Here is a 576,716-nt window from a genome sequence, read left to right on the forward strand (position 1 = left end):
ATTATGTATTAATCTATTTTATTTATATTTCTTTTTCTATGAACTACTTGTTCATGTTCCTTTGCCAGTGAGTCTCTTCTCACTGATATTTAAGGTCTCTTTGTTTTTTAGTTTAACTTTGATGTCACAGATACTGCATAATTTCCGTTTGTCATTTATCTTTTGACTTGGGTTTAGAGCAGGGAGGGGGGCAGCACTAGTTAGTGGTGGATACTTGTGTTAAATTTATATAATTGAAGGGTTTGTTCATATAGCTTTCCCAAAACCAAGGAATAGTCTGTCCCAAAGGTAAATTCAGGTTCCTGCTTCTTACACAGTTGCTTTAAGATGACAGGGGTTTTTTCTGCTATTTTTTGCACATTAAAAGAAGTGCCTTGAATTGACGGTCAGGATGTCCCCTTTACACTGTCAAATAAGAACAAATGGACAATGATATTCGAATCTCTCTAATCTGAGTAGACCACACAGAAGATAAAGATTAGCAGGGTCTTTCTGTAAGGGGCCACCTCTGAAATATATTTATTATTAACAACAATTTATTTGAATGAAATTAATATAAGGAAGGCTGAGCTCCTCTGATTCAATAGCTTTTTCATCCAACTCTTACTATAGTGTTGAGCTAATTAAAAAACATAGAACATATGAATAAACCTAGTTACTTCCAGCATCCCTCTCTTTTAAAAGGTCAAAGAACAAGTCCTTGTGGTTGTCCAGTGGCCCTCAGGGAAGCCCAAGATAATTTAAAGGTAAAAGACATCATGAAGTTTTTATTTTTCTGAATTTAGGAGTTGATCTTGGGAAGGCAAAATCAAAGTCTATGAGAGGAGACTGGTCACTTGATTAATATAGTCATAGACATCTGAAAATAGTGCATGATTGTAGCTTGACTGTCTATTTAGAGTGACAATACACTATTTAAAAATAAACTGACTGAAGGTGACATAATTAAGCCTTGGCTATTTCAGGAACTTCGGTGTGTTCGTTGTTTATTTATCTGTTTTTAAAAATCAAGGACACAAAATCCACATAAAGCACAGATCATCATTCTGGGTGAGACCAGAATCTGCCACCTGGGCATAGAAGATAAACAGTAACCTTTTATTACCTCTCGTGGAGATAGAGGTGCTCACTCTATTATACCACAGCTGATGGTCATAATGATGACTCAAGAACTGACTAGATGATTTCTGATGTACCAGGGCTTTAGAAGTCAGTAATTTGTATATTTTAGTAAGCTTTCATAAGGAAATGGGCTTGGTGTGATTTCATTCAAAAACGGTTAACATTTAGAGTTCCACAGCCATTGACCATACCCATACATAATGTAGATGAGGAGTTTGGTTTTCAAAAACAACTTTCTAAAATGAAATTAGTGCATGTGTTCATTTAAAATATATATATATATTTGTTCAGACTGCTTAGTGCCACTAGGTCCAAGGATACGGCAATGTTTAGGGCAAAAAGATCTCTCCTTTAAGGAACTTTGTATTCCATTGAAGTGAGGGGACTGATAATATATAATATAAGGAAACAAATAAACAAGATACAATTTTAGATAATAAGTTTTATGTAATAGTGAGTAGCCAGAGGTTATTTTTATAAAATAAAAACAATTTGACCATCCAGGGTATCAGTACTAACATTTAAATATATCTCATTCTAATATGAGTTTGGGAGTATATAACAAATGGGATATTATTCTATAGTTTTGTAAACTACTTTCAATTAACAATATGTATATTACAAGTATTTTTCCATGTCATGAATTCTCCTACAAAGCTGTCTCTGTGGCTACATGGAACACATTGGTTTCTATGACTATGACATGATTTATTTAAATTAATTTGTTCACCTTTAATTATTTAGATTATCCTTCATTTTTTCCTTATTATAATCAATGTTGTAATAAACACCAAGGTTGCTAAATGTACGTGTCTGTGACTTTTTTCTTTAGAGTAAATTTCTTGCACCAAAACTGTTGGCCCAAATGATATTTAATTTCAAATATTTAAGGACTTGGAACTTCCCTGGAGGTCCAGTGGTTAAGACTCTGCACTTCCAGTGCTGGGGGCACGGTTTTGATCCCTGTTGGGGAACTAAGATCCTACATGCCAGGTGGTAGGGTGAAAAAAAAAAAAAAACCTGCTAAGAAAAAAAAATTTAAGGACTTGATGCACACACTTTTAAACTGCCTTTTCAAAATGCTGCAATAATTTATCCTCCATCTGGCAGTTCATGCCCTTGACAACCTGGGGTGATATCATTTCTTTTTTTCTCTCAACTATATAGGAGAAAATTTTCATTTTTATTTCAACATGCATTTCTTTATTTTTTTCTAAGATAATTCACATGCCATAAAATTCACCATTTTTAAGTGTACAATTTACTGGTTTTTTAGTATATTCACAAAGTGGTGCAACCATTACCACTATCTAACTGCAGAGCTTTTTCGTCACTCCAAAAACACCCTACATCCGCTAGCAGTCACTCCCCAGCCCCCTCTTCTCCCAGCCCTTGGCAGCCCCATATCTGCTTTGTATTTCTGTGGATTTTTGTCTATGCTTGACATTTTGTATACATGGAATCATGCTCTTCTTTCTGGCTTTTCTGATCCCACTGTAACAAGGTTCATCTATGTTTTAGCATGTATCAGTATTTCATTGGTTTTTAGAGTCAAATAATCCGTTGTATGGATATACCAAATTTTGTTTATCCATTTGTCAATTGATAGACATTTGGGTAGTTTCCACTTTTTGGCTATTATGAATAATGCTGCTATGAACATTCATTGATGTGTTTTTGTGTGAACATAGTTTTAATTTCATATATATATATGAATGCAATTGCTAGGTCATACGGTGACTCTATGTTTAATTTTTTGAGGAGCTGCCAGATTCTTCTCTATATTTATGTTCCCACCAGCATTGTATGAAGGTTCCAATTATTCCACACCCTTGACAGCCCTTGTTATTTTCTGTTTTTTGTTTGTTTGTTTGTTTTTTATTATAGCTATTTTAGTGGGTGTGAAGTGATAACTCATTGTGGTTTTGATTTACATTTTACTAATGACTATCTTGAACATCTTCTCACATACTTATTGGCTATTTTTGTAGATTCTTTGGGGAAATGTCTATTCAGATACTTTGTCCACTTTTAAATTGGGTTGTCTTTTTACTGTTGAGTTGTAACAGTTCTTTATATATTTTGGAGACTAGACTCTCATCATATATATGATTTGCAAAATTTTCTCCCATTCTCTGGATACCTTTCATTTTCTCTATAGTCTGATTTGATACACAAAACTTTCTAATTTGGATGAAGTACAATTTATCTATTGTTGCTTGTGTCTTTAGTGCCATATCTAAGAAACCATTGCCTAAGCCAAGGTCACAAAGATTTATACCTATGTTTTCATCTAAGAGGGTTCATAGTTTTAGCTTTTACATTTAAGTCTATGATCTATGTTGAGTTAATTTTTTAAAATATAGTGTGAGGCAGGAGTCCAAATTAATTCTTTTCACGTGAATATCTAGTCCCAACACCTTTGTTGGAAAGACTTTTCTTTCCCCATTGAATGGTTTTGGCACCCTTGTTGAAAATCAGTTGATCATAAATGTCAGAGTTCATTTTTTGACTCTCAATTCTATTGCATTGATTTATATGTCTATCCTTAATCCTGTATCACACTGTCCTATACATTGTAGCTTTGTAGAAAGTTTTGAAATCAAGTCTTCCAACTCTGTTCTTCTTGTTCAAGACTGTTTTGGCTATTCTCAGTCCTTCACCTGTCCATATCAGTTTCATAATTGGCTTGTCAATTTCTTCAAAAAAGGAAGTTGGAATTTTGACAGAGAATGCATTGAAGCTGTAGATCAATTTGAGAATTACCATCTTAACAATATTGTCTTTCAATCCGTGAATACAGATGTCTTCCCATTTATTTACATCTTATTTAATTTCTTCCAAATAATGTTTTGTAGTTTTTGGTATACAAGTCTTGAACTTCTTTGGTTAAATTTATTCCTAAATATTTTATTTATTTTGATGCTATTGAAAATGGAATTGTTTCCTTAATTTCATTTTTGGATTGTCCTTTACTAGTGTTAAGAAATACAACTGATTTTAATATACTGATCTTGTATCCTGCAACCTTGCTGAAGTCATTTATTAGCTCAGATAGTTGTGTGTGTGTCTGTGTTTGTGTGTGTGTGTTCTTCAGGGTTATCTATATATAAGATTGTGTCCTCTGCAAATACAGATAGATTTACTTCTTCCTTGGCAAACTGGATCCTTTTATTTCATTTCTTGCCTAATTACTCCACTATAAGAACCCACCCTTATGACTTCATTTAACCTTAATTACCTACTTAAAAGGCCCCATCTCCAAATACAGTCACACTGAAGGTTAGAACTTCAACATAGGAATCTGGGGGAGGTGGGGACACAATTCAGTCCATGACAGTTATCTACAACTTACAAGAGTTGTAAAGTTTCTCAAAGACAAAGGTACAGAGACCCCACAGAATCAGATAACCTAGACAATGCCCAATTTTCCATTGAAGATATTTAGTAATCATTTTTGTCCACTTAAAAGTCTTTCAGATTTTTTCCCTGCAATTAAAAAAAAAGTATTTGCTATTCTTATACGTTTATTTGTCCAAATGAATTTTACAATATTGTTAGATTGTTTTTAAATGGTGCTAAAATTTTTAACTAATATTGTTTAAAAGTTTTAAATATGGTTAGGGGTATTTGACATTGTTATTTTACTGTATGTTTCCATCCAGGAACACTTAAAATTTTTTTAAGTTCTTGTTAAGTCTTTGTACTTTTCATCATTTAGATTCTGAACAATTCTTATTAATTCCAAAGTAATTTACTTTGGTGTTGTAAGGGAAATTCCTCTTTCCTTTATGGTTCCTAAATAGTTAACACTGGAAACTAATGGTTTTTAAAAATAATGAATTTTGTATTCATCATCTTATAGAATTCTCCTATTGGTTCTAGTTATTTTTCAAAATTATCTTTATTTTAATATTCATCCTTATAGTTGGGTAAATTGCGAATGTAAGTTGATTGCTCATGGTTCAGCTGAGAGCAAATTGATTGCATCTAAGAATATTTTGTCTGTCTCTCTGTGTGTGTACAGGTGTTTGTTGAGAAGAGTCTGGGTAGGAACATGAGACAACTTTCTTAATGATGTCTTCTTGGAATTAACACTATTTGTCTTGGAGACCTAGATTCCCAGAGCTGGCTTATCCATTTCATGTGACATCTCCTCCTCTGATTTTGGAAGGAACTAGGAAACAAGCAGTTATTGTACATGGGATGCAGTTCCACAGGACCTGTGGTCTATTAGCATACAGATTACTTAACTGCTTGTAGCTGTTCCCCAAATTTCTGGATGCTACTGTTCAAAAATATTTTGACTTAGCTTTTATCTCTTTGCTCTTGGAATACTCAGGTTTGTGTGACCCGGAGTTCAAGGCTTATTCAAATCTAACTTGATTTCAAAGTTAAGTGGCAACCTGATGCATGCTGCAGTAGCTTTAAGCATTCCCTAGGATACCCACAGAGATCATCTGGAAGGGAGCTGTTTGTCTTAACAGATCTTCAAAGCAGATAAAACCTGTCCATTTTGGAGAGAGATGTCAGAGAACATACATCAGCCCGGAGAAGAGTATTCGTGGTTTTAAAGCTCCGAAGAATCGATTTATACGTCCTAGAAATGCATCTAGAGTTAAACACCTCTTGGAGACTTATGAACGAGTGCACTGATGGATAATCTTTTGAAACCAAATATGTTCTTAAATAGAGGAACTTCTGTATTCTCACATCTTCCAAGAAGCTTTCCCTACCCACTGCCTACCCTGAAGCTGAGTTACCCCTTATCTGAAATCTCACGAAACTTTAATTTTACACTTCTATGGCCTTGACACTTTCTGCTGGTATTTGTGTTGTTCGTGCTCCCCATGTATCAGCCTCACTGTGCCAGAAGATTGGGTATCTCCCACTGCACTTACTGAAATGCTTTGCAAACAGTAGGTGCTCAGTATATGAAGTTCCGTGGATGGACATTTTGATAATCTGTAGTACCTGATATATTCTACTGAAAATTAGCAAAGTGCAATTAACTTCAATTTTGTAGTTTGGGATTTTCAGTAAACTACCCTCCCTCCAAGAAATGCCTAACAGTTTAGCTAGAATAAGACATTAACATACTTCTATTACGACGAGGATTTGAGGCCCAACTTCATCTTTCCACGTTTGTCTAATTCAAGTTAGTTAGGTTAGTAAAAGAAAAGCCTTTTCCTCTTAGCAACCCAACCCGCTCCGCTCCTCTGGCCTCTTTCTTCGCTTATGTTGGTGAACTACTTCAGCCTCTGCCTTCAGGGTTAACAGTTTGTGCTTGTGCGTAACCCTCGTCTTTTGGTGATGAGAGATGTTCGAAACCTATTCTGACACAGAACCCTCCCTCGCTTCCGATTCCTCTGCTTTTTGGGGGTGGAAATAGTTTCTCCGCTTTGAAACGCTGGCAGGGAAAAAGAATGGGGGAGAAAATTGCATCTAAACTTCGAAAAGTCGAATCACGGCTGGTTGCACAGCAAAAGCTCCGCAGTGTGGAGAAAGTCTGAATGTGATTTGGGTTGCGCGGGGTTGGGCTGGGCGCCTTCTGGGGAACCGGCGGGGTCGAGCCCCCGGAGCGGCGGAGGCCCGGGCCGTGCCCTCCCGCTGCATCCCCGCACCTCCCCCGCCCCCCGCCTGCGTTCGGGCTCCCCCCGAGCACGGAGGTCGCGCGCTTGCGTGCTGCGGCCAGAGCGCCCGACCCAGAGACCGGTCCCAGAAAACGCCGAGCGAGTAGGGGGCGGCGCGCAGGAAGGGAGGAGGGCCGGGGGCCTGCGGGGTTGGTGGGCGTTCGCGGGTGGAGACGTAGAAGATGTGACGCCGCGGCCCGGCTGCTGCCAGACCAGCGGACGCTGTGCCCGCGGTTGCAAAAGGAACCCTGGCGCTGCAGCTTCGGGAGGCGGCCCTCCCGAGAGCGGCGGCCGCGGAGACACCCAGCCCTCACCCCCAGCTCCCGGGCCGCTCGGCTCCCCGCGCTCTAGGGCCGGCGGAGAGGGAAGCGGCGAACAGCTTGAGGCTGGGGGCCCGCGGGCGCGGCCGCGTGCCGCGGGGAGGGAGGCTGGGGGGCCGGGGCCGGGGCCGTGGCCGCGCCCCGGAGCGCGTCCGAGGCCGGGGCCGGGGCGCGGCGACTCCCCGCGCGGCTCCAGGGGCTCGGGGACCCCGGCAGGGCGCTGGCGGGGCCATGGCAGCCGGGAGCATCACCACGCTGCCCGCCCTGCCGGAGGACGGCGGCAGCGGCGCCTTCCCGCCCGGCCACTTCAAGGACCCCAAGCGGCTGTACTGCAAAAACGGGGGCTTCTTCCTGCGCATCCACCCCGACGGCCGAGTGGATGGGGTCCGCGAGAAGAGCGACCCTCACAGTGAGTGCTGGCGGGCTCTTCCTCCCCCGCGCCGTCTCCATCCCCTGCCGTTCTCCCCTCCGCCCCTGCCTTCCAGCCTCCGCGCTCCTTCCTTCTCTTCACTCTGACCCCAGTGGGGCTTGTGGTCTCTCCCCGCGCGGCCCTCGGCGGTTTCGGGTTCACCACTCGACCCCTCCTGCCCCGAGCTGCGGTGGCGGGTAGACGCTCGCCCAGGCTTTGGAGTGTGCCGGTTTCCACTGGTAAACCAGTCCCCTGGGCCCGGAGCTGCAGGGCGCCCGGGCCTTGCCGGCGACTCTCTGGGCGCAGACAACCTGTCGCGTCGGGGACGCCCGGCGGCCGAGTAGAGGTGGGTGGCTCACGGAGGTGCCGCCGGCGCCCCCAGCCTGAAGTTCCGACCCCTTGTCTGTGGGATGCGCGCAGTCCCCGGGACAAAGCCAGGAGGGACCGCAGCCGAATTGAACGTTCCTTACTGGAAAGATACCTTTCGAGAGCCGTGCCCTTAAATTCCAGTTCGGCAGGATCCAAGGCAGTTGGTACACTGCTCTCACCCATCCATTTCTATTTTTTTCCCCGAATTTCGGAAAACTGACAGAGCAGAAAGTATGGACTGTATTAATAAAGTGCGATAGACCTTTGTTGCAGTAGTGAAAAGAACTGCAAAAACTTTAATCTTCCACTTGCAGTTATTAGCTATGGGACCTTGAGCGACCCTTATCCCTTGAGCCCGTTTCCTCATCCCGAAAGTGGGGATAATCAACCTTGCATCAGGCTTGAGGATCAAATGAGGATTTATATAAAGTGCACAGAGGACTCAGTTGACTAGTATGCAGTTTTGTTTTCTGTAAAAAATAATAATAATAATAATAAAATCTATCTGTGCTTATAGAAAGAAGATTGGCCTAAGTCATTAGTTCTCAAACTTTAAGGGTGCATTAGAATCACCTGGAAGCTTTGTTATAACACATGGCTGAACCATCTCCCAGAGTTTCAGATTGCTTAGGTCTGATTGCTTAGTGGGGCCTCATTTGCATTTCTAACAAGTTCCCAGGTGATGCTGACCCGGGCACACTTTGAGAACCCACTGGTCTAGAGAAAAGATGGAGAAAAAGGTGTAAAATGGGCTGATAAAAATACTGATGAATTAGAAGTGAGAGAAAGAGATCAGATATATTTTAACTGTCATCCTGTTAAGTGTAGGTAAAACATCTCTTTTGAAAGCTGTTTGTTCTGCCATTCCTTCCTTTATGGGTTTCAGGTGGAAAACCTGATGCTTCTTTTGCCTGAGAAAAGACCCGCAGGAGTCTGTCTTTTCCTTATGATGCTAATGGTGTGTCCTTCACTTTGGAATGCGGGAGTAGGAAGAGGAGAGAGCTCTGCAGCCAAGCCTGCATTGACACATTCGGGAATGGGAAATGTGCTTTCATAAGACTTGAGTCTTTATTGGTTCCAAAATAGCAACAAGCAAAAGATGCAGGTCTGTAATTGTTTTCAGGCCTGCCATAATTATAAACTTTTCTCATGTACTATCCAGTGAATCTGAAAAGATGCCTGTAGTCCAATCTATCGGTAGCGCTCTTTCTCAATTTTGGTAACTTAAATGGATTTCACAAAATTAGCTTTGTGTTTGGAGTTCGTTCTGCAGTTGTCTGCCAGGCTAGCCCAGCTGGTTAGGGCAAGGTGCACATATGTCCCAATTAGTTTTGCTCTTTTCTAGTAGCACAAAAAGGAGCATGTTCTTTGACTAGAAGACAGAAGAACTCTCCCCTAGATTGGGTTCATATTGAGGCTTCCCCTAGTGCTCTCTTTTTTTTTTTTCCAGACATTTTATTAGTTACAGTTTTTTTCTTTGACACTCTCGATACCCTATTTCCTTTAGAGCAAGACTGTATAGGGGCTAGCGAGCGAGGGTAATTCTGAATTGCATACCACATTACCACCCTTGTAAAAACAGCTGTTAACTTTTTATTCCCAATTCTGGGCTGGGCTGTCATTTTTGTAATCTGATTTTAACTCAGTGGTACTCAAATAGGATTGATACTGCCTGCCCCCTTCCACCTCCAGGTAACATCTAGCAATGCCTGGAGACATTTTTGGTGGTCACGCCTGGAAGGGTGCTATTGGCATTTAGTAAGTAGAGGCCAGGGATGAGGCTACAGTGCACAGGATACCGCCCTAATCCCTCAGCAAAGTGTTCTGACCCTAAATGTCAAAAGTGCTAAGGTTGAGAAACCCTACCAACTTGATAACTAGCTAAAGACAAGCTGTTTAAAAGTGAAGAGTGGAATATTCATCCAGATCTGTGGAGAGCACTGATTTCTTAAAATCCCCTTGTACCAGGTGATAGCCTGACAAGAATATAAACCTAAAAATGATACATTTAGGCCACTTTTGTATAGCCCAACCTGGACGTAAGTTTAAGTACAGTGTTTTTTTCTGGCATGTCGAAGGCATACTGATAGTTGACCAAACCAGGAGGAGACTGATGGGAAATATATAAGAAGAAAAATGACATAACAATATCCTCTGAATTACATCCCCTCCATTCCCCTGAACTAGCAAAACTGATCAGGAAACATGGAGAAATCAGTTAACGGTTGCTACAACTTCCCTCCGAATTAAGGCCCAGATATCTAGACCTATTTGAAACGTTGGAAGACCCAAGGCCCCATTCCTCAAACTGCTTTGCCCAATGGACCCTAAAATCTGTCATTGGAGATTTATTCCTTTGGCGTTAACACTTTTTTTCCGGACGTTTCTAAAATGCAAATACAGTCTGCTCCCCGTACCCGAGGGTTCCCCATCTGCGGAGATGAGGGTCAGCAGTGCTACGCCACGTTCCTTGAGGGACTTGAGGCTCCACGGTTGTTGGTACCTGCGTGGGGTCCTGGAACCGGCCCCCCACGGATACCGAGGGAGGAGGGTCCCTCTGGAAGGAAGAGTTCAGCAGCATTCGGATTTTACCGTTTAGCGTGGATTAAATTGCACGTGCAGTTTCTTCCCCAAAACCTGACCAGGAGATCTGGAGCTGGCGGAGCTGGGGGGCGGGGAGCTGTGAAGGCTGTGGCATGAATGTGGGGCGCTGCTTAGGGGTGGGGGCCGTAGCTCAGGTTCTGGAGAGGACACGGGGCGCGGGGCGGACGGCGGCAGAAAGGAAGGGATCAGACGCCTGGACGCCCCGTGTTTCCAACTTCTCAGTGTTGCTGAAGATCACCTGTGCTTCTCACCTGGGTTCTCTCTTGAATTGCTTTCACAAGTTGCCTTTGAAAAGGCAACTTTCCTGCACTTTTCTTATAATCCTGGAATAACCTGTGTTTGACACGAGAGTCTTGCTAAAAAGCAAGATAAAAACAAAGGCGGAGCCTGTGCTTCCCCCCGCGTGCGCGCCGCACCCCCACCACCTTCCCTTCGGCGTCCTGGATGTTTTCACAGGCCCCTTCCAAATGCCCATGGGAATGGGTAACGTTAAGTGTACGCTCTAAAGTAGTGAACCACGTGAAAACATTCAGAAGAGAACATTTTATCCCAAGCAGCACGTACAACATGTGGTGGAGTATAGTAAGGGCAAAGTATGCTGCTTGTGTGCATTTTAGCATCAAATTTATTCCAGATGCTCTTATTTTGGAAAAAATGAAGGTAGTTAGAAGCGCTGGATCAACCCTTGGGCCTCTCCTAGGAGGGCTTCTCCCGGGAGGTGACTGCCTGCTTGCCCCACTTCTCGGCTTCCAGGCTCCGGAGGACACTGAGCCTTGGAGAGACTGAGGGACCCGTCCACCCCCATGCGGAGCAGGGATGGGATTCCAGTCTGTGTGACGCCCGTGCCCTGTGCCGTGGCACATATTCCATGCAACCCCTCATCGTTAAAAACATGAACTTGCGAAATTCAAAGGGAGGCTTCAGACCTTTTATTTCACAGATGTTTAAGATATTCTGGGGTGGGAAGAGTTTTTTGTTGTTGTTGTTTTTGTTTGTTTTTTAAAGGAAGTTTGTATAGTGTAGTAGTGATCTGGCTAGATTCTGTGAGTGGATTATTCTCTGTTCATGATTTACGCACTTTGAGAAAATGCTGGCATCTTAAGGTAGGAACCATGACTTCTCCATATAAATAAACATCATAAAAGGTTTGTACCTTTCACTCTGGGAATTCTCACTAAATGTCAGCTGCTGATGAGAACATTCTGTGTGGACCATCCCGTGGAATAACTCCTCCTGGACCACATGCTGTATAAAGCACGGTCGAAGTTTATAGTTCTCTTGGTGCAGTTAACACATATGTTTAGACACTTGGTCCGTCTTTTAATGAAGATGATTATATGTAACAAAAGTATATTTGGAAAATATTTTGGAATCTTAAAAGCTGGCTATTAGCATTTTTAAGGGTAATCTATAAAAAGATAAATCATTTCTCAGGATAATTAGTTTAAAGCTCTCATTATGAATCCTGTTTTCTTTAAAAAGCACCTAAGATTTTTACCATGTACTGTGTGATATAAAATTCCTCAGGTATGCTGTGCATTGTTTGTTCATTCTTTCTTTTGTGGCCAATACCCTAGAATGCTGTATGCTCTTCTACTTCATCTCCTTTTCTCTTTTTAACTCTGGATTCTGCACCTGGTATTCTACTTAAATCATTCTGGGCCCCAGCAGTCTTCCAGTTCAATCACATGGACTTAGCCAATTTGTCACCCTACTTCTGACACTAGACACCATTGTCTGCCTCTGTCTTCCCGAGAATTCCTTGGCTTCTGTGACACCACATCAACCTGGTTTCCTCTCACCCATCCGACTGTCTTTTCCTCTGGTTTCTCCTTCTTTCGGTCTTTTGCTGTAATATTCCCCAAGGCTCTGTTTTGGCGCTCTACCCGTCTTTCTGTGTACTCATGGTCCTTCAGCAGATCAATTATAGTCTTTGTCTCTGATTTCCCATCTCTGTGTTAGTACCGTGTTTCTCACTGCCCGACGGACAGATGCACTGCCACAGCCTCAACTCAACCCACGTAAAACAGACCATCACACTGTTTTCTCCAACTAGCACCCTTCCTACCAAATTTGTTTGTAGTGAAATTATCCTTCTCGTCTCCAAAGCTAGACGCCTTGGAGTCTTCCCTACCTCAGTGACTTTTCTTTGCCTTGTCTCCGTTCCCCTGTCCTTTATTTACCTACAACCATCGTCTCCCCGACTTTCCCTCTCAAATATGACCCACCTGCTCAGTCTTGTTTCCCACTCTCTGCCATCCACACCCCCCGGCGCTGCCAGTGCCCTGTGCTTTCACTGTAGTCTCTCACCTGACAGACGCATCACTATTACAGTGATGGGCTTTTCCACTTGTGAGCCTTACTTTTGGAAAATCCTTCTTTTTCTTATCAATCCTTCTCTCACGCCCTCCTCCCACTCCCACCTTTCTCTGGGAAGATCTTTTATGAGTCAGCTCAGTGGTCTTCTCCTTTGTGAAACTTTCCCCTGCCTTCGCAGGGAAAATTAATTGTTTCCATCTCTGCATTTCCTGTAGTACTTGGTACGTATTCTCCTGCGGACTTCATGATTTTTGTTGTAGTTGTGGATGTGTTTGTCTGCTGCACTGGGACTGAGCTCTGTCCTCTCTGTGGAGAGTGTGTGTTAAGTTCAACACATACCCAGCAGATGAGCCACGTCTTCTCACTTCCTTTCTGATCGTCTTCTCACATCCTTCTTCTTCGCTTAGCCTTTAATTGGCCGTTAATCCTCTCACCTTACCCCAGTCCTAGGCGTGGGTCAGGCCCCATTTCTTTCCTACCGCCCTGTACCTGTCTTTCCTCTCCTGCATGCTATCTAAAAATTCTCTCTAATAACTTGATATGTTTTAACTTCACGTCCCTCAATTTTACTGGAAATTTCTAGTCGGCAAGGATTTTTAAAAATTCAAATGACATTACCTAGCAGTCCTTTACTCTTTTCTACTCTGAGGTCTGAGACTGCATTTACTCACCCCAGGATCCCCTTGACTCCACTGCTCAGTGAATGACCAGGCTGAGGCCCACTGAAGAAGTTCAATCTGTATTGTTGAGTGAGCTAGAACTTTAAATAAATAAGCATACACACTTCAGCACGAGGCGCGTAAAACGGATAAATTGAATGTAGCATCACTCTAGTTCCTTCTGCAGTGACACCTTTCACATTATTCGAAGGAAGCAATAAAGGCAAAACACAATCATTTGTTAGGATTCATTTTTATTGTGGAAGATTTTCTTTTCAGCTATTGAATAACATAACATTTCTAGCCAATTCCAGAACTAGTTATAACCCGCTAATTAAAAAATACAGGTCTGAGAATTCATACTTGAATCACATACTTTAATCCTTAAATCTCTCTCTCTCAAGTCTAAAACCTGTGAATCATTTTATAAAGTAGGATTAAGAACTGTCTGGTACCATTGTTAGTATCTGCTTTGGCTGTGAGGAAATGACACAAATAGTTTCATCCTAATATTCATTCAGATTTATGAGCCAGTATTCATCACAACAATCATAAAACTCTTAAAAGGATAGAAACTGTGTGACAAAGTGAGTCATAGTCTTTGTGATGTGATGTCTGCAAGGGTGGGTGGGAGAGATTGCTGAATGACCAGTCTCATTCTACTGCTTTCTGAGCTGAATCATTTTATAAAGAGAAAACAATTCATAGGTTTACAGCTGGTCATAACATAAATAGGAAATGGAAGAGTAACAGAGTCAAATAATACCTCCTTTTAAAAAATTACTTTTTGAAATATAACACTTGATGAACAGTGTTTGTTTTGAATTAGAAATGAAATTATTTACTGCCTAATAACATATATATTTTAGTTTAACACCTGCTATATGTCTTCTTTATATATTTTCATTTTTTCTATTAATTATGTTTCTTTTCCCATCTTTTTATTTTTTTAAAATTTTTGTATTCTCTCGTGTCATTTGACCTTTCCCTTCTTAGCTGTTTCTACCTTTGGCTTGTTTGACAAGTGTGTGTGTGTGTTTATGTAGGGGCAGGTGTCATTATTCACTGGTTGGATGACTACTTGAATTGGATGGGGACTCGAGAAGAAGGTCCTTTCATCTTGGAAATTCTGATTCTGGGATGGTATAATCTTGGATTTTGCATGGTTGGTCCTCTTTTGTTACTTTTTATCTTACTAGAATCAGAAATTTGGAGAGCCTCTCTCTGAGTCAAATTTAATCTTTAAATGTAAGATTGATTAATCTTATCTCCTTATCTTCTTTGAGGCAAAGCATTTGTCAAAACAATTATGTGAAAAGAGAAATATTCTATTTTGAGTGTGTTTCTTAGTTTTAGAAGTTCTTCTTACATACTTATATTTATACATTACTCTAAATGCAACAGCTTAGTAATGGGAATGTAGTGCAAGTAAAATTGGGAAGCCAATCTTGCTAACTGGTTTAGTAGAGCACAGTAGTATATGAAGAAGGCATACACAACAAGTGTTAGATTAAAAAATAATGAATTACATCAACACCTTCAGCTGTGACCAGGTGGGGAAAGTGAGACACAGACTGTTTTGGAGGCAGGGTATTAAAGCATGAGGGGTTGATGGGATCTGTCCAGCCTTAGCCAGACACCTAGGGAGATTACCATAATGACTAGGGAAAGTCCCTGTACCTTCGTAGAGGAAGGACCAGTTGTTTGACCTTCACCTCTGTATTCCTTGGATCTTATTATTTACTGAGTGTTTTTTCAATGAATGAATGAAATTCTTGAGAACATGCTCTATGTCAGCTTTATGAACAATATGTTTAATCTTATTACAATCTTCTGAAACAAGTATCATTTTCATTTTACAGATAAGAGTAGGGTTTTTGCTGTTGGCTCTTCAAAACATGATCTCTTTGTTTGTGACAAGAAGTAATTAATTGTGCCTTCCATACTTCTTAGTGTTTAGAATACAGTTCATGGCCAGAATTCCAGATGGATGGTGTAGCAGAAATTTGAACAGAATTAGTGATTTAAAAAAATTATTTAAACTCTTCCCAGAGCCTTTACCCTGTCTAGCGAAGTTAGCCTCTGTCATCTTTTCTCCCACCCCTTGCTTTATTGCATTCTTTTTTGTTTAGAAAGTATTTCTGTCATGATTTATTATGAAACAGCTCTTTAATATTTAGGGGTTGTTTTCCAAAGCACTCAAAGATTTTGAAATGGCATATTTAATTTAAAAAGTAAAATAGAAAGAGTAGGACGTAATTAAGGATAAATACTGTATAAGAATGGAATGAACCTCAAAGATGGGGTCTGGAAGATTAAGATGCAGAATAAGCTAAAGCATGCAGAAAATGCAAAGAGAATAACTAAAAGGATGTTTAAAAGTTACAGTTAGGCCCTTTCAAGGAAATTCAAGATAGGCTCACTCTTTAAGGACATGTGGTGTAAGATTAAAAAAGCAACCAAAAGAAAAAATGCAGATGTACTTGGACCTATTTTATTTTAATCTTCTTCACCAAGTGAGATTTTCAGTCAACCAATAATTGTTTGGATGTCTAGTGTGTGAGGAAATAAAGACCAAGATAAGACAAAAAGATACAAAGAAAGTGCTTAGCCAGACACATCTAGAAATGTGTCTAAAATGAAAAATGAAGCTCCTCTTTCCTTGGAATCACTTGCCTCCCTTTTTTGACTCCCCTGTATTTTAAAATATAAAATATATTTTAAAAAATTTCTTGCCAACCACGCCCATCTCTTGGAGTAAATTTCTACTCTTCATTTTCCTCAATCCTCACATCCCTTTCTCAGGCCCTGTGCATTTCGGTTCTGCAGTGTCTTTAACACTCACGCTGGCCTCTGCATTGTTGCCACAGCTGCTCTAGTTCTGTCCCTGACTGATGCCAATGGCTTCTAGCCTGTCCCATCTGTGTAAGTTTGCTAGGGCTGCCATAACAAAATACCGTGGACTGAGGGGCTCAAACAACAGAAATTAATTTTCCCGTAGTTCTGAAGCCTAGAAGTCCGAGATTAAAGTGTCTGCAGGTTTGGTCTTTCTGAGGCTTCTTGGCTCACAGACAGCTGCCTTCTTGCTGCCCTTTCACGTGGTCATCTCTCTTTGCACACATACAAACCTCCTCTTCTTGGTTCACATTTGGTTAGGGCCCACCCTAATGGCCTCATTTTAATTTAATCACCTCTTCAGAGGCCCTATCTCCAAATAGTCATTTTCTGAGGTACTGGGGCCTAGGGCTTCAACATATGAGTTTGGGGCAGCGGGGAGTGGGAGATAATTCAGCCCATAACACATCTAATCAACTGGATATTGTTCTTCGGCAGAATAATCTTTCCAGAGAGCAGCTCCGATCTTGTTATTCCTCCCCTCAGAAAAACATGGACTCGAAACAGTCCAGTCCCCTGGTACACACATTGCTTACAGATGTGGGCACTGTTAAAAGTCTATGAGAATGATAGAGAATAGGAAAGTTACCAGCAGATGAGTGGTTGTCTTATATATCAAAAAGTGGGATAAAGCTATTTTCCGGAAACTCTATATAGGTAGTAAGCTTGAGGTAGTTCCTTGAAAAAAAAAATTCCAAGAGGCTTGAGAATACTGAGAAAAGAAAATAACACAGAAAGTAGTAAATAGGGTAATATATAATGGGAGAGTAGTAACATACATAGGCTTGATATGTTCATTTCAGTGGAATATCAGACCAAACTTCTCATAATAACCTTCTACAAAAGAAATACATTTTCTTTGGGAGAGAGTCTAGAGTTTTTCATGTTTGGGTTTCTAAGGCCCGGCTAAGGACTGTATCACTTTTAATGAGCTGGAAGTATGCTCTCCCTCTGAAAGGTAAAAAATTAAAGATAAATTGGTGATATGAATTTATTATCATAATCTAAAAGTATTCTTAATAGACAGCTGACTCTGTTTTCTAATTACCACCCAAAAGTGAAGCTTTAGATTCTTATTCTAATTCAAGGTTATAATTTTTGCTGAACCTTCCACCCAACTTTTAACGGCAGTGTAGCTCACATCCCCATACAGCAGAATTCATTTAGTGATTTACACATATGTTTTGCAGCTCAACTAATTTTTCTTGGAAGGCATTGCAGGAAGTTACATTACTCAAAAAGTAGATAGTCTTTGAGTGTTTTAATGAGATTAGGGGGGAGAAAAAAACCGGTTGGGATATCTATTTGGTTATACCTATGTTGAATATTTTCCAGACTTAAATTATTTTTGGCCGTGCTTAATGATGTAGGACTGTGGAGCCTTTGTGTTGTAGAATTCTGGAGACTCTTGGCCTTGCCTGTGGTATCACCTCCAGAGGTGATTGGGTGTTCCTTGTAGGCACCTCTGATTTTCTAGAAGGAGCCTGATGCTCACCATGGCTGACGGTTAAAGCACATGATTCTTTACAATTCAGCCCAGAGAGCAGCACTTTTTTAAGGTCCTGCTGTGGGAAATAATATTTATGGAGGCCTGACTCAAGGATCTATAGTACATCTTTCCTCCGGGTTGTGGATTTTAACATGGGTGGTCCATGGACAAGCTTCAGGTTTCCATAATTTCCTGAAAATAGATGCAACATATTATGTCAGGGTGTTGTTTCTGAGGAGAAGATACATAGCATTTTATCAGGTTCTCAAAAAGTTGTCCATGGTCCAAAATATGTTAAGGATACTACCACTAATAACTAAGGTATATCTTCTAATTAACCTGACCGTCAGCGAGAGAACCAATTTGAATGTGTTGGTGTGAGACTGTAGTTTATGGTAAACGATTTTCAAGAGTCACATCTCTCTGAGACTGGTGTCTGTGTTAATTCTAAGAAATATGTAAAGCTGCTGTTTATCTCATTACATAGTGTCCCCTCTGAGGACTCCTGAGAGAAATTTCTCTGTGGTAACCATGTCAGGACTAGTTATGCTTCTCCTTAGTGGCCAGTTTGTTCTAACCTTATGGACTCTGGGAAACTTGTTATGGCTACTGGCTTCTAGAAAGCCGAATATGTGGTGTGCTTCTAGCAAGTATAGTAATCTCAGTCCTGGCTTCACCAATTTTTAACTTATTTTCTATTTGCCTTATTTAAAAGCCATTTTTAAAGTTTTTGTTTGTTTGGTTTTGGTCTTGGTATATTGTCAATATCTTTGTAACTCATCTTAAATGTTAAGTTGTACCTCAATAAAAATAATATACTTTTTGATTTGCCATTTTAACCACAGAATTTCTACTATATTGTCATATATAGCATTGGGTGCTGGGGATTTAAAGTCAGATAATGTAGGCACCTACCACCTGAAACTAACACAATATTTTAAGTCAATTAAAATTGAATTAAAAATATTTTAATTCAATTAAAAAAATGTAGGCCTCTGCCCCTTAAGGTGTATATTGTCTGGTAGGACAAGAAAGAGATGTTAAGTCAGTAAGGACACTGAAATGTTACGGCTGCTTTGCTTGTGTTGTGTCCTGGGGGAAGAGTGAAGTCATATTAAGGAGGACGGTGATTCTACAGGGAAGTCAGAAAAGGCTTCAAACAGGAGGGACTGCTGGCCTGGGTGTTGGGAGGCAGCTAGATGTTTGCCCGGCAGCTGACTGTTATCTAATTGCTACCAAAAAGTGATGCTTTAGGTCCTTATTCTAAACAGAGTTAACAGTTTTTGCTAGACCCTCTATACCACTTTTAACAGCAGGATGGCTAACATTCCCATACAGCAGCAGAATTCATTTGGTTATTTATATATGTTTTGCAACTCAACTAATTTTTCTTGGAAGGCACATAAGGGCATGAAGGCCAAGGAAGCAACTCCAGGTTTGGTATGCTTTGGGAACTGCAAACATTTTGGCATGACTAGAGTGTAGGGTTATAGTAAGCGGTAAGGCCAGTCACGTAGGAAGGGCCTGGATTCTTTTTTTTTTCTTTTTTAAATTGAAGTATAGTTGAGTTACAAAGTTGTGTTAGCTTCTGGTGTACAGCAAATGATTCAGTTGTACATACACATATAGCTATTTCTTTTTGGATTCTTTTCCCGTACAGGTTATTACAGAACATTGGGTATCATTCCCTGTGCTGTGTATCCTTGCTGTTTATCCACTCTCTACATAAGAGTTTGCATCTGCTAGTCCCAGACTCTCATTCCAACCTCCCCTCGCTCCTCCTCCCCCTTAACAACCACAAGTCTGATCTTTATGTCTGTGAGTCTGTTTCTGTTTCATAGATAAGTTCATTTGTGTCATATTTTAGATTCCACATATGAATGATATCATATGGTATTTGTCTTTCTGACTTTGCTTAGTATGATGATCTCTGGGTCCATTCATGCAGCTGCAAATGGCATTATTTCATTTTTTATGGCTGAGTAGTATTCCATTTTATATGTATACCACATCTTCTTTATCCATTCATCTGTTGATGGACATTTAGGTTGTTTCCATGTCTTGGCTATTGTAAATAGTGCTGCTATGAACACAGGGGTGCATGTATCTTTTCGAATTATAGTTTTGTCCTGATATATGGAAGGGCCTGGATTGTGATGGGCTCTGTAAGCCATGCTAACAATTTGGTCTTTATCCTCAAGGCAGTGGGGAGTCAGTGAAAGAGTTTAATCATAAGAATAAGAATATCAGATTTGGGCTTTTGTAAAATCACTCAGGCAGGTGTGTGGGATGGATCGAAGGGTATAAGGCTGGGAGTAGGGAGGAGAGTTAGGAAATTTATTGTGGTAGTCCAATTGAGAAATGTAGATCTCTTACACCATTGCCGGGCACATCATAAGTGAGGTACATGCATTAGAATAGAAGGGTCTCCATTTTGTTGAGAGAAAAAAGGAAATTATTGGACTTCTGTCCAGGCCAGAACCCAAGATGGCTGTGCTCTTGTTGAGACATATTGGCCGTCATTGCCTCTGTGCCCACCTTGGTCCTCAGCTCTGTATCAGAAATGCTGTTCCTTTGGAAACCACAGCCAAAGAAGAGATGGAGAGGTTCTGGAATAACAACAGTGGTTCAGAGCACCCTTTGTCTCCGTATCGCTATCTGTAGCTGGTCTCTTCCCATGGTGATGTCCATTTGCCACCACGGCACTGGTATTGCCTTGAGTGCAGGGGTTTCTCTTTTTGCTTGTCGGCCCTTTTGATCCCTGGGAGCTTTGAGTCTCATTTGGAACTTGTGAAGTCCCTGTGTTTGGGGCCAGCACTGATCCACACAGCCAAATTTGCACTCATCTTCCTTCTCATGTGTCACACCTGGAATGGGGTCCGACTCCTGATGTGGGATCAAGAAAGGGCCTGACAGTTCCCCAGCTATACCAGTCTGGAGTGCTTGTCTGGGTTCTTGCTGTGTTGTCCTCTGTAGGGCTGGCAGCCCTGTGAAGAGCCGGAGTTCCCAGCAGCATCTTCCTGCAGATTATTACATTGACCTGTCTTCCTGCTTGTCACTCGTATCTTCCGCCAGGGCAAAGTTCTCCTGATTTGTTTAGACCCTTTTGTGCTTGCAGATCCCCTTGGAGCTCAGCAGTAGAGGACCTTATAGAACCATAGTAGTGGAAAAGGGTCCAGTTTTCCCCTTATTTATTTCTAAAGGTGGAATGACTGCAATAACTCCCTTTTCCTGACTGTAGCTTGCAGCCTACTCTGAGCCTGGGAGCGCTCAGTCTTTCTTCATATTAGGCCTTGCTTTGTGCTGAGGGTCAGCTTTTGGCTCCTTCTTCCTGAGACAGTGGAAACAATGCCAGCTCTGTGGCCTCTGCCATGGGGACTGAGAGTGGGGCTTTGGGTCCCACTGCCTGTGGGTTGCTGGCTTAAAGGACAATTCTGTTCATTGGTCAGAGCCCAGGGTCTTTAGCACCAACACAGTGTGACTGAAAGAAGAGAGGGGTGGTGGAGGGGAATTAGCCTGTCCCGGCTAGAGGCAGATAAAGAGAGTGAGTTGGCTCTTGGAGCAGGTGCTTTGGGGAGAAGATATATAGCTTTTGATGCAAGAGGAAGATCCAGAAAATTATCATTGAACCTATTAATGGTTATTTCTTTTTCTTGCATTTACAGAAAAACCAAGCCTCTTATTGTCATGTTTTCTAAACCAAATTCATGTGACAGCTTCTTCTGAAACTGAATTAAAAAGATCATTTTGTCTTTGGAAACAAAAAGGAAATTATTGGAATAACACACAAAAATTACCCCATTTATAAAAATGCACACACACAAAAGAACTATATACTTATGGAGTAAATAGGTAGGCTAAGAGCTGAAAGGATGTATATCAAACTGCTAACTCGTGCTTATAACTTTGGAGAGGGGATTGAGAGAGAAGAAATGAAGGGGAATCTTTACTTCTTTATCTATGTATTTGGAAAATTTTAACAATTACATATCCACATATTATTTATATAAAGACTTCTGAGAAGGATGAATGGGAGTGAGGGAGCGGAGACAGATGGTGGATACTATTCTCTGGGGTGTGTGAATATGAAGGGACAGAGAGAGATGAGATGGTAACCAAGAGGTTTCTGTCTTGGGAGGGTGGAGCTATGGGTGGGGTCTTTGGCCATCCGTCACACGGCTGGATGCAGCACCCTAGTTGACTGATTGTTGGTGAGCAGTGCCCAGGCCTACGCCTGCCCGCTAGAAGGAACCCACTTCTCACTCCTTCATCCATTCTTTGGCTTATTTCCTCTTAAGCCCCACTCAGATGCACGGCCTTGGTCGTTATCAGTAAAACTGCTTTACATTGCTTTGGGAAATGGTGCTTAATTAGTACTAATTATTTCTAATTCACTGTACATTCTAAGTCAAAGCATACCAAAAATCTAAATCTAAACGTATTCTGCACAATATAGTTTACTTTTTTAAGGTGCATCATAACCGTGTTCTTTGGGAAAGTCCTATACTGGTGCAACAGTGGGCTGGAAGAGACATGAAGGGACTGGATCAGATCACAGAGGGATGGAGTAAGTTTAATGGAAGCAAGGAGACTCTGGGAAGGGAGGAGACCAGCACGGGTGCAGCTTGGACTGACCCTGTGGGCGGGGTTTGGCGTCCGAGCAGCAGTGCTCACGGAAGGTCAGCCTGACTTTGGAGTCTCATCACAGAGGCTAGCCCTGCTGCTGAGGATGTTGCCTTGGGCAACAGCTAAACAGCTGCTCATCTCCTGATGACCTAGCAATTCAACTTGTAGGAGGACTGAGTCAGTCAGGGTTCTCCAGAGAAACAGAACCACTAGGAGATACAGATGAGATAGAGAGAGTAGGAGAGGGAGGGGGGAGGGGGAAGGAGGGATTTATTTTAAGAAATTGATGCATGTGATTATGGAAGCTGGAAACCTGTTAGGCTGGAGACGCAGAGGAGAGCCAGTGTTGTGGTTCAAGTTCAGAAGGCAGTCTGCTGGCAGAATTCCTTCTTGCTCAGGGAAGGTCAGTCTTTTGTTCTACTAGGCCTTCAGGTGATTGGATGAGGCCACCCACATTATGGGGGACAGTCCACTTTATTCAAAGTCCACCACTTCAAATATAAACCTCATCCAAAAACACCCCTCACAGAAGCATCCATAATAATGTTTGACCAAATATCTGCGCACCATGGCCCAGCCAAGTTGACACATGACATTAACCATCGCAGGGCCCTTGTTGGCATAAATCCTAGACTGGCCTAAGTGTTCAACCCTGGCTTGGATAGGACCCCTTTATTCACAGTGATATCCCGAGGACGTGGGGCGAAGGGTTCCTGAGAGAGGCACGAGGCTGGCCTCCTATTCATGCTGAGATCATTTCGCTTTGGTCCCCACTGAGACCCCAAGGAGGCTCCACCTTCCATGACTGGTGCTTGCCAGGGAACATGGAGGCTAGCTTCTTTCTCCTCCCCCTCCTCTCCCTCCTCTCCTTCCTCTCCTCCCTTTTCCTCTTCTAAATTGAGATATAATTGACATACAGCATTGTACTAGTTTTAGTTATACAACATAATGATTTGATATATGTATATATTATGAACTGATCACCACAGTAAGTTTAGTTAACATCTATCATCTCACATAGATACAGATTTTTTTTTCTTACGATGAGCACTTTTAAGATCTACCCTTCTAGCAACTTTTAATGATACAGCACAATATTGTTAACTATGGTCACCGTGCTATACATTACATCCCCAGGACTTAATTATCTTATAATTTGAAGTTTGTGCCTTCAGACCTCCTTTACCCATTTTGTCCACCTTCCCAGCCCCCTGCCTCGGCAGTTGATTAATCAATCTGTTCTCTGTATCTAAGAGGTTTTTTTTAAGATTCCACATATAAATGGTATCATACAGCATACATCTTTGTCTGACTTATTTCACTTAGCATAATGCCCTTAAGATCCATCCATGTTGTCACAAATGGCAGAATTTCCTTCTTTTTTATGGCTGAATAATATTCGTGTGTGTGTGTGTGTGTATTTCACGTTTTCTTTATCCATTCATCCATCAATGATGGACACAAGTGGTTTCCATGTCTTGGCTATTGTAAACAATGCTGCAGTGAACATGGGTGCAGATTTTCTTTTTGAGTTAGTGATTTTGTTTTCTTTGTATAAATACCCACAAGTGGAATTGTTGGATCATATGGTAGTTTAATTTTCTGAGGAACCTCTGTACTGTTTTTCATTAGCTTTTGTCTTCTGGTTCTCTTTTCCTTCCCCCAACATATGTGAGTTAGTTTTGCTTCCTTAGGATTTCTGAAAACAAGAATAATGATCCTATTCCAGAAGAAAGGATATTATTAAAATCAACAAACAAAGAAGGATTCCCAGCAAGATCAGAGTAATACTTACACGTGGAGATGTTTGAGGCTGTCGCCTGTGGTCACAGGTAGCATTACTGCTGTCCCTGGTCCCTGTCAGCTGCCATCTGCCCCAAAGGCTCCCCTGCTCGTCCCTCATCACAGAAGTGAACTGGGCCTCAGATGCCTGTTTCTGAGGACCAGACAGCAGAGGGCAGTTGAGGCTGCAGTCTGATTGGGTAGAAGAGGTGTTCGTTTTTTTTTTAAGTCATATTCTAGTCTGTGATTGGAAACGTCTGTTGCTTCTGTCTTACATCATCCTCAAACCAGCATTGATTAGAAGCAGGGGTGTCAGCATAACTAGAGGCACTTCTGTTGTCAGTTGTCTGAGCCTCATGAGAGGTCCAAGATGACATAGAAGTAAGGGAAGGGGGAGATCAGATGTCTTTCTACTTCTCAGACTACATCACTGGCACTACTGGGAGAGAGCAGGGGATGTGAGGGACTTTGATGAGGTGCTGGGCCAAGAGAAGGGGAGTTTTTCCATGTACTGCCGTCTCCCTTACCTGCACCCTGGACTGTTGGGTCTCCTTGACTGGGCCTCTTTGTTTATTTATGTCCTCAGGGGCAAGGTCCCTCCCCACTGTGAAGCTAAAAGGTCATGCCAGACAACACCACCAGATACACAGAGATTTCAGCGTGCCGATTTTGTAGCAAAATGGCACAAAATGACAAACCCTCTTTGGTGGCTTAGTTGCTGTTTAAAAAAAAAAAAAGAGAAAGAAAAGACAAATGTGTTCCACTAAATGATGAGCTTAGCTTGGCCAGCGCAGTGTGAGTGAATATGTTTTAGGTATGGAAACATTGAGGGACCTTAGGTCTGCGATCTTCAGTTTTTCTTTGAAGCAGGAGGCAGTGTTATCTCCAGGAGGGAGGTGTGGCTGTGGGCTGGGCCTGTCGAGCCAGCTCTAAGTCTTATGGCTGGGCTGCCGTAGGGAATGGGAGAGGACGGAGACCGGGATGTGCCTGTGGTCGCTCGCTGATGGCTCCCTTGAGGCTGGAGACCCACATTCATAATAACACCAGTCTGGCTGGTTGTGTCACTTCTGGGGACGTTTCCTCTGTGTAGGTTCAACAGCGCAAGTGCAGGAGTGGAGAAGCCCAGATGGCTATATTGATCCAAAAATTGGAGCTTAGCTTGCAGAAGTGCGAGAAAGAAAAAGCAGGAGAACTGAATTATGCCCCGCAGAGTTCAGAGTGATAAGGAGGGAAGCCCAAGAGGCTACGGACAGGTAGATAACTGAACCAGACTCCACCATTTAAGTCAAAGCGACTGAAGAACCAGCCGAAGGAAATGAGGTTATCCCATGTCAGAGTTTGAGATGAAGCCGCTCTCGAATGATGGCGTGGCCATGAGAGTGGTGAATGCAGGTTGCTAGACTCGATAAGCCAAGGATCTCGGAGGCTCGATTGTTGGTGGGTCTTCTGCATGAACAGTGCCATCTCTCTAGATGATGGCAAGGGATGCGGGGTGCCTAATTCCAAGGTCTTCAGTGAGTGACAGTGACAGTCAGTGGGTAGCACTGACAAGGAGGAAGAGAGGGTATGGACCTTGAAGGATGAAAGACTTTAGTATGGTGGTGGGAAATTTATATTGTAGATGCCGTTGCAGGAAGCCAGAAAACAGCTGCATATGCTAAGAGGGAAGAGGCCTGATTCCAGTGGAAAATGGCTGTTTGGAAGAATTGGCTGGACCCCAGTGTGTTAAGCTCCCAGTGGTGTTGCAATGGCCCGTGATGACCAGCAGCCCTTAGGATTTGAGTGTTGCAAGGGGGAGAGGTCTGGGTGGGGTAAGGAAAACATCTTTTGGTCAAAGCGACTGTTTCCTATTTTTAAAAACATCGGTGTTGGGACAGGTGATCTGCAAAGCACCTTCCTGGTTTAAAAGTTCTTTCCATGAATCTGAAAAAATGCAAATCAGGAGTTTGATCCCTTGTATTGTCCAGCTGGGAGAATATGTCTAGATTCTGAATAATCTTTTCTTCATGTGAAAATCACCGTTCCCATAGAGATAGAAAGTAGAATACTTTAGAAATTCTTGCGGGGTGGGGGAAGATAATTACAGTAAAAGGTATGAGTTGAACAAAGTGAGCTATATTTTGTGTCTGGTCTTGGAACAGTTTACTTGGGAGGGCGACTCCCTTCCATGCCTGAGATAAGAGGTTTCAATTCAGAGCATCTCAAGAAGAATCACTTTCTGTGCCTAAAGCCTTTCCTATTCCTCTAAAAATAATGTTGAGATAATGGTGGATGCCTTTATAGATGTCTGATTTTTTTTTCTCTTCTTAGTAACCGCATATATCTTTTGGAGGAAGCAGAAAGGATAAATTAAATCAGGGAAGCAGACAGGGCAAGGGAGGTAGAAAGTGAAGAGGGAAAGGAAGAAAGAGAAGAAAAACAAACACACACCCAGGAATATGCAAGAGAAGATTTAGGGTGAAACAGACTTTCATATTCAAAACTCCTGAGTAATTAGTTGTGTGGGCTCTTGGCATTCTCTTCAGAGAGGTATTCCAGCTCTGGGAAGGAGAAAGGAGCAAAAGAAAACCAAATGATGACTTTCCATGGCACAGAGAAAGGAAATACATTCAATAATTATGATTTTAGGCTCCTTTTTTGGGATCGAAGTGTGAGTACTAGACCCAGATGCTATTTGCTTTGCTCTTTGTGTACTTTTGTGACTTTTTTTTTTAACTTTATAAACTATAGCAATTAACTCTTTGTCTTTTTATTATGAGGAATAAGAAGACATAGTATAAGAAGATTTTCTTTGGGGAGAAAAATTCCCTTACTTCTTGGTATTTTTCTCCATTCGCCGGTTTTCCCCCTACCCTCTCCATCATCACACAACTCATTGCTTGGAACAAGGCACAATTTCAGCGTTATTTCAACCAGCTATTCCTTGAAGAATGGCAGATGAGAAAACAGTAGAGTGACATGCTTCTCAGGGCAGTTTGGCTCTGCAGCCAGCAGAGAGAGGAGGGTTAGGACCGCTGACTTTTGACCCTGGGTCCTTAGGTGATCTTGGGCAAAGCAATCCACCAACCTGAGACTCTGCTTCCTTATCTTGAACTGAAAAGTCTGCACTAGATGATTTCCAAGGGCCAAGCGCTAAGGATTTTTGACTCAAATTCTGCTGGAGGGTTTTGACAGTCAGTTTTGGTGAAGGGCTGATAATATCATCAGAAATAGGCATGGCCAAAGGAAAAGAGTGTGAGCCCAGAAAAGAGGGCACTTCGTGTCAGGCGTGCCCCTGGAGATGGCCAGTGATGATCTTAAAGCAAAAGACGCATGGGGTCACCCAGTGACTGTACACGTGGCTGTAGGGGACACCTGCTGTTATCAGAGTTAAGTGCAGAGGGAGAACGACAACAGGAGCTGGCTTTCTAAATAGGGGCTAGATTTGATTCACTCCCTAACTAGACTGTGTTGAACAGCTATTCTTGAAATTAGAGAAAAATGCAAAACTGTAATCAAGTCGTTGTTCTTTCTGCCCTGGTCCAACCCCCGGCCCCCTCTCCCCTTTATTTTCACTCCTCTGTTAAGGTCATTCTTGTCTTTCACATTTGTGCAGGCAACAGGTAGACCTGGGTTTAGGTCTCAGCTGTGCCTTTCTAGTTGTGGGATCTTGGGTGAAGTTTCTTCATTTCTTTAAATACCAGTTTCCTCATCTGCCAAGCAGGGATGCTAGCTAATAATAGCTACCGTGTTAATAATGTTGTATTAATATGTCAGATAGTAAGCCCTTAATGAATGTTAGCTGTGACTGCTGTTTACTGTTCCTAAAGCTCCCTTTTATAGACTTATATCTCGTCTGCCCTCCTGTGTTTGAGATATCTATTGCTGTGTAACAAACATCTCAAAATTTAATGGCCTAAAATTACCATTTTATTATTTCTCATGATTCTGTGTATTGACTGTAGTTCAGCTGGATGGTTCTTCTGCTAGCATAGTTTGAGATTTCTCGTGCAGCTGCAGTCAAATGGTGGCTGGAACAGGAATACCTAAAATGGCTTTACTTACATGTCTGGTGCCTTGGCCAGGGTAACTGAAATCCCAGTGATTTGTTCCTTTCTCCACGCGGTCTCTCCATGAGACTAGCTTGGGCTTCTTTACATAGAGGCTGGATCGCAAGACCAGAACTCCAATCTGTAAGCACTGTTCACGTCATGTTTGCTAATGTCCCATTGACTAAATTCAGGCAACATGGCCCGAGACTAGAGTCAATATGGGAGGGGCTACACAAGGTATGACTATCAAGAGGTGTGGTTCATTGGAGCCACCAAAATAAGTCTCTACCACATCCAGTTTCCAAACCCCTACTGTCTGGAAAACAACTTCACTTGGATGTCACTCTGTAAGCTTGAACGTAACTAATTCACTTCCAATCAAATAAGCAATTCATTGTTCTTCTTGATGAGCAGGAAGCTGGTGCTGGATCATAAACTGGATATCCTCATCTTGTCAACTTTCTTCCCAAATTATTCCATCATTTTTCCTTATTTCCAAGTTGAAAACCTAAACATAACTTTTCCCCCCTTCTTGTTTTTGTTTTTTACCAAAATCCAGACTTCATGAAACCCTGGCATTTATTCCTTTGTTCTCTGTCCTCACTGCCACTTTCAAAGGTCTGTATCCTTATTACCTTACACGTGTATGGCTGCCATAACCTTTTAGTTAGGGTTTCTTTAAACACCGCTTTCGGTCTGATGCCTTTCTTTTCAAGAACCTGCAGTATATTTGTTGTTCTTACTGCATTAAATCTAACATGTTGCATTAAACCTGCTTTTTTTCCCAAGGCCCTTATTTATTGGACCCTACTCCATTAATACAACTCTTTTTTCCGCTATTGTATGTCATCTACCCTTCAGAGTCAGTGAGTGAGGAGGGAGGGTACTTCAAGTGGAAGAGTTTCAGTCCATCTACATTATAAATATCTTTGAACACAGAGGGGAATGGAGGAGGTAATGTGGAGGCAGAGCAAAAATCCTGAAGATAAAATGTAACATGGAAGGGAGTTTATCGTTGCTATTTGTGTTTTTGAGAATTAGGTAGGAGGAAAAGGGGGAAATCAGATATTTCAGGGGGTTGGAAATTAGATCCGTTTTAATGGAATTCCTTAAGTTGAAAAAAAATCTTGAACTGTCTCGTTCATTTCACTACTCCTGGCTCAGTTGGGTTTTACATCCACGTAGTCTGGTTTTATTGTTATCAGTGGTGCCGGGTGTTATGTTCTAATGTGCTTGGCGCACACGGAGTGCCTCGTAAATGTTTGTTGGATGGAGAACATAAGCAAAACTTAAAGTTAGACTTTTTATTAACTAAAATGGACAACATCAACAAAGTCTAAAAGGATGTATGTTCTCTTATATTGAATGGAGAGAGATGCAGAAGGCAGTTCCATGAATTATCTTCACCATTAAAAATAGACATTTGTTCAGCACTCAGTACCTGTGCTCTAGACGCTGACCAAGGCGGGGATGAGTGGGGCTTACTTAGCTAGTTACACGGCACAATGAGAGCACCTGTTTCTTCTGTAGATGGAGCGTATAAAACATGTTAGGAACATGGGAAGAGAAACCTATTATATTTTTTATTTTTTAGATCCATAAACCTTTTGGATCAGATAAAAATTTAAAAATTGGACATTGAAAGAATAACTTCCTGTTCATATGAGGGAACAACATTATAAAGTGATAAACATAGAGAGGCATTAACCTGAGGAAGTTGAACAAGCATATTCAGTTAATCCCTGACATTAATTTGATACTGTTCACTTCCATTCCAGAGGCGTCGTATTTTTGTGAAACCAGCGATAGTATTTAACCTCAGTAATCGAGATATCGTGTACGGAAATGGCAAACATACTGGAAGAATCTCTCCCACTCCGCCAACTTTCAGCCACAGTTTCAAATACCCTATTTCAAAGAACTTAACTCCAGAGGAGTCCACTTAATTTTATTAACTTGGACTTCGAGGCAGCTGCATTCTTTGGGGTGGAGCCATGCTCTTCTTTTACTGTGACCCTGTTATTCCTTTAAAGTTATTCCTTTAACTTCTCAGCACAGCCGAAGAAGGGGCCCTGTTTCTTCCTGCAGACTTTCAGGCAGAGGAGCCGTTTCCAGCTTCCTCCCGAGTCCACCCAGCTGTGTGATGCAGGGGAGAGCTTTCCTTGGGAGGGCCTCCTCGGAAGTTTTGGAGATGGGCCTTGAGCTCTTGGCTGCAATCAGGGTTTTCCAAAGTGGAGGCCGCAGTAAAGCTCGTCATGGACTGAGGGATGTGCCGCCCAGGCTATTTTCATGAGGGTCAAATAAAACTCTCTTGTCTTAAGCCTGCTTTGAAAGGTGTTTTCCTAATGATTTTACCAGTCAAACAGAATGACTGTGTGGAGAGTGCAGTTAAATAGCTGGAACGCTCTGGGCAGCTTCCCTTCTCCACCCTGTGGCCCTGCTTGCCTTTCCCCCGAAGCTCCTCCTTTCCCAGGCACACACTTGCTGCTCTGTTTTCTGTTCTGGAGCTGCCTGAATTGTGTGATTTTTGAGGATGAATGTGAACTCCTCAATCCAGAAAGAAGTGCCAGGAACACAAACAGCTAATTGGCATTCACCCCTAGGGCAGGCGCATGACCAGCCAAGCTGGTTGCATTATCTCCATGGGGCACTTAGCTTTGAGAGAGACCTCAGCTCTCTCAAATCATCCAAGAAGCATTTCCAAAAGGTAGAAAGAATCGCCAAGAAAAGGCTGTAATCAGGAGGTGCTCTATCTCTTGGGTATGTTGGATTGGTTGCAGAAATAGTTGCTTGAGGTGGTTTATCTTTTTGCTGTTACTCTCTATCTGAGCTTCTTGTGATTTCAGGGCACTCTGGCTAGGTTAATAGCCTTTGAAACAGGGATTTCAGATTGGTGATCCACAAGCCAAATTCCAGTGACAACTGTGTGTGTGTGTGTGTGTGTGTGTGTGTGTGTGCACATGTACGCACGTGCAAACACCTGGCTGGTACTGAGTAGTGGCTGCCCCATCAGTTGGGAGTGAAATATGTTCTATGGTTTATCATGGTCCCCACTATCCCCTGCTCCTCCTAATCTTACCACCAAGGTGCTTCTCTCTTGTCTGTTACTCACATGGCCCCTGTAGGCCTTTGAGTTTGCTACCCTGCTTTTAGTACAAGTATTTTCAGTGTTCCTTGAATGCTGAAATCTTCACTCTGAGACAAACCAAAGGAGTTAACAAGGACTTTTCAAGAATTGATTTGTGGGCTTCCCTGGTGGCACAATGGTTAAGAATCTGCCTGCCAATGCAGGGGACACGGGTTCGAGCCCTGGTCTGGGAAGATCCCACATGCCGCGGAGCAGCTGGGCCCGTGAGCCACAACTACTGAGCCTGCGTGTCTGGAGCCTGTGCCCCGCAACAACAGAGGCCGTGATAGTGAGAGGCCCGCGCACCGCGATGAAGAGTGGCTCCCGCTCGCCGCAACTAGAGAAAGCCCTTGCACAGAAACGAAGACCCAACAAAGCCATAAATAAATAAATTAAAAAAAAAAAAAAGACTTACTGCCTGTTAAAAAAAATAAAATAAAATAAAAATTGTTAAAAAAAAAAGAATTGATTTGTATTATAGAACTAAAATTTAGAAACATCAACTGTTATTTTTCAGTGAAAATATTTTTCAGCCTATAGCAGGGCTGCCCCTGACTGAAGGTCTGTCTGACTTTGAACAATTTGGTCCATATTAGGCTGTTGACTTCCTCAGGGGCCCGTCTGCCGCTGGTCTCCTCAGACAAGAGAGCAGCAATTCTGAAACCTGGTGCTTCCGCCTCCAGCTTCGGAAGGCCTCTGCTGGAAGACGTCTTCTCATAAGTAGCACAGATGCCGGCCCCAGGAGCCGGTGCACATCCTGTTTGTTCAGTAACATCATAGGAAATATGAAGAAATGCGAAGTGACCACATGTTCTGGGGTCACCAGAGCAGTTCTCAGCGTTCTTTTACTGATTAAAAATGTAAAGCTCTATAACATTCAGCTATCTGAGGCATACAAAATCTTTCTGTCTTGTCTTTATATAACCTTTACATAACCTCCTTCCACCACCTAACTTTTTAATATGGCCACAAACAGGTAGCAAAAGTGGTATTTGAACTTCATCCTTCTTTCCTCTGCCTGCTGTTCCCTCCCGTCTAGTGGGAGTATTCAGAGGCTATGAATAGAGAATGGAAGAAATTGAGAACCCATGGTGGCAGAATAGCCCATAGACCATGTAGTGAGCCTCTGAATAATTGAGAATCTGATAAGTAGAATAAGCCATCAAAAAAAAAAAGAATTTTCAAACAGTGATTCATCTTAGAATCATTTCATATTTTCCCCATGACTATTAGAGTAAAATCATAAAAATGGAGTAACTGAAACTTTGCATCAGATCTTTGTACTGTGCTGTATTGTGTTTTATTCCATGAGCCCAGATAGGACTGCACTCATAGTGAGTGAACAACAAGTTGTAGAATGGAAAAACCTGCATACATCGGAGGCAAATTATTTGGTCTATGGGCTGTTCCACCTGTGGGCTCTCAATTACATCCATTTTTATTCTGCCGTGGAAACGGAACTTGCAGTAAAAATAATATCTAGAGGAGTCTATCTTCTTTACATGGCTTTTTTCTCTCTCAAATAATTCTTTGTATCTTAAAGCATGTATTTCAAATATTGATTATTAAACTAGATGAGATTTTGAACTAGTTGGCTGATATTTTTAAAATTAATTAAAAAAAAAATTTGAGGTAATTTTAGATTCACATACAATTATAAGAAGTAATAGAGATTCGATGTCCGCTTTGCCCAGTTTTCCCCAATTGTAACATCTTGCAGTACCTTTTACAGTATCACACCAGGATATTGACATCGACACAGCCAAGACACAGAACACTTCCATCATCACAAGGACTCCTCAGGTTGCCCTTTTATAGCCACACTCATTCCCCCAATCCCACCTCTGGCAACTGCCAATCTATCCTCCATTTCTGTAATTTTGTGGCCCCCTTATTTTTAGAACCATTTCTCCAACAGTTGGCCTCTGGGAAGAAAATAGCCTTTAACACTTATGTAGGGCTGAGGACTTTCTGTAGGTGGAAGCTGGTACTTGTTTGTACCTGTGTGCCCTCAGGGTTGACTTGGGGTTCTATGCCAGGAGACAGCATCTGGTCCTGAAATCCAGCTCACTAAGATGTCGCTACTGCAGCTATTCTTGCCAGAAAATGCCCCTGCCAAAGGTTGATGGAATTTTCCCTCCTGAATTACACTCCGCTTCAAAGCAGGCCAAGAAATGACCTGGGTGGGAGGCATTTCTGCACTCTCCCTGACACTACAATAGTCAGACATTGTCTGGGGCCCCTGGTAGCTGTGGAAAGGGTGAGGGAAGGTATTTTATTTTCTCCACCTATCAACCTGTTGTGATTGTTTACTGATGGGTGTTGAGACTTTGAACTCTTCCCTTTTCTCTCCATCTTTGAAGTTATCTTTGCTGCTGTGCAGCTCTGCGTTAACCCTGTATTGCACTTTGAGCTTCTGGAATGCCACAAGGTGCCAAATAGTCTTTCCCTCTTTCTTGCTATCAGTATGACTTCATTATTTGATGCCACTTAACAAAGTAAAAGCCATTGCCATTGTGTTATTAGAAGAATCAGGAATCATCTAATGTCTACAGCTGTTTGGGCCTGTGTTACACTTGCTCTTATCTGTAGCTCAGCTACCTCAAACGCTTCCACTTTAGGACATGAAGTATGAGATCCAGTAGAGGAGATATTGGAGAAAATTGATTTCTGTAGGTTTTTATGGATTGGAATTGCTTGTAACAGCCCTGTCTTTGGCATAAATCAGCTGTACATTTAAAAAAAAATTTATTGCAGAAATTAAATGATATGGCTTAGACGTAAATGGCAAGAAATTTGGTATTTCAGACATATGATATTACTTACTTTTAAAAAAATTTTATTTATTTGTCTGCGTTGAGTCTTCGTTGCTGCGCGCAGGCTTTCTCTAGTTGCTGTGAGCTGGGGCTACTCTTCGCTCTTGTTGTGGAGCACGGGCTCTAGGCGCGCGGGCTTCAGTAGTTGTGGCTCGTGGGCTCTAGAGCACAGGCTCCATAGTTGTGGCTTAATTGCTTAGTTGCTCCGTGGCATGTGGGATCTTCCCAGAACAGGGCTCGAGCCCACGTCCCCTGCATTGGCAGGCGGATTCTTAACCACTGCGTCACCAGGGAAGCCCCTATTACACTTACTTTTATTTAAACTGTTTTAAATATTTTGTCACCATTGGTAGTCTTAAGTCCCACGATGAAAACAATTTCTACTTTGTGGATATAAGGCTTGATACAGAGAAAGATTTAATGGACTCATAAAGCTATGTCCTGATTGAGTAGTAATGAAAGAATTCATGGATTTCTAAGGTCCTCCCTTCCTTTCTTCCTTCCTATTTTTCTTTCTTTCATATTATGTCTAACTTTAACCTTCTTTGCAAACCAAGGAGTTGCTAAGAATTTGAAAGAACTGTGTGTGTGTCTAATATTCTTATCTATAAACTTTAACCAGCCAGCTGAGTTGTGAGAAGAATGGAATGTGTGGTTTTTTGTTTCTGGGATGATATGCAAAAGGAAATGATAAAAAAAGAAAGTTTAAGGAGAGAGTCAGTGTGAAGCCCGTTAGTCAAATTAGTCAAACAAAAAAGGAAAGAAGGAATAAATAAATAAATTTAGGTTGCTGATCTTTGTAATCTATCTGATTATTACCTCTGGTATTCCACATATATATGGAGATTTAAAGCTTTTCATTTTTAGCAAATGAGTTTCTTTTGTTACATACACTCCTTTGTCAGTTATCTGCATTAAAAAGTTTTCAGTGCTTGGTCTTCAGCATTAAATTGGATGATTCCTGACAGAAGAAAATAAACCAGTGGGTTATGCCTTGGAATTTAGTTATCAGTTACTCATTAATCTCGGTTCCAAGGAGACTACTAAACCTGACTCAGTTACTTTTTGACTCAAAAACATAATTATATTGGAAAGCTAACACACTGTACCACCAAGTTTTAAATTAATATGTTTGTTTTGAATGAGTAAGTAAGAAATTAAAATGTGTACAGTGTTCTCAGAGGAGAATGTCAGGAATATAAGTGCTTGTCAGCGGTAGACCCATACAGTGAACTTTGTAATATAGTATTAGACAACTGCTTTCCGATTATTTTTGTGTACTAAATTAAGAGTTTCACTTTGCTTAAGCTTAAAATTATTTAAATGAGAAATAACATTAATGCTGGCCCAACTAAAGGAACACCATGCAGTTGCCACCAGAATGTAAGCACCATGAGGGCACAGACTTTGTAGATCTTGGCTACTGTTGTATTTCTAGCTCCTAGACCAGTTCCTGACACATGAGGCAACCGATACCATTTTGCCGAATGAAGGAGTAATAAACACAGGATAATAGATTGAGAAATTGTATAAGGTCTGTGTCTTCTTTGCAGTAAGTACCATTTAGTTTACTTCCCTTGAGAATAGTGAAACTATAAATTTATTTGCCATAGGTGGAGTCAGCCTCAGTATGGTACGACATTATGTACAGCATAAATGACATTATTGAAAGATGCCTCTGCCATTTTGTAGATCATACTTGCCCTTTTCTAGATATCCTCATGTCCTAGATCAAGTATAAGGTTTCCTAACACATCATATAATCCTTGAATCTCAAAACAAAGCAATAGGAAGAAGCAGGTGTAGAGTAGGAAGCCAACATCTATGATGGTTACATAGATGATTACAAGGCTATACTAAAACTTTTACATATGGAGAGAGATCTAATATCTAATTTTCACTATAGCCTTGTGCAATAGCAATTATTTTCCATTGTGCAGGTGAAGAGGTAAGCTCAGCTAGTAAGTGGTGAAGCCTGATGAGTCCAATTCTGTCTGAAATTTGTCCAATTTGTCCAAAATGTGTGCATTTGACACCGTGTTATTTTTTCTGAGTACTACAATTTAATTTCTGTGGTTTATTTCAGTCAGAATTCTTGAAGAAGTTGTTTGCATTAACTGTTCTCAAATTCTTCCTGTGGTTAATCCAGTGACTACTTTTCAGTCCTATATTACCTGACTTCTTTTGTACTAATTGACACTGAAGGTCTTTTTAAAGGTCCCACTTGAGATTCTGTCTTCAGTTGGTTTTTACTCTCCCCTGGTTTTCTACTTCTGACCACTCTTGGGGGGTTCATTAAATGTATAGACTACATGGGGGGAGAAGTGACTCTCTATATTGAGTCTTCCCATTGGTAAGCATACATAGCTCCCCTTTTAAGTCTTTTCAGAATGACTTTCAATAAACTTTTCTAACTTTCTCCGTACAAGTCCTTGGTACCTTTAGTTATTATCTCAAATGGTATCTTTTTTTAAAAAATAATAATTATGTGTTCTAACAGTTTGTTGTGGGTAACAGAAACTCAGCTGATTTTTATATATTCTTGTATCAAGCAACCTTGCTGGAGTATTTTCAGTACTTCATTTGTATTTTATTTCGACTTTCAAAAAACTTTTTATTTAGGGAAAATTATAGAAGATTTATAGAAGAGTTGCAAAGATTTTACAGAGTTCCCCTATACCCTTCACCCCGCTTTCCCTGAGGTTAACTTCTTGCATAACTGTGGCACTTTTGTCAAAAGTAAAAAAAAAATTAAAAAACCAATACTCATACATTACTGTTAACTAAACTACAGACTTTATTTGGATTTCACCACTTTTTCCACTGACATCCTTTTTCTGCTCCAGGATCCAATCCTTGCATTTAGTCTCTTAATTTTAATGCAGAAAATTGTACCACCCACAAAGAATAACAGTTTTGTCCCTTAGTTTCCAAATCTGTGAGTGTGTGTGTGTGGTGTAGGTGTGTGTGTGTGCATGCATGTGTGTGTGGTGTAGGTGTGCGTGTGGTGTAGGTGTGCATGTGTGCGTGCATGTGTGTGTGGTGTAGGTGTGCGTGTGTGCGTGCGTGTGTGTGGTGTAGGTGTGCAACGCCCGTGTGTGGGGTGTAGGTGTGTGTGTGCATGCATGTGTGTGGTGTAGGTGTAGGGGTGTGCGTGTGTGGTGTAGGTGTGCATGTGTACGTGCGTGTGTGTGTGTGGTGTAGGGGTGCGTGCATGTGTGTGTTGGGTGTAGTGTGTGTGCACGTGTGTGTGTGGTGTAGGTGTAGGGGTGTGCGTGTGTGTGGTGTAGGAGTGTGCATGTGTGGTGTAGGTGCGTGCATATGTGGTGTAGGGGTGTGCATGTGTGTGTGTGGTGTAGGGGTGTGAACGTGTGTGTGGTGTAGGTGTGTGTGTGGTGTAGGGGTGTGTGTGCGTGCGTGTGTGGTGTAGGTGTGTGCACACACGCGTGTGGTGTAGGTGTGTGTGTGGTGTAGGTGTGTGTGCGTGTGTGTGGTGTAGGTGTGTGCATGTGTGGGGGGTGTAGGTGCATGCATGTGTGGTGTAGGTGTGTGTGGTGTAGGTGTGTGTGCATGCGTGTGTAGTGTAGGTGTGTGTGTGCGTGCATGTGGTGTAGGGGTGTGTGTGGTGTAGGGGTGTGTGTGCGTGCATGTGTGGTGTAGGGGTGTGCACGTGTATGTGGTGTAGGGGTGTGTGTGGTGTAGGGGTGTGTGTGCGTGCGTGTGTGGTGTAGGGGTGTGCACGTGTGTGTGGTGTAGGTGTGTGTGGTGTAGGTGTGTGCGCACACGCGTGTGGTGTAGGTGTGTGTGTGGTGTAGGTGTGCGTGTGTGTGGTGTAGGTGTGTGCATGTGTGGGGGGGTGTAGGTGCATGCATGTGTGGTGTAGGTGTGTGTGGTGTAGGTGTGTGTGCATGCGTGTGTAGTGTAGGTGTGTGTGTGCGTGCATGTGTAGGTGTGTGCATGTGTGTGCATGTGGGGTGTAGGTGTGTGTGGTGTAGGTGTGTGTGGTGTAGGTGTAGGTGTGTGGGGTGTAGGGGTGTGTGTGTGTGCACGCGTGTGTGGTGTAGGTGCGTGTGGTGTCGGTGCAGGTGTGTGTGGTGTAGGTGTATGTGTGGTGTAGGTGTGTGTGTGTGCATGCCTGTGTGGTGTAGGTGTGTGCATGTGTGTGTGTGCGTGTGTGGTGTAGGTGTGTGTGGTGTAGGTGTAGGTGTGTGTGTGGTGTAGGTGTGTGCATGCGTGTGTGGTGTAGGGGTGTGTGTGGTGTAGGTGTGTGTGGTGTAGGTGTAGGGGTGTGCATGTGTGGTGTAGGTGTGTGTGGTGTAGGTGTAGGGGTGTGCATGTGTGGTGTAGGTGTGTGTGGTGTAGGTGTAGGGGTGTGCATGTGTGGTGTAGGTGTGTGTGGTGTAGGTGCGTATGGTGTTGGTGCAGGTGTGTGTGGTGTAGGTGTGTGTGGTGTTGGTGCAGGTGTGTGTGTGGTGTGCGTGTGTGTGTGAGCGCATGTGGTGTAGGTGCGTGTGGTGTCAGTGCAGGTGTGTGTGGTGTAGGTGTGTGTGTGGTGTAGGTGTGTGTGTGGTGTAGGTGTGTGTGTGCATGCCTGTGTGGTGTAGGTGTGTGTATGTGTGTGTGTGTGCGTGTGTGTGGTGCAGGTGTGTGTGGTGTAGGTGTGTGTGTGGTGTAGGTGTGTGCATAGTGCTTACCCTCGTGAGCTGGCTTGCCTGACCACTCTTTTCCAGGCTCTGCTGGCTCTACACCCTCTACTCCTGTAAATGTTGGTGTGTCCCAGGATTCCGTCCTTTGTCCTTTACTTCATGCCTGTTACACACTGTTCTGGATCTCATTTTATATCTCCCTGTGTGGGTTTGGAGCAGCCTGTGTGTCCAAGGTAGCCACTGTTTGCTATGATTACCAAATCTTTATTTCCAGCATAGATTTCTTTTTTTGAGCTCCAGATTCATATAGCTGACTCTCTTCTGGATATCTCTGTCTGGATTTTCCACAGACTGTCAATATGTCTTAAGGGAAATTACCTGCTTATCTTCTCTTGCCAACTTGTCCCTCTTCCTGTATTTCCCATCTCAACAATCTCCCAAATATCCAAGGCAGAGAAACCCGTGGCTCAGAGAGAAACCATTCTTTCCTTCCTTCTTCCTTCCCTGCCTCCTTCTTACCTCCACTATCTCCCTTCATTAACTTTTAATTCTTTTTCCTTCAATTCTCACATATTTATCAACTTCTCTCCATCCTATTTCATGCAAAGCTCTCATTCTTTCTTCTTTTTTCATACTATCAAACTCCTTAACATAGTCTTCAGAGCCTCTGGCCTCTCCAGCCTCATCCTGTCCCGCGATGCCCTCTCACACAGTACACACCACCCCCTCACGCTGTGCTGGCCACACCCATGTACCTGACATTCCTTGGCTGTGCCATGCTTTCTGTCCCTTTCTCCTTTGCAAGTTATGTCAGGATGCTTTTGTTGTTGTTGTTCCTACTCTCTTTTTTCCTGACTAACTCTGCTAATTCCTATAGTCTCCATTCAGTTGTCACTGCTTCCAGGAAACCTTTCATCTCCCAGGCTGGGTTAGGTGTACCTTCTGAGTGTTCTTGGATAGCTTGTGTGAATTTCTCTCATGGCACTGACATTATGGAGCTCATCTATTTATCTGTGTACCATCCCTCTTCTCCTCGACAGTATTGTATGTTCAAGGTCAAAGACTGATGTTGTATTTTCCTTTATGCTTCCTATTGCTTAGCACGGTACTTGGCACACACCTATTACTAGTAAATGTTCATGAATGAATGAATGAATGTATTCACTGTTCTCGGAAACACTGACTTGTCTATTTCCCAAAACCATATTCTTTCACCAGGGACAAACCTCTCTAAATGTCAGCTTCTTTATTTATAAACAAGGAGGGTGCACTGGATGATCTCTGAAGTCCTTTACTGCTCTAACAAATTAGTATTCATGATTTTAAGATTTATCATCCTTGAGCCTATTCAAAAGAAAATGATACAAATTCTGGAGGAAATTCCAAAAAAGGAGTTGCAAAATGTTTTGAGCAATCGTGGTCACATTGAAGTAATAGTTTGGCTTTTTGGTTATACTCTGTTAACTAAATGTGTCAAGTGCTAATTAATGGTCTGAGCACTTGAACATTTGAGTAGTTTACTGTGATCAGAGTTTCTGTTCCTTTGCTTACATATCTAAATCATTTTAGAGAGACTGTGCAAATTCTCCTCTGCTAAAGATTTTCAAGTAAAAGTTAGACAACTGTTTCTCATGGATATTGTAGATGGGATTTAAGATGTAATTATATAGCGATGGGACCAATTGACCCCTAAGATCTTGCCTAATGATGAGATTCTTCAGTTTTGTGGTTTACAGCTTTTGTTTTTATGCTACAACAGAGAAAAAAAGTTGAATTTTAAACTTGGATAACACACTGTGTATTTTTCCAAGTTCATCTCTTACTGGATTTAATATCAACATTAGAAAGCCACCAGAAGTCTATGTCTATCAAAATCGTTGACTTCTGTGCATCCAAAACCTGAATATAGTGGGTGGTCTCCAGCGTGCTGAAATGACCGGGGCTACATCAGTGTTCAAGGTCCAATTTAGAAAGGTCTTTTATTGTAGACTTCTTTTTTTAATTTTAAAAACTTTCAAAATGTAAAATATAGCATAGATACAGAAAAACACATAAAACAAATTTGTACTTTAATGGGTTATTACTAGGTGAACATTTTTGTAATGGTCCCTCAGGTCAGAAAACAGAACTTTGCCAGTCACCATAGAAGCCCCTCTGTGTGTCCCCTGTCCCACCCACAGTCCCCTGCCTCCCCAATAAACGTGTACAGATCTTTAATTACTTCTTTGCATTTCTTAATAGTTTCATCACACTGATAGGCATCCTTAAATATTCTGCTTTAGTTTACTTTTTAAAGTATGTCAGTTTTAAGCTTTTTTTAGTCTCAGGTCCTCCTTCCATCTTATTTTCTCCCTAGTAATTGATTGTTGAGGAAATTGGATTATTTGACGTGTGGGGTTTCTTTAAAGATTTTTTTTTTTTTTTAACGTGGACCATTTTAAAAGTCTTTATTGAACTTGTTACATTATTGCTTCTGTTTTATGTTTTGGTTTTTTGGCTGCGAGGCATGTGGGATCTTAGCTCCCCAACCAGGGGTCGAACCCACACCCCCTACATTGGAAGGCAAAGTCTTAACCACTGGACCGCCAGGGAAGTCCTCGACCTGCGGGGTTTCTCAGTCTGGATTTTGCCTGTTGCTCTGTCTTGGACTTGGCTGTTTAGGCTGTGTGGCTGTTTCGTGCCTCAGTCCTGAAATGACATTCTACCTGGAATATCATTCTATCTAGTCTCCCTACCCTATACCTTGTTCATGAGGTTATCTCCTACATATCCTTCAAACCTTAGCTCAAACCTCATCTCTCCTAGAAAGATTCTCTGATTTTCCCTCTAATAATAGATATGTCATTTTCCGTAGTCTCATAGCACCTGTATAATGCTCCAGTATGACACCAAGGACATTGCTGCAACAGTTCCTTTACCCGCTTTTTCTCGTGTGAGATGCTTTCAATCCATCAAACATTCACAAGAGACTTCTATGTGTCTGGCATTGTGTTAACTCACAGGATACAGAGATGGATATAGTTCCCTGCCCTCAAGAAGCTCACAATCAAAGAGGGCCAGACAAGTATGGTGCAAAATTGTTCCGAGTAGAGGAAGCAGGATAAAGGAGTATAGAGGAGAGGACTCCTATCCTAAACTGAGGGGAGAAGGGAAAAGGGAATGACCACAGAAGGTTTTCCAGGGTAGATTATAATTCCACAGTCTAGCGCACTGCGTGCAAGAGAATTGGTACTTATTTATACTACAAAAAGGAATGTTCTATTTTATAGTCATTTATTAAGCACTTTTTAGGTGGCAAGTTTCATATTATCAATATTATGGAGAAAAACAATTTTTTGTGTGCTTTTTTGATAGCTATGACAGACACTTTTCAAGTGTATAACTAAACAGCTAGACTGAAGTATTAAAATAGGGTTTAGTTTTACATAAGGTGAAAACCAAGGCTTTAACCTTTATTCTAAATGTAAAAGTATACATTAATATTTTCTATTTCCAGAAACTAGGCTGAGGATAATAGTTTCCCTGGTTAGGCACAGAAGGGAATAGATCATTTTTATGGTTCAGAAGAGTTGATGATAAAGTTATCCAAAGTTATCCTCCATTTTTCAGAACAAATTTTTGCTATTGTCTATTATATTGTTTCATTTCCTGAAAAGTATGGAAAATTTTACATTGTATTCGTTATGTGGAAATTTAATAGAATTCCTTTCATTCCCTATCTTGAAGTGCCTGATATTTAAAACCACTCCTTTAAAGAAGACCCTCTTCCCACTCTTCCTCCAGCAAACAAAACCTGTCTTTGGTTTATGCCTTTTCTATGTCGTAAGATCCAATGGCTTTGCTTATTAAGAGTCTTCTAAATCTCAAGTATGATTATTTTATTGTAGCTTTCCTCCCTATGAAGGCCAGTCCAGTATGAAACAGTGACTGTCCAGTGTCCTTGAGTACTGGCTGAGATTTCACACTGTATAGAATCCAAAAGTATCTCAAGGACTGTCTCTGGAACATTAACACAGTTTTCATACCTGTTACGGACTGAATGTTTGTGCCCCCCCTCCCGCCCCCCAAATTAATGTGTGGAAATCCAAACCCTCGATGGAATGGTATTAGGAGATGTAGGGCCTTTGGGAACTGGTCATGTCATGGGGGTGGAGCCCTCATGAATGGGATCAGTGTCCCTACAAAAGAGACCCCACAGAGCCCCTTCTGCTATGTGAGGACACTGAGAGAAGACAGCTGTTTGTGAACCAGAAAAAGGGCTCTCACCAGACACTGAATCTAACGCCATCTTGATCTTAGATTCCTTAGCCTCCAGAACTGTGAGAAATAAATGTTGCTTAAGTCACCCAGTCTATGGTATTTTTGTTATAGGAACCTGAATGGTCTAAGACAATACCCTTCAATAAATTGGTACCCACATTTAACATTAATTGCCCAATGAACTGCCTTAGTTACTTTTTGTTCTTTTATACCCCCCCCAATTTTTTATTAGAGAAAGTTTCAAATATATACAAAAAATAGAAGAACCAATTTAATGAACCCCATGTACCCATCACCTAGCTTCAGTAGTTACCATCGCAGTCTTGTTTCATCTCTACCTGCCTTAGCTCTTTACCCCCTTCCCTACTACTGGATTGTTTTAACTATATCTGAGACATCATGTCATTTCATCAAAGCATTTGAAAAATGACTACATAAATTATTACATAAGTGATATGTATGTATTAGTGCATATTAGATACATAAATGATTGATATGTATCTCTAAAAGACTGATATGTATCTCTAAAAGATCCTTTAAAAATAATTACAGTTCCATTCTCATGCCTAAAAATTAAAAGAATTCCCTTAGAAGTATAAAATATCCAGTTAGTGTTAAAATTTCTCCTATGGTCTTACAGTAATTTTTATAGTTGGTTTGCTTTCATCAAGGTTTACTCATTGCTTTTTTTAATAAATTTATTTATTTTTTATTTATTTATTTTTGGCTGCTTTGGGTCTTTGTTGCTGTGCGTGGGCTTTCTCTAGTTGCGCCAAGCGGGGGCTACTCTTCGTTGTGGTGCACGGGCTTTTCTTGTGGAGCATGGGCTCTAGGCACGCGGGCTTCAGTAGTTGCAGCACACGGGCTCAGTCATTGTGGCTGATGGGCTGTAGAGCACGGGCTCAGTAGTTGTGGCTCGTGGGCTCTAGAGCGCAGGCTCAGTAGTTGTAGCACACGGGCTTAGTTGCTCCACGGCATGTGGGATCTTCCCACATACCTTTCCTTTAAGCATGTTGAGTTTTTATTATCATACAATTAGAAATATTTTCTAATTTCCCTTGTGATTTCTTTGATATGTGTTTTGCTTGGAAATGTATTGCTTAATCTCCAAATATTTGTGGGATTTTCTAGGTATCTTTTTTTTTTTTTTAATTTTATTTATTTATTTATTTATTTATTTTTGGCTGTGTTGGGTCTTCGTTTTTGTGCGAGGGCTTTCTCTAGTTGCGGCAAGCGGGGGCCGCTCTTCACCGCAGTGCGCGGGCCTCTCACTATCGTGGCCTCTCTTGTTGCGGAGCACAGGCTCCAGACGCGCAGGCTCAGTAGTTGTGGCTCACGGGCATAGTTGCTCCGCGGCATGTGGGATCTTCCCAGACCAGGGCTCGAACCCGTGTCCCCTGCATTGGCAGGCAGATTCTCAACCACTGCGCCACCAGGGAAGCCCTCTAGATATCTTGTTATTAATTTCTCATATTACACTCTGTATGATTTCAGCCCTTTTAAGTATATTGAGACTTGTTTTATGGCCTGCATATAATTTATTCTTGGTAGTATTCCTTGAAAATATGTATATTCTGCAGATTTTGGGTGTAGTGATCTTTAAGTGTCAATTTAGGCACATCCGCATGTAAAACAATGAAGTTGGACCCTCATACAACATACAAAAATTAACTCCAAATGGATCAAAACCTAAATGACAAGGTACAGCTAAAACTCTTACGAGAAAAGCATAGGCGTAAATCTTCATGACCTTGGATTAGGCAGTAGTTTCTCAGATATGACACCAAAAGCACAAGCAATGAAAAAACAAAATCAATAAATTGGATTTCATGAAAATTAAAAATGTTCATGCATCAAAGGGTAATACCAAGAAAGTGAAAAGACAAGCCACAGGATGGGAAAAGATATTTGCAAATCAGATATCTAATTAGGGTTTGTATCTGGAACATATAAAGAACTCTTACAACTCAATGAGGAAAAGACAATCTAAAAAATGGGCCAAGGATCTGAATAGACATTTCTCTAAAGAAGATATACAAATAGCCAATAAACACATGAAAAGATACTCAACATCAGAAAAATGCAAATCAGAACTAAGAGATACCACTTCACACCCAATTAGGATGACTATAATAGAAAAAACAAACAAACAAACAAAAAACACCACCACAGACTATCACAGATGTGGCCTGGATGTGGAGAAATTGGAACCCTTAATTTCTAATGGGAATGTGAAATGGTTGCTTTGGAAAAGTCTGACAATTTCTCAAATGATTAAACATAGAGTTACCATATTGACTTCTTGGTATATACCCAAGAGAAATGAAGACATATGTCTACACAAAATCTCATACATGAATGTTTATAGCAGCATTATTCATAATAGCCAAAAATTGGAAACAAACCAAATGTCTATCACCTGATGGGTGGGTAGATCAAATGGGGTCTCTCTAGTCAACGCAATGTTATTTGGCAATAAAAAGGAATGAAGTACTGAAACATGGCTATAATGTGAATGAACCTTGAAAACAATATGCTAAGTGAAAGAAGCCAGTCACAAAAGACTACATATTGTATGATCCCATTTATATGAAATATCCAGAATAGGCACATCTATAGAGACAGGAAGTGGATTAGTGGTAGTCTAGGGCTGGGGATGGTGGTATTGGGGACATAGGAGGTGAACCATAGGAGGTGTGGGATGATGAAGATGTTCTAAAATTGATGGTGGTGATGGTTGCACAACTCTGTGAATATACTCAAAACCACCGAATTGTATGTACACTTTAAATGAATTGTGTCATACATGAATTATGTCTCAGACTGTTAAAAAACAAAAGTACCAGGGGTACCAACAGTTCAGGACAAGAGCCAGTGATATTACTTAACATCATGGTAACTTTGGAAAAAGAACTTACAAGCTGAAGTTAATTGATATGAAAAATTCAAGTCCACTAGGCAAATAAGTGTAGGATCACTTACCATGCTGGCAGAGTTAATGTTTTCAGCATAGTTTTCAAATGACAGTGATGTTAAGAAGAGACTAAAGTTTCAGGTAAATGAAACCTACCTGATCTCAAAAAAAAAAAAAAAAAAAAAAGTCAGGTCAGGTTGGTTGACAACATTATTCTTATATTCCATATACTTTTATTGATCTATTTCTTCTGTCAATTTTTGCTTCAGGCAATTTATTATTATAGCACATTATCTATTATTATGTGCTACATGTTTAAAATTATTACGTCTTCTTGAGGTATCTGACCCTCTTATCATTATGAAATAACTTTGTTCATCTCTAGTTATACTACTTGCCTTGAAGTCCACATCAGATATTAATATAGCCATACCAGCATTCTTATAATTAGGGTATACATTTTATATTTTTTCCCACATTACTTTCAACTTGCCTGTATCTTTGTATTTAATGTGCTTTCCTTGTAAACAACATAGTTGGGTTTTGCCTTTTAACTTCTTGACAATTTTTCCTTTAAGTAAAGTGTTTAGTTCATTTACATTTAGTTCAATTATTGATGTGTTGGGTTTAATTTGCCATCTTGGAATTTGTTTTCTAATTTCCCCATCTGTTCTTTGTCCTTCTGTTCCTCTTCTTCTGCCTTCTTTTGGGTTGAGTACTTTTTCATATTCCATTTTGTCTAAGACAAAAATAGCCCAGCTATTAACTATTTGGGTAGGTCAGGATTATCCTTGCTCCTGAACTCTACCCTTGTCTTTGAAGATCTCTCTTCATCCTGCTTTTCATTTGGTGAAGGCTCAGTGATTCTCAGAGGGCTGTCTCTCAGCTCTGTTCCACTCCCAGCTGTCAGTGGACTGCTGCTTTGCACTCAGCAAAGCCTTAGGTGCTTCAGAAGGATCTCTTAGCCCTTCTGTTCTGTCCTCTGCCTCTGGTGTGTGACGGTTGTGCACTAGGTGCAAGCTCTGTAGGAGAGAACCGGCAGGTGGGTATGGAATTGCTGTTTGATTAGGGCTCCTTAGAAATCCAGTTCCTCACATCAGCAGCACATAAAAGTTTGTAAAAGTTCAGCTGGTTTCTTTATACTCCCCATTTTGATAGGGTTAGTCTTCTTCCTGTCGAAGATGGAAGCAGGTCATCTTTTCTGGGGGGGAAGGGATCATCTGTATGTGAAATTTAGTTTACTTAGGTCTCTTTGCATCTCAGCTCTGATGGGTTTTTAAAGAAAATCTATGATTTTGCGGATTATCCAGCTTCTTATTGGTTTCAGGCTCTGGTTACTTTTAAAGTTTATATTTTTATAGTTATATGTTAACGGAAACACTTTTCAGGCATCTACAATTAGTGTTTACTTTTTAGTGGCTTATCAAATGACAATATCCTAATGTGGAATCCCAAGAAATCTGTGAAAGGCCAATGAATAAATGAATGATGACATTTACTTTGGGTACTGAGTCGCAGGTACTGACCACACAGTAGTATCCATAATCTGCCTATGACCAGTAATACACATTTACAAGATGGTGGGCTTGAGCTAGGCCACAGTTTATTGATAAAGTGCCGGGAAAAAGTATAGTGATTGACTATGCAGTCTTGCCTCAGGAGCATTTATACAACCATATGAGTTAAAAAGAGATGCAAATGCATTCATAATTAATATGGCTTATCTACATCACTTTAGAGCTATATACAAGGATTTTTATTCATAATCATTAATTTTGCTTATATTTGTTAAAAATAAATCTTATTTTCTACAGTTTCCCATGTTTTGAAAGAGACTTTAGGCCTTTCTCTGTTTAGTTTTCATGTCTCGTTTATATTCCTTTTACTTTGTACTATCTTTTAAGATTCTGTAGAAGAATTTCACCTGGAGTGACTGGTACAGAGGAGAATCAGACATTAAATGTCCAACAAATATCTTTTTTTAAAAAATGTAAATTCTCAAACATTCATAAAGTAATGAGATTAGAATAATGAACTCCCATGCTTCTAATAACTATTGACATAGGTTAATCATCTTGTTTTATTTATCCCACCCATTTTATTAAAAAATTATTGATTGATTGATTCCTGGAATATTTTAAAGCGAACCCCAGATGTTATATCTCATTTTACCCGTATGTTGTTCTGCCTGATAGGAAAAAATTTAAAACATAATTACTATGACATAATTATGTCTAACAAAGTTAATAGTAATTCCAGAATTTTTCAAACATCGCCTTTTTGTGCCATGTTTCCTAGCTGCCTGGAAACACCTGGTAAAATTAAATTTACTTTATGTTTCTAATGTTATCCAAATAATATTATTCTGATTTCTAAAATTTTGGATATTCACTGCTTTTTTCTATTGCTCTCAAGCATGTCCCAGATATGATTATAGGCCACAGAATAGCCTATGAAAAAACTTGTTCTGGGACCCAAGCATATTTTATACACAGTGTACTTGATCCACTTATGGTGATTTATAATGCAGGTTATGAGAGGCAAAGTTCTGAGAAGTTTGACAATAAAGAGTTAACTTGACTTAACCAAGAATTTCCTAAATTTATTTGGCCCCAGAACCTGTTTTTTAAGTAATCTCTGTTGGCCAAAATACATTTTGGGGAATGCTGTTCTAGGCAGGAGAATGCTGCCTCTGATAGCGAAGCAAATTTTAAACTTAATTTTAACTGAATTAATTAGATGATTATTTGTCCCTATGGCATTATCATCATGATCATGTAATATCTATTTTTTTGTTTTCCAACAGTCTGCTTAATATTGATAATGTAGTGTAACACATAGGTCATCCTCTTCAGGATCTTACATTCTGAAAATCTTTCATCACACTATAAGCAAATTAAGCATAAACATTTTGTTTTCCAATAGATATTTGCAAAAAAAAAAAAAATCTATACATCACAATCCCTCCATAAAGAAAGATAAATGCATTTGGTATTGTATTGAAGGGGAAGCTAGAAATAAGAGCAAACCAAAAGATAATAGTGAGCAATTATATTTTATATGTGAAGAATTGGTTAAAATAACTTTTAAAGAGTTTAAAGTTAGGCAGTAGGGTGGAAATTCTCACAAGTAGTTCATATATTTATGTACTCTTAAAATATGTTCATTAAAAAAAAAATCTAAGTAGTTAACAGGGCCAAGTGGAGGCTAATTACACATCAAGGGAAAAAAATTCTCCATCTGTCACTCTTATCCGCTCACTGACACTGGATTGAGAAGGGAGTCAAGAGGCACTCATACTTTAGTGGGTCTGCCTCTCATTCTAACAGAATTTAATTGACATCTGGCCCCTGTCCCCCAACTCCTTGCCACGGTGGGTTAGCTGGTTGCACAAGTGCCTCTTGTCTTTACCCTATATGTTGCATAAATGTGTAGATGCCTCTTTTTTCTATGATGCTACAAAGGTAATTTTTTCTCCATTACTTACAGTCAAACTACAGCTTCAAGCAGAAGAGAGAGGGGTTGTGTCTATCAAAGGAGTGTGTGCGAACCGTTACCTTGCTATGAAGGAAGATGGAAGATTACTGGCTTCTGTAAGTAATGCTTTCTGTTTTTGTACTTTTTTTTTTTTATTTAGCTTTTATTGCTATGAATTTACTAGTATTGGTATTATTAAATCTTTATTAAGGGTTTTACAGGTATATCATTTAATCTTCACATTCATCCTATAAAATAGAGTATTATACTCTATTTCACAGAGGCAAAAACTCAAGTTCTGAGGGAGTAATAAAGTAACCAAGGAAACACAGCTCATATGAGGCAGAGCCGGGACGGCACGTCAGGCAGTCTTGACTCCAGAGCAGGAACTCTGATTCACTGCATTTTACTGCCTTTGCTGCAAAGCTATTAAACTATAGTTTTATTTTTAAATTATTATATTTTTAATAAGTTTATTTACTTTTGGACGCATTGGGTCTTCGCTGCTGCACAGGCTTTCTCTAGTTGCGGCGAGCGGGGGCTACTCTTCATTGCAACACGCAGGCTTCTCATTGCGGTGGCTTCCCTGTTGCGGAGCATGGGCTCTAGGCGCACGGGCTTCAGTAGTTATGGCACACAGGCTCAGCAGTTGTGGCTCTAGAGCGCAGGCTCAGTAGTTGTGGTGCACAGGTTTAGTTGCTCCACGGCATGTGGGATGTTCCTGGACCAGGGCTTGAACCTGTGTCCCCTGCATAGGCAGGCAGATTCTTAACCACTGTGCCACCAGGGAAGTCCCTAAAACTATAGTTTTAAAAAAATCTTTATATTGTGCAGTTGTCTAAAGATCATTGGGATGGACATATAAAATTTTGAGTATGCATTTTTAAGCTTCTTTCAAATATGACATAGAAACACTTGCCATTTAGAATACTATAAAATAGAGACAATAATGATCGTATCTCAGAGTTTTTGTGTGGACTAAATTAAATAATTTATATCAAGTGCCAAAATCAGGGTCTTATACATAATAGGTCCTCAAAATTGTTACTTCCTCCTCATGTTACTTCTCATTTATATATAAGCTCATTAAGGGCAGGGACTTCTCTTTTTTTTTACTTTTTATCACAGCTACTCCAGGGTCCTTGCTGTTGGCTAGTATTCTTTCCATTAATACAGGCTCCCTGTCAACTTCACCATTATTATTACAACCAGGATTGTATGTCTGTTGAGCAGACACTGTGTGGGGAACGATGCAGGGAAGCAGATCAGTATAAAAGACACAGATTGTACTTCTGTCTCATTGGGGGAGTAGATAAGACATGTACCTAAAAGTGTGTGTATATACAAACCACAGCCATAATACCAATACCAGTAGCCAGTTATATAGCACTCTATAACTTTCCCCACAGAATGGATCTAATAGTATTGAGCAGTTGTGGTGTTTTGAGCTTATATAGATAGTTTTTGAAATTTTTTCTGAGTGAAGATCTTTGGATTTTTAAAAAATTTTTTATTAGCGTGTAGTTGATTTACAATGTTGTGCTAGTTTCTGTTGTACAGCAAAGTGAATCAGTTATACATATATCCACTCATTTTTAGATTCTTTTCCCATATAGGTCATTACAGAGTATTGAGTAGAGTTCCCTGTGCTATACAGTAAGCCCTTATTAGTTATCTATTTTATACATAGTAGTGTGTATATGTCAACCCCAATGTCCCAGTTTATCCCTCCCCTTTTCCCCCCGATAACTGTTTTTTACATGTGACTCTATTTCTGTTCTGTAAATAAGTTCATTTGTAGCATTTTTTTAGATTCCACATATAAGTGATATCATATATTTGTCTTTCTCTGTCTTCACTTAGTATATAATTTCTGTGTCCATCCATGTTGTTGCAAATGGCATTATTTCATTCATTTTTATGGCTGAGTAATAGTCCACTGTGTATATATGTACCACATCTTCTTTACCCATTCCTTTGTTGATGGGCATGTAGGTTGCCTCCATGTCATGGCTATTGTAAATAGTGCTGCAATGAACATCGGGGTGCATGTATCTTCTTTTCAAATTACCGTTTTCTCCGGATATATACCCAGGAGTGGGATTCCTGGATCATATGGTAGCTCTATTTTTAGTTGCTTAAGGAACCTCCATACTGTTCTCCATAGTGGCTGTACCAATTTACATTCCCATCAAATGTGGGAGGGTTCCCTTTTCGCCACACCCTCTCCAGCATTTATTGTTTGTAGATTTTTTGATGATGGCCATTCTGACTGGTGTGAGGTGATACCTCATGGTAGTTTTGATTTGCATTTCTCTAATAATTAGTGATGTTGAACATCTTTTCATGTGCCTCTTGGCCATCTGTATGTGATCTTTGGATTTCTGAAGGGACTGAAACAGACTTACAGAGAAAAAGAATATTCAACCATCTGACTGATCGTCTGACAAAGATATATTTAATATATTTATGTGATTTTTGCAGGATAAGTAAGTCTCAGTGTAGCAGTGCTCTTTTTTTTGTAATTGAATAAATTTTAGAATCCTCTTCAATAGCTAGTATTTTTTGAGTGTACAGCATACTAGATACCGTGCTAGGCATTAGGGTTATAAAGTTGAATACAAAATGGCCTGTGCCTTTAATAAGTGACAATCTGGGGAGGCAGAAGTGTAAATAAGTATTAGTAATAATGTGTAAGGGGTGGCTTTGATGTGTTCTTCTATATGTTGCATGCATGCATAGTAATAAAGGAAAGGGAGCAATTAAACTTGTCTAGATTGGGAAAAATGACCTACAAAGAGGATCTGACATAATGTAGAGGAAGGAGTTTATCAGGCAGTTCGGGAGCAGAGGAATGGAGATCAGGGTATAGATAATTCTAGGACATGGCACAGGCATGGATGCAGAAAGCTTACTAGGGGTTTCTCGAGAATTACAATTCACTACTGCTGGAGGCAGTAGAAGGTAGAAGGGAAGAGATGAGGCTGGAGAAGCAGGTAAACTGCCTGCTGAAGTACCTGATAGCACCATGCTGCTCTCAGCAGTGGGAAGCCATAAAGAGTTTTAAGAAGAGACACATGAGATTTGAATTCAAGAAAGAGCTCTCTGGCAGCAGTGCAGAGGACGGATTTGAGGGGGCCAAGGCTGGTGGAGACAGGCCAGTTAGAAGGCCATGGGCATAGTCCAAGCAAGTGATGATCAGAACCTGGCAGTAACAGGATGAAGAGGATGGAGTAAAGCGCTAGCACTGAGGTTGACCACAGTTAGGAGTAGAGTAGAGGAAAAAGTCAAAGATGACATCCAGGTTTCCAGTTTGGATGAGGAGGTAGATGAGAAAGGGGGAAGAGGAAAAGAGCAAGTTCTGGGAAAAGGTAATACAGGTTCAAATTTAGTCTTATCTAGTTTGAGTTGCCTAAGAGAAATTCAGGTGAAGATGTTCACTACATAGTTGGAATTACGGGTCTGGAGTTTAGAGGAGAGGTGTGTGTTGATATATAGATTTGGGTGTCATAAGCATATATGTGGTGGCTAAAGCAGGGGAATGGATGAGGTTTCCTAGGCAAATAAAAATATAGCTATGAAAGGCTGACTACTTGGAACTTTCACTTCTTCCACTGTTATTTTTTTTTTTTCTACCAGCCTGTTGTCAACTCGGGATGATGTAATACTTTGGGAATGTACTGAAGTAGCATTTTAAATATTTCCAGGACAGTGAATCAATGGGTAATTCTGGATGACCTTGACCTTGTAGAGAGAAGAGGGGTTAACTCTACTCTTCTCACCTCAGGATGTAACAAAACAGTGTGAATTACTTTGTCTCCTGCAATAGTGTTGATTTGGCTACTGTCAGACAGTAAAGGTGGTGGAGGAGGAAAGAAAGTAAATACATACAACATTTGCTTCTGTCTCAACTATGGACAACACTAGTCAAATTGACACTAGTCAAAATGGTTTTAAAGCTCTAAACTTTGCTATGTCTGTCTTGTGACTTCAGATTGTTACCCTGTGGTTTTCCACTTATAGAGATTAGAAGATCCAGTAATCTGGTAATCATGGTGGCCCTGTAAGACAGTCATTGGAGGGGTTATTTATCTTGAGAACACAGGTTGGAACACAGGTTCATCTGTAATGATAAAAATAATTGTCAAAAGTGATGAAAACAGAAGCTACTCTACCTTATTAAAATTTTTTTTAAAAAACTGAAGTATAGTTGATTTACTATGTTGTGTTAGTTTCTGGTGTAGAGCAAAGTGATTCAATATATATATATATTTTTCATATTCTTTTCCATTATAGGTTATACAAGATATTGAATATAGTTCCTTGTGATATATACACTAGGACTTTGTTGTTTATCTATTTTATACATAGTAGTTTGTATCTGCTAATCCCAAACTCCTAATTTATCCCTCCCCACTCTTCCCCCTTTGGTAACCATAAGTTTGTTTTCTATGTCTGTGAGTCTGTTTCTGTTTTGTAAATAAATGTCAATGGACATTTAGGTTGAGAAGTTACTCTACAGTGAGTCTTTGAAACTATTGGGGTCTGTAAAAGAGGAGACAGTTTAAGACACCAGACCTAAAACCTGAGCTGTCTTCTCATTCTTAGAGAATTCTCTACAAGTTAGAAGTCAGAGAATTCTGACCTCTTCTCTTGGCACATAGGCATTAAGCTTCCCAAACTGTTGATTCTGTACCATCATCAGAAGCATAAAGTGATCTAAACAGTGTTTTCTAATTTCTTCCTTAGCTAAGCAGGACCTTTCACAAGATTAAGGTCACAGCATTCTATTTAGTCTTAAATATATTTCTGTCCCCTTGGATGTGTGTTAATTCTTCCAGATACAACAGATTTCCTTCAAGCTGGTACAGTAAGAGTTAATTTAGCAATTTATTGACTCAGAAATTTATCACAAACTCTGTAGGGACAAAGCCACAGCTGTTACACATAAATGAAATATTCAGGATTTATCAGTTTTATTTGAGGAAAGGCACCAGCCAAGATCCAGTTGTTCCAGCTCCCGTCACTGGATCTATTCCATGCCAAGGTCATGAGTCAATCTCTAGTCTTACCATTCAATTTGTGTGGCTTGCTGCCTTGTCTCTTCAGCAGCAATCCTCTTTCAGATTAGTCTGGGTGGGCTGTGTCAATTTTCAGATGAAAAAGTAAGTGTCCCTACCCCCAAACAAAGGAGGTGGTGTTGGTGGTGGTTCAGGAAGTGGCATATTTTCCTCTGAGCCAGATCCATAGGCATTGAGCTGTCAACAATAGCAACTTTCAGGCAAGAAATTAAAAGTCTTGACCCTTGGCTATTAATAGCATCTGTTCCACTGTTTAATGGGTTGAGATGAATCACTGATGATGAAAGACACTGTAGCCGGGGATGTCAGCAGGGACCTCACTCAGGTGACAATGGGAAGAGACAACTGGCATGTAAAAAAGAAAAACAAAACAAAACAACTTTGGGATAAGTCCAGTGTTGTGACCAGTAGCCATCATTTGGGGATGCAGATGTTCCTTATTACCTAGAGACACACACTGGGGTTTATGAACTTGCACTTGCCAAAGGCATAATTCTTCCCCTGTTCTTCTACAGGGCCCCATTTCAGACTGCTATGTTATGGCACATCCCTGGGTTCTTCTGCATTTTATCCTGTGTGCGATTCCTACACTGATTTGTAAAACATTGTAGTTTCTTCTCAGAAAGAAGAGCATGCTGGATAATAACACATTTTGGTTTCTAAGAGTCAGGTTAGGTTGATTACTACCAGTTGAGAGTATTAAAAAAGACTAAGTTGTGTACCATTTTTTTTCTCCAACATCTTCACATATTAATGGCATGAATGTATTTAGGCTAAGGATTTCTCACTGTTTGAAACACTTCTTAAGGGTCTTTCCCCTTCTTTGAAGCTAGAAAATATAAATGTTCAAAGAGTAACTATATTTACCTGCCAAAGCCTAAATTTGGAGGCTGAAGTTGAGTAGTTCCTTAATATACAACAGACTACGTATTCCATTCCATAGCAAAATAAATTTTGTTGCTATGAACAACAGAAGCCCAGGACAAATATTAGGATCTATGATTTCTTCTATGTTCAAAAATTGCATATAATGAGGTTAACTGTAGTCTTAAGTTTAAATCACCAAACAACCTCAGTGTTAGCACTGGTATGAAAAAATCTGCCTGGTCTTTAGCTGCTAGAAAGTTGCACATTGTTTTCTATATTATGCGACAGATTGTGATAACCTAAACAAAATAATTCAGTAAGTATTAGAATGTGTGTGATCTGTGTTGATCTGTAAGAGTCAAATATGCAAAAATTACTTATCGTATCTGAGAATATACATTTAATTACTGTAAAAGTAAAATTTTTTTTACTTATCGAGTAACTTTCTTACCTGAGGGGCCTTACAATGAAATGAAACTTAAAGTAGAGAAAAGAGATTTTTGAGGGTTCACTTATACAGAATGGTGATATATACTGATTATATTTGTCAGAAGAATGCAGTAAAGAAGAATGAATATCATTTTTAAGAGATAAAATACTAGATTAAATGCAAAGGTTACTGCTTAATAAGAATTACTGCTTCTTTTAGAATCCAATCTTATAAAATTTTATATAAGCTACATATATATATTACAATATTAAGATTAAATTTACTTTTAACTTTTTACAATTTGTGTCTTTCTTAGTTTGTTTTGAAATAGTCAACACTGATACTTACACATCATGTCTGTTTTTAATTCTCAGAAGCGGTGTAAACAAAAGTATTCTTGGACTCATGTTGAGCAAACTCTCTCATAAGCCAAAACTGCAAAATCAAAGTACTGTAAAAGAACAAACAATCCAAAAAACAGAGCATGGGGGAGTGAGCATAAGGGTCAACCTAACATTTAGCAGTGCACGAGAATTCTGAGGCCAATACATAAGGACAGGGGATGGCGGGGGGCGGCAGGGGGAGAAGAATTTACTCTAGTTCTTATTTTCTTATAGTATGCCAGGGCTTTAAGGTTGTTTTAAAGGCTTAAAAATTGTTAAAGATTGGGAGGGATCTTAAAGATCATCTAATCCAGTCTTATTTTACAGATGAGAAAAGTAAGGTTCAGAGCGGTTAAGTGACTTGCTCAAAGATACAAGATAGTTAGGGATCAAGGCAAGACTGGAATCCCGGTTTCCTGGCTCGTAAAGATCCTCACAGATGTTGTTAGGATGGTCATACTCTTGCAATGGGTCACCTGGCTTAGTTTCCTCAGGGACTAAATTAGTCCATAAAATTAGACTATATTCTATATTTCAGTACTTAGGCTGGATTTTCCTTGGTCTTAGTTCCTTTGTTCTTATTTAGATTTTGCAGTGCCACTGAATGGTATTTTTACTGTAACCTATATAAAAGTTTCATTTATTCATTAATTTAGTAAATATTTATTGATCACTATGTGCCAGGCACTGATATAGCAATAGAATAGAAGAAAAACAACAGAAGAAAATCTCCACCCACCTGGCATTTATAGTATGGTGAAATAAAGTGGATATGTATATATAAATAAATGATCTGTATTTGGATATTGTAGAACACAGAAATGAATGAGATGCTTTTATCCCTCATAGTGTAACTAGAGTTACTAAATTCAGTTACTTGAGATTCTTTTTTTGTGGTCATACTTGTAGCCCTAAGGTCAGGTTTTTAAAAAAATAAATTTTGATTTTAGAATAGTATTAGGTTTACAGAAAAGTTGTGAAGATGCAGTACAGAGAGTTTCTGTATACTCCACACCCAGCTTCTCCTATTAACATGTTACATTAGTATGGTACACCTGTCACGACTAATGAACCAATATTGATACATCATTATTAGCTGAAGTTCACACTTTATTCACATTTCCTTAATTTTTACCTCACGTCCTTTTTCTGTTCCAGGATCCCACTCAGGATACCACATTTAGTCATCATGTTTCTATAGTCTCCCTTAGATCATGACATTTCCTTAGACTTTCCTTTTTTTGATTACTTTGACAGTTTGAGGAGTACTGGTCAAGCATTTGTTAGAAGGTCTTTCAGTTTGAGTTTGCCTGATGTTTTCCTCATGATTAGACACGGGTTATGAGTGTTTGGGAGGTAGATCACAGAGGTAAAGTACTATTTTCATTGTATCGTTTCAGGGAACATGCTTATCACTAATAATATTAACCTTGGTCAGCTGGCTGAGGTAGTGTTTGTCTCCACTGTAAAGTTACTGCTGTTTTCCCCTCTCCATACTGTATTTGGAAGAAAGTCACTATACACAGTCTACATTGAAGAGATGGGAGTCGGGGCGGGGGAGGTTTATGCTCCGTCTCCTGGAGGAGGAAGTATCTGCATAAACTATTTGGAATTCTTTTGTATGAGAAACAACTTCTTTCATTTAGTTAGTCATGTATATCAGTATATATGCATGGATATTTATTTTGTACTTTGGGTTGTAATCCAAAACTGTATTATTTTGTTGTTCAAATTGTTTCAGCTTTGGCTATTGGGAGCTTTTTCATTTGGCTCCTGTATTCTTTGACATACCCCAGTCAATGTGGGGTTTTCTGAGCACTTCCTTATTTTATGTCCTCTAGGAGTGCTCCAGTCTCATCTTGTATATTCCCTACTCCAGCCCAGAATGAGCCATTTCTCTAAGGAGGCTTGGTTCCTTCTACTGGAAAATGGTATCAGAAACCAAGATCTGGGCGTGCTTGTTGCTACCGAGGTGTGTCTGCTTCCAGGCCCTCTTATCTGACCGAGCAAGGAATATAGGCATATACCAATCTGGATATATATATATATATATATATATATATATATATATATACACACATAACTATAAATATTTCTATATTTAACCATCTGTATTCAACTAAAAATGAGTACATACTGATGTTATCCAACCCTAATCCAACAGTATCACATGAACCATTTTAGCCTTCCCTGCTGGCTTGTCTGTAACTACCCACTCCAATAGTGAGAAACCTGGTTCCTATCATTTCCTAGGGTCAGTTTTTCATTATGTGTAAATATCTCACATCAGTTTACTTTCTTTTGAAATTTCAAAGTAAATTAAATATATAGACAAAATACAAATCAAACTATTTAAAATGTTGATTATGCTTTTTCAAACTCTCTTTGATTCTTTCCTATTCAGATGCCCCTACAAGGGGTCAAATTTCCAGCACCATCTTTAAAATCATTAGCATCACTGTTATCAGTATCAACAAATGGTTATTGCGCCCCTTATGTAGGACCATAAGCTAAGCTAGTTCATGTGGATAATGTTCAGGCAAGTCTTGAGGTGTGGCCTACCACTGATGCATGACAGATTTATATTACTCTCATACATATACATCTACATTCATTTTTTAGATTCCATACCTTTTAGAATTGAGAATATGGCTTATTGGAATTATTGTAACTTAAAACACTTCTCAGCATTCCAAATAAATTAGTACTTTTCAAGTTCCAGTTCTGTGGTTATTAGCATTAGTAACAGGGAAAGAAGGTTACGTGATTTGTCTCTTGCAGAGTATGCGCTCAGTAAACACTCTTTATCTCCTTCAGGACATCTAATATTTATCTCAAACTCAACATGTCCAAAACTGAATTCCTAATCTTTCTCTATAAAACCTGTTCCCACTCATAGCTTTCCCCATCTCAGCAAGTCCATCATCTAGAACATAAACTTCAGTGCCACCCTTGATTCCTCTATATCTTACACTGCACATCTGATCTGTCAGGAAACTGTGTTGACTCTACTTTCAGAATACATCCAGAAGCAGATAGCTTCTTACCATCTCTGCTGCTACCACCGTGGTCTGAGTCTCCCTCTCTGTCTAGGTTACTGAGCAAGCCTCTAATGGGTGTATCTGCATCTGCCTTTGGCCCAGAGTAATCTTGACAGCCAGAGTAATCCTGGAAAAATGTCAGATCATGCTCAGAAGTCTACAATGGCTTTTCAATTTCTCAGGATAGAAGCCAAAATACTTACAATAGCCTATAAATCTCCTATCTCATTACCTCTCTGACTTCATTTCCTTTCCCCTTCAAACCCTCTGCTTCATTTACACTGGCCTTCTTGCTGCCCTTCACACACTTTAGGCATGATCCTGTTGTAGGGATTTTACACTGGCTTTTCCCTCTGTCTGCTTGGGATGCTGTTCTCTGGTATCTGGAGGGTTAACTCCAGCTCCTTGAGGTTTTTGCTCAAATATCACTTTCTCAGTAGAGCCTGCTGCGGCCGTGCTAGTTAATACTGCAGCCTCATCTGTACCCACACCACTCCCCATCCCTCTTATCCTCTCAGTTTTACTTTTTCCCATAGGATGTATCGTATTTTAGCGTACAATTTATTCAATTATGCTTACTGCTTATTTTGTGTCTCCCCCAGTGAGAATTTGACCAGCACAAAGGCAGGGATCTTTGTTCAGTTTTGTTCACTGATGTATCCCAGTGCCTAGAAGAAAAAAATTACGTTAAATGAATAAATGCATTATTTGAACTGTGTGCTTTCTGTATCCCAAAATTATTCTTAAATTAAAAAAAAAAAAGGAAAATGTAATTTGATGAAAAGGTGTCAGATGGATACATGGGCAAAGGGTGTCCACAATCTGAAATAAGTTACTAAGAGCCTTGAGGTTTATTTATTCTCCCGATTTTATTTATTTATTATTTTTTTTGGAGTATAGTTGCTTTACAACGTTGTGTTAGTTTTTGCTGTACAGCAAAGTGAATCAGCTATACGTATACATATATCCCCTCTTTTCTGGATTTCCTTCCCATTTAGGTCACCACAGAGCACTGAGTAGAGTTCCCTGTGCTATACAGTCGGTTCTCATTAGTTATCTGTTTTATACACAGTAGTGTATATATGTCAATCCTAGTCTCCTAATCCATGAGCCTTGAGTTTTAGATTCCTCATTTGTTAATGAGTATATATGATACATTATGTCACAGGATTGTTGTGGTATTTAAATAAAATGATATGCATGAGAGCAGTCAATAACCATGAATTAAGGGATTTCCCAGCTCCTGGGCCTATATAAAATAAGGCTTGAAGGCAAGGTACAATTTGTTATAAGCCTTTAGAAGCTACTTACCCACTTCCTCTGTGATGTCATTCCTCTGAAGATCTCCTTTTCTCTTAAGTTTGAAATGGTGAGCAGTTAAACATTGAGTATAGGAAAAAAGCTCTATGAATATGTTTATAAAGGTTAAAGAAATTACACTGCATCAGTTTTTAACAGGATTATTGACATCACAACCAATGAAGATGATTTGTAAACTTAGGATGGAGAGAACTGAAAATTGCTTAAAATGGGATGTTAGATGCATGCTTTTACTGTGACTGAATTTTGGCTCTACTACCCATTAAAAAAAATGCAGTTTGTTTTCAAGTGCACATCAGCTGTTTAGTAAACTTACATGTCTGAATGTTCAGCACAGATGCACAATTTCCTTCTCTCCCCTCTGTGTAAAAAGGTACAAGTAACCTCTGTTTAAAAAAAAAAAAAATTGTGGTTTCCATAATGTATCAATATTATCCACTTAATCCCTGGTACTGTTTCTTTTCTCTAAAATACTAGCAACTGGCTGAGAAGGCAAATATTACTGGCATGGTATGTATCCCAGTTGGCCAAGCATTACAGGGAGTGCTAACTAGCAAGGTGGGGCAGCCTGTAGGCTGACTGAACACCAAAAAATGAGCATATCAACGTCCTAAGGATAACTGACTGATGTGGTTTAGGTCTGTTTCTGGGAAATTAGCCCATGAAGCTCAATGCTGACCTTTCATGCTATCTTTATGATTACATGACTTTTCCTTTCACGCCTTACTTTTCGACTCCTGACCTTAAACCTGGAATAGAGAAAGAGGAAGATTTTTATTGGTGGCACTGAAAAATGACAAGATAAAGTAAAACAAACAGGTTAACTTCAGTTAACAAAGGAAGCACAATAATTTCACCAAAGGTAGCAAGTATTGGCTACAGAGTATCTGTGTTACTCTACTGTTAAGTGTTCCACTGTTATTACATTTGAATCTCTTTGAAAATCATGAGACAGTCCTGGGTATCGTACAGCTGGGTCCTTGTGCAATGTATGCTTCTTTGTAAGGCTACCTGTGATTTATTTGCACTTAAGTTGCTTTCTTAGTAAGTTACAAAAAAAAAAATGAGCAAACTAGGTAAGTTTGCATTTCAATTTTTAAAAGTTCAGTTAACAGTAGTCAAAACATTAAAGCCAAGTAAATATCCAGTAAAATTCTTATCTCTAGAAGCCGACTACAGGAGCTATTAATCACTTTTAGGTCTTTCTTGTTATTGGATGTATGTCTCTTTTGGAGACCACTGAAATCTATGTTCATGGGATGTTTCAAGCCTGAGCCTGTGTGGTTCCTACACCACCTGTGTGCTCTTGCTGCCTAGCACCTGACCTGTCCATTGTGGGGCTGGAGAATGGTCCTTGGACTGCTCCTCCGAAGAAATGTGCTTGAAATTGTCCTGCTGATATGCTGTGTTCCTGTCCTGCGTCTTTCTGCAGACATAGATTGTGTCAGATTTTGGCCTGTTGAGTCTCACTAGTTTGATTGTCCTGCTGAACCCAAAGCACTGTGTACTGTCATTAAATATTTAACATGAAAAGTATGACAACAACTACTAATTTTTCCTTTGTTTTTCAGAAATGTGTTACAGACGAGTGTTTCTTTTTTGAACGATTGGAATCTAATAACTACAATACTTACCGGTCAAGGAAATACTCCAGTTGGTATGTGGCACTGAAACGAACTGGGCAGTATAAACTTGGACCCAAAACAGGACCTGGGCAGAAAGCTATACTTTTTCTTCCAATGTCTGCTAAGAGCTGATCTTAATGGCAGCATCTGATCTCATTTCACATGAAAGAAGAGGTATATTTTAGAAATTTGTTGATGAAAGAAAAAGAAAAATGTATACAGCTATCTGCTCAGTTTAGGTAACTGGTCAGATAACCTTTTATCTAACAGTAAAATATTTAACCATTGCCTTAGTAAAACAACAACAACAACAAAAATTCCTGGAAAATGCATAGACTTCCAGTTTTTATATAGCATTTGCCTTTATCCAGTGAAGCTTACTTAGAGCTACAATCTTTTTCATACATTTGCTTCATCTGAAAAGAGGCTTTTAAAATGTGCATACGTACAAACAAGTTGTCTTCATGGAAATCATAGACATTAGAAAATTTAAGTCAGATATTTAGTTAACCCAAATGTCCACTACTTCTTATAATATGGCACACATTAATCTACAGGTACAATTTACTTAAACATTTTAAAACCATGTAAATATAAATTTAATCCATTCCTGTCATAGTTTTATAACTGTCTGGCAGTTCCTTGTGATAGATTTTATAGAACAAGCCTGTGTAAACTGCTGGAAGTTCTTCCACGGTCAGATCAATCTTGTCAAACCCTTCTCTGTATCCATACAGCAGCAGCCTAGCGACTCTGCTGGTGATCGGAGTTGTATTTTCAGTCTTGACTAGGTCACTGAGATCCATCCACTCACACCTTAAGCATTCACGCTGGCAAAAATTTATGGTGAATGAATATGGCTTTAAGCGGCAGATAATATACATATCTGACTTCCCAAAAGCTCCAGGATGGGTGTGCTGTTGCCGAATACTCAGGAGGGACCTGAATTCTGACTTTATACCAGTCTCTTCAAAAACTTCTCGAACTGCTGTATCTCCTACATAGAAGAAAATGTACAAATCAATAAGGATCACATTTTTAGGAATTTAATCATCAAAGATTTTCAAGAAGCATTTTCTAAACGCTCGAAAGCAAAACTTTACCCTAAGAAAATAAAGTTTTCAATGTAAACTCTTTGCCTTCTGGACATCCTGAAGTACCAAAGTATTTTCTTACCAATGTATATCTAAGAAGCTTTTGAAATTTTGAATATTTCTTTGGCTGCTACTTGCAGGCTTACCCACTTATATAGATATTTTGGGAGTCACATTTTTAAAATTCTTCCTGCTTTATTTCCCCAAAGGTGAAAACATAGGTTGCAAAGCTGCAGTTAATATTCCTATGTATTTTTTCATTATTATCCTGTTCCTGATTACCCATCAAAACTGCCTAAATTTATAAACATCAGAATTGAGAAAAAGTGATCAATTCTTCTTTATACAAGTCTGGAGAGCTACAGAATGTACTGAACTATGAAATGATTCAGCTCTCCCCTGGTGTCTCCTGGGACCGTCAAGCCTCTGAAGTCATAGAGCAGACTCCTTTATAACCATTTTGTTATGCTCTTGTAGTTATCCTGTGAGTGCAATCCCACCATGGTTAATTTTTGGCATTTTCTTTGTTTCTTGCAATTTCAAAGAACTTGGATTCATTCCTCCAACAGCAAAATGCTGCAGTCATTTCATCAGAAGTTTTCAAAAAACTTGCAATTTACAGAATTTTATAATACAACTAGGGTCTTCACATTTTATAAGGTTGATTTTTCAATAATATGCAAATTTCTGGGACAGGATTTTTATTGCCATTAACTTATTTTTGTGGCTGCTTTTTCTAAATATCCAGACGAACCTCCTACATGGGATTTCTCTAATTTTGTGATGCTCTGTCATTGTCTCCCAAAGTGTTTATGAGAAGCCCCTAAAAAAGCTGCCTTCCTTGCCTATTTGCTGGGAAGCTTCACAATTGCCACAGGTACAAATTTTTGTTCAACTACCCTTTAATGCCTCCATTTTCTTGTTTGTCAAATTGTCAATTATATTTGTCTCCTTAGTAGTCCTACTAGTGAGGAATAGGCAAGGAAGAGCAAGTCCTTGAAAGAAAAAAAAATGTCTCAGTGTTTTTTCTGATAAACAGCTCTAGAAATATGCACAGGAAGAGTAAAGTGTTGTTTAATATATAAGACATTTGTCTGCCATATTTGAATTATATGTGGACTTCGCTTATAATTTAGATTTGCCTTAGGTTAAACATGGTTAGAAATTATATTTTTAAACTGAAAACATAAAAGAAGAATTTATATGTTAAGAAAAGGACAACTTGCCTTAATAAGATAGATAATTTTTAGTAGTATACATGTTTGTTATTACATTTGTTAAAGATTGTGGCAGTAGTCTTAAATTTTACACGTCATTTGCTGATCTGACTTAAAAATTGTTTAAATGTTTATTTTTATTCTTTAAACACTTTGAAAAATGACCATGGGGATCTTGTTTAGCTTTTAGCAACGCTAATCAAGAGTTTGGCATTTAGTTCCTGAGTCTGGCCTGCTGGTGTGTTATGGAAGCACAGGACGGGGCTGTGAGCGAAATCTGCCCTGCTCAGCAGTCACCACAGCAGTTGATTCAAAATTGCTGCTGCCTGGGTAGTTTGATCTGTTTAATTTGAATCCATGATATTGACTAGACTAAAAACTGAATGGGCAAAATAAGCGCTTTTGTATCTAGAAGAACCCCTTCCATCTTAAGATTGAAATCTCTTCTCCAAAGATTTTACCATGAATTTAAAGATTTTTTTAATCTAGATAAAGTGCTTTATTCTCGTGTACCTTTATTATTTTAATGTACTGTAAGCTAAATTGAAATAACTGTTTTATAGGTTTGAAGAACATAGGAAAAACCAAGAGGGTTTTTGTTTTTATTTTTGCTGGTTGAAAGATATGTTTAAAAACGTCATAGTGTTTTGTTTAAAGGACAGTAATGAAATGGAATTTATATTTGTTATTTCTATTTTCTAATATTTAATAGGATTAGATTGAAATAAAATAAAAAGAAAAACTGTGTAGAATATGGGTTTTCCTGGTGTTTCCCTCTGACTCTGGTACACTGATGAGCTCTGATCAGACCCCCCCTGCTTTAAAGACCTTTGGCTATGCAGGGATGCTCTTCCTGTCAGTGGTAAATGAGATTTTTTTTCAGGAAGGCAGCTTCTCCATTTTTAACCTTGTACATGTATTGTACTCTTAGGGTATTATATGAAAACCTAAGGATTGCATTCTATTTTGTATAATCCCCCTTAATTTTTTTTTTTTTTTAAGCACTACGGACAATAGTGCTTCATTTACCTAGTAGTATCAAAGAATGAAGGATTCCAAACAAATGTGCTTCTCAGTTAACTACTGTTTACTGCTTAAGAGCCAATATGAATGCTTGCACATTTGTGATGGCAGTATACCTAAAGTATATTACATACTTTCCTAAAAACAGAGCTTAAAGAAAATAATTTAAATAATTCCTGGATGATTTGGCTTCATCATTAAGAATAATCTATTATTGTACTGTTACAAAATAGAAATGCCCTCTATACATAGTCTTCCAGATCTCTACTGTCAGTTATCATTTCTAGCTGCTTTCAGGGTTTTATCAGTTCTGAGGCAAAGCTTCAATTTATACTACTCCTAGATAGTGTGGTGAATGCCAATTGCTGCTTTTTTCTTAATTCCACATGGTGACGTGTATATACGATCTCTGAATAGGTGGGTTGTTGTGACAACCACAAACACACAAAAAAAGTAGTGAATTCCTAATAATATGGATTTGAAGTGTTCTGGAGTACACTCAAACCTACAATTATACACATTTGGCTTGGAAATGTGTTTCTTCATTTACATTTAAATATATCTGAAACTCAGACTATCCATAAAAACTCAAATGAGAAAAGTCAATTCATTTGAGAAGGCAAGACTCAGAAGAGGAAGCTACACAAACCTTCTCCTGTAGATGGCTGTTTGCCCAGTATCGACTGGATAAGGATGTAAAACATAAACTTAACTAGTTCACATGATCTCATATCACATAAGGATACTGTGAGATCATCAGGAGTTCTAGAATAAATGTCCTTCTCTTTCAACACTTGCACCACTACAAAATCCTTTTTATTTCAACAGAAGGCCTAGCGAACTCTAAGCAAAAGGTCAGTAAGTACCTAAAAAACAAAATTTGCTATGGATATATCTGAATGTAGTGAATTTACTTATAGGATATTAGGAGTTGATTCTATACTATGTATAGGGCATTTTTAATTTGTGGAACATTAAAAAAAATCATTTCAAGTATATATATATTTAAAATACTTAAAAATAATTTAGGACATTGCCTTCATATAAATGATGGCTAAAGAGACTAGGGGACATACATATTGAGGGAAAAGTCATAGACAAATAGTACTGATATGAAATGAGTTGATTTATTATGCTAGGGACTGCACTTGACCCAATGGTTTAAGGAATAGGTAGGAAAACTCAGTTTCTATTCTTTCCTTCCTGTAAAATCCTGACATAATGAGCTCAGTAGATTGTTTTAGGAAGTTATCTCTCATTTCAGACTTTCTCATATGAGACATTTTACTATGTTTTGGCTTTCTGACTATCCAAAATAAACAGTAGATAAAATTTTCATAAACAGAAGAATTATGTCACCACTGTTCTATAATTGACTTTATAAATAATTCTTATTTCACAATTCATTTAAAAGTTACTATTCATCCTTGTGTGATAGAATGCTCAAGAATGTTTTATCATAGTTTAATTCCAACAATTTTAGTTATATTCAAAATAACCCTTAATGCTAAACTTGACTGATGTACATCCAAAGCTTCTCATTTTCAAGCAAGTTAATCCAGAAGCAGTCCTAAGCAGAAAAACAGGTGTTATGCTCCTAATGGTATTATTTATAACAATGAAATAAGTTGTAATATTAGAAGTTTTGCTGCTAATTTTATATCATCCCTGAAGTAACTTCACTGAAATTTTCTGACTTAGTCTAAATCAATTAGAAAAGTTAAAATCTTATTCTCAGCTCTAGAGCAAGAAAGTAAACATATGAATTTCCTCAACATTTTCAAGTCAATTAAAGATATGTAAAATACACACCAATATCTTCTCCAGGCTCTGACAGGCCTCCTGGAAACTTCCACATATTTTTCAACTGCAGTATAAAATCAGAAAATAAAGTTAACATACCTTTTATTCACTAACATACACAAACACACAGAGATGCCACAAAATTTACTCATAATTGGTCAAAGTGGTTGAGAATTTATTTTTTGGTAATTACACGCAAATTTTTTTCAGCTTCTTTCCTCACGCCTCCCTTCTTTTTAGGGGAAACTGGTGACTTGTGAAACCTTTTCCCACCTTTTTCTTCAGGAACTAGAAGTGGTTTTGTTTGGTTAATGTGATAAATTCTGTATGAGTGAAACAGTGGGGGGGAAACATCTACTGAATTTGTGTAGTTATAAAAATTTTGCTGCTAGTTTATTAAAAAATAGAGGAATCTTACTGATGCTGCTATAAATAAGTAGAAAATACAGTATAAATTTAATCACTAAAGTATGCTTTTAATTTTCACATTTACTTTCTGTATTGTGTGTCTAATCAGATATGTTAATCTTAAGATTTCCCTTATTCTCTGTGTTAATGATTTTATGTAAAAATGTAACTGCTTTTCATGGGAAGTGTGAATAAAATTGATTAGTTTACGTTTGTGGCTTTTTGTATATCATTTCTTTTTTTGGTGGGGAGGAGCAGGTGGGAAGATCTGATCTAGGAATGGGGATACATAAGGAAAATTGATTTTAAATAATTCTGAAGTGACATGGGACAATATTCTTATGGCTGACACGATTATTTTTTCCTGTTCGGATTCTGTTGTATCAATCCATCACCATGATAAAAGCTGAAGAATGAGAAATTATGACATCCTCATAAAGGGACTGCAGCTTGGAGCCAGTACACCTCATACTCTTCATTCATAAAACAAGTTTATGGACCTTTACTGGTGTGCTTTGTGACCCACTCATTTCCTGCACAAGAGCTTCTTAAAGAATGTGTCATTTCCCAACTATGCTAGGTTGGAGCCCAGTGGCATGGTTCCCAGAGTTTCCACAGACTTGATTTTGTGGGTGCAGAATTGAGGCTTTCCACCCTTCTGTGTCTGGCTCAGACTTGAGATTAATTTATAAAGCATATTATGGTTTACTTTTTTAATGTAGAAATATATCTCTAAGAATATCTCAACATTAATGCATTGTCTTTGGGGTTCCATTTTGAAATTGTTCCAGAAGCTATGTTTCTACAAAAACTATGCGGTCTTTTGTCTGCTAGTATATTAAACTTCACCACCACCAATTGTTTCTAACAAAAGAAATGTTATAATAGGGCAAACAAATAATTCTCCAAAACAAAATCAACTTTTAAAAATCTTTACCTAGACCTGATTATAAATAATTGGAAACTGTTGATTAAATTTGGAGATATGAACTTATTAGCAGGGGAAAATGCTAGCTATAAGGATTGAAAACAGCTCACACACATTTGATTTTGATTATTTCATAAACCTTAGGCACGGAAAGATTATTTTTATGCTGGTGATTAGTCTGCGATATTTTCTGGCATCAATTAGGTTTAAAGAGCTTATTTTAAAACAGCTTCCTTCTCCCCAAAAGCCTGAGCTTACAGTTAGTTCTAAGTGGTAGGTTGAGAGGCCTAAGTTTGAAAAAACTGGTTAATATTGTAGATATGATAGATTAGTGGAGGGACAAGTAGGTCTTCTCACTTTTTTTTTTTACATTAAAAAATACTCTCACTAGCTGGGTTTAGCAATATAATAATAATAAATATTACTAGGTAATGTATATTGAATGTCCACTATGTTCCAGACACTATGCTAAATGCTTTAATAATTATACACATTTAAACTTTATAGTAACCCCACAAGAAACTATTATTGTTCCCATTTTTATTTTTTTCCATTTCTTTTTTTATTGAAGTATAGTTGATTTACGATATTGTGTTACAGCAAAGTGTACAAGTGTACAGCAAAGTGATTCAGTTATACATATATTTTTTTCAGATTATTCTCCATTATAGGTTATTATAAGATATTGAATACAGTTCCCTGTGCTATATAGTGAATCCTTACCACTTATTGTTCCCATTTTAGAAGTGATGAAACTGAGGACAAATAGGTTAAATAACTTACCTGGAGTGACACAGTGTGTAGCAAAACTCACAGTTAAAATCCAGGCGATCTGATTCTAATCATCTTTTAAGAAATTTAAAAAGTTGGTTTGCTATTTTCACACTAATCCTTTACCACCATTCGCTGCTTTTTCATATATCTTTTGATCTTCAGATCTCATTGGAACATTCTATATAAACCCAACCAGAATCTGTATCTTAGTCTTACATTCCTCCAGGGTTTGTGAGTTTGAACTAAAACCTAGTTTGGTATCAAACGTCTTTGTATCTACCTCTTGCCTGTGAGTTCCCTATCAAGAATCGTTTGATTGGCATGAGATTTATTACTCTGCTAGTGATTTACTATTACTCTGCTAGTGATTTACTACTACTCTGCTAGTGATTTACTGTTACTCCACTAGTGATTTACTGTTACTCTGCTAGTGATTTACTATTACTCTAACACTTCCAGTATATTGTTTCATAGGGGAAAAATTACTGAGGAAGGGGTAAGGTTGGGTTTTGAATATGAACAGAAACCCACAGTTTCTGTTTTCATCTTTATTCTCCCTTCCAATAAAAGACAAAACATCTCTATGCTTCAAGTGTAAAATTCCAAGATCCTTTTCTCCCTAATCTTAAAAAAGGAAATTCCCACTCTCTTCTGAAAGAAATATTCTACTCAGACATTCTCGTGCCTCTTTGCTTGTTGGGTCCTACCCAACATTCACATATATGACCCCTCCCTGCTTTGAGTTAGTGAGGTCATCTAGTTTCTGAAGCATATCTGATCTGATTTTTACATACTACAAAGGGCAGTTTTCCTTTTAAGTTATAAAAATGTGTGATTTTAAAGCATATTTAGAGTAATTCCAGCATATTGTAGAATGGTGAATGTGATGATAAATTTTTCCTATACGTTTGCCAATTATAAATATGTGTGTGTGTGTGTGTGCGTGTGTGTGTGTGTTTGTAGGTGTGAGTGTAAAATAGAAGCGAGTGTAAATGATGTACAGTGGTCCCACCAATCACTGGAACCTCTCTCCTTCCTCGGTGTTAGGAACTGCTAGCCCCAATAGTAGGCATTTTGGATATCAACAAAGGGTATTATTTTTTTAATGCATTCTTCATACTAACAGAGTGTAAGATATTTTCTGTTAAGGCAATTTCAGTTTAATACCACTGTTTCTTATAAAACCTATCCTGAAGATATAAACTCAAGTTTATTTTAGCGTTTCTAGAATGGGTAGATAGGAATGACTCATTTTCTGATCCTTTTTCTCACTATTTTTCCAACCCCACAGACATCTTCTGTTTTCCTAAGCAGATGATTAGCTTCAGGATCTTCCCTGGGTGTGGCTGCTGAAATCCTAACTAGGAATTTGTGTAAACAGAACCCCCCAAAGACTATTAATTTCTTTCAAATAGAAACTGTCTAATCTCAAGAACCTAGAACAAGGGTACAGACTTGCTAGCCTCTTCCTTTTGGTTCTTATATTATTTGACTTTATCATTCTTCCCTAACTCAAACTTGGTCAGATGCCTGAGATCTCATTATCTTTTCTTTTCACTGTTCTGGTCTTTAATGCTGCTACTCTCACTCTTCAGAATTCAGAGCCACTGTGTTTAGATAAATCTAATTAACTACAATATTATCACTGTTATGAGACAGATGCTACCACAGAGATGTCTTAATAAGTTTGTTCATTCATTCACTAAAAATTTACTGAGTGCTAGGTTTAGGGCATACAGAAAATTAATGCACAATATAGCAAGGCTAGTCATTCTCTTTCTCCTTATACTACTGTATTTTTCTTAATAACATTCACCATCACTTTATATATTATTTATTCATTCACTTATTATTTGTATCTTACCTATTTGAATATAAGCTCCAAATGTAGAAACTTTGCTTTGTTCACTAATGTTTACTTAGAGCTTAAAACAGAGCCTACAACATAGTTATGTACAGGAACTCAGTAATGTTTGGCAAATGAATGAATAGCTCCCTACCATTAACTCAGCTCTTTAGCACCTGGTTTACAAGGTCAAGCCACTGTTAGGTCTTTTGTTCCTCAAAATCATGGGGCAGGGACAAAGGAAGGGACTGTATGGGTAGGAAAGGAGGAAGGACATGTTTTAAGTATTTCAGCTTTGAGTTTGGGTGTGCATTTGCTCATGCAAAGAAAGGAGAAAAAATGGCTCAGATGTCTGAAAATAATGCTAATTAGTTATTTACAGCTAATAGCTATCATTTATGCTTAAATTCCACTTAACACCAAAATAATTACAGAAATTAAATATGATTTAGTCTCACTTTATACTTTTTATTACAACATTGAGCTATACATTAATACTCAGTTTTTATATTTTATTGCTCTGTTAGATAGATCTCTGTTTATAACTTAAATCAAAACCCTAGGTAAGAGTATCACTTCTATTTAATTCACAAAGAAACCAAAGTCTTATATAATTTGAATTTGTTTCTAACTTCTGCTAATCCCAACTGCCTAGAAGCATGGTGGGTATCATGATTAGATTCTGAGCAGCAGTACTTTCTCATTCTTAAAGAACCAATCACTGGCAAGACTGAAAACCAGCAAATGAAGAATCTGGATGCCCAGGGTTCTAGTTTGGAGGTCCTCAAACTTGACCGTGCACCTAAAACACCTGGAGGGCTTGTTAGCACACAAATTGTTGAGCGGCATCCCCAGAGTTTGATTCATCAGGCCTGGGGGTGGGGCAGGGGTGTGAGAATGTGTGGTTTCTAAGAAGTTGACACTATTATTGTCCCTCAGCTTCCAATTCAGCCTCCGTGCTCTGCCTAGTGATGCTGGAGCTGGGACTCTGCTGAGCAGTTTTGGTCTTGCCAACTGACTCCCTGTTAGGGCTCCACCAACAGGCTGCAAGGCTGGAGGAGGAAGAAGGGAGCAGCTCCTCCTGTCTGCTTCCTCTGGGCTTCCCATGTGCTGTGGTTCCTGTATTGCCTCAGCATGCTGCTTCATTCTGGCAGCAGCAGCTCCTTCCCAAAGCAACAGCCAAATCCACTTTGCAGTTTCCCAGCACTTCCAACATAAGCTTCATTGTGTCCCCTCCCCAGAGACACCAGCCAGCTGATGCTGGGTCCCAGGCCCTCTGAGTTCAGAGACATCAGTAGCTGAACAGCTTTTCTTATTAAACATTGGATTAGCTATGTGTAGTCCCAAATGAAGGGATGCACAACCTACCAGAATGGTATAAAGATTACCTTAAACTGAAGACATTTGAGATACAGCAAGATGCAGAAAAGAAGCCTTTTCTGAGATTCCCTTTATCTGATTAAAGGTAAAGCTTTCTGAGAACAAAGCTGCCATAAATCCTTTCTGGGCAGCTTCCAGCCAGGAAGGAAACTAACGTTCTGCACCTGGTGAGAAACTGCATACACAAACTTTATTGGAAGCTGCCAAAACTTCTAAAATTACTCTTTATATCCTTTACTTAATCATGTCCCTTTTCTCCATAATAATTCTTCTTCACACACTTGTTCTAACCTCTTTTTTTTTTCTTTAGGCCAAATATGTACTGCTTAAGTATCATTGTTGGCAACTGAACTGAATGGAATTGTCAACCTAAGCAATAGACAGTGGCATCTGTACTATGTATTTAAAAAAAGCGAAAAACGACCTCCCTAAAAAACAAAAAGTCTTTTGTACCCTATGCAATGTATGATAGGCATCGCCATAAAACTACTGACTCCCTCAAATCCAAGTTTTAATTCCATTTATGTTTTCATCTGCTTTAGTTTAGTGAAAAGATTCCTCTCTAGACTTAAATTCTGACTCTGCCAATTACCAGTTGTATAATGTTGAAAAAGTTACTGCAACCTCTCTGAAGTTTTTTTGAAAAATGGAGATAATAACGAATACCATTATTAAATGAGAAAATTTTTGCAGAAGTATTTTGTCATCACAATTATCATCATTATTTATCTGATTTTATTTCTATTAAATAGCGAAACGATGGAATTAAAATAATTTTGTTTAGCCTGAAAACCTCATCAATTAGGATCACAAAGGTGTACTATAATAGAAGAACAAATGACTTGGAGAATGGTCGTTAGCAAATGTTTGGTTATGAATTTTTAGTAGGCTGAAAGCCATAGCAGAGCCGGTGCTACACTTTAGTTGGGTTTTTAATCCTCTTCAGATATGGCTGTTGGTTCCAAGAGACATCAAATAAACCATTTAGGAACCTATCTAGGGTTAATTACTCAAAAGTCCCCCCAGCTTAAGGGTATGACCTTCAATTGACCCTAAAGGCAACTGACCTCCAAAGGAAACTTGAGGTGGAGGATGGAAAACTCTCCACTCACATCTTTATAAGCCAATGTTACAGGACGAAGAATGGCTAAAACAATGCCACTGTGGATACGTCTCTTGGAGTTTTTGTTTAGTCATTAAGTCTTGGGTCTCCCTTTGTTTCCTGACTACCCTGGAAAATACTAACAAACATTCCAGAAAACACTAGCAATTATTTCTTTGAAACTAAGATGAGCAAAACTAGAGAGGCACTGAATGCAATCATGATTAACTGAGAATCATAAAAGTTTTTAGTCATTTACAGTGGAGTTTAGGCAAATTTAGTATACATAGTTTTGACTATTGCCCTGTTTTAAAAATAAAGCTCAATTCAATTCTTTCCTTTTCAATTGCTGCAATACAGATTGCTCTGGAAGTCTGATTTCTGCAAACTAAACCTGTTAAATCATTTGTCTTGGAAGGTTTTATAAGGAAAAAAAAAAAAAAACCATCCCGAAAACATCACGCTGTCTAGGTTTGGAGTAAGACAGGTTAGCCGTAACTGCCAGGGAAGCTCCTTCTTTTCTTTTTTTCAGACTGCAAGCCAATTTTTAATATTATTAGTTAGACCTAGGTTTGTTCTCTATGAATTTCCATGTTTTAATAAATGAGTAATTACATAAATAGATTCTTATTTGGTTGATCTACCAGCCCTGAAAAACTGCTCAGAATGGAGCAATCATGTTACTCTGGCTGTCTTTCAGTCTCTGTCAAAGTCCTTAATGAAATTTTATTTGATAAAGTCACTTATGACACAGTGTGCTATTTTAAAATCTTAAAAGTTTACCCTTTTCTTTCCAAAATACCAAAGTGGTTTAAACCAGGTTATATCTGGTATCTTATCTTACATGTGCATAAGTGTATAGGGAGAATTATAGTATTGGGATATTTCATTTGTGATCATCGAATCTAACTCCTTAATTTCATAAATGGGGCAACTTAGGGTCCCAGGGGCTCACAGATTTGCCCAGAGTTGTATAGCTGGCTAATGGCAGGGCCAAATCTTAGAACCCAGGTCTCCTGATCCAGTTTTGTTTGTACAACTTCTTATGTCACCTGAGCATAGAAAAAATTAAATTTTGGTGATACTGCTGCTTCTTTAAATGCAAGGAAAAGACAGTTAAAGGGATACACTTAAAAGATAGTAAAACCTTTTACAATATCTCTTTAGAAGTAACTTTTATATACCAAGGTATAGATTATTTTTCAAACTTAGCAAAAGAAATTAACCAATTTATGTTACTTGTATATACTTGTATACCATATATATGGTATCTGCCAATAATGTTTGGGCATACCATCCCTCTGCCATACTGCAGAGAGTTATAATATCCACTTTCAGTCTAACCCAATTTAATTGAACAAAATCCTAAATAAGTTTTCCCAGACCTTGGGTACTAAATATTAATTATATATTAATACAACCTCCTTTGGCCTAAGGGTAGTTAAGACCTGAATAATAAAATAGTAAAATAATGACTACGGGAACTTTTCTTTTGTAGGTTAGAGTAGGATAAGTTAAGGACCATCTGGTGTCCCTCATAATTTCATGGCGTGTAGGGAAATAGCTGTACATCTTTGAAATCCTTACTTGATGCTTGGAATTGAATGTGGAGAGAATCAGGACTTATCACTCTCACATGAAATGAGTTTATTTAGGTTTTGGCTAATTTTTTTTAAGATTACAGACTCTAAAATTAGATTGGCTAGATTGGTTTTGCTACTACATTATCTGCATAATTTTGGGTAAATAGCCTCTCTGCATGCCTTTCACCCTATCTCCAATTTCTGGATCTAGCAATTTACCCTATGGTAGAAGCGTAAATAACATAGTATAGTGATAAATAAAGAGTATAGTTGTCCATATATCATCTTCATCGCTGTCACCTCAATCAAAATCTTTCAGTAAACAAAATCTGAATTGTTTCCATGTCAAATCTAAACTCCTCTTCCTGGTTCTCAGGCTCCCTCATAACTAGGCCCTATTTTTACCATTCAGTCTTGCTTCCTACTTACTCTCCACTCATTACCATCAAATATACATATATATATGTACTCCAATTCAAATATAAAACTTACTGAAGGCTAGGCACAATACTACTTTAGGTACCTAATAAAAATCTGTTGAAGATAAAGCTTAGTTTGAGTCAGAGATCCTGCCTTAACTAAAACTTTAAAGTTACTTAATACCATGAGAGTGCTTTCATATAGCATTTCTGAGAAATGATTGATACTGCTTTCAGCTATAATTATGCATATTAGTTTAAAATTTAAAAACATATATGAGAAAAAAAAAACATATATGAGGAGAAAAATGTATGACTCTATCCACCAATATTTACTGAAGTCTCAGAAAGTATCAAAGCAATTATTCTCGTCACTTATACTCCTGAGCATGAAAGCATTTGACCTCTAAGCATGGTACTTCTCTTAAAAACGTCTGTTACTTCTAGTTGCCTATAGTTCTTATTTGGGTGTATGAGGCTCTTTAATTCTGTTCCCAATCTAGCTCTCAAACCAAATATTTTACCACTCCCATCTGTAAAGGAGAGACGGTCCATACAGGCAGACGCTTGGCCCGGGGAGCCCCCGTGCCTGCTGGGAAATCTGTGGGGTCAGACAGAGGGGCTGGAAAAGCCTAGGCTCTGCTTGTGAGGGGTGTGTGTGTGCTGGCTTGCTAACAATCAGGGCAAAAAGAGACTGGCGCTGGCTGGTGCCGCCTTGCCACACTTCCCAATCCGAAGGGGTGAACGCCTGGGTCCCGCTTATTCCACACCTCAGCCTGGTGTGAGATAAGGGCAGAGATTCAATCTAGCTGCGCAGAGACAGACTGGGCCGCCTGAGGTGGATCAGGGCCAAACTGCGGAGACCACTATCAGTGCACACATGGGGGTGGTGGATCAAACTGGGCAGACACTGTCAGTGCACGCACCGGGCGGTGCCACAATTACGTGCAGTGGCTAACTGCCACATCTCCAAGTCCCTGGGAGAGGGCTCGATATAGCTGCACAGAGACAACTTGAAGGGTCTGAGGTGTGGTCTGAGGAGAACCTCGGAGCCTATGGTAGGTGTGTGCGTGGCAGGGGCGGGTCTGGCTGCAGCAGACTTTGTCAGCGCATGCATAGGTGGTGCCAGAGAAAAGCAGAGTGGCTGGATGCTGAGTCTTGAGCAGACAGGCCCTGGACAGGAGTACGCAGTGGTACGTTTCCAGTGGGAGCGCTCCGGCTCCACCCACTTCACACTGCAGTGTGGAGCTGGACGTGGGGCCGACAGGTCCTGGTAGAGGTCTACCACAGCGGCTGCCCGGGTCCCAGGTGCAGCACAGCAACCTCAATTCCTGCAGCCTCCAGCCCCAGCCTACTCCACACCACAGCCTAGCACTAGGTCTGGGATGAACACAACAGAGAAAGGGACGAGACCACGGGCTGCTTCTGGGCGAAACCATGGGCAACTACAAGTGCATAGGTTCGCTGTGACTACACAGACCTTATATGCTTCTGCGGTCACCTCCTTTGGGGCAGAGCATGCACTCAAGGGCAACTGAACCTAACTGCACTCAACCATTAGGGCTTCTTCAACAACTGGGGAGCAGACACTGCCCCCAACAGGGTGGTGACAGCCATGGAGCAAAGAGGAGGCCCTGCCCCTCATCTAGCACAGGTTCTGCACACCACAACACCTATTATAACCCCTATCAATGGGATAAGAGCCAGCACACTCTGAAGAAAGAAGTGGCTGATCTATACCAAAACAAGCCCTTGCACCAAAAATAACAGACTCACACGGTCTACACAGGGAAACACCCCTTCAAGACCAAAGTAGATAATGGTTTCTCCTAAATTCATGGAGACAGAGAAAGTTAAAAAACAGAGGAACTACTCCCAATTAGAAGAACAAGAGAAATCTCCTGAAAGAACAAATAATGAAACAGACCTCACCAGTCTATTAGACCCTGAGTCCAAAAATGAGGTAATAAAAATGCTGATTTAAGAAAGATTATTGGGACTTCCCTGGTGGCACAGTGGTTAAGAATCTGCCTGCTAATGCAAGGGAAACGGGTTTGATCCCTGGTCTGGGAAGATCCCACATGCTGTGGAGCAACTAAGCCCATGTGCCACAACTACTGAGCCCGTGTGACACAACTGCTGAAGCCCACGTGCCTAGAGCCCATGCTCTGCAACAAGAGAAGCCACCACAATGAGAAGCCCACACGCTGCAACGAAGAGTAGCCCCCGCTCACCACAAATAGAGAAAGCTCGCACGCAGCAACAAAGACCCAATGCAGCCAAAAACAAATAAAGTTAAAAAAAAGATTATTAATAAAATTCAGATTATTAATAAAATAAAATTTACTAAGATTATTAATAAAATAAAAATAAATAATAAAAATTCATTATTTATTAATAAAATAAAAAAGATTATTAATAAAATTCAGATCACTGTAACAAGGAACTATAAACTATAAAAATGAACCAATCAAACAGACAATTTGATTACTGAGGTAAAAACCAATCTAGAAGCAATGAATAGCACACTAAATGACACAGAAGGAATAAGTGATCTAGAAGACAGAATAATGGCAATCACCCAATCAGAACAGCAGAAAGACAAATGAAAAAAAATGAAAGCAACATACAAGATCTATGGGATATGTAAAGTGTGCCAACCTATGCACAGAAGGAGAGAAGAGAAAAAAGGGTATCAAAAATGTATTTGAAGAAATTATGGCTGAAAACTTTCCAAACCTTAAGAAGGAAACATATATCCAGGTACAGGAAACACAGAGGGTCCTAAACAACATGAACACACACAAAGACATATCATAATTAAAATGGCAAAAGTTAAGGCGAGGATTCTAAAGGCAGCAGGAGAAAAACAAAGAGTCAGTTACAAGGGAACCCCATAAGGCTATCAGCTGATTTCTCTGCAGAAACTCTGCAGGCCAGAAGGGAGTGACATGATATATTCAAAGACCTGAAAGGGAAAAACCTGCAACCTAGGATACTCTACCCAGCAAGATTATCATTTAGGAGAGAAAAAGAATTTCTCAGACAAGCAAAAACTAAAAGAATTCAGCAATACTAAACCTACCCTAAAAGAAATACTGAAAGGTCTTCTCTAAATAGAAAAGAAGCAAGAACCTATAGAAAAAAGAAAAACACAACAGGATAGGCAAATATATGAAAGGATTGAAAATTACTTAAATAAGCAAGCACATAGATTTAAAAAACAATAAAAAAATTGTAAAAGTGATTATAACTACAACAAACAGTAAAAGGGTAAGCATGAAGATGCAAAACAGGATATCAAAATCACAAAAAGTGGAGGAGGGGAGTATAAAAATGTAAATCTTTTAGAATGTGTTTGAACTTGCATGACTATCAATTTAAAGTAGATACAGTTATGGGTCAACATACTTGTAAACCAGGGTAGCCACAAATCAAAAACATACAATAGATTCAAAAAAACTAAAAAGAAAGAAGCTCAAGCAAACTAAAAAAGAAAACCATCAAATCACAAAAGGAAAAACAAAAAGAAAAAATGAGCCAAAAAAGAGCTACAAAAACAACTGGAAAACAAGGTTTTAAATGGCAACAAGTACATACCTATCAATAATTACTTTATGTGTCAATGGACTAAATGCTCTGATCAGAAGACACAGAGTGACAGACTGGATTAAAAAAAAAAAAAGAACCTATAATACGCTGTGGACAAGAGACTCACTTCAGGGTGAAATATGTACACAAATTCAAAGTGAGGGGATGGAAAAAGATATTTCATGCAAATGGAAACCAGAAAGCAGGAGTAGCAATACTCATATTGGACAAAACAGACTTTTTAAAAAAGTCTACAAAGAAAGACAAAGATGGACACTTTATAATGATGAAAGGGATCAATACAAAAAACCTGATATTACACTGTAACATATATGCACCCAATATAAGAGCACTTAAATATATAAAACAAATACGTAACAGACATAAAGGGAGAAACTGACAGAAATACAATAATGGTAGGAGACTTTAACACTCCACTGATATCAACAGACAGATATTACAGACAGAAAATCAATAAAGCAACAGAGGTCCTAAATGACACAATAGACCAGTTGGACTTAATTGATGTTTACAGGAAACTACATCCAAAAAAATAAATAAATAAACATTCTTCTCAAGTGCACATGGAACATTCTCTAGGATAAAACACCTACTAGGACACAAAACAAGCCCCAACAAATTTAAGAAGATAGAATTTACCTCAAGCATCTTTTCTGACTACGTGAAACTAGAAATTAACCACAGAAAGAAAATTGGGAAAAGAATGAACACATGGAGACAAAACAATATGCTACTAAAAAACCAATGGGTCAACAATGAAATCAAAGAGGAAATCAGAAAATACCCTGAGACAGATGAAAATAAAAACACAACCTTACAAAATCTATAGGATGCAGCAAAAGCAGTTCTATGAGGGAAGTTCATAGTGATAGGGGACTTCTTCAAGAAACAAGAAAAATCTCAAATAAACAACCTAACCTACCAACTGAAAGAATTTTAGAAAAAGAAGAATGCACAAAATCCAAAGTCAGCAGAAGGAAAAAATAATAAAGATCAGAGAGGAAACAGAAGAGAGATCCAAAAAAACAAGAGAAAAGATCAATAAAGGCAAGAGCTGCATTTTTGAAAAGATAAACAAAATTGACAAACCTCTAGGCAGGTTCATCAAGAAAAAAAGAGAGGACCCAAATAAACAAATTAAGAAATGAAAGAGAAGAAATAACAACTGATACCACAGAAATAAGAAAAAAAAATCCTAAGAGAATCCTATGAACAGTTATACGCCAACAAATTGAACAACCTAGAAGGGACAAATTTTAGAAACATACGGCGTGCCAAAACTGAGTCAAGAAGAAATAGATAACTTGAACAGACCAACCTCTAGATGTGAAATAGAATCTGTAATTAAAAAAACTGCAAACAATAACCCAGGACTGGACGGCTTTGCTGGGGGATTCTACCAAACATAGAAAGAAGAACTTACACCTATCCTTCTCAAACTATTCCAAAAAACTGAGGAGGAGGGAACACTCTCAAATTCATTCTATGAAGCGACCATCACCGTAATACCAAAACCAGACAAAGACACTACAAAAAAAGAAAATTACAGGCCAACATCTTTGATGAACATAGATGCAAAAATCCTCAACAAAATACTAGAAAACCGAATCCAACGATACATACAAAGATCAAACACCATGATCAAGTTGAATTAATTCCAGGGTTGCAAGAATGGTTCAACATGTGCAAATCAATCAACGTGATACACCACATTAACAAAAGGAAAGACAAAAACCACATGGTCATCTCAACAGATGCAGAAAAAGCATTCGACAACATTCAACATCCATTCATGATAAAAACTCTCAACAAAGTGGGTATAGAGGGAAAATATCTCTGTAATAAAAGCCTCTTAAGACAAACCCACAGCCAACATAATACTCAATGGTGAAAAGCTGAAAGCCATCCCACTAAATTCTGGAACAAGATAAGGATGCCCACTCTCACCATTTCTATTCAACATAGTATTGGCAGTCCTAGCCACAGCAATGAGACAAGAAATAAAAAGTATCCAAACCAGAAGTGAAGAGGCAAAATTGTATTTATACGCAGATGACATGATACTCCATATAGAAAACCCTAAAGACTCTACACAAAACTATTAGAGGTTTACCTCCTCCCACAAATACATCAAAAACACATTGACACGTGGAACAATTCACACAGAACATCTAGTGAATGCTGGCAGAATGGGCAAGAAAACTTCCACATAACCAAGTAAGACAAAAGAATAAAGAAAAAAAAGAGAGAGAAGGGAATCTGATGGGACCTGAGCCCCAGGGAGGGAGCTGTGAAGGAGGAAAGCATCAAATAAAATACAAGGGAATCCCCATAAGGTTAACAGCTGAGTTTTCAGCAGTAACTATTCAGGCAAGAAGGAAGTGGCATGATATATTTAAAGAGATGAAAGGGAAAAACCTAGAACAAAGAATACTGTATCCAGTAAGGCTCTCATTCAGATTCGATGGAGAAATCAAAACCTTTACAGACAAGCAAAAGCTAAGAGAATTCAGCACCACCAAACTAGCTTTACAACAAATGGTAAAGGAACTTCTCTAGGTGGAAAAGAAAAGGTCACAACTAGAAACTAGAAAATTATGAATGAGAAAGCTCACTGGTAAAGGCAAACATACAGTTAAGGTTGGAAATCATCTACACACAAATATGATAGGAAAACCAGAAATTGTGAGCAAAGCAGAGTACAAATGGAGGATATTGGAAATGGTTTGGAAATTAAGAGACCAGCAACTTAAAACAATCTCATATATATATGGCCTGCTATATCAAAACCTCATGGGAACTGCAAACTGAAAATCTGCAATAGATACACACACAAAAAAGAAAAAGCAATCCAAACACAACAGAAAAGATAGTCATCAAATCACAAGAGAACAAAAGAGGAAGGGAAGAAAAAAAAACCTACAAAAACAAACCCAAAACAACTAACAAAATGGCAATAAGAACATACATATCGGTAATTACCTTAAATGTAAATGGATTAAATGGCCCAACCAAAAGATGGAGACTGGTTGAATGGATACAAAAACAAGACCCATATATACGCAGTCTACAAGAGACACATTTCAGATCTAGGGACTCATACAGACTGAAAGTGAGGGGATGGAAAAAGGTATTCCATGCAAATGGAAATCAAAAGAAAGCTAGAGCAACAATACTCAAATCAGACAAAACAGACTTTAAAGACTGTTATAAGAGTCAAAGAAGGATACTACCTAAGGATCAAGGGATCAGTATAAGAAAATATAATAATTGTAAATACATATGCACCCAACAGAGAGGAACTCAATATATGAGGCAAATGTTAACAGCCATAAAAGGAGAAATTGGCAGTAGCACAATAATAGTGGGGGACTTTAACAACCCACTTTCATCAATGGATAGATCATCCAGACAGAAAATCAATACGGAAACACAGACCTTAAATAACACATTGGACCACATAGACTTAATTGATATCTACAGAGCTTTCCATCTGAAAGCAGCAGAATATACGTTCTACTCAAGTGCACATGGAACATTCTCCTGGATAGAGCACATCTTGGGCCACAAATCAAGCCTCGGTAAATTTAAGAAAACTGAAATTATATCAAGCACCTTTTCCAACCACAACGTTTTGAGATTAGAAACCACATACAAGAAAAAAACTGTAAAAAACACAAACATATGGAGACTAAACAATATGTGACTAAACAGCCAATGGACCACTGAAGAATTCTAAGAGGAAATCAAAAAATACCTAGAGACAAATTACAATGAAAACACAATGATCCAAAACCTGTGGGACGCAGCAAAAGCAGTTCTAAGAGGGAAGTTTATAGTGATACAAGCTTATTTCAGGAAACAAGAAAAATCTCAAATATACACCCTAACCTTATACCTAAAACAACTAGAGAAAGACGAGCAAACAAAACCCCAAGTTAGCTGAAGGAAAGAAACCATAAGGATAAGAGCTGAAATAAATGAAACAGAGATGAAGAAAACAACAGCAAAGATCAAAACTAAAAGATGGTTCTGTGAAAAGATAAACAAAACTGATAAATCTTTTGCCAGACTCATCAAGAAAAAAAGGGAGAGAACTCAAATCAATAAAATTAGAAATAAAAAAGGAGAAGTTACAATGGACACCACAGAAATACATGAGATCATATGAGACTACTAAAAGCAACTATATGCCAATAAAATGGACAAATTCTAAGAAAGGTCCAATCTCCCAAGACTGAACCAGGAAGAAATAGAAAATATGAACAGACCAATCACAAATACTGAAATTGAAGCTGTGATTAAAAAACCCCCACCAAACAAACGTCCAGGACCAGGTGGCTTCATAGGCGAATTCTACCAAACATATACAGAAGAGTTAACACCTCTCCTTCTGAAACTCTTCCAAAAAATTGCAGAGGAAGGAACATTCCTAAATTCATTCCATGAGGCCAAAACCAGACAAAGATACCACATGCACACAAAAAAATTTACAGGCCAATATCACTGATGAACATAGACACAAAAATCCTCAATCAAATGCTAGCAAACTGAATCCAACAATACATTAGAAGAATCATACACCATGATCAAGTGGGATTTATTCCAGGGATGCAAGGATTCTTAAATATCTGCAAGTCAATCAGTGTGATAAACAACATTAAGAAACTGAAGAATAGAAATAAAAAAACCCTATGATCATCTCAATAGATGCACAAAAAGCTTTTGACAAAATTGAACACTGATTTATGATAAAAACTATCAAGAAAGTGGGCACAGAGGTAACCTGCCTCAACATAATAAAAGCTACATATGACAAACCTACAGCTAACATCATTCTCAGTGGTGAAAAGCTGAAAGCATTTCCTCTAAGATCAGGAACAAGACAAGGATGTATACTCTCACCATTTTTATTCAACATAATTTTGGAAGTCCTAGTTACAGCAATCAGAGAAGAGAAAGATATAAAAGGGATCCAAATTGGAGAAGTAGGACTACCACTGTTTGCAGATGACATGAGATTATACATAGGAAATCCTAAAGATGCTACCAGAAAACTAATAGAGTTCATCAATGAATTCAGTAAAGTGCAGGATACAAAATTAACACACAGAAATCTCTTGCATTCCTATACACTAACAATGAAAGATCAGAAAGAGAAATTAAACAATCCCATTTACCATCACATCAAAAAGAATAAAATACCTACTAACAAAAACACGACAATCCAAAACCTTTGGGATGCAGCAAAAGCAGTTCTAAGAGGGAAGTTTATACTGATACAAGCTTATTTCAGGGAACAAGAAAAATCTGAGGCAAAAGACCTGTACTCTGAAAACTGTAATATGTTGATGAAAGAAATGGAAGATGACACAAACAGATGGAGAGACATACCATGTTCTTGGATTGGAAGAATCAATATTGTGAAAATGACTATACTACCCAAAGCAATCTACAGATTCAATGCAATCCCTATCAAATTACCAGTGGCATTTTTCACAAAACTAGAATAAAAAATTTTACAATTTGTATGAAACACAAAAGACCCTGAAGAGCCAAAGCAATCTTGAGAAAGAAAAACGGAGCTGAGAGGAATCAGGCTTCCTGACTTCAGACTATACTACAAAGCTACAGTAATCAAGACAATATGGTACTGGCACAAAAAGAGAAATATACATCAATGGAACAGGATAGAAAGCCCAGAGATAAACCCACCCACCTATGGTCACCTAATCTATGACAAAGGAGGCAAGAATATGCAGTGGAGAAAAGACAGTCTCTTCAATAAGTGGTGCTGGGAAAACTGGACAGCTACATGTAAAAGAATGAAATTAGAACACTCCCTAACACCATACACAAAAATAGACTCAAAATGGATTAAAGACCTAAATGCAAGTCTGGACATTATAAAACTCTTAGAGGAAAACATAGGCAGAACACTCTTTGACATAAATCTCAGCAAGATCTTTTCTGACCCACCTCCTAGAGTAATGAAAATAAAAAATAAACAAATGAGACATAATTAAACTTAAAAGCTTTTGCATAGCAAAGGAAACCATAAGCAAGACAAAAAGACAACCCTCAGAATGGGAGAAAATATTTGCAAATGAAGCTACCAACAAGGGATTAACCTCCAAAATATACAAACAGCTCATGCAGCTCAATATCAAAAAAACCACAAACAACCCAATGAAAAAATCGGCAGAAGACCTAAATAGTTCTCCAAAGAAGATAGATGGCCAACAAACACATGAAAAGATGATCAACATCACTAATTTTTAGAGAAATGCAAATCAAAACTACAATGAGGTATCACCTCACACCGGTCAGGATGGCCATCATCAAGAAGTCTACAAACAATAAATGCTGGAGAGGGTGTGGAGAAAAGGGAACCCTCCTACACTGTTGCTGGGAATGTAAGTTGGTACGGTCACTATAGAGAACACTATGGAGGTTCCTTTAAAAACTAAATATAGAATTACCACATGATCCAGCAATCCACTCCTGGGCATATATCCAAAGAAAAGCATGATTCGAAAAGATACATACAACCCAGTGTTCATTGCAACGCTATTTACAATAACCAAGACATGAAAGCAACCTAAATTTCCAGGGACAGATGAACAGATAAAGAAGATGTGGTACATATATACATACAATGACTATTACTCAGCCATAAAAAAAGAATGAAATAATGCCATTTGCAGCAACATGGATGGACCTAGACATTATCATACTAAATGAAGTCTGACAAAGACAATATCATATGATGTCACTTATGTGTGAAATGTTAAAAAAAAAAAAGAGACAAATGAACTTATTTGCAAAACAGAAACAGAATCACAGACTTTGAAAGCAGACTTGTGGTTGCCAGGTGGGGGAAATGTGGTGGGGAGGGATAAATTAGAAGTTTTGGATTAACATATACACACCACTATATATAAAATAATCACCAGGGACCTACTGTATAGCACAGGGAACTCTGCTCAATATTCTTTAATAACTTAAATGGGAAAAGAATTTGAAAAAGGATAGATACATGTATATGTATAACTGAATCACTTGGCTGTACACCTAAAACTAACACAACATTGTTAATCAACTATACTCCAAAATAAAATAAAAATTAGGAAAAAAAAATGTTTTGTTGTTTAAGCTATCCAGTCTATGGTATTTTTGTTATAGCAGCATGAATGGACTAAGACACCATGTCAGCCCCTTTCTGAACTCTGTGCCTTTATATATGCAATTCTAATTTTCTCAGTCTGTTTTTCTACCCCACCTCCCTTCCCCACCCTGGTTTTTGTTTTGTTTTGCTTTGTTTTTGTTTTGCCTCGAATCTCCTACTCATTCTTCAAGACCCAGTTTAAATGTTACTTCCAAGGAGAAGTCTTTAGGGGCTTTTTAAAGGCAAAGTTAATTGTTAACAATCTGTTATATGACTACTGTCCCAAATGGATAGTAAGCTACAGGACATCAGGGATATTGTCTTATTAATCTTCGTATTCTTAGCACCTGGCTCAGAGTAGGAGCTTAATGAATATTGAATGAGTGGAATAATATCTTATTTGTTTGTTAGAAACACAGTTTGTCTTCCTAATTAAGTACAGCCATTTATAATTTTTTTGGAGTCATAAAATAATACTTAGGAATACTGAGGTTACTCTGACATTTTTAAGGCCTGGATAAGTGTTTTTTGGATTAAATAAGTATCCAAATGATCAACAACTCCTTAGAAATGACTTTAAAAATATCTTTCTAAGATATCCCATGTTCTTGGATTGGAAGAATTAATATTGTTAAAATGGCCATACTACCCAAAGCGATCTACAGATTTAATACGATCCATATCAAATTACCCATGACATTTGTCACAGAACCAGAAAAATCCCAAAATTCATATGGAACCATAAAAGACCCAGAACTGCCAATGCAATCCTCAGGAAAAAGAACAAAGCAGGAGGTATAACCCTGCCAGACTTCAGACAATACTACAAAGCTATAGTCATCAAAACAGCATGGTATTGGCACAAAAACAGAAATATGGAACAGAATAGAGAGCCCAGAAATAAACCCACATACCTACGGTCAATTAATCTTTGATAAAGAAGGCAAGAATATACAATGGGAAAAAGACAGTCTCTTCAGCAAATGATGTTGGCAAAGTAGGACAGCCACATGTAAATCAATGAAATTAGAACACTCCCTCATACCATAGCACCACTATTCACAACAGCCAAGACTAGGAAACAACCTAAATGTCCACTGACAGATGAATGGATAAAGAAGATGTGGTACATATATACAACAGAATACTACTCAGCCATAAAAAAGAACAAAATAATGCCATTTGCAGCAACATGGATGCAATTACGGATTATCATACTAAGTAAGTCAGAAAGAGAAAGATAAATACCATATGATATCACTTATATGTGGAATCTAAAATATGACACAAATGAACCTGTCTATGAAACAGAAACAGACTCATGAACATAGAGAACAGACTGGTGGTTGCCAAGGGGGAAAGGGTTGGGGGAGAGATGGAGTGGGAGGTTGGGGTTAACAGATGTAAGTTTTATATGTACAGGGGATAAACAACAAGGTCCTAATGTATAGCATAGCGAACTATACTCAATATCCTATGATAAACCATAATGGAAAACAATATTTAAAAAAAGAATATATATATGACTGAATCACTTTGCTGTACAGCAGAAATGACCACAACATTGTAAATCAAGCATATGTCAATAAAAAAATATTGATCAGAGTAAATTAAAAAAATATCTTTCTATAATTCTTTGAGCATATCAAAATTTCTACACTTTTTCTCTAGATAGAACTAAACATTTAGAAAGCAATTTATAAAGCAGAAACAACTTACTTTACTTCGATCTTGTACAACCAATATTTTTCTAGTATTTTCATCAAATACAGCTCCTGTTGGGGGGGGAAGATAATTGAGAAATATGAATTTCATTCACCTCAGACTACTCCCACACTATTACCTGTGGTCATCAAAATCCTACCCATCCCTGAAGGCCTAGTTCAAATAACCACCTCATTCATGAAGAGTTGTAAATTTCTCCAGCAAGAAATCAGTTGCTCAGTTATCTAGGTTCTTTTAACAACTCAGAGTACCAGTGATGGTTCTAGCATATGCTAACTCGTAGGATAATCATTTGCATCTCCTTCTCTAGATCATCTATTCCTGACGGTATAAATAAATTAATCTGTCCTTTTTTAGCATTTACTTTAGCGTCCAATTTTATTTTTTTAAAATTAAGTTTTATTGTAGTTGCTTTACAATGTTGTGTTAGTTTCTACTGTACAGCAAAATGAATCAACTATATGTATACATATATCCCCTTTTTTTGGATTTCCTTCCCATTTAGGTCACCACAGAGCACTGAGTAGAGTTCCCTGTGTTATACAGTAGGTTCTCACTAGTTATCTATTTTTATGCTAGTATCAATGGTGTATATGTGTCAGTTCCAATCTCCCAATTCATCCCACCCCCCACCACCCGCTTCCTCCTTTCGTGTCTATATGTTTGTTCTCTATGTCTGCGTCTCTATTTCTGTTTTGCAAATGAGATCATCTATTAGTGTCCAATTTTAAATGCCTAAAAAGATTTATTGAATCAATGAATTGACTTTTCCATTCTCATTTTTATTCCTTGAATCACTATGTATAAACATGGGTTGTGCTCCCTGATGATCCAAATCTCAAATATCTCAATATTCAGTTCAAGACCTCCTCCTTAAAGCACTTAAATTTCTTTACCATGTTATGTATACAATGTTATAACTTACCAATATATTGCTTTGGAATATTTATATTTAAGTTCTAGTCCATTGCTTTCATTTATTCATTCATCATATACATTGCCCAGTGTATTAGGCATTTTACTAGATGTTAGGGACTCAAAAATAAGTTTTTTTCTCTCTTTGGGTAATCCTAGGTCAAAAATACAAATGACACTAATGATTTGTATTAGGTTCCTTTAAATGCTATAATTTTAAAATTATTTGTATTTACATAATGTGGGAAGATACAGTTAAAAATATATTTTCCACTTATTCATCCATTCTTTTAATATTAACTGAGCTCCTATATACAATACATATAGGTTCTATGTATAGCATATTAATTGAGATCCTATTATGTGTCAGGTACTTTTCTAGGTGCTAGGGATATAGTGGTGAACAAAACAAAATTCCCCATTGTTATTGGGGTTCGTGTTCTGGTGTGTGTTTGAGGAGGTGACAAATAAATAAAAAATTAATTACATAGAACATGAGAAGGTGATAAGTACTATGTAAAGGTAAAATATAGTAGGGAATAGATACATGCAACACAAGGAAGAACAATGTTCTCTGAAATTAAAACACCACATTTTAGTATTTCAAAGCCAAGAAGGAAAACCACAAAGTGAGATATAATTTAATGTTAGGTTCTATTAGAAAATATAAACTGTAATTTAATTGGACTTTACAAGGGATGGAATGCCAAGAAAACCTATTCTTAAATTTTAATAATTTGTGATTGTTCAAATTGAACTTTTTCCTAATTCACTATCAACATGAGCCAAAATCAGCACTGCTAAACACAATGTGAGCGACCCCTGTTGGTCACAACATAAAAGTTAAATAAACCCAAAGAGATCAGGGATTAAATAGAGGTTATTATTATATTATGATTAGTCAGGTACTGTACTAAGTGCCTTAGGTGCATTATCTCAGCTATTCCTCATAATAATCCTGTGAGTGGTATAATTTTGAGTGCCCAAGTTCACACAGCCCTAAAACTGACGTCCTGTCTGGGTCCCAAGCAGGTATTCTTCTCACTGTGTGACACTGCCCCTTCACCACACTACAACTGCCTTTTCAGAGGGCTGACATTGCCAACTGAAGATCTACCCAACCATTCATTTGAGAAATATTTATTGAGCACCTACTTTATACCAGACACTGTGTTTAGCCTGAGGATAAAATGGTAAACAAGACAGATAAAATACCTGCCTTTGTGGAGTTTATTGTGGGGTCGATTAAGTATATGACACAACTTCAGACTGTGATAAGTACTATAAAGAAAAACAGAGGATAAAGGGACAAAGGATGATGGGACTGGCAGGTGGGAACACTCTAATTTATGCAGTAAGGTCAGGAGCTTTTCTGAGGAGATGTTTCAGCTCTAAAGAGCTCGATAAACAAAGCCCTGGGGAAGAGCACTGCAGGAAGAGGAGCCAGTAGGTTTAAAGGCTCTGAGGCAGATAAAAGCTTGCTGCCTGAAGAACAGAAAGAGAGCCATAGCTCACTCCATTCCAGTGTAGGGGAGGAAAGATTTTTTTCCTCTACCCACTTAGGTTCTGGGTCTGGGACCTGTGAGTTGAACTGACAAAGTACAGATAAATGGATAAGAAGTATATAAATTTTATTTGATGTTAATAATTTTACATGGCTTGAGTAGGGGTGGAGAACTTCATAGAAAGAAGTGAAGATCCCCCCAAAGTGTTAGACCCAGGGGCTTATGTTCCATTTTAAGAAAGAGGGATAAATTGTGCAGAAATGACAAGACAAGAGGAAAAGGGGTGTGGGCTAAGGAAGGTAAACTGTGAAAAAGTGACTAGGAACTATATGGGGAACTAACAGAATATAATGGCTGTTTTCACGAGGTTTGCACAGATTCATCTCTGTGCCAACTCCCCGGCTCTGGTGACAAGAATGTTCTCCTCTTCGTGGTAGAAGAAATTTATACCCTGCTTCAGGCAGAACGGGGCAGGCAGAGAGCCCCTCCTGCTGCTTCTCAATTGTCTTCAGCTCAGAATGCTCAACATGCCAAAGGGGCACTTGGGGTGGCGGGCTGTGACTCCCTTCACCAGCTACGCCTTCTGCAGCTTATAAACAAGTGTCAGCTATCTTCTCTTCACCTAAAAACTCTGTACCTTCCCAGAAGAATTCCTTACACCACCTCCTGATCCCAACAGCCACTTCAAATCCTAGCTGGCCTTCAAGACTCTCATCAAGTTTCCGACCTCTCATTCCCTGAACTCCTGTGGCATATCTTAACTCTAATATACCATACCGTACTTGGTTATAAACAAGTTCTTCATAGGATACTCTTTACGCATATATTACCAATTCTGTAGTACTAACTGGAAACTCTGCTTTGCAAGTCTGTACCAATGAATTGATAATTATCTCTATGTCTTTCCCACGAAGTGTGAGGCTGCCATCAAATTTTCAAGTGGTGTTTTGAAGTAGAGCTGAATGGGAAGTTGCTGAATTGCCTCTACTTGCTAGAGGGGAGTGAGACCGTGGACAGAGAAAACATTAGAAATCCTTGAACAACTCCTTTAAAAGACTTCAAAGATGCAAACTACCTTTAAAAACTCTTGTAAATTATATAAAGGCAAATAATACTATTATTAATAAATTACTAATAATACATATTACTGCTTTAATTCATAGTAAATCATAAGGAGTCTTTCCTATTTTTGTTGTTTTGGAAATCTAGTTTTCTTAACCCTGGTTCTCAAAGGGTAGTCCTAGGACCAGCATCAACACTAGAGCTGTAGCAGCAGAGCACTTATTAGAAAAAGCAATTCTCAGGCCCCACCCAAGACCAACTGAATTAGAAACTCTTGGGGCTGGGGCCCAGCAATCTGTTTTAACAAGCCCTCCCGGTGATTCTGATGCACTCTCTACAACGTGAGAACTCCTGTCTTCACCTAAAGCAAGTCTTCTCTCAAGACTGTCTCTGAAGCTAACCAGTGACTTCAAAATTCTGTATTTAAATTATGCTATTTTAAAACAACTGTTTGGCACAATGACTTAATGTAAATGTCTCTAAGAAGTAATGTTCAAATCACTGAAAAACTGGTTTGCTTTGCCTTAAATTCAACTTAAAAGTTATCTTTTATTTTACTAAATCACATAATTAGTACTAATATGTTTTACCATAATGAAATGAACCTATTCCCTGATCCCAATTCATTGTTACTATTTCAGTAGTGAAGTTCACATATCCCTGTAAAACATGTTCAAACATATCCTTTGGAAAACTCAACTTGCTTGTTCTCTGTGCTGCCCTCTGCTGATTCGTAAGGCAAACTTCATCTATTTAAAGTATCAATACTAGCGGCAGTTCCAAGGAGGACAATCATTTAATCAACTTATTCATTCCACATGAACCAACTACTGGCTCATCTGTAAGAAGAAACTGGGTGAACCTTTAAAAAGTTAATTGTGATTAACATTAGTTTGAAACAGACCTGCAACTCCCACTTGATGTGTAGCATATCCTGGTAATCTGCTGGGCCCCTCTCCCAGCCACAGAGTCAGCGTGGATGAGTCCGATTCTGCGTGGTGAAAGCAGAAGCCCAGGGAAGCGGCAGGGGCAATAAATCGACTTTGGAGGATGGGAATGTGCAGCCATACTGCTACTCTACCTTCTGATCTCCATTTCTGTATTGCAGCTAAAATGCAGAAGATAAACATCTGTAAATATTTAACAGTGAGAGGAGTGGAATAAAGTAAAACTCATTTCTGGGTGTCACCTCCTCCAGGAAGCCAAGTTCAAGCTCCACTTCCCTTACTAGTTAGCTCTCTTTGGGGGCGGGGGGCGGGCGGCACGGGGGAATCGCAAAATGTACTGTTCACATACATCAGCAGCACGTAAACTACCACGTTTTATTATAATTATATATGATTTTTCCACCAGACTGAATTCCTTGAAAATAAAGTCAATATAGTGATGATCTTTATATATCACCTGACACAGTACCTGGCACATAATTGGTGCTCAATAATTGTATTACAATGAACATATAAACTGATTTAAATAAAACACCGTTTCATTGTTGTTCCTTTTAACAATCTTGGTTTTCATCTTTATAAATGACTATTATGGGCTTTTATTTACTCTTCCTTTAAAAGTCCTCTCATATATACATGTGTGTGTGTGTGTATATATATACATACACACATATATATATTTTTGGTTTATACATTTCAAGGTGAAAAATGTAACTTTGTTGTTAAGTAATGTATGGTAGTTCTAGAAAATTTTCAAAATAAAGTACAATGAAGAAATCAAAACTTCACATTAGCACACAGATAAATTTAAAATCGACATTTTTTGCATGAATATAATTTTGGAATTGACATACCATATATAATTTACAACTTTTTTTTACTACATATTATAAACGTTTTGCTATGCCATTAAAATTCTTTAATGAACACACATTTTTAATGACTGTGTAATTTTCCTCATATAGGTATACCATAAACTACTTAACTGACCTACTACTTTTGGACATTTAGATTGTTTCTAACTTTCCTTTATTACAAATTATACCATGACAAACATTAAAATAGATTTTCGGTCTTTGACTTTAAATTCTCTTACTTTATTACCTGAGATTGAGCCAGGGGAAAAAAGATGCTATCATTTACATGGCCCTTACTAAATTCCAGACATTTCAGATACACTGTTTAAGTTCTCACAACATGAAAGACAGGTATCATCACCCCTAATTTATAGGTGAAGAAATGAATACTTCCACAGTTTTAGAAAAACTTTTCAGATCACTTTCTCCATCCACCATCGCGATCTTTACAATAATCCTGTAAAGTGTGTGTGGAGAGAGGGGGAAAGACTTGATTATTTATTTAATGGTTAGATTCCTTTCCCTCCTCTTCTATGGCCTCCGCAGTAAGCATCTCCTGGTTAAGGACCATCTTTCTCTACCTTTTTGAAGTCAGTGTGCCGAACACAGTGACAGACAATGTGGGAGCCTTAATTTAACGGACGTTTTGATTTGGGGCTGTGGCGCCCCTTCAGATCCTTCTCACATCAATCCTTCTCTGATTAAATCTTTTTAAAAACTGACATAGAATTACATAAAGGGAAATGCACAAACCTTAAGTGAACATTTGATGAGTTTTGACCTATGCATACATCTGTGCCACCCACACTCAAGATTATAGAACATTTCTATCACCCCAGAAAGTTCCCGTGTCCTCCTTCCCAATCATTCCAATCAAACGAAAAAGCTGAAGTTCTACAAGGAGAGTCACTTGTTTCCTATTTTTTATCTTTACACTCTGGCTTGGAGAATCTGTCCACTGCTACTGCTTCAGCTAACAACTGTACAAGGGCGGCTGCCTAGTCCTGACCTCACTGAACACTGAACTTTTCTGCTCATTAGCTGCTCGCATCTTCTGAAGGCTGCCGCCTCAAACTTCACACCTATATTCAAAACTGATTCCTACACCAGCCACCTTAGTTTCGCTTACAGGCATTTTTCTGGCTCCAATGCTCAAAGCCTAAGAATCCTTTTTAAAATGTTTTCTTTTTTCTCTTTCTCACTAATAACCTTTAATGCTTTTTCCTCATCTTTCCCTCATCCCTCAGCTCAGATCCATCCCTCAAAGTGAGCTCACATACCACCACTTTGACAATTAGCTTTCCTCACGTGATTTCCAAATGTGAACCTAAGGACTACTTTCTAGTAGATTTACTAGAACTTATTACACATTGCCCGATGACATCTGTTGCTGTCTGTTTTTCTAATCCTAATTAATATTTTGTGCATTTGCACTCCTCCAGGTTAACATGAGATTATGCACTGGGGCTCAATTCCTATTAAATGACTGGCTTGTCTAAAGTCACACAGCTAGTGAGTGGCATAGCAAGAACCAGAACCAGTGTTACTTCCCCACTCATGCAGAAATATGTGAAGCTTAGCAACATATTACCTCTTCATCCATCTAACTTTAGTTATCAATAACGGGAACAGTTAAAGAATAGACTTCACGTGTAAAGGTGCAAAACAACTATTGCTAATACATTATAGGCAATCAGTTCTATTTACTTGAAAAAAAAGAATACATTTAGACTTCCTACCAGGCTTTCTTCTCAGATTATTTTAAGATTCTTTTTATAGGCAATACCATTCACTTTTGTTCGACTCAATAACAAAAAACCCAGCAATAGCTCTTATAGTGCAGCCAAGAACAAATTCTAGAGACAGGGGAAGTTAATCTGTCTCTTAGTACCAACATCTTTGAAATGGGGATAATAATAGTACCTACCTCACAGGTTATGAGGATTAAATGAATCAATACTTTTGAAGTTCTTAAAACAGTGTCTAGCACTTAGTAAGTACAAAAGAATTTATTAAAAAGATATAAAAGTATATGGTACTTCAGAGTTTATAAATTAGTTTCATGTAATTTATCTTTGATTACCACATCTATCCAGTAAAGTAGTTAGAGTGGGCATTATTCATGTGATCAACCTAAGAGGCAAATATTTTCAGTGGTGATTTTCCTAATGCCTGGTTAAGCACGTGGCAGAACCTGGGACTTGAAACCTGAATGTGTGACTCCAAATCCAACCCACTTTCTGCTTTGCCCTCCTGACTGAGGTACTGCTTTAATCACTGACAAGTAACAAGTGTGTACAATAAATACCTGTGTCCACCCACACATACGTGCACATATTAGAGGATGAACATCTGATTCTACTGTTAACACTGTTGTAGTTAGCAGCTGTTCCCAAGGAGAGAAAACAAGGTGAAGAGGTAAACAGTTGAGAACTGAGGATGGTTGAAGATGAAAACGACTAGCTCAGTTATATTTCCATAGATGCTCACTTGCCATATTGCTCCATAGGACAAAGATTACTTTCAGTTTCCTCTTAGCGTGAGAGGTTGAGTTTCCATGCTATAATCAAGTTGATTATAAGGACCCTCAGGGGCAGTGTGAAAAACAGGCTGCTCCGCCAAATCACGGGCTCTCAAAGTGAAGGTTCCTCCATCCAAGCTATCTTTCTTATCACTGGACTCAAGGTTCAAAGAGAGTGGCGAGTTTTCCCACTGGAGACTGAAACCACTCACCAATCTCCCCGGTGAATCACAAAAGGCTTGTTACTAACGAAAAGCAAACTCTAGTTCTCGGCGCCACAGCTCCTGACCGAACTTGTGCACAAATACGACCACTCAGAACCTCTCTGGCCCACTCACTGTCCACCACGTGTACTAGAAAGTGCTCTGGTTCTGCCCTGGGCAAAGTGTCCGGCGAAACGAAGGGTCGGTAAGTGATAGTAAACGATAGCCTAATAGTATCAACATTTACCGAGCGTTAAATACGTGGCAGATACCGTGCGAGGCACTTCGTATGCATTATGCAATTTATCTCTCAGCCATTCCATGAGCTCCTATTACCTGGTTTTACGGGTGAGAAAACGGTGGTTTACAGAACTTGCCCAAGGTCACACACTAGAAAGAGGACCAAGAACAAGGGCTGCCGATCCCAAAGTCTGAGCTCGTCACCATTTCACCCAACCGCCTCAGAGACCTCCCAGCCAAGGGCACAAGAACGAAAGGCAGAAAACGGCTGCGGGTCACGCACGCCCTCTCTCCTTCCCTCAGGCGCGACTCCGGGGTGGGGGCCGCGGTTACTTCCTTAGAAAGGCAAGGGAGCCTCTGACCAGGCGCACTTGCCCTGCAAGGCCCTCTGGAAGGCGACCGGGTCCAGGCGGTGCACTGCGTCCAGCCGCGCCAGGCGCACGGAGACGCCCCCGAATCTATCAAGCTCGCCCCGCAGCTCGCCGGCTCCGGAAGGGGCGTCCCGAGTGCAACCCGGGCCGCCCGAAGCCCCGCGGGGCCCTGCAAAGAGCACTGCGCTGCGGGCCCGCGCTATCACCGCACGCCAGCAGCCCCCTCTCGGCAGCTGCGGCATCTCCGCGCCGTCACTCGTGGCCCACGCGGACGCTCCCAAGTCACGCCGCCAGTGAGTGACGGCGCTACCGTAAGTTTTAGAAGAGTGCCACCCACCCATTCTCAGAGTTGAACAGGGGTCTGCAGCGCTAGGTAGAGGAGACGGCGAAGTCCGGTCGACCGGCTCCTCTCAAGAATATGCCCGGCTCAAGGAACGCGACAGAAACTTTCCCACCACTCCCCCTCCCTCCCCTGTTCCCCCCACCCCCACCTCAGTTCAATTCAACAGACATTTTGTTCAGGTATAGGGAAGGAGGCGGAGATACGAAAAAGTTCTGTTTTTCAGGAATTTACAATCTAAATGAGGGTTCTGTCCACCTAATCCGTCTTCTTTGGCGAAAGTCAGAACGTCTTCCACCTCTTCAACGACAGCGGATTCTGAAAACGCTGTGTTCTCCCGCTCTTGCTGCGCTCCACTCAGGGGATTACGGCGCGGGACGGAGCCTCGCTGGTTTCTGCCCCGGAAGTTTTTCTCTCAGCGAAGCGCGCACGTTGAGCCGGCTTTGCCGCTGCTTCTCTCGGGCTGCCTTTCGATCATGTCGTCCAAGAAGAACAGAAAACGGCTGAACCAAAGCGCCGGGAATGGGTCGCCCTCGGCCTCCGCTGCTTCCTTTTCTGCGGAGGCCACAGCTTCTGCCGTGGCGGCCGGGACTCTGGTGGTGATCAACTTCTTAGAAAAGGGTAAAGAGTTTTGAGAGGGAGACCCGAGGCCGAGGGGGCGCCGCCTGAGAGGACGAAAACCTAGCGATTATGCCTTGAGGTGTAAAGGTTTTTAAAAAGTTGGGTGAGGCAGAGGTGTGCGAGAGGCACAGAAGTATGTAAGACACTCGAAGCCGCGCCTGCACTAGAGAAGTTGGGCAGAAATGACTTAGTGGCTAAGTCAAGCTCTTTTGTAATTTGCTTTGAATTTCTAAGTTGAGCTTGAAACGGCTTTGCCTTATTTAAGATTAACGGCGTATTTAACTGCGAAGTCGCTCGTCTCTAGCGAGAATAGTATACCTATACTAAAAAACTTAAAGCCCAGTTCAGTACCGCTGTCGGTACGTCCTTCCTAAGAGACGTTAATGCGCCTTTAAAACTGAAAGGTGGCTTTTTTCCTACTACGCGGGTTGTGGTATTTAATTAAACAGCTGTAAAGTGCGCACGGGTGCTAGCAGGAGCTTGGGTATTTTACGTATGTATCTCATTTATTCTGCGCAGAGCTTTGGGAGATGGGTACTGTATTATTATGTTCATTTTACAGAGAAAGAAAAGTTAACGCGATTCCACCCCCTCCTTCCCCCCAGGTTACACAGGTCCTAACTAAATGGCAGAGGCTTTTTTTGAGTCCAGATGTATTTGACCCTAAAGCCATGGACCTAGATCACAGCAACCTTGACTTGGGAGAACGGATTTAAGTGAAAAGCATTGGGTTGGTAAAGCTTTTAGCAGGCGTGATGTTTTGTAGCTTTGAAAAAGGGATCGGATTAACCTAGTGGCAAGACTTTTATTTATGTCTAGTGCAGACCCTAAAGACAATCTTCCAGTTTAACACAGTATTTTCAGGCTTTTTTGGGGATCGGAGGACAACTTGTTCTGTTGTGCATATTCAGTCTCTTTCGACTGGATCCTTCCCATTGACATTTAAACCTACTGCTTTCTCTTTCATCTTTAAACAAAAGCTCCACACTTATCACCACCCTCCACTGCAAGACTTCTTAAAAGGAGGGGTCCCTGCCTCCTCATCTCTCACTTACTCCCTAGCCTATTCCTATTTGACATCCACCTCATTATTCCATGGAAACTGCCTGTGTCCTGGTCACTGATGATCTCCACGTTGGTAAATCCAATGGATGGTTTTTCATTACTTACTTTACTTGACCCCCTCAGCAGCTTTTGGTATTGTCAGCCATTTCCATCTTCTTGAAACACTTTATTTCTTGACTTATGTGTCATCAAAATCTCCTAGTTTTTCTCCCTCCTTTGGTTGGTACTTCATCAGTTCCCTCTGCAGGCTTGCCCTCTTCCACCTAACCATCAAATGTAGAAGTTCCTTAATTCTTAGTCCTAAACCCTCTCTTTCTCTCTATAAATCTTCTTTCTTTGGCAAGTTCATCCAATGCCCAGCGTTTCCTTCACGTTTACCCTTATTATTTTCAGATTTGTATTTGTAATTTAGATTGTTCTGAGTCTTGATTTAATTGTCTTCTAGATCAATGCTTCTCAAACTCCATAGGGAAGGTTTAAAAATTTACAACACGTCACAGATCAGCACTGTTGTAAAATATGATAAAAGTAAATTATTGGAAAAATAAGTTAAAAAAGAGAAATTTTTATTAGATTCAACAGATGCAAAATTACTCTGTCAAATTGCAATAAAAGCTTCTAAATGCATATTCTCATTTTTTGTACTTACCTCATCATGAACAGTATCAGATAGTTTGTGGACCACACTTTTTTTTTTTTTTTAATTGAAATATAGTTGACGAACAGTATTAGTTTCAGGTGTAAGTCATAGTGATTCACTTTTAAATACATTAGGAAATGATCACCTTGATAAAGTCTAGTAACCAACCGTCTGTCACCATCCAAAGTTATTTCAGTATTGACTATATTCCTTATGCTGTACATTACTTCTCTGTGACTTATTTACTTTATAACTGGAAGTTTGTACCTCTTAATCACCTTCCCCTCTTTGCCCAGCCCCCCCACCCTCCTCCCATCTAGCAAATATCCCTTTGTTCTTTGTATCTGTGTATCTATGAGTGTTTCTGTTTGTTTTGTTTCCACACATAAGTGAAATCATCTGATATTGATCTTTCTCTGACTTATTTCACTTGGCATAATACCCTCTAGATCCATCCATGTGGTTGCAAATGGGAAGATTTCATTCTTTTTTATGGCTGAGTAATATTTCATTGTAATATATATGTGTAAAAGTTATTTATGTGTTTTGGATATTAACCCCTTATTGGATATATCATTTGCAGATATCTTCTTTCATTCAGTAGGCTGTCTTTTTGTTTCGTTGATGGTTTCCTTCATTGTGCAAAAGCTTTTTAGTTTCATGTAGTCTCATTTATTTATTTTTGCTTTTGTTGCCCTTGCCTCAGAAGACAGATCCAAAAAATACTGCTAAGACCAACTTCAAAGAGTTTTCTGTATATATTTTCTTCTAGGAGTTTTATGGTTTCAGGTCTTATATTTAAAATCTTTAATCCATTTTGAGTTTATTTTGTACATGGTGTAAGAAAGTAATCCAGTTTGATTCTTTTGCATGTAACTGTCCAGTTTTCCCAACACCATTTATTGAAGAGGCTCTCTTTTGCCCATTATATATTCTTGCCTCTTTTGTCGTCGATTAATTTCCCCTATAGGTGTGGTTCATTTCTGAGCTCTCTATTCTGTTCCATTGATCTATGTGTCTGTTTTTGTGCCAGTACCATACTTTTTTGATTACTATAACTTTGCAGTATAGTTTGAAATCAGGGCGCATGCTACCTTCAGCTTTGTTCTTTCTCAAGATTGCTGTGGCTATTCCAGTTCCATACGGATTTTAGGATCATTAGTTCTAGTTCTGTGGAAAATGCCATTAGTATTTTGATAGGGATTGCATTGAATCTGTAGATTGCTTTAGGTAGTAGTATAGACATTTGAACAATATTGATTCTTTCAATCTGTGAGTACAGTATATCTTTTCATTTATTTGTGTCTTCAGTTTCTTTCATCAGAGTCTTATAGTTTTCCACGTACAAGTCTTTCACCCCCTTGGTTAAATTTATTCGATGCAGTTGTAAATGGGATTGTTTTCTTAATTTGTGGTCCATACTTTGAATATAGCACTGTGCTTTACCTCTTCTTTTGGACTTTTCAAAGATACTTCAGGACTGACTTCCTGAAGTCATATCTCCTCCTACAAAACAAATGAGCTCTGTTCAGTCTTTCTCATTGTAAAATTCAGAAATCTAAGATTCCTTCATGACACTGCTCTCTTACATCTCACATTATCCAGTCCACCACCAAGTCCTGTTTACTAAGTATTTCCCACGTTCCACTTCTGCGCTCCCTTCCCACTGCTTCAACCTTAATCTCAGACACCATCCTCTCTCACCTGGACTACTACACTAGCTGCTCCCCTCCAATTCCTTTTCCACTCTGCAGACAGAATGATCTTTTAAAATAAAAATCCTGTCACGACCCTGCTTTTCACCACTAACTGGCCTCCAATTACTGTCAGATTAAAGACCAGGAGCTTGATAAAGCCCACTGCCCTGGGTGGTCTTGACTTTCCTTATGTGGCTCCTTGTTTCCCACCACTTTGCCTGTACTTTTCCCCTCAGATGCACAATGCTGTCTTTTGTCAAGGATCTCTGTACAAGCTCTTCTTTTTGCTGAGAATTGTCTTTTCCCCCCCACTCTTCATTTAGTTAATTTTACTCTTCCTTCAGACCTGAATTTAAATATTCTTGGAGAAGCATTCTCTGATTCTTCCAAATTAGATCTGATCCTGCATTATAGTCTCTCTTAGCACTCTTAGTTTTTCTTTCATTGCATTAATCTTAGTTTAGAATTGTACAGTTATTTAGTGATTGTTTAATAACTCTTTCTATTAAGTTATAAACTCCATGAGGCCAAGGACTGTGTCTGCTTTTGTTCACCTTATTTCCCCAGTGCCTAGTGTAGTATCCTGCCATATAGTGGGCACATGGTAAATATTTGCTGAATGAACAAATGAAGGGTGGGTGGTTGTTTGAAATTACCTTTACTATCTCATTAGTTAATCTGGCACATAAGGTGCTCAGTAAGTGTGAAGTTAATTAATAGGAAGTAGATGTAGAGATATATTTTTAAAGTATTGAAGGAATGAGGACTGGTGAAGGGAATTGTGTGGGGGATAGCTTACGTAGATTTGGATGCTGTAAGCAGAGAATACAATGGAAATGTATTAGGAATAAAGCCAATGGATAGGAATTTGAACATGATCTCCATTGCTGATAGGGAGGAAATGGAGGTATTTAGAGAAGAGTGTGATGTTTCAAATCTTGGTGCAGGATAGGATGGAGGGAAGAGAGGAAGAAAACTTAGAATCTTGTCAGGGACTGAGTACCCCCCTCAACGTAATTATCAAGAGGGAAGGGTAATTCATTGAGGTTTCCTTTATTAGGAAGAAAGAAGTGGCAGAAACTGCACATTATGAGGTTATCAAACAGGACGCTTTGCTCTTATTGATGGGTAAACTGTGTAAGAGACCTGGTGCTCATAGGAAAGTTGAATTTCTTTTCAGCCTGTCATGTTTTAAAAAATGCTTATTTTATGCTCAGTCCTGTTAATCTTAGCCCTGGGAGATGCTTTGTTTTTCTAGATTTGTTCATCTGATGACAGAGGGAAAATAAATGTGTTGGGAAGTTACTTCGCAGTGGCAGAGAATGATGTAAATCAGACATACCTCATGGTTTTCCTTTTGTTGACTTAGTTCCTTTTTAATTACAAAAGATCTGTTTTTCTGATTATGAAAGAACACTAATAGTAGTCAGAGCTCTGTGATTATGATATATGTGACTATAAGTTTTATAATAAAGTTTATGTGACAGGCATCATAAGTGTTACATGGATTTTGTGCTGAAAAGAAAAATATTGTATACTCATCTACATTCATTCATTTCATGCATATTTGTTATGCATCTGCTATATTTGATGCACTCCTAGGCGTTGGAGTTAAAAAGATGAATATGACCCATTTCCTGTTACAAAGCAGTATATTGTTAAAGGAAAGTCAGACTGTAAAATAAATGAATATTGTGATGAGTGCTAGTATCTGGCAACATAGGGTGCTGGGAGCATCAGAGGAGGGACAGCTAACCAAATGTGGAGCTTGAGGCAGTGTGTGGGCAGGGGTGGAGATGTTCGCACATCGTTTTCAGAGGTTTTGAAACTGGACTGAATTCTGGGCCCCTTCTTTGGCCAAAAGTTGAAAGCTCTAATGGTCATTTGAGTCGGTGTGTGTTCGCCTCAGGAATAAGACCTGTGTTATTGTGATCCATGTGTTCCTGGGAATAGAAAGGAAAAATGTCTGGTTGCTATCCTGTGGGTGAGAAGTGGAAACATAACTTAATCCTCTAGAGCCAGATGATGTGTCATTTCCCCAGTTCAAGCCTTTGAGTACTAGTAACCAGCTCAACTTAGAATCTGTAATATGAAAGGTTCAGAATGCAAGTATGAAAAGCCCTACTGCAAGTATGTTCAGTCAGTGATGAAATTAGAGATTTTTTTTTTTAAATAATGAAAACCAATACCTACCCCATAAAACATCCTTTTTTAGTTAGCAGTCATATTGTCAGTGGACCCTTACAAAGGTTTGGTTTTAAGTCTGATTGCTAAAATAAGGAGGGTTGGGACAGCAGTTTCTCCAGGGTTTGGTAAGTGCATTCATATGGTCATGTGGATAAAGGATTTCTATTTACTCCAAAAGAAAGCATGCTTTAACTTCAGTTACAAATAGTGCAAAAATAATTTTCTTTTCCTTCTTGGTAGACAACAGAGTTCCTAAAGCATTCCAGAATTCCCTTGTTCAACTTGGACTCAACACCATGAAGTCTGCAAACATATGTATTGGTCGACCAGTGTTGCTTACCAGTTTGGATGGAAAGCAAGAGGTGAGAGTCCTTTTCATTTCCTTACTTCAGAAATATTTCAGATGTTTTTGATTTTAATTTTCAACACAAGCAGTAATAATTGAAAAGCTATATCTTACAAGACCCTCACATCTATATAAACTTTTCCTTCCTTTTATACCCTGGGAGTTGTAGGCCCTAAGTGTCATGATGTAGAAAGAAGCCTTTCCTCCAGAGGTAGTGACACACTACCAGCCCTATTTCTCCCAGTCTGTTAGTTATATTTCTTCACAGAAATGTTATTTTGGGTCATCTGTTTTGTACGTAAATATTTGATTACCCTCCGTTTGTCCTGGCTGCCATTCATCATACCTGAGACCCTAAGTCCAGAACCTTTCCTGGGTCATTTTTGGCAGCTTAGGTTTCTTCCTCTGACTCTGCCATGTCTTCTGCTGCTGCTTCATCAGTCAATGTTCTCTCGTCCAGTGGGGTCCTCTGGAAGTGTTTTGCAGTCTTATATCTGCTGATGGCTTGCCTCCCATTCCTTTCATTGTTCTGGGCTTATACTGTAAAAAATCCTTTACTGTGTTTTGTGGAAGAGAAGACTATAAATGTGTGAGCTCAGCCTATTATCTGGAGCTAGAAATCTTTGAGTTTCTCCCTTACCATTTAAGTCTGTTGAGAACCAGGTTCCCATGGAGCTCTTGTACTGGGTCACTCACTGTTTGCTGCATGTAGTTTATGTTCCAGACTGAACTACCTTACACTTAGCTTGTCTTCAGTATTTTTTCTCGTTTTTCTCTTATCACCTGTTAATGTCTTTGTCTCTTGTCTTAAATCCACCTTTCAGCTCTTCCACCATTTTCACTGTGGGATTATTCCTAATCTTCACAAAAGAGATGTAGTATTTATAAAAAAATAGTTTTTTTGTAACTGATGTCACATCATAACTCCTTTGGGGTAAGGACTGTGTTTTGCAGATCCATGTACTTGACTGTGCTTAGTTTTCTTCCTTATAAATGAGTGATATTCTACAAATATTTATTTTCTTATATTTTTGTTTCCTATGTTCTGGGCAGGTCTCTACAGCCTGGCCTGTGGCAGGATTTCCTGGAGGCAAGGTTGGCCTGAGTGAAATGGCACAGAAGAATGTGGGTGTGAGGGTTGGTGATGCCATCCACGTCCAGCCTGTTTTGGGTGCTGTGCTGCAGGCTGAGGAAATGGACGTGGCACTCAGGTTTGGCTCTTTTCTTTGGTGACTGTCTGGATCCGTGCTGCCCAAATGAGTCACAAATGTGAACCACACATGTAATTTTGCATTTTCTAGTAGCCACATTTAAAAAGTGAAGAGAAAGAGAAAGTAATTGTAATGGTATGTTTTATTTAACCAGTATATGTAAAGTCTTATTTGAATTTATAATAACTACAAAAAACTATTAACAAGATTTTTCATTCTGTTTTTCAAACTGAATCTTCAAAATCCAGTGTGTTATATTACACTTGTAGCATATCTCAGTTTGGGCTAGCCACATTTTTAACACTTGATAGCCACATGTGGTGAGTGGCTAGAGGCCTACTGTGTCAGACAGCACAAGCTAGATGGGTGCTATGTGATTTATGGACTATGGACTCTCTAATGTCCCGTGATTAGAATATGCCCTGACATTTTAGGTGAGAGGAATTGTTGTTGATGGATATTTAACAGTGTTCTTTTTTGTCTTGGTTTGCAGGGTAATCAGGGCTTCTTGTCTTTTTTACTAGTCGTAAAGACAGGAATAGATTACTGTGATTTGGCAAGAAACAGTTTTAATTAAGACTGCTCAGGCGAAGTGTACCTGATTGTGTATTTTAACTCATTGATTATTCAGTCAAATAAAACAATTATATCTATCCAATTTTTAAATAGTCCCCCACCAAAGATGACAAATATGGTTAAAGTATATCACCCATCCTCTTGGATGTTCTGTATCTAATAGGATTTTTACTCAGTTTGCATATCCAAGTCTTATCAAAATTTGTTTTTTAAAAAAACCCTTTAATACTTTAATATCATGTTTATAAAAACTTGGGGAATTTTATATTATATGCTGGAATCACAAAACATTTTTCAATCATTAGCTTGATTTTGAAAAGTTTTCTCCACTTTGGCTACTTTTGTAGATTCCAAGCTTAAGCTTTAGTGTATTTTTTCTTTTAAAAACAGGAAAATGTCTTCAGTGCATTGAATAACAGTTTAACAAGCAACAAAATAAAAAGCCAGAAAGGAAAAGAGAACACAACATATGTTGAGCGCCAGCTGTGTACTAGCACCCACACGCACACTTTCCCCTTTTTCTTCTCTCATTTAGTCCTCTAAACATCCAGCAAGGTATCCATATTTATCCCTCTTTTTACAGGTGAGGAAACGGGCTCAGTGAGGAGAAGTAACTTGCCCATTATTTTATGGTAATTTTTTAGTTAACTCAGGTTCAACAGAATTAATCTTCAGACTGTTTTAAAACAGTGCTTTAGGTAGCAGTAATCAGTTGACTGGATTTTTGATGATTACTAACAAGTGTGACCTCTTGAGGGCGCAGCAGTCTTAGGTGATAATGATTACCTACTATAGGGGGACTGTGTATGTTTTAAATGGAAACTTGGTTTTTTATTTTAAAGAACTTTATGTTTTAAATGTGGCAGCAGAACTTAGACAAGAAACTTAATTTCCAATAAGAGGAATCAGTTATTTTAGTCTGCTGTTTAAATCTTTCAGTTGTATCTGAAAAAATTTATTATCAATACTAATGTTAGAGCTCCTTCTAGTGGAAATGATTTTATCTGTGCTTTTTTTAAAAGCAAAACTGATTGTTTTACATATTTTACATATTTGTACATATTTGCAAATATTTTCTCTTCAAAGTTTAATAAATAAAAGCCATTTAAGTAGTTTCAGGGTTCTTTAAACAGGTAAATTTAAGTATTTAAGGAAATAAGTACAATCTTCTCTTTAGTTTATACACGCATTTGATTCACGAAATTTTCTCCTTGTTTTTCTCTCTTTTATATGAATACACAGTTGGTTGTCATTATTGGTGGTAGTTGTGTTCCATGACGGTGCCACAAATACTGAATTAGCAAATACTGAACCGTTGCTCCTAGGGAGGGTGTGTGTGTTTGTGTGTGTGTGTGTCTATATGTATGTGTATTTATTTAATACATATAAATATATGAAAATATATATTTTATGTAGATTATAATCTTAAGTCCTTGAAACAACTCATTCTGGTAGATTCTATTTTCTTTATTTTTCAAAAGAGGAGAAGTGGCTCAGAAATATTAAGTGACTTGCCTGAGGCCACCCCATTAACAGATGCCAGAGTTAGGATTCAAACCCCCTCTGTCTGGTGCCAGAGCTGGAACTTTTCACGCGATACTGCACTGCTCCCAACCCTCCCCAGCTTCCATCCTCTGGTCACCTCTGAATGAGAGTTGAAACAATAGGCCTTTTTCAGCCTCAGCTGGGAAAGTATTGGGTTACAGTTTTTGCCTGCTCTATGCTCATCCACAAATGACCGGCAAAGCTCTGCTAGTATTGATTTTGGGGTTATAAACACATTTTAGCAAGTAGGTGAATTTGCGTACGGAATTTTAAAGAATGTAGTTTGGCTGTATTGATTTTGTTACTGATAAAGTGGTTGGGAGCAAGGCTTAGATTTGGACCAGATGCGCCTGCTAATACACCTTTTCCTGAGCTAAACCATTCTCCCTCTGTGATCTCTGGCAGAGCTCGCAACTGTAGGCTTCCTCTGCTGATACGGGCTGCTTACACAAGGAGGAGGAGGGAAAATGCACATATTCTGAGAACTCTCCAAGAACGTGTTTCTTTACAAGTGTAATGGTTTTTAGGCATGTTTCCTGTACTCAAACAGGCAATCTTCCTGGAAGACACAGTTTTTGGTCAGAAGAAGGCTTTTCCATTTTTTCTTAGGCATACCCTTTCTCTAGAATAAACTTGCACTGTACCATTACTTTGCTTTTTTTCTACCTTTTCAGATAACGTAGTCTATAGGATTTAAATTTCCTTAAAGATAATTTATAAATTATACAAAGAGAATAAAGTAAGCTATTAATAAAAGCCTTTCTCCAAGCTGGGCAAGTTCAGAAAGGAAATGATTAATTGAGGCCAGTGTTGTTCCAATGTTTCTGACTATAACACACAATAAAAAACACATACTTTTCATTGTGATTTATTGCTTCTATACATCCACAGATGTAGTACATAAATGTACACACGTGTATACATGTATATACCCGAGTATATAGGGGTGTGTGTGCGTGGTGTGTAAGATAGGAAAGAAAACTGATTTAGGCCACTAGGACACCAAATTGCAAATGGTGTTTTCATGGCTATAAGAAGTATCTAAAAAGTGTAAATAATTCCAAAATTGTATAAATCATTTCCTGGTTGTAAACTAACGATTCTTTTGATTAGGTCTACATCACAACTGTGTACATGTCATTTTATATTACATTTTAGTTTCTGGTGTACTTAATGCTGATTTTTATTTCTCCCACCCTTCACAGTGACAAAAATGCAGATATTAATGAAGAACAACTGACTACTTGTCTTCTGAGAAAACTAGGTGAGATGTATCTTTCATACGTTTTCTAAATTTTAAAAAGCAAGGCAGCAGCAAATAAACTGATGTGTCTTTGAGGTCTTGTGTACATAATGCTGTTCTTTAAAATAGTGTAGAGAATATTCTTCTCAACGAATGAACGTCCTTTTAAGATAGGGATGTAGTATCTGCCCCCGGCCCCCACCCCCAACTGCCAAGTAATTGATTGGCAGTTGAGCAGTGGAGAGAATTTTTGACTTAACTGTGAGCAAAGTCAGTGGTAGAACTAAGACTTTTAACCCTTGAACTCTGTTCTTTCCAGTCAGGTATGTTATCTTGGAGTGTTGGTGTAGGTGTGCCATTTTAGCTTGGTTCGTTACTGAACATGGAATGCCTGGCTCTACGGGGTTATAGCTGATAGAATCCTAAATGTACTGAGTGTAGAGAATTTCAGAGAATTAGCTTGACCTTCTGTCTCCAGATAGTGCCGTATCATAGGGGAATATTAGGACCTCTATTTTTCATAACAGTTGTTTTATTAATACTTCCATCTTTGATTTAGTCTTTTCAGTCAGATAGTTTTGTTAATAGATGAAATCAATTGCTATTTAAACTTTAAATGGGTGAAAAATTGTGCTAACGTATATATTTAATAAATTGTTTTCCAGATGGCAAGATTGTTTTACCAGGCAACTTTCTGTATTGTACATTCTATGGACGACCATGCAAGTTGCAAGTGTTGCGAGTGAAAGGAGCAGATGGTGCGATGTTGAGAAGGGCTCAGAGTGACTCTGACACTGTTGCCCGGGGAGTGGCCTCCAAGCCATCCAGCATGGAAGCTAGTACCCTGGATATATCCTTACAGCTGAGCCAGTTAAGTCTGGAAGTGCCCCCAAACCCAGCATCAAGCAGTACTCCTTACAAACCAGGAGATGGCAGAATGATAAATAAAGCTGGTGGCGTTTCGTCAGGTGTTACACAGAGTCCTGGGAATGGCAGTGGACTTGGACTAGAGGCAGTCACAGGTCTTGAACATCGTTCTCAGTCGGCCAGAGAAGGAAATGAGCAGCCCGTCAATGAAGAGAGATTGCTAAAGTCACCCAGCGTGGGAGCACAGTGCAACACCGATAACTTTTACTTTATTTCTTCCACAACAAGAGTCAATTTTACAAAGATTCGTACAAATTCAAAAGATCAAGGCAACCAATTAAAAGTAACTTATGACATGATAGGTGGCTTAAATAGTCAGCTGAAAGGAATTAGAGAAATAATTGAATTACCTCTCAAACAGCCTGAGCTTTTCAAGAGTTATGGTATGATTTCTTCAGTGTATTACACCCAGAAATGTTAAATTCAAACTAAAAAGCAGTTGGCTTATTTCACTTATCTAATAATTGTTCACCCTCTTTTCCTGTTTTTCTTTCCTGAGTGGGAGGTATGGTAGGAGATGCCAGTTAAGTCGGCCTTTTTCTATGCTTGGTCTCTTCAGGTTGTAATGTGAGTTAGTTGTTATATATATATATATATATATATATATATATATATATATATATATATAATGAATACTTGGATTCACATATAAAATGAACCCTGGTAAGGCTTATATTCTCTGAGATGGCTAGTTGGATAAAAATTGGGGTTGGTGGCTTATTTTGGATGCCCTTCTTGTTGTTCGGGCTTTGTTTTTTGATCATTGAACTGTGCTGTGTGGGATGGGGCATGTCAATAGTGTGGGTGTTAAACCAGTTTTTTACTAACCAGCCTGGCCTGGTTGGGTCTACAGAGAGAGAAAAAGTCATTGCTTGAGATCAGCGTTTGGGCTAGTTAGTACATTTTTCTATGGGGAAAGGGAAGTTCTGACTCTTACTTTAGTTTTTGTGCAAGGTAAATTTATTTTATAACTCGTGTTTGAAGTCATATGACAACACTTACAAGCAACCTAGTAATGCTGCATCCAGTGTTCTCTGCTTTTTCTTCTAGGAATTCCTCCCCCTAGAGGAGTGTTGCTCTATGGCCCTCCAGGTACTGGAAAGACAATGATTGCCAGGGCTGTTGCTAATGAAGTTGGTGCCTATGTTTCTGTAATTAATGGCCCTGAAATCATTAGCAAGTAAGTGCATAATTTAATAGACTAAACAATATTATTAGATATACTTCTTAAATGTGGTTTTTAAAAAATGGCTCAATAGTATTCTGTCTATTTCACACCTTGAAATATTTTAAATTTGCTTTTTTTAATGTGTATAAACATTAAGTTTGGAAAATAATTTTTGAAAGTAGTATTAAGTATTGTGGAAATATTTGAAAAGTCAGGTGAGCTTTTATAGATAGAGCTTTAAAAATGATAAGAGTTGGTCCTTAAATATATTTTATTTGTTACAGATTCTATGGGGAGACTGAAGCAAGGTTACGTCAGATATTTGCTGAAGCCACTCTGCGGTATTCTTTATTTTTGGATGTTTGGAATTAGTAGTCAAGGCTGTATTAATGAAAGTAGAGATAGTAGCACTTTATACGAAGCATGAAAGAATAGAACAAAAATAATAGTGATAGGGGCTTCCCTGGTGGCGCAGTGGTTGAGAATATGCCTGCCAATGCAGGGGACACGGGTTCGAGCCCTGGTCTGGGAGGATCCCACACGCCGCAGAGCAGCTGGGCCCATGAGCCACAATTGCCGAGCCTGCGCGTCTGGAGCCTGTGCTCCGCAACAAGAGAGACCACGATAGTGAGAGGCCCGCGCACCGCGATGAAGAGTGGCTCCCGCATGCCACTACTAGAGAAAGCCCTCACAGAGAAACGAAGACCCAACACAGCCATAAATAAAATAAATAAATAAATTAAAAAAAAAAATAGTGATAGCACTGGAAGTAGATTGTAAGTTTAATGAGGTTCTATCTAATCTAGTTCTATCTAATATTGTTTTGGAAATATGATAAATAAGTTATTAAATTACATAATGTAGCAAAAGGTACAAACTTCCAGTTATAAAATAAATAAATCATGGGGATGTTATCTACAGCATGGTGACTGTAGTTAATAGTACTGTATTGCACATTTGAAAGTTGCAAAGAGAGTAGATTTTAACAGTTCTCATTATAAGAAAAAAAATTTTATAACTGTACGGAGACAACGTGAATTAGACTTATTGCGGTAATCATTTCACGATATGTATATACAAATGTTGAATCATTATGTTGTATAACTGAAAGTAATGTTATATGTCAATATCTCAATTTTAAAAATTACATAAGGTAAAAGAATTAAGACAGTGCTGTCCGATAAGTCATGTGAATTTGCTTGAGCATATAAATTTATGATTTTCTTTCTTTTGGGTACATCTAATCTCAGTAGACTATTACAGTTGCCCTTTAGGCTTAAAACTTAGTTTTATTACAGTTTGCTTCAGAGTGACAAATCTTTTGCTTTAAAAATGATTCTTACTAATCATTTCTCAGTTTAGGCTACCGTTGTTACATTGCAAGGAGTATTAAAGAATGGCCTGTAACTTGGTCTAATGTAGCTTTATTCATAATATGGCTATGTCTCTTCCATTGTTTTGGTATGTAACCTACCATAATTACTGCTCTCTTATCAAAACTTCCATTTTTAAAGTTTTTTTTTCCCCCAGTAGATAAAATAAGTAGTCTTTACTCCAAACACTGAAGATTGGAGAACCAGTGGTATACCTTATTTTTTAGTATGTTTTTGTTGTCACTATTAATTTGTTCCTGGAAGTTGAGACTTCCTCTTATGAGAGAATTCACATCTTTTTATGGGAGAATTGGTCATCTTGAAAGTTGTTTTTTTAGTAGATTTTTTAAAAAGAGCATTTCTACTTTCTATCCCTTGGAACTTTAAACCATCTCCAAGGAATAGCATCACTGGCCTCAGCTTCTGAATTGATCCAGGCATAGCAATTTAGTGGGCATTAGTGGGCAAGTTCTGTCTGGGCATAGACTGTCATCTCATGAGCAATACATGTTCTCAGTACTCTGCTTTTTATTGAGGGCAGATCTACTAGAATGTGATATTGGTGAGTTAATAATTTAGGCTAGAATTAATCTAAGATTTTTCAGCTTAACATCCTATTGCTTTTGTCTTTAATATTATTAATTAAATCCTAAATTTGATGCATTGCATTTCAGTCAAAAAATTAAAACAATTTCAATTTTTTAACTGCAGTGCAACAATCATTTAAAAATTTAATGTATATTGGAGAATTCATTTTACTTGTTTATTTTTAGGCACCCATCAATTATTTTTATTGATGAGCTGGATGCACTTTGCCCTAAAAGAGAAGGGGCTCAGAATGAAGTGGAAAAAAGAGTTGTAGCTTCACTCTTAACACTGATGGATGGTATTGGTTCAGTAAGTACAGCACCAGTATTGATTTCTGTGGTAGGGGGTATTTTCTTAATAATATGTATGTAGTGGCAAAAACTGTCAAATATGTCTGAGTTTTTTGGATCCTCTAGGGTAAGGAAGAAATATTAGCTGTAAAAACTAGAGGAAAGACCCATAAAATAATTTTATTCATGATTTCTTTGTAACAGCTAGGACAGTATAACCTGGCATATTTTTCTAGCATATAAAATTATATACAATGATAGATTTATAGTAAGTGGTATTAATCTAAAAACCTGAAGCCCAAGTCAGTAAGGAAAATTTAGCAATTAAATTTAAGGGGAATTTACTAAGAAATTTCATGAGTAAGTCTTATTACTCTTGTAAAAATTGATTCTTTGGGGGCTCTAAGTTGGGCAAGTGAAAGGACAGAAAGTGAGAATAATGGGAAATGTGTTTGTACAGCATTTAAAAAGAATTTACTCATGTTACCAGATTCTTTGATAGTGCATACAGTCTTATATTAATGAAAACTATGTGCTGATTATGAAAGGGAGATCCATAGGACTAATAGGGAAGAGGAATGAAGAAAAATTCTCTCAGACTCCTGTTAGGCATTTATCAGAAGAATACACTTCTTATACAAGATTGTAAATAACTCACATTTTTAGAATCATAATATGTCAGAACCAAAAGAAATTTTAGAAATCATAGAGTCCCCAGTCTTTTGCACATTGAAAAACTGGGAAATTCGAACTTTTTGGTTTTACTGACTATTGGTAGAAACTGAACATGTGAAAATAACGGGAACGTTTGGTATTGTCTCTATTATTTGCTAACCTGTGTTACAATTTTAAGAGTAACATAAGAGAAGGGTTGTAACCTGCGGGAGGCCGGATGACCATCTGGTTCTCAGTCTTAGGGCACTACCTAGGTGTGATCATAATGTCCCAGGTTCGGTCCTGAACTTACATAGCTGGAGGATTCAGTGTTGTTAGTATGTTGGAGATAGTGGAGCTCTGAGGATAGATCCATAATAGCAACACTCACAAGAGACTGATACATAAACTGGGATACCAGTTCGTCCATTTACGATAAGAAGTATAATTATTATCAACTATACTTCAATGAAAAGTTTTTTAAAAAAGAAAAAGAAAAGTATAATAAGCTGACCAAATACTTTGTTTATGAATGGCTCTCTTCATCCTGAAGAAAATATGTGGAGAGCTGTATTACAATTAGAATGGATTTTGGTGAGTAGGAAATCAGATAGGAGGCTCTGTGTTGGAGGATCTTAATTACTATGTCATTGCTACCTCTTTCTCTGCCACTGGGATAGACCTGCTGTGAACTGATGTTCTTGCCTTTGGGCAGGACTGGGAGCATGTGACACTGATGTTTTAGCCTGAAAGTGTTTAAGGGCCTGTATTTTTGTCTTCTAAACTCATAATTCATAGATTCACTGTAATCTGTGCACTTCCTGTTGGCACATCCAGTATAGTTGATTAGGTTTGAGTTTTCTTACTTCAAATCACATTCCAGTTAAGCTTGTCTCTGTGAGATTACACTTGGGTCATCTGAGTAGAATGTTGGATAATTTCTATAGGTGGCTCATTGTGAACATAGTTCTTTATAATTTGTTGTTCCAAATTTTATTCTCAGAGTAAAAATCCGTATGTATTCAAGGGTATCTGATACTTGGGTATTGGTTATATTGTTGTGTGTATTTTCAGGAATTTGAATATTTATCAAAACAAAATAGAAACAGTGCAAATGTGAGGAAGATTTCTTAGACAACTGCGTAATAGAGCCTTGTTCTGTTTGAAACACGTGTAGGTCATAATCTTTGCTTTCAAGTAGGGAAAAGGACAACTTAAAACAGTTAAACAAATTAAAACTATATGGTATAGGGTATATATGTTGTTATTCATGAGAATTGTGTAGTTAAGATGCTAGAAGTGGGAGAGACATCACTTACAGTAGATAGTTAAGTATTGGAAAACTTTCTAGGTAAGGGAGCATTTAGACTGAGCTTTGGGAAATGTGGGATGAATGACAAAATTTGAGAAATAAGGGATAGGACTTAGCAGCCTGGACAGTTAGATCTATCCTTGTCTATATAGCGAGTGCATTTTTTTTATTTTTTTTACTTTTAGAAGAATATGTAATATATTTTAATTTTGTTTTGTTAGGAAGGAAGTGAAGGACAGGTGCTGGTTCTTGGGGCCACAAATCGCCCTCATGCTTTGGATGCTGCACTACGAAGACCTGGACGGTTTGATAAAGAAATTGAGATTGGAGTTCCGAATGCACAAGACCGGCTAGATATCCTCCAGAAACTGCTTCTAAGGGTGCCCCATTTGCTCACTGAAGCTGAACTGCTACAGCTGGCAAATAATGCTCATGGCTACGTTGGAGCAGACTTGAAAGCCTTGTGTAATGAAGCAGGTGAGAGTGATTTGCTGTAGTGAATCTGTACTGATGGATTTAATAACTGGTTTATTTACAAACTGATAATTTATATCTCACTTATTTCCTAATGGAAATAGCTAATTTTTTTTCTAATCATAAAATATATATGTTTTATGAAAAAAATCTGGATAATTCAGAAAACTATAAAAATGAAATGAGTCACTCTTAATCCCTCTTCCTAAAAATAAAAATATACGCATAAAAATACACACATAGAAAAAGGATGTACTTGGCATATACAAGCAGTAAATAAATATTAACTGCTGTTAATATGACTTAATAATTTCAAATTTTCAGGTATTTAGCTGATCTTCTGTTTCCCCTAATCTAGCAATGAATCAGATTTTGAGAAGGTAATTTTTAAAAAGATTAGTCTTTTTTAAAAATTTTATTTATTTATTTATTTATTTATTTATTCACTTATGGCTGTGTTGGGTCTTCGTTTCTGTGCGAGGGCTTTCTCTAGTTGCGGCAAGCGGGGGCCACTCCCCATCGCGGTGCGCGGGCCTCTCACCATCGCGGCCTCTCCTGTTGAGGAGCACAGGCTCCAGACGCGCAGGCTCAGCAATTGTGGCTCACGGGCCCAGTCGCTCCGCGGCATGTGGGATCCTCCCAGACCAGGGCTCGAACTCGCGTCCCCTGCATTAGCAGGCAGGTTCTCAACCACTGCACCACCAGGGAAGCCCCTAAAAAGATTAGTCTTAAAATTAAAGTGTCCAGTAGGGAAAATATGTAGTTTTGTGTATACTGTCTTAAATACTAGTATATGTTGTGTTATGCAGTGGTGTTCTCTAACTTTATATAGCAGAATAAAGTTTAAGAACAGTGTGCTAGAATTTTTGCAAGAGATTTTTCTAAAGAGGCAGGGGTGTATAGTAGAAAATGGATTTTGAGTAGAAAATACCTTTAAAATCAGGCTTGTGGTCTTGGGCAAGTTCTTTGCCTTATCTGAGCCTTAGTTTTTTCCATCTGTAAATTGAGGGGGTTGTGGTAGATGATACCTAAGTGCTTTTGTACATATGACATTCCTTGGGTATAAGGGAGAAGAAGAAAGAAATGGAAAAAAAGAAGGGAAGAAAGGAAGGAAGGGAGGGAAGAAGGATAGGAAGGATAGGATGAACTAGAACAGAACAAGGAAGTACCCGAGTTAGGCGCTAAACCTGGCCTGGCCTCACTAGCTACTTTCATACACCTGGCTTTTTCACTCTTCATTGTCTTCTCTTTGGTGCCTGTTTGTCTGAATGATTTAAACTTAGGTGGTTAGTCAGGGCTTTCTCCCACAGTGTTCTTAGAAATAATGCTACAAAGCAGACTAATGCTGATTGTGAAGTTAACTGCATTTTCTCATTGAAACAGTCTGACTAAGGACTTGATTAACTTATACATTTGGTTAATAGTGTGACTCAGAAGGAAAGATAAAACAACTCAAACTCTATAAGCATTAAAAATAGTAGAATTATGCTCCAAATGCTATAGAATGGGCATATCTCACTTATTGAATATACAAGGGCACCCCTAATGTGTGCATTGAGCATAGGAAGAAAAAACTCAGCTATATAGTAAATTTGAACTACGTATTCTCCTAGTTATAGAGAAAAAGAATTGAACATTTAATGTTGCCTTCTAACTAAGTTCAAATTTAGAGGAGTTATTAGGGGAAAAGTTGAATGGCTCTTAGTCTTTTAAAATGACTGCCTAGGGAAGTTTGAACCGCTGTGCCCCCCCCCCCTTTTTTTTTAACATAGTAAGTGTCCTTGGACAAGTAGAAGCAGTCGCAATTATTACACTGACCTTAGAATTACACACAAAGTTAGAATCATATTTTTTACAAAAAGAGTCATGGTAAAATTTTAATATTTAGAGGCAATATGCTCAGTAAGTATTTGAGAAATGTATGTGAAAACTGGGAGACATAACGAGACGTAATTACCACGCCACTCCTCTTGGTAGAGTAATAAAAATATTTATTAACTTCAGAGTTGAGTTGAGTTTTGTCTTTAAACCCCTGTTGAGCTTCATCTCCTCCTGTCCTTTCTTGCCTTTAGAAATCCCTGCTCTGTGCTAAGGAAACAACTCCGAGTGGTTATTGCTACCTTTATAGGTAGCAATAGACAAGGTAGTGTCCTGTGGTGCCTTAAATAACTGCTGCTATTTTTATGAACATTTCCAGTCAGTTTTTGGCTTCCCACTGACAAGATTTCTCAGCTATGGTTCTGACTGTGGACTTTAAATACATCTTGCTTAAAACCAGTGCTTTTTAGGAGGCATTTTCATTGTTCACCATTTGTGCTGTGTTTAAGTGGACAGCTTGAGAATTCCCACTGGCTTATCTGGGAAGTAAGGCACCTTGACCTCCAAATTTGTGAGGAAAGCGAGAGACTCCAGCTCCAAGAGATGTATTCCTGAGTACACAAGTTAGTTCTGTCTCTTATTTATTCTTTTCTGCAGAATTCAGGTTCATTTCACATGTTCCCAATTCCAGACAGATCACTTGGAGTTGAGGTTCTCAGACTTTATCGTGCATCAGAATCACCTGGAGAACTTAGTAAACTATAGATGGCTGGCTGTGCCCTATTCCCAGAGTTTCTGATTCAGTAGGTCTGGGCTGGTACCTGTGGATTCCTAACATGTTCCCAGCTGCTGCTGCTGCTGCTGCTGCTGGTGTGGGGACCACACTTTGAGAGCCACTGACATAGGTCACTGGTTCTTTTTTTTTTTTTTTAAAGGTAGGAACCCCTGTTTCTGTTTTTTAAATATTTATTTTATTTATTTTTGGCTGTGTTGGGTCTTAGTTGAATCACATGGGATCTTCCTTGCGGCACACGGGCTCCAGAGCACCTGGGCTCTCTAGTTGAGGCACGCGGGCTCAGTAGTTGAGGCACTCGGGCTTAGTTGACCTGCCCATGTGGGGTCTTAGTTCCCCGACCAGGGTTCAAACCTGCGTCCCCTAGCAACAGAAGGCGGATTCTTAACCACTGGACCACCAGGGAATTCCCAGGTCATTGGTTCTTAAAACCTCATTATGCCTCAGGTTCACCTGGGAAGCCATGCACGCTCCCATGCAGGCACACACACACACACACACACACACACACACTCACTTTCCATACTTAATTGAATAAAGAAGGTGGGAAACTGGAATCAGTATTTATAATGTTTTCCAAGTGATTTGAAGTAGCCAGTCTTGTACTTCCCTGTGAACAGGAAATGTATCATTAATTTAGGCCAGTGGTTCTCCTGCGTTAAACCTGTATAAGAATCACTTGTAGAGCTTGTTAAAACACAATTCCGGGCTGCATGCTACTGGTTCAGTAGGTCCAGCTGGGGTACTAGAATTTGCATTTCTATCAAGTTACAGGTGATAATCAGTACTGCTGGTCCAAGGGCTACACTTTGAGAACCACTGATCTAGGCCAACCAGCTCTCCGATTTTTGGAGATTCTCTGTAACTGATTTAAATAACTGCATTAAGTTTAGGTAATGTAATTCTGACTCTCTCACTGATAGTGTTGAGTTTCTTCCTAGAGTTTTTACGTGATAGTAATGTACTATTCTTTTTTTTTTTTTTTTTTGTTATTTCTGAGATATACATTTTAAAGTAATAAATAGGATTATTACTTATAACATTATACCAGAACATATAAGATTTTTAGAAATTTCATGTAATGTCTGAAACATTTATATTAACATATTTCCATACATATTTCCATACAAGTACAAATATAAGATTTTTAGAAATTTCATGTAATGTCTGAAACATTTATATTAACATATTTCCATACATATTTCCATACAAATACAAATATGATTTTTAGAAATTTCATGTAATGTCTGAAACATTTATATTAACATATTTCCATACATATTTCCATACAAATACAAATATAAGATTTTTAGAAATTTCATGTAATGTCTGAAACATTTATATTAACATGTTTCCATACAAATAACCCAATGAAAGTTTAGTATTAGTTGTTTTGTTTGTTTTTTTATACTGCAGGTTCTTATTAGGCATCAGTTTTATACACATCAGTGTATACATGTCAATCCCAATCGCCCAATTCAGCACCCCACCATCCCCACCCCACCGCAGTTTTCCCCCCTTGGTGTCCATATGTCCATTCTCTACATCTGTGTCTCAACTTCTGCCCTGCAAACTGGCTCATCTGTACCATTTTTCTAGGTTCCGCATACATGCATTAATATACGATATTTGTTTTTCTCTTTCTGACTTACTTCACTCTGTATGACAGTCTCTAGATCCATCCACGTCTCAACAAATGACTCAATTTCGTTCCTTTTTATGGCTGAGTAATATTCCATTGTATATATGTACCACATCTTCTTTATCCATTTGTCTGTTGATGGGCATTTAGGTTGCTTCCATGACCTGGCTATTGTAAATAGTGCTGCAATGAACATTCGGGTGCATGTGTCTTTTTGAATTACGGTTTTCTCTGGGTATATGCCCAGTAGTGGGATTGCTGGGTCATATGGTAATTCTATTTTTAGTTTTTTAAGGAACCTCCATATTGTTCTCCATAGTGGCTGTATCAATTTACATTCCCACCAACAGTGCAAGAGGGTTCCCTTTTCACCACACCCTCTCCAGCATTTGTTGTTTGTAGATTTTCTGATGATGCCCATTGTAACAGGAGTGAGGTGATACCTCATTGTAGTTTTGATTTGCATTTCTCTAATAATTAGTGATGTTGAGCATCTTTTCATGTGCTTCGTGGCCGTCTGTATGTCTTCTTTGGAGAAATGTCTATTTAGGTCTTCTGCCCATTTTTGGATTGGGGTGTTTGTTTCTTTGATATTGAGCTGAATGAGCTGTTTATATATTTTGGAGATTAATCCTTTGTCCGTTGATTCATTTGCAAATATTTTCTCCCATTCTGAGGGTTGTCTTTTCGTCTTGTTTATGGTTTCCTTTGCTGTGCAAAAGCTTTGAAGTTTCATTAGGTCCCACTTGTTTATTTTTGTTTTTATTTCCATTACTCTAGGAGGTGGATCAAAAAAGATCTTGCTGTGATTTATGTCAAAGAGTGTTCTTCCTATGTTTTCCTCTAAGAGTTTTATAGTGTCCAGTCTTATATTTAGGTCTCTAATCCATTTTGAGTTTATTTTTGTGTATGGTGTTAGGGAGTATTCTAATTTCATTCTTTTACATGTAGCTGTCCAGTTTTCCCAGCACCACTTATTGAAGAGACTGTCTTTTCTCCATTGTATATCTTTTCCTCCTTTGTCATAGATTAGTTGACCATAGGTGCGTGGGTTAATCTCTGGGCTTTCTATCTTGTTCCATTGATCTATGTTTCTCTTTTTGTGCCAGTACCATATTGTCTTGATTACTGTAGCTTTGTAGTATAGTCTGAAGTCAGGGAGTCTGATTCCTCCAGCTCCATTTTTTTGCCTCAAGACTGCTTTGCCTATTCGGGGTCTTTTGTGTCTCCATACAAATTTTAAGATGATTTGTTCTAGCTCCGTAAAAAATGCCATTGGTAATTTGATAGGGATTGCATTGAATCTGTAGATTGCTTTGGGTAGTATACTCATTTTCACAATGTTGATTCTTCCAATCCAAGAACATGGTATATCTCTCCATCTGTTGGTATCATCTTTAATTTCTTTCATCAGTGTCTTATAGTTTTCTGCACACAGGTCTTTTGTCTCCCTAGGTAGGTTTATTCCTAGGTATTTTATTCTTTTTGTTGCAATGGTAAATGGGAGTGTTTCCATAATTTCTCTTTCAGATTTTTCATCATTAGTGTATAGGAATGCAAGAGATTTCTGTGCATTAATTTTGTATCCTGCAACTTTACCATATTCATTAATTAGCTCTAGCAGTTTTCTGGTGGCAGTTTTAGGATTCTCTATGTATAGTATCATGTCATCCGCAAACAGTGACAGTTTTACTTCTTCTTTTCCAATTTGTATTCCTTTTATTTCTTTTTCTTCTCTGATTGCCGTGGCTAGGACTTCCAAAACTATGTTGAATAATAGTGGTGAGAGTGGACATCCTTGTCTCGTTCCTGATCTTAGAGGAAATGCTTTCAGTTTTTCACCATTGAGAATGATGTTTGCTGTGGGTTTGTCATATATGGCCTTTATTATGTTGAGGTAGGTTCCCTCTATGCCCACTTTCTGGAGAGTTTTTATCAGAAATGGGTGTTGAATTTTGTCAAAAGCTTTTTCTGCATCTATTGAGATGATCACATGGTTTTTATTCTTCAATTTGTTAATATGGTGTATCACATTGATTGATTTGCGTATATTGAAGAATCCTTGCATCCCTGGGATAAATCCCACTTGATCGTGGTGTATGATCCTTTTAATGTGTTGTTGGATTCTGTTTGCTAATATTTTGTTGAGGATTTTTGCATCTATATTCATCAGTGATATTGGTCTGTAATTTTCTTTTTTTGTAGTGTCTTTGTCTGGTTTTGGTATCAGGGTGATGGTGGCCTCATAGAATGAGTTTGGGAGTGTTCCTTCCTCTGCAATTTTTTGGAAGAGTTTGAGAAGGATGGGTGTTAGCTCTTCTCTAAATGTTTGATAGAATTCACCTGTGAAGCCATCTGGTCCTGGACTTTTGTTTGTTGGAAGATTTTTAATCACAGTTTCAATTTCATTACTTGTGATTGGTCTGTTCATATTTTCTATTTCTTCCTGGTTCAGTCTTGGAAGGTTATACCTTTCTAAGAATTTGTCCATTTCTTCCAGGTTGTCCATTTTATTGGCATAAAGTTGCTTGTAGTAGTCTCTTAGGATGCTTTGTATTTCTGCAGTGTCTGTTGTAACTTCTCCTTTTTCATTTCTGATTTTATTGATTTGAGTCCTCTCCCTCTTTTTCTTGATGAGTCTGGCTAATGGTTTATCAATTTTGTTTATCTTCTCAAAGAACCAACTTTTAGTTTTATTGATCTTTGCTATTGTTTTCTTTGTTTCTATTTCATTTATTTCTGCTCTGATCTTTATGATTTCTTTCCTTCTGCTAACTTTGGGTTTTGTTTGTTCTTCTTTCTCTAGTTTCTTTAAGTGTAAGGTTAGATTGTTTACTTGAGCTTTTTCTTGTTTCTTTAGGTAGGCTTGTATAGCTATAAACTTCCCTCTTAGAACTGCTTTTGCTGCATCCCATAGGTTTTGGGTCGTCGTGTTTTCATTGTCATTTGTCTCTAGGTATTTTTTGATTTCCTCTTTGATTTCTTCAGTGATCTCTTGGTTATTTAGTAACGTATTGTTTAGCCTCCATGTGTTTGTCCTTTTTACGTTTTTTTCCCTGTAATTCATTTCTAATCTCATAGCGTTGTGGTCAGAAAAGATGCTTGATATGATTTCAATTTTCTTAAATTTACTGAGGCTTGATTTGTGACCCAAGATGTGATCTATCTTGGAGAATGTTCCGTGCGCACTTGAGAAGAACGTGTAATCTGCTGTTTTTGGATGGAATGTCCGATATATATCAATTAAATCTATCTGGTCTATTGTGTCATTTAAAGCTTCTGTTTCCTTATTTATTTTCATTTTGGATGATCTGTCCATTGGTGTAAGTGAGGTGTTAAAGTCCCCCACTATTATTGTGTTACTGTCGATTTCCTCTTTTATAGCTGTTAGCAGTTGCCTTATGTATTGAGGTGCTCCTATGTTGGGTGCATATATATTTATAATTGTTATATCTTCTTCTTGGATTGATCCCTGGATCATTATGTAGTGTCCTTCCTTGTCTCTTGTAACATTCTTTAATTTAAAGTCTATTTTATCTGATATGAGTATAGCTACTCCAGCTTTCTTTTGATTTCCATTTGCATGGAATATCTTTTTCCATCCCATCACTTTCAGTCTGTATGTGTCCCTAGGTCTAAAGTGGGTCTCTTGTAGACAGCATATATATGGGTCTTGTTTTTGTATCCATTCAGCCAGTCTATGTCTTTTGGTTGGGGCATTTAATCCATTCACGTTTAAGGTAATTATCGATATGTATGTTCCTATGACCATTTTCTTAATTGTTTTGTGTTTGTTTTTGTAGGTCCTTTTCTTCTCTTGTGTTTCCCACTTAGAGAAGTTCCTTTAGCATTTGTTGTAGAGCTGGTTTGGTGGTGCTGAATTCTCTTAGCTTTTGCTTGTCTGTAAAGCTTTTGATTTCTCCATCAAATCTAAATGAGATCCTTGCCGGGTAGAGTAATCTTGGTTGTAGGTTCTTCCCTTTCATCACTTTAAGTATATCATGCCACTCCCTTCTGGCTTGCAGAGTTTCTGCTGAGAAATCAGCTGTTAACCTTATGGGAGTTCCCTTGTATGCTATTTGTCGTTTTTCCCTTGCTGCTTTCAATAATTTTTCTTTGTCTTTAATTTTTGCCACTTTGATTACTATGTGTCTCGGCGTGTTTCTCCTTGGGTTTATCCTGTATGGGACTCTCTGCGCTTCCTGGACTTGGGTGGCTATTTCCTTTCCCATGTTAGGGAAGTTTTCGACTATAATCTCTTCAAATATTTTCTCTGGTCCTTTCTCTCTCTCTTCTCCTTCTGGGACCCCTATAATGCGAATGTTGTTGCGTTTAATGTTATCCCAGAGGTCTCTTAGGCTGTCTTCATTTCTTTTCATTCTTTTTTCTTTAGTCTGTTCCGCAGCAGTGAATTCCATCATTCTGTCTTCCAGGTCACTTATCCGTTCTTCTGCCTCAGTTATTCTGCTATTGATTCCTTCTAGTGTAGTTTTCATTTCAGTTATTGTATTGGTCATCTCTGTTTGTTTGTTCTTTAATTCTTCTAGGTCTTTGTTAATCATTTCTTGCATCTTCTCAATCTTTGCCTCCATTCTTATTCCGAGGTCCTGGATCATCTTCACTATCATTATTCTGAATTCTTTTTCTGGAAGGTTGCCTATCTCCACTTCATTTAGTTGTTTTTCTGGGGTTTTTTCTTGTTCCTTCATCTGGTACATAGCCCTCTGCCTTTTCATCTTCTCTATCTTTCTGTAACTGTCGTAATGTACTATTCTAAACTACTGTATCATTTTAGTCTCTGACTGTAGGAGAAAATGAGTGTCCAAGTTTGTCTTGCAGGTATATATAATGGTTCTGAATAAAACTTTAAAATGAAAAATAATTCTGAAAGATAGAAAGCCACAATTAAGGGAATAGTTAAGGATTAACAATTAAGAATACAAGTAAGAATGTAGACATGTGTTTTTCTTAGAACATTTGCTTGCTTATGATTTGTGGACATGTATGTTCTCTGAGCTTTTTGTGTGTTGGCTGTCTGGTGGTTTTCGTTTTTCCTGGACTGCCTTCTAGTTGGGCAAGCTCTGCCATTTTTTTTTTTTTTTTTTTTTTTTATTTTTGGCTGTGTTGGGTCTTTGTTTCTGTGTGAGGGCTTTCTCTAGTTGCGGCAAGCGGGGGCCACTCTTCATCGCGGTGTGCGGGCCTCTCACTGTTGCGGCCTCTCTTTGTTGTGGAGCACAAGCTCCAGACGCACAGGCTTAGTAGTTGTGGCTCACGGGCCCAGCTGCTCCGCGGCATGTGGGATCTTCCCAGACCAGGGCTCGAACCCGTGTCCCCTGCATTGGCAGGCAGATTCTCAACCACTGCGCCACCAGGGAAGCCCTGCCATTTTTAATAAAAAGTGGTGCACAGGTGTCTAGTAATTACATACATTGAAGTGATTCAGAATTTCATAAAACCTAAGTGAACTATGTTACTGATTGTTTTGTTAATCTTAAGGTTATTGTTTGTGGGTTATTAATACAAAAGATCAAAATCCTTGTAGTATATATGTTTGTGCATGCTTTTGCAGAGGACCGAAGGTTTGCAATCTATTCCAGAGTTTGTAAGGGTGATGCTGTGTCTTTTGCAGTGTGATTACTCTCAACTTTTCTAATCTTTTATTCTAGTGTTACTGAATATTTTCCGTATTTTTAAACTTTGTCTCCATAACAAATAAGAAAGTTGGAAATACTACTGTAGTATTGCTTTCAACAATTGGATCTCTTATTATCTGAGCAGATATAATGTTTAATGTTGAGGGTTGGGTGTGAAACTGATTTTCAAATGCTATGTTTTCTTTATAATTAACTTTTGAGCTAGAGTGTGGTTTGATGAGTCGTGACTTGTCCAAAAGCCTAATGTTTTGTAGCTCACCTTTTTAAGCAAAGAGCAGCTGCATTTTGAAATGTTTTATCTCAAGCAGACAAGCTGTTTATAAGCTCAACTCTGACACATCCTGACATTTAATGTCTATGTTTTTATGCCTCCTGGGATTAGGCTGCCTTTCTAATTAATTAGTTGCATAGCCTTTTATTAATTCCCTCAAAATTTATAATGTTTTAAATTAACAACATAGATAAGCATACCACACTTTTTTAGAAAACATGAAATGTTAATTATGCAGTGGAGACATGAATTATATAAACTCTGCTGAATGTTAGAAGATGCTTAGCAACAATGTTTTCCAAATGCAGGGATTTATTATAAACTTATCCTTCTAAGGCTGCCTGTGCCATTTCAGGAGAGTGAATATAAATAGAGCTTGATTTGTTCAAGAAGTGGACTCGGTCATTTTGTTAACAGTGGAAGGAAGCATTTGCTTCACATCTCTACGAATTTATCTTTAGCATCCTTGTTGATTACACATCATTTCAACATGTTCATACCAAATGCTTGGGCCTTGATAAGATACCATCACAGAACAGGAAGAATTAAAACTCTATTTAAACAATGATTTTGTCATTATTACACTTACGTAGGTCTAGTAAAAATACTGAATCTAATTACTATAACATAACTTCTTGTGAAATGGAAAATTTTATCTGTCTTGTAGCAGGGTTCTGAGATATTTATAGCTGTTAGTCCTCCCTCCCACCCTTCACTAGCTTGTTTGAACAGGAATTTATGGAAGATCTCCTGTGTACAGTCCAGTTCTTAAGAAAGGTTCTTTTTCTAACATTTTCCACCATTTTTGAATTCTGCCAATGTTGTTTTCTAAGTTAGAATTAAAATGTTGATTCTGTAAAAATTCAATATTTTTAAATAAGATCCAGGGAAATAGTGGGGTTTTGTGGAAAGCTTATGGTGAGCTCTAGTTTCAAATGCTAGCACTACCCCTTATCAGCTGAGAGTCACTGGGCAAGCCATTTAACCTCTTGAACTCTTTCCTCACCTGCTAAATAGGGATAACTTTTTTTTTTTTTGGATAACATTTTTAAAAGAGTTCTTATGAGGTTTAGAAGTATAGCCTGACAGCAGTGTTCATGGTTTATACAGGCCCTTGGTAAGTGTCACTTTCTCTCTTTTAAAAATTTTTTTTTTCATATTTTATGTGTATTTATGCACCTCGCTGGTAGATGCCTATTTGAATTTTGACAGTATTCCTGATTTTATGAAGTATTTGGTTACTCTAGTACAAGTGATATCAGGGAAGTCTAGCAGAATCCTTTACCTTGCTAGAGTAGTGACTTTTACTGAACCTGGATGGGTGAAAGTCTTGTCCATCAATAGAAATATGCAGACTAGAGATAGATATGGCTTATTTTGGGGGTGCCTCCCTGACAGATTTTCTTGCTGAACGTGAGAGCTCTCCTGTCATACATAGAGTTACAGTCTCTTCCTTCCCCTACCCACGTCGTCCCACATGTGAGTCCACTGTAGCCCTGCAGTAGAGCAACAAAATTAAGTTGATGTATGTATCACGATTATCACTCTAATTAATGCATTTTATAAGGGATCATATCTTTATTCATTATTGTAAGTGGATAAATAGGCAGTAATTATGCAATATAATATCTCATAAAGCAATGAATTTTCCCGTTTTGTAATTCTGAAATATAGTGATAGTTATATTTGTGATGTTGGGATTTTTCCTACTGCATAAACATTATGGATATTATATGAGAAGTGGCATTTTTTTTGGTCAGTGAATTGGGTATCTTAATATTAGTTGTGCTGTTCATTTGAAATGACTGGAGCTGAATGGTTTGTTTCAGAAAAACAAGTGGTAGTTTTGATTCTGTTTAAGCTCTAAGTGATATATCCTATTTACTTCACTAGTGGAAAATTTTCTGAGTTGCCTTGCCAAGGCTATAAAAGTAGAAAACCTAAGGAAAGGTTTTCTTTCTAATTAAAAAAAAAAAAAAAAAAATCAGTCTTTCTAAAAGAAAGTTACTTCTGAGAGTTATTCTTGATTCCTCTTTTTGTTACTCTTTATCAAATCCTGTCAGCTCTATTTTCAAAATTTATTCAGAGTTTCAGCTTTAAAAAAATTTTTAAACTATTTTTCGTTGCTCTTGTCTGGACTGTTGCGATGTCTTCTTCCTGCCCACTCTGTCCTCCACCTTCTACCCCTCTTTATTGTTTACATTGTCTAAGCTGCAGGACTTTGAATTGCAGGTTTTGGAGATGAGAGTCTTTGTTAAATCTATGTTTTAGTGAGTTGTCACCAGTTAGATTATGACTGAAGCCATTGAAATGAATGAAGTCACTTAGAGAGGATGAACAGAGTTCATTCGTTCGTTCATTTATTGAGCCAGGCACTGCACTTGGTGCTGGGACTACCTCAGTGAATAAGAGAGACTTGGACTTTCTCCTCTTAGAGCTCAAGATGCACAGAGAAGTGCAGCAGTGTAACAGGTAAAATTATAATATGTTGTGTTGTGTTTGTGAAGGATCAGGGAGGTTTTAACCTGCTACTGAGGAAAAAAGGGATCCTGGGGAACACCACCATTCAAAGGTTGAATTGTTAGGAAAAATCTGGTATAGGAGACTGAGGAGTGGCTGGAGAGGTGGGAAGAGAACCCCAAAAAAGTGGTGACTCAAATGAGGGAACATTCAGGGAGGAAGTAATTAGAAATAGTATATTATTAGTTACCACTAATTGAGTACTTACAATGTGTCATCCATTGTTTGAAGTGCCTTCACACGTGTTAATGATTTCTTACAGCATTCCTTATATGGTTATCTTCATTTTATAGGTGAAGAAACTTAGGTCAGAGAGGTTATGGAACTTCACCAAGATCACACAGGAAATAAATAGTGGGGCCAGGATTGACAGTATAGAGACCACAGTGACATCAAGTGCTTAGTACTTGGGTGGTCACGAGGGCCTTGGAAGAGAGTAGTTCTAGTAGATCGCCATAAATTGAGGGGTGATTGAAGGTTGAAGGAACAGAGATAGTGACTGTGAATTATTTTTTCAGTTTTAATGGTGTGTTATTTAGAGTTTTTGTACCTTCCAAAAAAAGGGACAAATATAATTGGCCTGCCGCCCCCCACCCCCATCGCCCCAAGTCAAAATCATGTCAGACTGTATTCCTTCATTATTTTCCTGGTTCCTCTCCTCTTACCTGGACCTTGCTCTAGTCCACCAAGCCATAGATCTTCAACCTCTGTTGGCATAAGAATTGTGCTGTAAGCAAACTATCCTTTTTGTTCCTAACTCTGCATTTTAATAGGGTTGGTAAGCCAGGTAATAAATAATTTGATATTAAAACTTTGAAACTATAAGCTGTATTTTTAGGAAAGTTTGTTAAAACCTGGGACTGGTGAAGTGAATTAATTCTGTCGTTTTAGAACTAGAAGACCCTATCAGAAATCATTTAGTACATTCCCTTATTTCACAGATGAGTACAGACTGTGTGATCCATCCAAGCTCAAGCAGTTAGTGAAGTCTTGGCCCAAGATTCAGGTCTTGAGACCAGGGTGCTTTCCATAGTGCTATTACTTTTAAAAGCAATTTTTAAAAGTGATAGGGGATTTGTAATAGACCTGGCTTCTGCAGTCAGTCTAAGTTATACCAATCATTTGTAATATAAATAACGCAAGAACCACAATACCCTCTTTGAGAGTATTCTGTTTAATTTCTTTTCTATGAATAAGGAGTGAGAAATGGAACTCTCCCAGTGATATATCAAGTGATACTTATCACCTTGTCCATAGTTAATACTGAGTTGAGGGAGAGTAAAGACTCCAGATAGGACATTTCTGGAATTCTGATATTTTGAGGAAAGTATATTTTAAAAAGAGAGACTTAGATTTTTATAGTTGCTTTCAGTCTTCGTTTGCCTGAATATACTATTCAGAAATTTTATGCCTAACGTTTACAATTCAAATCTGAGATCCAGATGCCCATGTTTCATGTTACTTCTTTATATAATTGTCTGTAGGGTAGATAATAATTCTAAAAAACATTATTACTCCTGTGATGAATTTTAGTTTCTAAGGAAGGAACTTAATTGCATGCTCAAAAAATAACATCATTATTTAGCAAGCATTAAGTATAAAATTGTAGGATTCCATATGCATAGAGCAAGATGTTTGTTGATTGAATCTGGAGCAGGTGGTTTTGAAGAGCATGAAGTTAGAGTAATTGCTCTTGTCCGGAAGTGATTATATCTGGATAGTGATGTGGGGCTTGAGGAGAACATGTCATATACTGCAAAGAATGTGTTGGCATTAGGCTTGCCTGGGGCATTTTGCCTTTTGTTCTCTTCCTTGCAACTTGTTTCCCACTTCAAAACTTTTGAGATCATTAGAACATAAAACAATGAAAGCAAAAATGACACATTTAATTAGCTACACCTGTTTTTTTGTTTCAAAGCTGTGTTTCTTAACATAGTTGTATTGCTTCTGTTTTTGTTTACATTTTTAAAATTAAACAGTAATGAAAGGAAATGTTATAGATTGCTTGCCCTAAGCTATATTCCTTGATGATGTACATGTGTCCATTTGCTCCTCTAGTTAATTGTTGACTTCTGGTTTATAAAAATATGTGTATTTTTAAAAATTTAATTTCTTGCCATAGATTCTAGTATGGCCTCCTGAGGAATGGTGATGTCTAATAATTTAAGCTTAGCATCATAGAATTTTCTGCACACGGCTTCATTCCCAATGGGCTGGAAACAACCTGGGGTTGTGTTTTTTTTGGGAGTTGTTTGGCCAGGGCCTTTTGAACAGTAGTGTCCCAATGAAGTACTAGATATTATTTATGTAAGAATGAGCTTTTCTTTTTTTAACAATAATATCCTTTGAGAAATTTCTGACTACTTTGTAACTGCATGACTTAACCTGGTGACAAAAGCAGTTATTAAAAAGACTACCTTTTCCAAAACAATAAAATAAAAAAAAATAAAGCTGATAATAATTTAGGGAAAATATTGATAAATTTTAATCTTTCCATTTAATAAATGACATAACTGATGGCCAGAGGAGCTAAGTTTTATATGTCAAGTGACATCTGAGCTAGTGGCAGATCTAGGACCATGGAGGGTTTGCATTAATATGATAGCTCCAAGGATCTTTAACTTTATAAGCTCTGATATGCGTTTAATTCATATAAATTCTGTTTCAACTTATGTTATTTTCAAGAATAGCATTTGTATAAAATACAGTACCTCTGTACAGCGTCTAGAATCATAGAACCTCATATTGAGAAAGAATCTGAAGGGCTCTGGCAGGAATTTCCAGTATCCTTGTTAATGTTTTTACAGCTTTTGCAAATCTGTAATCTTCCTTATTTTCTTTTTCCCTTTCTGACAATCTGCCATACTTCATCTTCTCACATATCTACAAACAAATGAATAGAGATGGATTTAGGTTTATTTAAAACATGTTCTTTCGTCTTTCTAAGAGTGAACTCTTTAAGGACAGAGATTTTGTCTTCTACTGTTCTTCAGGGATGCATAATCTCTAAAGTGTTAACGCTCATTCTTGTCCCTAGGCCTTTATATATGCTGTTCCCTCTGCCTTGAATACTCCGCTGCCTCTTTGGCCTCAGTTCCCATATTAGCAGTTTAACATCAACTCATTTTTCAGGTCTAACTAATTTAGCTTGTATACATGTTTTAGTCTCTCTTCATTTGTGAAATAAAGGAATATACTAAATGATTTCTGTGAGGGTTATCTAACTCTAAACTGTCACTAATCCTACTAAACTGAGTTAGATGTCCCTGACGTGTTTTTGTGCCACTTTGTTCTTTCCATGTCATAATACTTGGCACAGTATATAATAATAACTTGTTATCATGTCTTCTCTATTAGACTGTTAGCACTATGAGAGGTTTATCTGCCTTCTTGCTCTTTTGTACTCTAGAAAAGAGCTCAGTACATTGTTGAATGAATTAACTATGTCTAGGAGTTTCTAAGTGAATATTTTGAATGAATGAATAGAACTAATATTGAAGAAGAGTACCTGTGAAAGAGTAACTTATAGTCAATGAATATCTCTTCTCAGTGGCTTCATGACATGATATTTTATTTTACTATTTGCTTTGCTTTAATATGAATTGTACTGAATTGGCAAGTAAGTAACACAGGTACAGAATAGTGATTCTCTCATTGAGAACTGTTCTGTAAAAAATACTTGCAGATTCATTAACATAGGGAATGCTCTTGTCTCTCCTCAAGTCCTGTTCTTTTCTCCCTTGTTTATAGTGGCTTTGTTTATAGGTTTTTTTCCCTTTCACTTCATTTTTTATGTATTCTATTTTTTAATAAACTTCTTTCTGAAATATAACATATATAGAAAAGTGTAAAAACTATAAGATCCATGCATTTTCCAAAGTGAATACAGTCATGTGACCACATGAGTGTATTTATATATGTAACCAGATATAAAGCATTATTAGTGCCCTAGAACTTCCATCAGATTCTCTCCCAGCCACTACTCTTCATCTCAACACAAAAGGCAACCACTCTTTCTGGCTTCTAACACCATAGATTAGTTCAGCCTGTTTTGTGCTGTCTTCTTTCTCTCATATTATGGTTTGAGAGCGTCATCATTTTATTCTGCTGTAGCATTAGTTCATTTTTATTGCTATATTTTATTGTATAAATATTGGGAGTAATGATGCCATCAGTATTCTTGCACATATTTTTTTTGGTGCACAGATGTACACATTTCTGTTTGCTTTATATCTAGGGGTGGAATTATCAGGTTATAGAATATGTGTGTGTTGTTGTTAGTAAATACTGCCAAAAGTTTTCTGTGGTGATTGCTTCAATTTCCTCTTCCACTAGTAATGTGTGAAAATACCAGTTTCTTCTCATTCTTGCCAGAATTTTGTGGGTTTTTAACAGTATTTCATTGTGTTTTTATTTCTCTGAAGACTGAGTTGAATACTTTTTTATATATGTATTGCCCATTTAGATATCCTCCTTCGTGACATGCCTATTCAGATATCTGTTCAATTTTTCTATTGTGTTGCTTTTTAAAAAATAATTACTCTTTTTACAGTGTCTTTGAGGAATAGAAGTTTGTAACCATATACATTTATTATAACATAAATATAATGAACCAAGTTATCAACATTTTTCTTTATGGATAGTGATTTTTTTTTATCATGTTTAAGAAATCTATGTAAATTCCACAATTGTGAATATTTTATTTTATATTCTTTCATTTAAAGATGCTTTATTATCTTTCCTTTTACATTACTATCTATAATTATTTCACTTTTTTTCCATGTAGATAATTAGTTGTACCAGCACTAGTTAATGAAATGACCATTCTTCTTGCTCTGCAGTGTTACCTTTGTCATAAATCAAGAGTTTGGGTTTGTTCTGAATTCTCTGTTCTGTTTCATTGATCTCTTTCTCCTTGTGCAAAATACTGAAATATCTTTAATCACTTAAGCCTTCTGAAAAGACTTAATTTCTGGAGGGTAAGTGCACCTTTTTTCTTCTTCCTCGAGATTGTCTTGACTATTCTTGGGCCTTTGCATTTGCCTAGAACTTTAAACATCAGCTTGCTAGACTCCCTCCCTTCCAAGACAAAACAAAATTGGATTTCGATTGGAATTATTAAATCTCTTGATCAATTTAGGGAGAATTAGAAAGTTAATATCTACAAGTTATCTACCATGTGGTAGATCCCTTCGTTTATTTTAGATCTTTAATTTCTCTCACAGTTTTATAGTTTTAAGTGAAGAAGTGTTGCATAATGTTCATTAGGTTTATTCTAAGGTATTTAGGGTTTTTTGAATGCAGTTATAAATGACATCTTGTAAAGTTTCACTTTAATTGTGTTTGTTGGTATCTAGAAAAACTAAACTGTTATGTACTGACTTTGTGTCTACCTACCTTGCTAAATTCACTTATTAACTTTAATAGTGTGTATGGAAATTGGTTGAGTTTTTATGTATGTAGTCATGTTAAAGTTTTTTGTGTATACAGTCTGCAAATAATGACAGTTTTCATTCCTTTTAACCTCTACACTTCTTTTTCTTGCCTTGTTGTAGTGGTTAGGATCTTTAACATGGTGTTTAATAGAAGTGATAACAGTACTTATCCTTATCTCATTCTTGATCCTAGGGAGAAAATTTTTAACCTTTTACTATTAAGAATTATATTTGCTCTTTGTTGTTTGTAGCTAATATGATAGAGTAACAAAATTTCCATCTGTTCCTAGTTTTTATAATTAATGATATTGATTTTTATGACGTTCCTTTTCTGGGTCTATTGAGATAATCATATTCTCTTCTTTATTCTATTAACATGGAACATGATGTTGATTGATTTTCAAATGCTAAGCTAACTTTACATTCTTGGAATATAGCCATCTTGTCATGATGTATAATCCTTTATTTACATATTGATATTTTTGCTGATGTTTTGTTTAGGATATTTGCACCTATGTTCAGGAGAGATATCAGTCTGCAGTTTTCTTGTAATGTCCTTTTAAGATTTGAGGAACAGGGTTATGCTGGCCTCATGAATCAAGTTGGGAATTATCCTGACCTCTTTTTTTCTCTGCAAGAGTTTTTGTAAGCTTAGTGTTATATTCATACTTAACTACTTTGTAACATTAACCAGTGAAGCCATTCTATGTTTAGAATTTTCTTTGTGGGAAAGGTTTTAATTACATAATGAATTTAATAGCTATTGGAATATTCAATTATGTACTTTGTGTATTAGTTTTGATAAGGTTTCCCCCCCCCAGAAATTGGTTCATTTCATCTAAATTTTTGAGTTATTTGGTATAAGGTTATTCCTGATATCCTCTTATTATCTTTTCAATGGCCTGTAGGTTCTGTAGTGTAGACCATTCAGTAGTCATTTTTGCTTCCTGATATTGGTAATGTGTGTCTTTTCTCACATTTCCCTGATTCGTCTTGCCAGAGATTTATCTCTATTAGCCTTTTCAGAAAATAAACCTTTGGCTTTATTGATTTGTTTTTTTAATTGCACATTTGTTTTCCATTTCATTAATTTCTGTTCCTATCTTCATTTTTTCCTTCCCACTGTTTTGTTTTGTTTATTTGTTTTTGGTTTATTTTATTCTTTGTTTTATAAGATGAGCACCTCATTGACTTTCACCCTTTATTCTTCCCTAATATGTGCATTATGCCTGTCATTGTCCCTTTAAATACAGCTTTAGTAGCATCCCACAACTTTTCATCTTATATTTTCATTATTATTCAGTTAAAAAAATTAACAATTTTCATTGGATTTTTTTTTTTGACCATGAATTATTTGGAAATGTAATGGCTAATTTCCAAATATTTGTATTTTTGGTATCTTTTTGTTACTGATTTTGCTATTAAGTCTATTGTAATCAGAGAACATAAACTTTATGATTTCAATCCTTGAAATTTATGGAGAGTTGCTTTGTGTCCCACCCTGTGGTCAGTTTTGGTACTCCTTCCAGGTACCCTTGAAAGCATGGATATTTTACTATTTTGGATATTTATTGTTTTGTATATATGCCAATTAAGATAGGTGAGTTAGTTTTGTTTTTATAACTTCTACATATATATTTGTTTGTTTGTTTGTTTTTGTTACCGAGGGAAGTGTGTTAAAATCTGCAAGTAAGGCTGCAGATTTGTCTGTTTCTCCTTTTAGTTCTGCTTAATTTTGCTGTTTATACTTTGAGCCTTTGTTACTAGGCATGTATTAGAATTTTATGTATTCTTGGTGAATGGACCCTTTTATCATCCCGAAATGTCTAGTAATACCTCTTAAAGTCTATTTGATAGTAGATATAGAGGCACTATTTTCCTTTTACATTCATGGTATCCTTTTTCTATTTTACTTTCAACCTTTCTGTATTTTTATATTTCAGAATATGACTCTTGTAAACAGCACAAATTTGGGTTTTATTTTTTTCATCTATCTGGTGCTGTCAATTTTTTAATTCAAGTACATGATACGTTTATATTTAGGGTAATATCTTAAATACTTAGGTTTAATTTACCTTCTATTTGTCCCACTTGTATGTTTTTTTCATCTTTTTTACTGTCTTCTCTTGGAATAGTCAAGTATTTTTGTTACTTCCTCATCTTCTGGTTATCTTTTTAGTTATGTATTTTACTTATCTTTTAGTATTTATCTTACATACTACAATATGTCTCCTTGGCTTACTAGAGACTAGTGCAAGAAAAGTGCAAACAGTTTGGGAACACTTTGATTCTCTTTACTGCAATAACACTATTATTAGTGTTTTATTCAATTATTATTCATTTATATTTGTCTACATATTTGGTGGTCCCTGTAACAAACCACTAAGTTTGATGCCCCACTAGGAGTCGTCACAGGACTCAGCATATAGTTGTATTAATAGCCTTGATTTATTTCAATGAAAGGATACCAAGCAGAAGCAGCCCAAGGCACATAGCGCAAAGTGTGGAAAAAAATAGGCACAAGCTTCCAAGAGTCCTCTCCCAGTGGAGTCACACAGGACATTTAAAAAATCCTCCAGCAATGAAGTGTGACAACACGTATGCAATGTTGTCTACCAGAAAAGATCATTAGAGACACAGTGCTAGGGATCTACACAATGAGCCAATTTTCCTATTATTTATTTACCAGCTACTAAATAGCCTGTCCTTTCCTCATTGATTTATGATATATTATTGTAAATTTATCAGATATTAATATTATACATGTATGGATTATCTCTGAACTCTATTCTGTCCCAGTGTGGTCTGTCTAGTCTTATAACTTTTAAACACATTTTTAATACTATTAATTATATCTTAATATCCAGTAAGGTAAATCTTATTTATTTGCATTACTGTTGACTTAGTTATGTATAGACCTTTATTCAACAGTATATTTTTAGAGAAAGTTTATTCTAATTTAGCAAAAATATACAACTGACATTTTGATTGCGGTCACATTTACAATATATAGATTATTTTGAATATAATTGATGTTTTTGTCGTATTGTCATCCCATTCAAGAACATGGGATGTCTCCCTTGTATTCATATTTTCCTCTTTATTAGAATTGTCTCCATAGAGGTGTTATGTTTTTGGTTAGGAAAATTCCTATATACTTTATTATTTTTGTCATTGTTGTGAATGGTATCTTTTTTCTTACTATATTTTAAAATTGCTTTTCTTGGTATAGAAAAAGCTTATATTGATTATTTTTTGCAGGTTGTCTACCTTGCTTATCTCCTATAATTCTAATAGTTTTCTTTTGATTTTTTTTTTTTGGCTTTTCTGGGTAAATGATTGTTATATGCAAATAATGGCAGTTTTATTTCTTTCCATCCTTTTGGCTCTTTCTCAGTCTCATTTTTTCTATTCTTAATTGCCAGGGACTCCACAATTGAATTATCCAGTAGTAGTGATAGTGGTGTCCTTGTCTTGTTGACAGTTTTGAAGACACTGCATGTAAAGTTTTTTCATCAAGTGTAATATTTGCTAAAGATTTCTGGAATGTAATCTTAAATACACTTTGCTAAGAGCATTTTGAATTATCTTTATCATTATAAATGGATGTTGAATCTTATCAAATATTTTTTCTGCATTAGTAAAAATAATTATATAATCTCAGTAATGTGGTGAGTTAGGTTTTTTGATGAACTGGCCTTTCATTTCTGAGATAAACTCTATTTGATTGTGAAATATAATTTTTAATGCACTGTTAGATTTAGTCAGCTAATATTTTATTTAGAACTTTTGTCCCATGTCCGTAAGTGAAAGGCATTTTTTTCTTGTTCATATTTGGTTTTGGAGTCAAGGTTATATTAGCCTCTTAAAATGTTTGGGTAGTTTTGCTCTCACTTATAAAAACCTCAGTCTGGGGGACTTCCCTGGTGGCCCAGTGGTTAAGAATCCTCCTGCCAATGCAATGGACATGGGTTCGATCCCTCGTCCGGGAAGATCCCACATGCTGTGGAGCAGCTGAGCCTGTGTGCTACAACTACTGAGCCTGCGCTCTAGAGCCCGCGAGCCACAGCTACTGAAGCCTGCACACCTAGAGCCTGTGCTCTGCAACAAGAGAAACCACTGCAATGAGAAGGCCGTGCACCGCAACAAAGAGTAGCCCCCGCTCGCCACAACTAGGGAAAGTCCTGCGTGCAGCAATGAAGACCCAATGCAGCCAAAAATATAAATAAATAAATAAATAAATAAATAAATAAATAAAATAAATTTGTTTAAAAAGAAAAAAACCTCAGTCTGCATATAATGGGAAAAAAGGATATTTCTTAAAAATTCCATAGGATTGTTATTTGTGTCATGATCCAGTTAGGAGATAGAACCTCTACCACTCATTTTTGTAGAGAGAATTTACTATAAAGAATTCATAACAAATTATAAAATTACTAACTGAGAAGCTACTATCACCCGTAAGGCTGGGGAAACAAAGGAAAGAGGTTGGGATTTCTAAAATCTAGAACTCAGACCTCTGAAGAACTGCCTGATATTTTGAAGGCTGGCTCAGACCTCTGAGAATGTGGCACTGGTAGGTTGGTGCTGATGTCTCTTAGGGGTTGCTAGAGTGGTGGTCACAGGAATAGCAGACAGACCGGAAGCCCACAGAAGTAAAGAGTTAGTCCCTTCTCTCCCCTTCATCTGCAGTCTCTCTCTAGAGCTTTGCTCTAGCATTGGCAAAGCCTACCATGGAGCCAAAGTGTAGTTTGCAGTCTCAGCCCCAAGTATCACAAAGCCAAGTTTAGAAGTATGGTTTTGGAGCTGAAAGTCAATAATTTAGTAACTGGTACAACTGAAAACTAAGTTACATAATGCTCATATAATCTCTGTGTGAGCTGCAAAAGAAATTATATAAGGAACTAAATGTTAAGAATAGAATGGTAGTAAAAACTGTTGTAGATTTTATCTAAGAGGGAATTATAACAAAAACATTTATCAGGAAACAGGAGGGGTTAAAAATAAATGCATTCAACTCAGATAGCTGGAAAAGAGCAACACAGTAAACCCAAACATGAAAGAAATTTAAAATGTAAGGGTAGAGTCAGTAGACTTGAGAACAAAACAACAAAGTTTAAAATAATCTCATTCTTTGACAAGATTTTTAAGATTATGAAGTCAGACCAAGGTCCATTCAAGAGACAGAATCACACTAGTGGAAGTTTTTGGTGAAAGAGAAAAGTAGATGGAAATAAAATATAGAATGGAGGAAATAATGACATGGTAGAGATCAAAAAAACAATTGTTCATTCTGTATGTTAAAAAACCTTGTTTGCGGAAGAATAATGTGGAGATCTATGTCACTGGCTTACCTATTAATTTCCTTGCAGTCTCATGATTAACTTTACTTTGATTAACTCTACTTAAATATGTATGTTAACATTTCTAGTATAACCATTAAAATAATAGAGTGTATAACTTTAAAACTAAATACAAGGCAAAATGGAATGTGAAAAACACAAAAGATTGAGTCTCAAAGAAAGCAAGAAAAGGAAGTGGTAAGGATTAGAATAATTTTAATGCAAAACTCACTCCTGAAGATAAGGATGACTACTGTATATTGATAAAACATTCAGTTCACTGGGAAGCTATAACTGTTTTAAATCTGATGTACTTGACAGGGTAGCTTTGAAATATATAAAACAAAAATTTTTGTAACTACAAGGAGAAATGAACAGAACCATTTTAGTGAGTTTTAACACATCTCTGTCAGTCGTTGAGGATAGAGAAGGTTTGAAGAACACTATCAACAAACTTGATGTAATGGATGTGTATTTGGAACACTGAACCAACAACATATATACAGATTCAAACAGGTAGAGAATGTTTATGAATTTGCCATTCGAAAAATTAATTTCATACAAACCTTGTTCTCTAAGTTAAATTCAGTCAGTTAAAAAACTTTCACAGTTTGGAAATTAGAATATTTTAAATAAATTATTGGTTGAACTGTAATATGCAAATAAAAAGCTATTTGGAATTGAATGATCAAAATCTGTGGTATGCAGCTAAAGCAATTCTTACAGGGAAATTTACAACCTGAAATTCTTATGTTAGAAATGAAGAAAGGTTGAGAAATAAAAAGCTGTGCATTATTATTAAAAAAATAATAAACCCTAAAAAACAGAAAGATTTAATAAAGATTAGACAGAAATGAATGGAAGAAGAAAAGAATTATGAGAAATAAGTAGAATGATTTTATGTGCTATTCCATACTGATTGCCCTCCCCTCCCTGCTACCTCTGCATGGGTATCATGAGCTCTGGAGTTATCACAGCCTCTGCTCAGCTTCTCTTGTTGATTCCAGTACTTCATTAGAAGCTCTACTTGGGCAGATCTTTTACTTTATTTAAAGAATAGTCCCTGGCTTTATTGGCGAGGGGAGGCAAAACTATTCCTGCAGCTTTTCTCTAGGTCCCAACTATTTAGACCATGGTGATTTCCACTACTCTGTCTTCCAGTTTGCTGATGCATTCTTCTGTATCATGTAATCTACTGTTGATTCCTTCTAGTGTATCTTTTATTTTAGTTATTCTTTTTTTTTGAAGTATAGATGATTTATAATACAGTGTTGTGTTAATTTCAGGTGTATAACATAATGATTCAGTATTTTTGCAGTTTATATTCCATTATAGGTTATTATAAGATAATGGGTGTACTTTCCTGTGCTGTATAGTAAATCATTGTTGCTTATCTATTTTGTATATAGTAGTTTGTATCTGTTAAGCCCATACCCCTAATTTGTCCCACCCCACTTCCCTCTCCACTTTGGTAACCACAGGTTTGTTTTCTGTGTCTAAGTCTCATTCTGTTTTGTTTATACATTCATTTGTATTATTTTTTAGATTCCATATGTAAGTGATGTCATATAGTACTTGTCTCTTTCTGTCTGAGTTGTTTCACTATGCATAATATTCTCTAGGTCCATCCACGTTGATGCAGATGGCAGTATTGCATTCTTTTTTATGGCAGAATCATATTCCTGTGTTTGTGTGTGTATGTGTGTTTGTGTGTGAGTGTGTGTGTGTACATATATATTCTTTGATTTTTATGAGCTGTTTGTATATTTTGGATTTTATCAGTTATTGTATTCTTTTTTTTATAAATTTATTTTATTTATTTATTTTTGGGTGCATTGGGTCTTCGTTGCTGCGCGCAGGCTTTCTCTAGTTGTGGCGAGTGGGTACTACGCTTCATTGTGGTGCACGGGCTTCTTGTTGCGGTGGCTTCTCTTGTTGTGGAGCACGAGCTCTAGACGTGCGGGCTTCAGTAATTGTGGCACACAGGCTCAGTAGTTGTGGCTCGCGGGCTCTAGAGCGCAGGCTCAGTAGTTGTAGCTCACGGGCCTGGTTGCTCTGTGGCATGTGGGATCCTCCCAGACCAGGGATCAAACTTGTGTCCCTGCATTAGCAGGTGGATTCTTAACCACTGCACCACCAGGGAAGTCCCCAGTTATTGTATTCTTTACCTTTGTTTTCTTCATTATATTTTCTCTCTGTTAAAATTTTCACTGTGTTCATCCATTCTGTGTTTGCTGAGCATCTTTACGATTATTACCTTGAACTCTCTACTGAGTAGCTTGCTTATCTTCCCTTTGTTTAGTCCTTTTTCTGAGTCCTTTTTCTGAGTCCTTTGTCTTGTTCCTTTATTTGGAACATATTCCTCTGTCTCCTCATTTTGCAGATTTTGCTGTGGTTTTTTTTTCTGTGTGTTGGGTAGGTCAGTTATGTTGGCTGATTTTGGAGAAGTGGCCTTTTGTAGGTGACGTTCTGTGGGGCCCAGCAGCACACTCCCCTCTGGTCACTAGAACTATATGCTCTAGGGCAGCGGTCCCCAACCTTTTTGGCACCAGGGACTGGTTTTGTGGAAGATAATTTTTTCGCGTGTGGTGGGGGGCATGGGGGGATGGTTCAGGCGGTAACGTGAGCGATGGGAGCGGCAGATGAAGCTTTGCTCGCTCGCCCGGCACTCACCTCCTGCTCTGCAGCCCGGTTCCTAACAGTCCCCAGCCTGGGGGTTGGGGACCCTGGTCACTCTAGGGTGTAAGGTGTGAGCCTTACATGAACTGCATGGGTTCTTCTGTTTTGGTGAGGCTGACTGCTATTGGTGCTTGCAGAAGACACAGTTTTGTTTTTTTTTAATCAAAGTATAGTTGATTTACAGTGTTGTGTTAATTTCTGCTGTACAGCAAAGTGATTCAGTTATACATACATATATATATATATACACTTTTTTTTTTATAAATAAATGGTGTTGTCTGTGGTGTTATCTTTAATTTCTCCTGAATTTTTTGTTTATTTATTACATTTTTATTATTTATGGCTGTGTTGGGTCTTCGTTTCTGTGCGAGGGCTTTCTTTAGTTGCGGCAAGTGGGGGCCACTCTTCATCGTGGTGCGCGGGCCTCTCACTATTGCAGCCTCTCTTGTGGCGGAGCACAGGCTCCAGACGCACAGGCTCAGCAATTGTGGCTCACGGGCCTAGTGCTCCGCGGCATGTGGGATCTTCCCAGACCAGGGCTCGAACCCGTGTCCCCTGCATTAGCAGGCAGATTCTCAACCACTGCACCACCAGGGAAGCTCCCTATACACTTTAAAAAATATTCTTTTCCATTATGATTTATCATAGGATATTGAACATAGTTCTCTGTGCCATACAGTAGGACTTTGCTGCTTATCCGTTCCATATACAGTAAGGCCCCTACATACAAATGAGTACCATTCCAAGAGCCTGTTCGTAAGTCCATTTTTTTTGTAAGTCCAACAAAGTTAATCTAGGTACCCAACTAACACAATCAGCTATAGAGTACTGTACTGTAATAGGTTTATAATACTTTTCACACAAATAATACATAAAAAACAAACGCACACAAAAAATAAAACATTTTTAATCTTACAGTACAGTACCTTGAAAAGTACAGTAGTAGAGTACAACAGCTGGCATACAGGGGCTGGCACTGAGTGAACAGGCAAGAAGAGTTACTGACTGGAGGAGGGAGAGGAGGTGGGAGATGGTAGACCGAAGGATCGTCAGCAATAGGAGACAGAGGGCAAGCTGCAATTTCACTCACGCCTGACGTTGATGGCACAGGTTCTGGTTCCTTGCTGGATTGAATTCTATCTACCCTCTTGAAAAAACGATCCAGTGATGTCCGGGTAGTAGCTCTTTTTTTTCTCGTCATAGATGACATCGTAGCACTGGATTGCATTCTGAATGGCTGCTGCAGCCTTCCTGTACTGTTCTATGTTTGCGTCCTGTGCCTCAAAAACTAACAGTGCCTCCTCAAATAAAGAAAATCCCCTTGCCATTTCTTGCATCGTGAATCTCTTCGGTTCTTCAGTTTCTTATTCTTCCTGTTGTCGCTCCACTCTCTCAATTATTTTCACTTTTGTTTCCATCGTTATTGCTTGGCGTTTCTTAGCAGTACCACCTATATCACCGCTGCTTTTACAGTTGCTTCCCGACATCCTGGGCTTGAGATAAAGATACTGTACTACTGTACTCTATACAGCAGGGGTCCCGGAACTGGGCCGCACAACAGGAGGTGAGCGGCAGGCAAGCAAGCAAATCTTCATCTGCTGCTCCCCATCGCTTGCATTACTGCCTGAACCATATCCCTCCCCCCCGCCCACCACCGGTCTGTGGAAAAATTGTCTTCCACGAAACCAGTCTCTGGTGCCAAAACGTTTGGGGACTGCTGCTATACAGTACTCTACAGTAAAGTACACAAAAGCTCAACCAGTTTTAGAGGATGCATGCATGTGACAATGTATTCCAGACACGTGAACAAACTTACGTGATTAGACATGCAAATGCATGTTTGTATCTTTGAAAGTTCGAAACTTGAAGGTTCGTATGTAGGGGACTTACTGTATAAAAGCCTATATCTGCTAACCCCAGCCTTCCACTCCATCCCTCTCCTAACCTCCTCACCCTTGGCAAGCACCAGTCTGTTCTCTATTTCCATGATTCTGTTTCTGTTTCATAGACAGGTTCATTTGTGTCATATTGTAGATTCCACATGTAAGTGGTATCATATGGTATTTGTCTTTCCCTTTCTGACTGACTTGGAGACAGGGCTGTCCCCAGCTCAGCTGGCTGCCAGTCCCTGCCTTGTGAGTGGCTGCTGCCCTTTCCAAATCCCTTTCTCAAATGAAAATAATTGGTCTCCTTTATTGTCCCACTTTATGCCTTGTGACGTAAATGTGGGAAAATTAGACCACTTCCTTTGTTTCAGTTTCTAGTATATCAGTACTGGTAAGAGTAAGGTATCTGGTCTAAATTAGAAATATTGACAAGTATTGCCAGATAGCCATTTGGGACATGAAGTGTTAGATTCTTTTGGTCTTTTGATCACTTCCATTTTTGTAAGATTTTTTAGAACTGCTTTAATTCTTTCAGGTCACCAAGGTGCTGTTTAATACAACACAGTGCCTTATTACTGAGGATTTATTTATTTAGTTTTTTATGATTGCACCATTTAAAAGGTATGTTGGGCAGTGAAACAGCCTAATTTAAAGTAAACTTTTATTTTCATGTCAAGAACTGTGAAGGGTTTGCGATTTTACCCTACTTGCAAGTTATCAAGTTTCACAAGTGCTTTCTGAAGACACAGTATTCCTGGGTCAGAGTCAAAGGATAGACTACTACTTACAGCAACAGAAGTAGCCAGAGAAGCAGCATTTGCACCAGCTCCTGGAGCCTCACTTTTCACAAAGAGATACAAAAAGGGCTGGGTGACATCTGAGTCCTTATAAGGTGGCATTACAGGAGAACCTTGAGCTTAGGGAACCTTAATCTTTTATAATGGGCAGTAAGCATATCTGCCCTTTGCTTTGGAGGGAGACACTCTGTCTTCCTGTATACAAGCATCCTTGAAAAGATAGTATGTAACAGAGGCAGTTAGTGCTTCTGCTGGAAAGATAAGCAGAAATGTGAGAGATGTGAAGAATTATCTTTCAATATTTTTGGAAGGCAGAAAACCATATAGGTATTTGTAAGATAGACTTAAATAAGTGACATAGATTGCAGATTGCAGAGTATGGCCTAAGAAATTTTCCATAGAAAATAGTGATCTTTTTATATACATCTTCAGTTTCCTCTTTTGTAGCTTTTTTTCTGGTTAGCCTACTGTCTCGGAGACCTCCGTGAATATTAGACTCGCAGTGATAGCTTTCCTTGGGAAAGTTTACTGTGGATCTATTTTCTGAGTGGTGTATTATTCACTCTTTTTCCTTAGTAGTCAAAGATATCCAAACCTCTGTTTGGGAGAGTTTGTGTTTTCCTCCCTTGAACCAATGCTTCTGTTTCAAAGTTCAAATAAATGAAGGCAAGTAAGATGACAATTATGGCATCATTTTAATTTAGTAAAAATTCACTGAGGCATAACATTTTAGACAAAAGACATTAAAAATGATGGAGCTTGTTGTTGTCCCAGGGCAAGTTCAATTATTCAGACTGGATTTCTAAGAGGTCTCTGAGACTAAAATTCTTCAAAGTGGAACTTCATTGTGTACTACAACACAAATATAGCACTTCATCACAAAATACCCTCAGGCAAAGAGCACATAGGGACTTTGCTGCCCTCTAGACTAGAGGTCTTTGTCACAGATCAAGGGGCTCTAAATCTGGCAACTTTGATGGGGGGATGGCTTGCGGCATTCAGTCCTGTCAGTGCTTAAACTCCAAGCGAACAGCAAAAACAAAGAACCTAACATCGGTAATGTTTTAGGTCAGCATGATCTCTTTTAAGTTATTTTGCATCTCTCTAAATTTGACTTGGTTGATCATCTTTTTGGCTTTGTGGTATTTTACTATTCTGATTCTACTTCTCTATCTCTGCCTAAACCATCATTTGTTCCTATACTCCTCAAATGATCGACTTTCCTAAGATTGAGACGTCAGCCCTCATTCTTCCATCCCTGATCCCTCTCTAGCTTCCCTTTTATAGGTCTCTTCTCCTCCTATAATATCAGATCTCGTGTGTATACACATAACTCTGAAGTTTGATTCTGTTTTGAATTCGAAAACCACATTTCTAACTGCCAACTGAACATTTCCTTCAAGATGTTCTGCCAATACCTTACAAAACTTGTAACTCTGGTTTGTGTGTATTAACAAAAAGGGCAGGGCAAAAGGTATGTTACCGTTTTAATATTTTACTCTTTTCAAAGAAATTCTCCAAACAGGTTATTTTGACAAACCTTTATGGTCTTTTTTGTGGAAGTTGTTTTGTAAATTTTATTTCGCATATATAAAATATCTGTCTTTTCATATTTCATAGCAGTTTGTCATATTTTTACCGCCAAAACTAAGCATTTAGATTTTTGCCTTCATCCCCCACATTATCCCTTCTCCCTCCCCACCCTCCCGCCACTGTACACGCACGCACGCACATGCACAAGCACACAAAATTTTAAATATTATAATATGCATGAGCTTTGGGGTTTTTGTTATTATTTTTATTGGTAATGGTTCAGTGTGTATTTATGAGGTGGAAGACAAAGCTTGTGTTACTTTTCTCTTTACAGGTCTTCGTGCCTTGAGGAGAGTCTTGAGGAAACACCCTAACCTCCCTGACAGCAAGATGGCTGGGCTGGTGAAGATTACCCTGCAAGATTTCTTGCAGGGGATGAATGACATCAGGCCCAGTGCCATGAGGGAGGTAGCAGTTGATGTCCCAAATGTAAGTCATTTGTACCCTCATGCTAGCCACACTGTTTGAATTAAACTCTGAAAGAAACTAAGACCCCAGGGAAACTACCTTCCTAAACTAAACTTAAAAAAATATTTTTTTTAATTGAAATTTTTATGGAGATAATTGTAGATTTAGTACAGTTGTAAGAACTACTTTAGGGAGAGCCTATGTATCCTTTACCCAGTCCCCCCCCCCCAATGGTAACATCTTACAAAACTATAATACAATATCACAAGCAGGATATTGTAGAATCATCGATCTTTTGCAGATTTCCCCAATGTTGCCTGTACTCATTTATGTTTTCGTGTGTGTCTGTGTATTTAGTTCTGTGCAGTTTTATTACATGTAAAGTTTTGTGTATCCATCACCAGAATCGAGATACTGAGGATTTCCATCACCACAATGATCCCTTGCTTTGCCCTTTCATAACTACACCCACCTTGTTCCTGCATCCGTTTCCAAAATTCTGTCATTTCAGAAGTGTTATATAAATGGAATTATACATTATGCAATTGTTTGGGATTAGTTTTTTTCGCTTACTGTAATTCCCTGGCGATTCATGCAAGTTGTTATATATCAATAGTTTGTTCCTTTCTTTTGCTGGGTAGTATTCCATGGTATATGTGTACAATAGTTTGTTTAACCATTCACCAGTTGAAGGACATCTGGATTGTTTCCAGTTTGGGGCTATTATGAATAAAGCTTCTATGAACATTTTTCTACAGATATTGTGTGAATATAAGTTTTCATTTCTCTGGAACAAATGCCCAAGTGTAGTACAGTTACTGGGTTGTATACTAATTCCATGTTTAGTTTTACAAGAAAATGTCAACTAGGCTAATTTTAGAACAAAAAAAAAATCTTCTAGTTAATGATACTTTCTACTAATGATGCTTGATGTTTCCTTGGGTCCTTTTACATATACTTCATCATTGACTGTCTCTGCAGAGTTTTCAGTGAGATCACCACAAGGGCAACAGAAGTTACCTTTTATGCATGGACCACCTGTTACGTCACCTGTGATACACATGGGCCTAATATTCGGGGGTGGGGGATGGCCTTATAGTTTTCTTTAAATATATTAATATTTTTAGAAAATGAACATTGAAACAAGCATTGGCAGTGTGTTCTGCATTATATTATATTGTAATATGTCAATATGTATCTTGAAGTGTCAAAAGAGAGCTGTTACTTAAACTTATTTCACCATGGACCACGTGGAGCAGAGACTTGCAGCATTTTGCAGTGTGGTAGATTGCAAAAAATGACCACAGATTCTTCCCATCACTGCGTTTGCCCTTTTGCACTGCAGTCTTGTAGCTCCTACTGTTAACGCTGGGGAGTCAAGTTTTCCATTCTTGAATCTGCACTTGGCCATGTAACTTGCTTTGGCCAGTGGAGTGTTAGCAGCCGTAATGCAAGCAGGCTTGAAAGTGCTTAGGGCTTGCCTTCTCTTGCTGGTCTTTGACATTGCATTAGCTTTGTTAAGAAATCTGTACTAGCTTCCTGGAGGATGAGAGACTGTGTGAACAGAGATGAGCCCTCCTAGTTGAGATCCCCTCATTCTAGTCATCACCAATTGTCAGACATGTGATGCCATGCTAGACTATCCCACTCCGATCAAAGTCTGCCCCAACCAGGAGAAACCAGTTAACCCTCAGAATTGTCAGAAATAATAAAGTTATTTTGAGCCACTAAATTTTATGGTCATTAGCAAAAGCTAAGTGAAGCAGGCACTTGTTTGCTTCTTATAGAACACAGTTGTTTTGTAAGTTTAGGCTGGGAAACGGTACCCTGGAGATAAGAACATTCCCAAGGACTAACTGCTAGTTTAGGCTGCTTAATGTGATTTTGAATTCTTTTTGAAACATTTTCAAATTTACTACTGAAAGCTCAACTTTGGGGTTTTTCAGAAGCTCTGTAGGAGAACATGCTAATTTCGTATGAATAATTTGACAAATGGAATTATAGAATGAAGAATGATTGATGTTGGGTTAGTAGAAACTTCACTTCTTTGGAACTAAAGTTCACTTCTTTGGTCTAAAGTTCGGGGACATTGATTGGTATGAATACCAATATTGGTATGAATATTTGCAGTATTTATCTGTATTTTATTGGGTACCGTAACATAATATAATGAGTCAGGTAGACACCTAATCATCAAATGCCTCATGTGAAAATTTCAGGGGATAAGGTTATAACCAACTGCGCCATCCCAAAACATTTTAGTGATTAAAAAAGTTTAGGAGCTAAAGAAACCTACAGTCGGCTTTTAAACTTAAAGTTATTGCCAATGAAGAATGTGTTTAAACAGTGGCTGTCCGCTCTTAGAACTGCTGAACTGATTTATTCATCACAGGAACTGGTACTAAAACTGCATTTTTAATTGCTCTAATGAAAGAGTTTTTCCTTTATTTTCTTTTGATACAGTATTTACAGTCCATGGACTTGTGCCATTTTCCATTTGGCGTTTTATTATTTGGTCTAAGGCCATGGTGTACTATGATGTTACTCATGAGCTCCAAAGTGATTAGCCTTGGTCAGAGTACTTTCTTACATTGCTTTTCATGCTCACTTCAGATTGTAAAAATTTTCCTGAGAAGTCAACATTTCTATAATTGGATTCCTAAAGTTCACTCTTCTGATTTCTGGCTATTACACCTACAAAAATATCTCCAAATTATTTCTGCAGAAGATTTAATACTTATTTTGCTATAGAAAACCTGTTTCAAGTAGCTAGTTAATTGCAGGCTTTTTTTTAATAGTAAAGTGAGCATTCAGCATCTTTTGAGAAAAGATTTAGTGTGTGAAATTAAACCTTCTAAATCACACTTGCTAAAGTTTGAAAGAAATGTCTTAAGGTTGGAATGTTGCCAATTATAATATAGTGCATTATTAATTTCAGGAGACCACAAGTGTTAGCCACTTACTTAAATGTAATGTTTCCTTTTTTTGGACTTTCTGAATTGGTGATTATACCAATTGGTGCGTTAAAAGTCAAATGTATTTTACAATTAATCAGTGATGAAAGTCAATTATATTTCTTTACTTGAGGAATCCTTAGAATCTTTGAATATGCTAATATACATTGTAAAATTTCAGTTTTTCACCCAGAGATAACTGTTAATATTTTGTCACAGTTCCAATAGATTTTTTAGAATTTTATAGATTTTCTTCTGTGCATATAGGTATCTTAATATAGTTAATCTTAGGATATATATAGTTTTATGTTCTGCTTTTTTCATTTAAAGTTATATGATAAATGTTTTACTCTAAAATTTCTTGGCAAACATCTTTTTATTGACAGCATAATAGACTATTATGTTGATAAACTGTAATTGTTTTATCTTTCTTCCATTCTCAAATATTTAGGGTTTTTTCTATTTTTCTCTCATATAGTTATAAACATATTTGTGTCCAAATCTTTGCATTTTTGATTTTGATGAAGTGGAATTACCAGACTAAAATATGTGATTTTTAAAGTTTGTGACAAATATCATTTTCTTTTTTTTTTCCCCAGAAAGGTTGTTCTAATTTTTAATCATGTGATAAAAATGTACAATTGCAAAGAGCTTAAACAAAATCTCATTTTATTTTCACTTTAGTCCTTTTCTCTTTTTACTTGCCACTAGATTATTTTCTTCACTGAAAAGTTCTTTATTACAAGGAATAATATTGGATAAGTTTTAGATGAAGAGAGATTTAAAAAGAAAATGAAAGGTAGCTATCAGTTATGTCTCTTCTCCTCCCTATAAAAATGTTAAATTTTTAGATCAAGGGTATACCTGGATGGCTTTTAAATGAATTTGAAGTTCCATAAAACCAGAGGTTCTTACTTTTTATTTTTATCCTTAGTACTTAGCATAGGGCTAGCACATAATAGATGTCCAATCAGTATTTGTTGAATAAATGAGCAAATAACTATAATTTTCATGAAAAAACATATTAGATGGTCAATTTCAGATATTTGAAAAATATTTTAAAAAGAGTGTATCATCCTTCTTCTGTACCAAAGTACAATATAGGCCATTATTACCCTCATGAAACATTCTTCAGATTTTTCATATTTTATAAAGCAACTAATTTCTTTAGTGAATTTACTACTGTTAGTGAATTTAACAATTTTCGAATACAGATGCCTATAATAGAGTTAAGCTGTCTAGTCTGGAAGGATATACAGTAATATTTTCTGTAGAAAATTTTATATTTTCTGTAGAACATGTTGCTTTCTTGATCTATTAAAAATTCTCATTTTATTAAGGTAAAAAAAATATAGTGCTTTTAATATTTGTATTTATATATTATTGTTGCAGTAAGTCATTGTGTATACATCACAACAATCATTACTGATAAAAGTCATTCTTAGCCAAATATATACAAATTAATTCCATCAAGTTTATGTAATTCATATATGCATCTTAACAACCCCCTCTTCCTGGCTTTCTCTATTTTATTTTATGTAGTTTTAGGTTATCCCTTATTATTTGGAAGGAATCCATCTGTACACTTTTGATATTACCTTTGGATTGCAGTTTTCAGAATTTGGACCTTTGGTACAGAATAAGCCAAAAGCCAATTAAAAAAATAGGACTCTACTTTCACGTGAACCCACTTTTGTAAAGTGAACTGCAGCCAGAGCCTCAGGACTACCTGTATAGCCCCAAACCCGTTTGCAGTCTTGGATCCAGGTTAAACTTAGAGGGAGTTGGTGGTCAAATTGAGTGTCTACCAAATGTCATTATTTAAATAAACATTCCTCATTTACTCCCATTTTAAAAACTAGCAAACCTCTTAATTATATGAATAATCAAAAGGTTATCTGTTTCACTACGTATTCAAAATTTGCAGCTGTATTTTCATTTGGCGCTTTTTCAGATGAGACTAGAACATCAGAATGTGACAAGTGAGTTGAATTACCTAGGATGAGCTCATTAGCATTACTTTTCTGGTGCAGAGATATGAGTTAAATAGTTTAATTGACCGTAATTACATTTTATTCTTCTTGTACCCTCAGGATAATTAGAAGGAATTTCAGTTTCTGTTTTATAAAAGCAGTATTGTATTCTATATTTTATTTCTTACAGACTGAGAAGATTGAGGGCTTCTATGATGCTTTACTAAATAACAGATTTTTCTTTTTGGAATAGATAGTACAACCTGTAGAAATTCTATTAATTCCATATTGGTCCTTTGCAGAGCTTTTGAATTTGGTTTCTTTTGATTTTGCTTCTTGTTGTCTAGACAGAAGAGTGTCTTCTATCACTTTGAAGATCCCAGTCTTCCCTGCCAACTATTGTGCATTTTTATAGTTTTAAGTAATCACAATTGAACAGGAAAGCACATTTGGAAAAGTAGATTACTTTTTTTTTTAACATCTTTATTAGAGTATAATTGCTTTACAATGGTGTGTCAGTTTCTGCTTTATAACAAAGTGAATCACTTATACATATACATATATCCCCATATCTCTTCCCTCTTGCATCTCCCTCCCCCCCCCCCCCACCCTCCCTATCCCACCCCTCTAGGTGGTCACAAAGCACAGAGCTGATCTCCCTGTGCTATGTGGCTGCTTCCCACTAGCTATCTATTTTACGTTTGGTAGTGTATATATGTCCATGCCACTCTCTCACTTTGTCCCACCTTACCCTTCCCCCTCCCCGTATCCTCAGGTCCCTTCTCTAGTAGGTCTGCATCTTTATTCCCGTCTTGCCCCTAGGTTCTTCTGACCATTTTCTTTTCTTTTTTTTTTTAGATTCCATACATATGTGTTAGCATACGGTATTTGTTTTTCTCTTTCTGCCTTACTTCGCTCTGTATGACAGCCTCTAGGTCCATGCACCTCACTACAAATAACTCAGTTTTGTTCCTTTTTATGGCTGAGTAATATTCCATTGTATATATGTGCCACATCTTCTTTATCCATTCATCTGTTGATGGACGCTTAGGTTGCTTCCATGTCCTGGCTATTGTAAATAGAGCTGCAATGAACATTTTGGTACATGACTCTTTGAATTATGGTTTTCTCAGGGTATATGCCCAGTAGTGGGATTGCTGGGTCATATGGTAGTTCTATTTTTAGTTTTTTAAGGAACCTCCATACTGTTCTCCATAGTGGCTGTATCAATTTACATTCCCACCAACAATGCAAGAGGGTTCCCTTTGTTTCACACCCTCTCCAGCATTTATTGTTTGTAGATTTTTTGATGATGGCCATTCTGACCGGTGTGAGAGGATATCTCATTATAGTTTTGGTTTGCATTTCTCTAATGATTAATGATGTTGAGCATTCTTTCATGTGTTTGTTGGCTATCTGTATATCTTCTTTGGAGAAATGTCTATTTAGTTCTTCTGCCCATTTTTGGATTGGGTTGTTTGTTTTTTTGATATTGAGCTGCATGAGTTGCTTGTATATTTTGGAGATTAATCCTTTGTCAGTTGCTCCGTTTGCAAATATTTTCTCCCATTCTGATGGTTGTCTTTTGGTCTTGTTTATGGTTTCCTTTGCTGTGCAAAAGCTTTTAAGTTTCATTAGGTCCCCTTCATTTATTTTTGTTTTTATTTCCATTTCTCTAGGAGGTGGGTCAAAAAGGATCTTGCTGTGATTTATGTCATAGAGTGTTCTGCCTATGTTTTCCTCTAAGAGTTTGATGGTGTCTGGCCTTACATTTAGGTCTTTATTCCATTTTGAGTTTATTTTTGTGTTTGGTGTTAGGGAGTGTTCTAATTTCATTCTTTTACATGTAGCTGTCCAGTTTTCCCAGCACCAATTATTGAAGTGGCTGTCTTTTCTCCACTGTATATTCCTGCCTCCTTTATCAAAGTAAGGTGACCATATATGCGTGGGTTTATCTCTGGGCTTTCTATCCTGTTCCATTGATCTATATTTCTGTTTTTGTGCCAGTACCGTAGTGTCTTGATTACTGTAGCTTTGTAGTGTAGTCTGAAGTCCGGGAGCCTGATTCCTCCAGCTCCGTTTTTCTTCTCAAGATTGCTTTGGCTATTCGGGGTCTTTTGTGTTTCCATACAAATTGTGAAATTTTTTGTTCTAGTTGTGAAAAATGCCAGTGGTAGTTTGATAGGGATTGCATTGAATCTGTAGATTGCTTTGGGTAGTAGAGTCATTTTCACAGTGTTGATTCTTCCAATCCAAGAACATGGTACATCTCTCCATCTGTTTGTATCATCTTTAATTTCTTTCATCAGTGTCTTATAATTTTCTTCATACAGGTCTTTTGTCTCCTTAGGTAGGTTTATTCCTAGATATTTTATTCTTTTTGTTGCAATGGTAAATGGGAGTGTTTTCTTAATTTCACTTTCAGATTTTTCATCATTAGTGTATAGGAATGCAAGAGGTTTCTGTGCATTAATTTTGCATGCTGCTACTTTACCAAGTTCATTGATTAGTTCTAGTCATTTTCTGGTAGCATCTTTAGGATTCTCTATGTATAGTATCATGTCATCTGCAAACACTGACAGCTTTACTTCTTCTTTTCCAATTTGGATTCCTTTTATTTCTTTTTCTTCTCTGATTGCTGTGGCTAAAACTTCCAAAACTATGTTGAATAATAGTGGTGAGAGTGGGCAACCTTGTCTTGTTCCTGATCTTAGTGGAAATGGTTTCAGTTTTTCACCATTGAGGACGATGTTGGCTGTGAGTTTGTCATATATGGCCTTTATTCTGTTGAGGAAAGTTCCCTCTATGCCTACTTACTGGAGGGTTTTTATCATAAATGGGTGTTGAATTTTGTCGAAAGCTTTCTCTGCACCTATTGAGATGATCATATGGTTTTTCTCCTTCAATTTGTTAATATGATGTACCACATTGATTGATTTGCGTATACTGAAGAATCCTTGCATTCCTGGGATAAACCCCACTTGATCATGGTGTATGATCCTTTTAATGTGCTCTTGGATTCTGTTTGCTAGTATTTTGTAGAGGATTTTTGCATCTATGTTCATCAGTGATATTGGCCTGTAGTTTTCTTTCTTTGTGACATCTTTGTCTGGTTTTGGTATCAGAGTGATGGTGGCCTCGTAGAATGAGTTTGGGAGTGTTCCTCCCTCTGCTATATTTTGGAAGAGTTTGAGAAGGATAGGTGTTAGCTCTTCTCTAAATGTTTGATAGAATTCACCTGTGAAGCCATCTGGTCCTGGGCTTTTGTTTGTTGGAAGATTTTTAATCACAGTTTCAATTTCAGTGCTTGTGATTGGTCTGTTCATATTTTCTATTTCTTCCTGGTTCATTCTCAGCAGGTTGTGCATTTCTTAGAATTTGTCCATTTCTTCCAGGTTGTCCATTTTATTGACATAGAGTTGCTTGTAGTAATCTCTCAGGATCCATTTTAGTTCTGCAGTGTCAGTTGTTACTTCTTTTTCATTTCTAATTCTATTGATTTGAGTCTTCTCCCTTTTTTTCTTGATAAGTCTGGCTAATGGTATATCAATTCTGTTTATCTTCTCAAAGAACCAGCTTTTAGTTTTATTGATCTTTGCTATCATTTCCTTCATTTCTTTTTCATTGATTTCTGACCTGATCTTTATGATTTCTTTCCTTCTGCTAAGTTTGGGGTTTTTTTGTTCTTCCTCTAATTGCTTTATGTGTAAGGTTAGGTTGTTTATTTGAGATATTTCTTGTTTCTTAAGGTAGGCTTGTATAGCTATAAACTTCCCTCTTAGAACTGCTTTTGCTGCATCCCATAGGTTTTGGGTCGTTGTGTTTTCATTGTCATTTGTTTCTAGGTATTTTTTGATTTCCTCTTTGATTTCTTGAGTGATCTCTTGGTTATTAAGTAGTGTGTTGTTTAGCCTCCATGTGTTTGTATTTCTTACAGATTTTTTCCTGTAATTGATATCTAATCTCATAGCGTTGAGGTTGGAAAAGATACTTGATATGATTTCAATTTTCTTAAATTTACCAAGGCTTCATTTGTGACCCAAGATATGATCTATCCTGGAGAATGTTCCATGAGCACTTGAGAAGAATGTGTATTCTGTTGTTTTTGGATGGAATGTCCTATAAATATCAATTAAGTCCATCTTGTTTAATGCATCATTTAAAGCTTGTGTTTCCTTATTTATTTTCATTTTGGATGATCTGTCCATTGGTGAAAGTGGGGTGTTAAAGTCCCCTACTATGATTGTTGTGTTACTGTCGATTTCCCCTTTCATGGCTGTTAGTATTTGCCCTATGTATTGAGGTGCTCCTATGTTGGGTGCATAAATATTTACAATTGTTATATCTTCTTCTTGGATTGATCCCTTGATCATTATGTCGTGTCCTTCTTTGTCTCTTGTAATAGTCTTTGTTTTAAAGTCTATTCTGTCTGATATGAGAATTGGTACTCCAGCTTTGTTTTGATTTCCATTTGCATGGAATATCTTTTTCCATCCCCTCACTTTCAGTCTGTATGTGTCCCTAGGTCTGAAGTGGGTCTCTTGTAGACAGCCTATATACGGGTCTTGCTTTTGTATCCATTCAGCCAGTCTATGTCTTTTGGTTGGAGCATTTAATCCATTTACATTTAAGGTAATTATCAATATGTATTTTTCTATTACCATTTTCTTAAGTGTTTTGGGTTTATTATTGTAGGTCTTTTCCTCCTCTTGTGTTTCCTGCCTAGAGAAGTTCCTTTAGCATTTTTGTGAGGCTGGTTTGGTGGTGCTGAATTCTCTTAGCTTTTGCTTGTCTGTAAAGCTTTTAATTTCTCCATCGAATCTGAATGAGATCCTTGCTTGGTAGAGTAATCTTGGTTGTAGGTTTTTCTCTTTCATCACTTTAAATATGTCCTGCCACTCCCTTCTGGCTTGCAGAGTTTCTGCTGAAAGATCAGCTGTTAACCTTATGGGGATTCCCTTATGTGTTACTTGTTGTTTTTCCCTTGCTGCTCTTAATATTTGTTCTTTGTATTTAATTTTTGATAGTTTGATTAATATGTGTTTTGGTGTGTTTCTCCTTGGATTTATCCTGTATGGGACTCTCTGTGCTTCCTGGACTTGATTAACTATTTCCTTTCCCGTATTAGGGAAGTTTTCAACTATAATCTCTTCACATGTTTTCTCAGTCCCTTTCTTTTTCTCTTCTTCTTCTGGGACCCCTATAATTCTAATGTTGTTGTGTTTAATGTTGTCCCAGAGGTCTCTGAGACTGTCCTCAATTCTTTTCATTCTTTTTTCTTTATTCTGCTCTGCAGCAGTTATTTCCACTATTTTATCTTCCAGGTCACTTATCTGTTCTTCTGCCTCAGTTATTCTGCTATTGATCCCTTCTAGAGAATTCTAAATTTCATTTATTGTGTTGTTCATCTCTGCTTGCTCTTTAGTTTTCTAGGTCCTTGTTAAACATTTCTTGTATTTTCTACATTTTTTCAAGATTTTGGATCATCTGTACTATCATTTTTCTGAATCCTTTTTCAGGTAGACTGCCTATTTCCTCTTCATTTGTTAGGTCTGGTGGGTTTTTGCCTTGCTCCTTTATCTGCTGTGTGTTTCTCTGTCTTCTCATTTTGCTTAACTTACTGTGTTTGGGGTCTCCTTTTCACAGGCTGCAGGTTCGTAGTTTCCGTTGTTTTTGGTGTCTGTCCCCTGTGGCTAAGGTTGGTTCAGTGGGTTGTGTAAGCTTCCTGGTGGAGGGGACTAGTGCCTGTGTTCTGGTGAATGAGGCTGGATCTTGTCTTTCTGGTGGGCAGGTCCACGTCTGGTGGTGTGTTTTGGGTTGTCTGTGACCGTATTATAATTTTATGCAGCCTTTGTGCTAATGGATGGGGTTGTGTTCCTGTCTTGCTAGTTGTTTGGCATAGGGTGTCCTGCACTCTAGGTTGCTGGTTGTTGAGTGGAGCTGGGTCTTGCCGTTGAGATGGAGATGTCTGGTAGATTTTCGCCGTTTGGTATTACGTGGAGCTGGGAGGTCTCTTGTGGACCAGTGTCCTGAAGTTGGCTCTCCCACCTCAGAGGCACAGCCCTGATGCCTGGCTGGAGCACCAAGAGCCTGTCCTCCATGTGGCTAAGAATAAAAGGGAGAAAAGAAAGAAAGAAAGAAAGAAAGAAGAAGATAAAATAAAATAAAAAAGTTAATAAAATAAAAAATAATTATTACAAAAAAAATTTTTAAGTATTAAAAAAAAAAAAGGACAGACAGAACCCTAGGACAAATGGTAAAAGCAAAGCTATACAGACAAAATCACACACAGAAGCATACACATACACACTCACAAAAAGAGAAAAAGGGAAAAATATATATATACTGTTGCTCCCAAAGTCCACCACCTCAGTTTGGGATGATTTGTTGTCCATTCAGGTATTCCACAGATGCAGGGTACATCAAGTTGATTGTGGAGATTTAATCCGCTGCTCCTGAGGCTGCTAGGAGAAATTTCCCTTTCTCTTCTTTGTTCGCACAGCTCCCGGGGTTCAGCTTTGGATTTGGACCCGCCTCTGCGTGTAGGTCGCTGGAGGGCATCTGTTCCCCGCCCAGACCGGATGGGGTTAAAGGAGCAGCTGCTTAGGGGGTTCTGGCTCACTCACGCTGGGGGGAGGGAGGGGTACGGATGCGGGGTGAGCCTGCGGCGGCAGAGGCCGGCGTGATGTTGCACCAGCCTGAGGCGTGCCATGCGTTCTCCCGGGGAAGTTGTCCCTGGATCACGGGACCCTGGCGGTGGCGGGCTACACAGGCTTCTGGGAGGGGAGGTGTGGATAGTTACCTGTGCTTGCACACAGGCTTCTTGATGGCTGTAGCAGCAGCCTTAGCGTCCCATGCCCATCTCTGGGGTCCGCGCTGATAGCCGTGGCTCGCGCCCGTCTCTGGAGCTCCTTTAAGAGGCACTCTTAATCGCCTCTCCTCGCGCACCAGGAAACAAAGAGGCAAGAAAAAGTCTCTTGCCTCTTCGGCAGCTCCAGACCTTTTCCCGGACTCCCTCCCCGGTAGCCTTGGCACACTAGCCCCTTCAGGCTGTGTTCATGCAGCCAACCCCAATCCTCTCCCTGGGATCCGACCTCCGAAGCCCGAGCCTCAGCTCCCAGCCCCGCCCGCCCCGGCGGGTGAGCAGACAAGCCTCTCAGGCTGGTGAGTGCTGGTCGGCACCGATCCTCTGTGCGGGAATCTCTCCGCTTTGCCCTCCGCACCCCTGTGGCTGCGCTCTCCTCCGTGGCTCCGAAGCTTCCCCCTCCGCCACCCGCAGTCTCCGCCCACGAAGGGGCTTCCTAGTGTGTGGAAACCTTTCCTCCTTCACGGCTCCCTCCCACTGGTGCAGGTCCCGTCCCTATTCTTTTGTCTCTGTTATTTCTTTTTTCTTTTGCTCTACGCAGGTACGTGGGGAGTTTCTTGCCTTTTGGGAGGTCTGAGGTCTTGAGGTCTTCTGCCAGCGTTCAGTAGGTGTTCTGTAGGAGTTGTTCCACATGTAGATGTATTTCTGATGTATTTGTGGGGAGGAAGGTGATCTCCGCGTCTTACTCTTCCGCCATCTTGAAGCTCTCAACGTAGATTACTTTTAACCAGGAAATACTCTGTGCCAAAATCAAGATTTTAGTTTTACCATTATTAAATATTGTAGAAGTTTAACTCTTTCATTCCACTTTTCTTTTTATACCTTACTTTTCTCAGGGTTCAATAGGAGGAGAAATGAGTGGAAGGATCACCAATTTCTATTCTCAGCTCTGATCCCAGTTAACATTGATGAAATTGAACACTTTTCCGTTCAGGTTATAAATAGAGAACTCTTAATTTTCAGTTTCTGTTGGGTGTCTCCTTTTGAATTTATAAATAATGTTGAGGTTGTCCTAGAATAATATGCCACACTTGTATGTATAGTTGATCAGTACTCAGTACAAGCACAGCTCATTTTGTTGTGTTTCACTTTATTGTGCTTCACAGATACTGGTGTTTTTGTTGTTGTTTTTTTTTTAACACATTGAAGGTTTGTGGCAACCCAGTGATGAGCAAGTCTATCAGCCAATTTTCTAACAGTATTTTCTCACTTTGTGTCTCTGTATTACATTTTGGTAATTATTGCAATATTTCAGACTTTTTCATTATTATATTTTTATGGTGATCTTTGATTAGTGATCTTTGATGTTACTATTGTAATTGTTTTAGGGTGCCACGAACTGCACCCATATAAGATGGTGAACTTAACCAGTAATTGTTGTGTGTTCTGACTGCTCTACCAACCATCTGTTCCCCTAGCTTGCTCCCTCTCCTTGGGCCTCTCTATTCTCTGAGACACAGAAACATTGAAGTTAGGCCAATTAATAACCCTACAATGATCTCCTGAGTGTTCAAGGGAAAGGAAGAGTCACATCTCTCACTTTCAATCAAAAGCTAGAAATGATTAAGCTTAGTGAAGAAGGCATGTCAAAAGCCAAGATAGGCCTTTAAAAGCTAGGGCTCTTGTGCCAAACAGCCAAGTTGTGAATGCAGAGGAAAAGTTCTTGAAGGGAATTAAGTGCTACTCCAGTGAACACATGAATGATGTGGAGAAAGTTTTAGTGGTCTGGATAGATATCAAACCAGCTACAACATTCCCTTAAGCCAAAGCCTAATCCAGAGCAAGGCCCAAACTCTCTTCAATTCTGTGAAGGGTGGGATAGGTGAGGAAGCTGCAGAAGAAAAGTCTGAAGCGAGCAAATGTCGATTCATGATGTTTAAGGAAAGAAGCCATCTCCATAACATCAAAGTGCAAGGTGAAACAGCAAGTGCTGATGGAGAAGCTGCAGCAGGTTATCCGAAAGATCTAGCTAAGATGGTTTAATGAAGGTGGCTACCCTAGACAGCAGATTTTGATTGCAGATGAGACAGCCTTACATTGGAAGAAGATGCCATCTAGGACTCTAATAGCTAGAGAGGAAAAGTCAGTGCCTGGCTTTAAAGCTTTAAAGGACAGGTTAACTCTTGTTAGGGGCTAGTGCAGCTGGTGACTTTAATTTGAAGCCAGTGCTCATTTACCATTCCAAAAATCCTAGGGTTCTTAACAGTGATGCTAAGTCTACTCTGCCTGTGCTCTCTGTAAATGGAACAGCAAAGCCTGGCTGACAATACATTTGTTTACAACATGGTTTTCTGAATATTTTAAGCCCACTATTGAGACCTAATACTCAGAAAAAAAGATTCCTTTCAAAATATTACTGCTCATTGACAATTCACCTGGTCATCCAAGAAGTCTGACGGAGATGTACAACAAGATTAATATCGTTTTCATGCCTGCTAACACAACATCCATTCTGCAGGCCATGGATCAAGGCATCATTTCGACTTTCAAGTCTTATTATTTAAGAAATACGTTTTGCAAGGATATAGCTACCATAGGTAGTGATTCCTCTGTTGGATCTGGGCAAAGTAAATTGAAAACCTTCTAAAAAGGATTCACCATTCTAGATGCCATTAAGAACATTCATGATTCACAGAAGAGGTCAATACCAACATTCACAGGAGTTTGGAAGAAGTTGATTCTAACCCTTATGGATGACTTTGAGGGATTCAAGACTTCAGTGGCAGAAGTAACTGCAGATGTGGTAGAAATAGCAAGAGAACTGGAATTAGAAGTGGAGCGTGAAGATGTGACTGAATTGCTGCAATATCATGATAACAACTTGAATGGCTGAGGAGTTGCTTCCTATGGATGAGCAAAGAAAGTGGTTTCTAGAGATGGAATTTACTCCTAGTGAAGATGCTGTGAAAACCGTTGACATGACAACAAAGAAGTTAGAATTTTACATAAACTTAGTTAAAGCAATGGCAGGGTTTGAGAAGATTGACTCCAATTTTGAAAGAAATTCTACTGTGGTTAAAATGCTATCAAACATCGCATACTACAGAGAAATTGTTCATGAAAGGAAAAGTTGATTGATGTGGCAGACTTCACAGGTGTCTTATTTTAAGAAACTGCCACAGCCGCCCCAGCCTTCAGCATCCACCCTGGTCAGTCAGCAGCATCAACATCAAGACAAGACTCCACCAGTGAAGGATTGTGACTCAGTGAGGCTCAGATGACGATTAGCATTTTTTAGCAATAAAGTATTTTTTAATTAAGGTATGTACATTATTTTTTAGACATAATGCTACTGCACACTTAATGGACTACACTGTAGTGTAAACATAACTTTCGCACGCACTGGGAAACCAAAATATCTGTGTGATTCACTTTATTGCGATGTTCACCTTGCTGAGAGTGGTCTTGAACCAAACGCACAGTTTCTCTGAAGAATGCCTGTAAATACTTGATGAGTGTTTGCTAAAAACACAGATTTTCATTTACAGTAAAGGAAATCATTGGTAGGGTTAATGTTCTTTTGTAGTACCACCTTTTCACTTCACCTTATACAGATACAGAGTAATTACACACTCATCTGATCTTGTCCCGTAGTCCATCTGTCCCAAACTGTCTTAAATGCCATCAGCATAACTCTCTATTGATAACCTCTAAGATGAAGTCTAAGCTCTTTACTTTGGTGTTCGTAACCTGACTCGTGCCTTCTTCACTTTCATCTTACATTGTTCTGTTAAACCATTTTGTATTTTTGCATGTTGTCCTCCCCTCTGCTTGAAAAATTACTTTCTGACCTCTCAGTTACCAAGGATCTTGTATCTTGTAATATGATTCCTAATACACACACACAAAGCTTACACATATATGCCTTGTGGTTCTTTTGTCTTATTCATCTTTGTATCCCCTCTGTTTGGCAAATAGTACCAACTAAATAAAGGTTTGTCGAATGACTGAATATTTTATGTAGCATTTTGGTTCATAGTGGTCCTCATTTTTCAGAAATGGTTCTTTTACCTTTTCGTATAAAAATATATGTATATATATTTGGTAACAGCTTTATTGAGATATAATTCACCTATCAGTCATTCACTTATTTAAAGGGTACAATTCAGTGGTCTAGTATATGCAAAAAGTTGTACAGCCGTCACTACATTTAATTTTAGAACATTTTCATCATCCCCAAAAGAAACCCTATACACTTTGCCCATCATCTCACAACCTGTGCATTCCCCCATTTTTAATTGTTTTTTATTTATTATTCAGTTGTATATATACTAGATACAAGTCCTTTATTCTTATATTTGATATCAGATATATATGATTTGCAAATATTTTCTCCCATTCAGTGAGCTGCCTCTTTTCATTTTCTTGGTAATGTCCTTTGCAGCATAAAAGTTTTTAATTTCAAGGAAGTCCAGTGTCTCTATTTTTTCTTTACTTGTGTGTAGTTTTGGTGTCACATTTAAGAAAGTATTGCCAAATCCAAGGTCAGGAGGATTTACTGTATATTTTCTTCTAAGAGTTTATAAGAGTTGCTTATAGTTTTAGCACATACATTTAGGTCTTTGGTTAATTTTTTTCCCCCCAGGTAAGGTTAACCCTGCTCCTCTGTGTGTAACCATAGGACTCTAAAACTCCAACTATAGCTTGGAGTCATAAACATATATGGTAAAAGTTTTGTTGTTTTTTTTTGAACTGTGGTAAAATATGCGTAATGTGAAATTTACCATTTTAACCAGTCTTAAGTATATAATTTGGTGGTATTAAGTATATTCCCATTGCTGTGCAACCATCACCACCATCTAGTCCTGTAATTTTAATTATTTGGAAGGCATAAGTTAAATTTAATTTTTTTGTAAATCTAGGACTGTTCAGGTTATCTGTTTTTTTCTTGAGTTTTGGTAGTTTGTATCTTTTTAGGAATTGGTCCATTTTGCCTTAATTGCCTGATTTATGGACATAGTTGTTCATAGTCTTCCTTATTATCTTTTTACTGTCTGTGGGATCAGTAGTGTTTTCTCTTTCATTTCTAATACTGTTAATTTATGTCTTCTCTTTTTTTTCATGATCATTCTGCCTGGAGGTCTAGCAGTTTTATTGATTTTTTTCAAATTATCAGCTTTTTGTTTTATTTTTCTGATTTTGATTTCATTGATTTCTGTGCTAATCTTTGTTATTTCCTTCCTTGTTTGCATTAGGCTTAATCTGGTCTTCTTCCTTTAGTTTAAAGTGAGAGCTGTGGTTAGTGAGTTTAGTTCTGTCTCTTCTAGGTCTGTGTTCAGTGCTATAAATAATCATTAAACATTGTTTTAGCTGCATCCCACATATTTGATATGTTGGATTTTCATTTCCATTTAGTTCAAAATATTTTTTATTTCCTTTGAAACATCTTTAACTTAACATGGTCTACCTTCAAGTGATAACGTATTGCATGTATAGTGTAAGAACCTTAAAACAGTATACTTCTCTTGCTCCCCTCCTGGCCTTTGTGCTGTTGTCATACATTTTACTTTTACATGGTTGTAAATCCCAGAGTACGTTGTCATCATTTTTGCTCTAAATAGTATTTCCTTTTGAAGGGATTTAAATAATAATAAAGAAAAATTTCTATGTTTACACAATGTAATTACCACTTCCAGCTCTCTTTAGTCTTTTGTGTAGATTCAGGTTTCCATCTGGTATCATTTTCCTTCTTCCCGAAGGGCTTATCTTTAACATTTCCTGTAATGCAGGTGTGCTGGTCAAGAATTCTTTCAGTTTTTGCATGTCTCAAAAAAGTCATTATTTTGTTTTTGTTTTAAAATGATACTTTTATTGGGTAAAGAATTTAGATTGACAGTGATACCCCTCCCGTTACCCATGCACCCCTAGTTCTTTAATGATTTGCTCCACTCTCTGCTTTCTTGCATTATTTTTGAAAAGAAATCTGCTGTCTCCGTTTTCATTGTTTTCTGTGTGTAATATATCTTTTTTTTTCCTCAGGTTGCTTTTAAGATTTTCTCTTTAACACTTGTTTTAAGCAATTTGATTATCATGTGCCTTGGTAGTTTTTTTCTTGTTTCTTGTGCTAGTTCATTAGTCCCCTCACTGGGGACTAAAAATACACATGTACATTTGTCTGCTTGAGATTCTCCCAAAGCCCAGTGATGCCATGTTCATTTTTTATATTCCTCTGTTTTCTTTCTCGCTTTGTTTTGTTTCAGAGGGTCTCTATTGCTGTGCCCAGCAGTTCGCTAAACTTTTTTCCCCATTAAAGTGTCTAATCAGCTGTTAGTTCCATCCAGTGCATTTTTAAAATTATGGACACTGTAGTATTTCTTTAGAAATTTGATTTTTGTCTTTTTTATATTTTTTTCTTCTCTACTTAATGTTTTCAATGTTTCCTTCATTTGAGCATATGCAATACATTTGTAATAATAACTGTTATAATGTCCTTGTCTTCTATCTGTGTAATTTCTGAATCAGCTTCAATTTATTGATCTTTTTTCCTTATTATATATTATATTTACCTGCTTCTTTGCATGCATGATACATTTTGATTGGTTTCCAGAAATTCTGATTTTTATTTTGTTGGGAGCTGAATGCTTTTTATATTCATAAAAATATTCTTGAGGTTTATTCTGGGGTGTGGTTAAGTTATTTGGAAAGTTTGATCCTTTTTGGTCTTGCCTTTAAATTTTCTTAGGTGGTACCACGGCAATGTTTTGTCTAGGATTAATTTTTCCCTACTAGTGAGCTAAGATCCTTATCAATATCCTACCTGGTGCTCTATAAATTATGAGGGTCCACTCTGGCTGTTGGGAGCAGGCATGCTTCCTTCTAGTCCTTTTAGGTCTCTGGTTTCGTTTTTTTTTTTTCCTGGCCTCATTTGTTTTTCTCACATGCATGTACTGATAACTGAATATTTGATGGAGACCCTCTACAGATTTCAGGAGTTCTCTCTCTGTCTCTGTACCTCTTTTACCTTTAATACTCTGCCCTGCAATACCTACCTCTTGGACTTTCCCATACTCCTAGCTTCATTTGCTCATCTCAGGGAGACTGTGGGCTCTGCCTAGGTTTCCTCTCCACTGCTGCAACCTGTGACCTTTCTCCAGGCAGTTAGTTGGGCACAGTCATAGGGTTCACCTCATTGTTTCCCTTCTCTCAAGGATCACCCTCCTTCATTGCCCGATGGCCAATGTCTTAAGAGTTTGTCAGCTTTTTAAGTTTTTTTCAGACAGAAAGGTAAATCTTATTTCTTTTCCTCCTTGGCTGGAAGCAAAGGTCCCTATTTGGCAGTTTTCAAAAGTACCATGTTTAATCATTTACATCTAAGCCACAGGGTGGGACATATTCCAATGCCCCATGTTAGAATCACCATGTCAGAATTTCATGTACTCTTCAGAAAAATGCTTTGCAGTTTTTTATATAGGTTTTTTTTTTTACATCTTTACTGGGGTATAATTGCTTTACAACGTTGTGTTAGTTTCTGCTGTACAACAAAGTGAATCAGCTGTATGTACACATATATCCCCATATCCCCTCCCTCTTGAGCCTCCCTCCCACCCTCCCTATCCCACCCCTCTAGGTCGTCGCAAAACATAGCTGATCGTCGCATAGCTGATCTCCCAGTGCTATGCAGCAGCTTCCCATTAGCCATCCATCTACATTTGGTAGTGTATATATGTTAGTGCTACTCTCTCACTTCATCCCAACTTCCCCTTCCCACTGTGTCCTCGAGTCTGTTTTCTACATCTGCTTCTTTATTCCTGCCCTGCCACTAGGTTCATCAGTACCATTTTTTTAGATTCCATATATATGTGTTAGCATACGGTATTTGTTTTTCTCTTTGTGACCTACTTCGCTCTGTATGACAGACTCTAGGTCCATCCACATCATTACAAATAACTCAGTTTCATTCCTTTTTATGGCTGAGTGATATTCCATTGTATATATGTGCCACATCTTCTTTATCCATTTATCTGTCAATAGACATTCAGTATTCTTCCATGTCCTGGCTGCTGTAAATAGTGCTGCAGTGAACACTGTGGTATGTGACTCTTTTTGAATTATGGTTTTCTCAGGGTATATGCCCAGTAGTGGGATTGCTGGGTCATATGGTAGTTCTATTTTTGGTTTTTTAAGGAACCTCCATACTGTTCTCCACAGTGGGTGTATCAATTTACATTCCCACCAACAGTGCAGGAGGGTTCTCTTTTCTCCACACCCTCTCCAGCATTTATTGTTTGTAAATTTTTTGATGATGGCTATTCTGACTGGTGTGAGGTGTTACCTCATTGTGGTTTTGATTTGCATTTCTCTAATGATTAGTGATGTTTAGCATCTTTTCATGTGTTTGTTGGCAATCTGTATATCTTCCTTGGAGAAATGTCTGTTTAGGTGTCTGGCCATTTTTGGATTGGGTGGTTTGATTTTTTTGATATGGAGCTGCACGAGCTGCTTGTGTATTTTGGAGATTAATCCTTTGTCAGTTGCTCCGTTTGCAAATATTTTGTCCCATTCTGAGGGTTGTCTTTTCATCTTGTTTATGGTTTCCTTTGCTGTGCAAAAGCTTTTAAGTTCCATTAGGTCCCATTTGTTTATTTTTATTTCCATTTCTCTAGGAGGTGGGTTGAAAAGGATCTTGCTGTGATTTATGTCATAGAGTGTTCTACCTATGTTTTCCTCTGAGAGTTTGATAGTGTCTGGCCTTACATTTAGGTCTTTAATCCATTTTGAGTTTATTTTTGTGTATGGTGTTAGGGAGTGTTCTAATTTCATTCTTTTACATGTAGCTGTCCAGTTTTCCTAGCACCACTTATTGAAGAGACTGTCTTTTCTCCATTGTATATTCTTGCCTCCTTTGTCAAAGATAAGGTGACCATATGTGCGTGGGTTTATCTCTGGGCTTTCTGTCCTGTTCCATTAACTATATTTGTTTTTGTGCCAGTACCATACTGTTTTGATTACTGTAGCTTTGTAGTATAGTCTGAAGTCAGGGAGCCTGATTCCTCCAGCTCCATTTTTCTTTCTCAAGATTGCTTTGGCTATTTGGGGTCTTTTGTGTTTCCATACAAATTGTAAAATTTCATGTTCTAGTTCTGTGGAAAATGCCATTGGTAGTTTGATAGGGATTGCATTGAATCTGTAGATTGCTTTGGGTAGTAGAGTCATTTTCACAATGTTGATTCTTCCAGTCCAAGAACATGGTATATCTCTCCACCTGTTTGTATCATCTTTGATTTCTTTCGTCAGTGTGTTATAGTTTTCTGCATACAGGTCTTTTGCCTCCTTAGGTAGGTTTATTCCTAGGTATTTTATTATTTTTGTTGCAATGGTAAATGGGAGTTTTTGGGGCATTTTTTTTTTAAAATGTTATATGAGTGAACTTTCTCCTGGTATTGACCCAATAGAAAGACCAAAGCTCTAAGGTGGAATGGGATATGATGCAAAAGTGGGAAAGATGGGATAGATTGAGAAAATGTAATCTGCAAATTAGCAGATGTCTGAGAACTCCACTATAAACATAAGATAAATTTAAAGATGAGTTTAATAGCCTGAGATAAAGTTTCCCTAATGTTCAGGCCTATAGATGGGTAGTGTGGGGTAGGTGGGAATGTGAGTTTTAGGGAATTCTAAGTTGTTTGTAATTTTATCATCTGTCTCTCTGTCTTTGTTGGGGGACCTCAAGATCACCCTCAGACTTGATGATTCACTGGAAGGACTTACTGCACTCAGAAGCTATTACACTCATGGTTATGATTTATTACTGTGAAAGGATACAGATCAAAATACTCAAAAGTGAAAAGTCACATGAGGTGAAGTCCAGGAGAAAACAGGAACAAGCTTCTAGGTGTACTCTCCCAATGGAGTCACTTGGGAGCACACTTAATTCTCCCCTAAACAGTGTGTGACAATATATGTGAACTGTTATTGACCAGGGAGGCTCACCTGAACCTTGGTTTCCAGGGTTTCATTGCAGGTCAGTCAATGTAGGTATATAGCACCGGCATATCTGACTTCAGCTTCTTAGATTCTAGCTCTTCCCAGAGCAAAAACAAATGTTCATAAATCGCATTGTCAGGGTCAACTTATCTGGTCAAACAGGTATAGCATAGCCCAGGGCCTCAGGCATACAAAAACACTCTTAGAGGCACAATATTTAAAAGGCCCAGAGAATATCTCCCAGAAGACTGCTAAGGGCCAGTCCTAAAGACTGGCCTTTCTTTGAAATGGGCAGGGTTTGAATAACGCAGGTTTTCTGATTAAACCTGTCTTGAACACTATTTACTGAACTCCATACTTTAGTTGGATTTCGTTATTTCCTCCTAATGTCCTTTGTCTATTTCAGGATCCCATCTAAGCTATCATATTACATTCAGTGGTCATGTCTTCTTTGGCTTCTCTGGGCCATGACAGTGTTTCTGTTCTTAACAGTTTTGAGGTATACTGCTTAGGTCTTTTGTATAGAATGACCCTCAATTTGAGTTTGGCTGTTGTTTTTATTGCAGTTAGGCTGGGATTATGGGGTTTTGGGAGGAAGACCACCGAAATGAAATGTCATATGTAGTATCCCTAGTAATTTGGTATCCTTATGATTTCTTATCAAAATAAATCTATTTTAAGTATTTGAATTGTTAAGAAGCTGGTGTATGGCCCAGCAGAGAATTGCCAACCCACGTGCTAGTGCCTGGCTTCTTATCCTTATGTTGGGACTTGTTAGTGTGAAAGAACAAAGTAAAAGGCACTCTTTGTTGCCATGTTTTCTATAAAAATAACACTTTCAAAAGAATTTTTGTGCCTGGCAGTGTAAAACTTGGCACCTAGAAAATAAGAGGATCTTGACTCATAGATGTATAAGGACACTGTGAGTCCCTCTAGAGCTACTGAATTCCTCTCTCATGGTAATTCTCCTAGTTCATTCATTTTTATTTTGTCCTCTTGGAACTTGTTCATAGAAGTTTTTTTGTTTTGTTTTGTTTTAACCTAATCATCAGGTCTTTTACTTCTGTGGGTGTGCAGTTTGAATTGAGTTTTTGTATTTTGGGGTTTTTTTTTTTTGGATTTATATATTGTTGGATGCTTGCTCAGAAAGTACTGTGAGATATTTGTGGGGGACATCTCCCTTGGGAAATTTATGTCACTGCGCTGTCTGTGCTTGTTTGACAGCTGTTCCGTCACTTCTAACTTTATTATTAATTCAAAAAGTTATAAAGCCATATGTGAGCAGCTGTTCACTATTTTCATCAGGACAAAAAAGGAAGGAAAGGGCCCGAGAATAATATTATCAGGAGTGATTTAGGTTAGACTGTAGGAATAATTTTCTGGCAGTTACGATATAGTGTAACTTACTTAAGAGAGTTATAGAATTAAAAATAATTTTAAAGAGCATAAAATAGTATTTGTTGAAAGATGAGAGGACTTGAAAGATGAAATACTGACTGAAGGTAGGATAGTGAACCAGCTAGTTTGTGAATTCCTATTCTAGTTCTAGGATTTTATGATTTCATGCTGGTGTTTATTCTTCTCTTACTGACTAATTTTCCCATGACTTTCTGTGCTTTAAGACTCTCCTATGCAATAGTATTTTAAAGCCAATTTATATTTATTTTTAATAGGTATCTTAGCTATACAAAGACCCATCATTTATTTGGCATTCAGGTGCTAAATTAAAATGCAAAACTTGTTTGCCCTTATTTTAAGAAATGTAGTAATCAGACAAAAAGAAAAAGAATAGAAAAGTTATGGTAATTAAATATTGTTCATGAAACTACAAATGTAATGGCTTGATTGTCCTTTATCTTTTGTCACTAGTCCTTTAAGATATGACTGTTCATTGTAATCATCTTTCAGACATTTAAATAAAATAATACCTACCTAGTATTTATTAGTTAACATGTGCCAGGCAAAGTGCAGTTAATGAAATATTTACTATACTGTTTGATTCTCACAATAATCCTGAAAGCTTAGGTTTTATTGTCCCCTATTACAGATGAGAAAGAAGTTTAGAGAGATGAAGCAAATTGCCCAAAGTGATTCAGTAACTAGTAATTTCATACAAAAAAATGTATGAAGTTTTTAAAACGCGAATATAGAATTGTGTATATATTACGATCTCAATGAAAATGCATGCACAGGCATTTGAAAGACTAGAAGGTACTACACCAAAATACTAAAAATGGTTACTTTTAGGTGTTGGGGAAATAGGTAATTCTTATATTGTCCTTTGTAATTTCTTATAGGCTGTACTTATATAATAGCTATCCTTATAAACATATGAGGTGGGAATTGCTATTATAACTTTCATATTCTAACAGCTTGACATAAGTTTTTCATATATGTAACATTTTCCAAATCTCTGTCCTCACTATCTCACATATTTAAGAATATCTTAACCTATTTTATATTTTTTTCAGTAGTTTTTGTATTAATTTGTGTGAAGACAGATATTTTATGTCTTTAGACAAAGACTCTGTTTTTTAGGATACTTTTTTCTTATTCCTCTTTCTAGATTAAAAATATTTGGAGATATTATTTCACTTAACCTTGGTGCACTTATAGTCCCTAAGACAAGTTGAGCACATAGAAGACATTTCCCAAAGTTTATTGAATTTCTTTCCCTTGTAAATTCCAACCACGGTACAGTAATTGGAAACTAATTCCTTAATTTTCAAATATGTATTTTTTTTCTCTTTTAATGTAACTTTCATTTACACAGTTGCCCAAGTCTGAATCCTGACTGTTACCCTTGATTTCATTTTCTTTTTTTACCGTCTCCTCTCCAAATCTAATTAATTATCAAGACTCATTGGTTAGCCTTGTTTAATATAGTTTTTATCCTTTTTTGTTTTCTCCATAGCCCTACTGCTACTACAGTAGTGCAGATTACCACAGTCTCTTATAGGAATTACTGTAGAAGCCTCTCCTCCTCACCCTCCCAATTCTAATTCCCACTCTACTTTATAACCACAGTGGTCTTCCAGCAGTCTGATCATGTCATTTCCCTGATTAAATTGTTCTCCATTGCTCTCAGGATAAAGTCTAAATTTCTTGATGTTTTATGAGTCTTCAAGGTCTGATAGCTCCATATGCTGGCTAACCTCTTTTGTTTCTACTCCTCTTCTGGCTCTCTAAATTCTAGCCATACTGAATTACTTTTATTTAATTCTCCTAATATATAATGCTTTTTTTACCTTTGTCTTCTCCACGGCATTTGCTGTTACTTTCAGCTGGCTAATTTCTGTGTTTATTAGATCCCACCTCATATGTCACTTCTGAAAAGCTTTTCCTGACCGTCCATTTAAACTCTGTGACTACCCTTTTAGCATATACCAGGCTTTATAGTAATTGCATAATTATGAAAGTATGCCTTTTTAAGGAAATATTCCATCAGGTCAAAAACTCAGTATGGACAGGAACTATTTTGTTCCCAGGAACCAGCATAGTATGAAATAGGCATTTAGTCAGTATTTAATAGATTGATTGATGTTTCTGCAGATGACTTTGCCTCATATTTTCCTGAGAGTCTAGAGACCTTCTGACATAATACCCTTAGCTCCCTGCTTTCCTGCCAATCTTAAACTTTTTATCTTTATCTTTTACTCTCCTTTCCTATCACTGCTTGGGGGGATAAATACTTAACTGAAATATAAAGTGGAAAATATAAGTGCAGTAGAAGTAGAGGGGTATTAACTATCTTTCAAGAAGTTTAGTGGTGAGAAAGGAGGAGATATAATATTAGGTAGAAATAATATCAAAGTAAAGTTGTTTTGAAGGATAGGGAGAAACAGGAAATATTTGTAGGCTGAGGAAAAAAATGTAGTGAAGAATATAATTAAAGCAGGAATAGAGAGGGACAGTTGGTGAAGCAAGGGCCCCAAAGGTCAGGAGATAGGAAGGGGATAGGATTGTTTCACTTTTCTGCTGGTTCTTACAGCCTTCAGGGCAATGGACCAACTCCTCAGTATAGACTACTATAGTGTCCACGCAGTGGCATTGGTGTTTTGGCCTGTTCCATGTCCAGTGAACATTCAGTTTTCTGGCAGGAGCATCTTAATTTCTCTTGAGGAACACGCCTTCTTCAGCTCCTGGTCCAGCTGACACTGTTTGCTACTATTCCCTGATCCGTAACTAAAGAGATCACTTTTTATGATATGGACTTCCTTATCTTTTATTTTGGTGATTTCCATGTGTGTTTCATGGAGGTGCTTCAGGGGTTTAATATCTGATATTAGGTTCTTTTAAATGACTCTTTTTAAAGATTTTTTAGAAGACAGATTAAAAACCAAACACACTCAAATGTATTAAATACCAAATTTTATCATAATGAAAATTATCAGTTTGTATTGCCAGGTTTATTTAGTTTCATATATATCTGAGAAAAACATTCTCCTAGCCATTTATAGGCATATCATTGAATTTTGTTTTAAATGCTATTAATTAGGAAGGATATAGTTCTGTACTAATCTTGAAGAAAATTTTATCTGTATGTGTGCTTATTAAATTAGCTTAAGTAAATAATCTGCTGTAGTACTCAAGGTATAACTCAAACATGCTCCAAGTTATGGAATAGCTGTTCCTCATGGAGCATGGTCTCCAACAGAGCATGCTGTTCTCATTGTATAGGTATAATAGTTGCATAGTAACAACTGAATGGATATCATGCAGCATCATAACAATAACATAGTATCATTTTAGTTCTTATAAGTTGCTTCCCTGACTTCTGTATTTATGATAGTTATAAATACAGCTTTTATCCATTATATATAATATATACATACTGTCCCTCTCTGTATGCATGTATGCATGTGTATGCATGTATGTGTGTATTGTATGTATGTATATATGCCACTCTTAAAAGGCATAAAAATAAACTACTGATTGAAATAAACCACTATCCAGTAACCTCATTGCCAAATCTACTGACTATTTTTTTTTAATTCTCTCTACTTTCTGATCTATTAATTTTTAATAGTTGTTGACTACCCTCCTTAAAAATTTCTTCCCAGAATGTTTATTTTCATGAGAGGTATGCTAAAGTATTTAGAAGTGTCATACCTGCAGCCTACTTTAAAAGGTTCAACAGAAAATTTAAAAATTGATAGTGTCTGGCCTTACATTTAGGTCTTTGATCCATTTTGAGTTTATTTTTGTGTATGGTGTTAGGGAGTGTTCTGATTTCATTCTTTTACATGTAGCTGTCCAGTTTTCCCAGCACCACTTATTGAAGAGGCTGTCTTTTCTCCATTGTATATTCTTGCCTCCTTTATCAAAAATAAGGTGACCATATGTGCATGGGTTTATCTCTGGGCTTTCTGTCCTGTTCCATTGATCTATATTTCTGTTTTTGTGCCAGTACCATACTATCTTGATTACTGTAGCTTTGTAGTACAGTCTGAAGTCCGGGAGCCTGATTCCTCCAGCTCCGTTTTTCTTTCTCAAGATTGCTTTGGCTCTTCAGGGTCTTTGTTGTTTCCATACAAATTGTGAAATTTTTTGTTCTAGTTCTGTGAAAAATGCCAGTGGTAGTTTGATAGGGATTGCATTGAATCTGTAGATTGCTTTGGGTAGTATAGTCATTTTCACAATGTTGATTCTTCCAATCTAAGAACATGATATATCTCTCCATCTGTTTGTATTATCTTTAATTTCTTTCATCAGTGCCTGATAGTTTTCTGCATACAGGTCTTTTGTCTCCTTAGGTAGGTTTATTCCTAGGTATCCAAAAATGGGCAGAAGACCTAAATAGACATTTCTCCAAAGAAGATATACAGATTGCCAACAAACACATGAAAGGATGCTCAACATCACTAATCATTAGAGAAATGCAAATCAAAACTACAATGAGATATCACCTCACACCAGTCAGAATGGCCATCATCAAAAAATCTACAAACAATAAATGCTGGAGAGAGTGTGGAGAAAAGGGAACCGTCTTGCACTGTTGGTGGGGATGTAAGTTGATACAGCCACTATGGAGAACAGTATGGAGGCTCCTTAAAAAACTAAAAATAGAACTACCATCCAACCCAGCAATCCCACTACTGGGCATATACCCTGAGAAAACCATAATTCAAAAAGAGTCATGTACCACAATGTTCATTGCAGCTCTATTTACAATAGCCAGGACATGGAAACAACCTAAGTGTCCATTGACAGATGAATGGATAAAGAAGATGGATGTGGCACATATATACAATGGACTATTACTCACCCATAAAAAGAAATGAAATTGAGTTATTTGTAGTGAGGTGGATGGACCTAGAGACTGTCATACAGAGTGAAGTAAGTCAGAAAGAGAAAAACAAATACTGTATGCTAACACATATATATGGAATCTTAAAAAAAAAAAAAATGGTTCTGAAGAACCTAGGGGCAGGACAGGAATAAAGACGCAAACGTAGAGAATGGACTTGAGGACACGGGGAGGGGGAAGGGTAAGCTAGGACGAAGTAAGAGAGTGGCATGGACATATATATACTACCAAATGTAAAATAGATAACTAGTGGGAAGCAGCTGCATAGCACAGCACAGGGAGATCAGCTCAGTGATTTGTGACCACCTAGGGGGGTGGGATAGGAAGGATGGGAGGGAGATGCAAGAGGGAGGAGATATGGGGATGTATGTATATGTATAGCTGATTCACTTTGTTATAAAGCAGGAACTAAAAAACTGTTGTAAAGCAATTATACTCCAATAAAGATGTTAAAAAAAATAAAAATTGATAAAGTATGTGTGTTTTTGTGTGTATTGTGTGTGTGTGTGTGTGTAGAGAGAGAGAGAGAAGGAGAAAGTGAGAGCACGTACTAAAGCAAAAGTGGTAAATATTAAAAATTGGTGAATTTTGGTAGAGTATATATTCACTTATGGTACTGATTTTTCTTCAACTTTTGCATGTTTGAAAAATTTCAAAATTAAGTTAAAAAGTAGAAGAAAAGGATAAAGGAAAGATCAGAAACACCAGAGAGCACAAGCAGGAACTACACCTCAGGGTGTGACAACTCTGCTGCACTTCTGCCTGTATCAGGCCTTGGTTATACGAACACAGTCACCTTCTGCGGTAAACAGTCACTTTGTTCCTGCTGATGATAGCTGGATGTTTTTAGGGCCATAAGATCATGTGTACTAATCTCAAGTTTCATTTTAACTTTATTAATTGGTGAAATCAGAAATCAGTTAGGAAAAAAAAGTCAAAATAAAACCCAAGGCTAATGATGCTGCAAGGAAACATACATGTATCGCTCATGCCATTAAAATAGATGAAGTGGTTGGGATAGCAAACGGGCATCATGTATTACGAGACCTAAAATGTTCATGCCTTTTAATCCAGTAATCTCACTTCTCAAAATAACTCCCAAGAAAGCAATTTAGAAAAAAATAATTAAATCTGAGCTCAGGGTTATGGTTGATAATACAGAATTCTCCTTGTTCTGTGAACAAAAAACAAAAACAATAGAATGCCCCCCAAAACCAATGCAAGTTCATTTGGAAAAAGTAATCTTTTCCTGATAGTAACAAACAAACAAAACCCTTCTCTTTTTTGGGTTTGTAGATTGTTTTCTGACTTTTCTTCCTCTTTCTTTTTTTTCCTCTTCCCTCTTAAATGTAGGTAGCATCCATAGACCTGCCTTTCGTCCACATTTCTCTTCTCATGGTTGACTACTTTAATTGATCTCATGATGTCTATTGTTTGTATGTAGATATCTCTGAAATCTAACATTTCAACCCTATTCTCTTTCCAGAGCTCCATTTGTGATATATGTTCAACTCCATTTGTGATGTATATTCAATTGTGAATGTGTGCAATTCTGTGTATCCAAAAAAACCATCTTATTTATTTTCTCTCCTACTGATCATTTTTTCTGTGGTCTGTATTCTTCTTATCAGTCCATCTTGAAATCTTTAGCTTCAGATTCTCCCTTTCTTCCTCTGCCTTCAAAACCCTCAGCTGTAGACCTGTAGTATTTTTCTGGTGTGTCTTCATCATCTCCATGTGGTTACCCTAGCTCAGTCTTCCTTTTTTTTTTTTTTTTTTTTTTAAAGGATGTTTGTGATAGATCCTTAATTGTTCTCCCTGCACTTTCTCTCCTCTCTAATGAATCTTGTCAGAGAAGTCTTTCTGAAGCACAGATCAGACCATATCACTTTCTAGATTAAAAACCTTCAAAGACTTCTTATGAATAAAGAGGTTCGTGAACTCCATCTAGTCTTCAGGGTCCTCCACTATTTGGCTTGAACTTACTTTTCTATTTTTATTTCCCTCCCTTAAATCCATTTTCCTCTCATCTTCTTCATACTTCCTTCTGAGCTTTTCATAATTTTTTGGCCTCTACCTGACATTGTCCCTATTTTCACATTTCTGGATCTCATCCATGCTTCAAGAGTTGGCTTTCAGATTTGCCTTCCAGCTGGAAATAATCTTTTCTTCCTGGGAAGTCCCAAAGCCTTTTTCTCTTTCTTTGTTATTGTGGTTAGTATGCTTTCCATTGTACTATGGTTATTTATGTGCATGTTACTGATAGTTGTTAAGTTCTTTAAAGTCTGGATTTATGTCTTACCTATTTCCTGTGTACACTATATGGTACGTAGTTCTCAATGAATATTTATTAAGTAAATAATATCTAAAGAGCTATCTTGTTTGGGGGGCCTTCTGGGGGGAACAAAATTTTGAGGATTCTTTATTGATATATCAAAGGCAGAAAAGATTACATGTTCCATAAGGACCTACAGAAGTATATTTAAAAGTAATTTTGCTAAAAAAGAAATATAAGAACTTAGATATATATATGAGACCTTGGATCACTGATTCAAACCATTTTCAAACAGATGAAAGCTAGTTTTTACAGCCATGTAGAATAGAATATAGACTTACCAGAATGTTCAATCATTTAACCAGTTACTTATACAAGTCTTGGCAAACAGAAACATTTTGTTTTTCTTTAGTATTTCTATAATATGCAGCTCACATTTCATAAACTCCTAATTTACTTCTTGATGCTGTTGAAATTATTTTTAGGAAATTATTGATTCTTAAATAGTTCTGTTTCCCTTCTTGCATATATATTTTAAAAAATTTTTATCGTTTGTTTGTTTTGCAGGTATCCTGGTCAGATATAGGAGGACTGGGAAATATCAAACTGAAGCTGAAACAGGCTGTGGAATGGCCCTTGAAACATTCAGAGTCTTTCATCCAAATGGGTATTCAGCCACCTAAAGGAGTTCTTTTGTATGGGCCTCCTGGATGCTCTAAAACAATGATTGCAAAGGCTTTGGCCAATGAGAGTGGACTGAATTTCCTAGCTGTAAAGGTAGGGTGTTAAATTTTTTAACTGCTACTCTGTCTTCTAGGCACCCCTCCCTGTCCAATCCTCTGATTCCTACCCTTAGGAGAGCATAAAAGGCCATCTTAAGGAGTAGTTGATTTTTATTTGAGATTGATGGCAATATAATATAGGGAGATGGGAGATAAATAAATTAGTGCCTATAATCAGCAAATCATGGTTTAGTTTCTTGATTCTCAATATTTCTTACACACATGTGTAATAGAAACCAGTTTTCTTTAGTTTCTTTAGTACATTTTTTTTTTTTTTTTTTTTTTTAAATTCTGAACTCTTTTATTAAATTTTATTTATTTATTTATTTATTTGTTTATGGCTGGGTTGGGTCTTCGTTTGTGTGCCAGGGCTTTCTCTAGTTGTGGCGAGCGGGGGCCACTCTTCATCGCGGTGCGCGGGCCTCTCACCATCGCGGCCTCTCTTGTTGCAGAGCACAGGCTCCAGACGCGCAGGCTCAGTAACCGTGGCTCACGGGCCTAGTTGCTCCGCGGCATGTGGGATCCTCCCAGACCAGGGCTCGAACCCGCATCCCCCGCACTAGCAGGCAGACTCCCAACCACTGCGCCACCAGGGAAGCCCCTTTAGTACATTTTTAAATTGTACTAATCACTCTTGTTTAGCCAAGACTTAATTATAAATTTGATTGAATTTAATAAATTTAATATTTACAAACACAATATTTTAAAAGAAATCAAATACCTTATATGGTACAAATCATTTAAAAAAAAATTCATTATTTATTTGGCTGCGTCGGGGCTCAGTTGCAGCACACGGGCTCTTTGTTGCAGCACGTGGACTTCTCTAGTTGTGGCACATGGGCTCCAGAGCGCATGGGCTCAGTAGTTGTGGCATGCGGGCTCTCTAGTTGCGGCACGTAGGCTGTAGAGAGCACGGGCTTAGTTGCCCTGCGGCATGTGGGATCTTAGTTCCCCAACCAGGGATCAAACCTGTGTCCCCTGCATTGGAAGGTGGATTCTTAACCACTGGACCACCTGGGAAGTCCCCGAAAATAAATTTTTTAAAAACACTTTCCCAGTCAGAAGATATATATACATTATTTATATTCTGAAACACACACATGCATATTTTATTTGTTTACTGCCCTGCCCTATTACTTGGGATAGATTATCTTACCTGATATGTAGTTTTGCATTTACTATAGGACTAGATATTAATTTTGTTATTAACTTCTGTGTAACATGATAATATATCCATTTACTAAATATATATATATATTTTAGTATATATGTACATGTATATATAAAACCTTAAATCCATTTCTGTAGACTTTATCACAAAAATACATATTTAAATATGTTAACTATCAAAGTCATTTCAGAAAAGGTACATGATAATTTATTTTGATGTTGTCAGGGAATATTTTTTGTAATAAAGTATGTTTTTTTAATCTTAAAACATTGAAATCATTGGCAGGTTGAACGTATAAAACTTATTTCAGAGTGTCAGTCTTTTACTTTACTCTTGACCCTTGAACAACGTGAGTTTGAACTGTGTGGTTCCACTTATATGTGGATTTTTTTTCTATAGTAAAACTATAGTATTACATTATCTGAGGTGGGTTGAATCCGTGGATATGGGGAAGCTGTGTAAATGGAGGGCCGACTCTAAGTTATACTAACTATAAGTTATACTAAGTTATACTTAGATTTTTGACTGCATGGAGGGTCAGAGCTCCTCATCCCCGCATTTTTCAAGGATTAGCTATACTTAAATTTTCTGTGGAATGATATTTAGATGTATTTAGGCTATTTGCTTTTTAAGAATCAGTATCTTCACAATCACTAGTGTTTGCCTGTTTTTTATTATCTTGTAGAAGATATTGGATAGGGATTTGGGGAGGGGACCATTTTCACTATGATTAGTTATGCTGAATCATGACCATAGTTTTAAAGGTTGCAGTTTTAAATGTTGGAGTAATGAGTGATTTTGAAATTTCCAGAGACATCTTGATTTCTCTTTGGTCCTTGTCCTCTTATCTTGTGGTAGTGGAAATGGTCATTTTACTGGCATTTCCTACTCTTTTTTTTCTGTCATCTCCATTTTTCTGTGCCTACCTTCTACAGTGTATATTCATAATTGAATTTTTCCTGTCTACTGGAAATCTAAAACTTATTTAATGAGGATTTAGCTCACAGTTATTTACACTTGAATGTCAAGGAAGAAAGAGCACATATATTTCCTTACAAATTAGTATCTCACTCTTTTGTGATCCAAGATAACAGTTCCAGATGCTACCAGGACTGCTTTCTGGCCTATCCTAGGATTACTTAGAAATATATTTATTACTGCATTTGCATATGAAACCTTTCATAAATTTACAGTTTCACCTTTGTCTTTTTTCATGATGAGAAAAGGAGGAAGACTCTTTTTTCATGTAAAATAGCCAACTATGTGTTAACTTATATGCACCTTTCATTAACTATTTAATTCATTTAGGTCACACACAAAACATAAGTGATGTTAAGAAATTTTCTTAATAAATTGAGTTTGTACTTGCTTAGGGATTATTACATATCCTACTTACTAATTTTTATTTAATGTGGACTTTTATTCATTATACAATTTAGTATACTTTGACAGTATTATTCAATTATTGAATCTGGGTGGAGGTTATATTAAGTAAACAATGGGTGTTCATTTACTATTCTTTCAACTTTTCCTATGTGTTTAAAAATTACAAAAGAAAAAGTTGGGAACACACAAAAAAATTTGCTTTTCTATGCATTTTCATTGGTCCTTTCATCTTGGTCTGATTAATGCTTATGAGAAGAGTTAAAATAGCTATATCATACCGTTTATGTATGAGGATATCAAGTCAAAGAAGTTAGGAATTCATATTGTATTCTTTCAAGTTTTATTTTCCGACAAAGAAAAAGTTGTCTTTTGTTTCCAACAAAGATATTTGTTTTCTGTGGGATTTAAGTGTTATAATTAAATTTGAACATTTTGAAATAACAAATCTCACACATTTTGAAAGTGATCAGAAAAAAATAGGTAGACTCTGGTATTGAGAAACACAAGTGTTTTGGATGTATTGAAAGAATAAACTCCCTAACACTTTTTGCAATGGTGATTACCTTTAATTCCGAAGATAAAGAATTTTAAAACTTTAAACATTTCTTTCTCTGAGTTTATGAAAGAACCCTTTATCTTCCCCTGTGCATCTTTTCTAAACAGTGATTACAAGATTTATATTCTACTCAGAGTTAAGACTTCACCTTGGCTTGTGTGGGCTCTTAATATCCTTTGGCATCTGTATGTGTTTTTGTGCAGACTGTAGCACTTGACAAACGCTTAAGTTTAGTTTGTCATCTGGGTCAATTACGTCAAAATATTTTCCAGTTGAAATTTCCTCTCTGCTTCTCGCTTGCTTTTTGTCTGGAGTGCTACAATAGATTAATTACCCTTGAATGGCTGGGCTGCTTTACTTTATGAAGAACTGTTACTGATTCTGGAAGAAGGGTGATTAGGCCTCTGACAGGGATTTTCAGCAAGTCCTTTATTAGCTGTATTGGCGAGTACAAGAATGTAATGAACTTAGTATATCCTTAACTTTTGGGGGAAACGTTTTCTGACACTTGTCTCAGAGAGGAATTGTGCAAAATACATCCCATTTTCAGGAAAAACCTATATTTTATTGAAAGCAGTGCACAATTCAAAATAATTACTATTGTTTGTTTAACCAGATCCCCTACTATTCTGTTACCAAAGGTACAAGATAATTTGAACTTTGTAGGTTCCAAGTTCATCTTTAAACTTTTTTTAAAAAAAATTATGTGGGCTAGTCTATAAATCATAGAGCTTTCATTTTGCAGCTATTGTGTGGAAAACTGCATAGATACCTCTTTTACATACTGAATGCTTTAAGATTAGTTTCTAGGATTCTAAGGATAGTGATGTTTAAGAAGGTGAAGTGACTTTTCCAAGTCAAAGTGGTGGTAATGGAACTGAAATTTGATCTCAGGACTTTCTGACTCCAGAGTCTAAGCACTAAAGCCCACTGTATTATACAGTCTTCCATTTTCCTTTTTTTTTTTTTTTTTTTAAATAAAACTAGTTCCCAGTGCTTTTTTTCATTAATTACACCAAATTACTTGAGAAGGTAGTTCAGGCAGTTTCTATGGGGCAGATTCAGAGATGTGGAAAGATGTTTCTGGGACCTAGTTTAAAACATAATTTTGTTTCTCTCAGACAAAGAAAACTGAGGAAAATAGCATGGCTTTGTAGTGGAAGTTAATTGAGTTAATAAGAAAGGGTAAACACTGCCAAAGAAACAGGAACCTGATGAATTAAATGGAAGTGTAGGGAAAAAGACTAGTGGTTGAATAATGTGAAGTTTGAAATTTACCTATTACTATATAATTTGTGCCCTTGAGATTGAGTGTGTTACAATGAAAAGAGCATTAAGCTAGGATTCAGATAGCTTTGGTTTGATTTCTAACACTAGCACTTTTTAGCTCTGTAACCTTAAATGCGTTCTCTAAGACTTAGTTTTTTCATCTCTATAGGCCTTTTGAGAGGATTATATTTAAAACGTAAGTGAAGAAGTTTTAGAGGGCATGACTACTTAACTCTTAAGTGTGGGCTGCATATAGTTATGACTTCCTTACAAGAGGGTTCCTTATGGAGAGGAGGGAGGGGCAGAGTTACTTGATAGTGGAGAAGCCTACCTCAGCCAGTTTATCATGGTTAGTGCCGATTGGTCATGTTGTTAGTATGTACCCGTGTATGATGCGATGAGAATGGTCCTTTCTTCCCAAGGTCTTCCTCCCAAACACTCCTAATCCATGTCTACCTATGAGAAAAACATCAGGCAAACCCAAATTGAAGGACGTTCTGTAAAATACCTAACCAGTACTCCTGAAACTGTCAAGGTCATCAAAAATAAGGAAAGTCTCAGAAACTGTCACAGCCAAGAGGAGCCCAAGGAGACAGGACAGCTAAATATACTGTTGTGGTTTCCTGGATCAGATCCTAAAAGGACATTAGGTAGAAACTAAGAAAACCTGAATAGACTGTGGACTTCAGTTAATAATAAAGTATCAATATTGGTTCACTGTGACAAATGTATCATACTATATTATATATTAATATATGTTAAGAATAGGGGAAACTGAGTGTGTGTTGGGGTAGGGATGAGTATATGGGAACTCTTGGTACTGTATGCTCAGTTCTTCTGTAAACCTTAAACTTTACCAAAACAAAAAAGTCTGTTAATCAAATAAGAGTTCTAAGGTCAGTATCAAGGCATACATATTATGTCTGGATTCAGTGAATGTAACTGAAGTTGAAAAGGCCAGCTCAGGACGTCCCTGGCAGTCCAGTGCTTAAGACTCCAGCTTCCACTGCAGGGGGCACAGGTTCATCTCTGGTTGGGAAAGGTCTGCATGCCACGCAGTGCGGCCAAAAAAGAAAAAGCCAGCTCAAGGGTTCTGTACTGCGCTGAACACGATGAGTGGAACGCAGGGAGGGAGCGGAATCGCAGGGCGATTGTCGGTTCCTCGGGTGAGGGCTTTGGAGGAGACCTTTCCTATTCATCACTCCTCTGTTCATGTTCCACGAGATAGTGGAAAGCGACTGAGAAGAGCGCTGAGAGGAAGTTGGCTGGAGAAACTGGGTTTGAGGCTACCCTGAGCTTGCCTGTTTTACTGCAGTTCTGAGTTGAAGCCTATAAAGGTGTGTTGGTTCTGGCCCCAGGCCCCAACATTATAAAGAATACTTTCTTTTAGTGTTTTAGTTATTTTTTCTTTCACCTGGGTACAGCTTCTAATTTAGAGTCTCACTAGGAACTATGTCCAGTTTCATGCCTTTTGTGGACCCTAACTCTTTATTCTCCTTCCACAAGTTTATTGCTATTTGGGCTCATCTGGAGTCTGAAACCTTTTGAGTTTCTGTTTAATTTCCGTTAGGGGTTTTTTTTTTTTTTTCAACTTAAAAAAATCTTGATGTCTCCAAATAGTGTTGTCTTATGTGCCCCATACTCTTAAGTTGACAGTTATTAGCATCCGTGTTAAATAAAGACATATAGTTAGTTTTATCAATGTTTGAATGGCTCTTAGGGAATAACTAATAATTATGTATTTTTCTTAGGACAAATAGAATAGTTACTGTGCCATGGTCAGTATCACAAAATTATGTAGAAGTTAGATTGAATTTACTTAAATTTTGTGCACCATATAAGCTGACATGTTAAATTTGAGACATCATATATTAAAACCGTATATGTTAATAAATTTTTTTTTGAGTTGGGCTTGTATCAGATTAATGTCTTGACATGAAAGTATTCTATAACATGTGGCTAAAAGTAAAAAATGACAATATATATAACAAATAATAACAAAACCTTTAGTATTTGGAATCTAAGAAGACCTAGAGAAATTTAGAAGGAAAAGAATGCTTTTACACTTCCAAGAAGTTTACTTAATAATAGAACATTTTGTTGTTGTGTCAGTTTAATTTTTATTTGTGGATTTCAGCTGAGAGAGATTAGTTATTTTTTCCTTCTTTTAAATCTCTTTTGAATGAAATTTAATTGGGGTTGAAATAAATATTACAATTTCATGTCTATAATACTTTAAAAATATTTGTAAATGTTTTACTATTGCAACAATAACTCAAATGTATATTAAGCACCTCTGTATGTCTGGCACTATACATGGTAAACAAAGTGCATTAGATGGTCTCCTTGCTATCTGCCAACTCATGATTTAGTAAGAAAGACATTTGACTAAGCAAGTGATATAATGAAATGGATAGCATTTAGAATCTTGATGATTAATTGTATGTGAGAAATGAGAAAGAAGTCAAAGGTGATTAAAATTTTTACTTTTAATGACTGGCAGATGGAAATATCCCAACTCTAGGAAGAGTTAGCATGTGAGGAGGAAAAGTAGGTTGGAGGTGCGAGAGCAGGTACCAGATTGGGATTTAGATACCTGGAGTTTGAAATGCCTTTAGAACAGTATGGCAGAAATGTCCAAAAGGGTGTTGATTACGAGTTTGTAGCTCAAGAGAAAGGTCATTTCTAGAGATTAAAACATGGAAGTTGAGACCTCGTGTTTAAGATTGTGCACAGTAGTCAGTAAAGGAGATTGAGAGTCATGAGAGTGGTCAGTAATAATATAAGGGACTTTTCTGGTGGGGTGTGCACAAGCAAACTTTATAGCTAGCTTAACTGTAGTCAGCTTGGTGCCCACAGTGTAAGTTCTGAAGAAATGTGTCATTTTCTTTTCTTGAATAAATGAATTGTCGGGAAGGTTTGTATTATACATTTTGAGAAAACAGCTTGAATTCTGTTTCCTTCTCTGCCAGACCCTCTCACTTTTTAGGGGTTTTTACTTGCCCACGGCATTTCTTGCCTAGTACTTAATGCCTGTTTTCAAACTCTTTGAAGTGCTTTCCCAAAATGGCCTTCTCTGTGTGCTGATGCTGTACTTTTCATTAATTTTCAAGATCCTTTACTCACATTGCATATATATAATTCTATCTCATGTGACTTTGGGTTTTTATGAGCTTATTCCATAACATTTAACCATAGTTAACGCTTGGGTTAACTTGCCTTCCCTAGACATTCTGGAACTTATAAAACCTTGATTTGAATTGTAATAGCCAAAAGCAACAGGCAGGTGTCAGACACATTTAAAAAGCCCTTGAGAAGACTGGAAAAAACCCAGTAGTGATTAAAGGGGCAAAATTGCAAGAGCATGAGCTATAAATATTGTACTCGAATTTGTGACTGATACGGTGTAAAATACTGAAACACAGTAAAAGATAAGTCAGGTTTAGTTTTCACTAGATTTCACAGAACAGTTGGACAAATTTTTACATGTTTTTATGTTATTTTTGTTGTCTTATAAACTTGAACACTTGAGATCTTGGTCATGGAAAAATTAAAAATAACACTACCCCAAAACAAGCCAATTTATGGTACTTAACTTACTTTTGGTGGTTTTCTTGGTCACACTTATCAATGAAGCACTTACCTAGGCAGGCGAAATGTGGCAGGACTAACATAACATAGTTATTTTGGTAAGTGAAATTAGAAGAGAAATAACCTTATCAGGTTTCATCAACCTTATCTATTCTAGGGATTCATGTATTATTTTTTAAAAGAGTTAAATAACTTAAGAGCAAATGTGGGATTCATAGACCGTACTATATGTACCTAACCCTTATAATTAGGTATTAATGGTCTCTTGTCTGTAATGGTTATCAATAAAATCCTTATTTTCAAATTAACCCATGCTAGCAGCCATTTATTGAGAGTTAGAATTTGCCCTTGCCACTTGATCTCTTCCCACAATACCTTTGAATTTGAATTGCTGGTACCATGTACAATCTTAAGTGGACATTTCCTTTTTTTTTTTTTTTTTCTAATTTTATTTTTTTTTTAGAACTTGGAAAACAGAGGACATCATAGTTTTTAGAAAAAGTAGTCTGGGAACTCAAATCCTGTATTCTTGTCATCGTTTCTGTCATTTAACTTTTCTCGGACTTCTGGCATTTCACTTAACTTCTTTGGGCTTTGTTTTCCTCAGGTTTTAAGTGAGATAGGTTAGCGTAAATGATTCTCCTAAAACCCTTCCACGAATAACATTCTATGAGTAGCTCACATAACGCTTATATTCTAATCTGTTGCTTATCTTTTTTGCCTGTTGGTGGCTAAACTATTCACCTCAGAGGAGTGTTGTAAGCAGTAAGGAGATAATACATATCAAGTGTTTAGCAAGATTTCATAATATTAGCTGATGCTAGTTGCTGTTTTCCTCTGTTTTTAAGAATTGGATTATATTTGACCTCAAACAGAACAAAAAAGTATGGCAGCACAGCTTATGATCCCTTAAGTTTTCTGTTAGTGTTAGAATAAAATGTAGTATATATCTTTGAAAGTGATTTTAATCTTTTGTAACTTGTACCAGAATACAGTGATTTTTGGCAATTTGAACTTCAAACTCAAAATAACCTTCCTTGGGGATGATATTGCCTAGACTTCATATGGCATTCTGGATTTATGTAACATATCAGTTCAGCTACTGGGGTTGCATTTTAAAGCCAGTCATCCAGGTAGGATTCCTCAGCATGCAGTTCTGTACAAAATCACATGTTCTCTAGAGGCCTTACAGTACTTTTCATTACTGCTATGGCTTGTTAGTAATACTTGACTTGAATTATTCTAACCCAGATTTTCTTCACAGCGCTAACTTCTTAGGTTAGATTTTCAAATCTGTTTGATTTTTTTTTTTCTTTTCTTTTGTTTTTGGAGAAAAAGCACTGTTTTGTTATCCACGGGTTTTTCGATACGTAGCCCACCTCTACGTAGTAGTGGAATGGCCCTTCATTGTTTAAGGCGGTAGGCCACATTTTTCACATTTTCAACACAATATTGTCGGTTTGCCTATACATCAGATTTTTAAAACATGTTAATCTTTCTGTTGTCTTTAGCAGCATATTGTGTTCTTAGATCATGAGATGATGATCATAATCTTGTACTTTCCAACATTGATATTCAAGTCATCTTTTTTAGAGTCAGCTCTATGGAGAACAGTAATCATTTTTCTGGATTCTCTAACCACTTTCCTTCAGTTAAGCCAGATAATTAGAAGGCAGTATATATGTATTAAGTATATTGCCTGCTTAAGGAAATGTCTTCACTGGCTTACTATTTTTATGTTACACCATTGACTTTTATGGAGAGTTGCTAGAAGAACAGTAACAGTAATACAGAGTTTGCATGATAATAAAGTAACAGTGACACCAGCAGTTTCCTTTCTGATTTTTATTAGGTCACACTTGCCTAAGTAGTCACCGTAAACCGAATGAAATTCTGCATAAAATTTTCTTATCCCTTCCTCACCCCCCCCAACCCCTCCCCAACAAAAATCCATTCTCCTGATTATCTAAAGCTTGTTTTATTGAATGGGCCCGAATTGTTTTGTTGTTTACTTTCTTAACTCTTTGTTCATAGTCCCTTTTGGGTAAAAGTATAATTTATGTTATATATTATAAATGGGCAGACCTTGTTTTGCCCTGTAGTACAGGGCTCTAAAAATGGTCATGCAAGATGAAACCATGCAAAATGATCTTAATACCCAATGGGGAAAATTACAACTGTTCCATGACCTTTGAAAATTTGGCAAAACATTAGGAGCTCTCTACTCTTGGTTGTGAGTGTACAAGGCAGTGGATTTTGGCTGTATAATAACTTTCTTGCTGGTCTTCCTGCTGCCAAACTGTCTCTGTAGTCCAGCCCTTCATATTTTATAAGGACCCTACAATTTATTTACCCATTTTTTTTTTTTTTTTTTTTTTTTTTTAGCTTTTTTTTTTTTTTTTTTAATTTATTTATTTATTTATTTTTTCACACACACACACACACACTGTATTTTATTTTTACAAGAGATAAATCGACTGACACCAAGCATTGTACATGGATGACCACAACAAAAGCAACAATGATTGCAATTACCAAACATGAAACACACTCATACTATGTCATAGTATTGACATTCAGTCCAGTAATCCTCCACTGTAACAGCTCCTTTACTTTGCAGTGAAAATTGATTTGTATATTCTTTGCCTCTGAGTCCTTGTGGAATTTTTTTTTTTTTTTTTTTAAATTCAGACAGAAAGTCACAAAAATTATACTCATCCTCATCAGTTCACTCAGTCCCATGTAATTAATTTTTTTTTTCATCTTGATCTTTTGTTAGCCCTTTTATGAGTTCATCAGTTTTTCATTAGAGTTCTGAAAATGCTTATTCATTCAGTTCAGCAGTACAGTCCGTTACCAGAAACCTGTACTTGTCAGAGTCTTTTCCATGTATTTCTTGAAGATGAAACCCTTTTATAGGAACATATTTGCAAAATCATCAGAGTACACCCAGAACTGTCTGTAAATGACAAAAGACTTAAAAATGACCACGGTTAAAGATTTGATGACAGTTCATAATAATGCAGTTGACAAGAAAATTAGTTATTTCTGAGATATACATTTTAAAGTAATAAATAGGATTATTACTTATAACATTATACCAGAACATATAAGATTTTTAGAAATTTCATGTAATGTCTGAAACATTTATATTAACATATTTCCATACATATTTCCATACAAGTACAAATATAAGATTTTTAGAAATTTCATGTAATGTCTGAAACATTTATATTAACATATTTCCATACATATTTCCATACAAATACAAATATGATTTTTAGAAATTTCATGTAATGTCTGAAACATTTATATTAACATATTTCCATACATATTTCCATACAAATACAAATATAAGATTTTTAGAAATTTCATGTAATGTCTGAAACATTTATATTAACATGTTTCCATACAAATAACCCAATGAAAGTTTAGTATTAGTTGTTTTGTTTGTTTTTTTATACTGCAGGTTCTTATTAGGCATCAGTTTTATACACATCAGTGTATACATGTCAATCCCAATCGCCCAATTCAGCACACCACCATCCCCACCCCACCGCAGTTTTCCCCCCTTGGTGTCCATATGTCCATTCTCTACATCTGTGTCTCAACTTCTGCCCTGCAAACTGGCTCATCTGTACCATTTTTCTAGGTTCCGCATACATGCATTAATATACGATATTTGTTTTTCTCTTTCTGACTTACTTCACTCTGTATGACAGTCTCTAGATCCATCCACGTCTCAACAAATGACTCAATTTCGTTCCTTTTTATGGCTGAGTAATATTCCATTGTATATATGTACCACATCTTCTTTATCCATTCGTCTGTTGATGGGCATTTAGGTTGCTTCCATGACCTGGCTATTGTAAATAGTGCTGCAATGAACATTCGGGTGCATGTGTCTTTTTGAATTACGGTTTTCTCTGGGTATATGCCCAGTAGTGGGATTGCTGGGTCATATGGTAATTCTATTTTTAGTTTTTTAAGGAACCTCCATATTGTTCTCCATAGTGGCTGTATCAATTTACATTCCCACCAACAGTGCAAGAGGGTTCCCTTTTCACCACACCCTCTCCAGCATTTGTTGTTTGTAGATTTTCTGATGATGCCCATTCTAACAGGAGTGAGGTGATACCTCATTGTAGTTTTGATTTGCATTTCTCTAATAATTAGTGATGTTGAGCATCTTTTCATGTGCTTCGTGGCCATCTGTATGTCTTCTTTGGAGAAATGTCTATTTAGGTCTTCTGCCCATTTTTGGATTGGGGTGTTTGTTTCTTTGATATTGAGCTGAATGAGCTGTTTATATATTTTGGAGATTAATCCTTTGTCCGTTGATTCATTTGCAAATATTTTCTCCCATTCTGAGGGTTGTCTTTTCGTCTTGTTTATGGTTTCCTTTGCTGTGCAAAAGCTTTGAAGTTTCATTAGGTCCCATTTGTTTATTTTTGTTTTTATTTCCATTACTCTAGGAGGTGGATCAAAAAAGATCTTGCTGTGATTTATGTCAAAGAGTGTTCTTCCTATGTTTTCCTCTAAGAGTTTTATAGTGTCCACTCTTATATTTAGGTCTCTAATCCATTTTGAGTTTATTTTTGTGTATGGTGTTAGGGAGTATTCTAATTTCATTCTTTTACATGTAGCTGTCCAGTTTTCCCAGCACCACTTATTGAAGAGACTGTCTTTTCTCCATTGTATATCTTTGCCTCCTTTGTCATAGATTAGTTGACCATAGGTGCGTGGGTTAATCTCTGGGCTTTCTATCTTGTTCCATTGATCTATGTTTCTGTTTTTGTGCCAGTACCATATTGTCTTGATTACTGTAGCTTTGTAGTATAGTCTGAAGTCAGGGAGTCTGATTCCTCCAGCTCCATTTTTTTGCCTCAAGACTGCTTTGCCTATTCGGGGTCTTTTGTGTCTCCATACAAATTTTAAGATGATTTGTTCTAGCTCCGTAAAAAATGCCATTGGTAATTTGATAGGGATTGCATTGAATCTGTAGATTGCTTTGGGTAGTATACTCATTTTCACAATGTTGATTCTTCCAATCCAAGAACATGGTATATCTCTCCATCTGTTGGTATCATCTTTAATTTCTTTCATCAGTGTCTTATAGTTTTCTGCATACAGGTCTTTTGTCTCCCTAGGTAGGTTTATTCCTAGGTATTTTATTCTTTTTGTTGCAATGGTAAATGGGAGTGTTTCCATAATTTCTCTTTCAGATTTTTCATCATTAGTGTATAGGAATGCAAGAGATTTCTGTGCATTAATTTTGTATCCTGCAACTTTACCATATTCATTAATTAGCTCTAGCAGTTTTCTGGTGGCAGTTTTAGGATTCTCTATGTATAGTATCATGTCATCCGCAAACAGTGACAGTTTTACTTCTTCTTTTCCAATTTGTATTCCTTTTATTTCTTTTTCTTCTCTGATTGCCGTGGCTAGGACTTCCAAAACTATGTTGAATAATAGTGGTGAGAGTGGACATCCTTGTCTCGTTCCTGATCTTAGAGGAAATGCTTTCAGTTTTTCACCATTGAGAATGATGTTTGCTGTGGGTTTGTCATATATGGCCTTTATTATGTTGAGGTAGGTTCCCTCTATGCCCACTTTCTGGAGAGTTTTTATCAGAAATGGGTGTTGAATTTTGTCAAAAGCTTTTTCTGCATCTATTGAGATGATCATATGGTTTTTATTCTTCAATTTGTTAATATGGTGTATCACATTGATTGATTTGCGTATATTGAAGAATCCTTGCATCCCTGGGATAAATCCCACTTGATCGTGGTGTATGATCCTTTTAATGTGTTGTTGGATTCTGTTTGCTAGTATTTTGTTGAGGATTTTTGCATCTATATTCATCAGTGATATTGGTCTGTAATTTTCTTTTTTTGTAGTGTCTTTGTCTGGTTTTGGTATCAGGGTGATGGTGGCCTCATAGAATGAGTTTGGGAGTGTTCCTTCCTCTGCAATTTTTTGGAAGAGTTTGAGAAGGATGGGTGTTAGCTCTTCTCTAAATGTTTGATAGAATTCACCTGTGAAGCCATCTGGTCCTGGACTTTTGTTTGTTGGAAGATTTTTAATCACAGTTTCAATTTCATTACTTGTGATTGGTCTGTTCATATTTTCTATTTCTTCCTGGTTCAGTCTTGGAAGGTTATACCTTTCTAAGAATTTGTCCATTTCTTCCAGGTTGTCCATTTTATTGGCATAAAGTTGCTTGTAGTAGTCTCTTAGGATGCTTTGTATTTCTGCAGTGTCTGTTGTAACTTCTCCTTTTTCATTTCTGATTTTATTGATTTGAGTCCTCTCCCTCTTTTTCTTGATGAGTCTGGCTAATGGTTTATCAATTTTGTTTATCTTCTCAAAGAACCAACTTTTAGTTTTATTGATCTTTGCTATTGTTTTCTTTGTTTCTATTTCATTTATTTCTGCTCTGATCTTTATGATTTCTTTCCTTCTGCTAACTTTGGGTTTTGTTTGTTCTTCTTTCTCTAGTTTCTTTAAGTGTAAGGTTAGATTGTTTACTTGAGCTTTTTCTTGTTTCTTTAGGTAGGCTTGTATAGCTATAAACTTCCCTCTTAGAACTGCTTTTGCTGCATCCCATAAGTTTTGGGTCGTCGTGTTTTCATTGTCATTTGTCTCTAGGTATTTTTTGATTTCCTCTTTGATTTCTTCAGTGATCTCTTGGTTATTTAGTAACGTATTGTTTAGCCTCCATGTGTTTGTCCTTTTTACGTTTTTTTCCCTGTAATTCATTTCTAATCTCATAGCGTTGTGGTCAGAAAAGATGCTTGATATGATTTCAATTTTCTTAAATTTACTGAGGCTTGATTTGTGACCCAAGATGTGATCTATCTTGGAGAATGTTCCGTGCGCACTTGAGAAGAACGTGTAATCTGCTGTTTTTGGATGGAATGTCCGATATATATCAATTAAATCTATCTGGTCTATTGTGTCATTTAAAGCTTCTGTTTCCTTATTTATTTTCATTTTGGATGATCTGTCCATTGGTGTAAGTGAGGTGTTAAAGTCCCCCACTATTATTGTGTTACTGTCGATTTCCTCTTTTATAGCTGTTAGCAGTTGCCTTATGTATTGAGGTGCTCCTATGTTGGGTGCATATATATTTATAATTGTTATATCTTCTTCTTGGATTGATCCCTGGATCATTATGTAGTGTCCTTCCTTGTCTCTTGTAACATTCTTTAATTTAAAGTCTATTTTATCTGATATGAGTATAGCTACTCCAGCTTTCTTTTGATTTCCATTTGCATGGAATATCTTTTTCCATCCCCTCACTTTCAGTCTGTATGTGTCCCTAGGTCTAAAGTGGGTCTCTTGTAGACAGCATATATATGGGTCTTGTTTTTGTATCCATTCAGCCAGTCTATGTCTTTTGGTTGGGGCATTTAATCCATTCACGTTTAAGGTAATTATCGATATGTATGTTCCTATGACCATTTTCTTAATTGTTTTGTGTTTGTTTTTGTAGGTCCTTTTCTTCTCTTGTGTTTCCCACTTAGAGAAGTTCCTTTAGCATTTGTTGTAGAGCTGGTTTGGTGGTGCTGAATTCTCTTAGCTTTTGCTTGTCTGTAAAGCTTTTGATTTCTCCATCAAATCTAAATGAGATCCTTGCCGGGTAGAGTAATCTTGGTTGTAGGTTCTTCCCTTTCATCACTTTAAGTATATCATGCCACTCCCTTCTGGCTTGCAGAGTTTCTGCTGAGAAATCAGCTGTTAACCTTATGGGAGTTCCCTTGTATGTTATTTGTCGTTTTTCCCTTGCTGCTTTCAATAACTTTTCTTTGTCTTTAATTTTTGCCACTTTGATTACTATGTGTCTCGGCGTGTTTCTCCTTGGGTTTATCCTGTATGGGACTCTCTGCGCTTCCTGGACTTGGGTGGCTATTTCCTTTCCCATGTTAGGGAAGTTTTCGACTATAATCTCTTCAAATATTTTCTCTGGTCCTTTCTCTCTCTCTTCTCCTTCTGGGACCCCTATAATGCGAATGTTGTTGCGTTTAATGTTATCCCAGAGGTCTCTTAGGCTGTCTTCATTTCTTTTCATTCTTTTTTCTTTAGTCTGTTCCGCAGCAGTGAATTCCATCATTCTGTCTTCCAGGTCACTTATCCGTTCTTCTGCCTCAGTTATTCTGCTATTGATTCCTTCTAGTGTAGTTTTCATTTCAGTTATTGTATTGGTCATCTCTGTTTGTTTGTTCTTTAATTCTTCTAGGTCTTTGTTAATCATTTCTTGCATCTTCTCAATCTTTGCCTCCATTCTTATTCCGAGGTCCTGGATCATCTTCACTATCATTATTCTGAATTCTTTTTCTGGAAGGTTGCCTATCTCCACTTCATTTAGTTGTTTTTCTGGGGATTTTTCTTGTTCCTTCATCTGGTACATAGCCCTCTGCCTTTTCATCTTCTCTATCTTTCTGTAACTGTGGTTTTTGGTCCACAGGCTGCAGGATTATAGTTTTTCTTGCTTCTGTTGTCTGCCCTCTGGTGGTTGAGGCTATCTAAGAGGCTTGATGGGAGGCTCTGGTGGTGGGTAGAGCTGACTGTTGCTGTGGCGGTCAGAGCTCAGTAAAACCTTAATCCACTTGACTGTTGATGGGTGGGGCTGGGTTCCCTCCCTGTTGCTGTGGCGGTCAGAGCTCAGTAAAACCTTAATCCACTTGACTGTTGATGGGTGGGGCTGGGTTCCCTCCCTGTTGGCTGTTTTGCCTGAGGCAACCCAACACTGGAGCCTACCCGTGCTCTTTGGTGGGGTTAATGGCAGACTCTGGGAGGGCTCACGCCAAGGAGAACTTCCCAGAACCTCTGCTGCCAGTGTCCTTATCCCCACGGTGAAACAGAGCCACCACTCGCCTCTGCAGGAGACCCCCCAACACCAGCAGGTAGGTCTGGTTCAGTCTCCCCCAGGCTCACTGCTCCTTCCCCTGGGTCCTGATGCACACATTACTTTGTGTGTGCCCTCCAAGAGTGGGATCTCTGTTTCCCCCAGTCCCGTCAAAGTCCTGCAATCCAATTCCCACTAGGCTTCAAAGTCTGATTCTCTAGGAATTCCTCCTCCCGTTGCCTGACCCCCAGGTTGGGAAGCCTGACGTGGGGCTCAGAACCTTTACTCCAGTGGGTGGACTTCTGTGGTATAAGTGTTCGCCAGTCTGTGAGTCACCCACCCAGCAGTTACGGGGTTTGATTTTACTCTGCTTGCGCCCCTCCTACCGTCTCACTGTGGCTTCTCCTCTGTCCTTGGACGTGGGGTATCCTCCTTGGTGAAGTCCAGGGTCTTCCTGTCAATGATGGTCCAGCAGTCAGTTGTGATTCTGGTGCTCTCGCAAGAGGGAGTGACAGCACGTCCTTCTACTCCGCCATCTTGGTTAATCTCTCGGTAATTAGCCTATTTACCCATTTTTATGTTAATGAATTTTTAGATTTAATTAATGTTTAGATTCTAGGTTTAATTTTTTTGTTGCTGTAAAGAATGCTTCAGTAATATTCTTGTACATATCTTCTTGTGTGTATGTACAAGAGTTTCTCTAGGGTATACATACCTAGAAATAGAAGTTTGTCATTGGGCATGAACAACGTAAACATTACTAGCTATTTTTAAATTGCTTTTTTTTTTAATGGTCATTGATTTTTTTCATTAATATTTTGATCAATTCTCTCAATGTTTTGAAGTCCAGGTTTTTCACTCAGCAATTGTGTCATTGATATTTTTGGTGACTTTTGATCTCATTGGCAGAAATGAACTATTTCAAATTGTATGAGATTAGATCAGGGGTCAGCAAACTGCAGTTTTGGGGCCAAATCCAACTTACAGTTTATTTTAATTTAGCCCTCTGGTTAAGAATGAACTTTACATTTCCAATGGGATGTTTAAAAGAAGAAGAATATGTGACACAGGCTGTATGAGTCCCAGAGTGCCTGAAATATTTACTCTCTGGCCCTTTACATTTTATCTTCCTCAATCCCACAACACTTGGGAAAATGCCTCCAGGTTTATTTATCTTACTGATAGTTGTGAGTATAAATTTTGTGTTTCTGTTGTATAGTCTAACCTGTGTCTAAAAACAAGCTTGTAAAATTGGTTTGGTATTAAGCTGTTGCTATTTCTTTATCCTTTAAAAAGTGAGAATGTTGTGCCTCGGCATTACTAATATTTCATTGTTTGTCTTCAAGTTAAAGCTATTTGGGATTGTATTATTTAAGAAATTAAGATAATTAAATCATTGGTGATGAGGTCTCTCTGTAGTTATCTTTGGGGAATTAGCTTCAAAACAATTCTGTTGTGTAAATATGATTGCTTGGAGACAGTTTAAGTATCGATGTACAAACAGTTGACATACTAATTGTAAATAATATTTAGTCATCAAAAACACTGTCCAAGGCAAGTTTTCTTAATAACTTTGTTTGCTTACAGATAATTTATGCATTCCTTTGTTGTTGGTAAATTTCAGTCAGATGTAGGAGTACCTTTAAATGTTAGTTATGCTGCTTTTCATGCGTCTGCCCCCTAATTAGCCTCAAATGTTAATTTTTTTACAGTATGTATAATTTATTACTCTGAAATAATTTTGAAAAGATTATTTTTAAAGAGAAGAGGAAAACACACATAAGAAATAGATGAGAGTTTTCTTTTGGGGGGAGAAGGGAACATTATAATTAACCTTGTTAATGTTATGTAAAATTTACTAATGCATCAACTTAGATTACTCAAAGAATCAGGCAGAAAGATAAAATTGCGCCTCTCATTACTTGAGGATTTCTGTATTGACGCTATCAGATAACTCAGCTGAACATGACGAATGGCAGTATCTTTGGAGCAGCTGGATTTTGTCAGCCTGAACTCTGAGTTATTCTTCCTATCCTTTTCTTACTCTTATCCTTGACTGTTCTACCCTGATTCCCATATGTTCTAATCTATTTAATTGTTACCATATTATCAAATTTCAATATCTTTGAAACACCATTGTAGAGGTAGTATAAAAAATATTAAAAGATTATCTTCCTTTCCTCAGGCGTGTTTGTAATTTGAAAGACTTTTTTATGCCCGTAATTTTTGTTCATTTGTCCCATCTATTCTTTTTTTCCCCCCTTTTCCTGCCTTCTTTTGGATTAGTCGAGTATATTTTGGTATTCTAGTTTATCTCCCCTATTTTCTTGATAGCTAAACCTCTTGGTTTTTCTTTTTAAAAAAACACTTGCTCTAGGATTTATAGTATACACACTTGATTTACAATTTACCTTCAAATAATACTATACCACTTTATGTATGATATAAGATTCTTAAAGCAATTTACATACCTTTGGATGGAGAATTTAGAAACTAAGTTCTGAGTGTTACCTCATCGTGAGCCCCCCTCTGTGGGGAAGGTCTCCTTACCCCTCTTGATCTCTGACATCTCATGCTAGGTGGCTGCCACCACAAACCCCGGTACTGATGTCCCCTCGTCCTTCTGTGCTGTCCCCATCTCTACCACCCCATGGCTCCCAAGCTCTACACTGCCTTTTCTCTGTCCCTTGTGGTGTTGCGCTTCTCACCCTACACCTAGTTATTCCCAGCATGTTGCCCTGAAACCTTTTTTTGTCCATGGGCTTCCAGAAATTCTCTTTCCATGTTCTGTTATATCTGACCGTTTCCTTTATGTTAGCTTCTAGTTTTCTATCCTAGTTTATTAACTCCCTCCTTCCATTCTAAATGACCTGACATAGTTGTGATCTCATTGCTGTTCAGGATTATTCCTTGATTCCTTTACCTGGAAGGAATCTTGGTTTTATTTTTGCTTCTCTTCGTGGCATTCTCTATATAGCTGTGATATTTTTTTCTCACTGTATTTTTATTTTTTAAGAATATAATTATTGTTATATTTTAAGAATAAGATTATTTTAGTAATCTCTTAAACCATAAACTCATTATAGACACTTAATAAATATTCCTTGAATGAATAAATGAATGATTCAGTGCCTCTATATGTCAGCAAAGAAATTAAGGTGCTAGATATTTGTTTCTGATCTTCCCTGCCTTTGATTTTGTGTGGATCTTTAATTTACTCACAGATGGAAAGTCATCATAGTAGCTCTGCATCTCTTTGTCATTTTACATAACTGAATTAATACATATATAAATTGCTTAGAACAGTTCATGGCACATAGGAAATATTCAATAAATGTTAGCACTTATGTTTATGAGTACAAAATATTTAATTTTAATCATCTTGGATGAAATATTTTTAATGAGATACATATTTCTGAGAGTTGCTACACTGAATATATTGAGCATCCTTTTTTCCTTCATGAATTAAGTCATTGTGAACATCAGAAATAGTATAAGTCAAATTTGAATTAGTATTCCTTACCTCTTTTTTTTTTTTTTTAATTTATTTATTTATTTATTTTTGGCTGTGTTGGGTCTTCGTTTCTGTGAGGGCTTTCTCTAGTTGCAGCAAGCGGGGGCCACTCTTCATCGCGGTGCGCGGGCCTCTCACTGTCGCGGCCTCTCTTGTTGCGGAGCACAGGCTTCCAGATGCGCAGGCTCAGTAGTTGTGGCTCACGGGCCTAGTTGCTCCGTGGCATGTGGGATCTTCCCAGACCAGGGCTCGAACCCGTGTCCCCTGCATTAGCAGGCAGATTCTCAACCACTGCGCCACCAGGGAAGCCCCAGTATTCCTTACCTCTTATTATCTCTTTCACATGTTGCTACTCACAACAAATTAAGTTGATTTTATCTTTTTAAATAGTTAATGTGGCTCTCTTCTCATTTCCATTCCATTGTTTTACCTTAAGCCTGTGCCTCATCTTTTCTCACCTATGCTGTTGTAAGAATTTCATAACTGCCATTCTGGTCTCATATGTTCCTCCAAACCATCCTTTATATTGTGTCTAGAATCATCTTTCCCTTATACACCTGTTATCAGTTAACTCCCCTAAGACTCTTCCCATTGCTTACAGGATAAAGTTTAAACTTGTTTTTGACATGCTCCTGCCTCCCACTTTAAGTAGCCTTACTGTCGCTGCATTCTCTCTGCCCCCTAAGCTCCACCTGTTATAAATTCTTAGATCAGTTCAAACTCAAGTTTGTTAGTCTTGTATATAACTGAAAAAGTCAATGAACTCTAAGTTAAAATCTTAAGAGCTCTTCTACCATTAAAGTGCATATCAACACCTGTTTTAGCTCATCAGAGACCTTTTTGATTTATTTCTGGGTCTTGATGTATTTCATATTTTTGAGGGTGGTAAATCAACTGCACACTCACCTGAAGTGTTACTTTCTCTAGGAACATCCTTGACTCTAAGCAGTTGCTTTTCTATGTTTCAGTGCCACCTAAGCATCCCTCTATCCTAGTACTTGCCATGCTATATAGTATAACAATTATCTTTGTAATAAGGTGTCTTATCTGAAGCTAACTGTTGCCTGTACCAATTTGTAGCATTAGTTGACATTCTGCTAGGGTTTGCCTGTGTGCTTCAATCAGTCCGATTTTTATTTAATTGGTGTATTTTGTTTCGGAAATACTCAAGCTAGTGTCTAGTTATATCCCGTAAATTGTTGGGACCCATAATTTGCCTGGGATAGAACATGAATCTTGTTCAAAATAATGTGTGTGTGTGTGTGTACGTGTGTGTGCGTACACGCATGCGTGTGCAGAGAGAGAAGCACACACATACATGTCTAATGGGTTTGGAATTGTGTGGGGAAGGGTGTCAGTAGAAGCCAGATGCGGGGAAGAACAATGAGTGAAAGCCCATAGCCGAGAAAGACAACTGGCATTTTGTACAATAAACTTTATACCAGTATCTGAAGGGAAGAGTTGTGGTTCTCAGGACAGCATTATTATTATTATTATTATTATTATTTTATTTATTTATTTTTTAATCCCATGACTTCTTGTGATGTGATAACTAGCATGAGAAAGTAGATAGGTGTGTGGTAAGAATGAAAGCCTACCATTTCATACTATGCATAATATTTGAGGTACTTAAGAAAGAAAAATCTTACTATTCAGAAATGTTGAATGTCCAAAAAGAAGTGTATCTTTGAATCAGTGATAAGCGCTTTATTGCTGGGAGTCCAGCCACTTTTATGAGGATTCTTCTGTTGATGGCCAGTTAGTAAAAACTGGTAGATTTTATTACTAGAAGTCCACACCTTTCATTCTTGGTACCCCTTCTAAAATAGCTGGACACAGAAGAGAAAAGAGATTTCCCATCAACTGGATGAAGTGCTGAGTGGCAGATATCTGAAGGGAGATTCAGACAGAGGCTGAGTGAATAGACACTACAGAGGGTAACAAGGGTCATTGTCATTGTCACAATGTGATACACTGACTGAGGGTTAGCTTTGTTGGTGGTCCTAAGATGTTTGTCTGCAGGAGTTATCTCCTTTGGCTGGGATAGTGGCTGAGAAGAGCTCGTTTGGCCCTGCAGATCCATAAAGTCAGCATCTACATGGCCAAGTCACATGAGAGGAGGGAGCTGGAGAGGAGCATTTATTTTGGAAATACTCAGGGACTGTAAGATAATGTCATTGATTACATGATTCCCATTCCGTATTCAGGGATTATCATGGAGTCGTAAAAAGAATTAGCCCTGAGGTCTTGCTTCTTGTCAGAGAGGGCTGTTGATCTAGTATTAGACTGTTCTATCTTCAATGCCTAGCACCATTCCTGATATATAGTAAAAATATGGATGGATGGGTAGACAGATGATGAATGAGATGTTAAACTATCATGTTTAGTCGCAGTCACTGTGTTGATGTGTAGTTTTTGGAATACAGAATGGCTTTAATTTTTGAGGCATAAATAACACCCAATAAAAATAAGCATGCTAGAGGAACTATTTTAATTAAAAGCTGATTTTTGTCTATTTTTTTCCTCTTTTCCTTTTATGTGTGTATCTTCTCTTTTATTGAAAGACATACATGTGTTTGGATTTATAAAGACACTGAACAGTTGTTTTCTTTTCATTCAGGGGCCTGAATTAATGAACAAATATGTTGGTGAATCTGAAAGAGCAGTTAGAGAGGTAAGAAGATTATGTCTTAAAGTGGAACTCTGCATAGGAGAACCAGGCTTCTGTCCTGTACGGTTTCCGTTTTGTTTGGGGTTATAGATTTTGAAGTTTCCAAATCTAAATTCTAGTGGTATATTTTTTCTTCAGGCAAATATTATTTTTAAATGCAATTTTGGTCATCTACAATTCTTTGTTTTTGTTTTTAAACATCATAATATTTCCAGCCTTTAGTTTTACCAGATATTTTTTAATGAATGTCAGCGTTTCATTAAAAAAATAAGGATACGTTTAAACTTAACAAAGAATGCATGATGTCAGAATGAGATTTAAATCCTTTAAACCAGGTAGCCCTTTAAATCAAATAAGCTTATTAGTATATGAAAATGTCACTGTACTCTTCTTATTTTATTTGCTTTACCTTTGACTGGTGATTTAGAAAGTGCATCCCCCTCCTCTCTCTTAAATTTTAAAGCCAGTGCCTGACTGGCCTACTGGCTACTCCATATTGCTGAAGCTACATAACTGGGAAGTTCATGCAAAATCAAGGCACTGAAGTGGGGGTAATTATAGCAGTTTGACCGCAAGTCTCGGCTTTCCCAAGCAAAGATTGGCCTGCCTCACACAGGCACCCTGTATCCTCACAGAAGCTAAGCAAGGACAAGAACACATAAATAGCAGTGGAACGGATGGTCTCCACTTATGACATATGTGGATATCAACCAAGAATCTTAGAGATTTGAATACTTTGTTTTGCATCTGAGAAAAAAATTTGTTACTTTTTGTTTCTTTTTTTTTTCTTGAAATGTAGATGATGGTTATCATATAAAACATTAACTGATAATGATAGCACCATCATTGATTAAAATATGAAAAAGGTGGTGTTTATTAATATTAAGGTTTTGGTGACTGTTGTGTATTTTTATGGTCATCATACTTGTGGCAAGAAAATGGGGGCCTAGGTTACAGGTTACACACATTTGGATTTCTTTCTGCTTATGCTGAAGAAGCTTATGCTTATGCTGTTTTCTAGCCCATTTCCACATGTTTTCCCTGTGGCTGTCTGGCCAGTCTTTGATGTTGATAGTCTGATTGACTTCAGGTCTAACCTATCTATGCTTTTCCAAGTTTTAGCTGTTTTTCCATACAGTCTTCAGAGAAATGAGCAAGGTGTGTGACTTTTAGGTTTATGGGTATTTTATATGCTAAACTTTGGCTGATTTTATACATTTATGATTTTTCTTTTAAATACGTGTTTATTTAGATAAATGTTCCAGGCATTATACTAAGTGCTTTGTATTCTTTTTTAATTCATTTCTTAAACTTCAGAGGCGGGCATTTATCATAATCTCCATTTTAGAGATGTGGAAATCGTAGTTTAGAAAAGTAAAGTTACCCACTGAAGGTCACACAGCTACCAAGTGGTGAAGGTGGGATTTTAACTGAGATGGTTTGATTACTTAACCAAATTGTCTCCTACACACCTCTAAGAATATGTGTTGGTGTCTTGTCTCTGTTTGCAAGTAAGCACCATGGAAGAGGATACTTTTACATCCATTATGAAGTGCGTATACATCTGTTACAGGTTGTATACAAAGTGATTGGGCTGGTTGACTGGTACATAATAGATTTGGTTCTAAATATAATTTTCAAACTAAAACTAGCTATGGAGTTTTCTGGAATTTGCTGATCTTTAGCTAATGTAGCACTCTTTCCACCAGATCTTCCGAAAAGCGAGAGCAGTGGCTCCTTCCATCATTTTCTTTGATGAACTTGATGCCTTAGCAGTTGAAAGGGGCAGGTAAGAAATATTTAATAGGACTGCTATTAAATATTAGCAATTATAGTGTAGAGGAATTAAATTATTTCATGTCATCACTTTATAGTACTTTCATGTATAATTTTTCTTTTTAAGACTGATATGCATTTGGGGCATTTGAGCTAATTTTTATAGTTTACTATATAAAGAGAGCCCCCTGCACTGCCTATCAAAATTTGGATTTTTATTAACATGTGATTAAAACTGTAAATAAAGTTCAATTAAGCATAATTACGTGATAGAGTAGAACCCAATTATAATAAAAGTTGTTATTATACAGATTTTAGTATTATCTGGATTAAGTCATGTTTCCTAAAATATAGTTACAATAGGATAAAAATTAGTATTAATAGTTTTGTTTCTGAATGTCAGACAATAAAGAGGATTATTTGTAATATATCAAACATAGATATGTGTGTGTGTGTGTGTGTGTGTATATATATATATATTAAACTGTTTTCAAGTATGATTTTGTTTTCTCTACAAAGATTTACAGGTCTTTTAAGGAATACATGCTACAAGTACTTCACGTTGGAGAGTGTTAATTTGCGTGTTTTCTTCATAGCCCTCTGATTATACATTGACTATAAAAGTTTTGCTGATGATAATTATAGTGATGGCAGAAGGCACCTTCTAAGTCTCAGTGTTAAATTTGATAAGAGGCATACTGCTCTCTTCTTTACTGGGTAGAGCTGCCTAATCAGATGAGAGTATGAACTGTCACTAGGAAACATTAGAAGGGAGCCTGCCCTGCTCTCTACCTCACCCATTTGATATTCTGTAAATACCTACCAGTCTTGTTATTTTATGAGTTGGAGTTCATGAGTCCTTTTATTACTTCTGAAGTGAGATGGAGCAAAAGGTTACAAATAGCTCAAGTTCACCTTGACTGCAAGAGAAGAAAAAGAAGCCAGAGAAGTTTACTGACGTAGGGTGATCTGCCACATTTATGTGCCATCAGAGACTTCTGTTTTTGGAGCCTAGAAAGGGACAGGGTGGGAAACATCGTTAAACATGAACCAAATGGTAGGTGGAATATGTAGCAGAGTTCTCATAAAATGCCTTTGAAAGGTAATGGTGTGAGAAGCCAGACAAGGCACTTGGTAGAAATAACCTGTTTTTGTAGGTAGTTTGGCTCAGTAGGAATTTGCAAATGTATTAAGAGATGCTAATAATTTGCAGCCTCTAGATATCATCTCCTCTAGTAGTCTTCATCATATTGTGAGCCCTTCCTCAGTGGCTCGTTCAAATAAAGTACAGGTAAATTCTGTGTAGTTTCCTTTGCATAGAGAAATTTCGGTCAAGTTAGTTGACATTTCAGAAAACAAAGATAAGGCTGAACTACCAAATGTAATGTTAATAGTCCAAAGTAGAGAGTTTTAGTTGTACTTAAGCTGCACTAAGTCTTATATAGTTTGGTTTTTATAACCATAAGAATCTCATAGAATGATATTTTGGTTGTTTTTTCCCCATAATTGTGTGATGGGCCAACATTACCTAGAAAGTTATTGTTTTATCTAGTTAGAGTGCTGTAACCTGAAAACGAAAACAAACAAAAGCTTCACACATATATTTTTGTTCTTCAGCTATTTGAATTGGACACCGTTTCTAGAAACTGAAAGCACAGCTGTTGATAGATAGCAAAAGTATGAAATTCCGAAAATACTAAACCAACTTTATACATTGTTAAAGAAATAGAAAACATAGAAAAATTAAAAATTCCATAAGCTAGAAATTTTCTATTTAATTTTGGGCCGTAGAATATTCATTGCTTTCATTTCTTCTGTTTTTCTATGATAACATTCAGATCCAACTCATATGACTAGTCCAAAAATGTGACAGTGCCTAAGACGACTGTTTCTTCTTATCAAGATTTGGATTTCCACACTTAAGATGTTTAACAAATTGAGCCATGAATTATGATATATACTAGTCTGTACTATCCTGTGCATGTTATGTCAATTATTTTGACTACTTGAAGTTACTCAAATTAGCCATGAAACTGAGGATTGCAACCTGCACATTAAATAGAGTATAGATGTACTATTTGCTTAGCTTTAGAAATATTTGTGCTTTCAGAAAGAGAGATTTTTCATGCTTATAAAAGTGTCTACTTACAACCACTATTTTCTCCTCTTCCCTGCCCCATTTAAGTTCTTTGGGACTTGAAAAATAAGTAAGCCTGATATTTACTTCTCTTTTTCTGTATGCCCATTTAAATTATGGGTGTTCTGAATAAGACTTTTTGTCTTACTTCATATTGTGAGTTGGACGAAATGTTTTAAGATTCCCTTTGCAAAGTGCTTTAATGATCTGTAAATATTTGGGAAAATTGAAAATGCTATTAAAGTAACATAGCTCTTTGGAAAATGGATACTATGGTAGGGAGTAAGGCACTGATGTAGGGAAGAGATTTGAATTATACTGAGCTAATAATAATATTGGGTAACATTTATTTAGTGCTTATTGTATTCTAGAAACTGTTTTAAGTTCTTTACAGCTGAAGAAAAAAATTCATAAAAAGGCCCCTGCATTAATGCAAAGTAGGATATTACACAATTGGTTCTAGTATTCTGCCCTGCCTCCCAGCTAGCTTAAATTTTTACCTTTTTCAGGGTTATAGTGGGGAGGGGAGAGCACGCTGGGCAGTACCTCATCAGTCACTCTTGTCTTAGGCAACACTTCTGTCCCCAGAAGTAAAGAAGGATAGGGTGATTCCCCATATACTGTATTCTCTTGGCCCGGTCTCCTCTGACTGAGGAAATGGCCACTAGACTAATCTAGAGATTCCTAGAACAACTTCCTCTGTCTAGGACGTTCCAGCTAGTCAGTGGATCTTGGAATCATCCTCACCAGCTGACATTAATGACTTTCCTTAGAGAGATGGCCTGATGCAGCATTTTACTAGGAATTGGGAGTTGTTTTTTGTTGTTATAGGACACATAGGTCATTTGTAGCTATCTTTTAAAATGAAAATTTGCTTGCATTTTGCATGCACCAAGAAAATTATCATTAAGTAGTGCTTGTGTTCAGAGTGTTGATAGTATATGTTTGGCTAGTCTTCTTTAGGTCTCTTTCAAGCCTGAATATTGACACTGGGGGTGTGGGGGGTAGATTTTAAGAAACAAATTCAGATGCCTGCCATTTGGGATTCTTTATGACATTTAAAAATTATACTAGAAAAACATTTTAAAATTTGAATTGGATATGAGTTGTTGGCCTATAATTTAGAAATCATATGAAGAGATGATAGGGGATTTTATTTTATTGCAGGAGCTGAAAGGAAATAAATATCATTTTTGTGAAATTTTTGCTGTTGAAAAATAAAATCAATGTAATAATTGCCATCATGGTGGTGAGATCTCCTTAAGATAGGGGTTAGCATTCCTTTTCTGAAACAGTCCAGTTAGTAAATATTTTTTGCTTTTTGGGCCATACAGTTTCTACTGCAGCTATTCATCTCTGTTGCTACAGTGCGAAAGTAGCCATAGACAACATGTAATCAAATGAGAAACAGTTGGCTGGCCAGATTTAGACTGGCTATAGGTTCCTGACCTGTTTTAAGATATCATAAAGTCCCTTCAGTCCATGGCACTCTGACTTTTGAACAGGGATAATTTGGAAAAGGGGCTTGACTTCCGAAGGGAAAAGAAAATTAATCTTTTGGAAAAGTCTAACTTCAGTACTTTCTATAGCTGAACATTTTTTCCATTGTTGTGTTGCCTATCTCTAGCAGATAATAAAGTTTTATAAAATCATTTCATTATGTTAGTGATTATACATTTGTTCTTAAACTTGGAGTTGGTTTTGATTTCCTAGGATGTCAGTTTTATGGATTTTGTTTCCTACTGCGGCTTTGAAAGTCAGCCAAGAATATTTCTCAATCCATAAAACAGTTTCACTATGCTACTCCAGCTAGCTATCAGTGATCTGTGGAAATAAAGGGCAAAGGCAACATGAGTAATGGGTATCCAAAGAATTCCCTTCACCTAATCTTCAACATTAATTATAGCCACCAGTTTCTCTACAACAAGTAGCAAATTAGACCAGTATGAGTTTCACCTCTTTCTGTTTAACGGCACTTGACTAGATCAATACATTTCTGAATACAAGGAAAGGATATATGTATACAAATAGCTGATTCACTTCATTGTTCAGCAAAAACTAACACAACACTGTAAAGCAATTATACTCCAATTAAAAAAAAATAATGAATTAAATAACTTATGTGCTCCGTATTACCAACACAGAATTTTTAAACTAGAAAGACCTATATATATGTCTTATCTAATTTAACTCCCTCATTCATACATGCCAGTAATTATGAAATCCTCAAGGGAACGGTATCATCTTCATCCTCGTACCTCAGATGTCTAGCACAGCGCCTAGCAGAGAAGGCACTCTCTGCTAAAACCCGGACATTTAGTTTTTGAATAAGGGAATGAAGCCTCAGAGAAACTAGAGATTAGGTTCACTCAGCTGGTTGTTAGCAGAGTATGATTTCACCATGTTTTAGTGTCATTTGTGAACGAATTTTATTTTAAAATTAAACACTGAGACTGTCTTTTGGAATTTTGTCACCTGCATTACGTTCATAGAAGCATCAACATCTTCATTATAAAGAATCATTTGTAAGCTTTGGAATACATTGACCTGTCAAAGAGCTCCAAAAAGAATTAAGGAAGTGCTAAGTGATGCGTTTTTCAAAAAAATTCAGTAGTTTTTGTACACACTAACTTTAAAAGTGAGTCTAGACTCACAAAACTTTGTCAGTTGTGCTAAGGGTACGGAAATGACCAACGTTCTTTTTAATGTAGCTGATAACAACAGTATTCAAAGGATAATAGAGGATAGCAACAGTAATGAAGATCATGCTTATTAGATCAGTGACAAAACATTTTGAAAGACTATGTACGTCCTTCGTATACTAATTAATTTTGTAGAAAGATCACCATGTTACCCTCTGCCAGAAGGCCATTCAGTCACACTTATTTTACTGTAGGGGGATCAAATTGAGTCTTTTCTCAAGTAAGCAAGCATGCAAATCACTGGGTTCCAAATCCTATGTGTTTGTAGTCACACAGCATTATAAATCAAGAGCCTGAGTCAGTATCCACCTATCCCCCACTTCCCCCCCACTTCCCCCCCGCGCCCCCCCCGCGCCCCCCCCAAAAAAAGGTTCATTTAGAATATACAAAAAGAGGATAGAAAAAACAGATGAAGAGAACTTCTTTCGGTATAGATCTAAGAAACCAGGGAAGTGGAGATTTTCTTCTCACTCTATTTCATTTCTGCATCTGAGCACACAGTCTTACAGTATATTCTGTTTTTTCTGTTTTAGAAGGTTTGCCGTTTTTTAAAAGGTCGTTTTTCAAGTATAAAAATATCTGAGAAAGTATAAAGGTCTCCTTATCTGGAAATTTTTGCTGTTCAAAATAATTTGTTCCTTGAGGACCCTGAGGAGCCAAATTATCACTACATTTGAACAGCTAATGAAAATGAAAAGAATTCTCATTACCAGTGTATAGCAGTCTCCTGCTAATACATCTTGTATAAACAAAGTGTCTTTTAGTAGTTTATTTATCAGGCTCACTGTTTTGGGCATAGTTATGAAGGGCTTAAGAGGAGTAGTTTTTATCTTAGAATTATGTTGGTGGCTTTCATAGAAGAATTTAAGGAAGTTTGATACTTTCTACCATGTTTTAAGTAAAGCTAAGTAGAGAACTGGCAATGTGAATCTGCATATATCTACTGACCTGTGCTATCCTGGCTTCTGAAAATCTTCAATCATATATCACGTTCATGCTTTATTTCAGTAACGTTTATGTGCCAGACACTCCATTTTCAGTTTAATTTGTTAGGGTAACTTGTAAAAGGTTATAGAGATCTCTTCATTAAGCCAGGTATACTGGTGATAATTATAATGATAATGCTTATAACTGTTATCTATTGACATTTCCTTTGTGCTAAGTATCAGGCTAGATCCTTTATACATTTTATTTAATTTTGAGGGTGGTATGAGTATTTCCATGTTTGACTGAGAAAACTGAGTCTCAGAGAGGTTCAGTAACTCTTCCACAAGATTACACACAAAAAAAATGGTAAGGCTTACTAATTGAACCCAAGCTTACTGATTATCAAAGCTCTTTCCTAAATTCAAAGCAAGCTTCCCGATGAGTACTAATCAATGAAGATTTTACTGGAATGATTTTAAAACCTTTATGTTGTATAATCATATATTATAATTACTATAGAACTTTAGTTTTCATTGTCACCATTTCTAGATCTATGGTACTTAAGAAAATGACGCATGTTTAGAAGCATTTTCTCTGCTTTAATTTTTAGCTTGAATAAGTTTGAACTTGCATGAATTAATTTTCCTTATTTTTCTTTTGTTGGATTATGTTTATAACAATAACCTGGGGACATCCAGGATTGTGAAAAAAATCCCTTCAAAAAATTGCTTTTGGCAGAGGGTAAATTGAACTGTGAGTTTAAGAATCACTTGTTTCTCTAATACTGTGTTTGAGTCAAAACTATACAAATGTAGTGAGTGTTGCCTATGTTAGCTTGGAATTTTTACTGGGAAATCATGGCATGATGGAAAAATACATACTTTTATGTCATTTTCTGTGTTAACACTTTATACAAAGCTTCAGTTATTCAGAGCACATGCAGCTTACACAGCTCTAGGACAGCATGTGAAGGTAACTCATTATATATGTCTGCTTTTATAGGGTATGTTGTTAATCTAAAATAATTTATTTACTATTAGGTTCAAGCTGAATGTAGATCATAATCTGACAGCATAGTTTATCGTGAAGTGGTCAGCTAGAATATTCAAGGCATTATTGATTCTTGACATGCATCAAATGATTTTTGCTTTCACTTTCTGAGTTTCTTGGCATATATTTCTGAATATTACTAAGCCATAAAAAAGAATGGAATAATGCCATTTGCAGCAACATGGATGGACCTAGAGATTTATCATACTAAGGGAAGTAAGTCAGAGAAAGACAAATATCATATGATATTGCTTATATGTGGAATCTAAAAAAGAAAAAAAGATACAAATGAACTTATATACAAAACAGAAATAGACCCACAGACATAGAAAATGAACTTATGGTTACCAAAGGGGAAAGGGAGGGGAGGGAGTTTGGGATTAACATATACACACTACTATATATGGAATAGGTAACCAACAAGGACCTACTGTATAACACAGAGAACTATACTCAATATTTTTGTAATAACCTATAAAGGAAAAGAATCTGAAAAAGAATGTTACACATATAAATAATAAATAATACAAAATATATAAGTATATATATAAAACTGAATCACTTTGGTGTATACCTGAAACTAACACAACATTGTAAATCAGTTATACATGAATTAAAAATTTTAAAAAACCCAAAAATACCCCAGAACTAGTCTTCCATGTGATTTTATTTTTCATGGATTATAACTTGCTTAAGTATTTGTTCTCTTGCTGGACTTTTTAAATATATAAAAATTGTCTCTCCTTTAAATTTTTTTTTTTATTTTAAAGAAGTGTCTATCAAGGAGCCAGAACTGTAATTATTGTGTTATCATCTTCAAGGTATTTGATCAGAATATAATTCATATTCTTCCTGAACTTTAGAAAAACAGGGAAAATAAAAAATAAATATTGTATCTGTTTCCTCCTGCCCCAAACTCATTTTCCTTTAGGTGGTTATACTCACTGCTTCAAGGAAAACCAGCTCCTTCACAAGTATGTAGGTTTCCTAATCATGGCAATTCATTTTAAAAGAAATTCACATTGGGCTTGTCAGGATCACGTAAAGAAAGAAAAAGCAAAGTAGGACCTGGAACACTTGTATGTATTCTTAACATTTTCAGTGAGTGAACAGTATCTATGCAAACAGATGGCCTCATAAAATCTACAGTTTCTCTCATTAGGGAAGTTGATACTTAGGACTCAGAAGTATCATGTTTGTAACTCTTTTAATTTTAACCACTGTACAGAAATCATTTTGCAAAGAAAACTTTTTTGCTGATCACTTTAAATGTTGATCACAGACTTTTTATCTTTAGTTAGTAATAATTTTATTGGCTTTAGATTTGAGAATCCCGAGTCCATTCTTGATGCCTTCGATTACTTTTGATGATTTTGGGAAATTCTCAGGTTGTGTTTCCTGAGATATGGCTTCTATTTGAGTCTCTCACTTCTCTCCTTATGAGACTGCAGTTACACATTTCTTAGGCTTTCCACTGGGTTCTATATGTATTTTTACTATTTTCATTCTTTTTTTCTCTTTGTGCATCAGTTTGGATATTTTCTACTGACGTGCCTTCCAGTTCAAGGATCCTGTGTTCTGTTGTGTTTAATCTACTATTACATTCATCTTTTTAATTCTTAATTTTAGTTATTATAATTTTTAGGTTTAGAATTTTTCTTATGGATCCCAGATCACTGCAGAAATTCATCATTTTTCTATTTCTGTGTTTTTGTTTTGTTTTTTTACTACAATTCAGGTGAATTTTTGTTTTTATCATCTCAGTCCCATCCCTGTCCAGATTACAAGCTAATTTAACATTGTTTCAGATTCTAATTCCCTAGCATCCTTCCTCTTCTTAAGAGGAAACTAAAAGGAAGAATGGATAAAGACTAAATGATAGTCTAGAAAAATCTTTTCCTATTTATCTTTTTATTTGTAGGATATAGGGTTTTGAGGAATGGGTGAATTAGGGATGTATATATTCAATATTATGCTTTTGTTGATAACATTGTATCTTGGGCTTAATTGTTCCATTTCTTTTGTGGACTCCATATCTAATGCTTGTTGTTGGGTTCAGTGTCTAAAGCGATTATGGTAATGGTTATTTTTCTATTCGTGAAATGTTTTACCCATTCTTAACTTTAGATTAGTTTATGTCAATAGAATGTGGTGGTGTGTCAGTGTGCTTTCAGCATCTAAAAATGGCATTTAAAAAGCCCCTTAATTTTTTTTTTCTTACCTATGACTTAAATTCAAAATGAAAGACAGTTGTATAGTTTTTGTTTTTGTTTCCCCTGATAAGCTCTCATGTAAAAAATGCTTGTAATGAAGCTTAAATGTGACATCCTTTCATCTTTAAATCTGTTATTTTCTACAGTGATTTATGTTCAAAACATTAATCCAAGTTTATAAGATACTGAAATACTGTTCGAATTACATGATGAAAATTTTTGTAAATTTGGAATGCCTTTAAATGTATTCAAATTTTTTGTTTTATAAAGTTTGAAGAGTTAAAACCAATATGTGTATTTTAATAATAATAAACCTGTGTTATTTGTTAAACTTACTCATTTTTTAGCCTCTTAACATCATTGTTCAATTTTTCTTTCAAATGTTACCACGTAGGAAAGTTTGTATTGAATGGTGCTCAGATTCAGTACTAGCCCTGGCTAAACCTAACTTTGATAACTATAAGATTGCTCTCCTTTCTATAAAAGATTCTAAATGTTCTATATAGTATGATCATTCATGGTTATAAGTTAGAGCCACTTCTTCATTACTGATGGGGTACATCAGTTATCTTAATCTAGTTCTATTTAGTTACGTTTATTCTGTCCAAGTTCTTGATTTAAACTGAAAGCAAATGTTATCCAGAGTTCTTGAATCAGTCTTTCAGGAACTATTCTGTTACTTATTTTGGAAAAGCAAATGAATGTGGAGTTTTCTTTCTCCCTGCTAGACTCTAAGGTCCTTGAGGAAGTAGGGACTGCCATCTTAATGTTTTCATTCCCATTTCCTAAAGCCGTGTCTGGCCTGCTAGGCAGTGAATGTTTATTGAATAAATGAGTTGAATTGAATTGAATGAATTGTTGCACTTTGTAATAAAATTACCCCCCTCATTTTTCCTCTCATTCTTCTCTCACCTTACCACAATGATGTTTGCCTAATCTGAAACAAAACCTAGTAGCTATTTTTTTTACTTCTCAGCAAGTTCAGCTAATACATTCATACTTCCCAGTAAGACATCTAGCAGTCTTACTAATTCACTGGAGGAAGAAGGGAGAGTGTACATAACATAGCTAAGGATGGGTTCTGACATTATTTGAATATAGTTCCTATTAGGAGAAGGCAAAGCAAGCACTAGCACACATAAGATTTAGATGTGGCATGGACCCAGGATTTTTTCTTTTGATGGAAGTATGCCATTCACTTGAAGCTATTTAGTTATGTTACACAAATTCCTTTAGGTAGGTTACAAAAATTAGAACTTTATCATTATCTAGTAACGCTGTTAGGGTAATATTTTTTTTTGGTGTATGTGTAACTCTCTCCAGGGCTAGGTAGTATAACATTCCTATGGGGATTCACTCTACTCTCCTTGCTGGCATATTTTCTGAGGAGTCATTCGATGTAATTCTTATCTTTGTGCCTCTGTAGTGAAGTGTTTTTGTCCTCTAGCTACTTTCAAGATTTTTTCTTTATCGTTGATTTTCTATTGTTTGAATATGATATGCCTAAGTGTAGCTTTTTGGCATTTTTCCTACTTGATGTTCTCTGGGCTTCTTGGATCTTGGTGTCAGACATTAATTTGGGGAAATTCTCAGTCATTATGGCTTCAGATAGTTTTTCTATTCTACCTGTCTTCTCCTTTTGGTGTTTCAAGTACACATATATTACATATTTTGTTGTTGTCCACAGTTCTTGGATTTTCTTTTCTGTTTCTTTTTTCTTTTTGTTTTTCTTTTTTACTGTTTTCTTCAGTCTTTTTTTCTCTTTCCTTTTCCGTTTTGGATGTTTCTATTGACTCATACTTAAGCAGAGAGATTCTTTCCTCAGCCATGTCTAATCTGCTAATGAGCCCAATAAAGGCATTCTTTATTTCTGTTATAGTGTTATAACAACCTTAGAATTCTTTTTGAGACTTAGAATTTCCATTTCTCTGCTTATGTTGCCCCTTTCTTGTGTGTTGTCTACTTTGTCCACTTAGAGCCCTTAGCATATTAGTCATAGTTTTAAAAAATTACTGGTGTGATAATTCCAGCATTCCTGCTGGTTCTCTGGTCCTCATGCTTGCTCACTTTCTTCCAACTGTGTCTGTTTGCCTTTTAGTATGCCTTATAGTTTTTTCTTGATAGACATGGTTTACTGGGTAAAAGGAACTGTGGCAAATAGGCCTTTAGAAATATAGTGGTAAGTGAGGACACAGTGAGGAGGTGTCGGTTACCAGCCAGGGGAAAGGAGTCCTCACCTGACCATGCCGGCCTCTTGATCTTACCAGCCTCCAGACTGTGAGAAATGAACTTGTGTTGTTTATAAATCACCTAGTCTGTGGTATTTTGTTATAGCAGCCTGAACGGATTAAGGTACCTGTGATCTCACATTTCTGAGGGATCTAAAAAGAATTGTTAATTTTTCAGTTTATAGAGCTTTTTACTTGTTATTAGGAGGAAGTAGAGCCTTCTAAGATTCTTATATACTGGACTGGAAAACATACCAAAACTGCCCTTTTGTGATCTGTTTTCTATATTATAGCTGCTGTAGTCCTCAAAAACATAAATCTGATCTTGTCATGTCTCTACTTGAAACTTCCCATCAACTTTAGGACAAAATCCAAACTTAGTAATTTGGTAATTTGGATAGTAAAGCCTTTGTCATCCAGCCTTGGTTTATCTTGCTCTGCTAAGAGTTTACATTTTTACATTACTGCTATGCTGTGCTACTCTGAACTGTTTTCCATTTTCAGTGTTCTGTGTTCTCTCTCTTCCCTATCTTTTTCTTTGCTGGTCTGGCCCCCACTCATTTTTCAGGTCATAGGTTAGAAGCCATCACCTCTGGACAGCCCACCGTGACTCTCCCAAGACCTGTTCGTGTGACCTTCCTTTGCCCCTTGTAGTGTAGGATCACAACTAATTAGCAAAGTAGATACAATTAAAGGCCTTGGATGTAATCTGTTGGCATCCTTAAATACTTACCTGCTTGTAGTCATCATGAAGGAGCCCATAGAGCTTTCGCTAGCAATGTTCCTATCTAACATTTGGAAAAGTTATATTTTGAAGTGTTTTTGGAAAGATATATAATCTATTTATTCAAAATGTTCAATCTTAAGTAGACTCAGATCAGCAAATCCATGCACCAGCCAATTGGTTACTTGCAGGAATTAATGTTAACCAAGACAAATCTCAGTGGCTTCCCAGATGCTCCTTGCTTGGTCCCAAACTTTTTGACATTGGGAAGGACCATTTAATAAATTGACAGTGTAATTTATATAACAACCTGGAAGGACCAACCATTTAATTTAATTGACAGTATGATTTGTGTAACAACATCATGTATGTCTGATTAGTGTGAGTTCGAGGCTACTCTCCTTTGTTTCAAGTTTTTGAACTTGTAATGCACACTGAGATCTAAATTCTTTTATTTAGAAATCCTGATTACCTTATTATTAAATATGTGATGATTATACTAAGGTGTACTTGCTGTCATGGGTGCTAAGACAAAGGTATGAGGTGTGTCTCTTCTATCCTCTTTCCCTCTTCTCCCCCCCTCCCACTCTCAACTGCATCTGATTGAATTTATATGTTTAATATACTTACAATGCTGTTTCACTCTGTAATTGTCCACCTAGATGTTTATTATATATTTCCCAATTCTGAACAGAGCTTAGTAAATCCCAGCTAGTGCTAATGAGAACTATTATTGTGGGGCCTTGATTGTGTAATATCAGGGTTTTGTTCACTATTAAGACCTGTTGAGTTTACTTCTTAAAAATCAATATTCAGTAATTTTTTGTGATCAAGGAAATGAGATTAAATTAAGGTGTAGTTTGTTCAGGAGTAGCTTTGTAATTGACCTGGTGCGTGAACAAAAGGAACAAAATAAAATGGTTTTTTTTTTTCCCCTGTTTCTCCAGATATGGGTATTGTGATGACCCCCTACTTGCTGATGTGTTTCTAAGATATTCTTAATATTTTAAAATATCAAGATAGGTCAGAAATATCCCGTTTGCTATAGGTTTGTAAAGAGTTTTCTGTCTTGCATAGGCTTTAAGGTTCATGTGAAAATGAGTCTGTACCTTATTCATTTTTTTATTCCCAATTCCTGTCAGTTTATTTGCCATATAAAATGTAAATATCGATTAAGTTAAATAATTACGTATTTGATGAACTTTAAAAAATAACCTTATATCTTACTTCCCAGATCTTTTATATTTGACACTCTTAGCATTTCATTATTGGAGAGAAAATAATCATGGTTGTTGATGGAGGAAAAGAAATGATTTAATATAGTTAGTTCTTGGATCTAATTCAACAAGTAATGAATTCTGAAGCATGCATTTTATGTTTTGAAAAAGACAATGTTTCTTGTTATAGAATATATGATCTTTTAAAAATAGTAGAGTATTTGGGGATAGATAAACAGATTTTTAAAACTTTTTTAAAAAAAATCAGTTCATCAGGTGCTGGGAATGTAGCCGATCGTGTTTTGGCTCAGCTCTTGACAGAAATGGATGGCATCGAACAGTTAAAGGATGTGACAATCCTGGCAGCTACTAACCGTCCAGATAGGATAGACAAGGTAAGAAAGAAGGCAGTCTGGGCATTTTAAAATCAAGAACTGGATCGTTTGATTATGTTGGGGATTTTTGGTTTTTGGTTTTTTTTTCTGTCAAATTACTTTCTAATCAGTTTGTCATTTAGAGGATGCTGAAAGATTAAACTAAAGGAAATGAAGATAACTGAGAGAAGATTTTGTTTATGTTTTTATTACTTATGTTTGGTATTAATGAAACTATTTTGTAACCCCTTGAGTTTTCCCTCCCCCATTGTTGCATTAAATTCTTAGTATATTTCCCTAGAGTATTTAAGTTCTGGAATTCTTTTTGTGTTTCATCTGATTTATTTTGAGAAGTTTTTAACATTTTCATTCATATTAAGGTAAGCTTCCGGCCGTTTACTACTAGTTAGACTCGAGTTATTTTCAACAACTTTCTAGAAGTCGTGGCCTATCAGTTGCTTTCAGAGTATTTAGAATAAAAATGACAATAGATTTTATTTCTCTTAAGAAGTTACTTAGGCTTAAATTAAGCTACATAGGTGCAAAATTAACACTTTCAAGCTATTGCTACCACTACTTTTCCCCAAGTCATATTTTAATAAATGAGTTTACTTAACTTTTAAGTGCCTAATTTATACTTAATGATCTAAACTGAGAGTAAAAATTTACTCCCAGGGCGTGAACCAGTTTCTCTTTTTTTTGTTGCTGTTATTGTCTCATGTCCATGACCTTATGAGCTCCTCCCTCCCTGTGCACATATATACAGACTTTCAGTTTTAACAGTGGGATTTTGAAAGAAATCATCTTTTTGAAGATATGAAAGGAGGTTTTATGTGGGAAGGTATTTTGCTGTGGGATAAAGTCCCTTGGTCAAATGCAAGTAAGAAAGCTTTGAACCTTAATAAGTTAAATTGTGCCCTTTCTGCTGCAGTGTTTTACAAGAAGCTAGGTAAGTTGTGAGCATTTGTAGGATCTGGGTGGGTGCCCAGACATCTCTGATGTCTATAAAAAAGATAGAATTGTGTGTGTCTTAACAAGAATTATAGAAAATGCTGAAAGAGACCTTAAAGATTACCTAATCCCACCTTTTGGTTTCAATGAATCCAAGAATCATCTTTATTCAGGTAAATATACATTGTATTTTTATGACATTTGTCTCCTGGTTACCCCATGGCTAATGAGCTCTAAAATTTCTTAGGTTTTTTTCTCTACAATGTCTAATCTAATAGTGACCTTCTTTGGTTTCTTAATGTTGTATGTCTTTGATGTTAGACACATTTCTTGAAGAAGGACTTTGGGCTCATAGTAAACTTCTTGGGTTCTTCTAAATCAAGCTGTATGATTTAGCTTGTTTAGTGCTTGTATTAATTTTGTCTTGCTGTGTAACAGATTACCTCGAATTTAACAGCTTCACACAATACTAATTTATTAGTGTTTCTGTACGTAGGTCAAAATCTGGGTGTGGCATGATGGAGTTGTCTGCTCAGGGACTCAACAAGGTGTTGGCCGACCGTTCTCATCAGGAACTGATATTCCTCTTCTAAGCTCACGTGATTGTGGCAGAATTCACTTATTGTGACTGTAGACCTAAGGACTAAATTTCCTTACTAGATGTCAGCTGGGGGCCACTCTCAGGTCCTAGAGACCCACATACATGGTCCCTTCCATCTTCAAAGACAGCAATGGAGAATCTCCATCATATTTTATCCATCTTACGCTTTAAATTACTATTGCTAGAAAAAGCCTAGTCTCTTTTGAAGTCTCACCTGATCAAGTTAGGCCCACCAAGGAAAATCTCTCTACTTTCAAGTCAGCTGGTTCAGGATCTTCATTACATTTGCAAAAGCCCTTCCCAATAGCATCTAGTCCAACATTTGATGGAATAACTGGGAGAAGGTGTGTGTCTAGCAGAGGACCAGAATCTTGCGGCTGAGCAGAATTCTTTCTACTGCAGTGCTCTTCAGCTTCTTCCCCAACCCCTATGTGAGTTCTCTTCTGGGCACTAAGAACAACTTCCAACTTTCAGAGAGACCAACTTATCTTTGCCAGTCATTTGATTGGCTACAAACCTGCTCCTTTGAAATGTCCTTTTCTGTGGATTCTATCTTTTCTCAGATGGAGCATTTCTCTGCCTTGCCTTGTCCAGATATATCTTTCTTCAAGTTATACATATAATCTCTCTTAAAATAGAAAAGGATAAATGAATTTAAACTCCTTTATTTAAAGGATACATTTTTCATGTTCTTTATATGTATAACACGTAGTAAGCCTATTATTTAATACAGTAGAATTGTTGACTTACCTCTTTTGCTTACTTTTCCCTCTGTAAGATATAGATTGAACCCCAACTGTTGTATTTTGCAGTAAGGTGAAATTTATCCTAGGTTTTACCTGTACCTGATACAAAAGACCCCAAGAAATTTTTAATATAAACCTAGAGATAATAAGTTATCTTGGGCCACTCTAAGGTTTTGGACCTTTTTTCAGCCTCATCTTAGAATACGTCAAAACCCCAAAGATAATGGTAGATGACTTCCATTCTTTTTGGGATACTTTAGTCTGTGGATATCTTGGCTCTCTTGGAGAAAATGATTAACTGGATTTTGGGCAGAACTTGTCTCCGAAGGTGGGAGATTGAAGGGATGGAAGTGGTTCTTTTTTACATTTCTTTTTGCATTGTTTTTAATATGTTTCTTGCTTGCTAATAATACTTGCCTTAGAAGGCAGATGCTGTGTTTTATTATATCAACTCATAAGTGACAGTCTCCAATATCACAGTTTGAGAAATTAAAGTTTGGAAAATATCTTGCCAAAATTCTAGTCATATTTTTGATCTTTTATAAAATGTTACCTTTAATACCTTGGTTCTCAAACCGCCTAATTGTCCAAAATAAGTGTTTTAAGTACCAATATTATTACACACTGGTAACATCTTTTGACTGATTAACTTTTGCTTCAGGAGGCTTCAGAGAGAAGTGCAAACATATACAAACACACACATATATATATGTGTATTTATATGTATGCTTGTATGTTTGTGTATATGCATGCATCATATATATATATACACATGTACATACATTGATTAGTTTTTAAAATTAGGAATCCACCAGCTAATCTTGGATGAGCACATTTAAATTAAGATATTGAAAGTGTTTGTAATTAGATACAAAGACTTAATTTTCTAGGTCAGGGGATCTAAAGGCCGTTTTAATTTACTATTCAAATTTTTCAAAATTTATAATGTTTAATTTGTAATAGATGAAATAATATAATTATGACTGGCAGTGAAACATAAAATTGGTAAATGGAAAAAGTATTTTTAAGTGGTAAAACAGTGCCTTCAGGGTCATCAAATGATATGCTATGCTTTCAAGTACAACTTTGAATTTAGTACATTGAACCGTGGTCTAAATTCTGCATATGTTCTGTCATTGTACAAAAAACACTGCTTTAAATAATCAGTGATTTTTGTAAAAATATTTTAATCATTTTCTATTTCAGGTAGAGTTCCATATTCATGTGTAGTGTGGATTTTTTGTTAACTGTACTTCTGTTATTACTCAGATGGTATAAACTATATCAGAAGTATATTTTCTGGATTTTTTTCTCTGAACTATTATACAGCATTATTTGTGTATTGTTTAATAGCACTATAAAAAAAGTTTCAGCACATGTGTGACTAGAACATGGTGTCCAAACTGTGCCCTGAATGTGCCGTTAGAAACAAAGCAGTCTTAAGAGATGATTTTTTTTAAAAAAACAACTTCCTGTTATGAAATGAATAGACATAGTTTTCACCACCTGTCTTGTCTGGAGGAAACGGTAGTAGGAAGAGAATAGGCAACAAGAGAATTAAAGTAAATTTCCTGTGCTGATACTGAAAGGTGGAGATTTTGTTTTTGGCTTAAAACTGGAAAGAAAAAGGACTGTTCTAGTGTGAAAGAAATAATGCATTTAGTCTAACTTTGGCTACATTTAATTCAGGTGTTTGGCCTTGTAAATTAGCTAGCTTACTTTACAGTCCTTTTGCCTGTTAACCCACAACCTCTATGTCATGATGACCTTAAGTTAGTATATTGGAACGGAGAGAATTCTTGGACTGTCAGAGGAGTGAAATTGATATCATTATGTGACCCATATGTTGTACATTTTTAGTGTCTGTTTTGGAAAATATTTCAGTTTCATATAGTCTGGGGAAACTAAAGCTGGAGTTTCCGGGGACTTCAGCAAGGGAAGTGAGACACATAGCTCAAGAATCACATTATCCTACTTCCTGCTATGTCATATTTACATGTCAAACACAATAGCTGTAATGTAGCACACTAGGCTGAGTAAAGTGATTGCTTGGGGTCTCCAGTGGTATCCTGAAGTCTCCATAGACCTTTTACCCCCCTACCCTCCTCCTTCAGCTTATAGATAAGTGAAGAGAAGTTGCATCCTTAAGAGTCCATTTTGCATAAGAATGACAGGATATGAAGGACAGATGAAGATTAATGAGATTGTGATGTCAGGTAGTTACATTGTCTTTAGGTTGATGATGGCCTGGATTTCCACAGCATCAGGAGACTTTAGAGCAGCAAACAACTAAATTATTTTTGATGCCCAAGTAATAGTTAAAAGCCTGGACTCTAGGAGTTTATATTATTCTTTGTTAGGCTATTGCTTACATGGCCCCTTTTAGGAGAGTATAGTGTTCAATCCATGGTATTTCATGCATTTGTGTTGACTATTAAGGAAGAAATGATCATGTCTTCTTATCCTAGTGTTAAACAAGCTTCAAAATTGTTTAATTTTATGAATATTTTAAAATGTAGTCCCTTTGGTTACTTTTAGTACTGATGCTTGGTATATAATAGGCTCTCAATAATGATTACTATTGTAATTATTATCTCTAGCCTGAAACCTGGTTTTCTTATAATAGTAAATTTGTAGAATTTTTAAAATTCTGCTCTAAGCCATCCATGGAATAGATTGCTCGATTTTTGGTAGGTTTTGTAGAGGTCTTGAGTAATTCAGTGTTCAGAATTATTTTCTAACTTAGTATGTTTAACTCATGGAAGTTATAAACTGGCATTATTTTCCTTCCAGTTTTTCTGGAAGATGGATTGATGGGTTAAACATGACAATATTTTTATTTCTTAAATACTATAAAAGTTGATTTTATTGATTGCTTTGTAACATGGAAAAAATTAGCATGTTTAGAAATGTCAGCAAATGAGAAGCTAAATATATGTAGCTTCCAATTTTAAATGAATTGTGTTCCAAAAATACCTTCAGACAGGTTAAAAATATGTTTGTGAATGGTTTTCCTCCCCACCCTTCCTAGTTATAAATTAAAGGTCCCATTCATCTATTATTGCTGTTCTCAGCTAAGTCAGTACTAAAAAACAAGCTGCTTGATCTAAGAAACATTAAAAGTTTAAATGAATCATAATTCTTTACTTTCCTGTGAGTATTTAAGGAAAGGATGCTTATTGATCTTTTATATTTATCAAAATGATGTGGAGAGTCTTAGGGTGTTAGAAGGTGAGCCACAGTGTGGTCAGACTTGGGCTACTGCTTCCAAGGTCATCTTCCAATTTCAGCTTTACCATCATTTTACAGGACTGTTAGAAGTAGTTTTATTATTGTTGCTGAGTGTTTGTTTCTTTTTTGTTTTTTAAAATGCCAAGTGTTTTCACTATATCTATTATGGTAGCAGCTGTAAGGGTTTCAGCTTCGGGAAAGGGGTGTTGGAATTTGGTCAGAGGTTGTATGCATATGTGGGTCATATTTCATTTAGAAGTTAAGATAAAGACTGTCTGTCCCAGGGGTCAGCAAACTATGGCCTGTGAGCCAAATCTGACCCATCAACTGTTTTTCTACATCCCATGAGCTAAGAATGGTTTTTACATACTTAAATGGTTGGGAAAAAAAGATGATTTAGTGACATGTGAAAATGATGTGAAATTCAAATTTTGGGCCTCATAAATAAAGCTTTATTGGTATATAGTTACACTGATTTTTGATGTATTGTCTGTGACTGCATTTGTACTACTGTAGTAGAGTAGTTACAATAGAGACCTATGGCCTGTAAAGCCTAAATTATTTACCATTTGGACCTTTGCAGAAAAAGTTTACTGACCATTGATCTATCCTTGTAAGCTTTTAGCAGTTTCCTAAAGTCTCTAATGTCTGCTGTTCACACATGAGCCACAAAATTTTTCTAAAGATTGTTTAAATATATTTACTGCATAAATTTTCTGAAGATAAATTATATATAAGTCAATAATATCATGCTGAGCTTAAAATAAACCAATAGTAGTAGGAAGGCTGTATTAACTTCTTGTTCTTTAAAATACCTTCAATCTCTTCTTGAACATTTTTTAATACTTAATCTTTTAAAATACATTTTCTTGGACTAAATAATTATTTTTCCAACTGAATGACTTACCAAAATTCATAAATACAGAAATGAAGTTTTTTATTATATGAAAAAATAGCATATATTTATTCATGACACCTCAGTCTTATAGTTGCATTGGTTTTTTTGCTTTTTATAATTGTGAGTTGAATGCTCTTTGTAGTGTTTTTCATCATTGAGATTTTCAGGCTAGATATTTAAATTTTGAGGAGTTAAGAGCCTATGTTTATATATTTGATAGTAAATAATATTTGGTTATGTCACCATGCAAATAAGAGTATGTTTAATCTTCTTTTAGAGAAAGAGTAATAACATAATAAAATACATATTGTCCTTGATACACAAATTCTAAAAGAAATTAATTTTTTCAAGATGGGGATGCTTCTACACAAGGTGATACCTTCAAGACCAGGAGAGGTAGCTATTTCACCTAATTCATAGAAACAAACAGAAAGTCAAAGCAAAATGAGGAGACAGGAATATATTCTAAAAGAAAGAAAATGATACAACCCCGGGCAGGGTTGGGGAGGGGGGCTAATGAAAGAGAGATAAGTCATTTACCTGATAAAGAGTTAAAAGTAATGGTCATAAAGATGCTCACTAACTTGGGACAGGAATGGAGGAACACAGTGAAAACTTCAACAAAGAGTTAGAAAATATAAGAAAGAACCAACCAGAGCTGAAGAATACACTAATTGAAGTGAAAAATACACTAGAGGGAATCAACAACAGATTAGATAATACAGAAGAACAGATCAGTTATCTGAAATACAGAATAGTGGAAATCACCCAATCAGAACAGCAAAAAGGAAAAAGAATTTTTAAAAATGAGGATACTTTGAGAGACCTCTGGAACAACATCAAGCATACTAACATTTGCATTATAGGGTAAGAAGACATGATCATTTCTTCCTTAATAGTCAACACAAATGCATGAAATACCATGAATTGAACAGTGTACTCTTCTAAACAGGGCCATGTAAGCAATAGCCTAACAAAGAATAATATAAACTCCTAGAGTTCGGGCTTTTAACTGTTATTTGGGCATCAAAAATAATTTAGTTGTTTGCTGCACTAAAGTCTCCTGATGCTGTGGAAATCCAGGCCATCATCCATCTAAAGATGAACAGTTTCCTAACCTGGGAAAGGAAACAGATGTTCAGGTCCAGGAAGCACAGAGTCCCAAACAAGATGAATCCAAAGTGATCTATACCAAGATACATTGTAACTAAAATGGCAAAAGTTAATGATAATGAACATTTTAAAGGCAGCAAGAGAAAAACAACTACAGTTGACCTTTGAACAATGCAGGTTTGAACTGCAAGGGTCCACTTACATGCAGATATTTTCTAATAGTAAATACAACAGAATTATATGGTCTGTCCTTGGTCGAATCCATGGATGTGGAGGAACCATGCATACTGAGGGCTGAGTATAAGTTATACACAAATTAACCCCCATGATGTTCAAGAGTCAACATATAGTCATAAGACCATCAGCTGATTTTTCAGCAGGCACTTTGCAGGCCAGAAAGGAGTGGTGTGATATATTAAATGTGCTGAGAGGAAAAAACTTAGAACCCAAGAATACTGTACCCAGCAAAGTTACCATTTACAAGTGAAGGAGAAATAAAGAGCTCTGAAGACAAGCAGAAACTCAAGGAGTTAATCACCACTAAAATGGCCTTACAAGAAATGCTAAAGGGTCTTCTTTAAGCAGAAAACAAAAGGTCATAACTAGAAATAAGAAAATATATGAAAGAAAAAAATCTCACTGGTAAAGGCAAGTATATGTCAAATGCAGTGTGTCCGCCACTTAAAAAGATAGTATGAAGGTTAAAAGAAAAAAGTAGTAAATTCAACTATAACTATAGTGAGTAGTTATCAGATACACAAAATTAAAAGCTGCAAATATGACATCAGAAACATAAAACATGGTGGGGGGAGTTAAAATGTAGTGCTTCTAGAATGAATTTGACTTACGTGACTATCAGCTTCAAACAAATAGCTATATAAATAGGCTGTTATAAATGAACCTCATGGTAACCACAAATCAGAACCCTACAGTAGATACATAAAAAATGAAGAGAAAGGAAATCAAACATTATCACACCACAAGGCAAGAGACCACGAGAAGACAGATACAGAGAAGAACTACAAAAACAACTAGAAAACAATTAAAATGTCAGTAAGTACATACACTCACTTTAAATGTAGATGGGCTAAACGCTCCAATCAAAACACATATGGTGGCTGAATTAAAAAAAAATGATGCACCCCTATGCTGCCTACAGGAGACTCACTTCAGATCTAAAGACACACACAGACTGAAATTACAAGGATAGAAGAAGGTATTCCATGCAAATGGAAACAGAGAGAAAGCTGGGGTAGCAATAGATGTATCGGACAAAATAGACTTTAAAACAAAGATCCTAACAAAGGACAAAGACGGGCATTACAAAGTGAAAAAAGGGTCAATTTAAGAAGAAGATACATTTGTAAATATTTATGTACCCACCATAGGAGCATCTAAATATGTAAAGGAAATATTACTAGACATAAAAGGAGAAATTGATGGTAATACAATAATAGTAGGGGTCTTTAATACCCCACTTACATCAACAGATAGATCATACAGACAGAAAAATCAATAAGGAAAACAGTTGCCTTAAATGGCACATTAAATCATATTAAATTAATTGACAGATACACAACATTCCATCAAAAACATCAGAATACACATTCAAGTGTGCATGGAACATTCTCCAGAATAGATTACATGTTAGACCACGAAACAAGTCTTAATAAATTTAAGGAAGGTGACCTTCAAGATGGCGGAGGAGTAAGACGTGGAGATCACCTTCGTCCCCACAAATACATCAAAAATACATCTACATGTGGAACAATTCCTACTGAACACCTACTGAATGCTGGCAGAAGACCTCAGACTTCCCAAAAGGCAAGAAAATCCCCACGTACCTGGGTAGGGCAAAAGAAAAAAAAACAGAGACAAAAGAATAGGGATGGGACCTGCACCTCTGGGAGGGAGCTATGAAGGAGGAAAAGTTTCCACACACTAGGAAACCCTTTCACTGGCAGAGATGGGGGGTGGGTGGGAGGAAGTTTTGGAGCCGCGGAGGAGAGCACAGCAACAGGGGTGCAGAAGGCAAAGCAGAAAGATTCCATCGCAGAGGATCGGTGCTGACCAGCACTCACCAGCCTGAGAGGCTTGTCTGCTCGCCCGCCGGGGCAGGTGTGGGCTGAGAGCTGAGGCTTGGGCTTTGGAGGTCAGACCCCAGGGAGAGGACTGGGGTTGGCTGCATGAAGACAGCCTGAAGGGGGCTAGCACCACAGCTAGCCGGGAGGGAGTCCGGGAAAAAGTCTGGACCTGCCAAAGAGGCAAGAGACCATTGTTTCGGGGTGTGGGAGGAGACGAGATTCCTTCCCCATGTGCCCACAGAAGGCAGAGCACCACCTAAGCAAGCTCCACAGACGGGCACGAACTGCGGCTATCAGCTCAGACCTCCAGAGACGGGCATGGAGCGCTAAAGGCTGCTACTACCAAGTATCCTGTGTGCAAGCACAGGTCACTACCCACACGCCCCCGCCCCCCACCCCCACCCCCAGGAGCCTGTGCAGCACGCCACCGCCAGGGTCCCGAGATCCAGGGACAGCTTCCCTGGGAGAGTACATGGCACACCTCAGGCTGTTGCAGTGTGATGCCAGCCTCTGCCACTGCAGGCTCACCCCACATCCCAATTATGATTACCGTACCCCTCCTTCTCCCCAGCCTGAGAGAGCAAGAGAGCCCTAATCAGCCGCTGCTTTAACCCCTTCCTGTCTGGGTGGGACCACATGCCTGTGGGCGACCTACACGCAGAGGCAGGGCCATATCCAAAGCTGAACCCCAGGAGCTGTGCAAACAAAGAAGTGAAAGGGAAATTTTTCTGTGCTGCCTCAGGAGCAGCAGATTAAATCCCCACAGTCAACTTGATAAACCCTGCATCTGTGGATACTTGAATAGACAACCAATGTTCCCAAAATGGAGGCAGTGGACTTTGGGAACAACTGTAGACTTGGGGTTTGCTATCTGTGACTGATTTGTTTCTGATTTGTATGTTTATCTCAGTTTAGTTTTTAGTGCTTGATACCATTGGTGGATATGTTTATTGGTTTGGTTGTTCTCTTCCTTCCTTCCTTCCTTCCTTCCTTCTTTCTTTTTTAAATTTTATTAATTTTATTTTATTTATTTATTTATTTATTTTAACTTAAAAAAATTTTTTTTCTTCCTTTTTGTTCTTCCTTTTCTTCTGATCTGTGTGGCTGACAGGGTCCTGGTGCTCCGTCCAGGTGTCAGACCTGAGCCTCCCAGCTGGGAGAGCCGAGTCCAGGACACTGGACCACCAAAGACCTCCCAGCCCCATCCATGTAATGTAAATCGGCAAGAGCTATCCCAGAGATCTCCATCTCAACACTAAGACCCAGCTCCACCCAATGTCCAGCAAGCTCCAGTGCTGGATGCGCCATGCCAAACAAATAGCAAGACAGGAACACAACCCCACCTATTAGCAGAGAGGTTGCCTGAAATCATACTAAGTTCACAGACACCCCAAACTCAACACTGGACATGGCCCTGCCCACCAGAAAGACAAGATCCGGCCCCACCCACCAGAACACATGCACGAGTCCCCTCCACCAGGAAGCCTACACCTTGAGCCTACAGCCTGAACCAACCTCACCCCCTGACACCAAAAACAGATGGGAACTACGAACCTGTGGCCTGCAAAAAGGAGACCCCAAACACAGTAAGTTAAACAAAATGAGAAGACAGAGAAATACGCAGCAGATGAAGGAGCAAGGTAAAAACCCATCAGACCAAACAAATGAAGAGGAAATAGGCAGTCTACCTGAAAAAGAATTCAGAGTAATGATAGTAAATATGATCCAAAATCTTGGAAATAGAATGGAGAAAATACAAGAAACGTTTAACAAGGACCTAGAAGAACTAAAGAGCAAACAAACAATGCTGAACGACACAATAAATGAAATTAAAAATTCTCTAGAAGGGATCAATAGCAGAATAACTGAGGCAGAAGAACGGATAACTGACCTGGAAGATAAAATAGTGGAAATAACTGCCACAGAGCAGAATAAAGAAAAAAGAATGGAAAGAATTGAGGACAGTCTCAGAGACCTCTGGGACAACATTAAACACACCAACATTTGAATAGTAGGGGTCCCAGAAGAAGAAGAGAAAAAGAAAGGGTCTGAGAAAATATTTGAAGAGATTATACTTGAAAAATTCCCTAACATGGGAAAGGGAATACTCAATCAAGTCTAGGAAGCACAGAGAATCCCATACAGGATAAATCCAAGGAGAAACACGCCAAGACACATATTAATCAAACTACCAAAAATTAAATACAAAGAAAAAATATTAAAAGCAGCAAGGGAAAAGCAACAAATAACATACAAGGCAATCCCCATAAGGTTAACAGCTGGTCTTTCAGCAGAAACTCTCTGCAAGCCAGAAGAGAGTGGTAGGACATATTTAAAGTGATGAAAGGGAATAATGTCCAACCAAGATTACTGTACCCAGCAAGGATCTCATTCAGATTTGACAGAGAAATTAAAATCTTTACAGACAAGCAAAAGTTAAGAGAATTCAGCACCGCCAAACCAGCTTTACAACAAATGCTAAAAGACCTTTTCTAGCTAGGAAACACAAGAGAAGGAAAAGACCTACAAAGACAAACCCAAAAAGATTAAGAAAATGGTAATAGGAACATACATATTGATAACTGCCTTAAATGTAAATGGATTAAATGCTCCAACCAAAAGACATAGACTGGCTGAACGGATACTAAAACAAGACCCTTATATATGCTGTCTACAAGAGACCCACTTCAGACCTAGGGACATGTACAGACTGAAAGTGAGGGGATGGAAAAAGATATTCCATGCAAACGGAAATCAAAAGAAAGCTGGAGTACCAATTCTCATATCAGACAAAATAGGCTTTAAAATAAAGGCTATTAAAAGAGACAAAGAGGGACACGACATAATGATCAAGGGATCAATCCAAGAAGAAGATATAACACTTGTAAATATTTATGCACCCAACATAGGAGCACCTCAATACATAAGGCAAATGCTAACAGCTGGACTTAATTGACATTTTTAGAACATTCCATCCAAAAACAACAGAATACACTTTCTTCTCAAGTGCTCATGGAACATTCTCCAGGATAGATCATATCTTGGGTCACAAATCAAGCCTTGGTAAATTTAAGAAAATTGAATTCGTATCAAGTATCTTTTAGACCACAGTGCTATGAGACTAGATATCAATTACAGGAAAAAAACTGTAAGAAATACAAACACATGGAGGCTAAACAATACACTACTAAATAACCAAGACATCACTGAAGATATCAAAGAGGGATTAAAAAAATACCAAGAAACAAATGACAATGAAAACATGATGACCCAAAACCTATGGGATGCAGCAAAAACAATTCTAAGAAGGAAGTTTATAGCAATACAATCCTACCTCAGGAAACAAGAAATATCTCAAATAAACAATCTAACCTTACACCCAAAGCAGTTAGAGAAAGAAGAATAAAAAGAACCCAAAGTTAGCAGAAGGAAAGAAATCATAAAGATCAGATCAGAAATAAATGAAAAAGAAATGAAGAAAACAGTAGCAGAGATCAATAAAACTAAAAGCTTGTTCTTTGAGAAGATAAACAAAATTGATAAACCATTAGTCAGACTAATCAAGAAAAAACGGGAGAAGACTCAAATCAATAGAATTAGAAACGAAAAAGGAGAAGTGACAGCTGTCACTGCAGAAATACAAAGGATCATGAGAGATTACTACTAGCAACTCTATGCCAATAAAATGGACAACCTGGAAGAAATGGACAAATTCTTAGAAAAGCACGACCTTCTGAGACTGAACCAGGAAGAAATAGAAAATATAAACAGACCAGTCACAAGCACTGAAATTGAGACTGTGATTTAAAATCTTCCAACAAACAAAAGCCCAGGACCAGATGGCTTCACAGGCGAATTCTATCAAACATTTAGAGAAGAGCTAACACCTATCCTTCTCAAACTCTTCCAAAATATCGCAGAGGGAGGAACACTCCCAAACTCATTCTACGAGGCCACCATTACTCTGATACCAAAACCAGACAAAGATGTCACAAAGAAAGAAAACTACAGGCCAGTATCACTGATGAACATAGATGCAAAAATCCTCAACAAAATACTAGCAAACAGATCCACATTAAAAGAATCATACACCATGATCAAGTGGGGCTTATCCCAGGAATGCAAGGATTCTTCAATATACGCAACTCAATCAATGTGATACACCATATTAACAAATTGAAGGTAAAAACCATCTGATCATCTCAGTAGATGCAGAAAAAGTTTCCAACAAAATTCAACACCCATTTGTGATAAAAAAACTCTCCAGAAAGTAGGCATAGAGGGAACTTACCTCACATAATAAAGGCCATATATGACAAACCCACAGCCAACATCATTCTCAATGGTGTAAAACTGAAACCATTTTCTCTAAGATCAGGAGCAAGACAAGGTTGCCCACTCTTACCACTATTATTCAACATAGTTTTGGAAGTTTGGGCCATGACAATCAGAGAAGTATAAGAAAAATAAAAGGAATCCAAATCGGAAAAGAAGAAGTAAAACTGTCACTGTTTGCAGATGACATGATACTATACATAGAGAATCCTAAAGATGCTACTGGAAAATAAATTTGGTAAAGTAGTAGCATACAAAATTAGTGCACAGAAATCTCTTGCATTCCTATACACTAACAACGAAAAATCTGAAAGAGAAATTAAGGAAACACTCCCATTTACCACTGCAACAAAAATAATAAAATACCTAGGAAAAAACCTACTGAAGGAGACAGAATACCTGTATGCAGAAAACTATAAGACACTGATGAACGAAGTCAAAGACGATACAGACAGATGGAGTGATATACCATGTTCTTGGATTGGAAGAATCAACATTGTGAAAATCACTATACTACCCAAAGCAATCTACAGATTCAGTGCAATCCCTATCAAACTACCAATGGCATTTTTCACAGAACTAGAACAAAAATTTTCACAATTTGTATGGAAATACAAAAGACCCCGAATAGCCAGAGCAATCTTGAGAAAGAAAAATGGAGCTAGAGGAATCAGGCTCCCTGACTTCAGACTATACTACAAAGGTACAGTATTCAAGACAGTGTGGTACTGGCACAAAAACAGAAATATAGATCGATGGAACGGGATAGAAAGCCCAGAGATAAAGCCACACAGATATGGTCACCGTATCTTTGACAAAGGAGGCAAGAATATACAATGGAGAAAAGACAGCCTCTTCAATAAGTGGTGCTGGGAAAACTGGACAGCTACATGTAGAAGAATGAAATTAGAACACTCCCTAACACCATACACAAAAATAAACTCAAAATGGATTAAAGACCTAAATGTAAGGCCAGACACTATAAAACTCTTAGAGGAAAACATAGGCAGAACACTCTATGACATAAATCACAGCAAGATCCTTTTTGACCCACCTCCTGGAGAAATGGAAATAAAAACAAAAATAAACAAAGGGCACCTAATGAAACTTAAAAGCTTTTGCACAGCAAAGGAAAGCATAAACAAGATGAAAAGACAACCCTCAAAATGGGAGAAAATATTTGCAAATGAAGCAACGAAAAAAGGATTAATCTCCAAAATATACAAGCAGCTGATGCAGCTCAATATCAGAAAAGCAAATAACCCAATCCAAAAATGGGCAAAAGACCTACATAGACATTTCTCCAAAGCAGATACACAGATTGCCAACAAACACATGAACGGATGCTCAACATCACTAATCATTAGAGAAATGCAAACCAAAACCACAATGAGGTATCACCTCACATCAGTTAGAATGGCCATCATCAGAAAATGTACATAGAATAAATGCTGGAGAGGGTGTGGAGAAAAGGGAACCCTCTTGCAGTGTTGGTGGGAATATAAATTGATAGAGCCACCATGGAGAAGAGTATGGAGGTTCCTTAAAAAACTAAAAACAGAACTACCATATAACCCAGCAATCCCACTATTGGGCATATGCCCGAGAATCCATAATTCCAAAAGATGCATGCACCCTAGTGTTCACTGCAGCACTATTTACAATAGCCAGGACATGGATGCAACCTATGTGTCCACTGACAGATGAATGGATAAAGATGATGTGGCACATATATACAATGGAATATTACTCAGCCATAAAAAGAACCGAAATTGAGTTATTTGTAGTGAGGTGGATGGACCTAGAGTCTGTCATACAGAGTGAAGTAAGTCAGAAAGAGAAAACCAAATACCGTATGGTGACACATATATATGGAATGTAAAAAAAAATGGTTCTGATGAACCTAGGGGCAGGACAGGAATAAAGATGCAGACGTAGAGAATGGATTTGAGGACACAGGAAGGGGGAAGGGTAAGCTAGGATGAAGTGAGAGCGTGGCATTGACGTATATACACTGCCAAATGTAAAATAGATAGCTAGTGGGCCGCAGCTTCATAGCACAGGGAGATCAGCTTGGTGCTTTGTGACCACCTAGAGGGGTGGAATAGGGAGGGTGGGAAGCAGGCTCAAGAGGGAGGGGATCTTTGTGTACATATAGCTGATTCACTTTGTTATATAGCAGAAACTAACAACATTTTATAGCAGTTATACTCCAATAAAGATGTTAACAAATTAAAAAATGAATAAATTTAAGAAGACTAAAATCATATCAAGCATCTTTTCCGAGCACAACAGTATGAAAACAGAAATGAATTACAGGAAAACTGGAGAAAATAGACACATGGAGACTGAACAACATGCTGCTAAGCAACAAATGGGTCAATGAAGAAATCAAGGAGGAAATGAAAAAATAACCTTGAGACAAATGAAAATAGAAACACAACTTTCGAAAATCTGTTGGACTCAGCAAATGAAGTCTAAGATGCAAGTCTATAGCAATACAAGCCTACCTCAAGAAACACGAAAAATCTCAAACAATCTTCACACCCAAAGGAACGAGAAAAAGACAAAGTGCACAGTCAGTAGAAGGAAGGAAGTAGTAAAGGTCAGAGCAGAAATAAATGAAATAGAGACTTAAAAAACAATAGAAGAGATCAATGAAACCAAGAGCTATTTCTTTGAAAAAATAAAATTCCCAAACTTTTAGCTAGAATCATTATGAAAGAAAGAGGGCCCAAATAAATAAAACTAGATATGAAAAAGAGAACTTACAGCTAGTACCATGGAAATACAAAAAGTCATAAAAAATTGCTACAATTACACTACAACAAATTGGACACCCCACAGGAAATGGACAAATTCATAGAAACATGCAATCTTCAAAGGCTTAGATGGCAAGAATTAAAAAATTTGAATGGACTGATTAGTAGTAAAGAACTTGAATCATTAATTGAAAAAGTCCCAACAAACAAAAGTGTAGGATCAGATGGCTTCACAGGTGAATTCTATCAAACATTTAAAGGAGAGGTAATACGTATCCTCAGAGTATTCCAGAATAATTGAAGAGGAAGGAATGCTCTTAAACTCATTCCACAAGGTCAGCATTAATTACCCTGATACCAAAACCAAAGACACAACAAAAAAAGAACATTACAGATCAACATCCATGGTGAACATAAATGCAAAAATTCTGAATAAAATATTGGCAAACCAAATTCAGCAACACATTAAAAGGAACGTACACATTGATCAAGTGGGATGCATTCCAGGGATGCAAAGATGGTTCAGTATCTGCAAGTCAGTCAAAATGAATTTAGTAAATTTGTAGGATGCAAAATTAATGTACCAATACCTGTTACATTTCTATACACTAACAAAAAGCTATCAGAAAGAGAAATTAAGAAAACAATTCCATTTACAATTGCATCAAAAATAAAATACCTACAAATTAATTTAACCATGGAGTGAAGACGTGTACTCTAAAAGTTATAAGACATTAATGAAGGAAATTAAATATGACTCAAATAAATGGAAAGATATACTGTGCTTATGGATTGGAAGAATCAATATTGTTAAAATGTCTGTACTACCCAAAGCAATCTACAGAGTCAATGCAATCCCTATCAGAGTTCCAGTGGCATTTTTCATAGAGCTTGAACAAATAATCCTCAAAAGTTGTATGGAACCACAAAGGATAGCCAAAGCAGTCTTGAGAGAAAAACAAAGTAGGAGGCATCATGCTTTTTGATTTCTAACTGTACTACAGAAATATAGTAATCAAAACAGTATGGTACTGGCACAGAAAGAGACATACAGATCAATGGAACAAAATAGAGAACGCAGAAATAAATCCGTGCTTATATAGGCAATTAATCTATGTCAGTGGAGTCAAGAATGTACAATGGGGAAAAAACAGTCTCTTTCAGTAAATGGTGTTGGGAATACTGGACAGCTGCATGTGAAAGATTCAAAGTGGATTACTTTCTTATACCATATGCAGATAAACTCAAAAGAGATTAAAGAATTAAACATAAGACCTAAAACCATAAAACTCCTAGAAGAAAACATAGAAGCTCTTTGACATTGGTCTTAGCAATATTTTTTTGGATCTGTCTCCTGAGGCAAGGGCAGCAAAAGCAAAAATAAATAAATAGGACTACATCAAAATAAAAAGCTTTTGCACAGTGAAAGAAACTACCAATAAAATGAAAAGGCCACCATCTACTGAATGGGAGAAGATATTTACAAATAATATATCCAAGAAAGGGTTAATATCTAAAATGTACAAAGAACTCACACAACTCAACATCAGTAAACAACTCAATTTAAAAATGGGCAGAGAATACACATGTTTCCAAAGAGGACACACAGATGGCCAACAGACACATGAAATGATGCTCAACATCATAATTATCAGGGAAACGCAAATCAAAACCACAATGATATATTACCTTACACCTGTCAGAGCTGTTTTCAAGAAGACAAAAATTAAAAAGTATTAGCGAGGATTAAGTAGAACTACCATATTACCCAGAAATTCCACTTCTGGAGATTTATCCAAGAAACAAAAACACTAATACAAGAAGATACATGCACCCCAGTGCTTATTGCAGCATTATTTACAATAACGAAGATAAGGAAGCAGTCTAAGTGCCCAATGATAAATGAGTGGATAAAGATGTGATACACACACACACACACACACACACAAAATGGAGTATTACTCAGCCATAAAAAAAAATTGTAATCTTGCCGTTTGGAACAACATGGGTGGACCTAGAGGGTATTATGGTAAATGAAATAAGTCAGAGAAACATAAATACTATGTTATTTCATCTACATGTGGAATCTAAAAAGCATAACAAATGAACAAACCTAACAAAACAGACTCATAGATACAGAGAATAAACTAGTGGTTGCCAGAGTGGAAAGGAGTGAGGGGATGGGCAAAATAGGTAAAGGGGATTAAGGGGTATAAACTTCCAGGTATAAAATAAATATGTCACGGGGATGTAATGTACAGCATAGGGAATATAGTCAATAAACATTGTTATAACAGTGTGTGGTGACTGATGGTAGGTAGACTTACTGTGATAATCATTTCATAATGTGTAAAAATATCAAGTCACTGTTTTGTACACCTGAAACTAATATAATATTGGAAGTCAGTTGTACTTCAATAAAAAATGGAATGAGTAACTGATACACACAATAACATGGGTGAAATTCAGGGACGTTTCTCTAAGTAAAAGAAAATATAAAAGATTACATATTATATCATTCCATTTGTATGAAATTTCTAGAAAAGTCAAACCTATAGAGATAGAAAGCAGATTATTGATTGAGCATGGGAGTGAAGATTGACTACAAATGTGCATGAGGGAAATTTTCCAGATGTTGAAAATACTATAAAACTAGACTGTTGATGGTTGTACTACAGACGTTGAAGTGTACACTTTAGATGGGTATATTTTATGGTATGTAAATTATATCTCAATAAAATAAAATGGAGTGAACCTATTTGGAAAAAAAGAAAAAGAAATGAGAGACACAGATGAAGGGATCTTGGTTTCTAACTCTAGCTCTGTTGCTATCAAACTGTGTATTCTTTGAAATTATTTAGCCTCTCTGGGCCTCTGTTTCTGTACCTGTCAAAGATGTACTAGACAATCTCTGATATATCAGTAATGTTCTACAATTCTCTTACTTTGTGAAACAGAGATAGATAGTAATAGAGATTACAAATGCTACATAAAAGGTTGATATTTACCAAACAGATGTCTGAGGTTTCTCTTTTGGTTTTTGGGGTTTTATTTGTCTTTTTTAAAAAAGTTTTTTCAGGTATCACCTTTTCAAACTTTCTTGTTATTGAAAAGTTCCTTTCTTCATACAGGTTATAAAGTAAGCAAATATCATCCAGGTACAAAAGTGACTTTTCTTTTTAACCACTTGATTGTCAGAAAAGGGGGGGGGGAAGCCATAAATCAGCCTTAAAGGTGCTGTTGTGTAATAGGGAACTTAGTTGACAGTTGAAGAACACTTTAACTTCTTCCCTGAAAATTTATTATTCTTTCAAAAAGGAAAACTTGTTGAGCTCCATATTTTCTCTTTTCACCATTGTCTGTTCAGCCTGTAATATTTTGGTATATTTTGTATGCTCTTTTTAAAAGCTTCTATTAATGTATATATAATTTTTACTTAAAACAGAAATGTCTATATGATTACTTAAAATTGAGTTACTTTGAAAGTTGAAAAATCTTCTTCACTTGGATTATTAATGCTTATAGAATCTCATATTAGGGAACTAATGTTAAGTGTAGCCAAGAACTAAATCTGAAGCCATTTATTGAATATTTTAAAATCATTAATAGAAGAGCTAATTTGGTGATTACTTTTAAAGTGCATAGAGAGTATTAACAGTAATATTCCATTTTTTTGTCTGGCATTATATTCAGCTTGTGTGTTTCTGTGTTTGGAAGGGGTGTGCAAAAGTATCAGACAGGGGCATATAATATAAGAAAACTCAGTTCTTTTCCTAAGATATAGGCCATCTAATTTGAAATACAGGTAAATTTTGAAATACTATAATCATCAAACATGAACAATGTAGACTTTGTATGCCATGATGTATTGGCGTATACATCAGAGTAAATTTGGAAAAATGGATTTTAGATCTCATACTCGCTGGTCTCTGTCATCATCTGTGTTCTCTATTTGACAATAAATTTGGTATTGCAATTACTCTTTTTGGACACAAGATGGTGATGCTCACCTGAAATGTTTCCTGTGTGTAGGATCTACTGCTTCTATTTTAATTTTTTTAGTCATCCATTACATTTTTATGTATTCATTTATTTTACCTATTGATTGATTGATTGATTGAAGTATAGTTGATTTACAATATTATATTAGTTTCAGGTGTACAGTATAGTGATTCAGTATTTTTACAGTTTATCCTTTATTAAAAGTTATTACAATATAATGGTTATAATCCCCTGTGTTATACAATATATTTTTGTTGCTTATCTATTTTATACATAGTAGTTTGTATCTCTTAATCCCATACTAACATGCCCCTCCCCTCTTTTCTCTCCCCACTGGTAACCACTAGTTTGTTTTCTATATCTGTTTTCTGTTTCTGCTTTGCTGTATATATCCATTTGTATCATTTTTTAGATTGCATATGTAAGTGATATCATACAGTATTTGTCTCTCACTTATTTCAATATATATAAATATCTTATACAACTCAATATCAAAAAAAAGAAACAGCCCAAATAAAAAATGGGCAGAAGACCTGAATAGACATTTTTCCAAAGAAGACATACAGGTGGCTAACAGGCACATGAAAAGATGCTCAGCATCACTAATTATTAGAGAAATGCAAATCAGAACCACCATGAGATATCACTTCACACTTCTCAGAATGGCTATTGTCAAAAAGCCTGTAAACAACAAATGTTGGAGAGGATGTGGAGAGAAGGGAACCCTGTACACAGATGGTGGGAATGTAAATTGGTGGAGCCACTGTGGAAAACAGTATGGAGGTTCCTCAAAAGACTAAAAATAGAGTTACCATATGATCCAGCAGTCCCACTCCTGAGTATATATCCAGAAAAAACAAAAACTCAATTTCAAAAAAGATACATGCACCCCAGCGTTCATAGCAGCACTATTTACAATAGCCAAGACATGGAAGCAACCCAAGTGTCCATCAACAGACGGATGGATAAAGAAGATGTGGTATATATGTATACACACAGAATGTTACTCAGGATCTGCTGCTTTTAGAGGCTTCCCCTCCTGCAACTGAAGAATGAACAGCTTAAGGGAATGAGTGGAATTGGCTTTGCTTTTAAAAATAGTAGTTGAAATTTTTGTGTTTTTGTTCTACTGTATAACTTATTTAAGAAATAATGATTTAAGTGTAAGTTTATGTAAGTTTGGGTTTGGGGGAGTTGGGAACATTAAGAAAAGGGAAATTTGAACATTGGAGAGAGAACCAGCAGTCATTAGGTTTATACTATGCACCAGGCCTGCTCTGGGTGATTTACATGTTACCTTAATGATTCTAGTCAAATATAAGCACTCTATTTTACACAATACCAATGTATTCCTTAGCTCCATAAATTGTGCAGGATTAGTAGTGTTTTCTCTCATAAAAACTATGGTATACCATCAGTTTAGTATCTTTCTTCACAGTTTAAGTGAAGTTATCAATTGTTTTAAGTAAAAGTTTCTTATATAGTTCAATACGTGCTTATCATACTGTATAGCAATCCTACTCCTAGGTATTGTCCAAGAGAAATTAAAACATTTGTCCACACAAAGACCTATAAGTAAATGTTTAAGGCAGCTTTGTTCATAATCATGTAAACAGCCCCAAATGTCTATCAACTGATGAATGGATAAAGAAATTGTGATATGTTCCTACAGTGATGTACTATTCAGCTGTAGAAAGGAATAAACTACTGATACATGCAACAAGATGAATGAAATCTTAAAAGTGTAATGCTGGATGAAAGAAGCCAGATACAAAAGGCTACAGAATATAATGACTGATTCCATTTGTGGGACAGTCTGGAAAAGGTAGGATGATAGGGACAGATATCAGATTTGAGAATTGAGGGAAAGGCCCTGGACCACAGAGTGCCATGAGGAAACTTTCTGGGATGATGGAAATACTCTATATTTTGGCTGTAGTGGTGATTATCGGACTGTATGTGTTTGTCAAACCATTACTATCTGTAACACTAAAAATAGAGAATTTGTAGTACTTAAAGTGTATCTCAATAAACCTGACCATTAAACACACTTGAAAAAAACTTTTTAATTGTAAATGCAAAGGAAAATGTCAGCTTTATTTCAGCAGCAGTTTGTCCTCAATAGTACCTTCTTGGAGGTAAAGCCTCCTGCATCTTGGCTGTTTCCCCAGCCTTGATTATCTTCTGATAACCCATTTACACAGACCTCCCTTTGTCACTGCCTCAGTAATCTCAGAACTGCTTCAGCAGATTTTGCTTTCAAATATTGCCACCCAGCTTTTAGGGCAGAACAGATAGAATTTTGGTGCTGGGAAGATTCTTAGAGAATTTGGTTTCTTAGTAAAAATTTGGCAAACTACAGATTTTACAAATAAATCTTTTAGTAAGGTTATTAAGTAACAAAAGTCAGTTAATTTGTTATGCATGTATTATGGACAGTTTTAAATCTGTTTTTTATTGTAATAAAGTATAACTAAAATTATGAAAATATAGTTTTCCTTTATTTTTTTTTTTAATGCTAGATTATACTCTTGTCTCCTGGAAGGAACAGTGCAGGTAAACCAGACCAGGGCTTTGGATACATCATTATATTGCATATCAAGTAATAGTGTTTACCTTCCCAGTAGCTTTTTAATCTCTTATGCCAGTAAAATTTATGGCCCAAAGGTTACATATTTGATGACATTTGATGGCAGACCTATTCAGAGTTATACTTTCTTACGGAAAAAACAAGTATAAGCCAATCATCATACTCATACCTTTTGGAAATCTTGATTCTCAAACTTCTTTTTGGTATTAAAGTATAAAAAAGAATATTTAATGTAATAACATAAAAACAAGAGGTAGTATATTTTATGTAAGTAGAAAGGTGAAGAAAATTAAATGTTAATGTGTGGGGAGGGTGAGCAAAATTGTAGTTTTAAGCACATGTAGCATACTTTTGGAGATTTAAGAGTTCTCCTCCATTAATCCCTTATTTTCAGGCTTAATGATGTACTCATTTCCTCTTCTGGATAAAATGAAGGTGTGCTTTTTCAAACGCCAGTAGAAGGCTGATATTTTATTGAGTGCAGTGACTTTATTAGGTAGGCGCTATTATTGTCCCTAGTTTATAGCTGAGGAGACTATTACTTTAAAAGAGTAAGTAAATTGCCTAATTCACTGGGGATGGCAGTTTAACAGATTCAGGCAATTTCAGAACTCACACTCTGAACCACTAACTAAATTAATTCTTAAATTCTGTGTCAGATTTAATGTCTTTGAATTGTTTGCTTGTTTAATACTTTGACCATCTTCTGCTTTTGCATTTATAAACCTGAATTCAGTCTCTGACATTTGCATTGTATTACCAGTTGACTGGTGCTGCATGTCTGTATGTTCTCCCTCATAAAAACTATGGGCTAACATCAGCTAGTGTAGTAGCTTTTGTCACAGTTTGAGTGAGTTAACCAATCTTCACTTAAGAAAGAGAAAGGGAAAGGAAAGGAGAAAAGGAGACAGAAGAAAAGAGAGGAGGGAGAACTGGAGTTTGCATGTATTGTTATTGTTGTAATTATGTTTTGTTTATTTGAGTTAGTTGATTAGAATTAAAAATGTAAGCATTTGCAAGTAGATGATAAATTTACCTTTATACTCCCAGGAAATGTTAACTGAAGAGTTAAGCCAATTAGGTATAGAATAAAGTAAGCTGAGATTGGAAAACTCCTGTGCTTGCTGCCTGTTTTTATAAATAAAGTTTTATTGGAACAGCCACACCCATTGCTTGTTTAGCTGACAATATGAAAGTATTTACTGTCTGACCCTTTAAGAAAACCCCTGAACAAATTTTGGGACCAAAACTGTTCAGATAAACTGTTTATTGGCTTGGATTGAGTCATTCAGTAAATATTTATTGAACATCTGTTATGTGCCAGGCTGTGTGCTAGGTGATGGAGATGCAAAATCAAACATGTCCTACAAAAATGTTTGACTCTCTTTTTTATTACTAATTATAACACCAGTTGTAGAAAGCTAATAGGAGTTATAAGAGCTAGGAAATACTAATAAGACAGATCTCATTTGTTTGAAGCAGTAATAATACTGCATCTCTTAGGCAGTGACCTTATCAGTTATCTGACACCATAGATACTCCAACTCCTTTTCTCTGGTTTTCCTGATTCCCTTCTATGCTACTCAATTATTTTTTCTATAGTATTTATTACCATATAGTTTACTTACAATGTTTATTATTTTTTATCTCCCCTTGTCCCAGTGTAAACTCCATAAGGGCAAGGATTTTTGTTCTGTTTACTAATGTATCCAAGTACCTGGAACACATGGTAAGCAGTTAGCATGAAGGAGACCTGCCTTACATACTCTTCTTAGTAGCTATATTAATATATTTGGAAAGCATCAGTGTTTTCATGTCAGCTATAATTTTGTTGATTCAAAATGAAAATAATTTGCTGAGCTAAATTGTGTATCTTTTTGTTTTATATGTTCTTCATTGAGAAAACTAGTATTTCCTATATTCTTAACCTCCTCACTTTGTCACTAGTTGTATATCATTCATGTAGTTTTTCTTGGATGTAATAGATAAATGTTTAGTAAAAATCGTTTTGCGTAGTTGAGTAATATATTTATTGAAAAGAAAAGTGCACACTAAGATTAGAGCTTATATCAATTTTTCTGATGACCTTGAGGAAGTAATGTGCTTGCACATTTAATTGCTATTAAAATAATAAGAATAATTTCTCATAAAACTTCTTTTTCTTTTAGTTACATTCGTGAGTATGTTTTGGTGATAGTTGATTACCCTGCCTACATAGTTTGCAAAATTAGTAAGGAGAACAATATTCTGAAGCCAAGTTTCCATGAGTCGATATTTCACATTCATGTTTGTGACCTGAACCTGTATTCCTTCAGACAGTGAGAAAAGCCAAATGTTCTCATAAGCAGTGAGGATTTTCTTCATGGAAAACAAAGAAGTAAAAGTGTATTCCAAATAAAAGTATAATGTGTATATTGAATATTATAGGTAAATCTACCTATATAAATATGAATAAATGCTTTTATGCATTTCATTGTAGGATTTTTTTCTTGGTATTATTTTTAAAGTAAAAATTGAAGGGAAGGTACATGAAGGGAATCAGAAAAATCAAGAAATATTACCATTTTTAATTGATCAGGCAACATCATCTGTAATTCTAATGACCCTGCAAAGTAATATTTCTGTTTACATTTTGGAGATGAGAAGATTGATGTTCAGTGAGATTAATAGCTTGTCATGGTTCAAGAACTAATAAGTAATAAAGGCAGTATTGTACGGCAGGGCTTTCTGTCTCTGAATACCTTATTCTTTATCCTACAGCATGTCAATCTCTCATATATTGTCATGGTGTGCTCCCAAATAACTATACTCTATATTGACACTTCATTTTAAAAATTCACATTTTGTAACATTTACACTGTATACTTTTAAAATTTAAATTTTGTAATGTAGTATGCTTCTAAATAACCTGGAAAGAGTGTTCTACGAAAGGAAATGGTTTCCTAATTCCAGGGAGTGGTGCATGGAGGGAATAAATGCCTCCTTGTCTGTCATTTTCAAATTAAAGCCATTGCTTTCCAATTTTAAGCTGACATATGTTCTTCCATTTTACCTCTCTCATCTTGTTAACATTTATTAGTCATTATATAGCCATATATATGCATGCACATAATCACAATATGATTTTCACAGTTTGTTTTTATTTAAAATATTTAATATTGCAAAAGTTTTTAATTGAAAGTGTTGTGTATAAAGGCATTACCCAAAGACATCTTTATTATATAAATGGACTGCTGAAGAAACTGGGATGTTATATGTTACTTTTTATGACTATAGTTTATTTTGTTCATATCATTAACTGGGATTACCATGCCATATTAACCAAGAAATTGAGATAATGTCATTCTGTAGCCCTTCACATAAGATTCACTTCTAGTTTTTCTAAATTCAGATGTTTAGTTTTCTAAGAATGAATACTTTGCCTCATTTAATGAGTTTTCATTTTTTAAAGCATTAAGAAATAATGTATTGTTTTTACTGTGATTTGAGGATATATGACATATGAACCCTTATAGTCTGGTTTAATATAGAATTTGATGTTATCTTGTTAGATAAACATCTAAATTTTGAGATAGCCCTCAGATTTTACATTTAATAAGACAATGAAAAGGGCTCATTAAACTTCGTTTGATGAAAGACTGAGAAACCATAGGGCAGTGAAGGAATTAGCATTTGTGATAAAAAGTTATATGTTTAAGTCTTGTGGTGGCATATGAAAAAGAACACTAGTCTTGAAAAATCAGGAAATTTAGATTTTAATATTATATTTAATTCTGTAACTTTCCAGGTCTCCCTACAGCTGCCTCCCATTTCTACCTCTTATTCATCATGAATTTAACTTTTCCCCTTGCATTATTAGATCATAAAACCAAGAAAGAGTGAAAGGTTAATTATAATAATGTTATGAAGTTGTTTTGTATGTACTTAAACATTATATAAATGTTAATTCTTATTATAATAATGATGATTATTATAATAATTGAGGAACTATGGATACTGTTTATTAATATCAACGATGAACTTGAATTAGTATCTGTTGAATGAGTATATCACTGAATGACTGAATGAATTCAGAGCTCTGGGCTCCAAAATTATTTAGAGCCTCCCTTTGGATGGAAGGTCCTTCTCCTTGGTTTTGGAAATATTATTTTAAAAGACAACTTAATATTGTTATTTAGTTATTTTCTATAAATGCCAAAGAGAAACTATAGAGTCCTCCTAAAGACAAGTAAGGAGGTAAGGAAAAACCAAAAAAATTGATGAACTAAATTGTTAATTTTTATTTGTTTTATATGTTCCTCAGGTATTGAGGTTAAAATTCAGGTGTAGATGCAGTCCTCTTTTGAGATTTTTGTTAGAGTCTTGTCATGTTCACTCCCTCCATATCAGACAATAATACTGCCCAAGATGGTTCTTGATTTAAGGATGGATTTTTTTTTTTGTAGTTCATATTTGTTTATCATTTGTCTTATGAAACTTAGTTTCTTCCATCATTCAGATTTCAGTTTCTCTTCCATCAGAGAAATAGTGATATGGAATCATTTTGTCTAAATAGTTGGTTAAAAGTACAAAATGCAGAAGATAGAAACTTAAATACAGAATAGTAAATTTGTTTCTATTCTTCTTTATCTGATTCTCAAGCATTAACACTTTTTCTTCTGGTACTGGTGTTTTTAAGATTCTTCCAAAAGTGTCCCCGGGGCACAGAAATTCTGTTTAGATTTTTCCTCTGTGCTTTATTTTCTTGATATTTTCATTTTACAGAATGAATTTGCCATTTACTTTTGATGAAGTTAATATCTGTATAGTAAGTATCTTTAGATTCTTATTTCCTTGATTTAGAGGATAATTTGAACGTTAGATTTTTTTAAAAGGCGTGTACACAGATGGCCATTGGTAGTCAAATCTAGTTTGTAACTAATCTACTGTTAAGTTAGTTATCAGGGGCTAGTGAGGAGTCAATCACATATTTATATTTCCTGTTTCATGTATTTACAAATATTTGATGATCGTCATTGGCTTTTTTTCTCTAATGTGTTTTAAACTTCAAGGAATGAAGGCTCTGTATACTTATCTCTCTGCGTGTGCATTTTCTTGTGTTTATTTTCACTGGTTTTAAGTAACCTACTATACATATAAATGTACATTTAAAAAGATGGTCCTTCCAAAAGCTTTGCTTGGGGTCTTTGCTAGGAGGATGATTTAGAGGGATGGAGAGGGTCGCTTGCTTTACTATTTATCATTTTCCCAGACAAATCCATGGAGACAGGCTGCTGATAGGACAGGAGAAAAACAACAAAAACAAATACAGTGCTTTGGCTTGGAACTGAATTGTATTATCTGTGCTGTCAGCTAGAGTCTTTGCTCACTTACCCAGACAATCTCTACAGGGATTAAAACATCCCCCTGCATTAGTAATAGCCTTTAGTATGCTGCAGCCTCATATCCAGTTTAAAAAAAAAAAATCTGGCTATAAACAGTTTTTAATAGCTTGCAAAATCCTCACCAGTTCAACCTTTGGGGAGAGTGATTATGCTGATGAATCAAACAGGAGTGTCAGTAATTAAATTGCTAATTACCTGTATTTCATTTTTAGTTTCTATATATAGCTCCTCACAACCCCCAACTTTGAGCCTGATTTGGAAGGTTTATATTTTGTCGTCTTTGTCAAAGTTAAGAAGAAAAACATGAGCATATATAGTAATGGGTACACTGGCAATACAAGAGTTATTTTGAGGACATTTCTCTTATTTTTTAAAGTTATAAGAATTTTGACTCTGCATGAAAGTTTAGAGGGAGAGATTTATAGAAACAAACAACAGCAAGAAGAAAAACGTCAAAAGTTGCTGTAAACCAAACAAAAACTATTAGAACTAGCTTTTATATCAATGTCTGAGCTATCCAGGAAGCTGATTATCTATTCTTTTCTTTAAAATTTTTAATAATGGCGATTTTACAATCTTCTATAGCAGTGATTCTCAACTGGTGGTCCCCAACCATCCCACACCCCTCGGACATTTGGCAGGGTCTGGAGACATTTTTGGTTGTCGCAAGTAGAGTGATGATATTGGCATCCAGTAGGTAGAGACCAGGGATGCTGCTGAACATCCTATAATGTACAAAAGAGCTCACACAACAAAGTATTATCTAGCCCAAAAGTCAGTTTTGTTGAGGTTGAGAAACCTTGCTCTCAAGCATGGATTTTTATCTTGATGGGAGTTTTTAAAAATGAATAGCTACACTGATGTTTACAGTGTTTTATAGAGAGATTTTATTTTATTTGTTTGAATTACTAAGAGAGAAAAGAGACTTTAGATGTTGATTTGGGTTTATGGACATGGAAAATACAAACATTCTTTGAAAAATGTTCATGGAGACAATATGGTGATCTCATGATACAGAGAAATGAAAATCTTATTTTATCATAGATGGACATGAGAAATTTTGTGTTATTTTTTTTACCTTCACAAATATGAAAGGAAACTTCTACTTTGTAGGAGATGGGGTTATAAAGAATTATTTCTATATTGATGAATTAAATAGTTTAATAAAAAAGAATAATCACAGTATGTAAAGTTAATTATCTTAGCAGAATATTCAGCAGCCTGAAGCTCTGAATTTACTTCTTAGTTGTGACGGTGGTTAATTTATTTAATGTCTAAGCCTCAGTTAACACATCTGGAAAGTCATGTGGTTATTTTAAACTTGTCAAATGGGTGTTTGCTAATTTGTATTGACACTTAACTTTTCTCAGATGAATTAAAAGAATTGTCCAACCTTTAAGTAATTGATTGCTGCACCTCAGTGTAAGAAGTAGGCATTCCCTTGTTCATTCCACAAATGGAGCTATTGTACCTCCATTCATTTTCATCATTACCTACTAAATCACAGTAATTTGCAGTAGAAGGATGTATAGGTAACCACACATGTATAAACACAAACACACCTAGTAACTTAGTGGTAGGGAAGTTAGAAACTGGCAAAAAGTACTTACATTGCCTTCCAGAGCTCTAGGCTTTTGGAACCTGGCCTGGGATCCAGAGCATAGCTATTACAACCATTGAGGTTTATGGAAGTAGTACATGGGGAAGAGCATATAGCCTCCAAAGAGATTTAATAATTTTTCATCCATTGTGCTAAACAAGCCAAAAAAATACATTGGGGACTAAATGTAAGTCGTCTTCTTAACTCCACAAACATTTAAAAAATTGCAGTTGACCTTATTTTTTAGTTATGTTGTCTGCCTTACTTCCCACACCCCAATAACTGGATGCATTCTATGAAATAGTCATGTTTTCTGTAAAGTAGAAGGTGAAAAAAAAATGCAGCTTGAAGTCACAAATCATAGCAAGTCACTTTACCTTTGTTTACATGTTTAAGAAGTTGTCTCTTTCATGAAGACACACAGGAGATCTGCATTCTATCACCACCAGAAGTCTTCTTAGGGTTTTCATTTTGTTGTGTTTTCTTAAATTAAGGGACCAGCCAGAGCCGTGAAATTAGTACAGAGAAAAAAAATGGATCTCAGCTAGAGGTAAAAAACGCAGTTTGACGATCTCTTCGAGATTGTAATGTGTAAAATAAATTGTTTCACTCATAACCAAAAGCAAAGTAATAAATTTCATGTTATCCTGTATTTTGTATATTCTTTTAGTTATTTTTTCATTTTAAAGAATTTTTTTAGATGTTGAACAGGCAGTATAGATCTAAAAAATCTAAAGTGTACAGAAAGAACTACATGGTGATACCTTGCTTCTACCTCTGCATCCCAGTCTTGTCTCCCTCACCTCATTTTTATTAGTCTCTTTCTTCTTCCAATGCTGTTTTTAATACAGGCAATATGTATATTTATTGTTTCTAAACCCATGTCCCCCATAGATATACAAAATGTAGGAAACTGTGCGTACTGCTCAGTGCTTTGCTTTTTCCCTTTAGCCTTGTATCTTGGAGATCTTTCCTTCTCAGTATATGGGTATTTTCTTCATCCTTTTGTAGCCTACATAGACACAGAACTACATACAAATAGTCCTCTATTGATGGACACTGAAGCTGTTGCCAGTCTTTTGCCATAACTAACAGTACATCAATGAATAACCTTGTCCAAGTGTTATTTTGTACTTGTACAAGTTTGTTGCAAAGTGGAATTGCTGAATTAAAGGATAAATCCTTTGTAATTTTGGTAGATATTGGCTTATTTCCTTGTATGCTAGTTCTACCATTTTGCCCTTTCATCAGTAATTTTGAATGTGTCAGGATTTCCAGGTTGGTACCAGCAATTAGTAGTTAATTGAAAAAGTCAGTAAAGAATACTTAAAATATTTTATATGAGGTTTAATGATTTTACTTTAACAAAACATTTAGATACTCATTAATTTCCTGTTCACTTTTTTTTAAGGGAAAATGCTTTTCTTTGAGAATAGTCCACTGATTTGGAGTTCCATGATATCTTTTATCTAAACTTCATTTATTGATTTCAGTGTTTGGCTTTTATAGAGTGAAAACTTAGGACACTCTGAGTGTCCCTATTCTTTTACAGATGTTCTGTTTACACCAAATTAACCGTTACTTTAGTTACTCACCTTTATTGAATTTTCCTGAAGCATTTACCTTGGTTTTCCCGGAAATAGTAATGTTCTTTTAACAGTCATATTTTATTGGTTTATGTAATATTTATTTACATAATGTTACTTTAATATTAAATAATTGTTAAGCTAGAATTTTTGATTCAGGATTTTAAAACTGTGTTTTATTCACTGATGTTTCACTCTTTAGGTATGTCTGGACAAATTAAGTGCTCGGTTAATATATATTGAATAGAAGATAGAAAGGAAAAGAGATAGTATGGGAATAGACCCAACTGACTGTTGGTATGCACCCAGAACAAGAGAGCAAAAGTTAGGCAAGGAAGGGTAAGTGAGGCATAGCAGAGGGTAATTTACCAGCCAGGGATGTCTAGCCCGTCATCACAGGCACTGTTGTGTATTGGAAAATTAAGACTTTTTATGATATTCCTCTGTGATGAAATTGAAAGAGAAGTGACCTAAAGGAAGCCTGAACTCTTAAGTTCTAACTCACTTACTTAGCATGAGTGCCAGACTGGGCTAGACATCTGTATTATGCTCTTGCCCAGCCAGCAGCCTACTCTCTTTTTGAAAAAAGATACTGAGACTAGTTGAGTATTTTCTAAATTTTGTATTCCCCCATGCATCACCATGAATTTGCCATATTCGCCTTACTGCAGCACCTTACTGCTATTTGCTTTATATTTTTCTTCAGTTGACATTTTAAACACTTAAGGACAATTTACGTCTCCCTAAAAGGAGCACTTACTATAAATAAAAACAACAGTAAAAAATAAATACAATGAAAATAAAGCAGTGCTATGAAGCAAAAGTTAAATATGATCTTTGCAGAGGGCTCTGAGCAAAACAAGATTTACAGTTGTTTAGAGAGATGTGAAAAGCATACCAGTAAATGGAAGCTTTCTTATTTGGTGAAGGACCATGATGTATGCAGCCTATTCTCAGATGGTTCAAAAAAACAAAAGCAAACAACAACTACAAAAACCCACAGCACACTAGAACAAGAGAACAGAGATAAGGCAGAAGGGTAAAATGTTAATAATAGATGAATTTGAGTAAAGGTTACATGGGAGTTCTTTGTACTGTTCTTATTCTTGCAACTTTAATGTGAATTTGAAGTTATCTCTAAAGAAGTTTAAAAATTAAACGTCTGTGAAAATTGGAAAATTGAAAGGGAATAAATTTTTGATGTTATTTATTTAGTATAGTATCCATGTATTATCTAAAAGCATCTCAGGTTGTTTTAGGCACTCTATTCTTCCAGAAATAGCGTACTAGATGATCTCTAAGGTCCTTTATAGTTCCACTGTTCAATGGCAGTGTGCATTGCATTAAGGCAGCATAGTTAAAGCTACCTGTGCTCCCAACTCAGTATTTCAATGAATAACATTATGGTTGCTCAGTCTGAGGAAAGGCTGTATATTTAGATAAGGTAACCTGAATGGGTTGAAGAGTAGAAGTAGCTTAGGAAGAATAGCCTGGTCTGTTTCAATTGTGAGGAATAGAAATATTAGGTAAGAAAGTTTTTGAGAGGATTCAGAGAGGCTTCTGCCTAACACACAAAATTATTAAGGTTTTTATTTGTTATGTTAATAATACTGATCCTGCTATAATATTTTATTTCTGATAATAAGAGATTTTAAGAAGTTTGGGTATGGATATATTTCTGAAAAACACTACCACTACCATTAATACTACACCATTAATTGAAGATTTTTTATGTGCTGATGCTGTTCTAAATTCTTTGTATAAATTAGCCCACTCACTTAGTCCTTATAGCAGTCATATGAGGTACTCTTAATCCTATTTTACAGATAAAGAAAGTGAGGCATAGAGGTTAAATAATTCGATCAAGGTTATATGAAAAGTAAGTGATGGAACCAGATTGTCTGACTTGAAAGTCCATCGCCTTAGCCTTTCTTCTCTACCATATATATTTTTACAGTTTGTTAAAAAATATATAACTAGGGACTTCTACCTTTTAGTTTTCATTTGCCACTGTATCTTATTTATCCATTATTATGCTTTTAGTTCCATTTTATTTCTTTAAGCGTATTAAATGTAGTCATTTTGGATTCAGTTTCCAAAAATTTCCAATATATTCAGTCTTTGTAGATCTGATTCTGTGTTTTATAATAACTGGTTCTTTGGTGGTGTATTTCCTCTATTTTGTATGTGTGTGTCAATTTTTATTGTTAGCTTATGTTTCTTGAAAGTTTATTTTTTGAGATCTGAACTTAACATTTTTTTTTTTTTTACTACCCAGAGAGTTTGTTTTTATTCTGCAAGGGACCTAGAGACACTATCAACTGAACAAAAAACTTAAAAAAAAAAACTTTTTTATTTATGACATTACTTCAGACTTACAGAACAGTTATAGTAATTTTACAACAAATTCCCTTATATCTTTAACCCAGGCTTCCCAATTGTTAACATTTTCCACATTTAATTTGTCCATTTTCTGTCTACCCGTATTTTTGTATTTCTTCTGAACCATTTGAAAGAATGTTACAGGTGCAATGCCTTTTAACCATAAATACTTATATGTGTGCTCCCTCAAAAACCAAGGCTATTCTCATACAAAATCACAATTCATGGATAAAAATCAGGAAACTGATGCTGACACAATAATGTTATCTAATGTATAGATCCTCACATTTTGTTAATTATCCTAATAATATCCTCTGTAGAAAAGAAAATGCAGTATCATGTACAGCATTGAGTTGTTATATCTCTTTATTCTCATTTAATCTGAAATAGTTCCTCTGTCTTTATCCTTCATGATTTTGACAGTTTTCACAAGTATGAGACAATTATTTTATAGAATGTTCCTCCATTTAGATTTTTCTACTGTTTCTTCATGAGTAGATTCAGGTTATGCATTTTGACAGGAATATCACAGGTATGTTCTTCTTATATCAGGAGGCACATGACTTTGATTTGTATAATGTCATTACTAGTGATGTTATCATTGATCACTTGGTTAAGGTGGTGTCTTCCAGGTTTCTTTACTGTAAAGTTACTGTTTTTCCATTATAGTTTATAAGTATCTTGTTGAGGTATATTGTAAGATTGTATAAATACTCTAGTACAACTCAGACTTTGACCACTAATTTTAGAATCCATTGATGCTTCTTGCCTGAACCAGTTATTATTACAATGGTTGCCAAATGGTGGTTTTTCTCATTACATCATTTTTCTGTCTGTTGATTGGCTTTCTACTATGTGGAAGAATGTTCCCTTTTTCCTTGTTTTTATCACTATGGACTTATGAATTCTTACTTTATTCAGTGAGTTTTAATCCTTTACTATCATTATTTGTCTTGATGTTCACATTGTCCCAATTTAGACCACTTGGAGCAACTTCTAGCTGCCATACCCTTTTGCTATATCTCCTTCATTCTTTTATACGTTCTTTCTGGCACGATGTGTCCTGGACTAATAATATACTTTCCCTGCTCCAGTCCTGAAATCAGCCACTTCTCAAGGGGCCCTGATTCGTTTTGATGAAGAATGGTATTTAGAAGCCAGGTTCTGCACACTAAGTGTGCTTATAGCTACTGGGGTGTCCAGGATCAATTTAAACTAAATTTTTAGTTTGAGGTTTTGGGGGCTATGTGTGTAGTCTTAAGACTCATGATTATCAATTCTATAGGGAGTCTTTTTTTTCTTTACTTCTCTTTTACCAAGAGATAAGACTATGATGCCATATTCTGTAGGCTGGGTTAGGCAGTGTTGACCTATTTAAGATGTCCCATTTGGGAGTCAGTTCTCTATGTGCTCCCTCTGATTCAACCATCCACCAAGGCCAGGCCCTTGTTGTTTTTTTTTAACTTTCACAGATGTATGGGATTCATTAATTTCTGGACCACAAGGAATCCTCAGGTATACTCAAGGCAAATGCCTGCTCTAGAGTTAGCTATTTTTCATTAGCTTGCCTCTGTAAATTTGTATTTTCTTTTTGTTTCTTGAGAATTCTCTTATATTGCCTTCACCTTTAAAAAAGACAGTTTTTCAATTTTGTGTTTGATATTTTTAGATGCTGATAACCTAGGTTTTCTCTTTGTTGGGAAAAATACATCTCTATAATTTTAAAATTAGAAATATTTGAGGCTTTCTTCAACAATATGGGATTTTGCTTAAAGAAATTATTTATAAAAATATTAAAGCAAAAATCAAGACAGGGTGTCTTAGAAAGAAGGAAATATTTATGAAGAGTTACAATTGACTAATTTAGTGCTGAAAGTGAAAAGGTAATTCTGAGTGTGGGCAAGTTTCTTGTATCGTTTAGACAGTTTATTTGTTCTACCATTTCAATCCATCTCCTTTTGTCTCTTGTTCTTGTCTTTGAGGAGCCTGAGGATCATAACCTTGGCTTTCAGAGAGAGATGAGATAAGCAATAAGTATCCTTGATCTTTTCTGAAGAGTCTAGGAAATTATGTACTTTGCTTTCCACTTTCCACACTTTCTCTTCTTAGTCATAAAAAATTAAGATGCAATAGAGTAGTATGCAGGGTGGATCTGTCTTCACTCCCCATTTGGCTTTCATTTGCAACTTGTTTATTCTTGAAAATCATAACATTTCCTGTAGAATTGATGAGCTAGATGTGCTAGGGCTTAGAGAGCTTTAGACCAGATTACAAAGATAAAGGTTCAGTTTAGATAGTATTGTGTTAATGAGGCCGTAATTATGGGATATTTCCTTGTAGTGATCAGTGATTTTCATCTCTTCCAAACTCACAGAATTTATCATCAACCCTGACCAGCCATTTCAGTTTTGTCTTAATTGTTGCAAATACTGGTCAAGGGACTGTGGATGGATCCCTGCAAATTAATCACTCCTGTTGAGGAAACAATTCATTGCATTTGAATTTGTACAGTGAGTCATTAACATAATGCCCATATTTAAAGTTCTGCCTATATCTTTTCTGACATTTTCTATCTTACCTTTATCCACATAACTTCTAGAGAAACCCTTAAAAAAAAAAAGACTATAATAATTAAGTGTTAATAATGAATAAAGGACTTTGGTGTGATGATGATATCATTTTATTCATTACTATTTACCAATAAAACTGATAATTAGAATTAACCATCCTTTCAATTTATATATACATAAATTATTTTTCTTATTATGTGTGCTGTCATCATATACAGGACCTAAACATGTCCCTCAGGCAAGACTAAATAAGTCTTGGTGAGTGAGGATTATTACTGCTGTCAAATTCAAGTTACTTTGTTCTGTAACCTTGTCTAAATAGACTATTTTAATTGAGTCAAATTCCACAGGCTTTTTTGTATCCCCTTGGAGCATAATAAACTTTTTCCTTCTAAGTTCTTAAAAGATGAGTATATTCAAGGCTGACTGTTTACAAAACTTTTTAGGGGGAAAATTTAACTTTTTATTTTAAACTGGCTTTGTCACTCTCAGGGATACCATCACCCCGTATTTTTCATTTCTGACCCAGGGGCCAATGTACTCTTTCAATTTCCTACTTGTTTTTTGTTGTTTTGTTGCCTCACTCATGTCCTCACAGCACCCTCTTTCTCCAGTCTGTGTATTCAAAACTTATTTGTTTTAGTGTCTGGGGTAATATTTAGATAATCAGGTAAATATTTCCTCAGGATATGCTGATAGGAAAGAGGTAGATTTGCTCTGGGATACATATATTTGATTTAACTATCCTCCTCTTAACATAATACTGCTACTTTTGATGTTTAATGCAATAATAACTAATGAAGAAAAATACCAGAAAGAAAGATTTTTGATATTGTATTGGTAAACTGTTCTTTCTGTACATAGGACTATCTCCTTGTATTTATATTCATCTACTTTAATGAATATAGTATAAAGCTATTATTTTGGCCATGTTATCTTTTTTCAATTACACACTTGTTAGACAACATATTCATTGTGGATAGTGTTTTGAAATACACCTCTGCTCTTCACCCAGATGTGTCCTACATGCAGTGTCGAAATCTGCTTTGCATGCCTCAGATTTAAAATTGTCATTCCTATTGTTTTATCATATATATTTTACTTTCTGAAAATTGACCTCTTTATTTTTTTATTTTATTTTTTTGCAGTTAAGTCTTTTGTCAGAGGAACTTTTAGTTCTTTTTCAGGAGGCAATTGCCTTGGAAAAATCCCTTTACTTGAGTTTGAAAATGGAAAACTGACATTTTTAATTGCAAAAGTTGTTTGAAATATCTAAAATAACTATTGCTATAAAATGTGTTCATGTATATAAAGACTAGAGGATAATATTCAAAGAAGAAAAAATGGTTAATTCTTTTTTCTTTTTCTAAAATTTTATTTAATAACTTATGTAATCTTTTTCAATTTAAAAGGAAAAAGGTATTATCAGATCTCTGCCTATTTAACTTTAGAGAGAACTTACTTTGGTCTATTATACAGACACGTAATCAGTGTAGCACTTATATTCATTGTACAAATACTTAGGAGTTCTTGCTGATTTTTAATCTTTTCTAGGAAGTATCAATAAGTGTTAACATCTCATATCAATTTTATTGTAATATTCAGAATATTTAGTCATGAAGAATAAGGCCTTGCCTCAAAACAATTGGTGACCTCTTCAATAAAATAATATGTTATTGGACCTCTGCATATCCTGAGGTTTAGTGCATAATTTTTTGAGTTTTAAGAGGAAACTTTATCATTACAATGTTCATTTTTTACAAGTGACATTACAATGACACAAGGTAGTGAACTTGGGTCAGAAACATTACACATAATTTGCTCTGTAAGCAAATTAATTAACTGAAATCTAACTTTGGTATTATACTTCTTTTAAGAGAAATTTCTTTAGAAAGAAAATGTAACATAAAATTCAGAAATTATGATTTCCCATGTTTGTTTTGGTGATTCTAAAAACTACACTTTTATCTTAGAAGACACATTATTTTTCCATAACGTCTTACCATTACCACTTTTACCTGTAGCATGTGAATAAAGTCTATTATTGAGTTGCATGCTCGATTCCAGATGTCTTCACGTAAACCATGTTTGGAAAAACTGTATTTGTATGTGTCGGAAGCAGTGTCATCAGTGGGTCAGCTTTGAACTTTTTTACAAAATAGCACACAGATTTTTCTAGACAGGTATAGAAAAATGAGAAGTCTTGGCTAGATGAAGCCATCCCCTGGGACTGGATATCTCCAGTAGAAACTGGACTCTGATGTAGAAAAGTGTTATCAAATATTTTCCAAGTTTTGTTCTGAATATTTATCATTCTTTTTTTGAGAAATGAACTTGGAAACTGATTTATAGAGATAATTGAGACCATTTGCCATGAAATTCCTCACGCATCCCATCTTTAACTATAAACGTAGCTCTGCCCTGTTATTTACGTGTTCCTCCTCTCCTCTACGCTAAGATGGATGTGTTTTCCCTAAAGTGAATTCCTCTACTTAGTTTCTGAATCTCATCTCAATTTTAAAAATTTTAAGCTCTCTAGTTCCTCCTGACTGTACAACTTTATTAAAAGTGAGTATGTGAGGGTCACCACTGGCTGCCAAACAAAATGTAATGGCTTCTTAAGGGTTCTTATTTGTTTTGAATTCCACAAATTTGATCCCGCTGACTACTCACATCTTCTTGAAACTCTGTATCCCATTAACTCCAGTGGCACTACAGTTTTCCCTTCTGTTAACTCTTTGTCCACTACTCCTCTTTTATTTCAGTTGAATTGAACAATCACTTAATATGGCATAAGAATTAGACAAAAATCTAAATCCACTCAGGCACCCAGTTTTGTTTTTAACTCAAAATATATCTCAATTCCATTTTTCTTTTCCATTCCCATTGCTTCTGTTCTGGTTGACTTCTTTCCTTGGCTTACTATAGTTGTCTCTTCACCAGTTTCTCTGCCCTCAGGCTCTTCTTCCTCCGTTTCCTCTTTGTTCTATTTCACAGTACTCTTCCTAAAGGATTGTCTTTAACCAGGTTATTATGCTGCTTTACCCATTTATTATACTGCTTTACCAGGTTATCATACAGCTGAGGAACCTTCAGTGGCTCCTTGTTGTTTGCCTCAAGTCCAACTCTTTATTCTGGCTTTTTTAGTTTCAAAAGTTGGGCCCCAACCTCTCACTATTTTCTATTCTCACGAAACATTTGTCCATGTATTCTGGAAATTAAATCTCCTGGTGTCCTGTGTTCTGTGCACTCTATGTTCATTATTTCCTCCAGGCTTTTTCTTATTTTGTCTCTTTTATATGTCCTCTTACTTTTTCTCAGCTGTCTCAGTCTTAACTTTTTCATTAAGTTTTTAAAACTAATTTGGCCCTACCAATCTCTCTTTCTCTAGCTTACTTTTCTTCAGTATCACTTAGTTTAGTTCTTGATTTTCTCTAATAGTTTATTGTTTTCCAGATTTTTCCTATCCCTCTAATAACTTGTAAGTATTTTGGGGTCAGAGAGATGAAATCATATTTTTGATAAGTGTCAGGTCATAGATATTCCACAAATATTTGCCCATTGAGTGAAAATAACACACAGAGGTTATTTAAATATTTAAATCTCCTTAGTTTTCAATAAGAAATTGAAACCAATTTCTGGGTAAAAACAGTTTAAAAAATTAAAATTTTATCAAATCAACTTTTGTAGTTCTGAAAATTTCACATCAGCAGGGGGCAGTCAAACCAAAGTTCATTTTGCTATCATACGGAAAATTAAAATTTATCTCTGTGAGACTTATTCTATTATTACTTGGGATACCAGCTGCACTTTATAATCTATTTGTAAATAAAGTTTAAAACTCTTCAGTAGTAGGTTTGTAGAATTAATTTCTTTTTTACTTATGGAAGGTAAATACTTTTTTGTTCTTTTGGGTTTTTTTAGTGAAAAAAATGGAAAAATATTTTTTAGAATGTGAAATGGTTTATTTGGTGTTTTTGATGGGTGGCCCCTTTACATAGAAATTTGTCTTTTCTGCCTCCAAATCAGTATTTCAATTAAATTAACTTATTATTAGGTTGTTTTTCATTCAATAAAATATTAACTTTTATAGAATACTTTTATTTTCCCCTGTGAACTTGGGAAAAATGAGTTTTTATTAGAGACTGTAGCGTAACGCTTACTAAAACACAGTGTGGCAAATTCTTAGTTTAATTGAGTTTTTTTTCCTGAACCTTTGCTCTGGCCGACTGCAAACAACTAGTGGTTTGTGTTTATAGATGTGCTCATTTTCATCTCCTTCTCTTGGAGGTTAACCTAGTACTTATTAAGGGACAAACACTGTTTATACTAAATCGTGTTTAACATATACCAATGGTATTACTGTATTTCCTGTTTTGTGTTCACAATAAGAAGATTCTGAAAAACTGCCTTTGTATAAATACTTCACTGACATTCCAGACAAGTATAATCTTGTCTGATGGTAGGCAGGAAAGAGTGATGTCCTGGAATGCTGTTAGAGAAGGAAATCTCTTTGTGTTCCACAAATGATACCCCTAAACCTTTTAAGAATATAATTTAGAAATGACAACACTGTATTTGTTTTTCCTTCCGTTTATTAACTTTGTATGCTTTTAGTTCAGAAATGCATTTAGTCGGGAAAAAAAATCCATTGTGTCTAAGAAACAAGCATCTTCCTGGTAGTTTGCTGGAAATTGTTGGTAGAAGCATCAGAGGGTAAACATAAAAAAAAGCTTTAGTAAATAATTATTACTTTTTTTTCCTCTTAGCTTCAAACATTTCTTTGATACTTGAATCAGGCTTTTGATAATTCTCTGCAGGCATAAAAGATGCAGGGTTTCCTACTCCTTTCCAAATTTCCAGTAGGGAAATAATTTGGACATTGTTTTTAAAATACAGATTATATTTTTTTAAAGTTAGATTTGGAGTTTTTATGTTATTCTATTATTTAATGTGAGTCATTAAGATACATAGAAATCAGTTGTATACCTTTAGTCTTGAATAATCTAATGAATGTATTTTCTTATACGTAATTGTGATAGCTAAGAATTCAATTAAAATTGTACTGAAGTTTCTTTTCCGTGACTGAAAAAAAATACTCATGGTTAAAGCTTTAAATAATAGCAAAAACAAACAGCACAGACTAAATCTATGCCTAATTTCTAGATCAGTAGTTCTTTTTCTTCTTTCTCATTATTCCCATTATTAACATGGGAAGTAACCTAATTAGTTACATTGATTCTCTACTTCAGCCCCTCACTCCCTCTAAAAGCCAACAAAACGAAGAATCATTTGTGAGAATTTCCAAATATATGCAAAGTTTAAAACGCTTATCAGTCAGTTTCAAACTGTAGAAAAGTATCATGTGCTTTTTATGATCAGATAATTCTTATATCATTAATGTATATGTCATATGTTGTGCCTTTTGTTTAAGTATTTGCTTTAAAATATGTTGACATCATTCTTTGTATATGTCCCTTCTCATAAATCTGCTGTGATGAATTCTGAAATACCGAGGCTACTGCACCTTCGGTTAAGAGTCTTTTAAAGGGAGTAATTTAACACAATGGAGCCACTAACTGATATGTTGGTCCATGGTGTCAGAAACTCAGGTTCCTTCTGTCTTGCTGCTGTACCATCCCTTAGGCCACATGGTAAGAAACATCACTCGTGTCACTTGGGTTCTCATTCAGGTGAGCAAGAATGAGGAGGTGAATACGACCCAGCAATCCCACTACTGGGAATATACCCTGAGAAAACCATAATTCAAAAAGAGTCATGTACCACAATGTTCATTGCAGCTCTGTTTACAATAGCCAGGACATGGAAGCAACCTAAGTGTCCATCGACAGATGAATGGATAAAGAAGATGTGGCACATATATACAATGGAATATTACTCAGCCATAAAAAGAAACGAAATTGAGTTATTTGTAGTGAGGTGGATGGACCTAGAGACTGTCATACAGAGTAAAGTAAGTCAGAAAGAGAAAAACAAATACCATATGCTAACACATATATATGGAATCTAAAAAAAAAAAAAAAATGGTTCTGAAGAACCTAGGGGCAGGACAGGAATAAAGACGCAGATATAGAGAATGGACTTGAGGACACGGGGAGAGGAAAGGGTAAGCTGGGACGAAGTAAGAGAGTAGCATGGACATATATACACTACCAAATGTAAAATAGATAGCTAGTGGGAAGCAGCCGCATAGCACAGGGAGATCAGCTCGGTGCTTTGTGACCACCTAGAGGGGTGGGATAGGGAGGGTGGGAGGGAGATGCAAGAGGGAGGAGCTATGGGGATATATGTATATGTATAGCTGATTCACTTTGTTATAAAGCAGAAACTAACACACCATTGTAAAGCAGTTATACTCCAATAAAGATGTTAAAAAAAAAAAAAAAAGAATGAGGAGGTGAGGTAATAGAGAGCTCAGTCCCTCACTTTAAGGACATAACCTGTAAATTGCATGTATCATTTACATCCCATTGGCTAATCTTAGCTACATGACCATGTTCAGCTACAAGAGAGGCTGCAAAATAAATACATTCTGTATTTTGAGTAGCTGGGTGCACAGCTTGAATTGAGGGGTTTTGTTACTAAACGAAAAAGAGAAAATCTAAAAGTCTCAGTCATCATCTGTTAGCTTTATTCACTGTCTTTGTCCACTCCTTCCTCTTGAAACATTCTCTTACTTTGTTTTATATGACGCAATAATCTCCTGGTTTTATGTCTATTTCTGTCCCCTCTTGAGTCCTTTGCATATTTATTCTCCTTTGTCTAGCCATAAAATGTTGCAGTTCATGAAGACTGGGTGCTAGGACCCCTCTTCTTCTGTGTCTGTGGGCACTCTCATCCACACCCACGGCTTCAGGAATCAACATCATTGTCCCTGATTCAGCTCAGAGATTTCCTCTGACCTCTTCAGTGAATTGCCTACTTAGATATCTCAAAGGTATTTCAAATTCAACATATCCTGAATCTAAGTTTTGCTCTAAGTATTTTAATCATTAAATCTTCTTAACTTTATGAGGTCAATACGATTACCATACCCGATGCTATAGGTGAGAAACTGAGATACAGACAGGTTAAGAAACTTGACCAAGGTTACAGAGCTAGTAACTTGTGTAGAGTTCTGTGAGTTTTGACAAATGTGCAAAATTGTATAGCTACTACTACAATCACAATACAAAACAATTATTCACTCCAAAAAATTTCTTCAGGCTGTACCTTTGTATTCAAACCCTCTTTCCACCACTAACCCCTGGCAACTACTGCTCTGTCCCTACAGTTGCCATTTTTCATATGTCATATAAATGGAATTATATAGTATGTAACCTTTTAAACATGGCTTTTCCTTAAGTTTTTGAAATTTATCTGTGTTGTATATATCAATAGTTTGTTCCTTTTGCTGGGTAGTATTCCACTGTATAGAAGCACTTCAGTTTGTTTACCCATACACTTGTTGAAGGACATTGTAGATTGTTTTCAATTTTTGCTATGAATAATGCTACTGTAAACATGGGTGGACAGATTTTTGTGTGAATGTAAGCTTTCATATCTCTAGGATAATTACTAGGGTGGGACTACTGAGTCATAGGGTAACTAACTCTATGCTTAACTTCCTGAGAAACTGCCATATTCATCTTCAGATTGGTGGAACTTTGTTGCATCCCTGCCAGCATTGCTAGCACTTGGTATTGTCAATTTAAAAAAAAATTTTAACCATTCTAATAGATATGTAGTGTTAACTTATTGTGGTTTTAATTTGCGTTTCTCTAATGACAAATGATATTGAGCATCTTTTTTTGCTCTCATTTGTCATTAGAATATTTTCTTTGGGGAAGTGTTTTAAATTCTTTTGACCTATTTATACTTTTTAAATTGGGTGGTTTTCTTACTTTCATTCTTTATATTCTGATTAAAAATCCTTTGTTAGGTATATTGCAAATATCTTCTAGTCTGTGGGTTATCTTTTCTTTCTCTTAACAGTGTATTTCACAGAGCAAAAGTTTTTAATCTTGAAGAAGTTCAATGTCCTTATTTTCTTTTTCAGGGTTTTTTTGATCAGCTCTTTGCTTAACCCAGGGTCATAAATAATTTAAAAAAATTTTTTTTGTGGTAAAAAAAACATACAACATAAAATTTACTGTCTTAGCCATTTCTGAGTATACAATTCGGTAGTGTTATGTATATTTATTGTTGTGCAACCAACGTCCAGAACTTTTTCATCTTGCAAAAGTGAAACTCTATCCCGTAAAACAGCTCTCCATCACATCCTCCACCCAGCCCTGGCAACCACCATTCTACTTTCTTTTTCTATGAATTTGACTACTCTACATACTTCAGACAAGTTGAACTATGTGTCTTTTTGTGACTGGCTTATTTCATTTAACATACAATCTTCAAGGTTCATCCATGTTGTAGCATGTATTAGAATTTCTTTCCTTTTTAAAAGGCTAATATTCTATTAGCCTTTTATATAGGCTATATTCTGTAGCCTGTACATATATATATACACACACATACATACATACATACATACACACACTACATTTTGCTTATCTATTTATCCATTTGTGGCTGCATGGGTTTCCACCTCTTGGTTATTGTGAATAATGGTGCTTTGAACATGAATATACAGATATTTCTTTGAGATCATGCATTCAGTTATTTTGGATATATATCCAGAAGTAGAATTGCTGGATCATATGGTAATTCTATTTTTAATTTTTTGAGGAACTCCCACACTTTGTCAGCAGTGTACAAGGGTTCCAATTTCTCCACATCCTTGCTAACACTTGTTATTTCCAGGTTTTATTTTGTTGTTGTTGTTGTTTTTTAATAGTAGGTGTGAGGTGATACATCTTTGTGGTTTTGATCTTCATTTTCCTAATGATTAGTGATGTTGAGCATCTTTTCATATGCTTCTTGGTCTTTTGTATGGCATCTCTGGAGAAATATCTAAGTCCTTTACCCATTTTTTTAATTTGATTTTTTTGTTGTTGAGTTGTAGGATTTCTTTACATATTCTGGATATTTTCCCCTTATCAGATATATTATTTGCAAATATTTTCTGCCTTTCTGTAGGTTGCCTTTTTACTCTGTTGATTTTGTCCTTTGAGTCGCAGAAACTTTTAATTTTGATGTAATCCAATTTGTCTATTTTTACTTTGTTGCCTGTGTTTTTGGTGTCATTCCAGGAAATCCAATGTCCTGAAACTTTTCGCTTTTGGTTTCTTCTAAGAGTTTTATAGTTTTGGCCTGCGTTTAGGTGTTTGATCCATTTTGAGTTAATTTTTATACATGATATAAGGTAAGGCTTCATTCTTTTGCATGTGCTATCTAGTTTTCCCGACATGATTTGTTGAAGAGACTCTGCTTTTATGAAAGTTTTACATTTCACAGTTAGATTCTTAATCCATTTTTGACGTTTCGTATCTAGTGAGAGTTATATGTAGAGGTCCATTTTTACATGTGCACGCAAAATTGTTCTAGCACCATTTGTCAAAAAAGACTACCCTTTCTCCATTGGATCGCCTGTACACCTTTTTCAGAAATCAGTTGACCATATTTGTGTGGGTCATTTCTGTCTATCCTTTCCGTAAACCACACAGTCTTGATGATCACAGCTTTATAGTAGGATCTAAAATCAGTGTGTCTAACTTTGTTCTTCATTTTCAAAAGCTGTTTTAGCTATTCTGCTTCCTTGGCCTGTCCATATAAAGTATTATCTCAGGTTGTCATTATCTTTGAAAAATCCTTTTGGAGTTCTGTTTGGGATCATTTAAAATCTATAGAATAATTTGGGGAGAATTTATAACTTAACAACATTGAATCTCCAGATTGAATCTCCATCCAATCTCCATTGTCTATCCATTTATTTAGATGTTCTTTTATTTCAGTGTGTTGTAGTTTGCAGCACAGAGAACTTGCACATATTTTGTTAAGTTTATACTTAAGTAATTCTTTTTCTTTGAGGTGTATTATATGTGGTATTGTTTAATTTTGGTTTCTAGTTGTTTATTGTTAGTATCTAGAAATATGGTTGATTTTTGTATGTTGCCACCTTTGCTATACTCACTATTGGTTCTTTGTACCTCTTGGTACTTTGTAGATTTCTTGGGATGTATGTACTTAATCATGTTGTCTGTGAATGAAGATAGTTTTACTTCTTCCTTTCCAACCTGTATGCTTGTTTTTCTGACTTCCTACAAGGATTTCCAGTACCATGTTGAATAGAAGTGGTGACAGTGGACATCCATGTTTTGTTCCTTATCTTAATGAGAAAGTGTTTATTGTTTTACCATTAAGTATGATGGTAGCTTAGATATTTTTGTAGATGCCTTTTAACAAGTTGAGAAAGTTCCTTTCTATTCCTAGTTTCATCAGAGTTTTTAATCATAAATGGATTTTGAACTTTGTCAAATACTTTTCCTACATCTATCAATATGATCATGGGATTTTTCTTTTTTAGACTGTTAAAACCTTGGATTACATTGACTTTGAAATGTTAAACCAGTCTTGCATTCCCAGAATAAACCCAGTAAGTCATGTTGTATTACTCTTTTTATATATTACGGCATTCAGTATGCTAATATTTTGTTAAGGATTTTTCTATCAGTGCTCATGATGGATATTTGTGTATAATTGTTTTACATTTTCTTTGGTTTAGTATCAGAATAATACTCTCTTAATAAAATGAGATGGGAAGTATTTTCTTTCTTCTAGTTACTGGAAGAGATTGTTTAGAATCAATATTTCTTCCTTACATATTTGGTAGAATTCTCCACTAATACCGTCTGAGTCTGGAGTTTTCTTTGTTGCAGTTTGTTTTTGTTTTACTAGGAATTCAGTACCTTTAATAGATAACAGACAATTTTGGTTATCTATCTTCCTGGAAAAGTTTTGTAATTTGTGTCTTTCAAGGAATTTTGCTCATTTCATCTAGGTTGTCAAATTTATACCCTTAGAGTTCACTGTTTTTTCTTATCCTTTAGTGTCTGTAAGGCTCTGAGTAAAATTTCCTCTTTCCTTTCTGATGTTGGCAATTTGTGTCTTCTTTCTCTTTTCACTCTTCCATTTTAGTAGCAGTTTATCAATTTTGTTGATCTTTTCAAAGACCCAGGTTGTGGTTTCATTGATTTTTCTCTATTGCTTTTTGGTTTTCAATTTAACAGATCTCTGTTCTTGTCCTCCCTCCATTCCTCCCTCCCTCCCTTCCTTCCTTCCTCTTTCTGTCCTTCTTCCTTTGGATATTTTTTGCTCTTCTTATTTTCGTTTCATATGGTGGAAACTTAGGTTATTGATTTAAAACCTTTCTTCAGATACTATAGATTCCCTTCAAAGCACTGCTTTAGCTGCATTTCACAATTTTTTTGATATGTTTTATTTTTATTTTCATTCAGCTCAAAATTTTATAATTTCTCCCCTAAGACTTCCTATTTTATTATAGATTATTTAGAAGTATGTTGCTTAATTTCCAAATATTTGGGAATTTTACAGATATCTTATTGTTTTTAACTACTAGTTAATTGTTATGGTCAGAGACATGCTTTATATGATTTCAGTTCTTTTAAATTTGATAGATTTGTTTCATGATCCAGGATGCCATCCTATCTTATTGAATGCTCCATGTGATTTTTAAAGGAATGTAGTTTGCTGTTGTTGGGACATCTTTTTCCATTCTTTTACTTTTAACATATCTGTTTTTTAATTTCATTTCAGTTTCATATAGATAGCATTTAGTTAGGTCTCAGGTTTTTTAATTGGTGTGTTTATACCATTTACATTTAGTATAATTGTCAGTATGTTTGCATTTAGTTCTGTGATTTAATTGCTTTTCTGGTTTTTATTTTTTCATTCCTCTATTTTCTTCCTTCTGCCTCCTTTTGAATTATTGGAATATTTTTCAGTACTCCATTTTACTTCATATTTTGCCTTTATTATTGTATTTCTTTGTATACTTTTTAAAATTAGTTGTCCTAGTGATTGCAATATTCACACTTCACTTTTCAGACTGTACTTAGAGTTAATGTATTATAAGTTAAAGTGAAGTGTAGAAACCTTACAACCATCTAGGTCAAGAAAATACAATGGGTATTCAGTGACAGCTAGGTGTGTGCCTCAGAAGGCATCCTTAACTTAGTTGCTCTTTAGCCTCTTCTTCACTTAATCTTTTCTGTACTACCTTTAATCATTTGTTTTGTTCTGTACTACTTTCAACCTTGTAGTGTTACGTATGTGGAAAATAACTTTATTCATGCCTCTTTTCTTGGAATTATTTTTTTAATTCAATATGGGATTATCGATATAGATGAGAAAACTGAGATGCAAAGAGATTTAATTGCCTAAGGTCACACAGCTAATAAGTGGCAGAGCTGTGATTTTTACTCTGGCACACTTGCTTCAGGGTAGTCACATTTGACTGTAATGCTACTGACTGTATTTTACTTCAGACAATAGTAGTGCTTATGACAAATCTCTTACTCTTTTAAGCATGTGGTTTTTAAGTCTACTTATTATCATATCTTTGGGGGTTCTAATTTAGTTTTTAGTAAATTTATTTATTTTATTTACTTTATTTTGGCTGTGTTGGGTCTTCATTGCTGCATGTGGGTTTTCTGTAGTTGCGACGAGCGGGGGCTACTCTTCATTGTGGTGCGCGGGCTTCTCGTTGCGGTGGCTTCTCTTGTTGCGGAGCACAGGCTCCAGGCGCGCGGGCTTCAGTAGTTGTGGCACCCAGGCTCAGTACTTGTGGCACCCAGGCTCAGTACTTGTGGCACACGGGCTTAATTGCTGCACGGCATGTGGGATCTTCCTGGACCAGGGCTCGAACCCATGTCGCCTACATTGGCAGGTGGATTCTTAACCACTGAGCCACCAGGGAAGCCCCTAATTTAGTTTTTAAAATGTAACTTTTTTTCCATCTTCTTAAGTACTTCTTAAAATAGCTCGTTAAAAATTTATTCCAGCAATCTTTAACTTTTTTGAGTAATGGAACTAGTTTTTGGCATCAGAACATTTTGTGGATTCCCACATAAATGCAGTTAAATTTTCTCAATGTAATTGAAAAAGTATTTTCTGGAAAAAAATATTACTGAGAACTGTGTAACACTTTTAAATGATTTTCTGTTTTTGTAATAACAACACAATATACATATATTTGAAAAAACAATAGCATATATATGTGCATGTCATATTATTTATTCATGTTTTAGATAATGCTTGGTATTAATGTAGGGCCTTCAAGCACAGAAGTCTGCAACCCACAGACTGAGAACCATACTTTAGACTATTAATGAATAATAATAACAAAAATAAAATTTACATTTTTTTCTAGGATGCTAGAGTTGAATAGAATCAAATTCAGGGGGAAAATATTTACATATATAGATCAAAGAAGTCTAATTTTTATCAAACTCAAACCTTACCATTAAAATGGAAGTACTCTTCATATTTTCCACCTAAAAGGTTCCTATTACCTGTGAGGTATTAACAGGTATAATTATGGAATTTTTAATAGCTATCGTTTTCATCTTTGATTATAGTATAGTCTTCTCAAAATGGAAAAAGAAACAGATTTTTCAAATATTAAGACAACCAAAAACATGATGTCTGTGAAGCACAGATTATTTCCAGGAAAATAGAGCTGAAAGATCAAAAAATGCTTTGAGTTTGGCTGCTTTCTTTTTCTTTCTTCTTTAGTAATCAGTGTCTTGTTCCTAAAGAATTAGTACTCAGAGTCATTCAAAAAGATTCATTAAAACCAGCAATGAAATTGTTCTGAACAGACTTCTTTTGAGCAGCCTCTATTTTGTTTTTTGTTTTTTGGCCTTGGACACAATAGTCTTTTTTCATTCTTCTGAAATCAGATGAGTTTTATAGATTTGAGAAAATGAACTCTGGTATTTGAAGGTTAAAATCTGATCCATTCAACAGAATTTTGATTCAGAAAAGCTAGAAGTAAAAGTATAAACTCTAGTTTTACAGATATAGTAATAAAGAATATACTTTAGTGGTAACTTAATCTCCATATTAGAGCATTAAGATACTCAATGAATTTCAAACTATCAGATTGATAAAGTAACACCTGGATTAATGTACTTTATTTAAAACCGTTATGAAGGAATGACTAGTCATGTGAAGTGAACTTTTATCTTTCATTTCAGTAAAAATGTATGTTGTATTTTATGTTCTGTATAAGTTGACACATTATTACACTACTTGTAGAGCATAAATAGCAACTTGGGAACAACTTACTTTGTGAATGGTTACTAGTTTTCTAAATCATTTAGTGTATACATTCTATTAAATTTTTAAGCTTATTATCAATATTTAGTATGAAATTTTTCCCATTTTCAAATTGAGATCCATTGCTTTTCAGCCATAGCAGAGAAATAGGTTTCCAGAATAAAACAAACAGTTTAAATTACCATGCCCACAAAGAGATAAATAGATGCCCCATAGGGATAGGGCTAAAGTTGGAGAACTCACATTCTCCCTTCTTTTCAAGACACACAAAGCATAAAACAAGATAATTTGTCCTGTTCATTGCCATCAAGATTTGCATGTCAAAATAATAGCCCCATTCTGTCAGCTCTGTGTTGAGTACTCTCCAGAATACTCTGGTAAATCACAGGTGGATTGTTCAGGTGTTCACAGAGCCCTCAGGAATGGGCAAATAATCAACTGACAGGTCATTGCTGAATCAAGGAATTTACCCTTTTCTTTGGCATATCATAGCTCCTGAAGGCTAACATTTTGGTAACTGTTTCAGGAAAAGAAATACTGTACTATATTTCCTTTCTTCCTTTCAGTCGCTGTGATACAAAGCAAACAAACTTGTTTACAGAACATCCAGCATTTGATTGAGTAAGTGACAGGTAGGAAATTAAGCTGTTAATACAGGAGGATGATTAAGTGAGGAAATCCGTCTTTTGTCAACCAGTCTTATATTTTTATTAGTTTTAAAATAGAATCTGCCTTCAGTTTCAGTGGGAGTGTTAGATGTACATGGTTTAATGGATTTTGTACTTGAAATTCTGGCTTTCCTCTTTTACTTACAGTCTAACATCACAATAGAAAATAATTGAAATAGTCTTGTAAATGATTGATATAGGATGATGGTTTAGGCTTATTTATTGAGTCAGAGCTCCACACCTGTTCTGTGTCATAACAACTTCCTCAGAGGATGAGTTTTGTTTTGTTTTGTTTTGTTTTTTTTAAACCATCCTTTCTTGTGATGCCAGAGACATTATAAATCTCTAAATTGAAAAATGCTGAATTAAATTTGGTTCTTATTTAAATCTATTTAAAATTAACCCTTTGGATACTTTCTGATTTTTAAAGTGGATTGCTGATTATCACATTACTCTATGTATTTTTTTAAATAAATCTTGATAAGGTATTAATCTTGATGTTTATCATAATATGAAGAATAATCCTAACATTACATACAACATTCTTCCCCTAAATGAAGTTTACTGAAAACAACTGTAAATTTTTACATTTAAGATCATCAAAGTAGACACATATAGGATGACCAAGATTTTATTTGTTTGGTGGTAAATGGAAATTTGAGCTCACATGTAATATGAGTCAGCATTGTCATAAACCTACTAAAAAATGCTCATGTCATTTTAGGCTTCATTAATTATAGTACCCAGATCACATAAACTAATACTTTTGTGGCACTCTGTCCTGGTCAGATCACATCTAGAATATAATACACAGTTTTGGGATCTCATGGTTTGTGAATAATTTTAGACATAACAGGTATGGATCAGAACATGATTTTACCTTGGAAAATAGAAAAATACAAGGCAGTTATTGCCTTCAGATATTTAAAAGTTTATCCTATAGAAAAGACAGAATTAAAAGGTTCTGGCAGAACAAATAGAACAATTTCCCAATGAACTAGAATTGTTCACTTATTATTATCATCCTGTTACTGCAGGTGTTTTAAAAAGGGGTTGATTATGCTAAATGTCTGCTCTGTTGATTGGAAGTTGGAAAAGATCATTTTTGATCTCTTTTCAGTTTTGATTGAAGTTGATTAGGAAGTTGGAAAAGATAATTTCTGATCTCCAATTTTGAATTGAATTGGCAAGTATAAAACGATTTTATTATTCAATCACTTAGCATATATGTGAATATTTACAAATTTGGGATTTGAATTTTGAGACTAATCATTGAAAATTACCTTTGGCCCTATGAACGTTCCATGTATTTTTGCCTTCTATATTTTTTCTTCTTTTTAAAGATGATTCCAAATGTGTATCAAAAAGAAAAAGAAAGCAAACATCAACATTTGGCCCAGGTCATATAAATCCAGTCTGAAGCTAGAGTTAGGGATAAGAATGAACAATACAGGTCCTGTGTTTAACATGTGAATCCCACTTTTCCCATCATATGTGAAAGTTGAACATTAGGAACTTAATAGCACAGTCTAATAACTTGCTACTTTCTTTGAAGCAAACATGGTCCCTCCTCAAAAGGGGGGAAATGTACTTGAAGATCATTCCTTGGCAGTATTGCCCTTCAAACTCTAGGTTGACTAGTTGAATAGATAGGCTTTCTGGCTCATCTCATCATCCAAAACTTCTTGACATTCTTCTCCTTTCTTTAATGTTGTAAATATTTGGGAGAGTGGATAGTGAATGCAGGTTGTATGTTTGTGCAGAATTCAGCAAGAGAGGTTGGGTATTTTGCATTAAGTATCTATATTACTATAAAGTTTAATTGCTTTTAGATACTAGTTAGCACTGAGTAGTACACAGAAAGTACCTGTTACATACAGTTACTCATTTGTGGAATGTAAGAGTGAAAGAATATATGCATGCATCCTTGATAGTTACAAGGGCAGTCATCATGTTTTATCCATGGCCTAGTCTCAGGATGTTTTTTGGCACTCTCAAGTCCTGATTAACATTTGTCATGTAAATAAATATATTCAGTTTAGATAGCAGCAGATAGATGTTAGCATTTAGACAAAGCAGATATATTGTCATTTTTTAAATTATATATGTAGTTTATTTCATCATTAAATTATGAATTTTCTAGGGAATCTATACATATGTTGATTTCATATCAATCTAAAACAATGTGTTGTATAGATATATTAACTTTGGGAGTCTGCCATAAACTTCACTCCATTCTTGTGGCCATTGATATAGGAGAATGGTAGTTCTTTTTTTTTTTTTTTTTTTTTTTTTTTGGCTGCGTTGGGTCTTCATTGCTGCCTGCAGGCTTTCTCTAGTTGCGGTGAGCGAGGGCTACTCTTCGTTTCAGTGCGTGGGCTTCTCATTGTGGTGGCTTCTCTTGTTGAGGAGCACAGGCTCTAGGTACGCAGCCTTCAGTAGTTGTGGCGCGCGGGCTCTAGAGTGCAGCCTCAGTAGTTGTGGTGCACGGGCTTAGTTGTTCCATGGCATGTGGGATCTTCCCAGGCCAAGGATCGAACCCATGTTCCGTGCATTGGCAGGCGGATTCTTAACCACTGCGCCACTAGGGAAGTCCTGGAGAATGGTAGTTCTTGTAGATGCCCTCTCACTATTAATCTCTGAAAAACCAAGAGCAGTTACGAAAAGTACTTCTTACATAATACAGGATAGAATAGCTTCTTTTTCTTTGTTTTCCTCTTAAAATAATCTATAGTGGGCTTCCCTGGTGGGGCAGTGGTTGAGAATCTGCCTGCCAATGCAGGGGACACGGGTTCGAGCCCTGGTCTCGGAAGATCCCACATGCCGCGGAGCAACTGGGCCCGTGAGCCACAACTACTGAGCCTGCGCATCTGGAGCCTGTGCTCCACAACGGGAGAGGCCGCAATAGTGAGAGGCCCGCAAACCGCGATGAAGAGTGGCTCCCACTTGCTGCAACTAGAGAAAGCCCTCGCACAGAAATGAAGACCCAACACAGCCATAAATAAATAAATAAATAAATAAATTTTAAAAATAATAATAATCTATAGTTATAAATGGGTCTTAAATAATTTGAATCTGGATTTGAATTCTATTTTGGCCTTTACTGTGTGATATGAGGCACTGTTTGCTTATCTGTAAAATGGGGATGCTACCTCTTTTTCAGAAATGTTGGTGAATTGTATGGGGTAACTCATACGAACCATTTAGCTTTGAGCCTGTTACAAAGTGAGCCCTTGAGACACAATAGCTATCATTACAATTTCTCCAGGAAAAAAAAAAAAAGATTAAAATGTCATGGATAAATACCTGACTTTAGCACTTAAAATTTTAAGTTGTTACACCTTCAATTGTTTTATTTTTCCTTTTCAATTCTAATGTTGAAATTTTTTCTCCCATTATACAGACTGTATCGGCAATTTGTTGTTGGTCATCACTATAAATGAATTGCTTGTTAACTCTAAGTATTCCTTTGGGAAACCTGGTGATATCTCCTTTTTCTCTCATAGTGTGATGGTTAATGCATGTGATATCTATGCCCCTTCCTCTATATTTTTCTGCACAAAGGTTTCTGAGATCTCAAGGAATCTGGAATGGTAAGGTCCTCATCCATTGTCAGGAATCCAGCTTCTTAGGAGCTTTTCCAGCCTTTTGGCTAATACCTAAATAGAATCTTCTGATTTCCTCAACTTGGTGACTAACCTCTTTGTATTTTTAAACTGGCCTGGGTTGATATGAGTCTATTTGGAGAAGGGTAGTCTGGAAAGTGTTAAGCCAGAAACAGGAAGATTAAAGATTGAATCACCCTGTCATTCATTGTATACATAATACCTTATTTTCTCCAAGGTTCTTGTTTAGCCTATATGATTTGCCTTATATACATGTGCACACACACACTTTTTCCAATATAGTCTATAACATATACTGAATAAACTACACCATCTGTATCTTTCTGTCTATTCTAATCTTGGTCAGCATCTGCATAGCACTTCTAATAGAATTGCATAGAACTTATGAGCTCAAAATAAATACAAATTTAAGCTTTTCATCTTTATTCTAGGAACATTCCCCATTTCCAAAATATTTATATTATCATAATTCTACTATGAAATCATAAAACAAAAATTGTGCCATCCCTTCAAATCAGAACTTTATTCAGTTTATGACTCTGCTTGGAATAAGAACAAAAGTTTAAAGAAGGTATGATTTAAGTATTACTAGGGGAAAGTAAGGAGAAAAGTGTTATGTTAATAAATTTGCATTGTATGCACATTGTCAGCCTCCCAATCTGTAGAAACATGAAGAATAGAATTTATGTTTTGCATTTCTCAGAAAGTGAGAGACAAGTAGGATTTTAACAGTTTCATAAATGGAGCAGAAAAGAAGAAAACTGTTGAACCTAAAGCCTGGCTTCATCCAGAAATAAATATAAATTTTTCTTTTTCTGTCTTTAACCTGAAAGTATGCTCAGAAAGTCAGGCCTCACCAGAAACATTACTGACGCTTTGTAGGGGCAGTATTTTTTTCAGCTTATGTCCTTTAGTTCAGTCTTTCTGTCTAATACTGGGAAATATTCCCACCAATTTTGAATGAATGAATTTATGTGAAAATTTATGCCTGGGGAAGAAAGCAAGCTAGAGGCTTTTGATACCTAGTACTAGGTGGTTTGATATAGTAAATGTTACAGTTCAGAGAACAGAGAGATTACGGAAAGTCAGAATAGTTAGGAAAAGATAAACACACGTTACTTATTTGTAATTAAAAAATTCATTTTCTATGTGGCAGGCTAAGTAGTTTGCATATACTGTCTCATTTCAGTCTGCATAATAATGCAGTTAAGGTAGATATTTTTCATACTGTTCTGTAGGTAAAGAAACAGTCTCACAGAGGTTAAGAAACTTGGTCCGTGATCTAACAGCTAATAAATGACTCTATAATGAATGTTACTTTTGTTCATTTGGATATTCTTCCCAGAAATCAGTGACTTTTCATGGCCTTTAAAGAATCTGAACTAGTTAACAGGGTTGCTACAGACCTTGGGAGTTTCTGGGAATGGATTTAAAGGCACTGAGAAAATCTGATGATGGCTATTGAGTGGGAAGTTAAGTAATCTACCTAATTCTCTGTACTAAAAATAAAATCAGTTGCAATATATTCTTTTATCATTGACCTGAAAAATTTCTGAGTGTGTAATCCTATGGTGAGTGATAATGTGTCATCCAAGTTTGCTTTACTTTTGGCAGGTACCAGTTGAATCTAAGTACCTGCTTCTTGTATACAAGGTTTTAATTTGCATAAGTGACAAAAATATGTATTTGCAACTTGAGGGATCTTTCATGAATGGGGGTGTTCGGTAATACCTCTCTTTCAAGCATGCCATGGTATCTTATTAACAGTGACATTTATGAGTTGAAGTAGAAATCAGAATCATTTCAAAATAGACACTGTTCACTACGACATTATTGTCATCTGTTTTTAGCATACCAATAATTATTATTAGGGAACTCTTTTTTGTATGGCAATTTAACATTTTTTTATTTACTGATTGGTTGTATCTAAGCTGCTATAGCTTGATATGTGATGGTTAAGAACATGGACTCAGGCCATGAGTTTGAATCCCAGTTACATCTCCTACCATATGTATGACCTTTGGCAAATTAGTGAATCTGTGTGACTCTGTTTTTTCACCTGTAAAATGGAAATTACAATAGTACCTATTACAGAGGGTTGTTGTGAGGATTAAATGAATAATAAATTTGAAATAACTTAAAACAATATTTAATAAATATTGTTTGTTAGCCTACTTTTTAAAAGTTTGCCTCAGTTTATACCCATGAAAAATTCTTTATGGATATTTTGTTCATTGTGTATTAAAATACATTATTAAATGTTGATTTATATGTAATAGATCATCTATATATATTCATTATAAGGTATCATTTATATATTAATCTGGTAGGCTAGTACAAATGTATTCTTTTTGAAAATTATTTGTGCTTTTGGAAATCTGAGATCCTTCCCAATATTTATGTATAGTGAATTTCTAAAAAGAAAATGAACATTAGATTTATGAGATACATGGGAAGGTTCTATTCCCAGACAGTTAATAATTACTTTTAAATTCCTAATTATACTTTTCCCAATAATAATAATTATTATTATTAAATTCCAATTATACTTTGCCTTTAATAGTTATTATTAAATTCCTAATTATACTTTGCCTATACTTTTTAATATATTAAAAATATTCCTAAAAATATTTTCAACATTTTGTTTGTTTTCTGGGGGTTTTGTTTGTTTTTTTTACCTACTAAAAATATTTGTTTAGATCCTTAGTGTGTATAATGTTAAGTGCTGGGAATACAAGAATGAATAAATAGATGAAATCTCTTCTCATGAGGCATACAGTTTGGTGGTGGTTACAGACAAGTAAACAGGGAACTACAATAAAGTATGCTAAATTCTGTGATGGCAGAAGTGCAGAGAACTCCAAGGGGAATGGGGTAGGACAAAGAGAACACTAAAACTAGATTTAGGAAAAAAGAAAAGTTTCTTAGAATGAACCTGGTAAGGGGGCTAGAAGTAATGGAGTGGAAGGGATGAGATGTTTCAGGAAGAGCATAACATTATGTGGAAAGGCCTAAAATGGAGAGAAGACATGATACATTTGTAGTTCAGTATGGCTTGGCCATGGAGGGGAAGATGAGAATGGCAGAAGTGATCATGCTGAAGAGATAATTTATGGTTTAACCGTAACAGTCTTTGAATGCCATGGCAAAGAATTTTTCTCTTATCCTGGGAGCAAGGGTAACCATTAAGGCTGTTAAGTAGCAGGTGGCATGATCAGATAGGTGTTTCAGAGTTCTCTGATTATAATAAGAGGATGGACAGTGAGGGTCTGTTGGTATAAGTGACTTCTCAGCAATCTAGGAGGAGAGTCACTGGTCTCAATTAGGGAATTATGAAGATGGGGTGAAAGGAAGTAGTTGGTTTCAAGAGATCCTTAGGAGTGGAATGCACAGGACATCATGGTTGATTAGACGATGGCCTTGATTTTACTTTGACAGGATCAGCGTTATGAGCATTCAGTCTGTACAGTTGAGTGAGGCCCTGTGCCCAGAAGGGACTCACTATTGGTTTAATGCTGTTGTTGCTGTCTTTAAATTCTTAATGGTTTTTGAACAAGGAACCCCAGATTTTCCTTTTAAACTCAGCCTTGTAAATTATATAGCCAGTCCTGGTCTCAAGAACTGGTTGGATGATGGTATGTTTCACAGGGAGAGGGAAAACAGGAATACATTTTGGGGGAAAGATAAAGAGCTCTGTATGGGATATATTGAGTTTAAGGTATTTAAAATATTTAATAGCCTTTGGATCCTTAGTTCATCTGGCCGATGATACAGATTTAAGACTAAGCATTTTAGTGATAATTGAAGCCATTGGAATGGATATCTCCTAGCTTAAGTATATAGTAGCTGAAGGAAAGGTTGAAAGGAAGGAACCCAGGTGCACTCCAATATCCAAGGGTGGGCAGAAGAAAAGGAGTCCATAATGAGTGCAGAAGAAATTATATATACGTAGGAGTTTGAATATTCAGAAGAAAGAATTATGTAAAGTTAGAGTTTGTAAGTTTATTGATGTCAGGAAGTTGAGAGTTCCTATCTAATATATTTTATTTCCTCTGTGACATAGGAGGTTAGGTCAGCTGCTGAGAAAAAAGGAAAGTGGTCAGGTTAGGGATTTGAGGAGAATGGAGGAGCTTGAAATAACTTCTGAGAAAAAGAACTTTATGAGGAAATTGGAATGCCAGGCAAGGTTAAGGATCTATATGAGAATGGAGATAATTTTGTTGAGATTTTTCATTATCAGTGCTTAGCCGTCAGTTGTAGTTGTGTGAAATGGAGATAGTCATATTGATTGGGACTCAGTTTTGCCACATGGAGGAAAGAGTGTTGAATGGATGATTAGGCAGCGATTCTTAAACTTTAATATGCATTCAAGTCACTTGTATGTCTGGGATGGAGTCTGAGATTTAGCAATTCTAATGTTTCTGGAAAAGACTGATGGTCTAAGTATTGTGTATTTTGACAAGATCTCCCAGATAATTCGTATGCACATTAAAGTTTGAGAAGAACCTAGCTGGAGAATGATTGAAGTATATAGTAAAATCTAAAGAAAAGGACTGATAGGGCGAAAATTGAGGGGTTATGCAACTGGTAGTCTCAATGAATGAAGACCATCTTTAATCATTTGGATAGTCTCTGAATTCAATGTAGGTATATTTTTGTCTTTTGTGACTGTTAATATTTCCATTTTACTGGAGGCAAAATATTTTCAATGATTTTTTTGAACAAAGTAACACGTATATAATACATGTCAAGGTCCGCATGCAGAAACCAGACCAATTATAAATTAGTAAGTAGAATCTTGACAGTAGGATGTTATAAAAATCATGACTCCAATTTGTATGGAACTTTTAATAATCATTATCTTATTTAGCCTTTATAATCCTATGAGTTGGTAGAATTAGATAGTTTATGCTAATTCTACATGTAAAGTAGAGCTACCAGATTCATTAAACCCTCCCATGTCATTTTGCAAATACATTTTTCTAGTGATTTAAAAATTGAAGTTATGAATGCCTCTGTGTTTTCACAAATGAATACTTGGGATAACTTAATTTCATTTTAACTTTTATAAAGTGTTGCTTTGCAAATAGACTGCACTTCATATTTGGACGTGCACATAACGCCACATTTCATTCAGAGACATAGATGTTGGTGAATAGACTGGGGAGAATTAGCCCTTCATTTTGCCTAGAAATTTTCAATATAAACTCTTTAAAAACAAAAACAACTGCCGTATATGCATAATTGTGTGTACATATACCTTTGTTTATAGGAAAAAAACCCTGAAAAGATACATATGTTCAAATGTTAAAAGTGGTTATCTATGGAAGTGATGGTATGTATATATTTCCCTCAGTTTTCTAACTTTTCTGCAATGAACATGGATTTCTCTTTAAATTATTTTTAAAAGTATAAATATATATAAACTTTACTGTCATAAAATGTTGATTATGTCTTAAATTAAGTCTCCTGAGCTAAATTCTCTACCATTCCTTAGCACCATAACTAGACATACATACTCGATCTCAGTTCCACAATGAGTCAAGACAAATTCAACAGTCATTAGGTGATGAAGGTCTCATTCAGATGAAGTAAATAATCTTTTCCTTCAATGCCAGTAGATAACTTATTTTATATAGACATGTTATTTTTCAGAGGGTACTTAGCTGGCTGTAGCTTGCTATAATTGCCCACTAATGATTAAAATCTCTGATAATTATTATGGTAAGGCTATAAGGACTTGTATCTCTGCAGTAAAATCTTTTATCAACACAACTTAAAGTGTATGGAAAATTTATTCTGTGGTACTAAATAAACCAAGTATTATGGGTTTTGAGAATTATAATGAATTCTACAATTCTTATATATGTTATATATAAGAATTAGAGCTAGTAAGAGAGTTAAAAATATTAATATAATAGTCATTAAAATTAAATTTTGTGAATATTCAGGTTTTTAGAATGTTTTTTACTCAATCTTCTATTATCTTTTTTGTACCTAAATCAAACCACAAATAGTGGTTACTATTAATTTTAATAATAAATATGTTTAATCAAAGTACTTTGAAAATAAAAACTCTTATTATTCCTTAATGTTACTCTAATCTGTTCAGGTCAATAAAGTACATTTTATAAATATGTATCTTCCCAGGAATTAAACTATGTCCTGTTTGCCCCCCCAGGAAGAGACTAGTTTACTCTTCTCATCAGTAAGGCCAGGCCAGTTGTCTTAATTAATTTGCCAAGACATACTATGAAATTAGTAAGTGCCAATTATCCCCTTTTTATAAAAGACTGAGGGACAGAAAGCATTAGGCTGTTTGCCAGTAGACAAGTAGTAAACTTCATGGAAGAGCTCAAGTAGTCTCTAGGCCTGGGGAATTGACAATTTTTCTAGTTGCTCTAGGAATCATTGGCATCATTTTGTTTTTATTACCCTGTCATATATAGACATGACAGAAATTCTGGAAAGAGTACATCCTCATAACTTTTTTTTTTTTGCTGCATTGGGTCTTCGTTGCTGCACGTGGGCTTTCTCTAGTTGCAGTGAGCGGGGGCTGTGTTGCGGTGTGCGGGCTTCTCATTGTGGTGGCTTCTCTTGTTGCGGAGCATGGGCTCTAGGCACACGGGCTCAGTAGTTGTGGCACACGAGCTCTAGACCGCAGGCTCAGTAGTTGTGGCGCACGGGCTTAGTTGCTCCGCGGCATGTGGGATCTTCCCAGTCCAGGGCTCGAACCCGTGTCCCCTGCACTGGCAGGTGGATTCTTAACCACTGCGCCACCATGAAAGTCCATCCTCATAACTTTTTAGCTCTATATGTCCGTCGGTTTCATTTACTTTTTTTTTTAATAACCAAAATAGTTTATAACTTAAAATTCTTTCACATAAAAAATAACAATCTTTAACTAATGCTTTCTACTCTCCTAGGAAAAGGACATTAAAAATGCTGGACATTAAGACATTAATTGCTTTCCTTATATTTAATTTCTACATTTCACATTTGCTACCTGTAATTTCACCAAGATCTATTTCACCTGGCCTTTATAAAGTATTTCACTTTGAAATGATTATATAATCATTCATTTACTTTTTAATATTCTTTCTAACAGATGTTTTTCTGTCTTACTCAGCAAAGTTCAATTTAAGGATAAACTATATAAATGATCTAATTCAGTTTCAATTTCTTTACATGCTTCAAGAATATAGTCATGCTAATTATGCTTTCCCTTTTGTTCTCTTATCATCTGAAGCCAGATTATAGTTTTATATACTAGGTTCTGCACTGGGTGCCAGATGCAAGGGAAGCCAGTAAATAGCTTAATATCCAGAAAGATCCTAGCTTTGGTTGAAAAAGGAAGATATCTTGTAAGTAGGACTGTTGCAAACTATACAGTAATTGTAAATCTCCATAATTATAAAGGGGCATTTTCTCTTCTTTCTTTAACCTGTCTTAAGTATTAGATATGATTAAAAGAAGAAGTGTTTCTCTCAATAACAAGAAAAAAATTACTTGTTTTTACAGTCAGTTTTGAGACAAAAGGAAAAACTCCACTGGGATAAAAATATGTCCACACAGGGCCTGCTATGTAAAATTTTCCAGACTCATAGGGACTTGAACCCTGTTTTTTAGTTATTTGATGAAATTGCTCATACTAGTTTATGAATAGTTCTGAATGTTCTTGTGTTCTTTTTCATATAAAATATTTTAAAAATCTGTCAGTTTTGGTTTCTCCATTAGTAGATGGACCTGTGGAAAAGTGGGACTTGCTTACAAAATGCATTGAAAGCAAGTACTTTCCCAGCCTTGAATAATTTATTTTCTCCTTCTTCCAGTCTCTTGTGGAACGTATTATCTATTGTGTCCACTGAACATTTAATATACATGGCTTTAAATTGCTCTTTATTGTTTTGTTTATCCCTACATTGCAAGCTCCTGAAAGGCAGAGATTCACTCTCTTGCTTGTGATATTCCCAGTGCCTGTATCTTACATAGAATTAGTTTTTAACAAATTATTCATAAATTATTTATTCTGACAGTTTCTTTTACCTGTTACACAATTGGAGGTATAATTTTATCTAGCTACACTGACAGCTTGTATATATATGCCAGCTCTTTTACTCAGTTGCCTAGTTGTTTAAGTGAAACTGAAGCTGGAGACAAGTCAAGGAAGAGGACCAATGCAGCGAAGACACAGGAGTCTTGAAGGTGGCTGCAATTTCTTCATTAAATCTTGTCAGTGACATAAAGAGTTCTTCAAACAAAACTCATCGATGACAAATTGAGCAGTTGGTGATACTGCACATCTAATAATAGCAAATCATACAATTTCAATTTGTTAACATGCTAAGCACCTTACATTATTTCTTTCTTTTACAAGAGAGAATCTGAAGCTTAGAGAGTTTACAAATTTCCATGGAGTAATATAGTTCGTAGTGGCTGGATTAATATTCTGTTTGAATCCAAAGCCAATGATTTTAACAACTTCCAAACAATTAATAGTAACAACAAAAAATGAGAAACATAATTCACTGTATACCTGAGTTCACTGAGACATACACTATTTATCTCATTGTTAGTCTTCCCAGCAATTCTCTGGCAAATACTTTCTCATTTTATGGATGAGGAAATTGATGCCCAATGAGAGATATCCATTTGGCATGTTGGTTTACATTTGTAGATAGATACAGATATAGATAGATAAAGATATATCTTTCGGAGTGGCATTCTAGTGACTGAGGATTGAACTACTAAATTTTTAAGATTTAATTAGCAATAATTTATTATGCAGATGCATTTTATACAGTATTTCTTAATCCTCGATTTTTTTTTTTTCCTTTTTGGAGGTTGCATATGGATTACTCTTAATGATTTATAGCAGTACTTTAGAGCAGTTTAGAAAGGTCCCAGCCTAGAAATGTCTGAAATATTTGTAAGGAGTAATGCAATTTTATTATCTAGACTCCTGCTAACATATATGATAAATGTTAGTAGAAAAAGATATATTTGCTGTCTTTTAAATTTTCATTTTGTAAAACAAAACATTCCTGTTAAGTTAGAAAATAACCAGGATTTCTGGTTTGGAGAAAACCATGTTTAAGTTAAGTAGCTTTATATGTTTTATATGTTAATTGTTCTAGCAGCATTCAGAAACCCTAGTGTTTATGAGTATGAGCTGCTATTTAGATTCCCATGGCCCTTCACAGCCCCAGGTCCTAGAAACAAACAAACAAGACTTTACATAATAAAAATTGAAATAGAAATTTAAAATATGACCTATAACATGAGGTATGAACTTCCTTAAACTGTGGTTGCTTCCTGCTATGAATTTTCAGAATGCCATTGCTAAATGTGGAAGTATTTCAGAGTCTAGTACGAAATAATTCTGGAGAGAATCAGTGCAGTGTCAAAAAGAAAAATGTAAAAGGAGAAAATTTACTCAATTTTAGAACCAGGAAATGTTAGACCTTAAAGACACTTTAGAGATGATCTTAGCCTACCTCCCAACTAGGGAGGTGGAAACTGGCTTTATTATGAAGGAGAACATCAAGAGCCATACTAGAGGGATCATAAGCTGAGGGAGAGTTTTCAGATTGAGCCCTTTTCTTTCCTTCATAGCGCCCTTATAATCGCTCACTCTGTTTTTAGTATAAGGCAAGAAAGTAGCAGTCTAGTGCCAGCTAGAGACAGGACAGGAGTATCAGGACAGTATGGGAGCCTGGCTTGGGAGATGGTATTGTATTAGCAAGAGAATTAGGTATCTTATCTCTCTCAACTCTCTTCACTCTGTGGACCAGGCAACTGTTAGAGAAGCAGGAAAGCCCCTAATAATAAAGATGCCTAGGATGGAGATCCTAAGAGATTTGCTAGTGAACAGAGACCCTGGAGAGGTGGGATTGGAGAGTAAAAACAGGAAATGATTTCCACTCTCATTTTCTCAGGAGTTGCAGTTTGAAAGGACTTTCAGTTGTGATTTGTTTGTTGTCTTTTCTGATATATAATTCAAATTTCAAAGAACGGGAGATGTTATTATAGCAAAATTTCCTATATTCTCACCTACTTGATTATGTGAACAAAGTCTCTCTGTGCTTTACTCCAGTAAAAGAATTAAAAAAGAATTGAACCCTAGCAATGAGTAATAGTCTCCCATGTTTACAAGAATGCATTGGGGAGGAGGAGACTAATGAGCTAATTCCATCGGTCTCATTAAGAAATGAATTTCCAATAAACTTTAACTTTTTATGCTGAATATTTTGTCTAAATCTGTAATATATATAATGGTACATAAATAATTGCAATGCTTATTCAATCCAGAGGAAATTTAATAGCTAGAACCTTATATTCATGTGAATTTTAAAAAATTTAATGTATGTACATATTTTTATTTGTGAAAGTTATTACAAAATGAGTAATGAAGGAAGGAAACTCTCTTGGGGTAGTGGAATGGAAATACAAATTTAAGGAGAAAAAAAGCAATTTAAAGTTTCTCAGAGCTAGCTTTTATATGGATGATAGTGTTAAATCATTTAAAATCTATTGAATAATTAGAAAAAGTTGAAATAAAAGTCATTTTAAAATATCAGTATTTATGGTATTCTGGAAGTTGCATCTGTTACAACTATTTAAACATGGGTACATGTGAGAAGGCAATAATTTCACCTTTCTTTTTAAAATATATGTATAGTTCCCTTTTAGCACTGCTAAGAGCTACATGTGCACACTGATTAAGAGCAGAACTCTACATTTTTGGAGAACAGGAGGGAGATGAAGATAGAGAAATGCTTTTAAAATTACACAATGAAGCTTTTCCAAGGAGTGATGAAGAGTGCATGCTTATAAAATGATTTTAGAAGCAGATCAGCCAGAAAGGTGAAAGGATCAGAATGCTGATATGGCAAAAGATAATGGAGTTGGTCCCTAGCCAGGCTGTAGCAACTGCCTTGTTATATTTTAATATGTGCCATTAGCTGTATATCTTGATTCCTTCAACTTTCTGCCCAAACGAATGACTCTTCTTTCTACAGTAACTAGAATAGAGTTGGCTGGTCTGCTGATACCACCACAGCCTTTACTAATCCACTGTATATTCGTATAGTGGGATAGGAGGATGGTGGTGTTCCTTTGATTACCAACAAAAAAAAAGGTACCAACCTTGGGAAAATTTGTGACATGTTAGAATTGAAGTCAGAAGAGAACCCACACGTGAGTGCATATGCCTGTAGCACACTGTTCTTCTACACCTTACCCAAGTTGTAACAGAGGTCTTACTTATGCTTAGTAATTAGAGGAGTTTCATGCTTAGAAATGGGGAAATAGAGAATCAAGTGATGAAGGGAGATAGCAATAAAACTATGTAAGATGAATCTTTGCTGCAGATCTTGGCAAAATCTTAGGCTAAAGAATTAGAATCATCTAATTCAGAAAATGTACAAGGAGTCAATGTAGGGAAAAAGGAAAGAAACAAACACAGGAAGGATACCATGAAAGAAATTGCAGAGAAATTGTGCATGGGTGGTGGGGGAAGGTCTGAGGGGAGGGACAGGAAATAAAATAAGTTGTTTGCCTAAATCAGTGATTATCAGTGGGGCTCCAAGGTGTGCCTCTGAAGAGTATGCATGTATTTTCATCAAAGTATACAAATGCTCTCTCTCCTTCACGGGATTCTGATATGACCAAATGATCATAAACAATGCTTCCCCTGCCTACCTCACACATACAAAAATAAAGTAAAATAAATAACTACTTGATTTTGCATGTGGAAATATGCGTCCGTGTCAATGACGTGGAAGTCTAAACAATGTTATTTTCATCATACAGCAAACATGTAAAAATTTTAGATTTCCTAAGCATTATTTTAGGTAAGAAATTGTGGGGTTTTTTAATGCTTTTAAAAAAAAAAGCTTTTAGCTAGAATAATTTTCATACTACTCATTTAACTGAGTTAGAAGTAAAATATTAATGAAGAAATATAGCAGCCATTTAAAATATATAATCCCCAACATTTCTTAATGGGAAGTGGGTTCTGGTAGCTGGAATGCTTTCTACTTTATGCTGTGGTGGGTGTGTATAAGCACGTTTGAAAGAGGAAACTAGGATTGGCCAAACTGCTCACTCCAGCAAGGGGATAGCTGACATCTGATGGATAAAATAATAAATAATGAGGAAACTCAGGTTATTTCTTTGATAGTAGTTATAATCGCTAACATTACTGAATACTTATGGTGTGTTGGACACTATCTTAAAATTTTACACATGTTAAATTATGTAATTGTCATAATAATAACCACATGTGTCTTATAATCACAGAAATGTCCCAAATTTTCCTCTTACTTTCTTTCTTATTTATTTCTTTTATCATTCAGCTGTTGATTAGCTCTCCCCTTGTCTGAGTGGGCAGTTGAGCCCAGTCCTAGCTCCCTCTTATAAGTGGAGGCTTGACTGACCTAGAGCATCCACAGTGGCTCACTCATGTGTCTGGCTCACCTGGGGCATTCTCCTGGAGCACCTTGGAGCTCTTCCACATGGCCTCTCGACAAGCACGGGCTTGTAAAGACATGGCAGCTAAGTTCTAAGATGGAGGTTTCAAGCCCAGAAAAGCAAAAGCCACAGATCTCTGAAAGCCCCTCTCTGAAGTTATACTGTGTCACTTTACCCACTTCTCTTGCCCCACATTTTGGTCAGAGCATCTCACAGATTGAGTGGGTGGAGAATAGACTCAACCTCTTGATGGGAAGAATGGGAAAATATTTGCAGCCATCTTTAATCCACCATAGATAATATGATAGCTTCCTATGTTGTTGTTATTGTTAAATTCTGTTTATGAGAGCTAACCACCTATTTTACTTCCAGTAACATAAACTATTTCAAAAGTGTCTTGCCTATGATAGTTTTCTTAAAGACTGTCTGATAGTTGGATAAGATTTTGGTCCTGGAGGATGGAAAGGAAGGGGACTGAGTGTTCTTGTGCACAGAGTTTCACTTATGCATGACTCTACTCAGTCTCAGCCTTCAGATAAATCACTCTAAGCAGTATGAGGTAGAGAAAATTATCCCAGTACTTCCCAGAGTGCAAAAGTTTATATTTTGTGGGGAGACAGAGATAGGATGGTACTGCTTATAAAATCATTTTATATATGTATATATATCTATATTTTTCATTTATATATCTGTTTCTGTTTAGTTTTATCATGGTAATACCTGCTCATATTTTTAAAAATCAAAAATAACTACAAGGCTAAAAAGAAAACAGAAGTCTCCTGCACTTTCCTCCTCATTCTTAAATTTCTGCTCCCCAAGACCAACTGCTTTCTATGGATTTAGTAACCCTCCCCGTTGCCTTATCAAATGTCATATTTATATTCTTATTTCTTGAAAAAAGAACCAAGTGAAACTTCTAGATCTGAAAAATACAAAATCTGAAATGAAGCTTTCACTGAATGGGATTAACAGCAGATGAGACACTGCAAAGAAAAATCAGTAAACATATCAACTATTGGCAAATGAACCCATTCAAACTGAAGCCCAGAAAGAAAAAGGCAAAAATAAAACAAAATTGCGCACGCGCGCGCGCGCACACACACACACACACACACACACACACAAATACACAAAAGAACAGAGCTTCGGTGACCTGATGGACATTATTAGGTGATCTAACATAGATGAATTCCTGGGGGTGGATTGGGAAGAGAATCAGAGAAAATAGGTTTAAAGAAATAATGGCCAAAATTTGTTCAGATTTGATGAAACTATCAACCCAACAGAAAAAAGTAGCTCCAAGAATAAACAGGATAAGCAGGCACAAAGCAATTCAAGCAAGATAAACACAAGAAGACTTCACTAGGGTATATGATAATGAAGTTGCTGAAAACCAGTGATAAAAAAGGAACTCTTAAAAGCAAACCAAAAAGAGAAAAAAAGAAAAAACATGTTCAATACAGGAACACAGGCAGGAATTGTCAGAAACAGTGCAAGCCGGGCAACAGTGGAATGATATCTTTAAAATGCTGAAAGAAAAAAAAAAAAAACCCGTCAATATTACAAAGAGCAAAACCTGTTCAACTTAAATAATGAAACATGTTCATATTGAAAGAGTCCTTTCCATTTATAGAGTCACAGAAACCGATGCCAGAAAGGACCTTTGAGCTTATTAGTCTATAGTAATGGGAGTAGGTAGGAGTAAGGAGGAGATTAGACTGACTACCCCCGGAAATACACACAGGGCTTTTAGGTTTCTCACATACACCCGGAAGCTTTTTCACAGACACCCTCACCCTCCCCTCTCACTGTAACATTACTAGGGCAGTGAGCCTCTGAGTATAATGAGACTGAATAGGATCATCTCTGGTGTGTTGAGGCAGAAAATAGATTGAAAACCACCGACAGTCCAAATCCTCACTTTATGCATATGATCATTAAAGCTTTGAGAAGATAAAATGACTTTTCCCAAATCATTTTTGACAGAGAAAATAGTAAACCTGAATCGCAGATCAGGTGCTTCTCTATTTCTTTTGGATATTTAAAAAATTGGGGGTCCTCTTGGAATTTGTCTATGACAGTGTATTTGCAATGAGAGGTGAATCTAAGGAATTACAGAGCAAAGGTTGTGTTTATATATGTGTGGAGGGGGAGATACTTAGAGTTTTTATATCAATGCAATTTTATATAAATTCTTAGTATATAAAGACTAGAGTTTACTAAGCTATTAATTTACTGAGGCATAACAATAATAGGGATGAATAAAATATCTTTCCAGTATTTCATCTCTCTCCTTCTTGACAAGTGAAGTTCCAGGTGTGGTAATACCTATTATGTAGTGGCTCCCCAAAGACGTTCAAGTCCAGAAATACAGAGTACATAGGCAGTATATTAATATGCTTATTGTTGCATCATGTCAGTGGAGGAAAATACAGAAGGAACATTTGAGCTCAATAAATCTCTGCTAAAGAGAGCTTTACTTGCTACAACCTGTCTGCAGCAATCAGAGGAAGGAAGTCAGCAAGAAAGGGAAAGAATGCCAAGTTGCAAGTGCCAAATTGTCTCATCACTTGCAACTCAAGAGAAAGAGCAGATTCCTATAACTCAAAACAAGGTTCAAATTCAGCTGCTAAAATTGAAATAGTGTCCTAGATTTTAGAACCCATTTTTCCCTTTTTTCCCCTACCAATAAAGGTGATCTTTATCCACATATCAGTACTGAAAACCACAGAGGATAAGTGTTGAAAGGGTCTTAAATCATGTCAAACCCTCTTATTTTCAGATGACGTAACATGAATCAAAGAACATTATTTGACTCCTGCTCCAGTGTTCTGTCCATTAGACTCTGTTATGAAGATTAATTCTAACCAAATCACTTTCAAATTCCAGGTAAATCATGCCCCACCAAAAGTGTGTGTCTTTGTTATTTGGTTATAGCTATTAAGTCTTCTGAGGAACTAATTCTGAAGGATTTACAGGTATTATTTAGTTTTCTTTTGTAAACATTGTGACAAGTTTTTAATCTGATATTTTGATCCATTTGGGAGCTACCAAATGTTGCTTTTAAAAGTCTCATTTCTCACTCAAAAACAGTTCTGATAAAACAGGCATGATTCTGTGGGGAAGTATTTTGAAAACATAGGAGCCAAGTCAGATGGAAGTCCTACAGGTGTTAAGATGCCATTGATGGTAAGGTATATCATTACTTTATAGATTACTGAGAAAGAAAATGCAGCCAATTAAGTTACGATGTGCATTGATTCCAAGATACACACTCATTTCTGTGATGTTAAAGGATGAAGAAATGTGCTCCTTAGAATCACTGAAATATTGGAGGTAGTTGGTTAGGAAAGGTGAGGACATTTCTGAAGAGGAGGAAGCAGAATGGAGGCAGGAGTGCAGGTAGAGCCTGGGTTACAAAGCAGATGAGCCTAGCTGAAGACTCCTCAGGGAGCGATGGGAGATAACTGCAAGCCAGCAGCACCTGGGGGCCGGGGACGAGGGTGTTGTGAAAAGAGTTGTGAGGCCTTTGGTCCTGAGGTTCTGGTTCTGTTCAGTAGTGAACAGAGGAGTGTATCCGAAATTGAGTCTTAACAATTTAAATGGGAGAACAACTCTCACAATCTATGAGACTCTCCTAAGATTTAGAAGACAGGTTAAAAGATTGAATGCTAACCTAAAGCATTTGAACCTTAGTTTTTAGTCAATAGCGAGCCTCTGAAAAGGAGCGAAATAAAGTTAACCAGTGTTTTAAGAAGATGAATGTAACTAACGAGGGTGTGAATAATTATAATCTGCCAAAAATCTTGTCTTTTTTTTTTTCTCCCTCAGCAAGTACTCTCTCTGGAGAAACAGTAATGTGATGACCAGCTTTTTTTCTTTTTCTTTCTTTCTTTCTTTCTTTCTTTCTGTTTTTTCCAAGTTGTGCTACTTCTTTGAGAAAAATCCAAGTCCTACGCATGATAGTAAAGAAGCTAGAAGTTATTTACATGAGATTTTAACCCATCCTCACCAGTAAACTAAAACACAACATTCAGTTACATCCTTCAAAAAAAAATGATTCACTTTGGGCAGAGTACAGACTTGCCCATAGTCTTTGGTGTTACTGTAGGCAAAATAAAGACACACCTCTTCCTGAAAACATAGACAACACAAGTTACTGTGGCCAGCTTCTCAACTGCTCACCACCTACTACTCCTAATGTAAACACCTGCCCTTTTCAAGCACCAGGCCTCCTGCGGTGTAGTACTCTGGGATAACCTCTCATTCTGCACTGTCTTCTTTGACATTTCTTCTTCCTACACGATTCTCTCATCTCCAACTGTATTTTCTTACCGCCACCATATCACTATGAACAAGAAATTGTCTTCCTATTTGTTTGCTTTGCTAAATTCCTACTTCTTTTAAGAATCAGATCTCCTAGATCACTCCTAGCAGAGATTTGGGGTTCTTCTATGCATAAAGCAGTCTTCCCTCCCTCCCTTCCTTCCTTTCTTTTTAAAAATACTTTAGTTCTTTCATTGTATTGTATACTCCTTGAAAGCACCGACCATATCTCTTCAGATTTATATCCCAAAAGCTTAGCATAGTGTCTCGTACATAATAGATGGTCACTAAATATTTGTTGAATTGATTGATTGGTTAGATCATGGTGATTTATATCATCTGCTAGCTATAAAGTTTGTATTTACCATGCATAGTATTGGCTTAATAATATATATCACTAGCCTCAAAATCAGAATCTAATATGAAACTTAAGAAACACAACTACTGGGGCTTCCCTGGTGGCGCAGTGGTTGAGAATCTGCCTGCCAATGCAGGGGGCACAGGTTCGAGCCTTGGTCTCGGAAGATCCCACATGCCGCGGAGCAACTGGGCCCGTGAGCCACAATTACTGAGCCTGTGCGTCTGGAGCCTGTGCTCCGCAACAAGAGAGGCCGCGATAGTGAGAGGCCCGCACATCGCGATGAAGAGTGGCCCCTGCTTGCCACAACTAGAGAAAGCCCTTGCACAGAAACGAAGACCCAACACAGCCATAAATAAATAAAATTTAAAAAAAAAAGAAAAAGAAAAAGAAACACAACTACTTTGAAGACAAGGAATCCGGAAATAGTGCTCTAGAAAGAGTGTGGAGATCATCTAGGAAGGACAGATTGCTTCCAGCAAAAGTAACTAAGAGATAATAATTATGCTAAGTCTTGGGGGAAAGGATGATATTTCAGGAAGCAGAGGAGAGGAGTAGATAGACATTCCATATAGAACTGACACTATAGGTAAGGGACATAGACATGAAAACAAGGAATGTATTTGGAGAATGATGAATATTCTAATTTGCATGGTTCAGAATTGTAAGTACAAGATCAGTGGCTGATACAGCTATGCAAGTAAGTTGAAATCACATCTAGGGGGAGTTCAGATTTTAGTAGACTGTAGAGAGAGAGAATTTCTGAGTAGAAGAAAGAAACTGTCATGAGATTTTAGGAAGATTAATCCATGCTCAGGCTGGATTTGAAGAAGCAGAAACTACAGACTGGGGTGAAGCGTTTATAGTAATTCTTTAGGACAGGAATTTAAGACAAGAAACTAAACTAATCAAAAGAAGGATATATGTGATTGACATTGTAATGTATAAAGAAAAAAAAGTGTCTCACTCTATTGCATGTTGGTCAGCTTACATTTGGATCACCACGTTTTATGAGAAACCCTGGCAAGCCAAGGTAAATCCAAAGAAGAGTAATCAGGATTTGGATGGGAGGGAGGGACAAGGGTCTGCAAACTGTGAGTTCCTGATTAATCAGGAGGAAAAAAAAGACTCTGAAGGAGAGGCGTGATAGGCAACTTCAGTTAATTCAAAGGACTGTCATCTAGAAGAAACGACGGCATCCTTATTGTGTTACAATATTGTGTTATTGTGTGTGTCCAGGGGGACAAGCAGAAATACTAGACTGTTTCCAGAAGAGTGTGACCGAGATGTAGAAACCATGCCACACAGGAAGAATAACTGAAGTATTCTGAGAGGTTTAATTTATGATAAAGGAGATTTGTAAGGGACTGAGCTCTGTCTTCAAATACATGAAAAGTTGGCCACGTGGAAATGGGATTTGTAAGCAGATTAACTCCATACATCAGAACTATTTGTAAGTTACAGATAAGCAGCTTTCTCTTTAACATAAGAAGCTGACTATCAATTGTAGCAGGCCATCCAGCAGAAATATTATAAAAAGTATGTTAGAATTGGCAAATGGTTTTAAAAGGACAAATTAATAGAGACCATTGGATTTATTTTATCAGTATGTATCTCTGTTATCAGAGAGTAAAGAAAGAAAAATCAACGGGCCCACCATTGTCTTAGAACTTAACATCCATATTATTTACTTATTGTTACTGAATGAGTATTTCAGAATTTATAGCTCTAAGATAAACAGAAAATACAAAGTCATATAAGGTAGTTTAGGTACCCACATATCAATAACAAAATCTCTTTCTTAAACTGCATGCCAAATAAGGAGGTATGGCATAGTATAAAGAGCGTGGGTTGACATCAGGCATACCTGAATTTTAAGCCAACTCTGCCACTTACTAGCTATTTTAACTTTAGCATATTACTTGGTCTCTCTGGGTCATGGTTTAAACAGGGATATAATTACTCTCTTCCAGGGTTATTACACAGATTAATAATAATGTTTATTCAGTACATAGACAAGAACCTAGAACATATTTGATATTAAAAAATAGCAGCAATTGATGTTATTATCTGAAAAAATTTTAAGTAAGCATACTTCATAGACACAAAATGGTAAAAAATGGAAAGAACATGGGCTTTGGAGTCAGACTGACCTCCCTTTGAAGCCTAGCTCAGTCACTTCATTAGCAGTACATCCATAGCAACCTGTTTAACCAGTATGAACTCAGGTTCTTCATCTGTAAAATGAGAACAATACTTATCTACTCTCCAGTTTAGAATATTAAATTAGGTCATGTTCATTATTTCTGTGTTTAGCAGAGTATGGTATATAGTAAAACCTCTGTGTTAATATCATTTCACTTCCTCAAATGTATGAAAAGGCAGTATCCCACTCATGACCTGTTAATAGTATTTTACTCACTTACATGGACGGGAAGTCCTGGCTGGGCTTCATAGTCCCTGAGGGAAGAAAGAGCTGTTCCTGTTTGCCAGTGCCAGCTCCTAGGACTGACTCACCGAATGGCCTGCCCTCTGTTATGCAGCCCTGGAAAGGAAATGTCTAGGTTTTAATAGATGAAGAGAGGACAGAGACTCAAAAACTTACTTTATTTTATACCAAAGTAAAGAGTTTGTTCCTAACATCTGGGCACACTTGTAATTCCTCCTCTCTTAAACCTTATCTAATACTGCTATAGCTTTACCTTTTCCAGAAATGCATAGTGACCAGAGGAGAGATTTGAAGTCACCACTTCACCTGGTTTTTTACCCTCTCATCTTCAACCATATGTCATAGTTAACTTACATTGACTCTTCCTTATTATTGAGCTAATTCACTTTCTTCTTTCTTTCTGCAGATTTCCTGTGGTGTTCTTATTTAGAAAGCCACCCCCTTCGGGCTCTTATATAATTCTGAGCCACACTTGAAGAGTCATCCTAAGTTCTGCCTCTTCTGTGGCCTCTAGTGATCTTCCTAGCCCACAGTATTTTTCCTACCTTGATCTCTCTCAGCCCCAATTTGGACTTCACATTTTGACACTTATTTTCTATTTTGAGTCCTCTAATCATTTCATGTGTGTCATTTATTTTCCCCAATAGAAATTTAAGCCCTTGACGGGTAGAAAACTATATTATTGTATTTCTACTATGTCCCCCGTGGTGCCTAGCAAAAAATGTAGTTATGTATGGTAAATATTTGATTAAGATTTATTGAATTACTTAGTTTTAGATATTTTTTGAGGTCTCTGCCAACACTTAATTACTTTGTTCAGTTAATTTGCCTTTGAAAATTTTCTTAGCATTTCTGATTTATTTTCATAATTGGAAACACTTTGAGGTTTCATGACTAGGAATCACTTAATGTAGAAAACAGACTAAGTGTTCTAATCCCTAGTCCAGTTTTCTTTGTTCTAAATATGATGCTGAAGAAAACAACAAATAGCACTTCTACCTATTTAATGATTCTGCAGTTCTGACTTATGCTTAATGACAATGAGTGTAATGTTTGAAGGTTCTTTCAGTGTCTCTGAACAGTCCTAAAATTTTCGTTTTCATTTTATGGTTATAATCTCTGATAAACATCTGGGATTTTCATTTTCACTTGACTTGAAGGATAGCTTTATTTGGCGAGTCCTGTAGAAAAGTACATTGGGCTTTAGAAAAATTCTTCTTAGTGTAAAAATAACTAATAAGTTATATGATTCCGTTTATATCAAATATCCAGATAAGGCAAATCTATGGAGACAAAAAGTAGAACAGTAGTTGTCTGGGGTTGGGAGTTGCCTGGGGGATTAACTAAAAAAAGGAATAAGGCAACTTTGGGGGGCAATGAAAACTTTCTGAAACTAGATTATGATGAAGGTTGGACAACATGGTACATTTACTAAAAATCATTGAACTGCACACTTAACAATGGTGAATTTTACAGTATGTAAATTAATTCTTCAATAAAGTTGTTAAAAATAACTTATGAGATTACATGGTTAGATTTTATTTTATAATAAATTGTCCAAAGTGATAATATTTCTAGTATGAAAGGCAAATATGTTGATTCAAATTACTCTGTTAGAAAAACAAATTATTGCTACTTTTTAATTGTTGTATTGATATATGTAATATTCATTAAATTCAGATGATTTCTGACTGATATCTGTGATTTTCAACTCTGAAAAATATAATTATTACTTGCCTTTTTTAATCAAGATATACTACCAGAGTTAATCATAGAGTGAATATTTTCAAAGGAAGTCTTAATTTTTCATATATTTCTATCACTAAATTTGAGAGATATTCACATTGGGAAAAAAATCAAATTTGGCAAGCTGTAAACTTTTGACAATGGGAGGTTGAATCTACTGGCTTAAATTTTTGCTAATCTCTGTTTACTATTCCATTCCCAAGAATTTCCCTTATGCCTGATATCGTTTGACTTTATACTTTTAGCTTCTATTTCTACGTTTGTGTTCTTATGTCCAATTGAGCAGTAATGCTGATTTTTTACTTCACAAACATGTGCTATCAGACAGGAAAATTTGAAGGTGCAAGAGACCTTAGAAATCATCCAGGCTGTCTTATTAAATTATGCGGTTATTATGAGATCCTAGGTGGTGAAGGGACTTGTTTGGATGTATAGAGTTAAATAGTTAGCTCTTCATTTTCAAGGAGTATTCACAATAAACCAGCATAATTTCCTCATCTAGTCAAAGAGAAGAGAGTTAGACTGATTTGGTCAGTTCCTTGAACTTCAAAATTCCATAAACTCCCTGGATTTGAATCTAGCTCTGCCAGATATTTACTCTGTGACCTTGGACAAGTTATTCTCCCCCTCAGTATGGTGAGAATAAAATTCTTCATGAACTTGTGAGGATTAAATGAGTTAATATATGGGAAGTGCTTAGAATAGTACATTGAATATAGTATAATAGGAACTCACTATTAACATAATGTGAATAATATGCTGAACAATTAATATAAGTTGAACAAATTGGTTGGAATGGGTAAAGAGACAGATATTATTAGTAGCTTTTTTACTCTCTTTCTTAGCCTTTTTCTCTTCATAGGTTTAATTACTTACTCTTAAACTTAAGTAATACATGGACACATTTTAAAGAAAAGAATTCCATCAGGCTTTTAAGAATATACCTCCAAATTCCAGCCAAGGAACGTGCATTATTTAAATGCTGTCATTTCCATGATAGCTTGGTACCAACACAATCAGAAATACAAATGCAGATTTTTTTTTTAACATCTTTATTGGAGTAAAATTGCTTTACAATGGTGTGTTAGTTTCTGCTTTATAACAAAGTGAATCAGTTATACACATACATATGTTCCCATATCTCTTCCCTCTTGCGTCTCCCTCCCTCCCACCCTCCCTATCCCACCCCTCTAGGTGGTCACAGAGCACCAAGCTGATCTCCCTGTGCTATGCGGCTGCTTCCCACTAGCTAGCTATTTTATGTTTGGTAGTGTATATATGTCCATGACACTCTCTCACTTTGTCACAGCTTACCCTTGCCCCTCCCCATATCCTCAGGTCCATTCTCTAGTAGGTCTGTGTCTTTATTCCCGTCTTGCCCGTAGGTTCTTCATGACCATTTTTTTTTTCTTAGATTCCATATATATGTGTTAGCATATGGTATTTGTTTTTCTCTTTCTGACTTACTTCACTCTGTATGACAGACTCTAGGTCCATCCACCTCACTACAAATAACTCAATTTCGTTTCTTTTTATGACTGAGTAATATTCCATTGTATATATGTGCCACATCTTCTTTATCCATTCATCTCTTGATGGACACTTAGGTTGCTTCCATGTGCTGGCTATTGTAAATAGAGCTGCAGTGAACATTTTGGTACATGGCTCTTTTTGAATTATGGTTTTCTCAGGGTATATGCCCAGTAGTGGGATTGCTGGGTCGTATGGTAGTCCTATTTGTAGTTTTTTAAGGAACCTCCATACTGTTCTCCATAGTGGCTGTATCAATTTACATTCCCACCAATAGTGCAAGAGGGTTCCCTTTTCTCCACACCCTCTCCGGCATTTATTGTTTGTAGATTTTTTGATGATGGCCATTCTGACTGGTGTGAGATGATATCTCATTGTAGTTTTGATTTGCATTTCTCTAATGATTAATGATGTTGAGCAACAAATGCAGATTTATATGCTGAAATCAGGTTAGCGGTAGCCTGTTGTAAGGTGTTCATTCAGTTGATCTCGTTTTTTTTTTTTTTGAGGTTATCATCAAAATGAAAACACAAATTTAAACATTTAAAATTTCTTGACAATATTTCAACATACCTTAGTATGAGTATTTTTGCATCAGAGGCAAAAATAACCCACCTTATGTATAATGAATCTCGTTTTATATGTACCTAAGGCTCTATTATTCCTGTTTGTTTTGATCAGTTGAAATTACTGCAGGGTACTACCAAGTCTGGCTGCCAGTGGTGGTAGCAGCTGAAGCTGACTTTGGTCAGATCACCAAAGAGCAAGAACCATTCCAGTGCTGGGACCATCCCTAGGTATAATGGTAAAATTGGTTGTAGCCTCTTTGTCTTCCTTCTATCATCCCACTAAGTCCTCCTGTCCTTCCTCCCATCTGTGACCCTACTCTTACCCCAAGTATATGTTCCATACTAAACTGAGATTGATAAGTGCTTATTAGTGTGTTACTTTTCCCAGAAGATTTACTTTTTAATTAAACAGTTCTAAGGCCCTGAAAGACCTTAAGATTTATTAGAATCTCTTAAAGTGGAATTTCCAACACTACGACAGTTTCAATAAGAAGAAATATAGGGATATATACCTTTATGTAATTTTTTTATGTTTGTAAAACAAGAACATGCTCTCTGTAGTAAATTTTGAAAATGCAGTGAAATAAAACAAAGAAAAAAAACATGAATTCTGAGCTTATGAAGATAACCAATGATAATATTTTTGATATTTTTCTTGACAGATATCTGGCATTTAAAAAAAATTATTAAGCTGGGACAGAGTGAGATAGAGGCATGGACATATATACACTACCAAACGTAAAATAGATAGCTAGTGGGAAGCAGCTGCATAGCACAGGGAGATCAGCTCCGTGCTTTGTGACCACCTAGAGGGGTGGGATATGGAGGGTGAGAGGGAGGGAAACGCAAGAGGGAGGGGATATGTGGATATATGTATACATATAGCTGATTCACTTTGTTATACAGCAGAAACTAACACACCATTGTAAAGCACTTATACTCCAATAAAGATGTTGAAAAAAAAAAAACTGACCATTTTATAGTTTGTCTTTTTCACTAAACATAAACATATAAATTTTTCATGTTTTTATAAACTATTCTAAACATTATCTTTAGTGATTGCATACTGTGGATTTACTAGGTTATGAGTATTTATAATGTTCTTTTTACATATTGCTAGTAACTTTTCAGAAATTTTGTACTGTATTACATTTCAGCCAGCAGTATATGAGTCACTTTATTGCCATATTTTAATGAATTGGTGAAAATGGTATCATTAAAAATATCTTTTCTAATTTTCATATTTTTATTAATCATTTGATTTTCTCTTGTGTAAAATTGGTCTATATGTCCTTGCTCATTTAGCTATTGAAATCATAATACCTTTCTTAGTAATATGTTTACATTCTTTATATAATTAGATTATTAATCTTTTCTTAGAGATATTTTCCCAGGTGGCTGTTTACTTTGTAATTTCATTTGTAATGTTCCCTAACACACATAAATCATCTCTACAAATTCTTCTTTGCTTTTAAACTTGGAAAATCTTGAAGGGAAGATATTCAGAGATAAGGTGGAACTTCTATTGCATTTCAAACTGTTAAGCTTTATATTTTTAAAAATCTAAACTTGTGTTCATTTCTAAGCAGGTTTATTAATGAAGAAACAAAGAATGTCAGAGGTTTGTGTAGAGTCTTAATTGTGATAACAGATGAAGTGAAAATGAGAAAGCAAATCTCAACTAATTATTTACATTTTTATTTTTATTTCAGATGATACAGTAAATGATGTAATATCCAACTGCTTTTAAAAATATGTACAAGACAGGATTGCTAGTTTTTAAAATAATTTGTCCAACTAGGTAATAACAGGTTAATATTCAAAACCTAAGGTGCTTTTGCAAAATAAAGTTAAATTTTAGAACCGGGCACATTAACGAATACCAAAGTTACTAATTCTACTAGGAGGAAGGGCAGAGTAGTCTCCGTTTTCCCTTAAGTAAAGCTTGCTTATAAAAAGGTAATGATCATAAGGAATTAATTGAATACTACTTCAAATGGGGGATAATTATACCCGGAATATTTTGGATATATATTAAGGTAGAAGTCATTTAAAGTATAAAAGCATTATATCACTTTGTAAGTCTCTTTAATTTTGGGAAGAAAAAAGCCAGAGATTCCTTTTGTATGTACTAAAAGCTATAAATATTATTAATTTGTGTCTGATAGCTCCCTGTAGAAAAGGAAAAATTGATATTACCATAAATATACTTTATTCTTCGACTGAGTAGTTGAAGCTAATTGTAGGTGATTGGGATTTCATTTTGTTTCTGGTTATCATGTTTAGAATCTTATCTTATGACATGATTTGTTTTAGAGTACTTAATGCCTGCTTGCAGTTAAGTGCATCCATTAGCTGTAAGCCTGGTTAAATAGTACCTGTCCTCAGTTGGTAAATGTCTACTTGTATGATGATAATGCAGTAACAATCTGGATATAACAACTACAGTATTAAATCCGTGATGATGAGATGGAAACTGTCTTGTTAGTTTAAAATATTATTAGAAGGTTGCACGTTTAGTGGGGGTGGGGAGAAGACAAAGTAATAGCTTCTTCTTGCTAGAAGTCAAGTGAAGGCTTATATGAAGATTTCTTACATTCCTTGAATGATCCCTTAAAAGGTGACATTTTTTCCATCTTTGCTTTCAGTTCTTGCTTATATAGTGAAAATAAAGTGAGGAACCTAGAAATAAGAGCTAAGTAAATTCTCATTTTTGTATTCACATGCTATAAGATTTCAATCAGCAAGTGCCAAATGGGGGAGAGCATTTATATTTGCTACCAATCTATGGTGTTCCCAAATTTTAAATTATCAGTCCTCAGAATAACCCCATAAATCCAGGGAGGATTAGTGACTTGTCCAAGGTCATTCAGTCCCAAATAGGTGGCGTCTGCCCTGGAGCCATGTTCTATCTGACTGTAAAATCTTACTCATTCCCTCTTAAACAAGCAGATATGTATGATATATGAAGCATAATATAAAATAGTTACAGAAAAGGTAACTGCCAATATAGTGTAGTTTCTGGTTAGTGCTGAATGAGTGGAAGAAAGAAAGGAGAGATTGCTCCAGAGTGGAATAATCACGAAAAGCTATATGAGGTTACAACTTGGAATTGGACTCTGAACTCTGGGTGGATGGATTATCACTAGATAGAGATATTGGCCTTAGGTGGAGTGAAGACTTTTGGAAGATAATTGTTAGTATGTGTTGGAAGACAAAAGGGAAGATGGTCTCTGGGTTACTTAAGGGCGCAGTCTCCGTTATTGGTGTCTCAGTACTTAGCACAGTACCTGACACCCAACTAGATGCTTAACAATATTTAAATGGTGCATCTGTTGAATTGAAAACATTCTGGGAGATGAGAAGCATAATTGAGCGTGTGTTGCATTGTTGGAGGTAGCAGAATTAAGAGCGCTTTCCCCCAAGTTGTTAGCCTTGTGTGGGGGCAGGAATGGGGAAAGGAAGAAAGAAAGTGAGCGCAAGTCAGCTCTTCCTCCGATTTAGATTAATGGGTCTAAAAAAGGAGGACTTTGAGGTCATGAGCAAGGTTGTTGAAAGAGTTAACACCTGATGCCCTTAGCCAACTTTGAAAGACAGTAGACTTCCTTGAAGCTTTGTGGGGAGTAGAAAGGATTTGGATTAGCCATGGAGGCAAGGGCAGATGGGTTAATAAAATGAATAGCCATAGAGCAAGCAGTAAGGACCAAGTTGAAATTTGAGAACTACATTTGAATTATGTTTTTTTTTACAAGGTTTTTCTGTTTTCTTCTCAGAAATCTGAGGTAGTGCAGAGCAAATAGTTCTAAATTTACCGTTCCAAATCTAACATACGCAGTCATATCAGGTTCCATACTTTTTTCAGGTCATGGGATCTAACTGCAAATATATCCCTAGATCTTTATGCAGGGTTGGAACAGTGTGTAGACACAAATTAAAAATATTCTCCTAAACAATTTCTTTCAAGAACGCTTAAAAAACCTTTGGGTCACACAGCTCAAGTAGCAGAGCTGGAAAAAACGATGTGGTGGGGATAACTAATGGGTTTATTTTTGCAATTCTAATGATTGTAGTATTTTTAGTAGTTAGGATGTAGAGCTCTGTCCTTCCCATCATCTAATTATAATGTGCAAGGGCTGATTGCATGTGCTCTTTGACTACCCTCCTGGCACTAAGAACCATAAACAAAGCTGCAGGCACTAATTACCTCCTTTTCCTAATCTGAATTTTGATGTGCTTTTGAACTAGTAAGTCTTCTAGCATTCTAAGAGGTCCTGCCCCACTATAGAAGGAGTTTTACTTCCCCTGGATTCCGGTAACAAGATTTTGAATTAAAGTTTTTTGGAGAAGTTTTTGATGCATATCGTTTTATAGCAGCACAAATAAATCAGTATGTCTTTGTTTTATATATCCAAACCAGCACTGCCTGCATATGAGGAGATAATTAATTATAAAAGTTTAAGATACGAGATGTTGTGTACTTTTTCATAGAAAACATAGAGACAGAGAGGGTTCATTTTGTCTCCTGATTGTCAGATTCTATCTATAACTAATCAATAATGTGATCCTGTATCCCTTTTTGATGTGCTATTACCTGAATTTCTTGTGCTAATAGTAAGAAAGTAGAAAGAATAAAAATTAACTTTGGGTTTATGTCAGCTTAAAGGAAGGTAATTCACTGATTGCTGAACAGATTTGAAAAATGACAAAGCAGAGTCTATTTATTCCTTCTTGGTTAAAGAACCAGGAGACACTTTTGGCTAATGGCATTGCAATGAGTCAGATTTATTAGCTTGAAGCACAGAACTGTTGTTTTTCTCCAAAATCTTGACCAAGAGAATATGGTCTCGTATAAAAATAAAGATAATTTAGTTTATGATTTTTTCTTCTTTTTTTAAAAATTCATTTAAATTTTTCTTACTCCTATTATTATTTTTATTAGTTATGTCACTTGGGCAACTCACTCTGCTTCAATTTCCTTATCCTTAGAATAGGGTTATTAACCTACCTATTTAACAGAGTCATTGTGAGGATTAAATAAGATCATGTCTGTGTAATGATTAGAATGACTAGAACAGTACCTGATAATTACTCAGTTGTTTTCAGTTAAACCGGTATGGCTTCAACCACACTGGCAGGGATAATACTTAAGTTCTGCCCTTTACTAGGTATGTGACCTTAGGAAAGTTACTTAACCTCTTTGTACCTTATTTTCCATATCTGTAACATGGATGCCTACCTTATAGATTTTTTTGTGAAAAGTAAATGAGTTAATGCATGTTGAAGTGCTTAGAACAACCTGGCATGTAATAAACTTATTACTGTAATTATTTTCAACATTATCACTGTTTTTGTTAGGACAGATTTTATAAAAATGCCAAAAAAAAAGTGCTATAAATGTACCTAGTTCTACATCATGGCCAAGTAGGGGAATAAAAATAGATAAGGTAAAATGACAAGACATGAGGGAAGAAAAAGAATGCAAATTGATAGGATTAGGCATGAGAGTAAGTACTATAGAAGTAGACAGTGTAAAACATGTACACACAGGGAGAGAGAACACATAACATAGGAAAGTTCCTGAAAGTTCTTCCTACTTCTAAAATTCATTTACTTGTTTTTACACACACACACACACACACACACACAAAATAAAACCCTAGCCACTTGCTCTCTGTGCTGCTATCTCCCATCACTTCATAGCATTTATTACACTGTATTCCGTTTGCTTGATTAATTGTCCATCTTCCCTTCAGACTGCAGGCTCTTTGAAGGCAAGAAACATGTATGTCTTATTCATTGTAGCACTCAATAAATATTTAAATTTCAAAAATAGGACTTTGCAATACTAACTTGGATTTTTCCATCATTTTTTCCCTAATATTTCCCATAAATATGCCTTGAATATGAAATATATGTGTGTATTTTATGCTTATATAAAATCACTTGACTGTGTGTAACCTATTTGCCTTTACTACATGTAACATTTTTGTTTCTAAATTTTTGTTTTAACTTGGAAGTCTCAATAATTACTAAATACCTATGCTATTTAACATAATAATGCTTACCACATCTTTAGGAAAATGCAGTTGTCTTATTCACATTTATGTCACGTTAATTTTTCTATTATTTCTTTTCTTTCAGAGCCTATTGTTCTTTTTGTTTGTAAAGCAGCATACTTGATACTGCAACCAGTGGCTTTTTGCCATGCATTCTTAGTACTTCTTGGAACATTTGGTTTAGGAAGTAGGGTAATTAGTATATAAACATTGTGTAGCAGAACTATTCTAATTAGTGCCTTTTGGCCAGGGTCCAGTGATAAACAAAGTAAGATGCACGTCAGTATTTGTCCTAACAGTTTATAAAAATCCTGTTATGGCCCTATGGAAGAGCATACACAAGATATATTAAATAATGTGGTTGTTGAGATCATGAGAAAGGGTACCATCATGTCAATTTAATAGTCTTCACATAATAAATTAGCTGTCTAACTTTGAAGGTTTTCATTTGTCTTAATTATTCAGAAATCCTAAACTTAGCCATCCAAGTGTATCCCTAATAACTTTTCACATCTTTAGTGAAACGTTGCCCCTTTAATCTATACCTAAACCAATTTCTCTATGTTCCTACAATCTGCTACAGGAGAAGAGCATTGATTTAGACCATCAAAATGAAATAGATTTAAAAACCAGGTTCAGCGGCAAAACATTTCTCAGTCACTTTATGGGACCTTCAGCAAATTTTCTTTGGTTCGGTTCACTGTTTCTTAAGTCGCTTACTTCTGAAAAGCACTACTTCCTATTTTTGAAGTATACATGCTCAGAAGACTTTTCCTATTAAGATGTCGTCCTGTCAGTCCACATTACTCAAGCTGCTATCCACATAGGGAAAGATAATTTTTTCTAGAGACTAAGAACAGAACTTTTTGCTAGCCAGCTTATTTTTTAGAGATACTCTGAGTTTAGAATTGGGGACAGAGTATGAGGTCTCAGTGCTGGTTCTTTTGAATCTCATTTGTGCTCAGAATGTTGGCTGTCAAAAACCTTGTGATTAATTTCCTTGTATGAAACCACTGAAAACAGAAAGTAAATATGTATAAAAGTGGAAAACTTAATAGTCAAATATTTGTCAAAGAAATGGAAATGATAATCAAAGCCCTCCCTAAATTCTACACACAAACACCTGAATAAACCAACACACCTCCCCCTGTTGAATAAGTTTTACAAGATACTTTTACCAAGCTTTCAGGAGTTATAGCTCCTGTCTCATGCAGATTTTTTTTTTTTTTTTTTAAGGGGACAGGGGTTGGGAGAATGCTGCCTGGCTAATTTTGTAAGACTTGTACAACCTTAATTCCAGAAGAATAGTAAAGAAAAGAAAATTATATAGGTCCATCTCACAATGACAAGTGTGGGAATTCTAAATGAAATATTTGCTGTCTAAATCCCAACAGCAGATTTTTTTAATACAGTTTTTCTCTCTGGAGGGTGAGGATGGTTTAATGTCAGAAGTATCAATGAAATCTATTAATAGTGAACATACATAATAGACAAAAAACATCACATAATTATCTCAAAGAATGCTTAAAAAGTATTAATGATTAATTCCGATTTATGACTGAAAGTCTAGAAAACTAGGAAAAGGAAACTTTACAAGCTTGATAAAGGTTATATACTAAAACCTATAGCTATACACTAATATGTATAAAATGGATACCTAATAAGAACTTGCTGTATAAAAAAATAAATAAAATAAAATTCAAAAATTCAAAAGAAAAAAAGAATGGATATATGTATATGTACAACTGAGTCACTTTGCTGTACACCTGAAACTAAACATTGTAAATCAACTATACTCCAATATAAAATAAAAATAAAATTTAAAAAAAGAAAAAAAAACCTACAGCAAACATCAAAACTTTAAACAAACTTTAGATAAAGCAAGACAAATATACCTGCTAAGACTGATATTCTTGATATAGATCTGACTAATTCAATAAGAAAAAAAATAAAGTGAAATAAAGATGGACAGAGGGAGAGGAGGAGGGAGGGGGAAAAGAGAAAAATATAACAGACAAAACAGCCCTTATTTAGAGATTATATGATGTCTACATAGGCAAAGTATTAGAACTAGCAAAAGCAAAGTATATACTTTCAAAAATCAATAGTTCCTTCACATTAGCAGTAACTACATTGCAAAATTCACAGTACTTTAAAAAATATTATAATGCATTTAGACATTAACCTAAAAAATGCATAACAACTTTATAAATTTTAAAACTTTATTAAAGGATGTAAATTAAGACTTGAATAAATGAAGAGTTATAACGTAGTCATTAGTGGGGCACATAACAGCATAAGATGTCAATTCTTTTTTTTTTTTTTAATAAATTTATTTATTTATTTATTTTTGGCTGCGTTGGGGTTTCATTGCTGTGCGGGGGCTACTCTTTGTTGTGGCACATGGGCTTCTCATTGTGGTGGCTTCTTTTTGTTGCGGATCACGGGCTCTAGGCACGTGGGCTTCAATAATTGTGGCACGCAGGCTCTAGAGCACAGGCTCTATGTAGCTATGAGCACAGAGCTCAGTAGCTATGGCGCACGGACTTAGTTGCTCTGAGGCATGTGGGATCTTCCTGGACCAGGGCTCGAACCCGTGTCTCCTTCATTGGCAGGTGGATTCTTAACTACTGTGCCATCGGGGAAGTCCAAGATGTCAATTCTTACCAAATGCAATTCCAATTAAAGTTATAGTGGGGTTTTTTTTGAGGACCTCAATAAAATGCCTATGATGAAGAACAAAAATCTCCAAATAGCTGTCTATTTGAAATATATCTAGAAGATTACTTTTTTATTTTTTTAACCAGATTTTAATTCATATTAATAAAAGCAGTTTGAAACTGGCGCAGAAACAGATAATCAAGCTAATGAAACAGAGATGGGTACTCAAAAACAGACCCAAAGTGGGGAAGAGGTTTGTTGCTTAGTAGGTTCTTGGAAAAATGGTTTATTAGATAAAAAAAATAAAGTTGGTCCCCTACTTTATGTCATATACTATATATGAACTGCAGAGAGAACAAAGACCAACCTAAAAGTAATAGGTAAAACTATAGAGTTAATAAAAGAAAATGTTAGAGAATATCTTTGTGACCTTGGTATGTGAGAGAACTTCTTAAACCGTTTCCTAAAAGCACAGGCTATCAAGGATAAATTGGTAGCTTTACAATGTCAAAACTAAGGATTTGTGTTCAGTGAATTATAGGGTAAAACAAAACTAACATTTAAGTGACAGGTTGGAAGAAGATATCCGCAACATCAAAGACTGAAAAGAGATAAATATGTAGAGTACATGAGAAATGCTTGCAAATTCAAGAATAAGAAGAGGAAACATATATTGGGTTGGCTGAAAAGTTTGTTTGGGGTTTTCCGTAACATCGAACTTTTTGGCCAACCCAATATATATATACAAAGGTTATTACTAGGCAATTCATAGAAGGAGGTTCCTGAACAGCTAAGTGTTTGAAGAGGGTTGTTTAACCTTATAAGTAATTAGAGAAATGCTAATTAAAATAACAGTAACATACCACTTCACAGCCATCTGAGTGAGAAGAGATTTTTGAAAAATCAGTAGGTAAATCAAATCAAATCAAAATGTAGGTGAAAATTTGGGGTAGTGGGGACACTTAATAACTAATGGTGGGAATCTAGACTGCTGTAACCAGTCTGAAGAGAAATCTCTTAACAATCCTTAGTAAAAGTATACGTATAATTTTTCACCCAGTAGTCCCTTTTTTTTTTAATATAACATCTTTATTGGAGTATAATTGCTTTACAATGTTGTGTTAGTTTCTGCTGTATAACAAAGTGAATCAGCTATATGTATACGTATATCCCCGTATCTCCTCCCACCCTCCCTATCCCACCCCTCTAGCTGGTCACTAAGCACCGAGCTGAGAGTAGTCCCCTTTTTGTGTACATATTCCAGTACAACACAGCTCAGGTCTGTAATGGGGTATATTGCAGACATTGTTTATCACAGAATTGTTTCTGGTGGTATAGAGTTGAGGACAACGTAAGGGTCTATCACTAGGGGAATGGTTAAGTAAAATATGATGGATGCATCCTATAGAACACTGTAGCAGTCAGAAACAGTAAAATAACTGTACTGGCAATGCCCTCCAGCCCAAGACCCCCAGGAACATACCCCTGTAGTGGAAACAAAATGGATTTATTATTCCTCATAGGGAGTGGGTAACACACTAGAACTGTGAGGCTTCTCAGCAAGAGAATGTTTGGAAGGATTTACAAGATTTGAGCTTGTGTTAGATGATTTGAGAGAGGGTTAAAGTGGGACTTTGCTTTGGCTTGGACACTGTCAGGAAGTAGAAGCAATTCTATGATTGGTTATCTTAATTAAATCTTATCCATAGGAAGGGAAGACTAGAATGAGGCAAAGCTATAATTGACAAGGAAGCTGTGGTCACTCTTACTAGCCAGGATAGGGAATGTGTGGTTGTTTTTGTGGCTTGGACAACGTTCATGTGTCTGTGTTCAAACATGATTATGCAGTTGGTCTTGTGTTTGTCTTGATCCATTATGGTCACAGAGTGGCCTTGTGTGATGTTGATGTTCTGTGAAATTGTTTATGTCCAACGGAATGCAAGTGTTAGGCTCGCAGTAACACGAAGGCCTTGCTGATACCAGACCCTGGTGTGCTTTTCTCTTTCACAGTACTGCAACAACTTGAAGAGAACTTAAAACATGATATAGATTATTAAAAAGGGCTTACAACAAGATCTATAGCATTAAACACATAAGTAAAACAAGAGTATGTATTATTCAAGGATGAAAACACACACACACACACGCACACACACACACACACACACACGGTTCTATACCAAATGCGTAGGTTCTCATCTTTAGTGAGGGTAGAGGGAAGGGGCCAGTAGCCAGTACTGGGGGTGAACTATATTGGGGGTGAAAGGAAATTATTAAATAACAGAGGAGTCTCCTGAGGACCACTGTGATAATATGCTGTGGATTGAGGATTATAATAATTCAGTTCTCAACAGCTGAGATCTAAAGGGCAGTTGTACATCAGCAGAAACATGTTAAGGGAAAGAGTAGGAGCCTGTTGCCCAGCTTCATATTTGCATTTACTGCCCTTGCCTTGTGGGAGGTGAGGGAGGTCTTCTTTAAGCTTTTCCTAAATCTCTTTCATTTCCCCCAGCAGGAATGAGCTATTGTAATGATAGCATGTTGATGCTTGTTGAAATAAAACATGCCCACTAGTGTAAAATGAGAGCATTAATATTTCATTTGAGAACTTGATTTAACTTTAAACATATCCAAAAGCTTTGAAAGTAAAAACAACAACAAAACAAAAACAACGAAACACCCAACTCGTATTAGCTGCAGAGAAAGCTAGTTTATTACGTTGGTAAATAAAAGGTAAAAGAAAGGTAAAGGTAAAAGGTTTAAAAACAATCTTTTACATAGGTAAAAGATTTCTTCGTAAACCTTAAAATTAGTGTCTGTAATCATGTTATTATGTCATAATTTACTTCCTAACTATAGAAAAGAGCTTGTACTTTTAAGAAACAAAGACTTCCTATCCCCACGCCTCGCATCTTATCAGTGATTCTTTAAAAGTAAATGTCCTAGCGTCTCGAGTGAATTGACTTCAATTTCTATAATACATATTTAGAGGCAGTATTAATAGGTATTAAGATAATAGATTCTTTAATTTAGGAAAGAAAAAAAACCTTAATTTTTATTTTGACACTTTTCTGCTCAACTCTTAAGTGAACGTGTAGGTCTCTGTCTCCTGGGGTCCTCATTATGCTTTTCTTTGCCCTTTCCAGCGTTACCATCACATTGGGCCCCCTGGCTTTACAGACGTTAGCAAGATAAGGCTAATGCACCTATGAAGGGCAGTCTGCCTCTCTGTTAATGTCTTACTGTTAGTTCTTATTCTTCATTGACTATGTTCTGGAAAGGATATCTTGGTGTTTTTTGAAACATTCTTTCTCTTTACATCATTTTCTGGACAGGCAGGGGGAAAAGTATCCTGTGATAGTTCTTATGTCATCAAATCTTGTTTTGTCATCTCTATAATTACTTGAACCTTCATTAACATTGTAGGAACAAATATAGAACTTTTCTATAAGCATTCGAAACCCTGAAATTAGTTTTTAAGGATAATTACTCTTTATTACATTACCTCTATAAATCCATGGCAGATCCCTAGGTCTCTTTTATGTCCACTGATAAATATAATGAATTTTGATTTAAGAAGCAAACATACGTACATTCACATTCTTGAACAATACCCCAGTTGGTGAATTACTCTGGAATTTTGCTTATGAAAGTACAATATAAGCTATGAAATCCCTGTATTGTATAAGACCACTGTTTTCTTTTCTTTTTTTTTCTTAAGAATTGGTCTGTAACAAACTAGAATTTTTTTTAATTAATTTATTTATTTATTTTTATTTTGGCTGCGCTGGGTCTTCGTTGCAGCACACGGGCTTCTCTAGTTGCAGTGCGCGGGCTTAGTTGCGGTGTGTGGGATCTTAGTTCCCCGACCAGCAATCGAACCCGGGCCCCCTGATTTGGGAGCACGGAGTCTTAACCACTGGCCCACCAGGGAAGTCCCTAGACCATGTTTTCTGGAGAGAAGTGACATTGTTTCTATAGAACTTATTCAGACTTCTGAGTTTGATCTCTTGAAATGTCTGTGTTTCATCTCTAAAAATATTTAGCAAATTCCACATTTGTTTTGTGCAGATAGGATTATGAAGGAACTGTGTTCTCAAAATTGTGTTGTACATAAATTGTCCAAATTCACATTTTGCTGTAAAACAGTATTAAGAATGATAGCTCACAGTCTCTTTTAAACCCATAATGTGGCCAACATACTATGTTTGCAATAAAGAATACTAGAAAAATAATACTACTGCAAGCATACAGAATAGTCTTTAATTCTACATGCCCTATGCTTCTGTTAGTACCTGCAGATAGGCTTCCCACAGCTGCATGGGTCCATTCCAGATTCTGAAACTCATTTACACTAAAATGAGTGACAAATGCTTGATCTACCTTTGATCTTATGAAATAGAGGGAGCTAATGGACAGTGGTACAATATTATTCCCCTCCTTCCCCCCAACCAGTTTTCCTTCCTAGACATATTTATGTTTTCTATATCCCCTACACCCTTGGGCCCAAGACTGTAAAACATAGTAAGAAGCCGAAAAGAATACCTTTAGAGGAACTGTTTTCAAGTTAGTGTACCTAAGCGGACTAGGACCTTGAGCAGTTTTCCGTACGGATGCTAGCAATCTGGAAGGAGTAAAATGAGAGCAGACAGGTTGCTTCCTCACCTAAAAAACTGAATGTGTTTTTTTGCAAACTCATCAAGTTGTCAATTCACACACACTTTAAGTAAGACTGTACTTAGTATCTCCATATCAGGAATGGAACTTGACACAAGTTTCCATATATGCACCCACACATAACAAATGTCAGCCTCTTGGCAACTGCTATAAGAATTAGTGCTTATAGCATTGGACATTCTGTTAAAATCATTAATTTGAAATAGTGTTCTTTACAGGGGAATTTTATCAGAAAGCATATAAAGTGTTTTAAGCATGTGATTCCAAAGGAAAGGGAAAGCTAATAAAGAACTTAGTAGCATCACGTTGATTTAGCTATTTTACAGGTACAGTTTGGAACTAAAGTGATTTTTAGCCTCTTTAGTGATTTAAGTCTAACCACTGTGGTGGTAGGAGGCAGATTTCATATTTACAGAGGTTCATATGTGGTACATTTGGCTTTAAAAGTAATTGTGGTTGGCACTGTAGTAGGAAGCCATTTAGGGCACTGCTGACATCTAATACACGGTGTTTCTGGTAGGCATGGGCCAGAGTTTGATTTGTTTTTTGAGGAGAGGATTATATATCTATTTAGGCAAGGTCAATTCTTATTTTTGGCATTCATACTAGAATTTTCTCTTCTGGTTCTTATGTTTTTGCACATTATAGACAAGTAGTAAATCCCAAACAGAGAAATTCCTGAGAATACAGGTGTTTAAAACCTGAAATCAGTTTACCTTAAAACATTTCAATGTTTTGAAGGAGAAAAGGATATTGTTTTAATTCCCCCTTTGCAAAGAAGTTTTGACTACCTTTTTGAAATGTGTTTTATTACCTGATAAACCAGGGGTGATGGTTGGTATTCTTTTTGTTCTTAAGTCTCAGTATCTCTGTTTTCCTTTAAAACGAGGGTCAGCAAACTTTTTCTGCAAAGTCCCAGAGAGTAAATATTTTAAGCTATGTAGGCTACATATGGTCTCTGTTGCATCTCCCCCAACTCCACCGTCCTCTTCCCCTTCTCTCTCCTCATCCTCTGTTTTTTACAACCTTCTAAAAATGTAGAAACATTCTAACCTTGAGTAGCCTACAAAAACAGATTTGACCCCCTGGCTGTTTAAGTGAGCCCTTAATTCTAGACTCAGTTCTGCCCCAAACTCACTTGTGCTTATAGGCAGTTGGTATGGTTGGCTTCTCTCACCCGTTTATGAAAATAACTTAATAGTCTCTTCCAGCTTGCAGAATCTATGAAATACCTATACACTTGCTTTTGTTTTGTCATTTTATATATACAGTTTAATTATCGCAGAAAAAGTTTGGTTGTGCTTCAGTTAAATTCCATAATGCCTAGATTAGAATTATCTAGAGCCAAGTCATCTGGCACTGGTGAACTCAGTGTCACTGGTGAACTCAGTGTCAGAAAGTCTGAATTTGAGTCCTTCCCCCCACCCCCCCACCCGCCGCCAATTGTTAGACTCTTATGGTCTCAAGCAAGCCACCAAACCACTCTGACTTTCAATTTCCTCTTCATCAAATTGAGGAAATGACACCAATTCTTCCTACCTCTTAAAATTGCTTAATTTTCTAATTGAAATGTAGATACTGAAAATGCTTTGTAAACTACAAAACATAAAATCATCATTATACATCATTCTTTTAAGCTATGTGCTTTTATAACTGAATTTCCCTTTTTAAATTTTATTATAGGAAAAAAAAAATATATATATATATATACTTTTTTTTTACTTAAAACTACTAGCTTAAATAACATAAGCCAATAGGGGCAATAAATTCTTCTTAGTTTAACATCTGGAGAATAGTAGGTGACCAATGACTAGTTAGTCAAGGCAGCAGTAGCTTTTTCCAACCAGAACTTATACCTAGATTTTGACTACACTGTTTCTTTTCCAGTGGTATCAAGTGCTCTCTACAGTATGGATAACTCAGTTCTTAATATAGTGCCTTGCACATAGTAGCCACTCAAATATTTGCTGACTTTCTCTAGGACCTTAGTCCACAAAGACATCAGATGTTCCTATTTCCCTTTCAGCTGTAAATAATTACATTTTTATACTTAGAATATAAAACTGTTGGCTTTCCTTCTTTCATAGTTGTTGTTAAAGAAATTCTCCACAGATGTTTGCTCCATCCCCTCCATTCCTTTTCTTTTTTTCCTTCTTCCGTGACATGGAGAATGAAAGTCTCCATTCCCTGAGACTGGACAGGTTTTGTCCAATTAAAAGGTAGTTAATTCCCAGTTGACTTTTTTTCTTAACCCCCTCCCATCAATTACATCCATCAAAAGCCTCTTTAAACCAATTTTCATGTAATAAAAGCTATGCCTTGGTTAATGGAAGTTGCTCTGGGTGGGGGCAGGTAGGAAGGAAACTCCCTAGAAATCTGAGATGAATTTCTCAGGTTTATTTGGTTTTGTGTTATATACAACCTAAAGTACTGCACAAAATACCCTAGTGCAGTACTCCCCAAATCTGGCTGTACATCAGAATCACCAGAGGAACTTTGAAAAACCAAGGATTTCCGGGCCCTAATTCACAGACTTACTGAATTAGAGTCTTCGAGAGGGTCATGCCTAGGAATCCATACTTTTAAAAAGATCCAGCCAGGTTTGAAAACCAGTGGAGTAGTTACTGCTGTGGTCTGTAGGGTAAGACAGATGTGAGTTTAAATTCTGGCTATGTGATTTACTTCCTATATGAATTTGAGCAAATCATTTAACCTCTCTCCAAAAAAGTAAACATAATAATAAAATTATATTGCATAGACATTTTCAAGGATTACATGAGATAATTTAGCATTTAAGTGCTTGGCATGGAACACTCAGTAAATCGTTTATCACTGTATATGACTGTATTATTATTTTTCTGACAAATACTGTATTCCTTAGGAAAAAAGTTTAAACCGAATTTAAATTTTGAATATCATCTTATTTAAATAGGATTTGAATTAGAAATTTATTTCATGACAATCCCAAATTAAATCAGTTATGCCACATGTGACTTTTCAGCATCTCATTAATAGAAATATATATTCACTCTGTAGTTTTCTTAGGAGAACTTGGTACTTCTTACAGCAGTAGTATGTACATGTTGCTAATAGGCCAAGGGGACAGTCATGTCTATTTGGTAGAAACTATTTAGAATTAAACTAAATGCAGTAAAAGAAAAATTGAAAAGAAAGGATACAAAATTATTCTGTGTTCACTGCTTGATTTCCATTAGGCCCAACCTGATTTTTTTTTTTTGTAAGACCAAAGCCACAACTGAGTCTGGGGTGCTAGTGCATACAAGAATATGATGTATGCATGGTAATTGTAGCAAATGTTTAGTTTTCTTTAAAAATATGATTTCAAATACTATACCAGAAAGAAAGAAATGATATCAGCCTTTTATATGTGCTAAAATAAGTATCTATATAGGCTGCTATGGTTTTTAACATCCTAAATATTATGAGATCCTTTAAAAATACTTATCCTTCATGTTTGTTTATATGTAAGAAAATAAGTCTTATCATGAAACGTAAGAGTGCTTCATGCTCCGCTCGTCATATCATGCTAAGTATTGTCTTGCTATTTTAAAAAATTATTTGTCCAATAGTTTGGATGTGTTCTATGAAACATTGAACTGCTATCACAGTTATGTATTACTGGAACTATCCCTTTCAGTAAGGTCTAGGGTAGCCAGTTCTAAAGTTAAAATGAGCAGTGAAAAATCATCATTAAAAATAGCCAATTATGTTGGTTCTTTGGTTACAATGAAATTCCCAGGGGTAGCCGTATAAATTATAGCATTGTACTGGTAAGTTGAATTTGGCCAAGTCATAGCTCTAGTTTGTAGCAGAATCAATCTTAAAACTCAGGTCTCCTAACTCCCCTCGGAAGCTAGCCCTTTATTCCGTAGATAAGCCTAGACTAAGCCAATTTGGTCCTCACCCGCTTCCCCAAATCCCCAAGATGGATTGTTAGAGAGTATTTATTGAGACCAAATGTCTGAAGAATTAGAGTAATATTAGGAGTAACAGTTAACCTTTATTCAGGTACTGAATTGGTGCTTTACCTGCTTTCATTTAATTTTTATTCTATCACCCTATGAGATATATATTGTTATTATGTCCATTATAGAGTTTACTATCTACCTAGTATTCATAATTCCATAATATCAAAACCAGCCATAATATTAACTATTATTAGAATAGCTACTGTAGGACCTTATTTCTGACACTGTCCTTTACTTTCTCTTTTCATATTATTTTATATATTTATGAGAGTATGGGTGTGAATATTCACATTTTGAACATGTAGCACCTGACACTAAACACGTTGAAATAACTTACCCAAATTCACACAAACTGAGGTTTGAACTCAGATCTGATTCCAAATTTCATTCTTGTGCCACAACTTTATTTTACTTCTTCAACACTATATTCACAACTCTTATTAAAGTAAGATTGGTTTTATTTGGGAAACAGGGAGGGCATATCAGAGCAAACATCTTTTTTTCTTAAACCAGGGGTTCTTACCATATGAATGCTTTAATTTTCTAAGATAAAAACGTTTTCCTGTTCCACTGTTATCAAACTGCAGAAAATCAGTTTAGTGCCACGATATACAAGGACTTTAAAAGTTACTTAGAGGGTAGAAGTGTTGTGGCCTCTCTGTGAATTGTCAGAGATCTTCTCCAGGTATGTTTCATGGGCACTTTTGTTAGGTGAACTAGGAACATAGATATTTGTGGAAAGTATCATAGTGTCACACGTGTTATTATTTTCTTTTGGAAGCTAGACAAACTTACAAGAGTATATCATTCAAAATGCTAAACTTTGGATCTTCTGTAGCTAATCTGATTAAACATTCAAAGTTACAAATTTGTGATAAGTATAATGCCAAAATTTGCGTAGGTTTTAGTAATTAATAGCACAGTTGTCTAGGAATCCTGGTATAAAGATTATTTTGGAGACAGATCATTCATCCATTTCTGTTTTAGTTTACAGCTGACAGTAGTGTGATTGATACTGGTACTGTATTGATTCATCTTGGTGGATATTGTGACTCCAGAATAATTAACATAAGGGATGATTTTAACATAAGCAATGGAGAAGTTGAATAAAAATTATTAAAAATGGAAGGTTTACTTCTCCAAGATAGTGGCTTTTCATTTTTCCATTATTGTGTTCTGCCTGAAGTAGCTTTTAGAGTTTAGTAAATAGCTATAACCTATTCCAATAGAGTTGGTAGACCTGTCATAACTGGATGCCTTCTTTTTCTTTTTATTGGTGTAGAGTTGCTTTACAATGTTGTGTTAGTTTCTGCTGTACAGTGAAGTGAATCAGCTATATGTATACATATATCCCCTCCTTCTTGGACCTCGCGCCCCCCCATCCCACCCATTTAGGTCATCAAAGGGCACCCTGTGCTCTTTGTGCTGTACATCAGGTTCCCACTAGCTATCTCTTTTACACACGGTAGTGTATTTATGTCAAACCTAATCTCCCAGTTCATCCCACCCTGCCCTTGCCCCTCTGTGTCCAAACATCCATTCTCTATGTCTACGTCTCTATTCTGTCCTGGCAAATAGGTTCATCTGTACCATTTTTCTAGATTCCACATATATGCATTAATATACAATATTTGTTTTTCTCTCTCTGACTTACTTCACTCTGTATGACAGACTCTAGGTCCAACCACATTTCTACAAATGACCGAATTTCATTTCTTTTTGTGACTGAGTAATATTCCATTATATATATGTACCACATATTCTTTATCCATTCATCTGTCGATGGGCATTTAGGTTGCTTCCATGACCTGGCTATTGTAAATAGTGCTTCAGTGAACATTGGGATGCATGTGTCTTTTTGAATTCTGGTTTTCTCTAGGTATATGCCCAGTAGTGGGATTGCTGGATCATGTGGTAGTTCTATGTTTAGTTTTTTGAGGAACCTCCATACTGTTCTCCATAGTGGGTGTTCCAATTTACATTCCCACCAACAGTTTAGGAGGGTTCCCTTTTCTCCGTACCCTCGCCAGCATTTATTGTTTGTAGATTTTTTGACGATGGCCATTCTGAACGGTGTGAGGTGATACCTCACTGTACTTTTGATTTGCATTTCTCTAATGATTAGTGATGTTGAGCATACTTTCCTGTGTTTGTTGGCAATGTGTATATCTTCTTTGGAGAAATGTCTGTGTAGGTCTTCTGCCCATTTTTTGATTGGGTTGTCTGTTTTTTTGATATTGAGCTGCATGAGCTGTTTGTATGTTTTGGAGATTAATCCTCTGTTCGTTGCTTCATTTGCAAATATTTTCTCCCATTCTGTGGGTTGTCTTTTCATCTTGTTCATGGTTTCCTTTGCTGTGCAAAAGCTTTTAAGTTTAATTAGGTCCCATTTGCTTATTTTTGTTTTTATTTTCATTACTCTAAGAGGTAGGTCATAAAAGATCTTGCTGTGTTTTTCCTATGTTTTCCTCTAAGAGTTTTATAGTGTCCGGTCTTACATTTAGGTCTTTAATCCATTTTGAGCTTATTTTTGTGTGTGGTGTTAGGTAGTGTTCTAATTTCATACTTTAACGTGTAGTTGTCCAGTTTTCCCAGCATCACTTATTGAAGAGGCTGTCTGGTCTCCATTATATATTCTTGTCTCCTTTGTCATAGATTAGGTGACCATAGGTGGGTGGGTTTATCTCTGGGCTTTCTATCCTGTTCCATTGATCTATATTTCCGTTTTTGTGCCAGTACCATACTCTCTTGATTACTGTAGCTTTGTAGTATAGTCTGAGGTTGGGGAGCCTGATTCCTCCAGCTCCGTTTTTCTTTCTCAAGATTGCTTTGGCTATTTGGGGTCTTTGGTTTTTCCATAAAAATTGTAAAACTTTTTGTTCTAATTCTTTGAAAAATGCCAGTGGTCATTTGATAGGGATTGCATCGAACCTGTTGATTGCTTTGGGTAGTATTGTCATTTTCACAATATTGATTCTTCTGATCCAGGAGCATAGTATATCTCTCCATCTGTTTGTGTCATCTTTGATTTCTTTCATCAGTGTTTTATAGTTTTTTTTTAAATTAATTAATTAATTTATTTATTTTTGGCAGTGTTGGGTCTTCATTGCTGTGCGCAGGCTTTCTCTAGTGGCAGCAAGCGGGGGGCTACTCTGCATTTAGTGTAGGTGTCTGCTACCTCTTTCCTCAATGTATGCTGGCCATTCTCCCCTTGATAGGAGGTGTGGCTGATGTGGTGACCAGGGCCTGCACTGGCTATTGAGGAGGGCCTCCCCTTTGCTCTGTGGTTGTCACTGCCCTGTCAGAGGTGGGGTCTGCTCTGTAGTTGCTGGAGTTGAGGCTCCCAGATCTGTTTCTTAGCTGTGTTTCTGATCTGTGGTGCAAGGTAGGTGGGATTGGAGCACTCCCACTGGGAGAGAAGCAACTGAGTATTGCTCCTGTGAAGTTGTTGCCCTGTGGGCGTGCTCTGTTGTGTCACCTTTCACCTGTTACGTGAGCTCTCAGATTACACTGTTGTTTGCACTGCTCTCGGCCCCACCCGAACCATGGATATGCCAGTAATTAGCCCTGGTGTCTCTCAGTTGTTTTTGTTTTTGTTATTTATTTATTTATTTATTTTTGGCTGCATTGGGTCTTCATGGCTGCACGTGGGCTTTCTCTAGTTGCGGCAAGTGAGGGCTGCTCTTCATTGTGGTGCGCAGGCTTCTCATTGCAGTGGCTTCTCTTATTGCAGAGCACAGGCTCTAGGTGCGCAGGCCTCAGTAGTTGTGGCTCGTGGGCTTCAGAGCTCAGCCTCAGTAGTTGTGGTACACGGGCTTAGTTGCTCTGCGACATGTGAGATCTTCCCGGACCAGGGCTCAAACCCGTGTCCCCTGCATTGGCAGGCGGATTCTTAACCACTGCGCTACCAGGGAAGCCCCTGTAGTTTTCTGAGTACAGGTCTTTTGCCTCCTTGGGTAGGTTTATTCCTAGGTGTTTTATTCTTTTTGTTGCAATGGTAAATGGGATTGTTTCCTTAATTTCTCTTTCTGATCTTTTGTTGTTAGTGTATAGGAATGCAAGAGATTTCTGTGCATTAATTTTATATCCTGCAACCTTACCAAATTCATTGATTAGTTCTAGTAGTTTTCTGGTGGCATCTTTAGGATTTTCTGTATATAATATCATGTCATCTGCAAACAGTGACGGTTTTACTTCTTCTTTTCCAATTTGTATTCCTTTTATTCTTTTTCTTCTCTGATTGCCAGAGCTAGGACAATACTATGTTGAATAATAGTGGTGAGAGTGGACATCCTTGTCTTGTTCCTGATCTTAGAGGAAATGCTTTCAGTTTTTCACCATTGAGAATGATGTGTCCTGTGGGTTTGTTGTATATGGCCTTTACTCTGTTGAGGCAGGCTCCCTCTGTGCCCACCTTCTGGGGAGTTTTTATCATAAATGGGTGTTGAATTTTGTCAAAAGCTTTTTCTGCGTCATTGAGATGATCATAGATTTTTATTCTTTAATTTGTTAATATGGTGTATCACATTGATTGATTTGCGTATATTGAAGAATCCTTGCATCCCTGGGTTAAATCCCACTTGATCATGGTGTATGATCTTTTTAATGTGTTGTTGGATTCTGTTTGCTAGTATTTTGTTGAGGATTTTTGCATCTATGTTCATTGCTGATATTGGTCTGCAGTTTTCTTTTTTTTGTCATATCTTTGTCTGGTTTTGGTATCAGGGTGACGGTGGCCTTGTAGAACGAGTTTGGGAGTGTTCCTCCCTCTGCAATTTTTTGGAAGAGTTTGAGAAAGATAGGTGTTAGCTCTTCTCTAAATCTTCTATAGAATTTGCCTGTGAAGCCGTCTGGTCCTGGACTTTTTGTTTGTTGAAAGATTTTTAATTACAGTTTCAATTTCATTACTTGTGATTGGTCTGTTTACATTTTCTGATTCTTCCTGGTTCAGTCTTGTAAAGTTGTACCTTTCCAAGAATTTGTCCATTTCTTCCAGGTTGTCCATTGTATTGGCAAATAGTTGCTTGTAGTAATCTCTCATGATCCTTTGTATTTCTGCAATGTCAGTTGTTACTTCTCCTTTTTCATTTCTAATTTTATTGATTTGAGTCCTGTCCCTTCTCTTGATGAGTCTGGCTAAAGGTTTATCAATTGTGTTTATCTTCTCAACCAACTTTTCGTTTTATTGATCTTTGCTATTGTTTTCTTCGTTTCTATTTCATTTATTTCTTCTGTGATCTTTATGATTTCATTCCTTCTACTAATTTTGAGTTTTCTTTGTTCTTCTTTTTCTAGTTGTGTTAGGTGTAAGGTTAGATTGAGTTTTTTCTTGTTTCTTGAGGTGAGATTGAATTGCTGTAAACTTCCCTCTTACAAGGGAAGTTTTTTTGCTGCATCCCATAGGTTTTGAGTCATCGTGTTTTCATTGTCTTTTGTTTCTAGGTATTTTGCTGCATCCCATAGGTTTTGGGTCATCGTGTTTTCATTGTCATTTGTTTCTAGGTATTTATTTCCTCTTTGCTTTCTTCAGTGATCTCTTGGTTATTTAGCAGCACACTGTTTAACCTCCATATGTTTGTGTTTTTTACAGTTTTTTTCCTGTAATTGATTTGTAATCTCATAGCGTTGTGGTCAGAAAAGAGGCTTGATACATCTAGATTTCAATTTTCTTAAATTTTCTGAGCCTTGATTTGTGACCCAAGATGTGATCTATCCTGGAGAATATTCCATGTGCACTGGAGAAGAAAGTGTATTCTTCTGCTTTCGGGTGGAATGTCCTATAAATATCAATTAAATCTGTCTGGTCTATTGTGTCATTGAAAGCTTGTGCTTCCTTATTTATTTTCTGTCTGGATGAGGTTTTCAGCTGATTTTTCAGCAGAAACTCTGCAGGCCAGAAGGGAGTGGCAGGATATATTTAAAGTGATGAAAGGGAAAAACCTACAACCAAGATTACACTACCCAGCAAGGATCTCATTCAGATTTGATGGAGAAATCAAAAGCTTTACAGACAAGCAAAAGCTAAAAGAATTCAGCACCACCAAACCAGCTTTACAACAAATACTAAAGGAACTTCTCTTGGTGAGAAACACAAGAAAAGAAAAAGACACAAATCAGTTAAGGAAATGGTAATAGGAACATACATATCAATAATCACCTTGAATATAGATGGATTAAATGCTCCAACCAAAAGACACAGACTGGCTGAATGGATACAAAAAGAAGACCCCTATATATGTTGTCTGTAAGAGACCTACTTCAGACTAGTGACACATACAGACTGAAAGTGAGGGGATGGAAAAAGATATTCCATGCAAATGGAAATCACAAGAAAGCTGGAGTAGCAATACTCGTATCAGATAAAATAGACTTTAAAATAAAGACTGTTACAAAAGATAAGGAAGGACACTACATAATGATCAAGGGATCAATCCAAGAAGAAAGCATAACAGTTATAAATATTTATGCACCCAGCATAGGAGCACCTCAATACATAAGGCAAATGCTAACAGCCATAAAAGGGGAAATTGACAGTAACACAATAATAGTGGGGGACTTTAACACCCCACTTACACCACTGGATGCCTTCTTTTCTTAAAAAGTAATGTGCTCTTCTGATTTGTAAGCTTCAATTTTCTATAGTCTTATAACCTTGTAAAAGATAGAACATTTTTAGTTTGAACTCTAGTTGAAGTGTCTAATGAATGCTTTCAATCATGGGTTATAGTTTTCCTAAAGGTTTCATTCTTGAAAAGTATTGGCCCAGAGTATCATAAAGGAAAACAATGAAAACTGTATTCATGAACATACATGCTGTTGGGGATGTGAGGTGTAAAGCATGTGGGGAATGTTCCTAAGAAGTTACCTTAATTGTAAGGAGAGCACTGTATGCTGTTCTTCGGCCATTCAGAGAATGAGAGTACAGGTATGGGCGGTGGAGAGGGTGAAATATGTACCTGCAGAGCTCTTATGAATGGAACTGAAAGGCACTTCTGGCATGTGAAAGGAGTGTGGGGCAGACTGAGCTACCTAAAAGACTGTCGTCATTGCAGTGGCTCCTAGACACTGCTTTTTGAGGAAAGAAAGGAAAGAGGAAGTGTGTACATACTAAGGGAAAGACTCAGGAAAAAGAAACATCCTTGATTTTCTAAGTGCCTCTTCTGTTTTCATTGCTTTGTAAATAAGATGGAGGGCAAATACAGTTATTCAAAAATATATATTCAAAATATATATATATTCAAAAATATAAATGACCACAAAAGAGAGAAATTATGGTTCAGTATACTTTGGTTTTTACTGCTGTTTTTTATGGTGTGCATTTGTGTTTACAATGCTCTCTGAAACAAACCTCCCATAGTCACTTGTTTTGTAAGTTCTTTACCACTCATCATCTCACTTTTATGAAGAAAGTTGTTTGCATTAATTTGCTCTGTAGTCATTCCCTAAGTTCATTCTGGAATGGCTGAAACCACTTACAAAGAAGAAAATATTGAGGGTATGTAATGGCCCAGTGTGTTACTTACGATTGCTGAATTTTGCTTTTGACCAGGAATGTTTTTTTGTTTTTGTTTTTTAATATTTATTTATTTATTTGGCTGCATTGGATCTTCGTTGCGGCATGTGGGATCTTTCATTGAGGCGCATGGGATCTTTCGTTGCAGCACACGGGCTTATCTCTAGTTGTGGGGTGGGCTTCTTGCTAGTTGTGGCACGCAGGCTCAGTAGTTGTGGCACGCAGGCTCAGTAGTTGCGGCACACAGGCTCAGTAGTTGTGGCGCATGGGCCGTAGAGCACGTGGACTTAGTTGCTCCACCGCGTGTGGGATCTTAGTTCCCTGACCAGGGATCGAACCTGACACCCCTGCATTGGAAGGCGGATTCTCAACCACTGGACCACCAGGGAGGTCCCCTGACCAGGACTGTATTAACGTTTTTATTAAAAAATACATCATTTAGGGGCTTCCCTGGTGGCGCAGTGGTTGAGAATCTGCCTGCCAATGCAGGGGACACAGGTTCGAGACCTGGTCTGGGAAGATCCCACATGCCACGGAGCAGCTGGGCCTGTGAGCCACAATTACTGAGCCTGCACGTCTGGAGCCTGTGCTCCGCAACAAGAGAGGCCGCGATAGTGAGAGGCCCGTGCACCGTGATGAAGAGTGGCCCCCGCTTGCCACAACTAGAGAAAGCCCTTGCACAGAAACGAAGACCCAACACAGCCATAAAAAAAATTAATTAATTAATTAAAAAAAAACATCATTTTCTCTTTGTAATTAGAATATGTATGGAGACAATAGAGTCTTTATTTATTAAGAATAGTAATAAATATTATTTTGAATATTTCCCTTTGAAGCTTAGAAAATTTTGTCATCAAAGTTATGTTTAGTGCTGATTATACACAATAATTGTATTATTGTTATCAATTGTATCTCAACTAAAGTGGTCCTCTGCAATTCTATGCCTTAGGGAGAAAAAGACTGAACTCTGTTCTTTAAATCTATACTTCTAGATTTTAAGAAAAAAGAAAGGAAATAAAATTACTTTTATTCTTAATCTTTTCATTTCCTATTATTAAATATATAGAGCACAATATTATATAATCCATGTAATAAATTTAATAATCTGTATTTAGTGGGGATTTGTATATTTTAATATCTGTTCCTTAATAGAATAGATACATTCCTAAAAAGTTTGATCTACAACTTTCTGTTTATTATAGTGATTTTTTTCCTCATGATTTCCATAATATTAAAATTGTAAATCATTTTCTAGTTCTGACATCTAACTATCATAAAATCATATTTGTTTTTAAACATCTATATCCTTAAAAGCAATAGTTCTCCCATAAAATATTAACAACCTTGAAATATTAACAACATTTCTGCAACGTACTCAAAATAAGAAACAGAATCTTTGGCAGAAGGATTGTCATTCTCATTTTTCTTCACAAACTGTTTTCCCATCATAAACAATCGCGTGAGCTTTAGTGATTAGGTGATACCGTTTGCTAGTGTGGAACTGCACTACCACTTCAAATGTTATCTCCACATTAACAGTATGTTTTTTCTCTTAGCCTTCTTCCTTCTTTAAAATTTATTATCTTTTCCAAAAGTCTTGATTTAGATCACTTCTATTTTGACATGCTGATCATAAATAATTCTGTTTTAATAGTGTATCTATTGTATATTGAATCATAAAAGCATCATTTTATAGGTAGGCATCCTCATAGTCATAGATGTTGTATTGGGCCCCTGAATTCTGTAATCAGCTAGTTCTTGTTCTGTAATGTTGAGACAATTGACAGACTTCTAAAATTTGCAGGTTTAACAAGTGAATTTATATTCATTGTTCCTAAAGGTATGTCCTTCTTACAGTATTAAGTATATGAGATAATATCTATGAAACACTAAAGAACTAAACATATTTGGTAGTTATGGCTGTCACTACTCTGTGTCAGCCTTCTTCCCTGGGCCACATTTTCCCTTTTCTCCAAGAACTTTTTTGGGTTTTTTTATCTTCAGCTTCAAAAAACATTGTGTTGGTTTAGGTTAACTCAGCAGCCAAGCAGAGGTGGATGGTGAGCGGTTATAGAAAGGTTAAGAAATGATGGGACTATTTTACACTTTTCCAGTCCCTTTTTATGTGAAAAAAATGCCTTGTATTTGTCTTTGTAGTGCTCTCATTGTGACCCATTTAATAATATATGAAAAAGAAGCATCATTTAGATGATAGAAATAAATAAAACATGCAGAGGCAGAGAGTGGAAATTGCTTATCATTCCCCAACTTTTCTTTAAGCACCATCCTGTGTCAAACCAGATTAATGTAAAGTAGCAGAAAAATGATATTAAATATGCATATACCCAGATTTTCCTGGCCAGGCTTATTTGTTGGCTTCTTGATATAATTCCTGAATTTCAGAATCCAGACCTCAGCATGTGCTTTAGATGAATATTTTTTTAAATATAAAATACAGAGAATATTATTAAGTACTTGGTTACTGGATGTTAAAATTCTGAGCTCCCAACTACATCTCTGTATAACAGATTCTCTCCATTTTACCAATTCACCATGTAGGGAGGGGTCTTGAGACCTTCAGGAGAGACTTGATAGCAGTTAAACCTTATACTCCCGATCCTTTGGTTCAGAAAAGAGGTTGCATACATATCTTCATGGCTTTGCCTTTGTACATTTTATTTTCCCTTTATGGAATGTCCTGACCTCTGACAAGCTCTGGTTCATTCTATAAAACATAGTATAGGTGTCCTTATCATCTAAGGCAACTCCCTGACCTTTCTACCCTTCATAGATAAAGTTGGTGGTTGCGTCCTTTGCACTGTCATATCACTTTGTGTACACCTATTGGAGCACTTTTTCTCAGTCAGTAGGATATAAGTTCCTTGAGGGGAGAAACCAAATCTAATTATCTTTGTTTCTATTTAACCTGTATACAATGGTTTATACCTAGTATATGTTCAGTATGTGATTGCTGAATACAAAGATAAATGACCATGTTAAGAATCAGTGACTCAGTGAATCCAGCCATACCCTAGGTTCAGGAACATATGTACCATCTTTACATGTATATTTTAGGTGATTATCAATCTATAAGCATTATTGAGTATACCATATCCACATCTACCCATAGGCTAATAGAGTTGCTGAAAAAAAAAAAGTTGTAGAGAGTCAGGGAACAAAGTTAAGACAAAGCAAGAAGGTGGCCCAGATCCTAGGCTAGACTGAGGTAGGATTTTACAGCATTAAATCATATTAACAAGTGAACTATTTTTATTGAATATTAAATCATATCAACAAATGCAACTATTTCTACTATGAGCAAGGCATTATGCCATAGTTAGTTGTGGGTTCTCTGTTATAAAGAAACTTACAGTCTAATTTAGGTAGCAAGACATAAGCAGACGGAGAGTGGCTCTGCAATTCTCAACATTAGTTCAAAGTATGAGAAGTCATAAGAGATGACAAATGATTTTACAGATCAATTTAAAACCAAAACCAGAACTACTATGTTGATTCCTGGTCATGTAATGGTGTGACTACTAACAAATCACCTTTCTCCATTTTATGCAGCAGATGTGCTACACTGCAGAAGTAACTAAAATTTAATATGGGGAGCACCTGTGAGACTGATTGTTTTCTCAAAAGCAGAAGTTGCCAACCAGGGGTGATTTTGCCCTCCAGGGGACATTTGACAGCATCCAGACACATTTTTGGTTGTGGAGAGCTGGAGAGAGCGTCTACTGCATGGAGGCCAGGGGTGGTGCTAAACATCCTGCCACGCACAGGACAGGCCCCCCAACAAAGAATATTATGAACCAAAACGTCAGCAGTGTAGCTGCAGTTGAGAACCCCTGCTGTATGGTCAGGATTACCACTCTTCTGTATTCTCCTTGCCTTTTACAGGGAATTTGATTCATCTGTGATTTTCTGTTTCTGTTTGCTCATTCTTTATCATCTCCTCAGAGTTGTAAGCTTACCACAAGTGAGACCAGGAGCATACACCCAGGGACCAGACCACACCATAATTCAGTTCTTCGTAAGCTGTTTCCTAGAGGAGCCTCCTTTTCTTTCTGCTAGAACCCTTCAGATGCCTTTTCTTTAGGCTTTTCCGGGCCCATACTAACCCCAGAAATCTCCATTAACCCCCAACTTACACAGATCATACTTAGACCAAGTTTTTAACCGCAAGGTAATAGAAGCTTTCACTGTGCACATGAATATTAAGATGGACTCTCCAGGGTGGCCATACTCTGAACAAGCTTCCGGCCACTGTTTCTTTCTCTCCAATTTTCCGCTCACTTTGACTACCACTTCAGCCTTCATTCCTGATCTCTGCCTTCCCCTTGCCTACACTGACCTGTTGCTTGGATTGCTTCTGTTAGTTTGAACTGTGTTCATTTTAATCTTACTCAATTACTAAGGTCAGTTGAATATTGGAAGTGCCCTCTTCCTAGGTAGTAGTCCCAGGATATTATAACAATACTGTGATTATTCTCTTTTCAAAATGCACATTGGTTTAAATGTTTAAGAGATGGGGAAGAGAAGCTCCTGATGATGTCGTGTGCACCAACGTACCAGTTGAAGTGGTGGCTCTTTATCTCTGCTTCAGTAATAGCACTTTTGGCATTATACCAGCATCCAAATTAATTCCAGAAAAATATGTGTCACATTTTGTTTCATCAATTTTCCATCTCAGCACTAAAGATCGAGGCAAAAAATAAAGCAGTGTGCTTTCTGTATCTAACCTCATCTGATTTCATAGTCATGGCCAGATGTCACAGAGATGAATAGAGGACTTTGAGATATCACTTTTCTTGTTAGATTTCCATCTTTCCTGTGTATGTTTAATAGAGCCAGCAGAATGAGAAAGGGTCTAAAGGGTACCTCTATCTTCTCTTCCTCCTCCAGTGAAAGGACTTCCTCTCACAGATAAGTGGACAGGGGTTAATAATAGCGGTATTCACAGGAATAAAAGAATTGGCTAAGCATGAGGAAATCAGGTGTTACTGTAGGTGTGTTTTCAGATAGAATCATGACTTCTATACTGTGTAGTAGTATTAGGGACATTTTGTTGTTCATATTTTTTTTACAGAATACCCAATTTCATTGTGTGTATTATAAGAATGTTAATATGCCAGTTTATAGGTGAACGCTGCCTCAGATTTCAAGATCTGTGCTTACAGCTAGGCTTCCACCCTTTCACTGTGATGCTACAGAGGGGCTCCATCTATTTGTCACCTGAAAGTTGTCTAAAAGAGTGCAGAGATTTAAAAAACTGCTCCCATGGAAAACTTTGCAGAGATGAGGAAGCACTTTTCATGGACTGCTAACTTCTGGTAGATATCAGTTACGTGCAGTTTGACAAAAAATTTCAGAAAAGTAAAGAAGTAGGGACATTTTATTCATTTAGTCATTTTAAAAGTGAAATTACAATTTGATTCATACAAGTGATAAAAACCCTGTCATTAGATAGTTCTGTCAAGTATTACCAGCTCCACATGTGTCACTTCTATGAGAAGGTCTTAACTGACTAGTTTGGGTAAAGGAACTGAACATGCCGACCTCAACTCATCCTGGGCTCTTTTTGGAACTGCCTGGAGGCAGAGAGGTTCCATGGTGCCTACTCTACCAGGCTATAAGTTGACAGAAAAGGTTTTGCCCCTAACGGGGAGCCTGCAGTTAGCGCACGTGACTAAGTAGGTAGGTGCATCTAATTCAGAGGTGAAGTGTTAAGAAGTTATGTGACTGTGCCATTAAGCTACATTCTCCAGGAAAAAAAAAAAAAAATATATATATATATATATATTTTTTTTTTTTTGGTATGTTGACCTCCATGTCTCTCACTCCTCTGTGTTCTCATTCTCTCACACCTACCTTCCCCACCGTCGTCTTCCACTCCCCTGCTGTATTCAGATAGGGAAAGCAGGATGATTTTGTGACCTCTATCCCCTCACCCTAAAAACTTTAACAAAATCTTTGGCCATTTTGGGGGTCTTTTTCCTATTACTTTCTAGGTCTTCATATCTTCTGATTACTAATCCTTTGTCAGTTATATGTAACTTAAATGTCCTCTCCTAGTCCTATTGCTTGTCTTTACACTTTATGTTTTATGTGGTCTTTTATTGTAGGAGAGTTTTTCACTTTAATGTAACCTAGTTTATCAGTATTTCCCCTTTTGTGTTCTTTACGTCTTCTTAAAGAAATCCTTCTGTACACCCCAAATCATATTTTTTATTAAATTCTCTCAAGTTATACCTTTTATATTTAGGTCCTTAATCAAACTCGAGTTTCTGATGTAATATTCAGTGCTGCAGTGAATATAGTCATGCATCTCCTCATACAGATATACACTGTCCAATACAGAGACTACTATCCACATAACTATTTCAATTTAAATTGATTAAAATTAAAGAAAATTTCGAATTCAGTGCCTCAGTCCCACACTAGCCACATTTCAAGCTCTCAGTAGCCCCTTGTGATTGACGGCCACCCTCCGAGACGGCGCACATACGGAGCGTCACCAGCTCTTCTCTGGGGTCTTTACCAGGACTCTCTTCTTAGTGGGTTTTGATTCCAGTTTCTGGCCTCCTGAACCCATAAGCATGTTGAAAAGGCAGCTAGCTTTTTCTCTCTCCATAACTTCTTCCAAGAGTTAGAGCTGCTCCCAAGTGAAAAGCTGCCCTAAATACAGGACTCATCTCTATAGTCCTCCTCCCAGATCTTGGCCTCACTATTACTTGTTAGTTCTCTGATTCCTTCATTTAGATGTTTTTCTGCACTTTTTCTACCTATTCTGAGCAGGAGGGTTTGTTCAAATTACCTAGACTGTCTTTATTAAGAATGCAGCTACCCAGCATTCAAGCTTGCATTCCTTAACTAAAATATTGTTCATTTATATAAAAGTTTGATTCTTCTACCCTTAATTTTTATTAAATTTACCCTTAATTTTAATTTAAATTAAATATAGCTTATTTTGAAGTCAATATATTTTTCGTCCTAAATCCAAATCTAGTTTTCTATTCTACCTTTGATTAGGCCTGTCAAGTAAATAAACCAGTCTATTTAAAGACATGCCACATTCAGTATTAACTTTAAACATAAGCATAAATTATAATAGAATATTTGCTTAATATTTCTAAGGTACTCATGTGAATAAATAAGAAATAAGTCTAGGCTTTATCTGAAAAAGTACATTGTTCATTTTTTAAAATATGTTTTGTTTGCTCATTGAATATCTGTAATTCTTCTGAGGATACCAGTAAACTCCAAGTAAATACAAGTAGTCTTGGAAACCTGAAGCTTTCTGGTAAAACTTTGCTGAAACACAATTTTGTGGGGAGAATTATAAACTTTGCAGATTAACATAGTGACAACAAACCAACTTTAAGCATTAAAACCAAACTGCCTGATAACCAGTGTCAATAAGGCTATCATTCATGCAGCTACACATTAACATATTTAGTGGCATTAATGCAGTGCTACCAACTGTGAAATAAATACTGCAGGCTTCAGTGCACTCGGAAAGCATCTAGGAAATTGAAAACAGCATTCTTAAGGTTTCTGTTTTTTATACACTTCCTAATGTTACAAGATTTTAATATATTTACCCAGATGAAGTTTTGACCTTCAATACAATACTCAGAGAATATAAGATTGAAGATAACTGTTAATACTGATTATTCCTAATAAACTTTGTTGCTGAATGTTATAATAATAAATAACAAGCGTCACTTTAAAGCACCACAGATAAGAATAAAGGGTAATATTCATTTTACAGCCAATTAATAAATGATTTAACATTTTAAAGCGTTTAATAAGACTGAAACCCACAGCAAAGCTGTTCGCTGGTGTATAATTGCCAGAGAAGTTCACTAGGTCAGAGTAAAAGCAAAGAAGATTGATCTTAACATGTAATATGCAGTGTACCTTTGTTTCTTAATCAAAATGTGGAAAAGGACATAAAATACAGACTTGTATTTTCATCAAAATTTAAACCAGACTTGACATCTTTAAAATATGCCTCAAAAATTAGAAGTATAGAAATGTCATCACTTACACAAGTAAGAAAAAACTAACACATGTGTAGTCCATCTCAATCATTCCTGAAAACAGACCACACAACAAACTTACATTTTTAAGCTAAGATGTAAAGGGAGAAAAAGGAGACTTAATGGCATCAGAACTAATGTCCCCTGGGTATGGAAAGGAAAAGTCTGGTGTAATATGGCAAGTGTTCTTCCATCAGCCTCTCTGTTTATTCTCCACTGTTTTTTAGGGTGAGGAGGTAATTAATTATCTGTACTTTATTGAATCATAAGGCTTTATTAAGCAACAACTTGAAATGACTTATATAAAATATCTTACTATGTGGACTTCTGTCTTTGAGGCACAAACTAATCATCAAATGTCTTTTTATAAGGTAATTTACAAGGCTGTACAGTTTCCATGTTAATATGTAACTCATATGCTGCCTTATTTTATGTTTTACCATGTCTTATAAGTAAGCGGCTCTTAGAAATTTTAAAGCACTTATGTAATTCAGTATTAGTTCTTGGGTGACTCTGAGGAATGGAAGGCAGGATAATACAGTCTGCGGGGAGAAAGCAAGTTCGGACATAAGGGCTAGAGAAAAACTCATTGAAACCTCAATGGCACTTTTTATAGTAATTTTTCTTAGGGCTACGCTAAGACTGAGCCATTTTTTTAAATATATTTCCTCTATAAGAAAAGGCAAATCTGTCTTAATGAGTAATATAAAAGCTAAGAGATTTGAAAATTCAAAAAATTATAAAGAAAATGTTTCAGCATTTTTATTGCATTTCAGTTAACAAGTTCATTTATTTATATTTTTGAATGGTGTTTAAATTTTTTAATTGTTAATTCAAAATCAACGATCAGTGCATGACTTTAAACATGAGATTTCCTAGTTTTGTGGTGACGACAAAATCAAACAGTTCCTAGGCTCGTGAGCAGGACTGGAACTTACTAGCAGTAGGAGAAGTCGTAATAAAAATAATGATCTCTGACAATCAGAATAACACTTCTTACTTGATTACCATCTATCAATTTTCTTTTAAGATGCCCCCATATTATTATTCTTCTTAAATAGCAAATAGGGAAAATAAAGCAAAAACAAGTCAAATAACTTTAAATCTTCATTCTTTCATTCATTCCCTCATTATTCATTCCCCTCCTAGTTTCTAAAAGGATATTAAGCTAATAACAGCTTAATGATAGACATCATATGGTGACTCTTAAACAAGTTGACAAGGTAAAATGAAAGCATGACTACTTTACACACTTCTCTCATCACTAAGGCATTATGCCAGTTAGTTCAATAAAAAATAAAGAGATAAATATGTCAAACCAACTTGTTTTATGTAGAGAAGACATAATCCAAGACATTCCCTTTTCTCACAGTTATTTGCTATCCTGAGAATCCAATCTGAATCTCAGTAGTAGATGTTTGGATGGAAGAATCTCAGTAGTAGATGTTTGAAAATACGGTGCATGTACAGAGAGAGGGCTTATGAGTTTATGTATATGCAGATATACAGTGATGTTTTTAAAATCTAGATTACAAAACTGATATAAAATTCAAGCTAACGACATATCTTATTAAGATAAGAATCTTAATCCTCTATGAAAAGAAAAACAAAACAAAACAAAGCCGGATAACAGGTTTCTTTTGGTGGTGATCTACAAGGTATTAGGGATATGATTTCCCTCTTGTTCTGCTGTCTCCGTGTCCCTCAGTCATCAGAGGCAGCCCATCACTCCAGCTACTCTTCCTGTCAGTTATTGGTGGCGACAGCCAGTCTGACCTGAAAAGAAACCAACACTCCTTCCCAACCTGGAAATGCTGGTGACTTATTTCAGCAGCCCCCATGCCCTGCAGCTGCCGCCGTCACCCTCCCAACAGTGAGCTTTGTTTATTTAAAATACAGCAGGCCGCCTTCACGTGGAAGCTGACTGGATTCTTCAAGTACTAATCAGCTTAACACAGTTTTCCTGAGCATTGCACATAAAAAGAAAAAACCTGTCACTTTTTTCCACATTAGACCATTACTTCTGAACCATCCTACTTCTTTAAAGAATTTCTTAATAGTGGATGTTGTAATAGGAATTGTTTTATTTGCTATTTGTTGGTCAGGTATAAACTAGGTGCAGAGAGTGGATGAGGGAAAGTAAAGAGAAACTACGGGAGCATACTTCTCAGACTCCACAAGTTAGTTACTATTTAATAGTATTAGAAACAAAGTCACTATAATTTCCTTTTCCAGCCCTATGTGTAGTGTTAGTAATATTGTTGTCATGGTGTCTTTACTATTTATGGATTTATAGGAGCCATTTTTCTGGCAATCCAAAACTCTTAAACATAAGACATTGAATGAAATGAGTTGAAAAGATTATTAATACTATTAGACAAAAATGCTGTTCATTAGTTTCAAAGAAGATGATGTCATTAATATTAACAGAGTCACTTGCTTTAAAAGAATAGGTATCCTACTCCTGTTTTTCATTAGAAATACAAGCAAGAATACTAACAAAGTCTTTATTGCAATAATCAATCATTTGAAAGAATTGTCTGAAACTATTAGATTTACACACTTTATATTGGCCATACCTAAGTTTATTATAAGTAGTCAAATACAGCTAAAGTATATATTAAACCCACCAATTCAGTCAGTGCAACAATTTAGGGGGACACTGATTCTCTTATTTTAGATGGTGTTAGCTCAAATAATATGACTAACCATTAGTGTTTGTTATAATATATATTTTTCCCTACTCATCCCTAATTATTCATTTCTGTTACTTCTTAAATCCACCCCTTGGTTAAGAGAACATAGACGTTTGCATGTAGCAGTTAAAGACGAATAAGATAAAAAAGGAAATACATATTAAATTCCCTATTAGGCTCCCTGACCGTGCTCACTAGTTTCATTCTAGGTTTCTTTTTCTATAAGCATATGTACTTTATTTTCATGGATGTGTTCAAGGTATTAACTCTATTAAGAGTTTTTGAATGCTGAATTGCAAATTGTATTTAAATAACATTAACAATAGAAATTCTGGGATTTTGAAGCCCCCAACATAATGGTGCATTAAGAGGATAATAGAAACCAACTTGAAGGTATCTAACTTACAGCTGCCCAAGCCTTCTCTCCCTACATCATGGACCTATTTTGCTTGGTATTATGGTGTGTGTGTATGTGTGTGTGCCTGATCGTGTATCTGTCTGTGTATATATGTGCATACATCTGTCTGACTAGAGTGTTCTTGTCTCCTTTGGGTCTCTGGCTCCCTGGTTGAACTCTGATAAGACCACCATTTGAAGGGATCCTACCAGCCTCTTCCTAGAATTATATCTCTGCTTCTGAATTTGTATCTTCTCAGATAGACATCATTAATTGAAGCTAGGACTTTACACAACACTAAAAATCACAAAGTAGGACCATTCAAAGCCAAAACAGCTTCCTACCCTAGGATTGGGTCCTTTCCCCACCTGAGATTGGTATATGCTAAAGTTGACTTGCATTTTAAAATATGTTTTCTGTTACTTGTTGTAAAACAAAATAAGATTAGGGAACGTGGACATTTGTGGGGGTTAGATCTAGGAGGTGAGGGTGAACTGGAATTCTGGGACGTCTTGTGTTAGTCTGACATAACATAGATGAAGGGCAACATGATATTATTATTGGTAGATTCAAGGCATAAATTGTATTGGTGTCACTGTGAATGGTGGGAGAAGGGACGGTCAGGTGTTTGGGGCTCCCTCTTGAACCTAGTTATGAAGGCTTAATGGTCTAGGAAAGTGGATCTAAACCCCAGTGTGCAGAACTCATACTTAACCTGTCTGGAGGAGGGCAGATGCCTCCATGTCAGGGCTGCTCCTCCTCTTATAGGTCAGGGCTACTCCTTGATACCTGTGGGTTATAGACATTCTGGATCAGTAAATAGATGATCGGTATGGATATAGAGCCTGGTTAGGTGTATGAAAGATACAAATTCTGATCCCTCCAAACATGAAATATAAAACAATCTTAATGTTTACATTATACAAAAGGACTTTTAAACAAACCAAACTTGGAGAATTTAGATGACCCACAGAGACTATGATTTTCAGAATCAGTAATAACATCATTGTTTTGAATTTATGAGAAGACTTGTAGTGGTAATATAAGAGACTAAAATATAGCTCTAAATAGATAATGTCATATTAGCTTTTCCCCATTAAATTTTTAAATTCATCATATTATAAGCACTAGATACAATAAATTATAGAATCTTTTCAATGATATACCCAGATTTCTAATGTTTTGTCTGTGACTTTCCTGCAAGTCTACTTATAGATCCACTAATCCTCATGGCAGAGTGTATAAAACATCTACCTTTATGTGGTCCTTATTTTGTATGGAATATTTACCTAAACCAGGCTTTGGTTTTCTTCTGGACTAAATTTTTTAAAGGTATTTTAACATGTATACATTTAGCATGCTTCTAAAGGAGTGAAAAATATCTTTAGATTCCTTAAAAACTACTTTTGTTAATTCTTTGCCCTTAGATCTCTCTCTGTCTTTTTTTTTAATATTATTGATATGTGGAGCAAGACTTTAATTTTTCTCTTTTCCAAATTTTGAAATGAGAGATGTGTAGCAATTCATGTTATGATTATTTCAGAGATGAACTTAAAGTCACAGGGCTTTAGTACACACCAACCCTGCATAAATGAATAAGTAAAACACTGGCACCAATTCTCCTCCTCCAAAGGAATGTCCACATTCTGTGTGTTAATTTGTTTTCTACCATAACCATTTCATATGGTATTCAGAATTATGAGAGGAATAACATTTATTTTCTCTACTTTTCCTGTACATCATCTTGAAAGCCCAAAGGAATGTCGTGTTCAGAACAGCAATTCGTGCTGTTGTTCAGTGCATATTGAAAACATACTGTTAACAAAGCTGTGGATACCTCGGGGGCTGATGCATATGTAATATTAAAACATTTCTTTGAAGAGAAAACTTGTGTTTGCCCACGGTTGCCCAGTTGGGAGTGCTCCTGTGCACACCATAAGCTTGGCCCTCGGTTTGTCCCTGCTCATGATTTGGAGTGGCTGCTTTCGTTGTTTGAATTTGGTTGCACTGAAAAAGCAAGCCTGTTACTTCATTGTAAAAAGAAAGTGCTTGTCCAAGCACGTTGCATGTTGGCAGTTTAGAGGCTGCTCTTTTTGCTGTCTGGAACTTGGACAACTTTTTAACCTCTCCAAGGCAAGGTAGCTGTGACAAGGTGTCAGTTACTTTAAAAAAGTAAATAAATCACAGGCTTCGAGTTTCGGTGTAATAATAAAGATCCAGTGTCCTCACGTGAGTTTCTCATTCCATGATTTTGAATCATATTTTTTGTAGTGAATGCTCTACCTTCAAAGTAAAACTTTAAAACTAAATAAATAAATTAAAAAAATAAAAGCACAGTTTAGAGAGCCAAGCACCCTGAGAGGAAGATTTTTAAGCATTCACAATGAAGAAACAATGAGTTAACTTTAATAACATGAACTAAAGAACCAAAAAAATTAAAGATATATTTGAAATTTACTCTTTCCTTGCCTATTTTCTTTACCAAATCAGGAAATACCAGGATAGCTGTAGTGTGAACATCTTTGTACTTGAGGGAGTGACTTTAAATGTTTAAAATATTTCATAAGCCAGTTAATCACTTGCTGTAAGTTCACCTAAGACAAATTTCCATGAATAATTCTAAACTTACTCTATAAGACAGTACCTCAAAAATGACAAATCCGGCGATGAATCTTTATGGCTTAACTCTGTTGATTGGCTAATATCAAACAACAGTCTACATTTTCCAGGTTCCCCTCCAAAACCATAAATTTGTACTTTTTTTTGGAAGGGCAATAAAAACACTAGTCATTAATTGAACAAAGAGACTATTTGCTTGATAACAAAATGGTCTGCAAATATATGGAGCTTGAATTTGCTAATCTTTACCAACTAATTTCCAGGGTTCTTCAAGTATGTGTAATAGAGGAAGGATACCTTGCTGAGCAAAAATTGTTTCAGTTTTAGTTTCATTTGTTCTTATAACCTCCAAAACTGTTGGTAGGGTTAATCCTGAGTCACAGATTGTCTAAAAAGAATGAATAAGAATATGTAAATAATAATAACAGTAATAACAGCAATAACATCCATAAATTAGATGAGAGTACAAAGGGTTTTTACAGCTGATTGAAAGTGTGTTAGGATTGCTAAAGTCTTTTCCAGAGAGAAGCGACATAAATGACTAGTTGCCAGAATTGCTCGTGCTTATTCTATTTCTACTTAGCATTTTTTCAAATTTATTTTTTGTATTTCTTACTTTTACTGTTTAATGCTAGGTTAATATTCTGGAGATAATACTGTGTCAGAATATTATATTACATTTTGTTTTTCACTGTTTAAGAAAGATATGCTAATAATACTTCAGAGCATTGGTCTCTAAAAAGTAAACTTTTTTACTTTTTAACATGAACCACTGGTATATGCTTATTTATTTATAAATTATATACAAGTACATTATACAACATATTAAAAAACATATAAACACAGAAATGTAAAAGGATGAGATTTTATGTATTAAATATCTATTCTAATTATCTTAATTTTATACCCAGTGGATCATTTTTCTCTTCCCTCTTATTTTTTAACTTTTTATTTTAACGTAATTATAGACTTACAGAAAGCTGTGATAAATAGTACATAGAATCCCAGGAACCTTTCACCACCTCCCCCCAAATGTGACATTTCATATGACTGTAGAACAATATTAAAACCAGGACATTGTCATGAGTTTAATAGTGTTAATTAGACTACAGACCTGATTTAGTTTTCACCAGTTTTTACATGCATTCATTTGTATTTGTGCATTTGCATGTGTGTTTGTGTGTGTATAGTTCAGCACTGTCTGATCCCATTTATAGATTCATGTAATCACTACTACAATCAAGATACAGCCTTGTATCTTGGATCACCACAAAGAATTCTCTTGTATACTCCTTTATTGTTGAATATTCCCTTCTTCCCTTCATCTCTGTCTCTTGGCAACCACAAGTCTGTGTCCATGTCCACAGTTTTGTCATTTCAAAAATGTCATATAACTACAATCATAGAGCAAATATGTAATCATTCGAGATTGGCTTTTACCAGTAAGCATTATATTCTTGAGATCCATCCAAGTTGTATGTATCAACGGTTGTAACTTTTTTTGTTGCTGAGCAGTATTCCACCATATGGATATCTGAGTTTGTTTAGCCATTCACCTGTCCAAGGACATTTAGGTTATATCCAGATTTGGGCTTTTATGAATAAAGCTGCTATGAACATCCGTATAAAGATTTTTGTGTGAATAGAAGTTTTCATTTCCTTGTGCCCAAGTGTGCCATTGCTGGGTCATGTGGTATGAAGTTTAATATGTATCTCACTGGCTAAAATCAAGCCGATGGCAGGGCTGCATTCCTTTCTGGAGGCTTTAGGGGAGAATCTGTTTCCTTGCCTTTTCTAGTTCCTCCTGATGTCCCTGCCTAGTGGCCTACTTTTTTTTTCATGTGCTTATTTGCCCTTAATATCTCTTCTGTGGTAAAATGTCTGTTCATATCTTTTGCCCATTTTCTAGTTGGATTCTTTGTTATTTGACTGTTGTGTTTTGAGAATTCTTTATGTATTCTAAGTACAAGTTGTTTGTTGGATATGTACCTTACAAATATTTTCTCTCACTCTGTAACTTGTCTTTTTATCCTCTTTAACATGTTCTTTTGCTTATGGGAAACTTTATAAAATCTCATTTCTCGCCTTTGAGTGAGTGACGCCACATGCTACAATCATGAATATTTCATGGGGTTTTAAAGAAATTTACATGAGACAGTAATCATTACTTAAAACTGTATTTCAGGTAATACTTTGTGTTGATTTGGATGCATTTAGAGTTGGACCAAGTGATGTGCTAGAACTGGCACTTACCAGTTTGCAAGAGCTGCTTTAAATTTTTTCATGAATGTTACAAATCAGTTTTAAACAGTCAGTACCCATGGTGGGGTATGTCTACCATGGGAATTGTCAGTCACTACAAACCAGTGTTTAGAGGTGAGATTTGAACCAAGACTATCTGATTGTGAAGTTTATAGTCTAATCCACACCACTAAACTATACTACTTATTGCTGCCTGGTATACTGGAAAATTATAATCCTAAATAAGGCAAAGTTGATGAAACAAAAATAAAATAGCAAAAAAATACAAAGCAAATATTATAATCTGTTGCAGAGAATGCCCTGACTTATTTATTTATGATAGATATCTCAATTGGTATTGATTTACTTTTTAAGAAAAGAAAAAACAAATCTCAATTTATTGATAATTCTTTGCCTAGTTCCACTAGTGGTGTGCTGATAAATATTTAACAGCCCACTCCCCAGAAAGAAACAAACAATTTAGTAACTGTTTGACCCTGGGCAATATCGTCTCATATGTAAAATTGTGATAGTATTAATACATACTTCTAGATTATGATGCTCGTATCAGTATAAGATGATGTTTATAAAGCAGCATTTAACAGATAATGACTCAATAAATGTTAACTGTTACTATAATCATCATCTCTATAATCTCTACAGGGTAAGCTGAACACCTTTTATAGTCACAGCAAATTTTACTACAGGACATTCAATAAATTATGTATATAACAGTACTAAGAACATGGCTACCTCCATATGTTAGTCCATATGTTAGTAGAGTTGAAAAGATAAATCAACAGGCTACACATGGGAAAAATTCATCTTATAGGTATGGCACTGGACACAGAAATATATAACAATACAAATATATGTAATAGAATAGGTTAAATAAAAGTCGTTCCTATTTACTGAGTACCTACTATATGCTGTTGGATACCATTCTTTTCTTTTGAGGGAAAAAGCCCTGGGAAGTATAAATAAAACAAACCCTTTTCTTAGAAAATAAAATTAAAGAGATAAGATGATTTAAAAATTACATGACGCAAGCTTTTTTTGCAGTTAAACCAAAAATGCCTTGTTGATATTAGAATACCTTTTTAGTATTCAGGCATTTCCTACCTAACACTTAACATCCTAGAAAACGAGGTGTCCTACTTGAAAACGCTAACCAGGAGCCCATTTCCCAAAAATCCCCAACCAGTTTCTTAAACCCTGCTAAGTCCATATAATGGAATGTTTTTAAATTAGCAAATTATGATGTTAGGATGTAAAATGCTTAAACTGTGCTTCCTGCTGACCTAACAATCAAATGTAGTTGTTAAGGAAAAGTTGCTTGGTTGACACTCTGAGGGCTTTCATAATGTCTACACATGATCTGCCCTTTCCACCAATTGTATTTGGGCTGTAACATGAGACTTTCGCCTCATACACCTTTTGTTTAAAATGTTATATTACGTTTGAGAAATTTAAGTAGAAAATTTTTCCTGTATAAACATCAGCTGGAAAATGTTGGATTAAGAGACGTATATTCCCTGAGATATGGGTGTTAAAACTAAGAGGCATTCTACTAGGTAAATGTTAGCCATGGAGACTCTCTTCAGTTAGGCCTGTCTTTTGTATTCTGGCTTACTTATTGGGTGAAGTGCAGTATAACGGTAAACCTCTGGTTTAATGCTGCATGCTTTAAATATGTGCACATTTAATTCTCAAACAACCTTCGATGAGAAAATGGGGGTTCAAAGGCCTTAAATTAATTTCACAAAACCATATAGCTCCTCAGTTTCAGAGCTGGGATTCAAATATACTTCTATGGTGATATTCAGGAACAGCTATTAGAAAACTTGCAAAGCAACAAGGAAAACACACTGTAACGTGTCTCAGATGGATCCAGTGTCATGTTGTTTTGGATTAAATGCCCTTTCCATCCCCCCTGCTCCTACAGGAAGTTTTAATCCCTGTTTCCAAATAATCATTATATGAGGCACACTTTTCCATTGTGCTATATATACAATTACCCCGATAGTATTTTTTTACTCATCCTTTAGTAAATATTTCTGAAATCACTATTTGCTGCAAAGAATTAATAAAATGTATTAGGAAGTTTGCTAGCGCTTTTTACTTTGCTTATCTCGTGGAATCAAGCGAAAAATTAGACTTATTGTATTTCATTTACTCAGTAATTCACATGAAAGTCTACTTTAATATGGCAGTTGAACTGAGCATATCCTAACTGCCAGCCTCATGGAATCATTGGGCAATCAGTTTTTAAATTTATGTTAGAGAAGAAGAAATGAATTAATGAGGAAGAAAATCATGAAGGGAAAGTTGAAGCATTATAGAGAATTCTATTGAAAATTAGCTGCTCGACCACTTTTGCATCAAGTGTTCTAGATAAAAGCAGTGTGGTACTTGGTCAAATGTTAAGTCACAGTCTGGCTGTTCTGTTTCCCTGGTAGCACTCAAATTATTTTAGATTGTGTTTCCATATACCAGCAGTGAACAATCAGAAAATGAAATTGAGAGAACAATTTCACTTATAATAACATCCAGAAGAATAAAATACTTAATAGTAAATTTACCCAAGGAAGTGAAAGACTTGTACATTGAAAACTACAAAACATTCATGAGAGAAGTTAAAGAAGACCTAAATAAATGGAAAGATATCCTGTGTTCATGGATTGAAAGACCTAATATTGTTAAGATGTAGGTACCACCCAAAGCACACTACAGGTTAAATGTAATCCCTGTCAAAATTCCATCAATGTTCTTGCAGAAATGAAAAGATTGATCCTCAAATTCACATGGAACACAAGGGGCCCCGAAGAGCCAAGACGATATTGTAAAAGAAGAACCAGGTAGAGGACTTATACTTTGCTGATTTCAAAACCTAGTGCAAAGCAGTAATCAAAACAGTGTGGTACTAGCATAAAGATAGACTGTATGTAGATTAATGGAATAGGATTGAGAGTCTGGGAATAAACCCATGTATATATGGCCAATTGAATTTCAACAGTGGCCAAGACTGTTCATTTGGGAAATAATAAACTCTTCAAACTGGCACAACTGGATATCCACGTGGAAAGAATGAAGTTGGGCCCCTGCCTCACACCATATACAAAAATTAACTTAAAATTGATCAATGATCTAAATATAACAGCTAAAATCATAAAACTCTTAGACAAAAACTTGGGGATAAATCTTAATGACTTTGGATTTGGCAATGGATTCTTAGGTATGAAACCAAAAGCACAAGGGAAGAACAGAATTAAAGGAACAGCTTGGCTTGTAAACAAACCCAGACCACAGTGACAAAACTGTTATAAAAACAAACTAGTTAGATCCATCTAAACAGATTATCTAGCTATCTACTGATTTGGATAAGTAACATGAGACCAATTTTTTTATTTGTTGGCAGTTAACCTACATATAGTAACTAACCTACAGGCTTTCTATCTGTAAGCTTTGTCATACTTTACCAAACTGACCATCAATGGTATTGTGGATAGAATATACCAAAGTCTTTGTGGTAATGTATTTAGATGATGAAGAGGGTTAGGGATATTCTCCAGAAGGATACTAAAGTGATTCTTATCAAACAGTATTAAGAAATAGCCATTGTTCTGATTGTTTTCCTCCCACTCCCCAGCTCTACTCTTGCCTTTATCAGTGTTGCATGTGTATATCTCTACATGAAAGGGAGGGCGAGGTGACCCCTATGGACTGTATAGTCCTGACTTCCATTCCATTGAGTTCAGTGAAAAGCATCAAGAGGAGATTAGATGATGGGAGGAGAAAGAAGTCAGGATATGTCTTTCCTCTCCCATCCTGTGTAGCACTACAGTTCTAGCATTGGCTTTGTCACTTTGTGACTACATTTCCTGTACTTTGAGCAGCCACCCTACCTTCCCAGCAGCTTCAGCTTTATTTAGGTTTTGATAAAACCATCTCCTCCCCCTTACTCCTTCAAGCTCCTAAGCAGTAATAGCTTCCTATAGTTTCTAGATTTTGGGTCCCTCAGCATCCCTGGTGGGTACTCTTAACGTTTCCCACTCTTCTGGAAATGTTTCTTAAACTGAATTATCTTTAAAATCCCTGCAAGAACCCTGGCTAATTTACTGATCTTCCAACACAGTTATTTCAGCAAATATTTACAGAAGCTATGTAGAATAACTTGTATCTGTTTAGTTTTTTTATATAATTTAATACAATATAAATTAATTTACATGTAAATGGTCCTTAAAATAGTTGAAATTATTAATAATCTCACTGTATTTACTCTTAATTGTCCTATCTCATTTTACAAATATATATAAGTACCCTTGGGTATTTTGTTACTAGATCAGTGATTTAAACTGTCAGTACATTTATTATTAATACCCACAAAGGTCACTGGGGTTCAAAACAGCAGTTTAAGCAGTTGAGGAAAAGCATGGGACATTAGTAACACATACTTATTTTAATGTCTTTGCAATTAATGGGAAGTTTAGTAAGCAAAAGAAACAGATTATGACAGAGTTCATAATTATAATATGTTAACAGAGAATTTAGAAGTATGGCATTAACATTGATCTTATTGAAATTATTTGTTTTTTGACTGGATATTAACTGCTTATTTTTTAAGATATATTTTTAAAAACTTAATATTATGTAGATACAAAAATTAGGTCCAACACTGGTTTTACTTTAATTAACCTTTGAAATAAATTAAAATTGAAAAATAATACTCATTTGCCCCTGCTCATTTTAGATATTGAAAATATATGTAATGATTTCATACATTAAACCCAGTCTAGAGCTAAACCAGTTTAGACAAGGTCGACATATCAGATTTGCCCACTTTTCCATGAAATATTTTAATGCTTTAATCAGGCCCTAAAGTTATCTTCTAATGCTAATTGTAATGATGTGGATCATGTGGGTCAATAATTTTATTTTTTAAATGTCTGAAATTATTGGATAAATTGTAGCTGTTTTAATGACTTCTAAAACAGAGTTTATTTGTACAATAAAGTCTGATCAGAATGTTTGAGCTAAAGAATATGTTCCATATAGTGGTCCAGTCCCTGTCCTTTTACAGATGAGAAAGCTGAAGCTCCAGAAATAAAGTGAGAATAACTTCACAGAGGTCACACATAGGATGAGAACAGATGTGCAGATGTGCACTCCAGTCTGTCAATTCCTTTTTTTTTTTTTTTAATTTTTACATCAACTTCATTAGAGAGGTTCTATGATGATGAGCACTATTTTACACATGAGGAAACTAAGGATATGAAAAAATAAGAAAATCATCTTTTCAACTAATTGGAAGTTTTAACTAAGTATAATTATACTTTTAAGCCTCCCCTTTTTTTTTTGTAATGGCTTAAAACAACACAAATTTATTATCTTACAGCTCTGTAGATGAGAAGTCTGACACTGATCTCACTGGGCAAAGATCAAGTGTCAGCAAGGCACATTCTCTTCTGGAGGCTCCAGGGGAGAATCCATTTCCTTACGTTTTCCATCTTTAATGGCTACTTGATTTCCCTGGCTCATCCCCATCTCCCTTTATCTTCAGAGCCACCAATTTCAGGCTGAGTTCCCATGCTGCCATCTCTCAGTTCCCTCTTCTGATACTCTCTTCCACTTTCAGGGACCCTTATGATTACATTGGGCCCACTGGGATAAGCCAGGGAAATCTCCTTATTTTAAAGGCAACTGTTTAGCAAACTTATTTCCATCTGCCACCTTAACTCATCTTTGCCATGTTACCTAACATATATTCATAGGTAATAGGGATTAGGACATACACGTTTTGGGGGACCATTATTCTGCCTGCCACAACTATCTTATCTATCTATCCAATTATGTATACATACAACCTAGGAAATGTCGTGAGTCATTTTAAAAACTGTGTCCGTATCCTACCTCTGCTTTCCCAAACCACAGCCCCCCAAAAAAGAAAGAAAAAACTATCCAAAGACTCAAACCACAGAATGAAGTAGTTCTAGAGTTAAAAAAGTCCAGTTCCTCTTTTGCTATATGGATTTAAGAGGTCAAGATCTCCAAAGTATCACTTGTGTGGGAGTTTTTGTGTGGGAACCTAAATGCTCATAAGTTATTTCCAAGTTCCTCTCACAGAATGAATAGATATGAGCCTGTTATAATCTGCCTACTGTTTGCCTGAAATTGTTTAAGCCCTTTTTTAAATTGAGGTGTAACTGACATATAATGTTTTATTTTAGGGGTACAACATAATGATTTGATACCTGTATATATTGTGAAATGATCACCCAGTCTATTTTGAAAGCCCATGTTTTTCCTACTACATCACGGTGCCTCCCACCTTTTAACTTCCCACCCGTGCTCCTTCCACATTCCAGATATTACAGGTTTTCCTACCTTCCCTCAACACCCACCAAAGAAAAGTTCCTAATCCCCATTCTCTCTCTGCCTCCAGGGATATTTATTGCCTGAATGAATCTCTAAATAGCATGTTCAAATAGTGTAACAAGATGAAACGAGCATTCTGATGTCAGAGGGGCTCTTTGGGGGGCCAACGGGGCTACTAATGCAAAGGCTATTCTGTCTGAATCTGCCCTAGTTCCAGTCTTGCTTCTCATTATCTCTTGTTCTTTAGTTCACTCCTGAACTGCATGTGGTCTCTAAAAACTCTGGGTGTTTTTCCTTTTTTTTTTTTTTTTAAAACCTATATGATCTCCTAGTAAGGGCAAGAATAAAGGAGAAAGGCTTTTCAAGAAAATAGAGATTATTTTTAATTTGGTAATTAAGTGTATAGCAGACATTTAGGATCCTGAATTTCATGTTCCAAGATAGCAAAAAAATATATATAGGGCTTCCCTGGTGGCGCAGTGGTTGGGAGTCTGCCTGCCAATGCGGGGGACACGGGTTCGAGCCCTGGTCTGGGAGGATCCCACATGCCGCGGAGCAACTGGGCCCGTGAGCCACAACTGCTGAGCCTGCGCGTCTGGAGCCTGTGCTCTGCAACAGGAGAGGCCGCGATGGTGAGAGGCCCGCGCACCGCGATGAAGAGTGGCCCCCGCTTGCCGCAACTAGAGAAAACCCTCGCACAGAAACGAAGACCCAACACAGCCAAAGATTTAAAATAATTAATTAATTAATTAATTAATTTTAAAAAAAAAGAGAGAGTCTTACTTTAAAAAAAAAAAAAAAAAAATATATATATATATAGACAGCACAATGGCATGAGATTTGACCTATGACATGTTTTTCTTGGACATTTCTAGAAGGCATTCTACATTTTTTTCAATATCATATATTTCCATATTATACTTTTGAAAATATATGTAGTTAAAAGTGATTGTGGGCATAAATTAGCATAACCTTTCTAGAAGGTAGTTAATATGTAACAAAAAAACTTCAAGTGCTCACCTTGTGTCCCACTAGGAATTTATCCTAGGATATAATAAGCAATCCAAGATGTTAGTTTAAAATGTTTGTTGCAGGATTTTTATAGGTTGAATCTCTAAAATAAGACTAATGGTACCCACCTATCTTAAGGGTTGCTTTGAGGATTAAATATTACATATGTGCTATATGTAACAAAATAATAAGCAACTATTAAAATGGTGATATGTACTATACGTATTAACAGTAAAAGAAATCCATACACTATAATTACTGAGAAATAAAAGTATCAATAGGTTATAAAACAGTCATAAATAGCACAAATTTTATGTAAAACAATGTACAGTGATCTGGAAGATTGTTCCCAAAAATGTTAACAGAGCCATCATTTTGTTAATTTTTACTTTCTAATTAATGTAAATCTGTATTGTGTCAAAATTGTTTACAATACTATGTATCATTTTTATATTCACAGAAAGCAGTCCTTTTTATTTTTAAAATAAGCTGAATGTGCATAGCGTTGCTAGTTACTAACAGTATCACTTTTAATTTGTTCTAAACTTCCTCCTGTGTAAAAGGAGAGTAATAATAAACTTCCAGCATAAATGTCAGTTATAATCCCCATCCCATCTTCCTCCCTGTTTATGAGTCCTGAGCCATTCTTGGCTCCATAATAGCTGAAATTAATGAATGCCTTCTCAAAGGATGTGGGGTCAGATTTCTTATCATCAGCTTCCTTAGCACAAGTAACGCTGTCAGAGAGGTGGAAGGGGGTGGAGGGAAACCAAGATGTTGACAGAACCGAGGAGAGAAGTCAGCCTGATGATTCAAAGGAGTATTGGCAAAGTTGAGAATTGTGTGGCAATTTTAAGACTGTATTTAGTTTTACTCATCATTTAGAACTCAGTCATGTTTTAAACATTATCTTGGTGAATTTCAGGAAGGGGAGACCATCTCTCATTTGGACTCAGCAATTTTATTTTTAGGAATATATAGAGGAGAAATTCTCTTGGTTAAAAAACTTTTTTTTTTTTTTTTTTTTAAGGAAAAACTTTAGACAGCTAGCTGAAGTGAATGGTAAGAGTGTATGTGTAGAGGATGTAGTGAGTGACAGTGTGTCATACCCCTCCCACACACACCAGAACCTTTACCTTGAGACATGAGTGCTTTTGCCTGGCCATTCTTAGAAATAACACAATTTTTTTAAGAGTACTGTATGACCAAATCTGAGGGGTTTAAAAATAGGTGAGACAGGGTATCCTGTAGTGCAGCATATGGATTTACAGTTATTTTTTTTCTTTCTTTCTTTACTTCCCCATTTAGTTAATACTAGGCAGTAAACCCATTTCAGAATTATTCACTGAAAAGGAAATGGCTTAACTACTCACAGCTGTAGCTGCATAGGTCATCAACAGCTCCCTGGGATTTAGGATCAAATCTGAGTTGATATTATCAGACTACTTCTGCCCAAGATAATAAAATTTGAAGTCCTGTGTTTTAGGAGGACTGAAATGTGTGCAAATACCTGAGGAAGTTTATTTAAAGTATTATCTTTTCAAAAAGCAGGAGAAGCAGGAGTGCAAGACCAGGATAGTATACTGGGGGCTTTAGTTTAAGATTCCCTTAAGAGTTTCTTACCCTGAGGAATTTTAGTTCTCTTTAGCAACGTAGCTGTCAAGTTGCTAGTGAATTCACAATAGTGAATCTTACAGAAAATATGAAAATGAAGAAATTCATTTGCTATTTGTACTGGATTGGGTGCAGGTGTAATAAAAGTAGGCATCTGATACAAGAAAAAAGAGAATTCTACTTAATTGAGCTGAAGTGAATCCCATCTCTATATAGTTTGAAGGGTTGTGAGAGGTTTGTGTTATGATTATTTTGTTTAGAAAAGTTATACAGGTTTTGCCTTTAAGAACAAAACTTTCAATTTTTCATCATGATTTGAAACCATTTGTTACCTGTCATCTCCATTCTGTAAGCTTCTTTAAGGTAAGGGTGATATTGCTTATCTTTGATAAATCTAGCACCAGACATAAATATTTATTTGGTTGGCTAATAAATTAATTTTGCTTTTTAATGCAGGTGATTTTGCCTAACAATAGTTTTATACACACACGGGCCTACTTTCTGTTTTCTGCTGCTTCCAACTTCAGGAGTTTGGGAATGGGAATATTTTTGCTACAGCAATTTACAAAGTTTTAGTCTTAAGGGATGAAATTACAATAAATTGAGTGGGAATTGGAAGGAACAGTAATATTGGAAGCTGTTTTTATTTTAATGTTTATTGCTAGAGGATAGAAAATGGTTAGCTGTGGCCTTCACTACATTGAAACATCACAATCTGTGACAAAAATGAATTAACCACCACTCCCCATATTGGCACTTAGTGTGACAAGTGATGCAAAGCATAATTACATAATTACATAATTTCTTTTCATATTTTAATTTCTGTAGATAATATATGTACCCATAATTTACATATATGTAAATATAAATATAGAAAAACAAACCACATAATAGTATCTATTTCAGACAGTTGAAATATAATTTTACTTCTATGTGTGGTGTGTGTGTATTTATTGATACATACATACATACATATATACATAATATTTCTAAAAGTAGTACCTAACAAGAAGACCTTAGCTCTGTTTCTTAAAATGAATATAAAGCTCTAATTAATAGACATTTTCTCATATCTCTGAACTTGAATGAGTTGAAATCTTGAATTTCTACTAAAAGTCTATGACAAGAATTTGGGACCCAGTGTCAGAGAAACAGTACAATTCCATTACATATTTCTCTTAACAAGTAAAATCAAATAGTTTACAGGATTACTTTTCTTTCTAACAATTAGTGCCTTTAGTAGATATCTAAACTAGAGTTAAAGCAGAGTTCAGCATATAACTGAACAACAAATTAAAATTTTACCTGAAATACACCTCTGTTGTCACAGATTCTATTTTATAGTGAGTTTTAGCCGTGATCCTTTTGTTGTTTTTATTAATGAGCTAAACATTTTTCAGCTGATAATGGTTAATTTTTTTTAATGAATTTACACATTTTTTAATTTACTGGTGAAGATAAACAAAAGTCTTTGGAAGAGAAAGATGCTCTCTCATGTGAAGGAAGTTGATGAGACTGGTTAATGCTTTCATAAGGGTAATTAATCCAGTGTCCTAACAATTTAGTTTGTATCTGGGAATAGTTTCTTCAGTGAAGTTCTCCACATACCCTAGAACTGCCTGTCAGTTTGGTAGCCACATGTGGCTGTTGTGGCTTGTCCAAATCAAGATGTGCTTTAAGTATAAAATATACTCCAGATTTCAAAGGCTTTGTATTAAAAAAGAACACTATTTCTTTAATAATTTTTACATTGACATTTAAATCACACTGTGGATGTATTATATTAAATAAAATACACTATTAAAGGTAAGTTTACCTTTTTAAAAAACTTTTAAAGTGTAGCTACTGGAAAATTTTAAATTATATATGTGGCTCACATGATATTTCTATAGGGCAGCTCCAATCTCGAGTTTTACCTTTATCGTTGTCGGAGTTTAAATGGATGACGATCATGATGCTGCAGGTATAATCAGAGTGGAAATCTGGGTCCTGGGTCAGAGGTGGCCTCCAGCTTTTACTTACTTTTTACTGGCCTCAATTGTGGCCTGCTTTTTGTAGGAAATACAATTTTTCCTGAGCTAATAGGATATCAGAATTTTTCTTCGCTTCTTTAGATCTGGTAAAATAAGTTAGAACATTATGACAGGAATGGCTCTTTCTAACACGTAACACTTTCTTGTGTGTCTGTTATTTTAAATTTCAAATTCTCCATTAAAACTCTGGGATGGGTTTAGGACATGTTTCTCCTTGCTCTGAAAGGTGTCATTTTCAGGCAACAGAAGTTCTTAAGCACTAATATTCTCGTGTGAAGTTGCTATGTGTTTTATAATATTACTAGTATAGCAGCCATGCATGGTTTTAATCTTTGAGAGGTTATATCTTTATAGTTTTGTCAACGGACTTTCCTCATAATCACATCTGAATGTTGTTGCAGTGACAAAGGTTAGGGATTCATACTGAGCAAAACAAGCCCCCAAATTTCAGAGATGTTTAAACTACTTCTTACATCCTCCTTACTTATTATGCTTATAGATTATTTAATGTTTTTTGTATGCAGATTGTTGGGGGGAGGATTTATAAGAAAGAATAATTTGCAGTATGTCTTTCCAGTTAATTCTTTTATCACATGGCCTTGGGGTGGGGAGATGGGTGCAGAGAGGGTAAGACCAGATTGGTCCATGAACTGAGGAAATTTGAGCCAAGAGAATACTCTGCTTCAACATAAAGGCCAGGTGGACCACATTTTTGTTACTGTTTTTGTTGTACTTCTCCAAATTATTTCCTTCTAAAGTTCTTGAAATTTCTAGTCAACTTTGAACTAAAGTCCAAACTGATGATGATTTGCTTCCTGGATTTGTGAAAGGAAGACTAGAGGTAATACCCTTTTAGCAAGTTTGATTAGGGGTCAGGGAATCATTAAAGGCCCTGAAGCATTTTTGTGAAACTGGAGTTCTTAGTCTGAGTGTCTGGGCCACATAGTTTCAGTAAACTCAATCTTACCATGAAGAATATAGATAGAAAGGCAACCCCTGTATTCTCTTTGGCTAGATATCTGCAGATATAATGGCAATTCCATTTGTGTACAGTGATCACACTTTCTTCTATTTACTTTTGAGCTCTTTTCAGTTTCTTACTGAAAATTACCTAATTACAGAAATTACTTAAAATAGTCAGATGCTTTATCTGTTATTTCAAAACCTCCTCCTCAAAAAAAATCTAAACATTTCATTGAAACTCCTTGAAGGTATTTAAACTGTGATTTCCACAGATTTTTTTTTCTAATCTCAGTTTCTTCTGGATAACATCATTTCATGTACTCCTCGTCTATTTGTTGTTTCACTCTCTTAGACAACAATCTAATATGTTCTCTCTTCAGACTTTCAGTACCGTCTCCTCTATCCTCAGTCTCACCTGATGTCTTTTTAATAAGAAAACTGAATAATTAGCAGGAAAAGCATTCAATAGAAAATAGACCAAAGCTAATAGGGATGATAAAATTAGCGAACTTTAAAGCAGCTATTATAAATGTATTTAAGAATTTAAAGGAAAACATAATTAAGAGGAGATAAATGGAGGCTATGAAATAAATCAAGTGAAAATTCTAGAGTTGGAATATATAGTATCTAAAGCAGAAATTCACTGGTTGGACTTAACAGATTAGGTGCTACGTAACAATAAAACTATCCAAACTGAAGCATAGAAAGAAAAAAATGTGTGTGTGTGTGTGTGTGTGTGTGTATTGGGAGTGTGGGTCATGGAAAGAATATAGCCTCAGTAACCTGTGGGATGATATCATGTAATCAGAGTACTTAAAAAGAAATCAGAAAGATTGGGGCAGAAAATTATTTGATTAAATAATGGTCACAAAAGTTTCCAAATATGATGAAAAAATATATATCTTAATAAACCCCAAGCAGGCTATACGTAAGGAAAATTACACAAGGCACACCATGATTAACTTGTGAAAAACTAATGATAAAGAGAAAAATCTTAAAAGCTGCTGGAGAAAAAAGTGATATTACATACAGATTAACAAGATAATAATCCTGCTGATTGCTTACAGAAACCATACAAATCAGAACCCAATGGAATGACAAAGTACCGAACAAATAAATGCACAAAGTCAAACGTTTCTTAATAAGGATAGCTTTCATTTATTTAGTACATATTATATACCAGAAATTGTATTAGGTTTAATATACATTATCTCACTTAATCCATAGAACAACTCTGAGAGGTAGTAAAATTACCACATCTTAGAAATGAAGAAAATAAATCTCAGAAAATCCAAATGACTTGGCTAATAAATGTTACACACTTAGCAAATGGAAAATTAAGGATTTGAAACCAGGTGTGATTGACATAAAGCCACTTCTTTCACTATAAACCATACAGAGTAGAACACTTATATAACCTGATTTACTAGGTAAGCCAGTTGGAGGCTATTTGTTGTGGTTTGTGTGTTTGAAAACTACTGTCAGTCAACAAGTATTTATTGAGCACTTAAGATATGCCTGGCTGGGTATTGAATTGGAATAGTAAACGATATAAATATGGTTCCCCGTTCTCATGGAGCTTATAGTCTAGCAAGAAGAGAAATATGGTAAGTCTGACAACCTCTCAAGGTTGTTCTAAGGATTAAATGAAATAATGTATGTTACAGGAATCAGCACAATTTGGGTATATGGCATCTCTATTAAATGTTTCTATTTATTAAATAATTTTAAGTATTTAAGAAAATAGTTATAGGCATTCAGAGTGCTTTGAATAAATACCAAGTGCTATGGAAACATGTAGGAAATGGATTCTGACTTCGTCTGGAAGATTAGAGAGGGCTTCCCTGAGTTGTTGATTTTTTAGCTGAATCTAAAGAATGAATAGGCTGTTAGCCAGAAAAAGAGAGAATGGGGTGCAAAAGATCATTGTATTCAAAGGGCTCAGCATTTGAAAAGACATAGAGGTTGGAGAGAGCATAGTATGTCCTTTATTGGACGTTGAGAAATAATTGATGGTATTACGGATGTGATTAGAGAGTGTCTGACAGTCATCACATTTGCGTTAAAAAATCATTTCATCATTCCAGCACTCTGTATGACCAATCTTTGGGGAATGTGACAAGAATGGATGCAAGGATAGCCATGAGAAACTGGTTCAAACATTGGGAATGGAACAAAGTTAGAATCCACAGAATCTGGCAGTTTTGAAAATGGGAAAGGAGAAAGAAGATACACAGTTCCTAGGTTTCTGGGTTGGTGGAAAGGCTGTTGGCTGAGAATGGGAATCTTGGAAGTATCGCAGGCTTGGAAATGAAAATTATGAGTTATGTTGGGTATGTTTATATGGATATACTTGTGTGACATCCAAGTAGAGATGTCAAATATGAAAGTTTTACACATGAGTCTGGAGCTCAGAGGAGAAATGTAGACCTGATATGTAGATTTGGGGAATCATTTGTCTGTAGATGGTAATTGAAGTCAGAGGAATGGATGGACAAGTGAAGAGAAGGAAGAGAAGAAAGATAAGTGTAAGTGCTGAGGAACTTCAATCTTCAAGTTTAGATAAAGGGAGAATAACCAGCCAGCAAGGGTAGCTGAGTAAGAATATCCAGAGAAATGAGAGGTATAGTGTAGTGTCAGAAACCAAGAGAGAAGTGTTTTAAGAACAAAGGAGTATTTCAGCTTTTTAAATCCTGCTGGAAGCTTAGGCAAGATATGGGCAGAAAAAGTATTTGTTTTTTAATTTAAAAATCTGGAAGTCACTGATGATCTTAACAAGGGTCAATTTGGTGGTGTGATAGGAACAGATTGGATTCAACTGAGAAAGAGTGACAGGTGAGGGCTTCCCTGGTGGCACAGTGGTTGAGAATCCACCTGCCAGTGCAGGGGACACGGGTTTGATCCCTGGTCTGGGAAGATCCCACATGCCCCAGAGCAGCTAAGCCCGTGCACCACAACTACTGAGCCTGCGCTCTAGAGCATGCGAGCGACAACTACTGAAGCCTGCGTGCCACAACTGCTGAAGCCTGCGTGCCCCAACTACTGAAGCCCGCACGCCTAGAGCCCGTGCTCCACAACAAGAGAAGCCACCACAATGAGAAGTCAACGCAACTCAATGAAGAGTAGCCCCCGCTTGGTGCAACTAGAGAAAGCCCGCGCGCAGCAAGGCAGCCAAAAATAAATAAATAAATAAATTTATTTATTTTTAAAAAAAAGAGTGACAGGTGAGTAACTAGAGACAGCTAGAGCTTAACTCTTTAGCTGTGCATCGGGAAGAAAGAGTTTGGGCAGTAGCTAAAACATGATGAGGTGTTCAACAAGCGTTCTTAGTAGGTCAGAGGTATCTGAGTATGTTTAAACCGTGATGGAAAAAAGCAAATAGAGTAGAACTTGAAGTTATCCCAGAGTGGGGATAACTGTAGTGCCATGTGTTGGCAAGAGGAGGTGGGGTTTGGAGGGAGTGCTGCTAGATAAGGAGAATAGTTGATAGAAACTTAGATAAAATAGGTAAAAAAGTCTAAACATCTAGTCTAAATGTCAGTTCTTACCATCACACTGAAATCAGGCAAGGACTTTGCTTGCTATTTCTAAAGGAAATCTTTCTTGTTAGAACAAAAGACAAAACTAACCCAAAAAAAGCAAATGAAGATACTGAACTGACATCAAGGAGCAATATCAAGTAATGAAAAACAAAATTCATTTATTGTTTAAATCATTAAAGCAGAATTGTCTATTTGAGTTCTTTTATATCCACAGTCCTATTAATTTTAATGCCTGAGGCAGTGCTAATCCATGACCTACATGAAAGGTTTATTTTTAATGCTTTGTTAGAGAATGTGGTGGACTTTAGTTGCAACTTTCAAACTCTTTAACAGTTCGTAATATTTGGCTAGAATTCCATTTTTTCTTTTTTTCATACAAAGAAATCACTGCCCTCCCCCACCTTCAGAGTAAGATTTGAGATGATGCAGGCACATCTGTCAGAGCTGTGCTAACCTCTGTTGTCCAGCTGTTCTGGTAATAATATTTTCTTTCTCTTTCCTCTCGTCTCCTATTCTCCCAAATCTTAAAAGGAAAAAAAAAAAAAAAGGTAGAGAGAAAAAACCAATTGTCTCTCTTTCATATTGATACTTAAGATAAAATAAAGGTAGTTATAAAAGCATCTATCAACATAGTACTATCTTGCCAAGCTAAGTATTTGGGTTGGAAATCATTCTTTCCCAACTGCTTAAAAACAGGAAATATCTCTGTTAAATTATAGATAGCTCCCTGATGCCGGAAGGGAAGGTCTCTTTCATTTCTCTCTACATTTTTCAGTAATATAATGAGTTCTGCAGTTTCATACATAAGAGCCAAATTCATACATACATACATACATACACATAATATATACATACATATATGTGTATGTATACACACACACACACACACACACACACATACATATATTGCAAAAATCCATTTGCAGTGTGTGTGCACACATACACATCCGTACAGGCATACCTCATTTTATTGTGCTTTGCTTTTTTTGTGCTTTGCAGACGTTGCAATTTTTACAAATTGAAGGTTTACAACCGTGCAAGTCTATCAGCACCATTTTTCCAACAACATTTGCTCATTTCAGGTCTCTTTGTCACATTTTGGTAATTGTCACAATATTTTAAGCTTTTTCATTATTATTAAACTTGTTATGGTAACCTGTGATCAGTGATCTTTGATGTTACTATTGTAACTGTTTTGGGGCACCACAAACTATACCCATATAAGATGGTGAACTTAATTGATAAATGTTGTGTGTGTTCTGACTGCTCCACCAACCAGCTTTTTCCCTGTCTCTCTCCCTCTCTTTGGGCTTTCCATTCCCTGAGACACAATATTGAAATTTGGGCAAATAGCACCCCTACAGTGTTCCAGTGAAAGAATCAATTGATGTGGCAAACTTCATTGTCTTGTTTTAAGACACTGCCACAGCCGCCCCACCTTCAGCATCCGCCCTGGTCAGTCAGCAGCATCAACATCAAGGTAGGGCCCTCCACCAGCAAAAGATTGTGACTTGCTGAAGGCTCAGATGCTGATTAACCTTCTTTAGCAGTAAAGTATTTTTAAATGAAGGTATATACATTGGTTTTTTAAACATAATGCTATTACAGTTTTAATATGCACTAGGAAACCAAACAATTTGTGTGACTCACTTTATTGCAATATTCACTTTATTGCAGTAGTCTGGAACTGAACCTGCGATATTTCTGAGGTATGCCTGTATATGTAAATATATGTTAAAATACCTTCAAAGGTTTTAAACATAGAATTTCTTTTCATAAGCCAGCCCAGGCACATCTTATCCAACAATTCAGGCAAAGCTTTTGGATCTGTCAGAAACAGCCTATAGGTTTGCACTGGGTGATTAATTGCCAGGAGAATCTGGTTCTATATTTCATTACATATAATTGTTATCTTTTCTAAAGGTGTTCTTTTACTAAGCTCCTACCGTAAACAGGGGAAAATACACATAACTTACATTCCTGATGCTTAGCACTTCTTACAAAAAGAAAGAGGAAAACTTTAGCTTAATCCAGTAACAAAGTCCTGTTCGTCTTGGTTCACAGATGATTTTTTCCCCAAATTTTTACTAGAACTTTAATAATATTTTTAATTGCCTAGAAATTTGTCTTGGGATAGCAGTGTGGAATAATGGAATAATAGTTTAGTTACCATGATCTGAGGGTATGGAATTAAACCTTAGTTCAAATTCCAGCTTTATTACTTAATGTTCCTCTGACCTTTGGCAATTATTTAACCTCTTCAAACCACCATTTTCTGTCTTATAAACTGGGTGTAAGAATATCTCCTTCTGAGTGTTATTGTGAGGATTATACAGATTACCATAGTAAAGGATTTATCACAGTTGTGAATATATAGTAGGAGCTCAATAACGTTATCATGTTAAACATATTTAGAATGCTTCTAAGTCTACCACTTAATCATGTATAACTCTTGACATTAATTTGAACTCTGTGGACCTACATCTTCTCAGCAAATGCAGGAGTTTAGAAATGAAAGAAGTCTTTATGACACTGATACCCTGTGAGTTTCTAATTATCTTAAAGTCAAATTAAGAAAACATATTTTTGCTTTAGATACAAATTATTCTTGCCCTCCCCCATAACTGACGAAGCAAGGAACCTAGCTTCTGTTTACAATGTAATCTTTGCATTACTTTGAACTATGAGTATTCAGTGGGATGTATTTTGGTGTAGTGGTTGAGTGTGGACTCAAGAGTGAGACTACCAATATTACCCCCAGCTCTACTACTTGCTAGCTGTGTGACTTTGGGCAAGTTATTTAACCTCTCCCTACCTCAATTTTGTTATCTGTAAACTGGGGTTAATAATAGTACCTATCTCATAGGGTTGTGAGGATTAAATGAGTTATTTTATGCCAAGGGCTTAAAACTGTCAGGCATACAATGACTTCCATGTACAGGTAGTATTTATTGTTATCATCATCCTCATCCTGGAACAGCCTCTTCATTGTCTTTTAGCCATAGCCTATTATACCTATTATAACAGGTAGATAAGGGTTTGGTTTCTCTGAAATACAGAGATAGAGCTGTAAGCTTTGATATACGCTACCTCTTGTTTGGGACTGAGATCTCTAAAGATGCACATACACACCAATAGGGTGAGAGAAGAAAATATTAGAAACTTATATTCATAATTATTTTATATAGCATTTTTTAAATGTGCATTTGTGTATGTTACATAATATACACAATATGTTAATACAGGGATGCATGTATATACTTTCTGAATAGGAATACTGGGAGAAAGTGTTCAAATTGATTTTAACAATATGAATGAATGATCAAAATAGTTTGAAGACAACAGTCCCAAGAGCCAGTGTCTTCCAAACTGACCTAGCTGTCAGTCTCAATTGTCTACCCTATACTAGTTAAAGATGAACATGTGCTGAAGAAGCAAATCAGACTTCTCTTCATAACTCCAGAGTGCTTGGAAAGACCATAGCCAGTGAGTGGTTCTTTGCCAAAGATAAGGTAAATGCATTGTGGAATCTGGGTTACTCGGGGTGTGTTGACCACTTGATGCGACTGAATAATGAGATGTCTGAAAAATGTCAAAAAAAAAGAAAATCATTTCTTTTCAGTACTCATATTTGGACTTGACCATGTAAGAAATTCTGTTGTTCTCAGTGTCCAGGAATCACAAAGATACACTTTGATAGGATAACCAAATTCCTTTTCTGCTTATATTTAATGGCAATACAACTGGGGCATTTCTGACCCATTTAAAATTTTTGATTATAAATATAGTTACCTCCATAGAAGTGAGGAAACTATTATTAATTTTTTACTTACTCTGTTTAGAAAGCACCAGGAATAAAGGAAAGCCAATAGATTTATTTCTTAAATGGATTCATTTTAAATGAGGGCAGCAGCATTTGGAAATAACTCACAATGGATTTTTTTTCTCTCCATAGCAAGTTTTCATAATGGGTTGTTAAGGCCCATGTCCTAGGACGCAGATACTTAGGGGTAAGTGACTGCCCTAATCTCTTTGGAGAGTGGATTCTTTTGGGAATCTGATGGATATACTCTCCTGGAAAATGTGCATACGAAGTTTTTACATACCAAAGTTGGCCTACAGTTTTAAGAATTTACAGGTACTCCATTCTCTTAAGACTGTCCATGAACCTTTAGGTCATTAAGATCCTCAAGACAGTGAAGGGGATATAGCTACATTTGTACTCCAACCCATGAGCCACTGTGTAATCACTATAGTATTGACCCCTTTCTGTAAACCCTTTATTTTCCAGGTTTGACTGCAGAAAGTCATTGGCACAATTCTTAGTTTTATGTCTTGTTTTTACACTTGAAATTGTGTTGAAATAGTGTATCTGCAGTATCTGCTTGTTATGTGATAATCTGCTTATTATGTGTTGATTATCTAAATTTTTTAGAAGGCCCTGTTGGTTATGATCTGAATCCACCAAAAGACATATCATCTTAGATTTGACCAGAGAATGAGAGTTGACAGAGCACTTCTTACAGCAAACTTATGAGGTAGGCAAGGCAGAAAAAGAAAGAGTTCCATTTTACAGATGAGAAAACGAAGACAAGAGCAATTAGAGTGATTTGATTCATTGCTGGGGTGGGGACAAAGGACCATCCAAGTTTACCTGAGTTTTTTTCAAGCCAACTTCTATAAGCCGTATCTCTCAAATTCTGTTCTATGGACTCCCTGCGTCAGAGACAGCTGGTATACCTATTAAACATGCAGAGTCTAATCTCTCCCCCCCAGACCTAATGTATCAGAATAGAGTATAAATAGGGCACGAACTCTCTTAGATTAACAAATAAGTCAGATGATTCCTCTGCATGCTGAGGTTCGAGAAATGAGAAACCACCTGAGCAGTGGTTTAACTGTGACTGCACATTGGAATTACTTACAGAGCTTTGGAAAAATAATTTGCCCTGACCTGGACTGATAGAGTAAAAATCTCTGGAGGAAGGAGTGCAAGGAAACCTGCTCTTTAAGAAGTTTACCAGGTGATTATAATGCACAACGAGGATTAAGAACCACTTTCTAAAGGATTTGGAAACTTTTTCTGTAAAGGACCAGATAGTAAATATTTTAGGTTTTGCAGACTATATATTATTGGTTGCAGCTACTCAGCTTTGCTGTCCTAGAATGAAAGCAGCCATAGGTAGTACTTAAATGACTGAACATGGCTGTGTTCCAGTGCAACTTTGTTTATAAAAACAGGTGGTGGGACAGATTTGGCACATGTGCTATGATTTGCCAAACTCCACAGAGGTACATGGTTCTTCACCTGCCTCATTGAGCCACTGTTGGACTGTGTTCTCAGGTACTTTGGGTTATTTGACATGAAGGTTGAAACTACTGTATTAAAATTCAGTTAGTAAGTAATAGAGCCAGAATTTTAAACTCTGTGAAGGAAGGAGGGAAGGGAGGGAGGGAGGGAGGAAGGAAGCAAGGAAGGAAGGAAGGAGAGAGAGAGGGAGGGAGGGAGGAGGGAACCTTGTAGAATATATTATCAAAGATAATATCAAAACAAAAAGGCATCAGGTACTAGGAAGAAGAAAGGTACACTGAACAGCCAAAGCAGATAAAGCAGATACAGTACTGACGGTCACAGAGCTCAGAAGTGGGCTAGGATCAACCTGAGAGTTTAAAAAAAAAAAAGGCAAAGAAAAGGATAAAACAGTCCTGCACTCTCAAGTGGTGGGATTGATAAGAAATAGCTTCATAGATGTTTGTATTTTGTACCTTAAAAAATTTGGGTGTTGGCAGGAGTGGAAAAGAGAAACAGTCGTTCTCTTTGGGGTGAGAGGCAGAGTAACATTGCTGTTCAGCTCAGCGACTGTAGAACAATCATGAACCTTGCAAATGCAAGCAGGGAGGCCATGTGTAGAGCTCTGTAGTGCTGCTCTGCAGTACCCATCAATCCTGTGGTGCCCATTCCGGTCACACTGTATAAATCTGTCATGCTGCATCTCTATCCTTGACAGCTACCTTTAGCACAGAACAGTGCATGAGAGGGGGAAAACTTTGAGTCAACAAGAAAAAGTTCATTTACATTTACCATATAATCTGTTGTACATAGTATATATCAGATTTCTATTTTAACTTTTTAAAAAGGTTTATATGTAATGGTTAAATACCCCAGCTATCCAGAAAATTAATATTCTCAGCAATTTGTTTGTACCACCTGATATTTCTTGTATGCATGCTTCTGCATCTGGTAGGTATCTGTAGGTGGATCACCTTACATTTTGACAAACTGATTTTTTTTTAATTTGGAAAAATACATGTCCCTTGAATACCTTCCAGTCCAGTGAGGGCATTAGAACATGTAAACAAATACTGTAGTATAATGTATACAACAGACATGTAAACAATGTTCAGAAGTAATATAGAGAAGAAAATGACTATTCCTTTGTGTATGCAGAACTGATTTGAGGAAAGAACCAGAATTTTCATGGAGTACATGGCATAGAGATGGGTAGGACTTTCAGAAAGATCAGCATGTACAGAGGTGTGAAGGATGTGCTATTTTCAGGGAACTACAAGGAGTTCAGTATTGGTAGAAAACAAAGGGCAGAGAGGGGTCAAATGATGGGAGCTGATTGTGGGAAAATAAGCAGGGGACAGATCATTTCTCCCCTGACCATCACCTCTCACTCTTCTCCCCATTAACAACCTGTGGGTATATTTATATTTAAATATTATAAAAATTGATGTTTACATGTAAGGAAGTTTCCACCCCTTTTCAACCTTATGGAGAACTTTTAAAAGAGTGAATTTTATAGAGATATTGGAAAGATTAATTGCACTATTTTCAGTTTTCCTCTATAGTGTATCAAAAAGCAGATTCACTTTTTACAAGAGGAAGAATTAGGATTAGTTCTACATAAATACTGTTTTAGCTTTGTAAAAGGACTCTTTAATAGAAGTGGGTGAAGAATATATCATTCTAGTAAAAGAACTTAAGTGTGTGTGTGTTTGTGTGTGTGTTGAATTATTTTTGTTCTGTTTTCTTCCCTCTTTTGTGCTCCTCCTCAAGTACTGCCATTTACTATGGTACATTCTTCCTAAACACCTGCTGTCAAATGCATCAAGTCTTTTCTTGCACGGTGCTACGGGTTTCTACAGAACTGAGCAAGCCCAACATTCGACAGATAGCCTACGGACTGATTGATTTATTTGTTTTAATACAAACGCATGCTCAGATGTTGTCATACAGAAATCCTTTTTAGAAGAATTATTTTTCAAAGAACAAAGAACGTTGTAACCCTAGCACCTAACCCTGTGCCTGGCACATAGTAGATACTCACAAATGTTTGTGGAATTGAACTGTTCTGTGAAGTCTCAAACTGAATAGTAAAAACTCCCTCAACTCTACGAATAACTGAATATTTTAAATAGCTACAATATGAATTGAAATGTTTAAAAAGCATTTCCAGCAGTTGAAAAATGAAGTTGTGTCATATTGTAAGATCCAGATTTTAATTTGGCAAGTATTGTTCTCTTTGCAGAATACAAAACAAATCTATATAAAAGAAATCCTGCTTTATCTTTATCTTTCTTTGCAAAATGGGAAGGCATTGTCAAAAGGGGGAAATGTCTAATAATAAGTTGAAAACTTTGGGCAGTTCTACTTCAAAAATATCTCTTAAATTGTGCTTTTCAGGTTCACTGCCTCTGTTATTATTATGTTCTAATTTAAGACCTCAAGATTGTATTCTCTTCCTAACTGGAAGCTGAACTTCATTCCTGTGCTTCCTCCACACTGCAGCCAGAATTATTTATTTCCTTAAACAGAAAATTGAGCCTGTCTTTCTTCACCTGATTACAAACCTTTCACAGTTTCCTATGGACCATGATGAGATAAAGACCAAAGTCCTTGGCATTACCCACCATATGTAATAGTATCATACCTGTAGAGGGTATTTGTTTGCTTGTTTGTTTGTTTGTTTGTTTTACTTCATCTACCTTCATAGTCCCATGTTTCCAAGAAGCCTCCACCAGTGCTTCCCAAACTTTTCCATGATATGTCACACATGGTAATAATAACCAGACAAAATTGCTGTCTGACTGCCTAGGGCCTCTGGCTTCTCTGGGCTCCTGGCCTTCCTGAGAGCTGAAGGAAACAATACCCTTAGCACACCTGTAATCCATTCCTGGTGCAACTATTGGAAAGGTGCAACAGAAAACCTTTTGCCTTCCCAGAAATGGTTTGTACATTGCTGCACCCTTAATTCTTTGGACGTAGTATTTACTCTGCCTTTCTCACCTTCTCAACCTGGTAAATATCCCCTACTTGCCATTTAAGGCCCATCTCATTTAGATCAGGGTAATGTTTCTAGATTTTTTAAGGCAGTTTGAAATTTCTCACTTCCAAAGTCTTATCTCAAATCAATTAATCTTGACTCTTGGAACTTCTCACTTTCCATTATCTGAATCAGTTGTAATAAGTATAACTTCACTAATAATGATTTTATGTTTTAAAAATACAAATAAAATTTTTATTTCCTTGGATTTTTTTGGAACGATTCTTTCCCGCATAGATTATATTCTCCATGGTTTCAAATATACCCATCTCAAAAGGGTTACTTATTTAAAGGATGATGTGTGTAGTACAACTATATATCATTACTACTTAGTTATACTACAAAATTAAAAGATCTCAGATTATTTCTTATGAAAAGGTTTACTAAGCTAAAAGCTATAAGAAAGGAATTATGAAGATTGGTTAGAACCTATTGCTTGTTTTAAGTGTAGTTGATCTCTAACACATTCCTGTCAACTCTTTCTGCCTTTCTAAAATGTTTTGTATATGCATTAGGTAAATATTGCTGGTTTTATCTCATCAAATGAGTGGCTTTTAGTATCACAGCATCCATCAAGTTGCAATTTTATTCTCAACTCATCCTTAAATTATTAAGTTAGCACTTATTAAATATTTTGTCATCTTTTCTACTACTGTCTTAGCCCACTGATTAAGACTTACTGTATTTAATTCTTTGTATGTTGACTTTTCTCCACTTTTAAAGTGTAAGTTCTTAAAGATTAGTTCCGAGTTATATGCTTGTTTGTATTGCTCATAGTTTGTATTGCTCATAGTGCACAAAAAAGTAACTCAAGTTGGTGTTTTAAAGTTACTTTTAAAATATCACATGGGTAGTTAAAATTTTGTTATTCAGATTTTGTAAAATCTGTTTCTCTTTTCTGATTTCTATTCAGCAGGTATTTCCCCCAACTTAAGTACAATTTATATACTTTCTCATTGCCCTAAAAGCTTAATTACCAAATAATATAAGGCAGAGTGTTCCTTGCAGGGGCTTGCATGGTTTTTGATAAATATTGCTTATTTTATTGGTCTCTAAAGCTATTCTTCCTTCAGTCTAATTATACTTTTAAAGATTATTAAATTTCATAGAAGATATTAAGAAATTGTATTCCTGAAACATTAAGAATTTCAAGACTTAAAAAGATAGTAGCTAAAGTGAAATAAGCCAGACAGAGAAAAACAAATACCCTGTGGTATCATTTATATGTGGAATCTTAAAAAGAAAAGCCGATTTCCTAGAAAGAGAATAGAATGGTAGTGGCCAGGGGCAATGGAGGTGGGGGTATGAGGACATGTTGGTCAGAGGGTACAGACTTTCAATTATAAGAAAGTTTTGAGGATTTAATGGACAGCATGGTGACTGTAGTTAATAATATGGTATTATACACTTGAAATTTGCTGAGAGTAGACCTTAACTGTTCTCACCACACACACACACACAAAGAGTTAACTAAATGTGAGGTGATGGATATGAACTTGATAATAATTTCACAATGTAAATGTATATCAAATCATCACATTGTACACTTTAAATATATACAAGTATATTTGTTAATTTTCCTCAGTAAAACTGGAAATAAATAAATTTAAAGATAACAGCAAAATTCAAAGATATAAAACATTTGTGTACCAGCAAATTGGACAACGTAGAAGAAATGGACAAGTTTCTAGAAACATACAGGCTGCCAAAACTGAGTCAAGAAGAAACAGATAATTTGAACAGACCAATCACTAGAAGTGAGATAGAATCTATAATAAAAAAAACAAAACAAGACAAAACAAAACTCCCTGCAAACTAAAGTCAAGGACTGGACAACTTCACTGGGAATTCTACCAAATACCAAACACACGAAGAATTTATACTTATCCTTCTCAAACTATTCCAAAAATTGAAGAGGAGGGAACACTCCCAAATTCATTCTGTGAAGCCACCATCACCCTGATACCAAAACCAGACAAAGACACTAAAAAAAGGAAAATAACAGGCCAGTATCTTTGATGACTATAGATTCAAAAATCCTCAACAAAATATTTGCAAACAGAATCCAACAATACATAAAAAGGATCATACACCATGATCAAGTTGGTTTCAGTCCAGGGTCACAGGGATGATTCAACATACAGAAATCAGTTAATGTGATACACCACATTAACAAAAGGAAAGACAAAAACCACATGACCATCTCAATAGACACAGAAAAAGCATTTAACAAAATTCAACATCCATTCATAATAAAAACTCTTACCAAAGTGGGTATAGAGGGAACATATCTCAACATAATAAAAGCCATTTTTGACAAACCCACAGTCAACATAATACTCAAAGGTGAAGAGCTGAAAGCCTTCCTGCTAAATTCAGGAACTAGACAAGGATGCCCACTCTCCACTTCTATTCAGCATAGTACTGGAAGCCCTAGCCACAGCAGTCTGACAAGAAAGAAGAAATAAAAGGTATCCAAATTGGAAGGGAAGAGGTAACACTCTCACTATTTGCAGATGATGTGATACTCTATGTAAAGAACCCTAAAGTCTCCACACAAAAACTATTAGAACTGATAAACAAATTCAGCAAGGTAGCAGGATACAAGATTAACATACAGAAATCTCTTGCATTTCTTTACACTAACAATGAAATATCAGAAAGAGAAAGTAAAAAAAAAAAAAAAAATCCCATTTAAAATCACGTCAAAAATAAAATAAAATAAAATACTTGGTAATAAACTTAACCAAGGAGGTGAAAGACCTATGTGCTGAAAACTATAAAACATTGATAAAGGGAGTTGAAGATGATTCAGAGAAATGAAAGCTATCCCATGCTCTTGGATTGGAAGGATTAATATTGTTAAAATGGCCATATTACCCAAAGCAATCTACAGATTTAATGTGATCCCTATCAAAATAGGGACATTTTTCACAGAACTGTAACAAATAACCCTAAAATTTACATGGAACCACAAAAGACCCAGAATTAATTGCCAAGGCAATCCTGGGGACATAACCCTTCCAGACTTCAGACTATACTACAAAGCTACAGTAATCAAAACAGCGTGATACTGGCACAAAAGTAGACATATGGATCAATGGAACAGAATAGAGAGCCCAGAAATAAACCCACACACCCACAGTCACTTCATCTATGATAAGGAGGCAAGAATGTACAGTGGAGAAAAGACAGTCTCTTCAATAAGTGGTTCTGGGAAAGCTGGACAGCTACATGTAAATCAATGAAATTTTAACCCTCCCTCACACCATATACAAAATAAACTCAAAATGGTTTAAAGACCTAAATACAAGACATGACATGTAAAATTCCTAGAAAAGAACATAGGCAAAACATTCTCTGAGATAAATCGTAGCAATATTTTCTTAGGTCATTCTCCCAAGGCAAAAGAAATAAAAGCAAAAATAAACAAATGGGACCTAATCAAACTTAAAAACTTTTGCACAGCAAAGGAAACCCTCAACAAAATTGAAAGACAACCTATGAACTGGGAGAAAATATTTTCAAATGATGCGACTGACAGGGGCTTAATATCTAAAATGTAAAAACAGCTTACACAGCTCAATATCAAAAACAACCCAGTCAGAAAATGGGCAGAAGACCTGAATAGACATTTTTCCAAAGAAGACGTACAGATGGCCAACAGGCACATAAAGAGATGCTCAGCATGGCTAATTATTAGAGAAATGCAAATCAGAAAACACAAAAAACATTTCCAGGACTTCCCTGGTGGCGCAGTGGTTAAGAATCCACCTGCCAATGCAGGGGACATGGGTTCGAGCCCTGGTCCGGGAAGATCCCACATGCCGAGGAGCAACTAAGCCCGTGCGCCACAACTACTGAAGCCTGCGCACCTAGAGCCCGTGCTCCGCAACAAGAGAAGCTACTGCAATGAGAAGCCCGCTCACCGTGACTAGAGAAAGCCCGTGTGCTGCAACGAAGACCCAACGCAGCCAAAAATAAACAAATAAAATAAATAAATTTATAAAAAATAAACACACACACACACACACACACACACACACAGAGCTAGGATCCCACATTTAAAAAAACATTTCCAGAAGTCAGCTATGTTCATCTCTAGGCTGAGTAATGTGTATCAGCAACATGAAAAGATTTAATAAATACAGGCATGTTCTAGGGCCTCCTCTCTTAATGATTCCTTTATCAGATTTCTATTGAAGAGAGCAAGCCTACTTCTATAACTTCTCCCTTCTCTATTACGAGAGGGCTATGAATTGAGCATTTCAGAGACTATGATAAGGAGCAGGGAGAGGAAGAGGCAAGTAGAGACTTGTTAAATAGTAATCATGTTTAAACATTGAAATATAAATATAAATATAAATCAAGAATCTGTATTTTAACCTGACTTGTCTACCATTATTCTAACCTTGTGGTTTTAGAACATTTATCCGTTCATTCATTCAAAGAACATTAATGTCTACCATGTGCCAGGTATTAGGATCCAAAGATAACGAGCATTCCCTATATTCAAGGAGCACAGTCAAATACTGGGATAATTATACAGGAACAGTAACAGTGATAATAGCATCTAAATTGAAACATGCATGCCATGTGCCAAGCACTGTGCTGAGCCCTTTATATAGATTATGTCATTTAATTCATAGGGTCATCCTCTGAGTAACTAGTACTGTTAAGGATTTTAAGGTACCAAGAGGTTTAAATTATTTATCTAAACACACAGCTAATACATGATGGAGCTAGAATTTTAACCCAGTTAGGCTGATCCTTTTGCCCTCACTTTTTTTTTTTGGCATTTATAAAATTTATTTTGGTAAAATATTAATAACATAAAATTTACCAATTTAGTCATTTTAAAGCACACAGTTAGGTGGCATAAAATATATTCACATTGCTCTACAACTACTGCCACCATCCATCTGTAGATATTTTTCATCTGCAGATCTTTTTCCATTTCCCCCAAATAAACCTCCATACACATTAAACAATAATTTTCCATTCCCCCACTTGGTTTGCTTCCACCTTTTGTGTATTGTGAATAATGATACTATGAACATGGGTGTACAAATATCTATTAGAGTCCCTGTTTTTAATTATTTTGGGTATATACTCCAAAGTGGAATTGCTGAGTCAAAAGGTAAAAGTCAATTTAAAATTTTTTTCACGACCACCACATTGTTTCCGTAATGGCTGCCCATTTTACAATACATTCCAACCAACAGTGCACAAGGATTTTCTGTATATCCTAACACTTGTGATTTCCTGTGGTTTTGTTTTAATGATAATGGATGTACATGGTATCTCATTGTGGTTCTGATTTGAAACTCCTTAGTGATTAGTAATGTTGAGAATATTTTCGTGCGATTATTAGCCACCTGTATACATCTTTGGAAAATTCATGTCTTTTGCGCATTTAAAAAATCTGATTGTTTCATTGTTGAGATGTAGGAGTCATTTATATATTTGGATATTAACCCCTTATCAGATATATGATTCGATAGTGTCTTTGGTGCACCTTAAAAAAATATTTATGTATTTCAACTTATCTGTTTTTCTTTTGTTGCCTGTACATTTGGTGTCATAACAAATAAATTATTTCTAAATCCAAGGTCATGAAGGCTTTCCTATATTTTTTAACAGTTTAACTGTTTTAGCTCTTATGATTAGGTCTTTGATCCAACTTAATCATTTTTTTAATAAAATGTAAGGTAAGGATCCACCTTCATTATTTTCCATGTGGATATCCAGTTTCCTCAATAAGATTTGTTGAAAAGACAGTCCTTTCTTCAATGACTGGTCTTTGTATCCCTTTCAAAAATCATATGACCACATTAGTGAGGGTTTTATAAGGGGCTCTCCATTCTGTTCCATAGGTTTATGTAACTCTCCTTGGATAAGTAACACAGTGTTTTGATTGATGTAGGTTTTTAGGAAGTTTTGAAATTTGGATGTGTGAGTCCTCCAACTGTGTTCTTCTATAACAAGATTGTTTTGGCCATTCGAGGTCCCTTGAAATTCCTTATGAACTTTAGTCTTCTAACTCTACAAAAAATGCTATTCTCACATTTGAATCTGTGGATTGATTTGTATAGTTTTGACATCTTAACAAAATTAAATCTTCCAATCTTTGAAAATAGATGTCCTTCCATTTGTGTCGTCTTTAAATTTTTCAATTTTGCCCTCACTTTTAACCTGTATGCCAAATTACAAGTTATGTAGTACTCAGAAGAGTCATAGAAGGTTGTATAAAAGAGAAGACTTTTAAGCTGAAACTTGAACAAGAGGCGGAGCTTACCTGGTAGGCTATGAGATAAAAGCATTCAGAGCAGAGAGAGAATTATGTGTGAGAGCAAGGATGCAGAAAGCAGCGTGGAGTTTGGCTAACTGTGAGTGCTTAGAGTTCTTGGAGCCACAGGGTGAAAAACGAAAAGTGCCTGCAGTTAAGTTGGGATAGTTACACCAAAATTATAGAAGCTTGAAATATTATGCTTGAATTTGACTTTTTCCCTTGAGGTGCCCTTAAATGGTTAAAAAATAGGACGTTACAGTATTTGCAGTTACAGTGATCAGTTTAGCAGTGATGTAGATAGAGAGGGAGAAGAAGGAAAGAGTAAGACTGCAGGCAGGAAAAACAACTAGCAAGGTAGTTATGGTATTCTAGACAAGAGATTATGTTAGCATGACTTCATTGAGTAAACATGTATTGAGTGCCTTGAATGTGCCATTGCTGAGTTTACAGTGTTGAATAAAAAAATATGATACCTGCCATTACATACTGCCTGCAATCTATTGGGAAAGACAGACAGGAAACAAACAAATATATAATAAAGAAGATGAAATAGAAGTAACAGTTTCAAGAGAGATTTAAGAGGTAGCATTAACCACACCTATTAATCAGTTGAATTTAGAGTGAGAGAGAGATGCCTAAAGTCCAGGGTTTCTTTGAAATAAATCAGAGCTGTTACCAAGGATCCACCTCTCCCCCTAGTTTCTGGAACTGTTTTCTCCATGAATCATGATATATTGATATGTTTTCATTAGAGTAAAATGTAAAGGCTCAGTGCTGCTTTTCTTTATAAAAGAAAGACATTCCCTACACTCACATACACACCCTTGTTGATCATTTTATTTATTTCTTTTAAAGGGGGTAGGCAAATTATGTTTTTTGAACACCAGCCTGTGCCAGACACAGTGCTAGATGATCTACATACATCATTTCCCGTAATCCTTCTAAAACCCTTGTTGATCATTTTAAATGAATGAGAGCCAACGGAACCTGATTTTTCAAAGTGTCTGTTTTAATGCTTTGGTATGAACAAGTATTTCTCTGCTAATTAGATTAGGACATTGATAGAATATAAAATTACAAGTGTTGAACTTCAGAATTTATAAAAAAAGAAAAGGTACCCCTTTACCTGTGGTATAGGATTGGATCAGTAAGAATACATAACATGAAATATCTGAAATGCTTTTGAGTTCATTTTGTAAAGGTCAGAAGAAGAAAAGGTAGTAGAATTAGTTTAATTAAGTAGTGTAACTACTAAAACTGTAGTAACACATTTTCAGTAAAGATCATATAATGTAATCAGGCATTGCCTTGAGTAAGATAATATATGGAATTGGGTCTAGAAGGCCCATTTAAAAGGTCACCTAATACAGTAATTCTTACTGTGAGGTGCACAAGCAGATTTCACTTGAACTCAATGGAATTATTTGCAGAATTGTGTGGGGATGTTTTCTCATCTTGTATGTTTTGAGGGAAATTCTTGTCAGAAGTATATAGGCCTCTCTGATTAAAGAACCACCATCACTTTCACACATGAGGAAACTGAGGCTGTGAGGGGTATAGAGACTTCCCCACGGTCTTGAATAAGTCCTCTTGAAAAGGCAGTTTGCCCGACAGTTTTTAAAATAGAGTTAATGTAAGGCTGCAGTGTCTGTGACCTTGCAGCCAGAAGCGTTCAGAGTATTAGGAAGCCCGGGCTTGTTTCTTCATTAGAATTGTCATATGGTGATTTTAAAATATCAGAACATGCCATCATTCAGAATACATTCTTTCACCCTAATATTGCAGAACAGTATCTTTAAAGAAATTCTAGGAAGGGTGTTAACTCATTCAGGATTTTACAGGAAGGAAAGCTCTTTCCTACCTTTTTTTAAGCTAACTTTCACTGACAAGATCAAGCCAGAAAAAACCTAGCTGGCTGTTGGCCCAGACAAAGTTATAATCATTGAAGTGTCCTCAACCTGCATTGCCCAGGGACAGCTACAACTTGGGGGGTGGGGGGGGGGGGCACAGATGCATGCTGAGTGTTGTTCCAGTGCCTTAGATGATGCGTGTGCTCTGTATCCTTTGCTGTGTTGTTCTTGCAGCTATTAGAAAGGAAATTTTAAAATAGCCTAGAATGACTAGTTTTCCCAGAAAGGTGAAAAGGATAACCTCAACTTTAAAAAACTAATCAAGCCATTCGCAGCTGTATCCCCAGCAGCTAAAACAGAGCCTGGCACAGAGTAGCTGTGTAATAATTTTTTTGATGAAAGAAATATTTAAATTTATTGTGTTACCTGTGTCATATTTCAGAACAAGAATTTTTTTTTTTCTTTGTCCATTGATACTGAGTATCATATTGTACTGGCAGGATAGTAAAGTAAAAAAGGTATGATTCAATATTCAGAGACCTCCTGATTTCAGTTCAATTTCTGTCATTTATTGCATGATCTTGGGCCTCATTTTCTTTTTCTTAACGGGGGTATAACAATATCTAATTCACAGAATTTAGAGTCATATTAAATGAAATACACTATGTGAAAATTGCTTTATAAATTCTTAAGAGCTATATAAATATTAATGTTATTCATCTTAAATAATATTTTTAATAATTTGAAAAAATATGTTTACTGGTATCATCCTAATTTCCTAAATCCTGTATTTATTTGTTTTAGGTAGGGAAGAAGCGATCCCCATGATTGAAATACAGCTTTTTGTTTTGTTTTGTTTTGTTTTTTTAATTTAATTTATTTATTTATTTAGTTTTGGCTGTGTTGAGTCTTCGTTTCTGTGCAAGGGCTTTCTCTAGCTGCGGCAAGCGGGGGCCACTCTTCATCGCAGTGCGCGGGCCTCGCACTATCGCGGCCTGTCTTGTTGCGGAGCACAGGCTCCAGACGCGCAGGCTCAGCAGTTGTGGCTCACGGGCCTAATTGCTCTGCGGCACGTGGGATCCTCCCAGACCAGGGCTCGAACCCATGTCCCCTGCATTGGCAGGCAGATTCTCAACCACTGCGCCACCAGGGAAGCCCTGAAATACAGTTTTGAATTCTATGATAAAGTACATTTCAAGGAAGATGATCATGCATCATTTCTACCTAATGAACTAATGTTAGGTGTGGGGAATAGTCTGAAAATAATTAAAGCATTCATTTTTAAACAAAGGCACTGTATTTACTATGCATTTGTTAATTGACTTTTTGCTGGCTAATTTGTACATGACTTAAGAATTAATAGATATTTGATAAATGCTCAACATGTTCTAGGTATTGTGATATGTGCAAAAAGTATACAGCAGCGTTTTTCAAAGTGGAAATGTAATATTAGCTTTTGAGATGTTCTGTGATTAGAATTTGGGATAGAATTTCTATCTGCTACTGCAGCTCTCTCTTGGAGATTTTTCATACCCGTTAGTATCGGCTCCAAAAATTCCTGCATATAGAAACCTGTTTAATTTTGTTTCTACCCAGTGTTTCCCTAACTTATTTTAACAAGAAAATCCTTTTTTTCATTATATCTGCTAACATTTACACAAGCATTTTATGAAACACCTGTATAAGATATATGGTATGGACTCCATGAGTTTTAACGTTCTGTTTGGAACTCTAAACATAAATATAAGGTAATTAAAAAAAAAAAAGAAAAGAGGGAGAGAGAGTCCAAGAAAATAATCTTTTCAAAAGAGAAGATCTGAAAACATCTCTAATGCCCTTAAGTTTACTGATGTATAATACTGAGAACCTAACAAATGCAAGTTTAATCAACTTTATTTAGTTATAATTTACATACAATAAACTGCATCAACTTAAAGTGGACAATTCAGCTAATTTACATATATACTATACGTAAACCTGTGAAGCCACCTCTGCAATCCAGATGTAATAGAACATTTCAGTCAACCTAAAAGGTTCCTTTTGCTCCTTGGCAATCCATCTTTCCCTCTACCCCAGGCTCCAAACAACCACTTGTCTGCTTTTTATATAGATTAAATTGAATTTTTAAGTATCTTATGTAAATGGAATTTATAGAATGTATTTTTCAATGTCTGGTTTCTTTAACTTAGCACAATGATTTTGAGACTCGTGCATGTTATTGTGTGTATCAGTAGTTTTTCTTTTTTATTGCCGAGTGGTATTCTATTATATATAAATACATATTTTGTTCATCCATTCATGAATTGGTAGACATTTAGATTATTTACAACTTGGGGCTATTGTGAATAAAGCTGCTATGAACATCTGTGTACAGATCTGCATGGCTATACGTTTTTGTTCCTCTCAGATAAATACCTAGGAGTAGAGTAGCTAGGTTGTTATGGTGGAGAACTTTCTAAGAAACTGCCAGTTTTCCAAAGTAGTTGTACTGTTTTAATGTTCCCATTAAGAGTGTAAAAGTTCTAGTTTCTCCATATCCTTATTCAGTCTTTGGTGTTGTCAGTGTCTTTAGTTTTAGTCATTCTTATGAGAAGGTAATGATATCTCATTGTGGCTTAAATTTGCATTGATCTGATGACCAATGATTCTGAGCAGCTTTTTACTCAACACTTACTTGCCAACCCTATAGCTTCTTGTATCTGAATCTGTTCAGATTTTTTGCCCACTTTCTACTGGGTTATTTATTTTCTTATCACTGAATTTTAAGGGTTCTTTTTATATTTGTATACAAGTTTTTTGTCAGATATAACTATTGTGAATGTTTTATCCCAGTCTGTGGCTTGCCTTTTTATCTTCTTAAAGGTATCTTTAGAAGAGAAGAAGGGTTTATTTTTATAAAGACCAGTTTATCAATTTTTTTCTTTTATACTTCTAGAATTTTGTAGTTTTAGCTCTTACACTGAGATTTATGATCCATCTCAAGTTAATTTTTAATTTTTATTTATTTATTTATTTATTTATTATTTATGGCTGTGTTGGGTCTTCGTTTCTGTGCGAGGGCTTTCTCTAGTTGCGGCAAGCGGGGGCCACTCTTCATCGCGGTGCGCGGACCTCTCATTATCGCGGCCTCCCTTGTTGTGGAGCACAGGCTCCAGACGCGCATGCTCAGCAATTGTGGCTCACGGGCCCAGTCGCTCCGCGGCACGTGGGATCCTCCCAGACCAGGGCTCGAACCCGTGTCCCCTGCACTAGCAGGCAGACTCTCAACCACTGCGCCACCAGGGAAGCCCTCAAGTTAATTTTTGAGTATAGGGTGAGGTAGGGGTCAATGTTCATTTTAAAAATATGAGTATCTAGTTGTTGAGCATCATTTCTTAAAATACTTTCCTTTCCTCATTGAATGCATTAATAATAAAAATCAATATGGATTCTGTTCTATTAATCTTTCTATTCTGTTCCTTATTCTGTTCTATTAATCTTTTATTTCTGTCTTCTAGACCTTATCACACTATCTTGTTTCTCTATTAGCATTGTAAGTTTTGAAGTCAGTTAAGTCCTTCAACTTTGTTCTTTTTTTAGGTTGCTTTCACTATTCTCAGTCATTAGCATTTCCATATAAATTTTATAATCAGTTTGTCACTTTTTAAAAAAGTCTTTGTGTAATTTTGATTGGAATTGCATTGAGTCTATAGATAAATTTGGAAAGAAAGAATATCTTCATAATTCTGAGTCTTCCAATGAACATGGTATATCTCTCTGTTTAAATAGGTCTTGTTTAATTTCTCTCAACAGTGCTCTGTAGTTTTCAATGAAGAATTCTTTTGTTAATTTTATTCCTGTCTTTTATATTTTTTATATATTTCCATGAAGTGGACTTTTTAAACTTCATTTTCTAGTTAGTTTGCTGCTTAATACATTTTTTCTAATATTAAACTTGTATCCTGTAATCTTGCTGTTAGTTGTTTTGTAGATTCCTTAGGAGTTTTATATAAACTCTCATGTTATCTGCAAATGAGGATAGTTTTACTTTTTACTCTTCCAAGTTCTATACTTTCTTCCCCCCATACACTCCCTACTCTGGTTTTACCTTATCGCAAAGGCTAGTATCTCTATTATAATGTTTGGTGAAAGTGGTGAGCTTTTTACCTTGTTCTTGATCTTAGGTAGAAAAAGTTGACTATTTTGACAATTAGGATGTTACCTGTAGGTTTTTTTATTTTATTTTATTTTTATTTTATTTATTTATTTATTTTTGCCTGTATTGGGTCTTCGTTGCTGTGCGCAGGCTTTATCTAGTTGCGGCGAGCAGGGCTACTCTTCATTGCGGTGTGCGGGCTTCTCACTGCGGTGGCTTCTCTTGTTGTGGAGCACAGGCTCTAGGCACACGGACTTCAGTAGTTGCAGCACGCAGGCTCAGTAGTTGTGGCTCACGGGCTTAGTTGTTCTGCGGCATGTGGGATCTTCCCAGACCAGGGATCGAACCCATGTCCCCTGCATTGGCAGGTGGATTCTCAACCACTGTGCCACCAGGGAAGCCCTACCTGTAGGTTTTTGTAATACCATTTATTATATTGAAGAAGTTCCCTTCTATTCCTAGTTTGCTGAGAGTTTTCTTATCATGAGTAGATCTTAAACTTTGTCATTTGTTTTTTCTGCACATATTAAATGATCATATTGTTTTTCTCCTTTATTCTGTTCACTGTGGTGAATTATATTCATTGGATTTTGAGTGTTAAACTAACCTTGCATTCCGGTGATAATTCTTACTTGGTTATGATGATTTATCCATTTTATATATTGTTAGATTCTATTTGCCAATGTTTTTAAAGGATTTTTAGGGCTATATTTATGAAGGTGTCATTAATCTATAATTTTCAATTTTTGTAACATCTTTGTCAGGTTTTGGAGTAAGTATTAATGCTGGCTTTATAAAACAAGTTGGGACGTGTTCCCTTCTCTGTATTCTAAAATGATTGTATAATTTTGATGTTATTTCTTCTTTGGTAGAATTCAGAAGGGAAATCATCTGGGCTTGGATTTTTCTTAACACATTTTTGACCAGAGACATATTAACAGCCACAGGAGTTAGTTTCTGCAAAAATCCCCCGGTCAGTAATGTGTTAGTGGAAAGGTTGGTTACGGTGGATTCAATTTTTTGATGAGTTCAGTTCCATTTTTAAAAATAAATGTAGGGCTATTCTGATTTTCTGTTTCATTTTGTGTCCATTTTGTACCTGAATTTTTCAAGAAATTTGTTTCTTTTTATCATCATAAAGTTGTTTATAATATTTTATTATTATCCATTTACTATCTTTAGGATCTGTAGTGATAACGCTTCTTTCATTTCTGATGTTGATGATTTGTTCTCTCTATCCTTGTTCAGTCTAGCTAGAATTTAATCAATTTTTTAAATCTTTGTAGACAACTACTCTTGCCTTTGATTTTCTCTCTTGTTTGTTTCCCATTTCATTGATTTCTGCTCTCATGTTCATTATTTCCTTCCTGTACTTACTCTTGAAACTTAGGTCATTGCTTTTAGACTTCTCTCCTACTATAAGCATTTAAAGTTATAAAATTGCCTCTAAGCGCTGCTTTAACTGTATTCCACAAATCTTCATATGTTAGATTTTCATTATCATTCAACTTGAAACATTTTCTCATTTCCTTTGTGATATCTTCTTTGACCAATGGTTTATTTAGAAGTATGTTGTTTAATTTCCATTGTGTTTGGGGTTTTCCTCTATGTCCTATTTTTATTCATGTCTAACTTACTCTTCTCATAGTCAGAGTTCTACTCTGTATGATTTCAGTCCTTTTGAATTTGTTGAGTTTTGTGTTATGGCTTATCGTATGGGCTGTTTTGATGAATATACCAAGTGTACTTGAAAGGAATATGTGTTCTGCAGTTGTTGGGCATAGAGGCCTATAAATAAATATCAATTAGGTCAAGATGATTGATGGTCTTGTTAGATCCTCTCTGTCTTACTGATTTGTTTTCTAGTTCTATCAATGCTAAGAGAGGAGTGTTAAAATCTCCTATTATGATTGTGGAATTACATATATTTATCTTTTTAAACCTGTCAATTTTTGCTTTATATATGTTGAGGCTCCATTATTAGGAACAAACGTATTAAGAAATATGAAGGTTCTGAGACTTCACCCTATTTGAAAGCTAACAAGTTAGTCTGCCACAATTTCATAGAATCTGGCAAAAGACTTGAGACTCCTGAGTCAGAGACAGAGGACAGTTTATTACTCACAGAATATCATCATTTTTTGCACCAGTTCCCTAAGAACTAAGTCCCACAGAGCAACCATATGAGGTTTCAATGTTTGTATTTTCTGTAGTGTTTAATGTATGGTCCCAGCTACATTTTCAGGATTTGGGGGTTTGTTGTTGTTGTTGTTGTTTTAGTTTTTATAATTAAAAGAAGTTCATGTCTAAGTTCTTATCTTCCTTACTTTCTGTATTCTATCACACCTTCTTTCTGGATACTTCATATTCATAAGTACACATATAGAAATGTGCTGTTTTTCACTCTTTATAAGTGAGTATCTCCTAAATATTCAAGGATTGCTATTTCTGATTATGCCAGCAAGAAGAGTAATTTTTTTGGAGATGGAAGGAGTCTACATTTTTGGAGTATATCATTTCTAATCCTTTTTATTTCTTCCTGAAGATTCAATTTTCCATCTCATGTCATTTCCCTTCAACCTAAAGAACTTCCTTTAGCGTTTTCTGTAATGCAGATCTACTGGAAACAGATTTCCTTGGTTTTCTTTTATCTAAAAATGACTTTATTTTTCCTTCGTTATTGAAGAGTACTTTCACTGGGAATAGAATTCTGGCATGACATTTTTATTCTTTCAACACGTTAAAGATGTTGTTCTACTGGTTTCTGCCCTCCATTGTTTTAATTGAGAGTCATTGGTGATTCAGTCATTGTTCCCTGTATTCACTCTGGCAGCATTTAAGATTTTATCTTTGGTTTTCAGCAGTTTGACTATAATGTGTTCATGTATGGTTTTCTTTGTATTTATTTTGTTTGAAATTCACTGAGCTTCTTGATTTTGTGAATTTATGGTTGTTTACCAATTTGGGGGAATTTTCAGCTTTTTCTTCAAATATTTTTTTCTACCCCATCTTCTCTTTTCTTTCCTTACTGGACTTTTATTAGACCTTTTTTTGTCCCACAAGAATGATCTTTGCTTGTAAACCTTACCATTTCACCTTCCTACTTAAAACCTTCTAGTGGCTTCTCATTGCAAATAGAATGCAGTCCAGACTCTTCACCATGTTGTTTAAGACCTCATAATCTGCCTGTGACGATCTCTCTAACCTCATTTCCTACATCTTTTCACTTTATTCACTGTTTCTACCACAGTGGGTTTTTTCTGTCTCTGGAACATGCCAGTCATCTGTGCCTTTGTACTTGAGGTTTCTTTTACCTTGAATGCTCTTTCCCAGATCTTTGTATGGTTGTCTCCTTTGGATATCTGCATAAGTTACCTCCTCAAAGAGGCTTTCTCTGACTACCCCAACTAAAAGCTGTCCCATCCCCTCAAAGCACACACACACGCACACTTTTGACCCATATCTCTCTTAATAGCTTTATGGAGATATAATTTACATACCATAAAATTCATCCACTTAAAATATAGAATTCAAAGGTTATTAGTATATTCACAGACGTGTAACTCTCACTATACTCAATTTTACACTTATCTATCTTATTCATGCTGTTTCCTAGTACCAAGAACAAACTCTGGTATATAGTACAGCTCAATAGTTTTTTCTGAATAGATGACTTCATTAGCTCTAAGATAGTTCAGGCATTCGCCTTCAATAAAATATTAGGGAAGTTCATTTGACTGCTGTCAGCTCTAGAAGTATTCTTTGATCTGAGCTATGTTATTTTGTGGGCTCTCTGAAAACAGCTTAACCCATATTTGAAGAGTTATTTCAGGAAGTTACCAAAAAAAGCCTTTTGATATGATGAATGCAAGTCATATACACATTTCCTTAAAAGACAGTAGTCGTCTTTTACTGACCTGACAGTTGCTGAGGAGCAAAAAGCCTTTCAGAAATCCTGCTTTTCTATTTTCAAAAGTACTCTGACATTGTTTATTTGTTTGAATCTTTGAAATAGATTTTAGAATCTCTAGTACTTGTTTTATTTACTAATTATGATAATAGTGAGATATTCATGAGATTCTGGGCATCCTCTTGCCTTGGGTTCCTTCATATGGAATATCAATTCTGAGCTTGGTTAATCTTTGTTGCCCCTTCTTCTTTATAGGCCTTGATGCGGCCTGGAAGAATTGATAGAATCATCTACGTGCCTTTACCAGATGCAGCAACAAGAAGGGAAATATTTAACTTGCGGTTTCAGTCTATGCCAGTCAGTAATGATGTTGATCTGAATGAACTCATCCTCCAAACAGATACATATTCAGGAGCAGAGGTAAGATAGTTCCCCTTAAAATACGTTGGTGGGAAGAAAGCAGTGGCTTGGGGTCATTAGCAAAGAAAAGATTGCTTGATGCCAGCTGTTTTAAATAACTGTGTATTAAGTAATCTTAAAACAGGAAATACACTACATTGACAGGTAGTCACTAAATTAAATTGCATTTTACCTGGCCTCTATTATATTTCAATTGTTTTTACCTAGCTTATCTTATTTCTCAAAATGTAGTCTTCAGAGAAGCAGCATAATATAGTGGAGAGAACACTGGACTAGAAGTAGAAGAGTCTTCTTTTGGGGCTTTTTGTTTTTGTTTTTTGTTTGTTTATTTTAACATCTTTATTGGAATATAATTGCTTTACAATGGTGTGCTAGTTTCTGCTTTATAACAAAGTGAATCAGTTATACATATACATATGTTCCCATATCTCTTCCCTCTTGCATCTCCCTCCCTCCCACCCTCCCTATCCCACCCCTCTAGGTGGTCACAAAGCACCGAGCTGATCTCCCTGTGCTATGCGGCTGCTTCCCACTAGCTATCTATTTTACGTTCGGTAGTGTATATATGTCCATGCCACTCTCTCACTTTGTCCCAGCTTACCCTTCCCCCTCCCCGTATCCTTAAGTCCATTCTCTAGTAGGTCTGCATCTTTATTCCCGTCTTGCCCCTAGGTTCTTCTGACCATTCTTTTTTTCTTTATTTTTTTTTAGATTCCATATACATGTGTTAGCATATGGTATTTGTTTTTCTCTTTCTGACTTACTTCACTCTGTATGACAGTCCATCCACCTCACTACAAATAACTCAGTTTCGTTCCTTTTTATGGCTGAGTAATATTCCATTGTATATATGTGCCACATCTTTATCCATTCATCTGTCGATGGACACTTAGGTTGCTTCCATGTCCTGGCTATTGTAAATAGAGCTGCAGTGAACATTTTGGTACATGACTCTTTTTGAATTATGGTTTTCTCAGGGTATATGCCCAGTAGTGGGATTGCTGGGTCGTGTGGTAGTTCTACTTTTAGTTTTTTAAGGAACCTCCATACTGTTCTCCATAGGGACTGTATCAATTTACATTCGCACCAACAGGGCAAGAGGGTTCCCTTTTCGCCACACCCTCTCCAGCATTTATTGTTTGTAGACTTTTTGATGATGGCCATTCTGACTGGTGTGAGATGATATCTCATTGTAGTTTTGATTTGCATTTCTCTAATGATTAATGATGTTAAGCATTCTTTCATGTGTTTGTTGGCAATCTGTATATCTTCTTTGGAGAAATGTCTATTTAGGTCTTCTGCCCATTTTTGGATTGGGTTGTTTGTTTTTTTGAAATTGAGCTGCGTGAGTTGCTTGTATGTTTTGGAGATTACTCCTTTGTCAGTTGCTTCATTTGCAAATATTCTCTCCCATTCTGAGGGTTGTCTTTTCATCTTGTTTATGGTTTCCTTTGCTGTGCAAAAGCTTTTAAGTTTCATTAGGTCCCATTGGTTTATTTTTGTTCTTATTTCCATTTCTCTAGGAGGTGGGTCCAAAAGGATCTTGCTGTGATTTATGTCACAGAGTGTTCTGCCTATGTTTTCCTCTAAGAGTTTTATAGTGTCTGGCCTTACATGTAGGTCTTTAATCCATTTTGAGTTTATTTTTGTGTATGGTGTTAGGGCGTGTTCTAATTTCATTCTTTTACATGTAGCTGTCCAGTTTTCCCAGCATCACTTATTGAAGAGGCTGTCTTTTCTCCATTGTACACTCTTGCCTCCTTTATCAAAGATAGGGTGACCATATGTGCGTGGGTTTATCTCTGGGCTTTCTATCTTGTTCCATTGATCTATAATTCTTTTTTTTGTGTCAGTACCATACTGTCTTGATTACTGTAGCTTTGTAGTATAGTTTGAAGTCAGGGAGCCTGACTCCTCCAGCTCCGTTTTTCTTTCTCAAGATTGCTTTGGCTATTCGGGGTCTTTTGTGTTTCCATACAAATTGTGAAATTTTTTGTTCTAGTTCTGTGAAAAATGCCAGTGGTAGTTTGATAGGGATTGCATTGAATCTGTAGATTGCTTTGGGTAGTAGAGTCATTTTCACAATGTTGATTCTTCCAATCCAAGAACATGGTACATCTCTCCATCTATCTGTATCATCTTTAATTTCTTTCATCAGTGTCTTATAGTTTTCTGCATACAGGTCTTTTGTCTCCTTAGGTAGGTTTATTCCTAGATATTTTATTCTTTTTGTTGCAATGGTAAATGGGAGTGTTTTCTTAATTTCACTTTCAGATTTTTCATCATTAGTGTATAGGACTGCAGGAGATTTCTTTGCATTAATCGTGTATCCTGCTACTTTACCAAGTTCATTGATTAGCTCTAGTAGTTTTCTGATAGCATCTTTAGGATTCTCTATGTATAGTATAATGTCATCTGCAAACAGTGACAGCTTTACTACTTCTTTTCCAATTTGGATTCCTTTTATTTCTTTTTCTTCTCTGATTGCTGTGGCTAACACTTCCAAAACTATGTTGAATAATAGTGGTGAGAGTGGGCAACCTTGTCTTGTTCCTGATCTTAGTGGAAATGGTTTCTGTTTTTCACCATTGAGGACGATGTTGGCTGTGGGTTTGTCATATATGGCCTTTATTCTGTTGAGGAAAGTTCCCTCTATGCCTACTTTCTGGAGGGTTTTTATCATAAATGGGTGTTGAATTTTGTCGAAAGCTTTCTCTGCATCTATTGAGATGATCATATGGTTTTTCTCCTTCAATTTGTTAATATGGTGTATCACGTTGATTGATTTTTGTATATTGAAGAATCCTTGCATTCCTGGGATAAATCCCATTTGATCATGGTGTATGATCCTTTTAATGTGCTCTTGGATTCTGTTTGCTAGTATTTTGTTGAGGATTTTTGCATCAATGTTCATCAGTGATATTGGCCTGTAGTTTTCTTTCTTTGTGACATCTTTGTCTGGTTTTGGTATCAGCGTGATGGTGGCCTCGTAGAATGAGTTTGGGAGTGTTCCTCCCTCTGCTATATTTTGGAAGAGTTTGAGAAGGATAGGTGTTAGCTCTTCTCTAAATGTTTGATAGAATTCGCCCGTGAAGCCATCTGGTTCTGGGCTTTTGTTTGTTGGAAGATTTTTAATCACAGTTTCAATTTCAGTGCTTGTGATTGGTCTGTTCATATTTTCTATTTCTTCCTGGTTCAGTCTCGGAAGGTTGTGCATTTCTAAGAATTTGTCCATTTCTTCCAGGTTGTCCATTTTATTGGCATAGAGTTGCTTGTAGTAATCTCTCAGGATCCTTTGTATTTCTGCAGTGTCAGTTGTTACTTCTCCTTTTTCATTTCTAATTCTATTGATTTGAGTCTTCTCCCTTTTTTTCTTGATAAGTCTGGCTAATGGTTTATCAATTCTGTTTATCTTCTCAAAGAACCAGCTTTTAGTTTTATTGATCTTTGCTATCATTTCCTTCATTTCTTTTTCATTTATTTCTGATCTGATCTTTATGATTTATTTCCTTCTGCTAACTTTGGGGGTTTTTTTGTTCTTCTTTCTCTAATTGCTTTAGGTGTAAGGCTAGATTGTTTATTTGAGATGTTTCTTGTTTCTTAAGGTAGGACTGTATTGCTATAAACTTCCCTCTTAGAACTGCTTTTGCTGCATCCCATAGGTTTTGGGTCATCGTATCTCCATTGTCATTTGTTTCTAGGTAGTTTTTGATTTCCCCTTTGATTTCTTCAGTGATCACTTCGTTATTAAGTAGTGTATTGTGTAGCCTCCATGTGTTTGTATTTTTTACAGATCTTTTCCTGTAATTGATATCTAGTCTCATAGCGTTGTGGTCGGAAAAGATACTTGATACGATTTCAATTTTCTTAAATTTACCAAGGCTTGATTTGTGACCCAAGATATGATCTATCCTGTAGAATGTTCTATGAGCACTTGAGAAGAATGTATATTCTGTTGTTTTTGGATGGAATGTCCTATAAATATCAATTAAGTCCATCTTGTTTAATGTATCATTTAAAGCTTGTGTTTCCTTATTTATTTTCATTTTGATCTGTCCATTGGTGAAAGTGGGGTGTTAAAGTCCCCTACTATGATTGTGTTACTGTCGATTTCCCCTTTTATGGCTGTTAGTATTTGCCTTATGTATTGAGGTGCTCCTATGTTGGGTGCATAAATATTTACAATTGTTATATCTTCTTCTTGGATTGATCCCTTGATCATTATGTCGTGTCCTTCTTTGTCTCTTATAATGGTCTTTGTTTTAAAGCCTATTTTGTCTAATGTGAGAATTGCTACTCCAGCTTTCTTTTGATTTCCATTTGCATGGATTATCTTTTTCCATCCCCTCACTTTCAGTCTGTATGTGTCCCTAGGTCTGAAGTGGGTCTCTTGTAGACAGCATATATACAGGTCTTGTTTTTGTATCCATTCAGCCAGTCTAGGGGCTTTTTGATACAGCAGCTTCCAACCAGTTATACACATCCCTAAACTTTGATTGCTTTACCCTATCAAATGGAAATGGTGTACAACTTGCCCTACTGTTTTCTCATAGAGATCATAAAAATGAGATTAAGATATCATGTAAGCAAGCACTCTGAAATACAAAAGACTTGGCAGAGAGATTTTATTATTATCTTTTAAGATTTGGGAAAATTATCTCAGTCTACAAAGATTCTCTCATAAAAACCATAAAAGGGACAGCCAGTCTGCCCTTAATAGTAAAAGTATACTCTCAACAAGAATAGCAAGACCTCTGTGAAAATATGAAAATTTTAAGTATGGCAAATAAATATTTTTTCTGTCCTTAGCAACTCCTTACTTAGGCTGTTTTTATTTACAGAATAAAATTGCATTAAACTATTTGTGCAGCTTTTCTACATGTATTTCTTAAGAAAAATTCGGACTATGTATTCCTCAACACAGAAATGTCTTCTGAATACCACTGATATGGGTCTGTACTGGGAAATTAATACTTTCTTAAGTAAGAAGCTGTAGATTCTTTTCATTCTGAATTATCCAGCAGGCCGGGACTCCACATTCTGTTTTGCTTGCTATTATTTTTTATCTGTCTTCTGTAAAAACCAAAGAGATTAACACATAATAGATCATTAGTGGTACTCAGAGAGTCTTGTAGGTAAATTTACATGTGGAATTGGATTTAGTATATCATGTAGTCATAGCTAATAACAACAACCAAAATAAATCTCAAATCTACTCACTGTTTTTTTCAACTAGTAACTATGTCTGTTTGATTTTCCCCCTTTAAATTTTTAAATTCCACTGGGGTGGAAAATCCATGTAGAAAGTAGCTTGAGAAGCAGTTAAAGTGCATTCACCTTTAAAGTCCTGTCTGAAACAATAATCTTTATGAGCATCTCTGTGGCATGACCATCCATTAAGTTAAAATGAACATACAGTTACTGCTAACTGACTGCTCCAGCATTTCTAGAATTTAGTTTTTGATGTGAGACCAAGGGCTGTGTATGATATGTCAGTTTACAGGAAGTAGGCAGGAAAAGAAACCATAAATCTTTCACTTGAGTTGAGTGAAGTGGAAGAGTAGTTAGCAAGGTATAAATATGCCTTTCTCACTTTGAAGTAATTCATGGTAGTAACACAGAAGTGCAAAACAAAAAGCAAAGCCAGTGAGGTCCTGTCTGGCTGAAAGGTAAAAACTCACTTGGTGCCAGGAATTATTGTACCAGCTTACTAGTTCTTATGTAGTACATGCCTAATTCAGTCTGAAATATAGGCAAATTCATTTCTGATTAATTTTTATATCAGATTTTCTAAAAATAGTCACAGAGAAAGTAGCAGAAAATTCTGCCCCTCAGTTTACGTTTTTATGTCCCATATTGCTTGGGTGAGGGAAGGGTATCTTACTGTGGTCCTAGTTATAATCAGTATATTATTACAGCTTCATAGGCATTTATTCCAGAGCCATATCTTAGTAGTTCTAGGGTTTTCAATTTGGACAAGACAGGTTTGTTCCACGTTTTTTGTTATGGGTGGAGGGTTTGGTCTGAATATTTAAGTAATTCACACAGGTGCATTATTGTTTGAGGAAAAATATTATCTTTTTAAAGTCTCAAAATTAATCAATAGGAAATTTAAGATAGATTAAACTTAGCTTCACATAAAATATAAGATCTCTCATCTTTTTTTCTTCTATCAGAATTAAAATGGCACAACAATGTTTGAAAGCCAAAATTAGTTTTGATCTTTTTTTTTTTTTGGCTGCATTGGGTCTTCGTTGCTGCGAGGGCTTTCTCTAGTTGCAGCGAGCGGGGGCTACTCTTCGTTGCGGTGAGTGGGCTTCTCATTGCGGTGGCTTCTCCTGTTGCGGAACATGGGCTCTAGGCGCCTGGGCTTCAGTAGTTGTGGCACACGGGCTTAGTTGCCCCGAGGCATGTGTGATCTTCCCAGACTGGGGCTCGAACCCGTGTCCCCTGCGTTGGCAGGCAGATTCTTAACCACTGCGCCACCGGGGAAGTCCCTGATAGGTGTTCTGTTTTTTGTTTTTTTTTTTTTTTCCTGATAGGTTTTTAAATAGTAAAACAAATTGAAAGCTTGAACCTCAGTCATCTGATACCTACAAGCTCAGTGCTTTACCACTGATGTAACTAATTTATTTCTTCCCCCAGCAAGGCCATATCCTTCAGCACAGAACCTACTACATAGTACACACTTAACAAACACTTAATGAACTGAAAAAAAGTTAGATTTAGGAAAAATAGACTTCCCCTTCTCATTTGTCATAGAGGAACCTTCTCATAACAATGCACCCTGCTATAGGCACAGCCTCTTTTTCAGAGTTGGGGTGTCTCTGTGGGCACTTTTGGTGTAAAAATGAAACTACTGACTCAGTTCATTGTCTCACGGGAGAGTAGTATATTCAGTATTATATAAAATTAATTTTATTTGACTGTACAGTATCAGCTATACGAACAAGAATTTGGCTGGGTGAGCCAGAAATGAGTAAATTGCTGACACTCTGTTTTTTAGAAATATAAAATGTTTATTTTAACTGTAGTGAATATTTTATTTTTAATTAAAAAGTTGTTTAGAATGTTTAGGATGGAGATGATACTGGCACTCATTAAAGGACTGGGATAGGAGGGTTAATTTTTTAAAATATTTTCTTGTCACCTGGTGCTTTTGCCAGGTCAACATTGTTCCGTAAAAGCTTACAGACACCCAAAGTTTGAAGTAGCTCCTTCTACCCTTCTGAGTTACTTCATTTTCCCTCCTTGGAGAGGGTATACAGGGAATTAAAGCATTATTTTAATCCTCAGGAGAGTCCCAAGAGGAAGTTTGTCACCAGCTGAAAAGGGAATGTGGTCCCTAGGGAGCAGCCTCTAAGGAACGGCTGAAGCAGGCAGCATCCTTCAGCCATCTCTGCCGCCTGCAGCTCCCCCGTGGCCAGAACCTCATTGTCTTTGGCTTCTTGGCTGTAGCTCCCAGTTAATGGAAAAACATGTTGCCATTTAAAAGCAGATGGGAATTCACTTCAGGAGGAAATAAAAAGTCATTTTTGGTTATAGCTATTGTTTTCTTTTGCCTTTGATTTTTGTTTTTTAAGTTATTTGTAGCAGATTCCACTTCATGTATTTGTCTTATATCAAATTATCCTAGCTCCTTTAAGAAAACGTTTATCTTACCCACTGACAGGAAATCAGCAGTCACAAATAGATGCATATGAAGCCGTGACGGGGCCCATTACCCATGTGCCATGTGCTTGAGGACAGAGGTGATGAAGAAGATACATAATTTCCTCTCTGTATAGGAATTTGCTGACACAGACTGACAATTAATATCTAAAATTTGGATTGAATGTTTATTTGCATTTGGATGTTACCCTCCTTTTAGTGATTATCTCATTAAAACTGACAAACTCTCTAAGAGCCAGGTATCAGCTGTACATTTTATAAATAATATAGGCAATGATAGCATTTATTTCATATATCAAGATTTGAGAATTCAGCTTTCAAGAGAGGCAATAAAGTAGGGGAAAAAAAAGAATTTTAATGCTGCAGTTGAGTAGACTTTTAATCGAACTGTAGCTCTTTTCTCTTTGGGTGGTTACAGGCAAGTTATTTAACTTCTTTGAACCTCAGTTTCGTCATTTATAAGATATCTATGTGACTGAAATTGTTTTGAGGGTTAAATGAGATAATAAATGTAAAAGCACCAAGAAACAAGGCCTGACACATAAGGAGTGCTTCATAAATGTTATTTCCCTTCATCCTTTCCTCGTTTTATCAGTTCAGTATTTATATTTACCACTACAGTATTGGATGATGCTGCCATAAGGCAGTTTTCATTGTCTCAATAACCAGATAATTTATCTGAAATTATTATTTATAATAATTGAGTTTGCCTCTTAGTCTTTTCTTCAAAACGTAAAAATCTACTTTATATGGTGATTTTTAGGGTCATCTTATGAATCTAGCTCTAGCAATTTGTTAGAGTTAAATAATTTCACATTAATTTTTCATAAAGCTTTAACTTCATGTAAATTTAGTGTACATATCTCTATTTTACTAAAGTGATGTGTCTTGCCCTGAATTCTGTTCTGTAGTCTAGGCCCTCCTGCGTCTCATAATAACTCAAGGTCTTCATGCCAGCTTGACATTAAAAAATCACCTTCCTATGTGCCTCTTTAATTCAAGAAGCGTTCCTTTCACTGTGCTTGAGTTATTATAGCTAATAAAGGGAGAGACTTAAATTACTTTTCTATCTTGCTGATTATTATTCCTTCTGATGGCCTCTCTCTTTTCTCCTACCCAGTGAAAACAGAAGGAGCAATCGTAACCACGTAGGATATCTGTACTCTTCCTACATGAAGCTTCTTGTGACTGTTTTCCCTAATCTAAAAATCAGGATCAATGTACTAGAACCTGGTATAGATTGACTATATGACCAGCCTAACAACACATCTAAGATAGGACTAAAGATCCTAAGGCAGGACAGGACACGTTTTGGCCCGGTCTCAGGCTACCTGGGTAGTGCTAGTAGAGAGCAGCTAGCAGCGGTGTTCCTATCTCAGAGTGAAGCAGGGCACTGCAGGACCTAGCAAGCTCCTGTAGACACACGTGCAATCTGCTTGTCCCGCCTTATCAGAAACTGCCCTATGAAATCATGCTGTTGTTACCAGCTGGTCTGCTGTTCTTATTTGAGATCTTTGTTTTCTCTACTCTTTCTTGTGCATTTACCCTAAAATTCTATATCTATAGCCCAGAATTTCAGAGTACTCTTTGTTTATACAACCTACTGAAATCACTGCTTTGTCATAAAACCATCATGACAACCCCACCCAGAAATGGCTTCTCCTTTTGAACTCCTTTACTCTGATTTCTGTTTCACTTGTTTAGCTCTTAGGATATTTTTGTGGTTATTTTAATATGAGCAGCCGCCTCATGTCCCGTCCCCTTCCCCCTCCCCGCCCACCCCCCACCCCACCCCGTAAACAAACTGTAAGATCCTCTACGGCAGAAACCAGGTTTTCTGCTTCTTGGAGTCCAGCAAAGCAACCACTCTGTCCACTGAATCAGTGGACATTAATGTTGGATGGATGATTTACGTGTTGACTCTTAAGTAATTCTGATGAACAAAAATATCAGTTTTAACGTTCACTAAAGTGACACTTCTGGTTTTAAACTTTTTTTTTTTTTTGATATACGTTATCTGAGTGCCTAACACTGTGAGAACACCGCTGTAGCAAAAGAACTAGAGCCAAGCAAAAACAATTGATACGTCTGAAGTCCCACATCAAATAAGTGACAGACCCAGAACCAGAACCTGGATCTTTCAACTCCTCCTGAAAGACTCTTCCTGCCTCTGAGTCAACAGAAGAATCTTTGAAACTGTTTCTTAGTCCCCCTTAACATCTCTGAATCTTTGATAAAGATTTGCCTGCTCTTGTGGACAGTGGATATGAAACATCTTTACATTTTTTTATATGTACTTTTCTGACAGTTGTTGTCTTTAGCTACCTCGATGTCATCTTCGCAAAAATTGTAAGCTACTTGAAGTTAGGAACTATGTTTTTCTTTATTCACTTACATTATTTCCCAGGTATTGTGAATAAGGTCTTTAGTTTAGAGGGAAAGACATATAAACAACTAAGTTCTGTATAATGTGTTTTATGTGGCATGATGTAATGATGTGCAGAATACTAGGGGAGAAAGAAGAGGATGTAACTTACGCTAACTGGGATTCAAGGTGGGGATAGTTGATCTGAGTCTTAATAGGTGAATAGGAGTTCCCAAAGTAGAGTAGGGCTGGAAAGGGGAGCATGCCTGGCACACAGAAAGGCAGAGATGCATAAAAGAATACAGTGTGTTCTAGATTCAGTTAAAGGTTAAAATATGAGTAGAAAAAGAGTCTGAGAGTGGAAGTAGTAGGTGATAAAGCAGGAAAAGTAGGCCAGACAAATGTGAAGGACCTTGCACATCATCTGGACTTGTTTTTCTCCTTTAAGCAGTGGAGAACCATTGAAGAATTTAATAAGAAATATTGTGGTCAGATTTGTGTTTTTGAAAGATTGGTGGCATTTGTGTCCAAGGCCACCACTAGCTTAGCCTATGGAGCACCTTTACGTGAATTAGAAAAAGATGCTCCTTTACCCCATTTGATGACAGATTCCTGTGAGGGCAAGAGGCTTGTCAAGCAGAACATGAGCTTTCATGAAAGTCCCTATTTCATTAAGTCCTTATTCACCCCCTCAGCTGGGCATCCTTGTATATGCACAACCTTCACATCTATACAGGGTCGTCTCATTTTTTGGCTTATCCACCTTTAAATATCCCTCACAGTGCCTACTCACACAGTACCTCATATAAAGTTTATATGTATTCATCAAATAAATAAATTTAGATTTTAATTACAAGAAGATAAACTACTTTCTGTGACTTTAAGATTTGCCTCATGAGCCCTTGGACAAATATGTTTTGTGAATGGGATAAATGGGAATTTAAAGATGTCTTTTGTACAACATTAGCACGTTAATAAACCTGCCATGAGGTGCAGCACCTGATATGAATGGCCAAAATATTAAAAGTCAGGTGGATTATGTCTTCTGAGCCATATTACCACTTGTAACTTTGAATATAAGCTCCTAGGGCAAGTACCTTATCTCTGCAGCTCTGTTCAATGGCTAAAATGTAGCTACCCTGCTGTAAATGAATCATGATAAAACCTTCCAGAGCAAAAATCAGATACACTAAAAGCTTATATTTAGACTGTAACTTTTAAGCCAGTCCTCCACCCCTCTCCCTTACCATTTGGTAAAGACCAAGACCTAGACTTAAGTCCCATCTTGACCATTTACTGCAGTATTAGTTTGGCCAAATCAGTTACCATCTCTAGAGCTCAGTTCTTGTATTTTAATAAGGGAGTAGAAATAATGGCCTTTATGATCCTTTCTAGTGCTAAAAATGTGTGCCTATATACCTGTCATAGATTAGATTAATTGTATAAGGAATTCTGTAGGGGTTGGACCTCCAGGGACATATAACATGGTTATGTTTTCCTTACAATGCTTGTAGAAACCTGGGGTCTTGGGGTTGTGGTCAGTGTCTCTGAATACTTGCTTCTGTGGCCTAGAGATCCTAATCATGGCACCAGAGGAATGGGAACCTTGAAAGACTCTGACAGTTCATAGAATTTGGATTTTAATAAAATTCTCCTAGGAATTCCTTGGCAGCCTAGTGGTTAGGACTCCATGCTTTCACTGCCGAGGGCCCCGATTTAACCCCTTGTCTGGGAACTAAGATCCCATAAGTTGCATGGCATGGCCCAAAAAAAAAAAAAAAAACTCCTTAGCAAACTTTAACAATTTTCCACTGAATGGAAATGAAAGTTTTAATTGCTCAGAGATTCCCATGCCCAGTGATTTTTTTTTTTTTTTTCCTGATACTTTTGGTATTTCTGCTTTTCAACTTCCTTAAGAACAGCAAGTCAGGTTCAATATCTATGATTCTGGAGACGTTAGGATAAAAAGTCTTATAAAACAGAAATATGCATCAGCCCACTTTTTCCCTAGACTCTTTGTTAGGAAAGTAAGAAAAAGCTACAAAGTTATAATGTTCATTTTAACTTACAGTTTTTAAAACTTACAGCATATGGAAATGTAACATTCTCTATATTTCCAAACATGAACTTCTACTTAAATTGGCAATAAAAAGAACCTTAATTCAGCTTACCTGAGTCTGTTTTAGATAGGATGTTTACACCAAGCAAATCATCCTCCAGAACACCTTGTGCTGCCATACCTGTATTACTGACTCCTTGCCAGGTGTTTAAAACTGCTGTCAGGTTACAAGAAGCATTAGTCAGAAAGGAAATGAATATTGAATGAGAGGCTGGCTGGCAACAAACTTAATACAGCATTTTATTACTGAAAATATAAAGTACTGAAGCCCCTTTATAAAGAGAAGCAGTATATCGAGGCTTCAAGTTCATCAAGACCTACCTGATAATCTAGTCCCCAAGCCTGGTATCCAGGCTAAATAAGTATCTATGAAGAATTACTCAGGCCAATAATAATGGCATTTTAATATTCCACCTTGTTTCTCCTCTTCCAAATCCTCAGTCTCTCTATTGACTCATGCTGGTTCTCCAGAATTTTTGTACAGACATTTAATCTGTGATTCTTCATCTTCAAGTGTGTGATAAATTTGGGGGGGTTCTACCAACTTGAAAGGAACTCATGATTTTAAAAAGATGTGTAGGGACTTCCCTGGCGATCCAGTGGTTAAGACTTTGCCTTCCAATGCAGGGGCTGCGGGTTTGATCCCTGGTCGGGGAGCTAAGATCCCACATGTGCCTCGAGGCCAAAAAACCAAAACATAAAACAGAAGCAATATTGTAACAAATTCAGTAAAGACTTTTAAAAAATGGTCCACATCAAAATTAATTAATTAATTAATTAAAGGATTGTAAAGCATGGTACTAATTCTATAGTATAGATTCTGGTAGGGTTGGATATTTTCGTTTGCTTATTTGAGGTGAAGGTAGGCTAATTTCTAATAATGATCCTAATTGATCTGTATACGAAAAGTATGCCACCAATGTAAGTGAAAACTCTTTCTTCTTTAATGAACAGTTTGTACTATGTGAAACTGCATTACAGTTAAGCAAATGAGTTATGGAATGAGAAATATCTAAATCCAAATGCGCCAGGTCTGACCATTTCCTAGATTGTGACCAGTTTCCTTATTATGTAAATTATGTGAGAGATTGCTCCTTTATAGTTCTGTTGTCCAGAATAGATGAAATGATTCATACAATAAGTAATATGTGTACTTATCCTAGTACATATAGCAAGTGCTCAATAAATCATTTTGGGTTTTTTTTATAAATCAGCAAAATCAATTTAATTGATATCTAATATAAAGAATTTACAATTTGCTTAATTTTTCTATATTTTGTTGCCTTAGATTTTATGAATACTCATGAGTGTTTCACGTGTATGTCATGTTTTTAGTTTTGGTGGTGTGTTCTTTAAATTCAAACTATATTTCATATTTATGTGCAGCATTTATTTCAGCTGGTTTATATTTATAAACATCTGTAATTCCTATTTTTATTTGTTCCTTTTTAAGCATGTATACTATTTTTTTGTTTTCAAGTGTAAAGCTAACGTTTCTTTTCAAACTGTCTACATAATATCCCTATTTTAGTATATCTGTTAAGGTAATTCCTAGTTCCTTGCATACGACTTAAATTTTTTTATATAAATTTATTTATTTTATTTATTTATTTTTGGCTGCGTTGGGTTTTCGTTGCTGCGTGCGAGCTTTCTCTAGTTGCGGTGAGCCGGGGCTACTCTTCTTTGCCGTGTGCGGGCTTCACATTGCGGTGGCTTCTGTTGTTGCAGAGCACGGGCTCTAGGTGCACGGGCTTGAGTAGTTGTGGCTCTCGGGCTCTAGAGCGCAGGCTCAGTAGTTGTGGCACACGGGCTTAGTTGCTCCGCGGCATGTGGGATCTTCCCATTCCAGGGCTCGAACCCGTGTCCCCTGTATTGGCAGGCGGATTCTTAACCACCGTGCCACCAGGGAAGCCCACGACTTAATTTTTTAATGTAAGTTTTATTAATTAAAAAGAAAAAAAAATAGTGAACCTAGCATTTCTCCTAGAACGATGATTTAGGAAATACGCATACCTAATTCCTATGCCCTTTCATTTTAGCTAAGGGTTGAACCCGAGTGCTTAGGTAAGTCTCAGAAATCGAATGCTAAGGACAAAAGTACTGCAGGTATGTCATGTGGTGTTTGACGGTGACATAGGGATGTTCTTATTCTTCATCCTCAAGAGACAGTAACTCTGAGTTCTGAAAGGTATCATTCTATTACAGTGGTACTAAAACTCTGTAAAATGGTTGTTTAGAGTTGCACTGCAGTCATTAAATTGTTCTTAAACATAACCTCTACTGTGTTTTAGGGATTTAAAAACTGAATCTAATCTTGCCTTAGGCTTGAAAGAAAAGTAGAAAGAATTAAGATTTGCATGTCTCTCTTTTGTTTTGTTTTGTCTGTTTTTAACCTCCAACTATTATTTCTGGTGTTCTTTAATAATAGCTAGCTCTCTTTTTGCTTAAAATCTGGAAAATGGGTTTTGCTTTTATATTTGTAGGAAAGTTCCCCTGTCCATTTAGAAGAAAAAAAAGAATTAGGTATAATCCACATGACACTTTTATGATTTTGAATGTTCCAAATCATAAATTAGTCATTTTCTCTTTTTCTTCAGAATTACAAAAAAAAAAAAAAATCACTTAAACTGTTTTTGGCATTTGGACAAGACCTTCTTTCAGTGATAGCAAAAGTAGCCCCTTGGCATATTTTTATTCACTTTAAAAGAATCCTTAAGGAGTGGTTTTATATTTAAAAGCAAGAATTGTATTTAGTTTGCCTAGCATTAACTTCTTGCCAGAATTCTTAAAAATATGAAAGGTCAAACAAACACTCTGAACAATAGTAGTCCCCAGCATTTCTTTTTTCTTTTCTTCCCTGTGTCATAAATCTGGGTCAGAACTGGAGTTTAGGGGGGAGATGAATCAAAAGTTGTCAATTCAAAGTGAACTTTCTTGTTGTACAACTGAATTGGTCATAATGGGCATGAAGTTTGCATGCATGCACACATTTCATTCATGGCTTCTACCATTTCATTCATGGCTTCCTTATAGTTTAATAATAGATGTTTATGCTATAAAATTAATAGTGTGCACCTGCTGTGTACAGCACAACAAAACTTTTTGCCATGTCTAGTTTATTTTTGAACCCTCTAGGGATAGTTTCATGAGCAAATTATACCCTCAGTGCTTTTAAATTACATATTTTAAAGAAATATTTCTTTACAAAATTTTAGAATATTTATTATATAAAGCAAGTTACATTAATATTTTCATTCACTTTGTACTTGTATATAAAACTATAAATCAATAATTGAATTTTAAGAACATAATAAAATAACTCAAGTAAGTATAAGACTTGGTTGATATTATACAACATTCTAAATTATGTAAAAATTGAAACATATCGAAGTCCAACTGGAACATGATCTAGCTTATTATAAAATCTGGTTTAATGTGGGCATGTCTTGGATCCTACCCCAAGTGGTTTATTGCAGTTAGTACCCTAAAACCTCAATATAATAATTTTTTCTATAGTAATATCTTATAGCATGAAGTAATATATAACTATGTTCTGTATTATTTTGAACTTTTATTTTTGCTACTCCTGTAGTGATATATCCTGAGGACCTCCAAGGGGCCTAAATATAACTTTTATAGGTGTTTGAAGAATCAGGTGACTTGCTGGCTGAACCAGCTACATCTGTAAAGCTTTGTTTAAATATAGCTATACATGTAAACTGATCATGCCTTCTAAGCTAACCACCCATGAAGACTGTATGTTTTCTTCTTTGGTAGACAGTACTTTAGATGATCAATATATAATCCACATTTATAGTCATATAATAGGCAAAATGTAGAATAAAGTAGAAGAGAATGTTTCTCTCATTTTATGTGCTTCACAGAGAGACCCACAGGCTGATTGGGAAAAACAAAAACAAAAAGAGAGTGAGAGAGAGAGAGGGAGAAAGAGAGAGGTCTTAGTGCCTAATAAGCTTGAAGTTTTCTTTCCTCTTTTTCCTGATAGTAATTGCTTATAATTTTTTAAAGAGTCACTATGAACTAAATTCTGTCCCTGCAAAATTCACATGTTGAAGCCCTAACCCCCACCGTGGCAGTATTTGGAGATAAAGCATATAAGGAAAGGAAGTAACTAGGATTAAATGAAGTGATAGAGTAGGGTCCTAATAAAGCATCCTGAATGTACAGAGGAAAGGCCATGTGAGGTTACTATGATATTTGCGGCTGTCTGCAAGATAGGAAAAGAGCCCTCACCAGGAACTGACCATGATGGCATGCAGTCTCAGACTTCCAGCCTCCAGGTTGTGAGAAAATAAATTTCTATTGCTTCAGTCACCCAGTCTATGGTATTTTGCTATGGTAGCCCAAGCTGACTAAGAGTCCATTACACCTCGCATCATCATAGCACAGATCATGTTCTATTTTTTACTTCTTTTTTTCTAACTAATAAAGATGATTTCTGTTAATTTATAGTCATTAATTTCATCCTGAATTGTCTTTGAGAATCAGATGAGTATAGGCAGTTCCTAGTTTACAAAAAGTTTACTCTAAGTTGCCTTTTGAGAATTCAAAATAACATTTATTTCAAGCAGTGCTTCCAGAAGCATTGGTGGATAGTTTCCAAGCTAGCCCCCTGACATGTCTTACACCCTAGTATAGGTAACCTAACAGTAGTAGGCATAAGTTTTAGATCCTGGAGGAAGGAGAATGTGCACTATTAGAGCCAACCAAAGGAAAAGGGGAGATTTTTTTTTTTTCTTTTCTAGGCACAGAGCCAGTCCTATGCAAGATTAGGTTAGACAAAGTTTGTCATCGCTTTATCTCTTTGTATAGCTTTTCACCCTTCATCTTCCAAGATCCCCAGCATCCTCTTGACCTACTTTTCTGAGTTCTTTATTTTGACAGTCTCAGTCACTTGTCTGGTTGGAACAGTCTGATTAAATCAATTCACTACATAATGCCAAATAATCAAGAACACTCCCAGAGGTATCTGAATTTTTAAAAAATTTTACTTTCCCAAATGAATCTTTTAACTGGTGGATTTGGGGGTTATATAAAAAAAAGTGAATAGAAAAGAACTCAGAAGTATTCTAGTCTACTTTCTATAGCTTTTCTTGCTCTTTAACCCTTTACCTTTCCTCTTCTGCTGACTTTCAAGGTACTTAAAGGGTTTTACAAGGCTCCTTGTAAAAAGATTTATTCTACACCAAAAATTTTTACACATCCATTGAACATAAACAAATTTATAATTTGCTGAAAGGACTTCCAGTCTTTTCTGTTATATGCAATTACATTTTCACATGGTTATACTAACATTGCATGACACATTTTATTGACTCCATTGTATTAGTCTCCTCTCATCTTAAACACTGCTATTCCATTTTACTGAGGCTTATTAGCATCAGGGACTTTGGAGTGGAAGCTGAAAGGAAGGTAATAGTAATAGAAACTTCTGTAGTAAGTGATTTCGTAATTGGAAAATATTTATATTTTAGAGAACAGTTTAAAGCTGACTCTAAAAGCACCAGGGTTCTTTGAGGTTGTCTCAAGCCCAGGTCATAGGAGCAAACAGGAGGAAGAATCCTAGGGCCCCGCACCTGGACTTCATTGCGGGGAGCAGCTCCACTTAATCTGTAAGATTTTGTTTTATAACAGGGATTTGTCTCTAAAAAATTTTTGGTTTAAGGCCCCAATTTAAGAGGAAATTCATAGTTAAAAATAGAAAAAACTGGGAATTTCCCTTACAAGCACCAAAAAGACAACTGAGTTAAAGAATAAAATTATAGGGAGGGTGGGAGGGAGGGAGACGCAAGAGGGAAGAGATATGGGGACATATGTATATGTATAACTGATTCACTTTGTTATAAAGCAGGAACTAACACACCATTGTAAAGCAATTATACTCCAATAAAGATGTTAAATAAATAAAGAAAGAAAGGAAGAATAAAATTAATAACCAATTCTGCCCCTTGTAAGAAGTTTTTCTTTGTTAGACATTTTTATACAAAATTTTTGGAAATGTATTTGAAGGCATCAATTAAAGAATTTCCAAAGAAAAATATTTATAAATATTAGGTCACCAATTCTTAAACATGACCCCTAAAACTAGGACATACATGCTTAAGATCATATTTTTCTAGTATTTATATACAAAATCTGAAAAGTACCATTTTCTATTAACAAAGGACCAAAATTCTCCCTTTTTTTTTTTAAGTGATGCATTTTTATAACTTGAAAGCTATATATGGGAATCATATCTCCAAACATTTATCTCACTAGAAAAATTAGAACTATTTCTTCTACATTATTAAAAGATATGCTTTTAGTAGCTAGAATTATCTCTTACATAGCATTTTTAATTATATGTATATTTTATTAATAGATTTTATTTTTGAGCAATTTTAGGCTTACAGAAAAATAAGTGGAAAATATAGAGTTCCCATTTACCATCTCACCTCCTCCTAATTTCCCTTATTATCTTTCATTATTGTGATATATTTATTAAAATTGTTGAGCCAGTATTGATAGAGGGTTTTTTTTTTTTAAGATTTATTTATTTATTTATTTATTTATAGGCTGCGTTGGGTGTTCGTTGCTGCACGCGGGCTCTCTCTAGCTGTGGCAAGCGGGGGCTGCTCTTTGTTGCGGTGCGCGGGCTTCTTATTGCAGTGGCTTCTCTTGTTGCGGAGCACAGGCTCTAGGCCCGCGGGCTCAGTAGTTGTGGCGCACAGGCTTAGTTGCTCTGCGAACATGGGATCTTCCCGGATCAGGGATTGAACCCATGTTCCCTGCATTGGCAGACAGATTCTTAACCACTGTGCCACCAGGGAAGTCCCTAGATTATTATTATTAACTAAACTCCATAATTTATGTTAGGGTTCACTCTTGGTGTTGTACTTTCTATGGATTTTGAGAAATATATAATGACATTTGTATCCACCATTACTGTATCATATAAAATAGTTTCATGGCACTAAAAAGCCCATGTGCTCCACTTATTCATCCCTTCCTCCCTGACTCCAAACCCTTGATCTTTTTACTGTCTTCATAGTTTTGCCTTTTCCAGAATGCAATATAGTTGGAATCTTCTTTCACATAGCATTTTGCATTTAAGGTTCCTCCATGTCTTTTTGTAGCTTGATAGCTCATTTCTTTTTATTGTTGAATAATATACCGTTGTCTGCATGTACCACAGTTTATCTGTTCACCTGTTGAAGGACTTACAAGTTTAATGAATGAAGCTTGAATACAGCTGCTATAAACATTTATGTGAAAGTTTTATTTATAGACTTAAGATTTCATCTCTTTGTGGTAAATATTAGGAGTGTGATTGCTTGATCATACGTAAGAATATGTTTAATTATAAGAAACTGACAAACTGTCTTCCAATATGGCTGTGCCATTTTGCATTTCCAACAATGAATGAAAGTTCTTGTTGCTCCATATCCTCATCAGCATTTGATGTTGTCAGTGTCTTAGATTTTAGCCATTTAAATACAGGCATAGTGATATCTCATTGTTAATTTGCAATTCCCTAATGACATATGATGTTTAGCATCTTTTCATTTGCTTATTTGCCATCTATATATCTTCTTTGGTGAGCTGTCAATATTCACATGTTTTGCCCACTTTTAACTGGGTTGTTTTCTTATTTTTGGATTTAAGAGTTCTCTGTACATTTTGGATACCACTCCTTTATCAGATTTGTGTTGTCTAAAGATTTTTTTCTTAGTTCGTGGCTTATCTTTTCACTCTAAACAATGTCTTTCATAGAGCAGAAATTTTTAATTTTAATGAATTATCTATTTTTTCTTTCAAAATACATTTAATAAGGTATTAAATATATTCTTTCTTTAAAAAGTATCTATTTGGAATCAGTTTATGCTTTGTAAATGTTTATAGATAAAAACCACCATATTTGCTCAATAGTTTACTTTTGTCCTCATAATTGTGATGATTTATAACTTTTAATGGCAAGGGAGAATTATTCCCTCAAAGAACTGTTAGCCATGAAGAAAACCATTCTCTCTTGAACATTATGCTACTGTATTTGAATCAGATATTTCTGCCTGTATGAACAGAAAAACATTCTCCTCAGAAACTGGGACTCAGTACTCAACAGGAGCGGTTTTAACTTGGGCACATGCGGTATTTTACATGTAGATCATACACTACACAATGGCAGTACTATATGGCCATGTTTTAAAACACAGGATAACTGTGCTAGGAGATGATAGATGAGGGGAGGGACCTTTTAAATGAAGAAGTACATTATAGAAAGAAGTTTTTACGTTTTTAAAGTTTTGTCTGATTCAGGAACCTTGTCACATCACACACTGGCAGTGAGGTGATGGAGTTTATATATTCAGCAATCTCTTTTTATGGGCACAATTTAAAAAATACCCTAACAAAATACTACAGTAGAGTAATACAGAGCAATCTAGGATAATTTTTCTTTTTACATTGACTTAGCTTTACCTGTATTTTGTGGGTCTTCTGTTGCCACAGTGCACATATATATATGTATGTTCACCTACACATCAAGCTCATACACAGATCGCAGCAATTAGAACTTAGGACTTAGCTGAAACTAAATTATTTTTCATATCAGGCAGTTTCCCACAATTAGCAAAGCTACCTTATAGGAGTCATATAGTAAACTGGAGCCATTTATTACACTATTAAAAATGCCCATAGAATGGGTTGTGCCCTACATGTTACAACAGCTTTAGAGAATGAAAGCTTAGCAACTTTAGAGAATGAAAGAAGAAGCAAATACAGTTATATTTGGGTGGCAATAACAGATAGACTATCGTCTGGAGTCTAGTATAGATAATAAACATTCACCTTTGTTTTTCCTACTCTCCCTCTCCTACTTTCCTCTTTTTCCCCCCCAGCTTTATTGAGATATAATTGACAAATAAAAGTATGATATTTAAAGTGTACAGCATGATGATTTGATATACACTGTGAAAGGATTCCCTCCATCAAGTTAATATCAATACACGTATTTTGTGTGTGTGTGTGAGAGAGAGAAAGAAATTTTAGTTTCTACTCTTGGCAAATTTCAGTTATACAATACAGTATTATCAACTTTAGTCATCATATCATACATAGATTTTCAGACCTTTTATTCATCGTATTACTGAAAGTTTGTACACTTTTACCAACATCTCCCTATTTCCCCGACTCCCTAGCCTCTGGAAACCACTTTTCTATTCTCCGTTTCTATGAGTTTGGCCTACCTTTTTTTTATTTATATATTTTTAGACTCCACATATAAGTGATACCATGAAATATTTGTCTTTCTCTATGTTATTTCACTTGGCATAATACCCTGCCTGCTTATTCGTATCACAAATAGCAGGATTTCCTTCTTTTTAAAGACTGAGTAATATTCCATTTTATGTATATTTATAAATATATAAATATTTTATATAATATATATATATCACATTTTTTATCCATTTATCCAGAGGCAGACACTTAGGTTGGTTCCATACCTTGGCTGTTGTGATTAATGCTCCAATGAACATGGGAGTACAGGTGTCTCTTCAAGATAATGCTTTCATTTTCTTTGGATATGTACCCAGAAGTGGGATTGCTGGATCATATGGTAATTTTATTTTTAAGTTTTTTTGAGGAACCTCTATACTGTTTTCCGTAGTGACTGTATTAGTTTACATTCCCACCAACAATGTGCAAGTGTTCCCTTTTGTCCACATCCTCCATAGTATTTATCATCTCTTCTCTTTTTGATAATAGCCATCCTGACAGGTGTGAAGCAGTAACTAATTATGGTTTTGATTTGTATTTCCCTGATGATTAGTCATGTTGAGCACCTTTTTATGTACCTGTTGGCCATTTGTATGTCTTTGGAAAAAATGTCTATGTAGGTCCTTCACCCGTTTTTAAATTGGGTTCTTTGGTTTTTCGCTGTTGCATTGTATTAATACTTTGTATATTTTAGATATTAACCCCTTTTCAGATGTATGATTTGCAAGTATTTTCTCCCATTTAGTAGGTTGCCTTTTCGTGTGTTGTTGGTTTCCTCGCTATGTAGTAGCTTTTTAGTTTGATGTAGTCCCACTTGTTTATTTTTGCTTTTGTCACCTTTGCTTTTAGTGCCAAATCCAAAACATCATCGCTAAAACCAGTGTCAAGGAGCTTACCCCCTATGTTTTCTTCTAGGAGTTTTACACTTTCAGGTCTTACATTTAATCCATTTCAAGTTGGTTTTTGTGTGTGGTGTAAGATATGAGTCCAGTTTCATTCTTTTGCATGAGAATATCCAATTTTCCCAACACCGTTAATTGAAGAAACTATCATTTCCTCATTTTATATTCTTGGCTGCTTTATGAAAGTTAATTGACCATATATGCATGGATTTATTTCTGGGCTCTCTATTCTGTTCCATTGATCTATATGTCTGTTTTTATGCCAGTACCATACTGTTTTGATTACTTTAGTTTTGTAATATAGTTTGAAATCAGCGAGTATGATGCTCCAGCTTCGTTCATCTTTCTCAAGATTGCTTTGACTCTTCAGAGTCTTTTGTGGTTCCATACAAATATTAGGGTTGTTTGTTCTATTTCTGTGAAAGGTGTCACTGGAATTTTGGTGGGTATTGCACTGAATCTCTAGATCACTTTGGGTAGTATGGACATTTTAACAATACTGATTCTTCCAGTCCATTAACACAGTATATCTTTCTATTTATTTGTGTCTTCTTCAATTTCTTTCATCAGTGCCTTACAGTTTTCAGTGTATAGATCTTTTACCTCCTTGGTTAAATTTATTCCCAAGTACTTCATTCTTTTTCATGCCATTATAATTGGGATTGTTTTCATAGTTTCTCTTGCTGATAGTTCAAAGCTGGAGCACCAGATGTGTGTACAGGATCCTTCCAGGGAGATACTGGCAACTTGGTTTCATTGTTTGAGCTGGCCAAAAAGAGAAGGTGGGAGAAGTGTTTGCAGGCTTCCCCCAGAGATTGCAGCCAACTCCTAAATGTGTGCATAACTACAAGCTGGACCCTTGGGCAGCAGTTTGTAAAGTATGCATTTAGACCCCTTTCAGGGAAGGACTGGGAGAGATAGGTGTTTTTTTATTTCTTCCTCTGTGCTGAGTCCTGGGGGGGATAACTACAGTGATTACATATGTACACATGAAGCACTGCTTCTTTGTTTGCTATAATCTTATAGGTCTTATGCACACAAGCCCTGTTGGCTTCCAGAGCTAGGTATTTGGGAGCCAGGTGGAAGTCTTAAAAGTTGAGGCCTTAAATGTGCAGTCCAAACCATTGCTCCTCAGGGAGAAGCTGAGAGCTGAGAGTTAGTTCTCTTCAGATTGTATGGCTGTGTGCCAGAGTGGGGTTTATGACAAGAGTGCATCTCAGCCTTTCCTACCCATTTCAGTGTGGGTATTTTCTTCTTCATCCTATGTACACTATGTATACAAGTCTCTCAGCTTATTTCTGGATTTCTTTCATAGGTAATTGCTCCATGTGTAGCTGTACAGCGTGTATGTGGGAAGAGGGAAGTTCAGAAATCTCCTGTGTTGCCATCTTGGTCAACTCCCCTCCTGCTTTCCTTTTTATAGTATAAAATCAAAGTTCTTTCAGCGGTATCAAGCAGTGAAAGGGGTGAGCAAAGACCAGACCAGAAATGGATGTGTTTCTTTGCCAGGGTTCTCTTGCCTACGTTAAAAACTAACAGATGCCAAAAAGAAGTTATAATAGAACAGGATGTAACTTATGGTCTAGATTCATCTTTTTGCATTTTTTTTAATGAGTAATTTGGAAGCTTTCTTTGAGGACTGGTGAGTTTAAGCAAAACTCAGAAATAGGGACTTCCCTGGCGGTCCAGCAGTTAAGACTCTGCACTTCCACTGTAGGGGTCACAGGTTCAGTCCCTGGTTGGGAAACTAAGATCCCACATCCCACATGCCGTGTGGTGTGGCAAAACAAAAAACAAAAAAAAAAACCCTCTGAGAAATAATGTTTTTTTTTAATCTGGGAGACTGGCTTGTTTGACTTTGCTTAAGATTGTTCAGTTTCTTATTTCTCTGAAGAGACACATGGACTTCATTTGCTGACCTTATTACAACAGTCTTCATTTATATTAGCATATTAAAGGTTGAAGTTTCACCTGCTATCAGTTTTATTTCCTGTGTAATACCTTGCCTTTAAAGCATTATGTTTTGCTTTTCCTGCTGCCTATCAACTGCAGAACTGCTGTTGTCTCCCTTGTTTTAAAGGCTACATTCTCCCCACCCATCAAATGGGGATAAATTATCTTATTGAACGAGGAGAACAAGGATATTTAAATAAACATTTTGTTATATAGCTGCTGCTTCATGGAACTATTTGTTTGAGTGTTTTGTACCCACTCAGCTTAGAGATAACTTCTTCCAGAAAGCCATTTCTAACCACTTCTAGCCCAGATTAGATACCTTTACTATGTATCCCATAACACTTGCATATTTCCCTTTCTTATCTAGCTTTGGGGTTTTGTTTTGCTTTTTAAGCTTTGTTGAGACAGAATCAGTAAAAGTAGCTGTAGCTGGTGTTGAGAATCTTGACTCATGAGTTAGGATCTATGTAGGCCTGGTAATTTTGGTGACTTTAAGCTAAAAATGGGTTCCTCAACTTAGCACTTGATGAAGATGGGAAAAGTTGTTGAAAATATCTTAACATATGCAGTGTAATAAAGCTCTAGGAGATTTTACTTTCATATCTTTCTTGTAATAGTTTCTGATAGTTTCTTATTCCTCCAGTATGGCTATGGTAAATATTTTGGTTCACTTTGGAAGCTCAACCACATGTCTTGATGCTATTATCTCATACCCTCTGAGTCCACAAGTCCTCTTTTCATTTCAGGGCTGTTACTGCAAAGTCTTGAAATGTGTGCTTCCTTGGCATACCCTTTAAGAACAAAGCCCTTAAAAAGTAACTCCAGAAAGGGCTTTAATTCTCTAACTTGCTCACCAAAATGCTAGTTATGCCTGTGTGGTGCTACAGCTGTCTGTTCTGACTGAAGCTCTATGTCTGTGTCCTCTTTGATGACCACATCCTCCCTTTTGGGCCAGCATTCATCTGGATACTGTGGCAAAAGGAAAGATGTTTACATCCCTTTCAGCAAAGAATTCCTTCCATGGGCTCTAAACTGAAGTCAAATCCCCCTATTTTACAGAAATATGCAAACCATGTAACTTTCAGTGTGATACTATTAAATATGTCCCCATAATCAGTATATCCAGCTATTGTTTAAGAACTTCATGACTTCTGTTAACATGGGCCACAGGAACCTGCTCAACACACTGTATCCTACTCACCTTCAACTGCTGAATTACAAGCTTCCCCAAGGTAGGATCTGTGTCATATCTTTGTATCCCCAGAACTTGAGCACTTAGGAGATGCTTCATAATTTTTTTAATAAAAGAATAAATGGCAGAATGAAAAATGAAGTGCCTCATAGGTCCAGATGCTGTGAACTTCATAACGACTCTTTCTCATCTCACTTTCTTTAGAAAATAGCAATCACACACACACACACACACACTTTTTTTAAGTAAACAAAGCAGCAACTCATTAAATGCTGTCTGGTGATTTTATATACTTTATGATATATTAACATGCTAACCTATCTTAACAGAATAGTAGAAAAAGATTAGTGGGAAAGTATTTCATCATGCAGAAGCATATTGGAAAAACTATTAAGAGCAGCTAAAATATAAGCACTTAGTATCTCTTAGCCACTGTTCTTACTTAAGACTTCATAAGCATTATCTCATTTGTGTCTTTTAGCAACCCTTTGAAATAGATACTACCTTATACCTTTGATTCTAAGATGCCATCAGTTGTTAGAGCCATCATCAAACTAATCGTAGCTTTACAGTGACTCTGTGTGTTGGAGGCATAGAGATTGCCACTTTAACGTTCATGTCTATTTTATGACAGATATTAATTTTAAATGTTGAACATTTAGAAAAGCATGTCTTAGTAAAATCCTTAAGTACTTTAGAAATTGAGGTCCAGGCCTCAAGATACAGCGTGCTGGCCTGGTTCTACATGTAGCTGGCTCTGCATGTTGAGGCTAAGTTCTGAGACATAGATGTGTTGAACCTGTGGGGTGACCTGTGGAAATCGAACATCTTTAAACAAATTTATGAAACTTCTCATTACGCATGGTAACCTATACACACTCATTTACATCTGCTTCCTTCTGAAACTTACTAAAATAGAAGTAAAGAATAAGAATGGCATAAGCCAGTAATGACAAAGAAAATGAGAAAGTTGATAACCAATGAAAAATAGAAATAAAATTTTTGAAGCTGTACAATAAATGTACAGGTTAAGAGAATACTGAAACCTGTAGGCAAGAGAAATGAATAAGAAGCAGCTGATTTCACAGTAGGTCTCAAGACTCAAGAAAGGAATTAGAATATACGGCACCTCTGAAGAAAAAGGGGAAGGGCCAAGACCAGGATTTGTTGCAAGTCTTTACATAGAAGAGGTGGACTCCTAGATTGTTTTCCAGGCTCCTCACAGATGACCCCCAGCAGAAAATTGGAGCTTTGTTTTCAGAAAAGTTGAACTACAGAGGTTCTGAACACGAAGATACCAATTCCATCTGAAGATGAGGGAGGGATGACATGTCAAGCGAAAAACAGGGTATTAAATGAAAATCTGTATACTTCATGCTGAGATTTCCAAGCCCCTTCCCTTGCTGTGCTCCGGTCATGCTGGCAGCCAGGCAGAGTCCTGGAAGCTTGCCGTCTGGAGAAACTGACTGTTAGTCTAAGAGAACAGCTCTACAGATACTTACATTTGGGAAAATTACAGCAGTGAAGATGACCAGCTGACAAGCCTCACCCATGCACACAGAGTTTCCAATTGAAATTTTAGTCCCTCATTCCTAAATATGAATGGAAAACTGGGTAGGGATCACCAATATTTTAAGAAAGCTTCTAATATGAAAGACACTCTAAAACAAACACAGGGAAAATAGAGACAGTGAGGGAGCAGATGAAAAAAACAAATAAGAAAAAGATAGTACAACCAGGGATTTCCCTGGTGGCGCAGTGGTTAAGAATCCGCCTGCCAATGCAGGGCACATGGGTTCGAGCCCTGGTCTGGGAAGATCCCACATGCTGCGGAGCAACTAAGCCCGTGTGCCACAACTACTAAGCCTGCACTCTAGAGCCCACGAGCCACAACTGCTGAGCCTGTGTGCCTCAACTACTGAAGGCCACATGCCTAGAGCCTGTGCTCTGCAACAAGAGAAGCCACTGCAGTGAGAAGCCCACGCACCACAACGAAGCCTGCACGCAACAAGGAAGACTCAACACAGCCAAAAATAAATAAATAAATAAATTTATTTTAAAAAAAAGAAAGAAAGAAAGATAGTACAACCAGGAAACAAGCACCAGAGGTTCTAAAACAGAATATTTAATCATTCCTTAATTGAAATTTTTAAAAGTTCAGGTAGTCACAACATTGTAAATCAACTCTATGTCAATAGAAAAAAAAAATCAAAGAACAATAAATAAATAAATAATTTCTAAAAAAACTTTTAAAAAATGTTCAGATAGAAATTTTTTTTAAAAATGCAATAGAAGCATTGGAGGAAAAAGTTGAGTAAGTCTCCCAGAAAATAAAACAAAAAGACAGGGAGATGAGAAATGGAGACATGTGACTCATAGAGGTTTCAGAAAGAACAAACAAATCAGAGGAAAGAAAACTATCAAAATTTCTTTCCACAAATTGACTAACATAAGTTTCTAGATTGAAATGCTTTACTAAGTGTCCAGTCCCAACCCATCACATACAGAGGACTGAGAATTTGGACTGTCACAAGATAGTCTACAGCAGCAGTAGAAACCATGAGACAGGAGAGCAACTAATGGTTTTAAATTTCTGAGGGGAAATGATTTCCAACCTGGAGTTCTTCATCAAGCCAAACTATACAATCAAATGTGAAGATGAAATAAATACATTTCAGACATGCAAAATCTAAAACAAATTTATCTCCACGCACCTCTTTTTAGGAAGCTACCAGTGGATGTGTTCCACCAAAAACAAGGAAAAGACATGGCATCTAGGAAACAAGCAGTTCAACACAGGAGAGTAGTAAAGGGAATTCCCAGGGTGATGTTGAACAGAAGTTCCAGAGAAAACATTTTTAAGCTTCTCTTTGTAAGCTGACAAGGAAAAGTCATGCTTTTCAGGTTGTCACTATTTGTCTGACTTTGCTTTTCAATTGAGAATAAATAATAAGAAAGACTAGTAGGTGAAGATTACATCAGTTACACTTAGAAATTATAAAAGCAAAATATTGTCTCAAAAAGTTATCATGTTCTTTCCGTCTCCTCGTTCTAATCCAGAGCTATGTTTCTCCGTGAAAGCTTTATTTTAGAATTCAGTGTTAATCTTTTTTTTTTTTTCTTTAATTAATTAATTAATTTATGGCTGTGTTGGGTCTTTGTTTCTGTGCGAGGGCTTTCTCTAGTTGCGGCGAGCGGGGGCCACTCTTCATCGCGGTGCGCAGGCCTCTCCTTATCGCGGCCTCTCTTGTTGCGGAGCACAGGCTCCAGACGCGCAGGCTCAGTAATTGTGGCTCACGGGCTTAGTTGCTCCGCGGCATGTGGGATCTTCCCAGACCAGGGCTCGAACCCGTGTCCCCTGCATTGGCAGGCAGATTCTCAACCACTGCACCACCAGGGAAGCCCCAAGTGTTAATCTTTTCTATCATTTTTGAAACTAAAGAAGAGTAGTTTCTGAAAGATTTTAGTAGCTGAAACTTTTTCCCTCCCTCAAATAAAACCTTATGTAGGAAGACCATTATATAGAAGAGATAAGAATGAATCTGCTTTGGTTGGGGCCTGTCCCACCTACATACCTTTCCCTCCTCCTGCTGTGACCTCTAAGGCACGTGGGAGACTCTGCAGAGCATTTTAAAAACTATTTCGCTAACCAGAAAAGCTACTGAACAACACGTGGCCATTCTTATTTCTCAGAATTACAACCTGAGTACCTTATTATCTTCATGAACTTAAGAAGCAGAACATTGTTGTGAGGTTGTGTACCTGTGTCTGTGTGAAATGCACACTAAAATTCCATCTTGACAAGTTTGCACCTATCTGATTGTAACAGTCTTGTTTTTAATGAAATGTCTTTGCTTGTTTCAAATAAAATTTGGAACTTCAGTTTTTACATTCCTGACATTTTTAAGTTTGAAATTAGTAACTCATATTTCCTTTCTCTTGTAAGCATGAGCTTAGGCAAACATTGAGCAGTAACACTGTGTTTGGGGAGGGGGAGCATGCATTGCAAGTACTCCTTGTACTGCACCCTTTGTCCCTCTTAATGCTGTCCTTTCTTTCTCCCACGTCACCCTATAAAAGAAACCGTTGACAGATTTATAGTTTTCAATAGCTTTCCAGATACAATCTTCTCTGGTAAATAAACTAAAAGATGAGGTTAAAGAATAAAAACAGATAACTTAATGCTATGAGAATTTGAGTTTTTGTGTGTAGCGTGGTCATTATGGGATGTCTTTCACATCGGAATGGAACCTGCCTGCTTACCTTGAAAATGTAAAACATCAAATAGCAGAACCTGGCAGTAACTTTTCAGTTTGAAAAATGATTTATCATTGGGGAGTATTAAAAATGCCAACTTGATTGTCTTTATTGCCTATATACTTTCTAGGGGAAGGGTAGTCCCTAAACAAACTTGTTGTGAACTGGTTAATGTTTAATATTTATTTGTAAAGCTTAGAAATATAATGAAGAAATAGCTATAAATCTTGCATGCTTTGTGCATCAAAGAATTTAGGTTCGTGTTGCTTTCCCATTCACCTATTCTTTTTGGGTTCTTCAACTAAATAATGCAGAAAACATAGCTTATGAAATTAAAAGAGGAAAATAATATTTTTAAAACTCCACCTTTTATATCCCTACCTATAATTTTGAGAATTAAAACCTTGAACAAGAGTGTATCTTGGCAGGCAAATTATTTTAACCTGAAGCTTGATCAGAGTACAATTAGAACAACGCTCTGAATCATAGCTAAAGATATTATCTTCTTATGCTCAACCTAAAAAGCAGATGCACAGATTACCATTTCTACTCAGAGGATGTTTTTATCTTGAAAACTATGAAAAGTAATTTACATGGGAAAATCAATACAACAGTCCATCATTTTTATCCCTCATTCATTCTCCAAAGACAGTTTTTGTGACACCTGTGAAGAAGCAGTACCATGGGGTCATGTCCACATAGGTAATAGGATGTACCCAGGTTCAGCATGATAAATGATATCCTTGTAGTCCACTGCAGCACGATGCTGGAGAGTGACTAGCACTCCAGAAAAGTCCCTCACTTAGGGGCTACTTTCAAGGTCAAAGAATTAATTAAACATACCTTTAAGGAAAATTGTGCCTTCCCAACTTGGCAAGAAAATAATGGTTGGAATAGCTTGAAGATGTTCTTCAGTTCTTTATCATCTTCCAGTTTTCTTCCTGTAGAAAGAGTTAAAAGTATCCATCTGTTATTTTTCTTCATCTTGTTTTAATTTGGTGAGGATATTTTTGTTATCAAGGTTGACAGCACTGGTAAATTCCTTCCAGCAGGAACACAGCAGTGCACAGTTCCAGGGGGATCCATGTGAATATCACCCCTTGACTTAGGCAAGACTCAGTCCCTGTGGCCTTGTTTGGTGTCCTTGCCTGCCAGCCTCATTTTATATTGCTTTTCATGCAAGGTTCATGGCTTGAAGGATGTCCTGATCCCTGTGGGTTAAGCTGTCCTCTTATTCCCCTTTGGTTTATAGCTGGCTTACCCACTACTGAGAACAAAGATCTCTGGGTACTTGACACTCACTGTTCATTTGATGGAACTGTGATGCATGTACAGTTGAATAAATTTAAGCTTTTCATTTGAAATTGTAACTTATACTGAAAAGTCATTCTGGTCCTACAGTTAAAATTCTACCCAGGGCATTCTTAATATTTTGGTGGTTTTTTTCATGCTCCAAGGTGATACTGATAATTTTGGTTTGCTCATTGGAACGTGAATATAATTTACCTATAATAATTTTGGAAAGACTTCATATGCTAAGAATCATGACGTCATCAATAATGCACTGTAGTACACAGTGAAATTGTTTGAGGTGTTGGCAAGAATGATCTTTCCTATCAACTTATAAATGCTTCCACCAGTCAGCAAAGGCAGTGCAAAATTTCATCACTCAGTCTTGATGCTCAGATAATACCGGTAGTCAGGGTGACATTGTTGAGCTTCTGTCTGCTAGTAAATGTTTTGCTTTTTGTTTTCAAAGATGGCTGTTGACAGATAACTCATTCTCTACGTGTATGGATGTAATGAAAATGCCACTGTGGGTTTAGTAGACCCACACAAAGTCCATCTTCAGGATTTGGCTGCATATTTGCAAAGCTTAGTTATGCACAACTGTGTCTCCAACCTGTGAACTTCCGCTCCTCATTCCTTTATGCTGTTGCTGTATAACAATGTATTCCCCCTCAGTCTCCGACATTGGATGCTAAATGGCTATAAAAATTAGTTTGGAGTTGCTTTGCTTATTGTCATCTCACATCAGAACCCTATTTATCAGCTTCGGTTTTTTTCTGGATGTTCCAGAAGAGCTGGAACTTCAGGAATTAGAGGCAAATTACAACCAAAAGGAGAACATATCCACCTGTAGAAACATAAGGACATGTATGACCTCCACTTGAATTAGGTCATTAATAATTTGTATTGGGAAAAAATGGTAGATAAATCCGTAGTCACCAGATTCTCTGTTGGCCTTTATTATACATTTACTAATCAGGTAGTATACTAGTAATATTAGTAATGTTTGCCACAATTTTGTTGAGCATTTACTATGTGCTAGACATAATAATAAGTCTAGCAATATCTAATAAGTCATACAGTATCTAATTTAATACAATAACCCTAACTTAATCTAGTTATGAGATACAAAATTGTCTAATTTAATACAATAACCCTATGAGAAACAAAATTAGTACAGGCATTTTACAGAGGAAGAAACTAGCTTAAAATAATGTTTTCAAGATCTCACAGATAATGTCTGGTAGATCCAAGATTTAAACCCAAGTATGACTCCAAAGCCTATGCCCTTAAATCCTAATTTCCTTGGATAGCCATTGTTCCTTTAGAATGGTTTTGAATGTTTTCAGTAAGAGTGTGTGTGTGTGTGTGTGTGTGTGTGTGTGTGGCAGGGAGTTGGGAGAAGACAAAGGTACTGACATTGGAAAATTTCCTTCAAAATATTGAGGAAAATTTTCTTTAACCTAGCATTATATGCCAAACCAGACTTTAGAATTGTGAGGATTAAATAAAGGCATTTTCTAATATTCTAGAAGGGACTCAGCATGTACTCTTTTTTACAAAGTTACTTAAGATTGTATACCAGCTAAACAAAGAAATAATTCAAGAAATAGGAAGACATGGGAAGAGTAATGATAGAAAGTCTTAGGATGAAATCTGTGCTGCAGGTCTAGAGAGCAGTTCGTCCATATGGAACAGGAAGGTGTAGGGTTTCAGGAGACAGGTGTCAGGGTAAAGAGAGAGTGGGCTCCGTAGACTAGGTATAATGATTGAGATGCCAGAAGAACCCAAATTTTGAAGAAGGAAAAAAATATTAAAAGTGTGTGTTGGTTTAGGAAGAGTCATTAGATAATATGCTTAAACCTTCTTTATTGATTTTCAACTTCAGAATCAATCTATAGACAAAGCTTAATTATGGTTACAGAACAAAAGGTAAAAGTTATTAACACCAACAGTAATAAAATTGAGATGAGGAAGGGGACAGAGAAGTACACTGAGGAAAATGACATTAATATCCTAATCTTGCAAAGTAAGGAATCAAGATATATACTGTCTGTAGTTAATGGAACAAGAAATAGAGATTAAAGTAAATTGTTTAATATGACTAAATAAAAAAGGAAAGTGGAGGTATAAATAACCTAAATATACATATATATAATATGATATCAACAGATGATGTCTGAAGTTGATAAATCAAGATTTAAAGATAAGCAACCACCAGAAGAATTTTTTTTTTTTTTTAAGTGTTAGAAATTGTCAGTCTGGGGAATAGAATAGAGGAGAGGAAGGGGCTACTGCTTTTTAAAATAACCTCTTCTTTATTTATTTTAGCCATGTGCATGTATTACTGTAATTTAGAAAAGTAAATTTTCATTTTAGGAAAAACTGAAGGAAAAAATGCTACCAGATTATGGACCTGCTTCACGTAATCTTCATGTATTTCTAGGGTAATTTGAAGTATCGTGACCAGAAGAGAGCAAACCAGTCAAAACCTCAAGTTGGCAAGCTCTTAGCTTATCATGGGTAACCCATGGAAAAGTTCAAGTTGCCTCCAGAGGTTACCAGGATGAGATCTAACCCTCACTGAAGGGACAGATCTCAGAAGTTTCAAAATAAATGGTGAAGGAAATTATGAGAGCCATTGAAGAAGTCCAGAAAGGGAAATAAATGCAGTGAAACTTAAAAGGAAATAGGGAGGCCATCCAGTGGGGGACTGTCAAAAAGTCTTTATGAAACACTTAACATTTTGATGAGCCTTTAAAGGATAAGTAGAGTTTTATAAGGAGACTATGGAAGAGAATACCTTTTAGGCAGAGGGACAGGCAGAGAAGGATACAGCTTGCTAAAGCCTGGATATGCACTGAGAAATGGGCTGTGTCGAAGAGCATTTGGAGGTAAGGTTCTAAGGCAGGTAAGGATTGTATTGTAGGGAACCTAGAATATGCACATGGCTGGAAGCTTGTTATTTACTAGGCAGGCACCAATGAACTTTTGAAGAGTTTTGAAGTGATATCAGAGCTATAATTTAGGAAATTTATTCTGGGAACAAGTTGGCTAGTCAGGAATCTATTACAAGGTGAGTAGTATAAAGTAGAAAGAAGACAAATGAAAAAAGAAAACAGTCAAAATAACAATTATAAAAGTTAGTAATTGGTGGATAAAAAGCATCAAAATTGACTAATATTTTCAGCCTGATGAGTGGGCAAACAGTATTTCCATATCAGCATATATAAGAATATAGGAGTTAAGTTTCTATTTGTTGTAAGTAAGAAAAAGCAGCTGGAACTGACTTGAGCAAAAACAAAGGACGTTTTCAAAACAGACTATGATCTCACAGTATTTAAGGAATAGGCCTTTGTAAGGTCTGGAGCTAGAAGTATTCCACAATCTTCAACAACAGGAATTATAACTACTCTGCAGCCATGAATGTGAATCAGCTACCTGCAACTCTTCTTTGTGTCTCTCAGTTCCAGAGTCCCTAGAGAAAGAATCTGATTGGCCCATTCTGAGTCATGTGTCTGCCCCTGGACTAATTAGCTGGGTTGGTGGGGAGCACACAAGGTCATAGCTTTCAGACGGCTGCTGGAAGACTACTTTCCCAGAGAAGAGGAAAGTATTTTGAGATGAGCCATATATAATTGATTAAGTGTGTATATTCTATTCTTGAATGAATGCATAGATTAGGCACATTTACCTTCCCATACTTCCGTCTGTATGTGAAACACAGTACCTTGTTATTTGTAAATAACTATAAATGTACTGTGCCCTCCCCAACTAAAGAGAGCAGCTAGAAGTAACACTATGTGACTGTTGTTTTCCAAGTTCATAATCTCCTAGTGATCTCCATTCTTTCTGTGGTTTCATCCTGATCTCATCTTGCCTGTGGCCTTGCAAGATTCAATAACCTAGGGATTAAACTGCAAATTTAAGTATTGCCAGTATCCTCTGTATAGAATAGTTAGGGAAAGGAAGAGGGTAGGGGAGAAGCAAATGACAAAAGAGAGTATCATTTAAAAGGAGGAAAGAAAAAAGGAAAGGGATTTTTCCTTAGGTACTCTAGCTATATATAAGCAAGGAAGAAGTGGTAGAGGCTATACTCATAGTTTTTGTGTTTGGTTTCTCCACTGACACTTCATGTTCTTCTTTGCCTTTGATTAGTATTTCACCAAGTCAGCGTAGAGTTCTTACTGTTGGCATGACGCAAACCTACATTCCTGAAGAATCTGAGCTCTGGATGAAATTGTTTGTTTAGTGCTGTGACGGTCATCCAATAGTCCTAACCAACAGTCATCAAAGTACAAGATGTTCTGCCCCAGAGGTTACCAAGGTTCCACTCATACCCTTCTGAGCCTCTATTATGCACTGTCAGTCCTGACCTCTGCCTGCCAACACTGTGGATCTTTTCCTTCGTCCCTCCCTCCCTCCCTCCCTTCCTTCCTTCCTTCCTTCCTTCCTCCCTCCCTCCCTTCCTTCCCTCCTCCCTCCCTCCCTCCCTCCTTCTCTCCCTCTCTCTCTCTCTTTCTCTTTCTTTCTCCCTTTCTTTTCCTGTTCTCTCAGTGAGAAAAGAAACTCACAATGGCCGGGTAGCACACTCAGCTCCTGCTTCAGTTGAGTCTTATGTTTGCAAGTGGAAGCATTCCTCCTTTGGAAACAAACTTTTAAGACCTTTTGTTATGAAGGGGAAGCAAAAATTCTAATCCTGGGTCTTTAGATCTCTTCTACCTCATCCCTTAATTTCTGGACTCTTATATTCTTATATTCTTGTTGTAGAAGTGAATACAGTGAGTATCAGCTCATTACTTTCTTAAGTGACAATTGACTTTATTGAACGTAGGCGTTACCCTTGGGATATGTCGGCAGTGCATTATGTCGCTGTATAGTGGCTCTGGGAGAGCTATGACAGGTAATCCAAATTCAAATCCAGAAGAATTGTTTTTCTAGTGATTAGAAGATCACTGTGCCCTTCATAATGGAAGGGGCTCAGTGTAGATGACTTAACTTCTGTCATTGGTTGATTCTCTGAAGAACTACGTTTGGGTCAATTTTTATTAATTAACATTGTCCAGAAATAATGCCTTTGTAATACAGTGTTAAAGCTTCAGAATCTTAGAATGAATTGATTGATTGAAGAAGACTATGAGTGCCTGGGCCACAGTTTGTGTTAATACTTAATAAATGTTTGATGAGTGAAAGACTGAATGCATGCAATGTTATTTTTGTGAAATTTTACCTCACTGAACACTCTCCCATCTTCTCTGGAAAGAAGTAGTATATGTTCTTTTTGGAATATCTGAAACTGTTTTATCTTAACTATAGTAACAATCATTTCTGTGAGTCCCAGGCATTCACCAAGGCAGTCACGGGAGATAAAGAGACTTCACTTACTTCCTTTTCCCTTGGGTATGAGTTTTGATAGTTGCTGATAACAAGTTGGGATCAGTGCTGGGTTGGGCAAGGTTCAGATTAATTATTTAAAAGAGTACATAATTTTTTAAACCCTATCATATCCTGTTACCCAATTCTCTAGTTCAAGTGCTTTAGGCACTGATTTAATCTGGAAATGATAATTGGACTGTCCACTAGAATAGGCCATGTGTTTTGAGAGGCTATCTGGTAATGAGAGGATGTCATTCTTATATGGAAGGACTTGAGGCAAGAATCTAGGATGAAGGACTCTAGTTTTTCTCACCAGAGTACTGGCAGCACTGTGATCTGAAACATTTTGGTCAAAGTCAAGTTTACTGAGGGTCGTAATTTTCAGTAAGAAGAAGAACCCCAGAGTAATTTGCTGGATGGGTCGGAATAAAAACACAACTCATAGGTTTCATGATTGAACACATTTGCTTGTATTTCTTGAGTTGTGCAGATGTATTTGTTTTCACATCCAAGTGTGCTGGAAGCACTTTGTATTTTAATTGAACTACGTTTATCTTAATTTTCTCTGCAGTACTTTTTCCTCAGACAGACCCTTGGATGGTTGTCTATTTTTTTTTTTTAACCCCTTCAGTTTCCACCATCTCACCTCATGTGTGTTCCAGTTAAATGTAAACAGCCACACTCTGTAAAATATCCCATTTCTACCCTTGAGTCTATGCATTCACTTTTCTCTTAAGTGACTTTGGGGTCCTGCAGAAACCAGGTGGTGAAACCAGAGGTAGTGCAGATGTATTTGCAAGTAGTGTTTGCATAAAGTTCTGGTAGCCTCTTCTGTCCTTGTTTGGTTTGATCTTTTAAACTCCCGTACCTACTGCTGTGTTTTTGTTTTGTTTTTTCATTATTTTAGTCTCTTTAGGGCCAGGGAAATGACTTGGAGGGATAGGAAAGTCCTGTGGCAGTCCAGCTTATATGCTTAGCTAACTGATTTAATTGGCTTATTTAAATTTTGTTTATGAAACTATAAAAACATAAAGCAGGTGGTAAATGCATAGTTACAGTACTGATGCTTTTCCTTGATTATGTACATTCCATAAATTAGTTATGTTTCCACATTAGGGTGAGTTGTATGCTAGAGTTTTAAGGGGAAATTTTATGTCTTAATCTGTGTTTCTTATATAAATGGCACCTTGCATTTTGTGGACATTGAAATAAACCCCAGGATTTAGGACCGTGGTAAAGAAACCTGAAATTACTAATTTTTCCCTTACTGTGAGTTTAATTATCTCTGGTTAAAAAGACAGTTTTTTTTAAGCTTCAACAAGAAGAAATGTATATAAAAATACATACAATTGGAAGTATAGCAGAGAGATGAAGAACTCAGTGTCTGAAATTAGGCAGTCCTGGATTTGAATCCCATCTCTGCTATTTACTAGCTCGGTGACCCTGGGTAGTTTTCTCGTATGTGTAGTAGTTGTAGTAATAGTAGTTACTTCATAGAGTCACTGTGAAGATTAAATTATTATCTGAATATTTTGTCTCTCATATTAGCAAGCAAATAGCTGGCAAAATTTTTAAAAGATATATGAGTCATATTTTTTTATAATACTGGATGCACCAAAAAACAAACAAACAAATGTGACTTTTGGGGTGTTAAACCTGGATTAAGCATTTGAATCCAAAGACTAACAGATCTTCAGACCTGCAGGCTGCCAGTGAGGAGAGCAGTACCTTTAGGTGGTAGATGTTGGATGCTGGGCTCAGACAAATGCACAAGGAAGTGAAAAATGCTGTGGGCCTTCACTTAACCTCTGGGCCTCTGTTTTTTCATAGCTGTCTTGAGAAGTGTATGGGTTGCTATTTAAGACCCTGTCTGTTTTTGACATATTTTGACTTTAAAGCAGAAGAAAGAAATTAAAATAAAAGAAGAATCACTACAAAAATTGTGGAAGCAACCAAGATGTCCTGCAGTAAGCGAGTGGATAAATAAACTGGTACATCAAGACAATGAAATATTATTCAGCACTAAAAAGAAATAAACTATCAAGCCAGGAGGGGAAGGGGAGGGTGGGATGAACTGGGAGATTAGGTTTGACATAAATACACTACCATGTGTAAAACAGAGAGCTAGTGGGAACCTGTGGTATAGCACAGGGAGCTCAGCTCGGTGCTCTGTGATGACCTAGATAGGCAGGATGGGGGAGGGCAGGAGGTCCAGGAGGGAGGGGATATATGTATCCATATAGCTGATTCACTCCATTGTACAGCAGAAACTAACGCAACATTGTAAAGTAACTATACCCCAGTAAAAAAAAAGAAATGAACTATCAAGCCATAGAAAGACATGGAGGAACCTTAAATGCATATCACTAAGAAGCCAATCTGAAAAGGCTATATACTACATAATTCCAACTGTATGACATTCTGGAAAAGGCAAAACTATGGAGACAGTAAAAAGATCAGTGGTTGCCAAGGGTTAGGAGGGAAGGAGGGATGAAGAGACAGAGCACAGAGGATTTTTAGGGTAGTGAAACTACTCTTTATGATACTGTAATGGTAGATACATGTCATTATACATTTGTCCAAACCCATGGAATATACAATGCCAAGAGTGAACCCTAGTGTAAACTCTGGACTTCGGGTGATAATGATGTGTTGCTGCAGGTTCATCACTTGTAACAACTATACCACTTGCTGGGGGATGTGGATGGTGGGGAGGCTGTGTGTATGCAGGGGCGGGGGTGTCTGTATTTCCCACTCAGTTTTACCGTGAACCTAAAACTGCTCTAAATAATGAAGCGAAGTGTACTAAAAATAATAATAACAGTGCAGATGGGAGGAAATGAAGAAGGAGAGAAGAAATAAAAAGGCTACTCACTGAGCCTGCCCTCAGCGCCACTGCCTGTTTTACACACTAGGCCTTTCCACTCTCTGCGGCTCTCCCTCTCCTCCAGCCTCAGTCGTTTCCATGTGGATGGTTGAGGCAGCATACCTCCCCACAAGGAATTCCTAGAAGCAGTGCCATAAAGCAGACCACCGCAAAACAGATCGTTGTTGGAAGAATTATATTTCCTTATACAAACAATAATACAATAGAGGATTGCTATCCTGCGCAGAACTTGCCATCAAATAAAAAAATATGTTCCAAATTCTCTAAAACGAGCATGAGTATACACTACACATCGATCGGGATCCTGTGTCCCTTGAGTGATTGGTTGATAAAAATACAACTCTGGAAATAATCATGTTTTACAACCATTTTGGGGTAGTATATTCCTTTTTAAACCTTCCTTGGATCATTGTTACCCTTAGGATACAACCTGTCTCAACCAGCTGGGTCATGCAGCTACCCCTGTGGCCCGAGGTACAGGGCACTATGACCAGCTTGTAAAGGGTTGGCGTGGCTGAGGAGCAGTTCCCTAAAAAAGAAGTCCTCATTTGTTCCCATTACTAAGGAGAAGTACCGGAAATAAACACACACACACACACACACGCACAAAGGAGGAAGGAGAGGAAGAAGAATGCTGTTTTCTGTATCAAGGTAGTGAGGCACCTACCACGATGTTTTATAAGATTTTCCCTTTTAATGCAGAAAGAGAAAGTCAGTGTTTGTTCTATAACAGAATATTTAATGTATAAAAATTATTTTGCTTCACAAAAACTATGAATGTAGATGCCTTGCACTTTTATATTTCCTTTGTTTCTGGAAGTCTAGGTCAGATGCTCCATAAAGTTTTTATCACCATGTGATCTGTAAAGCATATGTTCCACCAGAAAACGCTTCTAGTCACCAGCTCTCTGGTTTCCATAGAGGTGATGATGGAAATTTATGTGTAGTTCCAGACTAGCCTTATGCTGCAAAGGATGTTTATAAAATATTAACTTCTGATAAAGGGGATAATATTTTAAAACATTCTTGATCCCCAAATAATGTTGCATATTAATGGTTATATAGCATTTGGCTTCAGAATTTCGTACTGCATAAGCTTTGATTTCATACTTGTGTAAGTATCCTGCTAGAAACAAGTGGAGGTGCTTGTCTTTCTCACAGGGTTAGAGGGAGTCTGCTTCATCTTCCAAATAAATGCTTTTGACCATTACTACCATTTTTTTGTTCAGCTACTGACAAAAAAAAAAAACAGCAGTTTTTATCACCCAGAATCCCAAATTTGAGTCAAGCCCAGTTTCATAGGAATATTCTATCTAAACCAGGGGGGTCAGCAAACTACAGTCTGCAGGTCAGATATGTCCCACAATCTGTTTTTGTAAGGCCCATAAGCTAAGAATAGTTTTACGTTTTTAAGTGATTGAAGAAAAATCAAAAGCAGAGGAAAAAACATGAAGTTCTAATTTCAATGTCCATAAAGCTGTATTGGCACACAGCCACAACTCATTCATTTACATACTGCCTATGGTTGCTTGCACACGACAAGAGCGATTTGAATAGTTACAGGAGGGCCCGTGTTCTCCACAACGCCTAAAATATTTGCTCTCTGGCCCTTTGCAGAATAAATTTGGTGGTCCCTGATCTAAAGAATTTTTCACCATCTGCCACTCTACCCACACACTCATATTCATAGTCATTCCTCCCTCTCTCCCGCCCTCCTTTCCTCCCTTCCTCCCCCTCTTTTCCTTCCTCTTCACATGCATATATCATTTTGAATCTGGCAATTGCAGTTACAAAGAAATCAAATTGTGAGCCTACAGTAAATGCTAAGCGGAAACAAGTTTTAATTTCCCTTTGACTTGTCAACTCTCTCCTCCCTGTGTACTTTCCCTTTCCTCTACTGCCTTTATATAGAATTTCTAAGGCCATGCCATTTCCCAAACGTAGTTTGTTTTTAAGGTGGGGGTTGGAGCTTGATACATTTTTTAACTTCCATGGAAAGTTCCCTGTTAGTATGTGGTCCCATTTTTAACCTATTTGTAGACACCCCCGATTATCTAAAATCACTTTCACATGGGGCTGAGGTTAAGCTTTATTTCTCTTGGCATGTCCCTGCCATAGCAGACACTTCCTCTTTGCCTTGAAAGGACAAAACGATGTTCAGCTGTCTGGGCTTAGGCCCAGTATTTGATTTATACATTATTTAATTTCCTCCTGAAAATTGGAAGCAGGACTTTCAGGAATGGAAGTCAGTATTTTTCATTTGTTTAAGAACACTTTTAGGTCTAATATAATCATCAGTAGTAGATGTCAGCCTGATTAGGGGGTGACTTAAGGTAAAGCAAATAAAACATGAATACAAAGGAAAATTATTTGACAGTGGAAAAGATCTGAAGTTTTTGAATAACCACGTTGTATGTGTTAGTAGGTTTTTTGTTTGCTAGTGTTCATTTAACAAACTTTTCTGTGCTGCATTTTGGGGCACCTGTCTTTACCCACTGGCGGAAAGACCTCTAACCATTATGTTATAGTTGAAATTGGGGGATTAGAAGTTTGAGGAGAACTTAATGTAACCATTCCAGTAATTTTACAGAGGATTTTTGGTTTCTGTCTGAGCTGCTACTGCAGTTTATCTCCACAATTAAGTTCATACGCATGCCAGGATATGAATGCCAAAATGGTTTGAAATTCTTACGGCAGTGGACTCAGGAAATTAAAAATTAACTCTGGAAATACCATTTCTTGTTTTACATCCACTTTTGGATAGTGTATTCCTTTTTAAACCTTCCTTAGATCATCGTTACTCTTAGGTTACAGCCTGTCTCCTTTTTGCACCAAAGTCCTTAGAAGTCTGGCACACCTCCTCCCTCCACTTCCTCACTCCTAACTCACTCTTCAAACCCTGGCAGCCTGGCCCCTCCCTCCCTCCACACTGCTGAGCTGATCTTACCCAGGATTTCCTCATCTCCAGCCCAGTAACCAGCTCGAAGTGCTCGGCTTGCCTGGCCTTTCTGCTCTGTCTGCCAGAATTCACACCCCGTTCCTGAACCGCTCTTCCGGTTTTCCTGTGAACGCTCTTAGATTCCTGTAGTTCTTCCTGTCTTTACAGACTCTCTCCTTGTATCACACTAAGCCGAAGTGTTCCCCAGGTTCTGTTCCCTGGATCACTTCTTCCCCTACACTCTTAGCCTTTCCCTTCTCATCCTTCCTCAGTACCTCAGACATTTGAGGAGAACCTGGAGGCAGCAAGGAGCATACTTTGAAAACCACCCCAGTCCTGTGAAACTACTTTTGAGCCTCTGAATACAGCCCGCCCTGTGCCACCTCTGTGCCTTGCTCAGGAGTGTGCCTTCCCATGGAGTGCCTCGCTGCCAACACCAGCGTTTTCACGTTCTCACATTCCTTTAAAGCTCATTACCAAGGGATCTCCTCTTTGATGTAGATATTTTCTCTTCCTCGTCCGAGCTGCAGTGGGGGGCAGCCTGATATACTTAGAGCAAAGGTACTGGGGTCACCACTTACCTGATTGTGTGATATTGGGCAAACTTACCTAAATGCTTTAAATGTCGGTGTCTGCATGTATAAATTGTGAGGGAGGGGGAATGCTGCCTACCTCACTGGACTGTTGGATGGATTAGACATGTGAAGATCTAGAACATTTGGGAGTCCATCAGTAGTGGTACTGGTGGTGGTGCTAACGGTAGTAGTGGTAACTGTTATCAGCAGCATCAATATTATTCTCCCGCACCAGCATCTTAGGTTTCTCATATGTCAGTTATTTCACTTTCTGAAAAGCATTTACACAATTGTCTTATTTCCCCTTCTGAATTCTAGGCTCCTACAGGTTGTCTTTATATTCCCTTCCCAAGAGCATTGAACAGTGACTTGTGCATAGGTTTTCCTAAATGAATTGAGTTGAATAGAATAGCCCTTCTCCTCCCCTAAAGAAATACTAGCTTCACGGTGTGCTTGGGATTCAGAGCTGGTATGTTTGTAGCTATATCTTCATATTTCCATGAAATATTAGCATACTGAAAAGTCTCTGCCTGTTGTTATATTTTGTCACACTGAATCTTGAAACTAGCCTCTAAAATTATTGCATTTTAATTTCTCAGAGACTTAAGGACCTATATATTTAGAGCTAGTCTGAAATAATTCTTATTTTTGAAAAAAAACTACTAAACTACTTTGTATTTGATACTCAAATGCTATCAGTAGTAAAATATTTAAAATAAGGTAAATTAATATATATTTAATGTTTCTTACATTAAAATATTTCTGTCTTTTGATTTTATACTTTCTGACATAAAATCAAAGCCAACTGCAGTTTTTTTGGCTTATATAACTAGCAGTTTTTCTTCTTCTGTTATGTTTTTCCTTACAAAACCCTTACTTTCTGTCTCTAAACATATTTCTGGAAAGCAGATTTTCTGCTTCTCAGAAGCATCACTTCTTCACAGATCACACATTATCCTGGTTACAATAACCTCTAACTGCTTTGTTGTTCAGAGGACCAGGAATGTAGAACAGGTTCTGCTGATGATTTTTAAAGGAGAAAGTAGAAGAAGAGTTGTACTGTTGCTGAACTGAACTTCTATAACAGGGGAGTCTGAAGCTAGTGGATTTGACTGACAGATCAGGCAGGCATTGAGGCCTTGGGAAAACAGCATAAGTTCACGTGGAGTACTTTTTAAAAGTACCAGCAACCGAAAGTCACTAAGATCTCCCCTGATCAGGCGTTCATCAGTCAGAAAGCCTTTTTGGAGCTGCAGTTTTGCAGAGCTCAGTATTGGGTGGTGTTCTCAGAGCTTTGAACCAGGTGTGCTTCACCTGAGTTAAGCCTACCTCTCCGGCGAACCCTGGGTTAGGGTAGTGATGGGGTCAGGGAAGGGAGGGGGTGGCCAATGGACAGACTGAATTTACACTTCGAATACTTTCAGGAATTATTTGCAACCACTCGGGAATATAAAATAGTATCACAACTGAGAGCTTTATTTCACATTCCATTTAGCTCTAATCTCTACTTAATCTCTACTGTTCTTATTTGGTTACTAGGTATTTAGTGCAGCCCCATTTTGTGGAAGGCTGGCCAAAAGCACACTTGAAATCAATAGTAGTCAAAGCTAGCTCTACTGAATCTAGATTAGAACATGAGCATAAAGGTTCATTGGTTCTGAAGTTTGTGGGATAAGTTGTTTTATATTTTTGTTTTTTAAGTCTTAACAACCTGCCTAAGCAGTATAAACAATGTAAAGTGATAAATACAGCACCTGATCTAAGGCATAAATTCCACATTTGGTAAAAAACCAAACTGTTAGGACTAAAGTCCTAACTTTAGTTAACATTAAGTCAAATACCAGACTTGTCCTTATTCATTCATTCAACATATATTTACTGAGCAACTACTATTTGCCAAGTAAGTTTCCAGGCACAAACAAAATAAACAAAAGTCTGTACTATTTGTGGTCTTCATTTTTGTGAGGAGAAAGAAGACATCAACAAAATAAGTTAAAATGTAATATATTAGATGACAATAACAGAGGAGGAGCAAAATAAAGCAGGGAAGGAAAAAAGGATTATAGGGAGGAGGCCACAGGTTTAAATGAAGGTGGCCAGGGAAAATCTCACTAAAAAAGGTGACAACTGAGTAAAGACCTGAGGTAAGTGAATTGTGCAGTTTAGTTATCCAAGAGAAGAGCATTCCAGAAGGGGACCAACAAGAGCAAGCGATCTGAGCAAGACTGAGCTTTCTCCATGTTTAAGAATAGTCAGGAAACCAGGGTAGCTGGAGTGAAGAGAGTGAGGTGTTCCAGTGTCCAGTTGAAGAAAGTGGAGGGGGTGATTGATATCAAATGATAGATCAAGTAAGTTGAGAACCGAGGATTTACCATTGGATTATGATCTTGACAGAGAAATCCAGGTAACAGGTGAATGAGAGTTCGCTGTACATTATTCTCTCTACTATTGTATATGTTTGAGTTTTTCCTAGTTAAAAAAAATGTTTAAGTGAGAGGGGGAAAAAATATAATATTATTCTCTCCTTAAATGTTCACTAAGGACTCAATCTCATCTATCTCCCCTTTCACCTCTATTCTCAAGAGAAAGAGTTGGTCAAGTTTACAAAGTGGGGTGGAGCTGGTGTGAAAGACACTTAAAATCATTTTTCAGACACTTAGAATGGCAGAATTAAGGCAAAGTTTTCCAAACTTGGAATACTGTCCATTTCATTCTTCCCCTCCTTAAGTCTTGTCAACACGCGGTTCTAGTTACATGCACAATTTTAATTGAATTTAGGGACTAGTCTCCAAATAAAATTTCCATTAACTTCCAAACTGAACAGCTCCAGACTCGAGCTTTGTAATCTATTAGCTATATCACCCCTCCCCCCACAAAGGAAGTTGAGTTTTTGTTTGCTTTCTTTTCTGATTTTCATTGAGACTTCTCTAGTTGCTAAGAAAGAGAATGGATTTAACACAAAGATAACATCTGTCTTTGACCATGACCCATGTTAGAATCATCATTCAAAAAACTAGCTTTAAGTTTTCCTGTAGATTCCATAATCATTACCAAAGAAGTTGGACCTTGAGGTTTTTCAACTTTATCATATTTTGTATAAGTACCGCGTGCTAACCGATGGTGCCATTGGAGCTCCATCTTTATCATATTTTGGATGATAACCTGTGATCCGAAAATCAGTTGTACAGCCCAGAAGGTTATCTGGACCCCTAATGAGCAGCATGATCTAAGAAAACGGCAGCTAGAAGCAACTGGCCCCGCTGAGGTATGCTGAGCACCGTTGTTTTGGAAGTATGGTTGGCAGGGAGGCAGTTGCACTCTGGGCACGAGGTCCATCTGGCACCTTTTCAGCAGAACGTTTTGATAATTTGTTGCCAAGACAGCATTTGAAGCAATGCATAAGTAATGCAAGGTTACATATACATAGAGAAGAATAGAGGACACTTTTTAACATTCTCTCTCTCATTCCTTCAACCAGCCAACATAGGCCTGCTCCAGTCGCCTATACTTCCAGGGCCCCAAGGATCTTCACCTTCTCCCCCCAAAAAACTACAGAGTTGTCATCACAACGTGACAACACACACATGGTTGATATGGTGCAGAGGAAATGACCTACCTGAATTTGGCTCTATCATAATGCCCTTTCCCCAGCCACAGTGATTGGGCCAAGCCACTCGGAGACGTGCCACAGGAGTTTTGGTTACTAAAATGAGAATATGAGGACTCTCTGGTGGCTAAAGCTGTAAGATATAAAACATAGAAACTGTGCATTGTCGTGTTTTCTACCACGTGGGGAAAACCACTCTGTAGTGAGAGAGAAATAAAGGCAAAGTACACAGAGAAGCATAGATCAAAATCGTGGACAGAGAACCAGTCCAGGTGGTCTGTTGAGGCCCAGCCACACTACTGTCCTCAGGTTCTGTTAGATCCAATAATATCCTTATAATGAATTTCCCCTTTTGATTCAAATTGAGTTTCTATCCCTAGCAGTCAAGAACTAATATACAGCAGATGTCACAAATGATTGCAAATATTTGGAAACATAAGAGAAGCTGAGGCAGAATTTAATCCACCTTGCTAAGAGGCGTTCACATATGTAGTGTGAAAACTACTCATTAGTCCCTGTTGATTAAAGTTAGCCTGGTCGTGTTTGTTACGGCAATTAAAGAATACATGCCTTAAAGTCTTTTCAAGACTTGGGTTTCTTCTTAAAGAAAATAAAAGTGTTCATTAAAAGATTGATATAAAAAGTTAGTAATTCTGAGGTTAACCCAAAACTTAGCATAATCTTCCTTGGGAACATTTGTATATGTGTTGGGGGGGTGGTTTAAATTCCACAAATATTACTAAAATGAGCAATTGGCAGAAAGATGGTTTAAAATATTTTGTTTCAGCATGTAAAATCTCGTTTTATTACAGAATTCTTTTGTTAAAGGCACGGCTATGCTGGGTTGCTGCCAGAGTGATGGGATCTTAACAGCCTAGTTAATTTTAAAAGATTTACAAATGCTGGGCTTCGAACTAATGATAGTAAAATATACTTCACACTTTAATATAGTGCTTAAACTCATGCTACATCTTGTGGACTTAATATTGCATCTGCAGATGAGGGGGGTTGTGGGTGTGTGAATGTAGATATTTTATTTCAAAGAGAACAGAGTTGGTGGGGGAGAGCAGGACAGACCTGTAAAATAACTCAGAATTTCTCCTGACTCTCACATTCTTCAGTGTAATTATAAAATATGTACAGAAGATATTTGAACACACTGTATCAAAGATGGTATGGGTTTATTTCCAGTTAGATGCCAGCACAATAAAACGGAGGTGCTTGTTACCAAGGAGTAGCCTATCTTAAGTTTCGTGATTAGATCTCCAAGTGAAAAAGTACAGCCCTTAAGAGGAAATTCTTGGCACTTGCTCCTCTTTACAACATTATAGGGTGCTTTTATGTGTATATTTTATCATTCATAATAGAGAATACATTGACTAAGATTGCAAAATAGTTTCCATTGTATCGTAATCCCCTTGTGTCCAGTTGACTCACCTCCATGAAAAAAAATTCTGTTCAGTTAGAAATATCTACTGGTCTCTTTCCAATGATACGTTTTTTGATGGTTAGTTTAAAATGATGAGGTAAAATGTATGGGTACAGTCATGAGATTTACTAAATAGACATACTCAAATTCACTAAATTTTACATTTTAGATTTTAAAAACTATAGATGAATAATCTATGCTTTAAAAATTCACCATTAGCTCCTTAAATATACCAACTGTTGCATTTCTGATAACAAACCAATCCCACCAAGTGACAATTTAATACATCTTTTAAATTAAAAAAATGTTGAATGTGATTTCTTCATTATCAACAAGTAGTTTCATCTTTTCTCCTTTTTTCACAACCCTTTCCATATCTGTGGATTGCTTTTATGGCCTTTCTCACAGTTTTTAGTTTATTCTTTACAAATGGAGACTTTCTGGCTCTTTTCATTGCTGAACTTGTCACAAATCTTGTTCTCTCATTAGAATTCTTATAAAGGAGTTTAGGTAACAGTAGTTAAGAAAGAATGTTTAAGTTTCATAGGCCGTTAAGTAATGGACTTAATGATCAGAAGAAAAAAACGTGAATGTTTTGGTAAAGCCTTCATAAACTGAATCATCTTTATTCTTCATCTGCATCTGGATTAAGAGTAACAGTAATGAAAATGATTAGCCAATGTGGCTTTTACAAGTATTTGTAATTTCTTTTTAAGTTATATTACATATATAATTTTTTAATTGTTAAAAGGCAAGCACTGTATCTTACTACTGGCTTTTAAATCAATAAAATCAGAGATCTTTTTTTTTTTTCCTTTTTAATGGACATTCAAGAAATAGTTCAAAGTGCATCTCGCTCCTTATAAGACAACAGGCCAGATAGTTTTTCAGATAAGGAAACAACTTCCTCAGTTTATAAATACCCCAGTGTGTAATGTTATTACCAAACATCAAAACCTACATATATTTAAATTTAAAAATTCACTTAATGGGTAATCTAAAATTACACATAGTTAATACGTGCTACTTGTAAATGCTAATCTTAACTTGGGAACTTGGGTTTTGTATTCCTTAACTAATATGCTTAAATTTGCGGTCTTAGTGTCTTATTATCCTACCTTTTTTTTTTTCAATAAATGAAATAGGATATAGATCTTTAGTTCCTCTTCATGTCAATAAAGACCTAAATAAGCACTTAGTTATACCTAGAGGCAGTTGTTGAATTGTTCTAGGGTACAAGAGGAAGGTCTGAGAAAGTAAAAACTACTTGTCTTCACTATGATCAACTCTGCTTTGTAACTTCTATACTCCCCAGCTGTGGTAGTTCTAGCCCAGTTGCATTCTGGCCTAAGTCATCTGGAAAGGGGAAGATAGATATTACAATGAAGGAGTCATAGGATTTAAGAGGATTTGAAGGGACCTCCCTGGTGGCACAGTGGTTAAGAATCTGCCTGCCGGGCTTCCCTGGTGGCGCAGTGGTTGAGAATCTGCCTGCCAATGCAGGGGACACAGGTTCGAGCCCTGGTCTGGGAAGATCCCACATGCCGCGGAGCAGCTGGGCCCGTGAGCCACAATTACTGAGCTTGCGCATCTGGAGCCTGTGCTCGGCAACAAGAGAGGCCGCGATAGTGAGAGGCCCGCGCACCGCGATGAAGAGTGGCCCCCGCTTGCCACAACTAGAGAAAGCCCTCGCACAGAAACGAAGACCCAACACAGCCATAAATAGATAGATAGATAGATAGATAGATAGATAGATAGAAATGACAAAATTTAATTAAAAAAAAAAAATAAAGAATCTGCCTGCCAATGCAGGGGACACAGGTTCGATCCCTGGCCCAGGAAGATCCCACATGCCGTGGAGCAACTGAGCCCGTGCGCCACAACTACTGAGCCTGCGCTTTAGAGCCCACGAGCCACAACTACTGAAGCCCGTGCCTAGAGCCCGTGCTCGGCAACAAGAGAAGCCAGTGCGGTGAAGCCCGCGCACCACGACAAAGAGTAGCCCCCGCTCGCCGCAACTAGAGAAAGCCCGCGCGCGGCAGCGAGGACCCCGCGCAGCTAAAAAAAAAAAAAAATTTTTTTTTTAATTAAAAAAAAAAAAGGATTTGAAGTGTAGTTACTATAGAGCAGTCGTTCTTAACCCTTTTGGGGTTATGGTTCCTTCTTAGAATATGATGAAAGCTTTGAACCGTCTCTCTACATATAAAAGTGTTCACAGGTTTCAGAATATTCTTAGACCCATCTAGCTATCCAAGGACCCTAGGTTAAAAATCTTTCTTATAGGGGGCTTCCCTGGTGGCGCAGTAGTTAAGAGTCTGCCTGCCAGTGCAGGGGACACGGGTTCGAGCCCTGGTCTGGGAAGATCCCACATGCCGCGGAGCAACTAAGCCCGTGAGCCACAACTACTGAGCCTGCGCGTCTGGAGCCTGTGCTCCACAACGGGAGAGGCCCGCGCGCCGCGATGAAGAGGGGCCCCCGCTCGCCGCAACTCGAGAAAGCCCTCGCACAGAAACGAAGACCCAACACAGCCAAAAAATAAATAAATAAATAAATAAATCTTTATTATATAGCCAATAAACACACAAAACTGGTGAAGTAATACTTGAAATAGCATCCAGTTCGTGTAACAAATAAGACAGTGTTGCTTTATTATTATTTGAGTTTGAAACAAAATAATATAATGTGAGCTTCTAAACAAATGGCTAATAAGCAACATAAGGATTATCTGTCAGAGGAAACAGAGACCACCTTAAAAATGTAAAAGTACAGAAGATATGTGAATATATACTGTTAGGTGTTTTAGAGTATCCTATTTGATGGTGATATCACTTAATATAAATCCATTTTTATTTATTTATATGCTATTGGGAAAGAAGAGCTTTCCTTTCTTTCAGGACAATACTACTGTCAATGAGAATGACATCTGTAAAATAAGTGTAAGATAAATAATCATGTTGTCTTCTCACTCCCTGTCATGAGCTGATGATACTTAGCGTTTGCTCACTGGGACCTGTCTTCAGATGCACCTTAGCTAGCTAAGTATTGTCAAGTCATTTTTTTCTATTTAACACAGATAGCCATTAACACCATACCATACTCTTTAAAATGACTTTAAGGATGCCAAGCAAGGCTGCTGATTGAGCAGGACCAGCCTGCAGCTGCTCGGAGGATGGGAAAGGAGAAACGAGTTCATTATATATATTAAATGGGTGTGGGGGGTGAAGGCAATCAAAAGGTAAAACTTCCACTTATAAAATAAGTAAGTCCTGGGGATGTGTAGCGCACAGCATGGTAACTATAGTTAATAACACTGTATTGTGAATTTGGAAGTTGCAGGGAGAGTAGATCTTAAAAGTTCTTATCACAGGAAAAAGAAATAACTGATTGTGGTGATCATTTCACGTCATATACATATAGTGAACCTTTATGTTGTACTCCTGAAACTAATGTAATGTTCTATGTCAATTATATCTCAAAAAAAGAAAAAAGGTGGCGTAAAAGGTACTAACTCCCGAATCCTCCATTCTGTGGTCAGACTCCAGAATCCCAAGCTAGACAAGATCCAGGGAAGGCTGCCCAGAGCATCCCCGAAGCTCTGGAGTTTCAAAGGAGGCATTTTTCTGTGTGTGTTGCTGGGGCATGATGTGGGAGTTTGCAGTGAAGACGGTTGACAGATGATGAAACACGGGGTATATTAAAACTGGCTTAACACCCCTGCTTACACCCTCCCCCAGCCACTGCTTCCCAAGCTCCCACAACACTGGCAGGGAGGATCCAACCCTCCAGACTTCGAGAGGAGTCCTAGAGCTAGCTGAACTTTGCTTGGTCTCCTCTCCCTAGAATATCCCCTGTTGTGCTCTTCTCTCCTCTTTGCGGGGGGTCCTAGCTCTCCCATTCCTAAGTGCTTTTTACCCAAAGTTTGGTGCCTCTTGCAGGGCTTCAGTAGCCTTCTGAGCGTAACTTGGTCATCAGCACGCCCCGCAAGGGCTCACAAATACACACCTAGGATGACCCATTGTGCCCCAGACATTATTGCTTTTTTAGTCTACAGTAGGCAGTTATCTTGGCTGCAGTTGTCACAGCAAGAGCTGCATGTGTATGTGTGTTTGTGTGTATTTAAAACAAAAAAAGGTAAAAACCACTTTATATCTCTGTTCAGAGATGAGCTCAGCAGTAGACCTTTTTGTAGACTCCCGAAGGTCAAGGGGCTTGGTACGTTTTGGGAGTACAGCAGGGCCAAGGCTGGCGAGCCTACATGGAACTTGTCATCTAGTGAGGAGGCGAGGCAGACGTTTACCACTAATAGCTCTCTACCTGACAACTGTGATATGACAGAACAGTAGTACAGGCCGCTACCAGACCATAAGCCAAGGGGTCCTAAAGCAGCCAGGCGTGGGGAGGTAGTGAAGTTGCCGCTGGGAGCGCCTCTCAGTGGAAACAGTCACACTGAACCTTGAAGGGTGAGTACGTTAAACCAGTCCTTTGCACAATCTTGTTGCATGAAGGTGGGACTTTGTTTTCTTCACTGCTCTGTTCCCCAGGGCCTGGAACCTTGTAGGTGGTCAGTAAAGATTTGTTGAATAAATGAATGAATGGAGGCCTCCCAACATCTGTTTGCCTTCTCACCCCTCTCCTTCCCTACCACGAGGTTCTTGTTCTCTCTATACCCATACCAGTTGGCGTGTTCTTTTTCAAAACTAAAAATACTCCTTTCTTTCTTGTTATGGGTTCAATTAATGTTAGAAACTTTTAAAGTTCCCACAGCTGCAGATGGTTGTAGAAACAATAAGAATAAAAACCCCAGCTCTTTCCCTCTGTGGGATGATCAATTCATTTGTAAATTTTTAAAAAACAAAAACTATTATGGGTTTCTCCATGCAAGTAATAATGACCGGATGTACATATACTTCAGCCATATATTTTAGAGACCTCATAATAACTTACATCAGCAAAATTAAGCAACCCAGGGGGTTTTCCCCCTTCTCTAACATCACTAGGCTTCTAGAAATTCTTTTCTTTTGACTCTGTACTCTGTATGGCACTCTAGATTGTATGATCTTAACATAAACCCAGATGGATTCGTATCATAAAGCTTATTTTGCAGACAATCCAAGGGCAGTAGTTAGGTGATTCCTTAAATCTGAAACTTGCCCTCCAGAATTCTCACGTCTAGCCTCCCACGCTCGGTGAGGTGGTATTTTAAAGAACTTGAAATAAACGCCACTTGCTTCCCTCCAGTTCCCTTCCCCGGCTGGCGCTGTTCTGCGCTCTGATCTGCGTTCTTGGCAGTTCGGGGCACCCCTGGCCGTGTCTGTGCCTGTGACAGTCTGACTCCATCTGCGGCTCTGTGGCCAGGAGCCTGCTGCGCTCCCTTCAGTCACATCTGTGAGGCCCGGACATTCAGCCACCTTTCACCGCGTCTCAATGGGGCGGGGGAGAATGGGTCCTCGGCGTCCGCGTGAGCACATAATCTCCCAGGTAGCCTCCTCCTTGAAGCACCTCCAGTGCAGGCTATTCGCAAACAGCAGGACTCCACTCTCTACTGGGCTCCTAATCGCTCAGACACGTAGGGGAAGGAGGTCGCGGGGCTGTGAAAGTGAAAAGAAAAGCGAGGGGGCGGGGAGCTGAGCGCGCACCGTGTCCCCCGCCCCTCGCCACAGTCAGCGCCAGCTGCAGCCCAATTAAGCGCAACAGGGCACAGGTGTTCCAGACAGAAGATGCTTTTAACAAAACCACTTTCTTGAAAATACCTAAGGCCTTTAAAAGCACTGCAGAGCATTTCTTTTGGTGAATTCTTTAAAGCTGTTTAGTACACTTGACATACAAAGAAGCTGAAAAGCACATTTAGGCCTCACTGGAAGGCGAGCTTTCTTGGCGCCAAACATCAGGAGCGGCGCAGAGAGGGGAGCTCTGCCTCCGCGTGGATCCAGCGTGTAGTTGCCCAAGGAAGGGCTTGGGGGCGTCTCTCTCCTCCAGCTCCATCTCCCCATGTAGTCTACTCTGTACTGTGCAGCTCACCTACTCATGCATGGCCATATCCTTGTACCCATAAATTACTGTCCCTAGGATGCAGTTGTAGTTTTCCTGTGAATTCTTTAAAAAGCAGCCCTGACATGTGCTGATTAAACTAGGTAAATGAACTCAGCTCTCCGGAGCCACTTTTTTATCATCTGAGGTCTCCCTATAAATAAGCCTCCTCTTCTGGCACATTTAAAATCACTGACTTCTTTTTCTCCACAGATCTGAGTACACTCTGTGCCTGCAGAATGGGGTGATGGGAACCAAACAGAACTTCAGTTGGTTGTTTAAGCCACCTTCAGAAGTTTGTTACCCTTCCGTTTTTTTGGAGGATCCGGATAAGCTCTGAGAGGTAGTTAGGAGCTTAGTGGTGGCGGTTATGTTAGAATTTCAGCCTCCCTGTTGGAAGTGAGCAGCTCCTAGGCCTACTTGGAGCAGCAGCCCTTCTTCCCAAGCTTACATGCCCTCAAGGGTACGTGTTCCTGTTGTCATTGTCGTAATCTGTTTACAGTCAATAGAAAAGAAGTGCAGATTACTACCCAGGCCTTATCTGGAATGGAAATGACTGTGCTTGAAGTTTTATTGGGTTCCTCATCTCAGTGCACCAGGAAAACAGGTAGTGCTGCTGTGAAGCTGAAAAGAACAAGGGAAGGGTCACAGCACAGGAGGAATGAATACCCAAAATAGTGCCCGACATTTTCAGGTTTTCCTTCCTGTTGATTAGTTTTTTGGTAAACAGTTTTTGCCTTGACTGTCATTCTTAATCACGTCGTTTTAAAAAATTGCCGCTGCCTGTTTAGAAACCATGTTGGTTTTAATTTTCGCAATAAGCCTGTTTCTGTTTCACAAAGCTGAGCCACCTGTTTAAACTCTTCTTGTTTCGTGGATTGAGGGAAAGAACCGTAGGCTGTGTATAAGAGGTTTCGTTTTTTTTTCCACAGTGAAGTAAGACATTGTTCTTACTCTTCGTGGCATTCAGAATTCTGCACAATTGCCTCTTTTGCCCTTTTGCATTTAAAAGTGAGGTAATTAGATTTCCCAAGGTTCAATGGTCAAGAGCCTTCTCGTCCTGGGAAGTTGCCTCCCCACACCCCTCACAGGGGGAGTTGTCTCACGTAATCCAGTTATTGCTGTATTGTTGTTCTAAAGGCACTGCTTTTTCAGAGGACAAGCATAGCATGAAAATTCATACTCATATGTCCCTTTGCTTATATTGCCGACTTACGTTTTTTCCAGCAATTGAAAACAATTACTATTTTCCTCAGTGACTTTGTTTTGAGGGTTTCAAAACATTTTCATAAAAATCTTTTCCTTTCTTACCTTTTAGGAGCTCATCTCAAATATGCCTAAATCTTTCATATAGAGATTTCCTGCTTATTTTGTTATTTTTCAGATATCTGATAGATCTATTATTACTGCTGAATGAATGGAAAGAGGATTTGTGACGTTGGCAACAGAAAATGGGTGTCACGGCCACTGAAACACAGCCTGTCTTAGTCGCTCTGACAGTGAGACCTTAGGCCCACTCTGCTAGTCTTTTGTCTTGTTTACTCATTTCCCCAAACAGATAACATTTTCACCTTTCAGCAAAGCACATATATATTTTTTAGAACAACACAGAATACACGCTCTGTGTATTCTGTAAACACACGCTGGCTTTACAGAGCCAGCCAAGACATTTTGCTTTTACAGCCTAATGGCAAAAGCAACCTAACTGGTAATTGGCTAAAAATTCATTTAAATGATCTAGTCTGCAGCCTTTGGGGGAAGAGGACAGACAAGATGGTGAAGGGATTAGGGGAAAGCCTCCAAAATCCTTTTTGCCAAAGATGTTAAGGCGCCTAAGTGCCAAGAGTTTTCTTTCTAAACGGGTTAAACATTCCAGACAGTCTGTGACTCAAATTTGTATGTTCGTCTACACCCCTCAGTGAGGTTCTTCTGGGGCCTCATGGGGAAAATTCATCTGAATTCCCCCATCACTGAAACAGTCCCAGACTCCGTGTGATCTCAGAAGTGATGCCAGCAGAAGGATGAGCTGTGTGGCCCCTGTATGTACTGTAGATGCAGATACACATATGTATACCCTCGTTCAGCTTTCTTACAGACTTCAGAGGGAGTAATGAGAAAGTCCTAGTTTAAACTGAAGGGCCTTCTTCTCAGCTTCCATAGTATTCATTCCCAAATAGAGAGGTGTATTAGCACATTTATCTGAAAAGACCTCACCTTTCCAAGCTTAATACAGAAAAGTCTTCAGTAATTAGCTGATGCCAGATTACTTTCATCAAGTGAGACAATAGATAACGATTTGCACAATAAACAAATCTTCCATTTCAGTTCTCTAAACCAATATATATTACTGCATTGTTGGTAAATTTGGAGGAATCTTTCTCAATTAAAGTGTGGTTTTCTCCCCCATGACAACACGGAAAAAAATTTCCTGTCCCTGTATAACAAATTTTGATACCTAAGGAAGCATCCCTCAAACTAACAGGCATACTTGTATTCTCGCTAAAATTTCTGTTGCTCCTAAGGAAAGAACTAGATTCAAAGTAGTGCCCCAGACCGAAACATTTGCTTAAAATGAACATATATCACAGTGTTAAATAATTTTTCTTACTGAGTTTATCATTCCAAAAACTTAAATGTAACTGACAAAGTCTAGGTCATATGAAACTTAAGTAAAAATGTTACAGGATATTGGCCAAATGTTAGAAATATGTATATAACATGCACTTTGGGAAAATCTGTGGATAGTTAAGGAACTGTTCAATTCAATTCAACAAATGTGCATGGACTACGTGCAGGTCCAGGGCACAAGTTCGTGCTGTGGCTGCTGCCTTCTGACTCCGTTCAACAGACTGGTCCTCCTCCAGTCTCTCTTGCTCAGCCCCTTCCCTTTTCTCTCGGTTCTGGAATAGGTGAGAGCAAAAGAGAAAAGGATATAAGCTAGGCAAGAGCCATATTGTGCCTAGATTGAGCTGCTTGGTGTGGGTGAGCACCTCCCAGAGTGCGTGCTGAAGGTCAGCAGTGGCCCTAAAGGTAACCATTTATAGGTGTTCTGCCAAAAACAGAGGACAAGTAGAAGTTCTGTGGGAAAAACATCAGGTTAAAAAAATTAAGCGGATCATCATTGCTAGGCTTCACAGAAATCTTTAGCATTCCACTGTGCTTTGTGGGAGACAGAGTATATACAGTGCTACCTAAAACCTATTTGATCATGCAATACTTCTTCCTCTGAAAAGACACTAATATGTCAAGGGGAATGCTGGCATGGGCCATGAAAACAAGCAGGAAAGCTGCACTTTTCTTGGGAAGCATGGTATCTTGGAACTCACGCCAAAATAAATGACCCAGGGCAAATAGAAACCAGCCATCATGAAATGGATCTCCTAAGAATACTTGCATTACCGGGCCTGTCTTCTTATTGGAGTTAGGAGAGAAGAACCAATAATCTGATTAATGTTTTTCCTTTTGGAATTTCTACTAAAAAGCCCTTTTATGGGGAAAAAAATAAAAACAAAGGATCTTCTAGGAGTTATGCTCTGTCAGCTGCTAGCGCATCATCTGCTTGTGACTTGGGTTTAGAGCATTAGAGATGACTGTCACTGGCTAGCCTTTACTGTCATTATGGCCCACGTGACTTCTGAAAACTATCATTGTTATTTTTAGTGACATTTTCATGATAGAATTACTCTTTTTTTTTTCCCCCCCTCCATTTTGGATACTGAGGCTAGATCCTTGTAATTCCTGGTCTCTTTCTCCCCACCTTGCTCACTTTATTTCTTCTGCTCAGAATGCCCCTTCCTTTCCTGTGTGCATATCTAAATTCTGTCTTTCCCACTCCAGTTTATGAACCAATAATTTCTTCCTTCTTTCCCTACCAAAGCACTTTCCTTTTGCCTTGCTAGTGGTACCTCTTAATACTATGTCTTGGACATCTCTGGACCCTCCAGCTGGCCTCACCTAGTTGTTGCGCAGAGTAGCCATTCAGTGGGTGTTGATTGATGAGTGACGGGTTAATTATGAGTAGAGTTCTATTTCCTCTCAATTACTTGTTGTATATTGCTAAGCAAATATGAGAGGAAAATAAAAGTGGCAGAAAGGATTGCCTAATTGACTGGTTCTTCAGGGCGTCCCTTGTAAATAAAAAGAAACAGGATAAGGTTTATTGAAGCAAGTGTTGAATTCAGGCAGCCCTCAGCCACCCTAGAACAGCAAACAGCTGGGCTCCTTCTACACAAGGGAAGACAACCTCATATGAGGTGCTTGAGTACCAGTATTCAGCTGCTCTGTTTCCCTTGTCATTGTCTCCCAGAGATTCTAAAGGTCATCTCTGTGTAATCCAAACATTTCTTAGCGCTTTAGTCAAAACTCTGTCCAAGTTTTCTATACCTCACAATTCTGTAGAAATTGTTAATTAAGGGTCAGGCCAGTATTAAATATAGTTGGCAAATTATTGTGAAATGTTAACATATACCGAAGGCCCCAAGTTACTAACATCCAGCTTTCAAATGGCAGTTACTGCTCTGACCACCACCAGTGCCCCCCTCTGCCACTGCCGTAGAAGCTAAGGGCAAAGAGCAGTTTATAGCTTAGAGAAAAATCTATAGATGCAGATATGAAGGAAGGAAGGTTGATCTGCAAAGAGAAATTGCTCAGGGGAGCCGACCCCAAGGACGGCCTTCGAGGCCTCAGTGACCTCTCTTCCCACTACCTACATTTCCCTACCTTGACATGTTAGGCTACCTGAGATTCCAGTTATTAGAGGAGTATAATCATTTCTTGTTCTCCCAGTTTGATGACTGTGTACTGAGAGAGGAAGCCTTACTTGACTGTTGGTTCACTTTCTCAAATGTGCCAGCAATATTAGCCACCCGGCCACATGAACCAAATTCCAGGAATTTTGAGAGGTTCCAAGCAGCCTTGCGCCTCCCCTTCTTTCCTCAACCCAACCCAACCTCCCTCCCCCGCCGCTCACCACCACTCCATTTGCCATGCTTCCATCAGGCTCCACATACACCTCTGCGATGGGGCCACTGCATGTACAAAACCTGGGGGCACAAGTCCCGCAGCAGTTAATTAGTGAAGTCATTAGTAATTGTCTAGCACACGTGGTAGGTGTTCAGTAAATGTTTGTAGTCATTATGTGCTGGGTCCGGTATTTTCTGAGGGGAGTGTCAGGTATGAAGTGTGCAAGACATGGCATTGGCCCAGTGGTGGTAACCTCTACTCGGCTTAGCCTGAGGGGGGAGCCACACAGTGGAAACCTTTCCTGTACTGTCTCAGAGAAGCAGCTCGAACTGCACCAGCGAGCAGGAAATTCAGTCCTCTGTGCCCTTGCAGTGACTCTTCTTCCTGCTTTTCAGCCTTGCAACCATCGCTTCAGATTCTTGCACAGATGAAAGAAGTGCTGCTCAGATGGAGGGGAGGAGGGGATTGAGCTCTCCGTACTTGGTCCCTTCACCTCCTTCTGGAGGTCCCCAAGGTTCCCTTTGGAACAGAATAGAGCCAGTTTACCATGGGGGCGTTTTACGTGCTTTTATTGTGCTTATTAAATATCACATCTGATTTTCAAGTAGCCCTTTTTGCACCAGAATATGTGATGAAGTTGTTTCCCTAATCCCTAGAAGTTTTGTTTTTTCCTTCAACAAGTTGGTAGCCATTCTTTTTGGAAAAGCATTAACATGCATAACCACTATAGTCGACTTCAGTGCTCATTAATGAAGCCCAGAACTAACAGTTACATTGTCGTAATTTGACAAAGCCATCTAAATCTATGCATGTTTTTTTGAAAGCTCCCTAAACATGCTGCTAAATCCCCTAAAGAGCTACTAAACTGCTTTGGCAGCCATTAGCCCAGCATAAGCAGAGGAACTCTTTTCAGTAAGTGAACAAACAGAGAAAATATGCTGAATGGCTGGACAAATGTGTTTCAGCTGGCCCTTTCATTTACCGATATAAGGGTGCAGTCAATATCAATCACTGTTTTCCCTGTTGCCCTGAAAATCACAATATCTCTTTTCATCCCACAAGCTCTTTTCACCACAGTAATGTGTCTTTAGAATGACACTGGCATCAGCCCGCTTCCGCTGTCTGAAGTCCGGAGAGCTTAAAACACATTTCAGGATTCAAGACTTGAACCTTCCTCCCTTCCGTTTTCCTACCGCCCACTCTCTCCTCCCTCCCTCTGCAGCCACTCCACCCCTCCCCAGATTCTTTGCAATTCTCCCAGCTTTCCTCGCTGAGTAAACAGAATTCACTTCTCTGTTCTAATGCAGCTCTCCAAAGTAAACGGAGACAACTCTATCTGATATTCCTAAGATTTAAGAACTCATTAAGGAGATGCACATAAAGAAATGCTTTTACATGCTGGTAATAGATCACAGGTTGAAAGGAATGTGGAAATTCTGTGCTATGACAAGGTGTGCTGCTGTGCAGGCCCTCACTCTCCATCAGTGCCTCCTTCCGCGGCCCTCCCCTTATCGCTGGGCTTCTCCCCCGTCCACGCCCCCCCCCACAGACATCCTTTGTCGTCCCGTCCCGTGTTAGAGGGCTGCGCCCTGCACGTCCGCTCCACCTTTACAATTGTAAGCTCCTTAAGAGCAAACGCCATAACATGTATCTTTTTGTCGCTCCTGGATCTCAGTACTTAATATGTTGTTTTGAAATGAAGGTGATTACTTTTTATCCTTTTGAAGACAAGTGGAATGACTCCCAAAGATAAATTTTAGGGATAGGCTTATAGTTGTAGAAGTTACCACGGATGAATATTTCAAATGTTAACATTTCTAAAAAACAGTATTGATTGTTTTCTCTCTCCTTTTTTTTTTTTGTTTTTGTTTTTGTTTTTGTTTGTATTGTTTCAGATTATAGCCGTATGTAAAGAGGCAGGCCTTCTGGCTCTGGAAGAAGACATTCAAGCCAAAAGCATTACGAAAAAACACTTTACTCGAGCCTTGAGCATCGTGACACCCAGACTTCCTGAATCACTGAGACGTTTCTATGAAGATTATCAAGAGAAGAGTGGGCTGCATGTGCTCTGAGAAAATATACATATTCATTTTGCTAAAAATACTTTCTAGAGAAAACTTGTTTCTTTTTTAAAGAGTGTCAGAATAGCCCTTAATAAGCAAAATGTCTGAAATATGTTGACTAGATTGAGGGGCTTCAGTTCTTATAGACATTTTGAATCATATGGCAACAATGAAAATATCCATGAAAAATCTCTGGACAAGAGTTTAAGTCAGTTTTATCCGGAAATGTGTGCTGAGTTTTAAAAGGCAAACTTTTAGCTTTTTCATTATTTGACCTGGTTCATTCCTCCCATGGAATGCTTTCCTTACTCCAGAATCCATTTCAGTGCATTTCCAAATACCAAAACTGTGGGCATCAGTTTTATACAAGAACATAGAAAATGCGTGTAGAAGATGAAAGCACGGTGAAAATTATTTACAAACCTCTAATTTTGAAGGCCAGCCCATGAAATGGCTAAAGCACCAGCTAGGCTTATGTGACCTTGTTTCCAAATACGTATTTGTTCTCATTATAATTCAGACTTAACATTTTCGCTTTATCCTTCTTAACCTGTACTTATGGCAATTTAGAAAAGAATTGAGAGTTATTTCACATACTATAATGCCCTTTGAAAGTTTAAAAAATTGGAAATATAAGCCCAGTCCAGACCTAGAAGTACTTGTGTTTATTTTTTCTTTTTCTTGTTTTCATAAAAATGCTATAAATTAACCATATGAGGTATTCATGTTTTAACTTGTATGCATTTCCAGGTTACCAATAAACTTCTTCAGTTCAAAGAAAAACCAACTTGTACTCTTAATCATATTGTCTTACGTTGCATTCTAAATATCTGTATTTATGCTCCAAATTATTTATCCTTGAGATTTCTTGACACTTTAATACTCCATAAATATCCTTGAAAAAGCTGTTGGAAATTGATTGGTTGACTTCCAGTTCAGAAGCTGGCAATGAAAAGAATGTGTACTTAAACCCAGTCACTGTAGATCTTTGAAAATTCCCAGAAAGACAAGTCAGGCGAGAAATACCTGATTATCAAAATAACTGGGCTGTACAGTTTTGTGGTGGTAGATATTCTGAAATCACATCTCAGCTATTTCATCCTTTGACTATCAGAAATAGATTTGCGGGCTTCCCTGGTGGCACAGTGGTTAAGAATCCACCTGCCAATACAGGGGACACGGGTTCGAGCCCTGGTCTGGGAAGATCCCACATGCCATGGAGCAACTAAGCCCGTGTGCCACAACCACTGAAGCCTGCGCTCTAGAGCTTGCGAGCCACAACTACTGAGCCCACGCACCGCATCTCCTGAAGCCCGTGCGCTCTAGAGCCTGTGCTCCACAACAAGAGAAGCCACCGCAGTGAGAAACCCGCGCACCACAACAAAGAGTAGCCCCCGCTCACCACAACTAGAGAAAGCCCGCGTGCAGCAACGAAGACCCAACACAGGCAAAAATCATAAACAAAAATAAATAATTTTTTTTAAAAAGTAGATTTGCAAGGTGTTTTTACCCAGACTACATTGGTTTATTAGTACATAAAACCACCCAAGGGACGAAGACTATTACTACCATTTAGGAATGTGCTGGGAATTCCCTGGCCATCCAGTGGTTAGGACTCCACGCTTTCACTTCCAAGGGCCTGGGTTCAATCCCTGGTCTGGGAACTAAGATCCCGCAAGCCATGTGGTGCGGCCAAAAACATATATATATAAATGTGCTGTCAAATAAAAGTCACTAGTCACATGGCTATTTGAGATTTTAACTAAAATTAAATAATATTAAAAATATAGTTCATCAGACATGTTAGCCACATTTCAAATGTTCAAAGGCCACATGTGACAAGTGTCTGCCATATTGGACAGAATAGATTGTAGAACATTTCCATCACTCAGAAAGTTCTGTTGGACTCTCTTGATTTAGAAAATAAGGCTTACACATTGAAATAAATAGAACCTCAAAGTTACTTTTGTGCTTCCCATTATCCCTTTAGTTATTAGGAGACCGTAACTTCCCTCTAAGTGCTGGGGCACAAGAAAATAAGAGGAAAACTTATCCCCAAAGGCCTAAACAGGAAAATTAAATACCGTTGCCAATAAACGAAAAACCAGAACAATAAGCTTGAACCAACACTGAGGCTCTCGGGCTGGGGCTGCGCACTGGGGAGGAGGATGGCCACCTCATCAGCAAGGAGTTTAGGTGTTAATGGCCACTCAGACCCTTCAGCCCATACAATGTTGGAAGTTGTGACTGAGCCTCGTACATAGTGTTCAGATCTTTAAAGACCAACACCTTCAGTGTAAGGGCAGACGAGACAGCCTCCCACAGGCCAGGGAGACCACAAGGAACTTCTCTCGACTTGGTCTGTGCTTTGGAATAAAAAAGAGGATTGACTATGGGCTCACACGACCATGGCTTCAGGGTTTGAATTCATACAAACTCTGACACAGAGCTCAAAACCTAGAAATAAACATGAAGACAGAATCCAAGCTAGAAATATCCTTTGGGTGACCAACAGTTGCACTACTTGGAGGAATATATCCTCACCCTGGCCACAGAGGATTCCAGCAGCTAAAAACCTGCTTACAGAGTTCATAATCCCAAAGGATGTGGAGCGGTGGAGCGTCACGCTCTGCTGGCAGAGTATAAATTCGTGCAGCCACTTTGGAAAACAACTAGCATGTCTAATAATGTTGAAAACCCTATAATCCCAACAGTCCTTCAAGTGTATACCTCAGAGCAAGCTATTCAATATAGTAATGAATGAGAAAATCATAGCACCATTATTTGTAAGTAGTAAGAAACTGGAAACAATCTAAATATCCATCAGTAACAGAGTGGATTTCTATGGAATACTCATACAATACAGTACCCGTGGCAGTTTAAAAAAAAGAAAAAAAAAAAGCTGTATGTAAAACAGAGGAATCTCAAAAGCAAAAAGAATGTTTCAGAAGGATACTTAACAATATTTATTTAAAGTTTAAGACATGCAAAATAATATGTTGTTTATGCGGACATGTAGTAAAAGACTACATGAATGGAAACATAAAACACCAAGTACTGGAAAGGAATTTCCTCAGGGGAGAGAAGTTGAAATGTTTCATATCTTAAGCTGAGTGATGGGAATACAGATGTTGATTGTAATACAATCTATACTTTTTGTATGCCTAAGTATTTTATGACAATTTTTAAAAGATGACTTTAAACTGACATGTTATGGTGCAAGGGCAAAATGTACCTATAGCCATGTTCTGCGTTCTAACTAACATCACAACCCTATTCACCCCGTTCCAGTGCAATCCACAACGCCCACAATTCCATGTGTCTGGAAAATCAGGGGTACCGGGTATGATGGAATAAAATGCAAGCAGGTAAATAAGAGATCAGGCTTTTATGACCCAGGAAACAAGCTGAAAGAATTTTTTTGTTTTCTACTAGCTTTTTTTAATTTCCAGTTTTATTGAGATATAATTGACATACAGCACTGTATAAGTTTAAAGTGTACAGCATAATGATCTGACTTAACATCATGAAATGATGACCACAATTAGCTTAGCAAACATCCGTCATCTCAAACTGATACAAAATTAAAGAAATAGAAAAACAATATTTTTCCTTGTGAAGTTGGAAGAAATTTGTTGGTGAAAGTTAGTGTTTAGGTGCTACATGTCTTGCAGCGGGTGGGAGAAATTCAATCTGGGAGTCAGACATCTGTTTCCATGGCACTGTGATCCTGCAAAGAGTTGGAATTTAAGAACTTTAAAAGATTTTAGAGCACTACATCTTTAGTCTATTCCAAACCAATTATTTTTTATATCTTTAGGTAGCTAATTATTACCGTTGAAAAGGCAATGATAGTCCTTTATTTGAAGTTTGTGCCCTTTCTACAACAGTAACAGTAAAGGTCTGAGCCACAAAAAAGAGCAGGTCAGGTGTTGCTGATTAGAGTTTGCCCGGCTTTATCTCTATGGTGGTTCGACTTCTAATTCCAGAATCTCATGTTTATGGACTTAAAAATAGTGTATGATCCTATTATCTGGGATAGTTTGTGATTGAATACACAGTATAATTCACGGAAAGTTCAAGTTCAGCAAGGAAAGAAGATGCCTAGCTTCCTGTCTTTTTGGTATTTCGGCATCTATTTGGTCAAAAGTTTGTTATTGGTTCAGATTCTTTCCAGGGTTTGGGGATATTCACATTGACAAGCTTTTTGCAGCGTGCCAAGGGATTTTAGTTTGAATAGTGAAATTAATGTTTCCTTCTAACAACAAAACTTAGAAGAATGGCTTCTAACTTTTACTTCTTTGTGACCAAGAAATTTTATTTAAAAGCTTAATACCGACCACCCTAACTTAGTTTGAAAAATATTCAGTTCTGTGTTATTTCTAATGTGTAAAACAGGTTTTAAAAATAATGTATAAGCTTTCCATTTTGGAAAAATAATTATTGAATTTATAGAAAAACCAAACCTGAGTATATGTTTAATTTATCTTAATCAGGGGAAGGCTATAGAAAAGTTGCTCTAAAGATAGAACAAAATAATTTCCCTGGCCTGTTGTTACTTAAATTCCTGAATGTGAGGTTGTTAGAGTGTTGGTTCATTTTGTCATGTTTCTCTTAAAGATGGGCACACACCAAAGCACTTACTGAATTAGCAGGAGTTTCCAAATACGGTTCACGTAGAAATTCTAGTTCTCCAATTGATTTGCTTTCCTTCCTTCCGTTTTCATTATACCATCTGTGTGCATGGATAGACTTTACCTAACGTCTATGGCAAATATAACCCAGTAGCCTGTATCTTTGGTGGGGGTCTCTTTTGGGGAACAGAATTCACTAGCAAACTGAAGCAGAAAAAGTTACAAGGTTTTTGATGGTTCACAAAATCATTGGGAAATGTGTAGACTCTTCTTTCAAGACTTAGTGATAAACGTACCTGGAAAGATGTTTAAAGTATCACACACAACACACACAACAAAACCCAAGGAAATTAAAAGAAAGAAGAATAGAGCTCATCTATGCTGAAATTAGAGAACAGATAAACTGCATGTTAAATATTTCAAAGGCTATCTGTCAGGTACAATTTGGACCAACTTGAAAATGTGCTCTATAACCGCCATGTAATAAAACTGAAAATAAGAAATGTAGAAACAACAATAACAAAAAGACCAACTACTCAGAAGTTCAAAATTCATTTTGAAATAATTCTTTGATCAAAGAAGAAATCAAAATCAAAATAGTGGAATATCTGGAAAATAATAATGAAAATACTTACATCAAAATTTATGGTTCATTTCCATATAGCTACCTCTCAAAAAATTTTAAGCACAGATGGTTTTATAGGCAAAAATTCATTTAGATCTTCAACCTGATCATTGTTATGCTATTTAAACTGTTTCAGAGCATAAAGAAAAAGAAATCCGAATTCTTGCTATGACTAGCATACTGCCAACCCCCCTTTACTAGCTACATATCAAAATCTTTAAAAGAAGTACTTTAAAAAATGATTACTCAAAATCAGATAATAATTTAGCATATTCATAGATCAAAGTAGAAAACAATGCACTCAGTTTTATGGGATTCAACATCCGTTTCTCATTTTTTAAAAAAGGAAAGAGAACATTAACGTGCTAAAAATAGTTGTCCTAAACCAATGGGCAGTAACATAATTAAATATCAAAAGTGATTTAATAATTTTGTTGTAAAATCGATATCCCCATCTGTGCTTCATCCAGGACAACTTGGAAATAAAAATATTTTTAAGTGTGTAAAAACTAATAATAAATAAATAAATATCAGAAGCTAGAGCAAATGTTCATCTTAATTCCTTGAGTGCTAGCCAATGAAGGCATACATGGAAGTAGAGTAAAAAACCCCAAGATAATTCACTGAGGGATTATGATGCAACTGATATGGCCTCAGACTTCACTGGCTGTTACAACAAAGTAAGTTCGCATTTTCTTTTGTACCCAATTTATGTCTTTAAGCCTTCATCCTCCAATAACCAAAAGTCCATTCTACTGATTTTGCCTCTTCAGTTACTTTCTGGGGCTCCCCCATTAATAGACTTCAATGTTTGTTAAGGACATAATGGCAGTAGCTTAATACCAGTTCCCCGCTGCCCACTCATCCCCCACCCCGCCCACCTTGTCCCTGCTGTGAGCTACTCCCCACCCCTGGGCCCCTGATGCTAGCTTCTAACAGGCCCCTGCAGCTCACTGCTGCTCTCCCTATCCCTTCCCCCGGGTTTAGACAGCGACCTTACCTCAACTCCCCCAGTGCGTAGGCTAAGGCTAGGCTGTGACGTTTTAGAAAACTGATAATAGAGAACAATTACAATGATGAAAGCATTTTAGTTTCATATTGGATATCAGGGCTCCTAGAGTCTGTACCTGTGTTCCTCCATGGGCAAATGATCTCTTTCTACTACCCTGTCAAAAGAACCAGCCTATCACATACTAACTGCAGTGTCCTTCACTGTGTGCCCCAGTCAGGACACAGAGTAATTTCTGCCATGCTGCCCACCATGGAAGCCACTGTCATCTATGGTGCAGAGTCATCTAACTCAACGGTCCCCCAAATTTTCATTCTAGAAAGATTTTTGTTTTAATTTTTGAATATCTAAAATTCACATTTTTTTTAAAACCAAAATCTTTCCCCTAGAGGTAAACTTCTCTTCTACCTTGAGAACAACAGTAAACAACATCAGGAAGTTTCAAAACTGCTCTTAGATTATCAAGTTTCCAGAAATATTACATTCCAGTCTTAAAGGAGCCTATTACCTTTACAAGCCCTAGAGTTCAGTAAAATGGATCCTTGCCTAGTCTCTCCATGAAGGGAACAGGAAAGGGAAGAGAATATAGGGAGCTCAAAAGGATACCTTATAAGTGGAAAAAGAAGACATTTTCAAGAAGCAGAGACAAAGGGTCGGTGAGGAGAAGCAAATTCAGTGAACATCATTGGATTTAGTCCCTAGTAGTTCATGAATGACCTTTGAGGAAACTATCTCAATGCAGTAATAAAGGTTAATGGTGGTTACACTATGTTACATACTTATGTGGCTTTTTCCAAAAGAAATTTTAATACAGTAAGTGTGTCATTTAAGTTCTTTTCTGCCATCTCCAAACTCAACCTTCTAAACTTTGCTTTGTGGTGCTGAGGCTGGTACTCAACAAACCACATTCCTTCCTTGCCAGCTGATGCCCTAATAGCCATGCCAGTAGGAGGCGCTAGAGGAAGACTGCGAGGCTGGAGTAGAAGATGGAACTTGTTCCTTTCTGTTGTTTCCTGTGGGCTCCCTGTGTCCTCCCTGCCTGTTTCCTGAACATCACCTGGGCACAGTTGTTTGTTTAACCCCATCAGTGGCAGTTCCTTCCCGCAGCAGTTGAGTCCAACATTTGCAAAAGCAGCTTCTTTGCCCTCTTCCTTTCCTCAGAGATGCCAGCACCAGGAGAATGTTTGTGGGTATAGAGTTTAAGGATATTAAACCAAGGAGGATTTAGTGTAACACTGGATTGAGCTGAATGTATGATATACGCTCATTTATCACAGATTTTGGATTAAATGTGTTAAGTTTGTTTAGCGGCAAGTGGATGTCATAAGCTACTTCTTTATTTTACTTTGTATTAGTTTATTGTTTCTCTGGTCCCCACTGCTTCACGTGTGCAGGGGTTTTTCTCTGTTTTGTTCACTGCTGTATTCTCCCCAGTTTCCACTGTAAGTGAAGAAAAATTTTTTGGCTTCGCTGCCACATTTTAAAAAATAACATCTTTTTTAATTTGCATGTTTCCACAAAAAAAATTTTTCGTGGCCTTCTGTGCTTGCCCGCTCTGTATAACTTCTCAGGAGGAATTCTTCAGAAAACTTGATGAGAGTGATTGAATGAATGCAAAAGAGCCTATTGGCTGAGAGTTAAAGGACAACAGTTTGCCATTTCAACTGCTCCTACTAAGCTGTCTGAGGTTCTGTCAAGAGAGAAATCTGGTCTTTTGTCTCCTGCGTTCACCTTTAACAATTCACCCCTTTATTCCTCCATGTCGCTCCCACGTTAGTGATAAAATATCTAGTAAAATCTAGGAGTTGGTGGAATCATTCAAATAGATATAGTAATATTAACACACATTTTTAAACATTTTGTTCACAAAGGCCCACACTTTTGGAAAATCCTGCGATTTTTGGTAGGTTTTCTCCCCAAAAGTTGGTGTTCCTGAAAAAACATTACAGTGAAGTTTTAGCACAGAGCCAGACTGTACCAACCCAAAGAACAGTAAGGATTTTTCCAGTGTCTTCTGGGGTAATTTGTACTTTTCACCCCTTTGGGCAGGTTAGAGTTTATCATCACAGGGCCCATCAGCCCCGGAATCACAGGAATCACAGCTCAGAACCACGGGAATTTGTTCAACGTTCTGGGCAGAAATTGTCTGTCATTGCCGCCCAGGATCAGGCTTCTCCTCTGGTCTCAGGGAAGAGAAGGTCCGCATGCCTTCCCTCCTCTCCCCTTCCCTGGAGGGTCGGTGACCACCAAGCTTTGTGTACGCCACAGTTCACATCTTTCTTTCGTGTTTCCTTTTAACAAGTTTCGTTCTTTACCATGGTCTTAACTGGCCAGCCCCGGTGGATTCCAGGTGAATTCCATTAGAAAGCACACTGGGAAGAAGGTAGAAGAATTTTGGCAAAAATCACGAAATGTGGATAGTAATATACCAATTGCAGTGGAACACTCACCTATCTCACGGGGGGGTGCTGTGAGAACCAATTAATGTTTGTAAAGGCCTTTGAGTTCCTTGGAGGGAAGGTGCCACCAGAGCACGAAGCATTATTGTGAAGGGATTATGTGCACAAATACAATACCAGGAGCCAGGATATCACTAAAAATAAAGCAGAACTTTCTGTGAGGAAGGTAAGGAAGGAAATGCCTCACTGAAAAAAGCTTAACTGTCTCTTAATACAAATGCTTATGCTACCGGGTAATGGAACGCAAATCTGAGATTCTATTCTAGGTAAAGGATTATGTTTTCTCAGCATTGTCAAGGTGCTGTGGAACAAAACAAAGTGGCTGCTTTACCCGAAAGAAAGTTATAGTCTTTGAAAAAGAGATTAAGAGGGTGTTTGGCTACTGCACTGTGTCCATCCATGAGGAAAAAGGCAACAGAAAAGCAAATGTTTGTTTGCTTTACTGGGGAAGGAGTTTAAAACATTGGAAGAAAGGAGACTGCTTCAAATTTAAATACTTGTTGATGGTGGCTCCCAATAGATCTAGTGATGAGGATTAAAGCTTGTTAGAAACCGAAACACACTTTTCATTTGCTTCTTTCTCAAACAAGTGCTTTAAAACCTATGTTTGAAATAGCAGAAGTAATATCTTCTTGCTTGTGCGTTTACAAAAGTGATCACATTAGCTGTGTAAAAAAACAAAAACAAAAACAAAACGAACAAACAAAAACCCTCTACTTTGTCCGTGTTATAAGTACAACATGCTATATTTACGGAATGGGTCGTATAGTGTTTTCGAAGCCCTCATTAGGCACTGGGTTAATAAACTCACAGCAGAAACGGGCGTGAAAACTCTGTCTCCTCCCAACCCCTCTTTCTGACCCTTTCTTTCTCCTCCACCTGCTTATTTTATAACAAGGCCTCAGGAGCCTGAAGCAGATTAGCAAACAAATATATCCTTTAATGTCATGACATACTTTCCCCAGCATAAATGGGATTAATCTGCCAACCCAGCAAATTCTACATTGCAAATACCTCAGCTGCATAATCAGCCACTTCCGCCAACCCCCTAATTTATGGCACAAAGGTCATTTTATTTTAATGTTTGCACTGGTTAGACTTTCTTTCTCCATTCTTCCCTCCCATTCCCTCTCTCACTCTCTCGTTTTCTACCTTTGAAAAGTCCTGTATGCAGCCTTTAGACAAGCATCAAAGAGCACAAACCTGTGGTTCCCAGAGAAGACAGTAGAGTGAAAGAGTGTGGAACCCGAACTGCCCTCCAGCAGCCCCAGAAGATCCAGCTCCAGAATTTCCCAAGGCGGCCTCGGTGTGGCCCTGGCTGGACAGCGCAGGGTTGAGGCCTGAACATCATGGCCAAACACAGGCACTCTATCGCCCCCAAAGCTCGTTTCCCCCCGGATTTTACCATAATAATGAAGAAAAGCTGGGCCGGTTCCCTAGACCCTACTCAGACATTTTAAGAACTAGAAATGTGTTGAGTTCTGTATGAATGGAGAAGGTAAGCAGCCTGGTCGCTGATCTCAGAACCAGAAGGTGTGTCCAAGCGCCATTGACTTCAGTGACTTGCTCAAGGTCACAATGTAAGAGGAAGGGGCAGGCGGTGGTCTACAGTCACTACAGCTCTTCCGCCCACCCGAGCCGTCCTGCTCCTACCAAACCGCACTGCTTCCCTGAGGAAAGGCTCACCACGCTGCTCTCATTCAGGAACCTGAAGGGAAAAGGGCTATTTTGGGGTTATTTACTCAAAACCATTGGGTAAATTCTGAGTCATATTAACGTTTCCCTTTACTCATCCTTTGAAACCTGATCAACGTGAGTCACTAAACTGTTCTATCCTCTTGGTTGGTGACCAAAGGGAAATGCTTCATTTTAAGAAGTAGGTCGTCCTGGCTGTTGTGGATGCGTTTCTGAGAGTCACAATGGACAGAGATGTGACGAATAATGAGGCCGGAAGAGCCGTGCAGCTGTGAGCCCCCGAGTCCTCATGGCACGTGAGCCAGAGAGACTCCTCCTTCCTGAAATACAGGGTCTCCGTCAGGCCTTTAAGCTAAAATAGTAGGAACAATGGGTTAAGGAAGAGTGAGAACGTAAGCATGTTTCTAAAGAACGGTCATGACATCAGGACCTTTTATTGCAAAACAGCAAAGGAGCCTAACAAATGAAGCACAGCAACGTGCGACACAATGGATGAATCTCAGTAATAGGATATTAAGTGAAAAAGAGTGTCCCCGAAGATTACATACCACGTAATGCCCTTTATATAGGTTAAAGCAACTAACAGTTTTTTTAAAACCATGAGCAGTTTAGGAATACAATACAACTATATAGAAAGAAAAGCAAGGAGTTGATGGGTTCAGGATTCAGGATGATGGTGGGGAGGACAGTAGTGATGCTGGTGGGAGAATGTATGAATAGATGTGAGTTATTTTCCAGTCCTATTTTTGCTTTGGGAGATGGGTTCATAGATGCTAAGTACATTTCCATAAATTATTTACATACCTAGGATTTAGCAGGTACATTATTTATACTTAATTAAGGTAAGTAAATAATTTATGTACTTAATTATATACATAAATAAGTAAATAACTAAATTTAAGCTGAACATTCGCAGCCCAGTGATAACAATGTATCATGAATCAAGGATCCTTGGCTCATAGACGGCCATCTTCTCCATGTGTCTCTTCATATCCTCTTCTCTCTACGCTGTCACTGTGTTGAACTTTCCCCTTTTATAAGATACTGGCCATACCGGACTTAAGAACCACTCTGATGCCTTCATTCAAACTTGATTACTTCTCTTGAGACGTTTTCTCCGAATGAGATCACATTCTGAGGTACTGGGGGTTAGGATTTCAACATACCTCCTTTTGGTAAGACACAATTCAACCCATACAACGATGCACAATACTTGACTGTTAAGATCCGTGGCATTGGGAAGGGGGGGAAACAGTTATTTTAATTGTGCTTTTACAATGCCGTTTTCAAAGTTTTTCCTTCATTTTGGCACTGCTGGCTTAAACATTGTGAATGGAAGAAAGCATAGAAAGATTGTTGAAACACTCTAAAAGAGAGACAGAGAAAGACAGACAGACAGACAGAGACAGAGAGGAATCTCATTCTCTGAGTCTTTTTATTTATTTATTTATTATTTTTTTAAATTGAAGTATAGTTGATTTATAATATAACAGTTTTAGATATACAACATAGTTATTCAAAATGTTTATAGATCATACTCCATTTAAAGTTATTATAAAATATTGGCTGTATTCCTTGTGCTGTACAATATATCCTTGTAGCTTGTTCATTTTATACATAGTAGTTTGTACCTCTTAATTCCCTACCGCTATCTCGCCCCTCCCCCCTTCCCTCTCCTTACTGGTAACCACTTGTTTTTTCTCTATGTCTGTGAGTCTGTTTCTGTTTTGTTATATATGTTCATTTGTTTTACTTATTAGATTCCACATATAAATAATAACAGATTATTTATCTTTGTCTGACTTATTTCGCTAAACATAATATTCTCTAAGTCCATCCATGTAGCCGCAAATGGCAGAATTTCATTCTTTGTATGGCTGAGTAATATTCCATCATGTATACATACACCACATCTTCTTTATCCCTTCATCTGTTGCCGGGCACTTAAGTTCCTTCCACATCTTGGCAATTGTAAATAATGCTGCTATGAACGTTGGGGTGCATGTATCTTTTAGAATTAGTGTTCTCATTTTCTCTGAGACTTTTTAATTGATCACAAATATTGATTACAAAACTTTAAGCCAACTTTGATTCACTCTGCTCCTTAAAGCAGCCACTCAATGCTAGGTACCCCTTCTATCATGCAACATCTATCAACGTTTAAAATGCATCAGCTTCTCTCTTCCTGGAATCTATTTATAACATGAGTTTTTAAAAGATGTCCAAGGCTGTTTATGGCAACATTGTTTGTACTAGCAAAAAAAAAAAAACAAAACTAGAAACATACTAAAGGTGTACCAGTAAGGGAATTGTTGAATAATTTATGGTATATCCATGCTGTGCAAGCATTTAAAAAGAACAAGAAAGAGTCTTATAATAGTAACCAAGCAGTGGGGAGCATTCACTCTGTGCCAGCCCTGTGTTAAGTGCACTTATACAGATCGTCTGATTTATTCTCGGCCAGTCGGTCACTGGCCTGGGTACAGTTGAAGAAAGGGGGACCTAAGAGACTTGAGTGGTGAAGTCACTTGCCCAAGATTACACAGCTAGCTCAGCTAGGATTCAAGCCATGAAAGTGAATAAATGAGAAAAAACGTTTTGAAAAATATGTACCAAGGTTCGAATAGCAGTTATCACTCTAAAGTGGTGGGGTTGGACTTCCCTGGTGGCATAGTGGTTAAGAATCCGCCTGCCAACACAGGGGACACGGCTTCGAGCCTTGGTCCGGAAAGATCCCACGTGCCGCGGAGCAACTAAGCCCGGGCGCCATAACTACTGAGCCTGCGCTCTAGAGCCTGCGAGCCACAACTACTGAGCCCGTGAGTCACAACTACTGAAGCCCGCGCGCCTAGAGCCTGTGCTCCCAACAAGAGAAGCCACCGCAATGAGAAGCCCGTGCACCACAACGAAGAGTAGCCCCCCTTGCTGCAACTAGAGAAAGCCCGCAAGCAGCAACGAAGACCCAATGCAGCCAAAAATAAATAAATAAATAATAAAATTAAGTGGTGGGGTCATGGATGATTCTGCTTTTCTTTTTCAAAAAGACAGCGTTTGTGTCTCTCAGGCCCATCCCTTTCTTCCTTTCTGTTCCTGCTGCTCCCAGGTAAGCCCAAGTTTCATCGTCTCATGCTTAGTTTACACACTGGTCTCCTGGTCTCTGGTTTTCCTCTAAATATCCTGTACGACCCTTGGATCTGGCAGTCCCTTCAGTAGGTACCCTGCCTTCCAAGGAAGTCCAGCTCTTCAGGCTGGAATTGCCTGGCCACCTCTTAATAATCCAAACTTTTCTTCCTCTAGGGTTCAGCTTGACCAGCTCTGCTGCAAGAAGCCTCGTCTTTTTCCTGCCCTGCTCCGCTCCACATTTCTGCCACCTCAGTGTCCTTACATGATACTCTCATCCACAGGGTCCCCCCTTTCCTTCTTCGCTGAACTAAAGCCTTCCGCACTCAGCCAAACACCATCACTCCATGAAACCGTCCCTCCCTGGCTCTGCCAGCCTTCCGTGCCCTCCCCTCTCCATGCCCTCCTGTGGCATCTATACCATTCATTTTGGCACTATGTTCTTGCAGTGCCATTTTACTGTTTAATATGTGCTTTATTCCTTGTTGGAGAGTAACTCCCAAAGGCAGATAGCACCTATTTTCCTTGTTGGAAACAGTGTACCATTCAGCACTGTGTTGTATCTCTACCTGGTGTCCAAGAAACATGTATTTAATAATGCCAATGAACTAAAGTGCCATGTTTAAAAGAGCAAGCTTATGGATACTGTCCATAACGAAATCATAGACGGCTTACCTAAAGCAATATATAAAGCGTAAATATTGCCTCCAAGCAATACTGCCCTGTTATTACACCAGTTCCTCCGTGACTGACCTTCTCATCCCTGAACTGAACCTCCACCATGGATTTGCCACCATCTGCCTGGCCGGACTCCCATGGGAGCTTCTACCTAGAACTCACCTTGGACTTTGGATTAGGTCTGAACCTTTAGTTAATGGCATTTATTTTCCATCGCCAAGCTATCTAGGGGCCCAGCCAGAGTCACCTCATTAGCATAAACTCAGGCATGGTTGAAAGGGGCTTATTGCGAAGAACACAAGATGCTTCGCTCACCCCTAACACTCAGGAAAGTCCGAGGGATTTAGGAGCTCTGTGCCGGGAGCCAGGGATGAAGACCAAATATATATTTCTTATTATATCACACTATCGCACTCTGAAACACAAAACTCATAACATCTACCTTTTAAGGTTGTGAAGGATAAAATGAAATAACATGTGTGAAGTGTGACCCAGACCTCATCTTTAATGAGAGCTCTTTGGCCTTCCCTTCCTGCCTCCCTCCCAGCCCTGGTTCTAAGCACAGGGCACGGCGGCCCTGCGTGTACATCCTTCTGCCCTTTAAACACATCCTGTGGAAATTTGAACAATTCGGAGAAGTTTTTCTGAACAGCCATCACCTGTTCTTTTTCACAGGGATTATTTATGTGTTCGATCTGACACTGGTGCTTTTTGGCTTTTTTTTCCTTCAGAGTTTCCCTTCCTTGTGAATCATATTTCTGGCCAGCACGGGCATACCTATCATTTTTCTGAACTTTCTAAAGCCTGTTTTCCAAAGTCCAGGACTCACGTCAGCTCAGCCTGATATTCCCTTTCCTCTGTTTGACCAGGAATGACGCAGTCGTTTTTTTCTCGAGGTTCCTGGAAATTACACAATAGCCAGCAAGTGCTTTTTCGTCAGAATTAAGTCAAGAATAGAAGTTCCCTTGTTGTTTCCTCTGTTTTCTTGGTGATGAGGGGATTGTGAAGACTGGCAAGGACTTACCACATGGTTTACTTTTTTTTTTCCTATACCTTTTTTTTTTTTTAATTGAGGTATAGTTGATGTATAATATCACATGGTTTACTTTTAGCAGAATAAGACTTCTAGTAAAATCTGAACCTTTGAAACTGGTCTCCACCATCACCTAAGTTACCTGTTTATTATCTAGTATTGATAAAGCATTTTCCCACTTCACTTTAGGAATAATAAAACAGTAGCACCTTACATTTACTGTGCATTTTCAATGTGTGTACCAGGCACTTGCTAAGTGCTTTAAGTACATCATAGTTTTTAGGCTTAAAAACAACCCCACAGCTATATATATATATATATATATATATATATATACACACTGCAATATTACTCAGTTTAAAAGAGAAGGATATCCTGTCATTTGTGACCACATGGATGGACCTTGAGGGTATTAGGCTAAGTGAAAAAAAGTCAGAGAAAGACAAATACAGCATGGTATCACTTATATGTGGAATCTTTTTTTAAAAATCGAACTCATGGAAACAGAGAGTAGAAAAGGGGTTGCTAGGGGCTGGGGAGAGAGGGAAATAGGAAGAGGTTGGTAAAAGGCCATAAAGTTTAATTTTGTGACTCTAGTTGATAATGCTGTATTGTATAGGTGAAATTTGCTAAGAGAGTGGAACTTAGATATTCGCTCCCCCTTCCGGCCGCCAGAAAAAAAGGGAAACACGTGAGGTGATCGATGTGTTAACTCGATGGGGGGAATCCTTTCACCATGTACACGTACACATATCAAATCATCACACTGTAGACTTTATATACCTTGCAATTTTTTTTGTCAATTATACCTCAAAGCTGAAAAAAAGGCAAAACCAATCCCATAAGGTAGGTGCTCTAATGAGTTCCCATTTTACAGAGGTGTAAACTGAAGCACAAAGACATGATGTAATTTGTCGAAAGCCACGTGGCTTGCACGCAGGACGGCGGGGATTCTAAGCTGTCTCCCAACCGCTACCCTCTACTGCTTCTCCCGCTTGGATTCTAACGCCAGCTCCCTAGCTCACCGGCTCAAAGCCAGTGTCTCAATTTCCTCATCTGCAAAAAAATGGGAACAACAATATCGACATGGTAGGGATTGTTATGAAAATGAAGTGAGGTACCACGGGGGCAACCGGTAGCCCCGGTCCTGGTAAGCGGGGCGCACGTCAGCAGCGCCGTCCGGAGCATCCTTCCTATTCCGGCCGCCGCCGCGTCTCCTCTGCTCGCAAGCTGCTCCCTTTCTTCACACGTTCCTATTTCTGAAGTCAGATTCCATCATATAAGCAGTATACACACACTTTAGCTTTTTCCCTAAAAAGTTACTACTTGGTGGTATGTCTTCCCATAAACGGCATCTACGAATCAAGGAAACAGAGCATTTCCACGTGTATTTGTTTTGTCTAGCTAGTTTACGGATAACTTAAGGGCAAGAGGAATATCTTGAATTTGAGTTCTCTCAGCGCCCAGTACCGAGTCTCACACTCTCTAAATACTCAATAAATAGTTGCTGGGCACAGTAGTATTTGTCCAAAGCTCAGAATTCGGCAGCTCTGCGCTGTGCTGAGTAAAAGATGCGCCCCGCTCCCCACCCCGCCCCCCTGCAATGCAGGACGCGGAGTCGGGGTGAGGCGGGCAGCGTGTGTTTCCCTCCAGGGTCTTTTTTCCTTCCAGCAGAGCGGGGCCACCCAGCGCTTCCTGGAGGGCGTGGAGCAAACAGCCGCCCGCAGCAGCCCTGGGCTCGGTAGAGCCTTCCCAACCCCGGGCTTCCCAGGAGATGCTGTCGGCCGAGCCGAGGAAGCCAGCAGCCGGGGGGCGAGGGGAGGAGGATTTCTCTGCGCCCCTGCGCTAAGCGCCGGCGCTGCGGGGTGCGCAGGAGGAAGAGGAGGAGGGCAGAGCTGGAGTCTCCCCTCCGAGGTTTGGGGTGCGTGTGTGCTGGGCTTTCGCACCCCGCCCGCCATCAGGACTTGCTGATGCAAACTTCCTGGCGGGACCTGATAAGATAGCGAAAGCGGCCCGGAAGCGGGCCCCGCGGGGACAGGGCCGCTGTCCGCACCAGGTACGGGCCGAGCGCAGGCAGGAGTTACTGGGAACAAGAGCACCGCGATGGTATCTTTTGGTAGCAGTTTCCACGCCTCACCTTTGCAAGACTTTCATGACTACTGCTCGAAAGCAAACAAATGAATAAAAATGAACTCGTTCGAAAGGTGGTTTGCTAAACCTCAAGCTGGAGATCATTTTTTTTCCCCTTCAAATTAATAAAGTTCCTAAATTATTGATCTGTAAACAAGTGAAGTCCTGTCCTGGCTGTGGGGACATTTTTACTTGCAGTTTAATGGCTTCAAAATTAGAGAGAGTAGATTGCCGGTTGTACTTTCCCCCAGGATTACCTCCTTCTTTTTATTAAGAGGGTGACAGAAAGAGCATCTGTGTGGAACAAACTTCTGTAGCATACATACTGGTTTATAAATATTTTACAAAACTTCGCTGATTGGATTTTGAAAAAAGTTGAGATGTCCAGCCCCTGTTGCACACAGAGAAACGTCCCCTTGGGTTTGCAGGGGTTTTCTCTGTTTTTCTTTGAGTTTTCTTCTTTAGTTTGTTTTGATTGACAGGGCCCAATGCTGGAGTTGCTTATGGTGGGAAACCTGCTTTTCTTCATGAATTTACAGACATGGAAACATGCTTCTGGATGAGCTCTGCTCCCCTAATGAAAGGGAGCTCTTTGTTCTGCGCCTCGTGTCACTCAGCTCACGTTGGGAGCAGAGGCGGCCTGGACCGTCCTCACCATGAGTGACCCGTGGGCGGAGGTAGCATCGCCCCAATCGGTAGGGATTATTTGGTGTGTTAGTTAATAAAAGGTAAAGTCTTCTGCACTTTTTGCTAGAAGTTTACAACTACGGCTCTGCTCAGATGTTGGCCTCAGCCCTCTTCCTGTCTGTTCTGAAGGGCAACTATGTTGCCAACTCCAGGGCCTGTGTTCCCTCTGGGTTCAACGCTTGGAGTCTCCGGACCGTGCCGCCCCTGCGGGGAACATTATGGTAATGTTACGGGGGAGCAAGTGCCTTTCTCCCCTCCCGCGAAGTTTCCTTTCTTTCTATCCTGTTCCCTCAGGACCTCCGACACCCCTCGTAGCTCTTCTTTCCTCCCCTCTCTGGAACTTTCCCCCTTCTGCCACGTATGTCCCTGAGGCCCAGCTTTACCGCATCCCTCCTTGGTTGAGACTCGAACACCATGACACAGACTTTGGCAAAGTATTTGAGAGTCATGTTTTCCAGAGGGTTTACCTTGGGACATTTGTTCTGAGAAATGCTTCGCAATAAAAGGGGTTTCTGGACCTTTTGGGAGAAGTTTCATAACATCTTTCTTTTGGATAGTCAATTAACCTTGTTAGTCAAGGTTAAAATAAGCCTGGGAGAAGTCCTGTGTTTAAAAAATACCGAACGAACCAACCAACAACAGGAGCAAAAGTAAATGTGATTTAACTTTGATTAACCCACAATTTCCCAGATGATCTGTACTCATTTGTTTCACGCCACTGGTGGCCCCCAGGACAGGCTTTGGGAATTGCTGTCCTAGAGCATCCTGGCCACCTTCTAGGTCCAAGGAAGTCATAGCAATTTAGCAGAACTCTTCGATCAGGTTCCATGGAGCTGTATATGATCTCTATTATGTTTAAACTTTTACGTTGTTGTCCTAAAGTAGGCAACACCTGGAAATCAAGTTGGGTTATTAACTCTTAAAGCCCCATTATGCAGAGACCATTCTGCTGGTGCACATGAGAAATGACAGTTGCTACACTGGCCCAAGTCTAGGTGGTGAGATTGGAGAGAAACAAACTAGAAACATTGTAGAACAGGCCAGATGACAAGAACAGCCTCTTAAGGAAACAATACCCAGATCCTGTCCTCAGTTGCATTCAGGTCGAGAAACTTGATTTGGTCAGTGCGCTCAGGTGATCAGGCTCAAAGCTATTAACTCCCATTGAGAAACTTCACACACAACACCAAGTGCTGGTGTGGATGTGGAGCAATAGGAACTCCCGTTCATTGCTGGTGGGAATGCAAAATGGTACAGCCACTTTGGAAGACAGTTTTTCAGTTCCTTACAAAACTAAACATACTCTTACACTACGACCCAGTAATTGCATTCCTTGGTATCTACCTAAAGAAATTGAAAACCTATGTCCCCACAAAAACCTGCACATAGATGCGTATAGCAGCTTTATACATAATTGCCAACACTTGGAGGCAACCAAGATGTCCTTCAGTAGGTGAATAGACATACTGTGGCACATCCAGACAATGGAATATTATTCAGCACTAAAACGAGATGGTCTATCTAGTTATGAAAAGACACGGAGGAATCTTAAATGCGTATTACTTAGTGAAAGAAGCCAATCTGAAAAGGCTACATACTGTATGATCCCAACTATGTTATATTTTGGAAAAGGCAAAACTGCACGGGGACAGTAAAAATATCAGTGGTTGCCAGGGTTTGGGGGTGGAGGGAATGAATAACCAGAGCACAGAGGATTTTTTTGGGCAGTGAAACTACTCCATAAGATACTATAATGATGGCTACATGTCATTATAAGTTTGTCCAAACCCATAGAATTTATAACACCAAGAACAAACCCTAAGGTAAACTTTGGCCTTTGGGTGATTATGGTGTGTCAATGTAGGTTCATCTGTGGTAATAAGTGTATCACTCTGGTGGGAGATGTTGGTCCTGGGGGCGCTGTGCATGAGTGTGGGCAGGGAGTCTATGGGAAATCTCTGTGTATTCCTGGCAATTTTGCTGTGAACTGTCCTAAAAAACATCTTAATGGAAGTCTTTCATTAAGTCTTAGAGAAAAAGAAGGCAACTCAAAAAGGAAAAGAAAAACAAGAAAGAAACCTCACACACAAGATTGATGCATAAACCAGAATGCTGAGGACTGCTGCTTAGTAAGAATAGCAATGTCAAGGCTTGCCGTATGGTCACATTGGCTGGTCAGGACACTGTCTTCCTGTTGGGAAGCTGCATGGAAGCCAGAAATTATAATCCTAAAATTGCTTCGTGAGCAAGAAATATGAACAAAGAAATTTCATTGGATAGTGAGGTTCACTAGAAGGGTAGACTTGCCAAATAGAAGAACATTGGCAGACGGAGACATACCTCTCTCCTGGAGATGCACTAAAACATTCTTCCTATGAAAGACCCCCTTTTACTGCACTCTGAAGACTAAATCTATTGGGAGAATATAAAGAAAGTTTCCAAATTGGACTCCAGGCCTGACTTCCAGCACCCATGCTCTAGTTATCTGGGTTGCACTTGGTACTTCCCTAGATCACTTGACTTGATATTTCCAGACAGTCTTCAAATGGTTGTCTTCTGCAGATGGCTGATCCCCATCACCACCCTTCACTTTCAGAGGTTATTCATGTTTGGGCTGCATTATTTCACCCTGGGTCCTGACTATGCTATGGTCCAGCCTGAAAGGTCTCTCTTTGACAGAGACATGAGCAGAGATGGGGGGAATCTGTGGATAATGCTCCTCATAGATTTGCCACCCATGAACTTTTCTATACAGACAACCCTTCTCCCCAGTCTGTTATGCTTCTTGGGTTAATTGAAGGCAATTCAAGTCAACAAATATTTGTTTACTGAGTATTATGGTGTATGGTCGGGCCACGCAGAATGGCTGTTCTCTTGCTCTCTGTAAATCCCCTGCTCGACCAGTGCCCACTTCATCTACACCTCCTTCACATGGCTGACCTTCCTATGTACTTGCCCCTGCACCAGCTGGTGACTGTTCTTATCAAAGGGGCAGTGAGGGGCGTGCCCCTCTGCTAGTTTCCCGATGGTACCACCTGATGTCAATTCCCCCTATAACTGGCAGCCTCCCCTTCCGCTCCGGAGGGAAGACTGTCCTGCCTGCTGTCTGCTGCACGTGGTGGGGAGGCGCGCCAGGACCTGGCTTCACACATGTAAGCTCCCCCATCCATTAAACCACTGATGTCTCTGTTGCTGACTCCGGGCTCTTTCTTCGGTCTTGAAGCTGGGCAGCCACAGGGCTTGTAGGCCTGAAGGTGCAGCCCAACGTTTGGGCTGAATGTTTACATCTCCCCAGATTAATAAGTTGAAACCCCAACCCCTCACCCCCGACAGGATGGTACTAAAAGTTGGAGCCTTTGGGAGTAATTAGGCCAAAAGGGTAGAGCCCCCATGATGGGATTAGTGTCTTTAGAAGAAGGCAAAAGCTACCCCTCTCCTCTTCACCACGTGAGGATACAAGGAGAAGATGGCCATCTGCAAACCAGGAAGAGGACTCTCGCCAGGCACTGGATCTACTGACACCCTGATCTGGGACTTCTCAGCCTCCAGAACTGCGAGACATAAATCTTTGTTGTTTAAGTCACCCAGTGTATGGTATTCTCTGCGAGACATAAATCTTTGCTGTTTAAGTCACCCAGTGTATGGTATTCTGTTACGGCAGCCCGAATTGACTAAGATACCAAGCGCCTATTATGTCTAAAGCAGTATGCTTAGTGTTGTTGAGGAACTAGAAACAGAAAGTCAGGAATTCTGACCGGTATTCCAGGATTTTGCCCACTTACTGAACCTAGCAAATAGTTACCTAAATATCTTTTGAGTGCACACAAATTCTATTTGCACTGAAAAATTGAAACTGCTTCCTCCCATCTGTATCATTCCATTTCTCTGTGACCTGTACTATCCAGTCTTGTTTTGTTTCCAGGTCTCCTAGCACTAGACCTGATGCTTCAAACTTTTAACTTCTATAACCACCCTATCTAAAGTAGGGCTCCATCACTCCCCATCCTTAGTTTATTTTTAGAAGCACTTATCATTATCTGAAATTATTTTGTCCATTTGTTAATGGTTATTTCTCTGTCTTCCCCATGTAGAAAATCCAAGCTCCATGAAGGTGAAGATGTTCATTGTCCGTCATTTAGGGTGGTATTCATATGTCGCTAGTCCTGGGAGCAGCCTTAGTACACAGTAGGAGCTCAGTCAATACACACTGCAGAGGAGGAAGTCAGCGAGGCTCGTCCTGCGATTAGCACACCTGAAATCTTCCATCAGAACCTGATTAAATCCAGAAGCAGGGCGTGCACGTTCCCTTGATTCTCGAAAGACAGCACTGCTAGCAGGTGTCGCAGGGGCACTATCTGCTCCGTCAGCGAGACGCGCTCGCAGCCCCTGGCGTCTGGCAGCCCCGCGAAGCCCATGGTGCCCTGATTCACATGGAGCTGACGGGGGAGGACAAGTGAGAAGTGCCTGTGCCTTGCTCAAGGGCAGAAAGGTGTTAATAGGAATAGGGACTAAGGTAGAAAGGGTAGCAGCAAGGATGGAATAAGGAATTATTAAGTCATCATTGTTGGGAGCCTTCAAGGACTCCAAAGGCAACCCTCTACCTTTGCTGGCCTCTACAACTGCGGTCCCCAACCTTTTCGGCACTAGGGACCAGTTTCACGGAAGACAGTTTTTCCACGGTAAGGGCTTGGGGGTGGGAGACGGTCCAGGCGGTAACGCCAGCGGCAGATGAAGCTTCGCTCGCGGGCCCCCGCTCACCGCCTGCCGTGCAGCCCGGTTGCTAACGGGCCGGCCTGGTGCTGGTCCGCAGCCGGAGGCTTGGGGACCCCTGCTCTACAGCGAGCCTGAAGAGGGGCTGTCTTTTCTCAGTACAAGTCCGCCCCACGCTGGGGAGTTTAGTACACAGTCTTACTGACAGCAGCTGACGTCGATTGAGCGCCTACTGCGTGCCGCGCTGGGCCACCAGCTCTGCTGTGCTGCGCGTGCGCGGCGTTTGCAGCGGCCGCGACGTGAGCGGTGGCTCCCGGCCGTGTGCAGTGCCGCACGCTGCGCGCTGGGGTCGTCAAGTTCACGGGCGCCACCCAGCCAGGCAGGCACGTGGTGACCGGCGCGAGGGCTGGAGGGCTGGGAGCTAAACCCCAAAGAAAAGCCTCCCTAAAGCGGAAATCTGACCCCTTGACACCCACTATCTCTGCGCTTCCACCGGGCGGCCCTACACACACACACACACAGACACACACACACCACACACACACCACACACACACACACCACACACACACACACCACACACACACACCTACACCACACACACCACACACACACACACCACACACACACACACCACACACACACACCTACACCACACACACCACACACACACACACCACACACACACACCTACACCACACACACACACCACACACACACCCCTACACCACACACACACACCACACACCTACACCACACACACACAGACACACACCACACACACACACCCCACAGACACACACACACCTACACCACACACACACAGACACAGACACACAGACACAGACACACCCCTACACCACACACACACAGACACACACGCACATACACACACAAACCTACACCACACACAGACACACACACACACACCCCTACACCACACACACACACCACACACACATACCCACACACACACACACACAGCACACACACACACCACACACACCACACACCACACACACACACCACACACACACACACACACACACACCTACACCAAACACACACACACCACACACACACACCTACACCACACACACCACACACACACACACACACACCACACACACACCACACACACACACACCACACACACACACCACACACACACACCTACACCACACACACCACACACACACACACCACACACACACACCTACACCACACACACACACCACACACACACCCCTACACCACACACACACACCACACACCTACACCACACACACACAGACACACACCACACACACACACCCCACAGACACACACACACCTACACCACACACACACAGACACAGACACACAGACACAGACACACCCCTACACCACACACACACAGACACACACGCACATACACACACAAACCTACACCACACACAGACACACACACACACACCCCTACACCACACACACACACCACACACACATACCCACACACACACACACACAGCACACACACACACCACACACACCACACACCACACACACACACCACACACACACACACACACACCTACACCAAACACACACACACCACACACACACACCTACACCACACACAGACACACACACACACCTACACCACACACACACAGACACACACACACACCTACACCACACACACACCACACACACACACACCACACACACACACCTACACCACACACACACAGACACACAGACACACACACACCACACACACACAGACACACACCACACACACACACACACACACACACGCCACATACACAGACACACACACACACAGACACACACACACACACACACACACCCCTGCTTGTCTCTCTCATTCTTGAACTTCTCCAGATCCTTCAGTGGCCAGAAGGATCCCCTGGTCTTGGACCTAAGGCCAGACTCTGCCTCACGGTTGTCCCTAAGGCCAGCGTGACTTACCCCGCCCATCTCCCCGTTTCTGGCCTGAGCTGCCCTCTTCCTCACTTGCTTCTTTGAAGCCACACTATTCTACTCTAGCATCCAAACACATCACACTCTTTGCCGCCCAGAGCCTTTGCATTCTTGGGTCCTCTCCCTAGCGTGCTCTCAACCTCTCTCTTCACATGCTAGTTCCTGTTTTTTTAGGTCTCAACTTAGTATCACATTCCCAGAGGGGCTTTCTCTGACCACCATACCTAGGGCATTTTCTATCTCCTATGTTCTTTTCTATCTCATTTTCTTGTTTATTTCCTTCCCAGGATTTTAAAGCTCATGTGAGCTTTAAAAACAAATCATCTGCTTACCTGTTTTTATCATTCTCCTCCCCAAATGTAAACTCAGGAAGACAAACACTGTGGCATCTTGTTTACCACTGAATCCCCACTTTACCCATAGGAAGCATTCTATGAATATTTATTGAGTGAACAAATGAATGAATGCTTGAATGCCCTCTAAGCATTTGTAGACAGTTTTCTCTCATGAATCTGTTCTTTTCCTGGACAAAACGTGCTCAGTTACTTCAGGCATTCATGGTACTCCCTGGGCACAGAGTAATTTTTCCAAGTTGTCCTTAAAGTACAACACTCTGGGTATGATTGAACTTGCACAGGATACAGTGGGATTGTCCCCTCCCGTTTCTATCCATGCTGGAGCCCAAGAGGTAGCTTCTGTTAGGGAGGTGGTTGAATGAGTTAGCTGACTACCCTCACTGAGTACACAGTCACTTCAGATGTTGCCAGGTTCCTGCTCCATGGGGCACTAGTTAATAGTTAGTAACCAGCTGTTTTCACCACCCACCCCCACCCCCCGCCAAAGCCATGATCTGTAGTTCTTGCCAGCTCAGGGATGTAAATACTCCCGCCATGGCTGACTTCAGGCCACCAAAGCGAGGCCGCTGGATGTGGATTTGGGGAGAGCTGTTGACTCTCAAAGAGCCGGTGGTCGCACACTGCCCCTCCTCCAGCTCCTGCCCCTCCCCCCCAGCTGCCACGTTCATTGAGAAACATCACCTAAGAGAACCCACACATCTGCCTCTTGCAAGCTCTGTGTTCCTCCATAAAGCCAGAGTTCTTTAAAGTCCAGACATAAAGGCAACCGGAAGGGAAGGCAGGAACGTATTAAATCTCTTTCAGGTCTGCTGCTTGCATCTCATTAGGCCTTTGGGCACATGGACACATGCCTATTTTCATGGCTTCCCTAAAACACGTCGACTTATTAAAATTCCTTGTTTTCTTTTTCTGACCAAAACTGGTGGGCAAAAGAGAAGTAGTTCTTCTGTTGTTGTTTTGGTTTCTTTTACTTCACGACATTCATTTCTTCCCCCACCACCTCAACTCTCGCAACAGGTGGTATGATTTTAAAAGACATCCTTCAGCATCAAGCTCTTCAGTGAATGTGTGGATGTGAGGTGTTCCCACAGAGGGCTGTGATGTCATTCGAATGCCAGGTTGTGTGTGTGTGTGTGTGTGTGTTGAGAATATGCTGCAGAACTGTAATTTATTTACCATGTTTTTATTTGGGTCAGTGGGAAAGGACTGGCAATTAGTTATTTTGGCAAAGGTTCAGTTATGCCTGAAAAAGGAACACAGACTTAAAATGTTATATAATCACTCTTAAACCACCTCTGGGAAGTTCTCCAAGCCCTGTGTGTCAGTCTGCAACGTGCATGTCTGGACACAACCTCTACAGGAATTCCTATTTTATGAAGCAGGGTGGAGAAGTGCTGTGAGACAGAGCTGAGTGTAATTGTGAGGTTGGCTTGTTAGGGGAGAGCTAAGAGGAAGAGCTTAGCCTATCTTGAGATCCACCACATTCATCGTTAGGCAACGCCGGGGCACAGACTGTCTTCCCGAGCACTGGACTCTATACTGTAAAATGATTTTACTTCAGAATTGAATTATGTCTATGGGTGATTTTTCATTTTTGTGTGGTGAACTTCTTAGTTAAGTGTAGATGCCTACAGAAAAGTATGCAGATCATAAATATACAACTCTAGGGATTATTACGAGGGGAATATAGCCATGGAACCACTCCCTGGGGCAAGAAATTAACATGATCAGAAGCTCTCACCTGCTCACCTAGGTGCCACCTCCCCAGAGGTGACCGCTAACACCTCTTTGGAAAAGTTTTCATTTCACTTTTCTGATTCTAAATCAAAGTTTTGATTTTTTTCCCAACAATTGTCTAAAAAGACTCTTACTTGTGATTTTCAACTAGAGATTGGGAGCTGTGGAGCGTGTGTTGGGGGCATCACTGAGTCAGATGCTGAAATCTGCGCAGAGGTCAGGGCCAGCCCGAGAGCAAGCAGGGGTCTGGGTGGACATTTTTTGCTAGGACCCCATCTATATAAACAATCTAACTGAAGAGTATACTACAAAATTAATGGTGCCATGAGAGGTGTAGTGATTTATCATGAAGATTTATAATAATGGTTAAGAAGAAGAACTTAAGTGTTCGCTTAGTGTCCAGTCGGCGCTCCTGGAGGGTCTTCGTTAGTACTGTCCAGGCACCATCTCTTCCTCTTCAGGTCCAGGAAATATCTCTTCCTGTTCTTTGTTGTCAAATGCCTTGTTTCTGGCTCATTTCACATCCCCCATCACAAGAAAGGATAGCAATGCTGTTATTACTCACAAATTGCCGTGGTTCTTCCCAACCATGAAATAATATAACTCTTCTTGCCTGTTCCTCATTCCACTTATTTCATTCTGGCCATGTCGTTACTTGTGATTCTGCATCATCCAGTGTGCCATCCATGAATACTGGCTTCCAGTGATGCTCTAGTTTCTGTGCTTTGCTGATGACGTCCATGAATGCAGTTCTTACCCCAAGTGTGCAAGAAATTGTGAATGATGATTTGTTTTCTGGTCATGTTGAATTTACCACTGGGAATTTTACAGCCTTCATATACAACAACTCGTCTTCCAATCATGCTTTTTTGTTTTGTTTTGGTTAGTCTCTCCTCTAATGCCTTTCCTTCTTCCTTTCTCAGTCCTTAAAGAACAACTTCAAAGAACATCTTAAGCTGCTTTTCCCCCCACAAATCACTTATTATTTAACATACCATATACTTGTACTTCACTTCTTTATCCTGTTCATCGTCTGTCTCACTCTATACAATGTAAGCTTCATGATGGCAGGGACTTTTTACTGTTTTGTTCACTGCTCTAGTCCCAGGGTCTAGAAAAATACCTGGCACAGAGTAAGCACTCAATACATGTTTGAATTAATACATAAAATTCCACCTACAATACATACTTGAATTAATAAAATTTCACTCAGTCTATGAAGTTCTCCTTCATGCTACGACCTTTTTTTTTTTTTTTTTTTTTTGCAAATCTAAACATTTGGTCTGTTTAGCACCCAATCAGGCTGTAATTGTTTCATGTGTTCTATTTTGTTTCTCTGAGTTGTAGGATTATTTGTATATGTTTGTCTGTATATGTCCAACTTCCTTTCCTCCCTACCTGTTCTAGAAATATACCAGCCACTGTATTCCACCTGACTGCACAGAGGTGGACATGAGGCTCAGTATGGGTCAATTGTAGAATCCCATCCCCCTGGCCATAGAGAATGGTCAAGGGATGGTTGCCAGTTACAATGTGTGGATAGTTTTCCCCCACACCGCCAAACAATTCTTGGACGACGGCTGAGTGTCCTACAATTCAACTCAATTCTGATACTGTCTACCTGGAGATAATATCAGATTCCAGAGGTTAAGAGCTCAGTCCTACAAGACCACCCCCTCAGCTGTTTCATACACCAATCATAGGTCCAAGTTGTCACCTGTGCTTCTAACTAGTGAGCTATAGACTGGAGGTTTTCACGACCTCCTCCTCAGCTTGGATGAATTTACTAGAGCAGCTCACAGAGCTCAGAGAAACATTTTAATTGCTAGATTACCGGTTTATTATAAAAGGATATAACTCAGGAACATCCAGATGGAAGAGATGCGTAAGGCAAGGGAAAAGGGAGAGCTTCCATGCTCTCTCCATAAATCTTCACCAACCTGGAAGCTCTCCAAACCCTCTCCTTTTGGGTTTTTATGGAGTCTTCATTACAGAGGCATGATCAATTAAATCATGGGCCATTGGTGATTGAGTCAATTTCCAGCCCCTTTCCTCTCCTAGGAGGTCAGGGGATGGGACTGAAAGTTCCAACCCTCTTAATCACGTGGTTGGTTCCCCTGGCAACCAGCCCCCATCCTTAAATACTTTCCAAAATTCATCTCATTAACATAAGTTCAGGTGTGGTTGAAAGGACTTGTTATGAAAATCAAGACACATTTATCACTATTATCACTTAAGAAATTCCAAGGGTTTTAGGAGCTCTGTGCCAGAAATGAAAGGACTACCAAATACATATTTCTTGTTATAAATCACAACATCACACACCCCATTCCATCAAACTCCACAGAGGTGGACACGGGGCCCAGGCTGGATCGGTGGTAGAACCCCATTCCCCTGGCCACAGAGGATGGTCAAGGGATGGGTGTAAGACTTATGCAGGGAGAGTTGGAGACCTTCCCACAACTTCACTATTCAGGCTCTTGTGAGCTTTTCCTTCAATTCCACTAGCTACCCTTCCAAGAAATTCCCTTTTCTGGCTTGAGTTAGGTTTCTGTCATGTGCAAATTGAAGACCCTGTCTTGTATATTTCTTATATTTTTCAACTTGCAGGCCAATACATGCATTTGGTTGTATATAGACGTCTACTATATTCTAAATTACAGGTAATTCAATACAATATCTTTCTCCCCTTGTTATACTAGCAGTGAATTACTACAATGAAAAAGTGTATCTAATACCTGGTTATGTGGTCCAGCATAATCTATGAGAAACGTAAGATAATAGCAATGGCAGTAATGATGGAAGAAAAAAAAAATGCAAAAGACTACTTTTAAGTATATTGTAGACTGTACTTTTTATGGTTCCATTTTCCAGATGGAAGAATTTGAACTTAAAAAAAGCAAGTATAAGTTCTGGCTTTGTAGGTGCTTGTTGCAGCTTTCTGAGTTCTATAATACTGTCGGACCTGGGTGAATTCTGGTTCAGCTTTTTAATAGCTTGGCTAAGTTACTTACCACCAATATTCTCATTTTTCTCATCCATATAAATGAAGATGACAACCACTTATTTTTCAGGATTGTTCAAGGATTTTTTTTGGAGGTAAACTATATACCTGATTTAGCCTAATTTCCCTAGGAAGCAGAGCTTGAGGCAGAAGCTTATGTGCTAACACTTTCATGGGGGATGCAATCCCAGGGAAACACGTATGAGGGTTAAAGGGCAGAGAGGCCAGGAAGGAGAGAGACAAACCTGCTGGTGTGTTATCAGGAGGCCACAACTTTGAACCAAGCATAGCTGTTGCTTATTCTCATGATTCTGCTTCCCAAGAGTCTGCAACGCTTGGTACAGTCTGTCTGGGTAGAGGAAGGGAGAAAAAATTATGTGTTGGTTCCCACTCCCAGTGGTCAAAGTTTGCCCGCAGGGTGTCTGCTCCCGACACCTCCTGGGTGCATGACCCGCCCCCTCTGGCAGCTGACACAGGAGGCTCCATAGCGTGAGCCCCAGAAAGTCACCGGCACCTCCACCTGCCTATCCGCGCCCTGCAGCCTGGTGGGCCAGCCAGGTGAGCTGTGCGAGCGTGTGCACCGAGCGGGTTCCATCCCACCAGAAAGGCAGCAACAAGCCCCTCCTACCAGCTTTCCAGGCTGGGCCCAGTGTGGTGAGCAAGCCTCGCCTGGCAGCTTGTGCTGTTTTTGCTTTTTGTTTTTGCTCTGACACAGGGCATGTATGATCTTAGTTCCCCCACCGGGAATGGAACCCACACCCCCTGCTTTGGGAGAGCAGAGTCTTAACCACTGGACCACCAGGGAAGTCCATGGAAGATACTTCATGGTGTTAATGTCCTTCCTTCCTTAGGCGACTCAGACGTACTCTGGGGTGTCTGTAGCTCTGACATTATTAAAACGAAATTCTATTAAGAACAAACAATGCAAGATGGCTTAAGTTGACTACAGTGGACTTAGCCTTAATATTTGTGAAGATGAGTGAAACCATATTAGGGAAGACCTCAGCATTCCTAGTTGGTGGTAGGTGAGCCATCCATTTGGAGAATATGCATATTGTTGACAACACATTTGCCAAAACTCGTCTTTTCTAAATACCACCACCACCAATGATGTCCAAGATTTCATACCTATCTGGGGGAAAAAAGTCTCAGTTTCTTAGACATTTGGCTCCTTGGGGTGGGTCCTGAGGCACTGATGACTTTCTAATTTCTATAATGGTCTGGGGGCTTTTTACTTCTTTTCCCTATTGAAATGTCTGCCAGAGGTGGGTGATTTTCAAGAACAGACTCCAGGAAAGTTTGGAAAGGAGGCTAGTTTGATCCTGGTTTGTTTTTTTTTTTTTAATTAATTAATTTATTTATTTATGGCTGTGTTGGGTCTTCGTTTCTGTGTGAGGGCTTTCTCTAGTTGTGGCGAGCGGGGGCCACTCTTCATCGCGGTGCGCGGGCCTCTCACTATCGCGGCCTCTCTTGTTGCGGAGCACAGGCTTCAGACGCGCAGGCTCAGTAGTTGTGGCTCACGGGCCCAGCTGCCCCGCGGCACGTGGGATCTTCCCAGACCAGGGCTCGAACCCGTGTCCCCTGCACTGGCAGGCAGATTCTCAATCACTGCGCCACCAGGGAAGCCCGACCCTGGCTTTTAAAACACCTAGAGTTTAAAGACAACCTCAGGAACCTGATAAAGGGACATGGCAACAACAGTACCTATGAACTAGGTGACCCCACAAGATGTCTTTAACATGAAGTAGGCAATTTCTCACGTAGAGCTTTAATCTCCCCAAATTCCACACAAGTTTCCCCAAATCTGGCCAAGTAATATGAGTAGTAGTATGAGTTACCAGCTTTTTCCTTAACTTGGGATTATTCGTAGTAGTTCTAAAACCTGCCTCAATGTGTGACTTTCCTTGCTAAAGGAAGAAAAACAGGACTTAAAAGTTCCGACTGCCTGACGTTTTCTACTTTAAAAACATTACATGAATTAGGAAGATAATGGTACATGGCTCATGGTAAACAAACATCAAACACATATCTTAATCATTCTGTACAGAAGTCAGGAAATTATATGAATCTCTGTAAAGGAATTATCTAGAAAGGGAAAATAAAGTGTATCCAGAAGACAAATTGGAAGGTTTTGTTTTTTCAAATTATCAATTTTTATAACTTCAAACAACCACATCAATCAGAATCAGTCAGAATACAGATAAAAGAACATTTAGGTATCTTGAGATCCACCCCTGTCCCACCAAACTATGTTTTAGTTAATGAAGTATTTATTTATGAAACTCTCCATTAACTTTTTGCAGTCCCATCCTATTTTGAATGATTAGAATCATAACCCATCACTCCTATAAGCAACATCACTAAAATCTATCGAGTGCTACCTGTGTATCATGCATTCTGCTTGATGACGTGGCAAACAAGACGTGTAAGTTATCCTTGCCTTAATGGAATTCTTGATCTAGTTACAGGAGTGGGTATAATGTGAAAATTCCGTGTTTTATGAAGCCGTAGGGGGCTAGCTTGGAACAGGGAAGGAATTCCTCTAGATGAGGTAACCTGACATGTCTCCTCCTAGAGACAAGTCGCGGTGGCCAACACAGAATGGTGGCAGAAAGTTACTCAGAGCTATTAAAAAAAATTCTCATATAGGGTTATTATTTTTAGTAATATATAGCTATATATATTACCCCCAGAAGAATATAAGTAGCTTACAATGTTGCATAAAATATCAAAAGCACATACATTTGGAGTGAAAGAAGAAAAATAAGATAGGCCCCAAATTGGAACGAGGAATTAAGTGAAAGCAAAAATGTATATTTGATGATGTCCTAGATGGGAGACAATATTGAACTTAAGCTTTCTATTAGTTATTATGCAAAAGGGAAATCCAAGCAGTTCTGCCTGGATTCACAATGTACCTGAGCTTAAAACCTACCAAGGGCTTAGAAGTGAAACTGTTCTTGAGAGGAAGATCAAAGAGGAGTTTCTTCTCTGGTAGCTGTTGAAGGCAGTGAGTGAGGTCATGAGCAATGCCCTCTAGAAGACATTGTTAGAGTTGACACAAAAGTGAATTTTCGGGCTTCCCTGGTGGCACAGTGGTTAGGAATCCGCCTGCCAATGCAGGGGACACAGGTTCGAGCCCTGGTCCAGGAAGATCCCACATGCCGTGGAGCAACTAAGCCCGTGAGCCACAACTGCTGACCCCACGTGACACAACTACTGAAGTCCACACGCCTAGAGCCTGTGCTCTGCAACAAGAGAAGCCACCGCTTGCTGTAACTAGAGAAAGCCCGCGTGCAGCAGCGAAGATCCCATGCAGCCAAATAAATAAATTTAAAAAATATATATATCATATATTAAAAAAATGAGTTTTCTAGGGCTGTTTTCTACATTGCCCTCTCTCTCTTTTTTTTTTATAAATTTCATTTATTCATTTATTTTTGGCTGCGATGGGTCTTCGTTGCTGTGCATGGGCTTTCTCTAGTTGTGGTGAGCGGGGGCTACTCTTTGTTACGGTGCGAGGGCTTCTCATTGCGATAGCTTCTCTTGTTGCAGAGCACGGGCTCTAGGCACACAGGCTTCAGTAGTTGTCACACGTGGGCTCAGTAGTTGTGGCTCACGGGCTCTAGAGCACAGGCTCAGTAGTTGTGGTGCACAGGCTTAGTTGCTCCGCGGCATGTGGGATCCTCCTGGACCAGGGCTCGAACCCGTGTCCCCTGCATTGGCAGGCGGATTCTTAACCACTGCGCCACCAGGGAAGTCCCTGCCCTCTCTTAATACATGTCCAGGATACCCCACAAAACCTTTAGGAAGGAGTTAGTTCTACAGGCGTATGGATGTCGAGGAGGGGAGCAGAGTGGAGAGGTGAGGGAGATGGCATCCCAGGGACACACACAAGATTCCACACACCTGGCTTAGCCTGGGCTGATTTTTAACTAGTTTTCTAGAGCCTTGTGATTCAGCATGTGGCCCTCGGACTAGCAGCGTCAGCATCCCCCGGAGCCTGCTGGAAATGCCAAATCTCAGGCCCCACCCCAGGCCTATTGAAGTAGAACCTTCATTTTAACAAGGTTCCCAGGTGATTTGTAGGCACAATAATGTTTGAAAGTCACTGCTCCAGAGGATGGAATGTACATGTTCTCGGAGTATTGTTTTTCCTACCTAAGCTTTCAATAAGTAAAATTTTAGCTCGTTCACCATTGCGGCTTGTGTCTAGTTCTCTACCTGGTGTGTATTAGGCCCTCCCTAAATGTACATTGAGTTGCTAATTATTTGACCAATATAGTTGTCGTTTGGGAAAGTTTTAAAGCAAATGTAATTAAATACACTTTGTCCTGGCTATTAAAAATAAATTAGAATCAAGATGATCCCTACCTCCTAACCCAGGACTGTTTGCAAAGATGTCCTCCTTGCCTTCTACCTCTTTTTGTAACCTGCATGCACTGACATGGAAAAGGGTCCCAGATGCCATCAGTGTGTCAGAACACAGCTGACAAAAGATCCAGGGGAAGGAAAGGACCCCAAACTCTCCTTGAGGGCCACGCCCTCCACCTCCAACTCCATGGAACTCCTCACCCCTTGCTTAACCCACCTTATTTAATAAACTCAAGTGTCTGTTGTGAATATGCCCAAGGCTGAAATGAGCTCTGCTCTCCGAGCCTGTTGAATTCCAGAACTTGGGAAGCAAAAAAGAGATGCAAAACTCCCCCAGCTCTTTTCCTGGTCTCTCCTACATGTTTGTGGTTCTGTGGGCATCTCTCTCTCAGGGTGTCACCCACATACCCTGGAAGCACCAGCTCACTTGTCCATCATCTCTATTTGGCCCTGAGCTGGATCAATATTAACTAAGTGATGGATGAATATGTCTTCACCTTAATCCATAAAATCACCCATGACATCTTAAGCTTCTGTAAAGTTAGAAACTGTCCCTCTGATTTTATTTTAAATTATACACGTGAAAGTTTTTATGTCACTGGGCAGGAAACCAGGAGAGGGGACCAGAGGCTAGAGGGCTGTTTATCACAAAGAAGTTTATCATTAAGGATTACAAGGGTGAAGCCAGACTTGACATTTTTACCAAGACCAGTGTTTCCACCTTAATAATTATAAGCCAGCTTTGATTTAATATAAATGTTTCAGTTATAACTGAAACTCAGTATGAAATTTAAGCATTTAAACAGAACTTTCCGACTACCATAAAAGTCATTGTTATAATCTTAAAAGCAAGACTTGTGTCTTTTTCATCTTTGTATTCCTAACATCTAGGACAGTGTTTAGAACATAGCAAACACACAATAAATATTTATGGAGTGAATGGATAAATGGGTAAACTCCTTCAGTGAAGGATCTGGGCTAGAAGACAGGCTGTCTCCTTAGGGACACTGAGCTCTACAGCCTCTGATCCCACCAAAAATTGTGAATGGAAATCAACAGAGACTCAAGAAACCAAAGGTATTACAAACCATTTTTAACGTAACTCATGTGAGACTCATGAAAGTGATAATCGGAAATTATCAAAAGGTAAATGAAGTTTTAGCAAGTTACAGTGATTTATGCGTTCACATTCCTGACTACGAGAAATTCTGAAATAGATTTTATATGGCTGCAGGCTGTACACTTTATAAGTGCAGTTAGCTGGAGCACATGTGGCTTGGGAATTCTGACCTCTCTCTACAGTTGTACTTGGAAGAGTTGGGTGCACGCCTCGAAGACATACATACCTAAAGGGGTATTTAGAATACCACTTTCATGGGGCTGAGAGTCATAGCATCTCTGGTAACTTGGTGTTGCCCCCCTTTATAGCACAACATGAAAGTAACTTGGAGGAGAACTCGGGAACTCTGATAGTTTCTGGAAAATTAAGGAGTATCTTTTGCAAATAGGCCACTGAAGGCCAGAGTGGAAGCTCAGCAGGGCTAGGATGGATTTGTGTGCCTTCTGAGCGTGGTCAGTGACAGAGGCAGACACCTGACAAGGGGACAGCTTCTTTGCCCGGAAATCCTAAGGGACGTGATTCCCCAGGGTGGTGGAAAGCAGAAAACACAGAAGAGTTGCAGGAAGCAGAGAGGATGGAGTTGAAAGGAGGCCCTGTTTAATCAGCATCACGCAAAGAGAACAGTCTTTGGTAAATGTTAGGGAGAGAGATGGGGAGAGACTTTGCTGACTGGTATAATCTCCACACAGCTGCACGGCTCAGGAAGAACTCCCAGGACTTCTCATAAAATGCCAAACCAAGAAAGGCATCTAGAAGCAGCAAAAGTGGACCCAAAGGTCATAAGAGCTGAGTGTGAACCCTGAGGCCACAGAGAAACCCAGCAGAAGACAGGGCCAGAGCTTGCCTCACCCAGGGAGACACTTGGTGGAGCGTCTCCTCCATGTTAGGACTGAAAGTTCCCGAAGCTCCTGTTTGAACTAAGCGTTTCCCCCAGCCTGTGAGAGGCACTCGGAGCACGAAGCAACTTTGACTGTTGTTGCACAAGATCGAAGATGGTGAGTTTTCTTCTCTTTGAATAAAACCACCCTTTGCCCCATGGTAAACGTTGTGCTTGCAAGTGGGGAATGAGTGCCAGGCACTTACTGTGATCTTCAGGGAGACAACTTCACTGGTTGCTCACAAGGGCCGGAGCCAGCAAAGTGCCCCATCCTTGCAAAGGGACCTGGACCCACAGAGGCTTTTTTCCCCCCATTTTTTAATTGATACATTTTTTAATGTTTTTATTTTATATTGGGGTATAGTTGATTTACAATGTTGTGTTAGTTTCAGGTGTATAGCAAAGCGATTCAATTATACATATACATCTATTCTTTTCCAGATTCTTTTCCCATTTAGGTTATTATAGAATATTGAGTAGAGTTCCCTGTGCTATACAGTAGGTCCTTGTTGATTATCTCTTTTATATACACTAGCCGCAGAGGCATTTTTGTGCAGTACTTTTAGTAGTAGGATCAACGTCTTTGAAATTGCTGGCATGACTGTGGTACATTGACATAAATCTCATCTCCTTCTCTACGTGTCTGAGTCACACACCAGCGGCTCGTGGGTCACACTGTCTTCTTTGGCATGCGTAGTATTTTACAAAATGAAATGAATCTTCAACATTCAAAAATCAAGGGGCTTCATGTTCAGAACCTTGATGTCCATTTTTTTCTGCAAAACTTGGAAGAGCTGCCCACACTGGGCCCTGGCTCCCGCATGGGGGCATTTGGCTGGAGCCAAGGAGCAGCTGCCTCCTGTAGAAGGGGCCGCACTTTTCATTTTTTTGAGGGGGGTGGGGGAGCGCACTTTTCAATTCAACACAAGGCCCACCCTCTGGATTCGGTACCTGACCTTGAGGCTGAGGGGGGCCACCATTCATCAGAGTGTTTGTGTTGTTTTTCCTAGAGCAGAAAATTTCTTGGTGCCCACATCTTTATGAAAAGAGAAGAAATAAAAGCAAACTGAGAGAACCATGTGTTTCTTACCCCAAACCCCCTTCACCCTTATACAACACCTGCCTGGGCCTCCATAATGTAGCCTAAGATGTCCTCAGGATATTTTTCCCATTCAATATTTTTAGTATTAGTACCAGCATTCTCTAGTCTTTTCTCCTTACACCTGCCTCCTCCCACCCAGGAAGAATGCCTAATTTTTTTTTTTGGATTGATTTTTATTTCTTTTTTTTTGGCTGTGTTGGATCTTTGTTGCTGCGCATGGGCTTTCTCTACCTGCAGCGAGCGGGGGTTACTCTTCGTTGTGGTGCGCGGGCTTCTCATTGTGGTGGCTTCTCTTGTTGCGGAGCATGGGCTCTCGGCGCGTGGGATTCAGTATGTGGCATGCAGGCTCAGTAGTTGTGGCTCGCAGGTTCTAGAGCACAGGCTCAGTAGTTGTGGCGCACGGGCTTAGCTGCTCTGCAGTAGGTGGGATCTTCCCAGACCAGGGCTCGAACCTGTGATCCCTGCACTGGCAGGTGGATTCTTTTTTTTTTTTTAAACATCTTTATTGAAGTATAATTACTTTACAATGGTGTGTTAGTTTCCGCTTTATAACAAAGTGAATCAGTTATACATATACATATGTTCCCATATCTCTTCCCTCTTGCATCTCCCTCCCTCCCACCCTCCCCATCCCACCCCTCTAGGTGGTCACAAAGCACCGAGCTGATCTCCCTGTGCTATGCGGCTGCTTCCCACTAGCTATCTATTTTACGTTTGGTAGTGTATATATGTCCATGACACTCTCTCACCCTGTCACGTCTCATCCCTCCCCCTCCCCATATTCTCAAGTCCATTCTCTAGTAGGTCTGTGTCTTTATTCCCGTCTTGCCACTAGGTTCTTCATGGCCTTTTTTTTTTTTTCCCTTAGATTCCATATATATGTGTTAGCATACTGTATTTGTTTTTCTCTTTCTGACTTACTTCACTCTGTATGACAGACTCTAACTCCATCCACCTCATTACAAATACCTCCATTTCATTTCTTTTTATGGCTGAGTAATATTCCATTGTATATATGTGCCACATCTTCTTTATCCTTTCATCTGTTGATGGACACTTAGGTTGCTTCTATGTCCTGGCTATTGTAAATAGAGCTGCAATGAACATTTTGGTACATGGCTCTTTTTGAACTATGGTTTTCTCAGGGTCTATGCCCAGTAGTGGGATTGCTGGGTCGTATGGTAGTTCTATTTGTAGTTTTTTAAGGAACCTCCATACTGTTCTCCATAGTGGCTGTATCAATTTACATTCCCACCAACAGTGCAAGAGTGTTCCCTTTCCTCCACACCCTCTCCAGCATTTATTGTTTCTAGATTTTTTGATGATGGCCATTCTGACCAGTGTGAGATGATATCTCATTGTAGTTTTGATTTGCATTTCTCTAATGATTAATGATGTTGAGCATTCTTTCATGTGTCTGTTGGCAATCTATATATCTTCTTTGGAGAAATGTCTATTTAGGTCTTCTGCCCATTTTTGGATTGGGTTGTTCGTTTTTTTGTTAGTGAGCTGCATGAGCTGCTTGTAAATCTTGGAGATTAATCCTTTGTCAGTTGCTTCATTTGCAAATATTTTCTCCCATTCTGATGGTTGTCTTTTGGTCTTGTTTATGGTTTCCTTTCCATGCAAAAGCTTTAGGTTTCATTAGGTCCCATTTGTTTATTTGTGTTTTTATTTCCATTTCTCTAGGAGCTGGGTCAAAAAGAATCTTGCTGTGATTTATGTCATAGAGTGTTCTGCCTATGTTTTCCTCTAGGAGTTTGATAATGTCTGGCCTTACAATTAGGTCTTTAATCCATTTTGAGTTTATTTTTGTGCATGGTGTCAGGGAGTGTTCTAATTTCATACTTTTACATGTAGCTGTCCAATTTCCCCAGCACCACTTATTGAAGAGGCTGTCTTTTATCCACTGTATGTGCTTGCCTCCTTTATCAAAGATAAGGTGACCATATGTGCGTGGGTTTATCTCTGGGCTTTCTATCCTGTTCCATTGATCTATATTTCTGTTTTTGTGCCAGTACCATATTGTCTTGATTACTGTAGCTTTGTAATATAGTCTGAAGTCAGGGAGCCTGATTCCCCCAGCTCCATTTTTCGTTCTCAAGATTGCTTTGGCTATTCGGGGTCTTTTGTGTTTCCATACAAATTGTGAAATTTTTTGTTCTAGTTCTGTGAAAAATGCCAGTGGTAGTTTGATAGGGGTTGCATTGGCAGGTGGATTCTTAACCACTGAGCCACCAGGGAAGCCCAAGAATGCCTAATTATTATGAAAATGTATTTTGCTTACCAACTAACATACTCTGTGGCTGCTCCATATCCAGAGACCTGTCTGAGTGCGAGAGATTATTTTCTCCAGTTGATAAATCTGAAATCTGAGAGTAGGAAGCATATTTGAATTATAAAAGTTGGCACCTTCGGTTTAGCTCCCTGAAAAGTGCTTTAGCAAAAGCAAAGAGTCCCCAGGGTGTGGTGTGGGAGCAGGGATGAGGGACCGAGGCACCGAATCATCTTGTTTTCCACAGTCTGTGGCGTTATGTTCATATTCATGATTTGCTAGTCATGAGATGTTTTCCTGTCCCGAGGATCTTTCTCGTTGCTTGAGTTGTTGCAAAGCGATTCACACCAAGAAAGAAATCTGGATCCATCTCTGGCTTTACCAGGCTCCAAAGTTTATCTCTGAGGATCAGCTGGAGATAAAAATATATTACCTTTCTTTCCATTTGACATGAAACAGTTTTTCTTTGAATGCCTGTCCACTTGCTGTTGTGTGTAAAAAGGTAGTCACTAGGGAAATTAGGCGGAGGATAAGTATTTGTTAATTGAATGAATGAGTGAACATCACAGGTTATATCTAGAAGACTGACTCACAGCCTGGAGCATATTGGCAGCTAAGGCTGAAAGGCAGAGGGTGGTGTAAGGAAAGGCCTGCAGGGGTTATGATGGCCCAGGTGAACTATGCAAATCCGGTAGCCTCAGTTACTAACCAAAGACGGAGGAGGTGGGAACTGGGAAGACAGTAAAGAAATGAGAGAAAGAGGGGCAAGTGACTGACTTTGTCAATTCTATGCTGTATACGAGAGATATATCTAAAAGAAGATTATTCCAAACATGTTGAATGTAAAGGATGAGGAAATGTATGTCAGGCAAATGCAAGCAAAAGGTAAGCACCATCATTGTCTGATTGCAAGTATCAGACAAGGTGGGATTCAGGACACAAACATTATTTAAGGCAAAGAAAAATTTTAAAGTGTACAATTCAAAATAAAGCCATAATAGAAATGACTTTTATATACCTAACAACATAGTAGCAACATTCAGAAAGAAGAAATCATAGAAACAGCAAGGAAAAATACTAGTAGTAGATTTGTTTTCTTTCAGTTCATAAAAGATCAAAGGTTCAAAAATATGACAAGACATAGAGGACCTTAAAATATTATTAATAAGTAAATAGTTCTACAATATATATCAAATTTTCTCTCCTGATAATGGAGAACATATCTTCGTTTGAAGTATCCCTGAACTGATACCTTATATTAGCCCACAAAGGAAACCTCAACATATTCCCAAAAGTTAAAAGAGTATAGGCAAAATTCTCTTATTACAATGGAAACAACCCAGAAATTAATAACAATAAAAACCCCTACTACCTGGAAATGAAAAGCAGAAAACAATCTGTAATTCTTGGCTCAAAGAGGAAATACAAACTGAAATATATATAGAAAATATACAGAAAATACAAGGAATAGAAAACCTTCATATCATAACATATGGAATATAGCTAAAGCAGTTTTTAGAGGAAAACTTCATAGCTTTACATGCGTATATCAATAAACAGAGTGAAAACAAGTTAAGCATCTTTAACAGCAACATGATATGCTGAGAAATGCAAAAGGTATATAAAAATAAAATAGAAATTAATAAATTGGAAAACAGAAAAACTAGCAAATACAATCACATTCAAAATAGGTCTTTGGAAAATAGAATAAAATAGACAAACTGACAGCTGAACAACTAATTCACAGGAAAAGAAATATACATATAATTTAATGTGTACACATAATTTACTGTATTTACAGAGTCTTTTAAGATATTCTGAAAAGATGTTCAACCCTACTACTGTTCTAAGAGAAATATAAAATAAAACCACACCTAGGTACCATTTTTTACTTATCTGATTGGCAAACATTCAAAAACTTGATGACATACTGTGTCTATGACACCTTGAGGAAATAAACTCTCTTTAACAGGTCTAATGGGTGTGAAAAATTGTACCATCTCTTTTGATGAGAATTTGAAAATATCTAGCAAAACAACAACTTCATAAACCTTGCCAATCCATTTCCAGGATTTTATCCTGCAGATACATTCATGCAAGGATGAACAAGTTTATCTTTTGCCTCTCATAGCAAAAGATTAGAAAAAACTTAAACGTCCATGGTTTAATAAACTGTAATCATCTATGTAATAGTATACCATGCAGCTGCAAACAGGAAGGAGAAAGTTATCTATACGCTGATATAAAAAGATTTCCAAAATATAATGTCAAGTGAAAAGGGCAATGTAAAGAGCAATGTGCAGAATATTTATCATTTCTATAAAAATGGTGGACTAAATGGAAAACAGATATATATTCATAATTTTTGCAAGCACTAAAAAATTCTAAAAAGGAAACTGAAGAACCTAATAGTTGTGGTTACCTGTTTGGGAGGGCTAGGAACCAGGTAGATAGGGAATGTACACATTTTTATACTTTTCAGTTTTGAACCATGTAGAAGTATTATCTAGTCAAAAAAAATTTTAATAATTTTTTTAACTGTAAAGTTTTGGAGTTTGATTTGCTGTGCTAGATTGAAGTAAAAATTAATATTTTTTATGGGAAAGGAAATTTCCATAGCAAATCATTTTGAAATTTATTTCTTTCATGATCAGAGTCTCTATGACTCTGAGATGCTATTTCTCAGTAATAATTTAAATAACTGGAAGCTTAACTATAGATGTGGACCTCTTGCTGGAACATGAAGATTAGACGTTGTCTTAAAATATTTTAAGATAATTTTGAGTAAATGAATAAACGTCATGTGAAATCCATGATGCATACCTATATTTTTCTACATTTTAATAAGCTGATATCCACCCCCATGGTGTGTTTATAAATACACATATAAAATAGATGATCAGCACCAGGCTCTGCAGTAGATCAACTAAATCGATGAGTCTCAAATTATATGTGAGTAGAGTATGGGCACTGCTAAATGAGTTGTGTTTTTAGCCTTTGTAGCTAGAAACTGGGAGCCTTCAATAACAAAGAAGCCTGATTGGCCATGCCAGGCCCCGTTGCCTAAGAAGGTGGAAAAGTCCAGCTCTAATGCAGGCTTGGCCCTCTGTCTCAGACTGTAGACCCCCGGCATCCAGGTTCTAGAAGGTGCATATAGAAATGCAGATTTTTGTGCCTCACTTCATCATCATAATCTCTGCGAGTGGGATCCGTGAATCTTTTTTTTTTTTAAATAACTTTATTTTATTTATTTATTTATTTTTTTGGCTGCATTGGGTCTTCGTTGCTGCACGTGGGCTTTCTCCAGTTGTGGTGAGCAGGGGCTACTCTTCATTGTGGTACGCGGGCTTCTCATCACAGTGGCTCCTCTTGTTGCAGAGCACGGGCTCTAGGCGTGCGGGCTTCAGTAGTTGTGGCTCGCGGGCTCAGTAGTCGTGGCTCGCGGACTCAGTAGTCGTGGCTCGCGGACTCTAGAGCACGGGCTCAGTAGTTGTGGCTCACGGGCTTAGTTACTCCACGGCATGTGGGATCTTCCGGACCAGGGCTCGAACCCGTGTCCCCTGCATTCACAGGCGGATTCTTAACCACTGTGCCACCAGGGAAGCCCAGATCTGTGAATCTTTAACATTCTGATTATCTCTGCCCTATGGAAGGCTGAGAAAATGAATTGAATACTAGCCTTTTTAGGAATAGTAATAGTGACTCTCAGCTAATATTGACTGAGAACTCAGTTTATGCCAGGCATTGTCATAAGCATGGAGCTCATGTAATTTTCCTAAAGGAGCTTTAGATAAATAAACACATGTCTTTAATACTGAAACTTACATTTAAAAGAAGGCCATGGCCAATGAAATTTAAGTACTACCATGTTACTGAGCAATGGAAACAAAAATGCACATGCAGCCTTAGGTAATCTAGTTTAAGTTTAGTTAAGTATATATTTTAAAAGTCTTAACTTTTGCAAAAATGAGATGCAATGCCAGAAATAATGAATGTTTGTAAGGATGACATTATTAAATAATGCATTAAATAAACTCACGGTAGAATGCAGATCTGTGAAAGATAGTTGATTAAAGCTAGAAAATGGAATATGAAAGCATCCTTTGTCCTTGAATCAAATGAGCAAAAGGAACTGGAAGCTATTAACAAATCTTTTTTGCTCCTCTTGGGTAGAATGAACAATTTCATTCCAACGGGCAAAGATTCATTTCATCTGTCATTTTATCGGTCACACAAGACTCCTATTCTATATTTAAGAAGTAGAAAGGGAGACTTTCTGTTTAAATTTAAAGAAAAGAAATAGCATATATGTCAATGATTTAGTCTTCTAATTTCTATAATAATACCTGAAATTATTAATGTGGTTAGTGAATATGGAAAAATTACCAAGTAATTATGTCTCATGCAAGCAGGGCAGTACATATTAATATATTCTATGTATTAGAATTTCTAAAGTAACTTTGTTTTTCTGCCTAAAATTTAGGAATTTTGATTCGGAAGACTGGAAAGAACACTGCACTGAGAGCCAGGAACTTGGAGTCTCATCGAACCTTTGGTACTCATTAGCTGAATGATTTGGGGAAATGTTTTTGGTTTTGGTTTTGTTTTCACTGAGGGGGAGAAAGAGAATTGATGGAACATCTATAATATTTCAGACAATTTACACATATCTCATTAAATTCTGAGAACCACACAGTGATGTAATTGCTCTTTCTATTTTGTAAACAAAGCCACCAAGGCTCAGAGAGACATGTCACTTGTCAAGGTTACTCAGGTAGTTAATGCCAGACTGGTTTCATACCCTGCTCTGATCTGTCTAACCTTAAAGGGATCCCATGTGGACTCTCGGGGAGAGTCATTGCACATGTTATTGTTAATGTATAAAAGTACAATTGATTTTTGTGTGTCAATATTATGTTCTATCCTGCAGTCCTGCTGAACTCATTTACTAGATCTAGGAGTTTATTTGTAGATCTCTTGGGATTTTCTATGTAGTCAGTCATGTTGTCTCAAATAGGGACAGTTTTATTTCTTCCTTTCCAATCTGTGTGGATTTTATTTCTTTTTCTTACCCTTTTGCAGTGGCTAGAACTTTCAGTACTATGTTATAACAGTAGTGAGAGTGAACATCCTTGCTTCGTTCCCAGTCTTTGAGGAAAAGTATTCAGTTTTCACCGCCAACCAAAGGTTTTTTGTAGATACTCCTTACCAAATTGGGTTAATTCTCCTCATTCCTAAGATTTTTTTGTTTTTAATCAGAAATGAATGTTAGATTTTGTCAGATGCTTTTTCTTCATCAATTTATATGATGATGTGATTTTTCTTCTTTAACCTGGATTATACTGACTGATTTTCAAAGGTTAAACCAGACTTGCAAACCTGGAATAAATCCCACTTGGTCATGAAATAAATAAACAAATAAATTAAAACATTCTTTTCTTTTTACACATTGCTGGATTGAATTTGCTAATCTTTTTTGAGGATTTCTGCATCTGAGTTTATGAGAGATACTGGTCTGTAGTTTTCTTTTTTGTACGATTTTTGCTTTTTGTATGAGAGTTATACTAGTAATCTGCCTGCCATCTACATACAATAATGTATGTAAGAGTGTTTTGCAAATTTTAACACACTCATTTAATATTGACCAAACATCAGCTATATGCCAGATAGTCTTTCAGATGCTAACCTCAGCTAAGTTTTCTCTGCTGCAAAGAAGTACTTAGCTCCACCCCCATGGGCTTTTTCATTCTTTTTTTAAATATAAATTTACTTATTTTATTTTATTTATTTTATTTTTGGCTGCGTTGGGTCTTCTTTGCTGCACACGGGCTTATCTCTCTCTGGTTGTGGTGAGCAGGGTCTACTCTTCATTGCGGTGTGCAGGCTTCTCATCGTGGTGGTTTCTCTTGTTGGGAGCACAGGCTCTAGGCACGCGGGCTTCAGTAGTTGTGGCACATGGGCTTAGTTGTTCAGCGGCATGTGGGATCTTCCCGGACCAGGGCTCAAACCTGTGTCTCCTGCATTGGCAGGCAGATTCTTAACCACTGCGCCACCAGGGAAGCCCCGCTTTCTCATTCTTGACAGTAAATCTCATACCTCCTTTTGTAAGCAGTATAGGGCTGTTAGAATTCTCCAAATCCATCAGGCTTTTCCAAACTTGCATGACTTGGAAGATGTTTGTTTTTCCTAGATGGTCACTTCCTGGCCCTTTCTTCTGCTTAATCCGGAAAGCTTACCTCTCCCTCACTATTTCCGCCTTCAACCCCCCAACCCCATGATGCTGATTGCAGATGCCTGTATCACCCTTAGCACCCTTAGAACGATCATGGCTAGTTTAACATTTCCACACTGTGTTGTAACCCTTGGTTTACTGCCCAACGTCTCCACTAGATGTATAAGGTATATGAAAGCAGGGACTGAGTTTTTATTTTCTTTTTATCCCCAGTGCCTAGCACAATGCCTGGAACAAAGCAGGCACTATAATAATACAATCATTTGTTTGCTGAATGTAAAAACAACCCCTAAATCCTAAAGTTTTGTGTTCAACCTTTGCTGTTCTTTTCTTTGTTCTCTCCCTTAGGGATTCTCTCCATACAGTCAACACTCTGCTCTGTGTATGAGACTCGCATATCTAGGTTCACATGTTACTTCTCTCCCAAGTTCTTAGTGTCTGCTGGATGGACCTCCACCGTCATGGAATTCTCCATACAATTTCAAAATCACCATGTTCAGATTATAATTCTTTTTTTTTTCTTGCCAAATAAGCTCTATTTAAAATTTAATGTTATTTTCACCTCCTATTAGTTTGAAATTTTCACATACCTTGCTTTCTCTCATGTCCAATCCGTTGCCAAGTCTCATGAATTACCTGTCTCCCAAATCCCCTCTGTTTTATTTCTTCTGGAGTTCCAGGCCTCATCATATTGTACATGGCTATTTCAATAACCTCCTAACAAGTCTCCTCTGGTTGTTCCTCCTTTTAATCCAGCCTACACCACCGGACATGCTTACTAAATGTAACAACAATCAAACCATTATTTTGCTAATAAACCTTCTAATGCCTCCCTATTGTCTTGTGCCAAGTGGGTTCTCCATAAAGTACAACCCTCTTTCTACTATCATATTTGCATTTTTTTGCCCTCTGCTTAAACGGGACTACTGTGGTAGGCGGAATCACTAGCTCTTCCCCTCAAAATGTCCATGACTTAATCCCTGGAACCCACAAATATGTAACCAGACAGGGGAAAAGAGATTTCACAGATGTGACTAGTTTAAGGGGTTTGAGGTGGGGAGATTATCCAAGTGGGCCCAACGTGAACAAAAGGGTCCTTATAAGAGGGAGACACAAGGGTTTGAGTCTGAGGAGCAGGTGTTATGATGGAAGCAGAAGTCAGGGTGAGGTAGGGCTGGGGATCAGGAATCGGGGAACGCAGAGTGGCCAGAAGGAATGCAGCCCTGCTGGCCCATTTCGGATTTCTGACCTCCAAAACTGGAAGATAATACATTTGTTTTGTTTTTAAGCCACTAAATTTGTGGTAAATTTTTACAGTAGCAATAGGAAACCAACACAAGTACTTACCTGTTTTTCTCATTCTGAAATATAGTTCAAGTTATTTCTTAATAGTTTTCATGCCTCCTTCCCATGTTTCCAATTGGTTGAGTCTATCCACCCCAAGTTTTATCTCAAATGCTACCGCTTCTTTCCTGAGCCTTCCTGCAACTTGATCTGGGGGCACATCATTCAGGGACACTTTATTGTTTATCCCACCAACTACAAAAACCTCCAATTTAGTCACCTCCACTCCAGCCCTCATACTACTGCCTAAGACGCAGATCTAAGCTTCTTACTACTACCTGGAGTCAGCCAAAGTCGAGGTTCAGGGTACAATCTTCCAGACTGCCAAGACTTCTGATACTAGTCCGAAGTTCAGTGCCCCAGGGACTTTCCTGGTGGCGCAGTGGTTAAGAATCCACCTGCCAATGCAGGGGACATTGGCAGGCGTTTGAGCCCTAGTCTGGGAAGATCCCACATGCCCCAGAGCAACTAAGCCCGTGCGCCACAACTGCTGAGCCCACATGCCACAACTACTGAGCCCGTGCGCCTAGAGCCCGTGTTCTGCAACAAGAGAAGCCACCGCAATGAGAAGCCCACGCACTGCAACAAAGAGTAGCCCCCACTCGCTGCAACTAGAGAAAGCCCGCGTGCAGCAATTAAGACCCAACACAGCCAAAAATAAACAAATCTATTAAAAAAAAAAAAGTTCAGGGCCCCAGAGCCACTGTGACTTCAGACCAGCTGACTACAAATTCAGGGGTCTCCATAGCCCCCGTCAGGTTCAATGATTTGCTAGAATGACTCACAGGATTCATGAAAGTGTTATGCTTATGATTACAGTTTTATTATAGTAACAGGATAGAAATCAGAACCAGCCAAGGAAAGACATGCACAGGGTGCAATCTGGGACTGGGAATGACCTCAGGTGGCCTCGGCCTGCAGCGGCTTGAAGCAGGATTTTGGTTCCTGGCCAGAGATTGAAGTCAGCCCGTGGCAGTGAGAGCACTGAATCCTTGCCACTAGACCAGTGGCTGGTGACAAGGCCCTGGCCCGTACAGCTTTGCAGAAAATGAGTTTCCACAAAGAAACAGAAAGTAGTCAAACAAGTAAAGTGTTTATTAGGAGGAAAAAGAGTACATGTGAATAGGCACACATGGGCGGGATCAGAGAGAGAGTCGTGCCCTCGTGGTAGTTTGAATCACTTATGTGGGGCATTTCTTCTGGGTTTCCTTTGGCCAATCATCTTGCTTTGCCTGGTTCTGAGTCTGTATTTGGTGTATCTCAGGGTCCTCCCATGTGTGCATGCACATCTCTTAGCCAAGACGGATTCTAGTGAAGAGGCCTATGGGTAGGTTGACATCACTCCCTTTTATGACCTCCAAGGAGCCTTTCTGTGCAGGTGTAGTCGGGAAGGTCTCCTTGACCTCAAGGATGAGAAAAATGTGGTCTCTTATTCTTTTATCTGGGCAGGGCTCAACCTCTCTTGCTATTATCTTCCTCTCGGAGTGTCTGTCCCCAGGGGACAAACTCCGGCTCCTCAGCCTGGGGCCCATCTATCTCCTGCCTCCGGAAGACGCCCAGTGTGAAGCTTCTCATGTCCTCAGGGACACATTATCCTCCTGGCATCAACATGTGGAGGTACCTACATGGAGAACTGCCAACCCAGGAAGCTCACCTGAGCTCCCGTGTTCAGAGCTTTTATTGAGGCTTTGTTAAGTAGGTGTAATTAATTAAATCATGGCCCCTGTGTTTGAGCTTGATTTCCAGCCTCCCTCCCATCCACAGAGGCTGGGCTGATGCCACCTGACTCAAAGTGCCGAACCTCTCATCCCATGATTGGTCTTTCTAGGAGGGCCCACCCCCTACCCTCGGACCAGGGGTGTGGCTGGTCCTACTGTGAGCCATCCAGTTAGCGCAAACTATTGAGGGCCTGCTATGAGACACCTCATTAGTGTAAAATGTCAGATATGGTCCCAGGGCCCCGCCATGAATAACAAAGACACTCCTATCACTCAGGAAATCCCAGGGTTTACAGGTTACCTCCAGGAAACGGGCATTGTCAGGTCAGTCAAGTTCTTTATTACACACTCCCTTAATTTGCTCCCTTACTTTGAAAATGAAATGCAAACTACTTAATAGGCTATTCCAGGAACTTCATGAGAAGCAGCCTGATACAATGGGCTTAGAAAAACTTCTTTGTAAAGAATGGAGGAGCTAATGTTCACTACCTGGCATATGGTAGATACTAAATAAATTCTTTTAAAATTAATTATTGACGGACTGATGAGAAGACAGAAGGAAAAGCATAAAACAAGCAATCAAGATAAATTGCTTAGACTAGAAAACTATTTACCAGAGTACTAAGAAAATTCTGATTTTGCAGATGAGATGGTGGAGAGAGAAACAGAAAAATAACATTTATAATCTAAAAAGGGACAAATAATTTTTCAAGAAAAGAAAGCAAAAACAATAAAACTTAGATCTCCTTTCCATGGCTCTTGGAAATTGAATGTTTTAATTAATAGTTTTTTATTCTGGCTTCTAGTTTTAGCTTAGAGTCTAAAGATTTTGTCTCCTTATTTCTAGACCAACATTAGTCTGTCTCTTTTTTGTCTTTTCATGAAGTTACTATATCTAAATAGTGGGAAGTAAGATCACTATAAAATATTAAAATACACATTGATTCTTGAAATAGATATCCAGTGTGTACAATAGAGACAGGAATTAGAAATGTGTATCCATGAATACATTGCTAATTTGATATTCTAGATCCCCTACCAAGACATAAGAATAATGTACACAATGTATAATAAGACTTTTGGATGATACTATCTTTGCAAAAGAACTTTTCATGCAATTGCCATTTCTTACTCCTATTACTTCAGACAAACAGGAAGATGTCAGCTTACTAGTTTTACTACAATCACAGTTATATTGTTTGATTCTCTACTTTGTGTAGAATAAAAAGATGTAACTATGGAATACTGTGGTAAAAGAGGATATATACCTAAGATATTTGACAAGAGGAAATTATATGGTACAGATGTTATAACATGAAGAATACAATTTATATTTTCTCCTGTCTTACCCAACATTAAGGAATTTTTATTTTTAAAGTAAATAATTTCTATATAACTAATACTTTAAAGAAAATGATTTTCATATTTCAACAAAGAATTTAAGAAATTTTCTTACAACTCAGGCCTAGCTAGGGTAGATTGGACAAAATTACCTCTTCCTATTTTAATACTGGAAGAGAAGGCAAGATCGGGAGCCAGCCTTGCTGGTAGATGAAAATGAAGGAGCGGGGTCAAAATCCTTCTTTGTATTATACCAGTTTCCCCCCATCACAACCCCATACATTTCCTTCCAAAACATGTAAATCTGATGTCAAAATAACATAATACAAACTGATCTGTGCAAATGATTGCAACTACTTTATAATTAAACATCTAGGGAATTATATATGTGAAATAGATATCTCTGTTCCTACCAGGGATTTAATTACATCCTGGATTAAAAGAAATTTCGACCCAAGATTGAAAACAGATGGTCAGTCACCTCATGTCCCAATGGTTGCTTTGTAAGCAAGTGACACTGGATTCTTCGCCTTCAAGAACATTTCCCCCACCTCATTGTTTTTGTCAAATACTCATTAAAGAAAAAAAAGACAAAGAACTCCACTGTTAGATTTTGCCTGGGTTTCTTGAATGTTAGAAATCAATGGGATTAGCAATGTTTGATTGGAAAATTGTCTTAAGCAGTTCCCCTCATGATTTGTCTCTAATCTGGAAGGAAACAGCTGACTTATTCAATCACCATGTTACATCTCTTGTCCTTCCCACTGGTGAAAAATCCAAAATCTGGAATTTAGACTGTGGTTCATCTCATTTTCTACCTTTATGTTTTAACTTTATACAAATGAGCAGATAGTATGAGATAGGGATATGTTTGATATTCTTCACCTTCTTTTGCTGGTGAGACAATGAGGCTCCTCCCCAACAAAAGACACAAAAATGTGTTTGAATAAAGAAACATACAAGCAATTCTTGTTAATTGTTGATATGATTGTTAGAGTAAACAGAAATAATTTGAATTTTCTCCTTCAGTCAATGAATTAGGTTTTTCATATAAGAGGGAAATCCTTTGTTTAACTGCACAGTATACATTGATGGAGTCTCAGACACTATATGGATGCCGGAGATATAATGGTGACTAGAACATACACGTCGTGGAGGCTTAAACAGTCTAGAAGGAAGAACAGGTTTCAAACAAATGATTAAAAATAATTACAACTGTGTAAAATTATGCAAGGAAGTACAGTGTGTTGAAACAGCATGTAACTGAGGAAGAAATAATGTGCAACGCTTCTTGAGGTTAGAAAAACCTTGGCACATTCAAGGAACTAAAAGACTTCCAAAGTGGCTGCAGCCCAGAGGACAGGGATGTGGCTGGAGAAGAAGGCGAGGACCCGATCTCAGTGACCTGAGGCCAAGTTGCAAGTTGGGATTGGAGCCTGTGGACAATGGGAAGCAACTGAGGTTTTTGTTTTAAAAAAAAGGGGGATCAGATTTGTGTTTTAGGAAGATCACACCGGCAGCAGTATAGAAGCTAGTCCAGGTAAGAGTTGACAGCGCTTGCTCTTGGGGGGGAAACAGTGGTGTTCCTGGAGAGAAGCGGGGCGGGGAGGGCTTAAAGGAGGTATAGAAAGTAGGAACTGTCAGAACTTACTGTTTATTGGATGTGAGGGGGGAGGAAAAGGCTTTTGATTTGGGCAAGTGGTTGGATAGAATTGCCTTTTACGGAGATAGGAATTGCTAGAAGAGGAGTACAGCTGAGTGTGGATGAGAAAAGAGGATATCGTATATTCTGTTTTGGAGTTACTGAGTTGCAGGTGCCTGTAACACATCCAAGTGGAATAAACCTTTATCTCTATGGGTCTACGGCTAAGAAGTGAAGTCCAGCCTGGAGATATTTGGCCATCATTTGGGTAAATATGATAAAGAAGCCATGGGCGTGGTTGAGATCACTTGGGGAGAGAGTGTGGTGTGGGAGAAGGATATGGCCCAGGAACACGATGACCATTAACCCCAGTGTGCCTGGAATAGTCCTGGTTAACACCCACCGCCCAGGTATAATTATTAATTGCATCCCTTTCCCTCCCAAAGTGAGCCAGTTTGGACAATAGATATATAGTCATTCTATTTAAGGCAGAGCCAGAGGAATGCCAACGTTTAAGGCTTGAGTGAAGCAAAGCCACAAAAGGAGCCAAAAGGAAGTAAACCAGGAGAAAGCAATGAAAAGGAAGTAAACCAGGAGAAAGCAATGCCGCTGAAGCCAAGGGAAGACAATGTCTCAAAAAATTTTACATAAGTCATTGCATAGAGTTCGCTCTTGGATTCCATAACGATTGCATTGCAGGAGAGCCAAAACCTCAGACAGGACTGAGGGTGGAGCAAAGATTAGTTCAGGAATGCAGGCAGAGGTGGGGACGATGCTGATCTGTTCTGAAGTAAGATTAGTGCCACTGGTACCGAAAAAAGTGCATGGAGCTTAGACACTAAAAATACAAAATAATTTTCTCATCTTGGCCAGTATATTGGGGAGACTATAGGAATGTTAACATCCACTAACTGGAATAATATTAATTACTTTTAGCTACTCACTCAAGCCGGGTGGTTTCTTGTTTCCAGAATTCTGAGTTTTCCCCAGCCTGAAAATTCCTGACCCTCTATCTTCCTCTTTACTCCCAAGATAAGGTTCTGGTGTCACCTTTTCTGGGACCCTTCTTCCTCTAAGATTAGGTTCCCTCCTCTAGCCCATCTCTGTCCCCACAGCTCCTGCCATTTTACAGTGAAATTTACTTGTGTCTCTCCTTCACCAGAGTGTAAATCCTCCTTCTTAGACTTTACATTTCTTAAAGTCAGGGACTGGGTCTTATTCTTATTGATTTTTATATCCTTGGCCACTATATAGGATTTTGTACGTGGTAGAAACTCAATCAATATTGAATTGAATTAAAAATGTTGGAGATGTCAGAATTATTTTCTTTTTATTGAAGTAAGATTTACATACAGTGAAATGCATGGGTTGTAAATGTGTAATTATTGAGTCTTGATAAATGTATTTCAATGTAACTACTATTCTAATAAATAGACCATTTCTATCATCCCAGAAGTTTTCCTCATGCCCCTTGCCAGTCAATCCCTACTGCCTGTCACAAGCAGTTACTATTTTGATTTCTGTTCTTACAGATTAGTTTTTGCCTGTTCTAGAACTTCATAAAAATGGAATCATATGTTATGAGCTCTTTTGTGTCCAGCTTATTTCGTTTAGCATTATGTCTGTGAAAATGATCCATTTTGATGTATGTATCAGTCCATTCCATTTTATTGTTGAGTGATATTTCACTGAATGGCTATGCACAATTTGCTTATACCTTCTCCTGTTGATGGACATTTGGGTACTTTCCAGTTGGGGCTATTATAAATAAAGTTGTTATGAATAATCATGTAGAAATCTTTTTGTGGACATATGTTTTCATTCTTCTTAGGAAATACCTAGAAGAAGACTTGTTGGGTCATAGGATATGTGTGTATGGGGTGTGTGTGTGTGTGTGTGTAAATAAGAAACTGTCAAACTGTTTTCTAAAGTGGTTGTACCATTTTTACAGTTCTGCCAGCAACACATGAGCATTCTAGTTGCTCCACTTCTTTACCACCATTTGGATTGTCAGTCTTTTATAACTTTGGCTGTTCTAGTAGGTGAGAAATGGTATATTTTGTGGTTTTATCTCCATTTTCTTGACGAGTAAATGATGTTGAGCAGTTTTTTGTGAGCTTATTGGCCATTCATATACGGTCTTTTGTGATGTATTTAAGTATCTTGCCTATTTAAAAATATGGTTATTTGTCTTTCTTGCAATATATTTACAGTACCTTATATAGTCTGGATACAAGTCCTTTGTCAGATACATGTATTTCAAATATCTTTTCCCAGTCTGTGTCTCACCTGTTTATTTTCCTAACAGTGTCTTTTGATGAGAAGTTTTAAATTTTGATAAGGTCCAATCTATCTTTTTATGTTTAGTGCCTTTCATGTCTTCTTTATGAAATCAGTGCTTTCTCTAGGGTCATATTCTGTGTTTTCTTCTAGAAGCTTTATAGCGTTAGCTTTTATGTTTAGGTCTGTGATCCATCTTGATAAAATTGGAGTTGGAGACATGTTTAATAATTTATATAGAAAGAACAGTGGAGTCCTACTCCATTTGATTGACCTTATGAAAAAAACATAGGCTATTCTCTTGTAAAGAGACTGTGATCATCATTTTGAATATTGTGTGGGCCTTATATTGATAAAACATAATTTATCCACTGTTAAAGAACATTAATATGCCTGGACAGAGAAACAACAGACTGGGAGCACAATCCCTGTGTTTTTCCCTAAACCTTTGTATTAGTCAAGACTCACTGAATTCACTTTGATTATCATGTCTCAGTTTTTGAGTAAAATGTGATGGTACCATCAGCTTAACATCATACCATTGGAATGAGCGTAGAAAATGATCATAAAGCCTTTCTGAAATATCAAATTATATTATGAATCTGCTTCAGGTAACAATGATGATAAATTGTGAACTGTATAACAGTTGCTTATTAAGTTACAGACTCTGTCCATAAATGAAAATAACAGCTTGGTGCTGAATATCTCTTAGGACTCCAATGTAAACAAAACTGACATCTTTTAAACCAACATAGCTGTGTTAACTCTCCATGACACTGTTACATAATGAACAGTTTTAACCCATAGTCCCCTCTCACAGAGTAAAGATTGCTGTAGTGAGGTATGCTCGCCATCTTTACTGTCACAGTGAACTGAGAAGGAGCCCAATTAGTGATGTTTGGAAAGGGCCTTATAAAAATACACCCATCGGACTTCCCTGGTGGCGCAGAGGTTGAGAATCCGCCTGCCAATGCAGGGGACACGGGTTCGAGCCCTGGTCCAGGAGGATTCCACATGCCGTGGAGCAACTGGGCCCGTGCGCCACAACTACTGATCCTGCACTCTAGAGCCTGCGAGCCACAACTACTGAGCCTACATGGCATAACTACTGAAGCCCGCCCGCCTAGAGCCCGTGCTCCGCAACAAGAGGAGCCACCGCAGTGAGAAGCCCACACACTGCAACGAAGAGTGGCCCCCGCTCGACGCAACTAGAGAAAAGCCCGCACGCAGCAATGAAGACCCAGTGCAGCCAAAATATAAATAAGTTAATTAATAAATTAAAAAAAAAAAAAAACACCCATCAAATGGCACATTGTCGCTGAGTGAAGGGCCACTCATTAATAAAACTCCTACCCCAGCATCAAAGCCCTTATACGGTGTAAAAAAATCTCATTAGCTCAGAATCCATTTTGGAACTTGTAATAATTCAGACCTGGTATATGTGATTCTTTTTCAGTCGAAAGATCATAGTTCAAAATAGAAGGCAGAATTCAGAATGACTGTATTAAACAATTATGGGAGTATAAACCATTTTGAGATTAATTTTACTCTTTTCGGATATTTAGTTTTTGATATGTAGTGTACAAGGCATAAGCCTACATTTATTTTTAAATGTAATTTACTGTTTAGACTTTTTACCAGGTAAAACACCCCTCTCTTTCACCTCCCTCACTTCCTTCACCCCCAAACCCAAAGTCCCAGAGTGCATGTGACCACACAGACTCACCTGTACCCAGAGGGAAAGCAAATTAACATGGGTAGGAGGCTAATCTGCCCTGTAATAATGAGGTTTTCCGTATAAAAATAAAGATAAAGCTTGAATAAGATGCAAATGCATATTAAAAAGTAAAACCACACACTAATTTAAAAAACATCTCCTGACATTTGTGTTTTCCTCATTTTTAATCAGCATTTTACTTGGTATAGTTTTTATTATTCAACATAAATCCCTTAGAGGCAGGAAATGCTTCTTGCTTGACAGATCACATAATATAAAACATTTCAAGGCCAGCGCAGTGGTTCTAAATGCTTAATGATTTTGCTTTGGTGAGAATGTAGGCACTTAAAGATGGGGGGGTGGTCTTTGTCACAGGGGACGCTGAACACTCCATTTCTGCGGTCACATCTTCATAAAGACACCACCAGTGGCATGTCACAAGAGAAAGGGCTTTTACAGTGTACCTTTCAGTCAGAAAACACACAGATTTTTCATGCATTTTAGTCCCACATGGAAAAAATTTTACAGCAGCTCATAATTATCATGTCTGTGTATACATTATGCTCTCTTGGTTATATCTGTTAAATAGAGAGAGGGTAAGCAAATTATCTACCCGAGGAAGAAATCCCCCCAGGAACTGCATCCCATACTCAGGTAAATTTCACTTATTCCTGGTTTAGGTTTCATATCATCTATCTGGGAACTATATTTCCTGTATCTGATTATCAGTGCTGTGCTGTTTTTAACACTTAACCTCTGTATGTATATGTGTGTGTGTGTCGGTGTGTATTTGGTGGGCGGAGGGGGCTTGGTTAATTAGGGGAAGAGCTTCTTTTTACTTCCACGTGTCTCTTGATTGAAACCTTCTGATTATTTCCTGTATTAGGTTTCACAAAAATAGTACTGAATTCAAAGGTAAATTCGGAATCTTAAGTATAGTACTTCAACCATTAACACGCACATATACACGAAGGGCCCTGAACAGGAATAAGTTATCTTCAGAAGAGTGGGTTATGCTTGTGATCTGCCTCACAACTGTACTGCAGGTGAAATTCCCTGAAAATTCCCTACGATGGGCATGGTAAAAGAAAGAGGTATATAGGAAAAACCAGAGATGCCAAAGCTCCAGACGCATGGTCTTTGATGTGAGAAATTTCCCATCCCCAGTGACGTCATTGTTCCCACTACATGTGGCTTAGCAAGCAGGGTTGGGGTGGTGGGTGGTACCCCGCAAGATAGTGAAAATCGGTCTCATGAAATCTTGATATCAGAGTTGAGACCCAGTACTGTGGAAATTTGTGCTTTTTCTTCTTAAAATTTGGGACTGGAATATTTAAGTAAATTGTAATAGATTCTTACAGTGGAATATCAGCATTTATTTAAATAATGTTTTTGGAGGGTTTTTTGTTTTTTTTAAAAATTTATTTTATTTTATTTTTATTTTTTGGCTGTGTTGGGTCTTGTTGCTGCGCGTGGGCTTTCTCTAGTTGTGGCAAGTGGGGGCTACTCTTCGTTGCGGTGCGTGGGCTTCTCGTTGCGGTGGCTTCTCTTGTTGCGGAGCACAGGCTCCAGGCGCGTGGGCTTCAGTAGTTGTGGCACGCGGGCTCAGTAGTTGTGGTGCACAGGCGTAGTTGCTCTGCGGCATGTGGGATCTTCCCGGACCGGGGCTTGAACCCGTGTCCCCTGCATTGACAGGCAGATTCTTAACCACTGTGCCACTAGGGAAGCCCTGGAGGGTTTTTAAGTAATGGAATCAAGAGCTGGTGTTCTAGAGTCAGACAAATCTGTTTTCAAACCTGAGCTTTGTCACTTGCAACTTGTGTAGCTTTGGGAACATTATTTAATCTCTCGGAGCATCAGTATCTTTCTCTATAATCAGACTATTTAACCAATATCATTTTTGTATGGATTAAAAGAGATGATGTATATAGAATTCTTAGCAGAGAGACTGGCACACAATAAACTTACATATTATATATAATGTATAAAGTATTATAGATTATCATTATCTTATAGCATTAATATAGCAGGAGATAAACTTACATACCCATTATCATCTCATTATGTAGACCCATCAGAAAACATGCCAGAAAAGACATCTACCATCACTCTGTGTCTTCCCAGTTCCGCTTTGTGTATAATTAATTGTACTTTGTTTTCTGTCCTCAGATATTTGTGCGGTTGTTTGCTGTCTGTGTATAAGAAATCCCTCTTCACTTAAACTTCGCTTGCAGTCTAACCCTAAGACATGGCGTTCTTTGTTTCTGAGCCTCTCCCCTGGTTGGCTTCAGTGGCTTCCTAGCGGCCGAGGGCAATGATCAACTCTGCCCCTGCATCCTCTTTATTACTGTCAAGATGATCTTTCTTATGTTACTCCTCTGGTACTGCAGTTTAGCTCTAGAACTGGATTTCAAGTTGTGTTGTATGAAGCTGCTTTTGGAGAGTGTCCTCCCCCTACTGCATCCTTGCTTTTTTGGTGCAGCGCCACTTTATGTCATATATTTTAGAGTTTCATGGAGCAGTTTTTGGGAAAAAATAGGTCACTGCTAAAACAAATTTAAGAACCACTCTTCTACAGGATAGCATACAATTTCTTTAGGCATAGTGTCCCCATGTGTTCTGATCCCTGCTTTCCTACCCAGTCTTCTCTTTACTTCTTCCACCTCCTAACTTTCTGCTTTAGCAACTTCGAATGCCTTAAGATATTCCCCAGATGTGCCATGATTATTCTGCCCTTTGTACCTTTGCACACCTATTTAGCTCTTCTAGAATGCCATCCCTCTGTCTCCCTTCCCACCGCCCCAATTGTGTCTGCCATACAACAAATCTAAGCTCAGTGTGCCCTTCTCTGTTTAATATTCCCAATTCTCCCAACCAGATTTCCATGCTTATATTTATTAGGATCACGCGTTGTAAGGAGCAGAGACTGAGGCCAACCCAAGCCAAGATGGTAAAAAGAGAGCTAGGAATCTCATGGGAATCCAAGAAAAGAAACCTTAGTATGGCTGGGCAACCCTGAGAGCCAAGGAGGTTTGGGGACATCAACAGTAGGCTGGTGGCAGATCTTCAAGGAAATATCCTATTATCATAGCAATTCAGCTATCCTTTCTGGTCTACACTTCTTTCTAGCAACTAACTTCCTCACCCTTGACTCTATATACCTGGGTTCAAATCCTTGTTCTACCACTTGTCGGCTAGGTAATCTTAGACAAATTACGAAACTTCTTTGTGCATCATATGTACAAGGAAAGCACAGATTATTTTAAGGATGAATTGCTCTCCACTGTAATCACCAATTCAAGATGCACATTTTCATCCACAATTTTGATACCTCTGAAATCAGGATGCATCTTACAATTACTGTCGGACAGACAGGAGTCAAGTCATGAGGTAGTTACCGCCTGCTCATGAGCAAATGTGGTTTTTATTCCTGGCCGGACAACTGCAACCTCTCCATGTTTGACTTGGGAAACTATTTATGAACCATTTGAGGCAAGTCTATGAATCCTGGCTGTTGGCTTAAAACCTTCTACTGGCATTCGTTGATAAGACATCAGTAAAAAACACTCCAGTATCCAAAATTGTAGAGTAAGTGTTAATGGATTGGAAGAAATCCTGAAAACAACGGTGGAGCATTCTTCTAAGAACTGTTGCCCAGGGTCCTTGATGGTCAGAGCATTATGTTATGTAGAAAAACACTAGCATTGATGACGGCATCAAAAAGTGATTCAGAAGAATTTGCCTCTGTGAGGAAGTTTCAGGAACACTAAGCAATTTATTTTGCTTCTATTTTCCTTTTCATGTGTGCACAAGAATGAAATATGATAAAATCCGTGTGTAAACCATCATTAAAAACCCTTTCAATAAGTGTAACTCTAGGTGATAAGAAAATTAGTGTCATGTATTTTTTTTTAAACATCTTTATTGAAGTATAATTGCTTTACAATGGTGTGTTAGTTTCCGCTTTATAACAAAGTGAATCAGTTATACATATACATATGTTCCCATATCTCTTCCCTCTTGCATCTCCCTCCCTCCCACCCTCCCCATCCCACCCCTCTAGGTGGTCACAAAGCACCGAGATGATCTCCCTGTGCTATGCGGCTGCTTCCCACTAGCTATCTATTTTATGTTTGGTAGTGTATATATGTCCATGACACTCTCTCACCCTGTCACGTCTCATCCCTCCCCCTCCCCATATTCTCAAGTCCATTCTCTAGTAGGTCTGTGTCTTTATTCCCGTCTTGCCACTAGGTTCTTCATGGCCTTTTTTTTTTTTTCCTTAGATTCCATATATATGTGTTGGCATACTGTATTTGTTTTTCTCTTTCTGACTTACTTCACTCTGTATGACAGACTCTAACTCCATCCACCTCACTACAAATAACTCAATTTCATTTCTTTTTATGGCTGAGTAATATTCCATTGTATATATGTGCCACATCTTCTTTATCCATTCATCCGATGATGGACACTTAGGTTGCTTCCATGTCCTGGCTATTGTAAATAGAGCTGCAATGAACATTTTGGTACATGATTCTTTTTTTTTTTTTTTTAATTTTTAATTAATTAATTAATTATTTATGGCTGTGTTGGGTCTTCGTTTCTGTGCGAGGGCTCTCTCCAGTTGTGGCAAGCGGGGGCCACTCTTCATCGCGGTGCGCGAGCCTCTCACCATCGCGGCCTCTCTTGCTGCGGAGCACAGGCTCCAGACGCGCAGGCTCAGTAATTGTGGCTCAAGGGCCCATTTGCTCTGCGGCATGTGGGATCTTCCCAGAGCAGGGCTCGAACCTGTGTCCCCTGCATTGGCAGGCAGATTCTCAACCACTGTGCCATCAGGGAAGCCCCATGATTCTTTTTGAACTAGGTTTTCTCAGGGTATATGCCCAGTAGTGGGATTGCTGGGTCGTATGGTAGTTCTATTTGTAGTTTTTTAAGGAACCTCCATACTGTTCTCCATAGTGGCTGTATCAATTTACATTCCCACCAACAGTGCAAGAGGGTTCCCTTTCCTCCACACCCTCTTCAGCATTTATTGTTTCTAGATTTTTTGATGATGGCCATTCTGACCGGTGTGAGATGATATCTCATTGTAGTTTTTTTTTTCTCATTGTAGTTTTGATTTGCATTTCTCTAATGATTAATGATGTTGAGCATTCTTTCATGTGTCTGTTGGCAATCTGTATATCTTCTTTGGAGAAATGTCTAAAATGGGCAGAAGACCTAAATAGACATTTCTCCAAAGAAGTGTCATGTATTAATTAGCAGCATTTTTGTCTTTCATAATAGTTCATAAAATAAAAGTGTATCATACAGGTAATGACATCTTAGATTTGATGAAATGTGGTTTGTGTTATTATTACCTAATAGCATTTGTTTGCTCATAATTTTTACTCACTTGTGGTGAGTAGAAATTTGCCTTTTTCTTCATGACTTTGTAGCTCTAGTTCACAAAATAACTGCCTTATTCTCTCCATAATAACCAGATTTGCTCGTTCTTTTTTTCTAACTTGTCTTTTGTTTTTTTTTTTTCCTCACCCAGGACATCGTTTAGGCTATGGCTGGGTGTAGGTCCTGAGCTAACCCCTAATCCAGTCAACTGGGCGGGGGGAGAGTCATGCGGTCCAGAACACAGCTGCTAGGGCTTCCCCAGGAGTTTGTTGTCATCTTTGTATCCTCAGCACTTAGCACAGTACTAATACATGTTTGTTGAATGAAAGTATAAACCACAATGATCTTGTAAGAGAGAGAAGTCCATGACTCACTTATCACATACAGTTCGACAATAAATTGTACAGTTTTTAAAAGATTTTTTTAAAATCACAATAGCATCTCGAACTTACTTGCTATTATACATATTTGATTTCAGTTTTCTACAATGTAGTATTTGATATCTTTCATGGATTAAGTTTTTCTAGTACCTACACACTCTTCCGACTTGGGAACATTTTCAGTTATCATTTCTATGACCTAATCCATTAACTCGATAACATACTGCTTGATATCTATATGATATAACAGCATAATATAATCAATATCCATTCCTTGGGTTGGCCAGATGTAGCTATAAATGTTAGTGATGTCTTATGAACACATTTCTCCATGAAAACATTTTTCCTTTTCCTCCTGTTTCTTGCAAAATTGGATAGAAGAGAATGGAAGAGATGAGTAATGCCTCTCTAACTTTACTGATGAATTGTGGATTCCTTCTTTCACTCTGAAGGTCCATAACATTGGGTAAATCCTATAAACTTTATGTGTTCAAGTCTCCTTATGTGACTGGCTGATTCCCAAAATAAGTGTCCTTAGTATGACTTACCAGTTAGGTATATTTTACCATTCTTTAATGTTTCGTTAAAGCTTTGTGGGCAAAACTTCAATCTATTGTTATCATATCATTTAATGAACAGGCATGCAATGAATGTTTATATTATGTTAGATCCTTTCTCTCTTTCTCCACTGCAGCCTGATCCAAGGTATCCCTGCTCCCCGCTTGGATTAGCATATTCATCTCGAAGGCAACTCTCTGACTCCAGCCTCTTGCTGCAATCCACAAGGTTGGATGAATCTTCTAGGAAGAGATTATTTCATCAGGTAACTCCTTTGCTCTAAAACTTCATTTTCCTTGGGATCAAGCCCAAATCCTCAGCAAGGCATTAAAGTCCCTCTGTGATTTTGATAACTGTGATTTTACAAAAGAAATCTCCTTTTCCAGTCATGCCAGCCCTGTAAATCAAATGTGATTGTGATGTGCCAATTGCCTGTTTCCACCCTCTGGGGTTTCCTTGTGCCATGTCCTAAGGGTACATTGTCTTTTTCTTTTTCTCTCTTACGAATTCTATTTATTCTAGAATGAGGTTCTTCTTCTTCCTATCATAATTAATACTCTCTATTTTATAGCAGCATATACTTTATACTATGTGTCAACATAAATAATTTCCTTTCACTGTTAATTCTCCCCACAGCAGCCAGTGATCTTTTAACAATTTTGAACAGTTTTGTTATTTTTATGTTGGCACCTTGTTTTTCTTCCCAGACTTACTCAGCTTGAGCCCTCATCTTACTCAATACAAATGGCTCCTATTGACTTATGGGTTAATAAAATCCAAATCCATCTTCAAAAGGGAAATGTTTTTCTAATATTGATATTATTTATGATATATACACTAATCCATATACAATATTGGTATAAAAGATTGAGATTCAAACGAATGTGATGTTTAGGCCCAGATGATGTTTTCAATCAAGGATTTTAAAGAAAGATCCATCCAAATGTGGCATCAATTGGTATAAGTGTACAGCTTTTCTAAGTAACTACTTTGAGTAGGAAAACACCTTTTTGGATCTATTAATTCTAATATGTTAGTCAAAAGTCAGTATCACTTCTTTATTATGTTTACCATTGATATTGTAACTTCAGATAGACACAGTGTTTTTATGTCTTTTAGGTTCCTCAGAAAGCATCCAATGTATATAATGCATCTTTTGCATTTTTATTGAAAACTAACACACTAACTCATATCGCAATATGGTAATGTAAGGGAAAAAAATGTACAACATTGACCAATGTGAATGCCCAGATCCAAGACTCAAGCGCCTTTTTCAAGTTTTGATTGAAATTTAAAATGACTTATTTTCAACAATAGGTGGCGCTTCGCGGGTTTTTTGTTTGTTTAGTTGAAATGCTTTGGCTGTATGAAATATCTCTGCTATCAATTTAAAAAATTAATACAAAACATTAAGATTCAATTCGTACTTTGGTAATTACAGGAACTATATCCGCTACCAAATCTGCTGTATTTATTATCAAAATTAACATTCTAAGAGCTTATCAAACAGAAGCAGCAATAAACATACTTTTTGAAAATATATAGAAGGATCATTCGGTTTTTTACTTTTCTACTGATTTTCAACTCTTTAAATGTAATTCAATTACTTTTTAAAAAACATGTATTTTCTTTATTTACTCTTAATGATCATGAAGAGTTTACAGATTTTATAGAAGGGATTTTTAATATTTGCAGTGACCTTTATCTTAATGGGAAGCAAAATGTAAACAATTAAAAATTCTGGATAAATATCAAGGTGATCAGGGCTCATTAAATTCCTTAATCTGAAATTATTAGCAGATAGCTGCTCCAAAATCCCACTTCACACACACACACACACACACAGCAATACAATTATTCAAACCTGAGTTCAGCCTTACAAAAACAAAAGTTAAACTGAATTAACTTGAAACAATTATAAGACAAATAAATCCAGTATTTAGGGATGAAGCACCCGGAAAGAGGTGGCCCTGAAACATTTCTTCATCATACAGTGTGTTTGAGGCAATAACACGCTATATGGCAAGAATTTATACAGGGCTTTAAAACTTACAAAGCACTGCATATACATTGAGTCCACAGTAGGACTACAGTTTGGGAAAGCAAAGTATTGTTATTAACTTCAGGTTATTGATGAGAAAGCAGGCTGAAAGAAATTAAGTGAAGGTCACCAAGCTAGAAGTGGCAAAGCTGGGACTTGAACTTCATATCATCTGACCCTACATCAGGAACTCTTTTCTCTATACCATGCCATTTTCATATTTGTAATATTGGACATGGGGACATTATGGGCAAATATGGCATATTAGCTAAATTAATAGACTATGATATAGAAGAATGATATAATCAAAACAGATTTTTCAATATGTGTATCCTACCAAATATGATAGACCACATGAAATGTTTTTATAAATGAAAATAAAATACTCCAAGAGAATTGCAAATCAAAGAAACCCGAGGTATAAATTCTTTTTTTTTTAAAAAAGAAACCTCTTGGAAGTTTTTGTGTTTTCTTTTTTCAATATTAAGCATTCTTATAGAAGGCATGCCTAGAGTCATTTCATCAAATAAATATTCTACTTTTATTTTCCCAAACAAAGGATAAACTATAGCCTTTGGCATAGGTTATTTCAATAGGAAAGAAAGATTAAAGCAGACAAGCCCCAGGAGATGTTTTAAGTTGTTTTTGTTTTAATGAAAACATGATTTTGTTTTCTTCCTGTTGTATCTATGAGGGCAGTTAAAGGTTTAAATTAACCTAGGTTCTTATGCACTTGTCTCTGAAGATGAAGTTAGCAGTACATAGTTGTGGAAATGAGAGATTAATAACTTTTGCTGACCAGAATCAAAGCGAATACCAGGTGATCATTATAAGGACCATTCCACTCCTAGGTTCAGAAATCAAATCAGCAGAAGAGATGGCTAATCCTGTTTTCTTGTGGAAATGAAGAGCAAGTCAAGGCTTAGAAGGGAACATTTAATAATACGGAAGAGGAAAGAAGACAGGATTTATTCTTCAACTAGGTAGATAAGAAATGAAGACTGTTTTGTACTAGGGCAAAGATGTTTCCTTAGACGACCTTACCATGTGGATCTAATTAGCAAAATCTTTGATATGTAGTAGTGATGCAGTTTGAACTCTTGTTGCTTTGATTCTCTGTAAAGGAATATAACACTTAAGGAATGAAGGGCACTAATTCAGAGCCCTTCCATGTGCATTTCTTTCTTTTTTTTACAACTTGTAGAAAAACAGAATCACTTGTGACAAAGAACACAAATGGTTAGTTGTAGAGTTACAGAGCTGACAGGAACTCTACAAATCATTCAGTATAACTTATTCCATGCATTGTTTGATTTGCCCACTTCCAGGATTTGAAACCAACACAGAACATTAATATTTCAAATAGGGCAGAAGGATGAGAATTACACTTACGAAAATGAAAAGAATGTTTATGGAAAATTTACAGAATAGGTTGATCTATTTCTGTCAACTACAAAGATTGTTTACAAAAGGAAACTGAAAATAAAATGGCTTATCCTTGCCAGCTTTTCCTGGGAAGTATAGTAATATAGTGACTATTGCCCTAAAAGGAAAGTAAAGACTTAGTTTCCATTCTTGGTTCTTCATTACTTTATTAGATACTTACAGGGTAACTCACCAATTTCTGTTATTGTTTCTCAACAAGATAAAAGATTATATTTATTATCGTGACTTCACAGAAACATTGGGAGGATTAATAAGGTATTATTTTTCAAGAGCTTGGAACACATTGTGGTTCTGCTAGTTTGGCAAATAAAGTAGGTAAATGAGCAAGTTAAGCCTCAGTACTACACTTTTTTCTTCTTTTTTAAATCACTAGTAGTTGCCAGGAGTTACCAGACCTTTTTTTTCATTTTACTTTATTATTTTCTCAAAAGTCAAATCAGTAGAAGAAATGCCTAATCTTGTTTTCACATGAAAATGAAGAATGTCAGGGTTCACTTTCCATTCCACCTTATTTTTTTAGATCTTAATATAGTAAACTGAAAATTATTGTAAGATTTTCTCATGGATATTTACATTGTTTTTCCTTTTTGGGAAAATTTCATACTCTAGCTATCCATTTCTAGCCAAGGTACACTGTAATTAAACTTCCTAAATAAAGAACAATGTCTATTTTAAGCTTTAAAATTTTAGAATTTCTACCAAGTCTTAGAGTTGTAGGCAATCAGAAGAAGGGGCAGGTTTTATTAAATGTCTTCTAGATCCAGGACAGCAAGGCTATACCTATATTTATTTGTAATGTACTGTTTAGAGAAAAACATTGATGCATTTTAGTGCTAGATGATGTAAAGGGTCATCGGTCAACTTCATGCAGCATACTGTTTGATTTCTAAGTAGAACATGACCCATGATGATGGTGTTATAGATAAAACTTCATGGATTTTATTTATTATTGTAATTTAAAAATACTTAATCTCACACAAATTGTAGTTTAATAATGCACCCGTGGTTGAAATAGTTTGAAGTTTATTTGCAATAGAAATCTTTCAAATATATTGTTGTAGGATTTATGGAAGTAAAATATTCAGTGCTCCCTCTCCTGGTTTTATCATATTGGTGAACTGACCTCTCGTCCTCAAATTGTGGCGATAGAGGAGAAGACAATTTTGAAGACCCACGTAAGATACTCTGATGGAATGTTCTATTTCTGAGTTGACTATTCCAAACCTGTTCAAATCGGGCAAGAAACTTATACACTGGTTAAAGTTCATTACATCCCCAAATATAATGAGGTATATGAAAAAATAGAAAATATGTACAATAATGTTGATTTTATCCTTTGAAACAGACTGTTTTATTACAATTTATATTATTGAGTGAATAGGTAGCTTCTTGGTTTAATTCTTGTTCTATGTTACTTTCTAGTGATGCTTTCTTCTTCTTGCTGACGGTCTTAGCAGTGCCCTAGGGTCCTGAGAGGTCATTCCAAATACAACTTTAATTTTTTAAAGTGCTCAAACATTTGAAAGTCTAGAATAGAAAAAACCAGTTTCAAAAGAATCACTTGCTATTAAAGAAGGAGATTAAAAAATTACTTTGAACCAAAAATGTCCGTACTCAAATTTATATATGATTATTTTTTCCTGGAGTTTTGCTTTGTTTGTTTTATTTTGTCAGAGACTTTAAGCTACTTCTGATATGTAGTACCTGGAGAAAATATTTCCTTTCCACTTACTATATGTTTTTGGGTTTTAGGTATCTTTTAAAAGTCTCTGTGGAAACTCAAATTTCACATATAGTTACCCTCACTGCAGCATGAAGTACACGATTTTGATAATAAATGTCTAAAATCCAATAGTTTGTAAGGAAACAAAAAGCAAGTTTCCTACTGATTAAAATGCTTTTTTTTTTTTTCCAGTGACGCATCATTTATGCTTAAGAATTATACAACTTCTTGGAAAATTATTTCTATTTTAATTGATTGCCATTTAGCTGATTTTTTAAAATAATTTTTTTTTCAAAATTATAAATATATTACAAAATTGAAGGAGTTTGGGATTTTTAAAATTTGATTTTGGGGAAATTATATCACAAATCAAGATAGAGCAATTATTATAAAAACTACAGCAGGAGATTGCGCCTTAATGACATATTGTTACGTACATTTGCAGTAAGGAGTGCCACCTTTTGAACTTTGAGGTTTCACATATTCTGAACTTTGCTTTAAATAGGAACTAATGTTATATTATCATCTTTTTTTCTATCAATATACATTCTCTCACTGATCAGAAGTGATGGCTTGATATACAACTTTTTAATCTTCTTTTATTCTTCAAAATTGTTTTCTAATTCAACTTTAAGGATAGAGTCCACCAATCCTTTTACTGAGATTGATGACTAAAGACTGCTGACTAAATTTAAAGGTATTCTTTCATGACAAACAGCATTTGCAGGATTTTTAGAGGCAATCCACATTTTTAGAGGATGTTTTTCACAGGAGTGTACAGGGCAACATTTCCAAGTGAGTACTCATAAACGAAAGAGGAAACGACTGTTGGGGAAATCCTGCTCCAGGTTTTCAGGCAGCCCGTATGATTGACATATGATATCACTGGAGGCGTGTCCTGGAGTGGAGGTGGAGGTGGAGGCGACGAGCTGAAATTCTGCGGAGCCGGAGTGGGATTGCTCTGTAAGGCACTGAGTGGTTTGCAGAGTGATAGCTGCAGACAGAACTCCCTGCCCTGGATAAGGAGCAGCTACAGTCGCTGTAAATGTGCCTGAAAAGCAATTTCCAATCTTTGCGTTAGGTAAGAACTGTTTCCTTCCTTTCCTTCCGCAGACATTTTAGGAAAGATCAGGTGAGAAATGTTGGCTTTTGCAAGGAACTGGTTATTTCTTTGAACTCGCTTTAGATCTAAGATTACTGGTTGCATTTCAAATTACCAGTAGCATTCCCCCTACTAAAACTAATGCTCTTAAAGTAAATGCTACCACCAAAAGAAAAAGCAGGGTCCCTTTCCCTCCCCCCCCTCCCCCCGTAAGCGAACTACTTAACAAGGTTAAAGTCTGAAACTGTCGGATGTGTGAAAAACTGGGTGGTTTGTGCCGAAGAGGGGCTGGCATTCGGGTGTGTGGACCAAATGCGTGTTTGTTTAGGCATTGTTGGCGACCGAATCCCGAGAAGCAATTGTCTAAAACCTGAATTTCCCGTCCCTGTGTATTGATTTCCAATGCGCAGAGGCGTCGCTTGAACGTTGTTTGAACTCCTAGGCATTCCAAGGGGCAAAAGCACTTCGGCAAAAACGTGCAAGACTGCATGTTACTTTGGTTCGCTGCTGACACGCCGACTGTGCGCCCGCCTGTCAATCACTGGGAGCAGCAACAGCCAGCACATGGCAGCGGGTGCGGGCGGCTGGCGAGCTGGCGAGCGGCCCGCTCCGCTCCACTCTCCTCCCGGGCGGCGGAGCGCGCTGCGCGTCCAAGTGCCTGGAAAGAAAGGGAAATTAACGTGTTTTTCTCTCTAATCGTCTGTAGCAGGCATTTCGGCCGTGGAAGAGGAGGGTCGGAGGACTGGGAGTGAGCGCTGCCCGGGAGACGCTGACTGCCAGCACCGGAGTTCCCGGGGACGCCGTCCCCCCACTTGCCCGGCGTGCGAGTTCGGGCAAGTGCCTGGAGCTGCGCGGGGGCCAAGGGACTTCGCCCCGCCTCCTCCCCGGAGGAGAACCCCCAAACCTCGCTGCCTCAAAAAGCCGGTAAAAAAAAAAAAAAAAAATCCACCCCCTCACCCCCCCCAACCCGCGGAGAGCGGCGGCTCGGCCTCGCAGGCGTGTGCTCCCGCTTGCCTGCGCGGCTCCGTGACCCGCCCGCGGACGCCGGTTCGAGCCCCGTCCCGGGCGCCGCGGAGCCTCGAACGTCCGTGACGTGGATTTTCACGCGTCAGGAGGCCGCCACTCCCGCCTTTCCCGCGAGGAGCGACTGAAACCCGAGAAGAACTCTGGTCCGAGCACGCACTCTTATCCCCGCCGCTCCCTCGCTCGCTTTCCGGAGAGACCCGGAGAGCCCTCCCGAAGGGAATTTTTTTCTGGCTCTCGGAGGGGGCTGCAGGAGAAGAGCCCCGGAGGTGGATGTTACTGAGCTGCGCGGCGCACGCGAGCTGTGAGGAGTCTGCGCCCGGCCGCGCGGAGTCTCCGGAGGATTGTCCCCCGCAGCCGGAAGGGCGCCGCGGGGAGCGCTCCTGCCCGGCGGGGGCGGTGGAGGCCGCGGGCCGACCGGCCGCAGCTCGGGCCATGCCTCCCCGTTCTCCTCGCCGCGGTTGATGCGGGGCGTGCACGCAGCCGCCCGCACCGGGACCCGGGCCGGGTTGCACGGCTTTGCCCCCCGCCCCCGCTTCGGCCTAGGTGAGTGTGGGGCGGCCGCGGGGGCGGGAGGCGCGCGGGCGGGGCGGGCCGGGTGGCAGGTGCGGGCCCGGCGGAGCAGCGCGGGGGCCGGGGCCGCGCGAGGGGAGGGAGGGCAGGGGAGAGAGGGGAGGGCAGGGGAGGGAGAGGAGGGCGACCCCCTCCCGCGGCGCGGCCCTCCCGCCGGGGCGCTCGGGGCTCCGGAACCGGGCGGGCGACCTTCCGCCTCCGCACGGGATGGCGAGCGGGGCCCCGCGTCCTCAGTCGCCTGCAGCGGTGGCGCCATGACCCGGGGTGTTCTCTCGGAGGAACCGCCCCCCCGGGGGAAAGACGCTTTCAGGGAGGCTTTTGGGGGGTGGTCAACGGGGCAGGGGGGGGCCGCGGAGCTGTTCGGAGGGTTTTCTGGGTCGGAGGCTCCCTGGGACTGGGGCCGGGAACGGCGTGCTTGCGCCCGCGTGTGCCTGAGCAAAGCCCGAATTCGCCGGGGACGCCCTGGCCCGCGTCTGCGTGCGCCCGAGCGAGCTGCCACTGTATTCTTGTAGTGAGAGCGGTGGAGCGGCGAGGGGAGGGGAGAGGGCACTGCCACTTTAAAAGTGGGGAAGTCCGCCCTCCTGAGGTAATGGTAACCTCAGCCTCCTCCCCTCCTCCTGCCCGAGAGAGAGAGAGCGAGCGAGAGAGCGAGAGCGAGCGGGAGAGCGAGCAAACTTGTTTTCATTCATAACTTTTTCCTTTTCCTTCCTCTCCGTCAACTCTTTATTCCCCGCTTGTCTCCGCGCGGATTGCAGAGGGCGCAGCTCCACCGCGGTAGCCGGCGCTGTGGCGACGCCGCTCTGCAGCCCCTGCCCCTGGCTCGCTGCGCCCCGGCTCTTTAGGAATCCGGCTTCTCCTTTAAAGTGTAGACAGCTATTTATTTATAACCTTCCCTGACGTGGGCTTGCTTTTTGGCGCCCGCGTCCGCTCTGAAGGCTCTCCCCGATTTGTGAGCCTCCCTGGTGTGGCATACGCCAAAAGGTTTTGGAAATCCACGGTGATCCTTAGGATGTGATGGGATTGTCCGAAAAGGTATTCGACTTCGATTCGGGGGTTTGTTGGGGAAGACAGTCCGCCGAGAGCGTGTGAGCGTGTTTGGGGCTAGATCGAGGGCTGTCACTGCTGGAAGAGGGGCTTTGCTTCAGATCAGAGGCGGCTGAGTGTCTCTTCGCTCTTTCCTTTTATCCGGTGGTCTCCGCCACCGGCCAGCGTGAACTCTGCCACAGCTAGCGTTGAAAACTCAGATTCAAGTGCCTGGTGTTTTCTCTGCCCTCTTCAATCCACCGTTCTTCCTTTCGTGTGGAACCCGCCTTACTACCTTTAGGTACTCTTTGCTTTACAAGCGTTGGGTTAAAAAGTGCTTTGCTAGGAGGAATGATACTGTGCAGAGTAACGATGGAATCTTTTGAACAGCCCTTAAGGATTCCAGGACGAAACCCAGCAGGTTGCGAATGTGTTTCTCCTTCTGTACAGAGAAGGTAGAAGAAAGTAGAAACTCGAGGATCTGAGTTGGGAGAATGAGGGAGGGGAACGCCAAGAAGTTAACATGTAAGACTTGGTCCGGGGACATTCAGTGAAGTTAACAGATGAAATGGACTTCTTTCCGCTTTATTCCTTAAGCTGATGTGTTTTGGCTCAAGGTGGTAGTGGGGAATGGGCATTTTTTTTCTTTTCATTCTTGAATTGGATCAAATCTGTAGGCTTTGGGAGGAATTTGTGTGAAAAATGTTCTAGTCTACCACTGACTGAAAACAGAAACGTTTTTATGTTTGATTGTTTTATGGAGAAGACATAAATTAGAAACTACTATTGGTGTGGAAACAAATGTTTATTTTTATCAGGATATTACTGTACTTTATTACAAGAAGCACATGGATTCAGAGTTGTCAGTGCCTTTGAAAATCAAGATCTGTCATGTAAATACAGATTTTTAAATTAGAGGAAATACAGATCATTAAAATGGCCAGGATTTCCCCATACTACTAAAGGCCTAACACTTACTTGTGTGTGAAAGTTATCTTGTTAGGTGAGTGAGCCCTTATTTAAACTTAAAAAAAAATCCTCTCATGATTTCAAATGTGAATACTCTTAATGTTCATAGAACTGTACATTAAGTTTTGTGTGTGTGCTTTAGAGGCTATAAAACACCAAGAACTGTTGTATTTGTCTGCATTTGCATCTTGTACATTAATAATGAGCCAGCTTTAAAATTCTGGTTTCTCCTGAAAAGTGACCTCTTATTTTGAGATTCCTTTTTAGTTTGGAATCTCTCTGATTTTTTTTTTAAATGCATGAAGTATATACCTTGACTAATTTCCTCACCATTAATCTAATGCTTGTAACAGCAAACAAATAACAGAAGGCAACAGCACCAAAGCCATTCTTAATTTTTTTAAAGAGTGGCTGTTTTCCTTTATGGAAAACACCCATGAACTGATACTGAGCTCTCTTTAGATGAGAGCTGTTTATTAGTGCTTATACTCAATACTCCCCACGAGGGCATACTCCATTTTAATTGTTTGTTAGGTTCACAAACAGGAAGACATTACCTCTTGATTCTGCTTTTTAAAACTTGAAAAAACTTCTAATTCTTATGGCATGGGGACTCTTGCTTACATTCTTCTTCTATGATGTGGTCCTCAGCCTCTCTTAGAATTGGACTCTGGCCAGGACCCCAGCATCATTGTAATCCACTGATGAGGGAGATCATTACCAGGTGGTTTAGGCAATTTGTGACTTGACAGGATTTCTCGCCTCCCCCCCCTCCCCCAAATGCTTCTCCTCATTTATTTTTTGTTTTTTTCATCCTTGATTTCCTTTTAGGATTTCAGATGCATGCCAGGTTTCCACTGATTGCCAGAATTCAAGATCACTACACATGGATCCCCAAAATCAACATGGCAGTGGCAGTTCTTTAGTTGTGACCCAGCAGCCTGCTTTGGACAACCGTCAGAGATTAGACTATGAGAGAGAGATTCAGCCTGCTGCTATTTTGTCCTTAGACCAGATCAAGGCCATCAGAGGCAGCAATGAGTACACAGAAGGGCCATCAGTGGTGAAAAGACCTGCTCTTCGAACAGCACCAAGACAAGAAAAGCATGAAAGGACTCATGAAATCATACCAATTAATGTGAATAATCACTATGAGCATAGACCTACCAGCCACCTGGGACACGCAGGACTCTCACATAGTACCAGAGGCCCCATACTGAGCAGGTCAACCAGCACTGGGAGTGCAGCCAGTTCTGGGAGTAACAGCAGTGCCTCTTCTGAGCAGGGGCTGTTGGGAAGGTCCCCACCAGCCAGACCAGTGTCTGCTCACAGGTCTGAAAGGGCAGTCCGGACCCAGCCCAAGCAGCTGATTGTGGATGACTTAAAGGGTTCCTTGAAAGAGGACCTGACACAGCACAAGTTCATTTGTGAACAGTGTGGGAAGTGCAAGTGCGGAGAATGCACAGCTCCCAGGACCCTGCCGTCCTGTCTGGCCTGTAACCGGCAGTGCCTTTGCTCTGCTGAGAGCATGGTGGAGTATGGAACCTGCATGTGCTTGGTCAAGGGCATCTTCTACCACTGCTCCAATGACGACGAAGGGGATTCCTACTCGGATAATCCTTGCTCCTGTTCACAGTCACACTGCTGCTCTAGGTACCTGTGTATGGGAGCCATGTCTCTGTTTTTACCTTGCTTACTCTGTTACCCTCCTGCTAAGGGATGCCTGAAGCTGTGCAGGGGGTGTTATGACTGGATCCATCGCCCAGGGTGCAGATGTAAGAACTCCAACACGGTCTATTGTAAGCTGGAGAGCTGCCCCTCCCGGGGTCAGGGTAAACCATCATGATTTTTGGAGGTGGGTTGGACCTCCTGAACTTCTGGCTTCCAAGCTGTGGCTGTTACGAAAAGATCCTGTTAGATACTGGTTTTATTTTCTATGCGGTTTTTCCCTGTTTCCCACGTTCTCTCCCCCTCTTCCCAAGGTTTGACTCATGGATTTTACTCTTCTCTAATGGATGATCTTCAGTAACAGTGAACTGTGAAACTGCACCTGGCTCCCCCTTAGGACAAGAGCCTCTGCCATCCACTCGAGAGGATATTGAGAGCCAGTGGGCTTTTGTGTAGCCTTTTTGTTCTGCAAGCAACTTTCCAAAGTTGTACACATGAACATAGCCACACACACACCCAGACTACAGTGATTTAGAGCTGTTTTTGATTGGGTACTCTGGGAGCAGGGAAATTGGTTTTTTAAAGAGGCAACCATTTAATTGCTTAAATAAGCTATGTATTAAATCTGTCTCCAATTAGGGCTCTCTTCATAGCATTGGACCCTTAAATAGCAAGGGGGATATGTTTCTGTTATAACGTTAAAATTCTCCTTTAACCACTGCCCTCTCCTTGCCCCTCAATGTTCTCTCCCCTCAGTTTTGGCATTATCTTATTCTAGAGATGCCAGTTTCGTTTTTTGGGTTTTTTTCCCGTGTAATTTTAGATCCGCTTTACAATGTAAATCTTCACATTGGAGATATATTAGTTGTATCTTGCTCATCCTCGTTCAAAGCTTTCATATTTGTGAAGGACTCAACTCCCTTCCTTCCGTACCCCACGCTTTTCACCAAATTACTCTTGTCACTGAGGGCACTTGGATGACTGAAGTTGATATTTATAGCTGATCGATCTATACATGTCACAGAACTATGCTGCCTAAAGTGATCTTGGTTCCTTAATGGTTTTTGGACCCTTGGTTAGTTAACAGCTGAGTAGTTCTAATCTTTTCTGTTTTCATTGCCTTAACCACAAATTGTGGTGCTTTTTGTATATTTTATGTATAAATCACAAAGTTGAATTCTGACTATTTTTAAGACAAAAGTCTGTTAAACTTTTTTATTGTAAAGAATATTTATTATGTGAATCTATTATTTTATGATATTTATTGCAAAAACTGTTGAAATGTACTCATGTCTGAATATAACAAAATATCAATACATAACGGAAAATAAGGTGACACGAAGAAAGTACATATGTTAACTATAATGCAGAAAATATATTAATTAATGAACCTGTCTCTTGATTTCTTCATTTATTAACCTGTACTGTTGTGGTGATTTTTGTCATTTGCTTCGACTCTTTCTTCATGCATACCCATTTTCTTTCTTTCCCTTAACATACCAAATCTAGATGCAAGTGAGCTCAAATTTTGAACTAGATGTTTCCTGGAAAATGCATTAATCAAGATTTTGTAATCCAAATTCTGTTTCAACAAATGCCTAAGTAAATCACTTTACAGAGTGAAAAAATTTTTTTTGTAATTAATGTTAACAATTCCTGCCTCTTTTGGCTATTTTGTAAGCAAGGGGTTTTGTGTATGTCATAGTTTCTTGCAAATGGGACGTATTTGTAAGTTTTAAAAAATGTTTATCTTAACTCTCTTGGATTAGTCAGAAATTAGTTTTCATCTGCAAAACTTAAAGGACTTAGTTCTGTAGGCATGCTAGGAGTCTCTGGCACTGTCACTTTAATAAAACATTCTAAAAGTTAAGAGTGCACCAAGGGAATAGTTAACATTATCAAAGAGATGTTTTAAAAACATTCCAGTCCTTACCTTTGCATTTCCTTTCATAAGTCTCTAATGTGACCTGATCAAATAACATTTTGTCATGTTTTATGGAGTAAGAAATCTGAGGGCCCTGAAACTTGATATAAAAAAAGTAAATATTTTTAGTTTTTAGTCTGCTGAAGTCACGACATAGAATCTTTGGGTCTGATAAAATTTTGTTCAAGTGACTCAGACTCAGTTTCACCAACTCCTCCCTATGCCTAAGTGATATGTCAAAGCTGAATAACCTGCATTTGAGAATAAGATGTTGACATAATATGAGCCCAGGATTTAGGCTGTCAAAACTCTTACCCAGCTTTTTTGTTTTGGTTGTCTCTTTACATGATTTGGCTACTAGTTTTGGAGTACTTACTCCTTGTAAATAGCCTTTGATTTTGTTTTAATCTGACAAGACATAAGTGATAGAAACTTGTTTTAATGCTTTTCCATCAAGCCACTAAACTATTAGTTGGCATTGTGACGTTTGGTATAATCAAGTATTTTCTCTATGCTCTGAAAGCAGGAACTTTTTTTTAATGAGTATTTGTGTTTTGGAGGCCATTTCATAATCTACAGTATTTCAAAATGTGAATTTATTTCCTCTTGTACTCAAGTTATGTGATGATATCACTGATCCCTTAATATTGAATATTTCATTGAAGTTTGGCTCCTTAATGAAGTGTATAAACAGTCTCCCTCAAAATACTGTGTAACTTTTTTCTGTTATTTAGACCCTTCATATAATTAGGAATTGGTATAAGGGCTGTCTGTAGCTATACTAACCAGACTAAGAAGCTGTAGCTTTTATTGAAAGAAATTTATAACTTCTATGAGAAATCAGGTATGCTGTGGAGTTTTAACTTCAGTCTATACGGGGAATACATTAAAATTACAATATTAAGACGGTAGTCTCAGGCCTGTATTTGGAAGTAGCAATAGGTTAGAGGTTCAGACTTCTAACATGCTTGTCAGGTGCAAAGCATAAACACTGATTCAAAACTGCCTCCTTTGTGATGGTTTAAACCTAGAAGGAAAAAATATTAGGGTGTGTCTTCATGAATGCTTATGAGTCCTATGCTTTTCAATACTGATGATCATTTTAAAGTGCTAAGGCTTTGAAAGCATCAGCAAAGCTGAAATTTCTTATAATTCCACTGCCATTTATTTGATACTGCCCAGTGAAAAATACCAAATAGATGGGGTAACCTTTCCTTTTTTATTCCACAATTTTGTCCCTCTTCCTCAGCTACTACAGCTTGACAGAATGAATATTTTTGTTAAATAGTTCCTTTCCAGCATATTTTCTGAGTGCCATTCTTTTCATTCCAAGAAGTTTTATTTAGATAATTTAATTGTGAATAAAACCAATGCAGGATTGCTGTAATTGAGTAGTTTCCCGTCAACAGTTTATAAAATGTCACTCAGCAGAAAAATGGAATGTGAAAAAACAGATCTGCTTCTTTTTGTGAAGGCCTAAGGTGAATCCTTAAATGATAGTCTGTTATAATTATTATATGGTTTTCAAAATCCAAACCATAGAATGAACATTCCAGTTATGACTAAGAAAAAAAAAAATTAAAAACAGTGGTTTTTAAAGTGAAAGGAAGGGAGTTAAAAACTAATCATGTTTTTACCCTAAAGTTAGTATTGGAATCAAACTCAGGGTTCATTTCCAGAAGACTGATTCAATTTTTGGAATTGTCTCCTTTTCCTAAATCTTTTTTTGTTGAGTGATGTATTTCATGGCAGTTTTTATGTATAGCTCTTTAGCAAAAAAGTACAATCCCATTTTTAAATATATATATATATATATATATATACATATATATATATATATATATATATATATTACAAGAGAAAGTTTGGCATCATTTTTTACACATCTTGAAAACAAAACTTTAAATCCCCATTTTGGCCAATTGACAATTGGAGGACTTTTTTTCCATTATTTCACTTATTAGATAAGACAGCCATGTACTTAATTGACAAAGTTATTGCTTCTTCTGATAGTCTCTTGGACTATTACCAAGCCATTTTGCTACATTTATTGAACCCCTACTATGTGCATTATTCCATATGCAGAAGAATTCTAGAGCTAGAAATAGCTATCAGAATATACTTGCTTTATGTTTCTCAACTATATATGAAAGTAAATACGTCACTAGTTAAAAAGTTAAAAGTCAGAAGTCTGTGTCATAGCTCAGACCTACTCTACCAGAAGAATCTCCAGGAGAGGAGCTTGATATTCTTAATTGCAAAAAGCTTCTTGGGTGATTCTATCAGGCAATTTTGGAATCGCTTTTTTAGTTTGATGTCTTCATTTTGAGAATGGAGAAACAAAGGCCTGTCTTGAGAAGTGTTCATGATAGCTAGCATAGAACCAGGACTCTTCAGATACAGGATTTTCTTCATTTGCAAGCCTGGTACCTTTATGTTACACATTAGCCTTTACCATTTCATTCTTTTTATCAGAATGTGTTTCCTTCATAATTAATCAATTTAACCATAATTTAGAAAATGGAATTTTTTTTTTTTGAAATGGAATGTTTTTCTGCATATATTATTTGCACTTAGCTATCAGGAATAAGTAGCAAATGACTTCATTGCCATGATTATTTTTCATATGTTATTATTAAAGTTAACAGCTTCATCTGAAAACAGCATGTGTGCTTCCCCTGGCCAAGTGCATATGGTAATAATGGAACAAACAGATTCGATCAGTTTGTAAAAGATAATAGTAAATTGGCATCTAGATTTAAGAACTTGTGTGATGGCACTTCTTACTGTTATTCTGGTCGTTTCAGGATTACAGTGATTAAAAAGCAGATTTAAATGTTCTATTTTGTACTATTAAAAAGATTGGTGTTAAAGTCAGATAATTGAGTCATACTAGGTATGGCAATAACTCTAAGAGTGAAAGCCATCAGAGAACCTAGAACTGTTTTGAACTAGGTAATTTGGGAAAATATACTAAAAGCTTCTATCATTCACTAGTAAGTAGTCCAAGAGCTTGTTTTGATAATCATAGAATCATACTTTTAGTGATAGAAAGAAACTTAGAGGTCATCTATTGCATCTTCTTTAGAGATGAGAAAGCCAGGTTCAGAGATGTTACTTACCTAAAGTCATAATCTAATTGCCAAAATAAAATAAACTTTATTAAAAACTGCTTGCTACATATGTACGTTTGGTAAAAGATTGGAAGAAAGGAGAGGTTGGTTGGGGGGGGGGTGGGCAAGATCAACCTCTAAACCAAAGTTTCAGGTTAATTTGTAAGTTATAAAATTTAACAAATTTGTGAAAGCACAATGGACTAACGGTAGTCCAAGGCAGAGAAATAAGTGCTGTAAGAAAGGAATCAGACAAAACGAGCTGAATAAATTTGATGTAAGAAAGCAAGGTGAGTATTTGAGAAAACTGAGTTCCAGTTTGGCTAGCAGCAGTTCTCAACTTCAGGTGTACATTAAAACCACCTGGAAGTAAAACAACAACAAACAAAACCTGTGCCCTGGGTGGGGCTTTGTCTTTTGTCTTCCAAGCACCCCAGATGATTCTAAGGCACAGCCACAGTGAAGAGCTTCTGAATTAGATTATAGGTAAGTGTAGAAGAATTATGGGAGATTAAAACGGCAGCTATTAAGGTAAGAGGCCAATTTAGAAAAAGAAAGAAGTATTAAGGGTCAGAACTAGCTTGGAGGTTAGTAGGAATGGAAAGAAGGAGGCAACGTGAGAAGTAAACCTAAAGGGCTTTGCAGTTATTTGTATGTGGGGTTGAGAAGGAGGAAAGAATTGAAAATGTTGCTGAGGTTTTGGACCAAGGTGAATAGGCAAACGGTAGCTCTGTTAAAAGAAATGGGTGGAATTAGTTTAGGAGGTATGTGGGGGTGGGAAAGTTATGAGTTCTATTGGGATAAACTCTTAAGTGCAGGTGAGTTGCCAGAAGGTCACTGAGAAAAAAAGTCTAGAATTTAAGAGAGGTGGGTGATGGCCCATCACCCACATGGGGGTGAGGGGGAATCTGTAGCATAGATTTATTTCTAAGGGAAAGAATGGAACTAAAAGCAGGCTAGGAACAAAACCTTGAGGAACATACCTATATTTAGGAGGCATAGCTGGGATTTAGAGCCAACAGAGGGGTGGTCAAAGAAGCATAGGCACTGAAGGATTGGTATGTTTTAGAATCCAAAGGAGACTTTCAAGGTGGAAATTAGTAACTAAATGTCAAAAGCTGTGCAGATGCCCAACTAAATTTGGTGGGTGGTACTTAGGAGAAATTGTGGTAATAAAAACCAGATTGCATGGGATTAGTGGGTGGTGAGTACAATGCAAGTAACAGCTTTAGACTATTCTAGAAATTTTTAGATGATAGGAAAGTAACTAGAGGCAGGTAACAGCTGAGGAGGATTTTTAGAATAAGAGAAACCTGCGCCTTTTTGTAGGGCAAGAACAAGGGCAATTGAGAAAGATGGGGCAGAGGAAAGAGCTAAAGGAACGCAATTCCAGAAGAGAGAGGAGGGGATAGAAGACAGCACAACGAGGGCTCTTGAACCTTGGCAACAATGGTTCTTCTCCCAGAGGAAAGAACAAAAGGTGAGAAGGAAGAAAAAGACACAATGGAACTTTAAGAGGCAGAAGAGGGACATTACAGAAATGGACCCTGATTTTGGTAGAGGATGGACTTCTCTTGAAAGTTAAGGTGCATTAAGGGACTGACGGGTTCTTGTAGAGCAGAGTCTGGAATGACTAGAGGTGGGGATGCTAACGCATCGTCAAGAGCAACTGATGAAGTGAAGAACAGTGCTTAGGGCTCAGCTCACGTGGAACCGGAAATTTTGGGGGAGCCGCTAAGTGTTTTTCCAGATTTTATCGAGACAGTCCTTGCAGCTGGTTAGAGGGGCAGTTAAGGCAGAGGATAAGGGACCATTAAGAAATGGTGAATTTGAAAGAGGTCAGGAATTTTCGGCCGGCAGTCTGAGTATTGGATGAAATGACTGGGCAGAAGAATTGGATGAAGGATCCAATGAGGAGGAAATACAGGCTTATAGAGAGTATGGAAAGAGCAAAGGTAGACAGCTGAGGACAGAGGAGAATTTTCAAGTCAAGATCTTAGAAGGTGGGCCATTTTCAAATGCTGAGGATATCTGGGGTTTCTCTGTGCTCATGGGTAGCTGAGGCAGAGAGGAGATTTTTGGAGCAAAAGATGAAGAGGACGAGAAAACAGAGGCCAGTGTGTTAAAAGAGTTGTTAATTTAAGTATTAAAATGCTGGAGCTGGAGAGGAAAATTTAGAGGCTGGTGTTTATGTTTGGAAAGGATGTTTCTGGACACTTTAACTTGTTTTTAAGCTAATGGATTATAAATTAAGTAATTAAGATCTGATAAAAATGTAAGATTTCTTAAAAAGGAATGAACAAGTGGAGTAGAATTTATTTCAAATGGGACATGCTCCATTTATAGCACAAATGATCTGTTAACAAAATCTGTTACTGAATAAAGAAAATATCTTCATGAAAATTGATTGACCAGTCAATTCCGTCAAAATAATACACAGAGCCAAAAGACCTTCTGCCTTCCCCATTCCCTTCTTTAAGCTTTCGCACACTTCAGAGGCACTTCAGAAAGCAAAGAGATTGGGTCCAAGATCTTAGTCTTGTCTGTTTCACAAAGTTTGCATGTTGCAGATTTGCAGTAGAAGCTGTGAGTGAATTGACTCCTTAACAGAAATACATTTTATTCTCCTGGGCCACCCAGAATCTGCCTTCTACTCCAGATGTAGAGAGGCCTATCTTTATAAAGAAAACTGACGGTGTTAGAGGTATTTACAGACTATGTGGAGTTCTAATTGGTTACTTTGTGGTTTATAAACCTGCTTTTGGAATTACCTGTAATTTCCTCTTGAAATCTGCCTTTGGCCATTTTTGGCTATTGCCCTTTAGGAGTACCAGAAACAGAATCCAATTAGGGAAGATAAAATAAACACAAAGATGAAACTAAAATTTATCAGTTTAACTTCTTGCTATCTAATACCTAGAACAGTGCTTGTTACAACAGAGTAGGAGCTCAATAAATATTTGTTGTCGATTGCCTTGCTAGATTTATTCATAAAAGCTTCAGAGAAGGAAAGATGCTTAGATTAATGACCAAATTGAATTTTTGTTTTTGCAAGGTTTTTGATACTGTTTCTAATGTTAACAACATTGGCAATTTTGAGAGAAAATTAAAATTGCCTGGCTCTGTCAACCATTTAGTCATTTATTTAACAATCGTATTTTAGGTGCTGAGAATTCCAGTCTTTGACTAGTCCTGCATACCTTTTTAACCATGTGATTGGTGTTACCATATCAGTTGGTAACTGGGCCTATGGAGACACTCTGGGAAGAGGGCACCACATCTGTCTCTGCAAGTCAGGGGAGGCTTCACAGAGAAGTCATGAAAGATGAGTAGTAATTCATCAGGTAGACAAGGGAGAGAAAAGCCTACCAGATCAGTACAAAGGCATGTTAGCGGGAATAATCATGGCATGATGGGGAAATTGCAAGTAATTTAGAATGTTTGGAAAGTAAGGTGTCTGTGGGAGGGAGGGGAGCCTGCCATGGAAAGTGTGAATGTCAAGTTGAAAAGTTTGAGCTCCATCCTGTGAGTGAGAAGGAGTCACGGAGAGGCCAGATTATAAACAAGAGAGTGACATGACCAGATTAGAGCTTCAGAAAGAGTCTTCAGGCAGCCCTGTGGAGGACAGACTGCACTGGAAGCGGGAGACCGGCTAGATCATTAATGTAATTGTCCAGATGATTCATGTGACAAGGACAGTGGAGACTGGCAGGAAGGATGGGTTTGAGATGATGGGTTGAGGAAGATGAGTGAGGACGGATCTAGGTGACTAATCACTGCACCAACTCATAACTATTCCATAACTGGTAACATAAGGCAGACAGGACATTTGTATAAATAAAATGCATAAGCAGACCAAAATTTTGCACACTGAACATTCTACTAATTGCACAGATTTGGGAATCTTTTTTCCCCCCTAGGACACATCTCTCCCAGAACAGTTAATGAGTGATGAAGTGGACCGAAGGCAGGAAGCAAGAAGGCAGAGAAGAGAATCAAAGTCTTTGAAAATCAAGCAAACGAAATTATTAATTCTTTCTTCCACCCTGGCTCCCCAGACAGAGTTCACTGTATATCACTGAGAAAAGTGAATTATGTATCTATCTGAACATTGTTGTCAGAAATACCAAATTCTAGGATAGAAAATTCAGCAAGCCAACTGTTTTCTCCCGATTATCTAAAAACATTAACTCCCCTACTCCCCCACTCTGCACCCCGGACACGCCCCAGCCCAGGCATTACATTTTAAATCATTGGAGTATCTTAAAAATAATGTTGGCAACTTCAGTGTCCTGGTTTTCCTTATTCCTTTTGTTTTTCTCTGTTGGTCAAAGTGAGAAACGGTAGTGAGGATGGACAAAGGAAGAAGGGTGATTGGGGAATATGTATATTAGGTGATTGGGAATTAGGATTAGAGAATAGTTTGAAGCCACTCAAAGTCAAATCTGGGAGGGCCTTAAAGACTACTTAGTTCCTTTCCTTCATTTTAAAGTAAATACTGTTGAACCACAGAAAGATGAAATGACTTACTTAAGGATAAACAGCTAACAGGAAAGAGAACCAGCTGAATGAGAAAAAGATGTGAAAACTACTTTTAAAAGTCCTATACTATTTCTATTATGTAGACCTTATCTATACTTGAAGTCTGGGAGTTTAATTTACAATTCCTAAATAGGATATACCATAACAATAGGCCCAGTTAGTGAAACCCAGGTTCTTGCAGAAGCTGTAGAAAAAAAAGTACAAAATCATTTGGGGATTGGAATCAGTCATTTTTTTCTTGTAGTTTGAAATGCTTGTAAATGAGAGTATTGGAGTTAAACATTTTCTACATTTTATAAGTGGTATGTGGCACATGTAGAGACTTGGAAATGCTTTTTTGAGAAGTGATCATTATAAAGCGGAATAACTTGAATTTGTGGGAAGCTGGCATTGCTTGATTTCAAAAGTTTAGTTAAAAAAAAAAAAGTCAAGTGTGAAAGTCCACATTTCTCCATGTCTTATGTAGATAATGGGATTTTATTTTTTCTCCTTGGCACTGGAATAGGTACCATAGAGTCCCTTAATTTCTTAAGTAAAAACTTCAATTAAGGGGATTCTCTTAATCCTTATGGAAAATATGCTTCATATGGTTTGTAAAATCAGGCAAATTTTGGAAAGAAGAAAAGCAGGCAGTACTCTTGAAAAACAAAAATGGTCTGCTTGAACTTGCCTTTCTTGAAAAAAACAAAACCCAACATTCTTTCATAAAGCATTTTTTTCAAAAGTATTTGCCCTTGAGCATTTTTTCCTACTTACCCATGCTTATCTTTCAAAACAAACATTTATTCCTTTCTACTATATAGTGTGAGGAAGTTCCTTTGAGGTTATGCCCTACAAACTATCCAAGCAGTAACTGTCACCTCCTTCCTATGGCACAAAAAATGACTAACTCAACCGCAGGCCGTGCTGAGCGCGGTGCGGTGATTTCACGACGGGGGCTGTTCAAATGTTACCAATGGGACCGTTTCTCAAGGGGAAAAAACACAGAACTGTATTTTTGTGTGCAAATAAAATTTTGGGTCCTTTTGACCCAATGGAAAATGTGTGTCTGCCGGTGGCTGCCAAGTTGGAATATGATGATTTACACTTGGAAACATTTGTGTCATTTATCATATGATGTTACTGGCCTACAGCATGACTGCATAACAAATAACCATGTTAAAAATTAATCTTTTCCAGTACATCAGACTGTATGTCTTTTGGAAGCCCCAAGTTTTCCCTTTCCTTTTTGCCCTATCCTCTTTTCCTGCCATCACCCTTTACATCAACTATAGGATTAAGTTAAAAACGCGTGCACTAGGTATTCATGTCTGTGCTTTCAGACTCCCAACCTCCCCTTTCGCCCTTCTTTCCTGCTTCTCTGCAACATATATCTTCTATCCAGTGGAATTGGTTCACTCTCTGTCCCTGAAACACACCTTCAACTCCTGACCTCAGGGACTACCTTTACCTTCTTAATCCTATTCTTTTATAGCTAGGTTTAAATCCTACTTCTCTGACTAAATCATGCCCAAATAATCTCTCCCAGAAATTCTTTAGTAACATCATTTTGTAAACCGCTCATTGCTTTTAATGTTTACTTTTTAATATTGGAGAGGAGGCAAAACTTTACCGCTACCTTCTTAAAATCCCTGGCTGGGCCTGAGAATTAAATTGGCATAAAATGGATTAACAGGAGAAAAGTGTACAGATTTTTTTTTTTGGTCTTTGTCGCTGCGCGCGGGCTTTCTCTAGTTGCGGCGAGCGGAGGCTGCTCCTCGTTGTGGTGCGCAGGCTTCTCATTGCGGTGGCTTCTCTTGTTGCGGAACACGGGCTCCAGGCACACAGGCTTCAGTAGTTGTGGCACGTCAGCTCAGTAGTTGTGGCTCGTGGGCTCTAGAGCACAGGCTCAGTAGTTGTGGTGCATGGGCTTAGTTGCTCTGCGGCATGTGGGATCTTCCCAGACCAGGGCTTGAACCCGTGTCCCCTGCATTGGCAGGCGGATTCTTAACCACTGCGCCACCAGGAAAATCCCGCATGCAGATTTTTACATCTACCTAGGAACCCCATAGGAAGATGAAGACCCAAAGATGTGGCCAAGCCTAAGTGTTTATATACTAGGTTGAACAAAGAGAGACAGGTACAGAAAAGTAGCTAAAATACATGAAGAGACTAAAGGAAGTTGAGATATTTTAACAAGGTCTGTTTGTACAGAGTTCTCTCGGCCTCCACTTCCCATCTCTGGTGGTAAGAATGTTCCTTTCCTCCTGGTACAGAGAGGGCATCCTTCATATATGAATTTTTATCTCCTGCTTTCAGAAAGAAAAGGGGAGGTCGGAGCACCCTTCTTGTACCTGCTGTTTTTCAGTGCTTTTATTTTATTTTATTTTTAAATTTATTTATGTTATTTGGCTGTGTCGGGTCTTAGTTGCGGCACACAGGATCGTCGTTGAGGCACGCGGGATCTTTCGTTGTGGTGCGCAGGCTTCTCTCTAGTTGTGGCACACAGGCTTCAGAGCGCACGGGCTCACTAGTTGTAGCACGTGGGCTCTCTAGTTGTGGCATGCGGGCTCTAGAGCGCACAGGCTTAGTTGCCCCATGGCATGGGGGATCTTAGTTCCCCGACCAGGTATCAAACCCGCATCCCCTGCATTGGAAGGAAGATTCCTAACCACTGGACCACCAGGGAAGTCCCCTTTTCAGTGCTTTTAGTTCAATATAATCCGTATGCTAAAGTGGCATATTTTGGAGTGGGAATTTCTGCCACTGTTCAAAGTTTATGTCTTATCTCTCCTTTGATATTGTAATTCTTTGAGACTGAGATTATGTTGTATAGACTTATCTGTTCCCCAAAGGTGCTTTGTCAGTAGTAGGCACTGAATAAATATTTATTGATATTTTCCTGCATTTTACAATCGAGTCACAAAAGCCCATGTTTGAATCTTGTTTTTCTGACCAGAGGAACATTTACTACTTTAATAAAATGTGTATTCTGATATGATCTGTAATCTGCTTTAAGCCATTTTAGTCTTGCATATACTAGCGAATAGAGTTCTTAAACATTACGTAATTATTTACTGTGGAGAATTTTGGTAACATCATCGATGATGTTAAAGTTTCTAGAAGAGAATTTTTTCAAGAATTGGAGCAGTAACATTTTGGCATTGGAAGAGATAAGACAGTAGAGGTCACTGAATCATCCTACCTTTCTCCTACTGTAGTAATGCATTCTCTCTATAACATCCCAAATAGGCCCTGACATGGAAGTCCCTGGAATTATTTGCTCCTTCATTTCACTAATCTAGTCTTAGTTATTCATAATACAAACCACTTGGTCTTTTCCGTTAAGAGTCAAAAGTATCCTTAAGAGTAACTAATATTGAGTTGACTTGCGAGTCCCGGAGGATGCCAGAATCCTTCTCGGCTTCCTAGGTGCTAATGCTCTTTCTCCTGGATACTAAGCTATTGCTTACTCCTCTTGCTGAACTTGGCCTAGGCACAGAACTCTTCAAAATGTCCCTATTTTCAAATGTACAGTGGCTATACTATATATGCTTTGGAATGCTCTTTGGATAGATCTATGATAATACCACGTAATTTATCACTCAAAGTGAAGTATCGTTGTCAGTAAATACAGTAATATCTCAAGTTGTACATGGCACATAGCATTTTTGTAAGTACCTAGGTGTATAAACTTTTGGTATTTCAACAGACTTGTGAGTTAAGGAGGGACCAAATTATTAGCCTAGTTTTATAGATGAGGCAGTTTGACACAGGGAAGAAATATGATTTTCCCATTTCTAGATAAAGTTAGGATTGGAACCTAACTTCCCTGACTCTGTTAATTCATTTTGCTGTCTTTGCAATGTCCACTATGTGAGAACAAGTGGGTATGCCACACCAGCTCATGAGGCATTGGTGTTCTGCCTATGACTTTAGCTGTGGTGAAGCATCCAGTTGAAAAAACAACCCCTACTTTTATGCTTGAAGTTTACATGGAGTTTCATTCTAAATTGTGCTATGTTTTATGAAAGATAATCTGGCCAATTTCTTAATTGCATTCCATTCCTATGGTTTAGAAAAAAAAATGTTGTTGCATTTACAAGGAATGTGTATGGCCCAAATACATAAAAGCATATTTAAATTGCTTTGGATTTTGATTATTTTAGTATACTAGTTTACCATAACTCAGCAATCTGTAGTGAACCATTGGCCTCTGATTGCAGTGTCCCCTCCAACTCCATCCCTGCTCAAATTATTAAGTGGAAAGAATTCTAATTATATAATCTCATTTTGGGGAAAATTGGGAAGAGTAGGTAGAAATCTAAATGATGCATGTTACTCTTGAAGAGAGCTAGGAAACTAGAGCCAGGTCTCATGGCACTCTAATTAAAACTTTTATTTCTGCAGATTTATTCTGTGGTCCTTACTGAACAGATCTGCCTTGGGTTTCTGCTGGTGAGTTTTTCAGCAGGAATGCGGGCTTTGTTTCTTTGAATAGTTGAGTGCAGATTAGTGGTATGCCAATTTCCTGTGGCCTTTCAGAGCTGCAATTTGAGCCCTGTTTGCTCCTGGCCCTTGCACAGCGGAAAACAATGGGTGACTTCTTTTAGGTTTCACTTCAGGGCTCTTAGAAACAGGGGAAGTGGCTAAAGCCCTACTTTACAGGTAATTAACAATAGATAATGTTTGCTCTGCATTTTTTAGAGCCGATAAAAGGTAGAAGAACATATTCAGCTCCTGATTTAGACACTGTGCAGTGGTTTTATGGATACAATAGCTGTCTTAGCATCAGCAAGGTGGCATTGAAATCTGGGTCACATATATGACTGAGCACAAAACTTTTAAAAAGTAGAAGAAAAATGAATAGTATTAAAACACTGATGGGTAAGCAAGAAAGCACTCAGAGCTGTTGAAGAAACTGTGTCACTTCAAGCCATGCGTTTTGGTTAAGGGTGCATTTATTATATCTATATCCATTTTATGAGGTGAACAGTTTTCATCACTTGTTGATACTTAGTCAAGATAATTTTTTATGTTCTATAAATTCAACTCTAGAATCCATCTGTTTGTTAAAATAATGCCAGCTTAAGAAGTTTTTGTTTGCCATCACATTTAATCATTAGCCACAGGTATTCTTATGAAATGGTCTTAGATGCCTAATATGTTGTAGAAAACAGTGTATCTTATGCTTTTATTGTATATTTGGTAGCAATAGCATTTTTATTTTAATACTCTACTCTGAGTAAATAACATTTTCTTAGACTACCCTTCTCCCTGAAACATATTATGTCCCCGTCGTGACAAAGTAGGTTTGTAGCCATGCTGACAGACTGATTGATTTATTCAATCTTCAACAGTTATAAAATACCTGCTCTGCCCTCACATACTGGCAGAAGCACTAAGGATAAAAAGACGGTTGGGGCCCTGTCCTTAAAGAGATTAAGGCCATCTTTTCCCCAGCATTGTTGCCAAAAGAAGGTGGAGGCTTCTCTTTGGAAAAAACTAATCTCAATTTTAATACTTAAAATTTACACCTATAATTGTAATGTGTAGGCAGCGTTCTTCATAAAAATCTGAAGACTGGGTCATGTCTGAGATCCCCAGTTAACTTATTTTTAGAGTGAACATAACTCTAAACCCAAAGTTAGTGGGTTTTTGTTCCAAGCCACTTCTAGCTAGCGACATGAAAATGTCACCTTACTCATCTGCTCTTTGGAGATGATGAATATGGAGAAGTGGCTTTAGCAGAGAATTTATATACCGTTTAAAACCAGAGCAGCTCTTTCTAAGTGTGTTTAGACACCCTGGAGAACCGTGTTTAAGTACAGAGGTGTACAAAGGTGAAGGAGCCCTACATCAATTAATTAGTCAGTCCAGACTTGCTGAATGCCCGGACCGTGTGCAGCCCCGTGCCAGGGCTGTGGGTTTAAGGAAAAAGTATAAGCTCTTGATCTCCACTAAGAGCTGGATCAGGAGGCTGTCCTGGCAACCGGAAATAGGAAAGCACTTAAATCCTCTTTCCTGCTGATACAAGTAACATGTGTTTATTGTAACACTGTTTTTGAAAATTTAGAAAAAGAATAAGGCAGAAAACAAACAAAAACAACACACAATCCTGCCACCCATTTCTGAGTTACAAAAGGACTGTAACATTCTCTGCATACTCTCTTCACCTATCTGTTTTCTTTACCTTCTAAAATAAAAAAAATTTAGAAGTAGACACATGCCTCTACTTTTATTCTCCCTTTATTGTCTTGTATTACTCATTGAATCTTTCGGAATAGAGGCATTGGTTCCAAAATCTGGTGTAGACCAGAGCAGTCTTTCAGAAAAGAGTCACTCTGAAATGAACCAAAATTTATCTTTTACTTCATTTACTTCCCTCCTTTCTATCTTCTTAGCGAAGTGGAGCTCTTTGCAGAGAGTTGAGAAGGGGAAGAACTCAGCTTGTCCTTTTCAGCTTTCCAGTACTTACTCAGCTAGGCACATTTATTGGAGGAAAACTAAGATACTCGAAAAGATAAGAAAAAGAGAACTAAGAAAATTCGGATTGCCAGTGAAAGCATAAAGGCTCAGTGGCAAGAATCCAGGATTTTTATTTAAAATAAACTATAATTATTTGATATTGCCAATAATTACAGCAAAATAATCTTGTAAAGAAAGGACTTTTTAAAAAATGTCGACCGTGGCTTTGCTGTGAGAGCTAGGTAGCTGTTCCTTCTCTTCCCCATCTCCCACTTTTTAATGTTAGCCACACTAACGGGGCTAATAACTTAAGGTCTCTGAAGACTAATGTTCATCATTTTCCCCACAGTGACTGGCTTGGAATTATGTAACCAAGTTTATTATCACTGTCATTAAAATCAGTGTATATTTCATTCCGGTTGTACAGGAAGTGATTACTTAAAGTATCCATTTAAAATATGACTTCATGTTTAGATAGTGAACTTGTATGTTTATCATGTCAAAGCCTCAGAGTAATATTTTGTTTCCCTTAAGTGCTCTAAATGGCTGCCAGGTTGCACACAGTTGTGATTAGCTATGTGTACACCCACAAAGTTATCAATATTGAAATAGTAGTGCCAAAATGATACTATTAGAATGTTCAAGTTCTCTTGTTCCTTTGTTCCACAGATTGAAGAAATGTTTGGAGTTGTAAGCAAAGTAACTTCTTCAGCGTACATAATTCTCATACTGGAACGCTGACATCTTTGATCTTTCTCGATGAAAGAACTCATTTGCTGAAACAACTGATGCACTTAGGAAGAAGTGATGATCCTATTTTGATTTTATTTAACTTTTTACAATGACTCCTAGATAGGTAAGTGTTCTGCCCACAATTAAGGTATTTGAAAGCAGCAATGAGCTCACTTAATTTCTCTATTTTAGACAGAGTGCTTTTGATGGTTTACTAGACACGACATCACAGCTTCCTGTTTCATATTTGAGTTAAGCAGAGTTGGAGAAAACCATTTGCCCTAAGTTTTGAAACTCTAGGGACAAAAAGCCCCTGACCAGAAGCTTCAGAAGCACAGTAGCTTTTTTAAACTTTTAACAGTATTAAAACCTCAGTACTGATGAGCCAAAGAAATATACAACCTCCCTCCTGCCTGCCCCCCAGAAAGAAGGGTAAAAGTGAAAATAGAGGATTGAATAAGGCAAATGATGAATTAAGCTCTTCACTTTTAAGGGCTCACAGGTTTTATTTAAAGAAAATATTTTCCTTCTTCCTAATCACAGCTAGCCTAGCACTTTGCATGTTGGCAAAATTGTTTTGTCTTCTCAACTGAGAAAGGGACATTTAATGGAGAGTCAAGCTTAGGCTCAGTCAGTCACTCAGAGTTAGAATTTAGCGCTGATGGTGGCTACAGAAATGATGTGTTTAGTAGTGTGGTAAATAAAGAAAAATGATTGAATCTCTCCTGCTCCTTGGGGAATAAAAAACATATTTGGCATTGTGTATTGCTCTTGTGCAATAATTACTTATAACTATTTTATGACTTTTAAAAAAGGCAACAAAGGGACATATTACAGAAAACAAGACACTTCAGAAACCTGCGTAAACCACTGATAACTTAAGATTCCTAGAGAGGAAGTTCTACCATGTGACAAATTAAAGTTATAAAGTATGACAGTTTTAAAAGACGGAATACAATAATTTGAAATAATTGGGAAGTTCAGCAAAAATGTTTTGTAAGCCCAACCTGTACACATCCATAATAAGGAATTGGAATGCACTAAGTTCTCTTAGAGAAGCAAATTGAAATACTGAGTGTGTGAAGAAACGAGTGACTATTTACTGGGGTGAGGTAGCAAGCACATGCTGGGAGAGGAGCCGTGGGCCAGCTTCCAAGGTCATGGTGTTGAATGAGACACATATATTGCTTCCAGTTTGCTCTCTTCTTTTCTCCTTTTAATTACAGGAAGAAAAAGATTTTTTTAAGGGTGGGGGGCACCATCACAGTTTCAGCACTAGTAGCCTAATAGCTCTGTATTTCAGATATTGCCACCCTTAAGAGGTGAAAGTTTTCTTTCTCTTCCGGGATTTATTCTTCTGTGAAACTCAGAAAGACTAGGCCTGTTCCATATAGGAACCCAGGTCACAAAGTAGCGGAACCCTAGGCTGGGGTCCTTGTCATTTCAGTTCTTATTACCAAATATGGCATTTGAACTCTTTGCTTATTTTGTGATTGACTTTTCCTCCATGAAAGGTTACTAGCGTTTCTCTGTAATCTCCATTTCCTGAATTTTCAGTTTGGAAGCTGTATATTTATTCTTATGCATATTAATACTCATTCCCAGATAATTTACTTTTTTGTGATTTGTTTTTCTCACTGTATCTTAAGTTTCTCCGAAGGATAGAGCTCTCTTTTCATATCCATTCATTATATTCTGAGCTCAAATTTATTGAGTGCTTACTATACACTGGGGTAGCTGGGAACTGTTCTAATAACTTTACGTGAATTAATTTATTTGATCTTCTCAACAATTGTATGAGCTAGGTACCATTATTATCCTCTTTTATCGATGAGGAAACCCAGGCAGAGGGCAGTGACGTAACTAACCCAGGTTCCCATGGCTAAAACTTGGGGAACCAGGATTTGAACTCTGGTTACCTGACTCCAAAGCCTGTACCTAATGCATGAGTTTAAGATCTACCTTTGATTATTTTAGCCACAGATTTCCAAGAGAGTGGCCGTTGCTACTTTTCCTTGGAAATGTTTGTGATGCCTCCAAACTCCTTTGTTAAATCCTAATGCCCAGTGTGATGGTATTTGGAGGTAGGACTTTGGGGAGACGATTGCATCATGAGGGTGAAGGTCTTATGAATGGGATCAATGCCCTTATAAAAGAGACCCCAGAGAACATTGTTAGTCCTCAAAGTATTATCAACCAGATAAATGGACACTGCTCTAAAGGAGCCTTCAATCTAATTGGATAAGACCAATACACAGAAAACAACCAATAAATGCTATGGTATGAGATCTAGTGAAGTATTATTTTAAAACAAAGCTCCCCAGGTAATTCTTGTGATAAGCCACGTTTGGATTCCCTAGTCTAGTTCCCAGGTTGCCAAATGTATTTTCTAGTAGAACTCTTTTTTGACCAAATAATGTTACCTAAGTCTGTATATACTGATAAAAGAGATAATAGGTAGCCACTTCAACTGAAGAGAGAGGGGTGGTGGGCGGCCTTTCTTCCTCCCCACCTCCTTAGCTTTTCCTTTCTTCCTCTCCCAGAACATCCCCAGAATAATTTTAAAACCATGAATTTAATGAGCAGATGAACAGTCATCCATGGAGAGCCTTCAGGGACCAATAAAACTTTTGAAATAGTATGCACAATTGTGTACGTGTGTGTGTTTGTGTTTTTTTCTTGAGGAAGAGTCCAGGGTTTTTTCAGATTATTAAAGAATCTGTCCCCAAAACGGGATAAGAACCCACTGCCCCACCTACAGAGAAGGTACTTTATTTTCTATATATAACCTCCTTTTTTGAGGCAATTAGTGAAGATTGGATAATTTATAACAAATATAAGCATAAGGTTTTAAAATGCTGCCCCTTATCATTTGGAAACTAGGGGGGGACCATTAAATGATTCCACCTGGATTATGTTCATGTAGCAGTCAAGTGGTAAGTACTTCACCATTTTTTTCTGTGGCTGCATTGGGTCCAGAATTTTTGTTCCTGATCCCCTTGAATCTCCAGTTTCCAAATAGTCTTCTATTACTGAAAAAGAAATTCAATTTCAAGACTTTTTAATAACAAGTGCAAGATATCCTTGCATTCTAATACAACTGTGCCTTTTTCAAAAGTTGACTTTACCTGTAGTTTTTTAATTAATTAATTAATTAATTAATTTTTGGCTGCATTGGGTCTTCGTTGCTGCACGTGGGCTTTCTCTAGTTGCGGCAAGCGGGGGCTACTCTTCGTTGCAGTGCGTGGGCTTCTCATTGCGGTGGCTTCTCTTGTTGCTGAGCACGGGGTCTAGGCGCGCGGGCTTCAGTAGTTGTGGCATGCGGACTTCAGTAGCTGTGGCTCGCGGGCTCTAGAGTGCAGGCTCAGTAGTTGTGGCACACGGGCTTAGTTGCTCTGTGGCATGCAGGATCTTCCCAGACCAGGGCTCGAACCCATGTCCCCTGCATTGGCAGGCAGATTCTTAATCACTGTACCACCAGGGAAGACCCTACCTGTAGTTTTTTTTTAATGTTCCAACCAAAATAGATATTTTTAAAAGCTTCATAAAGTTTGATGCTCAGCAATTGCTTAACTCAGTCTTGGGTTTTCCATATTGCCAGATCAAAGAATACTGGGAAAATACAGAGTATATACAATTCGATTCTTTCCAGGTTTCCATTGGAAAGCTATTCCAGAATTAATATGAATATGTAGATTAGTTTGGCACACTGCCATTACTCCTAGTACTGAATCACTATATTAAAGTGATGAGCTCATTTGTAAAATGTTCACTTAGGTTACTACGGTGATTAGAGGCAAGATAGATATGTGATGTACTGATGCTGTAGCCACTCTTTCAGATATGGCACTTACTTCATCACTTAAGTTGGAATTAAGTCATTCAATTCAACAGATTTATCAGGTTTTTGCTAGAGTTCTGGAGATTACAGCATTGAACAAGATAACTACAATTTTTTACCTCGCAGAGTTGATGCTCCGATAAAGAGAAATAGACAGTTATAAACAGGCAATACTAATATGTTATAATAAAAGTGCCATTGTGCAGTGGTAGTAGAGTGTGGGATGTGAGTTTGCTAAACAGATGAACAACAGTTTTTCTGAGATTCTTGGCTTTTCTGTCATGAAATATGGAAAAATAAACATATTGTCTTAGTCCGTTTGGGCTGGTATAACCAAATACTATAGACTAGGTACTTTATAACAAGAGAAATTTATTTCTTACAGTTCTGGAGGCTGGGAAGTCCAAGATCAAGGTGCTGGCAGAATCAGTGTCTAGTGAGCACCTTCTTCCTGGTACATAGAAGGCTGTCTTCTCATTGTGTCCTCACTTGGTGGGAGGGGTGAGGGAGCTCTCTGGACTCTCTTTTATTAGGGCACTAATCCCATTCATGAAGACTCCACCCTCATGACCTAATCACCTCCCAAGGACCCTACCTCCAATTGTCATCATGTTGGAGATTAGGCTTCAACATATGAATTTTGGGGGCACACAAACATTCAGTCCATAGCAGTAAGTATATATTTAACTTTGTAAGGAACTACCAAACTTTTCCAAAATGGTGTATCATTTTTGCACTCCCACCAGCAATAAATTAGAATTCCTATTGCTCTGCACCCTTGCCAGCATTTGGTATTCTACTAATTGTACCCTTTCTTGTTTTCCAATATTCTTCAGAAGTTATTCTCTCCCATACGATCTCTCCTCTTCTTTCAGAGGGCTTTAGATAGGGAAGGTAGATCCTTGTGCTCAGTCTCCGTCTTGATCTAATTTTCCATACATGGTTTAGCCTAGTCTTTTTCCCCTACTTTGTAAAAACTTATTTTTCCAGAGACCTCCTAACACTTCCCTATCAGAATGTAAGTTACTTTACTTAATTTTTTTTCTCATTCAATTGAGACCACAATATAAGACAGAGTTTTTATGGAGGTCTGTCCTATTTGTGTAGAATTTCTGGAAGACCTTATCTAGTTTTTTGCATTAGTTTCCTTTTGTTCAACAGATCCCAGAGCATATTGTTTTCTGACATCCATACATGATTGATAGATTTTAAATATTATCTTAACACACGTTGCTGGTATTTTGTAATTGCATCCTCTGGATTTTTACACAGCATGTGCAAAACATTTGTACAACATAGTGCAACATGATATTTGAAGGCACTATTTTTGTACCATAATAAAAGAACTAAGTGTTTTTGTTTCTGATTTCTTTGACCTCTCCTTTCACAAGCTCCCTTTCCAGAAACTACAGTTTCTTTCTAAACCTTAAAAAGCTCAGCTTTTTCTTAGGCATTAATCTTATCAGCAAGAGGCCTTGAAGTCATATCCTAGCACATGGGCAGACTCAGAAGGGGCATCTGTCCTTTGCCTCCTGGGTGCTCTCCTGTTGCTTTTGTTTAATCTTTAAACTGCATCATCCAGCAGTGGACTACCTCTGATAGAGGTCCAGTGCAAAAAACAGTGGGCTCACCTCAACCACAGGGTAGGGCTTATCTCCTAGCAACTATTACTAGCTAAGATAAAGGTTCACTTTAAAAACTACCAAACAGTATGAAAGTTAATTTACATATAATGGCTCAAAAGTATCCATTTACTCTGTTGGGAGCTTTATCTTCCACTTTTAAATGAGCTTTGCTACTTTCAAAGTTTTATTTTCATATTCATTGCTAGGTATTCGTTTTTCTGGGTACGGTGAGTGAAAACCTAAGGGGCAATCAGGATTCTCTTTTTTGGTGGTGACTCTCTTTTTAATTTTCCAGGTATTTTTTTCACAGAATTCAATAGCTGCCATCTGATTTTTTAAAAATCTGGTTTAATCTTATGAAGATACTTGTAGTACCAGGGGTTTACTTTAATGTGTTTAAACACTATCTTTTTTCATGAAAAGGTATTTTTGAGCCAGCTAAAAAACATAGTAAGAGAATTGTTACTAAAAAAGAAATAAGAGAATCAGGGTTAAAAAGCAAAAAATGTAAGAGGATGCTTACAGGTATAAGCAGTTAATAAATTTGCTATGTTTGAGCTTCCAATATGATCCAAAATTTCCTGCCAGACTAGAAGAAAAAGTGAAAAAATTGTAGTTTGAGATGCTTGAGATTTTTAGGAATTATAGGAAGTTCTCATGGAAGACAATTTTTGCCCCAGCACTAAACTCTAAAAGACAATTCTCACACAGAGCTTATGTAGAGGGAATTGAATTTTGTGAATGGACAGTATCCTCAAAAAAAGGTAGAAAGAGTTCCTGTAGTTATTTCTCATAGCAAACTTCAATGAAAGCCAGAGATATAAAACTAAACCATATTTTGGTGAAGTGAACTGATTTCTTTTCCCCCCAGGGAATTTACAAGGGCCTAAACATTGTGGACGAAGTCAATCTTTTGATGGTGGTAGTCTTCCATAACTCTCTAAACGTAAGGTGTGTGTTATGGATTGAATTGTATTCCCCCCAAATTCATATGTTGAAGTTCTAACCCCCAATATGACTGTGTGAAAGGAAAGGCCATGTGAGGACATAGTGAGAAGGCGACCATCTACAAACCAGGAAGAGAGGTCTCACCAGAAACCAACCCTGCCACACCTTGATCTTGGACTTCTAGCCTCCAGAACTGTGAGACCATACATTTGTGTTGTGTAAGCCACCTAATCTGTGGTATTTTGCTATGGCAGCCCTAGCTGACTAATACAGTATGGTTTCTGGATAGAAGATAATTCTTCAAACATTACAATAAGGATTCCTTGGTCTGCAGGTACTTCAGTGACTTAGCTGCATGCAAAGGTGGGCAGTGGCGTTATAGCAAACATCCATTAGGCAGCTCTGTAACTTTCATAAGAGGTTGCCAGCCCTACCAAGGCTCCTGACTTCCAAAGCAAATGGATTGCCTTCAGTCGGCAATGTATTGCTTACTGTAGGTTAGTTCCAGCTCTCTAAGTAGTTTATAAGCTCCTCGCCAGTGACTTTGGGCCATATATAACTAATCTTTATTTTCACTATTTAGCAAGAGAAAGATTGTTGGGATGCATGTTTTTTGCATTGCTAAAATATTAATATGGTGAATAATATATTTTTCCTCCCATAGTTTCATCAGTGTAAGTACTTAGACCAAAGAGGAGATGGCAGGAAAAAGAAGCTTGTGGGATAAAAGATGTGACTTCAGTCTTCTGAATTCTCCGCTAATTCTCTGAATAACAGATTCAAGGAAGTAAGAATAAATAGTATACAATAAATCTCTTATACTGCATTTTTTTAAATCTTATAATTTGCTGTGTCCTTTACTATTTTACATTGCACATATAGGCAGTGGGGTAAATTTTCCCAAGTTTACTTGTGATAAAAGAATTGAGTCTAAATATATACAAACCTGAAACTAAAATTGTATTAAATCTGGCAAAATTTAGACAAACTCAGTAATGCCAGGGGAGGGCTTCCCTGGTGGCGCAGTGGTTGAGAATCCGCCTGCCAATGCAGGGGACACGGGTTCGATCCCTGGTCCAGGAAGATCCCACATGCCACGGATCAAGTAAGCCCGTGCATCACAACTATTGAGCCTGCACTCTAGAGCCCATGAGCCACAACTACTGAGCCCACATGCCACAACAACTGAAGCCCGTGTGCCTAGAGCCCGTGCTTCACAACAAGAGAAGACACTGCAATGAGTAGCCCCCACTCACTGCAGCTAGAGAAAGCCCATGTGCAGCAGTGAAGACCCAACACAGCCAAAAATAAATAAATAAATAAATAAATAAATTTATTAAAAAAAAAAAGGATGCCAGGGGAAAAAATTTCATGAAATGGACATGTTTTGACACTTTAGATACTGTTTTATTAATGTTGTGAGTGTCAGATATGCCTCTTTCCATATAGCAGCTATTTTAAATGCACAGGTTATAAATATTTGGTCTGATGGGTAAATATGGAAGATCTAGGAGTGGAAGATTATACCCTAAGTCTCATGGTGGCCAAAGGCACATTGATCAGCTGTCTGTCAGTCTATCTACCTATCTAGCCAGCCTCTCTATCTATCTATCTATCTACGTTTTTATCTACAAAATTCTTGTTTCTCACTGCAGGAGGTTTGGGTTTAAGTATTTGTGCAGTAGTAAAATATCTTACAACTTAAGCTAGAGCAGTGTGAACTGAATACACAGGAAACACAACAAAAGTTCTTCAAACTCTCTATACTAGAAGCCAGTTAATCAGTGAGATAACAGGGGGAAGGAAAGAAAAAGGTGCTTAGATAAGCCCCTAACATTGAGTATCAGGCCTTGATTGATTGCTAATAAGTTTTGCAACTTATAGCAAAATACTTTTTTGTTCCTTTTTTTTTTTTGGGGGGATGTTGTAAGTTATTTGGCTGCCCTGCATTGATTGGCTTAGTTTGGTTTAACAGGTTTGTCAGTGTCTCACTAGGTGGATTCAAGCAGGTAAAATGTAAACCAGAAAATAAGGATATGCTTGCCTTGTCTTATGGAATGAGAGTAACAGGACTGGGCCGTGCCAAAATCACGCCTCTTTTTCTAGATTCATTGTAAGTTGTGAAGTGGCGTGATGCGATGTGAATGTCTGGACAAGCATCCCTTTTGTTGTTCTCAAGGGGTTATGTCCTGGATTTGTTCCTTTGCAAACTCTTTGCAGTTTACATAGCTGTAGAGACTTAACGCCTTGGCAGGAGCACAGGGCTTTTTTTTTTAAGTTTATTTATTTATATATATATTTTTTTATTTTTTTATTTTTGGCTGCATTGGGTCTTCGTTGCTTTGCTTGGGCTTTCTCTAGTTGCGGCGAGCGGGGGCTACTCTTCATTGCAGTGCGCGGGATTCTCATTGCAACGGCTTCTCTGTTGTTGTGGCTTCAGTAGTTGTGACTTGTGGGCTTAGTTGCTCCGTGGCATGTGGGATCTTCCCGGACCAGGGATCGAACCCGTGTCCCCTGCATTGTCAGGCGGATTCTTAACCACTGCGCCACCAGGGAAGTCCCAGAGGCACAGATTTTATCTGTGGGTTTTCCCTCTTAGGATGGCAGGCAGTTAGTTTATGTAGGAACTGCATGCTTTTTGCCTATGGGTTAATTTCGATGTTTTATCACTTATTTCTTCTTTTAATCACATGCCAAAATGATATTTCAGATGCCCACTAGGCTTTCAGAAGGAGCAAACAAGAAAGAGAGCTCTTTTGGATTTCTCCTATTCTCCTTAACCTTCCGTTCAACACACAGTTCCTCTTTTCAGAATGTGCAATCACTGATTTGATTCTTTAGGTATTTGAGCACTTGCTACTGAAAATACTAGGCCGTGTACATTATGTTCACAGGTGAAACAGGTGAAGAGAGCACGCACGTTCTTCAGGATCCTTCTAGGTCTTTCCCTTAGATACATTGTTGTTGCCACGACCATCAGTAGTTTGATCAACAGCAGAATCAAAGTCCCCTTAAAGAGAAATTGTAGAAATCAGTAACTGTCAGTAGGGATTGCTGTACTGACTGTAAGAGATTTCTCTATTTCAGTAGCTACTTTGACAGTGACTTTAATGATCTTAGAGTCAAGATTTTCTTAATCTGGTTGATACTTCTTCAGAAAATCTAGTTGAGAAATTCAATAACCAATATATCCTGGGCCAAATAAACTCGCTTTGCAAATATTCTAACATATTTCTTCTGAATTCTTATTATATACGCAAGTTTAAAACTTGATGATATTCTCTACACAGTTAATTTTCATGAAATGTGTTTCAATAACTAGATTAGAAACTTTCAATGCCTCAGTGATCTTTGATTCCACCATAAGGTTTAGTACTCCTTGACTCAGTGTTCTGAAGTACCTGGATTTCAGGCAGAGGTTGGCTTCTAATTTTCTAAAACACTTCTGTGAACCTGAAGAACAAATCCTTGAACACCTATAATAATTCTTTGGCGCAAAGCCAATCCATTTTTCCCTATAAAATGCACTCTGAAAGTCTTATTTTACTCATAGTCACTGATTATCTGGATGTTCAATACTCAACAATTAGAAGCAGGATGAAGGATGATAGGAAGGAAGGGATTTTTTGAAGCAGAAAAATGAGAATAGAGAGAAGTAACAACTGTTGTTGGAAGATGCCCTCTGGGCCTTGAGTGAAGGATTTAAGCAGTTCTAAGCACCAAAACTGTTCCTGAGAGTGTTGGTGTATTACAACACAGTATGATGTTTTATTTTCACAAGTGATCTTCAATTTACAAAAAAATGTGTCTTTATATTTCATCATAAAAAGAATATAATATAATATATTTTAGATAAAATTCAAAATAAAAACCTTAATACTTGGGAGAGTCGATTTCAGTTATTCAGAAAATTATCCTATATATAGTAATGTACCTCAGGATAGTGTTAATAAATGAGCAACTCAATTAATCGATTAGTTCAAAATAACACAAAATGCATATTTCTTAGATAAAATGATCATTTCTCTGCTCAGATATCTAAGGTGGCTTCTGTTTATGTTGTGTATAGAATCTGGCTTACCATTTCTTGAGTTTGCTGTTACAGTCACCCAATCAGATGGCTACTTTATTCACACCTACTCTCCCAGTGGCAGTCTCCATCCTCCCTCTTTAATTTGTGCTTTTAATGGGGGCTTTTCACTTCCCTAGCCACAGTGATTGGTCCAGGGGATGAGCATGTGACCAAGGATAGTCCAATCAGAGTCTTTCAAGCAGGACCAAAGGAAAACCTCTTTTTTTGTCCAGTTGTGAAGGTGTAAGAATGTGTGCCTGGAATCCCATTAGTCATAGCCTCCAGCAGAGAAATTACCATGCAGAAATGACAGGCCAAATTAGAAGAACCTGATTGCACTGGAGTTTTTAGTTTCCATTGTTCCTAGGACCAGCTTCCAGCCTTCTCCCTCTAGCAGTTTGCTTCAATAAGCCAATAAATTCCCTAAGCTACGTCATTTGTGGTTCCATTTCTTGCAACCAAGAATACTAGTTAGTTCATATTCCAAGTGGTAGGCGCTTTACATTATTTCTTGTATTTATAAACCTAGATTGTGGATGTCATTATCCCTGTTCTATAGTTGAGGAAATTGGGTCTCAAAGAGTAAGTACCCTTGGCCATGCTCAGATGGCTATTCAATGAAGATCGTCTTTTTTAAAAAAAATTCTATCTTAACGCACTTTTTTACTGTGGTAAAATATACGTAACGTAAAACTTATCAGTTTAACCATTTTAGGTACATTTGCATTTCTGTGCAATCATTACCACTATCCATTTCCAGAAGTTTTTCATCATTCCAAATGGAAACGTTATACTCTGCTATGAACATGGATGTACAAAATTCTGTTTGAATCCCTTCATTTCAATTATTTTGGGTGTATACCCAGAAGCTGAATAGCTAGATCATGTGGTAATTCTATGTTTAATTTTTTGAGGAACTACCACACTGTTCTCTACAGTGGCTGCACCATTTTACCTCCCTACCAATAGTGCATAAAAGTTCCAATTTCTCCACATCCCCACCGACACTTTTAATTAAAAAAAAAAATCCATCTTGATAGGTGTGTTCTGGTTTTGATTTGCATTTGAAGCCCATGAGTTTTAAACAAGACACTTCCAGGTGCCCACCTCTCCCACAGGCCCTCCCTCTCTGAACTGTCATCATCTACCATATCTCTTTAGTTCAGAGCATCACCTCCGGCTGACCATTCTCAGATTTTGTCATTAACCCCTATAAACATCCTTGGCTAGAAAAGACCAATGTCTTCTTCACTCTGCCAAAGCATGTGTTTACCCTGCTTTAAAATTCTGTTTGAAATTCATCTCAAAGGTCTTCCTCAAAGGAATCTGGCCTAAACCAGTGTACATTTTATTCCAGTGTCCCTTAAGCATTAAGGAACAATTAGTATCAGGCTTATTTATATATTCTTTGGCATGTTTTCCAAGTGGGTTTATCGCACCCACTTTTAGATTATAAGCTTCCTGAAGAATGGATCCAGGGTAACTTTGTGTGGCAATCCCATTATACATACTGTTCAGAGGTCAATGTGCAGTGGACAGTTAATAAAAGTCGCTGATAACTACCACCACCAACATCATCATCATCATTGTTACTTATTTATGTACAATACGGCATTTAAATTATCCTATGGTATTCTTCTCGAGAAGAAATCTTCATAAATATATCTTTGTGTTACAATTTTTTTATAATGTCATTTCAATATTTCTTTGTAATATTTTTCTCATGCTTATGTGGATGTCAAAAAGCAAGTTCCAATTTTCTTATCTATGTTTCTGTTTCCTACTTACATGAAATTTCCTCTGTAGACCAGTTTCTCAACGTGTTCTCTTGGGACCAAGGGTTAGCTGTCTTAGGAGAAGTAGACATTTAAATGCTCAATTTTCTTCCTAACACGACTGCTGGAGTGGTTGGCAGACATTTATTCCAAACCCCAATTCTTGGACACAGCCATTTTTAAAAGATGTTCACATTTAGAAATATGAATGTCATCCTGAGGCCCACCCTGAACTGTATCAGATCAGCTGGTCTGTTAGACATGCTGCACCCCTCCAAAAAAAAAAAAAAAAAAAAGCCTAAAAATGATTAGGCTTCCTGTCCTGTGGATGTTTGCAGCCGCACAGCTAGCCCTGGTCTCTCAGCCTGGGCGCTTTCTATTTCAGTTGGTAATTACTCAGTGGTTAAAAGAAAAAAAAAAAAAAAAAAAAAATCACAGATGAGGGACTTGAGGACATAGTTGACTTGGTACTGACTCTTTTGGGTGGTGGGGAAAATAGGGTACACTGTAATTCTAGCTTTCCTCAGACCCGAGGCATCTAGGCTGAATGTAATAGGGCTCTTGACTTTCTTTGCACCCTTTCCAAGGTGCTTCAGCAAGAACAAGGGAGAAGACTATAGATGGGAGAGGACTGGGAAGAGGGGAGGGAGTAGTAAAGTAGGAGGAGGAAGAATTTAGTTGTCCTGTGAGGGCAGAGGAAGACATTAGTACAACTGTTCCATTAAAAAAAGGATTTGATATACTTTTACAAACGATGCGTCTCTGGGTGTGTGTTTTAACTTAAGGTTAACTTCAAATAATAATTAAACTCCAGCGGCTGGATCATCTGCTTAGTAGTTATCAAGAGGGTTTATTTACTGATACGAGGTGAAAAGCAATGCATTCTCTAGTTAGCATTCGTGGAGAAGTATCCTTCTGTTTGGAGAAAGATTTCTTCCCTCTTTCCCCGCCTTTCTCTCTCTCTCTCTCTCTCTCCCTCTGATTTTTCTATGCCTGAGAAAGCTGGTTTTATGCTATTAAAAAGTTAGAATCGCACGGCCCAGAGTCACTGGCCCCTTTAAAGGGGACTTTCTCTCTTGTCTTTAAGAACAGACCTCGAAAGGAGCCAGATGGTTCCCGTCTACTGCCTTGAGTCAATGCACTTCCTCTCACAGACAGGAGCCCTTTTGCCCTCCTTCCTCCCCAGCCCCTCCCCACTTTCTACCCCCCACCCCTGGGCCTCACTGTTTTGTCGCTAGAAATAATCTTTTATTGCCCAGTTGTTCGGAAGTGACCTTTTGCCCTTGATTAGATAGCACCAGGCTCTATCACCGGATTGCTTTTGAGCTGGCAGTTGCTTTTTTGTGTCGGCTGATCCGGTGTCAGGGAGAACAATGCAAGGCTTTGCAAAATTTTAGTATAGCTCAGGCGGGTGGAATAGGTCGGGGTGGGGAGTTTGGGGGTTATATAAAGCAGCCTGGTGGGTCCTGGTTGAAAAAATATCTTTTCTCTAGTAAACTGAAAAATAAATGGTATATTTTAAAATTCATTTGTATATATTTAACTCACTCCTGTTTAATAACCATGCATTTCAGAGCAATAGATTACTTCAAGATTTCATTATTCAGTATTAAGTATATTAATATACTATTAAACTGACTGGAAGGTATAGTCTTACATTAAAATGTTAATCAAACATACTACTGAATTGCTCAGAGAGCAGTTTTCCAGAAGGTCCCAATTATTCTAAGTAACAAGTATCATAAACCATGAAATAGAGAATGTGCTTAATCACCGAAAGCGAACTCATTTTTTTATTTTAAAAATTAGGGAAAATGTCCATGACTTTACTTGCTTCCTGAATTAAATACAGGAATTTGTGATTTTGTATCCTTTATAATAGTTCTCAAATTCTTTTGATTTCAAATTCCCAGGAACATCTGCTAGAACCCTTAGAGTGGGTGAGTTTAAAATTTATGTTTTAAAACGTTCAATTTTACTCTAGAGGTGAATATTCTCCTGGATAGGTATGGGAAATTCTTGCAATTCTTTTTGAAGTTTATTAACATATTACTGAAAATTTGAAGTGTCCTAGCCCTCAACCTGAGGGAGGAAAATGTCTTGTTTTCCTCATTCCTACCTTCCTACAACTCATGCAACCCTAAATTTTTATTGCAGGTGATTCTTAATGCTAATGGCCATACTGTTCTTAACTCTTGGCCTGCCAGTTGTGGTGGCTTAAAATGAATGTCACCTCTCTGGTTTATTTCAGGTGGTCTAGTCCATTACTTATTTCAGAGATTTGTAGTGGTGGGCGGTGATACCTGAGAAGTTACTGCAACTGTTTTCCAGTGTCAACGGAGGGACTATCTTTTTATACAGTGTGGAAATATGTATATCAGCCTTCACCACAAAGGAAGTTAAAGATGTAAAGTGCAGAGTGAGTAAGTATTACCAGTTTCGTTTTATAGATGAAGCAGCAGGAACTCTCAGTCATGCAAATATTCTAGGAGGACCCAGACCAACTCCAGGGTTCCTAATCGCCTTGTTTCCATGCTGTAGGAATGGTTGTTTTCATAAATGTTGTGTGTATGGGTGTCACAAAGAAAAACGATTAGTGTGTTCTGCCTTTTCCAGTTTTTGTTATTTGTTATTTGCTTTATTGATTAAATATCTCTCTCAAAAAATCAACATGAAACATGTTGATGAATAATTTTGAGAATATGGTGATACATATGTACATGTGTGTATGTACATGTGTGTGTGTGTGTGTGTGTGTGTATCTCCATGTTTTTAAAAGAGCAATGGATACTGTTGATCCATTTTATCAGCAGACTAGATAAACAGTTTGCCGGATAACTTGCCATTTGGTGGGTTTCCCTGGTTGAGCCTAGGAAATGAGTGGGGAATGACCAAGGCAAGACGGATGTTGAGACATGATTGAGGGAAAAGAAAACATGCCATTCACGTGTTTGTAGATTTCTTTTGGTTTCAATTGTCTGTCATTAGCAGGGACAGACCTCTGAATATCTCTAGACGGGTGATGGTAAGTCTGAGTGGTAGCATTTGAGCTTTTAAAAAGCTCAAACCAACTAGTAGATGGTTCTAAGTTCTTCTTCCACTTTTGTTTTTATTCCAAAGAAGGGCATCCTCAGCTCTGGTACGGTTCTGAGAATTGGTCAGATTACGTGAATGCCAGGGGAGAATATTGGGAGGTTCCTTTGGGGCCTTTGGGTCAGTAGCCAGGGGAATGCTGAGTCTGTTTATGATAGTGGCTTACAGACGACAGATGACTGGGTCACTGTAGTGGTTATCTTACTTTATTTTCTTTAAAGCCCTCCTGTCTGAAATATGGATACTTCTCTTTTTATTTATTTAATGGGGTTGCTGTAGAATCTAATAGTTTCATAAATAGAATAGTAAATTCTCTATGAGAGGAATTTAGCTTATATAGGAACTTGAAAAACAGTAGAGAGACTAGAATTCAGCAGACCAAGATTCTTCTGTTGACTATCTTTTAAAAAGACTAAAAACGTTCCCCAACTTACACTATTGTTAAAACAGTGAGCTGTATATGATGTTTCTGATAGCCCCACTCTAGCAACAAAGAGGCAAAAACAAACCAGCAAACAAAAAAACTATGTAGTCATAGTGTTCAAGTCAACAAATATTTATTAATTATCTCAATATTAGTACAGCAATGCTATAAAAAGTTTAAATATATGTTAAAGCTGTAAACTGTATTATCTTGCTGTCATGCTCAGAAAGCTGACTTTCTGCATACTTAACATAGCAATGTCTACTTTTAACTTTTATAGGGAATGACATATAAATGCAAAGATAAAATTATAGTTTCACTGAAAAAAGTACCGTACTAGCGAATTATTGATGAGGTTAACCTTAAGGAGGGCAGAGAGTCTTGGTAATAAAGGCCACAGAGCAGGTTTGCTGATTATTATGTATATAATCACAAAAAATCATTAGAGTAAGTCAAAGTAGACTCTTGTTTAGGAAGAAAATTAAAACCCATTATTAAAAACTGATTAAAAGTAAAAGCATGAATTAAAAGTAAAGTCATGTCATGGTAAAATATCATGTAGAAATAGCAGCCTTCAACCAATGAACTGGATGTTAGATTTGTCATGAAATTAAAAAAAACTTGCCGAATTATTATAATACCAATATTTCCTAATATTTAATTTCACCCATGCCACTCTACAATTTGAGTTTCATTCCCTTCGCTGAACTGGGTGTCTGAAGCGCTTCTAAATCCTTTTGCTGGTGCAATTTTAGATCTCTCTGTCTTCACCCCTCTGACCTGGGTCTTAGGGACACCAGGGTCTCTGCCTCTTTATGTAACTCAGCCCACACATTCACGGGGTCTTTCTTCAGTACTGTACTTTCTATCACCTATTAATGCTCAAGACTGTCAAAGCCCCAATCCTTGTCCTCTTTCCTTTTCATCTGCTATCTCTCCGTTGTGGTATTCAGAAATAAAGTACCTTACCACCTTTTTTCAAATGACACTAAGCTTTCCTTCACCTCCTTGCCCTTCCAGTTACCTTACATCTTACTTTGCAGGACAGTACTGCTCAGATATTCTACTGATGACCAAAAGAAAACATCTTTAAACTTACATCTCCCATGAGAACCTATTCTTACTTACCACCATAAGAGTTTATTGGGTGATTTTGTAAAGGGTGTTAAATAACTTGCTGGGTAGATGTGGGGAAAAAAAACCCCGCAGACTTGTTGGCTCACAGATGAAAAGCCTCAGAAGATTGTAGAGGACATTGTAGGTGATAAAACCTAGGGAGGGTGAGGAAGATATAGCTCCTCTGTAGAACTTATTCCAAGCAATGTCCTCTCATTTAATGGAAAGAACACAAGATGGAAGTGGAGGGTAGACTCCCTTTGTTCAAGCCCTGGTTGGACCACTGATCATGTAAAACTCTCTGGACCTCAGTTTCTCCTTTGTCACAGGGTTTTACTCCCTAACTTTTCTGCTAACATGAAATAAAATACGTGAAAATGGCATGAAGTACTAAGCAATATAAATAAAAGGTAATTATACTATACTGATCAGGTTGGGGATGTGTGGTTGCTACAGTCACAGTGAGAACACTCGTACCATGGTGGTAGTTAAGTGTTTATTTGCTTGTTTACTTGTTTATTGCCATTCTCCCCAACTAAATTGTAAACTCCATTGGAGCAAAAGGACCATGTTTGCTTTATTAGCCACTGTAATCCTTTTATGTAGTATAGTTTCTGGCTCTGGGAAGCACTCAACAAATATATGTTGGAAGGATGGATGGATTATGATTAATAGCCTCAAGAACATTAATTAGTGAAGTCCAAAAGGATATCAGAAAAATCCATGCATGAAAGCTAATAAACATTATGAATATTTGTAGGATTTCTCAAACCTTCTCTCCAACTCAAAGTTTATTTTAGAGAGTTTGAACAAACCTGACTTTCTAGTTTCCCAACTTATGTAAAACTGGAGGCTGACAGTCAGGAGTTGCTAAGGAGGAACCCAGAGGAGACACTGTTACCAGCAAGATGTGACAGTCAACCACCTGAGTGAGTTAAGAAGCAGAAAAACTGCTATAGGAACTCAAAAAATGGGGCAGTCTGGGACCACTTAATCTATATCAAGTGGAAAGTTGTGTGCATAAAAGCTTTGTGATCTGTACAACCTCACACAAAGGCACGGTGTTATGTAAGGGGGAAGCAGCCTACCTACTTCATCGTATAGTGGTGGATGCTCATAAGGATATCCCTGAGGCATCAAGAAAATTAAATTATGTTTACTTTCCTTAACAAGGGTGGGGAGTATGTAGGTCACTTTATTTAAAAAAAATATTTTTTTCAGGACTGAATTTTTGTCAGTTTTATTGAGATATAGTTGGCACATAACATATTGAAAGTTTAAGGTATACAGTGCTATGATTTGATACACGGATGTATTGAGAAATGTTTACCACGGTAAGGTTGGTTAACGCATCCTTCACCTCACATAATTACCATGTTGTTGTTGTTGTTATGGTGAGACCACTGAAGTTCTATTTTTATAGAAACTTTCAAGTATACAATACAGCATTGTTAACTATAGTTATGATACTGTTCGTTAGCGCTGCAGAACTTATTCATCTTATAAATGAAAGTTTATACCCTTTGACCAACATCTCCCCATTCACGCCACTGTTGAGCGCCCAGCAATCACCATTCTAGTCTCTGTTTCTATGAGGTCAGCGTTTTTAGATATAGGTAGGTCACTTTAGATTTCGGAAGACTTCTTTCAAAAATGGCCAAAGTAAATAAAATTGGAATGCCTTATTTCTGATAATACTGCATAAAAGAGGTATTATTTTATTCATTAAACCAATGTTGTTTTCTAGATATATCCAAATCAACAACATTCTAAAAGTTAGGAAGTTATATTTTCTAACTATTGAAACATCCTGAAGGCCAGCAGATGTAGATGCTGAATAAATTAGAACTACTATATTAAAAGAATCAGTCATTTTGCTAAGTCAAGGTGGCCAGCAGCATAATTGGTTTAAATTAGTGAGGTTTTATTTTTGCCATGCATTATATTCCTCTGGTATCTGAGTTATACCTTAGTAATAACTTAGGTGTTTAAGATGTTAAACATACTTTGGTGGCACTAGGTAGCTAGATTTACATAGTCATAGGGAGAGTGGAATTTTCTTTTTGTTTCTTTTTTAAAAAATTTATTTTATTGATGTATAGTTGATGTACAATGTTGTGTTAATTTCTGCTGTACAGCAAAGTGGTTCAGCTATACGTATATACACGTTCTTTTTCATATTCTTTTCCATTGTGGTTTATCAAGGATATTGAATATAGTTCTTACTTTTGTTTTAGTCTGATATTCACAAGTGGCAAATTTTGAGACCTTAAAGTTGATTTTTAATTTCATGGATTTCATAAAGTACTTACTGATGACACACTAAAAGACAGGTGGCACGGGAGACAGATGATGAGGAATACAGTATCCCTTCTCTCAGGTTTTGATACTCTCAAATGGAGAAAAGCCCTCTCTGAATCCATGAACTTTAAACTCTAATGATATTTGGGGAAGAAAATGACAGTCATTATCAATAAGAGTGAACAGAGAATAATTTTAAAAGATTCAAAATCCTCAGCTTAATATAAATGAATGTGAACTCTAAAATATGTCACATTAATTGTTAAAGATATCAGAGAAGTAACGTTTATCTTGAAGAAAATATGTCAATTTTATTTGTTGGGTTTTTTTTCTGATTATTTTGGATTATAATGATTTTTCTAAATAGGAAGGAAAAACCCCTGTGTATAATTACTAAATTCTCTTAATTTAAAAATACTTTATTAAGGAATCCGTGTATAGTTAGGTGGAAGAAAATGCAGATGAAAGTAATTACAGAAATGACGTTTGTATCACAACAATTTCTACCACACATTTACTTTTTAAATTTAGTTTTCTTTTTTTTTTTTTTTGAATCTTTAAAGTAGGTAATTCTAAGTGAATCTTTTAAAGGTCTTTAAAAAGAAAGCAGTTATAAATCTCTTCACCGCTTAGGTTTTTAGTGTCCTGGGTTACTCGAATCCATTAAATCAGCCAAGAGCAAAATAAAACCATTCAGAATGGAACAAACCATTAAAATAATAATTTTATTATTTGTCTGATAAAATAATAATTTCCTCAATTGAAAAAGAGGTCTGCTACATCAGATAGTAGGCGATATCCGCTGCTCACTCTCCAGTAGAGGAACCCACACATGTGCCATTCTGGGAGAGCTGCCAACGCTGCAGTCATCCCTGGTAGTGAGAAAAGGGCATGATTAAAAGATTGGCTTGTAAGTTGCTCATCATTAGTAATTTGCATATCCGACAGGCAGACATAAACAAAAACAACTCTCTCATTGGCATATTTGCCCTCCTCCATTCTCTCTGATCCCCTTAACCACAGAGGTGTGCTGGTCTGTTGGAGTTGGTTTTTCAGTCTTTGTAGGCATTTTTGGTTAGATTTATGTTTAAAGAGAAGGGAGGAAGGGAGGGAGGAAGGTCGGCTGCTACCGCATGGAGACTGGAATTGGAGAGGGTAATAGTAAAGGGGGAGAGTTCATTTAGGAGGTTAGTGTCAGTTGGTTGGACCAGAAATAATCTGTAGGCATTTTTGGATGCTTGATTGAAGCACGCATGCCCTGAGCTCATCCACTCCTCCTGACCATCTTGGCTAAAACAAACAAAAGCCTCCCTCCAGCCTCTATCACAATCTTCAGTTGCCTCCACCTAAAATGTATGACATACTTTGTGTGTGATTAAGTGTCTCGCAGTCACAAGTGGAAAAGATGACCACAGTGAAAAGGCCAGGTCAACTGATAGCGGCAAACGTTGCCCTCCTAGAGGTGAGCAGAAGAGATGAATATTTTATAAATGGAATCAGAGGAAACACCCACAAAAAGGAAAATGGCTTTGTTAAACAATAAGAGTGAAGAAATTGTGGTGACTTTAGAATGACAAAAGTACAGGATGACTTTTTTCTTTTTAAGACATCTGAATGAAGATGAAAGAAAAAACCGACTTAGTGAAGAAAAGAGGGAAAAAGTTAAGTGAACACAGGCTGAAGGAGGAATCCTTTACACACAGCTCTGAAGAGGAGGAAGGAGCTAATGAGCCATTCATCGTTACATGTGAAATGCTGAGTGACGCACCAGGGCACTGCTGTTACTCACAAAAGAGAAATTATGGTACATCTTTCAGGCTAAGAAGGTCCTGCTGGAACCCATGCTCTGTGCCAGGCTCCCTTGTGAGAGGCTGTCGGCAAACCTATTTAGAATCATTTTTTGCTGTAGGAAATTGGCCCTATGGGACAAGGAATTCCTGCTCCTCCCAGGTACCCTGGAGATTTACAAAGAACTGTTGCATGGCAGTGCAGCACCCTTGTGTTTCTATTTCCAGTCATGTTTTCTGACACGGAAGGTGATGGGGACACTTCTGAGTCCACCTAAAATCTACATTCCTAGGGGGACCTCTAAGGGGGTTAGGTAAGTCTAATTCTAATGAAAGCAGATTCAGTAGCTCAGGTTTCTTCTTCGGCAAAGTAATGCAACCATTCTGAGGAGGAGAAGTTATCTATGCATAAACTTCTTCCTTTTTAACTTCAAGAAGCTCAAAGTCCTTTCCAGAACACCATAGCCCATCGTCTGAAACCACGGTACCTCTATAATGCACATAGTTAAAGATAAGTAACGTGGGTTTAGGATTGGACAAATATAGGCTCAAGGCCAGTCTCTGGAACTTGCAGGGGACAATCTTTATTTCCAATACTGCCCTTAGACCTGAGCACCCTGGCCTTACTTATCCTGACACACTGTCCCATCCCACCTTAGCAGACCCTGCTCTGTCCTTTCTCTGACCTCGTCTTCCCATGTGGCTTAGAGTCTGTGGGTCCAAGGGGACATGGCCACTCTCCCAGTGCCTGTGCCTCTCCACATTCTGGGTACCCTGGACCAAAACAGCAGGGCTTGCCTTCTGGCAAGTACAGGACTCTTTCTCAGATCTGCCTTCAGAGGGTAGACAATGGTGCCCTAATGCTGCCATCAAGGGAAGGGGTAAGAAGAAGGGGTTGAAATAGATGGAATTGGGATGTGGGGGGCTGTGGTGTCCGCACACGTGTGAGATGCCTGTGGTGTGGGACAGAGGCTGGGTGTGGGAAAGACCCCGTCACTTGTACTCTGGACCACACCAGCAGATGTTAGAAGTGGGCTTCTCCATCTAATAAAGTTACTGTGATGTGTAAAATGGGCTAACGTATGTCAAGTGCTCAGCGTAGAGATTGGTAGACTGTGGACATTCAGTATGTTTTTGTTCTGGGATGGTTTCTGTTCTAAGTTAAACCTGACCTAGCCTCTTCTAAATTCCCAAGAAAAACATGTATCCAGAGGCTCAAAATAAAATGAAACCTCTGTAGCAACACTGAAAGATGAGACTTGTAGCCATCCTATTGTTAGAATCTGGGGGGAATTTACAAACAACACAAAACCTGTGGAGCACAAGGAAGAATCGAAATGGGTGTTTTGGGTCATTGATAAAAAGTACAACCCACTCTATGGAAAAAGAAGTCATAAACCTGAATAAACTGAATTACATAGATATTCTGATAGGAATACAAATCAGTATATAAAGTAAAAAATACTAGAAATATATAGAGCAATGAATACAAATATAATTATAGTAGAAGGTAATACACATTTTTTCAGCTTTTGACAAATCAAGTAGGTAATATACAGACAGAAGATTTAATAGAAAAGTTGAATTTACAGCTAATTATTGTACTTAGTGAAATTCAAACAAAGAATATACTTCTTTTTATTTGTTTATTATTTTTTTTTAATTTTTAAAATTTATTTATTTTATTTATTTATTATTTTTGGCTGCGTTGGGTCTTCATTGCTACTCTACGTTGCGCTGCATGGGCTTCTCACTGCAGTGCCTTCTCTTGTTGCGGAGCATGGGCTCTAGGCACACGGGCTTCAGTAGTTGTGGCACGCTGGCTCAGTCGTTGTGGAGCCCAGGCTTAGTTGCTCCACGGCACGTGGGATCCTCCCGGACCATGGCTCGAACCCGTGTCCCCTGCATTGGCAGGTGGATTCTTAACCACTGCGCCACCAGGGAAGCCCACTTCTTTTTAAATGTAGGTGAAATATTTTTAGAAACTGAAAATAAAGAAAATCTCAATAAATTGTTCTCAAGTAGAAAGCAAATGGGCCATATTGTCTGATCTTATGCCATAAAACTAAAAACTAATAACAAAAGATTAAGCAAATTGATTAATTGTCCTGGAAGACACCTTGATTGTCACACACATCTCAACTTGAGTTGTAAAGTGTTTTACAATTAATGAAATGCTTTACCTTCTGGGTCAAAGAGAAAATGGAAAATTTACCAAGGAAACAAAGCCACTAACATGACCATGGTATATGACCAAAGCTCTACAGTGAGGTGTATTCATAATGTTAAAATGCTTTTTACAAGGAAGGAAGAAAATAAATGAACCAAGTACTTTATTCAGGAATAGTTTCTTTTTGCAGTGGAACCACCATTCCTTTTCCTGAGAGACTGTTATTAAATCTAGCCACCATGTCAGACCTCTCCCTCTTTGTGAGTTTCTTTAATCTTAGGAGCCCAACTGCCTCTCCTTGAAATCGGATTTCTGTTGTTTAACTTTTCCTCCTTCCAATTCTTTCACTCAGGCATGTTTTATATGGTTAACCTCAATTATATAAACAATTTAAATATTTTAAAATGAGGCTCCTAGGCCCGGCATAAATCAGATGGTGTGGTTAGATACCATCATGAAGTAAGTATACCTGAGTTTCAGTCCTAACTCTATAGGGACCCTAAATGATAAAGAATGTCCATCCCAAACCAAAAGGCAAGGTAAAATTTAACAATGGAACCCTGAAGGCAAAATCAGGGACAAGACAAGAATATAACTCATTATTTAGTATTATTCTTTTGAAGTAGAAATAGGAAGTATAACTTACGGAAAAGGAGGAGAACAAGTTACTGTTATTTATGATGAAAATATAAATATAAAATATAAGGGAATCAACTTTGAAACACTTAGTGTAAAAGATGACCATAAAGAGGCCAGGTAATGGATCAATAATGAATAATTTATGAGATAAATATCCCCACATCAATAGCTTTCCTATTTGGCAGCAAAAAACAAGGCAAAACAAACACATGAGAGCAACAACAAAAAACTAAGAAGATATAAAGAAGGAAAAGATTTGACCAATAATAATAATAATAAAGTTTTAAGAGAACATTAGGAAAATGTAAAGGTTTATTTTGCTTCTGGATGGAAAGATTGAATATGATAAAGTTCATAGTTATTTCCAGCTTAACTTACAGATTTCATGCATTCCTAATCACAGGGCCAACACAGTTTCCTTTAGAAACCTGAACAAACTAAAGTTTATCTAGAAGACTAAATGTGAAAATGTCCATGACTTATTATTTTAAAGAGTGACTGATAACTACCTCTCCTAAGAGAAGTGACAAAAATTAAATAGCATGGGACCAACACAAGAATAGACAGACAAGCCAACGGTAGAATAGGGAGGTCTGGAAAAGTTCCTCATATTTATAACTACAGTTCATGATTTAAAAATAAAGTCTTGGATAAAGGACAAGTTGGGTGGGAGATCAGACCAAGAATTTGGAGAAAAAATAGTCAGTTTCACTCTTTTACTATAAATTATAATAAATATTAAATGAATTAAAACTATAAAAATTCTAGAAGAAAACATGTATTTAACTAATGATGAGATGAGGATGGATTTTCTAAGCATAAAGCAATGTAGTAAATGCAGTGAATAAATTATAAAAGAAAACTTGTTCAAAAGCATAAGTAAAATGATGAAAATAATATTTGCAAAAAGCATTACCATCACAGGTTAGTTAAAAATCTTTTTAAAGGGGCTATTATAAATCAAAAAGAAAACCATGACTACTCTACCAACAAAATTTTCAACTTCACTAGTAATCAAAGAAATAGAGATTAAAACAATAATGATATGTTTAAAAATATTTGTGTATATAGTATCTATATGTTTTATATATCTAAATATATTAAAATACCTAATATTTGCTATTAGCAAGATAAGTACATTGCTTGTGGTAGTATACATAGATAATCCTTTTGGAAAGCAAATGTGCTTTAGGTAGCAATGTACTACATATGTTTATGTATTTTAACTCCCCTAAAAATTGATCCTGAGGAAATAACTAGAGAGGAACTGGAAAGTGCATGGGATTATATAAATGGTATAATCTTCTTTTAATGGAAATACTTATATTTATTTATGCATGTACACATATACATAATACAACCCCTGAAACAGTAATTATTTACAGATGATAAGACTTTAAGACTTTAAGTTTTGTACTTTTCAAAGTTTACATAATCAACATGTTTTACTTTCGTAATTGGACAAAAAATTGAACGTTATATTTAGAAGTTAAAAATATTCTCAGGCTTCCCTGGTGGCGCAGGGGTTAAGAATCCGCCTGCCAATGAAGGAGACACGGGTTCGAGCTTTGGTCTGGGAAGATCCCACATGCCGCAGAGCGACTAAGCCCGGGCGCCACAACTACTGAGCCTGAGCTCTAGAGCCCACAAGCCACAACTACTGAGCCTGTGTGCCACAAGTACTGAAGCCCGCGTGCCTAGAGCCCGTGCTCCGCAACCAGAGAAGCCACCGCAATGAGAAGCCCACGCACCACAACGAAGAGTAGCCCCCACTCACTGCAACTAGAGAAAGCCCGTGTGCAGCAATGAAGACCCAACGCAGCCAAAAATAAATAAATTTCTATAAAAAAAAAAATATATATATATATATATATTCTCGTCCTTTTCCATGTAATCTAAGAGTTGTGAATAAGTGATCTGATCCCTTTTTTTCTGGTCTCCCTGTATCTCCCAAGACACATTTTACATTTTCTCATAAAGTCCTATAGCTCTTTAGTAAAGAAAAATAAATGATATCCTTGTAATTATGAATTTTTGCCTTAACTTCTTTACATAATATGATCATCAAGAGTCCCAAATCACATTTCAGTTTAATATTGCATCTTCTGCTAAACTCTTAATTGATTCCAGTGGTAATAACCATATAAGTACTTAGGTGAGATTATTTTGGCACACATCTGAAGGTAAAATTAGATATTGCTGTTAGAATATTTTTAAAGGTAATTTACACAAATTCTTTCTCTTGACTGGTAAATCACAATAATTTCAGCAAAGAAGAAGCTTTCCAAAATTCAGCTTAAGCTAAAGTCTATTTCTCACTTTCTTCATGGTCTCCGTTACAGTTAATATCCACACATTCTGAATACCATACGTGATTTACAAAAAATCTTGCTCGCCATTGTGACCTTAAAGCTGATCTTTAATAAAGAATATTTTCCTCAATGACAGGTTCTTGGATTTCATTAAGAGTAAAGGAGCAATTTAAATGAATACACTCAACTTGTGAGATGAGAATGTAGTCAGGCATGTACCAGGCTAAAGTCAGCCAGACTTTGTGGGAGCTGCATCAGTTTTTATGGAAGGTCTCGCAGGTTGAGATATGGAGTCCTTGGGAGCTAACTTAGGTATTTATGAGAGTCCTTGAGTTTATTTTTATAATTTCAGATAACTTAATGGAATCATACCTTTTCCCATGGAAGGATTACTTCTTTCTTTTTCTTTTTTCTGCCTTTGCTTTTGGTTGAAACTCAATTATTTAGCCCAGGTAATCTTGTACCAGTTAGATACTGTGGCAGCTCTACATAACTCTGACTAATAAAAGACTGCACAGGACATCATTTGAGTTTGACAGACAATTTCAAAACCTGTGGTCACTGGATGGGAGTGAAGTTTGGCCCTGCTCCCCCGTGTCCCACCATACAGGTCAGGAAAGTTCTTCACTTAAAGGGTTTTAGTTTCTCTGTGGTAGAATTGACTTACATGTTTTCCATAAACAAACGTTCAAGAACCTCAACAAACAATTTGTGTATAGGTGAACCTCCTTTAATATGTATCTAATATGTTAACATCTGAGTATACACAGCAGTACATTTTTCTTGGACTGGCTTTGGGTGACAGTATGCATGAAGGCTCTAGAATTTACTTGTTCCTCTAAGAATTCTTTGTATTGGGAATAAATCTATGTTGGTCTGGCTTACTTTTGGGGACATCGTTAATGGGCACATATGTCTCAATCTCAGTTGCACCAATGAAGATGTACATTTTTGAAGCTGGAAGGTACATGAGTCCTTCAGAATAATGCTATGAGTTCAGTGGACAATCTGCTTTTTGATGAATGATCTGGAAATCTTCAGTAGGTATTGGTGGATCCTGAAGCAGCTTGAGACAGATTTTGTCCTCTAGGTGTCTCCAAATTTTACTTTGGACTTAGATGCTCCAGTCAGCTACTTTTGAATATACAAATGGAAAATAGACAGAAAAAAGTTATTAATCTATCATCAACTATGCAGAAGACAGATGAGACAACTGCAGGTAGAAATGGGGTTGATACGGTTAGGGACTAAATTTTTAAAAACAAATGAGTTTGAACACAACATAATCAAAGTTTCCAAATCACTATGTCATTTTCCCCATCAATTCCATTCTTACTTTTCTTCCCATGATAAAGAGCAAACCTTAGAAATAACAAATAAGTAAAAGAGAAAAAAATATTTTCAAGTGAGCTTTTTGATTCATATTTGCTGTTGTTGTTGTTTAGCCTTGTTTCCAATAGTTGCTTTTTTGAGCTTTTAGGGAAATAATTAATTGAAATCCATCATTTTTCTCTTGGACCTATCTAAAATTGTGTGTGTGTGTATGTGTGTCTGTGTATGTGTGAAAAATGTTCCTAGGATCAGCTCTATTTGCATTGGTATTTCCAGTGGAAATGTCAAGTGTGACCTTTTTCTTGTTTGGGTGTCTAATCCTATTTTAAAGCCGTGTCACGCCCCTGCTGAGGGTCAGTGCCCTTGTGAATAGAACTTCTGCACCTGCTCCCCCTTTCTTCTCCTCTTCTTCCCCTCTGCGTGGAACTGGAGGATGTTCCGCTTGGCGAACAAAACAATACTATGCTTCAATGACTGCAGTGACAGAAAATAACTCCAGACTTGGGAATTTGGTAGAGTAAGTTTTGAAACCATGAGAAAATAAACACAAAAATCAGCAAACCTGAAAAGAGGAAAAGACAAAACGTGCAGGAGCATTGCATTTCATTGCTACAGATATCAGGGCTAACCTTCCCTTGAACTTTTCAATTGATAAGATAGGGGCTCTGATAAAGGATCAGCTATTGCGAATACAGGATGCTAAAATCAGTGTCATTGACATTTCACCTGTAGGGAAAAAAATTATTAACATGAAAGAACTGTGGGAAATACAACCAAGGAAGCCCAAATTACCATAGTGACTGGATTTGGTTTGCCTATTTACCAAAGTAGAATTTCAAACAATTATGCTCAGGGGAGCTGAATTAAGCACTAAATGAATATAGAAGATTTGAATAGTAAAAGGTTTGTACATTCAGGCTTATTATCATTTAAAGATAATGTTCCATAAAAATCAGCTCTTTTCACCAGTGCTTGAGTTGAATTATAAATTCCTATCACAGGAAGTAGTAGGGAATAAACAAAGAATTGCTTATTGGATCCTAACCAAATTTAAATCTGTAATTTGCCATTATACTGCATTTGTTTTAAAGTTAACCAGGAGGGGAAAATTCACACTGAAACACTGCTAAAACTATAAAGTTCAATATCAACAGTTTTCCTTGACAACACATTGACCACAAAATCCCCAAGTGAACCATATTAATGTTCTCACTATTTTTTCCTGAAATCCTGCTAATTTTCATTTTTTTTTTCTTATGAAATAAAGCCTTCATGGTGTTCTCTAAGCTTGTAATACAAATGCATTTTATCTTTCATTTTGTACTATGCTCCCAAATCCAGTTTGGGAGGCAGCTCTTCAGTAAATGTATCTCTACTCTTCTCTCATCACCTTACATTTTTTTAAAAAAATTAATTAATTAATTAATTGGCTGCATTGGGTCTTCGTTGCTGTGTGCAGGCTTTCTCTAGTTGCATTGAGCGGGGGCTACTCTTTGTTGCGGTGCGCTGGCTTCTTATTGCAGTGGCTTCTCTTGTTGTGGAGCACAGGCTGTAGGTGTGCGGGCTTCAGTAGTTGTGGCACGTGGGCTCAGTAGTTGTGGCTCGCAGGCTCTAGAGCGCAGGCTCAGTAGTTGTGGCACACGGGCTTAGTTGCTCCGCGGCATGTGGGATCTTCCCGGACCAGGGCTCGAACCCGTGTCCCCTGCATTGGCAGGCGGATTCTTAACCACTGCACCACCAGGGAAGTCCTCTCACCTTACATTTTGACCCTGGGATCGGTTACTAGCTGGTTTCCTCACCTGCAGCCTCCCATCTCCACCCAATCCATCCTTCAAGCCACCACAAGAGTAATCTTCCTAAAGAAGATAACATGACACTCTTCCTCAAATACCTCCAAACCCAAGAGATAAATATAAAAATGTAATTGACTTCACAAGGAGCAACAAAGCTAGTGAAGAGGTGAGTGGAAGAGATAAAAAGTGCTAGGGTTCAGGATGCTTCAGAGATCACTGGAAGTGGGAATGATCTTAGAATTGGGGGGAGGTGGGCTTGAAACAAGCCTTGAAGAAATGGAGAGTATTTGGCTAGAAGTGAAGTGGCGAGGGAACACGTGTTGTCTTCTAGGGAACAGTGTCCGGAGGTACAAAAGTGTTTTGGAGCTTGGCTAATGGAGCAGTCTGACCCGAAAGAAGAGTTGTGGCAGATGAATCTATAAAGTGTGTTAGGCCCTGATGATCAGCTTATAGATGTTTGTATGTTTGGGGAAGCCGTGGAAGAAGTTTGGGCAGGGTGATGATATTATCACGTGGAAAGACTCATTTACAGGAAACGTGCAGGACAGATTGGGTGGGGATGGAATATGAGTCAGAGAAACTGGTTAGGAGACAGTTGCTGTGTTCTAGGTGTGTGTAAAGGCTTTGATGAGGTGAAGACAGTGAGAAGAGGAAAGTGGAGACAGATGTGAGAGACAATGGCAAGGGAGTACTTACAGGATTTGGAAATTTGTCTAAGCTCGGAAAGGCTAAGGTGTTATGAGGGAACAGATTGAAAAATGACTCTGAGATTTCAAGTTTGATGAGTAGGAGACATGGAGCAGCCAGGAGAAGAATCTGGGGTTTTATGTATAAGTAATGAACTTTTTTAGATGCGATGTTTGAAATGACTGCAATTCATCGCATTGGTAATGTCACATAGGTGGCTGGGGTTGCAAGACTTGGGTTCCAGAGTGAGCCCTAGCTAGAAATGGAAATTTGGGAATGATATTGAGTGCTAGTTGAAGGCCTGGAAATGAATAAGATCACTCAACAAGGACTAGATTTTGGAAACTACTCATTTTCTGAGATGGGAAAGAAAAGGAGAAAGTAAGGAAGGAGATTAGAAATAGATGGCAACAGGGTAAGCATTGTTCTATTAAAAAAAAAAAAAAAAAAGGAGACAGTGGCAGAAAGGAGGATGGAGCAAGCGAAGACAAAAGAAATCTTCAGAGAGGTTCACTGCAGAGAAAAGGACGCCTGAGACTAGACCACTGCATCTGTAAACTGGAAGACCATAGTGGGCTTTTGAAAGTATGGGGTTAGATGCCACATTATGAATGCCTTTGGAGAGAAAGCAGAGGCAGCAATCATGGAAACCTATGAACTTTGGTTATGAACAGGACACCCAGCTCATGTGGAGGACACTGGGTGAGGCAGGCATGTGGCTGTTTGAAGTCAGAGTATCAAAAGCCAGGAGAAGTAAAGGACTGCAGGTGTCAGAGAAAGCAGCTTGGGGTTGAGAAAGCAAGTTGAGTGACTATTTCCTGCATATGAGTAATGGAATGAATGAATGTGATGTGTAACTGCGTATATGTGAGGGTTGAGGTGACTATTGAAGTTTGTCCCTGCAGGGGTGTGTGTGGATGGGTGTGTGTGTGTGTGTGTGTGTGTGTGCACACGTGCGTGTGTGTAGGGGACAGGGATGCAGGTAGGGATGGGTGTCACTGCTGAGTAAATCAGAGCGAATGTTCAGTGGTGGGTAGAGCAGGTTGTCTAAGCTTGGAAAGGCTAAGGTGTTCATTTGTGCCCACAGGTGCTGGTTCCCAGGGCCTTGTGACACTGGCAAATCTGCTGTGTTCTTACACTGTAAACAGAATCCAGGTGAGTGGACCCTAGAAGGCAAAAGTTTCATTTTTAGGTGGTTTTATCTTTTGGTGTGATGAGATGGAAGGATGGAAAATCAAATTGCTTTGCTGGCTGGTTTTTTTTGTTTTGTTTTGTTTTGTTGCTGTTGTTCTCTTAAGTTCCTGGTCCTCCTTACGCGGACCTCATTGTGTTGTGACCATGTTTGCTTGTCCCTCTCCCCGTCCCCAACTCCTCAAGGCAGCACCCCTCTGAATCACTAGTACCATGAATGTTCCTGGCACAAAATAAGCAGACGATAATGCCTGCTAAATAAATTAGGGCGGGAACGGAGGTGTTAGCTCTGGATGGGAGAGATCTGTCTTCCTGCAAGGCAGGAGGGAAAGGAAAAGAGAGGAATGGAGAGCCATGATTTTGTAAGTTTAAATCAAAGTAAGAGACCGCTCATGCAAAATGGTTTCTGTTTCCTCAGTAAAGTGGTACCCAAGGGGGTTTTCTGAGTGCAAGAGATGGCAGGGCCTGAAGAAGCCATTGAGTGTCTTCTATGATGGAGGTACTATGTAGGCACTTTACATACACTTTCTTTTAATCTCCACAACAGCACTATAAAGTCTTTATTATACCTATTTTTCTGATAAGGAAACTGAGGCTTAAATAGTAATATACTTACTTGTAAGCTCATATTAAACTCCAAGTCTCTTAATTGAAAAACCTGTATTTCCTTCCGTATACCCATTATTAGAGCAGTTTTAGGAAGTGTGAAAAGGATTTAAAAGATGAAGAAAAATATTGAGCAGCAGCAAGGGTCTTGTAAGGGTGAGTGAACTTGAACTTGCTTACCGTCGAGGCGGAGAAGTTCTGGGACTGAGAAAAACAGAGGAAACAAAAAGCTGTGGAAATCCAGACTTTGTACCTAGTGTGGTAGAGGAAGTTTAAGCGAGGAGGATGTGACCAAGGACAGTATTGGAGGGGCTGTTCATTAATCATTTCAGGTCATTCAATCTAGTCTCTTTAATACGACTGGAAGCCTCTGGAATGTTTTCTCATTGTGCCTTGCAGAGTGTTAAGGGCTGATTCAATACCCAGTAGCTGTTTGTGGCCTGATCAACGTAAAACACTGTGGAAACTGAGATTAAAATGGAGATTGTACTAAATAAACCCAACATTGTTTTAGAGTTGTGTGCTTTGCCTATTAAGATGAGATTAAGCCAAACAGTGGTTTTAATAATAATAATAATAATAACAACAACAATAAAGCTCTTCGTGAAGGTAAAACTGGCTGAATAGACATGCCTGGATCAGGCCAGCTGCAAGAAATCAAATAGCCAATCTTTGGTGAAAGAAGACTTTGGCTAATGTGTCGCCTCATGTTGTGTTGCTCTAGGAAAGAAAATAATAATAACGAATATTTTTCAGCACTTATTTGTTCCAGGTAGTGTTCTAGGTACTTCACGTACACTAGGTCCTTTAATCCTCATAATGACTCTAGAGGTAAGTAGTATGGTTCTCATTGTACAGATAAAGGAAACTGAGGCCCCAAAAGTTAAGTGCCCAAGAATACACAGCAAATTAACAGCAAATTTAGAATTTAAACTTGATGGTTGGCTCCCAAGCCCACATTCCTAACTACTCTGCTGTTCTCCAAATTCTGACATTTTCTATTTTATGGTACAAGCGGCTTCTTTGTGTTTGATGAGAAATATGAGTAACCTTTGACAAATGTGAAGTGCATCCTTCCTTGGCGGTTGGATAAATTCCATTTTATCCAGCACCTGTTCTGTCAGTTGTGTTCAGAAGGAAATCCTCTGTCTTACTCATTAGTGTGACATTTGTATCTCAATGATTCTTTGGCAAAAATGTGCAAAATCTAAAGAAAACCCCTATGACAAAGGATGCCTTCATATGTTTCTCCATCAATAACAGCAAGGTTGAGTCTGTGAATTGTCAGATTTCACCTTTCTCTCAGCTTTGACCAGTTTCCACTCATTTGGCTTTAGAAATGGTATGCGAGAAGGCTTTAAAAAAGGAAGTTAATCTGATGACCATTGTAAAGTAATTCTTTAAAAATTAATTAATTATTTTCCCAGCTTTATTGAGAGATAAGTAGCATAACATTGTGTAAGTTTAAGGTGTTCAGCGTGATGATTTGATACATGTATATATTGCAAAATGATTCACAAATAAGACGAGTCAACACGTCCATCTCCTCACGTAAGTTCAGCTGTGTGTGTGGTGAGAATATGTAAGATTCACTCTCATAGCAACTTTCAAGTGTGCCGTACAGTAGTGTTAACTACAGACACCATGCTGAATATTACTTCCCCAGAACTTACTTACCTTATGACTGGAAGTTTGTACCTTTCGACCAAAGAGTAATTCTTTATTAAAAGAATTGTGGCAACTGACAAGGGATTAATCTCCAAAATATAAGAACAGCTCATGCAGCTCAATATCAAAAAAAACAAACAACCCAATCCGAAAATGGGCGGAAGACCTAAATAGACATTTCCTCCAAAGAAGACATACAGATGGCCAAGAGGCACATGAAAAGATGCTCAATATCACTAATTATTAGAGAAATGCAAATCAAAACTACAATGAGGTATCACCTCACACAGGTCAGAATGGTCGTCATCAAAAAAATCTACAAACAATAAATGCTGGAGAGGGTGTGGAGAAAAGGGAACCCTCTTACACTGTTGGTGGGAATGTAAATTGATACAGCCACTATGGAGAACAGTACAGAGTTTCCTTAAAAAACTAAAAATAGCACTACCGTATGACCCAGCTATCCCACTACTGGGCATATACCCTGAGAAAACCATAATTCCAAAAGATACATGCACCCCAATGTTCATTGCAGCACTATTTACAATAGCCAGGACGTGGAAGCAACCTAAATGTCCATCTATAGAGGAGTGGATAAAGAAGATGTGGTACATATATATAATGGAATATTACTCAGCCATAAGAAGGAATAAAACTGTGCCATTTGCAGAGATGTGGATGGACCTAGAGACTGTCACACAGAGTGAGGTAAGTCAGAAAGAGAAAAACAAATATAGTATATTAACACATATATGTGGAATCTAGAAAAATGGTACAGATGAACCTATTTGCAAAGCAGAAATAGAGACACAAACATAGAGAACAAATGTATGGACACCAAGGGGGGAAAGGGGGGAGGTGGGATGAATTGGGAGATTGGGGTTGACATATATACACTACTATGTATAAAATAGATAACTAAAGAGAACCTACTGTGTAGCACAGGGAACTCTACTCAGTGCTCTGTGGTGACCTAAATGGGAAGGAAATCCAAAAAAGAGGGGATATATATATACATATAGCTGATTCACTTTGCTGTACAGCAGAAACTAACACAACATTGTAAAGCAACTATATTCCAATAAAAATTTTAAAAAATCCTTAAAAAAAAAAAGAATTGTGAAGTACGCCATGTTTATCTAGGATTTCAATTTGAGGGGAATCATACATTTGGATTATCTTTGTATGTCCAAGGGACAGATGACATGCTGGGTAGTTCTGAAGAAGAGCTTTTAGCTTATGTATATTTTCTTAGAGCAATAGGTAGAAACCAAGGAAGGACTCTTTTGGCTTCTTCCAGTCCTAAATGTATTACTCAAAGTTGATGAAGAGAAATTTTTAGATTTAGTTTTGAACATTAATGTGAAGTGTGTATTTTGTCACTGTGGTCTGTCAAAATTTACCTTTATAAACTGGATAGTAAGAGGCATAATATTAATAAAATGTATGTTAAACTTAAACTATTTAAAGCTATTGTTTAAATTCTTACCAAAGGCTCTTAAATATCTCATTCAGTGTTTGAAATTCAGCTCGAAATTAATTTAAGGAAACTGTGATTTGAGTTGCTCACACTACCTTCCAGAATGATTAATACGTGCATGTAACAAACTTATTTCCGGTTGGAATTTGCTTGTTGAGTTTCCACAGCAGAACATTATGTCCGACATAAGTAAGGATTTGGTCGCAGTTGTTATCTACTGAAGAATTTATAGAACACATAAAATTAAATTCTGTTGGCTAGATTGTTGCCCAAAAGAAAAGTATCTTTTATCTTGAAGACCTTTTAAAATTTCTTGTTTTGTTTGATTTGTATTGCTAAGTTTATACCCTTCTAAGAAGAATTGTATAAGACAGATCCTCTTAACGATACAAACATACCTATGCCCAGTGTGCCCACATGTGCAAATGTGTTTCTCTATTTCCAGTATGTCCATGTGCACATGCAGAATTCTCTCATTCTACATTATTAACACATACATTTTTTGTTTCTATTTGCCTATGTACTTACAACCTTAAAGTATGATTCATAAATAATTATCAACATGCTCAAATTTTTTAATAAGCATTGTTAAGTTTAACATGTATTTAAATTTTTTTCCTAAAATTTCTAAAAACACAAAATGTTTGACAAATAGTGCTAAGTAATCGATAGATAAAGTAAACATTGAGTTGCCTGACAAGTAGGATTCCCCCACCCCAAGTTTCTTAATTTTATACTAGAATGATTTTAAACATATGTGGTTATAAGCTTATCAGATTTCCAAAAATGAGCCTTCTATGAAAATCACACTGGGCTCCTCAGCTGTGTTTTCTTTCATTATTTATAGACAAATCGAAAACAAATGTTCTTTAAGAAAAAGTACAATGAACTGAAACCATCTGTCAGGATGCACTTTTTCTCTAGAATTCATCTGTAATACAGACGTGTAGTGAACCAGAGCCTCGGTCTCATGAAATCATACCATATTTAATGGTAGTTTTAGTGTCAATTCAGAGACAAAGTGTTAATGTCTGTTGCAACAAGACCTAAATGGCTCATTTAATTCAGTGAAGGTTATGATTAAAAAAGCCAGTGACATGGGGGCAAATGCAAATATTTTCATTTTGGATGTCTTAATTTCAAATATACTTGAAAAAGAAGACAATTTTTGAAAACTCACTTGAAGTAATTTAATGAATATTATAAAAATAGTTCTGGATGTTTCACTCCTACAGCTATCATAAGCTACTGAATAGCCCACAGCTATTGAACGCTTGATGATAAAACAAAATCACAGAAAAGGTAGTCAACAGAAAATCTCGGAAAATATATGCATAAAATGTTGGCTTGCTTACTTGTTCTAAACATAAAGAGTTATTTTATGTAATAAAAGCATTTCATTTAGAAAAAGCATATTAAATTAACAGGAGATTATTTTTAAATTGAATATTTAGTCTATTAAGACCTATGTTTTTTTGTTTTCTTTTTTTACTTAAAAAGTATTATCCTTTCTGGATGTGATACCTTGAGAAGGACATAACATCACTTACATAAAATTCCTGCCAGGAATGCATAATCTGAGTTTAATCATGAGGAAACATCAAACAACTCTAAATAAAGACCATTCTATTAAAAAAATAAATAAATTCTTCAAAAATATCGATGTCATAAAAGACAAAGAAAGGCTAAAGGAATTTTCAAAATCAAATGACACTAAAGGAACATGACAACTAAATACAACACCTAACCTTAGACGGGATTCAGTTTTGAAGGAAAAATATGTTATAAAAGACATTTTGGGGGCAAGTGACAAATTTGGAATACAGATGATAGATTAGCTAGAATATTGCATCAATGTTAAATTTACTAAAGTTGGTAACTGGACTGTGGCTATGTAAGAGAATATCCTTATTCTTAGGAAACACATACTGAAGTGTCTAGGGTAAAGGTCCGTGAGGTATGCAATGTAGTCTCAAACAGTTGAGAATGATAAAGAAAATGGGGCAAAATGTTAACGATAGGAGAATCTGGGTTAAGGGCATATGGTGCTCTTTGTACTATTGCAATTTCTTTGTAAGTCTAAATTTATTTCCAAATAAAAGTTAAAAATTACCTTACTTGGAAAAGAATTTCTGGGGAACATGAACTCTTTTTTTAGATAAATGCTGTTGTAGAAATACCATGCCTGAAACCACAAGGTGTTATCAAACATTGGTTGAATGAATCTATGACTGAAGGAAAGAATACAATGGGCATGGTTTGAATTAATATAGATTTTGGTTTCAAATTCCATGGTAACTGACATGAAAGAAAAAGCAGAGTGCATTGATTCAGTCTTTCAGTGACCAAAGAGCTTATTTTACTATACACCTCCTTTTGTTATGCTGTGAGTTTCAAAGGATTTCTCTTTGTCATTTCCCTCAGCTGGTCATCAAGTTCTGAAGGAGTCTAGTAGCCGTCAAATTTCTCTCCAGGAGATATGTATAGATCCTTTTTCATATGGTCACATCTTCTTCACAATTTTATCAAAAATTTGTTTGCCTATAACATATCTCATGAGTGCAAATTTTAAGTATTTTTAATTACATCTGATTTGCCACCTGAGAAACCCAAAGCCCTTCTCCTGGAAAATAATGGTAGGGAGTGTTGTCCCCATTACAAGACATAGGAAGTAAAGGGCCACTCTACCTAGGTTTCTGCTTTATTTTTGTTTCACCAATTGCTCCATGCTCAGCTATCTCCTCCCCATTTCTTTCCTATTTTTTCCTTGTTTGTGGTAAAAATCACTTTAAAGATTCAAACACATTAAAATATGTATTTTATGCATTCTATAAAATCAGCATGTAATTAGTGATGAAAGGGCTGCAGAATGAGAAAACATTGTTGGCTTTGCCCGTGTGATTCAATGTTTTTACATGATTGGATGGGCAGACGGCAAGACATAGTTCCTTCTAAAGCTTCCTGCACAGAATGTCTACAGATTAGCAGTGTCAGCATCAAATGGGGCCTTTTTAGAAATGCATAAGCTAAGGCCCCAGCCCTGATGTATTCAATAGGAATCTGCAGTTTAGCAAGAGCCCCAGGTCTCCCATATTCAGGAACACTGATAAAACTTCAAAGATATTCATTTAAAAATGTTCCTGGGGGCTTCCCTGGTGGCTCAGTGGTTGAGGGTCTGCCTGCCAATGCAGGGGACGCGGGTTCGGGCCCTGGTCTGGGAGGATCCCACGTGCCGCGGAGCAACTGGGCCCGTGAGCCACAATTACTGAGCCTGCGCGTCTGGAGCCTGTGCTCCACAACAAGAGAGGCCGCGACAGTGAGAGGCCCGCGCACCGCGATGAAGAGTGGCCCCCGCTTGCCGCAACTAGAGAAAGCCCTCGCACAGAAACAAAGACCCAACAAAGCCATACATACATACATACATACATACATAAATAAAAAGAATGTAAGCAGACAAGAATAGCATTAAAACAACAACAACAACAACAACAACAAAAACGTTCCTGAAGAACTTAGAGGATCCAGTGACCTGCGTTGCTATCAGCTGTCTCATTACTGGGATCACTTTGAGAAGAATAAAAATAAAGGCTCTCATATCTCCTTCATAGAACCTCTCTTTTTTTCTGATTGTTATCATTTTATTCTTTCTAAGACTTCTCAGGCTTTTTAGTTCTTCTTTCTTTTCTCATAAATTATTTTCGTTGCTCATCCTAATCTTGATGAATGTTTTTTTCCTAGACACAATTATCTTGAATGTTTTTTCATTACCTGCCCACATAAGCACTCAATGTTATTTCTTTTCCATTGTGGCCAGAAAACGTTTGCTGTAAGATTTAAACTTTTTGAAACTCATTGAATTATATTATGGCTCAGCATATGGTCTATCTTGGTGACCATTCTATGTGCTCTGGAAAACAAATGTGTTTTCAGCAGTTGTTGGGTGTAGTGTCAGTAAACGTTAATTAGGTTAATGTGATTGATTGTGCTATTTAGATAATCTATACCCATCATGAGTTTGTTTATACTCGTTCTATCAAGTATACTGAAAGAGGAGTATTAAAATCTCTGACTAAGTGGATTGGTCTCTTTCTCCCTTTGAGCCTGTCAGTTTTTGCTTCATGAATTTTGGTGTTCTGTTATTAGGTACATACATATTTAGGATTGTTATGTCTTTTTTTTTTTTTTTTAACATCTTTATTGAAGTATAATTGCCTTACAATAGTGTGTTAGCTTCTGCTTTATAACAAAGTGAATCAGTTATACATATACAATATGTTCCCATTTCTCTTCCCTCTTGCATCTCCCTCCCTCCCACCCTCCCCATCCCACCCCTCTAGGTGGTCACAAAGCACCGAGCTGATCTCCCTGTGCTATGCGGCTGCTTCCCACTAGCTATCTATTTTACATTTGGTAGTGTATATATGTTCATGACACTCTCTTACCCTGTCACATCTCACCCCACCCCCTCCCCATATCCTCAAGTCCATTCTCTAGTAGGTCTGTGTCTTTATTCCCGTCTTGCCACTAGGTTCTTCATGGCCTTTTTTTTTTTTTTTTTCCTTAGATTCCGTATATATGTGTTAGCATACTGTATTTGTTTTTCTCTTTCTGACTTACTTCACTCTGTATGACAGACTCTAACTCCATCCACCTCATTACAAATACCTCCATTTCATTTCTTTTTATGGCTGAGTAATATTCCATTGTATATATGTGCCACATCTTCTTTATCCATTCATCTGTCGATGGACATTTAGGTTGCTTCCAGGTCCTGGCTATTGTAAATAGAGCTGCAATGAACATTGTGGTACATGACACTTTTTGACCTATGGTTTTCTCAGGGTATATGCCCAGTAGTGGGATTGCTGGGTCGTATGGTAGTTCTATTTGTAGTTTTTTAAGGAACCTCCATACTGTTCTCCATAGTGGCTGTATCAATTTACATTCCCACCAACAGTGCAAGAGTGTTCCCTTTCCTCCACACCCTCTCCAGCATTTATTGTTTCTAGATTTTTTGATGATGGCCATTCTGACTGGTGTGAGATGATATCTCATTGTAGTTTTGATTTGCATTTCTCTAATGATTAATGATGTTGAGCATTCTTTCATGTGTCTGTAGGCCATCTGTATATCTTCTTTGGAGAAATGTCTATTTAGGTCTTCTGCCCATTTTTGGATTGGGTTGTTCGTTTTTTTGTTATTGAGCTGCATGAGCTGCTTGTAAATCTTGGAGATTAATCCTTTGTCAGTTGCTTCATTTGCAAATATTTTCTCCCATTCTAAGGGTTGTCTTTTGGTCTTGTTTATGGTTTCCTTTGCTGTGCAAAAGCTTTTAAGTTTCATTAAGTCCCATTTGTTTATTTGTGTTCTTATTTCCATTTCTCTGGGAGCTGGGTCAAAAAGAATCTTGCTGTGATGTATGTCATAGAGTGTTCTGCCTATGTTTTCCTCTAAGAGTTTGATAGTGTCTGGCCTTACACTTAGGTCTTTAATCCATTTGGAGTTTATTTTTGTGCATGGTGTCAGGGAGTGTTCTAATTTCATACTTTTACATGTACCTGTCCAATTTTCCCAGCACCACTTATTGAAGAGGCTGTCTTTTCTCCACTGTATATGCTTGCCTCCTTTATCAAAGATAAGGTGACCATATGTGTGTGGGTTTATCTCTGGGCTTTCTATCCTGTTCCATTGATCTATATTTCTGTTTTTGTGCCAGTACCAAACTGTCTTGATTACTGAAGCTTTGTAGTATAGTCTGAAGTCAGGGAGCCTGATTCCCCCAGCTCCATTTTTCGTTCTCAAGATTGCTTTGGCTATTCGGGGTCTTTTGTGTTTCCATACAAATTGTGAAATTTTTTGTTCTAGTTCTGTGAAAAATGCCAGTGGTAGTTTGATAGGGATTGCATTGAATCTGTAGATTGCTTTGGGTAGTAGAGTCATTTTCACAATGTTGAGTCTTCCAATCCAGGAACATGGTATATCTCTCCATCTATTTGTATCATCTTTAATTTCTTTCATCAGTGTCTTATAATTTTCTGCATACAGGTCTTTTGTCTCCTTAGGTAGGTTTATTCCTAGATATCTTATTCTTTTTGTTGCAATGGTAAACGGGAGTGTTTTCTTAATTTCACTTTCAGATTTTTCGTCATTAGTGTATAGAAATGCAAGCGATTTCTGTGCATTAATTTTGTATCCTGCTACTTTACCAAATTCATTGATTAGCTCTAGGAGTTTTCTGGTAGCCTCTTTAGGATTCTCTATGTATAGTATCATGTCATCTGCAAATAGTGACAGCTTTACTTCTTCTTTTCCGATTTGGATTCCTTTTATTTCTTTGTCTTCTCTGATTGCTGTGGCTAACACTTCCAAAACTATGTTGAATAATAGTGGTGAGAGTGGGCAACCTTGTCTTGTTCCTGATCTTTGTTATGTCTTTTTGACAAACTTATTATTATATAATATCCTACTTTATTTCCTATAATACTCTTTTTCTTGAAGTTTACTGTGTCTGATATTAATATAGCCACTCTAGCTTTCTTACATTCACTATTTGTATGACTTTTTAATTACCTTTTATGCCCAAGTTATCTATTTCTTTACATTTAATATGTATATAGTTGGATTTTGCATTTTTATCTGGTCTGACAATGTCTGCTTTTAAATTGGGATGTCTAGTCCATATACACTTAATATAATTATTGACATGGTTGTAAAGACTCTGGATTCTGTTATCTTCCTGTAAAGTATGTTAATTCTTGTGTTTGCAGGCAGGTCAGTTTTGGCCAGTTACCTTGAACTTGTATCTTTGGAAAGTTTAAAGTACATCTGAAGCTCCTCTAATTGGTAAAACTTAATCTCTGTCTTCCCTACAGATCTTGCCTAGGCTAGATTTTAGGTTGGTTAAAGCAGGTTTACAGCAGGTTTTACTAAGACATGGACTTCCACTGTTTCAGATGAATTCCAAGGGTGTTAATGGGGTGTTAATTAGATATCTCCATTCTGGCAGGGCCAGGGCTTTCACATCCCCCATCAGCTTTCAATTTCTAGTATCTTTGTTATGTTCTCAACTCTAGCAGCTGCTATCTGGTAAGCCTTGAGTGAGATCACTCACTCACCCTGTGTGTACAACACAACACTCAAACACAGACTCACTGGAGACTCCCACACGGACTTCCAAGGCCCTCATTCTGCACAGCTCCCTCCTCTCCAGTTGCCGTGCCCTGAAAATCCCAGCCATTCTAGCTGCCCTGAATCTCTGCTCTCTGCTTTCTCAGCTTAGCCAAAATACCACGGTCTGCTTGGACTCCCTTTCTCTTCATTTTGGTGAGGAAATTTTGAATATTCCCTCTGGGATTACTGTCTTGTACTGCCTGTTAACCATTTCCTGGAAACATTTATTTTGTTCAATTTTATAATTATTTTGGAGAGAGGAAGAGCTATTTTGGTTCTAGTTACTCCATCATGGCTGAAAGCTCCTATAGTTTTTTGTTTTTGTTTTTTTTTCTTTTAAATTTATTTATTTGGTTGTGCCGGGTCTTAGCTGCAGTAGGCAGACTCCTTAGTTGCGGCATGTGAACTCTTAGTTGCGGCATGCACGTGGGCTCTAGTTCCCTGACCAGGGGTCAAACACGGGCCCCCCTGCATTGGGAGCGTGGAGTCTTACTCACTGTGCCACCGGGGAAGTCCCTCCTATAGTTTTTATATTGAGGAATAGAGAGAAAAACTCCCTACCCTGATGGTTATTTAAGGATGAGTGACCAAAAAATGGCAGAATTTTGTTCATTAAAGCTCATGTTTGATGTCTAGAGTTTAATAATTATAAGCTAATAGAAATAATAGCTTCCTGTTATTAAAATGTATATACTCCATTTAGGATTTGAACTTTTCAAAATTATTTTTTAAGCATGTTCTAATATAGGTAATGTTCTATCTAGGTTATTTTTACTGGTGCCCTCATTAATTGTTCTAGAAATATTATTTAATAAAGAAACAACAGTTAAATATTTTAAATTAAACATGAGAGTTTCTATAAAGGCTAAGGTACTTCTTTTGTGAATAAAGGTGTGCTGTAATTGAATGTATTGCATTATGCAATATATATTGCATAATGTTTGCAACTAGGTAAGATACAGGACTTCTGATGCCAAAGTACCTAAAAACCTCTCATCAAATTATTTTTCCATTGTTTCAGGGAAGATTTTCAGCCTCACTGTGAAAATGGGTCTGTTTAAGAAGCCAGCTCCCCCTTCCCTCACTTCCAGGATTTTTATGTTTCTAAGGAGAACTGAAAAACCTGGTGTAAGTAACTGGCATGGACCTAGTATGAAGAGTTCTGAATCTTAATAAATTACTGCCTAACTTTGATTTCTGATGCTAAATTTGAATCAAGACTATTGCCCAAGAGTCTCTGCAGAGACAAATAAGTAGAGGACCCTTTAGGAGGCTGGCTTTTATTTATAAAAGTTTTTCAGGATAAAGCTGGCTGTGAATGAACTTATTAAAAAACTCTCTAGCCTCACTGGTAATCAAAGATATGCACATTAAAACAACAATGGGATACTATTTCCCTGCTAAACATAACGACAAAGAGGTTTTACATGCTAGTCTTAGAGCAATTGAAGGTGAAGTGAAGTAGGTAGCTCTGTTTGGAGTATAACTTGGTACACATTTTCTGGAGGGCAATAGACAAAAAAGAGTTTCAAAAATGTTTATGTTCAAGAATGTTCACACAGTTGTTTATAGTAAAGAAAAAACTGAAACAACCAAATGATGAGGGACTATTAATATTTTCAGAGAATATTAAGTAACATGGGGAAATGCTTTTGATGCAATATTTGTGCTTAAAATAAGCAGGATCTAAAAATTGTTTATTTAGCATTAGAAATTTGATAAAAATTCAAAGTAACATTTCAGAATATTATATCATATACAGCTATCCATTACCATGTGCAATGCAGATCTATATATATCTATATCTTTAGATAGATAGATATTTTTAAACCATAGGGTTTAAAAAGGATTTATTTGTTTGTTTAGCAGGGAATACTCCAAAATATCCAGCACAAATAATAATCCATTCGAAGGTCTCTAGGGATGGAAATTCTGTAACTATTTGTAGTGGTTTTTATCTCTGATGGTGAAGAATGTTTTTTTCTTAAGTTTAATTGAAATCTCTCTGATTTAATTCAAATCCACATCCTCTTGCTCTGTTCGGTCTTCAAAACTGTAAGAACATTTTTTGACATTTTTCCTTCTTAAAGGAAAACGTAGAGACACAAATAAAACCACATTAGACATCTCTTTTTATCAGATTAAATATTTTTATTATAATATTTTCCTCATTATTTAGCATTTACCATTTTGTAAATGTCTTTTTCTCCCTTGAATCTGCTTTGATCCTGTACATTCACTGGTAGCCCGTACCTTAAGAAGGATTAGGAACCTGCAGTAAAAAGAAATTCATATATTTGTCGTGAACCCCTGTCCCCTCTTACTCCTTCACATTCATTTCCTGCCTTTGCTGGGACATGGAAGACTTTAAGGGGATCGCAGGAATAGTTGCAGTAATAACAATTTGGTTTCTTTTAAATTTCTTGTTTATCTTGGATAATTTAACTGTCTGAGGGTGCAAGGGATGGATTTATAGTTGCTGGAAACATGCCCCATGGCAGCACTGTGCAAGGTGCTTTACATGTGTCGCCTCCGGCAATTCTACAGCACCCCTGCAGAGTAGTGATCGTTGTACCTATATTAGGAAAAGGACATTGAGACCCACACAGCTTAGGTAATTTGCCAGTCAAAGAGCAAGTCTACATCAGACTGGATTTGATCTCAGTTCTCCCTGAGTTCGTGCTGCTGCATAATGCAGTTTTGTTTTGTGATTTTAAAGAATAAAAGCTCAGTTGGTTCTTTCTTAGCTTGATCTGGCATATTAAAATTAGCCTTTTTAGTATATAATTAAAGCTTTCCATTAGACAGAATTTACTTTTTGTTGACTCGGTTTACAGTGAGTTAAAACCCCTAAAACAATGATAGTTTCCACTTTATTTATTTTGCCATATGTCTCTCCTGGTGGTTACATATTACCTAGTTACCCACAGCTGCCCTCCATGGCAAATGGCAAACTACGGACCAAGAATTTGAAATATAACTTCTGGAACAGCCTGGCTGTGGATCCATCAGGATGGTCTTGGTGAAGTTCAAGGTCAGGGAGGTCACAGATACCAGAGCTACAGAATTCTGCAAATTGTTCAGAAGGGGGATATAGTGGTGAGGATGGCAGTGAATGATGGGGTCCCTCCCAGGCCACAGCACCTCTTCCTTCCCTATCTTTAATCCCCTTTACTGAGGATGACACCAAAGCTGTAGAAAAAGTACTTTAAAAATTATTTTATAAAACTTGTTATTATGAAAGAATTAGGCATACAGAAAAGCATAGATAGTGATACAATATTTGTTGGCATTCTAGCATTCTACTTAAGAAATAGAGCATTGCAAATACAATTGAAACCCTTTCTGTATCCACCCCAATCCTATCGCCATCTCCCCTCTTTCCCCAGGGGTAATATGTGTTTGAGATTTATGTATGTTAGTAATTATAGCTTTAATTCCTTCACTTTCACTGATGTGTAGTTTTCCACTATATGAATATACTGTAATTTACTTACATTTAGGAGACAGGGGTAAGGTTGGTGGGGGAATATGTGATTAGATGTGAGTTATTTTCTAGTTTTATTTTTGTTTTGGGAGATGGGTTAAACAGATGTTTATTACATTATTAAAAATAAGTAAGTGAATATAAGCTGAACATGCATCATGGACCAAGGATCATGATTAATCTAATTATGATACACCAGATTATGAAAAAAAAAATGACAACTGTATTAGTTCGTTAAGGCTGCCATACAAAGTACATGGCCTGGGTGGCTTAAACAACAGAAATTTATTTTCTCACAATTGCGGAGGCTAGAAGTTCAAGATGAAGATGTTGGGCTTCGCTGGTGGCGCAGTGATTCATAATCAGCCTGCCAATGCAGGGAACACAGGCTCAAGCCCTGGTCCGGGAAGATCCCACATGCTGCGGAGCAACTAAGCCCATGTGCCACAACTACTGAGCCCACGTGCTGCAACTACCGAAGCCCTCATGCCTAGAACCCGTGCTCTGCAACAAGAGAAGCCACTGAAATGAGAAGCCCGCGCACCGCAACAAAGAGTAGCCCCGGCTCGCTGCAACTAGAGAAAGCCCGCGCGCAGCAATGAAGACCCAACGCAAACATAAAAAAAAAAAAAAAAAAAAGATGAAGATGTTGGCAGGTTTGGTTTCTTCTGAGGCTTCTCTCCTTGGCTTGCAGATGGTTGTCTTCTCCTCCCTGTGTCCTCCCATGGTCTTCCTTCTGTGTGTGTGTGTCTGATTCCTAATCTCTTTTCCATATAAGAATACCAGTCATACAGGATTAGGGTCCACACTAATGACCTCATTTTAACTTAATTACCTCTTTAAAGACCCTATTTCCAAATACAGTCACATTCTGAGGTACTGGGAGTTAGGACATCAACATATGAATTTGGGGACACGTAATTCAGCCCCTAACAACTATTATAGACAATGCTTCAAAGCAAAGTTCTCCTTGTACGCGTAAGTGCAAGTTTCCCTGGGGAATCCACTGGAGTATGGAAGTGTGAGGTCATATAACGGAGTACAATTTAAGTGGATGGTGATGATGGTGTCTGCAGGGTAAAAGTCTGAAAAAATAGTGATAATCGTAGCTAGTATTTTTCAAGTGACAATAACTATGTTATACAAAATTTTATTTAATTTTTACAACATCCATTTGAGTTAGGTGTTATCATTATTCCCATTTTACCAATAAGGAAACTGAGGCTTAAGGAAATGAAGTAATCTTTCTAAGGGTCCAGAGGAGCCAGTGATAAAGCTGGGATTCTAACCCAGGTCTGTTTGATTCCAAAGCCCGTGCTTATATACACTGTAGCTTCATTTGAGAACACACACACACACACACACACACACACGCACACGCACACACCACACACACTACCTCAATGAAGTGTTGCCCTGCGGCACAGTTAGCCACTAGTTCAAAAATCCCTTCATCAAGCTGCACTACATGCGACTGGGAAATGAATGACAAGCGTGTGAGGACAGCCCAGGAAAAGAAAGGAGGTACAAATTCCCTGAAAAACAGCTCCCAGAGAGGCACATCTGTGTTGATGTATAAAAATAGAAAAGGGTAGAATCCTCGCGGCTGTGGAGCCCTTGCCTAAGAGCAGCAGAACGGCATCCTGTGACGTCAAGAAGTGGTGGCGGAAGTCGCTGCGAACAATGGCCACAGATGCCAGCCGAGGAGAGAGGTCTGCTGGGGGAAGACGTGTGTGTCACCCGGCAGCTGCGGGACGTGCGCAGGAAGGAAGTGCAGGGCCCGCGGCAGCGCTGGCCTCCCTCCGAGGGCTGCCGGGAGCCCCAGGCGACCTCAGGAATGCGGGGCGCTCAGCACAGGTGGTTTATCGTCATTGTTGTCATGCCCTCCATGGGGCCCATTTCCCGCAGACACACGAGGCAGAAACAGCAGCCTCTCTGAAAGAGGAGGTAAGGGGCTTCCCTGGTGGCGCAGTGGTTGAGAATCTGCCTGCCGATGCAGGGGACACGGGTTCGAGCCCTGGTCTGGGAAGATCCCACGTGCCGCGGAGCAACTAGGCCCGTGAGCCACAACTACTGAGCCTGCGCGTCTGGAGCCTGTGCTCCGCAACAAGAGGGGCCACGATAGTGAGAGGCCCGCGCACCGCGATGAAGAGTGTCTCCCACTTGCCACAACTAGAGAGAGCCCTCGCACAGAAACGAAGACCAAACGCAGCCATAAATAATAAATAAATAAGTAAATTAAAAAAAAAAAAAAAGAGGAGGTAAGAATTAGATTAATCAGCGCTCCATTAACATCCCACGGTGGAAGTGTGCTCCATTCACCTAGTGAACCGAACCTTCGCATAACTTGTGCAAATAGCTCCTGGACAGCCCTTGGGAGGGAGATGTGCTCTTCTTCTTGACTTTTATGACATGAAAAATCCGAATATGCTGGTCTTGGCACCCTAAAACAAGCCGGAAAGGGAAATTCAGATTTCACCTGAAGCACAAGCAAAAGTGATTTTCCGTAAATGAAGATTCAACTCTTAGGGTGGGGATACTAATTACACAGGTCAAGTGATTTGAAAAGACTTTTACTCTCTTTTTTTGTTTGTTTTCTCTCACCCCTTCCATCTCTTCAGCCCAACTGGAATTTCTTCCCTTGAAAAGTTCTAAAGGATCATAGAATGAGAGGTAAGAAAGATTAGGTCGTCGAAGCCATCTTTCTGCTGTGGAGATATTCCCGTGGTACAGTCTGTAATGCTTTGCCTAGCGTGGCTTTGAACGATGTGGCTTTTCTCAGATGAACGGTCGTGGAGGTGGAGGCCTGAGTTTCTGTCCCGAGCAGGTACGGCCCCGGGAGGAACGAGGAGGAGGCACACCTCCCTGTAGCGGCCCGACCTGCTGGCGGGGACTCAGAAAGGCGAAAGACTAGCGAGTGCTCCGCTTTGATGTGCTTCGCTTTCAGGCCCACTGCTGTGTGGTTGTGTGTTTGTGCACTGGGGCCAGGGCGAGGGTGATAAATACCGGGGAGAGTTTTGCAACGCATGCCTATCAGCTGAGCACTGAACAAACTTTTTTACCAGTGGCTGTTTCCCTGAGGCTGCTGACAGTTTGTTCAACTTGTGTTAAGACATTCCTGAAAGAGAGGAGCATTTGTTCAACTTCTATAACTGCTTTTTCTATCGTAAGACTCGAGCAGTCCTTCCAGGCCCACGTCCTGTTGAACAGAGCCCAAGTGAAACTTCTCTCCTTTCCACACTCAGAAACCTGACGACCTGTTTCAATTCTGCCTGATAGCACAGCTTAAGGTTTGCTCGCGGTCCTTCTCGGGCCCTCCCATACGCCCAGATTTCGTAATGACATTCCTCCTTCCTCTTGTAATTCTATCTAATTAAAAAAAAAAAAAGCCAAATCTTATGATTGAACAATCTCTGCAGTGTAGTCTTAAATTGTTTGTACGTGTAAAATGGATATATTTTTTAAAATTTTTATTTATTTATTTTTGGCTGTGTTGGGTCTTCGTTTCTGTGCAAGGGCTTCCTCTAGTTGCGGCGAGCGGGGACCCCTCTTCGTTGCGGTGCGCGGGCCTCTCACTGTCGCAGCCTCTCTTGTTGCGGAGCACAGGCTCCAGACGCGCAGGCTCAGTAGTTGTGGCTCACGGGCCTAGTTGCTCCGCGGCATGTGGGATCCTCCCAGACCAGGGCTCGAACCCGTGTCCCCTGCATTGGCAGGCAGATTCTCAACCACTGCGCCACCAGGGAAGCCCCTCGTGCAACTTCTTATATTTGGTATCTTTTTTTTCCCTGCCCACTTCTTTTTTTGACAAAAATGCTGACAGGTTATGCTTTGATTTGCCTCTATTTAGAGGTTTTCAATTCAAACTGGTTTAAGGCATTATGATTGAATACAAGTTATCTGATAATCATTATGCCACCCCAGTGATTCCCAGTACTTCTAATTCTGTGGCCTCGTAAGATTTCCAATTCACCAAGGCAAGCCTGGCCGGTCGGGGAGTGACTTACGCTGGCTGTCTTTTGTTTAGGGGTATACAGTTTACAGTGCGCCTTCACATAGGTATTCTCACTTGCTTTACA

General features: G+C 37.6%; 4 protein-coding genes and 1 pseudogene across 13 annotated transcripts; 4 read left to right on the forward strand and 1 right to left on the reverse strand.

The window, feature by feature from the left end:
* Window positions 1–7,278: 7,278 nt before the first annotated feature.
* FGF2 (fibroblast growth factor 2) lies at window positions 7,279–62,394 on the forward strand. The gene is given in 4 exon segments (XM_059923549.1): window positions 7,279–7,484; window positions 49,511–49,614; window positions 62,192–62,267; window positions 62,270–62,394. Coding segments are annotated over 4 exon segments (399 nt in total). The 5' UTR covers window positions 7,279–7,306; the 3' UTR covers window positions 62,311–62,394.
* LOC132366118 (succinate dehydrogenase cytochrome b560 subunit, mitochondrial-like) lies at window positions 20,307–20,812 on the forward strand (annotated as a pseudogene).
* NUDT6 (nudix hydrolase 6) lies at window positions 54,370–97,201 on the reverse strand. Of its 6 annotated transcripts, none has more exons than XM_059923544.1 (11): window positions 96,953–97,201; window positions 92,714–92,917; window positions 88,322–88,377; window positions 67,392–67,446; window positions 62,255–63,242; window positions 61,300–61,369; window positions 60,937–61,006; window positions 60,612–60,654; window positions 59,880–59,968; window positions 56,225–56,311; window positions 54,370–54,924 (listed from the first exon to the last, which is right to left on the reverse strand). In XM_059923544.1, the coding sequence occupies exons 1-5, from the start codon at window positions 97,188–97,190 to the stop codon at window positions 62,845–62,847; spliced, it is 951 nt and encodes a 316-aa protein (XP_059779527.1). In that variant the 5' UTR covers window positions 97,191–97,201; the 3' UTR covers window positions 54,370–54,924; window positions 56,225–56,311; window positions 59,880–59,968; window positions 60,612–60,654; window positions 60,937–61,006; window positions 61,300–61,369; window positions 62,255–62,844. The 6 variants fall into 6 exon arrangements, with proteins under 6 accessions (XP_059779527.1, XP_059779525.1, XP_059779529.1 ...); XM_059923542.1 differs by having other exon boundaries at window positions 56,225–56,327; XM_059923546.1 differs by lacking the exon at window positions 96,953–97,201 and adding an exon at window positions 96,585–96,674 and having other exon boundaries at window positions 56,225–56,327.
* A 533-nt stretch (window positions 97,202–97,734) lies between these two features.
* On the forward strand, window positions 97,735–437,353 carry AFG2A (AFG2 AAA ATPase homolog A). 2 transcript variants are annotated; one of them, XM_059923550.1, is made up of 16 exons: window positions 97,735–97,909; window positions 103,739–103,860; window positions 104,898–105,055; window positions 108,382–108,440; window positions 109,085–109,729; window positions 110,397–110,526; window positions 110,799–110,855; window positions 112,661–112,784; window positions 114,953–115,208; window positions 145,910–146,064; window positions 176,912–177,121; window positions 200,085–200,138; window positions 201,845–201,924; window positions 215,378–215,504; window positions 375,528–375,692; window positions 436,417–437,353. In XM_059923550.1, exons 1-16 carry the CDS (start codon window positions 97,765–97,767, stop codon window positions 436,591–436,593), a joined length of 2,664 nt encoding a protein of 887 aa, XP_059779533.1. In that variant the 5' UTR covers window positions 97,735–97,764; the 3' UTR covers window positions 436,594–437,353. The 2 variants fall into 2 exon arrangements, with proteins under 2 accessions (XP_059779533.1, XP_059779534.1); XM_059923551.1 differs by having other exon boundaries at window positions 109,085–109,294.
* A 67,565-nt stretch (window positions 437,354–504,918) lies between these two features.
* On the forward strand, window positions 504,919–511,755 carry SPRY1 (sprouty RTK signaling antagonist 1). Of its 4 annotated transcripts, XM_059923553.1 has the most exons (4): window positions 504,919–505,088; window positions 505,816–506,033; window positions 506,222–506,678; window positions 509,529–511,755. In XM_059923553.1, exon 4 carries the CDS (start codon window positions 509,584–509,586, stop codon window positions 510,541–510,543), a length of 960 nt encoding a protein of 319 aa, XP_059779536.1. In that variant the 5' UTR covers window positions 504,919–505,088; window positions 505,816–506,033; window positions 506,222–506,678; window positions 509,529–509,583; the 3' UTR covers window positions 510,544–511,755. The 4 variants fall into 4 exon arrangements, with proteins under 4 accessions (XP_059779536.1, XP_059779535.1, XP_059779537.1 ...); XM_059923552.1 differs by having other exon boundaries at window positions 505,816–506,678; XM_059923554.1 differs by lacking the exons at window positions 504,919–505,088; window positions 505,816–506,033; window positions 506,222–506,678 and adding an exon at window positions 507,035–507,737.
* Window positions 511,756–576,716: the final 64,961 nt, after the last annotated feature.

The sequence above is a fragment of the Balaenoptera ricei genome, chromosome 5 (genome assembly GCF_028023285.1).
Source record: "Balaenoptera ricei isolate mBalRic1 chromosome 5, mBalRic1.hap2, whole genome shotgun sequence".
Lineage (NCBI taxonomy): Eukaryota > Metazoa > Chordata > Mammalia > Artiodactyla > Balaenopteridae > Balaenoptera > Balaenoptera ricei.

Bases quoted from the DNA above. Each gene is read 5' to 3' on its own strand.
- AFG2A (XM_059923550.1), top strand. From the start codon at position 97,765: ATGTCGTCCAAGAAGAACAGAAAACGGCTGAACCAAAGCGCCGGGAAT. The intron at 97,910-103,738 runs GTAAAGAGTTTT...CCTTCTTGGTAG, and splicing joins GATCAACTTCTTAGAAAAGG to ACAACAGAGTTCCTAAAGCA. The intron at 110,856-112,660 runs GTATTCTTTATT...GTTTATTTTTAG, and splicing joins TTTGCTGAAGCCACTCTGCG to GCACCCATCAATTATTTTTA.
- NUDT6 (XM_059923543.1), bottom strand. From the start codon at position 97,190: ATGCCGCAGCTGCCGAGAGGGGGCTGCTGGCGTGCGGTGATAGCGCGG. The intron at 88,378-92,713 runs GTCTGTTTCAAA...CCCCCCCAACAG, and splicing joins ACATCAAGTGGGAGTTGCAG to GAGCTGTATTTGATGAAAAT. The intron at 67,447-88,321 runs GTAAGTTGTTTC...TTTATACTGCAG, and splicing joins TTGTACAAGATCGAAGTAAA to TTGAAAAATATGTGGAAGTT.
- SPRY1 (XM_059923552.1), top strand. From the start codon at position 509,584: ATGGATCCCCAAAATCAACATGGCAGTGGCAGTTCTTTAGTTGTGACC.